General features: G+C 45.2%; 3 protein-coding genes across 8 annotated transcripts; 2 read left to right on the top strand and 1 right to left on the bottom strand.

The window, feature by feature from the left end:
• Positions 1–555: 555 nt before the first annotated feature.
• On the bottom strand, positions 556–249,566 carry FBXW5 (F-box and WD repeat domain containing 5). 5 transcript variants are annotated; one of them, XM_030206924.1, is made up of 9 exons: positions 249,545–249,566; positions 148,332–148,550; positions 141,353–141,510; positions 89,357–89,531; positions 82,576–82,724; positions 63,489–63,987; positions 26,945–27,092; positions 3,641–3,853; positions 556–3,203 (listed from the first exon to the last, which is right to left on the bottom strand). In XM_030206924.1, the coding sequence occupies exons 2-9, from the start codon at positions 148,522–148,524 to the stop codon at positions 2,957–2,959; spliced, it is 1,782 nt and encodes a 593-aa protein (XP_030062784.1). In that variant the 5' UTR covers positions 148,525–148,550; positions 249,545–249,566; the 3' UTR covers positions 556–2,956. The 5 variants fall into 5 exon arrangements, with proteins under 5 accessions (XP_030062784.1, XP_030062783.1, XP_030062782.1 ...); XM_030206923.1 differs by lacking the exon at positions 249,545–249,566 and adding an exon at positions 180,604–180,657; XM_030206922.1 differs by lacking the exon at positions 249,545–249,566 and adding an exon at positions 179,953–180,023.
• Positions 249,567–311,777: 62,211 nt separating this feature from the next.
• On the top strand, positions 311,778–324,485 carry LOC115472521 (MICOS complex subunit MIC19-like). Its single transcript, XM_030206810.1, has 2 exons — positions 311,778–312,365; positions 324,434–324,485. The coding sequence occupies exons 1-2, from the start codon at positions 311,809–311,811 to the stop codon at positions 324,483–324,485; spliced, it is 609 nt and encodes a 202-aa protein (XP_030062670.1). The 5' UTR covers positions 311,778–311,808.
• A 15,141-nt stretch (positions 324,486–339,626) lies between these two features.
• On the top strand, positions 339,627–389,893 carry C8G (complement C8 gamma chain). Of its 2 annotated transcripts, none has more exons than XM_030206920.1 (7): positions 339,627–339,890; positions 346,908–347,053; positions 361,054–361,124; positions 362,498–362,605; positions 369,474–369,575; positions 378,285–378,323; positions 389,544–389,893. In XM_030206920.1, the coding sequence occupies exons 1-7, from the start codon at positions 339,750–339,752 to the stop codon at positions 389,651–389,653; spliced, it is 717 nt and encodes a 238-aa protein (XP_030062780.1). In that variant the 5' UTR covers positions 339,627–339,749; the 3' UTR covers positions 389,654–389,893. The 2 variants fall into 2 exon arrangements, with proteins under 2 accessions (XP_030062780.1, XP_030062781.1); XM_030206921.1 differs by lacking the exon at positions 389,544–389,893 and adding an exon at positions 387,375–387,420.
• The last annotated feature ends 91,565 nt before the right edge of the window (positions 389,894–481,458 follow it).

The following is a 481,458-nucleotide window of genomic DNA, read 5'->3' as shown; positions in this document are numbered from 1 at the left end:
GGTTGCCTTTCCATTGGTGTTGTTTGACATATGTAGTTAAACTAGCAGCAATGTTTCCATACTATGTGATGATCTGAAGTCAAATTGTGACCAGTGGAATATAGAAAAAGTTTCCAGATATAGAGTTGTTTACTGATGTAGGTTTCTAATACTTTAGTAAAAATGGGTATGCTTGCCACTGGATGGTAGTTTGCAGGTGACGTTACATCTAGCCCAGATCCCTTCAACAGTGGAGTAAGAACAATTTTGCCCATATCAGGAGGAAGCAAGCCAGTTTTTAACAGCTCATTGAAATCATTGAGTAACCAGTTTATTGCTTCCACAGGGATGAATTTGAGTAGGTATTCTGGGCATTAATCCAGATAATAAAACCTTCTATATGTGTGCAGCATCCCTATGTTTCTTTGCAGAATCCATATAGCACATAACCCTTACCGTTCAGTGAATCCAGACTGCCCCAATTTGACTGCCCCTATCGGACCGACTGTTCACTTGTCTATTAGATTGTAAGCTCTTTGAGCAGGGACTGTCTCTCTTTGTTAAATTGTACAGCGCTGCGTAACCCTAGTAGCGCTCTAGAAATGTTAAGTAGTAGTAGTAGTAGTAGTTTTAGCTAGAGCCCTCTGTAGATTTCTTTAAAGTATTCTTAAGCCTTCCTCTACAGTTTACTTATCCCTAGCATTACTGACTTTGGCAGGATGCCCTCAGTGAGGCAGTGTCAGGGTGGTGCCAAACTGTTTCCTCTTTAGAGTGTCTTGAGAGATTCAAACACTCTGAAATTTTCTGATATCCTTTCCCTAGTCTATACCTTTCAATAACTTTATCTTGTAGTTATTTTGGTAGCTTAGTTTGGCATGTTTAGATCTTTGCTTCAGATTCACTTCAAACAACAGAAATAGATTGGTTCTTTAAACAGGAGTATTTAAATTAGCTCAAATACTGTGACTGGACCTAGGACCATTGTACAGAACTTATGAGCTTTGTTAAAGGCTGTTTTTTCGAAACAGAGATGATTGGGGTTTGAAATGCCAATGGATGCAAAGACTTAAGCAATCAAGACATTTCTTATTCTTACTTATGTTTTGAATATTTATATAATTGTTCTCTTATGGTGAAAGTAGAGTGTGCCTTTTAGATCAGTGAATGTAATTTCTACTTGAAAGTATTTCATTTTTTTAGCAGCCTGTAAAAAAAATAATGAAGAAAAGTGATAAAACATTTACAAGGTCCTATTCAGTTAGCATTATTTCTCCCTGTATGCAGCACTTTTTAAGTATGAGCAATGCTAGATCCTACATCTGGTCAACCTTACAACTTTTTCATATTGCAAAAAATGTTGGCAGAAGCCCAAAACAGCCTGTGGATGAACTGAGTCAGGCACCATCAGGAAACATATCATGGAGAACAAGTGACAATCTGAAGGACATTCCTATCTCTGACCCCAAAAGTGGCTATGGGACACTGTCATCTTCCCCTACTAGTAATGCTATATGGTCAGTAATGGCACTTACTTAAAAATAACCCACTTACTAGCAGCCCAACACACACCTCCTACTACATACTGAGGGGAATTTTATAAAGGGGGAAGGGGGGGGGGGTTACTTGGTTTGAAGTACCTTTATATCTTTATAAAATATTACCATGAACAGCAGAAATCATGGTTACCTTGCATGTGGATTTACACTAGCTCAAAAGCTGGTATAAATATTCATGCTTAGATTTTTCAAGGTTGTGTGTAATATATTTTGTGTGTATGTGTGAACTCTGCCCCTGTACGTGCCTGACAGTATGGTACACCTCATGTCATCATGTGTACTTTTATAAATGGCTACATCTATGAGAAAATGACTTTATAAAATTACCCCATTGTGATAAAATCATTGACCCATGATCTCAAAATAACCCATTATGCAGCACTCAGGATCAGGGACTGTGCTAAGATTTAAAGAACAAGCATTCCTGACTCGATCCAATCAGTCCTGCCAGCTAACCCACACATATTGATCAGGAAGTAGGTTTATACACATATTGATCAGCAAGTAGGTTTATAAGTGGTCACTTTTCAGCACATCTTTGTACCTTATTCATCTTGCTAAACCAGCAATGAAGTCTGACACAATAAATGTGCTGCAGCTGGGCCACTTTCCAGAGTGACACACAATAGAGCTGGCTTTAGCATATTGTAGGTGTAATTTAAAATCACTGCAGTCAAATAAGTGCATTTGAATAATTCAAACTGTTAAAATTAAAAAAAAAAAAAAAAAATTTCAACTAGCACACCATGAAAAGCTCCACCCTAAGAAGCAAGTGTGAGGCTGTAGCAGGTGTAACAACCTGTTTGTAAAAAGTGCTTGATAAAGATGCTAACAGCTAAAGATCAGTGTGCATTCCCTCTGCAGCTGATTCAAATCATTAGATATCACCAGAGTGTAGTATCTCCATGTCCCATAGCAGCAATGAACAAAAAATCCACATGTGGAACACCATCTTACATTTTCATTATGCAAGAACGTGTTTGTGTAAAGATGGAATTCTTAACACAAAAGCAGATGTGGCTTTGTACTTGGATGTCAAAGAACAGCTACATATAAGCAAGCTGAAGGCCTAGATCTTATTTATTTTGGTTTACCCTGAGGGCTATAGAAACTTTCCTCTACACAAAAGGTGGACGCTGCTTGTTTGCTTTCCAGTATGGCATGCTATTTAATTATTGGTCCAAAAGAAGCACAAGTGCAGTTCAGCATCCTAAGAAGCCTTTAGCTAGCTATGGTGCATTTCATGGTGTGTTGGTGTGTATGCTATCAGCCAAGGAAGGACAAAGCAGAAGAAACTCTCTTGCATATACATGACGTGTCCTGCTCCAGAGCAAACTGCCCTTCTCTCTAGGCAACAATGAAAATAAATTAAACTCAGAGTACAGAGAGGAGTCAAAAAAAGCTGATTATGGGTCTTGGTTTCAGCTTTTCCGGTTCACAAGCCAGGAAAACATCAGCTTCCTGGGGGTGGGCCTTTTGGGGTATAGGATGCGAACCGTACGTAGTGAACGCCATGCTTTGATGGTACAGTCGTCGCTAGCAGTCAACAGCAACTCCTGTTCCATAGGACTGAATACCACTGAATTCACTACATCTTCATGCTGCACCTTTGCCAGGCAGATGTTATAGTACCGGTCCCAGATGTAGCCATGACGATCCTCTGCACCACTACACCCAAATAAAAGAAAACAAAGTGACAGACAATCAGTTAATGGAAATTGTTATTGGTGAAAAAGAGATAGACAAAAGTGACACATTTATATACCATCTATGTCTTGATGGGTTCTGGGTTTGAGAATGGGCTGAAGTTTGTGGCACAACTAGAGTTCCAAGTTGCCATGGCAAACCCAAGCACATCCACAGAAGTGCAATGTTTTACTGATGTTATACATGACCCAACAAAGCAAATGTCTGGAGAATAAGTACTGGTAAGTAATTCTCCTCACTGCTCACACACTCATCAACTGACCTGCTCCCAGCTACTTAAATCGACCTTTGAAAACTACAGGGTACTGCAAGGCAAACCTGCTTCCAGCTCCTCTCTCTGCTTTAGGCTGAAAACTGCCCTGCACTGTTGACCCATTCTGTACATTGCCACAAGGTACCTGGCTACAAAATCCTTGCTGACATCTAGAAAGATGAAGAAGCATTCGTCATTGGGTGTGTAGGCACGGTGTGCACGGAGCGCATGCTTCACTTCTGTCATGGTCTTCAAGTCAAAGACATGGAGATCTATCTCTTCTGCAATAGGAGGTGGCTGCATGGGATTGGATATCACACAGTTGCTAGGCCACGCTCGGCTGTTCACATACAGGTACCTGTGGAGCATAAGAAGTGGCATACTTGGTCAAACCAGAGATCTACTGAGCCTGGTATCCCATCTCTGACTGTGATTAATCCTGTTTGTTTTGATGTGGAGATGAAAACAGTAACAGAATCCTGTTCAGAAGTTTAGCAGAGATTGGATGGCAGAGCCGGTGGAGAGGGGGCAGGGCTAGTGCTGGGCAGTCTTCTACGGTCTGTGCCATGAGGATGGCAGATACTAATCAAGGTCAGGTATACACAAAAGGCAGCACATATGAGTTTATCTTGTTGGGCAGACTGGATGGACCCTACAGGTCTTTCTCTGCTGTCATCTACTATGTTACTATTAGGCTTATTTTCGAAAGTGATCGCCGGCTATCTTCCCACATAAATCGGGAGATGGCCGGCGATCTCTCAAAAGCGGTGAAATCGGTATAATGGAAAGCTGCTTTTTTGACACCATCGCCGCTTTCCCGTCGCTGAGCCGGTGAAAGTTCAAGGGGGCGTGTCGGCGGCGTAGTGAAGGCGGGACATGGGCGTGGCTACCAGATGGCCAGCTTTCGCGGATAATGGGAAAAAAAGCGCCGTTAATCAGTATTTCTCCGGGTTTACTTGGTCCTTTTATTTTCACGACCAAGCCTCAAAAAGGTGCCCCAACTCACCAGATGACCACCGGAGGGAATGGGGGATCAACTCCCCATACTCCCCCAGTGGTCAACAACCCCCTCCCACACTAAAAAAATAAAAACCTTTTTTTGCCAGCCTCAAATGTCATACCCAGCTCCCTGACAGCAGTATGCAAGTCCCTGGGGCTGTTTTTAATGGGTGCAGTGCACTTCAGGCAGGCAGACCCAGGTCCATCCCCCAACCCCCCCCCCCCACCTGTTACACTTGTGGTGCTAAGTGTTGAGCCCTCCAAACCCTCCCCCCAAAAAAAACCCACCGTACCCACATGTAGGTGCCCCCCTTCACCCATAAGGGCTATGGTAATGGTGTAGAGTTGTGGGGAGTGGGTTTGGGGGGGATTTGGGGGGGCTCAGCACCCAAGGTAAGGGAGCTATGCACCTGGGAGCTATTTGTGTATTTTTTAAAATTTTTTAGAAGTGCCCCCTAAGGTGCCCGGTTGGTATCCTGGCATGTGAGGGGGACCAGTGCACTACAAATGCTGGCTCCTCCCATGACCAAATGCCTTGGGTTTTGCCGGGTTTGAGATGGCCGGCATTTTTTTCCATTATCGCTGAAAAACAAAACCGGCGATCTCAAACCCGGCAAACTCTGGCATTTGGCCGGGCCAAACCGTATTATCGAAAGAAAAGATGGCCGGCCATCTTTTTCGATAATACAGTTCCAGCCAGCTGTTGCGTCGCCGCCAAAATAGATCGCCGGCGCCGTTCGATTATGCCCCTCCACGTTACTATATGTAGCCAAGAAATTGAACTTGGGAAATCCATTCCCTACTGCTCATTTCCAGAAGTTAGAGGTAGTGATCCCAAGTCTATTTTAAATCTGGTTACCCTTGTCCTACTACTACTTGAAATATAAGTAATCATTCCCTAGTTACCTAATCTACCCCCATTAAAGATTTAAAAAATATCTATCATAGATCCTGTCTTCCTTTTCAACCTGAAGGGCCTTTTTTATCACTTTTATCATTTTGTTGCCCTTAGTACATAAGTATTGCCATACTGGGAAAGACCAAAATTCCATCAAGCCCAGCATCCTGTTTCCAACAGTGGCCAATCCAGGTCACAAATACCTGGCAAGATCCCAAAAGGTACAAAACATTTTATACTGCTTATCCCAGAAATAGTGGATTTTCTCCGTCCATTTAATAATGGTCTATGGACTTTTCCTTTAGGAAGCCGGCCAAACCTTTTTTAAACTCCGCTAAGCTAACCGCCTTTACCACATTCTCTGGCAACGAATTCCAGAGTTTAATTACACATTGAATGAAGAAAAAGTTTCTCTGATTCGTTTTAAATTTACTACATTGTAGCTTCATCGCATGCCCCCTAGTCCTAGTATTTTTGGAAAGCATAAACAGACGCTTCACATCTACCCGTTCAACTCCACTCATTATTTTATAGACCTCTATCATATCTCCCTTCAGCCGCCTTTTCTCCAAGCTGAAGAGCCCTAGCCGCTTTAGCCTTTCCTCATAGGAAAGTCGTCCCATCCCCTTTATCATTTTCACTGCCCATCTCTGGGTTTCTCTATAGCTTTCCTAGTTTTCTACATCTTTTAAAGATGGGGGTGACCAAAACTACATACAATGTTCAAGTTATAGGTGCACCATAGATCTACACAGAGGCATTATGATATTCTCCATCCCTTTCCAAATAATTTGTAAAGCTGTATTTGCTTCTTTTGACTGTCACTAAATACTGAGCCAAGGATTTCAATGTACCTTCCATAGTAACTCCCATATTCTTTTCCTGAATGATAATCATTGATATGGAACCCAGAACTGTACACACAGTGCGGCTAATTCTGTAAGGAACTTGAGTGTACAGAAAATGTTTTATATCTGCAAATAGGTTTGTATAAAACTGCCTGCTGATTACACACACACAAACAAGTAAGTTTAGTGTGGGGAGTGGGAGGAGTAATGTTACTGCCCTAGATGGAGGTGTAGGTGCAGCGCTCCACTGAAAACTCATGGAAATTAGAACAAAGGTTGGTGCACCACTATGAGAGGGAATGAGAAGGTTGCAGGGGCCCCTGGAATAAGGTGATGACTGCAAAAAAGAAAATTTCTGATTTAAAAGCCACTGCACACAACACCGCTGAGCCTGTGGTGAAAGCAACATCCAAGATAGTGGTGAGAGAGCATAAGGAAGGAGGAGACCAGATGCTTGGCCATGATATGCTCCACCAGTGATTTAATGAGCTGAAAGTGGAGGTAGCAGGAGTTAGAGAGGACATTCACAATGGCCTGGTGGAGCTGCAAGTTGGCATGAGCAGCCTGGGTAATTGGCTGGAGGCAGCAGAGCAGAAGCTGGAGGGTTTTGAGAGCAGTTAGGCACATAGAACAAGCACATAATAGACATGTAGAAACCAGGTGGAAAATTTAGAAAACTTCCTGGAAGAACAATCTCCAGATCCATGGAGTGCCAGACTGTAGCTGAGAAATGTGTATGGAGGTAACAGAGAGCTTCTATTAAAAGATAATGAGCCTGGCAGGAAACCAGGATTGTCCCCAGTTTAACACTGAGTGGGCTCACAGAGCCCTGGGGCCAAAGAACAATATCTGACCACAAAACATAGCTGCATGTCTCCAGCAGTTCCTAGATAAAGAGAGAGTTCTGCAGGTGGCAAGGAAGCTGAATCAGAGAAGTTTAGACATTTAATTGAAGTTTATTCAGACTTATCCTCTACTACTCTGCATAAAAGACAAGAGTTTAGGGGAGTCACCATACAGAGGTACAAATGGCTTTTCCAGTCGGTATAGAGTTCTCTATTCAGGGAGTGACCCACTGTCTGAGAAGAGTTGATGAGGCTGTGAAAGCTATGCAAGAGATATGAATGAAAGATGTGAAGATGGGTCTGGTGCCTGCTGCTACAGCCAGGTCACTAAGCTGTAGAGCAAGTCTCCCAGTAGAGGACAAAGGCTGTTGAGGCACAGCAAGAACCAAAAGACCAGGTGTTGAAGCCTGTCCCTTGGATAGAAGGGTGGGCTGTGAACTATGGACACATTTCATAACAATACACAGTGAGTGGCAGTGCCAGACTGGAGGGGGAGGGGCTCTGTTGGGGAAGAGGGGGGCTTCCTTTTGAAAAGGTAGTGTAGGTAAACACAAATGATACTTATAGGAAAACACCTCCCACCAATCTCATCTGCACCCAGGTCCCAATACAGAAATATTTGCAAGCAAAATACTCTGATTTCTGTCTAGGGATGAATAGAACCTGGATTGGCACCAAGCCAATGCTTGCGAAAGAGAGAAACAGCTGATATATATTAGAATTTATTATAGATATATAAGATATACAAAATAGGCCACTCTATAGCAACGCTTAGCTAAATACAAAAATAACCTGCTCGTAAAAGAACTACAAAATATATTGTCACTAACTAGACACTCTGATTCTTACTGGAATACGAGGTAACCTGATTTGTCACTGAACTAAAGTTCTGAGGTAATACAATTGTTAGCAGCTTATCTCCTGACCATGGGCATGACTCAAACCAGCCTAAGCTTAGGTAAACACCAGTCACTAATTTCTGGCTATAAGAAGTAAATCACTGTTTATCTCACCAGGCTGTCTCTCGGATGAGGTTGCACAGGTTCCTTCTCAGACTCGAGCTGTCTCTCCCAGCGAGTCTTCAGCAAGCAGGGTCACAGTCACTCCGTGCGGGTACAGCTGAACCAACTGGTACTTTCTCTAGATAGGCAGTTCACAAGGTTGTGGACCACATCAGGTCTCACTCGTCCTCTTGCCAGCTCCAACTTCTTCCATGGATTCTAACCAACTAACTTCTTCTTCCCGCTTTCTTAGCCCCTTTTCCTCAGGTGACCAGCGTGGACCAATCCTGATCTTGTCTAGCTCATTTCATGAGCAAGAAACGGCCGTTGTTCATGACCTTGAAACTGTTACTTCTTGGTATGCATTTCTGTTTCTCACCCGGCTTGTTGGAGCCATGTCTCACTCCCTTTTCAGCTTCTCAGGGAGATAAAGGGGGGTTGGTTGTCCACAGCATGTCCTTGGATGTTACATGACTGCCAATGATTTTCCACAAGCAGAAAGCTGAATTTGCTGTCTCACTGATGTGCAGGTCATAGGTTGCAGATTCCATCTTGATGTATTAGGATTATACAGGCTAAGACCAGCAAGGTGAGATACACAGGGAAATATCCCTACAGTAGGCTGGGTGGGAGAGGGTAAGAGCCTGGATGATGTTGATGCACAGTGAAATACTACATCAGTTAAATATGTGGGGCTGCTGAGGTGGGTGGTCACTTCTATGTGAAGTCTGTGAGGAGTGTGTAGCAGGCGCCTAAAATAGGGAAGAGGTGGTGCTATGAATGGACGGGCGGGCAAAAGGAGGGGTGATAGGTAGCAAGGAATTGTGGTGATCTGCATGGGATGAAAGAGCGTAAGTGTGTTTCTATTAATGTCAGAAGCCTAAACTCACCCTAAGGCTACAAGCTAAGATAGTTTTCTTGAAGTAACCCACCTCTTGATCTAGCACAAAGCTCTGGTTTGTTTTAAGATGTACCAAATAGTGCTGCTTGTGCTTGCTTTTGACAGTGACGGGAGAAAGGTGAACGAGGTGAGTACTAAGCTGGCAGGAGAATTTGGAAGTGCAAATTCAGCAGGTATGCAGGGACTGCAAGGGGTGGTCTAAGATCAGTTATATACATTGATCAATATGTACATGCCTAATAGGGATTGGGGGAGTTTTTTACATGATGCAGCAGGAAATGGCATTTGTGGAGAGTCGGATCATTATGGGAGGATATTTTAATATGATACTATGGATAATACATGGGGGGAGGAGGGGATTAGAAGCTGAAACACCTTCTTCAATGGTTTAAGCAGGAGATGTGTGGATAGGTACCTAAATCATAACGAGAGGGACTTTTACTCTGGAAAATATTGTTCATATTCTAGGACTGATTTTTGCTTAATAGATGAAGAGTTGGTTGAACTGGTGGATAAAGCTGGGCCAGGGACTATAACATGTGGTTTGAGTTCAGTCTTATGGGGCTAGACAGGGGATTACAGTACTGGAGGTTGAATGTGAGCCTACTATCTGATAAAGGGATTCAGGAACAGATCTGGAAAGAGACAGATCATTTAGGAGCTTAATGACAGAGGGAAACAGGGACTAGACAATCTGTGACCATCTAAAGGAAGTGCAGTGCATAGGAAGCAGGAATAAGAGCAAAGGCCTCAGCAGCTCAGGCAAAGTGTTCTAAGGCTGGACAGGGACCACAAAAGGGTGATGGGGTTGAAGTGCATGTTGAGTTTATTAGAAAAAGAAGGGGAAAAGCTTAAGGTTTTAAAGCTGGAGAAAGTGAATTTTCAATTGTAAAAAGCAAAACAAAATGCCGAATTTGGAAACAAGTCCTCTAGGTTACTGGTACATAAAGTTAAAAGCCAGCAGGTCGGAATCAGGTTTTGAAGATTAAGCAGGGGGGGAGTGGTCTGGGGAAATAAGCAAATTAGGGAATACTTCATGTAATTTTAGATGGAGTTGTGTAAGCCCATAACGCAGCGTGAGAGGCAGCTATCAGGGACCTACTTATGGGGTAGGTGCTAGGCATAGCCAAATTTTATAGAGTTTTTGCAGGGGGTTCTCAAGGAATAGTTATCCTGTCTAAGAGTGACATTCTGGGCAGGAGATGCTAGTCCTAGAAATGATTGTACAGAACACCCTTGATAGCGTTTACTAGCCCTATATATTCAAGGTGTCGGAGAAAGTGGGATTAGAAGGATGATTTTTGAAATGAATACAGGCTCCCCTGGCCTGTATTCAGGCTCCCCTGGCCTGTTTGTGGATTAATGGAAGACAGACTGACACCTTCCCTATTGGAGAGGGAAATGACAGGGCATCCATTTTCTCCATTGCTTTGGTTATGGAACCCCTGACTCTCTGAATGCAGACAGCTGACAACATTAGGAAGTGGGGGTGGAGAAAGAGGAATTTAATCATCTTTGTGGATGATCTGATTTTTACTCTAACAAACCAGATAGCCTCTTTGGCATAGTTGGGCATAAAACTGGATACATTTTGGTTGGTTTTGGGTTTCAGAATTAAAGTGCCCACTGTCTTGCCTGGTACTTGTAACCTACATTGGCCACTGTTGGAAACATGATGCTGGGCTTGATGGACCTTCGGTCTGTCCCAGTATGGCAACACTTACGTACTTATCACCATTCTAGAAATGATGCAGAGATTTGCCTATAAGTGGGCTAAATCTCATATGCTACTTGGGGGAGGGGGATTAATTTACCAAGTAGGTGGAGAGAACCTGTATACAAACACAAATATTAAACATTCCACATTAGCCTTGAAATTTCTAGGCAAATTACAAAAAAGTCAGCTCTTTAGGCATTCCTATGATAGATATACATATAATAAAAATTACTTCTGCAAATCAACATCTTCCTATATCAAATTATAATTTACAAAAGTGACTAAATAAAAATGTCTTTAGCGTCAGCAATCAACTTCTGCACCTTTTCTTTAGGTGCATTTAGAACAAAATTGGAGTCTTTTTAAAGACTGTCACATCTCACCTGCTTTGTATAACATAATACACATACATATTTTGACCTAGTATTCATATAAGACTCCTGGGGCGGGTACTATTGTTGAAATATGGTGCAGTGTCAAGTCCTTTTATGAATAAAATCTGTGTTCAATAATCTCAGTCTCCCTCGTGTTCTCTTGGAAGCGTCCTGTTGGTTACACTACTCCCTTGCTACTGTACGCTACTAAGTGAACATAATATTCATTTCATGTTGCTTTATCCAGTAGTGCTTAAAATTATGGTGAAGAGACAGTGGTGCACCTTTGAGTTGACTCAACTGACACAAGACTATATAAAGGAGTAGCGTAATAGTTAGTGCAGCGGGTTTTGATCCTGGCGACCTGGGTGCACTTCCCACTGTAGCTCCTTGTGACCTTGGGCTACTCACTTAACCCTCCAATGACCTAGGTACAAAAACTTAGATTGTGAGCCCTCTAGGGACAGAGAAAATCTGTATATAATGTGTACAGCACTGTGTATGTCTAGTAGCACCGGCTTCCTCTTCCTGATCTGATGCATGCTTATAGCTGTATGTCCTTAATTTAAGGGTAGATACCTGTTGCATAATTTTTGTCACTTATTGTATATGTTACAGCACTTGTTACTGACCATGGTTTCTTGCAGCTACTTTCTTCATGTTTATTTGGTAATGCCAGACCTTTGTATTATTGTGGTATCACCCATTTGCTGGGATTGGGGTGGGGAGCTGGAGGGGGGAGGGGAACGAAAAAAATATTGAACTTTTACTTGTTTAGCCTGGGCGCCTTGGGAGTTATGTAATATGCTTTTTTTTTTTCTGTGTTGGCTTTTCTCTCTGCCATTTACATGAAAAAGGTATTATATGCAAATAGATTGCTCTCTTGGAATGCGGGGAGGGTATTACCTTACCTGTTGAACAGGCAAAAATATTGGCAGCACTTAGCCGTCAGGATGTGCATATTGCTTGTATCCAGCAAACTAGGCTTTCTGATGGGAGACAAGAGCAATTGAAATGCTCATGGGTGGAGCAAGCTGTTTTATTCGTTGGCCACAGGCTGTACAGGTCGGGTTGCAGTTCTTATTGATAAAAATTTACCCTGTACAGTAACTCTCTTGTATGAAGATGGTGGGTGATTGTTGCTTCTAAAACACCTTCTGCATGACACTTAGTTTATTAAACTAGTGGTTTAGTAAAGTTGATCCCGCTTTTTACAGGAAAATTGTGCGCCTTTGTTTGCCTTATGCTGATTAGGCTTTGATTTTGGTAGGGGACCTAAACTTAACTGTGGATCTGGAGTTAGACAGATCGTCCTTGGGGGGGGGAGGTGGAGGTGTAAAACTGAAGAGAAAGACTTAACTATGGATCTGGAGTTAGACAGATCGTCCTTGGGGGGGGGAGGTGGAGGTGTAAAACTGAAGAGAAAGACTTAACTATGGATCTGGAGTTAGACAGATCGTCCTTGGGGGGAAGTAGAGGTGTAAAACTGAAGAGAAAGACTACACTCACCTGTACTGAACTCATGACACTATGTCAAGGTTGGACTACATCTTGGTGACTGAGGCAATACTTTCACGGGTTCAATCTGCTAATATAGGACCTTTGGAAGTGTCGAATCATAATATGAGCTGGATAACCCTGGAAACAGACCCGTTCTATTGTTAGCATGTGAGTGAGCGGTTTCCTATTTGTATAAAAGTGCAGATTTTCAAACAGCATGTGAGTGGGCGGTTTCCTGTGTATTTGTATAAAAGTGCAGATTTTCAAACTTATGTCATCACCAAATGGGAGGAGTTTTTGTCCTTCAACATATGGATAATCCTGTTTTGTCCTGCCACAAAGGCAGTGCTTCAAGGAGACATCATTGCCTATACCAGTGCTCGAAACAAACTGCACAGGGTATCATTAACCTGCAAACACAATTGTGAAAGACTAGATTAGCTTATATGAGAGCTCCAACATCAGATAACTGAGAGAGCTATTATTTCACTCAAGTGGCACTTAACTCTTTAATGCATGAACATACCACCAGGATGCTTCTCCATAGAAAGTGTAAATTTCATGTTTTTGGTAATAAGCCTGGCAAAATGCTGGCTGGGTAGGGGTCAGCACATTCTAGCTTTAAAGAAAGCAGATCACCATTGGATATCTAAAGGGGCAGAAATTGCAGAGGTGATACAGACGTTCAAATATTTGACAAGTATTAATCCGCAAACGCACCTTTTCCGGAGATGCGAAGGAGGTAGAATGAGAGGACATGAAATGAGATTGAAGGGGGGCAGACTCAAGAAAAATGTCAGGAAGTATTTTTTCACGGAGAGAGTAGTGGATGCTTAGAATGCCCTCCTGCGGGAGGTGGTGGAAATGAAAACGGTAACAGAATTCAAGCACGCGTGGGATAAACATAAAGGAATCCTGTTCAGAAGGAATGGATCATAAGGAGCTTAGCCGAGATTGGGTGGCGGGAGGCGGGGATAATGCTGGGCAGACTAATACGGTCTGTGCCCTGAAAAGGACAGGTACAAATCAAGGTAAGGTATACACAAAAAGTAGCACATATGAGTTTATCTTGTTGGGCAGACTGGATGGACCATGCAGGTCTTTTTCTGCCGTCATCTACTATGTTACTATGTGATGTTAAACTATTTCACTAAGATGTATATAGTGGGGCCTGATGTGGACCAGGCATCATTAATCTCCAATTACTTGGAGTGGTCTGGGAGAACTCGTCTGTCGGCTGAAATGACTGGCGAGCTGAACAGACCTATTCAGGCTAAGGAACTCTGGAAGGCTATAAAGGCATCTCCCCTGTGCAAAACGCCGGGTCCCGATGGTTACCCTTGTGAATTTTACAGGTTGTTATGTTTACAACTGTTAGGCCCTCTGATTGATTATTATAACACAGTGGTGGATTGTGGTTCATTTTTGGTTTCTGAAAACACTGCTCTTATTAGTCAGATTTCAAAACCCAGAAGACCACCCAAGATGCCATCCTATTTCTTTGATTAATGTTGATATGAAGTTGCTCTCACGACTTTGGCTGATTGGCTTGCTGTGTTGCTACCCTTGTTGGTGGGCCCTGATCAGCTTGCTGTTTTGCTACCCTTGTTGGTGGGCCCTGATCATGTTGGATTTGCCAAAGGTAGACAATCGGTGATAAACATAAGGCGTCTTCTCCTGGCAACGTCCATGTGCAAAAGAAAGAGGGAGGGGGCCTTACGGGTGGGCCTGGATATAGAAAAAGTCTCTGATGAAGTCCATTGGCCTTTTCTCTTCCAGGCTCTTTCCTATGTAGGTATCCAGGGATGGTTTTATCAGGTGATAAAAGCCCTATATGTGAATCCTCAGGCTGCCTTATTTCCATTTCCATTTATTGGGTCTTATATCCCACATTTTCCAAATCAAGTTTGGTTCAACCTGGCTTGGGATTAGAACGTCATCTTTTCCAATTTTTTTTGTGGTATGCGGAAGGGGTGTCCTCTCTCCCCCCCCCCCCCGCTGTTTGTGTTGTCACTTGAACCATTACTTTGCGTTTTGGGCTCTGATCACGGAGTTACTGGGGTTCCTTCGGGCCCCTCTATTACAAAAGTGTTAGCCTTTGCTGATGACCTGTTGTTGACCTTAACCAACTTACCACACTCCTTGCATAGGACGTGACAGCTACTTCAGACCTATGGAGAATTGTCTGGCTTTAGCTTAACTGCATCCAAATATCATGTGTTGGCATTGCCAGAGGAGGTTTGCATTGGTTGGAGGGGTCATTTTCCACTTACCTGGGCAGAGGGACAGCTTAAATATCTTGGAGTATGATCCATATACGATAACCCAGAGTTCCCACCAGCACAGGGTTTTAGTGTGTTTTCTGTTTGGGAACAACGTGGTATTAAGTATTTAGTACATGTACTCACAGAAGAGGGGGTATATTAAATCTTTTTCAGATTTGCAAAGGGAATTTGACCCTCCCTCCTCCCAAGCTTTTGCATATTTGTAACTTAAGAACTATATTATCTCTTTGCAGTGGACAGATTTGACAGAAGATGTACAAGAGGCGTTGTCTGAAGCGTATACCTTGGGCTCACAGTTTATAGTGCCGCTAGTTTTCCATTACTGCTATCTGAAAGATACCACATCGGACTATACAGCTTTAGCAGCGGTGTGGTCTCATGACTTACGTTGCGACCTTTTTCCACAAGTCCTTCAAGATTTTGTAACTCAACTTCCAAAGAATGTTGTTCATGTGTTGAATCAAGAAACTTTATACAAACTTGCACTCTGTCTTTACATAGTACCTAATTGTGCCCATAGGGTGGGCTTCCAGACAAAGGGGTGGCACTGGAGCTGCCACTTTGGGGCATATGGTTTGGACTTGTCCCGTGGTACAGACTTTTTAGACCACTCTTCTATCCAATCTGAGGAAACTGTGGTCCTGTGATGTCTGTTTGGATCCTCGACTTTTGTTTGGCAGCTATGTATTGAGTGATCCAGTGCCACAGGGATTTTGCCAGTTTTTGCATTTTTTCAATTTTGTTTGGATTAAAAGCTATTTTGGGCAATTGTGTTACAGATAGAGGGCCCTTCCTTCTAATGCTGGTGGTCTTATTCGATAGAGCAGCTGCACCTGGAATGCGTGTCGGTGCAAGATCTTAACAATGCCCAAGGCCAACTTTTTCAAGCTATTTGGGAATCCTTTTGGCTGACTTTACCTCATCAATTAGCAGATGATCAAAGATAATTAGCGCTGGACTCACACCTGTGTTTGCCTGTGCCCTATGATCAGAGACGGCGACAGTGTGCAACAACAAGCTTGTTGGCTCTGAGCGCAAGTAGCATGCAAATGCATGCTAAACAGGGCATTAGGTGTTCCTCCCCAATGCTCAGCAGCAAAAATATATGCCAGCTTGGAGCTGGCATTAGGGTTTGCAGAGCATTGGGGAGAAATAGGGAACCTTTTGGTAACCGTGTGTGTGTGTGAGGGGGGGGGGGGGATGGAGGTCCACTGGACCTCCAGCCCTATGTGTGTGGCGGTGGTTGGGGGGGGCGGGGCTTACGTTAGTCTGTTTTGACAGGTCCAGGCTTTTTTTTTTTTTTTTTTTGACAGCCCGGACCTGCCAAACAACTTCTGTGGGAGGACTGTACCTTGGGCACATACCCAGGCACAATCCTCCCCCAGAAGTGCCCCTATGATCATGCTAATAGCTCAAAAAACCTGCATGCTATTAGTTTTGATCATCGGGGCTTTAGTTACCTGCACTGTTCTGGTGCTAATTTTAAAGCACTGTTTGGAACAATGCAGGGAAATTGATCATCGGCCTGCAAGCTCGAAGTAGACTTCTTAACTTCTGAATTTTCCCTTTTGGTGGTATTGCCTATGCATGAAGCTCCTCTCCTGAGGTGTTCTTGGGTGGAGGGTGGGGGATGGGGGTTTAGTTGGGTCAGGGACATTTCGTTTATATGGTTGTTTTGCATTTTCTGCTGTGTCTGCTAAACTTAATAAACATAATTTAAACATACAATGTCCTTGGGAGGGGGGGAGGGTGTCACGTGATGAACGAAATGGTGAACAGACACTTGTGAGAGGAGCTCCCGAGTTCATCCCTACATAAGCCAGCCGTTCAATTTCCTTTCCCTCGGTGGATATCGGGGCACTAGTCAATGTGAGCTGTTTTAGTTCCTTTCCTTTGAATTCTGCTGTGCCCAGATTGTTTTTGGAGCATTGGGATGGCTAAGAAGGTGCCTCGGAATGTGAAGGATCATGGTCGTCAGTCCATGGACAAAATGGTGCCTGACTCTCCCATACCAATGGTATTGCTGAGGGAAGAGATGGTGCGAGAACTTACCTAGAGTATTGTTGTGAATCTGGAAAACAAGCTTTCGAAGATTCAGTTGACTGTTGATGACATTAAGAGCTGTTTGGAAGTACAGGGAGTGCATCTGCAGAAAGTTGAGGTCTGCGTGGCACATGTGAAGGACTGGCTGGCCTCGGCAGAAAACCAGTTGCGTACACTGGAGGATGACCATAAAATCCTCACCGACTGCTGCGAAGATCAGGTAAACAGGGTGAGGCACAATAATATCAGGTTGGTAGGGTTGCGCTGGTAGGCACTTGGCTTCCAGAACAGCTAGGTGTTCCGGTGGTAGATCTCCCCCATCAAGACTGAAAGTGTACTGCTTGGATGGCACTATTTTTCCAGAAGGTTGACCGAGAACACTTATTGCTAGAAGCAATGAACTTTGCAGATAAAGCTCGCCTTATGGTGTTGTATTGGAAGAAACAGGACTTACTATATGAGGGCAAACCATTGCGACTATTTCAGGAATACTCTAATCAGATGGCGGAGAAAAGGGAGGGTAATGACTTCTTACTGTACTGCTGTCATTCAGAAGGGTATAAAGTTTTCATTGCTGTATCCGGCAAAGGTGCATCTTTATCATCATAATAAGCAGCTATTCTTTGATAAGCCCAACAAGCTCAAGGCTTTTCTGGAATCACTCCTGCCTGAGAAGTGAAAAGTAGATGCAGGTTTTTTTCTTTCAGTTCTTCCACTGGAGTTCTTTCACTATATTTGTACTCTGCATTGTTTGACTATGGTCCTGGATCTTCTCATTTTATTATAGTTTCCTTTTTTGAAAGTTAAACGCTAACGTATTGGATTTCCTGTGTGTACTTACTCCAAAGCCGATATCAAATCCGATCACTGTTATCAAGGGCCCCAGCACCATTACATCCTGCACCAGATCAGGCGCTCCACTAAGGACTAGGTCTAGAATTTTTCCTTCTCTTGTTGGATCCTGTATCAGCTGCTACATAAAGCAGGAATTTTACCTCCTTAGCATGCCCTGATGTTACATTTACTCAGTCAATATCAGGGGTAATTGAAATCACCTATTATTATTGTGTTGCCCAGTTTGTTAGCCTTCCTAATTTCTGATAACATTTCTACATCTATCTGTTCATCCTGGCCAGGTGGACGGTAGTACACTCCTATCACTATCCTTTTCCCTTTACACATGGAATTTCAATCCATAGGAAGTCCAAGATGTGTTTTGATTCCTGCACAATTTTCAATCTACAGTATTTGATTTAAAGGCCCTCCTTAACATACAGTACTACCTCTCCACCAATTTGATCCACCCTATGATATAATTTGTACCTCTGTAAGACAGTGTCCCACTGGTTATCCTCCTTCCACTAGGTCTCAGAGATACCTATTATATGTAATTTTTCATTTAGTGCAATATATTCTAACTCTACCATCTTATTTCTTCGGCTTCTGGCATTAGCATATAGACATTTCAAACTATGTTTGTTGTTCCTATTTACATCTTGCTCAGTAGTTGATAGTGTTAATTTGCAATCTTTTGTTTGATTTTTATTTAAGGACACCTGATCTACTATAGTCTCTTTTGCAACCTCGCTATCGGGATACCCTATTTTCCCTGTTTTGGTGATATCTTTGAAATATACTTTGTTCCAAACCATGCGTTTTTGAACGACTGTCGGTCTTCCACCGGGTTCTAGTTTAAAAGCTGCTCTATCTCCTTTTTAAATGCTGATGCCAGCAGCCCGGTCCCACCCTGGTTAAGGTGGAGCCCATCTTTCTGGAATAGGCTCCCCCTTTCCCAGAATGTTGCCCAGTTCCTTACAAATCTAAAACCCTCCTCCCTGCACCATCACCGCATCCACGCATTGAGACTCCAAAGCTCTGCCTGTCTCTTGGGCCCTGCGTGTGGAATGGGCAGCACTTCGGAAAATGCTACCTTAGAGGATCTGGATTTGAGTTTTCTACTTAAGAGCCTAAATTTGGCTTCCAGAACGTCTCTCCCACATTTTCCTACGTCGTAGGTACCCTCATGTACCAAGACAGCTGGCTCCTCCTCAGCATATCTAAAATCCTATCTAGGTGACACGCGAGGTCCGCCACCTTCGTACCAGGCAGGCAAGTGACCGGGTGAGCCTCATTGTCCACCACCCACCCAGCTATCTACATGTCTAAAATCACCAACTACAACAGCCATTCTAACCCTTCTGTCCTGGGAATTAGCTCCTGGAGACGAGAGGATATTGCATCCCCTGGTATGCTGGACCTGTCTACAGGATTACTTCTAGCTGCACCAAGGTGATGCTCTCCTTTTTGAAGATCTCTCTCCTCCAAGGTAGCACAGGGGCTGCCAGATTGAAGTGGGACTTCTGTACAACGTCCCTGTAGTCTGTCTCCCTCAGCTCCTCTAGCCTCAAGAGAATAGACTCGTTCTCTGAGAGCTAGGAGCTCTTTGCATCAAGCACACACATATAGCCTCTCACCAACTGGGAGATAATCATACATGTGGCACTCAGTGCAAAAGACTGGATAGCACCCCTCTAGCTGCTGGACTACTGTCTGCATTTTAGTATTACAGAGTTGATTAATTAAAACTTAAGGTACTAGGGATATCAGATGAATATAAAGAGCCTTAAGACTGGTGTAATTTGTAATTTATTAAGTGTTTGCTTCTCAGAAACTAGTTAAATGTAATTAAAAATCTAAAGAAAACTCCCCTCGTTGTCCTAATTAGAATAATTGATGATAAATGAAGAGTTAAGCTAGGGGTGGGTGGGAATGAGGACTGACCTAGGCCCTACTGTAGAAGGCACAATTTGAAACTTGAATTTTCTGCCACAGCATTAACAGATAGTCTCTAGAAGGCAATCTGTTAATGCTGTGGCAGAAAATTCAAGTTTTAAAACTATGGGGAAAAGGGTATGGAGACTAGCAAATAAAGTTTGCTTCTTTTTTTTTTAATTCTATTTATCAATATCCTATACTTATTTATTACATTTGTACCCCACGCTTTCCCACACATGGCAGGCTCAATGCGGCTTACATAGTAACAATAAGAAGAACCTCGTTTAAACCCAATCTTTATGTTACCAAGCCCAGAATAAAATAATGTCACTCACCCACAGAAATGTCCTCTTCTCTCAGAACTTCTCAGAAAGTTACATGCAACATCTATGCTCTGAAAGTCCCTGACTCCCCCCCCCCCCCCCCCACTTCCTTGCTCGGCTTGTGACCCTCCATGCGGAGCATGCTGAATGTACTTCCCTTATAGCTGGGGACTTTAATGCAGTGACCCACTAGTGGATGCTAGGCCAGCACATTCATTGCCCAGAAAGCCTGGTCGTGGGAGCTTGACTTGGTTTCTAGAAGAGCATGATCTTTAGAACAATTGTAGCGTGTTAGACCCCATGGATGCTGATTTTGCTTATTACTCTGGAGCTCACAGGTCGTATTCTCGCATAGACTATATCCTCTTACCTGTTTCCTGTGCTCATTGCCTGGTGTGAGCGGACATCAATACCCCACTTTTCACAGACCATTCTAATGTGGATGTCTGTTTGTACTGGGGGGATGTTGCCCACAATAGGTGGTGGCGTATGAATCCGGCCCTCTATCAGGATTGAGAATTTCTCACTTTTGTGCACCAAGTGTGGGACAACTTTGAGCTCCATAATAAAACTGAGGACATAGATGATGTCATCCTGGGAGGCCAGCAAGGCAGTTCTTAGGGGTCGTATCCTTGCTTATAGTATATCCACTAGGAAAAAGAGGGATGCTAAAATCCTTAGGCTGACTAGGGAGTTGCAGCAACAGCGTAAGCATGTCAATCACCTTACCATACCTGAATATACTAAATTATTGGAGATTTAAAAAACTCTGAATAATGTATTATCTCAGAGGGCCCATAAATACCAGCTTCATCATAGATGGGGCAATAAAAAAGGAAAACTTCAGGATCGTTTACCGAAACTGAAGCACTCTATGTTGACCATGTGAAAGATCAGCAAGGTCACGGTCAGACTCAAATAAAGAATATTCTGCTGGTGTTTCAGAAGTTTTACGAAGATCTCTATGCCTCAAGTCTATATTGTGAGGAAAGTAGGGATGCCTTTTTTCGATCTTTGGCCCTTCCTCAGATATCCCTGGAGCAATTGGATTATCTTAATAGGGACCTTGAAGCGGTGGCGATCACGGCGGCTATCAGACATCTTAAACTGGCGAACACACCAGGACCTGATGGTCTTGGGGCAGAATATTATAAGAGGGCGGAATATTATAAGATTTTACAGTCAAAAATTAGCTCTTGGCTTGCATGGGCATGGCGGCTGTTCATAATGGCTGGTTTGGATTACATCAGAATCATGCGTTTGTGGTGGTCCTTCCCAAATCTAGGAGAGATAAGTCGGTGCTGGGCTCTGATAGGCCTGTATCTCTTTAAAACAGGACCACAAAATTCTAACCGCTGTGCTGACGAGTCGGCTTAACCATACTCTACCCAACCTCATCCATGAGGATCAGGTCGGCTTCCTCCCTGGGAAATATTCCTCTACCAACCTGCTAAAAGTTATGGCAACTCTACAGACTAGACATTCAGACCCGGTTGGTGTCATTTTAGCCAGCCTGGATGCTGAAAAGGCTTTTGATAAGATCACTTGGGAGTATCTATTCTAGGTCTTACCATAGTATGGAATACAAGGGACATTTGTGAAGTGGATTCGTACCATTTACAATAACTTCACAGCACAGATACTGGTAAATGGTCAGAGGTCCCCACCCTTCACACTGCATTGCGGTACAAGGCAGGGTTGCCCTCTGTTGCAATTGCTTTTTCTTCTTTCCTTAGAACCCTTCGTGACCAAGATCAGATATATGGGGAGTGACTGCGGGAGGGCAGGAATTTCATATTAGTATGTATGTGGATGATATGTTGCGTTTTGTAAGTAAGGCTAAGGAAAATATGACAAACTGTCCAGCTCACTGAGACTTTTGGTAGTTTTTCGAGTCTAAAGATTATGATAAAGCTGAGGCACTTAGTATGACTGGCCCCAGAATCCAGCAATACTTCCCCTTGAGTTGGGCACATGGTGCAATTAAGTATCTGGGCATTCATATTGGTCTGGACCCCCAGGAAATGTATCGCAGGAATGCTGTTCAGAAAATAAGCCTTATTAAAGATCTATGTACGCGCTGAAAGGATCGCCCTCTCTCTTTTTATGGGCCGGTGGCGGTTGTAAAGATGGTGCTTCTCCCAAAGCTTGTATATGTCATTCAAAAACTGCCCATCTGGATTAAACCCAAGGATGAACGGTCTTACAAAAGCATAATTCGCCAATTCATCTGGCATGCACATGGAGCCCATATTAGCCACACCAAACTTATCTGATATCCTGAAATCACAACGTCATAACAAAACTATGTAAGCCACATTGAGCCTGCAAATAGGTGGGAAAATGTGGGATACAAATGCAATAAAAGAAATAAATAAAATAAATAAATGCTGTTGAGGGATAAGGGAGTCCTGCATCTTTCCAACCTTCGTTCCTACAACATAGCAGCCCTTATGCATTGGGTTCACGAGGCACATGGTTGTGCCCTTAACCTTATTGGAGAGGTGGTATCACCCTTCTACTTTTATGAACCTTTTACATAGGCAGCCTGGGATACTCGAAAGGGGGGGGAAGCACTTTTAAACCATTCTTTTGTTCCTTGCATCAAGTCTGGAGATGGTGGAGGGCTAAGGTGGGAGGGAATGGAAGCTCGTCCCATTTTCTCCAATTTGTGGGTAATCAAGCCTTCTCCCGTGGATTTACCTCTCCAAGCTTCCACGACTGGTATTGCCATGGTTGTACAGCTGTGGTGGACTTTTTTAGATGAATGGGAGCCAACTGCTGTCTTTTGATCAGGTTTGCTGGGATCTGCCAAATTCTCATTTTTTTTTTACAGTATATGCAGGCCACACACTACTGTGCAAACTTAATGTGAGCATCCCACACATTGTTAACATGGACAGCTGCTGATGGAGATTTTTTGGAGCTCTCTCATAAAACCAATACACTACATAACTGGTACAGCATTATCCGAGACAGGGTGAGTTCTACTTATCTTACACAATTGGCCTTTGAGTTGTGCAGGGATTTGGGTAAGGACATCCTTTCGGGGGTTCTTGAACTACTCTTTTTGAAACTATGGTCTCGAGTCAAGAATGCTGACCTACAAGAAATTCAATTCAAATTGCTACATAGGTCTTATTTCACCAGGTAAAGGGGGAAAAAACTTCGTATGTGGCAGCATGATACATGTGAGATATGCATGGTTAGTAAGGGAACCTGGATTCACAGTTTCTTACAATGTCACGTTAACAGACCTCTGGGGGGGAGGCGAGCCTTACTCACTCTGGAATCCATTGTTGGTCCTATTACAAGGACATATTCTTTATTAATGCTGGATAAAGACTTGACTTTAAGGAATTCTGGGGTGTCTGATTTGGGTATACGTTTTATTCACCTTGAAATCTTACTTGTGTTTCGAGTTATTCTGCGACATTGGGTGGTATTTACTCCCCTTAGCTATGTGGAGTTGCAGCACAGAATGTACGAGTTGGGAGTCTGCCTCTATGAGAGTTAATCCTGCATGGACTTATTACAAAACTCTTTGGCATGCCTTTCATACTCTTTACAGCACGGAATGTTGTGTGGGGCCTATCTCTCCTCCTCTTCTGCCCACTTGAATATTATGGTCCTTACAGCAGAGTTCTCCCTCGGATGGTGTGTTTTCCTTTTCTTCTCAGCCCTTCCATTCTGTTTTGTTTGTTTTTAATTCTTGTTTTTCATTTCTATTTTCTCTACATTGGAGCTTGGCATTTTAATCGACTGATGTGTGGTGTGTATGAGTGTGACCCTGAGAGGTGGTGGATGATACCAATGTGATAGTATTTGGATATATGTTCTGTGTGGTTGGGGGCTTGAGATTTATCAGATTTAAAATTTGGAGGATGCAGGAGAATTTTACTAAGTCTTATAATACTGATTGGTATGTACTTGCTTGGCGGGAATGCCTATATTTTGTTCCTTATGGACACCTTCAATTGTATGTCTTTTAATTGTACGCCATTGTGTTCATTTGTACTGTTCTACCAGTGTTCTTTCTTCAATAAAGATATTATAAAAAAAAAAAATAAAATGCCCTTGTTCATTGTTATATGCAGGAAAAACCAAGCGTATGGCAAAAACTCATTTGACTGAATACTAGTGTTGCATAAGGTAGAGCACTGGAATGCAGTTGGCCATTTAATCTGCGATCTACGCTTCTTTGTATTTAAGATTTTACATTGGAATTGGAGAGGCAGCGATTTGGATACCTTGCTTTTACGTAAGGAACAGAGGATCATTCACCTTCTCCAAACAGTAACCCCAGATGGTCTTCACACAGAAGTAGATTCGAGACCTTTTCTTTAATCTTATTTGCTCCCCCATATTTCTGCAGTCCTTCCCCTTTTTTCCTGTTTCTCTCCTTTCTCTTCTCCTTATTCCTCTTTCCTTTTTATCCCTTCCCTTTTTTTCCTTTCCCTTGCTTCTTCTTTTTATCCCTCCTCCTCCGCTTCCCCTTCCCTTCTTCTTCCTCCTGCCTTTCCCCTCCCCTCCTTCCATCCTTCCTCTCCCCCTGTCCCCCTCCTCCCTTCCCCTTTCTCTTCCCTTAACCAGTCTACATTTCTATATTCTTAGTTGTCTTTGGGTCACTTCATGGGATGACACATCTCTGCCGATATCACGCTTAGTTCTTATGTGATATTTCTTAATGTGAGTCATGCACCAATATGGCAATAGTGTTTTGATGTGTGATGTTTTCATATTCTTCATATATTTTCTAGTATATACGTATTATGGGTTGAATTCATTCCATGGCATAACATTAGAATAACTGTGTGCTTTCCCATAGGAACATGCAGGCTTTTTAAACAGCTGTACGTCGTTTACCTCTGACATCCCCTTTATAATTATATATGCAGCATGTATTTTAATGTAGTGCACAGCTGCAGCTTGATGTGCAGAATATATATATACATATCACATTAATTTGTTACAAAAGTATATTATTGTTGCTTTTTCGTTTTATGGCACTATTTTAGTATACTTTTGGCAATGCCTATGGTAAGATTATGGGCTGCCCTCTTCACTGTTTGATGTCATTCCCTTTTTGAATATGTATACCACACATTTAAATGAAGCACACAGCTGCGACACATTTTTTTAACTTGGCGTTTGACGCGGTGTAAGCTTTGAGGAAATTAGAGGTGTCCTCCTTCCATTATATGTTGCCACTAGATTTTGAACACTAAAATTTTGGTTGTCTTATTAGTAACTTTTTTGTCTCAACATGTTACCAGTCTGTCCGCAGATGCGACAGCACTTTCAGATAACTTTTATAAAAGCCTTCACATGCCTGTATGGGGTACACATGCAAGTACAATTTACTTATATGGTCTGATTTGATTGGTTGGTGAATTAAGTATGGTATCAATATTTTGGTTTCACATGCTTTATACACATTGCTGTCTCCGTTGTTCTGTTTTTAGGATTATTTTGGTGATAATACCAGCACGGTATTATTCATTTCTTTCTTAGAGTTTTGTTTACTCCGGCACCACCTGGAGAATAGCGATTGTGCTGTAATACAGATTACAGTTTCTACAATTTTCTCTTAATAATGGATCAATATTCTTTCTGTTGTTATGATTATATTTCTTGTCCTACAGGATAATCACTTTATGCCCATTTAGGCATGCTTTGTCTACCCCCCTTTTACAAAGCCAAATGATAATGAATGGGCTGTTTTGATATTACTGCATGGCTTTGTAAAAGAGGGAATTAGTTAGCATTCATTTTGCCTTTTTTAGTATTATTCATACTTTATATATTGCTATATGATATTAATGACATTTGTTTTTATAAGCACTCTATACTCTTATGTTTACATCATCATGATGATTGCACTGTTTTGTTCATTTATCTATTAAAAACTGTTTTGTTCTTTTAAATATATTTTTCTGTTAGTTTCCATCATTTTGTGAGCAGTCTTAGAATTATTTATATGAGTATTGCGTATGGTTAATTTTTTACTGTATTAATTTTTATTGTATTATTTTTACTGTTTTATTCTTACATTTGCATGCTTTTATTTTATTTTGTAATTGTTAGATGATATATGATGACATAATTTTTGTTTTGTGATATGTATTTAAAATCATTCTTATGTTTTGTTTTAGTTGTTGTGACCCCTGAAGCAGGCAGTACTCCTGCCGAAACATGGCCCCGTGTCGGGTCAGCTTACAGCTGTGGTACTTAATAAAGACTGTGTTTTCAACCCTATTTGGCTGCAGGGTTCCTTTTGGTCCACCCCTACTTCTTCATTTTACAAATGGGGCCCTACATGGGTCTGACTGCAGAGGAGAGCCAACTGAGAAAAAAGCAGTAGATAAGTGCTCCTTGCCAGCAAATTCTGCTAACAGGAGGACAATGGACAGGGAGTGGGGAGAGCAGACAGATTTCTGCAATAGCAGTGGCTCTGGTCCTCTCTCCCACTCTTTTTTCTGCCAACAACTGACCTACCAGGGCAAAAAATATGCCCTAAGAAACATTGAATTAGCCCATTTGAACAGGTCTCTCCTGTATTTTGGTCCCTAGGCACATGCCTGGTTTGTGAATGTCTTAATCCTGCCCTGTTAGAGGGAGAGCAGAGGCGGCAGACTAGCCATCAGTGAAGGTGTGTGTGGGAGGAAGGGGGATTAATATTCAGGGTAAAACAAAGTTACAATAAAAAAAGTAAGGTAAGCATACAAAGACACCCAGACCAAAAAAACAAACAAACAAACAAATAAACAAATAAATAAAATAGATTTTTCTTAAAAACCTAAAGAGATTTGTTACCCTGCATCCTAAAAGTACGGCCTGGTGCCCAAGTTTTCTAAATATTTTCTCCCCCAATTGTCCATTAATAATCAATCACTTTCATCCTTCATTTGGAAAAAGTACTGATCCAAACCCCACCTACCTGTGATCAGGAGACAATGCCATCCCAATGATATGCCCATGAACATCAATGACGTGATCCAAGGAATCAAAAAACTCATCCGAACGCCTCTCCTCTCCCAGCACAGGCCCTGCTGTGGTCATCTGATGAGAAAGAATCCGTTTGATTCCTAGAGGAAGGAACAAGAAGATATATTAGCAGGCTCTCCTTGAACATTTATTTATTTATTTTATTGCATTTGTATCCCACATTTTCCCACCTATTTGCGGGCTCAGTGTGGCTTACAATACATTGTGAATGATGGAAATACAATGTGTTACAGTACGATTATGGGTTACATTATGAGGAGTTATGGGAAGACAAAGTCAAGTCAAAACAACATTTGGAGCGTAGAAACTATGGAAAGTTACAATGGGGAAAAGATAGGGTGATAGAACAATAGCACGAAAACCTTAAGGTATAGCAATTTTATATGTGGGTGGAGTATTCGGGGTAAGAGAATTTAGAAGAAAGTGTATTGATGCATTTCTGTTAGTGTGTGTGGATTTCATGTGTTTTGATCCTTGCAATAAATTTTCTCAAAGAGATAAGTCTTTAATCGTTTGTGGAAGTCGGTTAGTTCGTAGATCGTTTTCAAGTTGCGTGGTAGTGTATTCCAGAGTTGCGTGCTCATATAAGAGAAGGTTGATGCATGCAGTACTTTGTATTTTATGCCTTTGCAGTTAGGGAAGAGGAGATTGAGGAAAGTTCGGGATGATCTTTTAGCGTTTCTGGGTGGTAGGTCTATTAAATCAGACATGTATGCAGGGGCTTCACCGTGGATGACTTTGTGGACTAAGGTGCATACTTTAAAGGGGATACGTTCCTTGAGTGGGAGCCAGTGCAGCTTCTCACGTAAGGGTTTTGCACTTTGGTATTTTGGTTTTCTGAAGATGAGTCTGGCTGCTGTATTCTGGGCTGTTTGAAGTTTCCTCAGTATTTGTTCTTTGCAGCCTGCGTATAATGAGTTACAGTAGTCCAGATGACTGAGTACGAGTGATTGCACTAGGCTGCGGAAGACGGATCTCGGAAAGAATGGTCTTATTCTTTTCAGTTTCCACATGGAGTAGAACATCTTTTTGGTTGTGTTGTTTGCGTGAGTCTCAAGTGTTAGGTGGCGGTCGATTGTGACTCCTAGGATTTTTAAAGTTTCGGAGATTGGCAGTTGTAGTTTAGGTGTGTTAATAGCGGTAAATTTATTCGTGTTGTATTGGGAGGTAAGTATGAGGCATTGAGTTTTTTCTGCATTCAGTTTCAATTGGAATGCATCTGCCCAGGTATTCATGATGTGTAGACTCTGGTTGATTTCGTTGGAGATTTCGTTAATGTCTTGTTTGAAAGGAATATATATCGTTACATCATCTGCGTATATGTAAGGGTGAAGGTTATGATTTGATAGAAGTTTTGCCAAGGGAATCATCATTAGGTTGAAAATAGTTGGTGAGAGGGGGGATCCCTGCGGTACTCCACATTCAGGTGTCCATGCAGCAGACGTAGTTGAATTTGATGTGACTTGATATGAGCGCAAGGTTAGGAATCCCTTGGACCGGTTTAGGACATTGCATCCGATGCCAAAATATTCAAGTATGTGTAATAGAATTCCATGGTCAACCATATCAAAGGCACTTGACATGTCAAATTGTAGGAGGAGTATGTTGGTGCCTGTAGCAATCATTTGTTTGAATTTGGTCATAAGGGTAATTAGTACTGTTTCTGTGCTGTGATTTGACCGGAATCCTGATTGGGCATCATGCAGTATTGAGAACTTGTTGAGATAATTTGTGAGTTGTTTGGTTACCATCCCTTCGGTTATTTTGGTTATTAGTGGAATAGATGCTACTGGTCTGTAGTTAGTTATTTCGCTTGCGTTTTTCTTTGTGTCTTTGGGTATTGGGGTAAGTAAAATTTTTCCTTTTTCCTTTGGGAAAAGTCCATTTTGTAGCATGAAATTCACGTGGTTCGTTAGGTCTATTATGAATTGTTGAGGAGCTGATTTCATGAGGTTGTTTGGGCAGATATCTAGTTTGCAATGGGATTTGGCGAATCTTTTTAGAGATGAGGTCCTCTGACAGTAGTTCGAATTCGGTCCAGATCCTGTCTGCTGGGTATATTCCGTCTTCTGGGTCTAGACAGTTTAGGAGTGTGGCGTATTCAGTAGGGCTGGTGGGTATTTTAAGTCGTATTTGTATAATTTTTTCCTTGAAGTATTTCGCAAGGTCGTCGACCCCTGGTGTATCTTTGCTATTGTTTGTAACTGGTGTGGTGTCTAGCAATTTATTTACAAGGTAGAAGAGTTTGTGTGTGTCTTTATAATTTGGCCCAATTATTGTTTTGTAGTGTAGTCTTTTAGTCTGTTTTATGGTATATTTGTATTTCCTCCGAAGTGATTTCCAGGCATTTAGTGTGTGTTCATCTTTCTTTTTGTTCCATGCGCGTTCTAGCTTTCTGACTTGTGTTTTGAGTTTTTTCAGCTCTTCGGTGAACAATGGATTTGATTTTTTCCTACGTGATGTTCTGGTTTGGATTGGGGCAATTGTGTCCAATGTTGTTTTGCATATGTCATCCCATTCTTGGAGGAAGTCTGTATTTGTTGACCATTCATTTTGGTAGACCTGTTGCCAGAATGTTGTGGGGTCTATTTTTCCTCTCGTGGTGTATGTTGTTTGTTCATGTTTGTTGATTGCGTTTTTGTGTATTTTTCGCCAGTGGAGGGAGACATATGCTTTATGGTGGTCTGTCCACAGTGCGGGTGTCCATCTTGTGTCTGTTAGTTGGAGAGTTGAGTCTGAGTCGAATTTGTGTGTAATGATGTCTAATGTGTGTCCCTTAACGTGTGTTGGTTGAGTATTAGGTGCGTGTAAATCCCAGAGTTTTAAGAATTCTTTGCATTCTTGTGTGCCTGTTGAGGTGTCGTCTTCGAGGTGTAAGTTGATATCTCCTATTATGAGGATGTTTGAGGCAGAGACACATGTATTCGAGATGAAGTCCATGAGTTGTGTTTGGGAGTCTTTCCATTTTCCTGGTGGTCTGTAGAATAGGATTGCGCTGAGGTGTCCTTGTAGGTTCGGATGAGTGATTTTTGTCGAGGCGATTTCGAGTTGTGGTGAGGTGGATTCGCCAGTGGTTGTGATGGTGAACTCGGATTTATAAATTATGGCTATTCCGCCACCTCCTTTGTTGAAGAACATTCAATCCAAGAACAAAAACAAGGCTCCAGGAGATATAAGTTTTGCACATTCCATGACTCTAAAGCTTCTCATTCCTTCTCAATTTCGCTTGTTTTTAAAAGAAACCTTAGAGACAGAGAAAATGAGAGAGCCAGACAAAGTGAGTGTGCGAGAACGGCTTGCACACAAAAATGAGTTAAACTGTTTTGGCCACTGGAAACAAAGCATGAAAAACTGGATAATGCAACAATTAAAAAAAAAAAAGATGTAAGCTTCTTTTTTTTTTTTTTTTGTAAAACTGATTTTTCTAGGCACTTCTCAGCAAAGGAGAATTGTGGGAAAGAGCAAGCTGCTATGAAGAAGGTGCGTTAAACGTTTACTGGAATTGTGGAAGGTGTCCTTTTTTTTTTTTTTTTAATAATTCCTGATCTAGTACTACAAGGGTGTGGTTTTTGTTTTTGATGCTATTGCACCTATATAGCTCTGTTTGCATTAAAAACTACTGCTGTACCGAATAGCCTATTTTACTAATCGTCCCAATAATAATAATGAAAAATATAATTTGGCTAAATATGAATATTTATTTAGTTAGTTAGTTACATTTGTACCCCGCGCTTTCCCACTCATGGCAGGCTCAATGCGGAAGTCCAATATAACATGATAACTGGGATCCACACAATATCACTGCATTAAATGTGGGGCTCGTGTTATAGTGGGGTCAATAGAACATGAACACAATTGAATCAAAAATTGATCTGTTGCAAAAGATTTGCTAAAAACAAAGACAGCATTCACACTATTGTGTACATTATGGCTGACTTACTGTATAAAAACCTTAAAAAATACAATCACCAATTTAAATACTAAGAGACAGTGCAACAAGGCAGAATTAACCGTAGGGGAGGAAAATGCTGCAGAGTGATATATGCACAACTAGTGTGCTATTTGTTCCATCATAAGCACGGAGGAGAGGGAATCCAAAAGCACACGAGCAAAAAAAGCAAGTAGCCTTGGAGGCATATTTTCAAAGCACTTTGGGAGGCTAAGTTCCATATGTTTCTATGGAACTTTGGGAGGCTAAGTGCTTTGAAAATAAGCCTCAAAGTAGCACAATGAACCTTCAAGAGTAAAGACATCAAAACTATATGGGTCTGATTAATAAAGTATAGTTGAAGGCACTTGAAGGCTCCGTGTGCTTTTTTGGCTACTTGCCTTCGTTTCATCATAGACATAAAAAAAAACCCCATCACCGGCCAATATTCACCTTCTTGGAAAACATTTTTAACACATTTTTTAATCTTTAATTTTAGAGCACACAATTTTTGGCTGTTTATGTAATTAACTGAAAATCAACTCATTGTCCAAAACAATGCAACCCATGGAGTCCATACATTTCAATAATTTAATCAAAAGACTTATCTTATTAGATTTATCATGATACATTTCTACACAGTGCTTCAGACATCAGTTGGATCTATAACTCTTGATCCTGACCTGCCTTGTTTCACAAACAAACTTATGTTGCTTCATCAGGGTATGAACGGACCACCAGCATTCACCGCACTGAATCAAAGTAGCGTCTTGGCATTTATAAGAAGTCTTCTAACCGGAACAGCTCTCGATGTCATCAATGACACTTCCACTCATTATAGGCTCTATCTGTCAATAAAAATAGAACCAATCAATGTCCCGATTCAGGCCTGAAGGTTGAACAGTTTGTAATTTAAATATCCACTGTTGTTCCCGCTGTTGTAGGGTATGTCGGCGATCACCCTGAACTTTAACAGAAATATGGTCCTATATAAAGCAATGTAAGTCTTCAAAAACATGACACCAACAGAACGGAATCATGAGTTCTAGATCCGACTGATGTCTGAAGCATAAGTCTTTGGATTAAATTACTGAAATTCATGGACTCTCTAAATGGGCTGCACTATTTTGGACATTGAGTTGATTTTTAATTAATTATATAAACAGCCAAAAATATGTGTGCTCTAAAATAGAAGATAAAAAAATGTGTTAAAATTTTTTTCCAAGAAGGTGAATATTGGCCAGCGGTGGCAGGTTTTTTATGCCTATGATGGAACAAATAGCACATTAGTTGTGAATATATCACTCTGAGGCTTTTTCCTGCCCTGCGGTTAATTCTGCCTTGTTGCACTCTCTCTTAACATTTAAACTGGTGTTTTTTGTAAGATTCTTATATGGTCGTTCACTGCTCAGTTTTGTGGGTTGTATGAACTACTGTATATACAACATTAATGGAACAAACAATATTGTACTAGTACAGGAACTTATCTAGCCTGATCCGTTTTCTTTATGCAAACTGTTGGCTAGATAAGTTCCTGTACTAGTACAGTATTAGTTGATTTTGTAGCTGTAAACGTTTGATGCTGTCCACATCCTGGGTTTCTAGCCATCTCAAACTTGCCTCAAGATGTTCTATATCATCTGACACTTTTGGTTGGGGAGCAGGAGGAACATTATCATCATCATCCTCATTGTCAGCGTTGTCTTTTGATAGAATGGATGTGACCTTTCGCTGAACATTTGCCACAATTTCTTCATCAGTTGCATACTTGTAAATGGGGCACTCATTGGGGTCCTTTTACAAAAGTGTGCTGAAAAATGGCTTGCGGTAGTGTAGGCGTGGGTTTTGGGTGTGCGCCGATCCATTTTTTGCCGAAAATGGACATGCAGTAAGATCAAAATTGCCGTGCATCCATTTTGGGTCTGATATCTTACCGCCAGCCATTGACCTAGCAGTAAAGAATCCTGGCGGTAATGACCTACGCGGGTCAAATGCCACTTGGTACGCGTCTGTTATGTGTGCCCGAAAAAAAAAATTTGCAGACGCACGTTTTGGATGCGTGCTAAAAATGAAATTACCGCAAGAGCCACACGGTAGTCAGGCGGTAACTCCATTTTGGCACGTGTTGGGCACATGTAGATGCTTACACGGCTTAGTAAAAGGGTTCCATTATCAATTGAATCTCAAATCAGGATAGTATTATGAACATGTTCAAATTGTAAGTATCTCTTCAGCTAACAGCATGTCCTCTGGAGAAAAAACAAGAAAAGCTTCCTCTTGGGCATCTTCCTCATCCATTGTCAGTAAAGGGAATATAGATCCAAACCCCTTCACTCAGCATCGCTCAATGCAAGTTGCTGAGATACAATCCCAGGCCTTTCCACTGAGGTAGCAAACTTCTTTCAGGTTGTATACATCATCCATGGCTGCTAGTGTACGATCAGATAACATTTTAACACAGTCCTGTTTCATTGCAATTGTACACTTGATCCTCAGTATACCCTCCTTCTTCCAGAAGTTTTTAAAATTATCTTGGGTAAAAATGTGGTTCATTCTTGTCAGCTAAATGGAGCTTCCCTGAGACAAAGACTTGACTGATGGCATGCCTCTTCTTTAATCTACGGGGTCATCCATTACTGGCTTTGAACGTAGACTCTTGGCCATTTAGCTGTTGGTCAAATTTTTCCACCTGGACTTTCATGATGAGGCCAGAAATAGGGACTCCCTGGGACCAAGCTTGGATGAACCACTGCTGTAGTACTGAATCCAAGTTTTCATGACTAGCCACTTTTTTTCCTCTGTAATTTAGCTTCCTCTTCTAAAATACAGAGCAAACCACAGTTTTTCTTTTTCTTTACTCCACCCTCTTACAGTAGATTCACTGATGCCACGCTCTTTGGTCAGCTGAGTTTGTTGCTTACCAGACTTCATTGAGTGCAGATAATGTTTCTTGAATAGTGAAAGACTTCCACTTATGAAATTATACACAGACCGTAGAAGTCTGCCTAGCTCCCGTTTTGTTTTCCAATTACCGGAGTCACCACCCAATCTCCGCTAATATTCCGCGGAACCATTCCTTCTAAACAGGATTCCTTTGTGTTTATCCCACGTATGTTTGAATTCCATTACCATTTTCATCTCCACCACCTCCCATGGGAGGGCATTCCACATATCCACCACCCTCTCCATGAAAAAATACTTCCTGACATTAGTCCTGAATCTGCCCCCCTTCAACCTCAATTCATGTCCTCTAGTTCTACCACCTTCCCGTCTCCAGAAAAGGTTCATTTGCAGATTAATACCTTTCACATATTTGAACGTCTGCATCACGTCCCGTTTCTCCTTTCCTCCAAGGTATACATGTTCAGGTCAGCAAGTCTCTCCTTGTACGGTTTGCAATGCAAATCCCATACCATTTCTGTAGCTTTTCTTTGCTCTGTACAGAGCATCCTTTATAGAATACCAGCTTACTGCTCATTTTCCCACGATTCTATATATTGCGCCTAGTATTCTGCGCTGAAATCCAGTGTATTCTATAACAATGTGCGTAACTTAATTGGCTTAACAAGCTAATCAGCATTGATAACAGCTCTTAACAAGCAATGAGTACTAATTGTCAATAATTAGAATTTACACGCACAACTCGCTAAGGCCCCTTTTACCAATGCTTATATCCATCTCAATAATAGATTATAGACATTTCCTCCAGGAACTTTTTTTTAACCAAGAGATAACTGCTGTTATCACATCCTTTGGCAATGAGTTCCAGAGCTTAACTATTCCTTGGGTGAAAAAATATTTCCTCCTATTTGTTTTGAAAGTATTTCCATGTAGTGCCCCCTGGTCTTTGTACTTTCTGAAAGACTGAAAAATCAATTCAATTCAATTTTATCCATTCTGCACCACTCAGGATTTTGTAGACCTCAGTCATATCCCCCCTCAGCCGTCTCTTTTCCAAGCTGAAGAGCCCTAACCTCTTTAGCCTTTCCTCATATGAGAGGCATTCCACCCCCTTTATCATTTTGGTCACTCTTCTAACTCTGCTATATCTTTTTTGAGATACCACACCAGAATTGAACGCAATAGTCAATGTGAAGTTGCACAATGGAGCAATACAGTGGCATTATAATATTCTTGGTCTTATTTACCATCTCTTTCCTAATAGTTCCTAGCCCAGCTGCTGTCCTGATACTGCTGATAGATTTCAGCCGCCTGCAACCCTCCCCGCGATCTGAGAGGTTGAGAGGAGAGCCCTGGGCTGGCACAGCCAGAGACCTTGCTGAAGAAGACGAGCACCACATCTTACCAGTAAGACTGTAAGAAGCAGTTTGTCAGATAATGAAAGACTTTGGGGCTGGGCCTGAAGGGGAGGACGAGTGAATGGTTTGGAGCGGAGGGTGAAGGGGGGCATTGCCTCCCCAAACACTGCTGCACGGAGTGCCTGATTCTCTCTCCCCTGCACGTTCCAGTATCATTCTGATCTCTCTGTCTCTCTCCTCCTTCTTCCCTGTTCAACTTTGTCGTTTCTTGTCCTCCCTGCATCTGCTCCCTCCCTCAAACCTCTCCCCCTCCCCCCACAGTCTTCCAGACCGAAGGCAGTGATTAGGACAGGATGCCGGTGTCAGGGCAAGGAGGTTTAATAAACAGGAATTGAAGTGAGCCTATCTAGTCCACACACACACTGTAAGCATCAAGGAAGCCAGTTAGGTTAATCTCTGTTTCTACTCCGTGCAGCCGTCATCCAGTATACTCAAAACAAAACAAGGCAAGCAAACCTATGACCTGCTGTGAGGAGGTTTAATAGACAGGAGTGGAAGTGAGTGAGCCTATGTAGTCCACTGTAAGCAAGGAAGCCAATTTGCTCAATCTCTGTTTCCACTCCGTGCAGCCGTCATCCAGTACACTCAAAACAAACCAAGCAAATCTGTTGTCGTCCAGTACACTCAAAACAAACCAAGCAAATCTGTTGTCGTTTTTTTTTCATTGTTAGTCCATCTGTAACAAGTCTAAAGCTGTTTTAGTTGGATAGGCAGTGCCTTAAAAGGTGGAGGACAAAAGATTTTTTTTTTTTTACTTCTTGGACAGCTTTTTAATTTTATTTGAAAGCTTCCCATATGTAGATATAATAAATATAATTCTAAACCTGAGGGATCAAACCCAGAAAACCTAATGCAAAAAATCTGGGTTTGAAGAATTATTTTTTACATAATATACAGTTTTTTGTGTTTGCCAAGTCCCGCCACCCAAATAGACTTCTGCCACTCCCCGCTGCTTGTTTCCTGCTTTAGGGCAGCATGCCGGGACTTCTTGTACATGCTCTGAGAATGTACAATAAGTCCTGGCATGCTGCACAGAGCCAGAAACAAGCAGTGGGGACCAGCAGCAGACAGTCCATTTATTAGGTTGCAGGGCATCTCCCTTCCATCCTCCTCCTTCCCTCCCTTCCGACCTGTGTTGTTGCTCTCTGTAGTTTGTTTGCCTTACCATCTCCTCTCCTCCCCCTGGGCCCTGCTGCACTTATTTCCTAAGTTCTTTCCCGATATTGTGGATGACACTATTCATCCACAGATTTAAAAAACAGAACAGAGAACACTAGCTTAAGAGTATAGGGAGTGCTTCATATTTGCTGAATGGAAGCAGGGAAGGGCGTTTCTTCAGGGAGGGAATGTAGGGGAGGGGATCAATTGGTGAAAGCAGGGGAGGAGGGAGGGAAGATGGGGGGGGGTGTATCTTCTATTTGTGCTTTATTATTGTTCATTTTTATACTGTAATAAAAAGATTTAAATATAAAATCAACTGTTGAGGCTTCTATGGATGGGGTCAGAGTTCACGGGGACGGGATGGGGAGAGTTCGCGGGGACAGGGACAAACTTTGTCCCCGCGTCATTCTCTAGGCCTTGTCCTCCCCGAGTGCCCCTTTTGCTTCTTCATGATGTAACAATCTCATGGATTCCCTCACAGGATCTCTACTTCTGATGTACCTGGAGCAAATTTTTTTTTATATTCTCTTTCAGCCTTCTTTACCAATGCTTTGCAATTAGCTTGATAGTGCTTATGTAGTTTCTTTTTTTCTTCATTCGGGTTTTTTTTTCAATTCTTTAAATGATGTTCTTTTGGCTCTAATTGACTGTTTCACTTCACCTTTTAACCATGCTGGCTGTTTGCTCTTCTGGTCTGGACTTCCACGACAGTATTTTTAAAGAAAGTCTATGCCTGATTTAAAGTCCTAACCTTTGCAGCTGATTCTTTTTGTTTCTTTTTAACCAGTTTTCTCATTTTATCGTAGTTGCCCTTTGGAAAATGAAATGCTGTTATAATAGGTTTCAGTAGTGACTTCACTCTAGATATCCTAGAAACTCCATCTGGAAGGTTTAAGGAACATAATTCTATGTTTTCAGGAACCAATCCATCAATGCTTTGGAGTGAGGGTCTGGATGGAGGAGGAACCCCTCATTCTGTTATTAGGGTTATAAAAGTATCTAACCTCAATGGTTCTCTGGATGATAACTCTAGAAGATGAGGGAACCAGATCTGACATGGCCAGTAGGGAGTAATTAGAATCACGGTCCCTTGGTCTCGATGCAGTTTGAGAAGTGTTATCCCTATGAGACATAATGGGGGAAAGGCGTATAGAAGGTCCATTCCCCAGTGTAGCAAAAAGGCATCTGGGGCTCTATGGTTGGGAGCATATATCCTGGAACAAAAGCGGGGAAGCTTATTGTTCTGAGGAGATGCGAAGCTGAAGGGCTCTGCTCAATTTGTCTGCCACAGCATTTTTTGCCAGCTAGGTAAACAGCTCATAGAGATGTTTTGAGAAGATGCCCAAGTCCATATTTGGACTGCTTGCCGACATAGATGGTAAGAACCTGCTCCTTCTTGTTTGTTCAGCTAATACATCATAACCCGGTTGCTTGTGCAAACGAGTATTATCTGACCGACAATCCGGTCTTGGAAAGTTTTGAGGGAGTTCCAGACTGCTTGCAATTTAAGGAAATTTATGATATTGTGTCTCCCATGGGTACCAAGAACCCTGTGTGTGGAGACCATCGAGGTGAGCATCCCAACCTACCATGGAGGCATCTGTGGTAAGGACCTTGTGATGTAGAGGAGGCTGAAATGGAAGACCCCCATGTGAGATTCTAGGATACCAAGTGGCATAGCTGTGGAGTGACTTGAATATGGGCCAAGAGTAATCCTGTGAGGATAGTGTCCACTGAGGAATTCAGAAGTGGAGTCGCGTCATGGTGTTACATGGACTGTTGAAGCCATGTGACTGAGTAAGCAGAGCATCTGAGGAGCAGAAACTTGAGTGGTTTTGAACACCTGAGTGGCAAGATGCAGCATGTTGTTTGCTCTCAGTTAAAGAAGGAAGGCTTGATCCTGAGTAGTATCAAGGAGAGCCCCTATGAACTCTAAGGTCTGTACTGGTTGACGATGTGATTTGGGGTAATTGACCACAAACCCGAGGAGTTCTAGGAGCCTTATGGTGGTTAGAATGGAGGTGTGTGCTGACTCCCTGGAGGCTGCCTTGATTAACCAGTCGTCAAGGTAGGGGAAGACGTGCACGCCCTACCTGTAAAGTGTTGCAGCTACCACTATCAGGTGCTTCATGAAGACTTGAGGAGCTGAAGCCAAGCCGAACGGTAAGACCTTGTATTGATAGTGCAGAGTCCTACAGCAAAAGGAGGAATTTTCTGTGAGCAAGGAGAATAGGTATGTGTGTGTATGTCTCCTTGAGATCTAGAGAGCAAAATCAGCCATTGAGTTGTATCATGGGAAGTAGTGATCCCAGGGGAACTATGCAAAATTTTTCTTTGACTAGAAACTTGTCTACTCTCACAGATGAAGAATTGGTCATTCTCATCCCATCTTTTTTGGTATAAGAAGAAAGTATCTGGAATAGAACCCTCTACCCCTGTCTGGCGGAAGAACTGGTTCTATTGCATTCTGCCGGAAAAGGACTGAGAGCTCCTCTCAAAGCAGTGTCATCTGGAGGGAGTTGAAACGATGTATTTTTCCCCAACCCATTCATAATTGAGCTGTGTGGTCAGAGGTTATGAGAGACCACCTCTGATGAAAGAAAAGGTGGAGGAGTAGCCTAGTGGTTAGTGCAGTGGATTTTGATTCTTGGGAATAAAGTTAATAATCTAACATGCAATTGGTTAGCATTGAAGCTTGAAATGTTATTTTTTCTTGCCAAGAGTCTACTTTCTAGCTTCTCTGCCTGGAGGAGAAGAAGCACGAGATCTTCCACTGTGAGTGCATTTTAAAGCAGATTCCACAACAAGTGAATGAGGAAGTAACAAGTTTTCTCAAACCCAATACATTTCTGTATCCTATACACTGTATCAATTCTCATTGAAACAACTTGAACTGTCAGTGGAGTCGCCCTGTTTCCATCATATCGAGAACTCCATCATGAACACAGCAGACACACCATGTTTCCTTTCCAGTTATGGAACTCTTTACCACCTCATTTTAGACAAATTACTTCACTGCCCTTCTTCAAAAAAAGAGCTAAAAAACTTTTTCAGGATGCCTATGCCCAAGCTTTCCAACTGACGAAGCTACGGTTACCTGCACTACAGACTTCCCCATCTTATTGTTTTTTTCCCCTACTACTCCCTCTTTCCTGTATATATTGTAGCTCTACCCTGGCTCCTTTTGTCCTATGTCAGTATTGTATGTCCTCTCCTTCTTTCTCCTTTTTATTTTTTTAGATTGTACTCTGCCTAGATGGTTTTCTCTTGGGCGGGAAAGAAAGTCTTTAATAAACAGAGGATTTTTCATAATTGTATGAAGTGGAACAGTTTTGAACAAGGCTCTTCCTCTGTCTCCAATTTGAAAGGTATGGCTTGAGCCATCTCATAAACAAAGCCAGGAATGGATATACTTTCTGGAGAGACCTACATCTCTCAGGTAGATGGGATGCCATAGGACCCCCCCCCCCCCCCACACCCAGCTGAGAGGTCCTGTGAATCCCAATCTGTCTCCCACAAGAGGTCCAAGTCTGACTCTTTAAAGTACTGTTCTTGGGAAGTACATGGAAGAGAGTGTCGACTAGAACACCAGCTCTGCGTTGAGGTGTGTCGAAGCAGACAAATCTTCGATGTTGGAGAAAGTTCCTCTGCCAATGTCGGTGCGTCGGTCAGGTTCATGCTGCACCCAATGTTCGGTGCTGAGCTGTTATACAGGACATCACCCATGACCATAGGAGCCGACTCTGTGGGTGCTTGAGCACCCCCAATATTGAGAAAATTCCTTGTATGTGTCCAGGAAGGGGTTATTTCCATTGGGCTTAGCACCCCCAATAATTTTGAAAAGCTGGCGCCTATGCCCATGACTGTCACTCCGATGTAACAATGGGTTGGGCTGGGCTGAGGTTAGCACTGGCAGAAACACCCTGTAAGCCTGTATAGACTGCAAATGCAGTAGCCCTGAGAGCTTCTCCTTGAACATAGCTTGGATTTCCTCCCATAGAGTAGGTGGCGGTACAGGCTGAGAAAGCGGTGTGGACGCAGCCTGAGTTATAGCCTGTGCAAGCATGGGAGATCTCGAAGACCTTGAAGGCTTTCAATGAGAAATTAGTTAGAGAGAAGGAGAGCAGTCAGTGCAGCATGGACACTCCCGTGCATCGAGGATGTCGATGCAGGAGAGGTGTTAGCAGTGTCTGGAGGGAGAAGGATGGTGATGCTTCTTAGATTTTTCATGTTGCAGGTCCCTCAAAGCGCACAGCACCGACAAAGAGGGTGCAACCGTCCCATTGTTGCGACAGTATACTAGATGTCGATGCAGTTCTGCAATGAGTGCCAAATCCCCTGCCTTGCTTAATGAGGATGCTGATGTTGATGCAGGCTTTAAGGGGTCCTCACTTGCATGAGCAGGCAGAAGCTACACTGTATGTCCCGGTGCTCCTGACCCAAGCACCAAACTCATCAGTTATAAGGGTGCATGCCTGAAATAGTCCTTTTGCATTGAGTACCCTTCCTAAAGCAACTCTGCACCCTTTATTGACAAGGAGAGAAAAATGGCCAACGCAAGGTCAAAATGCTCTATAGCTTGGGGAGCTTGAGTAGTCGCGTACCCAGAAATGGTCGATGCATCTCGGGTAAAAGAGGGGCTCAGAGGCCCCAAAGGCCGAAAATGAAAAAGAATTTTAAAATATGAACAGAACAAAATCATTACAGAAAAACAAGAATATGAAGAAAAAATATCCCGAAAAAGGAAAGGCACCAAAAGGCAAAAGTATGATGTGCTGAGGCGATATTAGAAAACCTAACCTCTCTGCTCCACAGAAAATGATAGATTGCTGGTCCTGCGTTCAAGTGTCAGGCAGGAAGGCACTAGCACATGCACAGTGGGGGGCACTGCTTCAGCGTTTTAAAGTGACAGTGCACTATGGCAATGTCCACACCAGGATCCATGGATGACATCACCCACATGTGATAATATTATGCCTGCTTATACTTGGAGAACATGTGAATTTAACAGTCTACCAAAAAGGTTCAGCAGTATAGGCCAATTCAATTGTTTCACTCACGTTGTTGTTACTGCATCACCATGATAGTACCATGATAGTAAAAGTATATGCTAACTATTTTTCAGTGGCCATTTTACCAACCCTTACATTCCAAGTCCTTGAGGCTGCAAACCATTCGGGTTTTCAGTATATTCCCAATGTATGTACTGCTTCCAGACTCGTACAAATTATTTAGGAATATTCTGAAAACCCTGTTTGAAGCTATGAAAGGCTCCCCTGATTTAAAAAAGCAAAGATACTCATCGGGTAGCAGGTGTTCTCCAAAGACAGCAGGAGACATTTCCACATATTGATGATGTTATCTAATGGAGCCTGGTGAGGAGGCACTCTCCAGCTCCTAATTCCAGGAGCTTTTAGAAGCAGCACCATAACTGATTTCACCTTCCTGCCTGCAAGTACCATGTAGGACAAAAGCAATCTAGTATTTATTTATTTGGATTTATTTACCGCCTTTTTGAAAGCATTCATTCAAGGCGGTGTACAGTAGGAATAAATCAAACATAAGCAATAGACAATTACAACAGTAAAAATATTCAAACAATACAAAGTATGGCATAGTATACTACTTACAATGTCAACACTTAGTACAATATCTAAGAGAATGCGACTCGTAGGGGAGGAGGGCGAGTATGTGGCAATATGTGTTCTGTTGTCCTCGGAGTACACCTACTACTGGTGAGTAACCGTTCTCTCCAAGGACAAGCAGTATACAATTCTACATATGGGAATTTCTACCTACCAGGCTGACTGAAATAAAAAGAGAGAATGTAACAAGCCCTGCAATAAACTAAGACCAGCAGCAAGAACAAAAACATGATACTGTTACATTTTTATTTTTGGTACTGCCTGGAACAGAAACAAAAATGGGCCTAGAGGGGTGGAGTTGGATTCTAGTTCCTGAATAAATTCTGTTGCATCAGGAATCTTGCTCAATGCAGTAGTGAGATGTGAATATGTGGACTGAAGACCTGTCACAATGTTCCCCTGAGAAATGGAAGTGAGCCCTTGAATGGCCTCCGAAGGGGTGGTCGACAGCCGACAAGCTTAGGATTCTTTACCTGGACCGACTGCTGCTCCCCTTGGGTTGAGCCCTTAGGTGCAGGCAGCCAGCAGGACTTGAGATTCTCAGTCAAAGGACGGAGCCGTCAAGAAGGAATGGACAAGTGGTGTCCCAGGTCCAGAGTAGACAGCACTAAGCCCATGGGGGAAACAGACCAACAGGGGCCCAGAGGCGTCGAGGTCAGGTCAGGCAGCAATCAGAACTATCATCCGCTGGGAGGACTCTGAGCTGGTCTAGAGGGACTAAAGGAAATATCTAATTGCTTCTTCCATAGTGTCCCTCTAGACTGGCGCAGATGGGAAGTACTAGAGCAGTGACCATCATAGGTGGGACCCACGGAGCCCTGCTGTCAGCACCCTGACAAGCAAACACATTGAGGCAATAGTGGAGTATAAAGGAATAAAGAGAAGACCAGGATGCAGCCTTACAAATTTCCATCAGAGAAACCTATGAATGCTCTACGCACGAAGCCGCCAAAGCCCAAGTAGAATGGGCCTTCAAGAAAGAGGGAACAGGCTGTTTCCGAAGTAAATGGACCCAGGCCTCCCTCACCCAACAGGCAATAGAGGCCTTGGACGCAGCCTCGCCCTGTCATGAACCCCCACAAACAGATGATTCGAAACTTGTGAGTCACCGTCAGATAGCAATGGAGGGCTCTGCGGACAACCAAACAGTGCCAGCACTTCTGCTCCTCTGAGCCAGACCTATCCTCCAAGACGGGCAGGGAAACCTGCTGATTGACATGAAATGGAGACACCAACTTAGGCAGGAAGGAACTGCCCGGAGAACCACTTTCTCCCGAAAAAACTGGAGGAAAGGCTCCCTACAGGGCAGAGTCTGCAACTCGGAAACACGCCAACCTGAAGCCAAGGCTACAAGAAGCACCCTCTTCAACATCAAATCGTTCAGAGTACAGGACCCCAAGGGCTCAAAAGGCGGCTCTACGAGGGTGGACAATACCAGGTTAAGATCCCAAGATGGAGCAGGCCTATGAACAGGAGGATGAGTAAGACATATGCCCCCAAAAATATGAATCACATCAGGAAGGGACCCCAAAGGACGCTCCTGAATCAGGCCCCGAAAGCAGACCCCAGCTGCCAGCTGTACCCTCAAGAATGACAAAACGAGACCTTTATCTAGAACAGCCTGTATGAAAGCAAGAATCTGGGGAATCGCAGCCCACAGCACACAATGGAATGGTCCTCACACCAGTCCTCAAACATGCACCAGATGAGAATAAAGGTGAGAGAAGTCGAATACTTCTTCGAATGAAGAATAGTGGCAACCACTGGGACAGAAACCTCCTTCTTCAATAACCGTGCCCTCTCAAGAGCCGAGCTGTAAGCGAGAACTAAGCTGGATCAGACATGAGCACCGCACTCTGAGACAGAAGATCTGTTACCGGTGAAAATCGAAAAGGCTCCACCATGAGAAGCCAAATGAGGTCTCCATACCACAGCCTACGTGGCCAATCCGGCGCCACCAAAACCATCTGGCCGGCATGACGCTGAATTCAAAGCAGAACTCTATCAAGGGCCAAGGGGGGAACACATAAAGCAGGCCAATGCTGGATAAAGGCTGTACCAGCGTATCGAGTCCCTCCGCCTGACCGTCCTCCTGCCGGCTGAAGAAGCAAGAAACCTGAGTGTTGATGGCAGACGCCATGAGGACCATGACCGGGAGACCCCAGTGGTCCACTATCTGAAAGAAAGCCTCTAGACTGAGCTTCCATTCTTCCGGGTCCAGGAGATGTTGACTGAGAAAGTCTGCTTGCACCCCGATGACGTGAACTGCGGAGAGACCTACCAGATGAATTTCTGCCCACATGAGAAGAAGAGACGCTTCCTCTGCCACGGACCAGCTTTTCCTGCCTCCCTGATTGACGAAGGTGTTGTCGGACTTGACTTGCACCGCAACTCCAACCAGAAGAGGTTGAAAGGCTAGGAGAGCCAGCCGGATCGCTCTAACACATTTATTGACGAAACTCATCTCTAGAGGCGACCACTCCCCTTGAGCCATTCTTCCCAAACAATATGCCCCCCAGCCAGATATGCTAGCGTTCGTCACCACAGTCCACTGTGGGGAATCCAGACTCATGCCTCCTGAGAGATGACACCATCCACCAATGAAGAACTGAATCTCGCCAGGCCATGCAGAGTCAGGCGATACTAAAGGGAGTTTGACTTGGGAGACCAATGGGATAGAAGCACCCAATGCAAGGGCGGCATTGGGTGTACCACCTCCATCGAGGCTGCCATGGAGCTGAGCACTTGCAAGTAATCTTTGGCCCTCTGGGAGTCCAAAAGAGACTGGACCTGCGAATGAAGTTTGCAAATCTTGGCCTCTGGGAGAAAAACTGTCCGCGCTAGTATCAAAATGAACTCCAAAATACTCCAAGGTCTGGGATGGCTGAAGATGACTTGTCCAGATTGACTACCCAGCCCAAGGACTGGAGAATGTGCATCACCCGCTGTAGTCCGCACACCCTCCTGGTAGAACTTCGTTCGGCTGAGCCAATCGTCCAGATACGGATACACCAAAATGCCCTCTTTGCACAGAGCAGCTGCCACTATCACCATCACCTTGGAAGAGGTACGGGGAGCCATTGCAGACAGAAAGGGAGCGAACAAAACTGATAATGCATCTCCAAAACGACGAAGCAAAGGAAATGCCGATGAGCAGGATGAATAGGGATATGAAGGTACACCTCTTTCAGATCCAAAGACGACAGGAACTCCCTGGGCTGCATCACTAAAATGACTGACTGCATGGTTTCCATGTGAAAGGAAAGGACCTGAAGAGCGCGATGTACCCCTTTGAGATCTAGAATAGGCTGGCAGGAACCCCCTTTCTAGGGGACCACAAAATAGAAGGAACAACAACCTGTGCCCTGTTTCCAAACAATCACCTTTAAGGCTGCCAGCCAATGCAGGGTCTGCCGAACCGCTCATACTTTCCAAGGGGCCCTGCAAGGAGACACCACAAAGGCGTCCGGCAAGGGATGGATGAACTCCAGCGCATAGCCGTTACAAACCACCTCCAGCATCCACAGATCCGAGGTAATCCGGGTCCACTCCTGGTAGAATTTGCGCAGCCTTACCCCTATGGAAACCAAGGAATGGAACAAAACACCTTCATTGTGCAGGTCTGCTAAAGCCAGCTGCCGAAGGTTCAGAGTCCCGGCCCTCCCGGCAGCCGCCCAGAAAGGACTGCACTCTCTGAAAGAAACAGCTATGCTGAGGACCACCTCCTCCACCCGCCTATAGCGACGTGCCTGCCTAAACCTAGATTTCCAGGGCATGTCTCTGCCCACTGGACAAGGCCTATCTAGAAGCCAAAGAACCTTGGTCAAAAGTCTAAGGGAGACTAACTTATCCAAAACCTCGCCAAATAATAGGGAGCCTCGGAAGAGAAACTTGCTCAATATAGACTTGGACACCACTTCTGCCGACCAGCCCCGGAGCCACAACAATCGCCAGGCTGCTACACCAAGAGCCATAGACTTAGAGGACGCACGGAGCAGATCATACAAGGCATCCGACAAGAAGAAGGCACCCATCTCCAATTTGGTGGCCTCCTGATCCACTAAGAACCAATCATCCGACTTTCTGTCCAAAATATGCTCTGCACAATGAAAACACGACCGGGCTACCAAACCCCCGCAATCAGCCGCCTGATCAGCCAAGGCAGTCACACTGAAACTCTGCTTATGCAGGGCTTCCCGTTAACAATCCTGGGGGTCCCTAAGGGCAGAGCCACCATCCACAGGCACCATACTCTTCTTGGTGACCACTCCCAATCCTGCTCTAGAATGGTATAAAGGTGAACCATGGACTTCGCAACCAGAAAAGGGGCGTCGGGAAAAGCACATCGCACCTGGATGACATCCCGAATGTCCTGGTGCACGGGGAAAGAGCCGGAAGATCTGCAAACCACCTTAAGCAAGGGAGTCACCATCCAAGGAGCCTCCAGGGGAGACTCCTCGAACCGCAGCGTGGAAGACACCTGGGAAATCAGTTCCTGCAGCTCCTCCTGATGGAATATGCGGACAAACAAGGCAGCTTCACCTGGAGGCAGTTCCTCCTGCCAGGTGTCGTCCCACCCTGGCTGCTCCTGGTCCCTGAGGTCCTCTTCCTTAGACAAGCCAGATATTTATTTATTTTTTATTTAGTTGCATTTGTATCCCACATTTTCCCACCTATTTGCGGGCTCAGTGTGGCTTACAATACATTGTAAATGATGGAAATACAGTTTGTTACATTACGATTATGGGTTACATTGTGAATAGTTAAGGAAGACAGAGTCAGGTCAATCATCTTTGGGGCGTAGAAACTATAGGATATGACGTTGGGGGATTACTAGGGTGATCGAATAATAGCAAGAGAGCGATGGGGTGTAACAGTTTTTATCTGTGGGTAGATTATTGAATGGGAGAGAGTACGGGGAAGTGGAGTACGTGAGGTAATGTCTTGAGGCATTGTTATGGTGTATATGGGATTTATATGTTTTGATCCTTGCAGTATGTTTTTTCAAAGAGATAGGTCTTCAATCGTTTGCGGAAGTCGGTCAACTCATAGACCGCTCTCAGGCCGCGTGGCAGTGCGTTCCAGAGTTGCGTGCTCATGTAGGAGAAGGTTGATGCATGTAGTACTTTATACTTTAAGCCTTTGCACTTAGGGAAGTGAAGGTTGAGGAAAGTTCTGGATGATTTTTTGGTGTTTCTGGGTGGCAGGTCTACCAAGTCGGACATGTATGCAGGGGCTTCACCGTGAATGATTTTGTGAACTAACGTGCATAATTTAAAGGTGACACGTTCCTTGAGTGGGAGCCAGTGTAGTTTCTCACGTAAGGGTGCTGCGCTTTCGTATTTTGGTTTTCCGAAGATGAGTCTCGCTGCTGTATTCTGGGCTGTCTGAAGTTTTCTCATTATTTGTTCTTTGCAGCCTGCGTATAGTGAGTTGCAGTAATCCAGATGGCTTAGTACGAGTGATTGTACCAGGTTGCGGAAGACAGATCTTGGAAAGAATGGTTTTATTCTTTTCAGCTTCCACATGGAGAAGAACATCTTTTTTGTTGTGTTGTTCGCGTGAGTCTTAAGTGTAAGGTGGCGGTCGATTGTGACTCCAAGGATTTTTAAATTTTCTGATATTGGCAAGTTTAGTTTAGGTGTGTTGATAGCGGTAAATTTGGTTGTGTTGTATGAGGCATTGAGTTTTTTCTGCGTTCAATTTCAGTCGGAATGCATCTGCCCAAAGCTTCCGACCCCTAAGCAGCACAGTCCAGGAGTTCCACCTCCTCCTCCTCCTCCCATTCCCCACGCTTGCGTTTAGAAGGAGGGGCATAAGAAGAGTCTCCTTGTAGCACAGCTCTTTTCTGTGGAGCAGCCCCAGCCTGCTTCAGGCAAAAGCCCTTGTACATGGCCAAAACAAATTCTGGGGGAAAATCAACCCCCAAAGCACCCATCGGTGTCGGTCCGAAGGGCAGAGACCCTGGAGCAGAAAAGGGCTCCAACTGCGGAGGGAGATCAAGGCCGGACGCTGGAGACAAAATGGTGGTTCTCGCTGAAAACGAGGCAACCGCCTGACAAGCTACCCAGAGGACGGTCCCACTGAAACCCAGACACTGGAGTTGGCGTAGCCACCCACCAGGACTCCCCCATCCCGACTTGATATGCTCCAGAGCTGCGCAGAGACCACAATGCCATGCAACATTTACCCCCATGCAATGGCAAACTGTGCAGAGCTTAAGGCACAGAGACAAAACCACAGGAGCTCCGTAGCTCCCCAGAGAAGTGTCAGGGCAGCAGGAAAACAACCAAAGGGAAAAAAGCACAAAAAAGTCTGCTACTCTCTTTGTTTGTTTTTTCCCTTACACGTGACTTCCCAGCCATAAAGCACTTGTGACACTTGTTTCTTTTACCCAGTAGCCCCAAGAAGAAAACTCAAGACAAAAAGAAATCCCAGGGCCCACAAGTAACAGACTGCATAGGCTTACCACTCCTCCATCTGCTGATACTGAGAATAGACTGGCTCCCTGAGGACTGCAGGGCCCACTTATAGGCTCACTTGAAGCTCAGTTTGTTCTCAGTCTCCACTGCTGGTCGGAGTGCATAACCCATCTGTTCTGGTCTACAGGGACGCTATGGAAGTGAAAGATTTGTGATCTGCTAGCCATTTGGATAGAGTGTGTTTTCCAATAACTGCTCTAATCCTGTTTGAGGCAAAAGAAACATAAAGCTGGGAGGACTGTCTATGAGTTTTAGGCCACGTCAAACAGAAGGCCAAGGCTCAAAGTGTGCACTGTGATTCAACCAGGATAACATAAGAAAATAAAGGTTGCTGTACTGGGCCAGACCAAAGGTCCATCAAGCCCAGCATACTGTTTCCAACAGTGGCCAATTCAGGTTACAAGTACCTGGCAAGATCCCAGAACAGTACAATACATTTTATGCTGTTTATCCTAGAAATAAGCAGTGGATTTTCCCCAAGCCCATTTTAATAGTGGCTTTTAATAATAGCTATCCAAACCTTTTTAAAACCCTGCTAAGCTAACTGCTTTTACTACATTCTCTAGCAAAGAATTCCAGAGTTTAATCACACGTTGAGTGAAGAAATATTTTCTCCAATTTGTTTTAAATTTACTACTTTGTAGCTTCATTGCATGCTCCCTAGTCCTAGTATTTTTGAAAAGAATAAACAAGCGATTCATGTCTACCAGTTCCACTCCACTCATTATTTTATAGACCTCTATCATATCTCCCCTCAGAAGTCTCTTCTCCAAGCTGAAGAGCCCTAGCCACGTTAGACTTTCCTCATAGCGAAGTCATCCCATCCCCTTTATCATTTTCGTCGCCCTTCTCTGTACCTTTTCTAATTCCACTATCTTTTTTGAGATGCAGTGACCAGAACTGACCACAATATTTGAGGTGCGGTCGCACCATGGAGCGATACAAAGGTATTATAATGTCCTCATTTGTTTTCCATTCCTTTCCTAATAATATCTAACATTCTATTTGTTTTCTTATCCGACACCACACATTGAGCAGGGGATTTCAACGATCAATGATGACGACTAGATCCTTGTCCTGGTCAGTGACTCCTAACGTGGAACCTTGCATTATGTAGCTATAACTCAGGTTCCGCTTTCCCATATGCATCACTTTGCACTTGCTCACATTAAATATCTGCCATTTAGATGCCCAATCTCCCAGTATTCAATGCTGATGAGTCAGATAAAACTGAACCAATTCTCTGTAAATTTGTAAAGGGGCAATTTTACAAATTGAAGAGTAGCAAATCACCAGGACTGGATAGTATACATCCCAGAGTACTGATAAAATTGAAAAATGAACTTGCAGAACTACTGTTAGAAATATGTAATTTATCTTTAAAATCAAGCATTGTAGCGGAAGACTGGATGGTGGCCAATGTAACTTTAAAAATCGGCCTGTGCAGTATGTTACTTGTGGGCCCTGGGATTTCTTTTTGTCTTCAGTTTTCTTCCTGGGGTTACTGGGTAAAAGAAACAAGTGTCACCAGTGCTTTATGGCTGGGAAGCCGCGTGCAAGGAAAAAACCAAAGAGAGTAGCAGACTTTTTTGTGCTTTTTTCCCTTCGGAAAAAAGGATTCCAGAGGTGATTCGGGAAATTACAGACCAGTGAGCCTGACATCGGTGCCAGGCAAAATGGTAGACTATTATAAAGAACAAAATTACAGAACATATTCAAAAGCATGGATTAATGAGACAAAGCCAACATGGATTTAGTGAAGGGAAATCATGCCTCACCAATCTATTACATTTCTTTGAAGGGGTGAACAAACATGTGGATAAAGGCGAGCCAGTTGATATTGTGTATCTGGATTTTCAAAAGGCATTTGACAAAGTAACTCATGAAAGGCTCCAGAAGAAATGTGAGAGTCATGGGATAGGAGGTAGTGTCATATTGTGTTTTAAAAACTGGTTTGTATTCTCAATGGAGACGTGTAGATAGTGGGGTTCCTAAGGGGTCTGTGCTGGGACCGCTGCTTTTTCACTTATTTATAAACTAGTAAAAAAGCCCCGTTTCTGATGCAAATGAAACGGGGGCTAGCAAGGTTTTCTTCTGTGTGCATGTGGGAGTGTGTGTGTCCCTGCCCTCTTTCCCTTCCCCTGTGCTGTCTGTCCTCTCTGTCCCCTCCCCCCTTGGAGTTGAGTCTTTCAGTGTTAAGTTTCCTGCTGCGCTGTGTTTGTTACAGAGATAGTGGGGGCTTCTGCCCTCTCTCCCCTCCCCCTCTGAGTCCTTCACTGTTACAGAGAGAGCGATTTGATTTCGTGCTTTGCTGTGTTTTCCTTCACTGTTTGTGTTACAGAGAGAGCGAGGGCGAGCCAGACACTCATGGGGAAACCGGATATCTCTCCCCCTTCACACTTCTGGCTGGAGGCTTCATTTAGAATGTTGGTGGTGCCTTTTATATATAGAGATGATTTAGAGATGTAACCAGTGAGGTAATTACATTTGCTGACGACACAAAGTTATTCAAAGTTGTTAAATCGCGAGAGGATTGTGAAAAACTACAAGAGGACCTTACGAGACTGGGCACCTAAACGGCAGATGACGTTTAATGTGAGCACGTGCAAAGTGATGCATGTGGGAAAGAGGAACCCAAACTATAGCTACATAATGCAAAGTTCCACGTTAGGAATCACCAACCAAGAAAGGGATCTCGACGTCGTTGTTGATGATATGCTGAAATCCTCTGCTCAGTGTGCTGCGGCGGCAAAGAAAGCAAATAGAATGTTAAGTATTATTAGGAAAGAAATGGAAAACAAAAGTGAGGACGTTATAATGCCTTTGTATTTGTCCATGGTGCGACCGCATCTTGAATATTGTGTTCAATTCTGTTTGCCGCATGTCAAAAAAGATATATATAGTGGAATTAGAAAAGGTACAGAGAAGGGCGATGAGATGACTTCCCTATGAGGAAAGGCTGAAATGTCTAGGGCTCTGGAGAAGAGACGGCTGAGGGGAGATATGATAGAGGTCTAAAAAATAATGAGTGGAGTGGAGTGCAACAGGTAGACATGAATCGTTTGTTTATTCTTTCCAAAAATACTAGGACTAGGGGGCATGCGATGAAGCTACAAAGTAGTAAATTTAATATGAATTGGAGAAACTTTTCCTTCACTCAACGTGTAATTAAACTCTGGAATTTGTTGCCAGAGAATGTGGTAAAGGTGGTTAAGCTTAGCGGGGTTTAAAAAGGGTATGGATGGCTTCCTAAAGGAAATGTCCATAGTCCATTATTAAATTGACTTGGGGAAAATCCACTGCTTATTTCTGGGATAATCAGCATAAAATGTACTGAGTTTCCAGGTATTTGTGACCTGGATTGGTCACTGTTGGAAACAGGATGCTGGGCTTGATGGACCTTTGGTCTGTCCCAGTGTGGCAATACTTATGTACTTATTATAAAGAACAAAATTGCAGAGTATATACATAAGCTTGGATTAATGAGACAAAGCAAACATGGATTTAGTGAAAGGAAATCTTGCCTCACCTATCTACTAAATTTTTTTGAAGAGTGAACAAACATGTGGATAGAGATGAGCCGGTCAATACTGTGTATCTGGATTTTCAAAAGACATTTAACAAAGTACCTCATGAAAGACTCCAGAGGAAATTGGAGAGTCATTGGATAGGAGGTAGTGTTCTATTGTGGATTAAAAACTGGTTAAAGGATAGAAAACAGAGAGTACGGTTAAATGGCCAGTATTCTCAATGAAGAAGGGTAGATAGTGGGGTTCCACAGGGGTCTGTGTTGGGACTGCTGCTTTTTAATATATTTATAAATGATCTAGATATGGGAATAGCTAGTGAAGTAGTTAAATTTGCTGACAACGCAAAGTTATTCAAAGCTGTTAAATCGCAAGAGGATTGTGAAAAATTGCAAGACAACCTTACGAGACTGGGAGACTGAGTAACCAAATGGCAGATGATGTTTAATGTGAGCAAATACAAAGTGATGCATATGGGAAAGAGGAACCTGAAGTATAGCTACATGATACAAGGTTCGGCATTAGGAGTCACCGACCAGGAAAAGGATCTAGGAGTCATCGTTGACGATACTTTGAATCCCTCTGCTCAGTGTGCTGCAGCGGCAAAGGAAATAGAATGTTAGGTATTATTAGGAAAGGAATGGAAAATAAAAATGAGGATGTTATAATACCTTTGTTTCACTCCATTGTGCAACTGCACCTTGAATACTGTGTGCAATTTGGTCACTGCATCTCAAAGAAGATATAGTGGAATTAGAAAAAGTACAGAGAAGGTTGACGAAATGATAAAGGGGATGGGACGACGTCCCTATCAGGAAAGGCTAAAGGAGCTAGGACTCTTCAGCTTGGAGAAGGCTGAGGGGAGATATGATAGAGATCTATAAAATAATGAGTGGAATGGAACAGTTAGATGTGAATCAATTGTTTACTCTTTCCAAAAATACCAGGACTGGGAGGGGGGGCATCCAATGAAGCTACAAAGTAGTACATTTAAAACGAATCGGAGAAAATATTTCTTCACTCAGCGTGTAATTAAACTCTGGAATTTGTTGCTACAGGATGTAGTAAAAGCAGCTAGCTTAGCGGGGTTTAAAAAAGGTTTGGATTGTTTCCTAAAAGAAAAGTCCTTGAGCCATTATTAAAATGGACTTGGGAAAATCCACTGCTTAGTGCTAGGATAAACAGCATAAAATGTATTGTACTGTTTTGGGATCTTGCCAGGTACTTGTGACCTGGATTGGCCACTGTTGGAAATAGGATACTGGGCTTGATGGACCTTCGGTCTGTCCCAGTATGGCAATACTTATGTACTTTTGTAAGCCTTTAGCGCATTCCATATTATCCAAAGCCCACTGGGAAGGGCAGGAAAAAGGAAGACCCTTATGCCTTTGAAAGTAGCAGGGCCTCTTTTGTCCAGCATCACAGTACCTCCTGGAAGAGGAGAATGCAGCAGAAGCGGCTAGGGCTCTTCAGCTTGGAGAAAAGACGACTGAGAGAGGTCTATAAAATAATGAGTGGAGTGGAACGGGTAGACGTGAATCATTTGCTTACTCTTTCCAAAAATACTAGGACTAGGGGGCACTAAATGAAGTGACAAAGTAGTACATTTAAAACGAATCAGAGAAAATATTTCTTCACTCAACGTGTAATTAAACTCTGGAATTCGTTGCCAGAGAATGTAGTAAAAGCAGTTAGCTTAGCTGGGTTTAAAAAAGGTTTGGATGGCTTCCAAAAGGAAAAGTCCTTGGGGAAAAATGGACTTAGGGAAAATCCACTGCTTATTTCTAGAATAAGCAGCATAAAGCCACTATTGGAAACAGGATGCTGGGCTTGATGGACCTTCGGTCTGTCCCAATATGGCAATACTTATGTACTTATGAGCGACCTTCATCCCCTCCTTCCCAGTCCCTTACAGAAAAGGAGCACCATCTTGGCTGAGCCCAACTCTGACACCCTTCTGGGCACTGGCGTCGAGGCACAGCCAACAGAGATGGTGTTGGTCTTTAGTATGGGCTAGAGCAGTACCAGGGTCAACACCGGAACCCTCAATGCATCGGCATCACATTGTTGCAGGAGGATCTGGAGCACATCCTAGCTCATAACTCGGAACCGTTCTTTGAGAATGGGTATCAGGGAAAGCTGGGCTGGCACTGGTGGGGCCAGGTCCACAAAAGGTATCGGGCCTGAATCAGAGGCCCGGTCCCAGCACGTAGGGAGGCTGGCACATTGGTGCTAAATCCATGGAGAAGGAGCAGCCCTCATGGCACAGACACTTCTTGGGTTCTGACAACGTTGATGCCCCAGAGCTTCTGGTGCCGTACCTTGAAGAGGACTGATGCCAGTTCTTCTTGTCCTCTGCCTGTCGCCCAACATGAGAGTCCCTTGGCACCAACAAAGACAATGTTTAATCCTTTCAGGTACTCGGTGTGAGGTCTGAAAATGTTCAGTCCCAATCAGTGCTACCAATGCTTGATGTCGAGGCAAGTGTATACTTCCTTCAATGCTGATGCACCCACAGCGTCTGGTGAATCTCTCAGTTCTAGTGTTCGATGTCTCCAGTGCCAAAGTCGATGGTCTGAACTTCTCAGTGCCAAAAATACTTTTGTGTTATTCTTCAGTCTTGAAAGTTCTCTTTGTCATTCTGGAACAGAGTTTATGACGATCATCATCACTGTCGGGTCCCAGGCATAGCAAGCACCATTTATGAGGGTAAGTGACATGATGGTCTTGCTGCACTTGGTCCTTTTCTTTTTTTTAAGAGTTGCAGTGTATGCATATACTCTATGTTTAAATCATGTTTATTAATCAAGATACAAAACATATGAAACAATCAGGTAACTGTTACAAATTATTAAAACCAATCCCCCCATCCCGTCCCCCCCCCCTCATTTTCCAAACAGATTCCACCATCCACTACTGCAGGACCACTGCTTCAATCAGCATCCAAGCAAAAGCGCCAATGTTATATGTTTGATAGCCTGCTGCGAGACTAGTGAGACAAAGATAACCAGAAAGGCTCCCAATTAGTTTGAAAAGCCCAACCCTTAAATTTCTGGAAGTCAGTTACTTGAATCCTCTCCAGTCATAATTGTTCTGTAAGGTAGGTACGCCAGCGTTGAAATGATAGAGCCTCTGGATGTTACCAAGAACAAAGAGTAGCCTTAAGGCCAAATAAAGCAGTTCATTGGAGGAAATAACGGAAACCCTGGGGCACTTAAAACAAACTGTCCAAACAAGAGTAAAGGGTCTAGTTTTACAGTACATGTCCACCACTTCTGAAGGGAGTCCAGCAAGTGTTTCTAGAGTGAACACTCAGGCAACTCCAAAATATATGGCCCAAGGATGCTGTTATTGAGCTACATTTAGAGCACTGTCTATGTGAACTGTAACCTGCTTGACAAGCACATCACGGAGAAACATATAACTGCAACTCAAATTTGTAAAAACATTTCCCGGTGTGAGAACCTGTTTGTACAGCCTGAACACATAAGATTGTAAAAGCCGGGGCTCAACATCACACAGCAAATCCAGAGACCACGCGTGCCAACTGCACATAATTCAAATCTGGTGTCGTATCTTTGAGATATCTGTGATGGAATGTCAAAGGCAACTGCAGCTGGGACCCCAAAGTTAATGCTTCAGCCAAAGTCTCCTGCACATCTACTGTTAAGTCTGTCCAGAGTTAAGTGGAAATATAATGTCGAAGTTGCATATAAGCAAAAAAATCCTTGAGAGCCAAATTATATTCTTCTTGTAATGTGGGAAAACATTTCACTTTCCCTTCCTCAGTGACTGCCTGAAGCACACTACATTAAACCTTTTGAGGCCCAGGTCTGAAAAACACTAGCTCCCTGGCCCGGAGGAAGAGATGGGTTATCACAAATAGTCAGATACGGGGTCACATTCAGTGAAGTCATGGTGCTTACAAAGCCAGTGCCAAATTTTCCGACCAGTAGAGTAAATTAAGTGCTTTTTTAAAGACCTCCAGAGGCAAAGGGGCAGTGGCATGTCAACTGTGACTAAAATGCAACTGGGGCACTAATCCAGTCTCTACTCTAGTAACGGAAAAATGGTTGCACACCACTAGCTATAGACAGGTACCGAATACTCAATAACTCCATGCCTCCAAGATCCTTTGACCTTTGCAACATTGCCATTGAGAGTTGAGGTTTCTTAATCACCACAAAAAGCATTGCAAGCACCGATGCAAGTTTCTCATCAGAATTTCAGAAATACAATGGCAGAAGCTAAAAAACATATAGCCACTTTGGAGCTATCATCATATTAAATAAATGTATGCAAACCCACAAGGATAAAGGCAAAACTGTCCACATTTGTAAGCAATGTGATGTGTAATCTATGAGCCTTTGAATGTTGTAGTACCATAATGTTCCCAGATCCGTGGGTAAATACACTCCCAAATATTTTAACATTTTATTTTCCCAAGTTAATGGAAATGCCCCTTTCCAATTAGTCTTAACCTCTGGCAACACCGAGAGCACTCGGGACCAGAGAGAATTCATGTCACCAACAACTACCATGTCTGTATCTAAATATGGCTGTAGCTTCTTCAGCAATATGGGATAAAAGGATGAATGACGTGGTGTAGGGCCATAGGTCAGTAACAAATACACAACTCTGCTCTGTATCCATACCTTCAATAGACTATAATGCCCACTAGAGTCATAAATAAGTGCTGGAACTTTGTAGGCTAGGGTTTTCTGGAAACGAACTGCTACCCCCCTCTTTCCCCTTTTCCGGGAACCTGAGGAAGTGGACAGTACCTCTCCCACCCAACTACCGGTCAGCTTTTAATGTTCTGAATTTGTAAGCCGTGTCTCTTACAAGCAAGCGATGCAAGCTACCTGTTTATTTAAGGCCCCAAATATTTTAGCCCTTTTTATAGGCAAAGTAATGTCGCCTATATTCCAGGTAACAATTTTACAGGACTGAGCATTCATGGTGGCTGCCAACTGAAATGGATCGAATACCAGAAAAAAAAAAAAAACTCTGATCTAACGAGGGGCACCCAGCCCTCACCCCGAAACATTCCAAAAAGGGCCAAGGAAATAGCCAGTGAAATGTGGACGGTGTCTCTGTCATATGAGCAAAATAGTCCCATGAGCAATCTCTTTAAAAACTCACCCTCTTTCCTCCCCTCCTAATAACCCCCCTCACATCCAAGCCCCAACAAACCCAAAACTAAATTCTCCAAACCCACCCTCCCTTCTCCCATCCTCCCCTACACTAACCCTATCCCAACCCCTGTAATAGAAGTGAATTTTAAAGATTTTTCAAGGTAAGACACAGCTCTAATTAATTTGGTATGTGAAGGGAGAGGTGGAGCCTGTTTAGAGTTCAGACTGGCCACCTGGACTGAGAAACATGTGACCACATTCCCACAGTATGGCTTGTTTACCTAAACAGAGAAATTCTCAAGCATTTTGTAATTTTCCTAAGCTCTGAACATGAGTTCTAAGCTTAATAAAAAAGTTAGTTTCTGTCAGTGAAATTGGGAGCTCATCTGTAACGTATGTACTGTGCAGAGAACCTTATTTCCTGGTCAAAGAAACTCCTAGCTTTCACTGTGAACAGCCCCCCCCCAAGCTGATAAGAGCCTGGATGATATAAGGACCAGTGATGTATGTATAGTGTATTATTGCTTCTTTTCCTGGTCAAGAGACTCCTAGTATTGCTTGGATGTAGGGACCAGTGATGTAATGACTGTTTCTTTTTAACTATAGATAGGTATTGTTTCTTTTCAGTTATATAGCTTAATCATTGTGTATCTTAGAACCTCTAACAAAAGTCTCATTTACCTAATACGAATCCAAAAGAATCCACAGTAATTACTGAGTATGTGCCAGTGAGGCAGGTTGTAAAACCAGGTCAGAACAACTCCCTCCCTCTCCAACATCACCCACATTAATGGCCTCCACATGGCATGCGGTGGACAGGAAGAACCACGGTAGACGCAAAAGGGGCCCTGCACCCAACCTGCTCCAAACAATAATAATAGCAAAACAGAGCTATCAGTCTAAATAAACTTATGGCTTTAGTAAACTGGAAAGTTAAATATTCCACTTAAGAAAGAACATTGCTTTCGAGCACCAGCATTGTTCAAGGCACTAATCACAGCTGGTATAAAAAAGTCACCAAGGAGAGCTGCCGCCCTCTAGTTAAGTTTCCTTGTTACTGGCTGCTTGCAGCTGATGGACCCGATCCTGGGCCACACTGAAAGAGTTGTACACATGCCATTGTCCATTTTCATACATTTTAAGTGTCAGTGGGTAAAGCAACATAAATCAAAACTTTTTTTCATGCAATATTGATCATTGTAGGATGAACTGCTTCCGACATTCTTGCAGCATAGGCGAATAGTCTTAGAAGATCTTGATGGGCTCTCCCTTGTAATGTGTCCCATTTAAGTTAAAAAAAAAAAAAACCCTCAAAATCTCTACTTTGTGCAACTAATTATGCAGCTTGATGATTACCTCTCTTGGCCACTGTTTTCCATCTTGCACTCACCCAGGCAGTGCACACGTTCAAGACAAAACAGCCCCCACACAATCAGTCAGTGCAAACTCCTGAGCGAGCCACCACTCCAAAACTGGTATCAGGGACAATTCTGCTATTTGCTCAGGCAGAGCGATTCTCTAAATCATCTATCTTTTCACTTTGCTCTCTGACTTGTTTTTCAAGCTCTGCAAGCATCTTGTCTTTTGTTTCCACTGAGTCCTCCAGGGAACTAATTCATTGCTCTAATTTTTCCGTTCTGCGATGCGTGTCTACCAAAAGAGATTCCACTTCAGGGTTCAATTGCTTTTCCTACTGCCTTAGTTATTTGGCTAAGCTGCTGCTCTATAAACACGAGCCCCGCCAAATGCAGCATGTCTGCCATCTGAAGGCCTCGCCTTTTCTTTCTTCTTTTATTTTTACTTCTTTCCAGACATGCTGCTTCTCCAAACAGTCAAATATTTGTTTACAAGACATAACTGAGTGATCTGGGGAGAGTCAATACCCCAGAAAATGTCTCCTCAGGGGCAGATCAGATGCAGGGACCCAGGAGAGAGAAAGAACACATCCCTTCCTCTCAGTACTTCATATAGTTCTCTGCCGGTACTTTGTTTTTGAAACCACTGGGAGTTTTCAGAGACATGTCCAGAAACACAGCCTCAGCAAAATTAAATGACTCAATTTTGAAAAAATAAGGAAAGAAATCCCGGTCATGATGTCCAGGCCTAAGGGGGCTGAATGGACAGTGGAAAAATAAGAAAATTTAAGTGTCAAAAAAAAAAAAGGGAAACTAAAGGAGGAAAGGGGAGGAGGTCTTACCCAGAGCATACAAAGAAAAAAAATACATGGGAGAGCTGGAGGGAAGGCCAAAAAAAAATCTGAGAAAACTGGGCACACTCTAAGGAGATGACCAAGGTATGTTAGCTTTGCTCCAATGAAAAACACATACTGCCTTGGTCCACCCGTAGCATTTGCAGATGAGAAAGTGTGCGCATATGTGGTACCGCTTCCAAAAGCTTCTGGAATTACAAGCAACTGGAGAGCGTCCACAGTGTGCTCCTTTGGATGATGTCACCCATATATGGAATTAGTGTGTCCTGCATGTCCTTGGAGAGACCACTGTCAAATGGTAAAATACAAGACCTCGGTGCCACAACTAAACACTTGCTTTTGGGTATCTGACACTTTTTTCAGAAAGGCTAGCCCAGTCCTGGCTTTACTGCAGGGCTCGACAAATCCTGGTCACCACGGTACCTAGAAATTTTATCCTGGTGCCCGGGATTTCATACCACTGATGTTTTTTCTTCTCCTTCCTCAGCACTGCCTCACACTGATTCTCTCTCCCTGCACGGCGATCGGGCTTTGCAGATACTTGAGCCGCATTGTGCAGGAAGTTGGGGAAATCTCGCAAGACCTCATCACTGTGCAGGAGGAAAGGAAGAATGTGAGGCAGCGTTGTTGAGTAATGGCTGGAGGGGTGGGCCACAGAGACACTGGGGGGGGGGGGGGGCATGAGAGAGACTGGGTGAAGGCTGAGGAGGGGGCATGAGAGAAACTGGGTGAAAGCTGGGAAGGAGGCATGAGAGAAACTGGGTGAAAGCTGGACAAGGAAGCATGAGATAGGCTGGGTAAAGACCGGAGAAAGGGGAAATTGAGTGAAGGCTGAGGAGGGGGCATGAGAGAGACTGGGTGAAGGCTAAGGGGGGATTATTAGAGAAAGAGAAACAGACAGACTGGGTAAGGTTATGGGGGGTGGTATGAGAGAGCCAAACTGGGTGAAGGCTATGGGAGGGGGAATATGAGAGAAACAGAGATAGACAGACTGAGTGAAGGTGGGAGAGGTGGTATGAGAGAGAAGCTGATGGGGACCCAGCCTATGGTGATAGATGAAACAAAGAGGCAACTGCCTCTTTGCTTTACGTATCTAGACCAGAAGGTGCTGTCACACAGCTAACAACATGCTTTGGGAAGGGAGACTACTGAATTCTGCAGTGATTATCAGAGGCACCTTAAGGAACTGATTTACTAATGTTTTGTAGCCCACAGACACAAAATAGGGGGGAGGGTAAAACCTTAGTAACTCAATTTCTGAAAGAGCTACTGCTAATCTGGGAGGGGTTCCAACCTTCTCAACCCCCCCCCCCCCCCCAAAAAAAAAAAAAAAAAAAAACTTCACTGGAGACAATGTTGGATAGGTGGGGAAGGAGACGTAATAAAGGTCTTAGCCGCTGGCTCATCCTAGATTTAATGAAAATTTGTCAAAGCCTGCTTTTATTGTACCACATGCAAATACCTGTAAGGTTTGGTTTCTTTACTACTGATCTCATCCCGGTTTCTAATCTGGTCATAATTTATTTAGCTATGTGCCATTTCATCTGTGTCCGAAGCACAGTATAACAAACAAATACCATACGATGGTAGTGAGTATGCATTCACCTCAGACTTACTGTTAATTGTGTTCACAGAAAGAAACTGGACAGTAGTTATGCCAGAAGCTAGTACTGGATTAAATGTTTGTGAATGGAGTTTTGGAGTAGGTACCAAAAATGCAGTCATAAAAATCTTTTGCTTTTAATCCTAATGCAGTTGTCCAGTATGGAGAGAAAAAGGAATGAAGCCAGGTTATCTAATCCTGAAGTATGAAAACACTGCATGAAATGCAAGATTATCAGCACATGAATGCAGTGGGGTAAAACCAAACAAAGTGATTCTGTAACCTTAACTTGCAACGTAAAGGATGTAAACTAAAACACTGATATCAACCAGTGCTACCACCACCGCACTACCATGGAAAAACTACATCAAGCAAATCTCATTAGGCCACATATTATGGAATGATGGTGGCCAACTACAGGACATGTTTTCATTTTGGTTAAACAATGATGTTTTTACCTACAGTGTCCTATAAAAATATTAAGCAATGGGCCTTATAATAGGCTTTGAGAATGGGTGACCTATCCCCAACTAGCACTGGCTGCTTTATTTATCATTGGTCCTCAGAAAAAAAAAACTTTACTCCAGCTCAATGGTGTAGCCACAAGGGTGCCTTGGGGGCTTGGGCCCCCTCCAGAGCTGAAGCACCCCTTTGGCTGGCGGGATGTCAAAGCCCCACCATCCAAAGAAATACAGTTCCAAGCTGCTTCCCTCCTTCTGGTGTGCTTGTTTAATGGAAAGTCAGAGGTGTGCCTCCAGCCACCAATGCCGGGACTGCTCGCTTATGCTCGATTCTTGTGCAAACTGAGCATGCTCAGGGAGTCCTACAGTTGGTGGTTGGAGGCACGCCGCCAACTTCTGCATTAAAGAAGAATGCAAGAAGAAGGGGAGTGGCTGAGCAGCAAAGGTACGTGTGGAGGGGCATAATCGAACGGGGCACCCAAGTATTTCTCAGGTCATCCTCGCAGGACGTCCCGGCAAAGGAGCGGGGAAACCCTTATTATCGAAACAAGATGGGCGGCCATCTTTTGTTTTGATAATACAGTCAGGGACTCCTAAATCTCGACATTTAGGTCGACCTTAGAGATGGTCATCCCTGTTTTTTGGCGATAATGGAAACCGAGGACGCCCATCTCAGAAACGACCAAATCCAAGCCATTTGGTCGTGGGAGGAGCCAGCATTCATAGTGCACTGGTCCCCCTCACATGCCAGAACATCAACTGGGCACCCTAGGGGGCACTGCAGTGGACTTCACAAATTGCTCCCAGGTGCATAGCTCCCTTACCTTGGGTGCTGAGTCCCCAAAAACCCACTCCCCACAACTGTACAACACTACCATAACCCTAAGGGGTGAAGGGGGGCACCTACATGTGGGTACAGTGGGTTTCTGGTGGGTTTTGAAGGACTCACATTTACCACCACAAGTGTAACAGGTAGTGGGGAGATAGGCCTGGGTCCGCCTGCCTGAAGTGCAGTGCACTCACTAAAACTGCTCCAGGGACCTGCATACTGCTATCAGGGAGTTGGGTATGACATTTGAGGCTGGCAAAAAATATTTTAAAAGTTTTTTTTTAGGGTGGGAGGGGGTTAGGGACCACTGGGGGAGTAAGGGAAGGTCATCCCCGATTCCCTCCGTGGTCATCTGGTCAGTTCAGGCACCTTTTTGATGCTTGGTTGCAAGAAAAAATGGACCAAGTAAAGTCGGCCAAGTGCTCATCAGGGACACCTTTCTTTTTTCCATTATCGGTTGAGGATGCCCATGTGTTAAGCACGCCGCAGTCCCACCTTCACTATGCTTCTGAAACACCCCCTTGAACATTGGTCGTCCCCGCGATGGAAAGCAGTTGAGGACGCCCAAAATCGACTTTTGATTATGCCAATTTGGGCAACCCTAGGAGAAGGACGTCCATCTTCCGATTTGTGTCGAAAGGTGGCCCTTGTCTTTCGAAAATAAGCCTGTTAGTGTGTGTGTGGGGGGGGGGGGGGGGGGGGGGGGGATTGGGAGAGAGAGGAGGAGTGAGGAATTTGTTGCCCTCTCTTCCACCCCTGAGGTGCCCCCAAAATTGGAGGGCTGGCTATACCTCTACTCCAGCTACTGAAGGACAATGGTGGCAAAGAAAGCTAAAAAAAAAAAAAGAAAACATTACAACTGATCTAAGCAAACCAAAAATAAAGGAAAGTAAGAAATTATTCCTTTCAAGTAACAGATATCTCTGTTTCCCCAATGTTTTGATTTAGCAAATGTGAACTGCCCTATATGCCCCATGATGGGAGATACTGCCTCAGAAAGACCAGTACAATCCTCTGTTCCCTGTTGCAAACTTAATCATTTTCCAAATGGTGGATTAGAACAGATATATGACAGATACAGAAGTAGATAAGGCAGGTAAATAAATGCAGGAAACAGATGAAGTTCTACTCTATTGCTTGACTGAGTCTGCAACTTATTGCAATGCAGCAGTACCTATCTGGTGGGGAGAGTAGGTGAGGCATCCAGTGGTGAAGATTAAGTACTTCTTTTTGTTGTCATCCTCTGTGGATTTCAGGTTTCCTTCGGGTGGTTTAGTTCTGTAAGCTGCAAACAGAGCGGCCACCTTTGTCTCCAGCTCGCTCTCAGTCAGGTTAGGCCCAACACGGCCTCCCATGATATCATCCAGGAGCTGCTTTAGTCCACTGCTGGGGCTCGAGTCCTCATCCACTTGCTGCTCCCCTTCCTCCTGCATAAGTCGCTCAAATTTGAGTCTCCTTGGTGCCTTTCCCTCCTCATCCTCTCCGTCGCTGCCAACGTCACAGGTCTGGCACGTGGAAGTCACAGCAGGCACTTGCTCTTTGTAATCCAGGAGTAGATCTGGAGAATCGTGTCGGCTGCAATCAGCTACCATCACTGTCCTGATAGTGCTAGCATTTAGGTTCTGGATCTTGAAGAGTCTCTTCACAACATTCACATTCTCTGACTCCACACCCTGAAACATTTAAATAAATGACATGAAAGCATATAAGTGCTAAATGACAACAAAATGCGCATTTGTCCTACACCTATATTTCTGGGCTGCTTACCCTTTCCTTCTACACCTGTATTGTTGTACTGAAAAGCGAATGCTACATACCTGTAGAAGGTATTCTCCGAGGACAGCAGGCTGATTGTTCTCACTGATGGGTGATGTCCACGGCAGCCCCTCCAATCGGAATCTTCACTAGCAAAAGCCTTTGCTAGCCCTCGCGCGCCGATGCGCACCGCGCATGCGCGGCCGTCTTCCCGCCCGAAACCGGCTCGTGCCGGCCAGTCTCATATGTAGCAAGACAAAGACTAGGGAAGACACAACTCCAAAGGGGAGGCGGGCGGGTTTGTGAGAACAATCTGCCTGCTGTCCTCGGAGAATACCTTCTACAGGTATGTAGCATTCGCTTTCTCCGAGGACAAGCAGGCTGCTTGTTCTCACTGATGGGGTATCCCTAGCCCCCAGGCTCACTCAAAACAACAACCATGGTCAAATGGGCCTCGCAACGGCGAGGACATAACTGAGATTGACCTAAAAAAATTTACCAACTAACTGAGAGTGTAGCCTGGAACAGAAAAAACATGGGCCTAGGGGGGTGGAGTTGGATTCTAAACCCCGAACAGATTCTGAAGCACTGACTGCCCGAACCGACTGTCGCGTCGGGTGTCCTGCTGCAGGCAGTAATGAGATGTGAATGTGTGGACAGATGACCACGTCGCAGCTTTGCAAATCTCTTCAATAGTGGCTGACTTCAAGTGGGCTACCGACGCTGCCATGGCTCTAACATTATGAGCCGTGACATGACCCTCAAGAGCCAGCCCAGCCTGGGCGTAAGTGAAGGAAATGCAATCTGCTAGCCAATTGGATATGGTGCGTTTTCCTACAGCCACTCCCCTCCTGTTGGGATCAAAAGAAACAAACAATTTGGCGGACTGTCTGTTGGGCTGTGTCCGCTCCAGATAGAAGGCCAATGCTCTCTTGCAGTCCAATGTGTGCAGCTGACGTTCAGCAGGGCAGGAATGCGGACGGGGAAAGAATGTTGGCAAGACAATTGACTGGTTCAGATGGAACTCCGACACAACCTTTGGCAGAAACTTTGGGTGAGTGCGGAGGACTACTCTGTTATGATGAAATTTGGTGTAAGGGGCCTGGGCTACCAGGGCCTGAAGCTCACTGACTACGAGCTGAAGTAACTGCTACCAAGAAAATGACCTTCCAGGTCAAGTACTTCAGATGGCAGGAATTCAGAGGCTCAAAAGGAGGTTTCATCAGCTGGGTGAGAACGACATTGAGATCCCATGACACTGTAGGAGGCTTGACAGGGGGCTTTGACAACAGCAAACCTCTCATGAAGCGAACAACTAAAGGCTGTCCTGAGATCGGCTTACCTTCCACACGGTAATGGTATGCACTGATTGCACTAAGGTGAATCCTTACAGAGTTGGTCTTGAGACCAGACTCAGACAAGTGCAGAAGGTATTCAAGCAGGGTCTGTGTAGGACAAGAGCGAGGATCTCTAGGGCCTTGCTGTCACACCAGACGGCAAACCTCCTCCACAGAAAGAAGTAACTCCTCTTAGTGGAATCTTTCCTAGAAGCAAGCAAGATGCGGGAGACACCCTCTGACAGACCCAAAGAGGCAAAGTCTACGCTCTCAACATCCAGGCCGTGAGAGCCAGGGACCGGAGGTTGGGATGCAGAAGCGCCCCTTCGTCCTGCGTGATGAGGGTCGGAAAACACTCCAATCTCCACGGTTCTTCGGAGGACAACTCCAGAAGAAGAGGGAACCAGATCTGACGCGGCCAAAAAGGAGCAATCAGAATAATGGTGCCTCGGTCTTGCTTGAGTTTCAACAAAGTCTTCCCCACCAGAGGTATGGGAGGATAAGCATACAGCAGACCCTCCCCCCAATCCAGGAGGAAGGCATCCGATGCCAGTCTGCCGTGGGCCTGAAGCGTGGAACAGAACTGAGGGACGTTGTGGTTGGCTCGAGATGCGAAGAGGTCTACCAAGGGGGTGCCCCACACCTGGAAGATCTGTCGCACTACACGGGAATTGAGCGACCACTCGTGAGGTTGCATAATCCTGCTCAACCTGTCGGCCAGACTGTTGTTTACGCCTGCCAGATATGTGGCTTGGAGCACCATGCCGTGACGGCGAGCCCAGAGCCACATGCTGACGGCTTCCTGACACAGGGGGCGAGATCCGGTGCCTCCCTGCTTGTTGACGTAGTACATGGCAACCTGGTTGTCTGTCTGAATTTGGATAATTTGGTGGGACAGCCGATCTCTGAAAGCCTTCAGAGCGTTCCAGATCGCTCGCAACTCCAGAAGATTGATCTGCAGATCGCGTTCCTGGAGGGACCAGCTTCCTTGGGTGTGAAGCCCATCGACATGAGCTCCCCATCCCAGGAGAGACGCATCCGTGGTCAGCACTTTTTGTGGCTGAGGAATTTGGAAAGGACGTCCCAGAGTCAAATTGGACCAAATCGTCCACCAATACAGGGATTTGAGAAAACTCGTGGACAGGTGGATCACGTCTTCTAGATCCCCAGCAGCCTGAAACCACTGGGAAGCTAGGGTCCATTGAGCAGATCGCATGTGAAGGCGGGCCATGGGAGTCACATGGACTGTGGAGGCCATGTGGCCCAGCAATCTCAACATCTGCCGAGCTGTGATCTGCTGGGACGCTCGCACCCGCGAGACGAGGGACAACAAGTTGTTGGCTCTCGCCTCTGGGAGATAGGCGCGAGCCGTCCGAGAATCCAGCAGAGCTCCTATGAATTCGAGTTTCTGCACTGGGAGAAGATGGGACTTTGGATAATTTATCACAAACCCCAGTAGCTCCAGGAGGCGAATACTCATCTGCATGGACTCCAGGCCTCCTGCCTCGGATGTGTTCTTCACCAGCCAATCGTCGAGATATGGGAACACGTGCACCCCCAGCCTGCGAAGTGCTGCTGCTACTACAGCCAAGCACTTCGTGAACACCCTGGGCGCAGAGGCGAGCCCAAAGGGTAGCACACAGTACTGGAAGTGACGTGTGCCCAGCTGAAATCGCAGATACTGTCTGTGAGCTGGCAGTATCGGGATGTGAGTGTAGGCGTCCTTCAAGTCCAGAGAGCATAGCCAATCGTTTTCCTGAATCATGGGAAGAAGGGTGCCCAGGGAAAGCATCCTGAACTTTTCTTTGACCAGATGTTTGTTCAGGGCCCTTAGGTCTAGGATGGGACGCATCCCCCCTGTTTTCTTTTCCACAAGGAAGTACCTGGAATAGAATCCCAGCCCTTCTTGCCCAGATGGCACGGGCTCGACCGCATTGGCGCTGAGAAGGGCGGAGAGTTCTTCTGCAAGTACCTGCTTGTGTTGGAAGCTGTAAGACTGAGCTCCCGGTGGACAATTTGGAAGTTTTGAGGCCAAATTGAGGGTGTATCCTTGCCGGACTATTTGGAGAACCCACTGATCGGAGGTTATGAGAGGCCACCTTTGGTGAAAAGCTTTCAACCTCCCTCCGACTGGCAGGTCGCCCGGCGCTGACACTTGGATGTCGGCTATGCTCTGCTGGAGCCAGTCAAAAGCTCGTCCCTTGCTTTTGCTGGGGAGCCGAGGGGCCTTGCTGAGGCGCACGCTGCTGACGAGAGCGCGCGCGCTGGGGCTTAGCCTGGGCCGCAGGCTGTCGAGAAGGAGGATTGTACCTATGCTTGCCAGAAGAGTAGGGAACAGTCTTCCTTCCCCCGAAAAATCTTCTACCTGTAGAGGTAGAGGCTGAAGGCTGCCGGCGGGAGAACTTGTCGAATGCGGTGTCCCGCTGGTGGAGCTGCTCTACCACCTGCTCGACTTTTTCTCCAAAAATGTTATCCGCACGGCAAGGCGAGTCCGCAATCCGCTGCTGGATTCTATTCTCCAGGTCGGAGGCACGCAGCCATGAGAGTCTGCGCATCACCACACCTTGAGAAGCGGCCCTGGACGCAACATCAAAGGTGTCATACACCCCTCTGGCCAGGAATTTTCTGCACGCCTTCAGCTGCCTGACCACCTCCTGAAATGGCTTGGCTTGCTCAGGGGGGAGCGCATCCACCAAGCCCGCCAACTGCCACACATTGTTCCGCATGTGTATGCTCGTGTAGAGCTGGTAAGACTGAATTTTGGCTACGAGCATAGAAGAATGGTAGGCCTTCCTCCCAAAGGAGTCCAAGGTTCTAGAGTCCTTGCCCGGGGGCGCCGAAGCATGCTCCCTACAACTCTTGGCCTTCTTTAGGGCCAAATCCACAACTCCAGAGTCGTGAGGCAACTGAGTGCGCATCAGCTCTGGGTCCCCATGGATCCGGTACTGGGACTCAATCTTCTTGGGAATGTGGGGGTTAGTTAAAGGCTTGGTCCAGTTCGCCAGCAATGTCTTTTTTAGGACATGATGCATGGGTACTGTGGACGCTTACTTAGGTGGAGAAGGATAGTCCAGGAGCTCAAATATTTCAGCCCTGGGCTCGTCCTCCACAACCACCGGGAAGGGGATGGCCGTAGCCATCTCCCGGACAAAGGAAGCGAAAGACAGACTCTCGGGACGAGAAAGCTGTCTTTCAGGAGAGGGAGTGGGATCAGAAGGAAGACCCTCAGACTCCTCGTCAGAGAAATATCTGATGTCTCCTTCGTCTTCCCACGAGGCCTCACCCTCGGTGTCAGACACAAGTTCACGAACCTGTGTCTGCAACCGTGCCCGGCTCGACTCCGTGGAACCACGGCCACGGTGGGGGCGTCGAGAGGTAGACTCCCTCGCCCGCACCAGCGAAGCTCCCTCCGCCGACGTAGTCGGGGAGCCTTCCTGGGAGGCGACCGCAGTCGGTACCGCACGCGGCACCGATGCCGGAGACCTCACCCCGGGCGATGGACCAGCCGGCGCCACGCTCGACGGTACCAGTGGCGCAAGCACCGCCGGTACCGGAGGGGTAGGGCGCAACAGCTCTCCCAGGATCTCTGGGAGAACGGCCCGGAGGCTCTCGTTCAGAGCGGCTGCAGAAAAAGGCATGGAGGTCGATGCAGGCGTCGATGTCAGATTCTGTTCCGGGCGTGGAGGCTGTTCCGGGCTGTCCAGAGTGGAGCGCATCGACACCTCTTGGACAGAGGGTGAGGGGTCCTCTCGGTGCCGATGCCTGCTGGGTGCCGAGTCCCTCGGCGACCCAGAGCTCTCGGTGCCGACACGGCAAGGGGACCGGTGACGATGCTTCTTCGATTTTTTGGAACGAAGCACGTCACCGGAGCTTCCCGGCACCGACGAGGAGGACGTAGAATCCAGCCGTCTCTTCCTCGGGGCCGAGGCCGAAGAAGGTCGGTCTCGGGGGGGCTGTACCGCAGGAGCCCTCAGGGTAGGGGGAGACCCACCCGAAGGCTCACCGCCACCAGCAGGGGAATGGACAGCCCTCACCTGCACTCCAGAAGAAGCACCACCGTCCGACGACATCAGCAGACGAGGTCCCGGTACCACCGACGTCGATACAGTCGTCCGATGTCTCAGCGCCGATGCAGAGGGTCGATGCCTCGATACACTCGATGCACTGGCAGCCAAGGATGAAGGTCTGGACGCTGAAGACGTCGATGCACTTGATACCCCTGGTGCCGATGCCGACGAAGAGCCCGAGAACAAAATGTTCCACTGGGCTAACCTCGCTACCTGAGTCCGCTTTTGCAAAAGGGAACACAGACTACAGGCCTGAGGGCGGTGCCCAGCCCCCAGACACTGAAGACACGACGCGTGCCTGTCAGTGAGCGAGATTACCCGGGCGCACTGGGTGCACTTCTTGAAGCCGCTGGAAGGCTTCGATGTCATGGGCGGAAAAATCACGCCGGCGAGATCAAAACTCGAAATGGCGAAAATTGGCACCACAAAAATAGGGAGAAGAAAATTTCGACCGAGGCCTAACTAAGGCCTACCCCGACGAAGAAAGAAAACTTACTGGGGCGAAAAGCTCGAAATACGGGAAAGGAAAAAACGGAAAAGGTCTTCCCGAAACACTTTCTCACTTTCTCAGAAGAAATGAGTCGAAAACGACGCACGAGGTCAACTTTCCGGGGCACGAACGGCGAAACACGACCGTACCGAGTGCGGACAAAAGAAGACTGGCCGGCACGAGCCGGTTTCGGGCGGGAAGACGGCCGCGCATGCGCATCGGCGTGCGAGGGCTAGCAAAGGCTTTTGCTAGTGAAGATTCCGATTGGAGGGGCTGCCGTGGACGTCACCCATCAGTGAGAACAAGCAGCCTGCTTGTCCTCGGAGAAATGATGCTACACCAGTTTAAAAAAATAGCAACAAATGATTGAGGGTGTCATTGCCCGATTCATTAAACCACCTACAATACAAAATACAAGAAGATACAATAAAGGGAAATAACTATTGAACCTAAATGTAACTTGCCTTGAACGGCAACCAAGAAAGGTGTGAGCCAAATATAAGTATAAAATCTATATGTTTTTTTCTTATACCATTCTTCGAACTGCCCTGTTCCATCAGTTTTAGCTCTATGATCCAGCATATGGACTGTGGTGGAAATTGGAATAGTGGTGCATGGAGTAGCAACTAGCAAGCAAAGGACTACTGAGGAGGAGAAGAGTGGGTCATAAGGCACTGAACTGGGTTGGGCGATAGGTTCATCCCAAAGTAAAAGGAGTAACCAACAGTGTCTGAGGGACCAGTCCTACTTCCACTTACTTTCAATACTTTGTGATAAGTGGGATTGCCTTTTTGTAAATGATACAAAGATCTTTTACAGGTCAGACACTCCAGGTAGAATAGAAAATTTGGGCATTTGGAAACTTATGGTTTGGGGGTAACTGTGAACCTATGTTTAGGCACCTACAGGATGCCTATGTGGTGCCTATTTCCTTTGTAGAAGACTAAGAGGCAAAATATGAATCTATAATTTAGGCACAAGCACTTACACTAGCCACAGAGCTAGTATAAACGCTTGTGTCTAAATACCAAAAGTTATATGTGTATGAATCCCATTTATGCTCCACCCAGGCTCCACCTATGTGTATGTCTACCTTTAAAATAGTCAGAAAGTAAGAGCTGGAAAAAAAATTCAAGAAAACAAAACAGTATGGTAAAAGTCTTTAAGGTGATGTTCTTGACTCTTTAGCCCCTTTGTACTTTTCTAAATGTTCACTGTTGCGCCCTCAACATTGGTACCCTGTGGACTTCATTTACTTCACAGACACGTTCGAAGAGCTAAATGCCTCTGGAAAAAAAATCTTGTTCCACTAATTAACTATTGTTTTGCAGGAACATCAACATTTTTATCATTTTCATTTGAAGGCGGCTAAACGAGTATACTATTCTACTCAAATTAGATGTCTGTTAACCCAGTGAAGGAACTTTTCTACTCTTTTGGGTTTCTCAAATTCACTCAACAGTGATCAGGTGCTAACTGCTGATACCTTGGCTCAACATTTCAATTCCAAGATACTTTCTCTGCAGTCTTCTTTTTCTGTTAATGCAGGTAATCCAGAGAGTGATCCCAGTAGCTTAGATTGCCAGTCTGTAGCAGGAGTAACATTCTGGTCAACTTTTCAAATTCCTAACCCATGCTCTCTTACCAAGACACCAGGGGCTTTAGATGTTACTTGTTCTTTAGATTATATACCTTCTGCATGGCTTAAGCTTCCTGTACATGGTTTGCTTCCACTAGGGTTGTTTCTTACAAAGAATAGTTTAACAGAGAAAGTTCCTCAAACCAGATTATTCACATACAATTATCTGCACATGTGAAACAAGCCCTGGTTGTTCAACTATGACAGTTGGGATTTCGTGCCCATTATACTATGAAGTCTGTCTTGGCATCATTACTGAGTGGGATTCATTCTAAATTAGATAAGGGCCTAGTCACTTTGGCTGTTTCTTTAGATTTGTCAGAGGCATTTTATTGACCATGGATTTTTGTTACTTAGACTAAAGGTGATAGGGCTGTCAGGGACAATGCTTTCCTGGTTTCATTTTTTTCTTACAAACTGTTTTTTCAAAGTTTCTTTAGCAGGTAAAACTATTACTCTCAACAGTTAAAGTGAACTGTTCCTCAGTGATCTATTTTGACCACACTGCTTTTTAACATCTTCCCTAGTCCACTGGCAACAGTCATCCAAGGTCATAGTATAATGGCTCATATATACATACTTCGTGGTCCCTGATGCTCTGGACCTCTCTCCCCTGCATATATGTTTGAGCGGAGGAGTAGCCTAGTGGTTAGTGCAGCGGACTTTGATCCTGGGGAACTGGGTTAGATTCCCACTGCAGCTCCTTGTGACTCTAGGCAAGTCACTTAACCCTCCATTGCCTTAAGTAAACCGCCTTGAATGTAGTTGCAAAAAAACCACAGAAAGGAGGTATATCAAGTCTCATTTCCTTTCCCTTTATCCTCTACAACCTCCAGGTTAAAGGCACACAGTTTGGAGCTTAATCCAGAAAAAACTACAACAGGTTGGTTGATGGGGTGTCCTTATCAACCTTTGGTAGACTTGGTTTTGTTTATCTCTTGAATTTTGCAGGTTGACTCATTCCATTATTTGGGTGTGATGGTAGACTCTTAGCTTTCTTTTACATCTCATGTGTCATCTGTAGTGAGAGGTTTTTCTGTCAGTTACGTTTAATAAGGTGTTATTTTGATAATAAGGCTCTGTATTCTCTTTTGCAGGCTTTGTTAATTTCTCAATTGGATTACTGCAATACGACATCTTTAAACATTACAAAACACAGCTGTATGTTCGGTATGTAAGGCACAGAAGTCTGATCCTGTTACCCTGTTGTATTCAATATAGAATAATATTTGAAGCTTTAGTTTTGGACTTTACAGCTCTACATTTGGGAGTCCCTCACTATCTACTGAGTTTGATCATTCCTTATAGCCCTGCTCAGTTGCTGTGATCCCTAAATGACCATCGTTTGGTATATCCAGGCCTGAGACAGGCACAACTAGAATCTTCCCAACACTGTGCTTTCTTTTTTTGTGGCTCCTACTCATTAGAATAATTTGCCTGGCTTTATGAGGGGGAAAATTGTCATGCAAAAGCTTTAACATAGAGACTGTGAGGAAATCCTGAGGGCCAGGGAAAAAGGGATCTGGGAGAGGAGCAAGATGGGTAGGTTTCATACCCGGGATGCCAACTACAAGTCCCAGGATTCTAGGAGCTGGGAAGCCACGCCCCCCACAGAGGCATAAGTTTCCCAAGAGCCGGAGAAGGGAGGAGGACTACAGTTCCCAAGAACCCCTGCAAAGCCCTGGGGGCAAGCAAAGGGAGCAGCAAGGGAACAATTCCCAGGATCCCAAGGGAGAGGAGGGGGATTGGCTGAGGAGGAATAATCAGGAGGGAGAGGACCAGCTGGGGCCCATAAAGGGAGAGGAGCCCATGGAATGGGAGGTGGAGAAAGAGGTCGGAGAGGAGATCCAAGGCCAAGATGGCTGGGGAAGTGAACCCATAGAGATTGCTGCTCTAGCTCAGGTACAAGGGAAGAAGTTGGAAGGCTTCATAACAAACCTTCTTCAAGGCTGGGGAAAGCTTGGAGGAAAAGTTAAGCAGCAGTTCCACTCAAGGGGGAGAGAGGTGTCGTGCTGTAAAGCAGTGAATGATTTCAGCTGTGGCCAGAAGTCAGACCCGGCTGGAGAAACAGGTAGTGACTTTAACTGTGTCCAGGAACCTGGCCATGCTGAGGAAACAGTGAGTGATTTGAACTATGTCCAGAAGTCATGCCATGCTGGGGAAGCAGTGAGTGATTTGAACTGTGTCCAGAAGTCATGCCATGCTGGGGAAGCAGTGAGTGATTTGAAGTGTGTCCAGAAGTCATGCCATGCTAGGGAAGCAGTGAGTGATTTAAACTGTGTCCAGAAGTCATCCATGCTGGGGAAGCAGTGAGTAATTTAAACTGTGTCCAGAAGTCATGCCATGCTAGGAAGCAGTGAGTAATTTAAACTGTGTCCAGAAGTGGTGCCATGCTGGTGAAACAGTGAGTGATTTAAAACTGTGTCCAGGAATCAGGCCATGCTGGGGAAGCAGTGAATGATTTAAACTGTATCCAGAAACTGTGGCCAGCAGGGGGAAGGAACAAGGGGTGATATATGCTGTAACCAAGGACTGTGTCTGGAAGAGGAAATGTCTTGGCCTTGCTGATGGAATAAAGCAGTTTTAAGCATATTTTTGGAGTCTGCTTCTGGGAGTGCTGTGTCCAGGAAAGGGCCCTTCCAGGGTCAGCCAAGTTCATACCTGCAGGAAAGCCTGAAGGTGGTGGCCTGCTGACATATTTTGGTGGCAGTGGTGGGATCTGTTGAACTACCAGGTGCAGGAGACTCGGGGAATTTTGGACAGTCGTTGGCAGAATGGAGGTCAGGAGGTCGCAAAGGTTCCAGCAGCCCATCCAAAGGGACAATGCAGCTAAAGGCAAAATACTCTCCCGTTTCTGGTAAGAGTGTAAGGAAGCAGTTGAGGATTCTCAGGTGTTTACCTGGGCTTGAAAAAAAAAGGAAAACATTTTTTTTTTGGACGGCTGCACTTAGTGTGTTTCTTGTGTTTCCCTTTTCAGGGGCCGCGGGAAGATGGTCATTATGGATCCTAAGGAGCTGTTCGCCTTCATGACTCATCAGATCCAGAAGCAACAGGAGCTGGCCCAGAGGTTGATGGAAGAGTCCTTGGTAGCCACACGGGCGCAGCAGCAGCCCTTATTTGACTTATTCCAAGACTTCTTGAGAGGAGGTGGGCCCGCCCAGGTGGAGAGTCTGACCTCAGCCCCGATGAGTTTAGAGGGACCTTCTGCGGCAGTAGGACCTTTAAATATTAACTGGCTCTCATGGGGCAAGCTTGCGGACAATGACGATAAAGAGGACTTTTGAAAGGGTGGCCACGGCTGCAGGGTGGCCCCTGGAGCAGTGGGCCATTCGCTTAGCCCCTTCCTTGTCAGGGGAGGCTCTAGCGGCTTTCCGGAGCCTTCCCTCACTAGAGGTAAGGGATTATGCTAAGTTAAAAGGAGCAATCCTGGACCGGTATGGGCTGAGCAGGCAAACCTATAGGAGGAAATTCAAGGAGTTACGGTGGGCGGAGGGGGAGACACCCAGAGCCTTGGCCCAGAAATTAGGGGATCTGGCAGGGAAGTGGTTAGAGCCAGAGAGGAAAACAGTTCCCCAGATAATGCAGGAATTAATCCTGGAACAGTACTTAGAGGCCCTACCTACCGGATTAAGGGTGGATCTGGTGCGGAGGGGCTGTAAAACTTTAGAAGAGGCTATAGGAAGTATAGAATGCTATCTGAAATCTCGGCACCATGGGAAGGTGGGGTAGGGACCCCAAGGAGGTGAGCGTAGCCAGAGCTCCCGGGCGATGCAGGTGGGTCCCCAACAGGAAGAAGGGGAGAGGGGAAAGCTTTGTTACAGGTGCAGGAAGAAGGGGCATTGGCGCAAGGACTGTCATGGGAGGGTAGGCCTCACCTCTCACGTCAGTCAGCAGGTGGCTCCCCGATATACCCAAAGAGTAGAGGTGGAGGGGATCGCCGTGAAGGGTCTGCTGGATTCGGGAGCTGATCAGACAATGTTGTCTTGGGGATTGAGGAAGCAAGTTATGGACAAGTTAGGGACAGAAACTAAATCCTATAAAGGTGAGGTAGCGATTCAGTGCATACACGGTGCTATGACACGCTATGCTCTATATAAGGTCAGGATAACGGGGCCCAAGAGGAGTAATTGGGTAGCAGTGGTGGTCCTTCCCCGGCTTCCTCAGGAGCTTATATTGGGCAGGGACTGGCCCCCTTTTTCTCAGTGTCTAAAAGAAAAGGAGGCCCTAATAACCACCAGGGCTCAAGAGCGCCAAGAGCCAGCCAGGTTTCCTCTCACCAGAGGTACAAGACAGGGATGTCCATTGATGCCCTTGTTATTTGCCCTGGTGATGGAGCCTCTGACAATGGCAGAGAGGGACAATCCTGATGTTAGAGGAGTTATGGTGGGAGACACGGAACACAAAATAAGTCTGTTTGCTGAAGATGTATTGTTATTGTTATCGAACCCTATTACTACCTTGCCTAATTTACTTTCAGTAATGCAGGAATATTCTCGAGTCTTGGGTTTTAAAGTGAATATGATTAAAATGGAGGCCCTTAATTTAACTGTACCCCCTCCTATATTGGTGCAATTGCAGCAATTGTTCCCATTTCGGTGTGTGGAAGGTTTACGATATTTAGGGGTATGGGTGACACTGATTATTTTCAATTATATGAAGTTAATCACCCTAAACTGTTGTTGACTACTAAAAATGATTTAGAGCGATGGAAACATCAGAATTTGTCATTCTTTTACCGTATTTCCACTATCAAAATGAATGTGTTACCTAGATTGCTGTATCTGTTCCAAGTGCTGCCAGTTAAGGTACCTCGTAAGGTTATTTCTGCATTTCAAGGGGCAGTCATCAAATTTATTTGGGGGGGGGGGGGGGGGGAGAAGAAGCCTAGGCTTTCCCGTAGGTTCTTTTCAGGGATGCTGCTTGTGGGGGGGCTGGGGGTTCCAGATTTGTGGAATTATTACCAAGCTGCTCAAGGGCGCTCGGTGACTGAATGGTTTCAAAACAATCCTGAGAAATCGTGGGTACAAATTGAACAAAATCAGGTGGGTCCTGTGCTTTTGAAATATTTACCATGGCTTCCCTGTAGACTAGATTTTTACAACCAGGTATTTCCCCTATAATCTTACACACTTTTCAGGTTTGGGACTCCTTGAGTCCAGTAGGAGATTTTCAGTTCTCCCGCTATTCACCCATCTGCTATAATCCTGAATTTCCTTCAGGAATGGTTCCTTCAATTTATAGAATATGGGAGCAGCAGGGATTAACTATGTGTGGTCAACTCTATAATGAGATGCATTGATCGCTTTCCCAGTATTGGCTAGGGATTTTGACTTACCCCAATCTCATTATTATGCATACGTTCAGCTGGTTCATTTGTTATCCTCCACTCGTTTAAAATCTAGGCTTATGGGGAATTACACCTTTTTGGAGGATACTTGTGAAGATTTTAGGTCTACAAAATTTTTGGTTAGTGCGCTTTATGGATACTTACAGGATCTTAGGATTCCTGAGAAGAGACATAGAGCTCGATGGGAGAATGAGTTGGATATAACATATTCTCCTGAGGAATGGGATGATATTGAAAAATCAGTGGTAAAGGCAGCAATTGCTTCTAATGTTAGGGAAAATAATGTTAAATTATTTACAAGTGGTATCTTACTCCTGACTGCCTTCATTGTTGGTTTCCTCAGACTTCTGCTTTGTGCTGGAGGGGATATGGGGCCCAGGGGACATGGGACATATTTGGTGATCATGTCCTAAGGCGGTAGCCTTTTGGAAGGCTATTCATTTTCAGATACTGTGGATAACTGGCCTGAAGGTTCTGTGGAACCCTGGAGTCTTCCTTTTGAACAGAGATATTCCTGGGTTTAAGAAACATCAGACCCTCCTGGTTCGTCACCTGCTTAATGTGGCTAAGATTACTTTGGCGACAGCTTGGAAGTCTTGGGGAGTCCCACCCTTGTCCAGGTGGAAGTCACGATTGTATACAGTGTATAAACTGGAAAAATTGACAGCTATCAGATGTTAATTCCTTTAAAAGCTGGGAAAAGGTTTGGGGGTCGATACGTAATCTGTTATGTGGGTCAGTGAGATCTGGATTGTATTTACATTTGTGAAATTATCCTTCTGAGCTCTGGGGCGTGTTATATGAGGGGTTTTTTTTTTGGTGGGGGGGAAGGGGTTTCTTATAACAAAAATGTCTGTTGTTAGAAATTAGAGTATTATGAGAAATGTAAGTGTATGGTTCTTAAGTGTGTACTGTAGCTACCAGTGTACATATATCAATTCTTTAAAATGTTGGGGGAAAGACCTCAGAAGTCTGTGCCTCTCTTTGCACTGTTATGCCATATGGTACAGTACTATTTACTACTACTATTTAGCATTTCTATAGCGCTACAAGGCATACACAGCGCTGCACAATTTCATCACACTGCTGGCTTCAATCACAGGTCATAAAAACCCCCAACAATTCAATTTTATAGTTATATAGTCGTGTAAGAAAAATGTTTTCAAAAATGTGAAGAAAAGAAACAAACTTATTTTATGGGCAGCAGTGTACGGCATTAGCAAAACGTCCCTACGGGGACCCGTTTCACCAAATGGCTTCCTCAGGGGACTCAATGCTGCCTTGCTTCTCAGGAACTGCTGGAAAAAACAAAACAACATAAAAGGTAGCCATCCCTGTCCCACACCAACACACAAAAGCATGAAGCAAAATCACACGTATCTCAATTTCTGCGGCTGTGTATTGTGGCCGCTGAAACATTCAATATGGCGGCTACTTTTAAAGAGACACCAACGCATGCGCACACCCACGAAAATTATGATGATCTACTACATGCAATGGACCTGACACGGGGTGTGTGAAAAAACAACAAACAATAAAACAAACTGATGATGAACCAATGTCAATGTATGGATAATCAATCCCACATCTGTATGCTATAAAAAAGCTGACCACTCGATCCTCACATTCAGGTCCAGTGGGTCAACTGATTGTAGGTGATGTAGCCATCGTTGCTCAAGTTGTAGCAGACTTCTACCTAAGTCACCCCCACGTCTCTGGGCAGATACGCTGTCAATCACCCACAGTGTATGATCATCAAAGGAGTGATGTTTGTCAAGGCTGTGCGCTGTCAACGGAGCACCTACCCGTTGATGGATGATGCTGTGCCTGTGTTCATTCATGCAGATGTTTAAACTTCTGCTGGTCTTACCCACATATAATTTGTGACAAGGGCACTGTAGAATGTACACAACAAAAGCTGATTTGCAGTCAGTCCGTTTTTTGGAATAGTAGGTCCTATGGTCCATGGGGTTAATGAAATTGTCCCCCACTTTAGTGATGGAAAATGTTTTACAGTGTCCACATCTGAAATGACCCACATCCGACTGAACAATCAGCCGATCGATGGGAGAAGGCAACAGCACCCGGCTGAGAATTTCTTTGATATTCTTGCCTCTAGAGAAAGCAATCATTAGCTGTTGATTGGCTAACGCTGTATGTGTTCTCAAAATGTCCCAATGTTTATGTAGGATATTGGCCACCTCATTCCCTGCATATACCTCATAACACAAACCTGTTTAGATGTATCGTCCTCAGAGTTTCTGGGTGTCAGTAGCAGATCCCTATTGAGATAACGTGCTCTACGGTTTGCAGTTTTCAGAATGTGCAGAGGATATCCTCTGCTCAAAAGGTCCTGGAGCAACAATTTGGAATAAGATTTGAAATCATGAAGATTGGTGCAAATTCTATGAAACCATAAAAATTGTGAAAAAGGCAAACTGTTGTGCAGGGATCTGGTATGGCAACTGTCATAATACAACAATGTATTATGAACCGTTGGTTTGCAGTATACCTGTGTGATAAATGTGTTATTCTGTTGAAAAATGTGTACGTCCAAAAAAATGGATGTCAACAAAAGAGTGAGACGTTGTGAACTAAATGGCTAAATTACAGGAATTGAGCCACAACACAAAATCAGATCGAGCTAGTTCGGAACCAGCCCAAAGTATAAAAATGTCGTCTATATAACGTCTCCAGAGTCTGATGTAAGACCAACAAGAAGTGGGCGACCAACGCCATTCAAAATCATCCATAAAAAGGTTCGTGATAGAGGGCGCGAAGGTGGCGCCCATTGCCACACCAGATGTCTGTAAATAAATGGATTCTGAAAAAAGAAAAAAATTCTCTATCAAAGCAATCCGTGTCAATTGTAATAGAAACGCAGAGGGGACATCATTTGGTTTGGGATGGGAATCCAAGGCTTTGGTTATAACCAATAATGCTTGATCTTGAGGTATCAAGGTATATAATGATCTGATGTCTAAGATGACCATTAACAACTTCTCATTCTGTAGGTTGTTGAACTCAGACATAAATTAAGGAAATGCATTGCATCCCTGATGTAAGTCGGAATCTCACAGACCAGTGGTTTCAAAAAGTGGTCTACGAACATCGATAATCTATTCCAAAAAATGGACTGACTGCAAATCAGCTTTTGTCATGTACATTCTACAATGCCCTTGTGACAAATTATATGTGGGTAAGACCAGCAGAAGTTTAAATATCTGCATGAATGAACACAGACACAGTATCATCCATCAATGGGTAGGTGCTCAGTTGACAGCGCACAGACTTGACAAACATCACTCCTTTGATGATTATACATTGTGGGTGATTGACAGCGTATCTGCCCAGAGACATGGGGGTGACTTAGGTAGAAGTCTACTACAACTTGATCAACGATGGATACATCACCTACAATCAGCTGAACCACTGGGCCTGAATGTGATGGTCGCGTGGTCAGCTTTTTGTTAGCATACAGATGTGGGATTGCTTATCCATACATTGACATTGGTTCATCATCAGTTTGTTTTATTGTTTTTTTCACACTCCCCCTGTCAGGTCCATTGCACGCATCACAATTTTCGTGGGTGTGCGCATGCGTTGGTGTCTCTTTAAAAGTAGCCGCCATATTGAATGTTTCAGCAGCCACAATACACAGCCGCAGATATTGAGGTATGTGTGTGATTTTGCTCCGTGCTTTTGTGTGTTGGTGTGGGACTGGGATGGCTACCTCTTACTGTCACGGTTGTGCCCAGGTTCCTGGCTCACAGTCACCGCGGTCCCCGGTGGTTAGACCTGGGGAATGCGATGAATTGATGGTTTACCGTTTCCCATGTTCCAGAAGATATGCTGGTCTGGTCCGGATCTTCCAGCCCACCAGATTGTTTTGGGAGTTTTTTGGAACTAAGCAGTACTTGTACCTGGTGAACTCCCTTGTGGGTTGGGAAGGTTCCTAGCTGCCTTGCAACAGAGGTCCTCAGAGGAGTTTCCTTTGGTGAGAGTTTGTTGCACTGCTGCTGTGATATTTGCTGATTCTGGCTTTGACCCTGCTTGTCCCTCGGTTTATTCTTCTGTCTGCTGCCTGCCCTGACCCGGCTTGTTTTCTGATTTATTCTGCTGCCTGCTGCATGCCTGGAACCCCGGTGTGTTTCTGGAAGTTTCTTGCTGTTCGCCAGCCGGCTGCTGTTTCCTGCAGTTCTGCCTTCCAGCCCTGTCTGGTAAGTCCTGTCGGCCACCTGCACTCTGGAGCTCAACTCTTGAGGAACGGTGGCTAAGCACAGGTGAAGCTTGGGCTGAGTTCCTGTCCTGTCTGCTCCAGCTTGAGTTGCCTTGGCTGCAGTCTCCGCCTAGAAGTTCCAGTCCTGGATTTGCTGATACGCCTGTGTTGCCTTGTCTGTGTTTGGGTGATTCTCCTGCCACTGCTGCCCAGCGGCCGTGGCCCAAGGGCTCACTAACCCCAAAGATCTTTGGGAGACGTGACACTTACGTTGTTTTGTTTTTTTCCAGCAGTACCTGAGAAGCAAGGCAGCATTGAGTCCCCTGAGGAAGCCATTTGGTGAAACGGGTCCCCGTAGGGACGTTTCACTACTGCCGTACACTGCTGCCCATAAGATAAGTTTGTTTCTTATCTTTTCGTCACATTTTTGAAAACATTTTTCTTACACAACTATATAACTATAAAAATTGAATTGTTGGGGGGTTTTATGACCTGTGATCGAAGCCAGCAGTGTGATGAAATCGCTGTACCATATGGCATAACAGCGCAAAGAGAGGCACAGGCATCGGAGGTCTTTTCCCCCAACTTTTTTAACAATTGATATATGTACACTGGTAGCTACAGTCAACACTTTTTCCCACTTGTGTTTTTGGATTGTACTATTTGTTCGCCAGTGGGTTTCCAGCGTTTTTTTGTTTCTAAGTGTGTACGAAATGGTTATTCATCTGGTTGTATATTGTTTAATGTTTTAATAAAGACTTCGTTAAAATTAAAAAAATAAGAAAATAGAGAGAGTAAATTGTATTCAACAGAGCATATTTTAAATAAAGTAGTAAATGGAGAATAATCAGCAAAAGTAAATGTATTTATTTTGGCACTGTAAATTGTGCTCTGATATTGTAAAACAGTTGTGCAACAGTTCATACCTGACCTATCAGATGAAATGGATGTCAATTAGTCAAACGCTTCACAATGATCAATGATGACATCACAAAGGCACTAATCATTGCTGCATTTAAAACAATGCAGCCTATTTCTGTTTCTAAAGCACCTATATCAGAAACTCATGGGTCAATATTTAGTCGGGTAGTGTTTTGTATTTTCAATGCTGGCCATAGCAGCTGAATTAAATCTAGACATTTAGTGCCAGTATCCAGACAGTGGCCAAAGCTGAATATCCAGATACTGCAGTCAGTAACACTGAATATTGATGCTACCCAGATAATTCACTGCTCTGCCCTGTTCCATCCAAGATCACCCTGGCACTATCTGGATAGTGCTAAGGTAATCTGTAAGAATATTCAGCAGCATTCAAGCAAACCAGAAATTGCATGCATAAAGTAACTTAATTTCTGAGCCTCACTGTACACAGCCTGAAGCCTGGCTTAGGTCCTAGAGTCAGCTCACCTGGAAGGCATTGTTTAACCACAGCACAGAGCATGAGGTGATGCGACCAATACGATGTAAGTTCCCAGAGATAAGGTTGGTTTCATTCAGCCAGCACCCAAATACATCATATGGTTTGTTTCTCACTCGCGAGAGGAGCGTGAAATTCTCTAAAGGACAAGGTAAGACAGGAGAGTAATGGTTATACACAAAGCACAAATAGGCCAGGGAGATGCAGATGGAGGATGTCTACTACTTTTTTTCTGTTCTGAGCTATTCATCTTCCCCGCCCTGGAAAAAAAGTTTACAGTTCCAACCAAAGTCCTACTAAAATCATAAAAGTTTGCCTTATATGTCATTTTTACTACCATCAGAAATCACAAAGCAGTTTGTAAAGTGTAAAGAGTTTTAACACTCCTGACTTCTTTAATTTTTTTTTATGTATGGAATTTCATCCATGTAGAGGTTATAAGGAAAATAGATTGCATTAAGAAACATAAGATATATTAATAGAGAGGTATTTAGTTTCCTTTATATATTTTTTATGTGTGATGATACACAAAATATAAAGGAAACTAAATACCTCTCTCTATCAAGTCCACAATATGAAGAGGTCAGAGCAAAAAGGAAAAATAAGAAATAAAGATAGCTGGTAATAAAAGAATCCAGCTTATTACACTAAAGACCTCTTAACATTCCTGACTTTAATTTATTATTTATAAGTATAAGTATAATAAAGTGGCATATGATAATCTGGTCAAAGGTGGTAAAAGAAAAATCAGAAAGCTGTAGCAATAACAAAATAGTTATTAGACAAGAGACCATATTCTCTGTGATGGAAAAAAGGGAAATGATTTGAAGTGCCTGAAATTGCCTATCAGTACAAAATGTGCTTCAGACAGATTCAGAGAGTGCTGCTAAAGGCAACATATGGATATACCCGAGATCATGTTGGGTCTGCAGTGACTGGGTGAGTGAAAAACTATTGTGCTACCACATTAACTTCATCAAATTAACAGTATGTTATAAAGAAACTGGGGGATTATATTTATCTATTTATTTATAGGCGTTTGTTATAAGACCATTAATGAGAAAGCACAGCATAGTAGTTTACAAAAATGAAATAGACGAAAAGGGAAAGAGAAAATAGACTGAAAGGGGAGAAGAGAGGGAGAAAGTGGTGGAGAAAGAAGGGAAGAAGAAGTTAAAAATGGGAAAGGAAAGAAAAAAGCATACTAACAAAAAAAGGGAAAGAGGTTGGAGAAGACAAACATCAACTGAAAGCCAGCTGGAAGAGCCATGTTTTAATGACGTTTTTAAATTTGGGATGAGGCTTCTAGGCAAACATTAAGGGGGGGAAAATTCCAGAGTTCGGGCCTAAGTAAGAGAAAACATAGTGGAGATCTCTAGTGGCAGCTCTGGCCATAAGAATGTTATTTGTAGCTACTATTAATACCCAGTTATAACTGGGACTCATTTTACCTACCACAGAGGGGTGAGCAGCTCTGCTGTGAACCCATAAGCCAAAAAAGTGAAATTGACAAAAATAAATTATACAGTTTATGAGCAGGGTTTCTAATTATTCTGTTCACAAAAGTACAAAAAAAAAACAAACTTACATGGGTCAATTCTAAAAGAAGTTATATGTTTACTGCTAGCAAGTATTTAACTTCCACAGCTGTCAATATTCAAAAGTTATATGGATTGGTGGCCAAGATGGCAATATGAGCAGGAGCATCATGCAGCAGCTTCCAGATCTTTTTAGAATAATTTACCTGAATTTCCATTCTTAAAGATGCCTAAGAGAAGGGGAAAATCAGAAGTTATCCCTCCTTGTCCTCTGGGACTTCGACTCTTAGGCAGGCTGAGATAACTATATCGGCAGGTCTTTCTGCAGCTGTCAGGGAAGAGAGGAGCCCCAACACGGAAGCCAAAACTTTGCAAAGCCCTACTCTCCTTCTGGTACCACCCAGTATGCAGGGAAGATTGTTGGAGGGAATGATGTTGTTTGTTAGCCCCCAGCCAAATCCCTGCGAGACCTGAGTTGTGGTTGTCAGTGGGTTTGGATGCCCTAGAAAGGTGTAACTCATTTGCCAATGGAGACTGTGCCAGCACTGAATGCTGAAGATCCTTCAGTTGGAGCTATTGAAGAACCAATTGTTGAGGGTGTGGTTGGAAGTAGCAAAGTGCTACAGTCACTGATGAGAGTTTACTTTGAAATCCATCTGGCTGGCGGTGGAATCCCTCCATAAGGTGTGTACCTTTTTTGCCACATTTCCACGTGGCAAACTTCAAAGTGACACCTGATGATCAAGAAAGGAATCTCTAAGAGGAGTACTTCCAACAAAATAGAGAAGAAACGTAGGTCAACCAAAACAAGCAGGACTCCAGAGGAGGATAAATAAAAAGTGGACAAAGGGGAGCCGGTTGATATTGTGTATCTGGATTTTCAAAAGGCGTTTGACAAGGTACCTCATGAAAGGCTACAGAGGAAATTGGAGGGTCATGGGATAGGAAGAAATGTCCTATTGTGGATTAAAAACTGGTTGAAGGATAGGAAACAGAGAGTGGGGTTAAATGGGCAGTATTCACAAAGGAGAAGGGTAGTTAGTGGGGTTCCTCAGGGGTCTGTGCTAGGACCGCTGCTTTTTAATATATTTATAAATGATTTAGAGATGGGAGTAACTAGCGAGGTAAATAAATTTGCTGATGACACAAAGTTATTCAAAGTCGTTAACTCGCGACAGGATTGTGAAAAATTACAGGACCTTACGAGACTGGGAGACTGGGCGGTTTAATGTGAGCAAGTGCAAGGTGATGCATGTGGGAAACAAGAACCCGAATTATAGCTACGTCATGCAAGGTTCCACGTTAGGAGTTACGGACCAAGAAAGGGATCTGGGTGTCGTCGTCGTCGATAATACACTGAAACCTTCTGCTCAGTGTGCTGCTGCGGCTAGGAAAGCAAATAGAATGTTGGGTATTATTAGGAAAGGTATGGAAAACAGATGTGAGGATGTTATAATGCCGTTGTATCGCTCCATGGTGCGACCGCACCTTGAGTATTGTGTTCAATTCTGGTCGCCGCATCTCAAGAAAGATATAGTAGAATTGGAAAAGGTGCAGCGAAGGGCGACTAAAATGATAGCGGGGATGGGACGACTGCCCTATGAAGAAAAGACTAAGGAGGCTAGGGCTTTTCAGCTTGGAGAAGAGATGGCTGAGGGGAGACATGATAGAGGTATATAAAATAATGAGTGGAGTGGAACAGGTGGATGTGAAGCGTCTGTTCACGCTTTCCAAAAATACTAGGACTAGGGGGCATGCAATGAAACTACAGTGTAGTAAATTTAAAATAAATCAGAGAAAATTTTTCTTCACCCAACACATAATTAAACTCTGGAATTCGTTGCCGGAGAACGTGGTGAAGGCGGTTAGCTTAGCAGAGTTTAAAAAGGGGTTAGATGGTTTCCTAAAGAACAAGTCCATAAACCACTACTAAATGGACTTGGGAAAAATCCACAATTCCAGGAATAACATGTATAGAATGTTTGTACGTTTGGGAAGCTCGCCAGGTGCCCTTGGCCTAGATTGGCTGCTGTCGTGGACAGGATGCTGGGCTTGATGGACCCTTGGTCTTTTCCCAGTGTGGCATTACTTATGTACTTTATTACCAAAGAAAATATACAACAGACTCCACACGGTGCCATGTTTCGGCAACAATATATACATAAGTATTGTCATAATGGGACAGATCAAGGGTCCATCATGCCTAGCATCCTGTTTCCAACAGTGGCCAATCCAGGTCACAAGTACCTGGCAAGATCCCAAAAAGTACAAAACATTTTATGCTGCTTATCCCAGAAATAACAGTGGAGTTTCTCCAAGTCCATTTTAATAATGGTCTATGGACGACTTTTCCTTTAGGAAGCTATCCAGACCTTTTTTAAACCCCACTAAGCTAACCGCCTTTACCACATTCTCTGGCAATGAATTTCAGAGTTTAAGTTGAGTGAAGAAAAATTTTCTCTGATTCGTTTTAAATTTACTACTTTGTAGCTTCATCGAATGCTCCCTAGTCCTAGTATTTTTGGAAAGAGTAAACAGATGCTTCACGTCTACCCTTTTCACGCCACTCATTATCTATAGACCTCTATCATATTTCCCCTCAGTCATATTTTCTCTAAGCTGAAGAGCCCTAGCTGCTTTAGCCTTTCCTCATAGGGAGTCGTCCCATCCCCTTTATCATTTTCGTCGCCCTTCTCTGCACCTTTTCTAATTCCACTATATATTTTTTGAGATGCGGCGACCAGAATTGAACACAATATTCAAGATGCGGTCACACCATGGAGCGATACAAAGGCATTATAACTTCCTCATTTTTGTTTTCCATTCCTTTCCTATAATACCTAACATTCTATTTGCTTTCCTAGCCTCCGCAGCACATTGAGTAGAAGGTTTCAATGTATCATCAACGACAACACCTAGATCTCTTTCTTGGTCTGTGACGCCTAATGTGGAACCTTGCATTACGTATATACTTTGAGTTCCTCTTTCCCACACGCATCACATTGCACTTGCTCACATTAAACGTCATCTGCCATTTAGACGCCCAGTCTCCTAGTCTTGTAATTTTTCACAATCCTCTCACGATTTAACAACTTTGAATAACTTTGTGTCGTCAGCAAATTTAATTACCTCGCTAGTTACTCCCATCTCTAGGTCATTTACAAATATGTTAAAAAGCAGTGCTCCCTGCACAGACCCCTGGGGAACCCCACTAACTACCCTTCTCCATTGAGAATACTGACCATTTAACCCTGCTCTCTGTTTTCTATCTTTTAACCAGTTTTTAATCCACAATAGGATACTACCTCCTATCCCATAACTCTCCAATTTCCTCTGGAGTCTTTCATGAGGTACTCTGAAAATCCAGATACACAATATCAACCGGCTCACCTTTATCCACATGTTTGTTCATCCCTTCAAAGAAATGTAATAGATTGGTGAGGCAAGATTTCCCTTCACTAAATCCATGTTGACTTTGTCTCATTAATCCATGCTTTTGAATATGCACTGTAATTTTGTTCTTTATAAGACGTCAGGCTCACCGGTCTACAATTTCCCGGATCTCCTCTGGAACCTTTTTTTAAAACTCGGCGTTACATTGGCCACCCTCCAATCTTCCGGTACCACGCTTGATTTTAAAGATAAATTACATATTACTAACAATAGTTCCGCAAGTTCATTTTTCAATTCTATCAGTACTCTGCGATGGATATCATCTAGTCAAGGAGATTTGCTACTCTTCAATATGTCAAATTGACCCATTACATCCTCCAGGTTTATAGAGATTTCATTCAGTTTTTCCGACTCGTCAGCTTTGAATACCATTTCTGGCACCGGTATCTCTCCGAAACCTTCCTCGGTGAAGACCGAAGCAAATAATTCATTTAATGTCTCCGCTATGGCTTTGTCTTCCTTGAGTGCCCCTTTTACCCCTCGGTCATCTAGCGGTCCAATTCTTTTGTCGGCTTCCTGCTTTTAATATACCTAAAAAAAATTTTTTTACTATGTGTTTTTGCCTCCAACGCAATCTTTTTTTCAAAGTCCCTCTTTGCCTTCCTTATCAGCGCTTTGCATTTGACATGACATTCCTTATGCTGTTTTTTTTATTATTTTCAGTCGGTTCCTTCTTCCATTTTCTAAGGATTTCCTTTTAGCTCTAATAGCTTCCTTCACCTCATTTTTTAACCATGTTTGGTCTTCCTTCCTCCTTTTTTAATATGCAGAATATATTTGGCCTGGGTTTCCAGGATGGTATTTTTGAACAGCATCCACGCCTGATGTAAATTTTTGACACTCGCAGCCGCACCTCTAAGTTTTGTTTTCACCGTTCATCTCATTTTATCATATAGGCATATTTTCAAAGCACTTAGCCTTCCAAAGTTCCATAGAAACCTATGGAAATTTTTTTTTTTTTTGCATTTATACCCCGCGCTTTCCCACTCATGGCAGGCTCAATGTTGCTTACATGGGGCAATGGAGGGTTAAGTGACTTGCCCAGAGTTACAAGGAGCTGCCTGTGCCTGAAGTGGGAATCGAACTCAGTTCCTCAGTTCCCCAGGACCAAAGTCCACCACCCTAACCACTAGGCCACTCCTCCACATTCATAGTGTGGACAAGTCCATTGTATCTGTTCTTTGGTAATAAAGGCTTTTTATTTATCCTCCTCTGGAGTTCTCCTTGTTTTGGTTGACCTACGTCCCTTCCCTACTTCATTGGAAGAACTTCTCCTCATAGGGATTTCTTCCGTGATTACCAGGTGTCATTTTGAAGTCTGCCAGGTGGAAATGCTTTATTCTCATCCCCACTCCCCCCACTAACGAATATCTCTACAGGCTGCAGCTAGTGCGTGCCTTCTGGTCTTTCACAGGCAATGTGACAAAACAGCTGGAGAATGATTTGCGGAGGCACATGGAGGACATGAAGAGGATCCTTCCACGGCACCCCAGTGAGTCTGTCACGGCTGCACAGTTTGGGAAAGCCTGCTGTATGGTATTTAATATCTCAGTTGCTGCTTTGGAAAGGTTTGCCCACTGAGCCAAGTTCAGATCATCTGTATCCCAAAAGTACTGGGAACCAATCTGTTTCCAGATAACCGATAACCAATATATTTGAAAACGAACAGTTCTCACTCACAAATTTCTTTTAACTAAACCAATTTGTTGCAAATTTGCCTCCAAAATGAATGTGGACAGAATACAAGCGAAACGAAAGAAGGGCGAAATGTCTGTCTTACCCAAACTGATAACAGCAATCTCTCCTGATGAGGAATTGTGTGGTCCCACAAACACCCCCGACACCAGCAGCAAGGAGTCATCTGCATTAAATTGTGAAAACTGAGTATAGCTCCAGTTGTAAGGCCTCATGTTGGAACTATGGAGTAGCGAAATCACCAGGTCATTGTTCCAAATCTGCGAGTGAGACAGGGAGACAGGGCATGTGGTGAGCATGAAACAGATCTTAATGATACAGTCCCCAGGAAGAGACGGAGCATGCAGTGAATACTAGAGGTACAGCGTGATACATCAATAAACTCTCCAAGAAGAGAGAAAAAAAACACACAGCAAGTTCTGGAAGCCCCATTTACTTCTGAATTTCCTTAAACTTGGTGTTCAGATGGCAACACTTAAATATGCACAGTACTACGAGTTCTAAGGATACACAGCATACATTATAAGGAGCAGTTACTAAGCTAAGTAGCTGCTTCCAGAGAAGCAGAACAAAGCTGAACTGCTTTTGGAGTACACAGTTGAGTTTCCTTATTAGTAATGAAGAAGATAGGAGGAAAATGTAGTATATAAGTTGAGTACTTGACCAATGCTTTAGAGATTACAGTACAGATGAGAGTTTACAGCATTCATTATCTTGGTCCTCAGGAACTTAAGTAGGTCTGAATTTCAAGACAAACCAAATATAAATTGTATTTGAACACTAGAGTGACACCCATAATTGAAGTTTCACATATCATGCGTGGTACCCCTCTATTTTGTTATCCTACACCTCAGAACCAACAAATGAAATATTTTATGAAAACCAGACTGTATTTAGAGGTTGCTCATGGCACCTGTACTTCCTAGTAAAACAAACCAATAAACCAGTCAGTGACTAAGTGCTTTACACGTATCATATGATGAACTTTAGCAGGTGCCTTCACTGTTTAGATAGATTTAAACAAAGGATTATCAACTTGTAGATTTAAACAAAGGATTATCAACTTAAGTAGTTCTTAAATAATGTTTATAGGGTAACTGTCACACTAACAGCAACAATGTTTATTGATGGTGAACAAAATGTATCACTCATTGTCACTGTCTGAACCACCTGGTGCCTCTGACATTTGTCCAGCCAGTAACTGAATTTTTGTTTTTTTGAAACAGACTAGCGTTCTGATACAAACTGAAGGAGAAATTGCTTTTGTTCCTCGGTTTCAGTGATATTGCTTTTGTTCCTCGGTTTCAGTGATGCTGTTAGTGAAGTCCTGGATTATTTAATGCCCCTCAGCTGTGTCATACACAAGTTTTAGACTTGTCACAATTATCTTGAGATGCTAGGTCTTTATTTTTCTGCTGCAATTCTTTTTAACTTCTACTACCTGTCAAACATCTCTTCTAACTTCTCAACTGCATCTTGTTCTGTCATAATTGGAATGTAAGTAGATATTAACTATACGTATACAGGGGAATTGATTTCCTCAAATCAACTCGTATAAATATAGAAACTCAGTCTAACAATAAGTAGGCATTAATTATTCATTTATAAAGGAGGAAAAATGTCTCGAGAAGCACCTCTACCATAACTGAACTGGCGGAGGGCTAGGGCTTCTTCAACATAGGCTAAAAAAAACTCCTTCTTCGTTAAACTCAACTGTTTTAGCTAAATACGATACTAGGCACTGCCTTCTTGCATTGAAACATGTTTTACTTAACTTAGGCAGGCTCGCTCTTCAAATGGGATCTTGGTCAACAGGCCCTGTTTCGCCTTAGCTGCTTCAGAACCACTGATCTCATGCTGCCAAATAAACAGAAGAAAAACAGGAGAAAAATTATTTCACACAACGGTTTCCTTCGTGTCAGATCTTTACTCATATAAACACCTAAACTTACAATCCGTTCACTCTGCCGACAGTCGCATGAAGGGCAATCACATTTCCAACATGGCGGCCATAAATACTCCTCATGACGTCATACGCTGTCATTACTGACCTATCAGAGCTCTTCAAAATTAGAAAAAATGAAACCACTCAATCTTCCCATTAAGTCCAACGGGGGCCATAGAATTTAAGCGAAATATCCACTGTTGTTCTTTTCTAAGAAACCATAACCAAACTTTTTCTTCTTGCATGTCTGATCCGACTTGTTGCAGTACAATACACCTTAATGAATCAAAGCTGTGAGCCATCTCCGTGCAGTGAACTGCTAAAGGTGATGTAGTCTTCTTAATAAAAATCACGCTCTTGTGTTCAATCAACCTAACCTGGAACTGGCGTGTGGTTTGGCCAACATACAGTCTTTGATAAGGGCATTTTATACAATAAACTACCCCTTTTGACTTACATGTGGTATCAATGTAAAGAGCAAATTTTCGTCCTGTAGATGGATCTATTATGTCACTCTCCTCTAACATCACTGGACACATCTGACAGTTTCCACAGCGTTTATGTCCACCAAAACTGCGAGTCACCACTGGTTTTGGGATAGCAGAGTATAACATCTCTTTTAAATTACTCCCTCTGCTGTACGCCATCCTTACTGGAGAATCTGAAAACTGTGGCAATGTTTGTATTACATTCCAGTGTCTTCGAATAATGTTTGCTACATTTCCAGCCCTCAAAGTATATCTTTGCACATAAGTAAAAATTGGTGCTTCTTGATCACTATCTCTTATATTAGGCTGCAACAAAAACTCCCTGTTGGTAAATTTTGCTCTATTATATGCAGCTTTTACCACTCCTTTAGGGTACCCTCTCTCCATCAAACAATTGCTTAAGCTCTTAGCTTGATTACAAAAATTACTATTACTGGAGCAAATCCTTCGATATCGCAAAAATTGTACGACTGGTAAATTATCTTTTAAAGCCTTCGGATGACAACTGGTGTAATATGAAAGTGTGTTCCGGTCCGTTTCCTTCTTAAAAACTGAAGTCTCAAACTGACTATTCATTTTCCGCACTTTGACATCCAAAAATGTTAATTCATGTGAGGTATTTTGAACTATAGAGAAAAACACTTTCAGGCTTATTTTCGAAGGAGAAGGACGCCCATCTTTCGAAACAAATTGGGAGATGGGGGTCCTTCTCCTTCTGTCTTGCTGCGCCCTATGCCTGGAATAGACTTCTTGAGCCCCTATGTCTTGCCCCATCCTTGATCATCTTTAAATCTAGATTGAAAGCCCACCTCTTTAACATTGCTTTTGACTCGTAACCACTTGTATCCACTCGCCTCCACCTACCCTCTTCTCCTCTTTCCTCTACACATTAATTGATTTGTTTGCTTTTTTTTTGTCTACTAGATTGTAAGCTCTTTGAGCAGGGACTGTCTTTCTTCTATGTTTGTGCAGCGCTGCGTACGCTTTGTAGCGCTATAGAAATGCTAAATAGTAGTAGTAGTAGTAGTATTTGCTTTCATTGTAAATTTAATCTTAGAATGACAACCATTGAGGTAATCAAAAAAATCAGCATATCTTGCTCACCCTGCCATATCATGAATACGTCATCTATAAAGCGTATCCAAAGCTTAATTTTATTTCTGTAAGGGCATGGGTAAACAAATTGATCCTCAAAATTTCTCATTTTGCAATTGAGGGGGCCATCATCGCACCCATGGCAACTCCAGATATCGGCTGGAAAATTCTACCATTATATGTAAAATAGTAATTTTCCATGGACAGCGAGGCTAAACTTAATATCAGAGAAATTAATTGCTTATTTTGATTTATAGACTGCTGTAAAAATCCCTCAATCACCGACAAAGCTTCTCTTTGTGGGATGACAGTGTACAAAGATACCACGTCAATATATTCAATATATTCATAAACTGAGTAGAGTCTCTTATATACGATCTTCCTTCAGCCACCAGAGGTCTCAAAAAGGTGTCTACATATACTGACAACGGTTCAAGTCCTGACCCCCTACCCAAGACTATTGGGCGTCCCGCGGGAGGTCTATCAAAGTTTTATGTACTTTAGGTAGAGTGTACAGAGTAGGAATTTTGTTTTTCTTAATATTGAAATTCTTTCTGTGTTATAAGACTTAAGGCATAGGCTTCTCCAGTAATCTCAACATTTTTTTCTTTCAACTGTGGGGTCTGCTGAGAGCTCCTTATAATCAGTAACAGTATTCAGTTGTCTTAATATCACTTTGTCATAGGCTATACTGTCTTGAACAACTACCGCACCTCCTTTATCTGCCCTCCTGATGACAATCTGAGAATTTTGTGATAGAGTCTTAAGTACTTCACGTTCATTAACTGACAGATTAACATGTGAAACAAAGGGTCGTTCTTTGATTACACACAAATCCCTTAACACTACTTTTTTAAAAGCCATCAATATGGGGTGTAAAGGACCTGGCGGGATCCAACTAGACTTAGGTTTAACTCTGGAACTGATGAATAGTCAGCTTGAGACTTCAGTTTTTAAGAAGGAAACGGACCGGAACACACTTTTATATTACACCAGTTGTCATCCGAAGGCTTTAAAAGATAATTTACCCTTCGCACAATTTTTGCGATATCGAAGGATTTGCTCCAGTAATAGTAATTTTCGTCATCAAGCTAAGAGCTTAAGCAATCGTTTGATGGAGAGAGGGTACCCTAAAGGAGTGGTAAAAGCTACATATAATAGAGCAAAATTTACCAACAGGGAGTTTTTGTTGCAGCCTAATATAAGAGATAGTGATCAAGAAGCACCAATTTTTACTTATGTGCAAAGATATACTTCGAGGGCTGGAAACGTAGCAAACATTATTCGAAGACACTGGAATATAATACAAACATTGCCACAGTTTTCAGATTCTCCAGTAAGGATGGCGTACAGCAGAGGGAGTAATTTAAAAGAGATGTTATATTCTGCTATCCCAAAACCAGAGGTGACTCGCAGTTTTGGTGGACATAAATGCTGTGGAAACTGTCAGATGTGTCCAGTGATGTTAGAGGAGAGTGACATAATAGATCCATCTACAGGACGAAAATTTGCTCTTTACATTGATACCACATGTAAGTCAAAAGGGGTAGTTTATTGTATAAAATGCCCTTATTAAAGACTGTATGTTGGCCAAACCACACGCCAGTTCCAGGTTAGGTTGATTGAACACAAGAGTGTGATTTTTACTAAGAAGACTACATCACCTTTAGAAGTTCACTGCACGGAGATGGTTCGCAGCTTTGATTCATTAAGGTGTATTGTACTGCAACAAGTCGGATCAGACATGCAAGAAGAAGAAGTTCGGTTATGGCTTCTTAGAAAAGAACAACAGTGGATATTTTGCTTAAATTCTATGGCCCCCGTTGGACTTAATGGGAAGATTGAGTGGTTTCATTTTTTCTAATTTTGAAGAGCTCTGATAGGTCAGTAATGACAGCGTATGACGTCATGAGGAGTATTTACAGCCGCCATGTTGGAAATGTGATTGCCCTTCATGCGACCGTTGGCAGAGTGAACGGATTGTAAGTTAAGGTGTTTATATGAGTAAAGATCTGACACGAAGGAAACCGTTGTGTGAAATAATTTTTCTCCTGTTTTCCTTCTGTTTATTTGGCAGCACGAGATCAGTGGTTCTGCAGCAGCTAAGGCGAAACAGGGCCTGTTGACCACGATCCCATTTGAAGAGCGAGCCTGCCTAAGTTAAGTAAAACAGTTTTCAATGCAAGAAGGCAGTGCCTAGTATTGTATTTAGCTAAAACAGTTGAGTTTAACGAAGAAGGAGGTTTTTTTAGCCTATGATAAAGATGCCCTAGCCCTCCGCCAGGTCAGTTATGGTAGAGGTGCTTCTCGAGGTATTTTTTCCTCCTTTATAAATGAATAATTAATGCCTACTTATTGTTAGACTGAGTTTCTATATTTATACGAGATAATTGGAATATAAGCCATATTCCAAAAACAAAATGCAGCTTGTACTGACTGTGTTGTGCAAGTAAATAAGGAACAGTTCACATCTTATGTTGGTAGAAGAAAACAGAAAAGACCTGACTATTGGTTAGAAGTTTCATTCCAGTTATGGTTTTGCTAACAGGCCTAAAATGGTCCATATAATTGTAGCACTCACTATAGTACAATAGTGAGGAAATATGGCTATATTAAGCCCCCCGTAACTGCATATGACATTTTTTTCCAAAAAAATCAAAAACTACTGAGAAGTTCCGAGAGAAGAGAACATTTCTCTGGTAAGTGAACACTATTTTGCTTTGTGCTTTGGGAACTTACAGATTGAGGTTTAAAGGAGGAACTGTAGGTTAGTGTTAGCCAAAATAAAAATATAAAAAGCAAATTTTATCAACTAATCTCCATAGTCTTTTCCACTTAGTTTTAAAAACTTTGTACCACAGCATTAACAGATAGAATCTAACAGGCACTGCAGGATCTAGTTTAGTCTTCCCACCCACCCTCCCCAACACTCACACTCACCCCTAGGACAACTGTTCATTTATAGTGAGTTATTGTAATTAGGGAAACAAGCAAGGAGTGCTCTTACAGAGTCTTAAATACATTTCATTACCATCTAAGAAGGAAACACTAACTAAATCATACAACATACTATATAAACTAGAAGACACTTTTATGAAATCTAAAGGTGGCCTCTGGCAATTGCCGTTAGATCTGATTGGGGACGAGACATTTAAAGCTAAAATAAAAGAGCGTTGGGAGGACTATGCATTACTGAATCAACATCACCTAGAAAGCCCACTTTTATTTTGGGACGCAGCGAAGGCAGTGCTACGTGGTGAAATAATTAATTATCATCACCACACCAGATCTGCCCGCAATCAAGAAATTCTAAGATTAAGCAAACTAATATGTAAAGCACGACAGGCCTATGGCCGGACACATGCGGAGAACCATCGCACCAATCTTTTAGAAACCCAGGCCACATTAAACATGCTGTTGCATCAACGGGCCTCGAAATCCCAAGCCTACTATAAATTCCAACTGCATAGATTTGGGAATAAAGCAGGGTGCCTGATGGCACGGTTAGCCAATCCGAAAGGGAACAAGAGACAGGTCCTACAAGTGAGAGGGGAGCAAGGGAGAATGGAACGCTCCGCAAAACAGATACGTGAGGCCTTCGCCAAATTCTATAGCAGACTGTATGCAACACCGGGGGAACAAGGGCTGTCGGAGTCCATATACTTGGACAATTTAGATTTACCGTCTCTTAGTCAGCGGAACAAAGCTAAATTAAATCAACCAATCATGGTGGAAGAGGTGGTACTGGAAATAAAACAAGGGACACTACTCAAGGCGCCTGGCCCGGACGGCTTCCGTATAGAATTTTATAAAATATGGGAGACCATATTGCTCCGATGTTGACTAAATATTTTAATAAAATAGTAGAAACAGAACAACTTCCGGAAGATTTGTCCCTAGCACACATAGTGGTGATACCAAAACCAGGTAGGGACTCACAGTGTATGGAGTCCTATCGTCCAATCTCCCTGTTGAATGTGGAAATCAAATTGCTCGCAAAAATAATGGCCAATCATATGAAAAAGGTGTTACCGAAATTAATACACGAAGCCCAAACCAGATTTGTAGAGGGCAGGGTCATAGCCAAAAATTTACGGAAAATTATGAAAGCCTTGGAGAGGAGGAAGTATAAAGATACCCCCTCCCTTCTAATAAGCTTTGATGCCGAAAAGGCGTTCGATGGTGCACTGGACATTCCTGTTCTCCACGTTAGTAAAATATGGGTTTGATGGTCGATTTCTATTAGCGGTCTGGGCCCTTTATTACAACCCCAAGGCGCAGGTACGGGTCAACGGGATGGAATCGGAGGAGCTCCTAATACATCGGGGAACCAGACAAGGTTGCCTGTTGTCCCCTTTACTATTTGTCCTCTCACTTGACCCGCTGATCCGGGACATTGTGGCCAGCCCAACAATACAAGGTATACAAATAGGACAGGCCGTTTAAAATAGCGGCCTTCGCAGATGACCTTTTAGTGCTGATCACAGAACCCCAGGCATCGTTCTTGGCGTTAATGGAGCTACTGAAAGAATATGGAGACTATGCAGGACTAAGCCTGAATCTGACTAAATCGGAAGCTTTAGCCTCCTCTGAGGAAGTTAGAGCCATGTGGGGGTCGGGATTTTCCTCCGAGCTGGGCAGCAGGATCGTTTAAATACTTAGGGATCCAGCTGACAATGGATTTAGAGAAGATGCACGACTTAAACATAAATACCTTGTTGGAGGGGACGCGCCGCCAGTTAGACAAACGGGAGGGTCTCCCACTCTCCCTGAACGGTAGGATAAATCTAATACGTATGGTGATATTCCCAAAATGGTTCTACCTCCTGCAGACACTTCCCCTTCGTTTGACCCGCAAAGACTTAATGAACATCAACAGGGTATTAAGTAGGTATTGCTGGGCAAAAAAGAAACCCCAAATACAGGCTAAAATGATGATGGGAGGATGGAATGGGGGGGGGGGGGGGAGTGGGAATGCCAGATACAGCCTTATACAACCAAGCTTGCCTGCTTAGGCATACAGGAGACTGGGTGGGCCAATCAGATGTGTTTACACCATTAGAGATGGAATGGGAATATTTTGCCCCTATGATGCTATTACCCTGCTGCATCTCAGACAAAAGCAGCTCCCAGCCCCTTTCAAGAGCTGCCACCTGCTGCAACCCATGCGCAAGGCATGGAAAACGATGGTCAGAGCTATGGGGGGAATCCCAGACACATCAGAACTCTTAGCATTGAGAGGGAATCCGAATTTTGAACCAGGACACACAAATCAGACCTTTCTTAGATGGGAGGCACAGGGAATCACAAAGGTCGAACATTTGATAGGAAGGGAAGGGGGTATCATAAACTTTGAGGACCTGCAAGCTAAGATAGGAAACGCATGGGGAGACTGTTTTGCTTATGCACAAGTTAAGCATTACATCTTAAGTCTTAACCAACCTGCGTTAGGGTCGAAACTTGGTAACCAAATAAAAACTTTTTTTCAGGCCCTGGAGCCAGTGGGAATGACAGTATCGACCATATACCGAGCAATGGCAAACAAGACCCCACCCAAAAACTTAGGATATATCAAACAAAAGTGGGAACAAGATTCAGGGGGAAATCTGGAGAGGTGGGATGTTAAGGCAACACTGAGACGCATTCCGATACTCACCATAGACGAACGGTTAAGAGAAAGTGGATACAGAGTGATCATGCGGGCCTATATATCGGGACAACAATGGGGACATATGAACACCGCAGGAGATGCGAAATGTGTTAAATGTGAGCATGAACCCCACACACTACTTCATGCCCTCTGGGACTGCCCAGGAGTCCGTGCATTTTGGAGGCAAATTCAAAGATTCCTGATTAAAACTGTATGGGCCCCGGTAGGGGGGACATGGGAGCACTATGTGCTGGACACGCAGTCTGCGTTTGCAGCACAGGCAAAAAGACCTCGGCTCTGGTGCCGTAAAGTTTGTTTGATAGCCCGCAAGACCATACTACAAAAGTGGATATCCCCAGACCCACCCGCATACTGGCACTGGCGGAACCAGGTACAAGAGGTGGCTACCTGGGAAGCTAGAGGGGCGAAAGGTAACCCGAAACGGAAGGTAAAATTATGTATCATACCTGATAATTTTCTTTCCATTAATCATAGCTGATCAATCCATAGACTGGTGGGTTGTGTCCATCTACCAGCAGGTGGAGATAGAGAGCAATCCTTTTGCCTCCCTATATGTGGTCATGTGCTACCGGAAACTCCTCAGTATGTCGATATCAAAGCTCCATCCGCAGGACTCAGCACTTAGAGAATTACACCCACAAAGGGACACTCTGCCCAGCTCACCACCGCCGAAACGGGGGAGGGGAATTAACCCAGCTCATCCCCACACAAGTGGGGGAGGGGAATCCGTCCAGCTCATCCCCGCGGAGCGGGGGAGGGACACCACACCCGCCGATGCGGGGGGATCTGGCTTATCCTGCAACCGCAACCGCGGGAGGAGCTGACTGACCCCAACACCGCCGAAACGGGAGGGGTACAAAGCTGCCCTACAGCCGCACGAAGCGGGAGGGAGCGCCGGCAGAATTTAGGTCTCAATCCAGCCCCGTAAAACGGAGGGGAGAGGAATGCAGCAGCTCACTGTAACACAAACTCGTCTCAACTCTTGAAGAATCCAATTGAAAAAACTTGAACACGAAGTCCTCCTGAACAGGAACTGAAGACTAAACTTGAACCTGAAATGCAACCAGAATATAAACAGTACAGATATCTGGGAGGGGCTATGGATTGATCAGCTATGATTAATGGAAAGAAAATTATCAGGTACGATACATAATTTTACCTTCCATATCATCATGCTGATCAATCCATAGACTGGTGGGATGTACCGAAGCAGTACTCACCCAGGGCGGGACATAGAAATCCCTGACCGCAACACTGAAGCTCCAAACCGGGCCTCCGCCCGAGCAGCCACAGTCAAGCGGTAATGCCTGGAGAAGGTATGGGCCGATGCCCAAGTTGCCGCCTTGCAAATCTCTTCCAAGGAGACGGACCCGGCCTCTGCCATCGAGGCCGCCTGAGCTCTAGTGGAGTGAGCCTTCAGCTGGATAGGCGGTACCTTCCCCGCGGCCACATAAGCCGCTGCAATGGCTTCCTTGACCCATCTTGCCACTGTAGGCTTAGCAGCCTGCAGACCCTTACGAGGACCTGCAAACAGGACAAACAGATGATCCGACTTCCGGAAATCATTGGTCACTTCCAAGTATCTGATGATGACTCGTCTCACATCCAGATATTTGAGAGCAGAGTATTCCTCTGGGTAGTCCTCCCTACGAAAGGATGGGAGACAGAGCTGCTGATTCACATGGAAGCGAGAAACAATCTTGGGCAGGAAGGAAGGCACTGTGCGAATAGACACTCCTGCCTCAGTGAACTGCAGAAAAGTCTCTCGACATGATAGCGCCTGGAGCTCGGAAACTCTTCTGGCTGAAGTGATAGCCACCAAAAAGACTGCTTTCAACGTCAGGTCTTTCAGAGATGCCCTCGACAAGGGTTCAAAAGGCAGCTTCTGCAAGGCTCTTAGCACCAGATTGAGATTCCACGCAGGCACCACTGAGTGCAGAGGAGGGCGCAGGTGATTAACTCCCTTGAGAAAACGCACCACATCTGGCTGCGAAGCCAGGGAAGCACCCTTCAGGCGGCCCCTGAAGCAAGCCAGAGCCGCTACCTGGACTTTAAGGGAACTGAGCGACAGGCCTTTCTCCAGACCTTCTTGCAGGAACGCCAACACTGAAGAAATTGGAGCAGTGAAGGGAGAAAGTGAGCCTGCCTCACACCACGATGCAAAGGTACGCCAAACCCTGGCGTAAGCAGTAGAAGTAGAGCGCTTCCTCGCTCTCAGCATAGTGGCGATGACCTTGTCTGAGAAGCCCTTCTTCCTCAGACGCTGCCGCTCAATAGCCAGGCCGTAAGACCAAAGGGGGAGGGATCCTCTATCACCACGGGACCCTGATGCAACAGGCCCTGCGGATAGGAAGGCCTGATGCAGCAGCAAAATGAACTCGGGGGAGAAACCCCCCAGACTGTGCACTTCTGCAGCCTGGGCCACAGCCCTATACGCACCCTCAACCGGCGCTCGCAAGAGCGGGGGAGAAACATGCTGTGCATCCAAAATGGTGTCCGGCGCGACACTCCGAGAAGGAGCCACGCAGGAAGACCGGCGCTTAACTTTGGCCGCTTTTTTGCCATCGCCCGAATCAAGGGCGACCATAGCATTAACGTCTCCCACCTCGAGGGCGGCCCAAGAAGAAGCCGTCCGAGCAGAGTGGCCGGCCAAAATGGAGGGGGCGAGCAGCGGGGGATGGGCGTTTATGGCGGGAAAAACCGCCGCACCGGAGGAAGAACCGGGACACTGACCGGCCTCCAAACTGACGCCCAAAAAGGGCCAATCAGGCTTTAAGACCTCGGCATCCCCGCTAGAAGCGCACACGCGGTCTGGGGAGTGATTCTTCGCGCCCTCGCCCTCCGACGCCATAGGCCACGTGGAGACCGATCGGGGAACCCCCTGCCCGCTACAAAAAGGTAAAAATTACCTGCTTCTCGCTCCAAGCTGTAACGAACTGGTGTCCCAGTGAGCAGCTGCAATAAACGCTGATATAAACGTTGAAATAAACGCCCTTAAAGGACGTCCAAAAATCTTTTTTTTTTTTTTAACGGAGCCAGCGGGAGGGGGGAGAAAAGGAGGGACCTGGCACCACCAGGTTTGTACTTGCTCAAGAAGAGCCCTCAACCCCAGGTACTCAACAAAACCTAAAGATTAGGCTTGGAGACCGAGCCAGAGCTGCTGCTGTGTGTGACCACCACCTGCTGAGATAGAGAACATACTGAGGAGTTTCCGGCAGCACATGACCACATATAGGGAGGCAAAAGGATTGCTCTCTATCTCCACCTGCTGGTAGATGGACACAACCCACCAGTCTATGGATTGATCAGCATGATGATATGGAAGCAGCAGTTCATGCAAATTTGGAATCACTATCTACAAGGGCTTAGCCCACGGGGACGAAGTTTACTGCTCAATATGTTATAATTTGATCCTGGAACAACAACCACTAAGCCTGCTCTTTCCCTAGTGTGAGATGGCAAAGGGGGGGGGAGGGAGGGAGGGATTTCATGACACCTGGAATACACGAACAGTTGGGTAGGGAGGGGTAAGGGGAGAATTGGGGGTAAGGGGCGGGAGCGTAGAGAGGGAAGAATAGGGGGGGGGGGGGGGGGGAAGGAGGGAGGGGATGGATAACGGAACACCAAAAGTGTGTATGACTGAAATTGGGGAACCAATTATTATTAAAATTGTCTAATATGATGATGCGCTGATGTACCTGACCTGGTGGACATAAATGTAAATGTTAGCGGAATGTTTGAATCCCTGAGAGAGGGCCACAAGAGTAAGGGCTCCCTCACGGAAAAGCAGCTGCCCGCTGAGTCAACAAAGGCGGTACATAAGAGTGGACTAGGACCAAATGTGAGCTGGCAGAACTGTTTGATACCCTGAAAAAACTTCCTGACTCCTGATCCATAATGCTAATGCGTTCAATTCACAATTGGAACGTAAGAGGGGGGGGGGGGGGGAGGAGGGGGAGAAAAGTCTGAAAAACTTGATGACGGCAATTCATAATTCATTCGCGCCACTGTTTGGTGCAACCTTGCAACACTGTGTTTGGAGTTTTCTAGTTGTGTATATAAAGTTGACCCATCAATAAAAATGTTGAAACATAAAATACACTTTTATATTAGGCTAATATCCTTAATAATTTAGCAAGTTTTAAATTATTGAAAAACTCAAAAATATTAAGATGGCCTCAGCAGTCCAGCAGCGAGAGAGGGGTGCTATCCAGTCTTCTGCATTGAGTGTCACATGTATGATTATCTCCCAGTTGGTGAGATGTCATATGTGTGTGCCCGAAGCAAAGAGCTCCTAGCTCTCAGGGAATGTGTCCGTTCTCTTGAGGCTAGAGTAGCAGACTTGGTGGAGCTGAGGGAGACAGAGAGGTACACAGAGGAGACCTACAGGGATGTTGTAGAGAAGTCCCACCTCCAGTCTGGTAGCCCTTGTGCTGCCTTGGCGGAGGGAGGTCTCCTAGAAGGAGAGCATCACCCTGGTGAAGTAAGTAGTACTCCTGTAGCCAGGACCTGCCCACCAGGGGATGTACTATCCTCTCGCACCAAAGATATACCTCAAAGTGCTGCCTGGGAGGGAAAGGTTAGGACAGCTGTTGTAGTTAGTGATTCGATCATTAGACATATAGATAGCTGGGTGGCTGGTGGACGTGAAGATCACCTGGTGCGAAGGTGGCGGACCTCACGCGTCACCTAGATAGGATTTTAGATAGTCCTGGGGAGGAGTCGGCTGTCTTGGTACATGTGGGTACCAATGACATAGGAAAATGTGGGAGAGAGATTCTGGAAGCCAAATTTAGGCTCTTAGGTAGAAAGCTCAAATCCAGATCCTCTAGGGTAGCATTTTCTGAAATGCTACCTGTTCCACGCGCAGGGCCCAAGAGACAGGCAGAGCTCCAGAGTCTCAATGCGTGGATAAGACGATGGTGCAGGGAGGAGGGTTTTAGATTTGTTAGGAACTGGGCAACATTCTGGGGAAGGGGGAGCCTATTCCGAAAGGATGGGCTCCAATTTAACCAGGGTGGGACCAGGCTGCTGGCATCGGCATTTAAAAAGGAAATAGAGCAGCTTTTAATCTAGAAATGGGAGGGAAGGCCAACAGTCGCTCAAAAGCGCATGGTTCGGGATAAGGTATCTTTCAAAGATATCACCAAAACAGGGAAGATAGGGTATCCTGATAGTGAGGTTGCAAAAGAAACCGTAGTAGATCAGGTGCCTTTAATAAAAATAAAAATCAGACAAAAGATTGCAAATTAGTACTGTCAAGTACTAAGCATGATGTAAATAGGAGCAACAAACACAGTTTGAAATGTCTATATGCGAATGCCAGGAGCCTAAGAAATAAGATGGGAGAGTTAGAATATTTTGCACTAAATGAAAAATTAGATATAATAGGCATCTCTGAGACCTAGTGGAAGGAGGATAACCAGTGGGACACTGTCATACCGGGGTACAAATTATATCGTAGTGATAGGGTGGATCGAATTGGTGGAGGGGTAGCATTGTATATTAACTAGAGCCTTGAATCAAATAGATTGAAAATTCTGCAGAAAACAAAACACTTCTTGGAATCACTGTGGATTGAAATTCCATGTGTAAAGGGGAAAAGGATAATGATAGGAGTGTACTACCGTCCGCCTGACCAGGATGAATAGACGGATGTAGAAATGTTAAAGGAAATTAGGGACGCAAACAAACTGGGCAACACAATAATAATGGGTGATTTCAATTAACCCGATATTGACTGGGTAAATGTAACATTAGGGCACGCTAGGGAGGTAAAATTCCTTGATGAAATCAAGGGCTGCTTTTTGGAGCAGCTGGTACAGGAGCTGACAAAAGAAGGAAAAATTACAGACCTAGTCCTTAGTGGAGCGCATGATCTGGTGCGGGAGGTAATGGTGCTGGGGCTGCTTGATAACAGTGATCATAACATGATCAGACTTGAAATTAGCTTTGAAGTAATTATACATAGGAAATTAAATACGTTAGCGTTTAACTTTAAAAAAGGAGACGATAAAATGAGAACTGTGAAAAAAGGAGCGGTTGCAAGGATCAAAAATTTATATCAGGCGTGGATGCTGTTCAAAAACACCATCCTGGAAGCCCAGGCCAAATATATTCCGCATATCAAAAAAGGAGGATGGAAGACCAAACGACAGCCGGGATGGTTAAAAAGTGAGGTGAAGGAAGCTATTAGAGCTAAAAGAAAATCCTTCAGAAAATGGAAGAAGGAACCGACTGAAAATAATAAGAAACAGCGTAAGGAATGTCAACTTAAATGCAAAGTGCTGATAAGGAAGGCTAAGAGGGACTTCGAAAAAAAGATTGCGCTGGAGGCCAAAACACATAGTAAAAACTTTTTTTGGTATATTAAAAGCAGGAAGCCGGCAAAAGAATCAGTTGGACCGCTAGATGACCGAGGAGTAAAAGGAGCGATCAGGGAAGACAAAGCTGTAGAGGAGATTAAATGAGTTCTTTGCTTCGGTCTTCACCGAGGAAGATTTGGGTGGGATACCGGTGCCAGAAATGGTTTTTGAAGCTGACGAGTCGGAGAAACAATGAATTCTCTGTAAAGCTAGAGGATGTAATGGGGCAGTTCTACAAACTGCAGAGTAGCAAATCTCCTGGACCGGATGGTATTCATCCCAGAGTACTGATAGAAAAGAAAAATGAATTTGCGGAGTTATTGTTAGTAATATGTAATTTATCCTTAAAATCGAGCATGGTAACGGAAGATTGGAGGGTGGCCAATATAACGCCGATTTTTAAAAAAAGATTCCAGAGGAGATCCCGGAAATTATAGACCGGTGAATCTGACATGAGTGCTGGGCAAAATGGTAGAGGCTATATTATAAAGAACAAAATTACAGAGCAGATTCAAAAGCATGGATTAATGAGACAGTCAACATGGATTTGGTGAAGGGAAATCTTGCCTCACCAATCTACTACATTTCTTTGAAGGGGTGAACAAACATGTGGATAAAGGTGAGCTGGTTGTAATTGTGTATCTTGGTTTTCAGAAGGTGACCTAGAGGTGGGAGTAACTAGTGAGGTAATTAAATTTGCTGGTGACACAAAGTTATTCAAAGTCATTAAATCACGGAAGGATTGTGAAAAATTACAAGAGGACCTTACGAGACTGGGAGACTGGGCGTCTAAATGGCAGATGACGTTTAATGTGAGCAAGTGCAAAGTTATGCATGTGGGAAAGAGGAACCCGAATTATAGCTACGTCATGCAAGGTTCCATGTTAGGAGTCACAGACCAAGAAAGTGATCTAGGTCTCATCGTTCATGATACGTTGAAACCTTCTGTTCAGTGTGCTGCTGCGGCTAAAAAAGCAAATAGAATGTTAGGTATTATTAGGAAAGGAATGGAAAACAAAAATGAGGATGTTATAATGCCTTTGTAGCGCACCATGGTGAGACCGAACTTCAAATATTGTGTTCAATTCTGGTCGCCGTTTCTCAAAAAAGATATAGTGGAATTAGAAAAGGTGCAGAGAAGGGCGACAAAAATGATTAAGGGGATGGGACGACTTCCCTATGAGGAAAGGCTAAAGCGGCTAGGTTTCTTCAACTTGGAGAAAAGGCGGCTGAGGGGAGATATGATAGAGGTCTATAAAATAATGAGTGGAGTGGAACAGGTAGATGTGAAGCGTCTGTTTACGCTTTCCAAAAATACTAGGACTATGGGGCATGCAATGAAGCTACAATGTAGTAAATTTAAAACAAATCGGAGAAAATGTTTCTTCACTCAACGTGTAATTAAACTCTGGAATTCGTTGCCGGAGAATGTGGTAATGGCGGTTAGCTTAGCGGAGTTTTAAAAAGGTTTGGATGGCTTCCTAAAGAAAAAGTCCATAGACCATTATTAAATGGACTTGGGGAAAATCCACTATTTTTGGGACTAGCAGTATAGAATGTTTTGTACTTTTTGGGGATCTTGCCAGGTATTTGTGACCTGGATTGGCCACTGTTGGAAACAGGATGCTGGGCTTGATGGATCTTTGGTCTTTCCCAGTATGGCAATACTAATGCAAATATGTACTAAGGGGGAGCACTGGAAGTGGGGGGGGGGGGGGGGGCTTTTGGACTCACAGAGAGGGAGCACTGGAAATTTCTCCATGGGTCCATCAGCCCCCTTCCACTGGACACTGGAAATGAGGGAGGAGGCTGCTGGACTCAAAGGGGGAGCTGGAGAGGAGAAAGCACTGGACCATGGGGGGGGGGAGGGCTGGTTAGAGTGAAGGGAGAGATGCTGGACCCATGGGGAAGGCTGGAGGGAAGGGAGAGAGAGGCGTTGGGTCTATGGGGGGTTGCGGCAGGGAGAAAGGCACTGGACCCATGGGAGGGGAGATGTAGGAGGGAAAAGGACAGAGGTAGTGGGCCTAAAGGGGAGGAAGGGAGGGGGCAGGACACAGTGGGGCAATGCTAGACATGGGAGAGAATAGGAACGCAGAAGGGAGATGCTGGACTTGTGAGGGGAGCAGAGGGACAGAGGAGTGGTGCTGAGCATAGGTGGAAGGGATAGAGACATAGGAGTGGTGGTGTTGAATGTGGGGGGACGTATATGGGACACAGAGATGCAGAATATGAGGAAAGGAAGGTACATAAAGATGGAAGATGGATGGTGAGCATGGAGAAAGAAGAAATGTCAAAAGGGCAGGAGATCCTGGTGAGCAAGTTGAGAAGACAGAGGGAAATAGGAACCAGAGCCTGAGATCAACATGATTTGAAAAATAAAATGAACAGACAACAAAAGGTAGAAAAAAATTTATTTTCTATTTTGTGATTAGACTATGTCAAATTTGAAATGTGTATCCTACTAGAGCTGGTGTTAGACGTGGTTATGGACCAGGGCAGAAATTTGGGAGTGGACCCCAAAGCCCACTACCAGGCCATGCCTTCTTCAGCTTCCAGAAGGCTTAGGACTCTCTTGGGCCAGGGGGCAGATGGCCTAATTGCACCCCCCTTAACACCATATCTGGCATGTGTGACCTTTATATTTTACACAGTATAAGAGGAAATGCATATCTTTCTATTTCTGTGATATGGCTTCCTGTAGTTTTAGGCCAATATATGCTTATCATTTTTAGTCAGCTATTATGTATTTGGCATTTGTGTTTTGTGTGTGTGTGACCGAGGTGTTCTGTTACCATGAAATTTCTATGTAGCATTCTGTAGTAATTTAGCTTGTTCAGTCTTCCTGATAGTGGAGGGGATATTTTTGAGGGAAGACAGGGATTTTGTTGATCCTGTATTGTTTGTGATTTATAAAATGACAGTTGTACAGGATATTGTTTCTTTTTATACTTTAATAAAATGATATATAAAATCAGAACTGTTCGAGGCTTGTGCAGATGGGGTCACATAGAGCTCACGGGGCCAAGCACAGAGCATGCGAGGATAGGGACAGCACTCATGGGGCTAAACTTTGTCCCTACGTCATTCTCTAATCCAAGGCTTCTCTGAAGCAGAGTGATGTCTTCTCTTACATTTAGATCCTTTTAAGTCATTGGCATAATCCTTAGCAGGAAATGCTTTCATTACTCCTGGACTGTTGGAGGCAATTTTGTGAAGTCTCATACTGGCCTCTGCTAACATTGCTTGTGTTCTCTTTAACAAGTCAGTGGCTTCTGCTACAGTAGGTAAGGACTTCAAACTATTGTCAATGTAAAAGTCTCTTTCAATGAAGCATCTGGCAACCGTGCCATACTCTCTCTCTCCTTCTTGGGCTGCCCTTCTAAGCCTGTACGTTGCTACTGCAAGTGATGGACTGTTACCAAAAACAAGAACTCTCATTCTGTGTTCCATAATCTTCTGGTCAATGTTGTTGTTGCGGTACCACAGGAATCTCAAGCAGTTTCTGTAGTCTGGGTGTACGACAAAGCAGTAGAACATTTGCTGGATATCTGCTGGTATGGTGATGGGTTCCTTTCTGAAGTGAATCGAGACTCCTAATATGCTATCCTATGCTATATGATTCTTATATACCACTAAGTTCAAAAGAGATTCTAAGTGGATTACAAACAATAAGTCCATCTTCAGGAGAATTTATAATTGCATATCTAATACATTGAAACTAAAAAAAATTAATAAAAAATCTCTCTCATCAATTGCACATCTAAAACATTAATTACAGTTGTGTATCTCATCAAATACATTGAAACAAAAAAACACCTTCCTCATCAAAAAAAAAGACTAACGTGTGTTGATCATGCCAGGCCCAGAAAGCAGCAAATTGTTGAGGGAGAATCCTTGAAATTGAATACTGGAATCGAACATAAGCCTGATCTGGCCTGGTTTTTGTGGTGATACACACCAAAGATAGGTAATGGTGGAGCTGACTCTGCATGGCCATTATCCAGCATGTTTTGCATGAACGTTATGAAGTGCTATTTTGACTCTGGTTTTCTTCTTAGTCTTCTGTAATGAAGTGAGACAAGAGAGAGCTTGCTCTCTGTTATTAGGGAGTCGTGATCTGGGCATCTGAAATGGTAGAGAAGCTACTCAACTGTTTGACGCATCTTTGGAGGCTTCTTTATCCATGATTCTCAAGAACTCTGTCTTCTATTGAAAGAGTTGGTTTGTCACCATCCTTGGTGACCTGGAACACTGAATTCCCTAGATGTTCTCCTAAATCTGGTGGAGAGGTGTTCTATGGTTGAGCCAGGATCTGGTTCTTCCCAGTTGAAAACCTCCTTTATGTGCACATGGTTATGACAAGGCTTAAACAATGTGGTGCGCCCATTCTCCAAGATGCATGCTTTGTATACATATAAACTTGGTCTCCTCAATCTGTTAAGGCAGACGTCACCTACTATCACCCATCCCAAGGCAAACTGGTAGGCACATGGGGCGTCAGGTGGACCTGCATGTAACTCACAAACTCTGATCAATGTTTACACGTCTCTTCCCAAGAGAAAGTCCTTGGCATTTGGGTCCAAAGGCTGCAAATACTCCGCTATGGTACTCATTTTCAAAGCATACAGACTTACAAAATTACACAGAGGTGTATTTTCAAAGCACTTAGACTTACAAAATTCCATAGTAACCTATAGAAGTTTCAGTCTATGTGCTTTGAAAATGAGCCTCCACAGGTTGTAAATGAGGGTGGTGCTGCGCAACATCTGGTGTGGGAATTTCCTCCCTGTTATCAGGTATCTGATTATACTCAATAAGAGTTGGTAGACGGGTCTTGTTGCTGCCATCCATCACTTCTATCATGTATCCACTTGCTTTTCTCCCTGCCCTCTGTCATTCCTGTACAGGTCTTGAGATTGTAGATGTGGAGGGGCATAATCGAACGAAAACGTCTATCTCCATGGGCGTTTATCTCCGAGAACGGGTCCGTGAAGGGGCGGACCGAACCGTATTTTCGCAACCCTGTTTTATTTGACAATTTGTGAGCTGGGCGTTTTTGTTTTTCAGCGATAATGGAAAATGAAAGCGCCCAGCTCAAAAACGAATAAATCCAAGGCATTTGTTTGTGGGAGGGGCCAGGATTCGTAGTGCACTGGTCCCCCTCACATGCCAGGACACCAACCGGGCACCCTAGGGGGCACTTTTACAAAAACAAAAAAAAAGGTAAAAGAGCTCCCAGGTGCATAGCACCCTTCCCTTGTGTGTTGAGCCCCCCCAATCCCCCTCAAAATCCACTGCCCACAAGTCTACACCATTATTATAGCCCTAAGGGGTGAAGGGGGGCACCTACATGTGGGTACAGTGGGTTTGGGGGGGTTGGACGACTAATAAGCATTAAGCAGCACAATTGTAACAGGTAGGGGGGGGGATGGGGCTGGGTCCACCTGCCTGAAGTCCACTGCACCCCCTAACAACTGCTCCAGGGACCTGCATACTGCTGCCAGGGAGGTGGGTATGACATTTGATGGTGAAAATAAAAAGTTGTGAAACATCATTTTTTTGTGGTGGGAGGGGGTTAGTGAACACTGGGGGAGTCAGGGGAGGTCATCCCCGATTCCCTCCGATGGTCATCTGGTCATTTAGAGCACTTTTTTGGGACCTGTTCGTGTGAAAAAAGGGTCCAACAAAAGTGTCCTAAATGTTAGCTACAAACGCCTTTATTTTTTCGATTATCGCCCTAACGCGTACATCTCTCCTCGGTCAATAACCATGCCCCAGTTCCACCTTCGCCACACCTCTGACACGCTCCCATCAACTCCGCATCCGCGACGGAGTGCAGTTGAAAACGTCCAAAATCGGCTTTCAATTATACCGATTTATTCGTTTTTGTGAGATAAACGTCTATCTCCCGATTTGGGTCGAAATCTAGGCGTTTTTCTCTTTCGATTATAAGGTGGATAGCGATCTCTCTGGATGTCAAATAAGTCAAAGAATTCCTTTCTTGCCAGGTACTGGTTACTCTGCTTATCTATGATGGCATATCTTTATTGCCTTTTCTGGTTGCTGTTTTGGATATACTTTAGCTACACATATTTCGGTGCACGACCTTCCACTGCGGACTCCTCCACATACTTATGTACAGTTTGGAATAACGTTCGATAGTGACACTTGCTATGCTTTCCTGTCCCCACCATGGCTAGACTCTGGGGTTCCTGGAGAAGTAGGCTTACTCTTGTTAGGGTGTAAGGCGCTGACATGTTGTTTACTATCACACTCCATACACTTGATAACTGCTTTACAGTCTTTAGCCATATGCTTGTATGAACTCGATATTTTTGAGAGGATGAGGTTTCTTATGTATAGGACACTGTCGGTCTGGATGAGGTTTCTTATGTTTAGGGCACTGTCAGTCTGGATCCTCTACTTTCTCTGTAGTAGAAGGATGATCAGAAGGTGGGGTTGCTGTGGGCGACACATTTATTTATTTAAAAACTTATAAGTCCGCTCTATCAGCAGTCTTCTTTTTTTTTTTTCATTTAGTCATCAAAGATAACATAAAATGTTATTTACAGAAAAAGACGAAAAAAAAAATAATAATATCAATTATACATAGGTAAATTTACATCTTGTAGACCACAACTTAAGGACAAGATACAAGGTAAAAATTTCTGAGTGAACTCATAGGAAAAAAAGAGCAAACCAAAGGGCAGAGGCATAAGGAACACCCACAGCCGGAGAACTCAGCACTTTCACTCTCTATTGGGCGTCCTGGGTTAATCTATCACTACTTTCTTTGGTTGATAATAATTCTAACTTCTTGGGTTCCATAAATATATAGTTAACAGAATCCAGGGATATTATACAGCGACATGGAAATATTAACTTAAACGAGCCCCCTTTTGCAAGAGTTCTAGCTTTTAAATTCAAAAACTCCCGCCGACGGGCTTGAGTCTCCCTGGTTAAATCAGGAAATATACGGACAGTTTCCCCAAGAAATGTATCATTCAAATGACGAAAATATAATTTAAAAGTATTCATCTTATCCATTTCAAGTGCAAAGGAAACTATAAGAGTAATTCTCTCTGTTACCAGTTCTATAGAGTTTTCCAAAAACTCTGTTAAGTTCATCTCAGGTTGTTGTGGTGAAGGATTCAAAGGATTAGACTTTCTTCCAGTTATGTATTGAAGCCGAACAATAGGAGGGAATCCCTCAGGTGGAAATCCAAGTATTTCTGTATAATATTTACGTAGCATCTCCATAGCTGGAATTAGGGACGACTTGGGAAAATTAATAAACCGCAAATTATTCTTCCTCCCTTGATTTTCGAGAGATTCTAGTTTCCTCACTAGAACCTCTCTATCTTTAACCACTGTCCCTGCAAAATTCTGAAGAGCAGAGAGAGTTCAATCTTTAAAGATTCCATTTGACCTTCTTGGATTTGCATTTTCTCTGTAAACTGTTTCTGAACTTGTTTCACATTATCAAATTCTTGAGTAAAAGAATTGGTTACCTGGGAGAGTAGAGAATTCATACCCTGGATAACATCCCGTATAGAGTCTAACGTTACCACTTCAGGTCTCTTCACCTCCCGTTGGAGTGGGGGTAGACGTGGACACAACCCCCCCAATCAGGGAAAGACCACCAACTAGGCCTTCTGAAGGCGGTAGAATCTTCTCCACTCTGGGCGTTCCATCCGTCTTCTCCGTCGGGGTCATAATGCTTCCGGGTCGTGGAGGAATGGTATTCCCTGGCGGACTCAAAGAGATCGCCTCCGCGCTGTTTTCCGCCGATGTCATCACGGAAAGCTCCGAAGCGGGCGCCCACATAGCCAGCGGTTGAATCCCGAACTGCTCTAAGATTGCTTGGCGAGGAGGGGGTACATTCCCAGGTACGGAGGCCAATCCCTTGGGTTTTCCCTTCCATTTCCCCATGACCAGCACAGGGTACGGATCCAACTTCTCGTTACACAGTCTAGTGAGTCGGGAGCTCAAACACGCGCGTCTGCTCTATTCGGCCATCTTGTCCCCCCTCTGGATCTATCAGCAGTCTTCTAGGCGGATTACAGAGAAAAAATATCCGCCAGAAGGCGAAGAACTCTAGACGCCCCACGGACAACAACAAGAAATGAAATAAAAGTGGGAGGGCGACCAAGGATTCCAAAGACTGAAAGGATATATAATAATAAAGATGTTTATTGAGGTATAAAGACTCGACACAACGTCGTGTTTCGGCCGTTAGGCCTGCATCAGGAGTCTATAATCAAATTTTGAATACATAAATTATAAAAACAATATAAAAGTAGACAACATATATATACGTTTAAATATTTAAAATTAATTTTATAATTTTAAATGTTATTATATAAAAAAGTATGTATAATAATAACAAATTAGATGCATTTAAGAATGAATATGAATTTAAATGGATGCATATATGTGCTATAATCTTTTATGTGTTTAGACATGAGAATTCTTTGACGTATTTGTATTTATTCACGTGCAAATTTTATTTATATAAGCACACCATTTTATGTGTTTATATATTTATTTATTCATTGTTTGACCCCCCCCTTTTTTAATATATGAGAGGATTCATTTAATTTTTAATGTGTATAAATTCACCTTTGAATGCATTTGGTTATCCATGTTTAATGTATCCAATCCACACTGCTTTCTTACTTTGTGTAGACATGAGAATTCATTTACATATTGTTATTTATTTATATGTACATCATTTTTATACAAGCACACCATTTTTTGCCTTTACATATATTTAAATATGGAAGGTTTTATTTTATTTTTTGATGAATTAAAATGTTTTATTTTCTTAAAAATTTAATCATCCGTTTAAATTCATATTCATTCTTAAATGCATCTAAAGAGTAGTTACTTACCTGTAACAGGTGTTCTCCGAAGACAGCAGGCTGCATATTCTCACAAGTGGGTGACGCCACGTCGGCCCCGGAGGATTTTAAAGCAAAATCTCAAAATCTCTTTACGGCGTTCCGTCGCGCGAGCGATCGTACTGCGCATGTGCGCACACCTATTCCCGCTCGCCGAGCGGACACGCCCCTCAGTTATATCCAAAAGATGGAGGAGACAACTCCAAAAGGGGAAGGTGGGAGGGTTTGTGAGAATATGCAGCCTGCTGTCTTCGGAGAACACCTGTTACAGGTAAGTAACTACTCTTTCTCCAAAGACAAGCAGGCTGATATTCTCACAAGTGGGGTATCCCAAGCTTTCAGGCTTACACAACAAACAGTGGTCAATAGAGTCTCGCAACGGCGAGGCCAGAATAAACATTGACCCGAAATATCAAAATGAGTGTAGCCTGGAACAGAACAAACATGGGCTTAGGAGGGTTGGAGTTGGATTCTAAACCCCAAAGAAGTTCTGCAGCCCCGACTGCCCAAAACCGACTGACGCGTCGGCTATTCTGCTGAAGGCAGTAGTGAGATGTGAATGTGTGGACTGATGACCACGCCACAGCTTTGCAGATCCCTTCAATAGTGACTGATTTTAGATTAGTCACCGATTCAGCCATGGCTCTAATTTTGTGAGCCGTGACATGGCCTTCTAGAGTCAGTCCAGCTTGGACAAAAATGAAGGAGATGCAATCTGCCAGTTAAGAAGAAATGATGCGGTTTCCGACAGCAACTGGCATTAAAAGAAATAAACAACTGGGCGGACCTTCCGAGGGAGCTCGTCTGCTCCACGCAAAAAGTGCGCAGCTTGCTTTCGCCAGGGCTTGTAAGATGAGGGAGAAAGCATGTTGGCAAGACAATTGACTGGATCAGATGGTACTCTGATACCAGCGCCAGTAAGAACATTGGCTGCATGCGGAGAACTACTCTGTTAAGATGAGAAGTAAGGTAAGGAGCTTGAGCTACTAGAGTCTGAAGCTCACCGACCTTTCGAGTTGAAGGAACAGCCACCAAGGAGAATGACCTTCCAGGTCCAATACTTCAGATGACAGGAATCCAGTGGCCCGAATTGAGCTTGCAGCAGCTGGATGAAAACGACATTGAGACTCCAAGATACTGAATAAGGAGTGATAGGGGCTCTGACCGAAGCATAAGAGCCAGCTTGAAAAATTATTGTGGGTGCTAAGCCCAACAGAAATAATCCCCCTTAGATACAGACAAGGAATTCTCTCAATACTGTGGGAGAAGTAAACGTCATGAAGTGGACAGCTGAAGGCTGACGTTGTACACGTTGATGATAAGCTCTTATTGCACGAAGATGAATACAGACCGAGTTGGTCTTGAGACCAGATTCAGACAGGTGTGGAAAGAACTCAAGCAAGGTCTGTATAAGACTAGAGGCAGGATCTAGGACCTCGCTGTCACACCAGACGGCAAACCTCTTCCATGAAAAGAATAACACCTCTTTGTGAAATCTTTTTCTGGAAGCAGGCAAGAGTCGGGAGACACTCTTCTGGAAAAGTCAACGAAACCTACACTCTGAACATCCAGACCGTGTGAGCCATAGATTGGAGGTTGGGATGTAGAAGTGCCCCCTCGTTCTGCGTAATGAGAGCTGGAAAACATTTCAACTCCAGAAGAAGAGGGAATCGTATCTGACGTAGCTAGAAAGGAGCAATCAGAATCATGGCTCCACAATCTTGCTTGAGAATCAGCAAAGTCTTTTCCATCAGATGTATGGTAGGATATGCATACAGAAAACTTGTCCTCCAAAGAAGGAGAAAGGCATCCGATGGTAGTCTGTCGTGAGCCTGCAGCCTGGAACAGAACTGAGGGACTTTGTGATTGAACTAAGTTGCTCAGCCTGTCGGCCAGACTGCTGTTTACGCCAATTAGATAAATGGCTTGGAGAAACCAAGCCGCGTTGGCGAGCCCACCGCTACATCTGCATGGCATCTTGACTCAGAGGACAAGATCCAGTACTCCTTTGTTATCGAGTACATCACAACCCGATTGTGTGGTTGATTAAAATAATTAGGTTGGATAGTCAGGAGGGATGCAACCTTCGTCAGCAGCTTTTGACTGAGTAAGGTGGACTGGACACCTCAGAATCAAAATGGAGAGAATTAACCACCTCTGAGGGGAATTCCGAAGACTGGCGAACAGTTGGGTTACATCCTCTAGATGTGCAAAAGTGTCAAGGGAGTGACGTGAACTGTGGAAGCCATGTGTCTAGAAGTCTCAATATTACTGTGCTGTAATCTTTTGAGACGGGCAATCAACGTGGTAAGGGAACACTTGCACTCCCAGTCCATGAAGATACGCTGCAACAACAGCTAGGCACTAGGAAAAACATACTCTGGACGCAAAGTGAGTAGAAGTATCTTGTAAGTCCAGAGAGCATAACCATTCGTTTTCCTGAAGTATGGGAAGAAGGATGCCCAGGGAAATCATCCTGAACGAAATCTGTTGAGGCCCCTTATGTCTATGATGGGACGGAACCCACAAGGAAGGACCTGGGATAGAAACTCAATCCTTCTTACCCTTGTGGAACAGGCTCGACTGCATTGGTACTGAGAAAGGCAGAGAGTTTCTCTGCAAGTACTCACTGTTGATGGAAGCTAAAGGATTAAACTTCCAATGAACAATGTGGAGGGTTTGATTCCAGACTGAGAATGTATCCTAACCGGACTATTTGAAAAAACCCCCCGGTTGGAGGATATAGAAGTCACCTGTGGTGGAGAAAATTTGAACTTCCCCCCGACAGGCAGATTGGCCGGTACGGACATTTGTTGCCCCTCTCTGGTTCCTGCGGAATAGCTGCAGGAGCCTGATTAGGTGCACGCCGCTGACTAGAACGAGCGTGCTGATCTCTTTAAAGAAGTTCCGAGATGAGGAAGTGTATGCACAGCATATCAACAATTTTCTGCTGAGTCTCCTCCTCCAGGTGAGAGGCACACAGTCATGAGAGTCTGCGCATCACCATACCTAGAGCAGAAATCTAGGTGTTACAATACAAGTGATGAAAACGCCATTGGACAGGAACTTGCGACACTTGGAAAAAAGATGTAGCCTACTCCGGTGGGAATGCTCATAAATATCTGGCAGGACTTGGTCTTGGATGCGATCATGCCAGCCTGGTACGCCAATCTCCAAAGGAGGCTAAGGATGTATGCTCTGGCCTCGGGGGCGCCGAAGCAAGTTCTTAGAACTGCTATCAGTTCTGAGTTGAAGATGGTAGTCCAGGACCTCGAGCATCTGGCATTGGGCTGATTGACAATCTCCATTGCAATGTGTCAAGACAAATAGAGGATCTAGAGGATTCTCAGCAGAGAAAACCCCATGACCTTCATGTTCATCAGATGAACCATCATTGAACTGAGCCAACTACTCAAACAGAGCAGGTCAGATGCAAACATTGACCAGTATAGAGCAACTGTCATACATACAATTCTAAAGAACAGCTATGGAAAAATATGTTCTCCTGTAGCAAAATGGCTGTTCTTAACATGCATTTCTGGGCCTGGAAGCCAAGGTATGGAGGCGCGGTAAGTTCTACGAGCGAACACCCATACCAGAGGCAGCATCGGTGAAGGAGACCAGTTGAAAAGCTAGATGCCGCGGGAGGCGGTAGCATCCATGGCGTCCAATGGTACCCATGGTCTCGAAGCCAAGGACAACATCTGGCAATGCAAGGGAATCGAAACCAGACTGCCAGATGACTTCCATAACAGAGATATGACCGATGGTACTGATAGTACTCATGGCACCGACGGTGCCGATGATACACATGGTACCGATGACCCCCGGTACCAATGGAACCCATGGTACTTGGTACCGATGATAGTCATGATATCTGGTATCGATGGTACCCATGATACCCTAGTACCGAAGGGACCCTTGACATGTGGTACCGATGGTACCCATGATATTCGGCACCAACAGCACCGACGGTACCTATGGTACACATGGTATCGACGGTGCTCAAGACACCCGGTACCAATGGCACCCATGGTACCGATGGTACCTGGTCATGATATTTGGTATCGACGGTACTCATGTACCGACGGTATCCATGATAGCTATCCATGGTACCGACGATACCCGATACCGATGGACTCGTGATACTCGGTACCGATGGGCGATGATACCTGTGATCGATGGTGCCCATGATATCTGATGCCGATGGTGATACCTGGTGCCGACGGTGCCCATGCACCGAAGACACTCGGCACCGATGATACCCGGTGCCGATGGAATCCATGGCACCGATGGTACCGGTACCGACGGGACCCATGGCACCGACCATGGTACCAATGTTCCCGGTACCGATACTCCTCGGTACCGACGCACCGGTGACATTCGGCACCGACGGCACCCATGGTACCGATGATACTCGGTACCGACGGCACCCATGGTACCGATGAAACTCGGTACCGACGCCATGACACCCGGTACCGATGATACTCGGTACCGACGGTACCCATGACACCCGGTACCGATGATACTCGGTACCGACGGTACCCATGACACCCGGTACCGATGATACTCGGTACCGACGGTACCGATGATGCCCGGCACCGACGGCACCCATGGTACCGATGATACTCGGTACCGACGGCACCCATGGTACCGATGATACTCGGTACCGACGGTACCCATGACACCCGGTACCGATGATACTCGGTACCGACGGTACCGATGATGCCCGGTACCGATGCGGTGTATCGACGTCCAATGCCAGGATACCTCCATAATAGAGGGAGCAACGCTCTCGGCACCGACTGATGTCTGAAGCCCGAATACCTCCATAACAGAGGGAGCAAAGCTCTGGGCACCGATGGTACCGACACCCGCTGATGCGCCCGAATGACCTGCCAAGCAGGAGGCGCCGAGGCAGGTGGAGACCTACTCGATGCATAACTATACCCAGCGTGCATCGGTCTCTGTCGGACTCCCTGACAAGTAGCATAAGTCTCGTCTTTGAGACACTACTTGCGCTTCACAGGGAGATGATCCGTCCTTTGGGCATCCCTGGCAGAGTAGAATACGTCTCGGTACTTTGAGACACTACTTGCGCTTCACAGGGAGATGATCTGGTCCTTTGGGCATCCCTGGCAGAGTAGAATACGTCTCGGTACTTTGAGACACTACTTGCGCTTCACAGGGAGATGATCCAGCCCAAGACACTTCCGCCGATGCGTCCGAATGACCTGCAGAGCAGGAGACGCCGAGACGGGTGGAGACTCACTTCAAAGGTTACACCACTGATATTGTGTCACCAGGCTGCCCATTCAGTGGCTGTGACATACACCTTCACCATGAAGCAGGCTCTCACAGCTCTCGAGAGCAATTTGTATAAGTTTTAATAAATGGATCAAAAAATGTGGGCTTGTTTTATTTGCTGGCTAGAGAGAGCCCACAGATAACAATATACCAGCACTTTTCAAGTAAAAAGAAAAAGAGAAGCTTATAAGCTTCGTTGAGGCACAGCCCCTTGTGACTCTGGCAATTACTTAAATTTTTTTCTTGCCTCAGGTACAAAAAATACCTGTATATATAAGCCACAATGAGCCTGCCATAAAAATAAAAAATAAAAAGAGATTTACTCCGAAGACCTGAAGAAAACACGAAGCCCTAACGAACTCCGTGTCTCCTCAGACGCGGAAAAAGAAAAACTGAGGGGCGTGTCCGCTCGGCGAGCGGGAATAGGTGTGCGCACATGCGCAGTACGATCGCTCGCGCGACGGAACGCCGTAAAGAGATTTTGAGATTTTGCTTTAAAATCCTCCGGGGCCGACGTGGCGTCACCCACTTGTGAGAATATCAGCCTGCTTGTCTTTGGAGAATTTGTTATTATTATACATACTTTTTATATAATAACATTTAAAATTATAAAATTAATTTTAAATATTTAAAAGTATATATATGTTGTCTACTTTTATATTGTTTTTATAATTTATGTATTCAAAATTTGATTATAGACTCCTGATGCAGGCCTAACGGCCGAAACACGATGTTGTGTCGAGTCTTTATACCTCAATAAACATCTTTATTATTATATATCCTTTCAGTCTTTGGAATCCTTGGTCGCCCTCCCACTTTTATTTCATTTCTAGGCGGATTACACCATCAATAAACATAACAATCTTATATAACAAATAGTACCTAGTATATATACAAACAAAACATAGTACAGCACATACTACATATATCACAATAATACTGCACCCTTAATTCCTTCCTCAATTCCATCTTCCATACAGCTTCTAAGTCTTTTAATATTACATAGCAGCATAGTAGATGAGGGCAGATAAAGACCTGTACGATCCATCCAGTCTGCCCAACAAGATAAACTCATTGTTTGTGATACTTTATATGTATACCTGTCCTTGATTTGTCCTTGCCATTTTCAGGGCACAGACCATAGAAGTCTGCCCAGCACTGGCTTTGCTTCCCAATTACCAGAGTTGCCACCCAATCTCTGCTAAGCTTCTGTGGATCCATTCCTTCTAAACAGGATTTCTTTGCGTTTATCCCTTGCATTTTTGAATTCCATTACTGTTTTCATTTCCACCACCTCCTGCCGGAGGGCATTCCAAGTATCTAACACACTCTCAGAGAAAAAATACTTCCTGATATTACTCCTGGGTCTACCCCCCCTGTAACCTCAATTCATGTCCAACAAACCCAAAACCTGTAACAAATGTGTGGAATCCATTAAATATTCTTAAGAATTCTTTATATTTATTTTAATTATTTATTACATTTGTACCCCGCTCTTTCCCACATACAGCAGGTCCAGTGCAGCTTACATAGTAAAAGAAAGCATCTTACATGGTATACAGTAAAAACAAGGACATGTGGGAACAGTATTATAAATTGTGATGATCATAACTACTTACATTATGAAATAGCTATAACCTCTTGATAAAATACCAGCTGCTGCAGTTGCACAAAATAGATATTTATACTATTTATAGGACTGAAACAACTATGTTATGAGAAGAAAAATACACCCAAGTACAATTCATACCAGGCAGAAACTGCCTGTGGCTGCTACTGCTGCAAGGATATTCCCAGAGGTTTTTGTCCTTACAATTCATACCAGGCAGAAACCGCCTGTGTCTGCTACTGCTGCAAGGAGATTCCCAGTGTTCTTTTTTTTTTTTTTAAACTGGCTATTGTTACCACTCTTATGATGCCTGGTGGACTTGTACTGCTCCTGTTCAGCTTGCCACTCGTGGCATCTGGATGCACACCTGCACCATACTGCAGCTGCCCTCTTTTTTTTTTTTTTTTTTTTTACAGAAGCTGCAGCTAAAAGAATGCCTGACTGCCACCATGCTTAAGGAAAAAAAAAAAGGTGGATACCTAACCTATGGGTGGATATCCTGACATGTAAAAAGGAAAAATCACACAGGCAGTCCAAATGCAGTATATATAGATATAAAAACAAAGACATACAGGTATCTTCTAAAGGGCTACCTGACATTAAATGTATAAGGGGCTAGGAATGAGCGTATATATATCATACAGCATAGAAGAGTAGCCAAATAGCCCCATGGCCCAATGCTGGGCTAACAAAGACTGTACATATGGATCTGAAGCAACAGATTCTCTGAAAGACTAAAAAAGAGGTAAATGACACCTATGAAAAAAACAGAACCAAGACCAAAATTGGCCATATAAAAAAGCTGGCACCTCTGAAGGCAAACTCAGGGGAAAATACCGTGGCCTGAGAGCCTCCAGAGTGCCCGAGAAAACGTAGCTCTGCTTCCTAGAACAAAGCTGAGAATGGAAGACCTCCCTTGGAGAAACATTGCAGCTGCCGAGACAAAAATGGCGGCCGTTCGCGCCAAAAATAAAAGAAGCAGAGAGGACAGAAAACCGCAATAGAGGAGACTGAAGAAGCCCGAGGAAGCGGCAAACCAAGACGGAACAAACGCCTACTAAAAATTCTGCATTGCCGAGGACTTACACGAGGCTCGGGAACTGACGTTCCAGCGCTGAAGTAAAAAACAACGGGAAAGCGTGACCGCCATAGCGGAGCTCCCTCTGCCCTGAACAAACACCGCTTCACGCCTTTTTTTTTTAAAGAACCCCCGCTGGGAAAACATGAGGAAAAAAGGGCAAGAAAAAATCCAAACATGAAAAAACCGCTCCCTGAAATCACGGGCACTGAAATAATTATATATTTGCTTTCATGCAGTCTACAAGAGCCATAGAGCACAACCAATGCTCGATATAACTGGTTATAGCCGATGCTCGTTATATGAACCCATTTCTCAATATTTAGATTATCTTCAACCAGGTCTTTTTCAAATTCAGTCCTATTTGTTACAGGTTTTGGGTTCGTTTGACATGGATAATATCAGTAATCCAGTTTTGGTTACTTTGGATGTCCAAGGTTATACACAAATGTGCCACAGCAGGGTGCTTTAAGAGTTATAGAGACCCAAGTTCATAACATAGATATTTCAGTAGACAAAAAGTTGTTTCTCAACCAAATAGCTAAATTAATAATAGAGAAAAGTTATTTCTGTTTTGAGAAAACTTTTTATCTACAAACTAAGGGCGTTGCAATGGGTTTAACGGTGGCACCGACAGTAGCTTGTTTGTACATGTCAAAGTTTGAGAGCACGTTTACCCTTCCGAATTTAGTCATCATTTGCTGGTATGGAGACATTTTATAGATGACTATTAAAAAAGGCCCGTTTCCGAAACCAATGAAACGGGCGCTAGCATGTATTTTTTTTGTGTGTATGTGTCACAGAGTTATTTTGTGTGTGAGTGTGTGAGGGTGGGGTGTGTGTGCAGGTTGTTGATGTGTGTCTTTTTTTTTCGTTTTTTTGCTTGGGGGGTTGGGGGATGTGCTGTGCTATGCTGGCAAAGTGGGATGGATTGGTGTGTGGCTTTGAGGGTGTGTGTCTGTTGTATTGTGTGTGTGTGTGGTTTTGTCTGTCAAGGAGGTTTGTGGAGGGGGGTCTTTCTGTTGGTGAAATGTAAATGTGGTTGTAGGGGGGTCAGCCTTTGCTGAGTGGTGGATTGTTTTTTCCGGGGTTTTTTTTTTGTGTTGTGCTGAGGCAGCAGTGTTGTTTTAGATGGGCGGAAGGTAGAGGAGCACGTTCTTGGTCTGTCGGTATTTTTTGGCCGTTTCAGGGCTGCTGTAGGGGAACACTGGAAGAGAAATGTGCTGTGGGAAGCAGTGCCGTCTTTTTCCGTTGGGCTGGGGTTCTGGGCATCCTGGAGGTGGGAGACGGCTTGCCTGAGGACGGGGATGGTTGTTTTAAGTTGGCGGAAGGGAGAGGAGCACGGTCTCGGGCCATCGGGTGGTGATCCGGTATGTTCGGTCCATTTCAGGCCGGCTGCAGGGGAATGCTGCAACATGCGCTGCGGGAAGCTGCGCCGTCTTTTTCCGGTGCTCGGGGAATCCCCGAGGTGGGAGATGGCTTGCCTGAGGCTGGGGATGGTTGGGCACGGCCGCTTTGGCAAAAGGGGAAGAGGAAGGGGGTTGGGAGTTACCTGTAGCTGCGTGAGAAAACGGGTATTCTTTGTTTTGTATTATTAGTTTGCATTCCTGTTGAAGAAAGAGTGGATGCCTTTTGAATGATGGAGGTGGTACGTCGGTGTGCGGTTGTTTCGTTAGTTTGGCAGCCAGTCTCCAGCGATTCCTAGGCAGGGAAGGAGTAGGGAAACAAGCTCCACGTGTTTCCCTACTCCTCCCCCTTCCTTGGTCGCTGTTTGCTGCTGGCTGGGTCGCGGGTAATCCTTCCAGCTGGGCTGCAGCTTGTCCTGTTCGCCCACGTCCCAGATGGTGACGGGCACGTTGTTTTCCGGCTCCTCTGACTCCATGTCAAGCGATCCCAAATATAGTCTTTGCTATGGGCCCTCTGGCACTCTTCAGTACTGGCATTAGGCATTTAAAATTTTTTCTCCCCCCCCCCCCCCCCCCGGTCTATTTTTGCACATACCCACAGCAGGAATATTCTTCTCTCGTTCCAGCGGTGGTTCTGTGCTCTCCGTGCTGCACAGATAATGAGCCATTCTGCTGGGGAATGCTCCTCCCTTATTGTCACGTAGTTTCCTCTGATTGGTCCGTCTTACGTTGCCTAGTGTTGCCTGGGAACGGTGTTGTGATGGTCCTTTGTGTTTCAGAATGTTGAGGGTGTTTTTTCTGATTGGTCCGTCATGCGAGGGCGGGGCAGAGAGACATGGTCAGTGTTGTGGCTTCACCACCATGAATCCATGAACCCTTCAGGGAGTGACTGAGTGACTTCAGAACGTTGTCTTCAGAACGTTGAGGGTGAGTTTTATTATAGTAGATGTTTTCATGGTATGGGAGGGGTGCATGGATGCTCTCAAAAATTTTCTAGATTATCTCAATAATTGTGACCCTCACATTTCTTTTACAGCACATATGGGAGGGCAGGAGGTAGACTTTCTAGATGTGCATATTAGATATGAACAAGGTACCTTTCAAACTTCATTGTTTAGAAAGCCCACAGACAGAAACACGGTCCTACACTATATGAGTTAAAAGATGGGATACCTGTTGAACAATTTTTGCGAGTCAAAAGACTGTGTAGTACTAAGGATACCTTCAATCAAACATGCGACTCATATGATGCGAAAATTTAAACAGAGAGGCTATCCCACCAAAGAAATATGAAAAGCATATAATCGAGCCAGCAATACAGAGACATGTCAGCAGCTAGAGAAACAGATAGTAGATTGCACCGCGTTCTCCCTTATTCGATCCACGGGAGAAATATTAGTCAAATTATTAATCAGCATTGGTCCATATTGACATTGCACCCACAATTGAAGGAAAGACCACAAGTGGCTTATACTAGATCTAAAAATATGGGGGAAATGCTTTCAATTTTTCAAGCGGGGAATATCCGCTTCAAACAGGGTGGACACACTTGCTGTCAAAAATGTATATACTGCAGACATGCAATAACAACTCAAATAGTAATCAACCATAGAACTGGGAGTAAGTTTGAATTACATTCACAAACTGGTTGTAACGCCACCCAAGTGGTTTATGCAATAAAGTGCCCCTGCCCCATGTGGTATATAGGTCAAACCAGATGTAAAGTGAAACAACGGATAGCAGAACATCTTAGCAATTTAAGAACACTCAAGTGGGAGGCACAGTTGGTAGACCACTGGGTGAGTAATAAACATACAGCATTGGATTTAAAGTATGTAGTTCTACTTCAAGTACAACTAGAGTGGGGAGGGGACCCCTCAGCTTTATTAGTTCAAAAAGAATAACGATTTATTTATGAATGGGGACAGTAACTCCCAAGGGTTTAAACAAAGAAATAGATTGGTTCATGTGATGGGATTGATAGCCTGGTGGACCAATTATTTGAGTTTATCATTGTAGGAGGACTTTTTAAATTGCTACTACAGAGCATGCACCAGCATTCAAGCTGGGGTGAGGAGCTGGAACTTTGATCCCCCATCGGGAGGAGCTGAGTAAAGTTGTTTTAAGGTTAAATTTACATTTTGAAAAGTAATGGTTACAAAATATTAAAGTGTGATTTAAGAAGAGCTATTCAAAAAAATCTTTTTGTATTTATAGTTTGTTCTCTTGAAGACGCTGTTTAGCGAAACGTGGTTCTGCATTGGGAGCAAGACAACAGCTACATATTAGTTTAGCACGGATTTAAAGCACAAACGGCACAAGATTTGGTCTATGGGATGCCAGCAACACTTTGACATTGGATACACAACACTTTGACATTGGATACCTTCCTGAAGATAAGTGGTTTATGATCAACGACTCGTAGTTATGAGATACTGTAAGAATTTTGAACTTTTATAGAGACATGTTGGATATAATATAAAATCGCAAGACATATAAATTGAATATTATTACCTATAACAAGATACCACAGACAGGGTAGGTAGGCAGGGACCCAGTGCTATGATGGTATAAGCTGGAAGTGTTATAGACTGGCACCAAGGCAAGCAGTGAAATAGCACTTCATACATTGAGCACCAATAATATTTTAAATAAAAATGTAATTATCATATTTGTAATAACATGAACTGGTATTAATAGAAGAATTTGATAGGTGTGTATAATACCAGATGAAAGTTTGGACCCTTAATTTTGATTAACATTAAAGTTTAACTGCCAGACCCTTTACCATTCTTCTAACACTTGGAGATCCCTAGGTTTTTACTCCTTCCAGGGAATCCACTCTATTGGCTATGTTTCTGTCATCTGCAAAAAGGCAAACCTTTCCTTCTAACCCTTCAGCAATAACTCTCACAAATATATTAAACAGAATTGGCCCCAGCACTGACCCTCGAGGCACTCCACTACTCACCTTCCTTTCCTCTGAGCGGATTCCATTTACTACCACCCTCTGTCGCCTGTTGGTCAACCAGTTTCCTATCCAGGTCACCACTTTGGGTCCTAAGTTCAGCCCTCTCAGCTTATTCACGAGTCTTCCGTGAGGAAAAGTATCAAAGGCTTCGCTGAAATCCAAGTAGATTACATCTTGCACACGTCCTTCATCCAGTTCTTTGGTCACCCAAAGAAGTCAATAAGATTCGTTTGGCAGGATTTTCCTTTGGTAAAGCCATGTTGCCTCGGATCCTGTAACCTGCTGGCTTCTAGAAAGTTAACTATCCTTTCTTTCAGCAACGACTCCATTATTTTTCCTATCACCAAAGTGAGACTTACTGGCCTGTAGTTTCCCACTTCTTCCCTGTCTCCACTTTTGTGACCACATCTGCTCATCTCCAATCCCACAGAACCTCTCCTGCCTCTAAAAATCTATAAGTAATCTATAAGTCCACCAGGACTCCTCCGAGCTCCCTCAATATCCTGGGATAGATCCCATCTGGCCCCATAGGTCTGTCCACCTTCAGATTCTCAAGCTGTTTATAAATACTTTCCTCTGTGAATGGAGCAATATCCACTCCATTCCCAGATATCCCCTCGGCAGCCAACTGCAGTCCTTCCCCAGGATTTTCTCCCGTGAACACTAAAGAGAAGTAATTGTTTAGCAGGTTTGCTTTATCCTCATCACTCTCCACATTGCCATTCTCATTATCTTTCAGTCTTTCAATTCCATTCCTATCTTTCCTTCTTTCCCCAATATATCTGAAAAAGGTTGTCACCTCTCTTAACATCTTTAGTCATTTCTTCTTCCGCTAGCCGTATTTCCCTCTTCGCTTGAGTTTAATCTGATAATCTTTTCCGTGATCTTCTCGTTGTGTTCTTCTGTATTTCTTGAACAAAGACTCTTTTGCTCTTATTTGTTCAGCCACTTGTTTGGAGAACTATATAAGCTTCCTATTTCTTTTGTTTACTTTCCTTTCATAAAGCTCAGTTGCCATATTTATAGCTGCTTTCAGTTTGGACCATTGATTTTCCAGTTCACCTACGCCTGCCCATATCATCAGTTCCTTCTTCAGGTATTGCCCCATTTTATCAAAATCAGTACATCTGAAATCCAGTACTTTGAGTTTTGCGTGTCTGCACTCTGCCTTTGCCCTGATTTCAAACCATATCGTATGATGATCACAATTACATAGGTGGGCACCCACCCGGATACTGGACACACTTCCTCCATTTGTGAGCACTAGATCTAGCGTCAAGCCTTCTCTAGTGGGTTTCGTCACTATTTGTCTGAGTAAGACACTTTGACAGGCGTCCACAACTCCCTACTTCTTTCAGATTCTGTCAACGGGACGTTCCAATCCACATCAGCAAAGCTGAAATCTGCCAAAAGTAGCACCTCCCCTTCCATACCAAGCTTTTGAATATCTTATTTCAGATCCTTGTCCAGCTTCTCCATTTGTGCTGGATGTCTATAGATAACACCCATGTGGATACAGATTCCATCTTCTCTTTCCAGGATGACTCAAAGCTTCTTCCTTTCCCCAGGTTCCCCGCATTTCAGCCACTCTGATATTGTTTCTCACATACAGCACCACTCCTCCACCTCTTCAGCCCTCACTATCCTTCATAAAAAGATTATAGCCCAGTATTTTCACATCCCATTTATGGGAATCATTGAACCATGCCTCTGTAATAGCAACAATTTCCAAGTTTTCCTCAAACATCAGAAACTCTGCAAGTGGAAAGAGAGGTTTCCTTTTTTACTTATATATTTTTTCAATAGGAAAGGACAGAAGGAAGGAAAGTTAGCAGTTTATCAAATATTATACTCTTTCATACACCCGTCTAACAAGTAAGTTGTCAACACTTTTTTGAAAATCATCCATCTCCTGAATATCTCGGCCACCTAGGGGCAGCTTATTCCAGAGTTGTGGCCCATCAGATTAAAAGATGGATCATCAAAATTCTTCTAACCATTTGACATGTTGGTACTTCCAATAATACTTTGGTCATAGATTGCAACAATTTCTTTGGCTGGTAAACATGCAACTTAGTAGCTAAAATAGTTGATGTCATATTTGTCAGCACCTTAAATATCAAGTACAAGATCTTAAACTTTATTCTGTACTCTACTGCTTTAGAATAGGTGTAATGTGTTCACATCAATTACATCCTTCTAAAAGTATATAGATATAGGCTTCCTAGTGGTGCCGTACGTCTTGACCAGCTTTTCATTCAGGAAGTAGCCTGTCTTGCCTGCTTCAGGTACATCAAGTATGAAGCTAAGATCATTTCTCCCCTTTGACAAATCTCAGATAAACTCCACAAAGACTGTGACGGGAGGAAGCGTCTCTTGGTTGTCTTCTTTATAGTCTGTGCCTATTGATGACCATTTCTCTCTTATGTCATATGACAGCTTTGTTATAATCTCGTTTATGCCCCAAGCAGTATCCAAGTAGCACAGGAATGGAAAATTCCGATCAGTTTTGACTGCTTCCAGTTTCTGTAGATCTAATTCTTTTAATTTGTCATTATTTCTACTTGCAACCTTTGGGAAACTCCTTGTTCATCAGTGCCTTTTGGATAACTTCTGGGCTGCCTAGTGCTAGTCAAGTCTTTCCCACATTTCTTTCAAACCTCTGGAGGGGTCATGCAAATATTCATCCTTTAATCTGTTTACACGATCGTCTGACTCAGTTCCCAGCCATTTTATTATCAGATTCATTTCTTGCTTTGGAGTGGGCTTCATAATTGCTATGGCATCCAAAAGTCAGATTTCCACCCTCTATACTTTTTGGGGCAGGCATTAAACTAGGTAAGCCCCATGTTCACCATCTTTTTGCGAGTCATATACATTGCTAGATCTTCTCTCTCTGAAGTTTCTAGTTCCTATGGCTGGCTGTTTGGCACAATTTGTTTGGAGTCAGGTGTGGAGTGTGGCTGGTTGAGTGCCTCTTGCTTAATCACAGTGGGGCCAATACTTAGCTGGCGGCAGGCAGTGCGGTTAAAGTCTGCTGCCATCGCTGAACCCGGGAATTCAATGCAACGTCGTATTCGGCAATCAACACTGAATTTCCGAGTTCATTTTTAGCCCCCAGAACTTAACCAGTTAAGCTAATATTCAACGCTAACCAGTTGAGTTCCTAGTGGTTAAAGATAGGACTACTATCATAGTAGAACTACTACTGCCAGTTCTATTTAACTGCTAAACCCAGCGCTAAATATCAGCATTAACCAGCTATATCATGCGATATAGCCGTTAGCCGCTATGTGGCAACTGTAAATATTCAGCAGAGATAACCGGTTATCTCCTGCTGACTATTCACAGTTAACCGGTTAAACACTATTTAAGCAGTCAGTGGCCATTGCCGACTGGTTTAATAGCACTGAATATTGGAGTGTGTTTAGCTGGGCGCACTGCTCAACCTTTATTTGAGCCCAGTTCCTGTGTGGTGCCAGAGTCTATGGTTGAAATTAAGTGTTTTCCTCGGTGTGCTTTCCTGGAATGAGCCAGTGGTAGTGCATCTGTATGCATGCAAGCGTATGGATCACTGCAGTGGGGGGTGGCCTCCATGGTGTGCTTTGCCTTAGGCTTGCTCCTTTCAGGCGAGCTAATCTCTGGTGTGGAGAGACATACTTTCTCTAAATCTGATGACTCTTCTGAGTCAGGCTGACTGTGCACTAGCATGTGCTGGGGTATGAGACTTCGCATAGGCTACAATTTGCTGGCAGAATCTTCTGCAATATGTGGCTAAGCTGGCTCTCCCCGCCATCCTATTTTGTGACTGCTTCAAGTGACTTAATTTGGGCCTCAATGACAGCTGCTTCTCTCTTGCAGGAGCACCACAAAGGCAATGTCTAACTCTGCCTTTCTATGTCCAGAGGAGGCAGCAGCAGCAGTGGCAATAGCCACTGCCTTCTTTCTCTCTTCTTCTAGTTTAAGTTTCTCTGTTTTTATGGCTGTTTCTTGCTGACTGTAAAGAACTTGTGATTCGGTGGCCTCTGCTTCCACTTGCAATTTGATAGCAATAGAACCCATAGCAGACCTGCCGAAATGGCTTGTCCTGTGTGATTTTGAAGTTCTAGAACTTCTAGAGCTATGTCTTGAGGTGCTAGATTATTGGGATTCATTCTCCTCTGCAGAATCTGTGTAAGATTCTGCGTCTTTAATTGCTTCTGTCATCATGGCCTGGCATGTGAGATCTGTAGCTTGCTTCCTTGTATCTCTGGACTAAATTATCTACTGTGCCTTTCCTGATTAGAAATTGGTAATTTTCTTCTGACTTGTGCTGGTACTGCTTATAGATTGATTATAATTGCTCTGTATGGAGGCCATCAGCTCTGCCTTTTTTTTTTAAACCTCAAACATTTCTATCTCCACTTAACCAGAGCTTGTCCAAAAGAAAGATATTTGTCCACATGTTTCATAATTTTCTCTGGCCTTTTCTGTAAGCTTGTGTGTTGTTTTGAACCTTTCTCACTTTCAAGACTGGCTTGTGCTGCATTTACAATGCCCTCTGGTACAGAATGAATATTTTGTTCAATCAGTTCAGAGACCTCACTTTTCTCACTGACTTTTGACTAGGCCACAATTTCTACAATTATTCTGGCAGGAATACAACCTTAGAACAACCTCTGCAGTGAATATAAACCTTGACTCTGTGCCAGAATTGCTACTTTTTTACCAGAGCAAGATGGAGAATGTGAATTAGCTCCTTCCTCTGCTAGTAGACAGCATCTGCTTAATTAATTATATATGTACCTTTGAGCTCTCTGTGCGCAGGAAACTAGCTCCTAAAAGTCTGGAGATGCAGGTGAGAGATACAACTTTCCTGCTTGTGAATATGTGTTAAGAACTGCTCTCTCAGGCTAAAATTCATTGTTATTCACATAGTTCAGCCTCCCACTAGAAATCACACACCGAATGCCTTTAAACAATATAATATTTAGCCTTGATAAACTTCCTCAGAGAGAGTACTTTCTTGACTCTGTACTGAACTGAATGGGTTTCAGAGCTAATTAAGCAGCGCACATTGTGTAGACTAATAATAGCATTCCTGTCACCATACATCTATGCTATGAGTAAACGCACTGAGACTTTATTAAACTGAAACATCCCAAGCTTTTCCCCCCGAGACTCACAAGATTTCACTGTTCTGCCCTCTCACTGGGTGACTGGCATGCAGTGTAAACCAGAGTATAGAACATCACTATGAGAAGACTCAGAACTCTTGAACTTAAATCTTATTTAATGCAGTAATTAAACAATGAAAAATAACTTACAGTTAGATGTGCTGGACAAGGGTTTTTGCCTTGCAAACTGGAAGTCTGCTTTCAACCAGCTCTCTCTCAATGCCAAAGAGGCTGGGAGAATGGCAGCAACACACTGAGTAGTGATGCTGTTTATACTTTTACACTGGTGAAATCTTGATAGAGTCACAGTAGCATGAAAAGCTCATACAGCAGAATACAGCACAGACAATTTTAGTTCACATAGGAGATATGCTGCAAACTAACTCTCTGGACCTAATGGAGAGAGAAAGAGGGGCAACTTGCCCAGCAAGCTTAGAGAACAAGGCAAGCCAACAGAAAAAGTCCCATGTGCTGGACATGTGCTCTGAAAGAGCCTATGCCAGAGAACTACAGGATTACAGGGATTTGTAGTCTTATTATATATCCTATCATCTGCTTCCATGCAAATAGGTTGTAAAATATCCAAAAACCAGAGTAGAATAAGAAGGAATCAAAATATACATAGAAGATTGAACAGACACTACCAATCTCTATAAATGAATATTTTGTATCATAATAGAGAGTTCTCAGAGTATAAACTCACCCAAGCGAGACTACACCGAAATGATTTATGTCTCTAAGGGTGGACAAGCTTCTCAATCATAGAACTTCTCCGTGATTTGTATTTTATTGTGTGAGCAAAACAACACTAGACACGATAACCCCTAATGGGCTAAATGAATTAGTTGAATGGAACACGGTGATTTAAAACACCCCACTTTTTGAAGTTTATTCAATTAGCACTAATTTAAGGGGCATCGATATGACATCACTTCCTGCCTGGGACCAGTTATAATCCTCAGTTTGAACGGAGAACCGAATTAAAGTAGCAGAGGCACTTTCTTTGCTTTATTTCACTCTGTTTAGATCATATTTGAGTTCCTGAGGAAGTTTACACAAAACCCTACAGAGTCGGACTCTTTATGACTTATTAAGGGCATAACAACGCTTCTACATGGGGACAAAACGTTTGATTGGTCCACAGAAAGAAAATAAGTATTTTGGAAAAGACAAAGACAAAGCAATTGAGACATTCTATCCGACTGGAATGCAACATTGAACATTCAGAAGGGGTATACTTTACCCGAATGATACATTCAATATCCAGGAGGGGAGAAATTAGCTACATAACAATAAGTGCCTTATTGCTATTACAAGTATTGGAGACCTCATAGAGGTTTATAAATGTATGAGGCTGGAAGGAGTAATAGATAGGATTGATTGATACAGACACTTTTTACATTTTTTATATTTCTATATTAGGTTATTAACCAGTTGGTAAAAAATGCACGGGTGTGTTGTTTTGCTCACACAATAAAATACAAATCACGAAGAAGTTCTATGATTGAGAAGCTTGTCCACCCTTAGAGACATAAATCATTTCGGTGTAGTCTCGCTTGGGTGAGTTTATTTATTTGTTACATTTGTATCCCACATTTTCCCACTTATTTGCAGGCTCAATGTGGCTTACATAGTACTGTAAAGGCGATCGCCAATACCAGTATGAACAAATACACAGTGATGTTATGGAAGATTAAAGACAGACACATTGGGGAATCGTAAGGAGGAAGAGTTAAGAGTTAGCGTGCACAACTCGCCTATTTAATTTCAGAACTGTTTCCTAAAATCTGCTTGTATACTACTACTTTGTATTATCATCATGCTTACTAAGATCATGCAATACTAAATGTTTATATTACTAACATTCTTCCACTACTCATGATATATTGTAAGCCACTTTGAGCCTTCAAAGAGGTGGGATAAGGTGGGTTACAAATGCAACAAATAATAATAAAATAATAATTAAGTTATGTCCAGTACGAGCTTTGGTTTCGTTGTGTTGCAGGGTTAAGGCATTTAAGTTGGATCGTTAGGGTATGCCTTTTTGAACAGGTTAGTTTTTAGTAATTTCCGGAAGTTTAGGTGGTCTTATGTTGTTTTCACGGCGCTTGGTAATGCATTCCATAGTTGTGTGCTTAGATAGGAGAAGCTGGATGCATAGGTTAATTTGTATTTGAATCCTTTGCAGCTTGGGTGGTGGAGATTTAGGTATGTTCGTGTTGATCTTGATGTGTTTCTGGCTGGTAGGTATATGAGGTCTGTCATGTATCCCGGGGCTTCGCCGTAGATGATTTTATGAACCAGGGTGCAGATTTTGAATGCAATACATTCTTTGATTGGGAGCCAGTGCAGTTTTTCTCGTAGGGGTTTGGCGCTTTCAAATCTCGTTTCTCCAAATATAAGCCTGGCTGCTGTGTTTTGAGCAGTTTGGAGTTTCTTTATGAGTTATTCTTTGCATCCCGCATAGATTCCATTACAGTAGTCTAGATGGCTTAGTACCATAGATTGTACCAAGTTGCAAAATAATTCCCTCGGGAAAAAAGGCTTCACTCATTTGAGCTTCCATATTGAGTGGAACATTTTCTTTGTTGTAGCTTTCACTTGGCTCTCTAGCATGAGATTTCGGTTGATTGTAACTCCGAAAATTTTCAGGTGGTCTGAGATAGGGAGGGTGTAGTCTGGGGTGGTTATGTTGGTGGGTTTGTTCGTGTTGTATTGGGATGAGAGGATGAGGCAGTGTGTTTTTTCTGTGTTAAGTTTTAGTTGAAATGCATTCACCCATGAGTTCATGATGTTCAAGCTGAGTTTGATTTCATTGGTGATTTCTGTTAGATCATGTTTGTATGGGATGTATATTGTGACATTGTCTGCGTAAATGAAAGGGTTAAGGCCTTGATTGGATAAGGCTAGTGGGGTCATCATTAGGTTGAAAAGGAGCGGTGATAGTGGTGATCCTTGAGGTACTCCACAGTCTGCTTTCCATGGTGCTGATATGTTCGAATTTGATTTCACTTGATATGTTCTAGTAGTTAGGAAACCCTTGATCCAGCTAAGTACATTTCCACCAATCCCGAAATATACTAGGATGCTTAGTAGTATATTATGGTTTACCATTTCGAACGCACTAGACATGTCGAATTGTAGAAGAAGTACGCTTTTGCCTATTGCAATTTCTTGTTTGAATTTGGCTAAGAGAGTAATTAGTACTGTTTTGGTGCTGTGGATGGAGTGAAATCCTGATTGTGATTCGTGTAGTATTGAGAATTTGTTTATGTAGTCAGTAAGTTGTTTGGTTACCATGCTTTCCATCAGTTTGACTACCAGTGGGATAGATGCTACTGGGCAGTAGTTGGTGATATTGTTTGTTTTTTTCTTGGTATCTTTTGGTATTGGGGTGAGTAGGATGTTGCCATTTTCCTTAGGGAAGAGACCATGTTGAAGCTTGTAGATTAAGTGGGATGTGAGGTCTGCTATGAAGCGGTGGGAAGTGGATTTTATTAGGTAACTGGGGCAGGTATCCAATTTACAGTGAGTCTTGGAGAACCTGTTAATCGCTTGGTTGACTGTTTCAGCGGTGAGGAGAGAGAAGCTTGACCAGAATCTGTCCGCTGGGTATTCTCCGAGGATTGGGTCCATACACTTGATGAAGTTTTCGATGTTGGTGATGTTCTGAGTAGCGTGTTGCGTAGGTTTACAATTTTATAATTGAAGTATTTGGCAAGTTTGTCAGCAGATGGGATGTCTGTGTTGGTTGTGGTGACCAAGGTGATGTCTAGTAGTTTGTTCACGAGTTGGTATAATGTTTTCGTGTCTTTGTAGTCAGGCCCTATTTTGGTTTTGTAGTATAACCTTTTGGCTTGTCTTATTGCGTATTTGTATTTTCTTTGAGTTTGTTTCCATGCGTTGAGTGTTTGTGCCTCTTTTGTTTTTTTCCATGCTTGTTCACATTTTCTGGACTGTGTTTTTAGATTTTTCAGTTCTTCGTTGTACCATGGTATCGAGTTATGCCTATTTGAGGTTCTTGTTTGTAAGGGTGCTATTTTGTCTAATATGTTTTTTGCATCTTTTATCCCAATCTGAGAGATAGTATGTAGAGTCCGTTTGTGCTGTCGATTTATTATTGTACATCTGTTGCCAGAATGTTTCCAAGTCTATTTGGCCTCTTGTGCTGTAGATTGTGTGTTCTTGTATACGGTATGAGCCCTTTTTCCGCCAGAGTAGGGATAGGTTTAATTTGTAGTGGTCTGACCATGGTGTGTTTGTCCATTTAATATCTGATATTATGGTCTGTAGACAGTTTGTGTGAGATAAGGTCGAGTGTGTGCCCTTTGACATGGGTTGCTTGAATGTGTGGCCATTTGAGGTCCCATAAATGGAGGAATTCCTTGCATTCTCGTGCGTTGGTAGAGTTTGGGTCTTCTAGGTGAAGGTTGATGTCTCCCAATACTAGTATATTGGGGTTGGTTACACAGGTGTTTGATATGAAGTCCATGAAGTGTGATTGGCACTCGTTTCAATTACCTGGTGGTCTATAAAACAAGACACAGTTTAGGTGGTCAAGCAGGGTAGTGTGGTGGATTCTAATTGAGGCCATTTCAAGTTGGGATGTTATGGACTCGGCAGTGGTTATGGTGGTGAAGTGGGATCGATGGATTAGTGCTATGCCTCCGCCTCTCTTTTCCTTTCTGGTCCAGTGAGTGATTTTGTATCCCGGGGAGCATAGGTCTAGGATTATAGGGTCCTTTTGATCATGGATCCAGGTTTCATTGAGAAAAGCAGGTCAAGGTTTTCTGACATGATCCAGTCTGTTATTATTGCTGCTTTATTTACTACGGATCTGGCATTGATGTAACCCACTTAAATTTTTTTGTAAGGGTCATCTATATTCAGTGTTATGTGGATTTTTGTCAGTTGTCGTTTCTTTGTTGGTATGGGTTTGTTATGACCTTTCTTTCCCTTATGTTAAGGTTGTCTGCATGTTGGTGTTCTTTCTTTGCTTTGGTTGTTGTCAGTTTGGTGAGGTGTGGTGTATCTGGTCAGACTTTGATGGTTATGTAGTATGGGTATGATGTTGCTTTCAGCGGGTGGGGTGGTTTGTGTTAGGTGGATCAGGGATAAGGAGTAGATTGTTAGGAGCAGTTTACCGGTGTTAATTACGGTATCAATTCGCTTAGGGCTGCTATTAGGCAGTGCTAGATGGGGTGTGCTAGGTCTTTGTTATTTGGGTTGGAATCTTGTATTTTGGTCTTGTGAGTTTTATGTGTTTTCGTCTTGGCTTTGGGATGGAATTTTGTGTTCTGGTCTTGTGTGTTTTGTGTAATTTCGTCTTGGCTTTGGGCTGTTGAGATCAGTAGTGGCTCTGGGTCCTTTGTAATGTTGGTGAGTAGGGGAGGTGGATTTATGGATTAAATATAGGTAGTTTACTCACAGTTAGTTGTTCCATATTGAAGATCTGAGGGACAAATGAAAGAGGCAAGTCAAGGATAATCCCTAAGCAGTGGAATGAGTGGACCGGTTGGAAAGATGAACCAAAGAAGTCCAAATATGAAGTTGACATAGAAAGGCCTCCGGAAAACCAGCATACTATGGTTGATTTGTGTGTGTTAGAAAGTTCTAACATACACACAATGGGGGTAATTCTATAAAGTGATCGCTAACACTTACACACTAAATATTTGTGTAGATATAAAATAAAATAAAGTAAAAAAAAAAAAAAAAGAATAATGGCATACACTTGCATATATGTGTGCACACACATATAAATGTCAACATTCTGCCTAAGTGTTATTCTGTAAATACATGCATATTTTACATAGCATCTACTACTACTACCACTACTAATCATTTCTATAGCGCTATTAGATGTACGCAGTGCTGTACACATTATATGCAGGTACTTTCTCTGTCCCTAGAGGGCTTACAATCTTAAGTTTTTGTATCTGGGGCAATGGAGGATTAAGTGACTTGCCCAAGGTCAAAAGGGGCTGCAGTGGGTTACATATAGGTGAAGTGTGGGTAGGACTCAAACTTACATGCGTAAATTAAAAAATACTATATGTTACGCACATACCTCCAGCATTCAGCCACAAGTAGAACACCACATGGTCCACTAAGATCTGCCTTGTGCTGAAACCGCACTGCCTGAGATAAGACATCTTCTGCATTCCCTCTCATTTCTACATGGCTAATTGCTACCTCTGTGCAGTGGCTTGGGAAATTCTGTTGAGTTTCTGTTTTTATTCCATTGCATTTAAAAAAAACTGTTTTATTTGGTATTTAAGCTCACCTTTTGCATTCCCTCTTCTCATTTCTACCTGGCTAATTCTTACGTCTGTGCTGTGGCTTGGGCAATTCTGTTGAGTTTCTGTTGTCTGTTTTTATTCCATCGCATTTTTAAAAAACTGTTTTATTTGATTACCTGGGCACTGCATTTGAAAACTCATCTCTGTTACTAAGAGCTTTTAAAAGTGTTTTTGTGAATTTGGCTTCTGCCTATCCCCCACCTGGTCTCTAGGAGGCAATTTTTGAAGAGCTGAGATGTGGCTGGCTGACCTCCTGAAATAGGAAGCTGAGGGACACCACATGGTCCATTGAGTTCTGCCTTGCGCTGAAACCTCACTGCCTGAGATAAGACATCTTATGCATTCCCTCTCCTCATTTCTACCTCGCTAATTCTTACCTCTGTGATGTAGCTTGGGCAATTCTGTTGAGTTTCTGTTGCCTGTTTTTTTATCCACTGCATTTAAAAACGGTTGCAGTTTCACAGATAGCACAGCCTGCAGATCTTGCTTCTTAGGCCATTCCGTCTTACCCCTCAGCCCAAACAAGGGTATAGTAAGGTGGTTAATACAGCCTTGGAGATAGGTTTCACAACTAGCGCATTCTACAGATACTTGGTTGCATAGACTTTTCCACTCTGCCCTTCAAACCATCTACCCCAAGGGTGAGACTGCTAAATAGTGTGCCTAATCCAATGTTTATCTCCAGCAATTAATTATATCCTAACTGCAACTGTTTTTGGAAAGTATATCATTTTTGATTGCAGTAACTCTCCAGCCTTCTGCTTTGGATTAGGTGTATTTTCTGTTTTTAGATTAAAAGGATCTCATTTAACATATAGACTAGTTTGTTACTCTTTTACATACATCTACTAGAAGAATATTAATTTACCTTCTCTTTCCCTTAAAATTGTTCCCATTAATAGCAAGGAAGTACATTTAACTACACCCACAGAGTAAATCTGAACAAGTTCCTAGATATCTCACAATAAATCTATCTGCTTCCTGTATCCCTCAGAACTGGTGTAAAAATAAAGTTGAGATTTGGTAGCCCTTTCATTTCCTTTGATCCACAGGCACAAAAAGCTCCTACACTTGAAATATGGCAAAGCAACACTGTGCCCCTAAAGCTGCAGCTCCTATTACAGCTATTGCCTCTGTCCAGACTGAAGCTTGGTCCAAGGCAAGATTCTGTTTTCATGTGATAAATGTACGCACATTGAATCCATCATGAAAGAAGTACAAGAACTAAGAGAGGAGGTGATAAAACTAAGAAGCATCTGTGACAACCGGAAATTCATCTCAGAGATGCATGTTGAAGTATTGGGGGTCTCCAGCAAAGGGAGAGAAGGAGACTATGACAAAATGAGAAGAACGGTGAAAAAAACACTTAGAGGAGCAACTGCGAGGGTCAAAAATTTACATCAGGCGTGGATGCTCTTCAAAAACACCATCCTGGAAGCCCAGGCCAAATATATTTCACGTATTAAAAAAGGAGGACGGAAGACCAAACGACAGCCGGCATGGTTAAAAAGTGAGGTGAAGGAAGCTATTAGAGCTAAAAGAAAATCCTTCAGAAAATGGAAAAAGGAACCGACTGAAAATAATAAGAAACAGCATAAGGAATGTCAAGTCAAATGCAAAGTGCTGATAAGGAAGGCTAAGAGGGACTTAAAAAAAAAAAAAAGATTGCGTTGGAGGCAAAAACACATAGTAAAATTTTTTTTTAGGTATATTAAAAGCAGGAAGCCGGCAAAAGAATCGGTTGGACTGCTAGATGACCGAGAGGTAAAAGGAGCGATTAGGGAAGACAAAGCCGTAGTGGAGAGATTAAATGAATTCTTCTGTTGAAATGGTTCATAGCCCTGGAGGCAGAAGAGCCGAAATCATCTCAAGAACAAGAGGAGACAATGATCAATAATCCCAAAGCCGCTGGATCGGTGGCCAATAAGAAGCGAAATGTAGTGGGTGTTTCTCTTCTGAGAGGTACTGAAGCACCCCATCTGCTGACCAGACATGATGGTCCAGGGAGGTGTACTGTCTGCCTGGTGCCAAGATTCAAGATGTAGCGGAAAGATTGCCTAGACTCATCAAGCCTACTGACCACTATCCTATGCTGCTCATCCATGTTGGCACAAATTATACTGCTAGGTATCCTACTGAACATATCAAATGTAACTTTTTTTTTTTTACATTTGTACCCCGCGCTTTCCCACTCATGGCAGGCTCAATGTGGCTTACATATACAGGTACTTATTTGTACATGGAGCAATGGAGGGTTAAGTGACTTGCCCAGAGTCACAAGGAGCTGTGGCTGAAGTGGGAATCGAACTCAGAGGGTAAAGCACCTAGGTGCAAAGTTGGTGTTCTCATCAATCCTTCCTGTTGAAGGTAAAAGCCGAATGAGGGAAGCTCGCATCCTGAAGCTAAATGTGTGGCTGTATGGATGGTGCCAACACGAGTGCTTCAGTTTCCTAGACCATGGGATGATTTTCCAAGAGCTACAGAGCACTGATGGTGTCCATCTTTCAAGGAAGGGATAAAGTGAATTCAGTAACAGACTGGATAAAGTACTAATGTGGCCTTTAAACTAAGTCTGCTAGGGATGGGTGATAAAAGCTCCAAAGTAATTTATACACCCCCCCCCCCCCCCAGGAGGTAAGACATCAAATACCATTACAGAAAAAGGGGGGGGGGGGGAAGTAACATCTAGAAAGCTTTGAATACCAATGCCCTTAGTATAAGAAACTATTTTCTAGATCTAGAGGCTGCAATGATAGAAGCAGACTTGGATTTAGTGGCAGTCACGGAGACGTGGTTCACAGAGAGCCAAGACTGGGATATAGTTATACCTGGGGGAGCAAGATGGCGGCCCAGAGAGAACACATAGAGGGGCATAATCGAACGGCGCCGGCCATCTCCGTAGCCGGCTCCCTAAATAGGCGGAGCCAGCCGTATTGTCGAAAAAGATGGCCGGACATCTTTTCCTTCGATTACACGGTTGGCGCCGGCTAAATCTCAACATTCAGGTCGAATACTCTGAGAACTCTCCATTATCATATAAAATATTCATTTATAGAGATTGGTAGTGTCTGTTCAATATTATATCTATATTTTGACTCCTTCTTATTCTACTCTGGTTTTTGGATATTTTACAACTTGATTTCTACCAGGGATTTATTTTGGGATTGTTATTTTCCATGCAAATAGGGGCAGAACACTCACAATAATCTTTGTGACACTATAAATTACAGAAGCTATATCACTGCATATAAGCATTCGATACACTGACAGACAGAACTCTGATTTTTGACCAACTGTTTCAATTAGAAATATACAAACAGTAGGGTTTGTACATCTAGTAGCACTTTAGAAATGATAAGTAGTAGTAGTAAAATTGCTAGACAACTGAGATTCACTGGCCTTGAGCAACCTCTATCATTCAGTTTTACTCAAACTTGGCAGCAACAATTACTTCATGTATAACAACAAACCTAAGGGGTACCACACTGAAGAAGCTGAAGTTGAAATTTTGCAAAACATTTGGAAGCAATTCTATTGCACACGTCTAAAACCAGGTTAAATTTAATTTGATTATCCTACAAATCAGACTCGGCTGAGGGTCTTGAGAACACAGCAAGAAAACCCTGGCTTGGAAAGATTGTTGAATAATTTCTTTTCAGATTTACAAAATAACTATTTCCAATGGAATTTTCTAAACTAAAAAAATGACAGGTTAAGGACTCTCAATGTGGAAGATGCTATAACACAAGCATTCCACTGTCTTCCATTCTTCTCCCCAGCTTTACCTTCACAGTGCAGTCCTTTGAGCAGGATGCAAACAGGTATCCATTGTGGGAGAAGCTGAGATGCAAGACCTGGTCAGTGTGCTCTGTCAGTGTCTGCACTTTGATGCAAGGGATGGTATCATAAAGACGTTTGAACTCCTCATACCAGGACACTGCTTCTAAGAGTCAGAAAGTGAAAACTATTAATCCAAGCAAACCGTGGCAATGAGTTTCTAAAATATATTATATAGACCAACAAAAGGCTAGAGGCTTCAGATATCAACATAATTTTTAAACACAGGTGATTATGCTTAATGTGACATGCACCAGCCTGCAGGAGATATCTTGTACTAGTGGTCCTCAAACCTGTCCTGAGAGGCCACCAGCCAGTCAGATTTTCAGGATATCCAGAACAAATGTGCATGAGATAGATTTGCATATAAATGAAGGTAGTAGGCTCTTTCATGCGTATTCACTGTCGATAGAATGAAAACTTGTCTGGCTGGTGGTCCCCCAAGACAGGTTTGAGAAACATAGAGGGGCATAATTGAACGAAAACGTCTATCTCCATGGGCGTTTATCTCCGAGAACGGGTCCGTGAAGGGGCGGACCGAACCGTATTTTCGCAAAAAATAGACGTCCATGTTTTATTCGACAATTTGTGAGCTGGGCGTTTTTGTTTTTCAGTGATAATGGAAAATGAAAGCGCCCAGCTCAAAAACGAATAAATCCAAGGCATTTGTTCGTGGGAGGGGCCAGGATTCGTAGTGCACTGGTCCCCCTCACATGCCAGGGCACCCTAGGGGGCACTTTTACAAAAATAAAAAAAAAAGGTAAAAGAGCTCCCAGGTGCATAGCACCCTTCCCTTGTGTGTTGAGCCCCCCAAATCCCCCTCAAAACCCACTGCCCACAAGTCTACACCATTATTATAGCCCTAAGGGGTGAAGGGGGGCACCTACATGTGGGTACAGTGGGTTTGGGGGGGTTGGACGACTAATAAGCATTAAGCAGCACAATTGTAACAGGTAGGGGGGGATGGGGCTGGGTCCACCTGCCTGAAGTCCACTGCACCCCCTAACAACTGCTCCAGGGACCTGCATACTGCTGCCAGGGAGGTGGGTATGACATTTGATGGTGAAAATAAAAAGTTGTGAAACATCATTTTTTTGTGGTGGGAGGGGGTTAGTGAACACTGGGGGAGTCAGGGGAGGTCATCCCCGATTCCCTCCGATGGTCATCTGGTCATTTAGAGCACTTTTTTGGGACCTGTTCGTGTGAAAAAAGGGTCCAACAAAAGTGTCCTAAATGTTCGCTACAAACGCCTTTATTTTTTCGATTATCGCCCTAACGCGTACATCTCTCCTCGGTCAATAACCACGCCCCAGTTCCACCTTCGCCACACCTCTGACACGCTCCCATCAACTTTGTCCACATCCGCGACGGAGTGCAGTTGAAAACGTCCAAAATCGGCTTTCGATTATACCGATTTATTCGTTTTTGTGAGATAAACGTCTATCTTCCGATTTGGGTCGAAATCTAGGCGTTTTTCTCTTTCAATTATAAGGTGGATAGTAACATAGTAGATGACGGCAGAAAAAGACCTGCACGGTCCATCCAGTCTGCCCAATAAGACAACTCATGTGTGCTACTTTTTGTGTATACCCTACTTTGATTTGTACCTATGCTCTTCAGGGCACAGACCGTATAAGTCTGCCCAGCACTATCCCCGCCTCCCAACCACCAGCCCCGCCTCCCAACCACCGGCTCTGGCACAGACCGTATAAGTCTGCCCAGCACTATCCCCGCCTCCCACCACCGGCTCTGGCACAGACCGTGTAAGTCTGCCCAGCACTATCCCTGTCTCCCACCACCGGCTCTGGGACAGACCGTATAAGTCTGCCCAGCACTATCCCCGCCTCCCACCACCAGCTCTGGCACAGACTGTATAAGTCTGCCCAGCACTATCCCCGCCTCCCAACCTCCAGTCCCGCCTCCCACCACTGGCTCTGGCACAGACCGTATAAGTCTGCCCAGCACTATCCCCGCCTCCCAACCTCCAGCCCCGCCTCCCACTACCAGCTCTGCTATCCAATCTCGGTTAGGCTCCTGAGGATCCATTCCTTCTGAACAGGAAACATTCTTATACATGAGCCTTCATTGGCGGAGGCAATATCATCCGTTGTGCACAACTCTGGTAGCGAAGAAGATCCGCTTTGCAGTGCAGTACCCAGCGAGACTCAGAGTCATGATAAAAGACACATGGCAGACATTTAACTCGGAGACTGAAGCTAAAACATTTTTGGTAGACCATAACATCATTGAATCCCTGTAATCTGGCTCTGAGGCCAGTGAGTGAGAGAGATATCAGAAGGTTTGATGTGATTAACTGCACAGTTATTAATAGGATGGTTACTATTGCAGCCTACAGGTGGGATGGGGACCCCAGGCACAAAACGGGATCTTTAATTCTTCCCCTGAATAATAAGGGGAGGGAGTGGGTCAACTGTAGGGGAAGGGAAGGTTGGGGGGGGGGGGAAGAGGGATTTCCTGTAGTTTTGTAAGTTTATGTATGCTGTGGATGGCTATATGGCAGACAAAAGCAGAAGGATTAGGGGAAGAAATCGGGGTATGGAGGGACCAAGGGGAAAGCCCTAAATTTAAGAAGACCCAGTTGGAACAGGCCGCGCTGGATTCTCTGAGTGGAGGTGAGGGGATTACAGTATGCCAGCCCGGATAATATCATGGAACGTGGGGGGCATTAGCAACCCCATAAAAAGAGCAAAAATATTGCAAGCTCTAAACAGACACAGGGCAGACGTGGCCTGTTTGCAAGAAACGCGATTGAACGATATAGAACATTCAAAATTGCGTAGAAGCTGGGTAGGAGAGTGCCACTCAGTAGCAGCGCGGGGGCGGGGGGGAGGCCTAGCTATTTTAACTAGGAAAGGAATATCATGTACTGTAGAGGTGCTTGAACAAGGCAAGCAGGGCAGATTTCTTGTTGTAAAAATATGGCTCCAAGGGCTTGAATTTTTATTAGTAAACTTATATGGCCCGAACGAACATATCCCTGGGTTTCTTAGTGGGTTGGCTAATAGATGTTTACAATATAAAACAACAAAAATAATAGTGGTGGGAGATTTCAATCTAGTCTCAGACCTACAACAAGACACTACAAGTTTGTCATCTTCCTATTACTCGGGGCAGAAGCGTAAAGAGTTTTTCATGTTCCAAAGAATGTTGGACTTAGTCGATGCATGGAGAATATTACATCCAGGCGAGCGAGAGTATACCCATAGATCTAGAGCCCATGGCACGATGGCGCGATTAGACCACACAATGGTAGAGCGATCACTATTCCCTATGGTCACCGCAGCAGAGGTGGGTCCGGAGGAGATATCAGATCACTCTATAATTTGGCTAGATCTGGAGATGCCCACAGACAAACAAGGAGGTGGGGGCTGAAGATTCCCAACGTTCTTGTATAATGATTTACACTTTAAGACATTTCTATGTAAAAAATGGGAAGACTATGAAAAGAATAACAGTGAATACGCTCAGGGTCGAATTAGTTTATTCTGGGCCGCCTCAAAGGCAGTCCTAAGAGGGGATGTTATCGCCTATTGCAGTAGGAGGAAAAAAATAAGATTGGCGAGTATCTTGCAGCTAGAGCAAAAACTACAGAGGGCAAAAAGGAGATACACAAGTAAACCTAATCAGACAACATTAGATGAGCTAAAAGTTATACAGACCACATTGAACACCTTACTACATGAGCGAGCGACACGGTCGTCTCTTTATTACAAATATCGGTTGCAAAGATTTGGGAACAAATCAGGAGCCCTTTTAGCACGGATTATTCGGAATTGGGGGGGCCCCGGGCGATACCTGCTTTGCGGGATGCACAGGGGACGCTCACCAGTTCTAGAGAACGTATAGGACAAATGTTTACCGAATACTTTTCGGATCTATATGAAGCCAGCCCACAGACATTTCAACAACAAACGCAAAGATTCCTAGAGGGGCTTAGCTTACCCAAGTTAACAGACCTAGAAGTTGAAAAATTAAATGCCCCATTGACTATGTCTGAACTGCAGCAGGCCATTAAATCCCAGAAACTCCGGTCGGCACCAGGCCCCGACGGGTTTACAGGGGAATACTACAAATTGCTTCCCCCCAGTGCGTTGTTGGCTTTGCTGGAGTACTATGAAGATGTGATCGGTCGGGGTCGGTTTCCCCAGTACGCTAATGAGGCGCTGATCACGCTGATCCCCAAGCCTGGGAAAGCAATGGATAGAGTGGAGTCATACCGACCAATATCGTTGTTGAACGTTGATATAAAATTACTTGCCAAAATTCTAGCTAACCGGTTGGCGGACATTTTACCTAACCTAATAGGCCCAGAGCAGGTAGGATTCGTGCGGCAGAGACAAGCAACACAAAATGTACGTAGGCTCCTACTGGCCATGGCAACTTGCTCGGAGGAGGGGTGGCCAGCGTTGGTTGTTGCCTTAGATGCAGAAAAGGCATTTGACCAGGTCCGATGGGATTATCTATTTAATGTATTGGGTCAGATGGGATTCTCAGGATGGTATCTACAAGCGCTTAAATCCTTGTACTCACATCCTACGGCAAGGGTGCTGGTCAATGGGCTCCGTGAAAATGTGTTTAAAATAGAAAAAGGCACTAGGCAGGGCTGCCCCCTCTCGCCCCTGCTCTTTGTATTATCTTTAGAGCCTCTACTGTGTGCACTCCGAAAGGAAGATAAAATCAGAGGTGTTTCCATAGGGACTCGGTGTATCAAGGTGCTGGCATACACGGATGATCTACTGTTGACCCTGACGGGTCCAGGGCGGTCTGTAAAAGAACTGTTAGATAAAATTACACAGTATGGACAACTTTCTGGGTTTAAATTAAATGTGTCCAAGTCAATTGCGATGGGAATTGGAGCAGACGAGGGGAAAGACTGGGGAAACAGATTACCTTTTCAGCAAGCGAAGGACCACATAAAGTACTTGGGAGTGGTGGTTCCGGCAGACATCAATAACTTGTATGATCTTAATATTAATAGGCTTCTGAGAGAGACAGAAACTAGCCTGAAGGCGTGGGCCGGGCTCCCTCTTTCGTTATTAGGCCGCATTGCCCTATTCAATATGATCATAGCACCCAGGTGGTTGTATGTATTGCAAATGTTGCCATTGTATATAAATAACAAGCATGAACGAAAGTTGAGGTCTTTAACGCAGAAATTCCTCTGGCGGGGCAAAAAAGCTCGTCTCGCATTTAGCACGCTCTGCGTGCCAGTGGAACATGGTGGACTGGGGCTGATGAACATAAGATATTTAAATATTGCTAGTGGTATGAGGACAATTAATGACTGGTTCCGAGGCACAACAGATTTCACAGACACTCCACTGGAACTCGAATTTACAAAGGGGACTCATTTTAGTAATTATTTACACTCTGCTGGGATGCCGATGCCTCGTGTTTTGAAACGGACAAAGATTATGCCATGTGCGGTGGCAGTCTGGAAATGGATTTGCAAACTCCACCACTTTTCCTCGAAAGTGACACCATACTTACCAATCTGTGGCAATGCAGCATTTGCTCCGGGACAGTTATATGCAGTGTTCCACAGGTCGAAGAGACGAGGGATGGAATACTTAATGCAAGTAATTACTAGAGAAGGACGCATGAAGTCATTTATTGAAATACAAACAAAATATGGAATACAACAAAATGAAAAATTCTTTTATGAGCAATTGAAACATTATGTGACTTCACTGCCTTGGGAGTCCTTGGCAGAAGATGCACAAGAAGAATTATCATCGGCATTCTCCCTTGGAGCTCAGCAGAAGGTGCCCTTATCTTACCATCACCGCTACATAAAAGATACAGCAGAAGAGCCGGATTACTTGCGTTTGGCTCGACTGTGGACAACAGATCTTCACACCGAAATTAGTGCAGCCCAGATTAGGTCCCATGTGCTGTCAATAAGACGAATCACATACCAGTCTATACATTGGGAATTACAATACAAGTTCATGCTGCGCGTGCATGTGCCCCCCAAGCGAGCATTTTATATGGGACTCTCTCCCTGGGGGGAGTGCCCGAAATGCAGAGCAGAAGGAGCAAACTTGGGGCACATGTTTTGGCAGTGCAGAGAAGTGGAGAGATTGTGGAAAGAAATCATCAAATATGTAAACTCACTTTGGAAACAATGTTGGACTTACAACTCAACCCTTTTGTTTGGTCATCTAATAATAGGCCGCCCCACAGAGAAAGGCTTCACATCATTTGTTCAACGAGCTATTATTGTGGGCAAACAAGTCATACTAACAGAGTGGCTATCGACGAGAGGCCCGACACTTCAGCAGTGGAGGACACGCATGATATGGATGCTACGCATGGAAAGAATGAGCGTGCCTGATGTCAACTCGCAAATGGGAATACAATTTCAGCAGCGGTGGACCCCATTTTGGAACACTCTAACCCCATCAGCACGAAGTTATCTTTTGAACTTACAATAGCATACAATAGTATATTGAGAATGACTGTCAAGAATAAGGGAACTGTTTGTGTGTGTGTGGGGGGGGGGGGGGGGGGGGGGGGAAGGGTAGGAGGTTGGGGATAAAAAAGGAAACGGATGGTTAACAGTTGGTTAATAGATGTATTAAGTGATTATATGGTTCTGTTCACCAATAAAAATGATTTAAACATACATGAGCCTTCATTCATGCTGTCCTAATGTTTTCACCCCATCTATTTGTCAATGACTTGTAGTGATAATACGGATTCAGAATTATGTGTCCCACTATCTGTGAGCAGACCTGAAAAGTTCTTCGGACAAATACAAGTGCTGGAGAACGGGAGATTCCATTGTAAAACCTTCTCATGCTTATGAGGAATGAAAGGACTTTTCTCTCTACTTTTCATACCAGAGATTTATGACTGATCTCAAATTATCAGACTGGTTGAATTTATTATTCAAAATCTCACCTGGGTGTCGTGGCACATCTTGGTCGACCCTGTAATATTGGTAAAAGAGCTTTTTCCACAAAAACTCATCCTGGGCCACTGCATGCCATTGCCGACACACTAGCCCCACAGATAACAAGTCTTCATGATCCAGGCTCAGGAAAATCTGATAGAGAATGCTGTCAGGGAGGAGGGGATAACCCCCAGCATCCATCGTGTCATTCTGTCGCCAGCAGCACTCTGGAAAATACACAATCAGATCCAGAAACAAAGACGACAAACATTTTAAGGGGTTCTCATACTAAATGTAATAATAGTAAAGGAGAGCAGAAAAAACCCTATATTCCCATCCAATCTGTTCATTTATCCCTGTCCAAAATGTTCAGGGTAGTCCTAGAATATCAAGCAAGCTCAGGGAGGTTCCATCAATCCACTGAAGGATAAGTTTAATAGATCTTTGAGCTGGGAGAGGTTTCACAACACTGGAGAAGAGTGGCTGTGATCCCTCTTTACGTTAGACTGTGGTTAACCACTTCTGCACTTTGAGGGACGTAACCCAGTCAGGTTTTCAAGATTTCCACAATGAATAAAGTGGTTTAAAGGAGGAATTGTAGGTTAGTGTTAGGCAAAATAAAAATATAAAAAGCAAATTTTATCAACTAATCTCCATAGTCTTTTCCACTTAGTTTTAAAAACTTTGTACCACAGCATTAACAGATAGAATCTAGCAGGCACTGCAGGATCTAGTTTAGTATTAAGGGGGAATAAAGAGAGAGAGAGAGGGAAAAGCAAGCAGGACCTAATTTAGTATTAAGGGGGGAATAAAAAGAGAGAGAGAGAGAGAGAAAAGCAAGCATCATTAACTAGTTGCCACAGAGGGGCATAATCGAACGCGAACACACATCTCCATGGGCGTCTATGTCCGAGAACGGGTACGTGAAGGGGCGGGACAGACCGTATTTTCGAAAAAAATGGGCGTCCATCTTTTTTTTTCGATAATACGGTTTGTGCCAGGCAAATGCATCGGATTTGTGCGGATTTGAGCTGGGCGGTTTCGTTTTCCAGCGATAATGGAAACCGAAGGCGCCCAGCTCAAAAACGAACCAATCCAAGGCACTGAGTTGTGGGAGGGACCAGGATTCGTAGTGCACTGGTCCCCCTCACATGGCAGGACACCAACCGGGCACCATAGGGGGCACTTGTAAAAAGCAAATAAAAAAATTTAAATACCTCCCATACATAGCTCCCACCCCTTGGGTGCTGAGCCCCTCAAATCCCCCCCAAAACCCACTGCCCACAACTCTACACCATTACCATAGCCCTTATGGATGAAGGGGGGTGGGTACAGTGGGTACATGTGGGTTTTGGGGGCGGTTTGGAGGGCTCCCATTTACCACCACAAGTGTAACAGGTAGGGGGGTGGGCCTGGGTCCACCTGTCTGAAGTGCACTGCACCCACTAACAACTGCTCCAGGGACCTGCATACTGCTGTGATGGAGCTGGGTATAGCATTTGAGGGTGGCAAACAGGCTGGAAAAAAAGTTCTTAAAGTTTGTTATTTTATGGTGGGAGGGGGTTAGTGACCACTGGGGGAGTCAGGGGTGATCATCCCCGATTCCCTCCGGTGGTCATGTGGTCATTTAGGGTACTTGTTCGTGAAAAAAAAGGGTCCAAAAAAAACGACCCAAATTCTTTTTTTGATTATCGGCCGAGGGTGCCCATCTCTCCTCGGTCGATAACCACGCCCTAGTCCCGCCTTCACCACGCCTCCGACATGCCCCCATCAACTTTGTCCGTTTCCGCGACAGATTGTAGTTGAAGACGCCCAAAATCGGCTTTCGATTATACCGATTTGGGCGCCTATGGGAGAAATGCACCTCCCGATTTGGGTCGAAATATGGGCGCCTATCACTTTCGAAAATAAGGCGGATAGTGTACAAACCCTTTTCCCATAGTTTTAAACTGAAATTTTCTCTAGAAATAGGCATATTCCTATAGTTTTAAACTGAAACATTTTCTAGAGGTAGAAACTAGAAAGCCAAAAACTCTTGTTCTATAAAGGAAATTATTTTCTGTTCCTTGGCTGCTGGAGAGGTAGCTCATCCAGCGACCTCAATTAAGTGTTAATTAAGGTGTGGGGAAGTAGAATACTTGAATAGGTTGCTGAGTTGGCTTCAAAGAGCCTGTTTAAAAAAGGTCCCTTAGATTCAAAACTATATTAAGAGGAAAAGTCCCACTGAACTTTCTTTCTGAGAAGTTCCGAGAGAAGAGGCCATTTCTCTGGTAAGTGAACACTATTTTGCTTTGTGCTTTGGGAACTTAAAGATTGGGGTTTAAAGGAGGAATTGTAGGTTAGTGTTAGTCAAAATAAAAATATAAAGGAGGAAGTGACATCACAGGCTCGAATGGCAGCATGAAAACGGAGCTCCCAAGATACTGCCAACAAATAGCTTAAAAATTAGCGATCCTCCGCGAAGTATCAAGCGAGACATGTCTCTAACTGGAGGGCAGGTGCGCTGAATCAATTATGCCTACATCTGAGGTGAAAACAGTTGATTTACAAGCATATGCATTTCAACGGAAGGCCATGTCTCCTGCTACGCATACCGAGAAATGAGACAGCCAACAGCTTACGCAGGAGGTGGCGGGCCTCAATGTGAATGGAGAGGCAATGGAACTACAGCACGAAACATGGCCCACACTATGCAGTTGGCTTCAAGAAATCAGGTCGGATCTAAAGGCAATGTGCCACGAGCTGGCAACGCTGGGAACGGACCTTAGAGGAGAAATAGCAGAGCTGAGCAGCCGCGTGGCTGAAGCGGAGTTGGGCTTGGAAGAGCATGCTGAGTCGTTGACTCTTGTCAGCTTGCACCTCTCCGTGCTGTCCGCTCTCCCTTAGACACCCCTCCGTGCTGTCCTTCTTCGCCCTCCCAATTGGGGCTAATCCTCCTACTTCTATTAGTGCTGCAAGCTCCTTCTTGTCAGTACTCCACCACAACTCCTGCTTCTGCCACTAAGTTCACTCTAGTCAACAGTAAGCCAATTAGTTCCAGGCCCACCCTCCTACCAAACAGGATCTTTCTCTTTGTGAAGCCCAGAGAACTCCCTTCTGTCCCATGGGCTTTCCCTTAGGGATAGTCCTGCCTCTACTTAGAGCAGACCCCGTATTCGGGGTAGTTAAGATAAGCCACCGAGTTTACTTACTCCCTGACCCTCTCCAGCCCCGGTTAGGAGGCCAAATGCTTCTCTACTAGTCCTGTTCTGAGCACAGGCCCCTTTAGTCTCTTTCCCTCCCCCCCCCCCCCCCTGTAGAATTCTAATACAAAGTTCCACTTGCCATTTCAAATGTTCTTCAGATCAAAGCTTTTCCCCTACTATATGAATCCACTCCTTGGGCTAGCAATTCCTACTTGCTACCCTAGGGACCCACCTCCCTCATTTGTCAGCACTGCTTCCTGACAACCACCCACACAGGTCTGGAATTCATACAGTTTTCCCCTGGACTTACTTTTCTTTAGCCCCTTTCCTGCTACGAGCAAAAGCTGTCAAGTCCATCTCCTCAGGCTCCTCCTCCCCTCCTGCTGCTTGCCAGTCCATATGCTCGTTCACTCCCTCCCCCAGCAGGTGTGCCTCATTCCCCTCCTCAGACTTCATTTCCCAATCAGCCTCCTCCTCCCCCTTTCTCCGGGAAGGAAAGTCCTCCCCCTCCTGTTTCCTACCCAACTCAGGCTTCTGGGACTTGTAGTCTCTGTAGTCCCCCTCGCTCCTCTTGAGCTTCCTATATGGAAGGAGGGCCCCCCTTCTCCCTTTCCCCTTCTGTTTATCTACCCATTCCTCACATACCCCCCCCTTTAAGTGATTGCTAGCCCTCTGCCTCCTCCTACTTTCTCCTTCAGGGCTAGCAATCCTACTCAGAACATCTACATGGGGCAGCAACTTCCCTGCCCTGTGCTCAATGCGATACTGAAAGGGCTGTAATGCTAGATACCACCTCGTCAGTCTCGCATTGCTATCCTTCATTTGTGCTAACCACTTTAAAGGAGCATGGTCAGTAAACAATTTGAATGGCCTCCCATCCAGGTAGAATTGACATTTCTGTATGGCCCATTTTACTGCCAGACATTCCCTCTCAATGGTTGCATACTTTGTTTCATGGGGGAGCAACTTTCTGCTTAAATATAACACTGGGTGTTCCTCCTCCCCATAAGCTTGCGAGAGCACCGCCCCCAACCCGGTACCCGAAGCATCAGTGTGCAGGATAAATTCCCTATCGAAATCTACTGCCCTAAGCACTGGTTCCTCACATAGTGCTTGCCGAAGGGCCACAAATGCTCCCTGCTCTGCTTCTCCCCACCTTAACCGATGGGGCCTGTCTTTTTTTAACATTTCCGTCAAGGGAGCGGCCAAGGTAGCGAAGTGAGGAATGAATCTTCGATAATACCCCACTAGCCCCAAAAATCCCCTCAACAGTTTCTTGGACTCTGGTCGCGGAAACAGTTGAATACTTTCCACTTTCCCCTGTAACGGCCTTATCTGTCCGTTCCCTACTTTATAGCCCAAATACTTCACCTCCCTCTGAGCCAAATAACATTTCTGGGGATTAAGAGTAAGCCCGGCTTCCCTGAAAGCCTTCAAGACCTCCCCCACCTGAAACAGATGCGACTCCCAGTCCTGACTATGAATGATGACATCATCCAGATAGGCTGCTGCATAAGCTTGGTGCGGTCTCAACACCTGATCCAACAGGCGTTGGCAGGACGCTGCAGCCGAATTCAAACCAAATGGCATCCGTTTGAACTGAAACAGTCCGAGAGGAGTGCAGAATGCTGTTTTTGGCCTGGCTTCAGCCGAGAGCGGAATTTGCCAATAGCCTTTTGTCATGTCAAGTGTTGACAAATACCGGGCTGCCCCTAGTCTATCCAGCAATTCCTCTATTCTCGGCATCGGATACGCATCCGGCGCCGAGAGGGCATTAATTTGACGGAAATCCATACAAAGGCGCCATGTTCCGTCAGTTTTGGGCACGAGCACGACCGGGCTTGCCCAGGGGCTATGTGACTCCTCAATCACTCCCAACTTCAACATCTCTCTGACTTGCCTATTCACCTCCTGCTGCTTCCTGGGAGACAACCTATGTGGCCTCTGCCTTATCACCTTCCCTTCCCCGGTAATGATATCATGTACAATCAAATGCGTTTCCCCTGGGTAAGGAGTCAGCACATCCGTAAATTCCCCCAAAAGAGCCTTTATTTGCTCCTTTTGGGGTCCGTCTAACTCCGCTCCTACTCGCACCTCCCCCTTGGAATTCATCTCAGATATCTGGGGGCCTAGATCCTCCTCCACTAAGTCCTCCGCAGTGGCCCAACATACTTCTCTGACATGCCAGGGTTTGATTAAATTGACATGATAAGTCTGTTTTCTTCCCTGCTCATTCCTCATCTCATAAGTAACCGGCCCCAATCGTCTGATTACCGTCATCGGTCCTCTCCAGTTACCACTAAATTTGTGAGGGTTATCCGAGACCATAATCAGCACTTTATCCCCTATTCCAACCTCCCTTTCTTGAGTTTTTTTGTCGTATGAAGCTTTCTGATATTGCTGGGCCGCCTGCAATTTCTCTCTAGAGTAGGCCCCCAACCGCCTCAGGAGCTCCTTTAGATCGTGTAGGTAAGCTACCACGGTGCTATCTTCTAGCTCCGGGGGTACCCACTTCTCCTTCACTATGTCTAAGACTCCCCGGGGAGCTCGCCCAAAGAACAACTCGAATGGGGACACCCCTAGAGAGGCCTGGACACACTCCCTCGTTACATAAAGGACAAAGGGTAGTAACTGATCCCATTTCTCTAAGCTAGGGCCCAGTCCCTTCCTAAGCAATGTCTTCAAGGTCTTATTAAATCTTTCTACCAGTCCATTTGTTTGAGGGTGATACGCCGAAGTGCAAATGTGGACAATGCCGAAGGCCTCCCATACCTGGGCTAGTGCCCGTGATCTAAAATTGGACCCCCTATCAGTAAGCACCTCCCGAGGAAACCCCACTTCACAAAAAATGTGAATCAGTTCCGCAGCAATAACTTTGGCCGATATGCTGCGTAAAGGAACCGCCCACGGGAATCTCGTAGCCATATCCATAATCACCAAAATGTAAGCGAACCCCCGGGTAGATTTTTGAATAGGTCCAATTACATCCATTGCGATCCGCCCCAGCGGAGTCCCTATCCGGGGCAATGGATGCAAAGGGACCCTCCCCGGACTCTGTTCGGATACCTTCTGGCATAAAGGCCATGACTCACAATAATTTCCCACTTCTTTATATATACCGGGCCAATAAAAGCGTCTTAACAACTGGGAGACAGTATTCTGAGCTCCTTTATGTCCCCCCAAAGGGTGATCATGAGCCAGCCGTAACAGTAGCCCCCGAAACCCCCGGGGCACCACTAACTGTCTCCTACCGTCCTCCCTTCCCTGCCCAGCATTTTCCCGGAAAAGAAGTCCCTTATCAATCACAAAACCCGGGCCCTGAGCTCCTCTGGCCCCCTCCCTTGCTCGCTCCCAGGCATACTGCAGAGTGGGGTCTGCCTGCTGCTCCCTCTCAAAAGAAGGGAATTGTTCCTTTACCTCCCCTGCCTCCTCTGGGAAGTTAGTCTCCTGCTCCAGCTCCTTCATAGCTAGAGCTCTCTGCCGCTGAACTGCCTTCTTATGCCCCCCGGTATCTCTGGTTTTCCCTGGGTCCCCCAATACCTCTATCTGGAAAGGGAATATACCCGATAAAGTCTGCTCCTGCCCCTCCCCCCCTTCTGCCGCTACCGAGTAACTACTAAGCCTTCTCTCTCCCTTAAATACTGTGAGAATGGGGGCCAGTCCCTTCCCAAGATAAGGGTTTGAGGCAGCCTGGGCAGCACCGCCACCCAGACCCAATGAGCTCCCAACGGTCCTACTATCCTCACCTGCCGCAGCGGGTATCTACTAGAAGCCCCATGTACACACTGTATAGTGACCTCCTGTTGCCTCCTTCCCACTCTTCCAGCCCCTTTCACCCTGATCTGTTCCCACAAGGACTGGGCCATCATGGTTTGATCCGCGCCGGAGTCCAACAGGCCTACCACCTCCACCCCCATCACCTCCACTTGTTGGCAGAACTCCTGCCTGACCCCCCCTCCCTCCCTCCGGCCACCAATTGCAATTTAACCACACAGTCCCTCCGCACATGGCCCTTCCTCCCACACCGATAACACATTCTCTCATCCCCCTTACCCCCCTCCCAACTCCTCATAGCCTTTCCTTCCGGAGCCTTGCCCCCCTTGGGACCACCCAGACCACCCCCCGGCTGGGTCCCTTTGCGGGCACAATGCTGCGATTCTAGGAAGCACTCCATGCTCTGAATTGCTTCCTCCAGGGTTCCGCAGCCCCGCTTAATCAACTCTACTTGAAGCCCCCTTGGCAAGGACTCCAAGAACTGTTCCAGAACTAGATCTTCCATTATCTGTTGCATTGCCCTTCGTTCTGGCTCTAGCCATTTCCCAGCCAAATCACTTAATTTCTGAGCCAGCACCCTAGGCGTTTCCCCTTCTACCCACTTGAACTCCCGAAACCTCCTCCTGTACGCATGTTTACTTAGTCCAAACCTGTCCAAAATAGCTGCTTTCAGCCTGTTATAGTCTGTTATGTGTCCCGTAGGCAGGGCCCGAAAGGCAGCTAAAGCCTCCCCAGACAGAGCAGGAGCTAGTCTTATCGTCCATTGCTCCTGCGGCCACCCCGCTGCCACCGCCACCCTCTCAAAGGCTCCCAGATAATCTTCAATGTTATCTGCTTCAGTCAACTTTCCCCACGGAAGCCAGTTCACCCCCACATGCCCTACCAGTCCAGGAGGTCCCGCGCCCCGTCCATTAGCACCGCCCTCGCCAGGCACCTGCCCTCTGCCGCCGCCTCGTAGTAGTTCCTGAAAGAGGTCCAACAGGGGTTGTTGCTGAGCTCTGGAAGCCGCCAACGACTCCTCCATAAGCTTATGTGCCATTTCTTGCTGCTTTTGGAACTGATGGGTCATAAAGGCGAACATCTCCTTCGGATCCATCCCGACTACCTGGACCCTCCACCTACAAGGAAAAAGGAGAGAAAAAACACCAAGTGTGGCCTTTTCACAACACTCTTACTTCTCCCTCCAACCCCTCCCAGCTCCCGATATGCTCACCAGAAGCTGGAGGGTTTTCCGCCTGCGGGTTTCAGCTCCCCAGCTTTCCTGCTTGGATCTCTCCTCCACGTCCGTCTTCGGCTCACTGGAACACGGGGCTCGATTCAGAATCCCACCACTGCCACCATTTGTCAGCTTGCACCTCTCCGTGCTGTCCGCTCTCCCTTAGACACCCCTCCGTGCTGTCCTTCTTCGCCCTCCCAATTGGGGCTAATCCTCCTACTTCTATTAGTGCTGCAAGCTCCTTCTTGTCAGTACTCCACCACAACTCCTGCTTCTGCCACTAAGTTCACTCTAGTCAACAGTAAGCCAATTAGTTCCAGGCCCACCCTCCTACCAAACAGGATCTTTCTCTTTGTGAAGCCCAGAGAACTCCCTTCTGTCCCATGGGCTTTCCCTTAGGGATAGTCCTGCCTCTACTTAGAGCAGACCCCGTATTCGGGGTAGTTAAGATAAGCCACCGAGTTTACTTACTCCCTGACCCTCTCCAGCCCCGGTTAGGAGGCCAAATGCTTCTCTACTAGTCCTGTTCTGAGCACAGGCCCCTTTAGTCTCTTTCCCTCCCCCCCCCCTCCTGTAGAATTCTAATACAAAGTTCCACTTGCCATTTCAAATGTTCTTCAGATCAAAGCTTTTCCCCTACTATATGAATCCACTCCTTGGGCTAGCAATTCCTACTTGCTACCCTAGGGACCCACCTCCCTCATTTGTCAGCACTGACAACCACCCACACAGGTCTGGAATTCATACAGTTTTCCCCTGGACTTACTTTTCTTTAGCCCCTTTCCTGCTACGAGCAAAAGCTGTCAAGTCCATCTCCTCCGGCTCCTCCTCCCCTCCTGCTGCTTGCCAGTCCATATGCTCGTTCACTCCCTCCCCCAGCAGGTGTGCCTCATTCCCCTCCTCAGACTTCATTTCCCAATCAGCCTCCTCCTCCCCCTTTCTCCGGGAAGGAAAGTCCTCCCCCTCCTGTTTCCTACCCAACTCAGGCTTCTGGGACTTGTAGTCTCTGTAGTCCCCCTCGCTCCTCTTGAGCTTCCTATATGGAAGGAGGGCCCCCCTTCTCCCTTCTGTTTATCTACCCATTCCTCACACTCTGTTGAAACAGCGATTACAGGACCAAAAAAATGAAACTAGATATATCCTAGATAAAGTGGAATATCTAGAAAATCGAAGCAGTCACTCCAATATACAGGTCCGTGGGCTGCTGGAGCTTCCCGAATATTCTGACTGCGAAGAAGTAATTCAGCGCCTTGCGGCCCTCTTGCTCTCTGATCCTGATAAGCCATGCGTACCAGCATCAATTAGGATTGAGCATGCCCATCAAGCCTTAGGGGTGAGAAAGTCAAATGCCCCAAAAGACATAGTGGTCTGCTTTGCTGAATTTAAAATGAAAGAAGCAGTGATGCATAAAGCAAGGGCTGTTAGCCCTATCCAGTGGGATAGCTATCCTATTGAGATCTACCATGACCTCTCATCAACTACACACTCAAGCGACGGAGCGAATTGCGCCCATTGACTGGCCGATTGAGAGGATGGAATTCAGTATACATGGCATCATCCTTTTGCGCTAGTGTTTTACAAAGAGGGCAAGCAACGCAGAGTGGCCTCGCTGGAAGAAGCGCAAGAGTTTTTATCAACTGGTGATCGAAACGATCCACCGGGGAATCCTCAGCGGCCTGGTAATAAGAAGCAAGACAGGCCAAAAGGAGGCGGCTCTCGGGAAGACAAGCCTTCCCACTCAGGGCAGGCTCAATGCGGCTTACATGGGGCAATGGAGGGTTAAGTGACTTGCCCAGAGTCACAAGGAGCTGCCTGTGCCTGAAGTGGGAATCGAACTCAGTTCCTCAGTTCCCCAGGACCAAAGTCCACCACCCTAACCACTAGGCCACTCCTCCACTCTATATGAGCGGAGTGGATTTTGGATAAGCGTGGAACGCTGGCAAATACGGAGGACGATTGATAATGACTTGGCAGATGGTTCGGGGACTCACTTCCTTCTCTAGTAGCCATGTCACGACTGGGTAAAATGGCATGCTACGGCTAGTATGGGGGAAGGGCTGGGGAAGGGGGTGGAAGGGGGAGACAATATGGCATCTGGTGGTGGCTGACTAGGATAGCTGATCAAAGGGGGACCAGTGAATATGCTTAAGTGTGTTACTATTGTCAGGTTTTCAGGTTCAGAGCCCATGGGGCTGGGCTCTGGAGCAAACGTGAGCCCTTGGGCTGCTGACAAGGAGCGACAGCAGCAGGCAAAACCCACCAACCAACGCTGGGCAAGCACACCGGCACTGTTTCAGGTTCAGAGCCCGCGGGGCCAGGCTCTGGAGCAAATGTGAGCCCTTGGGCTACTGATGAGGAGCGACAGCAGCAGGCAAAACCCACCAACCAACGCTGTGCAAGCACACCGGCACTGGCAGGGACTGCAGGCACTGCCCAGCGAGCCGGAACACACGGACTGGAATCCCCCGGACTGGAGGACACAGGACTGGAACACTGGACTGGAACACACCGGACTGGAACACACTGGACTGGTCCGTACAGCTTCACCTGCACTTAGCCACTACCCCCCAAGGGTTGAGCCCCTGACTTACCGGATACCGGATGACACAGGGACCATGACTAGAACAAGCTGAAAACAGCAGTACTCCTAAATCCAAAACTGACATAAGTGCTCCCAAGCCCTAAACCAAGTGTTCCTAACAGTAAACTAACAGACCTAAGCACTAAACTAACAGCAGCGCTACTAAGCGCTACACTAACAGCAGTGCTACTAAGCACTACACAAACAGAAGGACTTCCAAAGCCCTAAACTAACAGGAGTGCTCCTAAACACTACTAGGGTAAGCAGGGGAGCCACAGGGAAAGAGCAGGGAACCTAAACACATAAATTAGCACGGTGCTCCTAAGCACCAAGCACAACACCTCTACAACCCTAAACTAACTACGGTGCTCCTAAGCACCAAACTACCAGCAGAGCCCCTAGCACTAAAAGGGAAGACAGGGGAGCCAAAAGGGAAAAATCAGGGAAGCTAAACACAGAAGTCAGCAGTGCTTCCCAAAGCACTAAACACATAGGTGCTTCTAAAGCACTAAACCCAGAAGTGCTTCTAAAGCACCAAAACACAGTAGTGCTTCTAAAGCACCAAAAGGGAAAGCAGGGGAGCCACAAGGGAAAAGCAGGGAAGCTAACACAGATCAAAAGTGCACACTGCACTACCACTAACCTGGACCTAAAGCAAACGACTAAGCAAACGTTGCAAAGGCCCTGAAGGGAAGAACACCACTTCCTTATCAAGGCCCTGCCTGATGATGTCACCACTACCAGACACAGGCAGGCAGCATACTGAAACAGAGCTAGAGCTAACTCAGGCTTAACCCCCGCAGCTACAGTATAGCAGAGCAATAAGAGCCACGCTGGAAGCAACCAGCACACAGAGGCAGCTAGCTAAGGTAACATACACAGCTGCAGTATAGTAAAGCAATTAGATTCATGCTGGGAGCAGACAGCCCACAGACACAGAGTCAGCTCTAGCAACACAGACAGAAGAAACAGAAGCCAGCACAGAAGCTGACCACCAGAAATAAGGTACATCTGGGAGAGGTCACGGCCACAATCATGACAACTATGAATGTCCGTGGTCTTAACTCGCCAATGAAACGTAAGCTAATGTTTAAAGAAGTGGTGTGGTTAAAGGCAGAAGTAATGTTTATTCAGGAGACCCACTTGAAGCTGCAGCATGAAAAACTAGTTAATCATAAGCGGTATCACACTATAGCACTTGCCTCTAATACAACTAATCAAAAAACGAAAGGGGTGCTTATAGCTTTTTCGAGGAGCCACCCATGGCATATACATGATATTGTCAGATAAGGAGGGTACATATAATTTGCATGTGACAGCTATTGAATCCCGGTCATGGTCGGATCACTCCCCGGTGGTTTTGACATTGGGAATGAATCAATATTACAAGACCCCCCAGAATGCGCCCACTGTGGAAAAATATATCATGGAGTATCTAGAATTTAATGATGTGGGTGAGATTCAGCCTACCATACTGTGGGAGGGTTTGAAAGCAGTTCTTCGGGGAAACTTGATAGCACTACAGGCACACCTTACTAAAACACGGGAGGCTCAAGAGCAAGATATTAGAGGCAATATAGCTGAGTTGGAGTTACTGCATAAAGCAGATCCCTCTGGTTTTCAGAGGGCTGAAACATTGCATCAGCTTAGATTAAAGCTTAATGAGATTCAAATGGCTGAGATATCTTCTCAGCTTCAAACGGTACAGCAAGAGCACTTTGAATTTGGAGAAAAAGCCAGTAGGTTATTAGCATGTAAATTGAAGAAGCAAGCCCAGCAAAATCACATTTTTATGATCAAAGATGCCTCAGGGATACAGTGCACTCAGATACAGCAAATACAGAAGGCTTTCTCTGACTACTATACAGGGCTTTATACGCCTGAGGCACTGCCCATGTTGTCTAACATAGAAGCTAATCTTCAGGAAGCCAATATTCTGCAGTTATCGGTGGGAGAAACGGCTATGTTATCAGCACCAATCACACTAGATGATGTTGCATGGGCGATCTAAGACCTCCCTCAGAATAAGACCCCAGGCCCAGATGGCTTCCCCACTAGGTTCTATAAATTGTTTGCCAAGCAAGTGGCCCCTATATTGCCAAGAGTGTTTTCAGCCTTTGAGAATATACAGGAACTGCCGCACTCTTGGAGACTGGCGGCACTTTGTTGCTGAAGCCGGGGAAGGATCCTCAACAATGTGGTTCCTATAGACCAATCTCCCTACTAAAAGCGAATGCTACATACCTGTAGAAGGTATTCTCCGAGGACAGCAGGCTGATTGTTCTCACTGATGGGTGACGTCCACGGCAGCCCCTCCAATCGGAAACTTCACTAGCAAAGGCCTTTGCTAGTCCTCGCGCGCACCGCGCACGCGCGGCCGTCTTCCCGCCCGAACCGGCTCGTGTTCGTCAGTCCCATATGTAGCAAGACAAAGACAAGGGAAGACACAACTCCAAAGGGGAGGCGGGCGGGTTTGTGAGAACAATCAGTCTGCTGTCCTCGGAGAATACCTTCTACAGGTATGTAGCATTCGCTTTCTCCGAGGACAAGCAGGCTGCTTGTTCTCACTGATGGGGTATCCCTAGCCCCCAGGCTCACTCAAAACAACAAACATGGTCAATTGGGCCTCGCAACGGCGAGGACATAACTGAGATTGACCTAACAATTTATCCAACTAACTGAGAGTGTAGCCTGGAACAGAACAAACATGGGCCTAGGGGGGTGGAGTTGGATCCTAAACCCCGAACAGATTCTGAAGCACTGACTGCCCGAACCGACTGTCGCGTCGGGTATCCTGCTGCAGGCAGTAATGAGATGTGAATGTGTGGACAGATGACCACATCACAGCTTTGCAAATCTCTTCAATAGTGGCTGACTTCAAGTGGGCTACCGACGCTGCCATGGCTCTAATATTATGAGCCGTGACATGACCCTCAAGAGCCAGCCCAGCCTGGGCGTAAGTGAAGGAAATGCAATCTGTTAGCCAATTGGATATGGTGCGTTTCCCCACAGCCACTCCCCTCCTGTTGGGATCAAAAAAAACAAACAATTGGGCGGACTGTCTGTTGGGCTGTGTCCGCTCCAGATAGAAGGCCAATGCTCTCTTGCAGTCCAATGTGTGCAGCTGACGTTCAGCAGGGCAGGAATGAGGACGGGGAAAGAATGTTGGCAAGACAACTGACTGGTTCAGATGGAACTCCGACACAACCTTTGGCAAGAACTTAGGGTGAGTGCGGAGGACTACTCTGTTATGATGAAATTTGGTGTAAGGGGCCTGGGCTACCAGGGCCTGAAGCTCACTGACTCTATGAGCTGAAGTAACTGCCACCAAGAAAATGACCTTCCAAGTCAAGTACTTCAGATGGCAGGAGTTCAGTGGCTCAAAAGGAGGTTTCATCAGCTGGGTGAGAACGACATTGAGATCCCATGACACTGTAGGAGGTTTGACAGGGGGCTTTGACAAAAGCAAACCTCTCATGAAGCGAACAACTAAAGGCTGTCCTGAGATCGGCTTACCTTCCACACGGTAATGGTATGCACTAATTGCACTAAGGTGAACCATTACAGAGTTGGTCTTGAGACCAGACTCAGAAAAGTGCAGAAGGTATTCAAGCAGGGTCTGTGTAGGACAAGAGCGAGGATCTAAGGCCTTGCTGTCACACCAGACGGCAAACCTCCTCCATAGAAAGAAGTAACTCCTCTTAGTGGAATCTTTCCTGGAAGCAAGCAAGATGCGGGAGACACCCTCTGACAGACCCAAAGAGGCAAAGTCTACGCTCTCAACATCCAGGCCGTGAGAGCCAGGGACTGGAGGTTGGGATGCAGAAGCGCCCCTTCGTCCTGTGTGATGAGGGTCGGAAAACACTCCAATCTCCACGGTTCTTCGGAGGACAACTCCAGAAGAAGAGGGAACCAGATCTGACGCGGCCAAAAAGGATCAATCAGAATCATGGTGCCTCGGTCTTGCTTGAGTTTCCACAAAGTCTTCCCCACCAGAGGTATGGGAGGATAAGCATACAGCAGACCCTCCCCCCAGTCCAGGAGGAAGGCATCCGATGCCAGTCTGCCTTGGGCCTGAAGCCTGGAACAGAACTGAGGGACTTTGTGGTTGGCTCGAAATGCAAAGAGATCTACCAAGGGGGTGCCCCACACCTGGAAGATCTGGCGCACTACTCGGGAATTGAGCGACCACTTGTGAGGTTGCATAATCCTGCTCAGTCTGTCGGCCAGACTGTTGTTTACGCCTGCCAGATATGTGGCTTGGAGCACCATGCCGTGACGGCGAGCCCAGAGCCACATGCTGACGGCTTCCTGACACAGGGGGCGAGATCCAGTGCCCCCCTGCTTGTTGATGTAATACATGGCAACCTGGTTGTCTGTCTGAATTTGGATAATTTGGTGGGACAGCCGATCTCTGAAAGCCTTCAGAGCGTTCCAGACCACTCGCAACTCCAGAAGATTGATCTGCAGATTGCGTTCCTGGAGGGACCAGCTTCCCTGGGTGTGAAGCCCATCGACATGAGCTCCCCACCCCAGGAGAGACGCATCCGTAGTCAGCACTTTTTGTGGCTGAGGAATTTGGAAAGGACGTCCCAGAGTCAAATTGGACCAAATCGTCCACCAATACAGGGATTTGAGAAAACTCGTGGACAGGTGGACCACGTCTTCTAGATCCCCAGCAGCCTGAAACCACTGGGAAGCTAGGGTCCATTGAGCAGATCTCATGTGAAGGCGGGCCATGGGAGTCACATGAACTGTGGAGGCCATGTGGCCCAGCAATCTCAACATCTGCCGAGCTGTGATCTGCTGGGACGCTCGCACCCGCGAGACGAGGGACAACAAGTTGTTGGCTCTCGCCTCTGGGAGATAGGCGCGAGCCGTCCGAGAATCCAGCAGAGCTCCTATGAATTCGAGTCTCTGTACTGGGAGAAGATGGGACTTTGGATAATTTATCACAAACCTCAGTAGCTCCAGGAGGCGAATAGTCATCTGCATGGACTGTAGAGCTCCTGCCTCGGATGTGTTCTTCACCAGCCAATCGTCGAGATATGGGAACACGTGCACCCCCAGCCTGCGAAGTGCCGCTGCTACTACAGCCAAGCACTTCGTGAACACTCTGGGCGCAGAGGCGAGTCCAAAGGGTAGCACACAGTACTGGAAGTGACGTGTGCCCAGCTGAAATCGCAGATACTGTCTGTGAGCTGGCAGTATCGGGATGTGCGTGTAGGCGTCCTTCAAGTCCAGAGAGCATAGCCAATCGTTTTCCTGAATCATGGGGAGAAGGGTGCCCAGGGAAAGCATCCTGAACTTTTCCTTGACCAGATATTTGTTCAGGGCCCTTAGGTCTAGGATGGGACGCATCCCCCCTGTTTTCTTTTCCACAAGGAAGTACCTGGAATAGAATCCCAGCCCTTCTTGCCCGGATGGCACGGGCTCGACCGCATTGGCGCTGAGAAGGGCGGAGAGTTCCTCTGCAAGTACCTGCTTGTGCTGGAAGCTGTAAGACTGAGCTCCCGGTGGACAATTTGGAGGTTTTGAGGCCAAATTGAGGGTGTATCCTTGCCGGACTATTTGAAGAATCCACTGATCGGAGGTTATGAGAGGCCACCTTTGGTGAAAAACTTTCAACCTCCCTCCGACCGGCAGATCGCCCGGCACTGACACTTGGATGTCGGCTATGCTCTGCTGGAGCCAGTCAAAAGCTCGTCCCTTGCTTTTGCTGGGGAGCCGAGGGGCCTTGCTGAGGCGCACGCTGCTGATGAGAGTGAGCGCGCTGGGGCTTAGCCTGGGCCGCAGGCTGTCGAGAAGGAGGACCGTACCTACGCTTACCAGAAGAGTAGGGAACAGTCTTCCTTCCCCCATAAAAACATCTACCTGTGGAGGTAGAAGCTGAAGGCTGCCGGCGGGAGAACTTGTCGAAAGCGGTATCCCGCTGGTGGAGCTGCTCTACCACCTGTTCGACCTTCTCTCCAAAAATATTATCCGCACGGCAAGGCGAGTCCACAATCCGCTGCTGGATCCTATTCTCCAGGTCGGAGGCACGCAGCCATGAGAGTCTGCGCATCACCACACCTTGAGCAGCGGCCCTGGACGCAACATCAAAGGTGTCATACACCCCTCTGGCCAGGAATTTTCTGCATGCCTTCAGCTGCCTGACCACCTCCTGAAATGGCTTGGCTTGCTCAGGAGGGAGCTTGTCCACCAAGCCCGCCAACTGCCGCACATTGTTCCGCATGTGTATGCTCGTGTAGAGCTGGTAAGACTGAATTTTGGCCACGAGCATAGAGGAATGGTAGGTCTTCCTCCCAAAGGAGTCTAAGGTTCTAGAGTCTTTGCCCGGGGGCGCCAAAGCATGCTCTCTAGAACTCTTAGCCTTCTTTAGGGCCAAATCCACAACTCCAGAGTCGTGAGGCAACTGAGTGCGCATCAGCTCTGGGTCCCCATGGATCCGGTACTGGGACTCGATCTTCTTGGGAATGTGGGGATTACTTAAAGGCTTGGTCCAATTCGCCAGCAATGTCTTTTTTAGGACATGATGCATGGGTACTGTGGACACTTCCTTAGGTGGAGAAGGATAGTCCAGGAGCTCAAACATTTTAGCCCTGGGCTCGTCCTCCACAACCACCGGGAAGGGGATGGCCGTAGACATCTCCCGGACAAAGGCCGCAAAAGACAGACTCTCGGGAGGAGAAAGCTGCCTTTCAGGGGAGGGAGTGGGATCAGAAGGAAGGCCATCAGACTCCTTGTCAGAGAAATATCCGATGTCCTCCTCCTCCTCCCACGAGGCCTCACCATCGGTATCAGACACAAGTTCACGAACCTGTGTCTGAAGCCGTGCCCGGCTCGACTCCGTGGAACCACGGTGGGAGCGTCGAGAGGTAGACTCCCTCGCCCGCACCGGCGAAGCTCCCTCCGCCGATGTCGTCGGGTAGCCTTCCTGGGAGGCGACCGCAGTCGGTACCGGATGTCGGAGACCTCACCCCGGGCAAGGGGCCAGCCGGCGCCTCACTCGACGGTACCGGTGGCGCAAGCACCCCCGGTACCGGAAGGGAAGGGCGCAACAGCTCTCCCAGGATCTCTGGGAGAACGGCCCGGAGACTCTCGTGCAGGGCGGCTGTGGAGAAAGACATGGAAGCCGATGCAGGAGTCGAAGTCAGAGTCTGTTCCGGGCGTGGAGGCTGTTCTGGGCTGTCCAAGGTGGAGCGCATCGACACCTCCTGAACAGAGGGTGAGCGGTCCTCCCGGTGCCGATGCCTGCTGGGTGCCGACTCCCTCGGCGACCCAGAGCTCTCGGTACCGACGCGGGAAGGAGACCGGTGTCGATGCTTCTTTGACTTTTTCAAACGAAGCATGTCACCGGAGCTTCCTGGTACTGACGAGGAGGACGTAGAATCCAGCCGTCGCTTCCTCGGGGCCGAGGCCGAAGAAGGTCGGTCTCAGGGGGGCTGTACCGCAGGAGCCCTCAGGGTAGGGGGAGACCCACCCGAAGGCTCACCGCCACCAGCAGGGGAATGGACAGCCCTCACCTGCACTCCAGACGAAGCACCACCGTCCGACGACATCAGAACTAGTGGAGGTCCCGGTACCGCCGACGCAGCCTTCCGATGTCTCGGCCCCTACGATGCAGAGGATCGATGCCTCGATGCAATCGATACAGTCGCGGCCGAGGGCAGAGGTCTTGACGCTGTCGACGTCGGCGCACTCGATACTCCCGGTGCCGACGAAGAGCCCGAGAACAAAACGTTCCACTGGGCCAATCTCGCTACCTGAGTCCTTTTCTGTAAAAGGGCGCAAAGACTACAGGCCTGCGGGCGGTGCCCAGCCCCCAGATACTGAAGACACGACGCGTGCCTATCAGTGAGCGAGATTACCCGGGCGCACTGGGTGCACTTCTTGAAGCTGCTGGGAGACTTCGATGACATGGGCGGAAAAATCACGCCGGCGAAATCAAAACTCGTAATTGCGATAAGGCACCAAAAAGAGGGGGAGAAAAAAACTCGACCCGAGGCCTCAAAGGGGCCTACCCCGAAAACGAAAGAAAACTTATCGGGGCCAAAAACTAGAAATACAGGGAAGGGAAAAAGACCGTAAGGCCCTTCTCCGAAATCCCTTTTTTTTTTTTTTTTTTTTTTTTTTAAAGAGCGAAGAAGTCAAAAGACGCGCGAGGGTCAACTTAAGGGGCGCGAACGGCGCAAACACGACCGTACCGAGCGCGGACAAAAGAAGACTGACGAACACGAGCCGGTTCGGGCGGAAGACGGCCGCGAATGCGCGGTGCGCATGTGCGCGCGAGGACTAGCAAAGGCCTTTGCTAGTGAAGTTTCCAATTGGAGGGGCTGCCGTGGACGTCACCCATCAGTGAGAACAAGCAGCCTGCTTGTCCTCGGAGAATACTGATTATAAAATTTTCACCAAGATTTTAGCACACAGGCTTCAGGTGGTGCTAGCTAAGTTGATACATGAAGACCAGGCAGGCTTCATAACAGGTCGCCAGACTCATGATAATATTAAGAAGCCTGATGCATATAATTCAGCAGACTTGAGATGATAAGACATCAGAACTATTATTCTCGATCGATGCTGAAAAAGCCTTCGATAGGGTGAACTGGACATTTTTGTTCTCTGTCTTGAAGCATGTAGGGATAGAGGGACGATATATGGGATGGCTTAGATTGCTGTATACAAATCCGTTAGCAACCCTAAAAATAAATGGGACACATACTGAACCTTTGCTGCTTCATAGGGAAAACAGACAGGGTTGTGCGGTATCTCCTTTACTGTTTGCCTTATCTATTCAACCATTGGCTAACAGAATTAGGGGGCACCCTGGAATTAGGGGCCTGGTCAAGGGGCGTAAGGAACATAAAATAATGTTATTTGCAGATGATGTACTTCTGACTTTGGCTTGCCCGGAGCTTTCGGTACAACAGGCCGTAGACTCTATTACTCACTATGGGCAACTCTGAGGTTTAAGATCAAGGTCACTAAATCAGAAATTCTCAATCTTACGGTTCCCCCACAGGACGTACCTCAGTTAAAAGCTGCCTTCCCATTCGTCTGGGCTGCTAAATCTATTAAATATCTGGGGATAAATATAACACCTACGGTGGAAGGCCAATGTTTAGCCAATTTTCCCCAGAAGGGGGCTGTTTGCAGAGCTGGATAGGTGAAAGGAATTGACCATCTCGTGGACAGGGCGTATTCATGCAGTCAAAATGATGTTACTCCCTAAAACAGTATATTTATTTATGGGTCTCCCGATACTTACTCCACGTAGTTTTTTTGTTCAGTTTCATCGCAAGGTGTTTGCCTACATATGGCAGAAACGTCCACCTAGGGTACGGAGAGCTATGCTGCATCAGACACATGATAGAGGAGGTATGGGAGTCCCCAATTTCTATCTGTACTATCAAGCAGACCAGCTGAAAGTATTAGCGGATTGGACCCCTTTTACCACTAAGAAATGGTTGCACTGGGAGCGAGCTTGGGTGGGGTCTAGATCTTTGGGAGATGTTATGTGGCTACCGGGGAATGAGCTACAGGCCATAATTAGGAGAATACCTTTGGGAGTGGGCCACTTGCTCTCAACATGGTATCATATAAGGAAACAGTTTTTTCCGGAGAGAACATATTACTTGCAAACAGCCATCCAGAGGGCCCCGGGTTTTCAAAGGGGGTCCTCAGAACCGGTATATGAGAGGTGGGCTAAGGCTGGTCTATACAACCTAGGTCAGGTGAGGGTTAATGGGAAGTTCCTTAACTTTGAAGAACTCCAAGAGGAATATGGGTTGAGGGGAAGTGATCTTCTGTATTATAGCTGTTTAAGGAATTATATACATAGGCAGGCACGGGAAGAATTGGATTTAACGGAAACATTAGAGAAGGCCTTACAGATTGGGGGGGGGGGGGCCAAAGGAAGCGTACCTCGGCTATATTTAGCACTATTGTTCTATAATAACCCCCGATCACACCATATTGAACGATGGGAGAAGGCACTGCAGTGTACATATCCAAGGGGAACATGGTCAAGGGGATATAGATTTTTGCTTAAACCATCTCTGGCACAAAATGTGGCAGAAAATGGTTTTAAGATACTATATTGGTGGTATTATACCCCTGATAGACTGCAACAGATGTTTCCTGGGGTATCTGCAAAATGTTGGCGTGTGGCTCTCGAGGCACATTTGTACATATATGGTGGGAATGCTCCCTGGCCCAGACTTACTGGAAGCAGGTGATCGAAATGGTTCAACAAGCACTGCAACAAAATTATCCATGTAAAGCAGAATATTGCCTATTGCATTTTAAGCCATCAGAGGTGTCTCTCATCACAGACTGGCAATCCAATTTTTTTGCTGCTGCAAAGCTGTCACTGGCAAGGGCTTGGAAACAGCCGACTTTACCATCAAGGCAACTTATACTGCGAAAAGTGGCCTATCTATACCAAATGTAGAAACTTACTGCAATGAGAAGAGGCCACTTAGGAACTTTTCAAAAGACTTGGCAACCCTATGAACAGTCGAAAACACAGCTTTCAGCCTCACCATGATGTCCATGGGAGGTGGGGGGGGGGGGGGGGAATTAGTTAGTTAACTCAGAAGCATATTTTCAAAGCACTTAGCCTTCAAAAGTTCCATAGAAACCTATGGAACTTTGGAAGGTTAAGTGCTTTGAAAATATGCCTCCAAGGGCTAAGTGCTTTGAAAATATGCCTCCAAGTGTACTAGCTTTGTAAGAATGCATACTTTTCTTTACAGTTAAGTTGAGTGGTATCATAAAAATTTCAATAAAAATAAAATTTGCTTTTTATATTTTTATTTTTTTTTTATATTTTATCAACTAATCTCCATAGTCTTTTCCACTTAGTATTAAAAACTTTGTACCACAGCATTAACAGAATCTAGCAGGCACTGCAGGATCTAGTTTAGTATTAAGGGGAATAAAAAGAGAGAGGGAAAATTAAGCAGGACCTAGTTTAGTATTAAAAGAGAGAAAGAGAGAGAGAGAGAAAAGCAAGCACCATTAACTAGTTGCCATAGTGTACAAACCCTTTTGAAGAGTAACAAGCACAACTGAACCAATTTAAGGAACAGGAGCAAACCTACCAGTTCCTGGTTCATATGGTGCTGATGACAAGGAAAGGATAGATAGCAACTAATCTCCATAGTCTTTTCCCTTTAGTTTTAAAAATTTTGTACCACAGCATTAACAGATAGACTCTAGCAGGCACTGCAGGATCTAGTTTAGTCTTCCCACCCACCCTCCCCTAGGACAACTCTTCATTTATAGTCAGTTATTGTAATTAGGGTAACAAGCAAGGAGTGCTCTTACAGAGTTTTGATTTATAGTAGTAGTAGTAAATACATTTCATTACCATCTAAGAAGGAAACACTAAATAAATCATACAATATACTATATAAAGTAAAAGACACTTTTATATTAGGCTAATACCCTTAATACTGTAGCAAGTTTTAAATTATTGAAAAACTCAAAAACACTAAGATGGAGTCAGCAGTCCAGCAGCAAGAGGGGTGCTAGCCAGTCTTTTGCATTGAGTGTCACATGTATGATTATCTCCCAGTTGGTGAGATGTCATATGTGTGTGTCCGATGCAAAGAGCTCCTAGCTCTCAGAGAACGTGTCCGTTCTCTTGAGGCTAGAGTAGCAGACTTGGTGGAGCTGAGGGAGACAGAGAAGTACATAGAGAAGACCTACAGGGATGTTGTAGAGAAGTTCCACCTCCAGTCTGGTAGCCCCTGTGCTACTTTGGAGGAGGGAGATCTCCTAGAAGGAGAACATCACCCTGGTGAAGTAGGAAGTACTCCTGTAGCCAGGACCTGCCCACCAGGGGATGTACTATCCTCTCGCACCAAGGATATGTCTCCAAGTGCTGACCGAGAGGGAAAGGTTAGGACAGCAGTTGTAGTTGGTGATTTGATCATTAGGCATATAGATAGCTGGGTGGCTGGTGGACATGAGGATCACCTGGTGACTTGCCTGCCCGGTGCGAAGGTGGCAGACCTCATGCGTCCCCTAGATAGGATTTTAGATAGTGCTGGGGAGGAGCCTGCTGTCTTGGTACATGTGGCTACCAATGACACAGGAAAATGTGGGAGAGAGGTTCTGGAAGCCAAATTTAGGCTCTTAGGTAGAAAGCTCAAATCCAGATCCTCTAGGGTAGCATTTTCTGAAATGCTACTCGTTTCACGCGCAGGGCCCCTCACCAATCTACTACATTTCTTTGAAGGGGTGAACAAACATGTGGATAAAGGTAAGCTGGTTGATATTGTGTATCTGGGTTTTCAGAAGGAGTTTGACAAAGTACCTCATAAAAGACTCCAGAGGAAATTGGAGAGTCATGGGATAGGAGGTAGTGTTCTATTGTGGATTAAAAACTGGTTAAAAGATAGAAAACAGAGAGTAGGGTTAAATGGTCAGTATTCTCAATGGAGAAGGGTAGTTAGTAGGGTTCTGTGCTGGGACCGCTGCTTTTTAACATATTTATAAATGACCTAGAGATGGGAGTAACTAGTGAGGTAATTAAATTTGATGATGACACAAAGTTATTCAAAGTCGTTTAATCGCGGGAGGATTGTGAAAATTACAAGAGGACCTAACGAGACTGGGAGACTGGGCGTCTAAATGGCAGATGACGATTAATGTGAAAAAGTGCAAAGTGATGCATGTGGGAAAGAGGAACCCGAATTATAGCTACGTCATGCAAGGTTCCACATTAGGAGTCACAGACCAAGAAAGGGATCTAGGTGTCGTTATTGATGATACGTTGAAACCTTCTGCTGTGTGATGCCTCGGCTAAGAAAGCAAATAGAATATTAGGTATTTTTAGGAAAGGAATGGAAAACAAAAATGAGGATGTTATAATGCCTTTGTATCGCACTGTGGTGCAACCGCACCTCGAATATTGTGTTCAATTCCGGTCGCCGTTTCTCAAAAAAGACATAGTGGAATTAAAAAGGTGCAGAGAAGGGCGACGAAAATGATAAACGGGATGGGATAACTTCCCTATGAGGAAAGGCTAAAGCGGCTAGGGCTCTTCAGCTTGGAGAAAAGGCGGCTGAGGGGAGATATGATAGAGATCTATAAAATAATGAGTGGAGTTGAACGGCTAGATGTGAAGCGTCTGTTTACGCTTTCCAAAAATACTAGAACTAGGGGCATGCGATGAAGCTACAATGGTAAAATTATGTATAATCATACCTGATAATTTTCTTTCCATTAATCATAGCTGATCAATCCATAGACTGGTGGGTTGTGTCCATCTACCAGCAGGTGGAGATAGAGAGCAAACTTTTGCCTCCCTATATGTGGTCATGTGCTGCCGGAAACTCCTCAGTATGTCGATATCAAAGCTCCATCCGCAGGACTCAGCACTTAGAGAATTACACCCACGAAGGGACACTCTGCCCAGCTCACCACCGCCGAAACGGGGGAGGGGAATTAACCCAGCTCATCCCCACACAAGTGGGGGAGGGGAATCCGTCCAGCTCATCCCCGCGGAGCGGGGGAGGGACACCACACCCGCCGATGCGGGGGATCTGGCTTATCCTGCAAGCGCAACCGCGGGAGGAGCTGACTGACCCTAACACCGCCGAAGCGGGAGGGGTACAAAACTGCCCTACAGCCGCACGAAGCGGGAGGGAGTGCCGGCAGAATTTTAAGTCTCAATCCAGCCCCGTAAAACGGAGGGGAGAGGAATGCAGCAGCTCACTGTAACACAAACTCGTCTTAACTCTTGAAGAATCCAAGTGAAAAAACTTGAACACGAAGTCTTTCTGAAGTAACTGAAGACTGAACTTGAACCTGAAATGCAACCAGAATAAAAACAGTACAGATATCTGGGAGGGGCTATGGATTGATCAGCTATGATTAATGGAAAGAAAATTATCAGGTATGATTATACATAATTTTACCTTCCATATCATCAAGCTGATCAATCCATAGACTGGTGGGATGTACCGAAGCAGTACTCACCCAGGGCGGGACATAGAAATCCCTGACCGCAACACTGAAGCTCCAAACCGGGCCTCCGCCCGAGCAGCCACAGTCAAGCGGTAATGCTTGGAGAATGTATGGGCCGAAGCCCAAGTTGCCGCCTTGCATATCTCTTCCAAGGAGACGGAACCGGCCTCTGCCATCGAGGCCGCCTGAGCTCTTGTGGAGTGAGCCTTCAGCTGGATAGGCGGCACCTTCCCCGCGGCCACATAAGCCGCTGCAATGGCTTCCTTGACCCATCTTGCCACTGTAGGTTTAGCAGCCTGCAGACCCCTACGAGGACCTGCATACAGGACAAACAGATGATCCGATTTCCGGAAATCATTGGTCACTTCCAAGTATCTGATGATGACTCGTCTCACATCCAGATATTTAAGAGCAGAGTACTCCTCTGGGTAGTCCTCCCTACGAAAGGAAGGGAGACAGAGCTGCTGATTCACATGGAAGCGAGAAACAATCTTGGGCAGAAAGGAAGGCACTGTGCGAATAGTCACTCCTCCCTCAGTGAACTGCAGAAAAGGCTCTCGACATGAGAGCGCCTGGAGCTCGGAAACTCTTCTGGCTGAAGTGATAGCCACCAAAAAGACTGCTTTCAACGTCAGGTCTTTCAGAGATGCCCTTGACAAGGGTTCAAACGGCGGCTTCTGCAATGCTCTTAGCACCAGGTTGAGATTCCACGCAGGCACCACTGAGTGCAGAGGAGGGCGCAGGTGATTAACTCCCTTGAGAAAGCGCACCACATCTGGCTGCGGAGCCAGGGAAGCACCCTTCAGGCGGCCCCTGAAGCAAGCCAGAGCCGCTACCTGGACTTTAAGGGAACTGAGCGACAGGCCTTTGTCCAGACCTTCTTGCAGGAACGCCAACACTGAAGAAATTGGAGCAGTGAAAGGAGAAAGTGAGCCTGCTTCACACCACGCTGCAAAGATACGCCAAACCCTGGCGTAAGCAGTAGAAGTAGAGCGCTTCCTCGCTCTCAGCATAGTGGCGATGACCTTGTCTGAGAAGCCCTTCTTCCTCAGACGCTGCCGCTCAATAGCCAGGCCGTAAGACCAAAGGGGGAGGGATCCTCCATCACCACGGGACCCTGATGTAACAGGCCCTGCTCCACTGGCAGCCGCAGAGGATCGTCGACTGAGAGCCTGATCAAGTCCGCATACCAGGGACGTCTGGGCCAATCCGGACCCACCAGGATTACCCTGCCGGGATGCTTTGCCACCCGGTCTAGCACCCTGCCCAACATGGGCCAGGGCGGGAACACATAGAGAAGCTCTTGTGTCGGCCACTGTTGGAGAAGAGCATCTACTTCCAGGGATCGAGGGTCCCGTCCTCTGCTGAAAAAGCGCGGCACTTGGCAATTGGCCGATGACGCCATCAGATCTAGGCTCGGCTGGTCCCAGCGCTTCGTGATGTCCAAGAACGCCTGAGCAGATAGCTGCCACTCTCCGGGCTCCAAGGTATGGCGACTGAGAAAGTCCGCCTTGACATTCATGACTCCGGCAATGTGGGCCGCTGACAGCTGTTCCAGGTTCGCTTCTGCCCACTGGCATAGACTCATAGCCTCCTTGGCTAGAGGGGCGCTCTTGGTACCTCCCTGGCGGTTGACATAGGCCACAGCCGTGGCATTGTCCGACAGGACCCGTACAGGCTTCAACACCAGTACCGGGATGAACTCCAAAAGCGCCAACCGAATGGCTCTGAGTTCCAGGAGGTTGATAGACCACTTTGCCTCTGCAGGAGACCAGAGCCCCTGCGCTGTCCTTCCCAAACAGTGGGCTCCCCAGCCCGACAAAGAGGCGTCCGTCGTGACGACAATCCACTCTGGGGTCACCAGAGGCATTCCCGCAGACAACTTGTCTGTCTGCATCCACCAGCTCAGCGCCTTGCGCACTGCTGGGTCCAAGGGAAGGCGCACAGCATAATCCTCCGACATCGGAGTCCAGCGCTGCAGCAGAGAGTGTTGAAGTGGTCTCATATGAGCCCTGGCCCAGGGCACTACTTCCATCGTGGCCGTCATAGAGCCCAACAGCTGCACATAGTCCCAAGCCCGAAGAGGAGAGGCTACTAGGAACTGGTCCACCTGAGCCTGAAGTTTGACAATCCGATTGTCTGGCAGGAACACTCTGCCCACTTGGGTGTCGAATCGAACTCCCAGATACTCCAGGGACTGAGTCGGGCGCAGCTGGCTCTTCTCCCAGTTGATGATCCATCCCAGGGAGCTCAAAAGAGCAACTACCCGGGCCACAGCTTTGCCGCACTCTGCATAAGAGGGGGCTCGGATCAACCAGTCGTCCAGATAAGGATGGACTTGTACTCCTTCCTTTCGCAGGAAGGCCGCTATGACCACCATTACTTTGGAAAAGGTCCGCGGAGCAGTAGCCAACCCGAAAGGGAGGGCTCTGAACTGGAAGTGTCGACCCAGGACTGCAAAACGCAGAAAGCGTTGATGAGGAGGCCAGATGGGAATATGCAAGTATGCTTCCTTGATGTCCAAGGATGCCAGGTACTCCCCTGCCTTCACTGCCGCTATAACAGAGCGGAGAGTCTCCATGCGAAAGTGCCGCACTTTCAAGGCCCGATTGACCCCTTTGAGGTCGAGGATAGGCCGGACAGAACCTCCTTTCTTTGGTACCACAAAGTAAATGGAGTAACGCCCCTTGCCAAGCTGACTTTCTGGCACCGGAACGACCGCACCCAGGCGGATCAGATTGTCCAAAGTCTGCTGCACTGCCACAGCTTTGACCGGAGACTTGCAGGGAGAGAGTACAAACCCGTCTCTTAAGGGTCGGCAGAACTCTAGCTTGTAGCCGTCTCTGATGACTTCCAGCACCCAAGCGTCTGAAGTTATTGTGGTCCACTCGCCCAGAAACGAGGACAGCCGTCCTCCAATCTGCACTGGGGCGTGGACCAAGATCCCGTCATTGGGTACGAGACCCTGGGGGAGGACCGGAGGGAGCACCTCCGGGACGGCGGTCTCTGCGAAAGGAATGCTGCTTGGGGGAGAAATTCCTCTTAAAGGAAGAGGGGGCAGAAGAACCCGACCTGCCCGGGCGGTACCGACGGGCTTCCTGAAACCGTCCTCTGGAGGTACCGGGACGAGCACTAGCCCGAGCCCTGACCTCTGGTAACTTCTTGCCTTTAGACGTGCCGAGATCGGTCACGATTTTGTCCAGCTCGACCCCAAAGAGCAGCTTGCCTTTAAAAGGCAATCTAGCCAGGCGGGATTTAGAGGCGTGGTCAGCAGACCAATGTTTCAGCCAAAGCCACCGCCGCGCAGAGACTGTCTGAGCCATGCCTTTAGCTGAGGCTCTCAAGACATCATACAGCAAGTCTGCCAAATAGGCTAAGCCCGATTCCAGGGCCGGCCAATCAGCCCTCAAGGAATGATCCGAGGGGGAAGCCCGCTGCACCATAGTCAGGCACGCCCTGGCCACATAGGAGCCGCAAACTGAGGCCTGCAAACTTAAAGCAGCCGCCTCAAAGGACGACCTTAAGGCCGCCTCCAATCTTCTGTCTTGGGCGTCCTTTAGGGCCGTGCCACCTTCCACCGGCAACGCCGTTTTCTTAGTCACCGCAGTGATTAAAGAATCCACGGTAGGCCACAGATAGGCCTCACGCTCACTCACAGCCAAAGGATAGAGGCGGGACATAGCCCTAGCCACTTTAAGGCTCGCTTCTGGGGCATCCCATTGAGCCGAAATTAAGGTGTGCATGGCATCATGCACGTGGAAGGTTCTAGGCGGGCGCTTCGTCCCCAGCATAATGGCAGAGCCAACAGGGGCTGAGGGAGAGACGTCCTCCGGAGAGGAAATCTTCAAAGTGTCCATGGCCTGTAACAACAGGTTGGGCAAATCCTCTGGGCTAAAAAGCCGCGCTGCAGAGGGGTCATCCGCTCCAACCGAGCGGGGATCTGTCTCCTCCAAGGAATCCGCAAAGGACCGTTGGGAGACCTCAGACACGCTGCCCTCATCTACATCGGAGGAGACAAATTCCTCCAAGGCCTGGGAATCAACCCGAGGGCGTTTGCCTCTGGGAACCTCAACCTCTTTACCAGACGAGGGAGCAGGGGCAGCGTTGTGCATGAGGAAGGCCTGATGCAGCAGCAAAATAAACTCGGGGGAGAAACCCCCCAGACTGTGCACTTCCGCAGCCTGGGCAACAGCCCTAGACGCACTCTCAACCGGCGCTCGAAATAGCGGGGGAGAGACATGCTGCGCATCCAAAATGGCGTCCGGCGCGAAACTCCGCGAAGGAGCCGCGCGGGAAGAACGGCTCTTAACATTAGCCGGTTTTGTGCCGTCGCCCAAATTAAGGGCGTTCATGGCATTAATGTCTCCAACCTCAAGGGCGGCCCCCGAAGAAGCCGTCCGAGCCGCGTGGCCGGCCAAGATGGCGGAGGCGAGGAGCGGGGGATGGGCGTTTATGGCGGGAAAAACCGCCACGCCGGAGGAAGGACCGGGACATTCATCGGTCACTAAACTGTCACCCATCAAGGGCGAATCAGGCTGTAAAACCCCCGCATCCCCTCTAGAAGCGCTCCAGCGATCCGGGGAGCGACCCTTTGCGCCCTCGCCCTCCGACGCCATATGCCACGAGGAGAAGAATCGGGGAACCCCCTGCCCGCTAGAAAAAGGTAAAATTACCTGTTTGCCGCTCCGAGCTGTAACGAACTGGTGTCCCAGTGAGTAGCTGCAATGAACGTTTAAATAAACGTCAAAATAAACGCCTTTAAAGACGTTTAAAATTTTTTTTTTTTTTTTTTTAAACGGAGCCAGCGGGAGGGGGGAGAAAAGGAGGGACCTGGCACCACCAGGTTTGCACTTGCTCAAAAGAGCCCTCAACCCCAGGCCTCAACAAAACCTAAGGATTAGGCTTGGAGGCCTAGCCAGAGCTGCTGCTGTGTGTGACCACCACCTGCTGAGATAGAGAACATACTGAGGAGTTTCCGGCAGCACATGACCACATATAGGGAGGCAAAAGTTTGCTCTCTATCTCCACCTGCTGGTAGATGGACACAACCCACCAGTCTATGGATTGATCAGCTTGATGATATGGAAGTAGTAAATTTAAAATGAATCTGAGAAAATGTTTCTTCACTCAACGTGTAATTAAACTCTGGAATTCGTTGCCAGAAAATGTGGGAAAGGCGGTTAGCTTAGCGGAGTTTTAAAAATGTTTGGACGGCTTCCTAAAGGAAAAGTCCATAGACCATTATTAAATGGACTTGGGGAAAATCCACTATTTCTAGGATAAGCAGTATAAAATGTTTTGTACTTTTTTGGGATCTTGCCAGGTATTTGTGACCTGGATTGGCCACTGTTGGATACAGGATGCTCGGCTTGATGGACCTTTGATCTTTCCCAGTATGGCTATACTTATGTATTATGCAAGAGATCTATTCGCATATAATGGAAGCAATACATGCAAATCAATCTCATGCATATTCATTGTGGAAATCTTGAAAAGCCGACTGGGTTGCCCACTTCTGTGTTAGTGGTAACAGGGCAACCTGGAGGTGGGAAAGTGATGGAGATATTGCTGAAGGAAAGGATAAGAAACTATCTCAAATCCAGTGAGCTATAAGATCTGATAAAATATGATTTTAACACAGACTGATTTCTTTAATTTGGTTACTAGTGAACTAGATTGAGGTTATGTGCTGGATGTGGTCTACTTGGATTTCAAAAAAGCCTTTGATAGGGTTCTCCACAGAACAAACTGAGCGGCCTAGGGGTGGCTCACTAGGTATTCAGCTGGATAAGAAACTGGTGACATGTTACAGTGGGTAGTGACAAACGGAAATCATTCAGAGCAAATAAAGGGGAGTAATGAAGTGTCTCAGGGTTCAGCCCTGTGACCAATCCAATTCAGCATCTTTATGAGTGATATTGCCAAGGGGTCAGAAGGAAAAATTTGGCCTTTTGCAAATGATACAAATATCTGCAACAAAGTAGATATACTGCAAGGCGTAGACAAAATGAGAAGACTGGTCAAATGCTTGGCAGTTAAGAAGTGCATTGTGCTTATATACGTACTATTTTACATTCTAGTTTACAAAAAACCCCATAAGAAATAATAAAATTGAATGACAGAATTAAACGAAAATAATGCATTAAGGGTTCTATTTACAAGATCTTTTCTTCCATGCTCTTGCTATGGGGGGGGGGGGGGGGGGGGGGGAGGCTCAGTAAATGAGACCCTAAATACTTTTCAAGAAAATGCCTGCACTGTAGACTGATACATTTTTACATTTATACTTAGCTCATACCTTTCACTATAATAATAATCAACATAATAATTCATCCCTACTTCACTATCTCCATAATCAGTCTAGACTGGCCACATAGTTTTTATTTGCCTTCATTTTCTATGTTTTTTCTATTTTTCTATCAAGAAGGAGGCGTGATACCCAGCACATCTGTACAAGAATTGTCCTAAGCAGAAGGCTATGATCAGAAGAGAATGAAACTATCAGGCGATAAGCAGTTTCCCTTCTTTATACTGATCATACCGTTGGCAAGACAGTGCTACATAGAATTGTTTGCTGGGATTTCCTATCTTTTTAACATCATCTTTCTGGTGACATACCATCATCACCTGTCCTCTCCAACCTTTACCCCACCAAGCATCAACACCTTTCCTTTCTTCCCCAACAATACCTCCTCGCATCAGCACCCTCTCCTCCCCTCCCCCCACCACTTCCCCATATCAGCCCCGTCTTCTCTCCTATCTCCCCCCCCCCTCCCACCAGCACCATCTTCCCTTCTTGCCCCACCTCTCCACATCAAAATAATAACCCCCTCTTTTCGGCACATCAGCACCACCTTCCCTTTTCCTTTACCCCATTACTACCCAGACCCTACTTGTTGCTGTTCTCTTCTCCGTCGGCTTCCTTCTTACATCAGAAAAGCGCAGAGCTCGAAGTGTCGCGAGACCAACAGGCCACGTCCAACGTCTGGAACAAACCACCAGAAGAGGAGGCGGCGGCAGCTGAAGCAGCTGATAATGTTGCGCGCTAGCCCCTCTTGCCGGCTGGAGGCCGGGAGGAAGCAGAGGTGCAGCCAACCAGTGACATATCAGTAAAGCGGCTATAGAGTCACCTCTTTTTTTCTGCAAAACCTGAATCTTGGGTTACATCGCACGGGAACCCTAACGTTCAAAGAGCAGCATAATTTGTGCGCGTTTGAGGTTGGGTTTTGTCTTTCGGTTTTGTAGTACACTTGGATCTTTTCTTCACCGCATGCCAATTGATACGATGGTTGCCGTACTAACAAATAATTATTAGGATCGTCACATGTACCACCTATCTCCCGTTGTTTGCAAATTCCAACCCATGTCAGATAAATAAATGAAACTGACGTGTTTTTTTTTTTTAATTGAGTATTCTTGTATCATGTTTTTACTTCATGACACTGCGTACGCAGAAAGGGCAGTTCCCCTATTCTTTTACCTATGAACTTAAAAAAACTCTGGCGGTAGCAGTCTCAGCTTCATGTTAGATCGCTATACAGTACCTTAAAAGGTCTTTCATGGTTCACTGCACTCTGTAACCTGATTCCATTTCTTCATTCACTACCCAACATAGCAGCAGATGTCTGAACATACTGGCAACAGCAGCAAAAAAAGAGAGACAATTAATTATAGACTTGTTTCGTTCAAATCCACCCACTGAGACTTATTATCCTTGCCATTAGAAATCAAGTGTTTGTCCTTAAAATGTGCAAATAAGGTTTTTAAAAAGCGGGCATCGTTTTGGTAAATATTTTTTGTTATGGTGATCATGCCCTCCAATATCTGGATCCCCAAAATACAAACATGACTTGTACAAATGAGCAAAATATCTTAGGGAGATCCTTAGGTATAAACCAGAGGTGTTCATGCATTTTAGAAGTATGTTTAAGCAGGGTGACAAGAAAATTGTTAAAGATTTGTATCCTGGTGTCACCAAGATATTAGATAACTGGGAAAAGGCTGCACTTGAGTCACTTGCCCCGGGATTCGATATTGCGTGACTTAAGTTGAGCACATAAGTCCAGTTATATTCTGGATTTGCACAGGCAACTTAGTTAACAAGACAATCAGTGCCAATAATTGCCACTTAAGCAATTATTGACACTAATTGGCATTAATTAGAATTTACACGCAGAACTGTAAGCATATTCTGCAATGGGATGTGCGTAAATTCTAAGTTGCATAGTTAAAAAGGGGGTGTGGCCTTGGGCATGGAATAGGCGGGTTGTGGATGTTTCTCAAATCAATGTGCGTGGTTATAGAATACACCTGGTCCGTGCATAATTTACGCATTAGCATTCACACCAAGTTTTACTTGGCGTAACTACCCCGACTAAATTTAGTTTCGTGGATGGATGCGCACAGGCTTATTTTCGAAAGTGAAGGGTGCCCATTTTTTGACACAAATCAGGAGATGGGCGCCCTTCTCCCAGGGTCGCCCAAATCGGCATAATCGAAAGCCGATTTTGGGCGTCCTCAACTGCTTTCCGTCGTGGAGATGACCAAAGTTCATGGGGGCATGTCAGAAGTATAGCGAAGGCGGGACTGGGGCATCCTCGGTCGATAATGGAAAAAAAAAGGGCGTCCCTGAAAAACACTTGGATGACTTTACTTGGTCCTTTTTTTTTATGACCAAGCCACAAAAATGTGCTCTAAATGACCAGATGACCACCGGAGGGAATCGGGGATGACCTCACCTTACTCCCCCAGTGGTCACTAACCCCCTCCCACCCTAAAAAAAATTAATATTTTTTCCAGCCTCTATGCCAGCCTCAAATATCATACCCAGCTCCATGACAGCAGTATGCAGGTCCCTGGAGCAGTTTTAGTGGGTACTGCAGTGCACTTCAGGCAGGCGGACCCAGGCCCATCCCCCCCTACCTGTTATACTTGTGGTGGTAAATGTGAACCCTCCAAAACCCACCACAAACCCACTGTAGCCACATCTACGTGCCCCCTTCATCCCTAAGGGCTATGGTAGTGGTGTACAGTTGTGGGGAGTGGGTTTTGGGGGGCTCAGCACACAAGGTAAGGGAGCTATGCACCTGGGAGCTTTTTCTGAAATCCACTGCAGTGCCCCCTAGGGTGCCCGGTTGGTGTCCTGGCATGTGAGGGGGGCCAGTGCACTACGAATACTGGCTCCTCGCATGACCAAATGACTTGGATTTGGTCGTTTCTGAGATGGGCATCCTCGGTTTCCATTATTGCCGAAAATCGGAGATGACCATCTCTAGGGACGACCATCTCTAAGGTCGACCTAAATGTTGAGATTTGTGCGTCCTCATCTGTATTAATGAAATGAAAGATCGCCACCCATCTTGTTTCGATAATACTGGTTTCCCTGCCCCTTCGCGGGACGTCCTGCAAGGACGTCCTCAGGAAAAGTTGGGCGTTCGATTATGCCCCTCTCAGTGTATTATATAAACTTTACCCTTATTCTGTAAAGTACGCCTAAATTTAGGTGTTCTTTACAGAATAAGCCTAAAGTTTATACAATACTGAGCATCCATCCGTGCAACTAAATTTAGGCGTACTTTATAGAATAAGCCTAGGTGTATTTTGTTTTGGTGCTGATTTTTTAAGCATCATATATAAGATTTAGTTCTTGGTCTTCTTTCAAACTACCGTCAAAACCATTTAATGTCACATTTAATGAACCATTCAAATCCTGTGACTGGTTTTAATTAGTTTAATAAATTACATCATTTGCACCATAATTTCAGTGTTTAATCCATTCTTACACTGTTGTCATAATGCTGAGAATTTTGTAACACCTTAACTGACTATCCATTATAAATATAATTTCACATTTATTACATGTTCCTTTGAATTGGAGTCAGCCCATCTAAACTTGGTCAGTTTCTTTTTTGTAACTCCCCACCCTGAGCAGAGACTGAGCTGGAGAAGACTTCAGATTGGTAAAGAAAGGCCCAGTTCCCTGTTTTAGAAGTGTGGGGTAATATTTTCCATTACATCCATAATGTTTTATCTCCCTAGTTACCCTTTCCACCAGCATCCTCTGTTCCACTTAGTCCAGTCCTCCACTTCAGCCACTTTAATTCATAATTTATAAAGCATCCTGTTCTCAGCCTCTCACCCCTTCCCCACTTCCTGTATCTTCCTGCTCCCTCCACTTCTTTTGCTTCCTGTTGTTCCTCCCTTAAGTAAACTTGCACTGTCTAGGAGCCTCCCAGCAGTTCCTCTTGCTTCTGCCAGTGCCGCAAACATGTTGAAAACTCCTGTGCCTCGGTCTCAAAGCCCAAGAGTTTTCAATGTTTCAATTCATCTTTATGTTGAGGAAACTAAGAAGATTTTGTTATCTTCTAGATTGTCCAAGTTTCCATCTAATGGTGTATAGTTTATTCTTACCACTATTGGACTATAGTAATAGTATCTATGCCGGTAGCCAAAAAAGATTACTTAAGAAAATTCAAGTTGTTCAAAATACAGCAGCACGTTTAATATACCTTCCATAGCATCCCCAGATCAATCCAGAGACTTGTGGGTTATGCCCAGGGTTGCCAGGTGGAAAATTTTTTTCCCACCCAAAGGAGCCCAAATCCAGCCCAAAACCCGCCCAAACTCAAACCCCGCCCCTGACACCCCCACCGACATCAACCCCGGCCCCGCCGTCATCAACCTCGCCCCTGCCGTCATTGGCTTCGCCTCCTCCGTCATCGGCCTCGCCCAGAACGTCACTAACCCCGCCCAAAACGTCACTAACCCTGCCCCCCGCAGCCGAAAAAACGCCTAAAAAACCACCCAAAAGACACAAAAGAAGCCCAAAAAACCGCAACCCGCCGCGGGCAAAAATTTCCCGCGGCGGGTCGCGGAAAACCGCCCAATTGGGCGGTAAAACCGCCCACCTGGCAACACTGGTTATGCCCCTCCTCTAGCAGGTTAGATAGAGAGAACTCAGAAGTTTCCCTCTAGAGGGCATGTGCAGCCACGGTAACTTCAGTGTTCTCTCTATCTAGCAGGTAGAAGGAGCATACTGTGTAGCTCTGTGTTCCCAAGCTCCTATCCCGTTCCCTCGGGTGTTGAGCCATTAGTGAGGTTGAGGTGCTAAAGCACATTTGGGATACACCTGGTGGTGCCAGGTCCCTACCCTTCTCCCCCTGTCAGCCTGAAGAATTACCTGGAAGTAACTGTGTGCCCTGCCTCTTTAAAAAAAAAAAAGGCTAAAGATTTCACTTTTAAACGGGCCTTGCTCCCAGCTCTGAAATTTGTCTAGTACTGAGCAGCTTTCAGTTCAGCATTCCTGCAGCGTGAGCAGGGCTAAGACTGGGACGTAGATAAGACTGTGTAACGATGTCTGTACCGTCGGAGTCGGTTAAGCGCTGTTCGCGCTGCGGAGCTCATAGATCGGCGTGGGGGGGTTGCGAGGATTGTTCGGCTCCATTAGTTAAGACCGGGGTGGACGATGAGGACCGCAAAGTAGGCGCCGAGGCCTCGGGCTGCGAGGTGGTTTTGGCGGGACAAGTGGGGCTCGGGCCGACGCCTCCGCCAGCGCCATTTTCTCTCAGGGGCTGGCAGGGCAGGAGAGTGTTTCAGCTGGAATCGCGTCAGCTCAATCCGGCCCGGTTTCGGTGTCGGAACCGTCAGCCTTCGCGGGGTTTTCTCCAGAGTTCGTGCTCCTCATGCACGACGCGTTTTTGATACGCTCGGAGGGCGAATGTCACCCGGTGGGCATTTTAGAGGGTCCGGTGGCCTCGTGCTCGCAGCTCCTTCAGAGGCCTTCCAAGAGGTCGCGGGTGGAGCTTCCGGATCCCATGAGCGATGATTCGGGCCGCTCAGATGGTGAGAGTGACCAGGGGTCAGGGGAGTCATGTCCAGAGACCCTGCAGGACGGAGAGCTCCCCGCGGCTGAGGGGGATGATCCCACCGCGGCGAGGCTCTTCAGAAGAGAGGAACTGCTTCCTCTAATAGTGCAGGCTTTGCAATTTTGAATCTGTCTGCTCCAGAACCCTCGGTCCTGGTTGCGGTGAGTTCTTCTATAATGTCAGGTACTAGGGCCCCCCCGAAGTCTTTTTATATCCATGTGGCCATGCAGGTGCTCATTCGAGCTCAATGGGATTTTCCTGAGGCTAGTCTGAGAGTAGCTCGAGCTATGGGTAAGCTTTGCCCGTTGAGACAAGAAGATTTGGAGTCCTTGCGGCTGCCGGTGGTGGATTCACTGATTTCAGCGGTGGCTAAGAAGACCGCATTGCCCGTAGAGGGTGGGGCGGCTCTTAGGGACCCTCAGGAGAAAAAACTCGAGGCTTCGGTCAAGTCATCCTTTGAAGTAGCCGCTTTGACTTTACAGGCTTCGGTATGCGGCTCGTATGCGGCTAGAGCGTGCCTTTCTTGGGTCCAGAAGGCAACGTCCCCGGCTGAGCTAATTGAGGTTCTTCCTCTCCTGGAGTCGGGGTTGGCATATTTGGCTGATCTACTGTACGATATCCTTAGGGCATCAGCTAAGGGAGTCTCTTTGGCGGTGTCAGCTAGGCGGTGGATTTGGCTGAAGCATTGGGCCGCTGATTTGCCTTCTAACTCCCGGTTAGCACGGTTGCCTTTCAAAGGTAGGCTTCTGTTTGGTCATGAGCTGGAACAGATTGTTAAGGACCTTGGTGAGTCCAAAGGGCGGCTTCCTGAGGAAAAGGCTAAGAACCAGGCGAGAGCCTTTCATCCACGTTTTAAGGAGGCAAAGAAGTACAGGCCTGGTAGACTCGGGGGATTTGCAAAGCCCCGATTTTCTCAGAAACAGCAACAGCCCTTTCGTCAGGAACGTAGAATCCCTTCGGCAGCTTCCAGAGGGCAGCCTGGAGCCAGAGGTCCACAATGATGGGACCCTGGTCCAGTCCTCTCCGCCTATAGGGGGACTGCTGTCCAAGTTCGGAGAGGAATGGGCCAGGGTGACTACAGACGACTGGGTCCTGAGTATTATAAGAGATGGATACAAACTGGAGTTTGCTCGCACTCTAGGAGACAGTTTTCTTGAGTCTCCCTGCAAGTCGGCGACAAAGTCTGCAGCGGTGAAGGCTACCTTAGCAGAGTTGCTTCGCCTGGAGGCGGTAGTATCGGTACCGGCGGACGAAGTGGGGCAAGGTCACTACTCTATTTACTTTTGTGGTGCCAAAGAAAGAAGGTGCTTTCCGCCCAGTGTTGGATCTCAAAGCAGTCAACAAAGTCCTGGCGGTACGTCACTTCAGAATGGAAACTCTTCGCTCGTTGCTGGCAGTGGTACAGCCAGGAGAATTCATGACGGCCCTCTACCTGAAAGAGGCTTACTTGCATATTCCCATCTGGGCCCCTCATCAGAGATGTCTTCGGTTCGCGGTGTTGGGGCAGCATTTCCAGTTCAGGGCCATGCCTTTCAGGCTGGCCACGGCCCCGCACACTTTTTCCAAGGTGATGGTGGTCGTTGCTGCGTATTTGCAGACCAGAGGATTACAGGTTCACCCTTATCTCGACAATTGGTTGGTCCGGGTGCCATCTTACGAGTGTGTTCAGGCCACTCGGCAAGTGGTAGATCTTCTGCAGTCTCTGGGTTGGGTGATACATTTTCAAAAGAGTCATCTCGTCCCTACTCAGACGTTGGAGTACTTGGGGGTGCGATTGGATACCACCCAGGGCGGAGTTTTTCTTCCGAATCAGCGACGGTTCAAGCTGGTGGAGCAGGTTTCGTCCATTCTGCAAACTCCGGCCCCAAGGGCCTGGGATTATGTTCAGGTACTGGGATCAATGGTGGCAACGCTGGAGGTGGTGCCATGGGCGCGGAGTCACATGCGACCTCTACAATGGCATCTTCTCAGTCATTGGTCTCCTCTGTCCGAGGACTACTTGGTTCGAGTCCCCTGGTCTCCACAAGCTCGTTTTTCGCTCTGATGGTGGCTCAAGGCGGAGAATTTGCTTCGGGGCATGCCCCTGTACACGCCCGACTGGTGTGTAGTGATGACAGATGCCAGTCTGTTGGGTTGGGGGGCTTACTGTCTCGGACATTCGGCTCAGGGGAATTGGACATTGTCGGAAGCAAAACTGCAGATCAATCTTCTGGAACTGCGGGCGATTCGACTGGCGCTGTTGGCATTCAAATGGTTGATATCAGAGAAGCCAGTTCGGGTCCTCTCTGACAATGCGACGGCGGTGGCATATGTCAATCGTCAAGGGGGGACAAGGAGTGCTCCACTGGCGAAGGAAGCTGCAGTACTTTGTCGTTGGGCGGAGGTCCGCTTACCGCAGCTGTCGGCAGCGCACATTGCAGGGGTCTTAAATGTTCAGGCCGACTTTCTCAGCCGGAACCGCTTGGATGCTGGAGAGTGGGAACTGTCCCCGTCAGCCTTTCGGCAGATCTCGGAATCGGTGGGGAACGCTGGTAATGGATCTGATGGCTCATCTTTCCAATGCCAAAGTGGCTCGTTTTTTCAGCAGAGCCAGAGAGGTCGGTTCCGAAGGGTTGGACGTTCTTCTTCAGCAGTGGCCGTTGGAGCTTCTTTACGTCTTTCCTCCGTGGCCGATGATCGGTCAGACGGTGGGCAGAATAGCTCGTCATCCGGGACTGGTGGTTCTAGTTGACCCGGATTGGCCCAGGCGTCCGTGGTATGCGGATATGATTCATTTTCTGATCGACAAGCCGTTCCATCTAGCTCATCTGCCGGAGCTCCTGTTGCAGGGTCCGGTAGTCATGCAGGATCACACTCAGTTTTGGCTTACGGCCTGGCTATTGAAAGGTCGCACCTGAGAGCTAAAGGTTACCTGGAGGAGGTGATTACCACGATGTTGTATGCGCGTAAGCGATCTACTTCTACTGCGTATGCTAGAGTTTGGAGAACCTTTGTGGCCTGGTGTTCTGTGGCTGGACTTTCTCCGCACTCTGCTTCTCTGGGGTCTATCTTGACTTTTCTACAACAAGGCATGGACAAGGAGTTGTCGCTTAACACGTTGAAGGTGCAGGTGGCGGCTTTGGCCTGTTTTAGGGGATGGTTGGGGAAGCATTCCTTAGCCTCCCATCCAGATGTGGTGCGTTTTCTGCACGGAGTTGGGCATTTGAGGCCTCCAAGAGTGCCGGTGGTGCCGGTGTGGAATTTAAACTTGGTACTTCGGGCTTTGTAACGACCTCCCTTTGAGCCTCTGAAGAAGTCATCTTTGAAGGATTTAACGTTAAAGACAGTGTTTCTTGTGGCTATGGCGTCCGCTAGGTGGATATCGGAAATTCAAGCACTCTCGTGCAGAGATCCCTTTCTCCGTTTTTCGGAGGCAGGAGTTTCGGTTAGAACAGTTCCGTCTTTTCTGCCTAAAGTGGTTTCTCGTTTTCACGTGAACCAAGAGGTAGTGTTGCCATCTTTCAAGCGTGAGGATTATCCTGACAATTTTCGAGTTCTCCGGTGTCTAGATGTTCTGAGAGCTCTTTGTGCTTATCTTGAGGCGACTAATTCTTTTAGAAAGTCAGATCATCTCTTTGTTTGCAGGAGGTACGAAGGGCAATATGGCATCTAAGGCGACCATTGCTCGATGGCTAAAGGAGGTCATTTCCTCCTCATACCTTTTGATGGGAACAGAGGCGTTCCTAGGGGCGCTGACACCCGCGGCGGATCGCCGATGCGCCCCGCCCCCCCGGGTGCAGCACGACCCTCCCCCCCCGGTGAAAGGACACCCCCCCTGGCGAAGGAACTCCCCGGGTGTACACCGCTGGGGGGGGGGGGGGTGCCGCGTGCCTGTCCGCTTCGTTTCCATGCTTTCTCTGCCCCGGAACAGGAAGTAACCTGTTCCGGGGCAGAGGGAGCACAGAACGAATGTAGCGGACAGGTGCGCGGCACCCCCCCAGCGGCGTGCACCCGGGGCGGACCGCACCCACCGCCCCCCCCCCCTAGGAACGCCACTGGAAGGGAAAGTCTTCTCTGCTGAACATACGGGCACATTCCACAAGAGCTCAGGCGGCATCTTTTGCAGAGTCTCGGCTGGTGCCATGGGAAGACATTTCGAAGGCGGCGACTTGGTCATCCCTGCATACATTCTCGAAGCATTACCGGATTGATGTAGCGGCGCGTCGGGAAGTGAATTTCGGGGCTTCAGTGTTGGCGGCCGGAGTAGATCGGTCTCACCCTGGTTGAAGTGTGCTTTGGTACATCCCACAAGTCTCTGGATTGATCTGGGGACACTATGGAAGGTAAAATTATATCTTACCTGATAATTTTCTTTCCATTAGTCCCTCAGATCAATCCAGAGGCCCTCCCTATTGTTCGACTTCGTGATTTCAGATAAGATCAGGGTAATTAGCTAGTTCTGTTCGACTTCGTGATTTCAGATAAGATCAGTATAATCAGATAGTTCTGTTCACGTTCTTTTTTTGGTTGAACGGTTGCTCGGTTACTGTGGATTTCAAGTTAAAATTTTATACTTATACCTTTAGCAGCACGGAGGATTCTCCCAGTTGATGCTGCTCTTACAGAGGCAGGCGACTGTGTTTGGTCCATTTCATATTGCTTTGGTATCGTGTATACTGAAGTTACCGTGGCTGCACATGCCCTCTAGAGGGAAACTTCTGAGTTCTCTCTAACCTGCTAGAGGAGGGGCATAACCCACAAGTCTCTGGATTGAACTGAGGGACTATGGAAAGAAAATTATCAGGTAAGATATAATTTTACCATGTACATTTATTTTGAGTTATTCTTCTTTTGATAAGTTTGCAGTGGCTGCTGGTTGAAGCCCATATGTGTTTTAAAGTATGTGTAATAGTTTTTAAAATATTTTATGGTCAAGCTGCATTGTATCTGTCTATCTGTCTACATTGGTTCAGATGTCTGTTAACAATAGTTGTTTTTGAGATAGTATGATTTTACATTTTCCTACACCGAAGGGGTTGAGATACAAATCCATTTTTATTTCAAGTCTCATTTATCAAGCTCCAGACATTTGGAATTCTCTTCCTAGATAAATTAGAGTTATAAAGAATTATTATTTAGGAAGGCATTGAAAACTTATTTCTGTAGGAAATATTTGGCTGTGCAATATCCAAAAGTAAATCCAAATGGATTATTCCCAGTGACTGTCTGGTTCTATCGTAGTGTAATCCGTATAGCGCTTATATGGTGATTGCAGAATATAAGAAAAGTTGTAAAGTACAGTAAAGTAAAGTGTTTCCAGTACTGGTAGAAACAAGAGGAACTGCAGGGACAGCAGCCCAGACAGACTCACTCACTGGCTTCTCCTCCTAAGGTCAGGTTTGTGCTGCCACAGGTGCACACGTGTGTAGCCTGCTCTAGGAACATTGTTCAACTGTGCATTGATGCACCTAAGAAGGAACAGTTTTGCAATGTTGACAGGGAACCAGGACTTCGGGTGTTCAGATTGGGCATGGGGTTGGCTTACCCCGGGCTTGATACAATGTTTTAAGATGGGATGGCAAAAGGGTGGCAAGCCACTTTTTTGAGGTGGCACTTGCCATCCCATAGTGACGCCTTTGGCCAGAGGTTAGTTTTCATATTTCTGATTTTATTCAATGGAGCTGACAAAGGAGAAAACATTCAAATCAAATACACCGATCTGCGGCAGGAATAAAGTGTGTGATTTTATACTATATGAGGTTCACTGGTATGTTAGTTAAGAAGTCCTGAACACAAGCCACAGCATTGAAAACATTCTCCTGTGCATCTGTCAAACTGCCAATAAAAGCACAAAATATTTTGAACGTAGTCACAGACTGAGCAAGTTAAAAGTGGTCATTTCTTTAAAGGTTGTTTTGACCACGTCATCTTCCTTCAGAGCACAATTGTCATTGTTTTTATGCAGCTTACTATGATTTCTTCGATGGACTAGTCATGTTTCTGTTGTAAGTAATTTAATTATCAGCTGTTACAAATTTTTCAAAGGTCATTGAACTGACCGAAATTGCAGACCACTCCTCAATGCTTAGTGTTGGAAAGATGCCCCTGTGTAGTTGGAAGAATGGAGTGGACTGGAGCCCCATCATTGGGAATTGCGAGCAGCCATGGGCATAGTTTGACAGTTTCATTGGGGGGGGGGGGGCAAAGGGTGGAGCATGGCACATTAGCATATTAATTTGCATACATATATCTTATACATATTTATTGTAGTTATTCAAAACATACACACAAGCCTAGAACACTGAATATGAAGCCTATATATATATATACTGTTTAGAGACTGCAACCACTGCCCAATGGCGAAACCACAACAGGCGCCAGGCAGTAATTGACAAGGCAACTTTCTTAGGAGAAGCCAAGATGAGATCGTATAAGGAGTCATCTAGGTTAGCCAACCCAGTTTCAATACTGGGAATGTCCAGCGGTGACTAAGAGTCTGGATCAGCCAGAATATCCGCCACCTTCTGAACTCAGGACAAACCAGCCGGTGCCATATATAACTTACAGATAGATGCCTGCAAGGATAAGGCCGCCACCTCAAAAGAAAGCTTGAGCGTGGACTCAAGCTTCTTATCTTGTACATTCTTGACAGCTAAACCCCCCCTCAACTGGCAGGGTAGTCTTCTTCGTCACAGCCGCTACCATGCATCCACCTTGGGCAATTTCAGCTTATCCAATTCATCCTGCACAACAGGGTAGAGGTGTACATATTCCTTGCTACTTTGAGACTGGCATCTAGAGTTTCCCACTTCACTGTGATCAGCCCTTGCATGGCCTCTTTCACTGGAAAGAGATTGTAAACTCTGTTGAGCAGAGATGGTCTCTTACATGTTTAGTGTACAGTGCTGTGTACGTCTAGTAGCGCTTGTATATCACAGAGGCCATGGCAAGGTGCAAACCCTCCATATTTCTAGTTTTTATTTTAGTATTGTTATTTTGCATTTCTTGAGCTGGGAGCAGACCTGAAATTGCAAGAGAGCTAGAAATGTATTTTTTCTGGTAATTCTACTTCTAAGGCTGTAGAAATTTGTGGTTTGACATTTGGCCTATGCTAATTTGTGATAAGTTTCTGGTTAGCAACCAAGAGCCAGGGACTGCTATGACAAAGGACACCTGCAGTATCCAGATAAACAATCAAAAGGAGAAGTAAGTGGGTTTGGGTGAAATTGTAGCTTCAGCAAGAGGGTGGCGGCACTTTCCTTGTCATCAAGCAGATGAAGCCATTACGTATGGGTTGTGTCCATCAACCAGCAGGGGGCGATAGAGAGCACTCAACTTTTCACAGTGCCTCATGGCCAGCCAGCCAGCTCCACTGCCTCTTCAGTATTCTCTATCTCCCCAAGCAGGGTGGCTGCAGCTTCTTCGAGCTCCATCAAAAATCTGCCTGGGGGTGGCTCCTGGCTTGCCAGTTGTTAGCCGGGGTGTTAGAGGCTATAGCAGCTTCACTTTGAAGGCACATAGGTTAGCCCTTTCCCCGCCTTACCCATGCCCCCGTGGATGTGGACATATTAGCTTGCTTTTCCCTGTCCTTTCCCACTCAGTGGATGCAGGCACATTGGTTTGCCTTTCCCTGCCTTTCCCACTCATCTGAGCCTCCGGAGTTCTTATTACCTCTGCTTTCCTCACAGCGTTAAAAAAAAAAATGGAACAGAGGTTTTCCTTTGACTCTTCTATGGGACCGGAGCTGTGATACTCGGTCCGGTGAGGTAAGAGTGTTTTCTAACTCCTCCGGGGTGGGCCCGCGATCGTGGCGTTTTTGGCGCGAAACCACCATTTTGAATTTTCCCGCCATTTTCAGCGATGGCTGCAGAGAATGTAAAGCGCTGTTCCCGGTGTGGCAATCGCAAATCAGCAGCGGGGCTCTGTAAATCGTGCTGTACAGGTGTAAGAGCCGGCCCGAGCATGGCGAGCGATGATTCTTCCCGCTCAGAGCTGGCAGCGGATGCCATTTTGAATTCTCCGCATGGCACGGCCTCCGTAGAGATGGAGAGCCCTGACCCCGAGGAGGGGGACCTCGAATTGAGGGTATTCAGGGAGCGGCTAGCCCCGGACGGGATCTGGGTGCCCAGGGCGAGTTTTTCTCCCCTGATTTTGTGTTGTTATTGCATAAAGCATACATGCTGAAAAGAGCTCTCCCTCAAGGGTCGTCTGAGGCTCCTTCTATTGTCCCCCCCAGTGGATTCTGGCCTGGGATTGCCCGCTGAGGCTATTTTCCCTGATAATTGGCATAAAGAAAAGTGTAGAAGGGCTAATTCCCCTTCAGATTGTGGTGCACCTCCTCCCCCTCCCCCCCGGTGGTCGGGCTGTGAGGATTCAAAGAGTTCTGGCAGGCCTTCGTGGTCTGAGGAGCCAGAGTCAGGTGCAGAATTACCACAGGATCTGGATGATTCCTCCGCGGTGAGGATTTTCCACCGTGATGAGCTGCCAGCGCTTATTTTAGGTGCCCTATAGGTCCTTTCTATTGAAGAGCCTGACAGTGGCATGGCCTCCTCTGTGAATCCTAGGATGGCTAGTACCAAAAAGCCTGCTCGAGCCTTTCCTTTGCATGACTCCATCCAAGAGCTTATTTCCACTCAGTGGGCTGACCCCGAGGGACCTTTGAAAGTTTCCAGGGCTATGGGGCAATTATATCCTCTGCGTGAGGAGCATTTGGCTCGCTTTGCAATGCCTAAAGTAGATGCCCCAGTCACTGCGGTGACAAAGAGAACTACCCTCCCTGTGGAAGGAGGATTTGGCCTGAAGGATATACAAGACCGTAGGCTGGAAGCAGCACTTAAACAGTCCTTTGAAATTGCAGGTCTTACTGTTTGGGCATCTGCATGCAGTTGTTATGCTGCTAGAGCCTGCCTGGCGTGGTTGCAACAGGCAGTGGAACAGCCCGGAGATGGAGCGGAGCCCTTCTCGGATGTGGCTCCGCGGCTGGAGTCGGCCTTGTCCTTTTTGGCTGATGCCCTTTATAATATTGTCAGAGCTTCAGCTAAACAAATGGCAGTAGCAGTGGCGGCTCGCCGTCTTATTTGGCTACGACATTGGGCAGCGGACATGGCCTCTAAGCAAAGGTTGGTGAAGTTGCCCTTTCAAGGCCTTCTCCTATTTGGTGAGGAGTTGGAAAAAAAATTGTTAAAGGCCTGGGAGATCCTAAAAACCTGGCCCTTGGAGGCCTTCCTCCAAGGGCCAAGTGGTCCACTCCTCTTATAGACCTCGCTTCCATGAAGCTAGAAGGTACCGCCTGGGGCGTTCTGCTGGGTTCACTTCTTGTGCCCGTTTTTCAGCAGAGGAACTCCTTTCGCTCAGGGCCATGCCAAGGGTCTCTGGTGCCCCCCTGCAGACTATCAGTTGGCGCCCCGCGCCCCCCCCCCCCCCGTCTCCCTTAGATGTTTCTCCCTTGCTACCTGTCTTTCCTTTAGACTGAAAACTACAGGCCCAGCCAGACCTGACAAAAGGGTCTACCACACCCTTCAGTGTCAAGCATATACTAGAAAACTGTAAATTAACTTACACAGGAAAGCAGTTTAAAAAAATAAACACAATTCCTGCTGTTTCTTAACACTGCTGTCCAGAGAAAGCACTGCCTTTATAAAGAGGCTTTTCAGTGGGACTTAGCCTATTAAAAACTATTAGCATAATTAGGAATGGCCAGCCCTTGTAACTGCAGAGACCTAAGCTTTGATTATGCATGTTCCTGTCTTTGTTACGGGGGGGGGGGGGGGGGGGTCTCTTCATCTCATTTACACAGTCTGACCTCCCTGGCTCACTGGGAGCCCAGTGTCTTGGAGACTGCTATACATTGCAAAATAAGATAGCAGATGTAAATTCTCAAAGTGGACATATTCCAAACACTAAAATGAAAATAAAACGATTTTCTTCTACCTTTGTTGGCTGGTGACTTTCTTTTTCTGATCATGCTGGCCCAGTATCTGATTCTGTTGCTGGTATCTGTCCTCTTAACTCCATTTCCAGGGCTTCCTTTCCACTGTATGTATCCCTCATTAATAAGTCTCTGACTCTAAAGTTTAGCAATTTCATTAAAGCAAAATGTATTTTCACATATCACAAACTCTTCCTATCCAAGCAGAATGTTTTATATAAAAACAAATAGACAAAAAAAGCAATCAGATTTTTACTTACCAGCTATTCTACACTATACGTCAGCTAAACTTCCTCTTTGAACCTCAGCCAATTAAATGGATTTTAGCTGTAGCTATGATAATTATATACACATCATTGCAGTCATGCCCTCCTCTCAGTGTACATGCTCAAAAAACAAAAACTTTGAACCACTTACAGATAACAATTACACTATTTATTTTTTATTTCTCCCCAGTCTCACTTGCACACCTCCCTTCAAACCTGTTCTCTTTAATTTAAATGTTGTTCAAGCTCACCCTGAATGAAAAGTTCTTCCCACACCAAAGACATATATAGCTGCTGGTTGTACTCTTTGCAGTAACTTTAGCAGAGTGTGTCTGTCTCAGCACTGCTAGGCTACCTTCACTTCTCGATGCTGGAAGGGCAGGGGAGAGAGGAGAATCACAACTTCAGGTAAAAGATTTTGCAAGTGAGTGGCGCCCTCTAGAGGTCAGCGCCCCCCTGCGTTGCTTACCTCGCTTACCGTGTCGGCACGGCCCTGCTTTCGCTCAGACAAGCGTTCCGCAGCCACCGGCTCTAGGCCTGGAGTTCAGGGGCGACCCTCTCAATGATGGTGCGCCGGCCCCCTCCTCGCTTCCTGTCATCGGAGGACGTCTTTCCTTCTTTGCTGAGGAGTGGGCCAATATTTCCTCAGATCAGTGGGTTCTAGACCTGATCAGAGATGGCTACAGAATAGAATTCAACGCCCCAGTAAGAGACGTGTTTGTGGAGTCCCGATGCGGTTCTGCCGCCAAATGGGCGGCGGTAGAGGAGACTTTGCAAGGTCGGATTCAGTTAAGGGCCGTGTCCCCGGTACCTCCCGCCGAACACAGCTACGGCCGATACTCCATCTACTTTGTGGTGCCGCGAAAAGGTGGGTCTTTTCTCCCTATTCTGGACTTAAAAGAATTAAACAAGTCCCTGAGAGTGCGGCATTTCCACATGGAAACCCTGCGCTCCATCATTGCTACAGTACAGCCAGGAGAGTTTCTGACGTCTCTAGACCTGAAAGAAGCTTACTTGCACATACCAATTTGGCCCCCGCACCAGAAGTTTCTGAGGTTTGCGGTGTTGGGAAAACATTTCCAGTTCTGGGCCTTGCCTTTTGGCCTCGCCACAGCTCCCCGAACCTTTTCGAAGGTAATGGTGGTAGTAGCTGCTTTGCTCAGGCGAGAAGGTATCAGGGTTCACCCGTACCTAGACGACTGGCTCATCAGAGCAGACTCTGTAACAGAGAGCTATCAAGCTACAGCCAGAGTGGTCTCAGTACTTCAATCTCTAGGCTGGGTCGTCAATATGGCCAAAAGTCACCTGACCCCCTCGCAATCTCTAGAATATTTGGGGGCCAGGTTCGACACAGACTCGGGCTATGTATACCTACCCGAGCTAAGGCGGTTGCAAGCTTCAGAATCAGGTCCGTCTGCTCCTGAGGATGCCCCGCCCGCGAGCTTGGGACATTGTCCAGCTGCTGGGATCGATGACAGCCACATTGGAAGTGGTGCCCTGGGTGAGAGCGCACCTGAGACCTCTACAGTATTCCCTACTTCAAAGATGGTCTCCAGTTTCTCAGGATTATCAATGCAGACTTTCTTGGCTCCCTGCGGCCCGACTCAGCATGGAGTGGTGGCTCTCAGACAGCATGCTGCGGCGAGGAATGCCGCTGGCGCTCCCCGATTGGTGTCTAGTAGTGACAGATGCCAGCCTGAAGGGCTGGGGCACACATTGCAAGGGGGAGCATGCTCAGGGTCTATGGACACCCGAGGAGTCGGAGTGGTCCATCAACCGCCTGGAGTTGAAAGCGGTGTTTCAGGCGCTTCTGGCCTTTCAAGTGACCCTGGAAGGATTGGCTGTCAGAGTGATGTCGGACAACACGACAGCAGTGGCCTACATAAATCGACAAGGCGGCACTCAGTGCAGAGCACTAGCCGCGCAGGCCGAACAGATTTGCCACTGGGCCGAGCGGCATCTTCAGTGTCTGTCGGCAGCTCACATTGCAGGTCAGAGCAACGTGCAAGCCGATTATCTAAGCAGGCATCAGATCGATCCAGCAGAATGGGAACTTGCAGACGAAGTATTCCTGCAGATATGTGCCAAATGGGGCAAGCCCGTGATGGATCTTATGGCGACAAGTTCAAATGCCAAAGTCCCGTGCTTCTTCAGCAGACGAAGAGATCCTCGCTCGGCAGGGTTGGATGCCTTGACTCAACCCTGGCCTCCGGGCCTACTATATGTGTTCCCTCCGTGGCCCTTGATAGGGCGCGTGCTCCTGCGGATTCGGCTGCACCCAGGAGAAGTGGTCCTCATCGCCCTGGATTAGCCCAGGAGGCCTTGGTATGCGGACCTCCGACAGATGCTAGTGGAGGCTCCCCTTCCTTTACCTCTGGTACCGAACCTGTTGTCACAGGGCCCAGTAGCCATGGAGGACGCCTGCCGCTTTGGTCTTATGGCATGGTGATTGAGAGGGCGCAATTGAGGGACAAAGGCTATTCAAACAGTCATTTCCACTCTCCTGCAGGCCCGCAAGCGTTCCACTTCCGTGGCTTATGCCAGGATTTGGCGCCAGTTTGAGTCTTGGTGTGCTTCAAAAGCGATCACACCCATGCGGGCTCCTGTCTCGCCGATTCTGGACTTTTTGCAGGATGGTGTACAAATAGGCTTGGCCTATAATTCCCTGCGGGTGCAAGTGGCAGTGTTGCCCTCCCTTCGTGGTAAGGTTGAAGGCGTGTCTTTAGCTGCTCATCCAGATGTGGCACGGTTTCTTAGTGGGGTGCTTCGGCTCCGGCCTTCCGTACGAGCACCCTGTCCAGCTTGGAACCTGGGGCTAGTTTTGAAGGCCCTGCAGGCTTCTCCTTTTGAGCCGCTTCGGCGAGCATCGGAGAAAGATTTGACACTAATGGCCGTTTTTCTTCTGGCCATTACTTCGGCGAGACGGGTGTCAGAGCTCCAGGCGCTGTCCTGTAGAGACCCATTTCTGCAATTTTCAGAGTCAGGGGTCACGGTTCGGACCATGCCTTCCTTCATGCCTAAGGTGGTTTCAGCGTTTCACCTAAACCAGCCTATTTTCTTGCCCTCCTTTGATAAGGAGGAGTTTCCAGAATCTTTTGGGCAGTTGCACCTGTTGGATGTGCGCAGGACTCTGCTGCAGTATCTGCGAGTTACTATCTCTTTCAGGATCTATGCTCATCTGTTTGTTTTGCTATCAGGTCCTCACAGAGGGTCTCCAGCGTCTAAAGCCACTATTGCCCGCTGGCTCAAAGAAACTATCTTTTCAGCTTATCTGCTTGCCGGCCGGTCTCCGCCTGTAGCCTTTAAGGCGCATTCTACCAGAGCGATTTCTTCCTCTTGGGTTGAAACTGGAGCACTCTCTCGTCAAGAGATATGCAGTGCAGCAACATGGGCTTCTAAGCTCTCTTTTGCCCGACATTACAGGCTGGATGTGGCTGCTAGGAGGGATGCACGTTTTGGAGCACAAGTGCTAGCGCGTGGTGTGACCTGTTCCCACCCTATATAGGGATTGCTTTGTTACATCCCATACGTAATGGCTTCATCTGCTTGATGACAAGGAAGGGAAAATTAGTTTCTTACCTTGGTAATTTTCTTTCCTTTAGTCATAGCAGATGAAGCCATGAGCCCTCCCTGTATGATTGTCTGTATGCTGTGAATCTGTTTCAGGTTCTGTTCTTGTTTCCTGAAGTTCCTTCTTTGGGAGAAAGTTGGAAAACAGTCTTCAGGATTCATGTTCACTTATAGGAGGATGAGTCCATTCCCTCCAGTTTATGTTTTGGAGGATGAGTTTATTCCCTCCAAGAGGATGTGTTCATTCCCTCTTTTTGAGTTCATGCCCTTGTTAAGGGGCCATCGTTCGCTGTGAGGAAAGTTCATGTTATTCCCATTGCGGTTTGCCATACTGCTTTGGAAGCTTCAAATACTGAAGAGGCAATGGAGCTGGCTGGCCATGAGGCACTGTGAAAAGTTGAGTGCTCTCTATCTCCCCCTGCTGGTTGATGGTCACAACCCATAGGTAATGGCTTCATCTGCTATGACTAAGGCCCAGATGCATTAAAGACATTGGTAATTCCCGTTCCCTACCGATTCCATAGCGAATCGGTAGGGAACGGGAATGCATCAACGATAGGGAATGCAAATGAGCTACTCGTTGTAGCTCACTTGCATTCTCTAGTCCTTCGGTACCTGAGTCGGAGAATCGGGACGTCCCTTTAGATTAGGCTCCTCTTCCTGGTCTCTTCAGCCAATCAAAGCGGGCTTAGCTGGCTGTTGTCAGCGAAACGTGCTCTGATTGGCTGAAAAGACCAGGAAGAGGAGCCTAATCTAAAGGGACGTCCCGATTCTCCGGCAACCAGGAAAACATAAAAGTTTTGCTGTGGAGGGGCGGCGAAGACAAAATAGAAGAGGGGAAAAAACACCAGCGCCGGTAGAGCTAAAAAAAAAAAGGAAGAAAAGACGTCTCTCAGAAGCGCAGGGAGAGTACGTCCTTAAAGGACGCCCCTCACATGCGCTCCCTGCTTTTTTTTTTTCTTTTTTACCTTTTTTGGGGGCCCTTTTTCTTTCCGATTCCCTCACAGGAGCCCTAACAAGAGGTCAGACATCTCGTTAGGGTTCCTACGGTAAGGGAATCGGAAAAACGGTAGTGCATCTCATTATAATGGGCTGCAATGGTAGTGCAGCTCATTATAATAGCTTTTCAATCATTTGCATTCCGTTTTCGTTGCCTGCTACCGTGGCAGGGAAAATGCCCTTAGTGCATGCCCGGGGTGAACTACTTGCGTTTTAAACTGGCTGGAACCAGTTTAAAACGCAAGTTGTGGGCTCGTTAGGTTTTGTGCATCTGGGCCTAAAGGAAAGAAAATTACCAAGGTAAGAACCTAATTTTCCCATCATGGTGACTATGCATAACTGGAATATAGGTCCATCATTATCTAATGAAAACTTATGCTTATGTAAATGACAGGCTCTAACTGTCCATGCAATGAGGGAATAAATGATAGGAGTTGGAAGATGGTAGAAAGTGCTGGAACAGGATTCACCATAAATGGAAATAGATGTTCTGGAAAGATGCATATTCATTAGGTAGGAAGTATAATTAAGATAATAAAGAAAGGAAGTAAAAGGTATATAAGAGGAAATAGAACTGAGGATGAGGAGCCTCAGTGTGTCTACACTTGCAGGTGGACATATTGATAGCTCCCTGGGAAACCTCTGTTTTTACTTGCTACAGACTATGCTCTATTGGGCTTTTATTTGTTAAGACAGTGCACTCCATTTAAGTGCACATCACATAAGTGCATGCTCTGTTTAACTGCATGCCGTACTTCGGTCCCATTTTTGGCGCCATCAATTTCTATAGGGACAAACTTCGGTTTAGCGCACCACTGATAAGTGCAAGATTCGCTTATATGCATGGTTTAAGACCGCTCCTCTGTAGGAAAGACTCCGCATTAGCGCACGCACGGAATATGGAAGCCAATTGGCGCGTGACAAAGGGGCGGTAAATTTGAAATCTCATTGGTTAACTGCCACAGGCAGAAGAAGTGAAAGAATGTTGTTAGAGTGTACACTGGAGTAGTCGTCACGCAACTGTAAGACTTTAACACTGGCTGAACGAATAGAAGTTCTTAAAAAATTAGAAAACAAAGTCAAGCATCTATTGCTAAAGAATATGGTGTCAATCCCAGTCAAATTTCACGTATCTTGAAGCAGAAAGATCAGCTTCTGGAAGACTGGCAAAACAGTACAAATCCACACCGGAAACGTAAATGGGCGGGAAAAGCCGAGGATATAGAAGGCGCACTTCTTCGGTGGTTTTCTCATGTGAGGAGCAGACAGTTTCCTGTCAGTGGTCCACTGCTTATGGAGAAAGCTAATCAGCTAGCTGAAAGTCTTGGACTAACTGAATTCAAAGCCACTGTTTGATGGTTGGAAAGATGGAAGGAGAGGAACAACATAAAATTAAAGAAACAGCATGGTGAAAAACAAGACACTGGTGACTTTGGTGCTGAAAATTGGGTTGTTTCAGTTCTTCCTACCATCTTGAACGAGTTTGCACCTCGTGACATTTTCAATGCTGACGAAAACGGTCTCCACTGGTGAGCAATTCCTGATGGAACACTTGCATTCAAACAAGCCGAAACTACAGGAAGTAAAACGTTGAAGGACCGACTGACGATCCTCCTGACGATAGTGAATTTCCTGGAAGCCAATAAGTTGCAAGATCCGAGACAACATGGTTTTACCAAAGGGAAATCGTGCCAAACGAATCTCATTGAGTTCTTTGATTGGGTGACAGGAGAATTGAATCAGGGATGAGCTATGGACATAATCTACTTAGATTTCAGCAAAGCTTTTGACACAGTTCCCCACAGGAGGCTCTTAAATAAACTGGACAGGCTAAACATAGGACCCGAAGTGGTGAACTGGATTAGTAACTGGTTAACGGGCAGACGCCAGAGGGTGGTGGTAAATGGAGTTCGCTCGGAGGAGGGAAAGGTGAGTAGTGGAGTGCCTCAGAGATCGGTGCTGGGGCCGATTCTATTCAATATATTTGTGAGTGACATTGCTGAAGGGTTACAAGGTAAAGTTTGCCTTTTTGCGGATGACACCAAGATTTGTAACAGAGTGGACACCCCGGAGGGAGTGGAAACATGAAAAAAGATCTGCGGAAGCTAGAAGAATGGTCTAACGTTTGGCAATTAAAATTCAATGTGAAGAAATGCAAAAAGTGATGCATTTAGGGAGTAGAAATCCAAGGGAGACGTATGTGTTAGGCGGGGAGAATCTGATAGGTACGGACGGGGAGAGGGATCTTGGGGTGATAGTATCTGAGGACCTGAAGGCGACTAAACAGTGTGACAAAGTGGTGGCCGTAGCTAGAAGATTGCTAGGCTGTATAGAGAGAGGTGTGACCAGCAGAAGAAAAGAGGTTTTAATACCCCTGTATAAGACATTGGCGAGGCCCCACCTGGAGTATTGTGTTCAGTTTTGGAGGCCGTATCTTGCGAAGGATGTTAAAAAAATGGAAGTGGTGCAAAGAAAAGCTACAAGAATGGTATGGGATTTGTGTTACAAGATGTATGAGGAGAGACTTGTTGACCTGAACATGTATACCCTGGAGGAAAGGAGAAACAGGGGTGATATGATGCAGACGTTCAAATATTTGAAAGGTATTAATCCGCAAACGAACCTTTTCCGGAGAGGGGAAGGCGGTAGAACTAGAGGACATGAAATGAGATAGATGGGGGGCAGACTCAAGAACAATGTCAGGAAGTATTTCTTCATGGAGAGAGTGGTGGTTGCTTGGAATGCCCTCCCCCGGGAGGAGGTGGAAATAAATACGGTAACGGAATTCAAACATGCGTGGGATAAACATAAAGGAATCCTGTTCAGAAGGAATGGATCCTCAGGAGCTTAGCCGAGATTGGGTGGCAGAGCCGGTGGTTGGGAGGCGGGGATTGTGCTGGGCAGACTTATACGGTCTGTGCCGGGGCTGGTGGTTGGGAGGCGGGGATAATGCTGGGCAGACTTATACGGTCTGTGCCAGGGCTGGTGGTTGGGAGGCGGGGATAATGCTGGGCAGACTTATACGGTCTGTGCCAGAGCCAGTGTTTGGGAGGCGGGGCTGGTGGTTGGGAGGCGGGGATAGTGCTGGGCAGACTTATACGGTCTGTGCCCTGAAGAGGACAGGTACAAATCAAGGTAGGGTATACACAAAAAGTAGCACATATGAGTTTATCTTGTTGGGCAGACTGGATGGACCGTGCAGGTCTTTTTCTGCCATCATCTACTATGTTATGTTACTATGTTACCATCACTTCGAGGTCATTAGCAAAGAAGCCACCACCAGAGCACTAATAAGCCCCCAAACAACTAAAGAAAAAACTTCAGCAAGAAAGCTGGGTTGTGTATAGAGCCACAAAGGAAATAGTCACAAATACACTGAAGTCGACTTCAATTGAACATTTAAATTTGTAGTCACCCACCAGCCACCACAGGGAGATATGGAGTTAGTGCAACTAGACAGGAAAAGCTGGATGTATACATATTATCCACTCATCCCCCTCCAATATACAACCACTCAGAGCAACCAGCAGGACTCTGCAGAGAGAAACTAAGCTCCCTTCCCCCCCCCCCCCCCAATGTGCTGTGAGGAAAGAGAAGCCAGTGGAGGGAGGGGAGGGACCTGGCACCACCAGTTGTACCCCAATAAGCAGTGTTGTACAATATTGACTTACTAGTAATAGGTTACTATAGTTAATTACTTTTCTGACGTTTTGTGCAGGTTATCTTCCTATGCTTTTGTTTGGGGTTGTAATTGCCACTCTATTCAGGTTATCCCCTGCAACTTTTTTTTTTTTTGGGGGGGGGGGGGGTACCTGCCATAGTTGAAACAGATGATGTTTAATTGTACATGGCTTTTGTAGACACAGAGCAGGTTTGAATCATGCAGCCCAGATTCTGTAAAAAGGAAGGACGAAGACGTCATGATACCTGGTGCTGTCATCACCAGCGCCAGAGCAACAGCCCCAGATAGACCAGCTTACAGGAGTCTGAGGAAGGTGCTACAAAATTTACGGTGAAGCACCAGGATACATGACAGACCTCATCGACCTGCCAACCAGAAACAGCATAAAATCAGCTCGATCAAACCAAACCTCCACTACCCAAGCAGCAAAGGACTCAAATACAAATCCACTTATGCATCCAGCTTTTCCTACTTAAGCACACAACTATGGAATGCACTACCAAAAGTAGTAAAAACTACGCTCGACTACCTAAATTTACAGAAAGCACTAAAAACAGACCTGTTCAGAAAAGCATGCCCCACCAACCCAACATAACAAACCTGGATACCTGCGACATAACATAACCAAAGACCGTAACGAACATATCTTAACTCTTCCTCTCCCTCTCTAAGTTCCCCCAACTGTATTTACCATACAAGGAACTCCGGAATGTGGAGTTCCTCAGGGATCCCCCCTTTCGCCAACTATCTCAACCTTATGATGATACCACTAGCCAAACTTCTAGCCAATCAGAACCTTAACCCCTACATATATGCGGACGATGTCACAATCCACATCCCGTTCAAAAGTAACCTAAACGAAATAACCAATGAGATCAACCAGAGCCTCCAAAGCATGCACTCCTGGGCGGACTCATTCAAGTTAAAACTGAACGCAGAAAAAACTCAATGTCTAGTTCTCACCTCCCAATACAACACAAACAACTACCCTACCATAACCACACCATACTGCACACTCCCTATCTCAGAGAATCTGAAAATTCTTGGAGTCACCATTGATCGATACCTCACACTCGATACCCACGCGAAGAATACAACGAAAAAAATGTTCTACTCAATGTGGAAACTCAAGAGAATAAAACCTTTTCTTCCCAAGAAACATCTTCCGTACCCTAGTACAATCATTAGTAATAAGTCATCTGGACTACTGTAACACTTTGTATGCAGGCTGTAAAGAACAGACCATTAAAAACTCCAAACAGCCCAAAACACCGCAGCCAGACTCATCTTTGGCAAAACTAAATTCGAAAGAGCAAAACCGCTAAGAGAGAAACTACACTGGCTACCACTCAAGGAACGAATTGAGTTCAAGATCTGCACAACCGTCCACAAAATCATCCACGCAGACGCCCCTCTTTATATGTTAAACCTAGTGGACCTACCAACTAGAAACGCCAAAAGATCGGCCCGCAAATTCTTCAATCTGAACTTCCCCAGCTGCAAAGGAATTAAATACAAACAGTCATACGCCACTACTTTTGAGTACAAAAGTACACAGATCTGGAACGCACTACCCATGGCCCTGAAAAAAAATGGACAACCTAACCAGCTTTCGCAAATCTTTGAAGACACATCTCTTCAACAAAGCCTACTAAGGACATCCTCACTAACTATTCCCCAAACTACTCAGATGCATCTAAAACACCTCTCACAACACCTACCTAGCACCTGCATCTAAATTACCTACCTTAGCTTATTATCGACTGTATCTAAGATCATGTAATGACTGCATCATAACAACACTCTGTAAGCCACATTGAGCCTACAAAAAGGTGGGATAATGTGGGGTACAAATGCAATAAATAAATAAAATCCTATCGGAAAATCACCTTGTATTTGTTCATACCGGAATCGGCTAATGCCGTTTACGGTACTATGTAAGCCACATTGAGCCTGCAAAAAGGTGGGAAAATGTGGGATACAAACAAATAAATAGAGTAGTTAACTACTTATTCACTATCCCAGTAAATGTGATTAATTACTTTTGAAGAGTAACTAGCACAACTGAACCAATTTAAGGAACAGGAGCAAACCTACTAGTTCCTGGTTCATATGGTGCTGATGACAAGAAAAGAACAGATAGCAACTAATCATGAATAGTGGACATATATTAGAAAATATACAATTAGTGTTACAGAAGGATCTTGGGAACATGAAAAAGATAAAGCACGATAGTAGAGAACAAGCAGATATTTTGAGATAGTTCTGAATATATGTGGAGGAGTTATGTATATTCACATTGGTAGATCTTTGTGGTATGCCTTGTTGAAGAGATGGGTCTTCAGTAGTTTGCGGAAGTTCATTAATTCGTAAGTCGTTTTTAAGTTACGCGGCAATGCGTTCCATATCTGTGTACTCAAGTAGGTGAAGTTTGACGTGTGTGTTAGTTTGTATTTCAGCCCTTTGCAGTTCGGGAAGTGCAGATTAAGGAATGTGTGGGATGATCTTTTGGCATTCCTGGGTGGTAAATCTATCAAGTCTGACATGTAGGCTGGTGCATCTCCGTGAATGATTTTGTGAACTAGGGAGCATATTTTGAACGTGATGCGTTCTTTGAGTGGGAGCCAGTGTAGTTTTTCTCGTAAGGGTTTAGCACTTTCATATTTTGTTTTACCGAATATGAGTCTAGCTGCAGTGTTCTGGGCTGTCTGAAGTTTTTTGATTATTTGCTCTTTACAGCCTGCATAGAGTGCATTGCAGTACTCTAGATGACTGAGCACCATTGATTGTACCAGGTTTCGGAAAACGGTCCTTGGGAAGAAAGGTCTTACACTTTTTAATTTCCACATGGAGTGGAACATCTTCTTGGTTGTGTTTTTCATGTGGTTTTCGAGTGTTAGATGTCGATCAATGGTAACTCCGAGAATCTTTAGGTTGTCCGAGATTGGAAGATTTAGATTTGGTGTGTTGATGGCGGTGAATTTGTTCTTGTTATGCTGAGAGGTGAGTATTAGGCATTGGGTTTTCTCTGCATTAAGTTTCCATGTCCATCCTTGTCCCTCTCTGCCGTTCCCTCCTCCATCCCTCCTTATCCAGCAATTCTCCTCTCAGTGGCTTAGGAAGGGGGGCGTCGGCCCCGCTGGTTCCCTGCTCCCTCTGCCCCGGAACAGGTTACTTCCTGTTCCGGGGCAGAAAGAGCAGTGAACCAGTGGAGCCGACACAGCTCCGAGCAACGTGCACTCGGGGCGGATCTGCCCTCCCGCCCGTCCCCTGCAAGTAAGAATTCGTTCCGGAGGGGGGGTGCGCCGTGGAGGGGGGGTGCGCCACGGAGGGGGTGTGTGTGCCATGCTGCACCCGGGGGGGGGGGGGTGCGCAGCGGTGACCCGCCCCGGGTGTCAGCCGCCCTCGCTGCGGCCCTGTCTCCTCTCTCCCCTGCCCTCCCACGTCTACCTGCCTGCCCTCTGAGTCTGGTTTCTTGTATGTAATTTAAATTTACCTCCATCGTGGCAGCAGCTGCGCAGCATCAGTGAAAGTGCTGCCGACGTCTCCAGCCTTCCCTTCCCACTTGTGCGTTCCCTCAGTGTCCCGCCTTCTTCTGACGTCATTTCCTTGTAAAGGCGACACTGAGGGAATGCATGAGCGCGAAGGGAAGGCTGGAGACGTTGGCAGTGCTTTCACTGACGCTGCTCAGCTGCTACGACGTCGGAAGTAAATTTAAATAAAAGGGCTGCTGTCGGGGTCCGGTAACTGCGGTAAGTGGCGAGGGTAAGCATGGCGCGGCGGCGCCCTCCAGAGGTCGGCGCCCCTGCGGTGCTTACCCCGCTTACCGTGTTGGCACGGCCCTGGTGCTATCCGTAACTCTTTCGGCTTGTTTAACTGCTCGCTGTCTTCTCTGTCTTTTGTCTTCTCTCTGTTCCAAATCAGTCTCTGTCACGTTTGTTTTTGTGTAACTAAAGTCTGTGCTGCTTGTTGATGTTTTACGCAACACTGCCTTCTTGTGACCAAGTTGAAAATTGCAGTTTAATTTTTAATGTTTTTGTAAGCCATGTGTTATACAGTGTTTTAATACCTGCACAAATTGGAAAGGAAATGCCTACTGTTTCATGCCAACCTGTTGAAGTTTAGTGGTCCCTATCTCTTGTTATTCTCTTGATCATTGAGGTTTTAATCCTGCTGAGGACTGCTTGTGCTTTTACCTGCTTACAGTGTCTTTGCAGTATTCCCAAGATTCTCTCAGTGCTAGAACAGTTTGTTTCTTGCTGCCTCTTTGGGTTTGGCAGTAGTCCTACCAAATTTTCATGAGATTTCATTTCTTTCGTGCAATGCCTGTTTGGGTGCAGCTAATCTTAGGGTTTTGGACTCTGATAAATTGGGGTGCCACAGCATGGTTCTAGGTTAGACTCCTACGCTTGACTTGAGATTCTGCGGTGACAGAATCAAGGGTAGAGTGGCAGATTCTTGTCTGCTCTTCTAGGATGAAAGAGCAAAGGAAGACATAAGCAAACTAACAGGAGTGAGTTTCTGGAATTCGCCCTGTATTGATTCCATAGGTTGTGGAATCAGGCGTAGCCTTCTGGGGTGGAAGGCTAGGTGTTGTGTTTCTGAGGTAAGGGCACAGTACATGCCACACTGGGAAAAGACCAAGGGTCCATCGAGCCCAGCATCCTGTCCACGACAGCGGCCAATCCAGGCCAAGGGCACCTGGCAAGCTTCCCAGGGTATCAGAAATCTCACCCCATTACCAATTCACCATGGGTTGTATTAAAAGTAAGTCCGCAACTCTGTTGTCAGGGCCAGCTACTTACATGAGCATTGAGTAGTACTGAGTATGGCCCAGAAATCTGTAAGCATCTGGAGAAGGACATCGGATCCAAGATGGCGCTCTGACCACACGCACCTGAATTTGCTCTGGAAAGAAGGTGCGGGGTTTCTGCTTCTTGCGCGGCCTTCGACCCGTCGAATACGATGGGAAAGCGGAGGGGAAAGGTGAGGGAGGTCCCCTCAACTCCTGGAACCTGTTCGTCGATGAAACAGACAACGCTGCAGTTTCCGAAGACGCAAACAGGACCTCTGAGTGCTTCAACTCCCTCTGCAGCTATTGACGCGTTGACGTCGATGGAGAGCGGAGACGGGGTTTCTCTGAGCCCCGTGGAACGCACGGCACCACGGCAACCGGGGAGTGAGTTGTTTGCAGCAGCCTGTGCAGGAAAGGACACCGGAGGGGTGAAACCAGCGCTGTTAGAGGGGCAGACTGCAGCAGATACGAGCGGGACCCAGGACCGAGAGACTTCGGCTTTATTGGCCTTAAAGGTATTACCCCAGGAAATAGTTTCCAAACTTTCGCGTCGTGAGGCCCTGCCACACCCCCCTTTACCAACAAGTGGTATAACGAAACCGGCCGTTGTGACGCTTGAGTCACTATGGGACATGGTTTACAGCACTCACTCCTCTATGCAATCTATGATTAAAGAAAATACAGATGATATTAAAGTTCTTTCAGAAGCCGTTCTGATGCAGGCAAAGGTGACTGCGCAGCAGTCCTCTAAAATGGAAAAAGTGGAATCGAAGATTTCAGAAATGGGGACATTAGAAGCAGCCTTGGTTAAGGACAATAACTTTCTTCATAAGCGTTTAGAATACCTGGAGAACCAGGCTAGAGCTACTAAGGTTCCTCAATTTCCCCAAGTCTCCTTTAATTCCTCCTTTGGAGATGGTGAGGAAATATATGATTGAGATTCTAGGGATGGATAAAGACTCACTGCCCCCCATTACGCGTACCCAATACATCTGGAACCCTAAAGGGAAGCTGGGAGAGATCCCCCTGCAACCAATGGGTGAAGCAATGAACCTTACTTCTTTCCTGGAAAGCTCGTTGGAAGTTATCACTCATAGGACTACTATGTTGGTCACCTTTGTGTTGGAGCCAGACCGGAATGCTGTTCTAAGACTTTCCTTAAGACATTTAGAAAGACTGTTTATGGGTTCTAAAATCAGAATTTTTCCTGATCTCTCTAAGCCAACGCAGATGAGACGCAGGGCCTTTTTGGCGCTGCGCCTCAGAGTCGAGGCTGTAGGTGCAAATTTTGTATTACGTTTTCCTTGCATTTGTAATATACTGCTAAAGTCTAAACAGTATCAGTTTATGGATCCAAAGCAGCTTAATGATTTCCTAGATGCAAGAGTTGAAGTGAATGTTGTATGCCCTCCCTGAATAGCAGGCAGGAGTTGGACCTACAGAGGTAGCAAATGTGTTTTTTTTTCTTTTTTCCTTTATATTGTATTTCTAAAGTTTTGGATCCAGTTTTTCTTTAATTGTGGACGAAAGATTTATATTCTTTAATAGTTTTCTTTTTCCTTTTGTAAATTTAATGTGGATTGCAATGTCTCATTATTTTGTGAGATTTTATAAAATTTGAATAAAGGTAAAAAAAAAAAAAAAAAAGCATCTGGAGAAATGGCACTGAAGATTCATTAGTATATGACACTTTTTTAACACAATATTTAGGTGAAAGGAGGTGAGTTCTAAAAGGAACAATGCACCTGATTTATTCAAGTGGTACCATGAATAAACAGGTGACTGCAGTTAAGGGAGAAATGAAGAAACAGATGGCTGCAATTACATCTGAAGCAAATTGTCTTGGACCAAAATGTACTGCCTTTCTGTACCCGGTTCTATGTTTGTGTAATTGTTTTTCTTGTGGAACACTAAGGCAAGTGAAACTAATGTTAACAATGAATGAGTATAGTGAAAAAAAAAGCAGTACTAAATATTTAAAAAAAAAAACAAACAAAAGCAAAAATAATGAGCAAGAAATGTATGAAGAATGTTTTGATTTAGTTTTCATATTTTACTTTATGTTTTATGTTCGGAATGTAAAAGGTTTCTTAGATAACCTGAAAAGATACAAGCCTTCTTTAACGGAAGCTCTTGGGTGTCAAGAGACTCCTGGTAATTAGGACAGATAAATTGGCTATACTAATTGGATGACTGACCCTGCATAGGGGAATCCTAATTGCTACATGCAGCTACCTAAGGGGTCCTTTTACTAAGTCATGGTAAAAAGTGGCCTGCAGTTGTGTGGGCATGTGTTTTTGATGCACACTGAGCCATTTTTTACCGCAGCTGGAAAAAAGGCATGGTTCGGGATAAGGTATCTTTCAAAGATATCACCAAAACAGGGAAGATAGGGTATCCTGATAGTGAGGTTGCAAAAGAGACCATAGTAGATCAGGTGTCCTTAAATGAAAATAAAAATCAGACAAAAGATTGCAAATTAATACTGTCAAGTCCTGAGCATGATGTAAATAGGAACAACTTATGGATATCTGTGACCAGATCTTTATCTAGATCATCCAATTGTGTCGGAGGTCTGTAGACAACACCCACGTGTACAGAGGTTTTATCTCTTTTTAAGGTGATCCATATCGCTTCTTCCTTTCCCCAGGTCCCTGACATTTCAGTTGCCTCGATGTCATTTCTCACATATATAGATCTACTCCTCCACCATTTCGACCCTCTCTATCCTTCCTAAATAGATTATAGCCCGATATGTTTGCATCCCATTCATGGGAACCATTTAGCCACGTCTCCGTGATTGCAACAATGTCTAAGTCTACCTCCAACATCAGGGCTTGAAGGTCATGAACTTTATTGCTTAGACTGCGAACATTTGTGGTCATCGCTTTCAATCTACATTTTCTGGTATGTGTTTCAACATTTGTGATTTGGGGGTGTTTTTTGTCTTTGGGTACCTTCATATCTTTTTGTTCCACCTCCATTGCTTTTTCTTCCGCCTCAGTTCTATTTTGAGGAACATCACAGCGCTGTAATGGAGCAAAAGAATTCTGTAGCGGCAGTAAATGGCTATGTGCTAAAATTAAAAGTAGCGCGCAGCAGGGACATTTTGGCGGGGTGTGGCCAAGATGGCGACTGGAGAGGTTGCAGCGTTTGGAACTCCAGCTAGCTGAAGAAACATTTTTCCTTTTGCCTTATTCTTCTGGGGATTTTCAATGCCTCATACAAAGCAGATGGGGTTGTTCCATCGGCAGCCATTGTGTCATTCTCGATCCAGTCTTCTCTTCAGCAGACACTTGAACATCACACTGCAAGATCCCAGCTTGAAGACTGAGGAGAGGGCCCCACTGTGAGTCTGGGCAGAGGAGAGCCTGGCTCTTTGGGGCATGATGTTTCCTTGTGTCCACCCCCCCCCCCCCCCCCGGTAGCTGAAGCACTGCCTTGTCCAGCTGTGGCCAGGTCCAAGCATGGGGCGGTAGACTCAGAGGGAAGTTCTGAGTTTGAGCCCAGAAATGGTGGGGCTCAGTTCCAGGAAGAAGCAGCTGTGTTGGGAAGTGCAGGGTCAGCCACAGAGGTGGCTGCCCCCAAGGTGGTGATGCTGGAGACAATCTGGATGGCCATTAAGAAACCTGGATGGAAAAGTTGAGAAAACTGCACAAGATACTGCAATACTTGTGAGTAAAGTGGAAAGTCTATCTCAATCTTTAGACAAATTTTGACAAGAAAATTCTGAGTAAATTAGATTCAACTGGATATTACTAATCTTAAAACAGTTGTTTCAACAATAATAAAGGATCAGACATTTGCTAATAGAAAAACTGAGCAGTTAGAGAATTTTAGTAGAAGATTGAACTTGAGGATTTTGAACTTCCCTAAAGTGTTGGGCATGACCCCTGTTGATATGCTTAAAATGTTTCTTATGGATATTTTAAAGATTCCTATCGAATTAATAAAGCTTATCATTTATTAGTTGTCTCTAAGAAATCTTTAGTTGGGGGTCAGAATTTGATGGAACATTTGTCAACTGAAGTTCAGGCTCGGGCTCAGTCACAATTAGATATGAATGATTTAAATAATATATCAGCAATCTTTGAGAGCTGTTTTTCTGAAGTGAGTGATCATGTCACTTTGATTGTAAATTTTGTCTTTGAACATGATTTGAATTCCATCATAGAGAATGAAGTGGGGACAGTTTGTCTCCATCCCCACGAGCTCTGTTCCTGTCCCCGTCCCCGAGAACTCTGTCCCCGTCCCCATCCCCATGAGCTCTGTTAGATCCCATCCATACAATCCTCAAACAGTTCTGGTTTTATATTCAAATTATTTTATCTCTCTATATAAAATGCACCTCCAATGTTCTAATGAAGCCAGAAGTCAAGTCTCCAAATGTTATAAATGTGTAGTTGTGTTGATCGCTTTTTCTCCATGAGTGTCTGCCCCGCCCTCGTGTCACAACGTGATGACGTCGAGGGTGCAGCACTGACACTCAGCGAATTGCATCGCTCGACGAAATGTGATGTCAGACGCATCACTGACCCATCAGAACAACCTGCAAGAAAGAAGGAAGGACTACCATCGCCGAAACGTTGCTAGGCGACAGAACAAAATGTAAGACGCACGACGGACCAATCAACGTTGCTCTGGGACAGCTGAACGGTAGCGGAGACACAGCAGCGGAAAAAGAAGACCGGGAGCCGCTTCTGAACGGCAGTGGCAAAAAAAAGGAAACCTACAAAAAGAAAACACACACACTGTCTCTGGAGCCTGGGATGGGGACAGAGAAAGGAAAGAATGGAAAAGCAGATTGGGGATTGGGGGAACAGCAGTCATTGATTGGGAGGATGGAGATGGAGACTTGGACATTGGGTGAAAAGGGTGAGCAGGTAATGAGATAATGGAAGACAGGATGGGGAGCTACAAGGAAAAGGATGATGCACTGAGGTTGAGGAACATGATGGGAAAAGGGGGAATTGATGTGCAAGGGAGTGTCCACACAATGTCTCTCTCACACACACACACACACACACACACACACACACACACACACACACACACACACACACACACACACACAACATATGTCTTGGGGGTCCTGAGACCTGGGGGGCTCCCTAAGACCAGAGAGTGGGGGGAAGGGGGTCCCTAAGACAAGAGAGGGGGGAAGGGGGGTCCCTAAGACCACAGAGAGGGGGGTAAGGGGGGTCCTCATACCACAGGGGAGGGGGTCCTGAGACCTGAGAGGGGGGAGAGGGGAGGACACTGTCTCACATACGCACTCGCACACACTCATTCTCACATACACACACTCTATCACAGACACACTCGCACCCACTCTCACTCTGTCACACACACACACTTGCACATTCACTCTCTCTCTCTCACACACACACACAGTCACTCTCACACTCTCTCAAACATACACACTCCGCAGAAAACCTTGCTAGTGCCTGTTTCATTTGTGCCAGAAACGGGCCTTTTTTACTAGTTAAAGTATAAAAAGAAACAATATTCCATACAACTGTTGTTTTGTAAATCTCAAACAATATAGAACAAGGATCAACAAAATCCCTGTCTCCCCTCACAAATATCCCCTTCACTATCAGGAAGACTGAACAAGCTAAATTACTACAGAATGCTACTGTCACGGTCTGTCTCGGTTGCATAGGCGGTCAGTGGCTCAACTGTTTGGGGAGGCTAAAAAGGGCGGGGTTAGGGGTGGGGCCAAGGGTGGGGCTTACATCCATAATTACCTTATTTACTTGTGCATCACCATAAATCTACTCTAGGGGAGCGAAGGGTGTCCCATCTCAAATGTGAAAAGTTACAAGTACCACTCTAATTAGTTATGTTTAAACAAAAGAGATCTGCGTGAAACAAAATATTTATTTTTTATTTTGACTTATAATATAAAACCTGCCTCACAGTGCCGTAGCGAGGGCGGCTGACACCCGGGGCGGGTCGCAGCTGCGCACCACCCCCTCGGGTGCAGCACGGCGCCCCCCTCGGTGTGCACCCTCCCTCCCCGGAGTGCATTCTTCAATTAGGAAGCGAGGGGCGGGCGAGAGGGCCGATCCGCCCCCGGGTGCACGTCGCTGGGAGCTGCGTCAGCTCTGCTGGTTCCTTGCTCTCTCTGCCCCGGAACAGGAAGTAACCTGTTCCGGGGCAGAGGGAGCAGGGAACCAGCGGAGCTGACACTCCCCTGGGGCAGACTGCCCCACTGCCCCCCCCCTTCCTACGCCACTGCTGCCTCAGAGTCAGCACCTCTCCTGAAATCCAATGTGTGGCGTGCCACAATTTCCTTTTGAATTTGATAGTAGGTCTGGTCTGGGAACACTAGTATTCAAGCTCAGACATCAGAAATTCTTCAATATTTTAAGGAAAGGTCGCAGCAAATAACCTGGTTTTCTCAAAATAAATGACATATTTACTCATCTCTAACCTCCATGTTGTATCCAGGACACTTATAAACTGCAAACCTTCAGATTTATAATTTGATCACAAGACATCTCAGAAACATCTTCCTAGTCATTTATAATGAACTCTAGTTTCACATTTTCTTATTTTTTGTGAAACCAAAAATCAAAGCATATGCAGTTGAACACACCAGCAAGGAGCGATAAGAGGACTTACTTGTATTGACAGAACCAAAGCAAACAAGGAAACTAACGCTCCCAAGTGAGGACAGGAGAACACACATCCGCGTACTTTTCAGTAGCAGGTTCAGGTGCCAAGGGAATTCACGCGAGAAGAGAGGCTGCTCGCACGATGTCGTGCCCTCTCAAAGTTGCCTTTGCCCATAGGCCCCGCCCCCGCATGAACGCAGATTGTTTTGAGTTGATGGCGCTGATCGCTACTGCTACTGGTAGCGATTAAGGGAGCAGGAGGACTCAATGCCAGCCACCCAGCCTGAATTGAGAGTTGCGTGGGGGGGGGGGGGAAAGAGGAGAAACCGTGGGGCACTGCAAAGAAAAGAGACTGGTCTGGAGGAGGAGAAAGACGGAGAAACTGCTGATCCTGCTGTTAACTTGTGGCTGGGGAGGCTTGGAGGGGCATAATCGAACGGGGCACCCAAGTTTTCCTGAGGGCGTCCTTGCAGGACGTCCCAGCGAAGGGATGGGGGAAACCTGTATTATCGAAATAAGATGGGCGTCCATCTTTTGTATCGATAATTCGGTTGGGAACACCCAAATCTCAACATTTAGGTCGACCTTAGAGATGGTCAACATAAATGTTGAGATGGTCGACCTTACAGATGGTTGTCCCCGGTTTTCGGCAATAATGGAAACCGAGGATGCTGTTGGGAATAGAGGGGTCCCAAGCCCCCCCAAGAAGGCTAGAGTGACCTTAATCTGACTCCATCTCTAAATAGCACTAGTACTGGGGTAATCAGGGGGTTGTGAAGTTCTAAGAGAAATTGCCACTGAGAGAGACGCTAGGTCTAAGGAAAAGGTACCAGCCTTATGACAAACTGGAATCAGATTACAAGTTATACAATGCAGTGAAAGATAGCTGCTGGATGCAACAAAAGCATTTGTACTTACAGCCTTTCATCATTAAGTGAAGCCCACAAACCATCATTTAGAATGAAGAGTTTATTTGCATATCAGATTTTAATCAGGTACATTCATCAGACAAATTCTGAATTCAGCTGACCGGAGCTCTGCTGCTTCCGAGGCGTTGGGGACGGACTCCGAAATTAAGCCCAAATCACCCTTCTTTTATACTCTCATCTCTCAATAGAAGTCTATGGCAGGACCTATTTTGGGACCTATTTTTTTCAAATATTTCTCAATTTCTTAGATCATACTTTCATATCCGGCCATCTGTACCCAACTCTTTCCGTTCTAGCTATTGCAAGTTATTTCGCAATTTCCTCTTTTGTCAACATGTTTTCTCCTCTGCCAGAACATCTTATTCTTAGCATATCAGTTTCACTTCCCCTTTTTCTATTATCTTATGATCTAAGTTTCATCTTATAGAAAGACAAACTCCATTTTAATAAGTGCTACATTCAATTTGTACCTGATTTTGTTAAGACTCATCTATAAGGCCATTAGTAGGTTATCAGGCCTAGTCAGTGCTTTTCAGCTGTACAAAGCTATGTAGCTTGGCCCACCACTATTCCAGTGGATAGATCTTAAACTAGAACGCATATTAACTTGCAGGAAAAGCAAGTCCTTGCTCAGCCAGTCATAGATTTTTAAACCTAGCTGGTATTTTTACAGCCTGAGTCCTAAAATCTGGCCTTCCACCCTTCCGGTGGGCATCCAGTGAGGGCCTCTTGCTGTAGTATAATTATACAATGCCCATCTCAAAAATGACCAAATCCAACTCATTTGGTCGTGGGAGCAGCCAGCATTAGTAGTGCACTGGTCCCCCTGACATGCCAGGACACCAACCGGGCACCCTAGGGGGCACTGCAGTGGACTAACTGATGCACTAACAGAACGGAAAAAGCACTTCCCTTACCAATCCCTTAGCGATTCAGAAAGGAACGGGCATGCATGAAGGAAATTGCATGCAAATGAGCTGCTCGCTGTTAGCTCATTTGCACACGATTTCCTTCCTAAGGAGGGGAAGCCAGTGCAGAGCAGCCAATCGTTATGCGTGGCTGCTCTGCGCATGCCAAAGATGGCTTCATACACATAGACAAGCTGTGTGTATAATAGCTGTCTACAACCTTAAATAAATTGCCATCTACAACCTTAAAAAAACACAAGTCCAGGTGAAAATGTTCAAGTGCTCATCAGGGATGTCTTTTTTTTTTTTGAGTATAGATGAAGGACATCCAAGTGTTAAGTGCCTTTGCTATGCCTCTGTCCCTGTGATGGACATCCATGCCTTTGCTATGCCTCTGACACCCCCTTTATTTATTTATTTGGATTTTGGATCACAAATAGCAGCAGTGGGATTTGAACTGGCCACCTTTGGATTGCAAGACCAGTGCTTTTACCACTAGGCCACTCCTCCACGCCCCTCCACTCCCTTAAAATTTGGCCGTCCCTGTGGGGGGGGGGGGGCAGTTCAGGACGTCCAAAATGTTTGAAAGAAGGACGTCCATGCCTTCGCTATGCTTCCGCTGACACACACACACATCTCCCCCCACCAGGGACCTGCATACTGCTGCGATGGACCTGAGTATGATATTTGAGGCGTGCAAAAAAGTTTTTAATGATTTTTTTCAGGGTGGGAGGGGGTTAGTCACCACTGGGGGAGTCAGGGGAGGTCATCCCTGCCTTGGTCATAACAAAAAATGGACCAAGTAAAGTCGGCCAAGTGCTCATCAGGGACGCCCATCTTTTTTCCATTATCGCTCTAGGACGTCCATCTGTTAGGCGCCCCAGTCCCGTCTTTACTACGCCTCCGACACACCCCCGGGATCTTTGGTCATCCCCGCGACTGGAAGCTGTTGGGGACGCCCAAAATCGGCTTTCGATTATGTCGATTTGAATGACCCTGAGAGAAGGATGCCCTTCTCCCGATTTGTGTCAAAAGATGGGCGCCCTTCTCTTTCGAAAATAAGCCTGTTAGCCTCCCCAAGCCTCTTATACCGGGCACCTATGCTCGGTTGGTCACTTGAATACCAGACACAGACCCAAGAAGTGAGCCCTTATGCTGATCCCAGGCCGAGAGGCGAGGAGTCGGTCCTTGAATAGGCAGTCAGATAGGCCCAAGGCTTCACCTGCGGTGACCGCTGTTCCCCAGAAGTTTGAGCCCCTAGGTTCAGGCGGCTGACAGGACTTTGATGGAAATTGGGCTGGAAGAGACTACCTGGGAAGTACCTGTCTTGTCTGTGAGGAGACAACAGGGATCCTGGTCAACCAGTAGTGAAGGCAGGTCGCGGTCCAGGCAGGGTCCGATTCAGGCAGAGGTCGCAGGCGGCGATCCAGGAGACAAGTCAGATTCAGGCAGAGGTCACGGCAGGTGGCGATCCAGGAGACAAAGTCAGGTTCAGGCATAAGTAATGCCACACTGGGAAAAGACCAAGGGTCCATCAAGCCCAGCATCCTGTCTACGACAGCGGCCAATCGAGGCCAAGGGCACCTGGCAAACCTCCCAAACGTACAACATTCTATACATGTTATTCCTGGAATTGTGGATTTTTCCCAAGTCCATTTAGTAGCGGTTTATGGACTTGTCCTTTAGGAAACCGTCTAACCCCTTTTTAAACTCTGCCAAGCTAACCGCCTTCACCACGTTCTCTAGCAACGAATTCCTAAGTTTAATTATGTGTTTGGTGAAGAAAAATTTTCTCCGATTTGTTTTAAATTTACTACATTGTAGTTTCATTGCATATCAACATTACTTTGAAGTTCTCTTAACAATGGATCGAGTGTAAGAACAAAACGTAATGGTGATAGGGGGCACCCCTGTCTTGTTCCTCTCTGCATAGGGAATCACTCTGACAGCATGCCATTGGCAAAGATCTGGGCCTTGGGTTCTTTGTACAAGGTTTGTATTGCCCGGCTAAAAAATCCCGTAATACCATACGTTTTTAATACTTCAAAAAGGTACCCCCAATCAACCCTGTCAAACGCCTTTTCTGCGTCGAAGCTTATTAAAAGTGCCGGCGTTTGTTCTTGACGTACCACTTCTAGTGCCGTCAGTATCCTCCGCATGTTCTTGGCAATTGCTCTTCCACTGACGAATCCTACCTATGGTTCCAATACCAGGGAAGAAATACTCCTGGATAACCTATTGGACAAGATCTTTGCTAGCAACTTAACCTCTGTGTTCAACAAGGAGATTGGGCGGTAGGAGTCAACGCAGGTTGCAGGTTTCCCGGGTTTTGGGAGAGTATTTATTTGCGCTACATTAAGATGTACATAAGTACATAAGTAATGCCATACTGGGAAAAGACCAAGGGTCCATCGAGCCCAGCATCCTGTCCACGACAGCGGCCAATCCAGGCCAAGGGCACCTGGCAAGCTTCCCAAACGTACAAACATTCTATACATGTTATTCCTGGAATTTTGGATTTTTCCAAGTCCGTTTAGTAGCGGTTTATGGACTTGTCCTTTAGGAAACTGTCCAACCCCTTTTTAAACTCTGCTAAGCTAACCGCCTTCACCACTTTCTCCGGCAACGAATTCCAGAGTTTAATTACACGTTGGGTGAAGAAAAATTTTCTCCGATTTGTTTTAAATTTACTACACTGTAGTTTCATCGCATGCCCCCTAGTCCTAGTATTTTTGGAAAGCGTGAACAGACGCTTCACATCCACCTGTTCCACTCCACTCATTATTTTATATACCTCTATCATGTCTCCCCTCAGCCGTCTCTTCTCAAAGCTGAATAGCCCTAGCCTCCTTAGTCTTTCTTCATATGGAAGTCGTCCCATCCCCGCTATCATTTTAGTCGCCCTTTGCTGCACCTTTTCCAATTCTACTATATCTTTCTTGAGATGCGGCGACCAGAATTGAACACAATACTCAAGGTGCGGTCGCACCATGGAGCGATACAACGGCATTATAACATCCTCACACCTGTTTTCCATACCTTTCCTAATAATACCCAACATTCTATTCGCTTTCCTAGCCGCAGCAGCACACTGAGCAGAAGGTTTCAGTGTGTTATCGACGACGACACCCAGATCCCTTTCTTGGTCCGTAACTCCTAACGTGGAACCTTGCATGACGTACTATAATTCGGTTTCTTTTTTCCCACATGCATCACCTTGCACTTGCTCACATTAAACATCATCTGCCATTTAGACGCCCAGTCTCCCAGTCTCGTAAGGTCCTCTTGTAATTTTTCACAATCCTGTCGCGATTTAACGACTTTGAATAACTTTGTGTCATCAGCAAATTTAATTACCTCGCTAGTTACTCCCATCTCGAAATCATTTATAAATATATTAAAAAGCAGTGGTCCTAGCACGGACCCCTGAGGAACCCCACTAACTACCCTTCTCCATTGTGAATACTGCCCATTTAACCCCACTCTCTGTTTCCTATCCTTCAACCAGTTTTTAATCCACAATAGGACATTTCCTCCTATCCCATGACCCTCCAATTTCCTCTGTAGCCTTTCATGAGGTACCTTGTCAAACGCCTTTTGAAAATCCAGATACACAATATCAACCGACTCCCCTTTGTCCACATGTTTGTTCACTCCTTCAAAGAATTGAAGTAAATTGGTCAGGCAAGATTTCCCCACACAAAAGCCGTGCTGACTCGGTCTCAGTAATCCATGTCCTTGGATGTGCTCTGTAATTTTGTTTTTAATAATAGCCTCTACCATTTTCCCCGGCACCGATGTCAGACTCACCGGTCTATAATTTCCCGGATCTCACCTGGAACCTTTTTTAAAAATGGGCGTTACATTGGCCACCCTCCAATCTTCTGGTACCACGCTCGATTTTAAGGATAAATTGCATATCACTACCAGTAACTCCACAAGCTCATTTTTCAGTTCTATCAGTACTCTAGGATGAATACTATCCGGTCCAGGAGATTTGCTACTCTTCAGTTTGCTGAACTGCCCCATTACGTCCTCCAGTTTTACCGTGAAGTCAGTAAGTTTCTCCGACTCGTCCACTTGAAATATCATTTCCGACACCGGCAGAGGTCAGGACAGGCAGGAGGCATAGTCAGGTTCAGGCAGAGGTCAAGACATGACAAGTCAGAAAGAAGAAATGCACCAGCACTATCCAACAAGGTTGTAGCAGAAGCAAAGAAGCAGTGAAAGATTCCTGGTTTTAAAGCTGAAGATGCCTTACGTCAGAGGAGTGCGTGCCCGCAGGTATGTGCCCAGACTGTAGGCGCTCTGGACTGTAGGCGCCAGGAGACAAGTCAGATTCAGGCAGAGGTCACGGCAGGCAGTGATCCAGGAGACGAAGTCAGGTTTAGGCAGAGGTCAGGACAGGCAGCAATGCAGGAGGCAAAGTCAGGTTCAGGCAGAGGTCAGGACAGAACAAGTCAGAAAGAAGAAATGCACCAGCACTAACCTACAAGGTTGTAGCAGAAGCAAAGAAACAGTGAAAGATTCCTGGTTTTAAAGCTGAAGGTGCCTGACGTCAGAGGAGCGCGCGCCCACAGGTATGTGCCCAGACTGTAGGCGCTTTGGACTGTAGGCACCCGGACTGTAGACGCGCAGACTGTAGACGCTCTGGACTGTAGGCGCCCAGACTGTAGACGTGCTGGAATGTAGGCACCCAGGAGGGAAGTAATCTACATGCATAGCATCTGGGTTGGGAGCGTTGTGGGTGCGTACATCTGGCTCCGCAGGTTACACTCCAGGTTTGTGACAGCTACATAGAAAATTCATGCTAACAGAATACCTCAGTGAAACACACACAGAACACAAATATCAAATACATAATAGCTGACCAAAAATGATAAACATATATTAACTGTATAATTATACTACAGCAAGAGGCCCTCACTGGATGCCCACCGAAAGGGTGGAAGGCCAGATTTTAGGACTCAGGCTGTAAAAATACCAGCTAGGTTTAAAAATCTATGACTGGCTGAGCATGGACTTGCTTTTCCTGCAAGTTAATATGTGTTCTACCCTAAGATCTATCCACTGGAATAGTGGCAGGCCAAACTACATAGCTTTGTGCAGCTGAAAAGCACTGACTAGGCCAGGTACAAATTGAATGTAGCACTTATTAAAATGGAGTTTGTCTTTCTATAAGATGAAACTTAGATCATAAGATAATAGAAAAAGGGGAAGTGAAACTGATATGCTAAGAATAAGATGTTCTGGCAGAAGAGAAAAACATGTTGACAAAAGAGGAAATTGCGAAATAACTTGCAATAGCTGGAACGGAAAGAGTTGGGTACAGAACAACAGATGGCAGGACACGACAGTTTAACCACAGAAATTGAGAAATAGTTGAAAAAAAACAGGTCCCAAAATAGGTCCAGCCATAGACTTCTATTGAGAGAAGAGAGTATAAAAGAAGGGTGATTTGGGCTTAATTTCGGAGTCGTCCCCAACACTTCTCAGACGGCAGAGCGCTGTGCCATTGAACCCAGAATCCATCCGATGTCTGTATTAATTTGAAACTTTGGTAAGAATAAATGCCTTCTATCTGAAACCTTTCTCTGTCTTCATTTTCAAGTATTCCTTACTTGTCACTTATTTTACTAACTAAACTAAACCCACACCAGACACTCATTTTGTGCACAAAATACTGATAGATTCAAATAGACTATATGTGGGAACATAAATGGCCCAGAATACACCTAGATCCAGAAAGGCAGAAAGCAGAGGTCATGGGGATCAGTTTTGAATTACGCCTTCTGATGCCTCCCCAGAACCAACCACCCTGGGATTGGAGGGAAACTATAAAGAATCTTCTGGATGAACTTAAGATGTCCCCCTCCCCATTTGGAAAAGTCCAGAAGGGGTCTAAAAGAGGTCTATTTAAAACAGTGGTGAGCCCCGGTCGCTGAGCGTACTCGCTGACCTTCCTCCCCCCCATTTGTACGCCAGAGGGTATATTGACCCTCGCACGCTGTATTTTTACACGCTAATTTTTGAACCCAGAGGGGATACATCTATGTGTTCAAAAATTTCTTTCCTGTCTTTCCAGTTTCTTCTCTGTTCTTTTTCTGCCACTCTCTTCTGTCCATCCTTTTGATTCCTTTCCTACCTCTGTCCGAGCCTTCATTCACTGCTCACTGCAGTTCTTGGACAGTACACTCCATCTGCCCTCCTGTATGTCCTGCGCTCTCAACTAGGATATCTCTCTGTCCTGATTGCCCTCCCCTATTGCCCTGTTTTTATTACCCCCCTCCTTTTCGTCTCACTTGCCTATTCTGGCTCTCTTCGTACTTACTCTGATCCCTGTTCTCTCTCACTGCAGTTCTCTGACATCATTCCGGTCTGTGTCTTTTCTGCACTTAACTACTGACAGCCCCTTTTCCTGCCTATACACTGCTGTGATCTCCCTCTAAAAAGACCGGCGCTCTTTTTCTCAGCGCTGCACTTAAACCTCCGATTCTGCTTCTACCTTGTAAGAAATTGTCCCGCACTGTCTCTGTGAATTGCTGTATTATCTTTTCTTCTTCCCTTCCCCCGTTTTCAGACACTTTGAACAGTTGAACTTAGAGACGGGTTTCGTTTTCCCTCTATAATTTTTTATGCTGCAAAACACAGACTGGTAGATCTTATCGTAACCCACAATGTGGTTCTGCATTTTTAACCTTGACTTTTCTGTATGACCACACATGGCTCGCTTAGCTTCCTTTCTCTCTCTATTTCCTCTCTGTTACAAAAACCCTTACATTTCAGATTCTGTCTTTTTACAGCTTTGCTCTGAAACCCTTTTGTTACTATTGCGGTACATCCTTTTGTAATATGATTTGGTTTCCTGCCATTACAGTTAAACTACATCTGTATAATGGTTTTTCTAATTACTTTTACTTATAGGATTAATTAAGGGAACATTTACCTAATAATCCGTACTTGCATGCGTGGCCCCCCCTTAGGTTTTTGTTCTGTTATGGTCCAGTCAAAAGAGGGTGGTTTTCACTCCGGTATTTGATTTTTACCATTGTCTTTATGTGACATGATTAATAGGCATACATTTCCTATACTTGTAGCATTTCCGGATGCAAGCTACATATGAAACCACAAAATTTGTTTTGCCGTTAAGAAGCTGGTGTTTTTAACCTTATGCCAGTTTAACCTATATCCCACTAACCTTTCTCCCTACTATAGTTTTCTGCATGTGCTATGCTGCTCATTTTTTTATTCCTGCTTTCCTAGCCATCCCTGTGTCATCTCCGTCTCTCCTTATTCTTTGTCCTCCTCTCAAGGCAACTGTCCCTGTGTTTTAGGGCCGTCCATTGTTTTTTTTTCCTGTTCTGCTTTCATGTCTATCTGTCTGTAGATCTTGCACTCAGTAAGACCCAGGATTTCCTCTCTAGTGTCTCACGCCACTGCTTTCTCACTGCTTTTGGGATTTATTTCTGCCCGAGTCACATTTTTCTATATCCTTAGCTTCTCCATTTATAAATGCGTGTAATGAATTCCTTCTTAGATTTTGATGGTCGCCAGACCTCTCTTAAGAGAAATGAAGCTGTCTCGAATGCCTTTCTTTCTCTCTACTTCCTCGCTTATATCTTTATGATTATGTCACAGTTTTCGTTCATCCCTTGACCTTTACTTTCTAACCCTTTGGATATAATGCTATAGTGTCTGCCCTTTTAATGCATTTTCCTTCTAAAAATGGGTTTTCAATTGTGCTAAGTTTGATTGTTCAGCTTCTATAACAGAGGAAGGCTCAAGAGAATGCCAAAACAAAATACTTCTTAGCACATAAATTCAGTTGTAATCGTCTAGGAAGCCTTAGTCCGGAAACTAAAAATTAACCCTTACTTTACAGAATCAAGTGATATACTGGTAGTAAGGAAATTTAGATTGCCGTTATTTTAAAGACACAGTAGAAGACATTAAAAATTTTTTTGCTTTGAAGGAGTTGCCGTATCAAGTGTAGAATTGACAGCTTTTATATGAACACAGAATGATTACGGCGGTCTATCTGAGCAAGTAAAATAGCAACGTAGTTAGATTTGTCATACTTCCTCACACATTAACTCCCTGCTTCCTTACATAATAGTTTCTAAGAACTTCTATATGTTTGATTTGATAAAATCCTATCCTGATTAATTATACCAGCATAAAGTTTTTATGTGCTGTTTAGTCCTATTTTCAGTAGCCGTAATGTCCGATGCTTGCAGTGAGCACTAAACTCAAATTAAGCACAGGAAGCACACTTCCCTTCTGGTTTTTATTTTCCTTTTCCTTTAACATCTGCATCAACATTAAATCCTTTTAACAATTTTCTGTAAACCCGTATATATCTTAACCACAATGTCTCCTCAGACTGTGCTGACTTCCTAGCCATGCTGAAACGGAATCTTATTCACAGATATGTGTTTTCTGCCTATGGATAGAACGGTAACTTTTCACCCCCCCTTCCCTCAAATGCTAAGCCTGTTCTGTTCGTCATCATTAAGCATTGTATTTGGACTGCTTGATTCAATATGTTATATACTGTAAACTTGAAGTTTATGATGAAAGAATGACACGTTTTAATTTGTTTTTCTAACCTGCTTTGCAACACCCTTTCTGTCAAACAGGAACATGCAAGTTTCTATTAGTAACTAAAACTGTTTTTATAACACAGCCTTATTAAGGAACCATATTCAGAGCTGTAAAAGCATTTCAGTACAAGGGCCGTACAGCTGGAAACGGACAGAACAATAACTTATGTGCTTTTTCCAAATGATTGCTAGTCTTGATCTGACTCTAAATAATTCTATAGCTACCGGAAACTACAGGAAACCACAGATAATTTATCTGACTTTGAATATAAGTGCATAGTTTCCCCGTAGCCACTTTTAGCTACACTTCCGGGTTTACTTTTCTCTGCATTAATCCCGTCTCTGCCACTTTCGACACCTTTCTGTCATACTCACTATATATGCAACTATTACTACGCTCTAAGTCTTCTACCTTTGTATTTTGTCTTTGCTAAAAGTCCTAAAAGTCCTGCACCGATCCTGACAGTAAGCTGCCGTTGTTACTGCTTCTCAGAGTGAATTTGTCACTTTTTCTGTACCCCCTCACTCCTGTCACAGCTTTGGCTGTAAGACTGTTAAACTTATCTCACTTCCACCTATACTTTCTCCTTGCAAAAGGTCTCTTGTCCATTATACAGCATTCTCCTGTCCCCTGTCTCTGTGACTTGTTTTTCTAAGCTATCTGGACTTCAGAAGCATGCTCTTCTCCTTCATGTACTGTCAGTACTTTATACTATAATTTATGGCTGGCTATCATAGTATACGGCCATCTTCCGGTTTGCATTACTCACTTTTTTATTGCTTTTGCGTGTTTAATCCACTGGGTGTCAAATAAAATATAACTAATGTTATTTCATAGTCGCTATTCTATTGCCTTGTCCTTGTTAATTGCTCCTGTATAGTTGCTACTGTGAAATGTATTCCTTTTTAATTTTCAGTTGTAATTTTAAATTTGTACTTGTCCTAGTAGTTGTTATCACACCCTTTTAATTCACAATTTGTTTTGGGACAATGTTATACTTTCAATTAATAATGCTTAAGGTTTGTCATTTATTTTCCTATCTGTTTGTATTATACTGCCCTAGATATGAGGGGATCTTATACACCCTTTAGATAATATTCTCATATGCTTTTGATCTCCGATACTCATATAGTTTTGGTTTCTTGTGCTCTGCTTTAATGGCGTATTTGTTTGAAAGAAATATCTGTTGGAGCCCCAGCACCGTGCTATCGTGTTAGTTCATGGTTTGACTTAAAACTGTACCACAAGCCTGCTTATCTTCAGGGAACATGGGTTTTTGAATCCTGCTTTTGACCAGTATTATAGATTGTTAGAAAAATTTATAAAAGTCTCTTTTTAAGGATGCTTTTTAATACTTTTTAATCATCGGTGAGCCTGACTATATTATAACGTTATCTACAGGAAATACTGCACTTCCTCGTTTGCGTTGTGGTTTTCGTCCTCCGAGTGCATACAGCCTGCACTGGCTTATTTTAAACATTTGCAGTAATGACTTATGTTATAATGTTTCCGGATGAATATTTCCACGTCCTGAGAATGACAATCGCTTTTAAATAATATGGTTCTATAAAGAGTTAAATTGTGTAAGTCTTTATAACAAGTTTGATATGAACTAGGATGCAACACAGAAAGTCACATGAAATTACAATGGATTATTGTTACATTAACAGTTAGATAACCCCTTGTATAACTTATATGATAGTGGAAGTATTCTGAACTATAGAGAAACATTTCTTTGCTTTTACATTAACAGATATGCATATAAAATATGTTTTACCTTTCCGGTTGAGAAGATGATGGCTGCGTACCAGGAGAATACAGCGTTGCTTAACTTCTTCAGTTATTTCCTGTTGGTTCTTTATAACCCAACCTTCTCTTTCCTTCTAATGCTGCAGCTGTTCTGTTTGTCATCATTTAGACATAACATTTCAGTCACTGACTAGTATGTATGTTTTATGCCGTATCATTGGAAGTTCTTGATGTAAGAATCACATGTTTTAATTTGTTCTTTTTCCCCTTTCACCTGTTTAGCCACAAAAGCTTCCTGCCATTGCATTCGGGTTTATTTTATTTTTATGTCCCTTTTCTGAGTGTATATTTATGGGTATGAGCTTGTCATCTTTACACCACGATTCTGGTGTCCTGTTTCAAAATTTATTGATTTATATGCTTCTCTTATATTTAATATGTCTTTGTTAATATACATTTTCTTGCCTTTTGTTGAAATCGGTGTTTCCTTTCACTGGCTTGTTGGATGGAAAATTCTATTTTCCATTGCTGCATGACAAGTGATGTCTTTGGCATTTTTAGTTCTGGCTAATGTGTTCCAACTAATGACTTTTTTGTGACTGTGCCTTCCCCGAAGAGCTTACATTTGTTTTGTTTTGCCTTGGAATATTTCGTTTTTCTCTCTATTTTTCTACCACTTCTATAGTAATTTTCAGAGGCTTTTCCCTGGAACATACTATACTTTCTTATATACCAGTGTCACGCTATAACTATTGGGTTTGATATCGATGCCTGGGGCTTACATCCATCGAAGGTGGATGACGGTATCGCAATTATTAGATTTTAAGCAGAACCCCATTCTATTTTTGGAATGGCCTGCATTCACTGAATTGGACTATTGCCCATATAGAAGTTACCGGTACAGATGCGCGCTGGGGATATACAGAGACGTCTAAAATCCTTTAGTTGCAAATTTAGACAGGTTGACTGGGGCCCTAAATTTTTGTTCTCTTCTAGACGAATATTTAAGCATCTATTGGGGGTTAGCGACAAAATGGCGAGTGTATTCCCATATATGGCGAGTGTATTCCCATATTTCTAACCGGCGAAAACCAATTAGATCGCTGCCCTTTAATTTTAGAGAACTTATTTTCGCTGTTCGCTAAAATCTTTTTTTGGAGTTTTTGCTTCCCCCACTTTTGGGGTTTTCAATATGGCGAGTGTTATCCCATATCCAAATTCATGGCGAGTGTTATCCCATGTGCGATCCCAGGCGAGTGTAGTCCCATCACATGGCGAGTGTTATCCCATGTCAAAATTCATGGCGAGTGTTATCCCATGGTCAATTTCTATAGAAGCATACTCTGGAGGGCAGTATTTTTAGAGTAGGTTATATATAGTAAGTGACACAACTGACTCCTGCACTATTCTCATGTTCATGGCTATCATTTCTTTGTTAATATAACCTGCGGCAAAAGCATTGAGCTTTCCGCCAATTAGTAATTTATGTTTTAGGTTCCGCCAATGGGACGCTCTTGAAGACGCGTGAGTATAAGTGTTTTTGTTATACGCATGATGCATGTTCTTTTGTTTAGATAATTTTCCCGTGCATGGTTTTGTTTAGTTGCCCCTGTTATAGACCTCAGCATTTTGATTTGAACCATCTCACTTGTAGATATTGCATTATATTGAATACACTCTTCTATGAGTTCCTATGTGAATTGTCTTCCCCCTATTTCTGATCCCACTATGCCCACTTCCTCGTCCCCTACTCCCTTGGAAAGAGTCCTTAATTTCTTTCCCGCTGATAGAAAAGAACTTACCCGGTTATGTCAAACCTGGCATACCGCTTGGTCCGCTAAGGATCAAGGACTGGAATGGCCATCAAGGGGCTCATTTGATCAGGGCAAACTCCAAGCCTTGGTCTGCTATAATGAATCCAACAAAACAGGAAAATCTAGGGATAAGCATTTAACTGCTATTAATAAATTTATACTTATTGCACAAAACCAGCATGACAGAGCCCTAGCGAAGTCTGATTGCGATCAAGCCCCTTACCAAGAGGCAATAACACCTACTGCCCCACCACCCTATGATGCTGCTACCGCTGCAGGTACTACCAAGCTTCTACCATGTGCAGTGGGATATACACCAATACCCCCAGGATATTGTGATAAACCTCAGCTACAGATTTCTCAGGGATCTCAGACACAGACCCCCTTATCTCAAGGATCTCAGACAGTGATACCCTCGCTGCCTGCGGTACCTCCCGCTCCTATGATATTTGACCCACCTACTACCGTACACATTGCCGGGGTAGTTGATCTATCTCTTCCCTCATCACCAAAGGACCCAATTCCAATATCTCAGGGGTCAGTACAAACTCAGACGCCTTTAACCCCTTCAACAATCCCAGTGGCCCAACCAGTAGCCCTGATTTCGGCCCAATTACCCACTGTTACCTCTGCTCCAACGATGCAAGCAACAACCCAGACGCTAACCCCACCACCGCCTCATGTATATCGTACTCTTGGAGGCTATGAGATGGAGATACCCCCTCCCATTATTGAGCAATATCCTTGTGTCCCGAACCCATCAGTTCCGGCCACCGTCCAGTACCCTGCTATCAGTCAAATTGACGTAGCTGCCCAGACCTCCACCTACCCTAGCCTAGGATCAGGATTGACCTCACACATGACCACCCAAACGACTACCTACCCACATATGGGACACACAACTCAGACATCACCTCCACCACTACCTTTGGACTCTTCTGTCCAAACTGGTCCCTTGCCAGCTGAATCCCTACAGTCTATCCTGTCTCAATTACGACAGATGGGTTTCATTCCATGTAGTCCTGCTACACAGACACGGGCTATTTGTCAGGAACTCTATGATCGGGGTTTCATTAAACCACCCCCTGCTCCAGTGAACCCTTCAATGCCCATTCTAGAACCTCAGTGTTCTATTCCTCCTAGATGGGACACGTTAGGTGCACGGCCAATGCGTCCCTTGGTACTCCCAGCCAAACCAGCTAATAAGGAGCGACCGAAGGTTAGACTCTCCCCATTAGACGAAGCATGGGAAGTTTTAAAACAACAACTCCCCACAAAATCGGACATAGAGGATATTCGAAACGAGCCTCCTCCGATGTTCCATTTCTCCTCTTTTTCAGATAATGAAGTAATCCCTTCCCTTGCAGACGATTCACCTCGTTTCACGTTACCTAATACCCCAGTCCCCTCGGAAGAACAATACGATCACACATTGGCTAGTATGGGAGATGGCCTCGCGTTTGTTTCAGAAGGACTTCGTTCCTTACACAAGTCCCTGACAACGCAACCGCACCCTGATACCCCGGACACCGTGGTATCTGTTGCACCAAAATCTGAGTTTCCTCAACAACATGATGTTATTTCTCATCATACTAGACAGCGCCATCCTCACAGTTATCTTACTGATGAAGGATCTAGCCGCTGCCTTGCGGTTATTGACAATTCCCCACACCCTACAAGTTTGAATATCAGTACAGAACCCATCCTATCTGGTCCACCTAACACACCTGCCCAATATGTGGCTTTGCATGAGAATTCATGGCATTATGTCCAACCATGGGTTGATAACCTTGCAGGATGGTCTGAGGCGCTCCAGCCCCAGTCCGCCCTCTTCCCACGTGAAGGATCTTTACGATCAGACAAGCTTTCACTTGTAAGAGATCTTATTTATGATCACCCCGACCCCCATTGGGATCAGAAAACAACCCTTTATCTAATCCAAGGTCTTCAGGTTTGGAAAAAGTATGAGAATCAGTTTCCCCCAACCACCTCGATTGATCTCCTTAAATCAGTGAAACTTTTTCCCCTGCTGAATAAAATGTCAGGTGGTGTCCCTCATACGGAATACACCCCACTTTCAGCTGTTGAATTGAATAGCCTCATACTACAGCTCCCGGATATTGCACAGGGAGGTAACCGCTGGTTAAAGAAATTACAGGACATAACCCTGGGGACTACTCTATCAGTAGGTGATATGAAAGCGCTCCTGGGCAGAACCCCACACGCTAGTATCACTGACATATTCACTCAATCGGGCTATGCAAAATTTGCCACCGATACTCAGTATGATGGCAACCCTTTGACAGAAATTCAGACCAAAGTATTCCAGGAAATCCGGACCATGTATCCGACCCTTAAAGACTTTTCGGTTATCACTTCCCAAAGATGGGAAATGGATTCAGAGCCTATTGAGGCCTATTTACTCAGACTCCAAGACCTCTATAAGGAAGAAACAGAGGAAAAATTTGACTCTGATAATGCCCTCCCAGTATTCTACCATTTACTGAAGGGAACCTTACCTTCAGAAATTAAACTTAAGTTAGAGAACACCGTGGGTCTCCAATTAGAAAAATGGCCTAAAATTCGTGAACACATCCTTCATCATTGCAGACGACTTATTAAAAGCAAGCAAAATGAAGCCCAACATCGTAAGACAGTACACACTAACTTGGAGGTGCTACAGACTGAAGATCTCAAAGAGAAAAGAGCCTCTAAGAGCTCTGACACCAATACCAATACTCCTAACACTTCTCCCCCTGTTATTGTTATGTATGCTGATCAACGCTATGACAATAACACCCGAAATCAGGGCCCACGGCCCTACCGCCCAGACCGTAGAATTGATTACCCTGAAGAAAGAGGTCGTCGCTCTCAACCCCAGCGAGGTCCCCCAAGGGGCCCTCTTGGAGATACTAGGCGAAAACGAGACTATCGTTCCTGGCCTAGCCCTGATCGCTATCCTGATGTGCTCTGTTATCGCTGCCAACAATACGGTCATTATGCTGCTGAATGTCTTCAGACACAGCCATATAGATTTAGAAAATCGCAGATCCGTCAAAATCCCCCTGAACGGCAGTCATTCCCTTTATGGAACCCGGATCAACACCGTCCGCAGTGACCACAGATTTAGGGATCAATATTACCCACCCCATAATGACTAGGCGTAATCCGAACACGATTTGATTTTGTTGCTCTCAGTTACTCAAAACTACTCGGCTCCTCATTTAGTATCCGGTAACCATTTCTCTGTATATGTGTTGGTTTGATGTTTCTGTTTCCATTACAGGTAACATGTCTTTATTTTATATTCCTCTAGGTTTAATAGCAAGTGTATATTTATGGTACCATACAAATGACCTAACTAAGTCAGCAAGTTATTTATTTGTTTCTATGCATACCTTCCCTGGGGAGTTCTTATCAACTGCAGGGATGAGCGATCCCCAGAGGATATTCATTTTATGTTTTTTTATATATACCTGAACTGACTTATTTATGCCATTTTACTTTATACGGGATCCCTTTTAAATAAAAGCTGTGTATTGCTCATTGTTAAAATGTTTTCTGCTTTAACTGTTACGCTGTTTACATTCACTTCTTTAGTTTTTTCATGAATATAAAGCCTTCATTTTTGAAATCTCTCTATGGTATGTGTGATATCTGAAAGCTTTTCATTATTTCCTTGTCTAAGAAAGAAGCAATATTTAATAACCATTATCCGTTTTATGGAATAAATGCGAGAAATATTCCCTTGAACTGGCCATTTGGGGGAACATTTTGCGCTGATCATAGATTTTGTAGTATTCTTGAATTGAGAATTGGTGAAGCTTTCAGTCATAAATAAGGAAAATTATGCATTCAACTTTCTGATTCCTTTCTATTTAAAACAGTATGCTTTGTGTATTTAACTAACACCTTGCTTCAACTAACTCTTGCCACGTGGTGATTTTGTCTTGAAGCGATATGCTTCTTCCTACTTCTTTGTCTGATTGAAAAAGGGTTACTTAAACTCTATGTGAAGGTCAATAACTTTTGAATGTTTTTTTTCATTTGTCTTTTTAAAGGAACCTTTTTCTGGCATTGCCTTCTGAATATGCCTTGCTGCAATTCAGATGTATCATATTTGGTTTTATTTTTTTTTTTTTTTATTAAGCCTATTTTTATCTTACACCCTTCAGAGTGTTTTTTTTTTTTTCCATTTTTTTAATTTTTTTTTAATTTTTTTTTAATTTTTCATTTTCGATACTTTTCTGTTTTGGGGACACACCATAGTAGGGATACACCTCACGGCCCTCCTCTCTGATGCTGACGTCCCTCACCGAGGAGACGACTGCTAGCAAAGAAGAGCTACCCGATAATGTGTCTGATCTGAAGGCTATGTTGCAGCAAAGAATCGCTACATTAAAGGACAGATGCACAGACCCCAACATTACCCGGTGTGAGATACGAGACATTATTGAGTGTGAGTTTCAACAGATACATCGATTGGTCCATGAGCGAAAGAGATAGGCTCTCCACTTACTGGAGTTGCAAGAAGCTTTGGCCTCTACCCTTCTTTCTGAATCGTCTAGCTCGTAAGTCCTGCTGGCCTCCTGCAGCTGAGGGCCCAACCCTTGGTGAATGTTAGTCATCGCAGGTGAAGATTCCATATTTATTGGCAATAGATTGCAACACATTGCCCTCCATACATCAATAACTTGAACATTTACCATCATCTCTAAATTTTAATTTTTACTCTTTTCTTTTGTTCCATATACTTAACCATTGTTATTTGATCATGTCTTCGTAATAATTACCAATCTGTCTCGCACATTATGCAAGCCAGAAGTGGGGATATATTATGCAAATCCCAATTCCAAATCCCAATTGCAAATCCCAATTCCAAATCCCAATTCCCAATCCTTACCTATTTATGTAAATTGGTTTCCCTTTTGTTTTTGCACTTAATTAGCACTGTTTTCTCCATGTTTACATTGTCTTTCATTTCTCTTGACATTTATTCAATTCACACTGATTATGCCCACCAAGATATGGCAATGTATCATTCAGGCATACAGTCATTTTGCTTATTCCTTTGCTAAACTCTGACTCTTGAAGGACTAATTATGATTGTGCATGCCTAGAATAAAGACTTGGAAAGATCCAAGTTTGTACACCACAAGTACGTCTTCAAGATCTATCCAGGCCCAAATGATGTTAGATCCCCCAAGATTGTGGCAATAACCTTTACACCTTGCAAACTACTGGATCACAAGTCTTGGGTCCATGTGAAAGATATACGTGTTTACTCAGCCGCAGAACCAGATGTTACCAGCCTAACCATCTCAAGACCAGCCACTCCCTTCAGCAGGCCAGTCTGAAAATCCAGCCCTGTTAGATCTTCCAGATCTCCGTCCAGATTCTTCAGCGCTTCCACCGTCTCAACCATGATTGATGAAAGAGACTTTAGAACTGATACTTAACTTGAGATTTCCTGTTGCTGTTTATGGACATTATAGATTCATGTTTTGTCTTATTTTTAGTTTAGCAGTAATACTGTCTATATATTGAAAAGGTTTTATTTTTATTTTCCTATTATTTCCTTTATTGTTCTAAATGTTTTTCTAAGAGTTTCCCCGTTATTTCTGTTGATGTAATTTAACTTGAAGTTGATATTCTCCGATACAAGGGTAACATCAAACCCTAATACTGGCTCTGATATCATAATGTAGGTGTAAACCCTGTTAGTATCAACCTGTTATGCAATTGTTTAACTTTGGTGTAGGCTTACTTAGGCTTACTTAAGCTGCATGTCTTTCTGTAGGTTTGACTAAGCTCCAAGTGGGGTAACGGATATATAAAATGCTTCCCATACTTCCAGGTCATTATGCATATGTCAATATCCATGCATGACCTTTGTTAATATAAATTTTCCTAGGATTGACCCTTTTTGCTGGATATGACAACCTCATACTTGTTTAAGGATTCTGAATACCTACAACCTAAAACAGCCTGCAATCTGAGTACTAACCATATATTTGTTGAGCCACCATAACAATGCTTAATCAAAACCACTGTTCCTTCCGAGGACCACTGAAATAGATACATTAGATTATCTCCCCATGTACTATGCAACAGATGCAATAGAAGTCATAGAAAGACCTGAAAGTGTTTATTAGTACGATCCAACTTAAATTGCTATTACCCACATACCTATACTTCATGAGATTTTGCAGATGAACTCATGGATTTGTCCCATTCATAAAACCTCTCTCACTACAGGTTTGAGTTAGCCTCAAGAGGGGTAACATCAAGATTAAGGCCCAAGGGATTGGGTAATATAAAGGGAATTCCATATGCCCAAATAATATAGCACCTGAGAATGAAGTTTCCTATCTTGCACCATACCTTCTAACAATTAGTAAGACCAAAACTCCCCCTCTCGTTTGATAGCTTACCACCTTCTGGAATGGATGATGACAAGCTTGACGAGCTTTGTGTCACCCCTCTCCAGAGGGGGTGACAAGTGGGGAATGTATAATTATACTACAGCAAGAGGCCCTCACTGGATGCCCACCGAAAGGGTGGAAGGCCAGATTTTAGGACTCAGGCTGTAAAAATACCAGCTAGGTTTAAAAATCTATGACTGGCTGAGCATGGACTTGCTTTTCCTGCAAGTTAATATGTGTTCTACCCTAAGATCTATCCACTGGAATAGTGGCAGGCCAAACTACATAGCTTTGTGCAGCTGAAAAGCACTGACTAGGCCAGGTACAAATTGAATGTAGCACTTATTAAAATGGAGTTTGTCTTTCTATAAGATGAAACTTAGATCATAAGATAATAGAAAAAGGGGAAGTGAAACTGATATGCTAAGAATAAGATGTTCTGGCAGAAGAGAAAAACATGTTGACAAAAGAGGAAATTGCGAAATAACTTGCAATAGCTGGAACGGAAAGAGTTGGGTACAGAACAACAGATGGCAGGACACGACAGTTTAACCACAGAAATTGAGAAATAGTTGAAAAAAAACAGGTCCCAAAATAGGTCCAGCCATAGACTTCTATTGAGAGAAGAGAGTATAAAAGAAGGGTGATTTGGGCTTAATTTCGGAGTCGTCCCCAACACTTCTCAGACGGCAGAGCGCTGTGCCATTGAACCCAGAATCCATCCGATGTCTGTATTAATTTGAAACTTTGGTAAGAATAAATGCCTTCTATCTGAAACCTTTCTCTGTCTTCATTTTCAAGTATTCCTTACTTGTCACTTATTTTACTAACTAAACTAAACCCACACCAGACACTCATTTTGTGCACAAAATACTGATAGATTCAAATAGACTATATGTGGGAACATAAATGGCCCAGAATACACCTAGATCCAGAAAGGCAGAAAGCAGAGGTCATGGGGATCAGTTTTGAATTACGCCTTCTGATGCCTCCCCAGAACCAACCACCCTGGGATTGGAGGGAAACTATAAAGAATCTTCTGGATGAACTTAAGATGTCCCCCTCCCCATTTGGAAAAGTCCAGAAGGGGTCTAAAAGAGGTCTATTTAAAACATAACCTAAAACCACAAGAAGTCATATCACAGAAATAGAAAGATATGCATTTCATCCTATACCTTGCGAAATATAAAGATCACACATGCCAGAGATGGTGTTAGTGCAACTAGGACAACTGCCCCCTGGCCAGAGAGAGCCGTAAGCCTGCTGGAGAAGGCATGGCCTTGTAGTGGGCTTTGGGGTCCCCTCTCAAATTTCTGCCCTGGGCGCTAGCCACATCTAACACCAGCTCTGGCAGGATACACATTTCAAATCTGACTTATTCTAATCACAAAATAGAAAATAATTTTTTTTCTACCTTTTGTTGTCTGTTCATTTTATTTTTCAAAATCATGTTGGTTCCAGGCTCTGGTTTCTGTGTCCCTCTGTCTTCTCAACTCACACACCAGGGTCTCCTGCCCATTTGACATTTCTTCTTTCTCCATGCTCACTATCCATCTTCCATCTCTGTGTACTTATCTTTCCCTATGTTCAGCATCTCTGTATCCCCTATACCAGTGGCGTAGCTATGTGGGGCCTGAGGGGGCCTGGGCCCCTGTAGATTTGGCCCTGGACCCCTCCCGACGATCCCCTTGAACCCCCCTCCCGTCAGCAACCCGCCGCTGTCGCCGCCCGCCCTGCCGCGTCAAATACCTTGTTGTTTGCTGGCCCCGCCAGCCAAGAATCTAGCTCTTCGACGCCGGAGCAACGCCTTCATTCAATGCAGTTCCTGGCATGATCAGCTATTTCTGACGCCTTATGTGACATACGGCGTCAGAAACAGCTGATCACGCCAGGAACTGCATTGAATGAAGGTGCTACTCCGGCGCCGAAGAACTAGATTCTCTTTGGCGGGGCCAGCAAACAACAAGGTATTTGAAGTGGCGGGGTGGGTGGCGACGGCGGGGGAGGGTTGGTGGCGGGAGGGGGGGTTCAAGGGGATAGGCGGGGGGGGTCGGCGGGAGGGGGGTGCAATGTGGCGTCGGCGTCAGCTGGGGGGGCAGCGGCAGGAGGGGGGCTAAACAGTGCCCCCCCCCACCTAGGGCTGTGGCCCCCACTCCTGGCAAGGTCTGGCTACGCCCCTGCCTTATACTTTCCTGTCCAGCATCTTCTCTGCATCCAACTCCCCGCATTCATCATCACTACCACTCTATGTCCCTATCCCCTCCACCTATGTCCAGCATCACTCCTCTGTGTCCCTATGCCCCCTCCCACAAGTCCAGCATCTCCCTTCTGCTTCCTATTCTCCCAGATGTCTATCATCTTCCCTCTGTATCTATATACCCCCTCCCATGTCTGGCATTGCCCCTCTGTATCCCTTCCCTTCTTAGGGCCGAGAGGGGGTGCAAAATTCCCCGGGCCCAGGCCTCCAAGGGGGGCCCTGCGCCAGGGTCTCTCTCTCTCTCCTGCTCCTGACAGGACCTGAGTGATCACGTCCCGACAGGAGCAGGAGAGAGAAAACTCAGGCGCCGGGCCCCCCTTGGAGGCTGGGGAGGACTCAGATCTTCATCCAGAGCTGCTCTTCTGCCCATTGCTGAGTGGCTGCTTTTCCTCTCAGGCGCACATGCTCAGGGGCAGTGATTGGGGTTTGCATAGATTTGCATAGATGGGCTATTTTTCCTTCACAGTTGAAATGATCAATAAATTGCAAGGTACGTCAGGCTCAGTCTCTGGCTGTCTTCAAGTCTAGGCTTAAAGCCCACCTCTTTGCTACTGCTTTCGACTCCTAACCGTGACTCTCTTACTCAACACCCTCACTTATCACCCCTACCACTGCAATTTCCCCACCCCTAGCTGTCTGTTCATCTGTCCAATTTAGATTGTAAGCTCTGTTGAGAAGGGACTGTCTTTTCATGTTAATTTGTACAGCACTGCATAAGTCTAGTAGCGCTATAGAAATGTTTAATAGTAGTAGCAGTAGTAGTAGTAGGGTTTGGCAGCGGGCAATGATTTTGGGGGGGGGGGGGGGCCGCAGCGGCCCTGCCCCGGGCCTGACAGCGGCAGCCCTGCCCCGGGCCCAGTTCAGTCTCTCGGCGACCCTGTTTACAAGTATCCGGAGTTGCTATGAGAGCCACATTTGTGCTATTGCTATCAGTGGCATGTCTCTTCATGATACAGTTTGAAACTACATGGTTATCTAAGGCACCCAATGCTACACAGATACACAAATGGGTTCATTATATCGATGATGTGTTTCTATTATGGAAGGGATCTAAATCAACAACTTGCTGAGTTTATACAGTTTCTAAATACATTTGATCCTCAAATTAGATTCACTTTTCAATCATCTATGGACAAAATTAAATTTTTGGATGTTTTGGTTTATCAATTGGATGATAATTTTCAAACAAAAATATATATGAAACCAACAGATACTAATTCCATGCTGCATTTTGATAGCTGTAAACAAAAAGGTGGGAATATGAGCCAGGCAATTCAATAACTGGACCCAAAATGCAGTTTAAAATAAACAATATTTATTAATTTTCAAGCAAATGATAATAAAACAATTTCCACATTAAAAATGACTCGACACAACTCCTACATCAGGAGTCTAAAAACCAAAAACAATAAGAACATAAATAAGATATACAGTGATGTAATGTCCAGTAAAGAGGAACATATAAATTATAGAATATCAAAACATGACCATGTTGATATAGATGCTAGAGGACAGATATTGGAAACAAATAAGTACATATATAAGCCAATTACCATGCAAATATAGATAATATAAATAATATAAATACCGGAGGACAAATATAAAATAACAAACCGTAAATCAAAAAGATAATTGCCATGTTGATGTAAGTAGATGCATAAAGAAAGTAACACATGAAATATAAATTGTAGGATGACAACACAAGGATAATTACCAATAGTAATATTAGTGACTATAATGCAAGTTATAACTGAATACAAATTGTAAAATATGACATCTATAAAACCACTTGTGTTATCTTCAAAAACATCATCAATTATAGTTATATATAAAGTATGGCTTAACATGTACATAGATGAGTGTGAATAAAATTTGAAAAGATGTTAAAAAAATTGAAAAGAACTGACCTTGATGCTGATGACAGCAGTAAGAATAAAATCATCAGGTAATGTAATAATGGATTTTCAAATCACAGATAAGAAATGTGCAGATCAGGATATTAAAAATGGTCTGCAAAAAAAAGAAGGAGGTGAGTAGTCACGTGTTTCGTTACACTCAAATAAAAGCCTTAAACTGCTCACTGAGTGACGCTGGCAAATGCCCAAAATACAATGCACCTAAATCTCCCTGAGTAATTGTGTGAGTGAAAGGAAATACGATGCATTAATTACTAGCCAAGTAAAACCGGTCCGTGTTTAGATACAAATCTGGTTAAAATAAACATTTGCTAAGTCGTAAAGTAACACTGATAAAATCTAAAACTCAATAACACCTCAGAATTTGAGCTAAAGTGAACGCAATGTGTCCGATGCTATAACGAGGGGGAGATCACATCAGTGAACGTGCTCAAAACAAAAAACCATACCTTGAAAAAGACCATACCTTAAAAAAGACCGTTTGTTGAATAATCCGTTTGTCACTGTACGCTACTACAAACAATGTTAGGGCGAAATGGCCAGCACTGAAGTAATTAAATAAACAAAAAATGGCGCGAAACAATGAGAAAACCGTGACGTCAGAAAGGCAGTAGATCCTCTAGAGGTTTTTAAAAAAAAAAAAAAAATAAAACCTGCCCGAACATTCATATTAATTATAAATCACTGTAACAGGATAAAAGATTAATATAAAAATGAATATATCCTAAAAAACATATACCTAGTTATTAATATTTGTATGGTAATGTTTTTGACGTTCTAAAAATATGATTTTACCACTTAAAAATATATATTTTTCTACTACTTAAAAATATGTCTTTTAGTATTTTTCAAAATATTCCTTTCAGTACTTATATTAACATATATTAATATGGCAATTATCTTTTTTGGCTTATACAGTGGGGGAAATAAGTATTTGATCCCTTGCTGATTTTGTAAGTTTGCCCACTGACAAAGACATGAGCAGCCCATAATTGAAGGGTAGGTTATTGGTAACAGTGAGAGATAGCACATCACAAATTAAATCCGGAAAATCACATTGTGGAAAGTATATGAATTTATTTGCATTCTGCAGAGGGAAATAAGTATTTAATCCCTCTGGCAAACAAGACCTAATACTTGGTGGCAAAACCCTTGTTGGCAAGCACAGCGGTCAGACGTCTTCTGTAGTTGATGATGAGGTTTGCACACATGTCAGGAGGAATTTTGGTCCACTCCTCTTTGCAGATCATCTCTAAATCATTAAGAGTTCTGGGCTGTCGCTTGGCAACTCGCAGCTTCAGCTCCCTCCATAAGTTTTCAATGGGATTAAGGTCTGGTGACTGGCTAGGCCACTCCATGACCCTAATGTGCTTCTTCCTGAGCCACTCCTTTGTTGCCTTGGCTGTATGTTTTGGGTCATTGTCGTGCTGGAAGACCCAGCCACGACCCATTTTTAAGGCCCTGGCGGAGGGAAGGAGGTTGTCACTCAGAATTGTACGGTACATGGCCCCATCCATTCTCCCATTGATGCGGTGAAGTAGTCCTGTGCCCTTAGCAGAGAAACACCCCCAAAACATAACATTTCCACCTCCATGCTTGACAGTGGGGACGGTGTTCTTTGGGTCATAGGCAGCATTTCTCTTCCTCCAAACACGGCGAGTTGAGTTCATGCCAAAGAGCTCAATTTTTGTCTCATCTGACCACAGCACCTTCTCCCAATCACTCTCGGCATCATCCAGGTGTTCACTGGCAAACTTCAGACGGGCCGTCACATGTGCCTTCCGGAGCAGGGGGACCTTGCGGGCACTGCAGGATTGCAATCCGTTATGTCGTAATGTGTTACCAATGGTTTTCGTGGTGACAGTGGTCCCAGCTGCCTTGAGATCATTGACAAGTTCCCCCCTTGTAGTTGTAGGCTGATTTCTAACCTTCCTCATGATCAAGGATACCCCACGAGGTGAGATTTTGCGTGGAGCCCCAGATCTTTGTCGATTGACAGTCATTTTGTACTTCTTCCATTTTCTTACTATGGCACCAACAGTTGTCTCCTTCTCGCCCAGCGTCTTACTGATGGTTTTGTAGCCCATTCCAGCCTTGTGCAGGTGTATGATCTTGTCCCTGACATCCTTAGACAGCTCCTTGCTCTTGGCCATTTTGTAGAGGTTAGAGTCTGACTGATTCACTGAGTCTGTGGACAGGTGTCTTTCATACAGGTGACCATTGCCGACAGCTGTCTGTCATGCAGGTAACGAGTTGATTTGGAGCATCTACCTGGTCTGTAGGGGCCAGATCTCTTACTGGTTGGTGGGGGATCAAATACTTATTTCCCTCTGCAGAATGCAAATAAATTCATATACTTTCCACAATGTGATTTTCCGGATTTAATTTGTGATGTGCTATCTCTCACTGTTACCAATAACCTACCCTTCAATTATGGGCTGCTCATGTCTTTGTCAGTGGGCAAACTTACAAAATCAGCAAGGGATCAAATACTTATTTCCCCCACTGTATATGTACTTATTTGTTTCCAATATCTGTCCTCTAGCATCTATATCAACATGGTCATGTTTTGATATTCTATATGTTCCTCTTTACTGGACGTTACATCACTGTATATCTTATTTATGTTCTTATTGTTATTGTTTTTGGTTTTTAGACTCCTGATGTAGGCCATCTGGCCGAAACACAACGTTGTGTCGAGTCATTTTTAATGTGGAAATTGTTTTATTATCATTTGCTTGAAAATTAATAAATATTGTTTATTTTAAACTACATTTTGGGTCCAGTTATTGGATTGCCTGGCTCATATTCCCACCTTTTTGTTTACATTTGACGCTTCGTGGGATCTATTGAGTTCTCCACGCTCGTGAATTCTCTTTAGCATTTAGATAATGATGAAGAAAAAGCCAATTTGCTAAATAGATACTTTTGTTCTGTTTTCACTGAAGAAAATCCTGGAGAAGGACCGTGAGGGACTGGCAAAAGTGCACCTGAGAATGGAATGGATATAGCACCGTTCACGGAAGAGAGTGTGTATCAACAACTTGGAAAGCTAAAGGTGGACAAAGCCATGGGACCGGACGGGATCCACCCCAGAATATTGAGGGAGCTTAAAGAGGTTCTGGCGGGTCCTCTTAAAGATTTGTTTAATAAATCCTTGGAGATGGGAGAGGTTCCGAGGGATTAGAGAACGGCGGAGGTGGTCCCTCTTCACAAAAGTGGTGATAGGGAAGAAGCTGGAAACTACAGGCCGGTAAGCCTCACTTCGGTTATTGGAAAAGTAATGGAAGCGATGCTGAAGGAAAGGATAGTGAATTTCCTGGAAGCCAATAAGTTGCAAGATCCGAGACAACATGGTTTTACCAGAGGGAAATCGTGCCAAACAAATCTCATTGAATTCTTTGATTGGGTAACTGGAGAATTGAATCATCGACGTGCTATAGACGTAATCTACTTAGATTTTAGCAAAGCTTTTGACACGGTTCCCCACAGGAGGCTCTTAAATAAACTCGATGGGCTGAAGATAGGTCCCGAAGTGGTGAACTGGATTAGTAACTGGTTGACGGACAGACGACAGAGGGTGGTGGTAAATGGAGTTCGCTCGGAGGAGGGAAAGGTGAGTAGTGGAGTGCCTCAGGGATCGGTGCTGGGGCCGATTCTGTTCAATATATTTGTGAGTGACATTGCCAAAGGGTTAGAAGGTAAGGTTTGCCTATTTGCGGATGATACTAAGATTTGCAACAGAGTGGACACCCGGGAGGGAGTGGAAAGCATGAAAAAGGATCTGAGGAAGCTAGAAGAATGGTCTAACATTTGGCAATTAAAATTCAATGCGAAGAAATGCAAAGTGATGCATTTAGGGAGTAGAAACCCACGAGAGACTTATGTGTTAGGCGGTGAGAGTCTAATAGGTACTGAGGGGGAGAGGGATCTTGGGGTGATAGTATCCGAGGATCTGAAGGTGACGAAACAGTGTGACAAGGTGGTGGCCGTAGCGAGAAGGTTGCTAGGCTGTATAGAGAGAGGTGTGATCAGCAGAAGAAAGGAAGTGTTGATGCCCCTGTACAAGTTGTTGGTGAGGACCCACCTGGAGTATTGTGTTCAGTTTTGGAGGCCGTACCTTGCGAAGGATGTTAAAAAAATGGAAGCGGTGCAGAGAAAAGCTACGAGAATGGTATGGGATTTGCGTTCTAAGACGTATGAGCAGAGACCTGCTCACCTGAACATGTATACCCTGGAGGAAAGGAAGAACAGGGTTGATATGATACAGACGTTCAAATACTTGAAAGGTATTAATCCGCAAACAAATCTTTTCCGGAGATGAGAAGGTGGTAGAACGAGAGGACATGAAATGAGATTGAAGGGGGGCAGACTCAGGAAAGATGTCAGGAAGTATTTTTCACAGAGAGGGTGGTGGATGCTTGGAGAACTCTTTTATTAAAAAAGAAACGCAAAGCCATACAGAAACATATAACCCCAAACCAAATATATACAAACAAGTCCCCCACCTTAAATCCACCTATCTACCTATATACACTGTCAACCCCCACCCATCCTAAAATGAAATTAAATGAACATAAAATTCAAATAAAACTCGAAGCCAATTCAAAATAAACTGTCCAACCCCTCTATGGAGGTTTCAAGTGCACATGCCTCCACCAAACATTGGTTCTTGCTATCCCCTCCGCCACCCGTTCCCACTGGGCTACCCCCTGGACCGCCCGAACCACCTCCCAACTAACGCTGTCGGCTGATCGGTAGTCCTGGTGCAAGGAGACCCCACACCGAGCCATCCAGAGGCTAAACCGGAGTATCACCGAGATGAGGAACTCCGTCACCGGATCTAACCCCCCACCTCCCCCCTGCCGCCCGTAAACCCAATCTGCATATGAATATGAATTAAAACTCGGGATGTGTAATAATGCTGCTACCCTGCCACATACCATTCGTGTAAAGGGGCATTCCCGTAAAAAATGTTCCATCGTTTCCTCCCTCCCCACGCACTCCCCCCTTGGGCAATCCCGTTCCTGCACATTCCTGTAGTTAATATTCCCTCTGACATACAATTTCCCGTGAAAAGACAGCCAAGCAATGTCTCTGTATTTCGGCGGGATCCTCCGTGAGGCCACCAACCGCAAGCCCTGCCTCAGCACTGGACCAGGTGCATCCTTCAGTACCAGGGGAGATGAGAATGTTTGGGACCTCACCCGTTCCACCCATACCTCCCTCCTCCCTGTCTTTATTTCCTCTGCCAAAATTCCCCAAACTCGTACCAGCCGAACTAAGGGCCTATAGTACCCAACCTGGTCCGGAGCCCCCTTCCTTACCACCCCCACCCTCCTTCCCAACTTCCACGGGAGCCAGAATCTCTCCCACCAAGACAGAACGCTACCTGCCCATCCTGGCGGATCTCTGTCCAGTGCCCGTCCCAGGTTAAACTGAATAAACAGGGAGCTAAAGAAAAGTACAGGGTTTACCATCCCTACCCCCCCCTCTTCCCGGGCCAAGTATGTGATGTTACGCTTGACCGGGTTCAGCCGATTCCCCCACAACATCTGAAAAAAAACACTATATAGGGTGGTATAACAATGCACTGGCAACAAACAAATATAACTGATAAACAAAAACATAGGCACCAGGTGAGATTTAATCAGCTGAACCCGGTCAGTCATGGACATCCTCCACCCTTTCCATCTGTCAACCTTTTCCTTAGCTCCCTGTATGCACCGCTGCCAATTAAAGGTTGCATAATCCCCCTGTTCAAAATATACCCCTAATACCCGCAGTCTGCTAATGGCCTCCGGAAACTCCCCTCCCAAATCAAAAGAGCCCCCTGGAGGACCCACCCACAGACTCTGACTTTTCTGGAAGTTTATCAAAGCCCCTGTAGCCTGTGAGTACCCAGAAATGACCCCTTTCAATTTCTCCCCCTCTGTTGTGTCCGCCACCCACACCGTGACATCATCAGCGTAAGCCACCACCCTTAATTGAGACCCTGTACACACCTCCACCCCCCGAAGTCCCTCCTTCCCTCCCTGCTCTAACCACCTAACAAAGGGATCAATTGCAAAAGCATAAAGTACCGGGCTTAAAGGACATCCCTGCCGCACCCCTGCTGTCACCCCGAACCTATTCCCTTTCCAACCGTTCACCAGGGGAAAACACCGTGCCCTCGTGTACAATAAACGTAATTGAGCCACCCAATCCCTAGGAAACCCATAGTGCTCTAAAACCTGCCAAAGAAACGCCCACTGTACCCTGTCAAAAGCCTTATCCTGATCTAATGCCACCATTAGTCTTCCTTCCCCCCGACTATGTTCCACACCTTCCCTTACCCAAGCCGCTGCCTCCAGAACCCCCCTCCCCTTAATCCCACAGGCCTGTGAACTTGCCAACACCCCCCCCACCACCTCCTTCATCCTATTCAGAAGCATATGCGCGAATATCTTCCGATCACCATTGAGCAGGGCAATCGGACGCCAGTTGGCCAAGGACTCTGGATCTTTTCCCTTACTCAGAAGAATCAACGCCGCCTCGGTCAGGGATTGGGGTAAAACCCCCTGCTGACGTGCAGCCTCCCAGACTTGCAGCAGGATTGGGGCCAGAAGGTGCTTAAATGCCTGATAGTACTCTGTTGTGAGTCCATCTGGCCCTGGTGCTGTCTTCCTCCTTAAGGCCCCAATGGCCTCTTCTACCTCCCCCAGCGACCAGGGGCGCAACAGGGCCTGAAGAGATGGGCCCCCCCTTCCCACCCCCGGTGTCCCCGCAATATAGTGACCCATCACTTCCTTATCCACTTGCTTATCTGAAAAAAAACGTGCAAAGTGCTCTTCCACCACCTTTAAAATCCCCTCCTTCGACACCTGAACTACCCCTCCCATGTCCCTTAAACCCCCCACAATCCTATGCTCCCTCCGCTCCTTGCAACACATAAATGGGTCTGGGCTGACCAATTTCCCAAAGTCCCGTTCATAGACCAAGGAGGCATATCGATCATACTGGACCTTTTCAAGTTGCTCCTGCAAATCCAGAATATCCTCCTTTCTCCCTCCATTGGAGAGTAGATAGTCCCTTCGTTTCTTAATGGCAGTCCCCAGCCGAGTTCTCTCCCTTCCTTCTCTCCGAGCTTGACGGGTGAAAAAAAACCTCGTCCGCCTCTTCACTAACTCCCACCACTCTCCAATGGAGGGAAAAATACCCTGGATCGAAAGCTGGTCACCCAAAAAGGCCCGATATTCCTCCTTGACCTTCTCATCGGTAACCCATTTCAGGTTAAGCCGCCATAACCCCCTCCCCGGCCTATGCCCTGCCCAACCCCCCACCTCCACCAACACCAGTTTATGGTCCGAGAAGTCCACGTCCACCAACCTGGGCCCCTGAACGCATGCCCCTTCCCGGACCAAAAATCTGTCTATCCTGCTCCTACACTGTCCCCGTGCAAATGTGAAACCCTCCACCTCTGGTGAAAATTCAAGGTGCACATCTACCAACCCTGCCCCTTTCATTATCCCAGCTAGCCGTATCCCATCATACCTCACCTGCGCTGCCCTTCCTCCACTATCCTGTTTCCTCAAAATGGTGTTAAAATCCCCCCCCCAAACCACCTGACGTGCCGTGTATAAATAAGGTTTAATTTTACCAAATAACCGTGAACGTTCCCTCTTACTTTGTGGCCCATAAACATTAATAATCCGGGAAGCCACCCCGTGCCACAAAACATCCACCACCAAACACCTCCCTACTCCTAATTCCATCACCCTTTGAATCTGTACCTTATGTGTTTTAAATAATATCCCTACCCCCCCATACCTGTCCCCTGCCAAGCCCCAAACCGAAGGCCCCCATCTCCAGGCCCTCCTCGCACGCCTGATCGCCTCCATAGTTTGCAAGCGTGTCTCCTGGATTAGGAAACAGTCTGCCTGGATCATGGAGAGGCCCTCAAAGGCCAAACATTGCGCCCTCTGGGAGGCCACACTCGCCACATTCAGAGTGGCAAATAATAATATAATACCTGCCATTATGTAGGTAAAGATGACTGTCTCCCAACCTCTTCCTGCTGAACTGCTTCCTTCACATCACCCCTACCTAGAGCCCAGACCCCTTCTTCAACCACTTCTTCCTCCGCCCAATCCCTAACCCCGGCTTCAAAACCTCCCTCCTTCCCCACCCCCTCCCCCCCTCCCTTCTTCCTTCCCTTCTTCTTCTTAGACTCATCCAACCCCCCCTCCTCTTCAGACAAAGACAAACCCCCCCGCCCTCCTTCCTCTATTTGCCCCCCCTCCCCCCTCTGATCCCCTCCCACCCCCTGAACCTTCCCCCTCTCACTCCCGTGATCCTTCCCCTGTAGAGCTCGAATTCTATCTGATCGCCTCATAAGCTTCTCCCCCTCTCCTGCCCCCCCTCTTCCCCCCTCCCCGTCCAACCCGCCCCCACCATCCACACTAATCTCCATCCTCCTAACCTTCCCCCCCTTCTTCTTACGCTTACCCCCCTCTCCCTCCACCCCCTCTAATTTCCTCTTTCCTTCCTCCCCTCCCCCCACAACCCCACCGACCCCTTCCCCTTCTTCTTCCACCACCTCCTCCTCCTCTGCCAAAACCTGAAACCGGTTTCCTGTCTCCCTCTCTTGCCGAGTCCCCTCTCCTGACCCCCCTGAAATCCCTCTACCCTTCCCCTTCACCCCCCTCTGCTTCTTGGGGACCTGGGCCCACTCATCTACCCCTTCCAGCCCTTGCCCCTGTTTCCTCACCTGTGCTGCTGCCTCTGGAACCCCCACCTCCACAACCTCCCTCTGTGCCCCCCTTGCCCCCTGATCCCGACCCTGAACCCCCCCTCCCCCCACCCCCTCCTCCTGCACCTCCTCTTCCCTCCCCCCCTCTTCCCTCCCCCCATTATGCGACGCCCTAGGGCAGTCCCGGAAGGCATGCCCCAGACCACCACAAAGATTGCACCTGATCGAAGAACACTCTTCGGTGGGATGATCTTTCGATCCGCACTTAGCACATTGCTGTACTGGGCAGGACATGCTAAAATGGCGGAAAGACCCACACCGAAAACATTGTCTTGGCTGTCCCTTGTAAAAACACAGGATTCTGTCCCTTCCAATAAAAGCCGCTGAAGGAATGTGTTGTACTACCTGCCCTACCTGGTGAAGTTTAACCAAAGCCCCCCACCCCCCCGCCCAGACTCTACTTGGATCCGGGAGCTTGGTCAATGGAGTCCTCAACTCGGCATACCTGTGCAGCCAAAAGGCCAAGTCTGCCCCTGAGATGGACTCGTTACGGACTAGCAGAGTCACCTGCACCAGATCTGGCCGACTGATGGGAACTACCCTATAACATTTCCAATCCCCCCTTCCTCTTACCCCCTCATACTTTTCCCAGAAGACCTCCATGCCTCTCTGGGTCAGAAAACTGACATCGTATTCTGGGAGATTAACTGGATGAATACAGGCATAGAGGTCTTCTGGGACAAACCCTAACTCCAAAACTAGTTTCAACACTGTATCACGTGAAGGCATTCCCCCCTCCCCCACCCCCACCCACTTGATTTGGACCACATTCCTTCTCTTGGGCGGTTGCCCATCACCCCTACCTCCCCTGAACCCAGCATGTGTGTTATTACTAAAGGAAAACTGCCCCTTCCCTCTTCCTCCTTCCCTATTAACCACATCTGCAAAGGAGGGCTGACCCTGCCTCCACTGACTTCCCCTCCTCCCTGAGCTTATCCCTTCCTTGCCTGAAGATCCCTTCCCCCCCACCTGCTGATCCTGCCCACCCCCTTTACCTTCCCTTACCATCTCCCCATCAACCCCCTCCCCCCTTCCACAAACTGGAACAGCAACCCGTTCACCAACCTTTTCACCAACAGAACAGTTCCCCAAACCCTCTGCCCCTTCCCCCTTACCCCCCTCCCTCACATCACAAATCAACATATCCTGAACATCATCCCCTCCCCCTCCCCCCTGCCCACAGTCAGTGCCCAGAGAACTGAGCCCCCTGGAATCTATAACCAGTTCTGAACAGTCCTTAGCTTTCACAATGCTTCCCTGGGAGTGAGCTCCCTCTGCCTGGGCTGCAGATCCCCCAGCAATATCTTCTGTCAGAGAGACTGCTGATACACTCTGAGGAGAGCTCTGTTCTCCCTGCACCAGCAGGTCCCGCGTGAGGCTGCTTACAGTTTTTACAGAGCCAGAGTTTATCTCCTCTTCCCTTCTGTGCTGGGGATTCCCTGAGCTTGGTTGTGCTACTGAATCCACCACTTGTGGCTGTAAACCTGGTGCCTCAATCAGGGAGCTAACTAAGCTCACCTGTGTCTGCAGCCCTAAGACCTGCTGTTCATTAGTGTCCACACTCCCAATGTCAGTATGCTTTCCAGCTTGCTTTCCAGTGTTCACCTTCCCTGTCAAACTGTTGCCTGCATCACTGTTGGGTAGTGCAGGCACTTTTTGTGAAATAACACAAAACCCCAAGTCACCGTCCTCAGTTTCAAAGACAGCAGAATATGTAGGCTGACTGAGTTCCAACTCCATTGTGTTTTCAGCCATATTCTCTGCAGCACCACCTGAGGTCTCTTCAACTCCTTCCCTCTCTTCCCTGGCAGCTGCCTCTAAGGTAAGGTTTGCAGGGTTCTGAGTTGCTAGATTCTTCATAAATTGTAAAGTGTCTTGACTGCTTGTCCCCACCACATTATCTACTGCAACCTGGTGTTTTGTAAAACAATCCTCAGATACCAACTCTTCTGTTTCCTCTGGCTGATTCTGGTTTGGCACTGTCCTGGGTTGAAATCTTTCCCTGGTAATATAGAGTTCCCTTAAAGGGTTATCAGAGCCCTTCTTCAGGGAGTCCAACACCTTTATTTTCAGGCAAAGCTGCTTTCTCAAACGAGCTTCTTCCTTTCCATACAGACTCTTCTGTGCTGCTGGGGCCAACTTCTGCAGGGTTCTAGCCCTGTTTAGTTTTTTTCCCAGCACTTCCACCTCCTTCCCCAGGGCTTCAATCCTCCTCACCCTGTCCACGATACCTCTGGCTGAAGAATCAGGGCTGCTGCTTCCCAGCTGCCCTACCCCCTCCTCCTCCTCTTCCTCAGACCACTCATCCTCACTGTACAACGGGTCCAGCACCGGCTGAAGCTCCTGACCCTCTTCCATCCTCTGTTCTGCCACTTTCTGGGCCTGCGGGACTCTCACCCTCTGCCTCCCCCTCCCATGCTCTTCGTGCTCCTTACCCGGTAACCGCTGGGTCATGGGAGGGGTGCTGGGTCTACTGTCCCCCCTGGACCTTGAGGCTCCACGGTCCAGGGGACTCCGCTCTCTTCTCCCAGGGGCCAGGCTCGGCTGAGAGCTGCTTCTCCGTCTCTCCTGGTAGCTGGGCCCGGCCGTTTCCCGAGCCGGGCCCTGCCCTGAGGAGCGCTCCCCAGAGCCCTGCCTCATGGCTGGGAAGGGAGCTAGGCCTTGCTCCCCTCCCTTCCTCCAACCACAGAGCCTCCTGTAGTATGTCCTTCTCCTTCAGTGTCTAGCTACACACTGACTTAGAATGCCCTCCCGCGGGAGGTGGTGGAAATGAAAACGGTAACAGAATTCAAACATGCGTGGGACAAACATAAAGGAATCCTGTTCAGAAGGAATGGATCCTAAGGAGCTTAGCCGAGATTGGGTGGCAGAGCCAGTGGCGAGAGGCGGGGATAGTGCTGGGCAGACTTATACGGTCTGTGCCAGAGCCGGTGATGGGAGGCGGGACTGCTGGTTGGGAGGCGGGAAATACTGCTGGGCAGACTTGTACGGTCTGTGCCCTGAAAAAGGCAGGTACAAATCAAGGTAAGGTATACACATATGAGTTTATCTTGTTGGGCAGACTGGATGGACCATGCAGGTCTTTTTCTGCCGTCATCTACTATGTTACTATGTATGTATGTTTAGCATTTTGATAGCTGCCATCCATATAATTTGAAAGCAAGTTTACCATTCTCCCAAATGTTAAGATATCGGAGAATCTGCTCAAATATGATGGATTTTATGTCAGTCTAAGCAGTTAATAACAGATTTGAAAGATAGGGGGTGTATTGAAACAGTCATACAAACATGTGAAATATAATAATAGGGATCTTTTACTATATGACAATAAAGGATCAGAAGCACTCAAATCGTATGAAACTTGCATACTTCAATTTAACACAGGAAGTTCTTCATAAATATTGGGATATAGTTCGAAGTCATCCTGTTTTTGAAAACATAGATTTAAGAGTGGCCTTTGCCAGAACTTGAAAGAGATTTTAGGTTCATCATCAGTTCGCCCTCAACATATGATTGATTTTCAAGGCCGCCACTCTAAACGGAAATTGCTCCATTTGTGATATCACAGAGGAGATTTCTCAATTATAAAACTCTGTTGATCAAAGGACATATATATTTAAGCATTGTACTACTTGTCAGAGTGATCATGTAGTTTACACAGTTCAATGTCCTTGTCAAAAAGCATCACATTTCCTCAGACCTAAAAAAAAAAGGGAGGGGGAGGAGGCTTAGGTAAGATATAGGAGATCATACAAAAAAGCAATAATCAAGGAAACACTTAACCGAGAGAATTCCCAATTTTCACAATATAAGTTGATTCATGATGATCCACTGTAAGTCAACTTCTTTAGGTCCAAAAAAGATCTTAGATGGTCTGGTACAAAGAAAATATACTTCAATCCAAGGTACTTCACAACACATTTACATTGATATGCTAGTAAAAAGGTTACACCAAATTACTTCATCTCTTCTCTCATAGCCAAGAATTCTTTACGTCTATCCTGAGTAGATTTTGTTACATCAGGGCATAACTAAACTTGTTGACCACAAAATTGTAATCCAGATTTCCTGAAATAAAGTCTCATGATGAAATAGAGAATGACATGGGGACGGGAAACTGTGGTAAACTGCAGTAATACGCAGTAAAAGAAAACATTTGGCCCGTTTACTACAGGTGTGGGAGCAAAACTTTTTACCGCCTGTGGGAACAGTAAAAAACTGCTCTCGCTGTAAAAAAAAAAGTTTCAGTTAACGATCCCGCAGGTCTAGCATCTCTGTGCCTCCCTCCCTCCCTCCTGCAGTAGTACTACCTTATGCAGGAGCCAGCTGAGCCGACAACAATCCCCACAGACTTGCTCCAGGACCTTCTCTCTGCCGGGTCCTGCCTTCTGATGCAACTTCCTATTTAGCAGAGAGAAAGCCCCAGAGCAGGTCTTTGGAGATCACTGTAGTAGGACCAGTGCTTTTTTTTGTGCTGGTACGCGCCAGTATGGTGTACCGGCACCTTTTTTGTGAGGTCTGGCTCACCTGCCCGCTCCCTTCCATTCGTGCACCCATGCTCACTGCTTTGAAATCTTTAATTTACCTGAAGTCGCGGCGAACCGGCAGTAAAGGCAGCAGGCAGGCTTGCCTCCTTGTCCCTTCCCTTCCCTCTCAGCACGTCCCGCCCTTGCAGAAAGGAAATTACATCAGAGGAAGGCGGGACGTGCTGAGAGGGAAGGGAAGCGACGAGGAGGCGAGCCTTCTTACCTGCTGTCTTTGCTGCTGGTTCGCTGTGACTTCGGGTAAACTAAAGATTTCAAGGCAGGGAGCACGGGTGCATGAACGGAAAGTCGGGGAGGGAGGGAGGGCGGGCGGGGGCTGGGGTTTGAACGAATCGCTGGACATGGAGAGGAGGGGAGGAGAATTGCTGGACATGGAGGGAGGGCAGGGGAGAGATGAGAATCGCTGGAGATCCAAAGGTCTCTATTCTATCCTCATCCTTCTCGATCTATCTGCTGCTTTTGACACTGTTGATCACAGCCTACTCCTTGATACGCTGTCCTCACTTGGATTTCAGGGCTCTGTTCTTTCCTGGTTTTCTTCTTATCTCTCCCAGCGTACCTTTAGTGTATACTCTAGTGGATCCTCTTCTACTTCTATCCCACTGTCAGTTGGTGTACCTCAGGGATCTGTCCTGGGACCTCTTCTCTTCTCCATCTATACTTCTTCCCTTGGTACTCTGATCTCATCCCATGGTTTTCAGTATCATCTTTACGCTGATGACTCCCAGATCTACCTTGGCACTCCAGAAATCTCAGCCAAAATCCAGGCCAAAGTATCAGCCTGCCTGTCTGACATTGCTGCCTGGATGTCTCAGCGCCATCTGAAACTAAACATGACCAAGACTGAGCTTCTTATCTTTCCCCCTAAACCAACCTCTCCTCCTCCCCCATTCTCTATTTCTGTGGATAACACTCTCATCCTTCCTGTCTCATCAGCTCGTAACCTTGGGGTCATCTTCGACTCCTCCCTCTCCTTCTCTGCACATATTCAACAGACTGCTAAAACCTTTCGTTTCATTCTCTATAATATCAGCAAAATTTGCCCTTTCCTTTCTGAGCACACTGCCAGAACCCTCATCCACGCTCTTATCACCTCTCGCTTAGACTATTGCAACCTGCTTCTCACAGGTCTCCCACTTAGCCATATCAGTAGCGTAGCTAGGTGGGGCGCAGGGGGAGCGGTCGCTCCCCCAAACAGGTTTCTTGAAAAAATGGCGCATATGCGCCTCTTGCCCAATAGTTTGTTCTGCCCCCTCCCGAACGAGTCTCCAATCTCTTCCTCTGCCCGCTCTCCCCGTCTGCGTGGTCAGTCACTTTTACTGCCCTGAAGCGGCGTTCTCCCTCCGGCACCGGCAAATCACAGTCAGCCTTCTGCCAGCATCGGGGCCTCTCCTCAGGCGCGTCCCGCCTACTCAAATGCAACTTCCTGCTTTCCGCAGAGGTGGGACACGCCTGAAGAGAGGCCCCAACGCTGGCAGAAGGCTGACTGTGATTCGCCGGTGCCAGACGGAGAACGCCGCTTCAGGGCAGTAAAGTGACCACGCGGACGAGAAAGAGAGGGAGAATGATGCAAAACTCGGGGGGAGAATGGAGAAAATGCTGCCGACAGCCGAAGACCAGAGTGGAAGTGAGCCCATCTACTCCACTGTAAGCAAGGAATCCAATTGTTTCCACTTTCCACCCCCTCCTCCTCTCCCTCGCAGCCGTCATGTCAGTTCACTCAAAACAAAGCGAGCAAACTTATGAGATGCTGCACCCACCTTGTCATTCTTTATTGTTGCTCCATCTTAAAAGGTGGAGGAGAAAAGAGATAACAATTGAATATCACAAAAACAGCTTAAAAATGATTGTAGCTAGTAGAAACTGCAATTATAAAGTCTATAGTTTGTGCTAATTTTTCTTCACTTCTTATATATAGATGTCCAGGTTTCAGTGAGGCTATCCTGTTTCCTGATGGGTTCATCTTAACTGTAGTTGTAATCTGCCTCATGGAAGTAGAATTAAACTCTCCTTTCATTGGGGCACATGGAATCACATCGTCATCTGTTTTGTAGATGTTTACCTTTTCTGTTTTTTGAACATGTTTCAGGGGCAAGTAGTTTTATAAGTCAAAATAAAAATAACTATTTTGTTTCATGCAGATCTCTTTTGTTTAAACATAAATGTACTATAAGCCCCTAATTCAGTCCACTGGCTTTCTTATATTTTGTTCTTGTGATCATGACTTATATTGTGCCAAAACTGAAAACTCTTATCTCTATCTGGTCGATAATAAAAGGAACACTATCTGCCCTAAAAAGTTGTTTTGTGGTTGTACATGAGGAATTGTGATATTGAATAAATACGTGTATGTTTGTGCCCCTAGTCATGCATCCTATGTTTATATAATCCTTTCAAGAAATCCAGTTAATTGTTTAACATTAGTGGAACATAGCCACATAGGCATGCTATGGTTGCATTTTTAATATGGTAATACCAGGGCCCAGCTAAGAAACAGGCTATTTTGAGTTAGTCTTCACTGGACCAAACTTGCTTTCCTTGTGCCATCACTATCCAGTAGGATAGGCAGTGTCTTTAAAGGTGGAGGATAAAGGATTTTTTTTTTTAACAATAAAGAGTGACAACGTGGATGCAGCAGCTCATAGGTTTGCTTGCTTTGTTTTGAGAGTACAGCAATGACAGCTGTGTGGGGAAAGGGAAAGTGAGATTGGCCTACTTGGTTTCACATTTTGATGTCACATAGAGGGGCATAATCAAACGTCGCTGGCCAAATAGATCGCCGGCGATCTATGTTGGTGGCAGCGCTACAGCTGGCCGGAACCGTATTATCGAAAAAGATGGCCGGCCATCTTTTTTTCGATAATACGGTTTAGCCCGGCCAAATGTCGTGGAGTTCGCCGGGTTTGAGATGGCCGGGTTTGTTTTTCAGTGATAATGGAAAGTTATGTTGGCCATCTCAAACCCCGGCCAAATTCAAGGCATTTGGCCGTGGGAGGAGCCAGAATTTTTAGTGCACTGGCCCCCCTGACATGCCAGGACACCAACCAGCCACCCTAGGGGTCACTGCAGTGGACTTCAGAAAAGCTCCCACGTGCATAGCTCCCTTTACTTTGGGAGCTGAGCCCCCCAACCCTCCCCCCCCAAACCCACTACCCACAAATGTACTGCACCCACTAAAATTGCTCCAGGGACCTGCATACAGCCTCTAGGACTTATTGCTGCTGTATAACTTTGGCACACCAGTTCACACCTGAAGACATTAATCTCTCTGAAAAAGTCCTTTCTTGAAATAACCACATTTACTCACAGTTAACTGCAGATCAGAGGTTGTGCCCCACTGGCAAAGAGTCCCCTGGTACTAAGATTAGCAGTAGGTCAGAGCTGGCACAATGGTGTACAATGCCCTCTTTCAGCACCATTCAAGGTAAGAACTACGTTCTCTAACGTGGGTAACACAGGAAAGGGAACTAAAACTGACTTACAAAAATGGCCACTACCACATGGACTACAACAGGAAACAAAACAGGGCACACTCTGACCCAGTTAGCAGGGGGGAAAAGCACCATGGGAGTAGAGCCCAGTACCCTACACCCACCACAACGCATTGCTAATGTGACTCTCTGCAGGGCACCTAACAGAAAAGGTGTCACACTCACCCGAGAGCCACATCGCAACCAGGGAAAGGCTGTCGGAGGATACAACACATTCTGCTGTCATGGAGGTGGGTACAGCATTTGAGGCTGGCATACAGGCTGGCAAAAAAGGTTTTTAGTTTTATTTTTTTAGTTTGGAAGGGGATTAGTGAGCACTGGGGGAGTATGGGGAGGTCATCCCCCATTCCCTCCAGTGGTCTTCTGGTCAGTTGGGGCACCTTTTTGAGGCTTGGTCGTGAAAATAAAAGGACCAAGTAAAGCCGGCGAAATACTGCTTAACGCCGCTTTTTTTTCCCCATTATCGGCAAAAGCCGGCCATCTGGTAGCCACGCCCATGCCCGCCCATGTCCCACCTTCGCTAATCTACCGACACACCCCCTTGAACTTTCGCCAGCGAAGCGACGGGAAAGTGGCGATGCTGTCAAAAATACCGCTTTTGATTATACCGATTTTGCCGCTTTTAAGAAATCGCCGGCCATCTCCCGATTTATGTCGGAAGATGACCGGCGATCACTTTCGAATATAAGCTGGTTAGTCTCCTGTCTATTAAACCTCCTTGGAGCTGCCAGAGGATGGACCGTGGGAACAGGCCAGGGCATAGGCGGTCGGTGGCCCAACTGTTTAGGGAGGCTAAAGGGGGCGGGGTTAGGGGTGGGGCTTAAATCCATAATTGTCTAACGTACAAAAAAAAATAAGTAAAAATAAAATAGTCACAATACCATTTATTAAATTTAGATATTAGATATGTATCATATGACAAAGAATAAAGTGGTTGCTCAAAGCATATACTAACCACAATCGCTCAACTGCAAAACACTTTGCACAAATTTGTGCAAAAACACACTCAGAACCTTACTGTACCATAAATATTACACTGGGCAGACCCTAATACACCAATATACCACCCATACGGAAAATGTAGACCGTCAACAATTTGAAACAAGGGATCATAATATCACAATTCTCATGTAGAGCCACAAAACACCCTTTTAGGGTGGATAGTGTTCACAATGAGTTCCTTTTATTAACGACCATATGTAGCACAATTTAGTGAATAAAAGAAGCTGGGAAATTTACAAGTTGCACCTCCAGTCCCACCACGCTTGTACTGCTACACCCTCCCTCCCTCCCTCCCTCTTAATTTTGGGAGTTACCTCGTCGATGTCAGGTTGCAGCGGGTGGCGGCAGCGGTTGGGGGTGTGCGAGCTGCTCGGCGCTGTGGGGGCCTTCCTTTCCCTCTCTCAGCTCTGGTCCCGCCCTGAGAGAGGGAGGGGGGGCTCCCGCAGCACCGAGCGGCTCGCGTGCTTTTCGCTGCTGCTGCTGCCTGCCGGCCGCTGTGGCCCGACATCGACGAGGTAACTTTTGGAATTCAGAGGGACTCGGGAGGGGGGACTGGAGCTCGGGCAGTTGGGGCGGGGCGACGGGCTCCCTTGAGTGCGAGGCCCTATGCAGTTGCCTCGGCCTAAGACCGGCCCTGTCCACCATTCTCTCCATGAAAAAATACTTCCTGACATTTTTCTTTAGTCTGTCCCCCTTCAACCTCATTTCATGCCCTCTAGTTCTACCGCTTTCCCATCTCCGGAAAAGGTTCGTTTGCGGATGACCATATGCTACAACTAACGTAACCTTCATGCAATACCTTAATGTATTCTTCTTTACTAACTATATATGCACATGTTATATATATATACCATGATCAGCTCCATATATGCTATGTACCATGTATGTTATCATGTATGTATGCACCTTAACGTTACACTACTTGTAATTCTGTTACCCGGAAATGACAACCGCCATTATGGCAAATGTAAACCACATTGAGCCTGCAAATTGGTGGGAAAATGTGGGATACAAATGCTACTACTAATAGATCCTTCAAGAGGTAGTGTGTCATGATTTAGGCTCTACACCCTTTCTGATGTTTTGGTGCCACCTCAGTAAGGCCAACACACAATCTCTCCACTGCAAAACACTATACAAAAACTTGTGCAAAAACACACTCATAACCTTACCAAACCATAACAGCACTAACTCCAAGGACAGGACGAGCTACAACCTTATGCGTGGAAAGGCAGCACTGTAATTGCACCGGGCTCTAAAACACCAGTACACAACCTAGTGAAATAAACACCAAAACAAAAAGGGCTGCAAATACTACACGCTAGCAGAATACTGCAGCTTGATCACACATGAAAAACACATGACACCAACAGATATGAAGGCAAAATACTGAACTGGAAAGTTAACTCAAGAAGTCAGACTCAGCATGCAGCAATACTAGAAAAATTAAAATTTACATGCAAAATATCACGGATGCACATTTCCAAAAGCTGACATATTCCAATTAATAAATTCTGAATAAAATACTTTTTTCTACCTTTGTTGTCTGATCATTTAGTTTTTCTATTCGCTTTGGTCCCAGTGTCTTCTGTTTTATGCAGTGTCTTCTTTCCATTTGATATTTTTTCTCTCACCATGTCCACCATCCTCCTGTGTCCTTATGGGTCCTACCATCTGTAGCCCTGTCCCTATCCTTTCTCCAGCTTCAGCATCTGCCCTCAAAGTGCTCCGATCCAGCCATCAATTTTCCCTCCATCCATATCCAGCATTTCTTCTCACTCCCCTCCATCCATGTGCATCTACTTCCCTCCCCTCCATCCATGTCTAGCATTTCTCCTCTCTCCTTTCCCCTCCATGTGCATCTCCTTCCTCTGTCTTTCCTTCCCCCCATTCCTGTCCAACATTTCTCCTCTCTTCCCTGCCCTCCACTCCATCTATGTCCAGATTTCTCCTCTCTTCCCTCCCCTCCATCCATATGCATCTCCTTCCAGTCTTCCCTCTCCTCTATCCACCCATGTCCAGCAACTCCCCTATCTCCCCTGCCCTCTCCTCCATCCATGTCTAGCAAATCTCCTCTCCCCTGCCCCCTCCAGCCATCCAAATCCAGCAATTCTCCTCTCCCCTGCCCTCTCCTCCATGTCCAGTGATTTCTCCTCTGCCCCTGTCCTCCCCTCCATATCCTGTGATTTCTCCTCTCTTCCCTCCCTTTCCCTTCCATCCATGCCTGATTCTCCTTTGCCTCCTATTGTCCTCCCCTTCCATCCATTGTGCAGTGACTTGCCCCAGCCCCACCTGCCCGCCCTCAGCTCCCCAACAGCCCTCCTCTCCATTCCTGCCGTGGCCACCCGGCGTTTAAACCTTTTTAAGTCGCAGCAACGGCTCACCTCCGCTCCAGCCTTTCCCTTCTCGCTCACTGTGCCGCCTTCCTCTGATGAGGTATTTCCTGTTTCCGTGAGGGTGGAACACTGAGCGAGAAATGAGAAGAGAAAGGCTGGAGCGGAGGTGAGCCGTCGCTGCGACTTAAAAAGGTTTAAATGCCGGGTGGCCATGGCAGAAATGGAAAGGTCGGGGAGCTGAGGGTGGGCTCAGCGGGGGGTGGGCGGCGGTGGCTTTTGTTTTGGCATTGGGGCTACATGTGGAGGAGGAGGCAGGCGAGGAAAGGTCACAGCTTAGCTGGGGAGGCTTAGCCTCCCCAAGCCTCTTATACGGGGCGCCTATGGGCCAGGGAGATATGTGGCCCCAAGGAGGATGGGGAGCGCTGAAAGAGACTGGGAAGAAGGTTAACATGGGGAGAGGGAAGGGCAGTGGTGTGCTGGAGCAGGCTCTCACAGGCTCGCAAGAGCCGGTTGTTAAGTTTTTAAGAATTTTGGGAGCAGGTTGTTAAAGTAGGGCCCTCCATGGCTATTTTAACAACTGGCTCCCAAAATGTGGGCTTGGGCCCCCTGCTGAATTCTCTTTTACTTTGCTGGTGGGGATGCTGAGCCCTGCCAGCCAAGTAAATAGACTACTGCTGCTTCCTGCTCCTTGTTTCCAGCTCTGGGCAGCAGGCTGGGACTTCTCAAGCATGTGAGAGAAGTTCCAGCATGCTGCTTAGAGCAAGACGTTGGGAGTGGTGGCAGTCCATTTATTGGCTGCCAGCAAAGGTATGCCTAGCGTGCCCACACAAAGGGAGGGAGGAAAGAGAGCAAGTGTTGCTCTCCCACCCCCCCGGCCACTGCTGGCCCTTACAACTGCAAAGCTGGCTACGTCCGGAGAAAGAGCCTGTTGTTAGAAATTTACCAGCACAACCCTGGGGAAGGGTAAATGCTGGACAGGGAGGGAGAAGGGCACAGAGTCAATACTGGACAGGGAGAGGAGAGGGACATTGGAACGCAAAGAGGCAGTGCTGGAAAATGAAGAAATGGGGACACAGGGCACTACTGAAAATAGGGGGGGGGGAGATAGGGGCTCTACTGAAAAGGAGGGGGATAGGGACACAGAGGGGCACTACTGAAAAGGGGAGGAGGAGATAGGGACACAGAGGGGCACCACTGGAAGGGGGAATGGAGATATGGGGACAATGGTGAAAAAGGGGTGAGATGGGGACAAAAAGGTAATGCTGGAAAAGGGAGAAGATGGTAATACAGGGGTAGTGCTGGAAAAAGGGGGAAGATGGGGACACAGGGCAATGCTAGATAAAGGGAGAGATGGGGACACCCGGATGGCAGATGCTAGAAAAGGGGGAGATGAGGAGACCAGGTAGGCTTGTGCTAAAAAAAGGGGGGGGGGGACACAGAAATGGCAGATGCTGAACTTGGGGGTAGGATAGGGACAAGGGACACAGAAAGGAGATGCTGGACAGGACAAATAGTGGTGCAGAGGAAAGAAGGATGGTGCACTTGGAGACAGAAGAAATGTCAGATGGGCAAAAGACCCTGTAAAAGCAGAAGAAACAGAGAAAAACAGAAAAGAGACATCGGGACCAAAGCAAATGAGAAAATAAATTGTTAAAACAACAGTAGAGGGGTCCGAGTGCATTTTCTTAAGTCATTTTGAATGTACTGCAGCACAGATTTTGATGGGTAGAATCAGGGACTGCAAATCCCATATGAATTTGGGATGCAAGTTTACACTAGGACTGGTTGAAAAATCTCCCTTCTGGAACTGGATCACATGGCAGCTCTATACACAGCTATTTGATAGTGGGGACGTAAAATGCAAGATCTGTGCCAAACAGATTTAGAGAAGGAAAGGAAGAAGTCAAGAAGAAATGGAAAGGCCAACCTGGAAAAGAATTTGTAAGACTGACTCATGGAACATGTAAAAAAAAAAAAGGGCTGGGACCAACCAAATTCCCAGACAACAAAGGTAGAAATTTTTATTTAATACTTTGTAAGGACTGAGATGTACCTGCTTTGTAAAATGTACAGGAGGAAATGCATTTCTGTCTCTTTTTTTTTACCAGTATTGCACTGTTTATAGAGTCTGGCTTCCTTGGACAGAGTGGTGGGGGGGGTCTCTATTTTGTGGCTCCCTATTCTGTATTAGATTGGTAGAGTGGAATGTTGTCACAATTTCGGTTTCTGCCAGGTGCTTGTGACCTGGGTTGGCCACTGTTGGAAACAGGATACTGGGCTAGATGGACCATTGGTCTGACCCAGTATGGCTAATCTTATGTTTATATAGATGAGGGTCTGTCCATGTTCTGCATGTGTGACTGAGGTGAGGGATTCTGCTAGCATGGAGTGTCTGTGTAGGAATGTGTAACAGTGTAGTTTGTACCAGTTTCCCAATAGTAGGTATATTGGTGCTCCACAGTCCAGTGTAATATATATAGCACTGTCTTCTGATAGGTGGGTTAGGGCTGTTATGGTGTGGTAAGTTTTGTGTTCTAGGGCAGTCCTGGAGTACCCCCTTGCCAGTCACCACACAAACAAAAGCCCATCTGATTTAAACAAGATGTCTAGCAGTGGAAGGAATGTGTGTGCTATTCCTGAATATTTTTACTTTGTAGTTAAGAAGACATATTGCCTGCTCTGGCCAGTCCAGGGACCTCTTCTGCATCCTGCCTCCTGATGTAACTTACTGTTTCCTTGTAAGCAGGACACAACAGAGACAGCCTGTATTAATCATTGCCCGCCATAGCACCTGAGCAACAACACAGACACTGCTGTCTAGCTGACATCAACCAGCGCCTATTTTATAAAAGTCTGCTCCCTCTGAGATCAGAACCTGGCTACGCCTCTGAGCCATCTCTCTCCTCTTCAATCTGTTCAAAATTCTGCTGCACGACTAATATTCCGCCAGAGTCGTTATGCTCATATTAGCCCTCTCCTCAAGTCACTTCACTGGCTTCCTATCCATTTCCGCATACAGTTCAAACTCCTCTTATTGACCTATAAGTGTATTCACTCCGCAGCTCCTCAGTACCTCTCCACTCTCATCTCTCCCTTCATTCCTCCCCGGGAACTCCATTCACTGGGTAAATCTCTCTTACCTGCACCCTTCTCCTCCACCACTAACTCCAGACTCCGTTCCTTTTACCTTGCTGCACCATATGCCTGGAATAGACTTCTTGAGCCGGTACGTCAAGCTCCATCTCTGGCTGTCTTCAAATCTAAGCTAAAAGCCCACCTTTTTGATGCTGCTTTTAACTCCTAACCCTTATTCACTTGTTCAGAACCCTTATTTTATCATCCTCACCTTAATATTCCCTTATCTCTTGTTTGTCCTGTTTGTCTGTCCTAATTAGATTGTAAGCTCTGTCGAGCAGGGACTGTCTCTTCATGTTCAAGTGTACAGCGCTGCGTACATCTAGTAGCGCTATAGAAATGATAAGTAGTAGTAGTAGTATTTGAGGGGAAGGCAGAGAAGAGAAAATTGCTGGACATGGATAGGAGGAGGGCAGGGGAGAGTGGAGAATTGCTGGACATGGATGGGAGGAGAGGGCAGGGGAAAGAGGAGAATCGCAGGACATGGATGGAAGGGGAGGGCAGGGGAGAGGAGAATTGCTGGACATGGATGGCAGGGGAGGACAGGGGGCAGAGAAGAATCACTGGACATGGATGAGAGGGGAGGGCAGGGGAGAGAGGAGAATCGCTGGACATGGATAAGAGGGGAGGGCAGGGGAGAGAGGAGACATACTGGGCATGGATGGGAGGGTCAGCGAAAAGAGATTCGCTGGACATGAATGGAAGGGGAGGGCATGGGAGAGAGGAGAATCGTTGGACATGGATGAGAGGGGAGGGAAAGGGAGAGAGGAGAATTGCTGGACATGGGAGGGCAGGGAAGAGAAGAGACATTCTGGACATGGATGGAGGGGAGGGAAGAGAGGAAGGAGAAGCACATGGATAGGAGGGGAGGGCAGGGGAGAGAGGAGAAATGCTTGAAGTGGGTGGAGAGGAGAGCAAGAGATAGAAGATAATTGCTGGACGTGGATGGATGGAGGAGTTGGCGGGGAGAGAGGAGAAATGCTGGACTTGGATGGAGGAGAGGGGAGAGAGAATGATTGCTTTTTATGGATACAGGGGAAGGAAAAGAGAGGAGAAATGCTGGACATGGATGGAGGGGAGGAGAGAGGAGAAGTGCTGAACATGGATGGAGGGGAGGAAAGAAAAAAAGAAGAAGATGCACATGGATGGAGAAAATAGGCAAAAGCTGGATCCAAGTTATACCTCCTCCAGTCAATTCCACGGAGGAGGTCCCAGCTTTTACTTATGGATGTAGGGCAAGAAATGAAGGAGGAAAGTAAAGAAATAAATGGAAAGGAAGCCCTGGAAACGGAGTTAAGAGAACAGATCGAGAGCAGCAGAATCAGAGACTGGTACCAATATGGATAGAAAAACAAAGTCACCAGACAACAAAGGTAGAAAAAAATCATTTTATTTTCATTTTAGTGATTGGAATATGTCCAATTTGAGAATTTACATCTGCTGTCTTATTTTGCACTGGGTATACTGGAGCTGTAACAGCTTACAGAAATTATTTATAATGAAAAAAAAATCACGTTATTTTTTTCTGCTATACTAGTATAATATTTTCAATGATGTCTGTTTATATGCGCCATGGCTAGTATAAGGGGTGTGGCTATCACATGGGTGGAGCCATATGTGGTGGCCCCACCCATAATGAGCACCTGCACCTTTTTTTCTACAAAAAAAGCACTGAGTAGGACCCACCTCTGCAATGTACTGGAGAACCAGATATTGGCACAGGCCTTCCAGCAATAACACTACCGCAAATCCACAGCAAGAGACCATGAAAGATAGCGTGTAGACAGCTCCCTCCAGTGAGATGATCTGTAGGAAAACAGCAAAAAAGTGAGTGTGCAAACAATTCTCCCACACTGCCCTGATCCACAGAAACAGACTGTGCATGTAACTCTAATTCAGAGCAATAATGTAATCTTCCTGCTTCCTGTACTTTACACTTGTGAAAGCTCCAGCAAACACCAGAACCATAACCCCAGCAATAAGACAGGCCAAAAGATCACACTATAAAACCAAAATAGGGACAGACTACAAAGACATGAAGAAATTATACCAACTCGTGAACAAACTCCTAGACACCAACTTGATCACTACCACGAATACAGACATCCCATCTGCAGATAAAATTGTGAAGTACTTCAGTGAAAAAATTGTAAACCTATGCAACACGCTACCTCAGAACAACACCGACATTGAAAACTTCCTTAATGAATTGGACCCAACCATTGGAGAATACCTGGCAGATTGTGTTGGAATAATGTATTGTATTTTACATGCATTGTCTGTCACCAATTTTTTCTCTGTGATTACTCTGTGACCTCTGATGTGAATTACTTAGAGAGGTCACACCCATGCAACTTCCTGTGGGGGTCAGGCACAGCACATGGAGCTCATGGTCTCTCCTAAGCTGAGGATCTATGGTGTGAGCATCCATTACCATCTAAGCACATGGAAAGAGCTGATAATCCAAATGTATAGTATTATGTATATATAAGCCTGTCTGAATATAAATCTAACTACAAACTGTGAGTAAACAGATGTTTTGTTACTTCAACTTTAAAGTGACTCAGCAGTGAATTATTCTGGGGTGTATGTGAGAGAGATGAAGAAAAGAAATTAACATTTCTAAAGCTGAAGCTGTGTGTATAAAATCTGCTAATTATTTACTACAAATAATCCAACAAAAGGGTTATGGGCCCAGCCCAGGAATTGAAAAAGGGAGAAATATTACCAGGCAGTGAAAAAGCCAAATTTTTCTCTTAAGTTTTAAAAGAAAGATTCAGTCTGTCTCTCTCTCCCCCTACACACCAAACAGAAGGCTAAGAAATGGCTGAGGGAGGAAATTCACCATTTTTCTACTCTCTCAAGGTGCCTAAATTAACTGAATTTAATTATCAGCAGTGGGAACTAAGATTCAGATGTCTCCTTCAAGCAAAGAAATTAAGTATATGTTTAGACCAAAACAGAACAGCTGAAAATATGGCTGAATGGGACAATGCAAACTATTATGTGAAGTGCATGTTTTTGGAAGCTCTCTCAGAGAAACAAGCCATATTAGTGGAGGCAAAAGATACAGCAAATGAAATTTTAGATAAACTAAGAACTATGTATGCAACTACATATGCAAAACAGCAACCAATTTGGTTGGCAGAGTTGAATGAGACCAAATTAAGGGATAAAAGTAAGTGTAATGATCACATTATGCATCTTATGTCTTCATTTCAAAAGTTAGAACTTTCTGGAATTCCCATGTGTGATGCATTGAAAAGAGCATTTCTTTTTACCTCACTATCAAAGAAGTTTGATGTTTTTAGGTCTGTAAATGAAGCCATTGAAGGGCAATCTTTTGAACAGGCAGCATCAAAACTGAGGCAGGAATGCATAATAAATGATTCTGAGGAGATGTGTTCTCAAAGACAGTCAGAGAGAAATGAAACAAATTTCTTGGCAAAGAACAGAGGAAGGCGGAGCTATGGGAAAACTCCACCCAAGGGCAAGCTGATTTGCTATTCATGTGGAAAGGAGGGACATGTATCTAAATGGTGTAAGGAAACACAAAACACCCCCTCTAGCTCACCTAAGCCAATGGAACAAAAGAACTTTCCAAGCAGAAAATGTATGAAAGACAATGATAAACATAAGGGCTTTCTAATGGTAGAAAAATCTTTGACTATGGTAAATAATAATTCAAATGAAAGTACTTGGATTTTGGATTCGGGGAGCACATGCCATTTAACCAATTGTAAGGATTTCTTTCAGGAAGTGAGTCCAGAAGAAGGAATTCTTCATACTGCAAACGCAGGGACTACTCAGATCCAAGCAAAAGGCATTGGATTCTTAAAATGCAAAGTGTCTAATGAAGTTAAAGAAATTCCTGTAAGTGATGTCTTGTATATTCCCCAAGCAGTTTGCAATATGCTTAGTGTATCTACATTAGATAAGAAGGGATTTGCGATTCATTTTGAAAACAGTAAGTGCACAATCTCTAAAAATGATGAAGTGTATGCTGAAGCTTTTATGCATAATGATGTTTATAAACTGAGCATTTCAGGTGAAGCCTCACATCTGGCGCAAGTAAGGAAGAATGATGGTAAATGTAGTCTGGAAATCTGGCACCGCCGCCTGGGACATCGTGATTTGAAGGTGATCCAGGATCTTTACAGTAAGCAACTTGCCACCGGCATTCAGATAAGTGCAGATACTGGTAAAATGGAGAAATGCATAGACTGTGTTACTCAAAAAGGTGTGAGACCCTCATTTCCTGCATACACAGGAAATAGGAGTAATAAAGTACTGGACTTAATACACAGTGACTTATATGGACCGTTTAATATCCCATCATTGGGAAATAACAGATTTGTGCTAATATTCTTGGATGATTTCTCTAGATATTGTGTGGCCTATTTGCTGAAAGAAAAAAGTCAAGTCACAGACATGCTGAAGAAATACGTAGCCATGGTGAGCAATAAATTTGAAAGAAAACCAAAGGTTCTTCAGACCGACAATGGTGGTGAGTTCACTTCACAAAGCATGCGCACATTTCTAGAACAAGAAGGCATTCAGCATATCACAACAGTAGCTTATACACCAGAGCAAAATTCTGTTGCAGAGAGAAAATTTAGGTCACTTGTGGAAATGACCAGGTGTATGCTGTCAGATAGCAATCTCCCTAAAAGACTATGGGGGGAAGCCATTCTCACAGTAGTGTACCTACAAAACAGAATGCCAACTAAAGGCGCTGAGCGCACACCACATGAGACATGGCATGGTAGGAAGCCAAACCTGTCACACATAAGAACATTTGGAAGTACAGCATATGCTCATGTACCAAAGCAAAGAAGGCATAAGCTGGATTCCACAACAGAAAGGGGCATTTTAGTTGGCTATGCTCCAGGACACAAAGGATATAGAATTTTGAATCTGAAAACTGGCATTGTTGGCATAAGACATGTTACATATTTTGATGAAAACAAAAGGGTTGATAAAGGCTGGATTATCCCAGATGAGCCTTATCATCCAGAATATGAAACTAGAACCATAATAGACATGCCAGTGTATATAAATGCCATACCAAGGCAGATGTCCGAAAGCAACTCATCTGTATCTAACGAGGAACAGGCAGAGGTAGCAGACACAGAAAGGATCATTGCAGGAGACAGTACAGTTGGAGAAGGGGAATCAATTGGAGAAGGACTCTCAGATTTAGAGGATGCGGAAAGGTCAGACCAACCTGTTGTCAGACGCTCATCCAGGGAAAACAAAGGTGTTCCACCCCCAAGACTGTCTTACCTAACAAAGTCAGCAGAAGCTCAAGAGCCCTTAACATGGGATGAGATTGAGAAAATGCCAGCAGAAGAAGCTGCTGAATGGCGTAAAGCTGCACAAGAAGAAATTGATGCATTGGATAAAAATAAAACTTGGATTCTTACAAAATTACCTCCTGGCAAGAAAGCTATAGGATGCAAATGGGTATTCAAGTTAAAAAGGAATGCACAAGGAAAAGTGGAAAGGTATAAAGCCAGATTAGTCGCAAAGGGATATCTTCAAAAATATGGAGAAGATTTTGATGAAGTGTTTGCACCTGTAGTGAAACACACGACAATTAGAACACTTCTGAGCATTGCAGTCTCAAAAGGCATGCAAGTCAACCACATTGATGTGAAAACAGCATTTCTTCATGGAGATATAACTGAAGACTTGTACATGGAACAGCCAACAGGTTTCATAAATACAAAACAAAGACAGCTAGTGTGTAAATTAAACAAAGGTCTTTATGGATTAAAGCAAAGTGCAAAATGTTGGAATGACAAATTGCATGAAATATTGACAAATTTAGGATTTAAGCAAGGTGAAGCAGATAAATGCTTGTACACTAGGTGCAGAAATGGACAATATGCATACATTTTAGCTTTTGTTGATGATCTGCTCATTGCAAGCGAAAGTGAGCAAGAGTACAAGGACATTGTAAAATATTTAAACCTGAATGTTGAGATAAAAGAACTTGGTAATGTGTCATACTATCTTGGTATAGAAATTGAGAAACAAAATGATGGTTCTTATCTTCTAAGCCAGAAGCAGAAAATAAATGAGCTTATTGAAAGTTTAGGTATGCAAGATGCCCAAGTTGTAAGCACTCCCATGATCACTGATTTTCTGAAGGATGAAACAGTAAGAGAACCTTTACCAGATAACATCCAATATAGATCAGCCATAGGTAAGCTTTTATATCTGACTACCACATACAGGGCTGATATAGCAAATGCAGTAGGAATTTTGAGCAGAAGGGTCAGCTCACCTACCAAATCAGATTGGACTGCAGTTAAAAGGATGGTAAGGTATTTAAAGGGTACCATTGATTGTAAATTAAAGATTTCAGCCAATAGTAATCCAAAACTAATATGTTACTGTGATTCAGATTGGGCAGGGGATCATTCTGATTATAAATCCACAAGTGGATATGTGTTTATGTATGGAAATGTACAAATTTCTTGGGCCAGTCATAAACAAAGTATTGTGAGTCTGTCTTCTACAGAAGCTGAATATGTGGCTGTATCAGAAGCATGCAGAGAACTGATGTGGATTGAAAAACTTTTGCTGGATTTTGGAATAGCTGAACAGAGACCAATCCAGATAATGGAAGATAATCAGAGCTGCATCCGACTGTCACAGAATGACAAGGTTCAGTCACGCACCAAGCACATCGCAACGAAATATCACAACGTGCGAGAGCTGGCGAAAGAAGGGGTCATCAGTCTACACTATTGTCACACCAGTGAGATGACAGCTGACATCATGACCAAACCGTTACCCAGAGAACATTTTGTGAATCTGCGAATAAAGCTTGGACTTTGTATGAATTAATAGTTGCATGACAGTTATGCATGAGAAGGGGTTTGTTGGAATAATGTATTGTATTTTACATGCATTGTCTGTCACCAATTTTTTCTCTGTGATTACTCTGTGACCTCTGATGTGAATTACTTAGAGAGGTCACACCCATGCAACTTCCTGTGGGGGTCAGGCACAGCACATGGAGCTCATGGTCTCGCCTAAGCTGAGGATCTATGGTGTGAGCATCCATTACCATCTAAGCACATGGAAAGAGCTGATAATCCAAATGTATAGTATTATGTATATATAAGCCTGTCTGAATATAAATCTAACTACAAACTGTGAGTAAACAGATGTTTTGTTACTTCAACTTTAAAGTGACTCAGCAGTGAATTATTCTGGGGTGTATGTGAGAGAGATGAAGAAAAGAAATTAACATTTCTAAAGCTGAAGCTGTGTGTATAAAATCTGCTAATTATTTACTACAAATAATCCAACAGATTGGACCTGGTTAAACTTCACCCTCCTTACCGTCGAAACAGTTACCCAGGCGATTAGTAGGTTTTCCAACACTCACTATAAACTAGATACCTGTCCCAGCTACCTAACTCCGCCCCTGACTGCTTCATAGCAGACCTCACATCCCACCTAAATTACATGCTTCAGCAAGGCCTCTTCCCTAAGGAAAATGGCAATATCCTACTCACCCCAATACCAAAAGATACCAAGAAAAAACCAAACGAAATCACTAACTACCGTCCAGTAGCATTTATGCCGTTGGCGGTCAAACTGATGGAAAGCATGGCAACCAAACACAGATTACATAAACAAATTCTCAATATTACATGAATCACAGTCAGGCTTTCACCCCCTCCACAGCACAGAAACAGTATTACTCACTCTTCTAGCCAAATTCAAGCAGGAAATAGCAACAGGCAAAAACATCCTTCTCCTCCAATTCGACATGTCTAGTGCATTCGACATGGTAAACCATAATATATTAATAAGATTACTAGATAAGTTCGGGATTGGTGGAAACATACTTAACTGGATCAAGGGTTTCCTAACCACAAGAACATATCAAGTAAAATCAAATTCAAACATATCATCACCGTGGAAAGCAGACTGTGGAGTACCGCAAGGATCACCGCTATCACCAATCCTATTCAACTTAATGATGACCCCACTTGCCAAGTCCTTATCCAACCATGACCTTAACCCTTTCATATATGCAGATGATGTCACAATATACATTCCTTACAAAACCAAACTGACAGAAATCACCAACGAAACCAACGATTCATGGGCAAATGGATTCCAACTAAAACTCAATAAAGAAAAAACTCATTGTCTCATCCTCTCATCCCAACACAGCGTGGACATCCCCACAAGTCTCAACACCCCAGGAAGAAGCGTTGTGGGTTAAACTGGAAAGAGGGAAAGGAAAATGTATCTATATCGGCGTGATATACAGACCTCACAGTCGGAGGAACTGGACAGGGACTTAATTGAAGACATCCGCAAGATAGCTATGAAAAGGGAAGTACTACTGATAGGTGACTTCAATATGCCGGATGTTGATTGGGGTGTCCCGGCTGCAGGGTTGTCTAGAAGCAAAGAGATCTTAGATTCCCTACAGGAAGAATTGTTCCGGCAGTAGGTGACGGAACCGACGTGGGATGGAGCTGTTCTGGACATAGTGCTTACGAATGGAGAGTACGTTTCTGACGTCAAGGTGGCGGACCATTTGGCATCTAGTGATCATTGTATGGTATGGTTCAATATTAAAACAGAAGAGAGGGCTCATTCGAGATTGATGGTCCTGGATTTCATAGGAACTAACTTTGCAGAGATAAGGGAATTTCTCAAGGAACAGTTAGCAGGATGGGAACAGCTGAAGGATGTAGAACAGCAATGGATGAGACTGAAAGGAGCTATATTAAAGGCGACTAACCTTTATGTTAGAAAAGTACATAAAAGTAAAAGGAAAAAAAGGCCTCTCTGGTACTCAAATGTAGTAGCTGAAAAGATAAGGGAAAGGAGGCTAGCCTTTGCACGTTATAAGACGACTCAGAAAGATGAAGACAGGAGAGAATATCTAAATAAGCGAAGAGAAGCTGGAAAAGCTATCAAGAAAGCTAATACGGTAAAATTGGGGGAGAAGACCTATTTCAGATATGTAAGTGACAAGAGGAAGTGCCATAATAGCATTGTGAGGCTCAAAGCTGAGGGAGAGAAATATGTGGAAGATGATAAGGATAAAGCTGAACTGCTTAACGATTATTTTAGCTCTGTGTTCATGAAAGAAAAACTGGGGGTAGGGATGCAGAAAGCAAAGGCTAAAGGGGATGGAGGTATAGTAGATCAAGGCCCATTTAAAGAGGACTGTGTTCGTGAGGGGCTTGCCAAACTAAAAGTAGACAGAGCGATGGGGCCTGATGGGATACACCCGAGGATGCTTAAGGAACTCGGAGAAGTTCTGTCGGCTCCGCTGACTGACCTCTTCAATGCTTCCTTAGAAACTGGAGTGGTCCCAGTAGACTGGAGAAGGGCGGATATGGTTCCTTTGCACAAGAGTGGAAGTAAGGAGGAGGTAGGGAATTACAGACCTGTCAGTCTGACCTCAGTGGTGAGTAAGCTAATGGAAACGCTCAGGGGTGTGCTGGTAAATTGTTAACAGGGGGCTCTCTCTCACCAGCAAAGTAAAAGAGAATTCAGGAGGGGCCCAAGCCCACATTTTGGGATCCATTTGTTAAAGTAGCCATGGAGAACCGGCTCCCAAAATTCTTAAAAACTTAACAAACGGCTTTCGAGAGCCTGTGAGAGCCTGCTCCAGCACACCACTGGAAACGCTTCTAAAGAGGAGGATTGTGACATTTCTTGAACTACATGGAATGCGGGACCCGAGGCAGCATGGCTTCACTAGTGGCAGGTTGTGTCAGACAAATCTGACTGACTTCTTCGACTGGGTGACCAAACAGTTGGATGTAGGAGGGGCGCTTGATGTGGTATACTTGGATTTCAGCAAAGCCTTTGACACGGTTCCGCACAGGCAACTGATAAATAAATTGAGTGCCCTCGGTGTGGGACCTAGAGTAACTGATTGGGTAAAAAATTGGTTGAATGGTAGGAGACAGAGGGTGGTGGTAAATGGAGCGTGCCCTGAAGAAAAGGATGTTGTCAGTGGAGTACCGCAGGGATCGGTCCTAGGGACGGCTCTTTTTAACATCTTTGCGAGCGATATTGCAGAAGGGCTGTCTGGTAAGGTTTGTCTCTTTGCGGATGATACTAAACTCTGCAACAGGGTGGACACCCTGGAGGGTGTGAATGACACGAGGAAGGACCTAGTGAAGCTAGAGGAATGGACCGATATTTGGCAACTAAGGTTTAATCCCAAAAAATGCAGGGTCATGCACTTGGGTTGCAAAAATCCGAGGGAACGGTACAGTATAGGGGGTGTAGTGCTTCAGTGTGTGAAGGAAGAGCGGGACTTGGGGGTGATTGTGTCAGACGACCTTAAAGCTTTCAAACAGGTAGAAAAAGCAATGGCCAAAGCAAGAAGGACGCTTGGGTGCATAAAGAGAGGCATGATCAGCAGGAAAAAGGAGGTGATAGTCTCTGGTGAGGCATCATTTGGAGTACTGCATGCAGTTCTGGAGACTGCACCTACAGAAAGATATAAACAGGATGGAGTCGGTCAGAGGGCAGCTACGAAATTAGTAAGCGGTCTTGAATGCAAAAATTATAGGGACAGGCTTATGAACCTCAACATGTATACGCTGGAAGAGAGGAGGAATATAGGAGACATGATAGAGACATTTAAATATCTCAAGGGCATTTATGTACAGGAAGAGAGCCTTTTTCAAATGAAGGAGAGCTCTGGAATGAGGGGGCATATGACAAAGTTAAGAGGGAATAGGCTTAGGAGTAACCTAAGGAAGTATTATTTCACAGAAAGGGTGGTGGAGAGGCGTGGAATGGCCTCCCGGTAGAGGTGGTGGAGTCGAGGACTGTTCCAGAATTTAAAAAGGCATGTGGGATCGCTTAGGAGCAGGAAGAATTAGGGGTTACAGAGGATGGGCAGATTGGATGGGTCATATGGCCTTTATCTGCCGTCATGTTTCTATGTTTCCTATCTCAGACAGCTTGAAAATCCTCGGTGTTACAATGGACCGTAACTTAACACTAGAGAGCCAAGTGGCATCCACAACAAAGAAAATGTTCCACTCAATGTGGAAACTCAAACGTGTGAAGCAATTCTTCCCGAGGGAAACATTTCGCAACCTGATACAATCAATGGTACTAAGCCACTTAGATTACTGCAATGGAATTTATGCGGGATGTAAAGAACAAACCTTAAAGAACCTTCAGACCGCTCAAAAAACGTCAGCTAAGCCTATATTTGGTAAAACGCGATTTGAAAGCGCAAAACCCCTCCGTGAAAAACTACACTGGCTCCCAATCAAAGAACGCATCACCTTCAAAATCTGCACCCTGGTTCACAAATATGCTTATTTTCGAAAGTGATAGCCGGCCATCTTCCGACAGAAATCGTGAGATGGCCGGCCATCTTTTAAAAGCGGCCAAATTGGTATAATCGAAAGCCGATTTTTGGCCGCGTTTAACTGAACTCCGTCGCGGAGCCGGCCAAAATTGATGAGGCCGTGTCGGAGGCGTGGTGAAGGCGGGACTGGGGCGTGGATATGGGCTGGACAGAAATGGCCGGCTTTCGTCGATAATCGAAAAAAATTAGCCGTGTTTAGCGAACATTTAGGTCACTTTCTTTGGACCTTTTTTTTTCACGACCAAGTCCCAAAAATGCGCCCTAAATGACCAGATGACCACCAGAGGGAATCGGGGATCACCTGCCCATACTCCCCCTGTGGTCACCAATCCCCTCCCATACTAAAAATATAAAAACACAAACCTTTTTTGCCAGCCTGTATGCCAGCCTCAAATGTCATACCCACCGCAGTGACCCCTAGGGTGGCCGGTTGCTGTCCTGGCATGTCAGGGGGGCCATTGCACTGAAAATACTAGCTCCTCCCACGGCCAAATGCCTTGAATTTGGCCGGCTTTGAGATGGCCGACATAACTTTCCATTATCGCTAAACATAGAAACCGGCCATCTCAAACCCCGGCCAAATCCAATGCATTTGACCGGTTAAAACAGTATTATCGAAAAAGATGGCCGGCCATCATTTTCGATAATACAGTTCCAGCCAGCTTTAGTGCTGCGCCTAAAATAGATGGCCGCCAATCCATTTCAATATATAACAAATCAGTATATGTTCTTTCTTATTCCACTGCTTGCATTGTTTTATTATGTCAGTAATACAGTATTCTTGGATTAACTCATGTAAACCATGGGGCTGGGGATGGGGGTGGAGACTGCAGAGGGGTGGGCCCCTCATCATCCCCTCAAGGGGAGGCATGTAAGCCACATTGAACTTGCATCCAGTGGGAAAATGTGGGATATAAATGCTACAAATAAATACATCATGTTTGGTACATTTGTACCTCTGCCTTTCCCACTCATGGCAGGTTTGATGCAGCTTACATATTATATACAGGTACTTATTTGTACCTGTGACAATGGAGGATTAAGTGACTTGCCCTATGCCTGCAGTGGGAATTGAACACAGATCCCCAGGACCAAAGTCCAGCACCCTAGCCACTAGGCCACTTCTCAGCAATACATATGCCCTGAATGTCTTTTCCACATTATTCAACACAGTCCTACAATCCTCCATAAGTATGGAACAACAACATTTCTACATTCTAGCCTGCAAACTATTTTCAAGGTTGCCACAGGTAGGTGCCTACTGAGCCCTTAAGTCATAGTGAGAGAAAGGGTTTATTGGTACAGTTCCAACTCCAAATTACCTGCAGGTGGCTACAACCTGGTGGCTGGAGTGGTCTAGTGGTTAGAGCACTGGTCTTATAATCCAGAGATTGTGGGTTTAAATCCCGTCTGTTCCTAATGACCTTAGACAAGTCACTTAACCCACCATTACCTCAGATGCAAACTCAAAGCCTTCCTGGCACTGAGAAACATGCAGAGTATCTGAATATAACTCACTGTGAGCTACTACTGAAAAAGCTGTCATCAAATAAAAAATGCATATTTATGTGGCCTTCTGTACCTGTTGTATTTTATTGCAATTGTGATGAAGTAAACATCCATCTAATGCTTTTACCATTGTTTTCCCTTTTCTCCTCAGCACTATATACCATTGCTCAATGTGAAAAGCTGACCCAGATGTTTGTAGCTCCTTCCTTGCCCTCACCAATGAGGATTGGTTGTGGGTAAGGGTGTCTGGCGATCACAGAGCAAACATCGTCTATGTGCTACCTATGGGTATCTGCTAGTTTCTACTTGGCAGATCACTAGTGCTAGACAACATACCTATTATTTACCCAACTCTGTGCTGTGGGGCTTTATGGTAAGGGGAGGGGGGGGAGAGTCTGGATGGGCATTTGTGTTCCTCAACAGAAACGCCCACCCAGCCTCCCCCCTTACCATGCAGTTTGGTTGGAACAGGTGGCCTTCTGTATGGCCACACATCACACCTATGTACCAACGTTTATCTGTCACAGATCACCTGTCATGCAATTCATATTGCTGCCTCCTCTCACATCAACCCCAGCATTTGAAAATATGTAGTGCACAAAGAGAGACACACACCCTGTTATATCAAAAGTATCAAATGTGTATTCAAATGTAACAATGCAATCAAACTGTACAATATTTCCCCCCCTCCCTCCCCCCCAAATGTCCCTCAATGGTGCCCACGTCGTCCACCCGCAATGGCCGTGCACAGCAGGCTAATGAGCAGCACCAGGAGCACTCTCACTGCGCTAAGGTGCTGCTCATTAGCCTGCTGCATTGCCCCCATCTCCTGCCTCATTGCTGACACCTCCTGCAGCAACTGGGTTTGGCCATCAAGGGATGGGGCTGGGGATGGGGGTAGGGATGGGGGTAGGATTGGGGGTGGGGATGGGGATGGGGGTGGGGATGGGGTGGAGACTGCAGGGGGGGGTGGGCCCCTTATCACCCCCCTCAAGGGGAGGCATGTCTGCCCAGGCGTCCTCCTCCTGGCCCTCCTCCTCCTGGCCCTCCTCCTGCGTCTCCAGGGCCTCCTCCTCCTGGGCCTCCTCCTCCAGGGCCTCCTCCTCCTGGGCCTCCTCCTCCTGGGCCTCCTCCTCCATCTCCTGGCCCTCCTCCTCCTGGGCCTCCTCCTCTGTCTCCTGACCTTCCTCCTCCTGGGCCTCCTCCTCCGTCTCCAGGGCCTCCTCCTCCGTCTCCTGGCCCTCCACCTGCTCCTGGCCCTCCTCCTGCTGCCACCCTGTGTATGTAACAGGATTGTGTTTGAGATCAGCACATCCAACATAGCTTATGTAGCTGGCCTGAGGAGCTGGCTGGCCTGAGGCAGGGGATGGGGTGTGAGATGCATGAGATGAGATGACAGGGAACCCTGGATGCTGGACTGACTCAGACTACACAGGCAGACCACACTCATTGCTGAGCAGCATGTTTGCATAATGATTTGTGATTCTGCTTGGCTGACCATTTTGGGGTTTCCTTTATTTTTGTTTGGGGGGGGGGGGGGGGAAGCGCATCACTTTAATATGAGGCAATGACATCCAGTAAGAGTAGGACCAGAGGCAGCACTACCATGAACGAGTATCCACCCCAGAAAGGGGGATACAGAAGTGAGGCATGTCATCTCATTCATCTCATCTCAGAACAGGTGAGTTGGAAGTTGCAGCCACACTCACGGGAGGGTAGCGACAACCTCAGGCCTTGATCTGGGACAGAGGTGTTTTGACCTACTAGTTGCCTATTAGCCACTTGGAACGTGATATTGTACAGGACATATGCATTATGAAGTCATTTAGAAATGAGTACAGGTGCCATGTTTATAATACTTACGCTGATCTCTGATCCGCCGTCTCATGGCCCGGATCATGTCGGGCCTTTGCAGCCGGATGCGGCGGTACCTACAGCGGAGGGACTCCAAGTCCCTCCTGATGTCAAATCTTCTGCAAGATATAAGTTGTAAACCAGGCGTTAGGGGATGGGTCTTCTTGCCTTCAGCACATAAATTATCATTTGTACATCAAATAGAAGACATTCTGAACACTTCTTGGGGGGGGGGGGGGGGGACATAACATTGGTACAGATGATGTCATACAGGTGGATGTGAGGACAGAGAAAGTTTTGTGTGTAATATTGTAGGGATGTGGGAATGTTGTTTATTTCTACTACCTGGATTCTATTAATGAATGGGCATGTATACATATCAGTGATGACCCTTGAATGTAGACTAGAGTTTGTGGTTATACTGCTGAGGGAGCTTTTAGATGTATAGCTGCAGGAGGGAGGGGGGGGGGGGACACCTACCTCTCTATCTGGTCTCTGATGTAACCCCAGGTTTATATGCACCGATTCCTGGGGGGCAGATGGTGGTGCCTGGGGAACAGAACACGCCTGTGCCTTAGGCACAGGGTCACCAATAGCAGGTTTTCTGCCACAGAGAAGTTGGGCTCCCTTCTCATCGCCATATTTTTAATTGAATACAGGAAAACGTGCCTCGCGTTATATGGCCGGCCATGTCGTGATGGTCGGCCTTAGGCTCCATATATGGTTCGCCATTCCATATATGGATAGGCTAGTACGTGCACGTCCACATGGCCGGCTATGACGCATGGTCGTCATGCGTGCGGGGTCTACGTGTGGAGTTTTCCTTATATGGGATTTTTCATTTATGGATCATTATCAAATATGCAAACTTCATCCACAATATATTTCCCGTACCTGCATGTTCTACAAGCACACTGCATGTAGTTGCGAACATCTAGATAGAGGGAACATTTAAGGAACAGTGAAAACTGTCAAGTACAGTAACGTATTATTTGTCACCACTACCGTATTCTTCGTATACTTTGGCCGTCCCTGATTTGGCCGGTTTGAACCGTAATAATGGAATGTTTAAAGGCGGATTTAATTTGGCCGGCTTCTACCGCAATAATGGTATATCTATGGCCGCCCTTATGGCCGGTCATCTCGTTCGAAAATACGGTTTGCTCCTCTGTTTCACGGAGCCGGCCATAGCGATGGTCGGCCATCTATTTGGCCGGCGCCGTTCGATAATGCCCCTCAAAATCATCTACAGAGAAGCCCTGAGTTACATGACAAACTTGATTGACTTACCAATTAGAAATACATCTGAATCAACACAATCTTATCTAAATCTGCACTACCCAAGCTGCAAAGGACTTAAATACAAAACAACTTACGCATCTAGTTTTTCCTACATAAGCACACAACTGTGGAACGCATTACCAAAAGCCTTGAAAACGACATACGACCACCTAAATTTCCGGAAATCACTAAAAACCAACCTGTTTAAAAAGGCGTACCCTACCGATCCAACTTAAATGCCTAATCTCTGCAACACAACCAAACTAAAGCACGTAATGGACATAACACAACTCTTCCGTTCTCCGATTCCCTAATGTGTCTGTGCCACATGAACTTGATCTTACCACAACATCACCCTGTATTTGTTCACACCGGAGCCTGCAAAGGCCTCTCCGGTACTATGTAAGCCACATTGAGCCTACAAATAGGTGGGAAAATGTGGGATACAAATGTAACAAATAAATAAAATAAATTAATGTAGCCACACCCCAGCCAGGTTGGAAGAGAGCAAGAAGGCCATTACAGCTTCAGGATTGGAAATGTGCCTGTGTGCTGGGGATTACTTGATCTCTGTTCCTCAGGGGAGGAAGACAAAAGTGCCAGAGGAAGGCTGCTGGACCCATGGAGAGGAAGGGGGCACTGGAAGAGAGGGAGGAGGCTGCTGGACTCGAAGGGAGAAAGGCGCTGGACCATTGGTGGGAGGGAGGGCTGGCTGAAGGGAAAGAAGAGAAAGAGAGATGCTGGACCCATGGGGAGGGCTGGAGGGAAGAGAAAGAGAGGTGCTGGGCCCATGGGAGGGGAGCTGCTGGAGGGAAGAGGTGTTGGACTCATGGTCAGCTGCTGGAGGAAAGGGAAAGTGGTGCTAGACCTGAAGGAGAGGAAAGGACAGGGCCGCTGAGAGACTGAACCAGGCCTGAGGCAGGGCAGCTGCTGCTGGGACCGGGGCAGGGCCACTACCGCCCCCCCAAATAATCGCCCGCTGCCACCCCCTGTTGCTGCCCCCCAATCACTGCCGCCCCCCCAATCACTGCCACTGCCGCAACAGAATTGAAGTACCTTGGTTGGCCGGGATCCCAAGGCCCCGCCAGCAGAAGACGTCTTCTCCAGCACTGAGTGCCTGCCTGCCTCTGCGGCTGCTTTTCTTCTCAGGGCATACTCGGTTTCAAAACCGAGCATGCACGCCTGAGAAGAAAAGCTGCCGCTCAGCAATGGGCAGAAGAGCAGTACTGGAGGAAGCTCCGGGTCCTCTCCAGTCCCAAAGGGGGTCCAGCACCGGAGTTTTCTCTCTCCTGCTCCTGTCAGGACATGATCACTTAGGCCCCATCAGGAGCGAGAGAGAGAGACTCCTTGTCACAGGGTCGTCCAAATCAGTATAATCGAAAGCCGATTTTGGACGTCCCCAACTGCTTTCCGTCGCAGGGATGGCCAAAGTTCAAGGGGGCATATCGGAGGCGTAGCAAAGGCGGGACTTGGGTGTGACTAACACTAGGTGTCTTGTCTTCACGTTGGTGAGCCCTTAGGTCCCGCAAGGCCGAAAGACCTCAGAGGACAGCCGTGCACCCCAATCTTCACCCGCGGCGACCGCCGTTCACCAGAGGTTGAGCCCCCAGCTGCAGGCGGTCAGCAGGACTGCTGGAACCGCGGGGTGGACGGCTGACCTGGCTAGTGTCGGGAGTTGCGGCCAGCAGACACAGTCGTCAAGCGCAGAATAGCTCTCTAGACAGGTGGATAGCAGTCCACGGTCAAAGCTAGCACAGTCACTGGATAAGCGGCTAGCACTCTGTGGACAAAGATGGCACAGTCTCTGGATAACGGCTAGCAATCTGTGGTCAAGGATAGCACAGTCTCTGGATAACGGCTAGCAATCTGTGGTCAAGGATGGCACAGTCTCTGGATAACGGCTAGCAATCTGTGGTCAAGGATAGCACAGTTTCGGGATACTCCAAATGATGCAACGCGACCCGCTGCACGGGCTTCGGGAACAGAACTGGAAGCAAGGAGGTTCTCTGGTTCCTGGGTTTAAATATTGCGCCATCCCGCCCCCGGGAAGAAACCCACCAATCCGGCCCAGGGGAGTCGGCAGAGCCCTAGGATTGGCTCTGCCCGAACTCCAGGCGGAGTCATCGCCCGGGTTCGCCAATCCGGTGCGAGGTAGGCGGAGCTCCGGAGCCCTCCGGCTCTGGAGTGAAGGAGACGTCGGCTCCGGCGCCGCCATTTTGGGCGGCGCGAACCTCTTCCCAACCTCCCCTCTCCAAGAGGCCGGCGTTTGTCCTCGCTGGCCGCCGATCCCGGCCTGACCTGCCAGTCCCGCGGCAGCGCCGGCTCCTCCGTGGAACCTCTCTGGCCGTCCTCCGGTGCCGCGGAGGCCGCTGGCTCCCGCTCCCCACAGCGGGAGAGCAGGTATGGGCGCGGGACGCGACAGTATCCTCCCCGGATGCCCCCTCTCCCCCGGGGCTAGGTTTAAGAGGGAACTGTGCATAGAAAGCTCTGACCAACTCTGGAGCATGTACGTTGGTCGCGGGTTCCCAGGAGTTGTCTTCGGGACCAAAATGCTTCCAAGATAGCAAATAGTATTGCCTCCCCCGCCGCTTCTTTGAGTCTAGAATATCCTCCACTTCATACTCCGGATCAGGATCCGCCTCTGGAACTATGGTCTCCTGACTTTGTGGATGCCATCGGGAACTCCGGAAACTCTTCAACAAGGAAATATGGAAGGCATTATGCACCCATAGTGTACTCGGTAACCGCAACCGGTATGTCAGTGCTCCAATCCGCGATTGGATTGTAAATGGCCCAATGTACCGGGGTCCCAACCTCCGTGAGGGCACTCGGAGTCTTAGGTATTTCGTGCTTAGCCATACCTTTTGCCCCGGCTGTAACACTGGGGCGGGTCGCCGGTGGCGGTCAGCGAAGGACTTGTACTTGGCGGCTGTTCGCTGCAACTGTTCTCGGGCCATCTCCCAGACCCCCTGCAGGTCCGTTAAGGTTTGAGTAACCATGGGTGTAGGAGATTCAGAAGGGAATGGTGCTGGAAGCCGGGGGTGTCGTCCATATACCAAGAAGAAGGGAGAGTCCCCCGAGGCCGAGTGGTCACTGTGGTTGTAGGCAAACTCGGCCCATGGAAGCAAGGAGGCCCAGTTATCCTGACGCTTATTGACGAAAGCTCGCAAAAACCCCTTCAAGGTTTGGTTAATCCGTTCGACCATCCCATTGGTCTGGGGATGGTAGGCCGACGAAAAGTGGGTCTCAATCCCCAGGGCCGCACACAAGGCTCTCCAAAAGCGTGAGGTAAATTGTGGTCCCCAATCGCTGATGTTTCGGGTGGGCAGCCCATGAAGCCGGAAAATGTGTTGAATGAAGTGTTGGGCTAAGGATGCCGCCGATGGAAGCCCCGGCAGAGGAACGAAATGGGCCATCCGGGAGAAACGGTCAGCCACTACCCAAATCACAGTGTGTCCCCGGGAGCTGGGAAGGTCGGTGATGAAATCCATCGACAACTCCTTCCAGGGGGCTGTCGGCACAGGCAGCGGTTGCAAGTCTCCTACGGGATACCCGATTACAGGCTTCGTCCGGGCGCAGACAGGGCAAGTTGTAACGAACTGGAGGATATCTCGCCTCATCTGAGGCCACCGGTACTGTCTTGAAATTAAGCGGAGGGTCTTTTGGTATCCAAAATGCCCGGCCCATACAGAAGAATGTCCCCATTGCATCACTTTTCCCCGCTCCGAGGGCGGTACCAGTTCTTTCACCGGAACGACCCCCCCCCGCGGCCGCACTGAGACAGTTAGGGTCCAACATAGGATGAATTTCCTCCATCTCCTCCGGAACCTCAAAGGCTCTGGAGAGGGAGTCCGCAGGGGTGTTCTGAGCCGCAGCCCGAAAAACCAGTTGAAAGTGAAACCTTGCAAAGAATAATGACCAACGAGCCTGTCGGGGATTCAGCCGTTGGGCCTCTTGGAGATACAAAAGATTCTTGTGGTCAGTAATCACCGTAAACCGGTGCTCGGCTCCCTCCAGCAAATGTCTCCAATCTTGCAAGGCCAATTTCAATGCTAAGAGTTCTCTATCCCCCACCGTATAATTGCATTCCGCTGGGGAGAATTTACGAGAGAAGAAGGAGCAGGGTTGGCGCCGGCCCTTGGCGTTGACTTGAGAGAGGACAGCCCCTGCGCCCAAAGTGGACGCATCCACCTCCACGATAAATGGTTTCTCAGGATCCGGGGCCAACAGGATGGGGGCCGCGTCGAAAGCCTCCTTTACCTGACGGAATGCGGCTTGCGCCTCTGGTGGCCAGTCCCGTACATTCGTATGTTTTTTTGTGAGCGCTGTCAACGGCGCTGTCAGCTGCGAATACTGAGGAATAAACTGACGATAGTAGTTCGCGAATCCCAAGAACCGTTGTAGCGCTTTCAATCCCAGCGGTTGAGGCCACTCCCGGATAGCGCGGAGCTTGTCAGGATCCATCCGCAACCCCCCGGGTAACAGAATGTGTCCCAAAAAGGGCAGAGATCGCTGATGAAATGAACACTTACTGAGTTTGGCAAACAGTCGGTATCGCCGTAAACGCTGCAGTACAGCACGAACATGGCTCACATGCTCTGCGGGATCCCGGGAGAAAATCAAGATGTCATCCAGGTAGACAATCACCGTGGAGTTCACCAAATCCTCGAGCGCGAAGTTGATGAATCTTTGGAACACTGCAGGGGCGTTGCATAAGCCAAAAGGCATCACTCGATACTCAAAATGCCCCTCATGAGTATTAAAGGCGGTCTTCCACTCATCCCCCTCCCGGACACGGACCAAGTTGTAGGCCCCCCGCAGGTCCAATTTGGTGAAGATCTGGGCTCCCTGCAACCTGTCAAAGAGTTCTGGAATGAGCGGTAAAGGGAATCAATCCTTCACCGTGATGGCATTTAACCCCCGATAATCAATACAGGGCCTCAAGGAGCCATCCTTCTTGGTCACAAAAAAGAACCCGGCCCCGGCAGGGGACATAGAGGGGCGGATGAACCCCTTCTGAAGATTCTCCCGGATATAGCTTTGCATCACCTTGGATTCCTCCCGGGACAAGGTATAAAGACGGCCCCGGGGTGGCATGGTGTCCGCCATCAACCTAATCGCACAATCAAAGGATCGATGAGGCGGTAGGACCTCCGCTTCCACGGGACTAAATACGTCCACAAAGTCCCGATATTCCACCGGCAGGGTGGCCGGACACGCCAGCGCCGTCCCGGGGGCAACTGCCATCGCGGGACAACTGAAGTTCCGGCCCTTCAAACAGGTTTCCAGACAGGCTTTACCCCAAGACCGGATCTTCCCCCCGGTCCAGTCAATAACAGGGGCATGGCGCCGTAGCCAAGGCAATCCCAGCACCACCGGATGAATGGTGCGAGATAATACCAGAAATCGAACCTCCTCCTGGTGATCCTCCCCTACCTGAAGTTCCAAAAAAGGGGTTATCTCCGTGATCGGCTGCGGTAAGGTAGTCCCTTGAATGGATGTTACTTGCAGCGCCGGTCGATGGGGAAGCGTAGGCCAACCCATCTGTTGCAGAAGTTCGTGGCAAATGAATTTCCCCCCCGACCCGGAGTCCACAAGGGCCCGGGTCTGGATCATAGTCTCGTGCCATCGCAGTGTTACTGGCAGGGTTACCAGTGGATCCGGTAGGGGAGCAGAGTGCCCCAAGACCCCTCCCCTCAGGGCGCCTTGGGGGAAGCGTTTCCCGCTCGTGCGGGGCAAAAACGGACAAAATGCCCGGCCTCACCACAATACAGGCACAGTCCGCCCTGCAAGCGTTTTCTCCTGTCCGAGGGGGCCAATCGTTGACGGCCGATCACCATCGGTTCCTCACAATTCTCTTTAGGGTCCCAGGTGCCCCGGCGGGGGGACGGTCCCTTGCCCGTCCGGGACGCACCCCTCGACCACTTCTGCCGTTCTGCCCGGGCTCTAGCTCTCTCCTGGAACCGGGTATCCACTCGAATACAGAGCGAAATCAGGGCGTCCAGCTGTCCCGGGACTTCCCATCCTGCCAACTCGTCCTTGATTCGCTCTTGCAATCCCTCCAGAAAGATTGCCGCCAGGGACTCCTGATTCCAACGCAGTTCAGTTGCTAGGGTCCGAAAATGAATGGCATAATCGGCCACCGTCCCCTCGCCCTGTTGAATCTGCAGCAGTTCAGACGCCACGGAAGACGGCCTGCCTGGGAGGTCGAACACCATGCGGAAACGGCGCTGAAATTCTACATAATCGTCCATGAGGGGGTCCTGCTGCTCCCACAACGGGGACGCCCATGCCAGGGCCTTTCCCTTACATAGGGAAACAACATATCCCACTTTAATCTGGTCTGATGAAAATGCCTCCGGTTGCATCCGGAAGGCTAAGTTGCACTGATTGAGGAAACCCCGGCAGCCTCCGGGGGCCCCATCATATCGTGCAGGCTCAGGGAACCAAGGTCCCACACAGAACCCTCCCAGACGGGGAGCCGCTGCGGCCCCCTGGACCGCAGCGGCCTGGTTCTGTACCTGGAGCGACGAAAGCTGAGAGCACACGTTCTGGAGTGCCCCCGACAGGGCGTTCAGCTGCTCCTGCTGCTGCTGAAGTACTTTAGCCAGGTCCCGTAGATCAGGTTGCGTAGGCGAGCTCATGGCTTCCGGTTCCTGTCTTGTCTACACTTTGGTGAGCCCTTAGGTCCCGCAAGGCCGAAAGACCTCAGAGGACAGCCGTGCACTCCAATCTTCACCCGCGGCGACCGCCGTTCACCGGAGGTTGAGTCCCCAGCTGCAGGCGGTCAGCAGGACTGCTGGAACCGCGGGGTGGACGGCTGACCTGGATAGTGTCGGGAGTTGCGGCCAGCAGACACAGTCGTCAAGCGCAGAATAGCTCTCTAGACAGGTGGATAGCAGTCCACGGTCAAAGCTAGCACTCTGTGGACAAAGATGGCACAGTCTCTGGATAACGGCTAGCAATCCGTGATCAAGGATAGCACAGTCTCTGGATAACGGCTAGCAATCTGTGGTCAAGGATGGCACAGTCTCTGGATAACGGCTTGCAATCTGTGGTCAAGCATAGCACAGTCTCGGGATACTCCAAATGATGCAACGCGACCCGCTGCATGGGCTTCGGGAACAGAACCGGAAGCAAGGAGGTTCTCTGGTTCCTGGGTTTAAATATTGCGCCATCCCGCCCCCGGGAAGAAACCCACCAATCTGGCCCAGGGGAGTCGGCAGAGCCCTAGGATTGGCTCTGCTCGAACTCCAGGCGGAGTCATCGCCCGGGTTCGCCAATCGTCGGCTCTGGTGCCACCATTTTGGCCGGCGCGAACCTCTTCCCGACCTCCCCTCTCCAAGAGGCCGGCGTTCGTCCTCGCTGGCCGCTGATCCCGGCCTGACCTGCCAGTCCCGCGGCAGCGCCGGCTCCTCCGTGGAACCTCTCTGGCCGTCCTCCGGTGCCGCGGAGGCCGCTGGCTCCCGCTCCCCACAGCGAGAGAGCAGGTATGGGCGCGGGACGCGACACTAGGATGTCCTCGACCCATAATCGAAAGTAACAAGGATGTCTCTGACGAACACTTGGACGACTTTACCTGGTCGTGTTTTTCTTACGACCAAGGCACAAAAAGGTGCCCGAAATGACCAGATGACCACTGGAGAGAATTGGGGGTTGTCCTCTCCTTCCTCCCCCAGTGGTCACTAACCCCATCCCACCCTCAAAAAATATCTTTCAAAATATTTTGTGCCAGCCTCTATGCCAGCCTCAGATGTCATACTCAGGTCCATGACAGCAGTATGCAGGTCCCTGGAGCAGTTTTTGTGGGTGCAGTGCACTTCACGCTTGTGGAGGAAACTGAGCCCTCCAAAATCCACCACAAACTTACTGTACCCACATCTAGGTGCCCCCTTCACCTGTAAGGGCTATGGTAGTGGTGTACAGTTGTGGGTAGTGGGTTTTAGGGGGGGGTTGGGGGCACAGCACACAAGGTAAGGGAGCTATGTACCTGGGAGCAATTTATGAAGTCCACTGCTGTGCCCCCTAGGGTGCCCGGTTGGTGTCCTGGCATGTCAGGGGAACAGTGCACTACAAATGCTGGCTCCTCCCACGACCAAATGGCTTGCATTTGGTCATTTCTGAGAGGGACGTCCTTGGTTTTGATTATCGTCGAAAATCAGAAACGACCAAGTCTAAGGACGACCATCTCTAAGGACGACCAAATTTCAGGATTTGGGTGTCCCTGACAGTATTATTGAAAGATGGACGTCCATCTTGTTTCAAAAATACGGGTTTTCCCGCCTCTGGATGGGGACGTTTTGCGAGGACATCCTCATCAAAACTTGGCCGTCCCTTTTGATTATGCCCCTCTGTGTCTATTCATAATAGTCAATGGAATTCTGTACCACTGTCACGATTGTGACTGTATTCCATGACTACACTCACCTTGCCCCCAGGTGACCGGGCCCTGCGGCTGCTGTGGACTGTTTTTTCCTGTTTCTCAGACATCTTCCAGGTTCCATTCCAGTCCTGATGTTCCAGCACTCCAGACTTGCCCCGAGGTTTCTGCAGCCAAGGCTCACCTGTGACCTCATCTGTAATTGCCTTTATTAAGCTCCTAGGAATTGTCAGACTTGCCTTTGCAACAGAGGTCTTCAGATGTGCTTTCATCTGTGAGTGCTTGTTGCAGTTGCAGTTCTAGCTCTGCTAGTCCTTGTCTAGTTTGTCTTTAGCTTCAGTTCCTTACTGTTTATTTCTGTCTTGTTTGTCTTCAGTTCTGTTTCCTAACAGCTGTATCTGCCCTGCGTGTCTTTAGCTTTTATTTCTTATTGTTGTATCTGCCCTGCGTGTCTTTAGCTTCTGTTTCTTTTATATAAATTTTTATTGATGATAACTTCAAAACAGAACCATACCACTTAACAGGTTTACATAGTTCACATGTCAGGTAAGCTCAACTATACATAAAATCTCGCTTTACCTATCATCAATCATTTTCATTTTTCTCCCATTCCCCTCCCCCTACCTCTCCTCCCCCCTTTCCCCACCCCTCACCCTCCCTCCCGCCCTTCTTCACCAAGTGGTTCCATCTTAACTTACCTAACCATTAATAACCCTACTACGTGCTAGAGGCGTTAATGTGTCCAGAAATGGCAACCAGCTTTGTAAGAATTCATCTGCCCTCGGGGATGCTAGATAAGGTATGTCCTTCCATTCTAGTGCGCTGAGTGAGATCATATAGGCACGCCAGAGCTGCACCGAGGGTCTCTCCTCTTGTAGCCAAAGTTTAAGTATTGTCTTTTTCCCCCATCATCACAGTTCGCCGTATAAATCCTTTGAGGCCCGCCTTTTTGGGCCCTCGAATTGTATATATGTCAAAAAGCAAGCCCGGGTGTCTTTTCCAAGTTGTGGCCCGCATCTTTGAGACTTGTGCACATAACTGTGACCAGAAGGCTAATATAGGTGGACAATGCCAGAACATGTGGCCCAGATGGGCTCCTCCTCCCGTACACCTGAGGCAATCATCCTTTGGCCGCAGGGTGGCCCGAAATGCCCTATGAGGCGAGATATATAATCGCATAAGAAATTTATATTGCGTTTCCCATGTGTCCACGCTCCTAAATGCTTTATAGCACATCTGCAGACAAGTTTGCAAGCTGGCCCCCTCGATGCGGAACCCCAACTCTTTTGACCATTCCTGTTCCAATTTTTGATATTGTACAGTCGGTATTACTCCTCTTATCTGTGCATGATAATATTTTAGTGGTACTGTTCCCTGTGCCTCCAGATCAAACAATTCTATTATTTGGTCTCGCACCTTTGAATCAAGGGCAGGACTTGCTAATGACCTCATATAACGTTGTAATTGATTATATGCTAGGAAGTCTCCTATCTCAAACCCCCAGCGCCTCTGCAGTGCCTCTCTGGTCTGTAAGGTTCCATTCTCCTGCAGAATTTGGAAGAGAAATATAGTACCCGCTGCTCTCCATTTAGTAAATGTACGTGAAAGGTTGCCCGCCAGGAAGTCTACATTACCCTCCAATGGGCAGGAGTGGTGTTATATTAGGATTAAGCTTACACCTTTTACAAACCCACTTCTATGCTTTCCTTATGGGCGCAAATAAGAATTCTATGTGCTTTGGGGTTTTCACCCTCCCTGGCCCCGAATGTAGCCAACAGCTAAAATGTGTGGTTCCCAGCATTGTGCACTCGGCCCCCGGGTAGGAGAAATACGAGGTCCCCCTAAACCAGTCAGATATATGGCGCATGCATCCCGCTACTGATATCCATTTGATGTTCAGGGCCCCCAATCCCCCTTTGTCTCTGGGTAAGTACATTTGTGGTAATGATACTCGGGCTCACCTTCCATTCCATAAAAATTGTTTAAATATACGGTGGAGGTCTATTTCATCTTTGTGGGTGATAAATAGGGACAGCATTTGAACCACATAAGTCCACTTTGGTACTATGATCATGTTATATATTGCCACTCTTCCCCACAACGATAGAGGCAGCTTTTGCCACATCAACAGCGCTGTCTTTGTGGTCTCCCACAATGGTTCCAAATTGACTTTATGGGTTTGATTTAGCTGGGCTGGTATGTATATTCCCAAGTATTTAATCTTGTCCCCGCCCCACTGTAGGGGGAAGTATCCCACCCATTGAGTTTTTATTATAAGGTTTGTTGACATGGCTACTGATTTTTGTTTATTTAGTTGGAAACCCGAATGATAGCCAAACTGGTCTACTGCTTCCAGAAGGCCTTGCAATGAGCTTTGTGGGTTTGTTAGGGTAAGCAGTATATCATCTGCAAAGGCCAGTATTTTAGTTGGCAGCTGTGGTATGTCAACTCCTGTCATCTCTGGGTTCCTATTCACTGTGCGTAGGAAGGGTTCTAGATATAGTAGGAAAAGTAGGGGGGACAGCGAGCACCCCTGTCTCGTGCCCCTCTGCACTGGAAACGCTGGGGACATCATGTTATTTACCACTATACGGGCAGTCAGTCCTGCATAAAGTTTGTAATACCAGCCCTCCAATCCCACATATTTCAACACCTCAAACAGGTAGCCCCACCATACTCTATCGAACGCTTTTTCTGCGTCTAAGCTCACCTCAAGTAGTGGGTCTTTACCTGCCTGATTATGTGCTAGGGCCAGTAATGCGCGGCGGACATTGAGCCCCGGATGTCTTCTTCTTACAAATCCCACCTGGTTGTCCTCTATCAAGAGTGGAAGATACTTTGCGAGTCTGTCCGCTAACAGTCTGGCCAGTATTTTTAGGTCTACATTAAGTAAGGAGATTGGTCAGTATGCCCCGGGCTTGTCCAGTGCTTTACCAGGTTTGGGTATTAAAGTTATGAGAGCTTCATTCGCTCTCGCCGGCAAACTTTCCCGCTCTACTGCCTCCTCGAAATATTTTACAAGTGGTACACTCACCCAATGTCTCAGCATTTTATAATATTCCATGGAAAAGCCATCTGTCCCTGGGCTTGTACCCCCTGACAGTGATTTGATTACCTGCTGCACTTCTTGCCCATTTAGTGGTGCGCTAAGTTGTTCGCTCATTTCCCTTGTCAGTTTGGGCATCCCCGCGACCTCTAAGTAGTCTTTAGTCACTGGGCCTACGGATTCTGTCTCCGTCCCAAATACCCCAGTAAAGTAATACTGAAAGAGTTGCAATATTTCTGATGGTTTATGCTTCCGGGTTCCGTCTGGGGCCTTTAGGGTGTGTACAAATGTTTTGTCTGTCCATGTCTTTACCATTTTTGCCAGTAACTTCCCATTCCTATTGCCAAATTTAAAATATTGGAAGCGCCTGTGAAAGAGGTATTTTTTTTTGTCCGCTCATGAATCAAGGCGTTTAAGCCTGCTAAATTGGCCATCATTTGATCATAATGGGCTGCGGAGGGATTCTGTTGGTGTTTTCGTTTTGATTGTGTGTAGCAGCATTCCAGTTGGATAATACCCTGTGCTAACCTTTTATTCCTAGCTGCCACATAACTGATTATTTTGCCCCTCATCACTGCTTTTGATGTCTCTCAAAACAGCCCGGGTGAGTCCTGGTGTCTATTATTTGTTTCCACATAGTTCCCCCATTTCTTTTCTAGAAAACTTTGGAAGTCAGGGTCCCCCGCCAAATATGCCGGGAATCTCCAACGTCTGTACTGTTCTGTGGTGGGTCCCATTGCCATGTCCACCCAAATCAGTGTATGATCAGATATTGCCATTGGTCCCACCACTGCCGTATGCACCGCGGGGAACATAGATGTTGCTAAGAGTATGTAGTCTATACGAGACCAGGTCCAGTGTACTTTAGATAAATGAGTATAATCCCTTTGTGTGGGGTGCAGCAGGTGCCAGGGGTCCACAAGATCTAGCATTTTTGCATAGATAATCTAATCCTTTACCTTTACCCACTGTTCCCCAAGCCATAGATGATGACCTGTCCAGTCCAGGGTCTAGTACTTGGTTGAAATCTCCCACGATTATCCATGGAGCTGAGTCGTATTTTAGCCCCAGCTTTACTAAGGAGGGAAAGAAATTCGGGTCCCGTATGTTAGGTCCATAAACACCACAGAGATAATATTCTTGACCCAAATAGTTCAAATGAACCAGTATACACCTCCCTGCCTTGTCCCTCTCCACTGTGCGTGACACACAAGGGAGGCCTTTCTTAATTAGGATTGCTACTCCTCCCTTGCGGTCCACCGCCGAAGAGAAGTGACAGGCTCCCACCCATTGCTGCTTCAGTTTCTGGTGTTCTGTGTCTGTTAATTTGGTCTACTGCAGACATGCTATTGTTACTGTGTGTTGTTTTAGAAATGTTAGTATCTTGGTCCGTTTCACCGGGGAAGTTATCCCCGACACGTTCCAAGACGCCAAGCATATTGTGGGGGTCTTAGCTATTGTTCCATACTGGGTGTTCCGCTTCAAACTAAACAGGGAAAAAACTCATTGTCTCATCCTCTCGTCTGCTCATGCCCCTGTACCTGACACAATGCTTCCAGTCTTGGGCTCCGCCCTCCCGATTTCCAGCAGCCTGCGACTTTTGGGAGTACATCTGGATCCACATCTCCAGCTGACTGATCACATACGCTTGGTCTCCAAAAAAATGTTCCAGGCAATGTGGAGACTTCGGCGAATCAGATGCCTCCTTACCAGAGACTTGTTTCGTACTCTTGTCCACTGGCTCGTCCTATCCTATCTGGATTACTGTAGTGGAATTTATGTGGGTTGCCAGTCCTCCCTATTGAAAAAGTTCCTAACGGGTCAGAACACTGCGGCGAGACTCATCCTTAGAGTAAGACGCTTTGCTCACGCTGAACCCCTGCACTTTCAACTTCATTGGCTGCCGGTACAGGAGCGCATTGCTTTTAAGATCTGCTCCCTAACACATAAAATCATCTATGGCGCTGCCCCAGATTACATGCTCCCCTTGATCAACCTTCCGCCAAGAAATGCCAATCCTGCTGCTCGGTCCTATCTCCACCTCCACTTTCCGAATTGTAAGGGTGTCAAGTACAAGCAGATCTTCGCCTCGTCCTTCCGGTATTGGAGTCCCAAACTCTGGAACGCACTGCCTCGTCACCTTAAAACTCAAGTGGACCATGCCCTTTTCAAGAAGTTGTTAAAGACATTTCTCTTTGCTAAGTCTTACTCTCCAACTTACTCTGTTGATTGATGCTCCCCTTGTCCCTTACCCTGCCTAGATCTTGCTGTTAGATTCTGTTCCCCTATTTGCCTCTTGTATACATGCCTGAGTTTTAACTTTGTATTTTTATTTAATTCTATGTAAGCCACATTGCGCCTGCATGAGTGGGAAAATGTGGGATATAAGTAACCCATAAATAAATAACATAACATAACATAACATAACATAACATAACATAACATAACATGAGCGCAGTTGTTCTGGCATTGTCCAGGGCTCTGGGTCTCCCAGCCATGACCCATTACCCTTCCACTGAAATGTCCATTGTTTGCTATTCACATACGTGCTACCCTCTATATACCTGCTTTTTCTACCTGGTGAAGAACCTCTCCCCCCCAGGCCCCTTCCCCCCTCTCACCCTCCCCTCCCTTCCTCTATTCTCCCTCCCCCCAGTTCCCATCTATCCCTTCCCCCCTCTCCTTCCCCTTTTACCTTCTCCAACTTGCCACCCATAACTGGCAAACGGGTCTGTGATTATGGACCCGAGGGCTCGCCTCCAACCCGATGTGACATATGTATTCTGGATAATTACCTCATTCCCCCCTTCAGTATTTTGCTTCCTCTTTATTGTTTTTATAGTGGCGTAGCACTGCTGCTTTCTGTGAGTAGCGGTGGAATTTGGCTATAATTATCCTGGGCCTCGTGTCCCGGGGCTGCTTTTGCCCTATCCTATGCGCTCTTTCTAGATGTATTCCACTTCCTTCCCCTGCTTCTGGGAATCTCGCTTGCAGTCAGGTTTCCAGAGTGGTTTTTATCAGTCCTTCGGAAAGCGTTTCTGGGAATCCGATGAATCGTAAGTTCTCCCTTCTGGAGCGATTCTCTAGATCATCCAATTTTTGTTGGCACTCCATAGTCAAGTGTTCTAATTTTTCTAAACTTGCTATGTGCTCGTGCTGGATGTCTTCGACCTCCGATACCTGCGTCTCCAGCTCACCCGCACGCCTAGTTAAGTCAGAGGTAAGGGCTGTCAGTCCTGTAAGCTGCTCCGATAGTTGACTGAAGCGCGAGTCTAAGGCTCGTACAACCACCTCTGTGAGCTCTGTTACCAGCGATTCCGCTGGCGCGTGGGGTGGGGACACCATTTTGTTTTCTGCTCCGCGGAGTCAGTCGTCTTTCCATTTCGTTACTTTTGTGGCCGCTGACATTTCCTTATTCACCAGGAATTTGTCCACATACTCTTACATTGACAATGTTTGTTTTTTCCTCTGATTCAGGCCTGGGGGCGCTTCTGATATCGAGTTAGAGGCTGCCCTCGGAGCTGGCGATGTAACTCACGTCCACCTCCGCTCACTGCATCACGTGACCTCTAGCTTCTGTTTCTTATTGTTGTATCTGCCCTGCGTGTCTTTAGCTTCAGTTCCTTACTTTGAGTCTCTGCCTTGTCTGTCTTCGGCTTTAGTTCCCTTCCTGCTTGTCCTTAGCTTCTGCCCTACCCTGCTTGTGTCTGCCTTGTTTGAAAGTCTTGGTTCCAGTCCAGCCAAGCCAAGTCTGTTCCAGCATCTGGTTCCAGTTCAGCCAAGTCCTTTAATGAAGTACTCACACAAATTATATATATTTTGTTTCATAAAAAAAACCCAACCACATTTATTTAACATTTTATGCCCTAATAGACAAATATACTTCGGAACTCACTTGATCTATCACTCACTTGTGTGCACATTCAGGTCCTCATGCGAGACCGCATTTTGCTTCTTCCTTCCTCAGGAAGAACCAACTGATAGAGTCTACAAAAGTATAACATAAAAAACATGGCACCTGAATGAGTTGAGGGTGATGTGTTGAATCATTTCTACATGAATGGTTTATTTGGTAGCTTTCTTCTGTCAAATCCTGTGCTGCCCCTAAGAGACAAACTCTTATGTGACCCGTCTGAAAAACTGATGGGCAATAACCCACTGGATGAATAAGCACTGCAGCATTCAGTTGCATGTTGGAAATTTCTCTAGCTATGCACTCAATCACTAAAGTTGGACGTTACTCTGGGCATATTTATTTATGTCAACTTGGGGTGATGACTTTTAATAGGGGCTTTTTTTTTTTGCCTAAAATAGTATGGTAACTCCGATTAGGAGGTATCTGGTAATTATAAGGATGTATAACATCAGTGTATTGTCTGTTGTTGAACGAGTGTTTTGAAGTTCTGCGATTATTGCTGTTTGAGGTTGTGAATGGTGATAGTAATGAGTGAAAAAAAGGCCCGTTTCTGAAACCAATGAAATGGGCACTAGCAAGGTATTGGCTTCCTGCAATTAATGTTTTGAAAGGGATTGTTAGGAGAAATGTGTTGTCATGCTAATGAATAATTTACATTGTTGTATTATGTGTAATATCTTTTTAGTTGTTTTTCTGTTTTTTTTTCTTTGTGTTGGTTGTGTGAGTCGGTGGGTGTGAGTGAGAAATGCTGATTCTGCATGTTAGAGCTTGTGTATTTATTTTTTTTTTGGGGGGGGGAGTGTTTGGGTGTGAGTTAGAGACAGAGATCGTGATTCACCATGGCAGAGTTTGTGTATGATGTTGTGTTGGTGGTTGGGGGAATGTGTGTGTGTGTGTGTGTGTGTCTTAGTGAGAGAGAGAGATCTTGATTTTCCATTTTACAGTTTGTGTATTAAGGGGGGTGGGTGGGAGGGAAGTGTGTGGGTGAGAGTGAGAGAGAAAGAGATATGCTGTTTCTTCATGGCACAGTGTGTGTATGATGTTGGGGGGGGGGGGGGGGAGTGAAAGGAATGTGTGTCTGTGTCAGACAGAAAGATGGTGATTGTCCCATGGAGAGTTTGTGTATGATATGGGTGGTGGTGGGGGTGGTGGCAGAGTTTGTGTATGATGTGGAGGGGGGGGGGGGGGTTGAGAGGGTAGCCGCGTCTGTGTGTGAGAGTGTTTGGAGGGGGGACAATTGCCTTTCTTCCCCTGAACTTCCCTTTCCTTAGCCCCGTACCGGAAGGGGGAGGGCTTGGTTATTAATTTGGTTGGGAGTGTGTGAGTTGCATGACCAATCTGTGTTGCCATTCTTGGGGAGGGGATGGTAGCAGTGTTCCGCATCAGTGTATGTGTTTGTGTTTTTTTTGGGGGGGGGTTGGGGGGGCTGTGGGTGTGTGTGAGTCAGAGAGAGATATGTTGAATTTCCTTGGTAGCGTTTGTGTATTAAGGGTGTTGGGGCTGGGAGTGTGTGTGTGACTGAGAGAGAGAGATACTGTCTCTCCATGGCAGAGTGTGTGGTTGTTCTTGTGGGCGGGGGTAGGGGGTGGAGTTTGGTTGTGTGTGTGGGTGTGAGTGAGAGATGGTGATTCTCCATGGTACAGCTTGTGTATTTAGTGGGGGGGGGGGGGGGGGAGTGTTTGGGTGTGAATGAGAGACAGAGATCTAGATTCACCATGGCAGAGTTTGTGTATGACGTTGTGGAGGTGGTTGGGGGGAGTGTGTGTGTGTGTGTCTGAGTGAGAGATAGAGATGTTGATTTTCCATTTTCCAGTTTGTATATTAAGCGGGGTGGGAGGGGAGTGTGTGGGTGTGAGTGACAGAGATGCAGTTTCTCCATGGCAAAAGGTTCAAGATCCTGCAGACGCTAATTCAGGAAACGCACTTGGGGGATGCGGAACATGCTAAATTAAAACGAGATTGGGTGGGTGAGGTTTACTCTGCCTCTTACAATAACAGGCAGAGGGGAGTGGCTATACTAATCCGGAAAAATCTGGTTTTTGGCCTGCATAGGTTGTACCGTGATCCAGAGGGCCGCTTTGTGATCATAGCGGGAGTATTACAAGGGACAAAAGTGGCCTTATGCAGTCTGTATGCGCCCAATATATACTCACAAAAATTTTTTACCCTCTTAGCTGCAAAGCTAGTTACGTTTAATGAGTACCCGCTTATAATGGGTGGCAACTTCAATATCACTAGTGACCCCCTGATAGATTGCAAACCCCCCAGGAAGGCCAGCAAAGATCATGAAGGGAAAGGAGTGAATTGTATATCAAGGGAGCTTGGGGTACTTGACATTTGGAGACTCTATCACCTAGAAGAAAAAGACTACACATTTTATTCCCATCCTCATAGAGTCCATGCGAGCCTTGACTATTTACTAGTAGCCCAATCCTTACTGAAAGGGGGTTGAGCGAACGGAAATAGGGGACTCTCTGGTATCAGATCATGCATTAGTGTGGGTGCAGATACGGTGGGGAGAAAAGACAGGAGAGGAACGGTGGCGCATGAATCCGGCCCTATACCAGAGCAGGGACTTTTGTACTTACTTAAGAAAGGTATGGATGGAATATGTAGAAGAAAATAAGGCACAGCCTGTAAATAATAGAATATTTTGGGAAGCAGCTAAGGCTGTGGTGCGTGGCAAGATTATGGCCTACATGGCTGCCATGCACAGAAAACGAGAGTCGGATCTTAACAGTCTGTTGGTCAAATTGAAAGAGGTGAGGTGGTTGTTTATTCTCTCCCCATCAATATCTACTAAAGAAGATTATATGAAGGTACGGAAACAAGTACAGTCCATATTGGATGCGCGGGCTTTATATGATATCAGACTCTACAAGTACCGTCTGCACAGATGGGGGAGCAAAACCGGAAAATTATTGGCATCCTTGATCAAGCAGAGATCTGGAAAGAGTTTCATAAGTAAGATCAGGACTGGAACTGGGGACTTGCGAATGAAACGGGAGGAGATCCAACAGGAATTTGTTCACTTTTACTCTACGTTGTATGCTAAGGGTGCGTTTTCAGAGGGTGAATGTCAAAAATTTTTTGATAAGATACAGTTGCCATCTTTGACAGCAGAGCAAGTAGCGAGTTTGAATGCACCAATGCAGGGCAAGGAGGTACAAAGTGTCATCAAACGGCTGCAGTTGGCTAAGGCGCCTGGCCCAGATGGCCTAGGGACTGAGTTTTACAAGATCTTGCAAGACCAAATAGTACAGCCTTTTGTTGGTATGTGCGAGGAGGTGCGAGCAACACGGGATATGGGCTTTTATTTGAATCATGTGTTTATTACAGTATTACCGAAACCTGGAAAGGATCCTGAATTGGTTGGATCCTATAGACCCATATCACTCTTCAACCAGGATGTAAAAATCTTGGCAGCTGTGTTGGCAGCGCGGTTAAGTGAATTGGTGCCCTGCCTGGTACATAAGGACCAAGTGGGATTCGTAAAGGGGAGATATGCTTCAGCTAACATCTTGAAAGTGAGTCGTATATTGTTTGAAGGCCGAAAAAAAGGGGGAGATAAGATCATGGCCAGCTTAGATGCGGAGAAGACCTTTGACAAAGTGCAATGGGACTATTTATTTTGGGTGCTGAAGCAGTACGGGGTAGAGGGTGCATTCCTGGACTGGATAAAGGTGTTATATACCAATCCCACGGCTCAAATTGTGGTTAACGACTCGCTATCCCCTGTGTTGCCTCTGTGGGGCGGCACAAGACAGGGGTGTCCATTATCGCCTCTGTTATTCGTTCTGAGTTTAGAACCATTGGCAGCAAGAATCAGGCAGGAACCAACTTTGAAGGGAGTGTGTGTAGGTGAAGCGGAACATCGCATTAACTTATTCGCAGACGATATGTTGCTGCTTTTGGATAATGCGTCGACAGGAATATTTTCAGTAATGGAACTTATAAAAGAGTTTGGAGCGTTCTCGGGGCTTACAATTAATTTTGGCAAGTCCGAGGCATTACCGATCAGTAACCCATGCTCCAGTATGAACGTGCCCAACTTCCCTTTGATCTGGGCAAAGTCGGGGATAAAATATTTAGGGGTATACCTGAGTGCAGATACAGCGTGGGTATACAAGAAAAATGTGGGGGATAGGTTGGAAGAAATTAAAAAGCTATGTGGGAAATGGAAAGATCTCCCTGTGGGTTTTTCAGGTAGGGTGGCGCTTGTGAAGATGGTCCTATTACCCAAGATTTTGTATGCCCTGCAGGTGGTGCCATTGTGGCTGAAGAAAAAAGAGGAAGCACAGTATAGAAGTATAGTAACGACTTTTATATGGCGAGCGCAGAGACCCCGCATTTCTTTTGCCAAATTGTCTTTGGATAGGGGGAATGGCGGACTTAGGCTGCCAGATATCAGAGCCTACAATGTGGCTGCACTTATGAGGTGGATTCACGAATTGCATTCGGGGGCAGATTTTTTTGCACCAGCAGATTTCTGGACAAGCTGGAGTACACCCTATGAGCCATTTGCGATCTTAGAGTCTGGGTCGATTCGAGGTATGAAAGAGGTTGTGATGAACCCATACTTCATGGCAATACGGAGAGCTTGGAGATGGTGGAAAGAATTGGGAGGAGCTCAGAGAGGGGTGAGTCCATTTCTGCCATTGATAGGTAATCCGGGCTTTGTGGCGGGCATGGAGGCGTCTGTATTTAAAACGTGGAAGGCAAGCGGGTGTCGCTATATAGGAGATTTCAGGCAACTGGGTGAAGATCAATTTCCTTCTTTTGAGCAGGTCAGGCGTGCATGGACTGTTCCGAATTCTCAATTCTTTGCATATCTGCAGGTGAGGGATTATGTTTTAACAATAGAAAGGAAGCAGGGGGGGACGGTGGTGTTCCAGAAGTTAGATACCTTATTCCAGCAGATACCTGCTCCGCTGAACAAACTCTCACAGTGGCAACAGGTAATTAGGAAACACAAGAAACCTGCTTATTTTCAGAAACTAGCAGAAGCATGGAGCCAAGACATTGGGGATAGTGTGACCATAGAATCCTTGGGAGAAGTATTTGGGGAGATTCCTAAGTTAACACCTAATGCAGCGCTGCAAGATATTCAGTTCCGCATCCTCCACAGGGTACACATCTCAAGAGACAAAGGTCACAAGATGGGGCTTTGGCCAGATGCTATGTGTCTTAAATGTCAATCTAAAGTAGGAACATTGCTCCACTCCTTTCTGGAGTGCCCTAAGCTAGCAGCGCTTTGGACAGGTGCACTGAAAGAGATAGAGCGCATTGTACGAGGAACATTCGAGTGGTCCTATTCAGTAGTGTATTTGGGCAGCTCTGCAGGATTAAGAGAACAGGGTTTGAATGAGGCACAATGTAAATTCATTTTAGTAGCTACGATGTTAGTGAAAAAATGTATCTTGATGGCTTGGGTGGACAAAGCCCCTCCGCAACTGGGGGTGTGGATGGGAATTATGAAAGAAATGGCGAGCTGGGTGATAGCCTCCCTCAAGTTCTCTACTTCACTGGGACTTGGTCAATATAGAGCCTTGTGGGAGCAGGTTGGAAATGTACCCTTATTGGATTTGTAACATGGGGAGGGCGGTGCAGCGAGTAGTAATGAATTTCCTAGCTCCTGATGGTACTAAATGGGGAATGGGCATTCTTGGTTAACATATCCAAGGAGCAGATATCTAGGCTCCAGACTCAGTGGACAGGGGTGGGGAGAAAATAGCAAGAGGAGGCTTACTTTCTACATTAATGTTCTGGGGGGGGGGGGGGGGGGGGGGAGAAAAGGAAAAAAAAAGGGAGGGTCAGGGGTGGTTCTACTAAGTGTTGCACTGTTGCTGTTGGTTAGCGGTTTTTGTTGCACTTGAAGAAACGTGTAACTAAATTATATTGATGTACGAATAGCGTTGTATCCAGTTGTCTGAATAATGTTGTTACTGCAATTGCTATGCCTTTGACTCAATAAAGATATTTAAAAAAAAAAAAAGGAACCGAATCATACCAGAGGGAAGGGAAAAGGAACAAAACGGAATCTCTTGAGCAAGTACTACTCAAGTAGTGCACACACACTGCACTAAACAGATCCACAAACAAGGGGTCAAAAGACCCTGCACACAGTCACAAAGAAACTGAAGGGGAAAAGACAACCCTACTTAGACTCACATGGTAGAAACCACAAGTAAAAGGTAAGAAACCCACACAGGAAGGCACCACAGGACTGGGCTTAGAACCCTAGCTATAAATGAATAGTCCTAACCAAGTCAAACAGACATCACATAGAGAGGTAGCACAGGGCTGGGCTAGTAGTCCCAGCTAAATGGAAGAATCAACCACTCAAACAGAATCAAACAGAGAAGATGCACAGGCCTGTGCTAGTAGACAAAGCTAAACGGAAGAACGGCCCACTCGTGCCACACAGAGATACTGCCCAAGGCTGTGCTAGTAGTCACAGCTAAATGAAAAGGCAATCCACTCAAACACAACCAGAAACCTCAAAGAGAGAACTCAAACAGAAAGCACATAGAAAAAACTTAAGACAAGGCCACACAAAGGAACACTCACGGCTATGCATACAGAACTCAAGGATAAGGGAAGGCACTCATGAAGGAACACTCTAGCTGTACCATACAGCACTCAGGGAAAAGGTAAGCCACTCAAAGGAATACTCAAGGGTGTGCCACTAGGCACTCAAGGGAAAAGGGGAAGCCACTCATAGGAATACACAAGGCTGTGCCACACGGCACACAAGGATAAGGGAAGCCACTCATGAAGGAACACTCTAGCTGTACCATACAGCACTCAGGAAAGAGGGAAGCCACTCAAAGGAATACTCAAGGGTGTGCCACGAGGCACTCAAGGGAAAAAGGGAAGACACTCAGGAATACACAAGGCTGTGCCACATGGCACTCAAGGATAAGGGAAGGCACTCATGAAGGAACACTCTAGCTGTACCATACAGCACTCAGGGAAAAGGGAAGCCACTCAAAGGAATACTCAAGGGTGTGCCACAAGGTACTCAAGGGAAAAGGGAAGCCAATCATAGGAATGCACTAGGCTGTGCCACACCGCACTCAAGGGAAAAGGGAAACCACTCATAGGGACACTCTAGGCTGTACCATACAGCACTCAAAGGTAAAGGGAAGCCACTCATAAGCAGGGGCGTAGCCACAGGTGGGCCTGGGTGGGCCTGGGCCCACCCAGCGACGATGCAGAGAGGCGCCAAAAGAATTGATCCGCCACCGGCACGCTGCAGGACTTCTTTCCCCTCCCTCCCTCTCTCCCCTTCGGGCAGCGCCGCAGTCTAACGCTACAGCTGAGCAAAGCTGTATGACACTGGGTCCGTCTCTGTCCTGCCGCTACTTCTGCCCTCCGGCTCCGTTGTGATCTTTGTTTGTTCTTCTGCTGCTTATCTGCAGCAGCTCCGGATCTGCGCACTCCCAGGGCTCTCTGTATGCTGCCTGCGACTGCTTCCTCTGTGCTGGTGGCCCCGCCTCTTCAAAAGAGTAAGCAGGGCCAGCACAGAGGAAGCAGTCGCAGGCAGCATACAGACAGCCCTGGGAGCGCGTGGATCCAGAGCCGCTGCAGATAAGCAGCAGAAGAACAAACAAAGATCACAACGGAGCTGGGGGGCATAAGTAGTGGCAGGACAGAGACGAACCCGGTGTCGTGCAGCTTTGCTCAGCTGTAGCGTTAGACTGCAGTGCTGCCCGAAGGGGAGGGAGGGGAAAGAAGGCCTGCAGCCAGCGTGCCAGACTGTGGCTGGGGAAAGGGAGGGAAAAAAATGTGTGTGTGTGTGTGTGTGTGGTGGTGGTGGTGGTGGATGGGTGGGGGGGTCGGGGAGAGACAGGAGCACTGTTGGGATGAGGGAGTGAGACAGGGTAGAGCTAGGTGGGGGGAGGAACGGAGAGATGCTGCAAGGGGAAAGAGAGGGAGAATTGTTGGATATGGGTGGGATGGGGAGAGGGAGAGAAAGGGCATGAGAGAAAAAAAACATGTTGGACATGGAAGTGGAAGGGAGAGATGAGAGGGGAAATGTTGAACATGGCAGTGAGGGAAAGGAAGGATGGAGAGATGTTGATGGTGGTGGTGGTGGGGTGGGGGGGGGGAGAGAGAGATGTCAAACCAGGGGCTCAAGGCAGGGAGAAGGAGAAAAGTTGGACATGAAGGTGGAGAAGAGGAGAGGAAAGGAGAGATGCACAAGCGGGGGAGGGGAGAAAGAGGGAAGATGGATCCAGGGAGAGAAGATAGACAATGGATGGTAGGGAAGAGAAAGGGAAAAATGCTGGACAATGGGGGAGGGGAGAGAGATGGGACAGGAAGATGCTGGTGGTGGGAAGTAAAAGGGATAGAGAAATATCAGGCTACGAGGGTGAGGAGGGTAGAAAGAGGGAACAGATGCTGGGCTGGAAGGATGGAGGGAGGGAGGGAGGGAGACACTAGGAATGGTGGAAAGCATGGGGGAGAGGCCCAGGGAGTGGAGATGGCAAGGAAAAAATGAGAGAATAGTGATCACAGGGGGGTAGAAATATGGTAATGGCGTGTAGATCGAAGATGGAAGGGAATGGAAGGCTGAGAAGGAGAGAGATGGGGAATGGGAGGGCTAGTGGGTGAAAGGAGATGGAAATGTGATAGATATTTGAAAAGTAAAAAGAAGGAAAAGATTTAGAAAGAGGATGAAATTTGAGTGTACAGAGGCAGAAAAGAAAAAAAAAGAAAGGAAAGAGCTAAAATGGAAGGGTCAATATTTCAGAGGTAGGTGTAGTGAGGAAATGAAACGACAGGAGAAAAAAGACAAATGGACAACCTCTTGAAGAATTAACAGAATACAGACAGAAATTGGAACCAACATGATGGAAAAATAAAATGTCCAGACAATAAAGGTAGGAAAATCATTTTACTTTGAATATTTTAAATGGAATATGTTATCTTTGGGAAATGTGCATAGCGGATGTCTTTTTATTGTGTTAAGTAGAAAAGGAAATGCACTTTTGTTTTGTTTTGGGGTTTTTTTCTCTCCAGTGTTGCAGTACATGTTGAGGTTCCCAGTTCAATTTTGTCTATATATTTTTATTTCTAATTTGAGGGTCTGTCAGTGTGACTTTAACTGCAGATGAGGAGATTGGAGAGGAGAGGGAATTGGGGGAGGGACTTTATTTTCTGCCCTGGTCACCAGCATGGCTAACGGCAGCCCTGACCCTTGCTGTAGCTAGTGGGGATTCCCAAGCCCTACTAGCTGGGGTCTCCTGAAGCTGGCCAGAGATGCCTTCTACTGAGCTTGGCAGATGGGGGCAGCATCCTGGAGCCACTGACAACTAAGAATGTATGGGGTGCTGGCATCAGTGGCTTGAGGAGTTGCTGCTGCCTACTGGGCTTGGTGGAGAGGAGTTCTGGCCATCTTTACTGGAGGCCTTCAGCTGACAGAGATTGGGGATCCTCATCTGCTAAAGTACTTATATTTTGAATTGGGAAGTGCTGGGGAAGAGAGAAAAATTTGTGCCCACCCACTTTGTGCTCAGGCCCACCCAAAATTGGCTGTCTGGCTACACTACTGCTCATAAGAATACACAAGGCTGTGCCATAGAGTCAAATAACAGACACTAGAGACAAAGGGAAAAGCAAGCAAACAGGGAAAGCTGCCTTTACATACTCAAATCAGATAAGGAGGAATGCTCACAATAATCAGGATACAGACACAGCAGACAAAGAGTTAAAGCAGGCTAAAGGGAAGGGCTGCTTCTAAAACCCATCAGAAAGAAGCAGGGCTCACACTGCAGTCAAAGGTTTATTGCAAACAAAGGGGAAAACAACAATGTTCTTACTAGAACTCAGCCAACACACATAGCCAGGTAGGGAAAGGAAAGGCAGGCAGAGACAGAGCACATCCAGCTGCACGGGTGCAAGGTAATGAAGGAAAGCAGCTAGACTGGGGAAGCAAAGTAATCAATGAAAGCAGCTGGGCTGGCAACAGCCTGCTCTCTGAACAGGGAAAGGTACCAAGGGAAATCACACAAGGAAACAGAACAGGCTTAAGCTGGAGAGCCTAGATAACAAGAAAGGAATCTATTCAGGATCAAACCAGAACCACACACAGAAAAACAGAACAAGGCTTTGCTTAGAAGCAAAGTTAACAGGCTAATAATCCATACAGGTTTAAAGCAGAACAACATACACAGAGAACCAGAAGAGGGCTTTGCTTGAGAGCAAACTTAACAGGGAAGTAATCCATACAGATTCAAACCAAAACCACTCACACAGGGCTCAAGGCTGTGCCCAAAGGCACAGCATAACAAGAAGACCAGTTCCCTCAGAATCACAGAACAGTACAAGAAAAAAGAAAATAGACCTGTTGCAAAGGCAACCCAAGAAAGCTCCCTGGGTCCTTATAAAGGAGTAGCTGATGATGTCACAAGTAGGAAATGAAACAGAAGCAGGGACACCAAAGCAAGGCTTGGCTAACAGGAAGAACAACAGGAAAAAAAGCAGACTGGAGAGGTCACAGAGCTAGATACAGAGAAACAATAGGTCTGGACATAATGGCATGGCCACAACCATGACAACCGTGACACAATAAGACCAAAATACAGTATGGACACAACACAATTCTTCCGTGTACGATGCCCCTATGTGGCTATTCCACATGAACTTTAGCTTATCTCATGTGGCACTACCACATGAACCTTATCTTATCTCAACATCACTCTGTATTTGTTTACACTGGAGTCTGCAATCGCATCTCCGGCACTATGTAAGTCACATTGAGCCTGCAAATAGGTGGGAAAATGTGGGATACAAATATAACAAATAAATAAAAAAAACATTCAACAATAAACTTGATTGCTTTTATAATCCTTATCATCTCTAGCAAAATTTTTTACTTTTTGCTTTTTTAAATGATCTCGGTATTCGTCCACCTCATTTTTAGCCAAAATCAAAACATCCTTGGTCCAAGCACAACGGAGGAGAGGCACTCTCTCTTATATATATTTTGGAAGACAGTAAAAATCATCATATTCAGAGTTCCTGAAGAAGAAATTCGAAACCCTGCAGGGTCGGACTCGTTATGATTTAGAGATGGGAGTAACTAGCGAGGTAATTAAATTTGCTGATGACACAAAGTTATTCAAAGTCGTTAACTCGCGACAGGATTGTGAAAAATTACAAGAGGACCTTACGAGACTGGGAGACTGGGCGGCTAAATGGCAGATGACATTTAATGTGAGCAAGTGCAAGGTGATGCATGTGGGAAAAAAGAACCCGAATTATAGCTACGTCATGCAAGGTTCCACGTTAGGAGTTACGGACCAAGAAAGGGATCTGGGTGTCGTCGTCGATAACACGCTGAAACCTTCTGCTCAGTGTGCTGCTGCGGCTAGGAAAGCGAATAGAATGTTGGGTATTATTAGGAAAGGTATGGAAAACAGGTGTGAAGATGTTATAATGCCGTTGTATCGCTCCATGGTGCGACCGCACCTTGAGTATTGTGTTCAATTCTGGTCGCCGCATCTCAAGAAAGATATAGTAGAATTGGAAAAGGTGCAGCGAAGGGCGACTAAAATGATAGCGGGGATGGGACGACTTCCCTATGAAGAAAGACTAAGGAGGCTAGGGCTATTCAGCTTGGAGAAGAGACGGCTGAGGGGAGACATGATAGAGGTATATAAAATAATGAGTGGAGTGGAACAGGTGGATGTGAAGCGTCTGTTCACGCTTTCCAAAAATACTAGGACTAGGGGGCATGCGATTAAACTACAGTGTAGTAAATTTAAAACAAATCGGAGAAAATGTTTCTTCACCCAACGTGTAATTAAACTCTGGAATTCATTGCCGGAAAATGTGATGAAGGCGGTTAGCTTAGCAGAGTTTAAAAAATGGTTGGACGGTTTCCTAAAGGACAAGTCCATAAACCGCTACTAAACGGACTTGGAAAAATCCAAGATCCCAGGAATAACATGTATAGAATGTTTGTACGTTTGGGAAACTTGCCAGGTGCCCTTGGCCTGGATTGGCCGCTGTCGTGGACAAGATGCTGGGCTCGATGGACCCTTGGTCTTTTCCCAGTATGGCATTACTTATGTACTTATGATTGCATTTTGAAGCAGTTGATTCGAGAGGTCCCACCAAACCAGCCTTGTAGGACACTGCCTCGTTGCCAAATCATAAGTATCTAAAGTGTTGGTGATGGATATAACTAATTTTTTCTGGCCAGACTATGACACACAGGCAGTTTGGGACACTGCCAGCAACAGAGATATAATTGCTGATAAGTACGACGTATATTGAAGTCCCCCTCAAATACTCAAACGGAGGCAGATCATCGTCAAGGACTGTGCCCTTTGAGGATCCTCTTGACTATTTAAACGCCAAGTGCCTATTCCTTTGATTAATTATAATGAAGATAGCACAAACCTAAGTGCATCAGTATTATAGAGACTAAATATTTTAGTACTGAATGATTAGAGCACATTTGTTATTTTGGATGTGCCTGAGGTTTTATTGGAGAAAGTGATGGGATCAACTTACTCAGTTCTGTGATTTGTGAGGGAAGAATTCACATATTGAGTAGTATTTAATTTGAACACGGGTGTTTTTTTAAAAAACTCATACAAAAAATACACCTAAGAGAAGTTCTATGATTGAGAAATTTATCCACCCTAAGAGGCGTTACGTAACAGTGTGGTGCCCCGCTTGGGTGAGTTTATAACTCTGAGAACATCTCTATCATATAAAAAATTCTTTTTTGATTTGCCACCCAGAACTGTACTAGGTCAATCCCTTCACTTACTTATCTCCTTGTTAGATTTTTCTCTGGTGTTATACCATTAGCTTTATATCTTTTCCAGAGATACAATTGGGAACATTTTTGACTATTTGGTTTATACACATCGAAAGAGCAGCAGCTAGTGATATTAAGCACAGCGTGGTACTTTAGGAGTTTGGAAGTAGGAGACAAGTGGAGACCATTTCTCCTCATGCAAGGCAAACTTAAATGATTTTTTTTGCGAGATATGTTTCGTATTTATAAGTTTGGAACAATAAATTCCACCACTCCTGGTATGTGACCTGGTTCAAGGATTTCCAGTGCAAATGAATTACCTTCAGAGCCAGTGAAAGGCTGAAAGCATGGTATTAACAACTGCTCATTCATTGGGTTGTAAACTATTCTGAAAACAGCGGTCTTTAAGTATCACATATTTATAAGAGAGTGAACCAGAAAGGTGGAAAACAGCTGTCAACAGTGACCAAATATCTTTCCAGTAGCTTTGAATGCATACACAATCAAATATAATATGTTTAAGATTGCCTTGCTGAGACTGACAGGACCAACCATTATACTTCTATTCAGGAAATCTAGACTGTCCCAATTTGATTGACTGCACTTTTTGTCCTTTAGATTGTAAGCTCCTTTGAGCAGTGACTGTCCTCTGTGTTAAATTGTACAGCGCTGCGTAACCCTGGTAGCGCTTTAGAAATGTTAAGTAGTAGTAGTAGTTAGATTTTGAGGGATCAATTATATGGAGTTTAAGAGGTGTCCACAATGCCCTATGCATGAAGAAGTACATAGATTGTAACGTCGATGAGGATTTGGAGCACTTAAACAAGGATCTCCAAGTATGCTCCCATAGATTATCTGAAATAGGCTCCTGAATGTCTTCTTCCCAGCATTTACACAGGCCTGTGCATCTAGGGGGGGAGCTGTCTAACATCAATTTGTATATATGAGAGCGACATGCCCTATGTGCTGAAACCAGTGGCGTAGCAAGGGGGCCGGGAGGGGCGGTCCGCCCTGGGTGTCAGCTCGGGAGGGGGGGGGTGCTCCCTGCCAGCTCCCCCCCCTTGGCGAATTGACACCCCCCCGACCAGCTCCCGCACCCTACCTTTAAAAAGAATATCAGGAGGCAAGGCGCAGCGCCTCGCGCCTGCCCTGCACGTAATAGAAATGTGGACCGTCGGGTATTCCCTCGCTCTGTCTGTCCCGCCCTTGTGGAAATAGAAAGTTGCGTCAGTGGAGGGTGGGACAGATAGAGCGAGGGAAGACCCGACGGTCCACATTTCTATTACGTGCAGGGCAGGCGCGAGGCGCTGTGCCTCGCCTCCCGATATTCTTTTTAAAGGTAGGGTGCGGGAGCTGGTCGGGGGGGGGTGTCATCGTGCTGCACCTGGGGGGGGTGCAACGGCGAACTGCCCCGCCCCGGGTGGCAGCCCCCCCTGCTACGCCACTGGCTGAAACCAATGAGTAATGGTGACAATTTCAGGTATTTGTAGCATTTGCTGAATGTGAGTTTACTCTTTTTAAGCATAGAACTAAGTTGCAACCATTGATAGAACTGTGAGCCTGTTAATGGAAACTCCATACTCATATCTGAAAAGGATTTCCACACTTGGCTGTTAACATCTATAAAATCTTTAAGGGCCCATATTCCTATGCGTTGCCAATGGGCCCAAGGGACTTGCTTATTATTGATTTTGAACCTGGGGTTGCTCCAAATGGTTGAAAGTGAAGTTACGGACCATGGGGTACCTAAAGATTGGTCAAAGGAGGACAGCAGCCTATGGGTAGTACTGATAATTGGGTTGGAAACAACAGCATTGGGGAGACACATGTCAATTAGGTATGTGTGCAATAAGTGGTCTAGAACAGAACGCTCAAAAGTGAGCCATCTGGGTAAAGAGATCGCGTTTGAAGGAGCAATCCATTCCGATCCCTGATATAGAACGAAAGCTTTGTGATATAGCAAGAGATCAGGAAATGTAACGCCGCCTTGCAATTTAGACATTTTTAATTTACATAAGGCAATTCTGGGTACCTTAGAGTTCCATAGAAAATTGGATAGCAACTTTTCAAGCCGCCTATAAAAGGAGGAAGGGAAGAGGAGAGGGGTCATACTCAGAACGTAGGTAATTTTGGGCACTAACATCATCTTAATAGTGTCCAACCTCTCCCACCAGGTAAGGGTTAAGGGAGACCACTTGGACATAGCAGAGTCAATTTTTCAAATATTTTGTCAGAGTTAAGCTTGATGGTGGTTGGGAGGTCTCTGTCAAAATAAACACCAAGGTATTTAATAAAGGTAGCTAACCACTTGAGAGGAACACCTTGAATAGAGAAGGGAACGCAAATATCATTCAAGGGCATCAGTTCTGTTTTGTCCCAATTTATTTTATAGCCGGAAATACTTGAAAATAAGGAGATGAGACAAATAAGGGCCTTTAATGATGATTGTGGGTTAGTGAGATATAGCAAAACATCATCTGCATATGCTGAGAGCTTGAACTCTTCCTTTCCCAGAGTGATACCAATAATATCTTTAGATTGGCGGATAGCCGTTAGCAGAGGTTCCAGGGCCAGGTTAAATAATAACGGAGAAACAGGGCAGCCTTATCTGGTGCCCCTATGCAAAGTAAATGCGTCAGAAAATTCACCATTAGCAACAATACGAGCTGAGGGCGATGAGTACAGTAACTGCAACATGCGGATGAAAGATTCCGGGAAACCAAATTGATGAAGGACCATAAATAAGTATTTCCACTCTACCCAGTCAAAGGCTTTTTCAGCATCCAGAGAGACTGAGAGCACGGGGTAGCCCTGTGACCGGGCAAAGTGGATAATATGGCAGAGTAACCTAGAATTATCAGCACCATATCTACATTTGATGAAACCAGCCTGGTCTCTGTGTATGAGTGAGTGTATGACATTTTCAAGTCTACAACATAGAAGTTTTGCATAAATTTTGTAGTCTGTGTTCAAAAGTGAGATTGGTCTATAGTTCTTGACAAGAGTGCTATCTCTGTTAGGCTTAGGCAATACTACAATGTTAGCGTCTAGAAATTGGCCTGGAGAGGAGAGCCCGAGGAGAGCTTGAAAGTAGGATATCAGTTGAGTGGATATGGAGGATGCAAAGGATTTGTAGGACTCTGCAAGTAGACCATCGGGACCTGGCGCCTTGGTTGAGGGCAGCTTTTGGATTGCAGAAACAATCTCATCATGCGCAGTTGATTAATGTGGTGCTCTGAGAGGTGAGGTAGATGTAAAGATGTAAGGAAAGTGGAGATCTCTTCGTCATAAGGAGCAGCATCTGAAGAATATAATGACTGGTAGAAGGATTCAAAAGCCTCCAATATTAGGGGAGAAGAGGTAAGTAAAGAACCTGTAGGCGACCGGACAGCCGCTATATGCTGCTTTATCCTCTTGCCTTTAAGGTAAGATGCAAGTAGTTTACCAGCTTTGTTAGCTTCCGAATAGTATATTGCATTCTGTCTGAAAGTAACTGCATTACAGATGCTTGACAGCAGCCAGTTGTGCTGCATTTTCAGAGCCCTGAGTTTTTCAAGTGCAGATTTAGATGAGGATGTATGTAAACTAACTTCAAGCTGGCGTATTTCCATTTCGAGATCCGAAATTTTAGTATTAGTAGTCTTGCGTAGATGTGATGAGTACCTGATGATTTCACCTTTCAGCCAGGATTTATATGCTTCCCAGACTGTTGCAAAGGAGGAGACAGAATCCTTGTTTGTAACAAAAAATTCAGTGGATTTTTGAGAAATATGTTGGAGGAATAAGATATCCGATAGTAGAGTGGTGTTAAGTCTCCAATGGGCTGCCTTAGTTTGGGAAAGGGACCCATTAAGGTCACAGGATATTGCTGCATGGTCAGGAATTGATATTTCATGGATCTTGGCAGAGGACAACATGGGGATCAAATCCTTGGTGCCCCAAAAATAGTCTAATCTGCAGTACGTGCAGTGAGGAGCTGAGAAGAAGGAATAATCTCTGGATGTTGGATAGAGTAATCTCCAAAGATCGGTCCAACCATTAGAGCGCATGAGGCCATCCATCGCGGTCCTAACTTTGAGCTTATCAGGCCGACAATTTGAAGATCTGTCTAAATAGGGATCAATAGGGAAGTTGAGATCGCTTCCAGTGATGGTGTGACAGACAAGAGCATTCGGACCGGACAGATTGACTTTGTGGAAAAAATTGGGATCATCAGAATTAGGAGCGTAAACATTGATTAATGTAATGGGGTTGTTTTCAAGAGTTCCTTCTAATCGGGACCATCTTCCTTCATTATCATGAGTGTGAGAAACTAGCTGGAAGGGCAGGGATTTGCGTAAAAGGGTAATTACACCATTTTTTTTGCCTTTTGCCGGGCTAGGATAACACTGGTCAAACCATTTACCCATAAGCTTATGACTTTCTTGTGCATCCAGATGGGTTTCTTGTAAGAAACAAATGCCCGCATTTTTTTTCCTCAGGCAAATTATGTTTCTTTCTTTTAATGGGACTGGAGATTCCTTTTATGTTAAGGGAGAGTATTCGCAGTAGCATTAAGGAAACTATTGTAGGGTGTGACAAACCATGCTGTGTTAATCCATTCTAAAATGGCCGCTGATTAACGGGCTTAAGATCCGTTAGCTCCTGATCCCATCTCGGAGCTTGCCCGTTGTTTGGCAGTGAATTGGCCTGATTTTGATCGTGCCAGCTTCCTTGAGTACCGTGGAGATCTGGGGTTCATCTTGTCATCTGTTTCGGGAAGCAACTGGCCATCATCGCTCATCGCCGTTTCAGTACCGGCAGACGGCCTGTTTGCTTCGACGGTATGGTTGCGGGTGCCGGAGTTGCTGGGGCCAGGTCAGTGTGGGGTGCTCATTTGGGCCAGTGACTTTTGATCTCGGGCTTCCTTTTGTTCATCTGGGCCGCTGATTTCCTCATAAATTTCCAAAGAAATTTTAGACGCACAGTGTATGAGACGCAGACATGGGAGGGAGTGCCAGTACCCGGCGGGTCTCCTTTGAGGTACACGACAATGATAATATCACGGTGGAGAAGGACATCAGGTTGTCTGATAACGTAATTAACCATATGAAGGAGCCTAGTGCACCTGCTGCAAGACCACAGCCACCATCATCTGATTCTCCTGGCTTTACAGTGAATGAAGCAGAGCTGGAAAGGAAAATAGCTGAAGAACTAGCACTGGAGCAAGCTAGAAGGGAAACTGATACGCAGAACAGGTTAGAGCAAGATAAACGCTATACACGTGAAGGAATCAGTAGAATCCTAGAACGAGAGAAGAATGCAGCTCATGAGCTCCTTACTAGAGCCCTTCTTTGGGAAAAAAGAACTACTGAAGAGGTGCGCCTAAAAACAAAGTGCCTAGCTAAGCAAATAGAAGAGAAGGACCGAATCCTAAAAAAGCAGGCTGAGTACTACAAAGAGCAACTGGCTAATCTGGAAGAGAGAAGTGATCAGTTCTACAATCTCACTACAGAACAGTACCAGAAGGCTGCTAATGATGTGGAGAACAAGTTCAAGTTGTTGGCTGGTGACAGTGTGGTCTCTTTATGGAGGCTGTTGGTTTTATATGCTCCAAATGGGAGCTACATCGGACTGCCAGCTGCTCCAGAAAATTGTGTTATTGCTGGACTCGTTAGCCCCGCCAGCTTTGTTCACCTCCAGCTGCTGTCTTCTGCCTCCGGTGACCACCTCCACTTTCCAGGCTGCATGCTGCCTCTTCTACTCTTTGACTGTGTTCGCTGGGTCTCACTACAGTGCCTTGTTGGGAGCTGTTCAGCCACTCTGTTACAACTCAGCGTCTGGATTTCCACAGTCCATTTTAGACTCTTTTCCCTTCCCTTCTTCCTCTGTTCCTTCTACCCTCTCTACTGTCATTGTATTGTTTTATCAGTTCATTGTAAGCCGCTTTGAGGCCGCTTTCAGTGGTATTAAGTGGGGTATAAATGGTCTGCATAAATAAATAAATAAAATAAAAATGACAAACGAGGGTAAAACCCCTCATAAAGGCAGAGCAAAACCAAAGAAAAATAATGCAAGGTTTCAAAAAACAAAACTAGAATAAAAAAACTAACATGCTCCAGGTAGGAGAGACTGGAACAAAGAAAGGATAAACCATTAAGGGGCACATGAGTCCAGTATGGACTGCAAGGGGGACCAAAGCCAGCATAACTATAACTGTGGGTTACAAAACCATTCATAGAACAGCCAGGTGAGTGGAGCACTGCTGAGTGACATCAGGTTGTGGAACAGGATCTACTATCCAAAAGGTTTTGCAGATCAGCAGGGTCAGTATAGTGCTTAGTGCTATTCTGAAGAGTGAAACGCATGGTTGCTGGATATAGGAGACCATGAAAAATACTATTACAACGAATGGAAATTTAAGAATCAATCTCCCGTAATATTACCAACACAAACTGATTCCTTATTGAAATGCCTGTTAAAGCTCACAGAAATAATTCCCAAATTATTATACTACTACTACTACTATTTAGCATTTTGAAGGGAAAAGACCTCAGTGGCTCTTATGGTTCCAAAATAAGGAGCCCATGGAAGAACCTCACGTTCAAACCACCATCATTGGTCAAAAACCTTCTCTGTTTTTTTTATATATACTTCAATTTGTGTATACCAATATGTGACACTTTATATCTTATTCTTATTCATCTGTGAACATATCTGTGTACAATATAAATCCCAGTTGCACTTCAATTTGACTTAATTCAGCTTAATTTAAGACATGGACCTTATTAATATATCACATGTTATAAAACTATTGCTCTCAAGCTCAACGGAGCTGTCTGTTTCGCCTCTAATGGCTTCCTCAGGAGCGAACCCATCCACACTTTACAAGCGGACTAGTGAGCTCAATCACGCTGTATATATAAAACCTCGGCAGAGAACTGAGAACTATTCAGCTGCGTTTGGGGCATGGTAACCCCGGCAGTCACAGACTGTATTTGGCCTATCACCAGAGGCTTGCTTACAACTGAATGTACTAGACTGCAGAAGTTTCCTATCCTATATTTCAGATCCTGTGAAAGGAACAGGCCTGAGGATTCCTTGGAATAAAATACTTATTTTTTTGTTTCACCCTGTGTCTGTCTGTGTTACTTACTAGCCCACTCCCCAACCCTCTTTTGGGGTCTCACACTACATAATGATTGTTCTTAATGGTTTGCTTAAAGTTATTGTAACATAGGGTTAAGAAAAATAAATAAATTGGATAGCACAGGGGTGGATAGAAATTGTAAATTTGGGTCATTTTGGTGATAAGGTTGGGTTTAAATTTTAATGTTTAATCATTTCCCATTATAGTTTATGGGAAAAACAATAGTAAAATGGGGATTTACTTGTGCTGGTGAACATTCCACTGGTCAGCAAAGTAACTTGGAATTTTAAGAGGGGTTTCCTAGGAAACGGGGGTGGGGGTTGTGGCAGTTGAGAGGAGCCTGCTGCTTTGATGAGGAAGGTTGATGTCTGAATGGGCTCTGAGTGTGGGTGAAGAACTGTGAATAAATTGAGGGTAAAATAGGATTTTCAGAACTGAGGTGTGAGAGTGAGCAAGGTAAAAGGGTGATGATAAAGGAAAGTGCAGGAGGAGTCTGTTTGAGAAGAAGTAAAGGGAATTGAAGATTTACAGAGAATAAAAGCCAAAGGGGGATTGGATTGTTGGAGTGAGCAGAAGGGGGAAATTGAATAAGGCTGATTGTGAGTAGGGAGAAAAACATTCATTTTAAATTTGAAATGGAGTAAAATGGTTCATTAGGATATATGATATCCAATGTACCAAGAGAGAGTGAAATAGAATGTTCATTGCCTGAATGAGAAAAGAACCTAGAGTGGAGAGAGTGACCAGCAAAGCAGTGCAGCGCTACAGGTTAGGGTGTTTCAGTACAGCACAGGTGTTTAGAAGGGAGTTTTTATTTAATTTTATTTTAATTAGAAAAGCTGCCCACAGTATTTGAGACCTGTTTTAAGTCCCATTGAGGTTGCGGAGAACTGTTAGGAAGAGAAGGGTTTTGCTCCCAATTACTTTTGTTAAAGTGAAAGGTTTAGGAAGAAGACTTCAGAGGAGGAGAGGAAAACTGCTGAGATCCTGGAAACAGAAGATATGGGCCCCAACGCAAGAAAGTCATCGCCCCGCCTAAATTGACAAGCAGCTAAGTGACCGTGAAAAGAGTAATTCCTCAGCGACCCTCCAGACCGGTCAAGACGCTTGGGTTATGCACGCCTACCAGCAGAGGGAGACTGAGAACACAAAAACTGAACCAAGCATAAGCCAGCCGCCAACCCCCAAGCAGCCAGTAAATCTCAGTCTCCAGCAGAGGGTAGACGTGCAGCCTGAGCAGTCAGTCTGGTCTGGTAGGATTAGAGATTCTGATTTTAGTACCCTGTACTTAGAATTTGTGCTTCGGGGAAGCGGGTCCGGTGGGGCTCCCTGTTCCCCTAGGGGTTTGCACCCGTGTCCGGGTTTTGCCCCTGCTGTACCTTGTGTGAAGGCAGCCTGGTGCCTCGGCTCCTGTGCTACAGGAACCTTGAGAGCCTTAGCCCTTGTCAGTATATAGCAACTGGGCTGTTTGCTGTGTGTGTGAAGAAAAAAAAAAAAAAAAGAAACAGAAGTAAAAGGAGGATAGCAAGCAGCAGACAGTGCTGTTCTGCATCACAGCATTTTGTCGTTTCTCATTTTGGGGGCTGGCAAGGGTTTGAGTGTGGTGTGGAGGAAGGGAGTAGAGCTGGGGCGATTTTGGCGGTTTGTGTGTGTACCGCTTTAAGTTTTTAGCGATGTCGGCGGGAAAGGCAGCTCGTTGCCGTTCCTGCGCGCGTCGGGGGATTGAAACGCCCGGAGCTCCGTGCAAGTTTTGCGGTGAGCCTAAGCATGCTCTCTCTTCCCCTCCGGTTTTGTCTGCTGAGGTTTCGGGCGGCAGTAAGGGCCTCCCGGGGTCTGACTCAGGTTTTGGTGCGGTGGCGGCGGTCCCGATTTTGGCGGGAACCGCCGCCATCTTGGATTCGGCTCCTCTGGCGATCCCGGCCCAGCAGGTGGTGGAGGGCCCGGGACAGAATGTTGGGGGCTCTCCAGGGCCTTCAGGGGCTATGGGATTTCCACCGGAGTTTGTCTGGTCGATGTTTCAGGCCTGGCAGGCAGGTGCTTCTCAGCCGGATGTACAGAAGGGGGCAGCTCCTTTGGGGGTCAAGCGCCCAAGGCTAGACTATGTGGAGGACCCTGATTTTTTGTCTTTCCCTCCCTCGGAAGATGAGGGTAGTGGATTGGGTGATGAGTTCCCTTTAGACATTGATCCTGAAGAGGAGGGATCCTTCCCAGGGGAGGATGCCTCGGTGGTAAGGATTTTTCCTAGGGATGAGCTTCCGGAGCTCATTGATCAAGTGATGTCTACACTTAGGTTTGAGGCTCCTGAGCCGGTTGTAGTGGAGGTTAAGCAGATAGACCCTTTGGTTAAGGGCATTCGTAAGGCTTCTCGTTCTTTCCCTATGAATCAGGATCTGAGGGATATGATCTTACAGGAGTGGTCCTCTCCAGATTCAGCCTGTCGGGTGGTTAAAGCGATGGCGAGACTTTATCCTATTCCCCAAGAGGATAGGGATTCTTTTAAATCTCCTACAGTGGATGCGGTGGTGACGGCAGTCACCAAAGCTACTGCCATCCCGGTTGATGGGGGGACTGCCCTCAGAGACCCTCAGGATAGGAAGTTGGAGTCTTTTGTTCGGCGAAGTTTTGATCTCTCGGCCTTGTCTCTGCAAGCCGCTCTATGTGGAGGTCTAGTGGCTCGGGCGTGTTTCCGTTGGGCTGAAAAGCTTCTGGATGGTCCCGCGCTGGACAGGGCTTCCGTGGTGCAGGAGTTAGCCAAGTTGGAGATGGGATCTTCCTTTCTGGCAGATGCTAGTTATGATTTGTTGAGGGCTTCGGCGAAGAATATGGCTTTGGTGGTTGGAGCTCGTCGGGCCCTGTGGCTTCGTGGATGGACTGCGGATGCGGCTTCTAAATCCAAGTTGTGTTCGCTTCCCTTTAAAGGGTCCATGCTTTTTGGAGAAGAGTTGGATAAATTGGTGCGTGGTCTTGGGGAGGCTAAGATTCCGCGGTTGCCAGAATTGCGACCTAGAGGAGGGGGTCGCGGCATGTCAGGGCGGGCTCGTTTGAAGGATGCCCGGCGCTATAGGCCAGGTAGGTTTAGTGCGCCGTTTAGAGGCAGATATTTTCAGTGTACTCAGCCCTTTCGTGGGGGTCGTCGAGGAGGACGAGAGGTCTCGGGGGGGAGCTCTGTCCTCCAGTCGTGCTTCTCAATGAAGGTTTGCGGGTCCAGCCTCTGGTGCGAGTAGGTGCTCGGTTGAGTCAGTTTTATCAGAGGTGGGCCCATATCACGACAGACCAGTGGGTCCTTCGAAGTGGTGCGAGACGGGTACGCCTTGGAGTTCGAAGAGTTTCTGCCAGATTTCTTTGTAGCCTCCCCATGCCGCTCTCGGCTCAAGGCCGGGGCAATTCGGCAGACTCTCCGGCGGTTGATAGATTTAGGGGCTGTAGTTCCGGTGCCGGTTTCAGAGAGAGAGACCGGTTGTTATTCGATTTATTTTGTGGTTCCCAAAAAGGAGGATTCCTTCCGGCCTATTTTAGATCTAAAATGAGTCAACGGGGCGTTGAAGGTTCCCTCGTTTCGCATGGAAACGTTGCGGTCGGTCATAGTAGCCGTTCAGTCGGGAGAATTTCTCACTTCTCTGGATCTGACGGAAGCTTATCTGCATATTCCCATTCGGAAGGCGCATCACCGGTTTCTTCGCTTTGCGGTTCTAGGACATCACTTTCAGTTTTGTGCTCTGCCGTTCGGTCTGGCTACGGCGCCGCGTACTTTTTCCAAGGTTATGGTGGTAGTGGCGGCGGCTTTGCGGCAGCAAGGAGTATTGGTTCACCCATATCTCGACGATTGGCTGATTCGAGCCAAATCCTATCAGGAGAGTGTGGAAGCAACAGCGAAGGTAGTATCTGTTTTGGAGTCGCTCGGCTGGGTGGTGAACAGTGTCAAGAGTCATCTGGTTCCGTCTCAATCCCTAGAATATCTGGGGGTTCGTTTCGATACGGTGCGGGGCCTGGTGTTTCTGCCGCCCGTTCGGATTGCCAAGATTCAGGGGCTGATCCGTCAGTTTTCTGCCAAGCGGTCCCCGTCAGCTCACGGGTATCTTCAGATTTTGGGGCTGATGGCGGCATCGATAGAGGTGGTGCCATGGGCCAGAGCTCACATGAGGCAGTTGCAGTCAGCGCTGTTGGATCGTTGGTCTCCGCAGTCTCAGAGTTTGGAGGTCAGACTATTCTTGCCGGAGGCGGTGCGAACCAGTCTGCGGTGGTGGCTTCATACTCCGAATCTGGAGAGAGGGATGCCCTTGGATTCTCCGGATTGGATTGTGGTGACCACAGATGCCAGTCTGGCAGTCTGGGGAGCACATTATCTGGGTCAGGTGGCACAGGGTCTCTGGTCACCGGAGGAGGCCCTTTGGTCAATCAATCGGCTCGAGACTCGGGCGGTCCAGTTGGCGTTGCAGGCCCTGCAGTATCTTCTCGCCGGGAAGGCAGTTCGAGTTCTGTCCGACAATGCCACGGCGGTAGCTTACGTAAACCATCAGGGGGGCACAAAGAGTCGCGATGTAGCCGAGGAGACGGCAGAGTTGATGCAGTGGGCGGAGCTTCATCTGCAGAGTCTCTCCGCAGGTCATGTGGCCGGAGTGGACAATCTCCAGGCGGACTTTCTGAGCAGGCACACTCTGGATCCAGGAGAGTGGTCGCTGCATCGTCCGCTATTTCATCGGCTGGTGATGGAGTGGGGACTGCCGGTGGTAGATCTTATGGCAACAGCCAGCAATGCGCAAGTGCCCAGGTTCTTCTGTCGGAGGCGGGACCCTCGGTCCGAGGGGATCGATGCTCTGGTGCTTCCGTGGCCACCGCGTCAACTGTTGTACGTGTTCCCTCCTTGGCCTCTAGTGGGGCGCGTAGTTCAAAGAATAGAGCGATACGTCGGCACGGTGATCCTCGTGGCTCCGTATTGGCCACGTTGTCTGTGGTTCGGCGATCTAGTGCGGTTGGCGATCAAGGGTCCCCTGAGGTTGGACGGGTCGGTGGTGTTGTTGCAGGGCCCTATCGTAATGCCCGACCCGGTTCCATTCTCGCTTACGGCCTGGCTCTTGAAAGGGACAGGTTGAAGAAGAAAGGGTTTTCAGCTAGAGTAATTGAGACTATGTTGCAGTCTCGTAAACAGTCCACGTCCTTTGCTTATGTGCGGGTGTGGCGGATTTTTGAGAACTGGTGTAGGGATCGTTCTTATTCTCCTTGGAACTCTTCTCTTCCGCAGGTGTTAGAGTTTTTGCAGGATGGGGTGGACAGAGGTCTAGCTCTTTCTTCTTTGAAGGTGTAGATTGCGGCCTTGGCTTGTTTCCGGGGTAGGATCCGGGGGGTTTCCTTGGCATCTGCTCCCGATGTGGTTCGGTTTTTGCGAGCGGTGAAGTTGATCCGTCCTCCTCTTCGTCCGGTGGTTCCGCCGTGGGATTTGAACTTGGTCTTGGAGGTTTTGGTGGGACCGCCCTTTGAGCCTTTGGTTACAAGTACTTGAAAGGATTTGACTTTGAAGACAGTGTTCTTAGTGGCTATTACGTCGGCTCGGCGAGTTTCGGAGTTGCAGGCTTTGTCTTGTCGGGCGCCCTTTCTGACCTTTTCTAAGGAGAAGGTGTCTTTGAGGCCGGTCCCGTCTTTTTTGCCTAAGGTGGTCTCTTCCTTTCATGTGAATCAGGACATTTCTTTACCGGTTCTGGGAGATAGGTTCGGAGATTCTTCTCAGCGCCGTTTGGCTAAGCTGGATGTCCGTCGAGTTTTGCGGTCTTATTTAGTCAGGACGCGAGAGTTTCGGTCTTTGGATAGATTGTTTGTGTTGTATGGAGGACCTAAGAAGGGAGCTGCGGCTTCTAAGGTAACAATTTCCAGATGGTTGAAAGAAGCAGTTTCTTCTGCGTATTTGCTCAAGGGACGTAGGGTGCCAGAGGTACTAAAGGCACACTCGACCAGGGGAGTAGCTTCTTCCTGGGCAGAGAGTGGTTTAGTGCCGCCGCAGGATATTTGCAGGGCGGCGGTCTGGTCCTCGCTGCATTCATTTGTGAAGCATTATAGAATTGATGTGCAGGCCAGGCAGGATGCCAGTTTTGGGGAGGCAGTGTTGACTTCTGGGGTGCAAAGTTCCCGCCCTTAGATGTTTACTGCTTTGGTACTTCCCAAGCGTCTTGACCGGTCTGGAGGGTCGCTGAGGAAGGTGAAATTAGATCTTACCTGCTAATTTTCTTTCCTCTAGACCCTCCAGACCGGTCAAGAACCCTCCCGCTGTGTATATTTCTGGTGCTTTGTCCTAGTGTGCTTGAGAGATGATTGATATGGACATTTCTATGTTGCTATTGCTGATAGGACTCTAAATTGGGAGCTTTGGGTTTCTGAAGTTCCGTTGTTTTCCTCTGGGTTTCAGAGAAGGACCGCAACGCTGTGGTGTTCGGTTATTTGAAGCACGTTACCAAGAATTGTTTCTGAGTACAGGGTTCTTTGACCTTTCGGGGTTATAGTTTAGGTTTTTTATTGGTTGCGTTTTGCTTTGTTAAGGATTTACTGGCTGCTTGGGGGTTGGCGGCTGGCTTATGCTTGGTTCAGTTTTTGTGTTCTCAGTCTCCCTCTGCTGGTAGGCGTGCATAACCCAAGCGTCTTGACCGGTCTGGAGGGTCTAGAGGAAAGAAAATTAGCAGGTAAGATCTAATTTCACCTTTTAAATAAATTTGAGAATTTAAAAGAAAAACATTTACATACTTACCCGTTAATTCCTGTTCTGGAAGGAACCTGGAGAGAAAGATTAAAACACAAAGCATCAAATTCTAATGTTAACCAAATGGAAATACATTAGACAAGGTTAAATGGTTAATTTAGAGAAATAGAGATATAAGAATATACTTATCTGATATTTTTTTGTTTTGTTTAAAAATGATTTAATCTGTGTTGAAAACAAAGAAATCAAAAGTTAACTGAGTCTTATCCTATTTAGATGAACACATTGTAACATCTCAATAGAAAGTGCATCAGAAATTTACAAGGGTGGCACTTCTTCTGATTACCTAGTAGTTAAATAAACCAATTTTTGCATCAGAAATTGGAGTTTGCTTCTTTCTAATCAGCCAAAATCCAAAATTTAGTTTCTTTTCCTCCCATCCCCGAGACAGGGGTGGGACGAGGTTAGTATACTGTAACCTGACTTCCTCTGCTCTGGAGTGGGTGATCACTCCTTTGGCACGACTACAGGTAAAGGGAGGTCTGTGTCACCTATTAGCTGAAGACCAAGCTCTTCAGAGCAGGGGGAGGGGTTTACATTATGTTTTGAAGTGTATGGAGTGGAACTATGAAGGGGCCAGGGCCGGTGCAACACAGTAAGCACGGTAAGCATGCCATGTGCAGTAACAAATTTTCCTCCCATGCACTTTATGAAGTGATCACTTGGCACGTTAGGACCAAAAACAGTCCCCTCGTTCTTGGATAAGAACGATCTGCTGCCTGAGGCAAGGGGTGAGATGGTGTCTCCAGACCCTCTCTGATATTTCACCCAGTGCCCTGCCCCATGTGATCTACTCCCATGCCCTGCCTACATGCTCCTATATCCTCCTCCTTAAGGCACCAGGAATGTGGGACTGGCTTCTCCTCATAACTAGAATCAGGGAGTGAGAGGGCAACAAAGCTAATATAATTATTGGAAAAGGAATGGAGAACAAAACTGAAAATATTTTAATGCCTCTGTATCGCTCCATGGTACAACCAAATATTCCCCCCTGTTTACTAAACTGCCCTAGCAGCTGGTGGTGCTCTAATGCCACCACAGCCCAGTCACTTTGAATAACAGAATTAGAAAAGGTACAAAGAAGGGCAACATAAAAGAGAGAGGGGACAGGATGACTTCCCTATGAGAAAGGCTAAAGAGGCTAGAGATCTTATATGTTATTCATTTTAGATTTGTTTATATTCGTGATGTCATCTGTTTTTTTTTTCTCTGTTTGCCCTTCAATGTGGCTTAGCAAACAACAGGACAAAAGATTGTCCTTCAAAGAATGGAAAAAGGACCCAAATGAAGAAAGTAAGAAGTAACATAAGCACTGGCAAGTCAGATGCAAAGCATTAATAAAGAAGACTAAAAGAGAATATAAAGAGAAACTTGCCGCAGAGGCTAAAACTCACAGTAACAACTTTTTCAGGTACATCAGAAGCAGAAAGCCCGTGAGGGAATCCATGGGACCATTAGATCATGAAGGAGCAAAAGGGGCACTCAAGGAGGACAAGGCCATAGCGGAGAAACTGAATGAATGATTTGCTTCTGTCTTTACGGAACAAGATGTAAGAGATCTGCCTGTAGCGGAAATGGTTTTCAAGGGTGATGATGCGGGGGAACTGAAAGAAATCTCAGTGAACCTGGAAGATGTACCAGAGAAAAACTGACAAATTAAAGAGTAGTAAATTACCTGGACCAGATGGCATACATCCAAGGGTGCTCAAAGAACTTAAGCATGAAATTGCTGATCTGCTGTTAGTAATATGTAACTTATTGTTAAAATCGTCCATAGTACCTGAAGATTGGAGGGTAGCCAATGTGATACTGATTTTTAAAAAGGGTTCCAGGGGTGATCCAGGAAACTAAAGACCAGTAAGCCTGACATCGGTGCCGGGCAAAATAGTGGAAACTGTTATAAAGAATAAAATTACAGATCACGTAGACAAACATGGTTTAATAGGTCTTGCATCACCAATTTGCTTCATTTCTTTGAAAGCGAGAATAGACATGTGGCTAAAGGTGAGCTGGTTGATGTGTATCTAGATTTTCAGTAAGCTTTTGATAAAGTTCCTCATGAGAGATTCCTGAGAAAATTAAAAGAGTCATGGGATAGGAGACAATGTTCTGGTGTGAATTAGGAATTGGTTATTGGACACAAAACAGGGTAAAATGGTCATTTCTCTCAGTGGAGGAGGGTGAACAGTGGAGTGCCAAAGGGATCTGCACAGGGACTGGTGGTATTTAACATATTTATAAACGATATGGAAATCGGAATGATGAGTGAGGTGATTAAATCTGCAGATGATACAAAACTATTCAAGGTTGTTAAAACACATGCGGACTGGGAAATATTGCAGGAAGACCTTAGGAAATTGGAAGAATGGGCATTCAAATGGCAGATGAAATTTAATGTGGACAAATGCAAGGTGATGCACATTGGAAAGAATAATCTGCATCATAGTTACCTGATGCTAGATTCCAATACATTCCACCTTGGGGGTAGCTTTCAAGAAAAAGATCTGGGTGTCGTTGTAGATAATACACTGAAATCTTCTGCTCAGTGTGCAGCAGCAACCAAAAAAGCAAACAGGATGTTAGGAATTATTAGGAAAGGGATGGTGCATAAGTCAGAAAATACTATAATGCCTTTGTATCGTTCCATGGTGCGTCTGCACCTTGAGTATTGTGTTCAGTTCTGGTCACTGTATCTCAAAACAGAATTAGAAAAGGTTCAAAGAAGAGCGACCAAAAGGATAAAGAGGATGGAACTCCTCTCGTATGAGGGAAAGGGAAATGGGGAAAGGCTAAAGAAGTTAGGGCTCTTCAGCTTGGAAAAGAGATCGATGAGGGGAGATATGATCGAGGTCTACAAAACCCTGAGAGGTGTAGAACGAGTAGAAGTAAATCGATTTTTTTTTACTCGTTCCAAAAGTACAAAGACTAGGGGACACTCGAGGAAGTTACATGGAAATAGCTTTAAAACAAATAGGAGGAAATATTTTTTCACTCAATGAATAGTTAGCTCTGGAACTCTTTGACGGAGGATGTGGTAACAGCGGTTAGTGTATCTGGGTTTAAAAACGGTTTGGACAAATTCCTGGAGGAAAAGTCCATAGTCTGCTATTGAGACAGACATGGGAAGCAACTGCTTGCCCTGGGATTTGTAGTATGGAGTGTTGCCACGATTTCTGCCAAGTACTTGTGACCTGGCTTGGCCAGTTTGGAAAACAGGATCCTGGGCTAGATGGACCATTGGTCTGACCCAGTATGGCTACTCTTATGTTCTAAGCTGCTAGATGTCATCTGTACAAGTCCAGAAAATCATAAGAAAGAACTGGCACATCCTAGAAGGCCACAAATGTTTCAAAAATATAAACTTAGTAGTAGCCTACTCAAGAGGCAGCTTTACGAGATTCAGTCTCGGGTCCCCTTGCTGATTTATACTCCGACCACAGATATGTGGAAGATACAGTGTCTGTCCACATTCACCTGAAATCTCCACCTTCATTCATCCTCAATTAGGCAAAGTTTACACTCTCAAACACTCCTCTAATTGCCACACAGCACAAGTTAGTTATGTCATCATGTGCCCATATGATCTACTGTATGTAGGGAACTAAAAGACCTATTAAAACATGCATAATAGAACACAGAAGCTGTATAAGCTGTAACATCACCACTGCACCGCTAGTAGAATATTGCTATGTACAGAATCACAGAATCACAGAATATTGCTACGTACAGAATTCGAGATCTGAAGTTTTCTGTGTTCAAGGTTCTGTATTCATCTTGGAGAGGCGGTGACCATGAAAAGCGCCTCCTGCAAGAAGAACAAAGAACCATTTTTTTTCATAAGAATACTAGCACCACAAGGTCTTAATTCAGAAATTGATTATAGACCCTTTCTTTAATTTGTCTACTTTCTGTGCATACACCATTACTGTCCTATTTGATTATCTTTTATTTTATATACCTTTTTAAATATATTTTTGTATACATTTTTACATAGCCCTTTCTTAACCGCTTTTTCCTCTTAACCATTTTTTATAACCGCCTTTATTTATATAACCGTTTATTTTTTAAATGGGTATGTTTATAACAGGTTATTCTAAGTAGCAATAGAAGCATTGCTGTTCCGTTTGTTGGGATCTCATTATTGTTTATGATCTCATTGTTATTCATGACCGTATACATTATTAATTTTAGACTTTTTTATATTCATGATGTCATCTGTTTTTTCCCTGTTTCAATTCAATTCATTTCAAATTAGGTCTTATATATCGCTAAAATCCCCTTTCCAGGGTTCAGTGCGGTTTACAAAATTAGGTCATAGTAGTTAGTACATTGTATGAGGAAAGCAGCCAATAGAACATGAGAGGAGACAGAGACATAGTCTGGAGGTAATAATAAGCAGTCCTAAAGGTTTTATGAGTACAGTGTGGTGAATAGATGTTTGTCCTTCAATGTGGCTGTGCTTGCAGAGCTGTTTTGTGAGAGATTGTACATAGGTAAGTACACTTACTTAAAGTTTTTTTTGTTAACTGTGGGCTTCTTTTACAAGGCTGCGCTAGCAATTCCAGTGCAGTAAATGAGACGAAGCCCATTCATTTCCTATGGGCTTCCTCTCATTTGCCATGTGGGAATCACTAGCGCAGCTGTGTAAAAGAAGTGCTTTGTTTCTATGGTTGCAACTCCCAAGCACTATTGTTTCTTTTAACTTCTTTTATGTCTTTTAGCAGTGTGGGTCCATTATTTTTGGCGCCTTTTTGTTTTTGACTGATGGCTAACACATAACTTTTATTTTTTCTGACTAGGCTTTTATTTCACCGGATTATGTTAACTGGTTTTTCATAACTGGTTATCTTAACTGGTTTGCAGCTTCATCTTTTAGACAGTTTTTATTTTACCATTTTTATATTTATTTGTTTTATTTATTTATTTATTCAATGCACCATGTTCAAACATCACTATCTGACCATAGAGGTAGGAGCAGCCTTTTTTTTAGTATATGCTTACATAAGACTTATATAAGAATAACCATGCTGGGGCAGACCAACGATCCATCTAGTCCAGTAACTTGCTTCCAGCAGTGGCTAATCCAGGCCAAAAGTACCTGGCAAAATCCTATGCTACCAATCCCAGGAATAAATAGAGCTTTTCCCATGTCTATCTTAATAGCATACTATGGACGTTTCCTCCAGGAACCTGTCCAAGCCTTTTTTAAAACCAGATATGTTAATCACTGTTACCACATCCTCCGGCGATGAGTTCTAGAGCTTAACTATTTGCTGAATGAAAAAATATTTCCTCCTATTCGTTTTAAAAATAATACCATGTAACCTATTGAATGTTCCTAAGTCTTTTGTTGAATAAAAGCATGAAAGAAGGGGAGTGGAAAGCTCCATGATTACAACAAGCTGTTTTAACACTAAACTAAATCTCCTGAGGCATGAGAAAAGGGCATTAAAACATCGGCCAAAGGCACGGCTCCAGAAAGTCTGTGGGATAAGGGAAAACAGATGTAGCATGTTCTGCACATGAGTAACAGTTTGTGGTATTCAGAGACTTGCACATGGATGTTGTATAGTCAGATGCCAAAGAAAAATGCTATATAAGACCAATGAGAGATCTGAGCAGTAAGCATTTTGACTCTTTTGCCTTAAGCATTCTGTATATAGCATTCTGATTTCTCTTGTACATTGCTTATTTATATTGCTTATAAAAGAAATGCTTCCTGAATACCCAATTAATGGTATTCAGTTTGTAAACTAAAAAAGTGAATAAACTTTTTATATTAAATAGGAAATTCGTCTGGCCTTTTCTACAAAAGTGGCGACCGCGGCAGGACAGAAGATTTATGCCACACACGGAAAAGAGAAGGCGAGACAAATGACAAATTAAGTGTTTGTTGTTAATGAAAGTTTTTTACAGGATTTTGAGAGCAAGCGTTGTTTTAAGCCTGATTTCTGTGTACCACTGATTTGGGAGTGATCAACCTACTGAAGTGGACATACGGGTGACGACTCCTGGGCTTGCTAAAGAGAATAAGAAGACACGTGAGTAAGCTTACATTGTGGACTTATTAGTAGTATATTTGTTTAGCTTTGTAGTTTTCTTTTTTGTATATTTTCTTTGTTTAGGTGCATTAGTATATTTTTGTAGGTTGTGGCTATATAGGAGAAATTGTAATAGTCAGAATAAAATGGAAGGGAAAGGGGCAGATAAGAAAGAAAAAACCCCTGTATATACTTTGTATTTAGATTTAGATAGTTCAAAAAAATGCACCCCTTTGCAGCACGTCATAGAATTATTCCCGTTAGAAAAAAACCAGATTGAAACAACACATGAGAAATGGGTCAAATATGATGCAAAGGATTCTTTTTTGAGCTGGTCTCAGTATGGATCGTTTGAAAAAATACAGCAAGAACAGGAAAAGCAGCCTGTGGTTCAGCCTGAAGGTTATGTCATCTGGTTTTGATTTCTCGGGTGTACAGGTTAGAAAGGTCAGGAAGAACTGAAATTTGTTTTGTTCCTTTTAAAAGATTGTTTTAGATTAGATTTAAATAAGTTCTTTGTCTTATAGGGAATTCTGATCTCTGTTTATTTTAAAATATGTGTTATTCTGTTTAATTAATAAGTTCTAGTTCTCTATGTGGAATGTCTTTGCAATTTAACTTTGTTTGACCCTTTTTTAAGTGAGATTCCTGCAGTGTTAAGAGATCATCTGGTTTGAATTAGTCACAGTCCTAGCTAGTTTTGTGTGTAGGGTTAATAGGGGAAAGAGGTGATTTAAAATCTCTAATAACCTCTGAACAATATGATTTGTCAACATAATTTGAGGCTGAGGGACGGCTACGGGTTAGTCCCGAGACCTCAACAAAAACCAAAGGTAATCCTGTTCAAATTGACACCCAGACCGTCAAAGGCAATTTTTAGGGAAACCCATGTAGCTGCAGAGCTTGTGAGAATGGATAAAATCAAATGTGGGGAGTTACTAAAAACCTGTTGGAAGTTAAACATCTCCCCTTCCCCCGTGACAAGGGAGGACCTACATCACTTGAGGATGTACAGAATTTGACAAAAGCAGGAACTCAATTGACTATTGGGGATTTTAAAGCTTTATGTGCAGCATCGGGTATCAGTATTTCTCAAAGTTGGGCAGCTATGATTAATCAAAATAATGAAGTAAATACACCAGTAGCTTTTTTATCAGGCTCTTTTAATCATGTGGAAAAGGGAATGAAAGAAATACCAAAGTTATTGACAGCTATTGTGGCAGCAGTAGGCAAATGGAGAGCACAAATGCCTTTTGTGCCTATTGTAATTCATACCAACCACACGATTAAAACGCTGTTGAGCCCTAGCCAGACGGCATTGACAGCCACTAGATTTGGAAAATATCAAGCAGTACTTTTAGGACAAGATATAAGAATAATACCATTAACTAAAGAACAAAGAAATAAGATAGATCTGCTTTTTCCTGTCGATCAAGAGGGTGAGATCGATACTATAGAAATCCCTACATTTCACTGTCTTACTTTTGAACCCTTATCTGATGGGTTAATATGGTTTACAGATGGAGCTTGTGAAAGGACTGTTGCAGGCTTTGCCTGCGTGCAAGTGGATGAGAATCTAAGAAAGATAATGCAAGTACAATATAAAACTCCTCCTGACCATACTGCACAGCATGCTGAACTTTTGGCCGTTATTACGGCCTTACAACACACTGATATGACTCAAAATGTCACTAAATATACTGATAGTGGTTACGTTGCAAGTTCACTACAGTATCATATATTAAAATGGCAGCGTAGGGGGATGATAACCAGTGCAGGTAAAAATCTACAACATTACACATATTGGAAATTGCTGTTTGAAATTTTGGCAAGAAGGGAACGTGAAGGTAGAAAAACTGCAGTTGTGTGGACCCCGGCCCACACTGAAAGGCCAACCTTTGAGGCACAAGGTAATGCAATGGCTGATGCAGCAGCAACGGAGGTGGTTAAGCAAAGTGAAAAGATTTTGTATAATACTAGACAGACACAGGAAGGGCCACTTACGAATGTAGATAAGATTGAAATGTGGCAGCCAGAGGGACAGGAAAGTGAAAAATGGTTGAAGAGAGGATGTATGAAATTGGGAAGTGAATGGTTTAATGCAGAAGAAGGATTACCTTGTATGCCAATGAGTCAGGTGATTAAGGTATTAACTGGGTGGCATGCAACCATGCATTGGAACAGAGAAACAATGAAGCAACAATTTGAGCAAAGATTTTGGACTTTAAAAATTGATAACCTGATTCAACAGGTTGTGCAGAATTGCATGGTATGTAATATTAACATACCTAAAAGAGGTCCTAAAATATCGCCTGGGACACTTCCAATACCAGAAGGCCCAGCAAAAGAATGGTATATTGATTTCACTGATATGATTGTTCCAGTGCAGGGAAAAAGATATTTGTTAGTTTGGGTGGATGCTTTTTCAAGGTGGATAGAAGCATTTCCATGTAAAAGGGAGACAGCACATGAGGTGGTACAATGCCTGGTAACTCATATTATGCCAAGACATGGGTGTCCGTCTAGAATAATTTCTGATAATGGGACACATTTTAATAACAGTGTTTTGAAAGAAATGGAAACGATTATGGGTTTAACACACAGGAAAGTATCAGTGTATCGCCCCACCTCCAATGGTTTGGTAGAGCGCTACAATGGTATTTTAAAAACAAAATTGAGAGTTTTACTAAAATCTCTCAATAAAGAAATGGTGGGAAAATTATATACATGGCTTGATGTATTGCCATTAGCATTAATGACAATAAGGGCCCAACCTAATGGGCGTACTAAATTGACCCCATTCCAAATTCAGACAGGACGTCATTTCTTCCCGATGCAGACAGCAAGTACTGATAGCACAGCTCAGTACTGGCAAAAGCTACAACCAATGTTGAACCTGATGAGTGATATGATCCGAACAAATGTAGCATCACAGGCAGGGACTACTAATGATGTTTGTGCTTTTAAAGTAGGTGATCTAGTACTACGAAAGAACTTTACACATAAAACGTGGAAGGATCCTGTGTATGTAGGACCTTTTGCTATCACGGCCCTTACTCAGACCGCTGCCCGTCTGGAAGGTCATACTTCTTGGATACACTTATCAGATATTCGACGAACTAATAATATTGAAATGGACAAAGAATAAACAAACATCATGTCCCTAAACATGATGGTATTGGGATGTTGTTGTTTTGTTGTTGTTTGTTAATGGACAATGAACACATATGAGAATAGACTTGTTACAGCGGCCAAGATGTTGAATTTGACTGATTGTATCATATGTGCCCACTGACTGACATCATCCTTGTCTTTACCAGCTATGATATATGGGACTACAATGATAAAATCATGTCTGTTATCCCAATAATACCTGTGTAAGGGATGATGGAAACTTCATTGGACAAATGAGACTATTTATAAGCAAACCTTGCTTATGGACAAGTACCCACAGACATCATTTTGGTGTCTGATTAATAGTATGACAACTGGAAACATTCCCCTGATAAAGTGCAATTACACGCACAATGTTGTAACAGGTAATTGGTCTATAGGAAGAAGTACAGTGATTGTAAATGTCACAGCCACCAGAGAAAAGTGTGGCAATAAAACAAGCTGCAATAAGACTTTAACTCAATGATATGTAACAACTGATTCAATGAATGTTGATACTTTGGAATATGCTTTTAATTTGTTTTAATGCCACATCAGCTAATGAAAAGTAAGAATGAATGACAGTGTATTCCCCTTTGATGAAGCTCACTGTCCTATAAATTATATACCTCAAGAGATATAAATTTTGTACCCTAGTACAATTGAATCTGTTTAATGCTGTGTAACATGTGTATTAGCATGTTTGCAAAGATGTGCCAGGATGCTTTTAAAATGACAATGGTAACTGAAATCAAGAATAAATAGAACTTTAATATGTCAGCCAAAAATATTGAAAAAGCGTGCAGAAACTGAATGCCACAAACATGGGGGAGGAGATTTAGAAGGGAGGTAAGGAAACAGACTGGAGCTGAAACAGATGTTTGAGTCCTGGAATACCAGGCCTCAAAGGGAGGATGTTGAATAAAAGCATGAAAGAAGGGGAGTGGAAAGCTCCATGATTACAACAAGCTGTTTTAACACTAAACTAAATCTCCTGAGGCATGAGAAAAGGGCATTAAAACATCGGCCAAAGGCACGGCTCCAGAAAGTCTGTGGGATAAGGGAAAACAGATGTAGCATGTTCTGCACATGAGTAACAGTTTGTGGTATTCAGAGACTTGCACAGGGATGTTGTATAGTCAGATGCCAAAGAAAAATGCTATATAAGACCAATGAGAGATCTGAGCAGTAAGCATTTTGACTCTTTTGCCTTAAGCATTCTGTATATAGCATTCTGATTTCTCTTGTACATTGCTTGTTTATATTGCTTATAAAAGAAATGCTTCCTGAATACCCAATTAATGGTATTCAGTTTGTAAACTAAAAAAGTGAATAAACTTTTTATATTAAATAGGAAATTCGTCTGGCCTTTTCTACACTTTGTACTTTTAGAAACAATCGATTCAAGTTTACCCATTCTACACCACTCAAGATTTTATTGATCCCCATCATATCTCCCCTCAGCTGTCTCTTTTCCAAGCTGTGTTCTGTCCTCTGACAGCCTTGCACTAGTTTATAATGTGACCCTAAAATGTGTTTAATGCCTTTACTGACATTCTCACTTCTAAGGATCTTCATCGCTGCAGTTCCCACTGCAAAGATACATGAGCAATGCATTGTTTGCAATGTAGTTCACAGGCAATGCAGCCACACTGGCCTGTTTGTACAAGAACTATTACCATTGGTTTGTGCTGCTGCCCAGACCTCCTCTCTTTCTTAGCCAAGCTTGGCTCCTTTGTCTACCTGCTATCATTTCCTGGTCATTCTTACTATCACTGACCTGAGAGGTCAGCCAGATACGACCTTTCCCTCCAATCAAGGGCTGTCCTCTAGAACCACCCTTGCCACCTGGTAGCAGGCTCTGTCCCCATTGGTCTTTACCTCCTTCTGCTCCGTGGGCTTGTGCAAGCCCTTCTTGGTCCCTCCCTCTCTCTCTCCATGAGGCATTCTCCATTTTGCTTCAGACAGCACTTGTCCTGCTAAAACTCCCTGGAACGAACTTGGTTTTTACCTTGAATATATCTTCCTGATGAGATATTGCACTCTCCAGTCACCCAGCTCTGAGCTACTTCTGCCTGTTTAAGTATTCTCTCACCTCTGCAATAAAGCTGCTTCCCTTCAGATTTCTACCTCCAACCACTGATACAGCTCTTAGAATTACAGAGTCTCTGTGCCCTGGGGCAACACTTCTGAACATCTGACTGTGAGTAAATTATTTGTATTTATTCAATAAAGGAAACTTCAGAATAGAAAGAGACTTCAGGTGTGTTCTGGTGTGCCAAGGCTATACTTCAGGATATTGAGACTTTACAGTTAACAAGTCTTAAGAGGCATGACAGTAAAAAACCAAAGTAAAAACTAAATAGCTATTGAAGGAAATGAAGAAAGTTTCAGCAGGACAAGCGTGCCTTTAAAAGAGCCATCTGAACTGCATTTAAAGAAAACAGCAGAAGAGTTAAGTTTGTGAAGAGGCAGATTTGTGTGAGTTAATCAAACCAGGGAGGAAAGTGACTCAATTAACTCTGCTTGTATTATTCTGGATGTTAACTGATCTGCATTCAAGTGAACTTGTAGCTAAGAAAGGCAAGGTTTGGGACTGTTTTAAATGCATTTATCAGAAGTTAAGCTTATGAAAAAAACAGAAGATCTTGTGGAAGTTTTAAATCAGAACCTTTGAAAGACTGTGCTAGCCAGCAGTAGCCACATTCCTAAGAGCGATTAAGTCAAGTATCTTCCTATTGTCTTTTAAGTACCTTTCCCTGCTCAAGAGCAACCCCTCCCATCTGGCTCATCAGTAATCAAAGGCAGCCAGAGAATTCAGAAGGAGAAACTGTTTATGTATTGGCCAATCTATGAACATTTTAACCTTTAAGCAAGCATAAGAAAGATTAAGAGATGAAATTAGTTTAAAAGTGACTGTTGCAGAATTGATCAGAAACTTTGAAACGGGACATCAGAGTGAGACAGAATCTTCCAACTTGAGTTCTTTGTGTTGCATTTGGTCACATCTCAGTGCTAATTACCTTGAAGATGCTCTGAAGTTCCCCCTCCCTTTTTCTTCCAGCCAAAGTCAGAAATCTGAGCCCTGAAGACCCTCTGGGCAAAGAGGGTGGAAAACAATTAGTTGCTAAGAGACTGATTGAGGGAGGATGCTGATTCAGAGCTACTCCCCCTCCCCTCCCATCTCCTCTGCTCATCATCTTAGCACTGAAACCTGATCCAGTACTGATTTCAACAGCTTGAAAGGCAGACTCGCTTCTTAAGTCAGTGAAGAGAGGGAAGCCACTGCAAGCAAGCAAGTTCCAGCACAGCTTTCATATAGAGTAGCCTCTACACCTCTAGCCTCCTCTTATACAAGAGCTGACTCTTCACCTAATCAAGACATATAAACAAGCACAGGAAGGCAGATTTTAATGCCACACAGACTGTACCAGATGAAGTGTCCCCTGCACCAGATACGCAGGAACAGCCAGAGGGAAATGCAGATACAGTAGACACCCCCTTCCAATCCCAGCAAGGGGTCAAGAATAGAAGAACTCGCAAGTTAACCCAGGAATTCCTGGAAATTTATCAAGCAAAACAGGAAAGGGAATTGTGACTTGATATACTGTCTTTCTGTGGTATTTTACAACTACATTCAAAGCGGTTTACATATATACAGGTACTTATTTTGTACCTGGGGCAATGGAGGGTTAAGTGACTTGCCCACAGTCACAAGGAGCTGCAGTGGGAATCAAACCCAGTTCTCCAGGATCAAAGTCCGCTGCACTAACCACTAGGTTACTCCTCTACTCAAGGTATAGTGAGTACCTAAACAAGCTCTGGGGAGAGGTGGAGGAAAACATGCTTAATGCTTCAAAGGCAGAGGTAGACAATGACGCCCGTCTGTCATCAATAGAGACCAGCTATGCACGCTATCAGCAAAAGACAGAAGAGTATTGCCAGTTCTTAGATGAGACAAATACAGATCAGAGTCTTTTGAGACAGGCATTCCAAGAAGCCACAGACCAGAAGCGTAGTGCGGAAGTAGCCAAGGCTGTAGAGAAAACAGCGAATGCAACTGTAAATCCACAAGACAGAAGAGTGAGAACACAGGGAGATATTAAGCATTCATCCAAAAGCTCAAGATCCTCCAGGTCACGTGCGACAAACTGCTCCAGCCAATTGACAGCAAGTTTGGCGGCCCGTCAGGCGTGGGCTATGGCAGAGATGGACAAATCTCGCTGTCGCCACATTGAACAAGAAACCGCCCTGAAGCTAAAACGGGTTGCGCTAGAGGCTGAAGAAGCATGCAAAAGGGTTGAGGATGCACGCAGGAGGGCTGAGATGGAAGCTGAAGCCACCTGTAAAAGGACCAAGATGGAGGCTGAAGCCACACGTAAAAAGGCTGAGCTGGACATTATGTTAGATGTGCTCCAGCAAGACAAAGAAATAGCGGCACTTCAGGCAAAGGCCAAGGTCTTCGAAGCTGCTGTGAGTCAGAATGATGGAAAGAACTGACTTAGCCACTTCGCCTCCGAAGACTACACTCTATGAACCAAAACTTATGCGATGGCAAACACCCCATCACCTACTAGCACATTGAAGCAGTCTGAGTCAGAAGAGCCCTTATATCCTGAGGAATCTGATCTATTTTCATCAGAATCTAAGTTACCTGAGATAAGCAAGCCTAAGGTAAAGCGCGCCACGGAAGCAGGCCCATACGACAGTGATCCACACGCATCTACGCACACGGATGCACTACCACTGGCACTTGCTCCAGAAAAATGCGCTAACAGGTACACCTCAGATCAGCCACAGTGTCTGAGCCTCCACACAGGGTGGGGGCAAGAGAGACCCGAGCAAGAACACTCCTCTAAACCAGAATCTAATTCACCTGAAACGCGCAAGCCCAAGGCAAAGCGCGCCATGGAGGCAGGCCGTATGACAATGATCCACACGTATGTATGCACACGGATGCACTACCACTGGCACTTGCTCCAGAAAAATATGCTAACGGAAATGACTCAGATGAGCCACAGAGTCTGAGCCTCCACACAGGGTGGGGGCAAGAGAGATCTGAGCAGTCGCTCTCAAGCAGGATATTGGCTGAACTCCCTTGGCCTAAACAAAGGGGGCCTTGACAGCCACACTCCTCATCAGGCTTCAGAGGGGCACAAGCCAACCAACCAGCAGTGACGTCAGCTGCTTGACTTGAAACCACAGCAAGAGATGAGCCAGCAGAGTATCTGGCTAGCAAAGATCTGGGAAGCGCAGAGCTTACCCAGTCCAATGACTGCCCTGAGCGTTACCGGACATGGAAATCTGACTCCAAGGATGTCATAGCGAATATGAGGCTTACTCCTAAGCAAGAGATGTATATGATGCCACATGGGCTGGGAAAGGAAACAGCCGCACGTGTAGAAGAATTGAACTCAGATCATCTCGCCAAAGATTGCAAAGTACTTATCAAGTGTACAGAACATGGCAGCGGCCAGAGCGTCTGTGCCTTACACCCGAGCCAAACCAAACTCTAACCCCGAGTTGAATCATGGCGGGGAGACGGAGGAAGAAAGGGCATCAACATTCCAAGTCACTTCGAGATGCACAAAGGTGTGTGAAGGAGACCGCAAAGGGAGATCCTGCACCAAGACATGCCTGACCGAAGTGCATCTTGAAGGATGGCATGACAAAGCAGCCAAAATATACGTTCATAGATGAGCAGAGCAACAGGTTCCTCACCTCAGAGTGCTATGACCTGTTCGACATCCACCAAAACTACTCCTCTTACAGCATCAAAACTTATGCAAGGGCCATACAGGCGGCAGGGCAAACAGCAAGCGGTTATGTGATAGAGGCTATGAATGGCGGCACCACGCCACGGTCACCCACACAATTCGAATGTGACCAGATACCAGATGACAAGGATGAGATTCCCATGCTACAGGCTATCCAGAATCACCCCCACCTGAGGCCCATAACCGACCAACTTGCACACTTGAATCCAGATGCTGAGATCTCGCTCTTGCTGGACAGAGATACACCAGACCCCCTGGACATCCATGAACCATGGAAGGGCCCATGCAGTGCTCCTTATGCACACCCACTCAACTTGGGTTAGACAACAGTAGGCGACGTCTGCCTCAACCGAACAAGAAAGTCAAGTGTCAATGTACTTTCCACCAATGTCCTGGGAAGCGGGTGCTCTTCCTTGTTTGAGCCATGTACCAACCATCTAACCACCAGAGAAGCTCCTGCCCAAAAGGAACAGAGCATCATCCCAACACTTTATGAAACAGTCTCTTCAGCAAACCTAGGAGAACACCTGGTAAGCTCAGTGTTCCAGACCACCGAAGATGGAGACAAACCTGCCTTCTCCATAAAAGGTAAAGAGTTCCTGAACATAATGAGCAGAGTTCAGTACAGATGAGTCATGCCTTTCAGTAGACCATGCTAGAGACCTGAAGGATCTAGACTTGTTGTCTGTCTCTCGTTTCAGCTCCTGTGTGATGAAGAAGATGATCCTACAGCCGGTGGACAGCATGAATTAAAACAATGGACTTTGCATGCTATCAATTTGATAACTTATAATGATGATAGTGGTATAGTGGTATCTACTGATACCAGGCGGGGAGTGTCTGTCCTCTGACCGCCTTGCAGTAGTTTATAATGTGACCCTAAAATGTGTTTAATGCCTTTACTGTCATTCTCACTTCTAAGGATCTTCATTGCTGCAGTTCCCACTGCAAAGATACGTGAGCAATGCATTGTGTGTAATGTAGTTCACAGGCAATACAGCCAGACTTGCCTGTCTGTACAAGAACTGTTACCATTGGTTTGTGCTGCTGCCCAGACCTCCTCTCTTTCTCATCCAAGCTTGGCTCCTTTGTCTACCTGCTACCATTTCCTGGCCATTCTTACTATCTGTCCTGAGAGGTCAGCCAGATATGACCTTTCCCTCCAATCGAGGGCTGTCCTCTGGAACCACCCTTGCCACCTGGTAGCAGGCTCTGTCCCCATTGGTCTTTACCTCCTCCTCCCTGGGCCTGTGTGAGTCTTTCTTGGCCCCTCCCTCTCTCTCTCTCCATGAGGCATTCTCCATCTTGCTTCAGACAGCACTTGTCCTGCTAAAATTCCCTGGAACAAACTTGTTTTTTTTACCTTGAATATATCTTCCTAATGAGATATTGCACTCTCCAGCCACTTCCACCTATTCAACTATTTTCTCACCTCTGCAATAAAGCTATCTCTCCTCAGAATTCTACCTCCAACCACTGATACAGCTCTCAGAATTATGGAGTCTCTGTGCCCTGGGGCAACACTTCTGAACATCTGACTGTGAGTAAATTATCTGTATTTATTCAATAAAGGAAACTTCAGAAAAGAAAGAGACTTCAGGTGTGTTCTCGTGTGCCAAGGTTATACTTCAAGATATTGAGACTTTACAGTTAATAAGTCTTGAGAGGCTTGACAAGCTGAAGAGTACAAACCTCTTAAGCCGTTCCTCATATGAGAGGAGTCCCATCCCCTTAATCATTTTGGTTGCCCTTCTTTGAACTTTTTCTAATTTCACTACATCTTTTTTGTTAAATAAAATGTGTAAACTATTTGTACATAGTGTGCAATACTTCCCTAAAAGCTTGTGTATGCATCAACTATGGCATCTGCAAATAGTGCACTCTCTAAGAAAAGAGCACAGTATGTGCACATACTGTGCATTCTTTCCCAACAATGTACACTATTATCAGCAAACGACATTCATTTCAAAATGACAGCCCATTTCTAGCTCTGATATTAAAATTATATTCCAGTAGAATATTCAATTGGCAGGTTATAAAGAAAAGTCTTACTGTCTGGATAAGAATGAGCTAGTCCTACGATGACGTTAGATCTGTCTTTTAACATACCCTGTTACAAGTGTATTCATATATGTCTAGCTTGTAATCCCTTTTAAAGTGAAGTCTTTCATACCACATCTCCTTTTAATCATGTACCGAGACACACAGATTCCATTGAGAACACTAGAGGACAGCTGTACATAAGTACATAAGTAATGCCACACTGGGAAAATATCAAGGGTCCATCAAGCCCAGCATCCTGTCCACGACAGCAGCCAATCCAGGCCAAGGGCACCTGGCAAGCTTCCCAAACATACAAACATTCTATACATGTTATTCCTGGAATTGTGGATTTTTCCCAAGTCTATTTAGTAGTGGTTTATGGACTTATCCTTTAGGAAACCATCTAACCCCTTTTTAAACTCTGCTAAGCTATCCGCCTTCACCACGTTCTCTGGCAACGAATTCCAGAGTTTAATTATGGTTGGGTGAAGAAAATTTTCTCCGATTTGTTTTAAATTTACTACACTGTAGTTTCATCGCATGCCCCCTAGTCCTACTATTTTTGGAAAGCGTGAACAAATGCTTCACATCCACCTGTTCCACTCCACTCATTATTTTATATACCTCTATCATGTCTCCCCTCAGCAATCTCTTCTCCAAGCTGAAAAGCCCTAGCCTCCTTAGTCTTTCTTCATAGGGAAGTCGTCCCATCCCCGCTATCATTTTAGTCACCCTTCGCTGCACCTTTTCCAATTCTACTATATCTTTCTTGAGATGCGGTGACCAGAATTGAACACAATACTCAAGGTGCGGTCGCACCATGGAGCGATACAACGGCATTATAACATCCTCACACCTGTTTTCCATATCTTTCCTAATAATACCCAACATTCTATTCGCTTTCCTAGCCGCAGCAGCACACTGAGCAGAAGGTTTCAGTGTATTATCGACGACGACACCCAATATCAATATATTTTCCCCTTGTGTCCAGTTTTGGAATACTGGTCATTTTCTTAGTATTTTATTTAAGGTATTCTATACAGGTTACTCTCTTTGTTTTACAATCCTACCGTGTCCTATATTTGTTTATTGCAGTCTACTATTTGAATCTTATACATATGAACATTTATCCAGTTTTGTGCTTTTAATGTATCATGTTTTAAATATGTGTATATACATTTTGTGTTATTGTTTACAGAGTTATTTACTTTTTATACACAGTGTTTCTTGTGACCCCTGAGGCAGGTGGCTGTGTCCGCCGAAACACGGACCTGTGTCGGGTCATTCTACTGGTTCTTTAAAAATAAAGAACTTGGGTCATTCCACTGGTGCTTTATAAATAAAGAACTTCTCAATATGTCATCCCAGGCTGAAAATCATTTTGTTACCCTCTGCTCCTGTGTTGTTTCTCTTTGACTTTCTATGGAGGGTGTATCTGCTTTCTTCCACCCGTACCTGTGCCACTGGGTCTATGCCTGGTGTAAGTGGTAACACCTAAAATATATGCATATATATGCCCTGCTGTGCTAGTATTCTCTAAAAGAAAGTAGATGCCTACTTTTCTTTATTGAATAGCCTCCAAATAGGTACCTTATTGGACCCTATATGTAGGTGTCCCTTTATAGAATTGCCCTGTAAGTGTGCACTGAGTAGTCTGCTCTTCAAAGGATTTTGCAGTTTTGCAGGAGAATTTTCAAGAATCTTGTTGGTGATTTTCTGAATGTCCTGAAGACCCAGGTGTATTCAAATGCCAAAAATATAGGCAAACATTCTGAAAATTGAATGGAGCCATGGGTGAATTTTTTCCAAACACTGGCCTAAACTGTGCAAAGTAAAAGTACACATTATCAATGTCTCTTATCTTAGACCCTTTGCAAATTCCTGTAAAAGCAGCAGCACAGCTGAATAACCAATCACCTGCAAACATGTCCCAGCAAGGCAGCAGCAAGTAAACAGCCATCAGAGCTACACAGTAAGCTGGGAGGGCCCTTGCTTCGATACAGCTTGATGGGGAACCACAGTGCTTCCCTTCAGAAAACATGAGGTCAGCTGTGGGAATCCTCTTTCTAACTCTCTTCCAGTTCCCCAACTCCCAGGGCCAGAGCCCAAGAAGACCACCCAAGCCTCCGGAAAGTCCCATTGAGAAGATCAAAGTACAGGACAACTTTAACCTGAACCAGGTAGAGAAATAAGTAGTGTACTGAAGTGCCTTGCTTTGTGGGAAGAGAAGCAGGACTTTGCAATAGCCCCTTGCTGAACTGCTTTCGAGACATCTGAAGAAGAGATTTTGAATGTCTCATCAAAACATCAGATATGATTTTTAATGGTTCAGTTCTCCAAGGCTCAGTATTGGTAATCTGTTTCACTACAATACTTGAATCCAGTTTCTATTCTTTAATTTTCACTCTCAGAAGTATTCCCCAGAAGAACAAGTACTAGATAGCATGAGTATGACAGAAAACCAGGGATGGAAGTATATCTCTTTTCCCCACAGATGCCTTGTGCTAATTTTTACTGCAGGTATACAGTATGTGTGCCTGCTATTTATGTGGGTAGTATTTGCTGAAAAGTATAATAATCTGAAAATTTACACTTTTCCTCCTCCAAGGAATATCTCTTCCCAATACAGCTAACTGTATATGCATTATTCAACAATGTACATACATTTCTCTGTACTGAGGGTAGGAAAGTTTTCTAAAAGTTGACTTAACATTGGTAAAAGGCTTTCTATTTGTACAAATTGTATTTTTTTATTTAATTGTACTTGATACACTGCTATAATTCACAATGTGTCACTAGGCAGTTTATAATAAAAACAAGCAAAAGAAAGTTACAATTATTTAGAGGAAGTGAGAAAAGGAGAAGTACTAGTGTTAAAAAAGAACAAAAATGACAAAAAATGAGATTCATTAAGACATGAAACTAGGATTCTAATTTCAGACAATATGATAGTAAGACCTGGTATTTAAATCAAAGCTGCTTAAGTTGAAGTCTTCACAGTGTCAACTTGTCTGTTTCTTGACTGCATAACATGTTTTACAGGTATTATTCCTAAGCTTCCTTTCCTTTTGATCCTCATATACTTTTTTTTTTAATGGGGAGGGGGTGTGTAAGAACAAATCATGTTTACCCTTCATTATGTTCACACTGCTCTTTAGCTGTCTGTGCTATATTCATGCTTTGCAGTGCATTAGAATGACACCTGTGGAGGCTCTGATAAAAACCAGCATAGCAGCATCCCCTAGCTGCCATTTGTTTAGTTTCATAAACAACTAGAAACTGCTGTCTTGTTTAATTCTATCTTTTAATTTTCTTAACAGTGGTATACCTTGAGATACACTGTAGCTTCTCTGGAGTAATTCTATAAAGTGGACATTACATTTATGTACTGATTACGCGTATAAATGACTGGATTATTTATTTGTAGCATTTATTTATTTGTAGCATTTATACCCCGCTCTTTCCCGCTCGATAGCAGGTTCAGTGCGGCTTACAGAGTATGGTACAAAGTATCATAGATACAATACAAAGTATGTTACGTGGTATCACAGAGACAGTGCAAAGTATGTTACAATGGTATATATGCTCAATTATGGGCACACACGTGTAAATACATACATATGTTGCATAGTATGTATTTGACAGGTAGGCGTACACATAGATGAAGTCTGGGAGGGATTTACACTTACACATGTAACTTATAGAATACTATAAGTTATACGCGTATCTCCAGCATTTAGGCATGATCACTTATACCAATTTTAGGGCTGGTGTTTAGTGGTTGTGCCTAAGTGCATATGCACGTATATACTCAGTTACACTAGTCTATAAAGAAAAGTAGGTACCTACGTTCCTTTATAGCAGAGGTTCTCAGTCCTTGGGACACATCCAGCCCAGTCAGGTTTTCAGGATATCCACAATGATATATGCCTCCATTGCATCCAAATATATCTCATATTTATTCATAGTGGGCTTCCTGAAAACCTAACTGGCTAGGTGTGTCTCGAGGAATGGGTAGAGAACCACTGCTTTACAGAATAGGCTTATATAAGGCCCTCTCTAGGCTAGTGGTTCCCAAACCTGTCTTGGAGGCCACCAGTCAATCGAGTTTTCAGGATATCCCTAATGAATATACATAAGACAAATACCTGTCACTTCCATTATATGCAGATCTCACTCAAGCATATCCATTAGGGATATCCTGAAAATAGTGGTGTAGCCACAGGTAGGCCCAGATGGGCACAGGCCCACCTACTTTGGGCTCAGGCCCACCTGGTAGGATCGCTTCTCTGATGTGGGTGGCAGGGCTTCTCAAGCTGTCCCAGCTGAAGACTCCTGGCATCTATCCCTCCCCTCCCCCACAAGCCTTCCGGTGTCTCTCAACTCCACCCCTAAACCCCCTGTACATTTTAAAGTCTCCATTTCCTAGCATGCAGCAACTCATACCTGCTGTATATGTTGACCCCCAAGCCTTCCCTCCGATGCAATTTCCTGTTTCCTCATAGGTGGGACCAGATCAGAGGGAAGGCTCTAGGCTGGTGTGTGCAGCAGATATAAGTCACTGCTGGCAAAGAAATGAAGGCTTTTAAAGGTATGGAGTCGGGGCTGGGGGAGGGGGAGAGTTGAGAGACACCTGTTCGCCTGGGGGGGAGGGTAGGGAAGTACTACTATTACTACTACTTAACATTTCTAAAGCGCTACTAGGGTTACGCAGCACTGTACAATTTAACATACAAGGACAGTCCCTGCTCAAGGAGCTTACAATCTAAAGGACAAATGTATAGTCAGTCAAGTAGGGGCAGTCAAATTGGGGCAGTCTAGATTTCCTGAAAGGTATAAAGGTTAGGTGCCGAAAGCAACATTGAAGAGGTGGGCTTTGAGCAAGGATTTGAAGATGGGTAGGGAGGGGGCTTGGCGTAAGGGCTCAGGAAGTTTATTCCAAGCATAGGGTGAGGCGAGGCAGAATGGGCGGAGCCTGGAGTTGGCGGTGGTGGAGAAGGGTACTGAGAGGAGGGATGTGAGCAGAGGTTTCGGGCGGGAACGTAAGGGGAGATGAGGGTAGAGAGGTAATGAGGGGCTGCAGACTGAGTGCATTTGTAGGTAAGAAGGAGACGATGGAGAGATGCCTGGTGCAAGGTGGGGTTCTTGTGCCCACCCACTTTGGGATCAGCCCCAACAAAATTGGGTGGTTAGCTACGTCCCTGACTGAAAACCTGACTGGCTGGTGATCCTCCAGGACAGATTTGAGAACCCCACTGCTCTAGTCATCTATTTCTAGGTGCCCTGTTATAGAATTACTCTCCAAATGTCCTTATCGTGACCCTGCCCTTTCCTAACATGTGATGATCTGAGGGGAGTAGGTGTGGAAGCCTCTGAGACTATCCATGTATTGAAATTCCAGATAGAACAGTATAAAAAAAACCCCTCCCAAGACCATCACACACACACAAAGAGTAGAGCACTTGCCACAGGGAACGAACCCCAAACACCAGGCTTTTTCCTGTCATGAGATTGTAGAAATTGAAAAGTGGATCCCCCAAAACTCCAGCAAATCTCTGTATTATATTTCCATGACTTTCAAGTCAATTTTTCTTTCACAGCGTTAGTAACATAATTGGCATGGATTTGATTGGTGTGACCCTCCAAGCCCCATTTAGCACAGCCTGAGAATAGTTGGCTTCTACCTCTCTGGACGTGACTGATTTTTCTTTCTGACATAATCTAGATCCAGGTTAAGTCCATCCTTGTTTTGATCTTGCATCCCAGTACATTGTGGTATTTGTAGTCCTTGTTCTTCCAGTGGCAAAAATATTCTCTCCCATTTTCCCACTTACCCAGCCCTCCCTTAACAGTCTCCCCACCTGATCCCAACACTTTACCATCTCCAGTCTGACTTCAGCAATTGCACCCTTCTCTCCTTACCCCCAGCATGCATCCTCCCCTCTTATCCCTGACCCCACACTCTTCTTTATGCCTTGCCTTGACCTCAGGATGCTTCCGTTTCCCAGCCTTACCCCAGTATTCTCCCTGTTCCCTGCTCCTATCTCTGAAGCTGTAGCACAGGCTGATTTAGCTATCAGTTTGTCCATCATTCAACCCACGTGGTTGAATTCAGCAAGCAGGGTATATGGTTTCCTCCTGCTTTCAAAGTCCACTGTCTCCACTTCTTTTCAGCTGTGCGTGCTGCCTGGCTTGTATTAGTCTGGGTAATCTTGAGCAGGGCCGGTCTTAGCAACTGTGGGGCCCTGTGCAGACCAGTTCGCTGGGCCCCCCCCCCCCCCAGTCCCACCAGCCCCGCCCCTTGTTGACAAGATATGTTTTAAACATTTTATTTCAAATAAAGACAAATGAAGCAAAATGTGTATACAAAAACTAATTCAAACATGAAAAATGCTATACTAGGAAACCTTTGGGTTTAAAAAGCAAAACCATGTGCATGTAAGGACTAGATAAATGAATTAAAACGAATCCCCTTAATATGTAATACTTGGTAACAATAATGAAACAGTGATTTAATATTCAGATAGCAAGCAGCCTGAGCCAATAGATTTATTTCCCACTGAACATAATTAACTTTGTATGAACTTGGCTGCTAATAGTGTGCTGAACTGGACAATGTTGGCACATTTAGCCACACCCGTTTACCAGCCATGGTGCATATAAACAGTAATCATTGAAAATATTACACCAGTACAGGAGAAGAAAAATAACTTGTTTTTTTCATTATAAATAATTTCTGTAAGCTGTTACAGCTCCAGTATACCCAAAATGACACAAACCAAATCAGCATACAGATTCTGCATGCAGCACAATACCAGAAAAACAGAACATTGCTATACATTGCAAAATAAGACAGCAGATGTAAATTCTCAAATTGGACCTATTCCAAACACTTCCTTCCCCCTCCATCCATGTCCAGCATTTCTCCCCTTACCCTACCCTCCATCCATCCATGTCCAGCAATTCTCCTCTTTCCACTGCTCTCTTCTCCATCCATGTTCAGCAATTCTCCTCTTTCCATTGCCCTCCCCTCCCATCCATGTCCAGCGATTCTTCTCTCTCCCCTGCCCACCCCTCCACCCCTAGTTCAGCATTTCCTTTTTGCCTCTCCTTTCCCTTCACCCTTATGGCCCAGCTCTCCCTATCCCTTCCACCCCATGATCCAACAATTCCCTCTCCCCTCTCTCCCTTCCCATCCACCCCAAATTGGGGTCCATCAAATTGCTGTCTCCAATTTCCATGCTTCTCCCTTATGATGCATTTATTTGTCCACCCTCCCTTCCCTTCCACCCCTAAGGTCCAGCACTTATTGTCTCATATCTTCCCTTCCCCCTTATAGCCCAGCAGCTCTGTGTTCCCTTGTTTCCCCTCTGTTTCCTTTCCTCTCCTCTCCAGCTATGGATCCAGCGCAGCACCTCTCCCCTCCCCCCCCCCAAAGCCTGATTTCTTTGCTGGTGCCAGCAGAAGCAACGGGAACAGGCTGTCTGGGCCAACCAATCCTTCCTTCTGTAGCGTCCCGCCTTTATGTAACTTCGTTTAAGTGCAGGAGGAACGCTGCAGAGGGAAGGACCAGATCAGCGACGGTCCAGACAGCCTGTTCCCGTTACCGCTGCTGACACAGCAAAGAAGCTGCTGGTTTAGTTCTGGCTCTCTTCTGCAACTACTTTTTTCTGCCCCCATGCTCTTTTGCCTTCTGTGAGCTGTACCATCTACCGCCAAAGAGGAGTCGGACCCGCTCTCCTCGGCGGCGTTTCTTTATTCTAGCCTTCCTGCTGCCTTGTGCAGTGACCCCACCAATCAATGCTGGGATTCCCAGTGACGTTGCGGTGATGTCATGCCAAAGGTAGGAAAGCCGTGGAGAGGGGAAGCAAAGCGCGAGCCAGCAGCTGGGAACTCCCATGTGGCAGGTTTTTTTTTTTTTTGGGGGGGGGGGGGGTGACACCGGACTTACAGGGAGGCAAGGGATCAGATCCGGTGCTGGATCTGCCCCATTCCTATGCAGCTGAACCAGGTCTCTAGTCGGCAGCGCGGGGCCCCTGAGAGAGCGAGGCCCTGTGCGGCTGCACCGGTTGCTCCTGCTCTGATCTTAAGTCCAAAATGGGAGGGATGTGCCAATTATAGCTATACACTTTCTACTATTTGAAAACAGCAGTGCAGGTCCTGGAATGTGTCAGAATCCAGGACTGATTTAAAATCTCCATTTATGAAATAGCTCATTTGGGATCTTTGGGCCAGATTTTGATCTGGCACCATGCTCATATTAATTTAAGCACTGGTGCTTACTTATTACATAGGTTCAACTCTGCTGTTTGTATAGGTAGCAGTGTTGAATATATGGATACTGTGGTCAGGTCACTGTGCCAGTGTACCCCATTCAGTGTGGGCTTGCTGTTCACTATCGCCACTATACAAATCACTTTGGGATCAGGCCCACCAGGTAGCAGTACATGTATGATGTGGCTGGCAGGGATCCCCAAGCCCCACCAGCCGAAAACTCCCAACACTGTCCCTCCTGCGTACCTTGTAAATAGCAGATCTTCGCCCGCAGCGAGCAGCGACTGATACATACTGCTCGCACTGGACTCATAGCCTTCCCTCTGATGTATTCCCACTTATACGGAAACAGAGGGAAGGCTGTGGGGCCAACATGAGCAGTGTGTATTAGTTGCTGCTCGCTGCCGGTGAAAATCTGCTATTTAAAAGGAATGTTGGGGAGGGGGATGTTTGAGAGACCATATGGCATGCAGGCGAGAGAGGGAGAGACCAAAATACTTGTGGGACAAGGCTGAGTTCTTCTGCCCACCCATCTTGGGCTCTGGCCCACCCAAGATTGGGTGTCTGGCTATGCCCCTGATAGATACATATAAAGCCTGCACTGCTTCCACTTTAGTCGCAGACCCATCTTGTACAGATAGTATTGGTCTACTCAGAGAGATTTTCAATCTGATTCTATCCATGTAAAATAAAGTTTAGCAGTGAAGTTATGTATTCACTTATAACTTCATTTAACTTTCAGCCTGTTTGGTACTAGCTCACGTGATTTTACAGTCCAGCATTATCCAGGCTGAGTGAGTCCTGGTAGTACCCTTTCGTATTCATTGTAGGGGAATGGCATAAAATCAGAACTCACTCACTCTATCACTGTTGACCTGGAGCCATCTACCAAGACATATGTTCTATTTTTGTGTCTTTGTTAGTTTGCAGGAAAGTGGTTCCTCATTGGAGTTGCCTCTGAATGTAACTACCTGAAAGAACACAACTTCCAGCTGGAAGGAACAACCATTGTAGTGTCCCAGGACCTGACCCTGGAAAAGAAACTGCCTATCAGTACATTCAGGAAGCTGTAAGTGCCCCAAGAATGACTTTTCTAAAATGATGTGTTATCTACTATATGATGTGATGTGTTGGATTGCACCAGTAATCACAATAAGGAGGAATTTAAATGCTCTGATGAAACATAGTAAAAATGATGGCAGACAAAGGCTATACAGCATATCCCAGGGGTGAGCAACCTTGGTCCTTGTGGACTGCAACACAGGCGGGATTTCAGAATTTTCCCAATGAATATGCATGAGATCTGTTTGCATGTACTGCTTCCATTGTACGCAAATAGAGCTCACGCATATTCTTTGGGAAAGTCCTGAAATCCTGACTAGGTTGCGGCCTTCAAGGACCAAGGTTGCCCACCCCTGGCCTATCTGGTCTGCCCAACCATACCAACTACTAATCTCTACTATTTCTTCCTCTTTCTTTGAGCTCCTCTGTGCTTGTCCCATGTTTTCTTGAATTCAGATGTGGTCCTTGCTCTACTGCCTCCATTGTGAAGCCATTCCATGCATCCACTCTCCGTTCCATAAATAGATATTTTCTTAGATTATATCACAGTCATCCTTTGCAATCTTGTTCCAGAGCTTTCTTTTTGAAATGAGGTGCTTTTGTAACAGAAGGTGTAATGGTCGTAATGCAATAGTTTCCCCAATTGAGGTGGGGGGCGGGGAGGAGGGAAGGAGGCCTTAACTCCCATAATGTTCAGGCTTTCAATCTCAGTCAAAAGAAAGACGGAAGTCTAAAAGACAGCCGGCGTGGTTGAAAAGTGAGGTGAAGGAAGCTATTAGGGCTAAAATAAATGCCTTCAGAAAATGGAAGAAGGAACCGTCTGAAAATAGAAGAAGCAGCATAAGGAGTGTCAAAGCAAATGCAAGATGCAGATAAAGAAGGCCAAGAGGGATTACGAATAAAAGATAGCATTAGAGGCAAAAAAACATAGTAACATTTTTTTTCGGTATATTAAAAGCAGGAAGCCGGCAAAAGAATCGGTTGGGCCACTGGATGACCAAGGGGTAAAAGGGGCGAGCAAGGAAGACAAAGACGTAGCGGAGAGATTGAATGAATTCTTTGCTTCGGTCTTCACCAAGGAAGATTTGGGTGGGATACCGGTGTCGGAAATGGTATTTCAAGTGGATGAGTCAGAGAAACTTACTGACTTCACGGTAAACATGAAGGACGTAATGGGGCAGTTCAGTAAACTGAAGAGTACCAAATCTCCTGGAGCGGATGGCATTCATCCTAGAGTACTGCTAGAACTGAAAAATGAGCTTGCGGAGCTACTGTTAGTGATGTGCAATTTATCCTTAGAATTGAGCGTGGTACCGGAAAATTGGAGGGTGGCCAATATAACGCCGATTTTTAAAAAAGGTTCCAGGGGAGATCTGGGAAATTATAGACCGGTGAGTCTGATGTCGGTGCCGGGGAAAATGGTAGAGGCTATTATTAAAAACAAAATTACAGAGCACATCCAAGGACATAGATTACTGAGACCAAGTCAGCACGGCTTTTGTGTGGGGAAATCTTGCCTGACCAATTTACTTCAATGCTTTGAAGGAGTAAACAAACATGTGGACAAAGGGGAGCCGGTCGATATGTGTATCTGGATTTTCAAAAGGCGTTTGACAAGGTACCTCATGAAAGGCTACAGAGGAAATTGGAGGGTCATGGGATAGGAGGAAATGTCCTATTGTGGATTAAAAACTGGATGAAGGATAGGAAACAGAGAGTGGGGTTAAATGGGCAGTATTCACAATGGAGAAGGGTAGTTAGTGTGGTTCCTCAGGGGTCTGTTCTAGGACCGCTGCTTTTTAATATGCTTATAAATGATTTAGAGATGGGAGTAACTAGCGAGGTAATTAAATTTGCTGATGACACAAAGTTATTCAAAGTCGTTAACTCGCGACAGGATTGTGAAAAGTTACAGAAGGACCTTACGAGACTGGGAGACTGGGCGGCTAAATGGCAGATGATGTTTAATGTGAGCAAGTGATGCATGTGGGAAAAAAGAACCCGAATTATAGCTACGTCATGCAAGGTTTAACGTTAGGAGTTACGGACCAAGAAAGGAATCTGGGTGTTGTCGTCGATAATACACTGAAACCTTCTGCTCAGTGTGCTGCGCGGCTAGGAAAGCGAATAGAATGTTGGGTATTATTAGGAAAGGTATGGGAAACAGGTGTGAGGATGTTATAATGCAGTTGTATCCCTCCATGGTGTGACCGCACCTTGAGTATTGTGTTCAATTCTGGTCGCCGCATCTCAAGAAACATATAGTAGAATTGGAAAAGGTGCAGCGAAGGGCGACTAAAATGATAGCGGGGATGGGACGACTTCCCTATGAAGAAAGACTAAGTAGGCTAGGGCTTTTCAGCTTGGAGAAGAGACGGCTGAGGGGAGACATGATAGAGGCATATAAAATAATGAGTGGAGAACAGGTGGATGTGAAGCGTCTGTTCATGCTTTCCAAAAATACTAGGACTAGGGGGCATGCGATGAAACTACAGTGTAGTAAATTTAAAACAAATAGGAGAAAATGTTTCTTCACCAAACACATAATTAAACTCTGGAATTCGTTGCCGGAGAACGTGGTGAAGGCGGTTAGCTTGGCAGAGTTTAAAAAGGGGTTAGACGGTTTCCTAAAGGACAAGTCCATAAACCACTACTAAATGGACTTGGGAAAAATTCCAGGAATAACATGTATAGAATGTTTGTACATTTGGGAAGCTTGCCAGGTGCCCTTGGCCTGGATTGGCCGCTGTCGGGACAGGATACTGGGCTCGATGGATCCTTGGTCTTTTCCCAGTGTGGCATTACTTATGTACTTATAAAAGGCTAGGATAGAGCTGTCCTTGGCAAATTCACACCAGCCTCAACTGAGCTGCTATTTTATGAGCCTTCATTCACAAGTATGTGGAAGTTAACTACTAGTTTACTGTTGAACAAAGGTCCATAAGGCCTACTATCCTGTCTCTGACTGCAGCCACTCTGGGTCACTAGAAAGTACTCTGCAGAACCCGGAGAATAGACCCACTTATTGTAGCTTTCTGAGGTCTACTGGACTAATAACCATTTATGGATTTCCCTTCTAGGAATCACCACATCCTCTGGCAACACAACTTGTTTGTTGCATGAAACAAATACTTCCTCCAATTTGTTTTAGATTTGCTACTTGTTAGTTTCACGGAGTGCCCCCCTAATCCTGATACAGTTTGAAGAAATGAATAACTGTTTTTTATTTAACCATTCTACTCCACTCATGATTTTATATAAAATCATATTTCCTCTCAAGCATCTCTTCTCCAATACATAGAACCATGATCTGTTTAGTCTCTCTTTTATAACTGAGCCATTCCTTCCCCTTTATTATTTTTCCCACGCTCCTCCATACGTTTACCAATTTTGCTGTCTTATTTTTGAGATAAGGCAACCAAAACTGCACGCAGTATTCAAGATGTGTTTGCACCATGGAACTGTACAATGGCATTATAATATTTTCTGTTTTATTATTCATTTTTTCCTAGTATTCAGAACATTCTATTCACTTTTTTTAATGGTTGCTGTACACTGAACTGAGGATTCCAACACAGAGGGGCATTTTTGAAAAGACGTCCAAGTCAGAATAGAGACGTCCAGCTCATAACGTCCAAAATGGACATCCATCTCACATATATTTTTCAACAGGAAATATGTCAGAATTTCCTGGTTGAAAATATGTGAGATGGATGTCTGTGTGCTGAGAACATCCAGCATGAACATCCATTTTACAAACTGGAACTTCCAACATATGAACAGCAAAAAAGCAGGGACAAAGACGTCTGTCTGGCAGCATTCTTAGAAGAATGGCTACATAAATATCCCTGCAGATCTGAGGGGCAGCCTAGTGGTTAGTGCAGTGGACTTTAAACCAAGGGACCCAGGTTCAAATCCCTTGGGTCCCTTGGTTTAAAGTCCACTGAACTAACAACTAGGCTACTCCTCCTACTTGCTTTCTACTTTGCTAAGAATTCTCATAATACCTGAAGCTGTCATACAGCCTGTATCTCCTTTCAGTTTCACTTTTGGGAAGAGGAAGAGGGATGGGGACAGCAACCATTGGGGAATTAAGGAGGTGTTATGCCTTAATCCCTCCAGTGGTCAGTTGCTCAATCAAAGCACCTTTTTGTGCCCTGGATATGACTGAAACAGGTCTAACTTAGGACATCCTTCTTTTTAGACTCGGACGTTTCTTTCTGTTCAGTTATCACCAGGGCCATGCCTAGAGTCTCCGGCGCCCCCCTGCAGTTGGCGCCCCCCCTCTCCGGCGCCCCCCATGCAGTTGCCCCCCCCCCCAAAAAAAACGATCGCTACACACTACCCGCCCTCTTCTCCCCAGATCCTTTTCCTTTTTTTTTTTGTTTAAATTTACCTCTGTCCGGCGGCAGCGTAGCGTTAGTGAGAAGGAGGCGGCGCTCCCCCGCCCCGATGTGTCAGTCTTTCCTTCGTTCAGTGTCCGCCTTCTTCTGACGTCATTTCTGATGTCAGAAGAAGGCGGAACTGAGCGAAGGGAAGACTGACACGTCGGGGCGGGGGAGCGCCACCTCCTTCTCACTAACGCTACGCTGCCGCCGGTCAGAGGTAAATTTAAACAAAAAAAAAAAGGAAAAGGATCTGGGGAGAAGAGGGCGAGGTAAGCATGGTGCGGCGGGGCGCCCCTCAGAGGATGGCGCCCTCCTGCCATGCTTACCTCGCTTACCGTGTTGGCACGGCCCTGGTTATCACTGTTGGTTGTCCTGATTTTGGGCTCTCCCTAGTCCCACCCACAACATGCGCCTTTGCTATTTGGACATAATGCAGTGTTTGCTGTCCCTTTTCTGCCTTTGCAAAATTGGCATTTGTCAATTCAAGCATATCCATTTGGGCATTTTGAGGCATCCATATGCCTACAACAGCTGTTTCTCAAGCTGCTGTGCTTGCGCCTTAGGCTGCGTGCCAAGTGGCAGGACACCATGGTGAAATCTCCCATGGTGTCTGATGTCAGGGAAGTTGGGTGGAACAAGCTCCCAAGCCCGAGTGGGTGACAACAATGCAGATGGTATAGCAAGGCCCAACACCAGGATAGGCAGCATGGAATGTTGCTGCTAATTGAGTTTCTGCCAGGTACTTGTAACCTGGCTTGACCACTGTTTGGAAAACAGGATACTGAGCTAGATGGACCATTGGTCTGACCCAGTGTGGCTACTCTTTTGTTCTAACACAGGCAAAGGAGGACCTTCCTGTACAAATTATTCTAACTCTAAACTCTAATCCCCTAATCTGTCCAGTAGAGTGCTGCTCATTAGGAGACATATGATAAGAGACTTGAGGACATGAACACGTATACCCTGGAGGAAAGGAGAAATAGGGATGATATGATACAAACGTTCAAATATTTAAAAGGTATTAATCTACAAACAAACCTGTTCCAGAGACAGGAAAGTGGTAGGACATGAATTAAAGTTGAAAGGGGTCCGACTCAGGAATAACTTCAGGAAGTACTCTTTCACAGAGAGGGTGGTCGATACCTCAAACTCCCTCCAGTAGGAGGTGGTGGAGATGAAAATGGTAACAGAATTCAAAAATGTGTGGGATAAACACAAAGGAATCCTGTTTAGAAGGAATGGATCTGTAATAAATATGTTGTTTGAATTAGATTTTAAATTATGCGAGTGGATTTTAATATTTGTGTTGGGGAATTGCACTACCCTGCACTGTACAATATTAAAGGAAATACACTCAGAACATAAAGACTAGATTGTTAATCTCAGGTACAGAGCAAGTTTATTTACAATACTGTACAAGTAATGCAATGATTTTAGCTTCAGTTTAGGGATCTTATACAAGGGAAATGTGCCACAAGATAAATATTGTTAGAAAGTCTGAATTATTAATTATGCTGGATTGGTATTAACTCACTCTGATTGAGGCTCAGATGTATTTTTTCTGCTGTTGGTTGGAATGGTGAAGGAGGTCTTGTATCTGTAGCTTGATGGTGTTCCTTGCTGGGAGAGAAATCTTCTATTTGCAGATTGAATGGAAGTGAAAGATGGAGAAAGTCTTATCTTGGGTGTGTGGAGTCCAGAAAAGGACCAGAGAGTGTTGCAGAATCCAGCGAGGTTCAGTGAGAGCCCATCCTATATAATAAAAAGCACCTCCAACATTCTGAAGCTGACTCTGTGGCACTGTGGCAGTGTAGGGTTCGTAAGTCTGTAGTTCAGCGTTTCATTGGCTCTCACTGTCCCCGCCCTCTCGTCGAGGAAACGGAATGCTGCATAGTTGCCAAGCAAACAAACGTGACATCACAGGAACGAAGAACCAATCAGACAGAACGGAACTTGGAGGAGGGAAGTGGAGTGGATTGAATCTCTAACAAACAATCATATACAGGGAGGTACGAACATCAGTGGAGGCAAGTGCACAGAATGGAAGGGAAGACAAACATTTAATCACTTTGTCACTCACACACATCACACACACAGACACACTCAATCACTCTGTGTATCTCTCTCTTACACTGTCTGTAAAACACACTGTCACTCTCAGTCTCTCACATGGGCAACTGTATGTTGCATTCTCATGAGTAAGGAGCTCTCCTGATGTGATTGTTAAACTGATTGAAGGGCCTGAACAAGGAAAACTTTTACCACATTGTAACATAGTTTACACAAAAAAATATTTTATATAAAGAAATCTTACACATGTAAACAACAATTACATTCAGAATACAACCGTGGAAACATTAATGGCAGGAACTCATTACATTGCTAGCGCCCGTTTCATTGCGTTAAGAAATGGACTTTTTTACTAGTCTTTTATAATTCCTATTGAGCTGAAGTCAGGTGGTGTGTACTAACCCAATCACAGGGATACCTGAAACTGGTTCTTTCTGGTTTTTGAGATGGAGGCCTGGAAAACTTGGTTTAGCTGGTTACATACTTCCTGGATGACCAGCTACTGTGGTACACAGCGCAGAATGTACTGGACAAGATTAAGACAGGGGCGTAGCCACGGGTGGGCCTGGACGGGCCCAGGCCCACCCATTTTCTCTCCAGGCCCGCCCATCCGCATTGCTGTCTTTATCCCTTTTGTCTCACGGAGGCAGCGCTTCCTTCCTGCCCTGTCTTCTCTCGAAGCTCCGCTGCATCGGTCCCTCCCTGCAAGTAGAATCCTTCTTCGCCGGTCGTGCTGCTCTGCGCTGCCATGCAATTGCACACGCAGCTTCGCTCCTCCCCCTGCCGCGTCTATCTGGCCCTCTGTGATGCACTTCATGTTTAGGGCCGGATGAACGCGGCAGGGGGAGGAGCGAAGCTGCATGTGCATGGCAGCGCAGCGCGACCGGCGAAGGAGGATTCCACTTGCAGGGAGAGACCGATGCAGCGGAGCTTGGGGAGAAGACAGGGCAGGAAGGAAGCGCTGCCTCCGTGGGACAAAAGGGATAGAGACAGCGCGAAGGATGCGGATGGGCGGACATGGAGGAAAAATGGCTGAGCTGCTGGGACATGGGAGGGAGAGGAGGAAGGGGCTGGAGGGAAGGGAGAGAGCTGCTGGGACATGGGAGAGAGAGGAGGAAGGGACTGGAGGGAAGGGAGAGAGCTACTGGATATGGGAGGGAGAGGAAGAAGGGACTGGAGGGAAGGGAGAGAGCTACTGGATATGGGAGGGAGAGGAAGAAGGGATTGGAGGGAAGGGAGAGAGTTGCTGGGACATGGGAGGGAGAGGAAGAAGGGACTGGAGGGAAGGGAGAGAGCTGCTGGATATGGGAGGGAGAGGAAGAAGGGACTGGAGGGAAGGGAGAGAGCTACTGGATATGGGAGGGAGAGGAAGAAGGGACTGGAGGGAAGGGAGAGAGCCGCTGGGACATGGGAGGGAGAGGAAGAAGGGACTGGAGGGAAGGGAGAGAGCCGTTGGGACATGGGAGGGAGAGGAAGAAGGGACTGGAGGGAAGGGAGAGAGCCGCTGGGACATGGGAGGCAGAGGAAGAAGGGACTGGAGGGAAGGGAGAGAGCCATTGGGACATGGGAGGGAGAGGAGGAAGGGAGAGAGCCGCTGGACATGGGAGGATAGGGAGAGAAAGAGGGGTGATGGATGGAAGGATGCAGAGAGAAAGGGGAGAGACTGGAAGGATGGGGAGAGAGAGAGAGAGAGAGAGAGAGAGGGGAGACTGAACAGAAAAGGGTAGAGAGATAGAGACACTAGATGGAAGGATCAGGAGAGAGGGTAGATGGGTGGAAGGATGAGGAGAGAAAGAGGGAAGACACTGGATGGAAGGGTAGGGAGAAAAAGGAGACGCTGGATGCAAAAGAAAGAGGGGAGCTGCTGGATGGAAAGAGGGAGAGGACAGAGTAGGGAAAGACTGGAGAATAAGAGGAAGGGGCATGTGGAGAACAATGGTGAGGAAAAGATGAAAAGCCATAGGTGGTGAATGAACAGGAAACCCTGGCAAGAGAAAGACGAAGGAAATTAGAATCTAGAGACTGGGAGCAACACAATGAGAAAAAGTAAATGGCCATACAACAAAGGTAAAGAAAATAATTTTATTTTAATTTAGGTTAAAGTAATATGGTACCTGTGTTAATAAAGTTTCAGAGACCAATACTTCCTTCCTTAGGTCAGGAGAGGATTCCATAACAGCATTATACTGACCTAAGGCAGGAGGTTTTGGCCTCTGAAAGCTCATTGAAAAGGATGTTAGGCTTTTAAATAAATTTTCTGAAACCTGATGCACTGAAAAGCAGCACTTTACCCCTATTTGACAAATGCATCTGATTAGTGTGACTAAATTTTGCTGGGGAAGGGGGATAGAGAGAAACTTTTGTGCCCACCCACTTTAGGTTCAGGCCCATCCAAAATTGGCAGTCTGGCTACGCCACTGGATTAAGAGGGTCATTGTCTTGGAGTTTCAGGTAGATGGTCTTTCTTTTGTTATATCCAGCCTCCTTGATTACTGTCCATATACAGATCCTGTTATTGCTTGGAGAATGGTAGAAATTAACTCTTCTGTATCAAGCCAGTCTGCTTTTTGGTAGGATCTGGCTGACCATTTAACAATTCTTTTGTTTCAGGCTTTCAAAGGTCTGAAAGAGGAAGATGGGGCCAGATTTGCTTTTTGAGCAAGTTACATCCAAAGTTTTTGCAAAACATTTTTATATATCTGTATACAGCACAAAATTCATTATATCCAAAGAAGATTAGCGGTGTTTAGGTGGCAATACCAGTAAGTAGGAAGCAAAGCCAGTGAAGGGCAGACTTCTATGGTCTGTGCCCTGATCATGGCTGGACAGATTCAGCTTTAGAAGTTGGAAAACAAGGCCAGTGCTGGGCAGATTTCTATAGTCTGTGCTCTGATAATGGCTGAACAGATTTGGATGAGCTGGATTGGGGCTTTTTAGGGGCTTTGATGAAAACTTCTGAAGTTTTAGAACAGTGCTGGGCAGACTTCTACAGTACTTGGCCTGAAAATGGCAAGGACAAATCAAGATCAGGTATACATATGAAGTATCATATCATATCTTATGCTATGAGTTTATCTTGTTGGGCAGACTGGATGGACTTTATCTGCCATCGTCTACTATGTTACTATGTTATAATGTTATGTTATGTTACTATGGAGCTCTTTTTACAACCATAAAATACTACTAAGACTCCTAGTTACTTCGGGATTGGTGAACACATACTTAGTTGGACCAAGGGTTTCCTAACCACTAGAACATATCAAGTGAAATCAAGCTCAAACATATCACCACCGTGGAAAGCAGAATGTGGAGTACCTCAAGGATCACCACTATCACCGATCCTTTTCAACCTAATGATGACCCCACTAGCCAAATCCTTATCTAACCAAGGCCTTAACCCTTTCATCTATGCAGACAATGTCACAATATACATTCATTACAAACGTGATCTGACAGAAATCACCAACGAAATCAAGCTCAGCTTGAATATCATGGACTCATGGGCAAACGCATTTCAACTAAAACTCAACACAGAAAAAACACACTGTCTCATCCTCTCATCCCAACACAATACGAACAAACCCACAAACATAAACACCCCAGATTATATCCTCCCTATCTCAAACAGCATGAAAATTCTCGGTGTTACAATCGACCGTAACCTCACACTAGAGAACCAAGTGAAATTTACAACAAAGAAAATGTTCCACTCAATGTGGAAACTCAAACGCGTGAAACCATTCTTCCCTAGGGAAACATTTCGCAACTTGATACAATCAATGGTACTAAGCCATGTAGACTACTGCAACGGAATTTATGCGGGATGCAAAGAACAAATTATAAAGAAACTTCAGACCGTTCAAAACACGGCAGCCAGGCTTATATTTGGAAAAACGTGATTCAAAAGCACCAAACCCCTATGAGAAAAACTGCCTTGGCTCCCAATCAAAGAACGTATTGCTTTCAAAATCTGCACCCTGGTTCATAAAATTATCTACGGCGAAGTCCCGGGATACATGACAGCCCTCATAGACCTACCAACCAGAAGCACAACAGGATCAACATGAACATATCTAAATCTCCACTACCCAAGCTGCAAAGGACTCAAATACAAATCAACCTATGCATCTGGCTTTTCGTATATAAGCACACAACTATGGAACGCATTACCAAAAGCCGTGAAAGCAACTTATGATCACCTAAACTTCCGGAAATCATTAAAAACTAACCTGTTCAAAAAGGCATACCCTACTGACCCAACTTAAATGCCTGTACCCTGCAACACAACAAAACCAAAGCTCGTAATGGACATATAATAACTCTTCCTCTCTACGATTCCCTAATGTGTTTGTACACACGAACCTTATTCTACCACAACATTACTGTATTTGTTCATACTGGAATTGGCGAACACCTTTTACAGTACTATGTAAGCCACATTGAGCCTACAAATAGGTGGGAAAATGTGGGATACAAATGTAACAAATAAATAAATAAATAAATCTGCATTTGGACGTTTTTCTCACAAAAACGTCCAAATTGTTATTTTCAAAACCAATTTTCAAAACCAGTTTTTCTATGAAGTACGTCAGAAGTGCATTCAAATCACAAGGGGGCATGTCAGGGACGTATTAAGGGAGGAATCTGGGTATTCCTAACACTTGGACGTTTTTCAGTGATAATGGAACAAAACAAAACTGTCCAGGACTAAAACTAAGACGTACCCTAAATGACCAGATGACCACTGGAGGGAATCAGGGATGACCTTCCCTTACCTATACTCCTTCCCTAGACCTCCATTCACTAGGCAAATCTCTCCTAATTGCACCCTTCTCCTCCATCACTAACTCCAGACTCCGCTCCTTCTATCTCGCCGCACCTTATGCCTGGAATAGGCTTCCTGAGCCGTTACGTCTAGCTCCATCCCTGGCTGCCTTCAAATCCGGGCTAAAGGCCTACCTGTTTGATGCTGCTTTCAACTCCTGACTTCTAACTTTTATCTTATCCTTATGTGCCCTTCTGTCTGTCCTTCCCTTATCCTTATTGGTCCTGTCTGTTTGTCCTGATTTAGATTATAAGCTCTTTTGAACAGGGATTGCCGTTCTTCATGTTCAATTGTAAAGCGCTGCGTATGACTGGTAGCACTATATAAGTGATTTATAGTAGTAGTAGTAGTACCCCCAAAAAATGTGGTTTAAAACATTACTGGCTAGCCCCTATGCCAGCCTCAGTGTTATACTCAGGTCCATTTGATCTGCATGCAGGTCCCTGGAGTAGTCTAGTGGTGGGTACAGTGCACTGCAGACAGTTGGACCCAGGCCCATACCTCCCCCTACCTGTTACACTTGTGGAGGAAACTGTGAGCCCTCCAACACTCACCAGAAACCCACTGTACCCACATATAGGTGCCCCCTTCACTCGTAAGGGTTATGGTACATAAGTACATAAGTAATGCCATACTGGGAAAAGACCAAGGGTCCATCAAGCCCAGCATCCTGTCCACGACAGCGGCCAATCCAGGCTAAGGGCACCTGGCAAGCTTCCCAACGTACAAACATTCTATACATGTTATTCCCAGAATTGTGGATTTTTCCCAAGTCCATTTAGTAGCGGTTTATGGACTTGTCCTTTAGGAAACCGTCCAACCCCTTTTTAAACTCTGCTAAGCTAACCGCCTTCACAACTTTCTCCGGCAACGAATTCCAGAGTTTAAAATACATTGGGTGAAGAAACATTTTCTCCTATTTGTTTTAAATTTACTACACTGTAGTTTCATCGCATACCCCCTAGTCCTAGTATTTTTGGAAAGCGTGAACAGACGCTTCACATCCACCTGTTCCACTCCACACATTATTTTATATACCTCTATCATGTCTCCCCTCAGCAGTCTCTTCTCCAAGCTGAATAGCCCTAACCTCCTTAATCTTTCTTCATAGGGAAGTCGTCCCATCCCCGCTATCATTTTAGTCGCCCTTCGCTGCACCTTTTCCAATTCTACTATATCTTTCTTGAGATGCGGCGACCAGAATTGAACACAATACTCAAGGTGCGGTCGCACCATGGAGCGATACAACGGCATTATAACATCCTCACACCTGTTTTCCATACCTTTCCTAATAATACCCAACATTCTATTCGCTTTCCTAGCCTCAGCAGCACACTGAGCAGAAGGTTTCAGTGTATTATCGACGACAACACCCAGATCCCTTTCTTGGTCCGTAACTCCTAACGTGGAACCTTGCATGACGTAGCTATAATTCGGGTTCTTTTTTCCCACATGCATCACCTTGCACTTGCTCACATTAAACGTCATCTGCCATTTAGCCGCCCAGTCTCCCAGTCTCGTAAGGTCCTCTTGTAATTTTTCACAATCCTGTCGCGATTTAACAACTTTGAATAACTTTGTGTCATCAGCAAATTTAATTACCTCGCTAGTTACTCCTATCTCCAAATCATTTATAAATATATTAAAAAGCAGCGGTCCTAGCACAGACCCCTGAGGAACCCCACTAACTACCCTTCTCCATTGTGAATACTGCCCATTTAACCCCACTCTCTGTTTCCTATCCTTCAACCAGTTTTTAATCCACAGTTGGGGTAGTGGGTTTTGGAGGGCTCAACAGACAAGGTAAGAGAGCAATGGTGAAATGTGTACCTGGAAGCATTTTATGAAGTCCACTGCAGTGCCCCCTATGTCGCCCTATTGCTTTCCTGGGATGTCTGATGGACCAGTCTACTAAAAATGCTGCTTCCTCCTACATCCAAATGGCTTGATTTTCAGAGTTTTGCACTTGGACTTTTTTTTTTAATGGACTGAAAAACAAAACATCCAAATCACAAAACCTTCTTTAAAACAGAATTTTCGAAAAAAAAAAAAAAAAAAAGATAGTCCTTTTTCTTTTTTCAAAATGACAGTCTTTTCTATTCAGATTTTGGTTGTTTTTTTGCAAAATGTCCAAATTCGGACTTAGACGTCATATCAAAAATGCCCCTCCACGTTTGCTAAAATCTAAATATGTTTGGGAGCAGGTGTAACTCCCCAATATTGCTCTTTTAGGATATAAACATTTAGGCCCCTTCTGAAATGGGGAACAAACATCTATTAACTTGCCACGCCCTTGTCCCACCTATCCAAGACATTCCCAGACCATGCCCTCATGCAGTTTGCACACACTTGGGTTTGATTCTTGCATATCCCAGTTTTGTAAAAAGGGGCCTTAGATGTTTATGCAGTAAAATTACCTGAATTCTTATACATGAATCTGTAACATTATGCTGAATTTCTTACTCTTTTAATAGTGATGCCTTTACAACATAATGTAAGCCACATTGAGCCTGCAAATAGGTGAGAAAATGTGGGGTACAAATGCAGCAAATAAATAAATAAAAATGTTTAAATGCAGGTTTATGCACGTCTCAATGCAAATAGCCCTTCTAAAATGGCTGCCTTAGTGTTCATGCAGGTTTTTTCTTGTCTTCAGTCTCTGGCTTCTTCAGTCAATGATACAGAATTTTGACCTTGCTTTCTCTTCTTTGTATACTAAAACAGGGATGGAATATGCTGGGAAATTAAGCAGGAATACAAACAGGACAAGGTGCTGGGGCGATTCCTCTTAACAGGTTTGTGAACAGGAACACTCCTAGGCACCAGCTCCATAAGTGTTTGAATATCTCATCAATGTCAGACATCTTTGCAGCTTCTTCTGTCCTCTTAGCTGCTGTGGGTCTGAGAAATTCAAGAGATGATGTGGGAGATAGAATGGAGAGCTGCCCAGTGCTGAGGAAGTTATAGGATCCATGGAGGGGGCACATATGAGTACACATTGATTCTTTTCCATACTGCTAACATATTAGCTCTTCATTCCTGATATGATAGATCACATATAAAATTAAGTTTGTGGTGAATTTGGGAAACAAAAACCTATGTAAAAGTGGGAGGCGGCATGGCATCCCCCTTCCATTTCTGCTTAAGAGTGCCCATGAGTGAAAGAGTAAAGACTACAAATCAAGACTGAGGGGTGTATGTGTGTGTGTGTGTGGGGGTGGGGGTGGGTGGGGTGGGGGTCTGTCTCGGTCTCTGTGTTGGAATAACAGGATGTATGTTTGTGTGTGGATGGGTGCTTTGCTGGAATAACAGGGTATGCATGTGTGGGGGTCTCTACACTGAAAAAAACGGGGGATCACTTTATTGGAATAACAGAGTGTGTAGAGGGTTTCTGTACTGGAATAAGGGGTGCTGTAGGTCAGGAGTAAGGTGTATTGGCAGAGCTGTGCCTTGGGGTATCAGCTGAATTAGCACAGCAGGTCAGGACTGTAGGGTGCATGTGTGAGTGTCATTGTACTTTAATAACAGGGGATGCTGAAGGTTGGCTTAAGGTGGATTAGTGGAGCTGGGAGTATTGGGAGGGATCTGTTTACATTCATTGCCAGAAATGTGCCGGGGGATGGGGGGCTCAGCAGAAATACCACTGCATGTCAGGACAGAGGGGCACTACCATCATGCCATGTTTATATCCAGCCAATACAAACACTCCTTGCCTATAAACCCCTCAATGGGATTAAGACCTCCAGTTGACATATAGGGCCAGCTTCAGGATTAAGGCTTTGGGAGACATCATTATTATGTGGATCTTCTCTGACATAAACCTCTCTCTGCACCCCAGACCCTATGTGATCCTTTCTCTCTTCTTTCCTCTGGTCAGCAGAATGAGAGTGGCACTTTATGCCATACCTACCTCTATTGCTGGCCAGGCTCAAACTGTTAGTTTGAACACTTGGTGCCATGATGTGGCTCTACACATTCAGATTGCCAGACTAGGATTGGCCAAACAGATGCAGCAAACAGACATGGCATGAAGTGTCATTGTTCTCTTCTCAGGGAAGGAGAGAGGGAGAGAGGTAATTTTTCCCAGTGTGCATCTCATGATGTGGGACCAGCTGACAATCTCTTGGTAATGCTGCTGAGATACAGTAACTCTGCCTTTCTCTTCCAGTCCGGGGTTATGGTCACAAGCTGAATATGGTAGTAGCTAACACTGACTACAGCAGCTACGCCATCCTGTATTACCAGAAGCAGAGGACAGTCTCCATCAAACTCTACGGTGGGTGGACAAACGATTCACCCCAGAAACAAAGTCCTGGTTAAGTTATTCTGTGTTCTCTGATGTCCTCTGGGGGAAGATTTCATGATACGGTCTTTCATGTTTTCTTCCTCTGTTTTCAAGCAGCATGGCAAGGTTAATCAATTATTTTCTTTTCACTGCTGCTTTAGAATACGTTTATTTGTTGGTTCCTGTATGCTGTCAGTATTTGTCAGTATTTCATGGGGCCTATGTGTCCGTATAAAATACTAAGGGCCCAATACTCAGCCCGTTGCAGTGCATCTATGGCATGTCCGGCTTCCGGCATTGAATATCTAGTTATCTGCAGTCACCCAGAAGTTAACCGGGTGCCGGTTGATTCAGACCTGTGTCCAGTTAACTCAGTGGATAGAGTTAGGACAGATTTTTTACAGACTGAATATTGCCGCCAATCAGCTAAATCACAGCTCTGTTCAGACTCTACCCCTAACCTAGCCAGTTAAGGAATGAGCAATTAGAGCTAATGTTCAGAGGGGTTTAACTGGGCAGGAGCAGCTCTTGCCTGGTGGCTACACTATTCCCTTGCCCTCTGTCCTGTTGAACACAGATTAAAGTCTAGTCTCTCCTATGGGCAAGCACACCTGCTGGTTACTACTTGACTGGTTGCTATTGTGAGATGGCAGACATGTGTTTAACAGTTTTTTCCCCTCTTCATGTACATATCCCCTATAGTTGTATATAGTTAATTTCCATTTTCTCCCCTCCAGTGTTCACTGGTGCTGTAAATAAGTAAATGTTTATATAGGATGCAGCTATTTGTGTATCTTTCCAAGCTCTCAGCCATGCTGATTTTGGGTAAGGAAGCATACAGAACAGAGAGTAAGCTAGAGTCTAGTCACTGCTGGTTGGTATCAGGCAGGTTGCTAGTGCAAAACAACATGCATGGCATACATCCAATGGTACTCAAAGAACTCAAACATGAAATTGCCAATCTGCGGTTAGTAATATGCAACCTGTCATTAAAATTGACTATAGTACCTGAAGATTGGGAGATGGCCTATGTGATGCCGATTTTTAAAAAGGGTTCCAGGGGTGATACGGGAAATTACAGACCGGTAAGCCTGACGTTAGTACTGGGCAACAAAGTGGAAACTATTATAAAGAATAAAATTATGGAACATGTAGACAAACATGGTTTAGTGGGACAGAGTCAGCATGGGTTCAGCCAAGGGAGGTCTTGCCTCATCAATTTGCTTTATTTCTTTGAAGGCATGAATAAACATGTGGATAGAGGTGAGTCGGTTGATTTAGAGTATCTAGATTTTCAGAAAGCGTTTAATAAAGCTCCTCATGAGAGTCATGGGATAGGATGTAATGTTATGGTGTGGATTAGGTATTAATTATTGGACAGAAAACAGAGGGTAGGGTTAAATGGTTATTTCTCTTAATGGAGGAGGGTGAACAGTGGAGTGCTGCAGGGATCAGTACTGGGACTGGTGCTATTTAACATATTTATAAATGATATGGAAAATGGAACGACGAATGAGGTAATTAAATTTGCAGATGACACAAAACTATTCAAGGTTGTTAAAACACATGCAAACTGTGAAATATTGCAGGAAGACCTTAGGAAATTGGAAGATTGGGTATCCAAATGGCAGATGAAATTTAATGTAGACAAATGCAAGGTGATACACATTGGAAAGAATAATCTGAATCATAGTTACCTGATGCTTGGGACCACCTTGGGGTTCAGCACCCAAGAAAAAGATCTAGGTGTCATTGTAGATAATACACTGAAATCTTCTGCTCAATATGTGGTGATGGCCAAAAAAGCAAACAGGATGCTAGGAATTATTAGGAATAGGAATTAGAAAAGGTTCAAAGAAGAGTGACCAAAATGATAAAGGAGGTGGAACTCCTCTCATGTGAGGAAAGGCTAAAGAGGTTAGGGCTGTTCATTTTGGAAAAGAGATAGATAAGGGAAGATATGATTAAGGTCTACAAAATGCTGAGTGGTGCATGGAATGTTGCCACAATTTGGGTTTCTGTCAGGTATTTGTGACCTGGCTTGGCCACTGTTGGAAAGAGGATACTGGACTAGATGGACCCAGTATGACTACTCTTATGTTTTTATGTTATACTTTTACTTTGAGGAGCCCTATGCTATGTGTCAAAAGGATTTGGGGCTGCAGGGTGAGAAGCAGGGGCATAGCCACGGGTGGGCCTGGGTGGGCCGGGGCCCACCCACTGTGGCCTCAGGCCCACCCAGCAATGGTGCACGCTGCAGGCCTTCTTTCCCTCGTGCCCTCCCTCCCCTTCGGGCAGCGCCGCAGTCTACCTGTACAGGAAAGCTGCACGGCACCGGGTCATCCTGCCGCTACGCTGCTGCCCTCCGCTCCATTGTCATCATCTTTCTGGCACAGAGTTGTTACTTGTTCTTATGCTGCTTATCTGCAGTGGATCCGCGCGCTGCCAGGGCTGTATGCTGCTGTGACTGCTTCCTCTGCGCTGACCCCGCCTTCCGCCTCTTCAAGAAGGCGGGGCCAGCACAGAGGAAGCAGTCGCAGCAGCATACAGCCCTGGCAGCGCGCGGATCCGCTGCAGATAAGCAGCAGAAGAACGAGTAACAACTCTGTGCCAGAAAGATGATGACAATGGAGTGGAGGGCAGCAGCGTAGCGGCAGGACGGACCCGGTGCCGTGCAGCTTTCCTGTACAGGTAGACTGCGGCGCTGCCCAAAGGGGAGGGAGGGCCCGAGGGAAAGAAGGCCTGTAGCCAGCATGTCAGTGAGTGGTGGCTGAGGAAAGGGAGGGGAAAAAAACCTGCAGCATGCTGGCGGGTGGTAGGTTTGTTTTGTGTGTGTGTGTGCTGGGGGGGGGGGGGGGGGGTCAGGGAGAGACAGGAGCACTGTTGGGATGAGGGAGTGAGACAGGTAGGGGGAGGGACGGAGAGATGCTGCAAGGGAAAAGAGAAGGAGAATGGTTGGATATGGGTGGGATGGGGAGAGGGAGGGAAAGGGCATGAGAGAAAAAAAGTGGAAGGGAGGGAGAGATGAGAGGGGAAATGTTGAACATGGCATTGAGGTGAAGGAAAGGAAGGATGGAGAGATGGTGGGGGGGGGGGGGGGGGGGGGGGAGAGATGTTAAACCAGGGGCTCAAGGCAGGGAGAGGGAGAAAAGTTGGACATGAAGAAGGTGGAGAAGAGGAGAGGAAAGGAGAGATGCACAAGCGGGGGAGGGGAGAAAGAGGGAAGATGGATCCAGGGAGAGAAGATAGACAATGGTTGGTAGGGAAGAGAAAGGGAAAATGCTGGACAATGGGGGAGGGGAGAGAGATGGGACAGGAAGATGCTGGTGGTGGGAGGTAAAAGGTATAGGGAAATAGGCTATGAGGGTGAGGAGGGTAGAAAGAGGGAACAGATGCTTGGCTGGGGGGGGGGGGGGGGGGGGGAGAAAATTTTGTGCCCACCCACATTGTGCTCAGGCCCACCCAAAATTGGCTGTCTGGCTACGCCACTGGTAAGAAGGGTTTATCAGGCAGGTCTCTTGATGCAAGCTGTAAGGAACAGGCAGGGAAATGATTTGAGTAGGCAAATTATGGCCCACATCAGTACATGTGGCCCCCTACCTGAGCTCAGCAGTGCTACTAGAAGCTTTGGCAAGGGACATCTGTGATGGGACCCAGGTTCCAGCCTCCTGCATAGAGCAGGAATGGGGGACCAGTATGCCAGGTGTCCACCAATGCTTATGTCATTGACAATGCAGCCTCATTAAGCCCAGCATTCCCTCAGGTCTGATATCTGGCCAGATTTTCACTCCTAGGGGACAGATGACTACAGAGTTCAATGATGATATAGATGGGCAATCTGCCCCATTCTGTGACCCACATTGCTGTTTCTGTGACCTGTTTTGTATTCTTATTTCCAGGTAACTGCAGCTACATTAGAGGATCATCTCCTTTAGTGTTTGTAACTTCAAAAGGTTGCCCTAATCCCCACAGAGATACTGGCTGGCATAGGGTATCTGGAGGTGAAGCCCTTCCTGAGCAGAGTCAAGAAGAGAGATCTTGCCTCCCCAGTTCATGAGAAGCTGGGCCATAAATCTGTCTTGAGACACATATGCATGCAGCAGCAACATTTCCTACACATGTCTCTCAGACAGTTGTCTTGCCCATCTCCTTACCAACTGTGTGGCCGGCCTGCCCCAGGACCTGGCAGGCCAATATCTTGCCTATTGACTCAGCTTGGGAAAGGCCCCCATCCCAGATGCCCTACACCCATGAGCTGTAGGCTTGTGTTTCCCTCTCCTCCTCTTCAGTGAACTAGGTAGCAGCTACCATAGCCCTGACACCTGTGTCAAGTGCTATGGTGGACAATTCAACTGGTATCGCAGGCTGGGACAGGCCCTAAGACATTTGCTGTCACCTAAATGTTGGCTACTAGAGGCACAGCATGATGGTGTGGGGTGTAGTCTGGGATAATGGGGGGGGGGGGGGGAAGAGCAGACGTGAGTCACACAGGACCTTCTGCTGCAGGGCCCATTAGGTCCCTTGGCCAACCCTGTGGTGGAACACCTGGCATTTAGGGGGAGCTGCTCTGATTGTGGACACGGCGGACCCTTTGGACACTTCCCTCCCAGTCTGGAATCCTTTCACCCGGGTTCTGCAGTCTCCCCTTTCCAGGGCTTGCCTAGTAGTGTTGGAAGCACAGCATCTGTCAGCCTTGCATATCAGGATATCAACACATTTTGTACAAAGTGGAGACACAGACCTTTGTATACAAAAATATTGAAACATTTTATTCATAAACATTACCACATTGGGGGATTAACTGTGGGGACAGTCCATTGCCCTCATTAAGGGTGGGGCTGCTTCTCAAGGAGCCTCTGGAGCAGGGCAACTGTTTGCAGTAAAATCTGCCTTTGGCCTCTCATCTCCTGCACCAGTATATTTCTTTGTGCCACCTACTCCTGTAGCAAGTCTCTGTGCATGGCTGAGACTTGCTGCAAATCTGGAGTTGGGGGGGGGGGTCTGCCTGGGTGGGCCCACCAGTAGGCATTGCAGATGTTTGTGTGCTGCCCTCCACAGCTGTGCCTTCCAGCATTGGTAAGAGGGGCAGTTGACCTCTTCTTTCCCCTCTAGTGGGGGCATATCACTCCACAGGTCCTCCCCCTTCTGGACATCTGTGGGGGGAGGGGACTGGGACCTCCCATGGCCTTGGGTCCTGAATGAATTCCTTCCACACAGCTTTCTAGCCTGCCTGTTGTGGGGTGAGGGGGGTCTTCTTCACCCTCATCGGGCCTGGGATGGTGTTGGGCCGGCTGTTGTGGGGCTCTTCTTCACCCTCATTGGGCCTGGGCTGGCTGTTAAGCAGCTGGAGGGTGCCCTGTGTGTGTACAAGTAGTGGAAATGAGATCAAGACAGCCTATATGGCTTGCATAGTGGTGCAGCTGGCTGTCGGTAAGCAGGGACCGGGACAACTGTGGGCAAATGTTGTAACCTGGGGGACATATTCTGAGGTGTGGCACCAATGAGACCACATAACAGGGAACTGCTGAGGCAATTATATCAGAGGTGGTTTTCCCCTGAGAAGATTGTGTGTCTATGGACAAGCAGGATGGGTTCTGGCTCTGCTGGAGGGCACTGGGTGAGCAGGCACTGGCTGGGAGGTAGTATGGCACAGAGCTGGTGGATGGATGGGGACGTTGTAACAGTTCTTGTCAGTGATGTGAGTATGTATGCATTCCCATGCCCATGTGTCCAACAGCTGGATGGGAGATGGCTGGGGACTGTGTAGGAGGTGCCCATCTTTCTGGCCACCTCTGCTGGGATAAAAGCAGTTCCCAGATGTACAAGTTGGAAACCTAGATTTGGGGGCATCTATCTGTGGAGTACTTAGGCTATCTATTTTAGGGCCCTGACTGATGGCAGTGGGTACACATCACCATATGAATCATGGCCATAATTGGGGGTACCTGGGGGGGGGGGGGGGGGAGGAGGGGAAGTGTACATATAGGTTGGAGTTTCTATAAGGGGTGGTTGTGGGCCTATTCTAATATGAAGATTTTAGGGGCCCCCAACTTGTACCTTGAGGGATATCTCACAGGGTAGCATAACGACCTTTGGAGCTGACAATGGTGTTTCTAATGAGTGTGGGCTAGGGGCCACGAAAGACCATCTATTTGGGGGGGGGGTACCTGATGCTGTGAGGGTCCTTTGTAGTTAGTGTACTGTCCTCCTTGCACACTTCTGTGTCAGATATGTATTTGGTGTAGGGGTTAGGGCTGTGTGCTCTGACTATAGGGGATATGGGTTTGATTCCCACTGTGGATGTTTGAGGTTGCTGTTTTGTCTCCTCTGCCATAGCGGTTGAAATGTGCTGGGTAGGTGTGTGTGACACACTGGGCATTTTTGTATTGGTCGCTGGAGGGTGTTTCCAAAGGGCTTCCCCCTCCCTCCTTGGTTTCCATGTCATCTCATAGGTTGGGGGTTAGCTGCAACACATTCTAGTAGATAGTAGATGGGGGTTGCCGGCACACTGTATGAACAGTAGCTGCATACTCAGGCCTTGACTGGGGATACAGCAGTTACAGGGGTTGTTATGTCAGGCTTCTGGGAGTGAGCAATAGGATCTTCTGGATACTGCTCGTCAAGTTACAAAATAAATATAAAATACAAGTCTCCGAAGATCGGCATCCCTCAGCATTTGTTATCTAATTGCATTTCATAATGCCTTCTCCTACCTCACTCCCAGCTCTGCATGAAGTCCTGGAGGCAATCTCCTGCATTCCCATATTCTCCTTAATATTCCTTCTGTGCAGCTAACAATGATGGGATAAAAGTATGGAAATCCGCTTTTAATTATGATTATTTCAATTTTTGCCACCAGCTCGAAGTGTCACTGTTAATGATGATGTCATCACAAAATACGAAAACCGTGTACGCGAACTGAATATAGGCGAGGACTTTATCTACTATTTCCCAAAGTATGGTGAGTAACCAACTCCTCTCTTTATTAAAGAGATGAATGAGATGAGGGGGTCAGAATTTTCCTTCTTTTGGTTCTTGATTTATAATTGTGAAATCCATGGATTCACTTCATAAAGGGTATTCTTTTGCTTTGTGCATACATAAGAAACCTTTCATGTACTGCCCCCCCCCCCCACTACTATATGTGCTTAACATCCTCCATCACAACTCTTCAGAGCCCATGAATGAAGCTGCTACAACCATGTTTAATGGTCCCTTTTGGTCTGCCACTCAACACTGTTATTGCCAGGCATACCACAGTAATCTCACAGGGCAACAGTTAGTAAGCCAGCTACATGCATCCACTTACAGGTGGCATGGGAGAAAAGCGGGTATAAAGTACCATGCATAAATTTAAAAAATCCCACCTACATACACTGATTTACTTCTACAACCTAAATGTATTCCTAGGAAAGACTCCATTTAACCCAGATAAAATTACATGCCCACAGAAGCCAGGCCAATTTACGTTGGTGATGTTGAAATCTACCCTCATTTGGTTCTGGGGACAACTGGAGTCTTTGCAGACTGATCCCTTATATTGGACCAATGAAGAAATTAGTTCCATCTTCAGAAAAGGATGTGGGAGACCTGTGTAGCCTTGGAAGTTCAAATTCAGCACGTTTGTTGATTTTTATCCTGTTAACCAGATAACACCAGGGTGATGTGTGGGAGAAGCATAGGTGGTCCCAGGAATTATCCAAATAGCGACAATATTTAGTTAGCTATGCGGATAACTTATCTTAAGCTGTTTAGATAAGTTATCCAGACAGTGGACTGAATATCCCTGCTATCCAGGTCACATTGGTGGTTACTGCTCTATCTGGACAATCAGTATCATTCATTAAATGGATAGTGGCACTAAATATACAGAATTTTTTTAAATTGCTGCAACTGGCATTTTTATAAAATGCTGATTGTGGTGGCAGATTATTGACTCATTAATTTGGGGGGGGGGGATTTAAGTTTTCCAATAGATGGTTTGGGGAGAAAGAGTGGAAGTTACAGCAGGTCCTGTTCATTGGGTAATTTTTTAACAAGGCCTACAGGGGCGCCTACATAGGCACTGTTTTATAAAGGCAGGCAGGTGCCTAATTGTCTTTATATAATAGCAGTGTATGTGGCTGAGAATGCTTCCTGAATGTATGTGTGATCAGGGCCGTGCCAACACGGTAAGCGGGGTAAGCACCGCAGGGGGGCGCCTGCCTTCAAGGGCGCCGCTGCAGTGCTGCCCTGCCTCCCACCTACCTTTAAAAAAAATGTTGTGAAGCCGAGTTGCAGGCAGCGCCTCGTGTCTGTCCTGCTTGTAAAACAAGTAAATCTCTCTCTTCTCCTCATCATCGTCGGGCCTCACTGTGTCCTGCCCTCCTCTGAGGTAACTTCCTATTTCTGCGAGGGCGGGACACAGTGAGACCCGACGATGACGAGGAGAAGAGATTTACTTGTTTTACAAGCAGGGCAGATGTGAGGCGCTGCCTGCAACTCGGCTTCACAACATTTTTTTTAAAGGTAGATGTCACACTGCACTCCTCCTTCTCCAGGCTCCATCTTCCTTTTCCACTGCTGTGCAATAATGGAAGCAGATCTGAGTGGGAAGGAGAATAGAGCGGGGGAGGGGAGAGACAGAAACAGGGGGAGGTCTAGAGAAGAACATAAGGAGAGAAAGTCACAACAGGGGCAGAGGCAAAGATTTTGCCTTTTCCTGTGCTTGCTGCAAGGGCGCAAGAGCTTGTACAGAGCCACCGGCCCCTGAGACGCCCTAGACTCCTGCACAGAAGGCCTGGCTTTTTAACAACCGGGCTATTAATTTCCAATGCAAGCTGACATAAATAGCCCCCTGCAGCTGTTTAAGCTGTCCCCGAGGACTCGGGCTCACATCCAGAATAAAAACTGTGCTCGCCCTTCCTGCAGAACAAGCTGGCACCAGGTGCAGAGGCAAAGGGAAGTTTAAATCAGTAACCGCTGCAAATCTGAGCTGGGAGTTGCAGAGCTGAGGCCCGCAGTCATAGGCGGTCGGTGGCCCAACTGTTTGGGGAGGCTAAAGGGGGCGGGGTTAGGGTTGGGGCCAGGGGTGGAGCTTAAATCCATAATTGTCTGATAACACACAGAAAAAATAAATAAATAAAAATAAAAGTCTCAAGTAATACCTTTTATTAAATTTAGATATTAGATGTGGAGGGGCATAATCGAACGGAAACGCCTATCTCCATGGGCGTTTATCTCCGAGAACGGATCCGTGAAGGGGCGGGCCGAACCGTATTTTCGAAAAAATGGACGTTTTTGAGCTGGGCGTTTCTTTTTTTTAGTGATAATGGAAACTAAAAATGCCCAGCTCAAAAACGTCCTAATCCAAGCCATTTGGTCGTGGGAGGGGCCATGATTCGTAGTACACTCACCCCCCTGATATGCCAGGACACCAACTGGGCACCCTAGGTCAGTGCGGTGGACTTCAGAAAAAGCTCCCACATGCATAGCTCCCTTACCACGGGTGCTGAGCTCCCAACCCCCCTCCCCCAAAACCCACTACCCACAAATGTACAGCACTACCATAGCTCTTAGGGGTGAAGGGGACACCTACATGTGGGTACAGAGGGTTTTGGAGGCCTCCCATTTACCAGCACAAGTGTTACAGGTGGGGGGGGGGGGGGGGGGGGGGATGGGCCTGGGTCCACCTGGCTGAAGTGCACTGCGGTACCCACTAAAAGTGCTCCAGGGACCTGCATACACGCAGGCCTCTAGGACTTGTTACTGCTGTATAACATTGGCACACCAGTTTACACCTGAAGACTAATCTCTCCGAAAACGTCCTTTATTGGAATAAGCATGCTTACTCACAGTTAACTGCAGATCAGAGGTTGTGCCCCACCACTGGCAACGAGTCTCCCTGGTAGTGAGATTAGCAGGTCAGAGCTGGCAGAATGTTGTACAATGCCCTCTTTCAGCCACATTCAAGGTAAGATCTAAGTTCTCTAACGTGGCTAACACATGGAAGGGATCTAAAACTGGCTTACAAAAATGGCCACTACCTCATGGACTACCGGAAACACAACAGGGCACACTCTGACCCAGTAGGCAGGGGGAAAAGCACCATGGGAGAAGAGCCTACCAACTACCAACATCGTGAGACTGTAACAGAAGCTAATGAAATCACGGAGCCCAATATCCTACACCCACCACAATGCAATGCTGATGTGACCCTGTAGTGCACCCGAGAGCCACATCTGACCCAGGGAAAGGCTGTGACAGGATCGAACATATTCTGCTGTCATTTGAGGCTGGCATAGAGGCTGGAAAAAAAGTTTTTAAAGTGGGTTTGTTTTTGGTGGGAGGGGGTTAGTGACCACTGGGGGAGTCCGGGGAGGTCATCCTCGATTCCCTCCAGTGGTCATCTGGGCAGTTGGGGCACTTTTTTGTGTCCAAAAAAAGTGACCCAAAATCGCGGTAAAATCGCCTTTTTTTTTTTTCAATTATCAGCTCAAGATGCCCATCTCTCCTCGGCTGATAATCACGCCCCAGTCCCGCCTCCACCACGCCTCTGACACGCCCCCGTCAACTTTATTCGTTTCCGCGACGGAGTGCAGTTGGAAACGCCCAAAATTGGCTTTCGACTATACCGATTTGGGCGCCTTTGCGAGAAAAACGCCCATCTCTTGATTTGGGTCGAAATATAGGCGTTTTTCTCTTTCGATTATAAGCTGGATAGTAACATAGTAACATAGTAGATGACGGCAGAAAAAGACCTGCACGGTCCATCCAGTCTGCCCAACAAGATAACTCATATGTGCTAATTTTGTGTATACCCTACTTTGATTTGTACCTGTGTTCTTCAGGGTACAGACCGTATAAGTCTGCCCAGCACTATCCCCGCCTCCCAACCACCAGCCCCGCATCCCAACCACCGGCTCTGGCACAGACCGTATAAGTCTGCCCAGCACTATCCCCGCCTCCCAACCACCAGCCCCAGCACAGACCGTATAAGTCTGCCCAGCACTATCCCTGCCTCCCAACCACCAGTCCCGCTTCCCACCACTGGCTCTGGCACAGACCGTATAAGTCTGCCCAGCACTATCCCCGCCTCCCAACCACCAGCCCCGCCTCCCGTCTTGACTAAGCTCCTGAGGATCCATTCCTTCTGCACAGGAGTCCTTTATGCTTATCCCACACATGTTTGAATTCCGTTACCGTTTTCATTTACACCACCTCCCGCGGGAGAGCATTCCAAGCATCCACTACTCTCTCCGTGAAAAAATACTTCCTAACATTTTTCTTGAGTCTGCCCCCCTTCAATCTCATAGGTATCATATGTCAAAGAATAAAGTGGTTGCTCAAAGCATATACTAACCACAATCGCTCAACTCCAAAACACTATGCACAACGTTGTGCAAAAACACACTCAGAACCTTACTGTACCATAAATATTACACTGGGCAGAATCTAATACACCAATATACCACCCATATGGAAAATGCAGACGGTCAACAATATGAAACAAGGGATCATAATATCACAATTCTCATGTAGAGCCACAAAACACCCTAATTCATGTTTAATGTGGGATAAAATGCCATAAATAAGTAAATAAATATAAACTTTTAATGCTGAGCACCTGATTCTCAAAGTGGACATATTCCAAACACTATAATGAAAATAAAATTATCTTTTCTACCTTTGTTGTCTGGTGACTTTGTTTTTCTGATCATGCTGGCCAAGTATCCGAGTCTGCTGCTATCTGTCCTCTTAACTCCGTTTCCAGGGCTTCCTTTCCATTTATTTGTTTACTTTCTGCCTTTCTTCTTCAATTCTTGTCCTACATCTGTAAGTAAAAGCTGGGTCCTCCACAGACTTGACTGTCCAGTGGATCCAGCTTCTGCCTATTTTCTTCCTCCATGTGCAGTTTTTCTACTCTCTTCCTTTTCCCTCATCTCATCTCCTTCCTCACTCCTCCCTCCCCCTCCATCCATGTCCAGCATTTCTTCTTCTCTCTCCCTTCCCTCTCCTCCATCCATGTAATGCAACCTTCTCTCCATCTGCCCACCCATGTCCAGCAACCCTTCTCTCCCCTGCCCTCCCCTCCCCTCCATCCACCCATGTTCAGCAACCCTCCTCTCCCCTGCCCTCCCCTCCCCTCCATCCACCCATGTCCAGCAACCCTCCTCTCCCCCCTGCCCTGAGCCCTCCCTGCCCACCAGCGACTCTTCTCTCCCCTGCCCCCCCAGCCATCCGTAGCTTTCACTCCCCACCCCCACCCCCCTGGGGTCCTGTCTTTTCCGTCCGCTCTCACCCATCCGCGTTCTCCCTCACTCCGACGCCGGCGATTCACATAGAAGCCAGCCTTAATCTGCCTGCGTCGGAGCCTCTCCCTCAGACGTGTCCCACCTCTGCATAAGACAGGAAGTTGTATTACAGGAGGTGGGACGTGTCTGAGGGAGAGGCTCCGACGCAGGCAGATTAAGGCTGGCTTCTATGTGAATCACCGGCGTCGGAGCGAGGGAGAACGCTTTACGGAGTGACCATGTTGATGGGTGAGAGTGGCAGCAGTGGGGGCGGGAGGCAGAGACCAGTCATCTGTTTGGGGGAGCCTGCGCCCCACCTTGGCCAGCAGCCAAGGAAGTCCACGATTTGGTTGGGGAGGCTTAGCCTCCCCAAGCCTCTTATATGGGGCGCCTATGCCCTCAGCGCCTTTATCACTGAAGGAAAGCTCTCTGACCCCATACTGAAACCTTCCGAGCTTCCTAGTAGTGAATAATAACAAAGACCTGCCACCAGACATAAGCTGTGGGGTACAGGAAAGCCATTCGAAGAAAGCCACAGGGTAGAGTAGAGATACATAAGTACAGGCACATCATCATTGAAAAGGCTGGAACTGTACATAGGGACAGGGCCGGTCCTAGGGTCTCTGGCGCCCCTTGCAGACTATGAGTTGGCACCCGCGCGTCCACCCTTCGGCACCCGTGCGCCCCGCCCCCCCCAGCATCTCCTTTCTCTCTTCTCCCACCCTGCCCCTGTCCAGCGATTCTCCTTCGCCCCCATCCCCCGCTGCCCTTGGTGCTTTAAATCTTTAATTTACCTCCGTTCCAGCAGCCGAGTCATTTGAAAGCCTTGCCCCGTCTCTAGCCTTCCCTCCCTTCGTGAGTTTGTTCCGCAGTCCCACCCTCGAGGAAATAACGGAGGTAAATTAAAGATTTAAAGCACCAAGGGCGGCACGGTATGGCGGCACAGCGCCACAGCGGCGCCCTTGAAGGCAGGCACCCCCCTGCGGTGCCTACCCCGCTTACCGGGTTTGACCGGCCCTGCATAGGGACAGAGCACTGTTGAGACTGCTGTACCTGTCAGCACCAGGTTAACATCCTTCTGTGGGGGAGAGGGCAGGGACTTCTGGAAAGGTCTGACACACACAGGGACCTTAGAGCTAGGTTAGTGTGCAAACATCTGGAGACTTACAGCCCATGGATTGTCTATTATAAGCAGGGGATGTCTGGTGTTACTTACTCTCAATCTCTTATAAAGGGGGTGCCTGGTAGGGCTGTTTATTTATTTACTAGTAAAACAGGCCCGTTTCTGACACAAATGAAACGGGCGCTAGCAAGGTTTTCCTTGGAGTGTGTATGTTTGAGAGTGACTGTGTGAGAGAGAGTGAATGTGCGAGTGTGTGTTTGTGACAGAAAGAGAGTGAGACCGCTGGGTGCGAGAAGAGAGAAAGGAGATGCCACACGGGGGGGGGGGGGGGGGGGGGGGGGGCAACTGATAGTCTGCAGGGGGGCACCAGAGACCCTAGGCCCCGAGTGTGATCACTTACCTACTTGAGAGTTGGTGTAAATGGGCGCACATACTTTATGCATATAAGTATTTTATAATCTACACTAGTAAAAAAGGCCTGTTTCCGAAACCAATGAAACGGGTGCTAGCATGTGGCTTTTTTTTGTGTGTGTGTATGTGTCACAGAGTTTTCGTGTGTGTGTGAGTGTGTGAGGGTGGGGTGTGTGTGCAGGTTGTTGATGTGTGTCTTTTTTTTAAAATTGTTTTTTGGGTGGGGGGTTGGGGGATGTGCTGTGCTGTGCTGGCAAAGTGGGATGGATTGGTGTGTGGCTTTGAGGGTGTGTTTCTGTTGTATTGTGTGTGTGTGGTTTTGTCTGTCAAGGAGGTTTGTGGAGGGGGGTCTTTCTGTTGGTGAAATGTAAATGTGGTTGTAGGGGGGTCAGCCTTTGCTGAGTGGTGGATTGTTTTTTCCGGGGTTTTTTTTTTGTGTTGTGCTGAGGCAGCAGTGTTGTTTTAGATGGGCGGAAGGTAGAGGAGCACGTTCTTGGTCTGTCGGTATTTTTAGGCCATTTCAGGGCTGCTGTAGGGGAACACTGGAAGTGAAATGTGCTGTGGGAAGCAGCGCCGTCTTTTTCCGTTGGGCTGGGGTTCTGGGCATCCTGGAGGTGGGAGACGGCTTGCCTGAGGACGCGGATGGTTTTTTTAAGTTGGCGGAAGGGAGAGGAGCACGGTCTTGGGCCATCGGGGGGTGATCCGGTATTTTCGGTCCATTTCAGGCCTTAGGCAGGGGAATGCTGGAACATTTATGCGCTGCGGGAAGCAGTGCCGTCTTTCTCCGGGTGCTTGGGGAATCCCCGAGGTGGGAGATGGCTTGCCTGAGGCTGGGGATGGTTGGGCACGTCCTTGGCCGCTTCAGCAAAAGGGGAAGAGGAAGGGGGTAGGGAGTTACCTGCAGCCGCATGAGAAACCGGGTATTCTTTGTTTGTTTTGTATTATTAGTTTGCATTTCTGTTGTAGAAAGAGTGGATGCCTTTCGAATGATGGAGGTGGTGTGTCGGTGTGCGGTTGTTTCGTTAGTTTTGCAGCCAGTCTCCAGCGATTCCTAGGCAGGGAAGGAGTAGGGAAATTTGCTGCTGGCTGGGTCGCGGGTAATCCTTCCAGCTGGGCCACAGCTTGTCCTGTTCGCCCATGTCCCAGATGGTGAGGGGCACACTGTTCTCCGGCTCCACCGACTCCACGTCTAGCGAACCCAAATATAGTCTGTGCTATAGGCCCTCCAGCACTCTTCAGTACCGGCATTAGGCATTTACAGATTTCTTCCCCCCCCCCCTTCCGGTCTATTTTTGCACATACCCACAACAGGAATATTCTTCTCTCGTTCAAGCGGTGGTTCTGTGCTCTCCGTGCTGCACAGATAATGAGCCATTGTGCTGGTGAATGCTCCTCCCTTATTGCCACGTAGTTTCCTCTGATAGGTCCGTCTTACGTTGCCTAGCGTTGCCTGGGAACGGTTTTGTGATAGTCCTTTGTGTTTCAGAACATTGAGTGTGTTTTTTCTGATTGGTCCGTCATGCGAGGGCGGGGCTGAGAGACATGGTCAGTGTTGTGGCTTCACCACCATGAATCCATGAACCCTTCAGGGAGTGACTGAGTGACTTCAGAACATTGTCTTCAGAACGTTGAGGGTGAGTATAGTAGATGTATATGTGGAAACACCACCCATGCTCTGCTCAAACTCCACGTCCACCAGGAGAGTATGCACCATCATGTCAATGACACATATTTTTATACAGTCAGTATTTTATAAGGGGATCATTTACATGTATATGTGACCATGCAAACAGGAGAACAACTTTATAAAATTGCTTCCTAGGTGTCTTTAGTGCCTAAGTCTTTATGTTTTGTTTTTCCACAGGGTTCTGTGACTCTGTAGATCAGTTTCATATTCTCAATGGTAAGTCAGAGTGTATCTGCTGTGATAGATCAGTCCCTGGGATCCACTCACTGATCTGACTGGTTAGAACCTACCTATCTTTAAATCCCTAGTGCCTAACAGGTGCCTTCAGGGAAGTTGTGGTTAGTCATTACAGGAGTAATTTATAACTGAGTCAGTGCCTAACAGGTACCTCCAGGGAAGTTATGGTTAGTCATTACATGAGTAATCTATAACTGGGTCCCTTCATTTAGGTGCCCTACGGCTGTGCGGTAGGAGCCTATTTTATAATGGAATGTGGGATCCTAGGTTCCCCTGGGATTGGTAGCATGGAATCTTGTCACTGTTTGGGATTCTGCCAGGTACTTGCAACCTGGATTGGCCACTGTTGGAAGTAGGATATTGGGCTAGATGGACCATTAGTCTGGCCGAGTATGGCTATTCTTATGTTCTTATGTTATAGAACACTATGCCTAAATGCAGCAAGAACCCACTTAAATTACAGTATTCTTTAAGATATGCATGTAAGCGGACGCTTCACCTATATCCCACCCATGTCCTGTCTTTTTGTACATCCCTCTTGCAAATATATACTGTGTAAATTAAGTGGGTATTTGCAGAATAGCATTTAGGTGCCCAGCTAGCACTTAGCAGATATGTGCACACATATGTGTGTAAGGGCTGGTATTCTAAACATTTACATACGTAATGCTCATGTATATATGAGAACCTAGATTATAGAGTTGTCCTTTATACTTCAAGCAGTTTATTTCTTTTATTTATTTGTTTGATTTATACTTCTTTCCCAGACCAAGGTTCTATCAAAATGGTGAACAATGAATGTCAACAAACAGCAACTAATATTAAAAATGTAAAAGTGCATTAAAATAAAACAAACACAACATAGCCTACTAATGGTTACTCATCCACTTACTTTGGGAAACAAATATTTAATTTCTGTCCACATGGTGAACACCCACGTAAAAAGTAAGGAGTAATAGATGTTGTTAAAGGTAATAGTCATGACAACAGGATACAGGGTCTCAAACAGGCAGGGAACAAACACAAGCTGGGCTAGAACAGGGTTCAAGGTACAGGGTCTCAAACAAGCAGGCCACAAACACAAGCTTGGCTAGAACAGGGTACAAGCTATAGGGTCTCAAACAGGCAGGAAACAAACACAAGACAGGCTAGAACAGGGTTCAAGGTACAGGGTCTCAAACAGGCAGGAAACAGACACAAGCTTGGCTAGAACAGGGTACAAGGTACAGAGTCTCAAACAGGCAGGAAATACAGACTAGGGACACTAACTAAGAAACAAGGCTAAACAAGACAAGGCAGAAGTGCACTAAGCACAAACACCAACCTGGACCTTTGGCGTTGCAAAGGCAAAGCAGAAAGTTTCCAGGTGGCTAATAAGCCCATCAGCAGCTGAGGCTCAGCTGCAGCAATCTCAAGGCAGCTAAGGGTGAGGCTAGCTGCCAAACTTCCAAGCAAGACTGGAGGGCTAAAATATCTGGACCGGACCGAAAAGAGAATATGGAAAGTCTATGGCAGCCACCGGTTCTGGCCACCAGAGAGCAAGAGGAGCACAAACCAAGAAAACAGTCACAATCATGACAAAAGTACTACCACTACTACTTAACATTTCTAGAGCGCTACTAGGGTTACGCAGTGCTGTACAGTTTAACAAAAAGGAGAGTCCCTGCTCAATGGAGCTTACAATCTAAAGGACAAAATGTCAAGTTACGGCAGTCTAGATTTCTTGAATAGAGGTATAGTGGTTAGGTGCCGAAGGCGACATTGAAGAGGTGGGCTTTGAGCAAGGATTTGAAGATGGGCAGGGAGGGGGCCTTGTGTATGGGCTCAGGGAGTTTATTCCAAGCATGGGGTGAGGCGAGGCAGAAATGGCGGAGCCTGGAGTTGGCAGTGGTGGAGAAGGGTACTGAAAGGAGGGATTTGTCTTGAGAGCGGAGGTTACGGGTAGGAACGTAAGGGGAGATGAGAATAGAGAGGTAAGGAGGGGCTGCAGATCGAATGCATTTGTAGGTTAGTAGGAGAAGCTTGAACTGTATGCGGTACCTGATCGGAAGCCAGTGAAGTGATTTGAGGAGAGGGGTGATATGAGTATATCAGTCCAGGCGGAAGATAAGACGTGCAGCAGAGTTCTGAATGGACTGTAGGGGGGATAGATGGAAAAGTGGGAGGCCAGTGAGGAGTAGGATGCAGTAGTCAAGGCGAGAGGTAATGAGAGAGTGGATGAGAGTTCGGGTGGTGTGCTCAGAGAGGAAAGGGCAAATTTTGCTAATGTTTTAGATGAAGAAGCGACAGGTCTTGGCTATCTGCTGGATATGCGCAGAGAAGGAGAGGGAGGAGTCGAAGATGCCTCCGAGGTTGCGGGCGGATGAGACGGGGACGATGAGGGTGTTATCAACTGAGACAGAGAGTGAAGGGAGAGGAGAAGTGGGTTTGAGTGGGAAGACAATAAGCTCGGTCTTGGCCATGTTCAGTTTCAGGTGGCGGTTGGACATCCAGGCAGCAATGTCGGATAAGCAGGCCGATACTTTGGCCTGGGTTTCTGCAGTGATGTCTGGTGTGGAGAGATAAAGCTGGGTGTCGTCAGCATAAAGATGATATTGGAAACCATGAGATGAGATCAGGGAGCCCAGGGAAGAGGTGTAGATTGAAAAAAGAAGGGGTCCAATGACAGATCCCTGAGGAACTCCAACAGAGAGCGGGATGGGGGTGGAGGAAGAGCCATGAGAATGTACTCTGAAGGTATGGTGGGAGAGGAGAACCAGGAGAGGACAGAGCCCTGGAACCCAAATGAGGACAGTGTGGCAAGAAGTAAATTGTGATTGACCGTGTGAAAAGCGGCGGATAGGTCAAGGAGGATGAGGATGGAGTAGTGACCTTTGGATTTGGCAAGGAACAGGTAATTGCAGACTTTAGATAGTGCCGTTTCTGTCGAGTGTAGGGGGTGAAAGCCGGATTGAAGCGGATCGAGGATGGCATGAGAGGAGAGAAAATCAAGGCAACGGCTGTGAATGGCGCGTTCAAGTATCTTGGAGAGGAAGGGTAGGAGGGAAATGGGGTGGTAGTTGGAGGGACAGGTAGGGTCAAGTGATGGTTCTTTGAGGAGTGGTGTGACTACCGCATGCTTGAAGGTGTCTGGGAAAGTTGCAGTGGAGAGAGAGAGGTTAAGGATATGACAGATGGTGGGGGGGGGGGGGGGTGACAGTAGGAGAGGTGGTGTTAAGTAAGTTGGTGGGGATGGGGTCTGAGGAACAGGTGGTGCATTTCGAGGAGGAAAGAAGATGGGCGGTTTCTTCTTCGGTGATGTCAGGAAAAGAGAAGGAGGCCTGGGTTGGTTGGTTGAGGGAGTGAGTTATAGGGTGAAGAGGAGGAGATGGTTTGATGGTGAATTCGAGGTTGATCTTCTGCACCTTGTCGCGGAAGTAGTCAGCCAGTGATTGAGGGGAGAGTGGGGGGGGGGGGGGGGTGGGAGCAGAGGGCACTTTGAGGAGGGAGTTAAGGGTGGCGAAGAGACGACGAGGGTTAGGGCTGAGGGAATTAGTCAATTGGGTGTAATAGTCCTGTTTGGCGAGGAATAGGGAGGACTGGAAGGAGGATAGCATGAATTTGTAGTGAATGAAATCAGTATGGGTGCGAGATTTCCTCCAGAGGCGTTCAGCCGATCGGGCGCAGGAGCGAAGGTTTCGGGTGCAAGGGGTTAGCCAGGGCTGGGGATTAGTACGCCTTGTGGGACGGGAGATGGATGGAGCAAGGGCGTCCAGAACAGAGGAGAGAATGGCATTGTAAGTGGAGACAGCCTTGTCAACAGACTCGGAGGACATGGTGGAGGGGAGGTGATCAGAGATTCTGGAGGATAAGGTGGGAGGGTCGACAGCCTGGAGATTCCTGGAAGTAGTGGTTAGTGTTGGGTGGGACTGAGGGGGAGGGTGATGAAGTGTGAAGGTGATCAGGTGATGGTCAGAGAGCGAAAGAGCTGAGGCGCAGAAATTGGAGGGTGAGCAGGTAGAGGAGAGGACGAGGTCAAGACAGTGGCCAGATTGGAGAGTAGGGGTGGTGGAGCTCAGTTGGAGGTTGAAGGAGGAGGATAGAGTGAGGAACTGAGAAGCGTATGAGTCGGATGGGTTATCAGTGTGTATGTTAAAGTCTCCAAGAATGAGGGATGGGGATGAGGGCTCAAGAAAAACAGAGAGCCAGGCATCGAAGTTGGTTAGGAAGGAAGAGAGGGACTTATCAGGGGGGCGGTAAATGACTGCAACTCTGAGTGGCAGCGGGTAGAATAGACGGATGGAGTGAACTTCAAAGGATGAGAAGCAGTGAGACTGTGGTAGGAGGAGAAGTTGAAAACTGCAGGAGGGCGAAAGTAGTAACCCGACACCGCCACAACGGCCAACTGGGCGGGCAGAATGGGAGAAAAGATAACCTCCATGGCATAGGGCTGCGACTGAGGCAGAGTCGTCAGGGGTGAGCCAGGTTTCAGTTAGGGTGAGCAGTTGAAGGGAACGGGAGATGAAGAAGTCATGGGTGAAGGAAAGTTTGTTGCAGACCGAGCAGGCATTCCACAGGGCAAATGAGAAGGGGAGGGAGGAGGGGGGAGGAGGGGAAGAGGGGAGGAGGGGAATAGAGATGAGATTGGAGACATCGCGGAAATCTTTATTGTAATGAAAACGACCCAGCACTGACCATGCTTTGGCTCTAGTGTCTGCATCAGGGGTCTAAAAACATATAAAACATAAAAAGGTAATAAAATAATGTAAAAATATTGTAACAATATTCTGCAGGACCAATGAACACTAACATTTATAACATAAAAAGTTTTACATAATCTGAAATGCATACAAATGATGTATATAAAAATAATCTAAAATACATAAAAATGATGCCTTCGAACAATACTAAATTACAGGGCTTTTTTTGAGGGAGTACTTGGGGGTACTGAGTACCGGCACCTTTTCCATTGTCTGCAAAAAATGACCCATGGACCCCAAGTTTTAATGAAAGAGCTCAAGTTCTACACACCAATTCTGCCTTGTCATTGTCTTGTCCACAATGTTGGTGAGCCCTTAGGTCCCACAAGGCCCCGAGGGGCCTCAAAGGACAGCCGTGCAACCCCGAATCTTCACCCGCGGCGACCGCCGTTCACCAGGGGTTGAGCCCCCAGCTGCAGGCGGCCAACGGGACTGCTGGAACCGCGGGGTTGACGGACTGACCTGGCTGGAGTCGGGAGACGTGGGCAACTAACAAGCAGTAGTCAGGGTCAAGCAAGTCTCTGGGCCGGCGGCTATCAAAGCAGTGGTCAGATTCAAGCAAGTCTCTGGGCAGGCGGCTATCAAAGCAGTAGTCAGGTTCAAGCAAGTCTCTGGGCAGGCGGCTATCAAAGCAGTAGTCAGGTTCAAGCAAGTCTCTGGCAGGCTACCGGGAAGTAACAAATACGGAAACACGGAGCAGGGCCTCGGGAACAGAACCTGAAGCAATGTGTCAGCTCAGTTTCCATCTTTAAATATCATGCCACATTAGCCGCCCTGCCCTCGTAGGAGCAGCCCACCAATCCGGCCCTGGGTATCGGCAGAGCCCTTCGGATTGGCTCTGCCCGAGCTCCCAGGCGGAACCACCAGCTTGGCCGTCCAATCCGACGCTTTGTAGGCGGAGCTCCAGGGTCCCCGGCTCTGGAAGGAGAAAGATGCCGACCCACGCGTACTAGCGTCGCCATCTTGGGCGGCGCGAACTTTGCCTCCACACCCGGCGACAGAGAGACCGGTGGCTGCAGTCGCCGGCCACCGGTCTCGGCCAGACCCGCCATCACCGCGGCGGAGCCTGCCCCCACGCCGGGACCCACGGGCCGCTACCCTGTGCCGTGGAGGACGCTGGCTCCCGCCCCCCCCCCCGCGGCGGGAGAGCAGGTAGGGGCGCGGGACGCGACAGTCATAGATTCTGTGACTGGTTGCAGGGGGCCTGGCTATTGTGGGGTGGGTCCCTCAGTGATCACCCCACCCCTGAAGGATAGCCTGGCATCTGAGTACCGGCACCTTTTTTGCTAGAAAACACGCGCTGCTAAATTATGATGTTAAATGAGTGGGTTAAAAACAAACATGATGACAGTAAGACAATATCTGTAATCAAAATAGATCCACTCAATTTTAAAAGGTGTACTAATACAAAAGTTATACCCGATGTTATGATATTACAATGTATGATCTGTAAAATAGGCAATAAATGAATAACAAACTAGTCTAAAAAAAGGAAGATAACAAACATAAATATGCACTCCATTTATGTGTAAATGGCTTGCTGTTGTACATCCCAATGTTTAATTTATATGCCACCAAAGTTTGGATGCATATCATGCAAATTAAAAACCATTACATATGCACATCATTATTTGTGATGGATGTTGAAATTGTAGAGCAGAGTAATATACTTATAGACTACAAATCCTTATATAGGGTGAATACATAAAACATGAACCAAAAGTGACAGAATCCCAAAAGTACATACAGCAAAAAAAGCAAAAGCAAAAGAGACATCACAAACCTTTAAAAAGACAATTATTGTAAGCATAGGTCAACAAAATAAAGTAAAAAAAAGTCAACTCTGAAGCCTATGTACAGCGCACTGTCACCACGTTTGTTTTTAACTCCCTCATTTAACATCATGATTTAGTATTGTTCATTTTTATGTATTTTATATTATTTTTATGTACATTATTTTTATATACTTTAGACTATATAAAATGTTTTTATATTATATAAATGTTAATGTTTGTTCATCCTGCAGAATATTGTCACAATATTGTTATATTATCTTTTTATGTTTTATATGTTTTTAGACCCCTGACACAGGCATACAACTGAAACATGGTCTGTGTTGGGTCATTTTCATTATAATAAACATCTTCTACCAACCATCATCTGCTTCGCTGTTTCTGTTCTTTTCTGGACTGGCCACTGCCAGACCCAATGCAGCACTTCTATTCTCATAACCAACTTTAAGATCTATAAATTTGGCTGCAAAATCTTCAGGCCCCAGCCTTCATTTCATGCAGGGGGTTAATTTATATGTTTATAACATATGATTGCAAGTACGTTTAAAGAGATGTGTAATAAGCATTTAGGGGATAATTCTACAAAATAAGCAATAACATTTCTGCACCTATTGCATGTATAAATGTTTAGTATACTGGCATATATGTATGTATATGTGAAGGCAAAAATCCACCTAAGCACTATTTTAGAAACATGTGCATAACTTAATGTTAATTCTATAACAGTACACCTAAATATAGGTGCCTATTCTATAAAGAATACTACTACTACTTATCATTTCTATAGTGCTACTAGACGTACGCAGCGCTGTACACTTGAACATGAAGAGACAGTCCCTGCTTGACAGAGCTTACAATCTAATTAGGACAGACAAACAGGACAAACAAGAGATAAGGGAATATTAAAGTGAGTGTGATAAAATATGGGTTCTGAACAAGTGAATAAGGGTTAGGAGTTAAAAGCAGCATCAAAAAGGTGGACTTTTAGCTTAGATTTGAAGACGGTCAGAGATGGAGCTTGACGTACCGGCTCAGGAAGTCTATTCCAGGCATATGGTGCAGCAAGATAAAAGGAACGAAGTCTGGAGTTAGCAGTGGAGGAGAAGGATGCAGATAAGAGAGATTTACCCAGTGAATGGAGTTCCTGGGGAGGAATGTAGAGAGAGATGAAAGTGGAGAGGTACTGAGGAGCTGCGGAGTGAATACACTTATAGGTCAATAAGAGGAGTTTGAACTGTATGCGGAAATGGGTAGGAAGCCAGTGAAGTGACTTGAGGAGAGGCTAATATGAGCATAACGACCCTGGCGGAATATTAGTCGTGCAGCAGAATTTTGAACAGATTGAAGAGGAGAGAGATGGCTAAGTGGGAGACCTGTGAGAAGCAAGTTGCAATAGTCTAAGCGAGAGGTGATAAGAGTGTGGATGAGGGTTCTGGTAGTGTGCTCAGAAAGGAAAGGGCGAATTTTGGTGATATTATAGAGAAAGAAACGACGGGTTTTAGCAATATGCTGAATATGTGCAGAGAAGGAGAGGGAGGAGTCGAAGAATACTGGTGTAAGTGGGTATACACGCATGCATGTAATTAGGTATGAGGACTTATGCCAGCCATACATATCAGATTAGATTCTATAAGCGGCGCTCTAAGTTGGGTGCTGTTTATAGAATAGCACGTAGTGCTGGGATCCAAACCAAACTTTGGATTCAAGAACTTACACCAACTGAAACCTGGTGTAAATCTTCATGTGTAAATTAGGTGTGGATCACCCAAAATCTGTAATAGTGCATGCATCTGTAGTGAACGCTCTTGACCCACCCAAGCCCCTCCCATGGCCGTGCCTCCTTTTCAGTTGCATACTAACAGAATAAAGTGCACATCTTTAGAGAATAGCACCTAGCAAGACACATATGTAATTCCAAATTGTTGCCAATTAGCACCAATAATTTATTTATTACATTTGTACCCCGCGCTTTCCCACACAATGCAGGTTCAATGCGGCTTACATAGTAATTCGAAATACAAAGTATAATTGATTTTTAGCACCCAATTATTGGCGCAAGTTGGCTTGTTATTCACTTAAATTACATGCACAAATTGGGCGTATGCCAATATTTGCGCACATAACTTTAAGTGCCATATATAGTATCCAGGGGATGGTGCAAGCACGCATGCCTAAAAGCCAGAGATACACTTGTAACTTATAGTTACATATAAGTTATTTATTGGCATGTAAGTCTCGCCCATTCCCTGCCCAGTCTCCACCAATGTATATGCCTACCTGTAAAATATACACTATATAACACACACACATATTTACAGAACAACGCTTAGGTGGATTTTTGGCATTTATGAGTGTATCTAGGGCTTATTTTATAGAATTAGCCCTTAGGGTATGACTGATGCCATAGGTTTGATGTATGGTATGAACACATGTAGTGAAAGGTTTATAGCCTTCTTCTGTCACCTGGGTTCTTAAGCTCTTTCATATTTTTATTCCAGAAGCCGCTAACTAAGTGGAATGAGACATGTCAAAAAGATTTCTAAGGTGCAGTAATGTGTATGGATATGAAGAGGGCTTTACAGAGACCCCTGTACTTCTGCTGCTACTCAGAAACCTCCTCCATGCTTGCACTGCCAATGAGAGACCTCCTCACAGCCTGTGCTGACATTCAGAGACATCCTTTCTGCTGCTGCTTCCTGAGGTCTAGAAGCAGAACTTATCTATTCAAGGTTTTACATGCGATGGTCACCAAAGTATTTAGGATATTATTATTTATCAAATAGTCTAACCTTTCAACTACATGAACTTGTTTCCTCCATATCACAGAAACTTGCATTAAATATAATCAGGACATACAAATTGGAAATGGAAACTGATATATTTTATTAGAATTTACCAGGACAATGTCAGAGTGAGCTACAACAAGTGACCCTTTTGGCTGGCCCCTCAGTAATCAATGTATCATGCATCAGGTCTCAGTTTTTTCCCTCCACCCACTTGGTCTCTGGGAAGAACTCTGTAAACTTGCCTAGCTCTTGGGCACAAGGTTTCACTGCTCTGATCCACACTAGTGGTGAGAGAGATATGTTTAGAAGAAGACACTATAACAAACGAGCATTTATGACTTTTGTTTCAATAAGAAAAAGAGGAGTTTTGAAATGTGTACTTTTTCTAAAGATGAAAATCAGATGATATCTGTCTGCTCACACCTGAGATTCTTTCCAGATCGCTGGAGGGAGAGGGCATCCTCTGGAGCCTGTGAACTCCTTCAGATATTGGAAGTTACTTGGACCAAACCATGAAACTTCAACTCATGGGAAAGTTTAAGACAATTCCTGGAGACTCTGACTTTTCACTTTCTCATACACTGTCTCTTGTTCGCCGTCCCTTTGTCCCACATTTCCACTCTTTCTTCCTCTTTCACACTCTCTTGTTTTTTCATGCTCTGCTATGCTACATTCTATATTTATGTTCCCTTTAGTCTTCCCTTTTTTATTCTACCTACTTATCTTTGTCCTCTCTCTTTGTCATTTCTATTTTTATCTTCTTTTTCTCTTTTTTCTCTTTATGGTTTTTCCTCTCTCTTTTTTCTCCTCTTCTCCATCTGTTCTCATTCCCTTATCTCTCCATTTTTATATGCTGCACTACATTTAGAAAGTTGCTGATTCTTCAGGTCCTGCTGTGACTTTCCAAGCTGACCCAAGCACTGGCTCATGGCAGGCAATGAGCATGTGACTCACTGGGGAGTGAGGAGGGGGGAGGGGGGAGGGGGCTCACTGGGGGAGGGGTGACAGAGATAGTGCTGTACACACCGTTGCCATTTCTCTGAGGTACAGCAGTTTTGCAGTCCCTGCTGGAACTTTGTACATACAATGTTTGTGCAGAATTTATGCAACTCATTCTCCCCTGACCTTTTGTTATCATCGTGCTCTTCAAACAGACCCAGAATGTTGTTTCTCTAAATATGGTGTTATGCAAGCCTTTTCAAAAATGCTTATTTAGCAGAAAAAAAAATCTTATTTAGCAGAAAAGTTACTGCTTCTAAAGCAAGAGCAGCCTGAGTGAATGTAGGGGGCTACAACCCTCTCAAATGTCAATTTGCCACTTTCTTGATCATAGGTTTTCTTCAGCTGGTATGTTTTTCACTCGCCAAAATTTTGCCTTGCTATTGTTATTATTATGGCTTTTACATATATGGAAATGCATTCAATTTCCAAAAACCAATTCTTTTGTTCACAATGGAATGGATTAACCTATGAGATGCTGAATAGGTTGACCAAACAAGTTGGTCTTTAGGCTTAGAAGCTGGCTAAGTGAGACCAATTACAGGACAAAGATCACTCTGAGGAAAGGAACTCAGTGAGAAGAGTGTGGCCATGATCAATCAGATTCTATTTAATATTTGCAAAAGTGATAGTGCAGTGAAGCTAGAAGGAAAGGGTGGTGGAAGGAGGGAACACTCCAGGGGGAGTGAAAACATTTGGTTGTGATCTAAGAAAGAAATGTAAGAATGTAAAGTGCCATACTGGGTCAGACCAAAGGTCCATGAAGTCCAGATCAAGGTTGCAAGTACCTGGCAGGATGGTCAGAAGTTTGGCAACCACATTTAATTTCGAAATGAAAAGGATAACTCCCCTAAACATTCTTTTTCTTGTCTTTACTTTTAGAAAACACACTCACAGAAAAATTTATGGGAACTTGGGGAGCTACAGTAAAGAAGAACCCTACACTTATGCCCAAGGAGAAGACAGTAGGGTGTCTCATATTTGAGTTGTAGGATTTGCACTGGGAGAGGCAAAGAGGTTCAGACATTTTCAAGACAGTCTTTCTAACTCAGATGTTTCAAATTGAGATTTATAAGTATCCCTAGGCAACAGGCAATCCTGTTATTACAACTATGACAGGTGAGAAATTAGGCAGGCCAAAAGCTGAATGATAGTCCAGGGGTTCTCAACTCATTCCTTGGAACACACCTAGCCAGTCAGGTTTTCATGATACACACAATGAATGAGATAAATTTGCATATGATGGAGGTGGGACATGCAAATTTATCACATGTATATTCATTATGAGTACCTTACAACCTGGCTGGCTAGGTGTGTCCCGAGGACTGGGTTGAGAACCTCTGTTTTAGTCTAATCCTTGGCCTTTCCAGTGGCATAGCCACAGGTGGGCTTGGGTGGGCCATTTATGGCTCAGGCCCACCCAACAGTAGCACATGTTTAGTGGTAACTGGTGGGAATCCCAAGCTGAAGATTTTCCCCTAATGGTAACGAAAACGCTACTCTCCATGACACCGGCACCTGCGCATGCTCAGTTTTTAGTGCATTTCTGCTGCCAAGGTGGAAAGAAGCGTTTTCCCACCAGCTGAGATTTTTTTTGAGGGGGAGGGGAGAACACTTGGTGCCCACCTAATTCTTGCCTAGGCCCACCCAAAATCTATTGTCTGGCTACGCCCCTGGGCCTTTCTGCTGGGATCACAAAGGTGCCCATTCCAATAGTAGGTTATGTACTGGACACTTTACTGTCCTGCTGGAAATATGATACCACCAACGGATCTGCTGTAAGTAAAACACACCAACAAAATTATACTTACTCACTCTCCTTTCTCTATATCCCTTTTCATGACCTCTATTCATTGGGTTGGCCATCCTGAGTTAATGCATCTTGATCCATCTCTGGTCATGTTCAAGTCTTTGAGATTGCTTTGAAATCCCCAGACCTCTGACCCTTATCTTGGCCTTTTCACATTAAACATGTATTTACCAGAGTCAGATTAAGACATAGGCAAACTTGGCATGTGCTGAAATCTCAGAGGTTTATGATTGCCAACTGTCTGACTTTTTCAGAATTCTACAACTTTGTAAATGAAGGTCTTAAAGCTAGAAGGATGGCAAAAAAAGTCTGGATATTTTTCAGAGTTTAGCCTTCTACAACTCCAGTCCTCTTCCCTTCCAGTGCAAAGACTGTGATAGGATCCAGCTAATGGAAAGGCTGCATTAGTCACAGAAAAGAGGTGCTCAGCTGCAGGTGCTGTGGGGGAAACTGAGCTCTTCACAGTGCCTTGGAGAGAGCCAGTGAAAACAGTAAGTGTCTTAAACATAGAAACAGAGAAAATGACAGCTGATGTGGAGGGGCATAATTGAACGTCGCCGGCGAAATAGATCGCCGGCGATCTATTTTGTCGGTGGCGCAACAGCTGGCCGGAACTGTATTATCGAAAAAAATGGGTGGCCATCTTTTTTTTCGATAATACGGTTTAGCCCGGCCAAATGCCAGAGTTCGCCAAGTTTGAGATCGCCGGTTTTGTTTTTCAGCAATAATGGAAAAAAATGCCGGCCATCTCAAACCCGGCGAAATCCAAGGCATTTGTCATGGGAGGAGCCAGCATTTGTAGTGCACTGGTCCCCCTGACATGCCAGGACACCAACCGGGCACCCTAGGGGGCACTTCTAAAAATTTAAAAACAAAATACAAATAGCTCCCAGGTGCATAGCTCCCTTCCCTTGGGTGCTGAGCCCCTTAAATCCCCCCCCCCCCAAACCCACTCCCCACAACTCTACACCATTACCATAGCCTTTATGGATGAAGGGGGGTACCTACATGTGGGTACAGTGGGTTTTGGGGGGGGGGGGTTGGAGGGCTCAACACTTAGCACCACAAGTGTAACAGGTAGGGGGGGTGGACCTGGGTCTGCCTGCCTGGAGTGCACTGCACCCATTAAAAACTGCTCCAGGGACCTGCATACTGCTGTCAGGGAGCTGGGTATGACATTTCAGGCTGGCATAGAGGCTGGCAAAAAAGTGTTTTATTTTAATTTTTTTAGTGTGGGAGGGGGTTGGTGACCACTGGGGGACTTCAGGGAGGTCATCCCCCATTCCCTTCAGTGGTCATCTGGTCAATTGGGGCACCTTTTTGAGGTTTGGTCGTGAAAATTAAAGGACAAAGTAAACCCGGCGAAATACTGCTTAACACCGCTGTCTTTTTCTCCATTATCCGCGAAAGCGGCCATCTGTTAGCCACGCCCATGCCCGCACATGCCCCGCCTTCGCTACACCGTCGACACGCCCCCTTGAACTTTCACCGGCGAGGCGACGGGAAAGCGGCGATGCTGTCAAAAAAGCCGCTTTCCATTATACCGATTTCGCCGCTTTTGAGAGATCGCTGGCCATCTCCCGATTTATGTCGGGAAATGGCCGGCGATCACTTTCGAAAATAAGCCTGAAAGACGTGTGGCCTATCCAGGCTGCCCATCCATACCATCTGCATCATCATCTCAAGCTAAATCCCAAGAGGTCCTTGGAGCTTTGGGTTTCAGGCTCACTCATACCTTTTGGCTTCTATATCTCATCTCTCTGATTCTCAACTGATCTTTGAATTGCAGTCTCTGAGACAGTTCAATTTTTTTATGCCCTGAGATGTATTCGGAGTGTTCATCCTTATTTGCTACTGGTGTCTTACAGAATTAATTTCAAAATTCTCTTACATGCCCATGCACTTCCAAAACACCGAAAAAATTAACGAATTAACCAACTTTCGCAAATCGTTGAAAACCTGTCTCTTCACCAAAGCTTACCATGAAAGTCCATAACTAACTACAACACAACAACACGCTTCTCTGATTACGAATGTCTTTTTTCTATAACTGTTTGACTAGATCGATATGTTAAGCTTACTATTCTTGTCATCTTTGTAACACCAATTGTATTTCTGTACCCTGAAATGGTGATGCCATTACTGGTATTGTAAGCCACATTGAGCCTGCAAATAGGTGGGAAAATGTGGGATACAAGTGCAATAAATAAATAAAATAAATAAATATAGTGTTCTATACAGGCTTCTTTTCTGTCTTTCCTTTTTGGTGACGCCTTGTGTAACCCTTAAGAATGTTCCATTCACAGGGTGAAAATCTCTGCATAATTTCCTCAGTGACCCATGCACATCTCAATTTGATCTACTCATCAGCATTTTTCTATCAGGCACCTCTTATAAAAAAAATTAAAGGTGGCATTGAAGACTCACAATTTCAAGGTTGTGTTTTCTTTTGAGGGGAGCAGAGGAAGTGCAGGTTGTGGGATGTGGGGTTGGTAGCAGTTTGTTTTTCTATCTTTTTTGTATATCTGTGATATCCCTGTCATGTTAATTATTTGGTGTTCTTTTAATTTAACTTAAAATGGGCATTTATCTGTTTCATCAATAAGATCTAGGCAGGTTACAATAATTCCCAATCAAGTTACAAAGAGTTCTGGCTAAGATTATGAATGGACAAAACCCCGCACAAAAAAATGGTAAACTGAGCAAAAGATGTCAAATAGATTATAAAAGTGAAACATAAAAGCATTCCAATGACAGTCTCAAGGGGAAAGGTAGGGATAGGGAAGGGGTGAGAAACAGGGAGTGATGGGTAGGTGATCAGAAGGAGACAAAGCAGTATAATTCTATACCTCCCAATATTCAGCCAGAATTGGGATGCATGTTGACTGCTTGATGCTCAAACCGGATATTCAATGCTGGCCCTTATACGGCGACTGGCATTGAATATCCAGTTTCACTTTTGACCACGGCAACTTAACCAGTTAAGCTGATATTCAGCGCTAACCAGTTAAATGGTTAAATACAGGCATGCTATTTATATGGCCTATTTTAATCGCTAAACATAGCCAGTGTGGTGCTGAATATCCATGCTTAACTGGCTATTTTGCGTGATATAGCCCATTAGGTTTAGATTCTATATATAGCACCATAAATATCACCCAGACCAGCCCCCATGAACTTGTGTTGGGGGGGTCGGGGGGACTGGAGGTCCGCTGGACCTCCAGCTGCCGTGTCGCTAGCTTGGGTTGGGTGTTTGGTGGGGACACTAGGACACCAGGGCCTTCCTGTTTCAGGCCCTTTCTGTTTCAGGGGTTCTGGTGGTCCCACGGACCTCTAGCCCTTGTGTTTGACAGGTCTGGGCTTTTGACAGCCTGGAAAGTGTAGCCGGCTAAAAAAACAAAACATACAAATGTGGCCCTGATTGCTGAGCTTCCAAGGTTTGTGCATACAGGTGGTAGAGCAGCTCAGAGGGTCTTTCTAGATGTGGAACTGCTATTGTACTTCAATCTGTGATTCCAGGAGATGAGAAGATGTGAGTGGTGTCAAGCAATAGAGATGCTCTGGGGCTCTGAGAAGGGGGGAGTAGGAATGTGATCCTTGCCAGGAAAGATGAGGATAAAAAATTTGAAACATGAATCTGCTTAGGAGGTATGAGGGATAAGTAAGACTAGCCTGCAGGAAAAGGGCACTGACCAAGGCGGGGTGAGAGGGAACCTAATCGGAGGAGGAATTAGTAGGAGCAAGGCAGTTCAGGTCAGGAGGAAGTAGGGAGCAGAGAAGTATAGAATGGGGGAGTCACTTTACTGGCTCCTTATCCATTTCCCAATACAGTTCAAACTCCTCTTATTGACTTACAAGTGCATTCACTCTGCAGCTCCTCAGTACTCCTCCACTCTCATCTCTCCCTACTCTCCTCCCTGGGAACTCCGTTCATTGGGTAAATCTCTCATATCTGTACTCTTCTCCTCTACTACCAACTCCAAACTCTGTTCCTTTTATCTTGTTACACCATACGCCTGGAATAGGCTTCCTGAGTCAGTACGTCAAGCTCCATCTCTTGCAGTCTTCAAATTTAGGCTAAAAGCATACCTTTTTGAGGCTGCTTTTAACTCCTAACCCCTATTTACTTTTTGCTGTTACCTCCTGAGGTGCTGGGAGAAGCCGCGCGGCTGTCGGCTCTGCTGGTTCCCTGCTCCCTTTGCCCTGGAACAGGAAGTATCAGAGGGAGCAGGGATCAGCGAAGCCAACAGCCATGCGGCTGCTTCTTGCATCCCCTCTGTAGCGTGCACCTGGGATGGACCACCCCCACCGCCCCGCACTCAGTACGCCGCTGATAACCACCTTAAGTACTTCCCTTATCCCTTATTTATCCTGTTTGACTGTCCTGATTAGATTGTAAGCTCTGTTGAGCAAGGCCTGTCTCTTTATGTTCAAATGTACAGTGCTGTGTACGTCTAGTAGCACTACAGAAATGATAAGTAGTAAGTAGTAGTACAGGCGGGGGGGGGGGGGGGGGGGGGAGGGAAGAGCAGCAGCGTATTAAGCACCCTACACCAACACAAAAGTCAAACTGTACATTAGGAGAAAGAAGATGAGAGGAGGAAGAAGACAAGAAGGCTTTTGGAATTTGAAGGTGGGAGAAGAGGTTAAAATTGATGGTTTGGCAGGGGGGAGGGGGAGGAGGAGGTGAGGAAAAAAGTGCTCTAAATAGTAGCAAGTTCATATCTGTTTTTTAGAATCCAAGTCACCCAGTTCTTGCAATAGATGACCAGGTATTGCTTTGAAGAAAAAAACATTGTTGCTTGTTAGGGTCATGTTTGAAGTTCAGAAGGCAAAGTCTCTTCAAACACTCTGGCAGTAATACCAGGAGGTAGTACATTTGCTTTACAACCACAGGATGTTTTGTTTGAATAACCCTTTCAAAGATCATGTACGAAAGATGTGGCGTGAATGGATGTCCTCTGGTGAAACATGCTAAACAAAAGCTGGAAATCTGATGAAACCAGATATAGAACTAATTGCAAAGTGGGTCAGAGAGGCATAGGAGGACATTCCAGAATATATGGTTTGACATGCTTTCAAAAAATGTGGTATAAGCCAGGACAGTAGTGAAGATGATGTACTGTATAAACGTGACAACAATAGTGATGATGACGATGGTGATGTTGATGATGACAATGTCTATGCTAATGACATCACAGAAGCTGACTTTCACTGAGAATTCTAATGATGAGGAATCCTGTTTTGAAGGATTTTAAAACATGTATTGATGACTAAAAGCGACTTTGTGAAGTTATTAAAACATTTGTCAACTTGCTTCTTGGAAAATAAAATATATTAGCTAAAACAATAGAATCAGATCTAGATATTTTCAGTGTTAGAAGTACATAAGTAATGCCATACTGGGAAAAGACCAAAGGTCCATCGAGCCCAGCACCCTGTCCCCGACAGTGGCCAATCCAGGTCAAGGGCACCCAAACGTACAAACATTTTATACAAATTATTCCTGAAATTGTGGATTTTTCCCAAGTCCATTTAGTAGCGGTCTATGGACTTGTCCTTTAGGAAACCGTCCAACCCCTTTTTAAACTCTGCCAAGCTAACCAAGCTATAAGAGTTAAAATAATTTAGGTGCCTTCTTTGCTCTTTATTTGTTTGAGTACTGGTAATTTTGGAATTTGATATTATCTACTTCATTGGTACTCATACAAGGCTAACCTTAAGGGCAGGATCACTATGGTTCCACCCCTACAGCTGCCACACCCCCAGAGTAGCCACACCCATTTTACCAGCCATGGAGCATATGAAAATAGTACACGTGCCTAGGTCCAACAAAAGAACCCCTTAAAATGACCATAGACTAATGAAATATGTAGACAAAAATTCAGCTGAAACCCCCCCCAAAACCAGACTCTGGAATGCAGATAACACAAGAAAAACAAAAATATTTTCCCCTCATACTTCTGTTATAAAGATAGCAGACCCAAATTTCAAAAACGGACATATTCCATTCACTACATTACAAATTAACATTTACAAATAAAACAAAAAATTAACAAAGCTACCACACTACTTTATCTTAAATTAAAAGTAAAATTCTTTTTTCTGCATTTGTTCTTTGGCCACGTACTTTATTTCAGTTGTGTTGGTCCCAGTTTCTGGTTTATGTTTTCCTCATCTTCTCATAACTCTGTTGCCAGGATTTCCTGTTTGTCATTTTTCTCTCCTCCTTTTCCTTTCAGATTTCTTTGATTTTATTTTCTGCCTCTGTCCATATTTTTTTTTCTTACTATCCAATCATCAATTTCTCTCTTGACTACCTACAGCTTGCCCCTCTCTCTTCCCCTCTTCTATCCAGCATTTCTCCCTCTCTTCTCCCCACTTCCATCCAGCATTGCCCCTCCTCTCCTCCTCATATCCATTCAGTATTTGTCCCCTCTCTCCTCCACACATTCATCAAGCATTTGCCCCCTCTCTCTTCTCCCCACTGTCAACCAGCATTTCTCCCTCTCTCTCCTCTCCATTTCCATCCAGCATTTCCCCCTTTTCTCCTCTCTTCCTATCCAGCATCTCTCCCCATGCCCCCTCTTCCCCCATCCAGCATCTCTCCCTTTGCCCCTCTCTCCCATTCAGCATCTTTTCCCTTGCCCCTCTCTTCCATCTGGCATCTCTCTTCTTGCCCTTCTCTCCTCATCTGACATCTCTTTCCATGCATCTCCCATTCAGCATCTCTCCCCTTGCCCTTCTCTCCCATCTGGCATCTCTGCCCTTGCCCCATATCTCCCCATCCAGCATTTCTCTAGTTGCCTCTCTCTCCCCATCCAGCCTCTCTCCCCTTGCCCCTTCTCTCCTATTCAGCATCCTGCTTGCCTCTTCTCTCCCCACCCAGCATTTCTTCTCTTGCCCCTTTTCTCCCATTCAGCATCTCCCTTCCCCTGTCTCCCCATCTAGCATTTCCCCCTTGTCCCCTCTCTCCCCATCCGGCATCTCTCTCCCCTTGCCCCCTCTTTCCCATCCATCATCTTTCCTGCGGCTGCTGCTGCTTCTCCCAACGAGCAGCAGCGGCAGACAAATCAAGAAGTAAGAGGTGTGGGGCTGCAGTGCTGTTGGCTCTGCCAATCCCCTGTCCCTCTGATGTCAACTTTCTTTTCCGGGGCAGTGGATCTTCAGAGCTGACAGAATGTGTCCCGCACCTGTACTTCTTGGTTTGTTCACTGCTGCTGCTCATTTGGAAGAACAGCAGTGGTCACGGGAGAGAGGTGGGAGATGGAGGAATGAGTGGGCAATGAAAAAAAAAGGTGCCAGTATGGTGTACCGGCTCATACCGGCACATAAAAAGCCCTGATCTAATTCCATTGTAATGTTCTTACATTCTAAATTGCAAAAATTTAAAAAAAAACTTATGGCAGGAATGTCTAGTCTTGGTACCTAAGTACATAAGTAATGCCACACTGGGAAAAGACCAAGGGTCCATCGAGCCCAGCATCCTGTCCCTGACAGCGGCCAATCCAGGCCAAGGGCACCTGGCAAGCTTCCCAAACGAGCAAACATTCTATACATGTTATTCCTGGAATTGTGGATTTTTCCCATTTAGTAGTGGTTTATGGACTTGTCCTTTAGGAAACCGTCTAACCCCTTTTTAAACTCTGCCAAGCTAACTGCCTTCACCACGTTCTCCGGCAACGAATTCCAGAGTTTAATTATTCGTTGGGTGAAGAAAGATTTTCTCTGATTTGTTTTAAATTTACTACACTGTAGTTTCATCGCATGCCCCCTAGTCCTAGTATTTTTGGAAAGCATGAACAGACGCTTCATATCCACCTATTCCACTCCACTCATTATTTTATATACCTCTATCATGTCTCCCCTCAGCCGTCTCTCCCCCCTTTGAAGATTGGCTGTTCACAATCTGGCTCTTCATAATCTCCCAAATTTCTATCATTGGCTTATATTCAAGTCAACCATTCCTCCTCCCTTATTGGGGGGGGGGGGGGGGGGGGAGGTGCCTTGGCTTTTATTCTGATGGGCTTATATTCAAGTGTAAACAGTACTTGACAGTAGCCTGCAAAATAATTCTGGAAAACAGTTCCTGGAAGAGAAAATAAATATATTATACAAAGAACCAAATTCTAACCACTATTGCACTAAAATAAGTTAAATTAAAGTAAATAAAGTTATACCTATCTGATAAAAGTTCTGTGTTGGAAGAATATAGGGTTAGCACATTATAGAAATAGTAAATAGGATCCAATAATAGATCTTAGGAAGTTTTTTTAACAGAGTTTTAAACAGATTTTCCTTGTCATCAGCAGCAGACAAATCCAGAGACATGGGTTTTGACCATCTACCAGCGGGTGGAGATAGAGAGTACCAAGCTGATCTCTGCCACATTGGGCGCTATGCTCCTTGGTCAGTCAGTATTCGCTGTCTACAGCAGGTCTCTCACAAGCTCCAGGTTTCTCCTGCTTCTGTGGCTCCTGTTCAAGGCTCCCTGGTTCAGTTGAGCTTGGGAGTGTCTAGGTCAGTAGAGGTGACTGCCTTGGGGTACCCCTGGTGGTGCCAGGTCCCTCCCCCCACCACTTTTCCCTCCTGCCTCTTCCTTCCTCCTCCTCCTCCTCCTCCTCCTCACAGAACTTTAAAAAAAATAATGCTGGAAGAGAGCAGTTTTCTGCTTACGTGGCATTCTGCCTCCTGCAGCTGTGTGGATTCAGCCACCTGACTCTGAACCCCAAAACACAGGCAAACCCCCACACAAGCTGCTCAAAAAGAAAGTGTTCTGCCGCAGCTGCATTAACCCAAACAGCACAAACCCAACAGAGAGGAATAATGAAAGTTCATATTCATAATTTTGCTAGTCTTACCGGTACCCACAGGTCTTCTGACTCTGATACCTGTGGGCAGTGGCATTCCTAGGGCGGCTGACATCCAGGGTGGATCGCCGATGCACCCCCCCAGGTGCAGCGCCCCCCCCCCCCGCCGGTGAAATGACACCTCCTCCCCTGGCGAAATGACACCCCCCCCCCGGGGTGCATTTTTACCTGCTAGGGGGGTGCCGCGCGCCTGTCGGCTTCGCTCGTTCCATGCTCCCTCTGCCCCGGAACAGGAAGTAACCTGTTCCGGGGCAGAGGGAGCACGGAATGAGCGGAGCCGACAGGCGCATGGAACCCCCCCAGCGGCGTGCACCCGGGGGCGGACCGCCCCCCCCCCCTAGGAACGCCACTGCCTGTGGGTACCGGTAAGACTAGCAAAATTATGAGTATGAACTTTCATTCTTCCTCTCTGTTGGGTTTGTGCTGTTCGGGTTAGTGCAGCTGCAGCAGAACACTTTCTTTTTGAGCAGCCTGTGTGGGGGTTTGCCTGTGTTTTTGGGACAGTACCGTTGGGCCAACGTGGAAGCGATTGTGGTGCACTTTTTCATAGTATCTCTCTTCAGTCGGCGGCAGCCATTTTGGTCAAAGGCTGCAATAATGGATTGCTCTTCCTCCTTTTTTGTCATTGCAGTTCACAGGCCGCTGTGATGCAGATGGCACTGGTTCCCTTGATTGGCGGATTTTTCTCTTCCTTTGTGGTTTCAGCTCTCAGCTCCTTCTTACATGGGAAATCCCTGCACAGAAGAAGCCTGGACCTTGTTGCTGCCAGGTCACTCTTGGCTTCTCGGCTGCCTATGCAGCCTTCTTGTCGGCGAATTTCTCCAGGCTACAGTCTGCAGCTCACTTCTATTTCTGAGGCCTTGGCTATGCTGGTGTGGGCTGTCCTCTTTTCCTGGGGGAAGTGTATTTCCTTCTAGTCTCGAGTATGGCGTAACTTCTCACAGTTGCTTGGCCTGCTCTTTCCCAGCTGCATAGGCAGTCTTCAGCTTGTGCCCACACTTGCAGGGGCATTTCCTGCCCTCTGCTGCATTTACTCCAGGTACTGGATTGCAGTGTTCCTTGTTTTAGTAGCTGCGGCTATATGCTGCTTGGACTTTTGTTTTTTCTCCTTCCTGAAACATGGCCATTTTTCTCCTCTCTAATGTGGGGCAGCTGGTGGCTCATGTCCGCATAAGCATTTAGTGGCACGCTGCTGCAGTGGCCGCCTTCAGGGCACATTGGTCATCCCGGCATGGCCTCCCTAATATGGCGATCCCAAGCAGAATTAGGAGCATTAGACTCCTGGTTATCTGGCCTGTTTTTTGGTCTCTTGTAGCTTTGTCAGCCTTCAGCTTCGACTTCATTCACTGATTTTGATTTCAGCATATGGCAGCATTTCCACCCCGCAGCTTTCTGCACCTTTAGCTATTTTGGGGCCTTTCTGGCATGGACAATTGCTCTTCAGATTATTTAGCATTTACACTATTAGCCTTCAGGTTGCTGTAGCCTTGTGGCTTGGAGTTAGTTCTGGATGGGATGTCCCCTGGGTGTCTTGCAGGTTGCAGCCTTCTGTTTTAGGTGCTGATCATTGGAAGACAGTTTGTGGTGCGTTCACTGACCTCTTCATGGCCGCTGTTCTAGAACCCTCCTGTTGGGGGCTACACAGGTGGCCTGGCCTTGCTGCCCACTGCATACTGTCAGGTACTTGCCGTCTTGAGTGCACTCTCTCCACTGGGCAGGCAGTGCGGTTGTGTGTTTCTGCTTCTACAGGCACTCCTTTGCTGTTAGCAGTTCCAGCTGCGCCAGCCTCTGGCAGTTTCTGTGGCCATCGTCGGCCTTTGTCTCATAGTGACAGCATCACCTCAGCGCATGGCTACAGCTGCTTGGTTAGCTTGTGGCTCTGTGGTATCGGCAGAATTTGGCTCTTTCATGGTTGTTGAACTTCTTCTATTGGTACATGTGGAGAACAGATCCATCACTGTCTGTACAGCAAAGTTTCCCCTTTCCATGTGCTGCACTGCTTGGTATTTGGCTGTGGAGCACAGTTCTGGCCATACCCAATGGTCACAGCATCATATCTGTAGTGGCCCACTCATGTTTCGCTGGTCCCAGCCTCAGTTAAGTTTTATCTTGGGCCATTCTCAGTTTCCTCTCTGTTGGTTTGCTCCGTATCTGAATGGGGAGCAAACCCCTCCTTTTCTGTGTGTGGAACACAGTCCAAGTTCTGACTTTGAACATGACCATCTATGCCTGGTGGCCTTGGCTTCTTTGTGGTGCACAGTTTCATTTCTGATGACTAGATGCAACTCTATCACTGCCTGTTGAGTATGGTTCCATCACTCCCCATTGAGCGCTGCTTCATCTCTATGTCCTGAGTCTTCATTTTTGCTTGGTGAGCACAACTCCACATCTGCATGTTGAACACAGCTCCATCACTGAATAAAGATCACTGCTCCATCTCTGTATGTAGAGCACGTCTCAGTCTCTGAATGTCTCTGTATGTGTAGCAAAGCGCTCTCTCTCTGAATTTAGTGCACAGCTCCCTCTTTGCACGTAGAGTGTGGCGGCATCTCTGAATGCAGAGCACAGCTCTATCTCTGAAGTTAGTACACAGCTCCCTCTTTGCACGTAGAGTGTGGCGGCATTTCTGAATGCAGAGCACAGCTCTATCTCTGAAGGTAGAGCATGATGCTATCTATGGCTCTAGAGCACAACACTGTCTCTGAATATAGACCACAGCCCCATCTCAAACAGTAGAGCACAGTTCCATCTTTGACTATAGAACATAGCTCCATTTTAAATGTAGAGCATGAATCTGTCCCTGAATGTAGAACACAACTCCTTCTTGGACTGTAGAGTGTAGCTCCATCTCTGAGAGGAGAGCACTGCTCCATTTCTGAATAGTGAGCATAGCTCCATCTGGGATAATCAACAAGGCTCCATCTATAAATATGGATCATAGTGCTATCTCGGGGTGTGGAGCATGGTTTCATCTCTGCTTCCTCCATAACACTCCAGTACAGTTGGCTCCGTCTCTGTCTATGGGACACAGCTTCCTCCTGGTTTGGGGCATGGCTCTTTCTCTGCATACCCAACTCCACCTCTGAGTGTGAGGCAACATTTCATTGCAGGAAGTGGATTGCTTTCTTCCTCTGGTTATGCCTCATAGCTTCATCTTTGGAGTTGTCCAAAGCTTCATCCCTGGATGCATGGTTCAGTTCCATCTCTGTTACAGAGCAATGCTCCTTGTCTGGCTCTGGGTGTGGCTCTGTCTCTGGGTGCAGATGCATCTCTGGATAAGAAGCACTGCACCGTTCATGGAGGGGGACGTGCATCCATCTCTGAACATGCACAACAGCTTTGATGCTGTTCCATATCTGACTCTTACTGGTCTCATCCTTGTCATCTGTGACTTTCCCACTTTGTTGTATAATCTGTTCTAGCTGGGGACTGCATCTCTGGTGTTCTAAGATGCACAGCTTAGCCCTTTCTATGTGGAATGTGGCTAGCTGGTGTCATATTTCAGCTTATCCTATGTCTGGGGTGATGTCTCAACCTATCCTGAGTCTCTGCCTTATTGTGTGACAGGATCCTCCCCATCTTATGTTGGATTCCTCCTGTGTTCCTTCATGCTCAAACTGGCTCCATTTCTACATGGTCAGCGTGACTGCTGCTCAACATTTTTTGCTTGGTTCCATTGCTAATTTGAAATCCTTACAGTGTTCTGTGCAGATCACTTATTCATGTCTCGGAGTCAAGGGTGACTCTTAGCACAGTCCTGTCATTATTGCCTGTGGTGGTATCCACATTTTCATTTCCATTAATCAGCTGTTGTTTTCTACTTTCTTTGGGAAGAAAATCTTCCTGGGAGTTTCCATCTGTTGATTTATATTGCGGTTGCTGTGGGCCTTTCTGGTACCTTCAAGCCACCAATGGATATCTGGGTGTGGTCTCCTTTCCTGATACTGGTGGGCCCTAGTTAGGGCAATGCAGACTGTTTGCCTTTGTCCAACCCTACTCCTGAGAGAAACCTCAGTTGGAGGTATCTCAGCCAGTGAAGATTCTATTATTGTTGAAAGTAAGATTGGGCTCCTTCAGCAGAGTGAGGTAACACTAGTTTATAGAATTGCCCTTCATTTGATGTTTTATGCACTGAAAATGCTCATAAAATTCCCCTATGTGTCTGCCTAGTGATGTGCAGACTTAGCAACACTACTGAAATCTTAAGTAATAATAATGTCTAGTAGTATTAGTAGCTATTAGATTGAGTGTTCTACAAGTAAATATGGCAAAGAGTAATATATTTTAGTATATGACATCATCATTGACTTCTGCAAGGCAAAAGCTTAGTTGCCTACAAAAATAGTCATTAGGGTGATGTCACAAATGCTTTGTGATTTGGGCTTGGTTGCTGAGCAACATCAGAAGGAGGAGATGTCATTCTGTTCCATGTGGCTATGTTTTTGAGCTACCTCATGGTGCAATGGAGGATAAAATTGTGAGCCAACAGAACAGTCGCTTTTGGAGATGCTTCTCCTCAATCATCCCATGCCTTGGCAAAGAGAAGCAGTGAGTTCCGACAACTGGTATTGTGGGATGCATGGGTTGGTTGGAACAATGCTCTGCTGTATAATGAACAGGAGATTCTTTTCTTTAGCTGACAAAATTACCACCCCTTTCATCACTACGATTTGTGGATGCATCAAGTTATTAATCTTTATGTACAGGCTCTACACAGCTGTATAACACTATCCATCTCAAAAGACTCCATAATTATTATTTGTGTGGTGCTACAAGGTGTTGCCATTGCTTTATAACAATGCCAGCCAAATACAGACTGGCAACCCTACTTACACATAGATTTTCTAATATGTTTAAACTTTGGCCCTATTAAAAATTAGCTCACCATTATCAGATCAATATATTTTTCAGTAGAGAAGGAGCCAGTCTCAGAATCCACCTTCCTCCCTCTTTTTGATGTGATCAGATGGATTTAATCATAGTGTACTTTGCTCTGGTTGGAAAGCACTAAAAGGTTTTAAAAAATCAATAGAGAAAAAACCTGTAGGGAAAACGTTTGTGAAGGAATACTGCTGATTGCACCTTCAGAAACATATAAATGGAATAGTCAATCCAGAGGGTGGTGATTAAAATGGTCAGTGGTCTTTTTCATAAAACATATGGTAACAGTCTTAGAGATCTCATATATATACTTTGGATAGCAGGAGAGGGGAAATATGATAGGGACATTTAAATACCTCCATGGTATAAATGCACGGGAGGCAATCCTCTTTCAATATAAGCTCTGGAGCCAAAGGGGTTGAAAGGGGATAGATCTAGAAGTAATCTAAAGAAATATTTCTGTATGGAAAGATTGGTGGATGCATAGAAGGAGGTGGTGGAGGTGGTGGAGAGACAAGGACTGTATCTGAATTCAAGAAAGAAGGGATAAACAGGGGATCTCTAAGGAACAGAAAAGGAATGTATATCTTGGCAGTGAAGACCAAGATGGTACGCCCTCTTGCTCAGGTACTTATCAACTGTGTATGAATTTATAACTCTCCTTGAGCTCAGATATGGAAAGGTTAGCAATTTGATCTAAAATCTCATCTATCTTATGTATGCTCATTGTAGCTATCCTGAAAACTTAACTGGAGAGTGAGGGGGGAAACAGGGACCCTGAGGCAATAGCATTAAAAAAAACCCTGTTTATTATAAATGTATCTCAAGGTCCTTAAAAATTTCCTGTCTTCTGCAGTCCTACTACGAAGCACAGTCATGAGAGTCCTCCTGTGATCACCCTTGTCTGCCCCTTCCATAGGCAGACGGTAGTCATGCACTGCCCTCATCGCATATGTGACGCCTGCACCAAAAGGCAGCGGAAAACATACCCAGAGCTCGGTGGAGCTGGGGAGAGGATAGACAATGTCTGTAAAACAGCGATGAAGTGTTGCCACCAGAGGAGTGCAGAACAGATGTGGCAAAACGGAGGACAGCATGACCAAGTAGAGAGTGTGGAGACAAATGAGAGGAAGGATAAAGAAGGCCTTGACCCCTTACCTATCCCAAAGAAAAACTTTAAGAAATCACCATAACTTTATCTGTATCAATATAGAGCTAATGTAAGTTAATAAATCATTTATTATATCCAATAATTATTTTCTTAGTCACTGTGTCATTTAAGATCTACTTTCTAAAATATACTGTCAGGTACTTAAACTGCTCCCACTAAGTCCTGGAAATACCTATGGGCATTAGGGATATGCAGGCAAAAAAATTTATTTTGCTTAGTTTCTCATGTCATTTTCAGGATTTTTCATTTCATTTTGTTTTGTTGTTGTTTTTATTATTATTTCATTTCAGGGGAAATGTCATTAGAAGTGTACAGTATTTATATTTATGCTTTTCACAATAAGATATAGCAAAACAAAAGCTCAACACTCCAAAAAAGTTAAATATGGAGGCAATGTTCCTACTACCTTCAAAGGCGTAAGCATCTTCTCCCCTCCCCCTCTCCCCCCCCCACCCCACCCCACCCCACCCCACCCCACCCCACCCCACCCCACCCCACACTCTTCCCAGACAGCACAGGGATCTTGTTCCCACTAGAGCAGCAGAAGGCCCTCCATCAAAGCAACTGTCCAGACAACCACCTGGTAGGAGAGAGGCTGAATTATTTCCAATTGAGGTGGCACCTGATAATCTCAGGCTGGTGGGTTGTAAAAATTGTCCAGACAGGTTATAGTCTTCAGTTCAAAAGGATTCCTCCAAATTGCTGATCCTGAGTATCAAAGTTCATGTCCAAATCTTTTTATTCAGTTTTTAACAGGTACAGTTCTCCAAGTCAAGAACTTTACATAACATTAACAGTAAATAGAACAGAAAATGGGATCATATCTAAATGTAAAGAAGGCATAAATCAAATCCAAAATCAGTGTCATATAGTATCAAAGTTGAGCTCTTAGCATCAGGAATTGCTTATAAAGGAATTCTTCCCTCTTAAAGCCCAGTGAGGTCATTAAATTTGCTGACAACACAAAGTTATTCGAAGTCGCGGGAGGATTGTGAAAAATTGTAAGAGGACTTTAGGAGGCTGGGAAACTGGGCATCTAAATGGCAGATTACATTTAATGTGAGCAAGTGCAAAGTGATGCATGTGGTAAAGAGGAACCCGAATTATAGTTACGTCGCGCAAGGTTCCACGTTAGGAGTCACCAACCAAGAAAGGGATCTTGGTGTCGTCGTCGATGATACATTGAAACCTTCTGCTCAGTGTGCTGCTGCGGCTAAGAAAGCAAATAGAATGTTAGATATTATTAGGAAAGGAATGGAAAACAAAAATGAGAACGTTATTATGCCTTTGTATCGCTCCATGGTGCGACCGCAAAAAAGATATAGTGGAATTAGAAAAGGTGCAGAGAAGGGCGATGAAAATGATAAAGGGGATGGGACAACTTCCCTATGAAGAAAGGCTAAAGTGGCTAGGGCTCTTCAGCTTGGAGAAAGGCAGCTGAGGGGAGATATGATAGAGGTCTATAAAATAATAAGTGGAGTAGAACGGATAGCCATGAATCGTCTGTTTACGCTTTCCAAAAATACTAGAACTAGGGGGCATGCGATGAAGCTACATTGTAGTAAATTTAAAACGAATCGGAGAAACTTTTTCTTCACTCAACATGTAATTAAACTCTGGAATTCGTTGCCAGAGAATGTGGTAAAGGCGGTTAGCTGAGCAGAGTTTTAAAAAAGTTTGGACGGCTTCCTAAAGGAAAAGTCCATAGACCATTATTAAATTGGACTTGGGGAAAATCCACTATTTCTGGGATAAGCAGTATAAAATGTTTTGTACTTTTTGGGGTTCTTGCCAGGTATTTGTGACCTGGATTGCCACTGTTGAAAACAGGATGCTGGGCTTGATGGACCTTTGGTCTGTCCCAGTATGGTAATACTTATGTAATGTGAAGGAGCTCATACCATCAGGATAAAGAGAGAAGGGATTTTACTCTAGGGATCCATCCCATCCTAGATCTGAGGTCCCTGAATGAGTATCTGACCAAACAAAAGTTCAGGATGGTTTCACTAGGCATCCTACTCCCCATGATTCAAAAAGGAGATTGGCTATGATCCAGTAGTGTAGCCAAACTTGACATTTTAGGTGGGCCCAGGGCTAATATGGATGGGCACTATGTATATAGGTATGAGTAGTGTTTCTTGGGATACTACAAAATAAGGCCTTAGAATGCACTTGATGATGGATTTCTAAGTAGTTTGCAATAGAAATCAAACAAAATAAAACATGGAAAAGAAAATAAGATGATACCTTTTTTATTGGACATAACTTAATACATTTCTTGATTAGCTTTCGAAGGTTGCCCTTCTTCCTCAGATCGGAAATAAGCAAATGTGGTAGCAGATAGTATATATGAGAGAAACATCAAAGCATTACTTTGACAGTCTGACAGAGTGGGAGGGTGGGGGTATGCATGGGGACATCAAAGCATTTCATTGATATTCTAACAGAATGGGTATTGGTAGGTGAGAGGAGGGTAATAAACAGAGAAATAAACAGAGAAATACAGCTTTATGTTTTATAATGAGTTAGAAAACCCAGATCCTTATTAAGACCTGTTTGTTGGGTGTCAAAATATTCAATCATTCTTATTTCAAAGGTCTTACGTTCCTGTATTGTTTTAAAATTACCTTTCAGTATTCTTACTGTGAAATCACTGGTGCAGTGTTCTGGTCTTGTGAAGTGTTGGCCCACAGGGGTGGGGGCCTGACTGGCACCGGCTATTTTCATGTGATGTCTGTGCAGATTGAATCTTGTCTTAAACATCTGGCCTATTTCTCCAATATAGCATCCTTCGTTACATTTTTTACACTGAATGATATATACCACATTGGAAGATGAGCATGTAAAATAGTCCTTTATGTTGAATATTTTTCCTTTGTGAATGACTGTGGGGTCTTGTGAAATGTTTTGGCATAGTTTGCAGCTGGCTGTGTTACACGGAAACGTGCCCTTTTCTTTTTCCGTCTGTGTTGGAAGTTTACTTCTGATCAGCTTGTGTTTTAAATTTGGTGGCTGTCGGAAGGCCAGCACTGGTGGGGATGGGAATATCTCTTTCAGTAATTCATCTTCCTGAAGTAGTAGCTGTAGGTCTCTTATGATTTTCCTCAGTTTCTCCAGCTCTGGGTTGTATGTCACTACAAGGGGAATTCTGTCTGTGGCTTTTTTTTCTTTGTACTGTAGCAGATTTTCCATGGGTGTTTTGAGGGAGGAGACAATATTCTTGGAGATTATTTTGGGGTTGTAGCCTTTCTGTTTGAAGGATGCAGTCAGGGTTTCAAGGTGTCTGTCTCTATCCTCTGGGTCTGAGCAGATACGGTGGTATCTTGTGGCTTGGCTGTAAATAATGGATCTTTTTGTATGTGAAGGGTGATTTCACAGTAAGAATACTGAAAGGTAATTTTAAAACAATACAGGAACGTAAGACCTTTGAAATAAGAATGATTGAATATTTTGACACCCAACAAACAGGACTTAATAAGGATCTGGGTTTTCTAACTCATTATAAAACATAAAGCTGTATTTCTCTGTTTATTTCTCTGTTTATTACCCTCCTCTCACCTACCAACACCCATTCTGTTAGAATATCAATGAAATGCTTTGATGTCCCCATGCATACCCCCACCCTCCCACTCTGTCATACTGTAAAAATAATGCTTTGATGTTTCTCTCATATATACTATCTGCTACCACATTTGCTTATTTCCAATCTGAGGAAGAAGGGCAACCTTCGAAAGCTAATCAAGAAATGTATTAAGTTATGTCCAATAAAAAAGGTATCATCTTATTTTCTTTTCCATGTTTTATTTTGTTTGATTTCTATTGATAACCTTTAAGAGTGGACTAACACGGCTACCACACCTCTCTACTTAAGTAGTTTGCCCAACAGCTGCCTTGCATCAGCATAAACCACATACATACTTAATGGAAAAGCCGATATTTTAAAATATAATTACATTATCCCATATCTTAAAACTGACCAGACATAAGTCTACTATAGTGGCAAACCTCTCAACACACACAACAGGATCTTGCAATATAATTACATAGGAAAAATATATTCAAATTCTGGTAGTACCTCAATAATAGCAATACAAAAATCCCTTAACTGCAACTGCCAGATACTTTGTGAAGTAACACTAAATCCTGCAAAGAAGCTTCTTAGAGCCTATTGTGAGAGTGCAGGTGGAGGGGATCCGGGAAGACACGAAGAAAGGGGGTGCAGGGAGCCGGGGAATCCCAACGGGGCAGATTTCATGTGCACAACACCCACATTCAGAAAGCTGGGCTACCGGAGGCAGAGAGGTTGGCTGGGTTAAGGAAGAAGGGGAGGAACTACCAGTCCCAGAATCCTTCTCTTCCCCACCCGGCTCTGCAAGAGTTAGGGGAGGAGATAGAAGATTGGGAAATGGTCTCTGAGGAAGGTGATGAGGGCTAGCTGGAGAGATTGGGGGCAGGGGAAGTTGAAGAGGAGGATAAAATGGAGATTACTGAAGGGCTAGAGGAGGAACAGATGGAGATTGGAGCTCTGGCTCAAACCCAAAAAGCTGCTGTAAGAGGGTGGCTAGCTGTGCCTTGGAGAGACTGGTGGAAGACCGGCAGAGGCGCTGGGGAAGATCTCTACTAAAGAGGGAACAGGTGCAGCCCTGGGAGAGAAAGAGGGCTGGGCACAATTGAAACCCCAGCCTGAACCAGGTGGGAACCAAGCTGTGTAACTGTGCTGTAAGGAGGTGCAAGAAAGACTGTGTAAACTGTTTCCTACTGAAAAGGTCTGGGCTGCAACCTACCAAGCTACTGTGTTTTCTTTCTGATAATGTACTGTTCCCTAAGAGAAGTAATCTTAGGTCAAGTGAAGTGAAGATATATGGACTGTTTTGAACCTGACTTGTGCTTTGGGTAGCAAGCCCTAACCAACCTGGAGTTAAGGTGTGCCTGGGCGTTTATGGTGACCTGAAGCAAGAAAATAAAAGCCCTTACTTATAAACGTTGTGCTTTGAATGTGCCTCTGTGAAAAGAAACGGAGGGAGGAAGGAGTCCTGGAAGTTCTCAGGGCCTGGAGCTGAGGCTCAAAGCAGCCAGATTGCTGTGGAGGGAAGCAGCAGCTGTGTGAAGAAGAAGGCAGCTAAGCAGGGTCAAGCCTGGCTGGGTCCTGGAAAGGTGACCCAGCTACACTATGTTGCAAATCTCAACACCAATTCTGAAAACAAATATCAATAACAGTACTTTTATAAAGGCAGCAGTGCATATACAAAACAGCAGGGCAGTGCCTAGGGTCTCTGGCGCCCCCCTGCAGACTATCAGTTGGCGCCCCCCACCCAATGTGGCATCTCCTTTCTCTCAACACGGTATGGTTAATTTTTAAAATTTTGAAATAGAACTCGACCGCCAGCACCGTGGCCAGCGAGGTGCCCTTGAAGGCAGGTGCCCAGTACTAAAGCCATGAGTCACAACAAATATAAAACTCAAACAAAATCTAATAATAGTAAAATTAATAGCATATAAACGAACAGCTAGTCCTATCTGTCAAAAATGTCAACTGTATTTGTGCAGTGGTTGCTTGAGCATCACCACTATAGCACAAACTTGTTCAAGCGTGTCCAGGAAAGAGTACTGTCAGCAGAGAGTACAACTTGTTCACTACGTCCAGGGAGACGTACTTTCAGAAGAGAGTTTGGCAAGTTGGTTTGTGCTTTGTGTCCCGTACCCCCCCCCCCCCCCACCGCTGCAGACTCACAACTGCAGGAGCTGGAGTTGCATGGACGCTACAGGCCTTCCTCAGGGCGGACCCTTCCCTCCCCCGATACCCACCTTGTCACACACGGAGCCCACATTGGCTGTGACAAGCAGCAGCTCCACCCCACGGCCCCCCATCCGCTCCTGGTGTTCCTCGACTCGGTCAGAGTGAGAATTTGCCACACCGCAAGCAACACCTACCCCGGTACTAGTTCAGGAAACAGCAGCAAGGAAGCTAAGGCCGCACCTTCCCGTCCGCTAAGCAAAGCTGAAGAGATCAATCGCGCCCCTCCCCCCGCCGCTCGCTGAGCAGCTGAAGAGATAGATTCCCCGCTTCACTTACTCGGGTGTAGAGCTCGCAGGTGGACATGTCTAGGCGCTGATGGGGAGGGAGGGAGGAAAGCTGAGCCCGAGCGCTGCACGCGGGAAGGCAGCAGAGCATGCGCATAGGCGCTGACACGCCAACGCGGTACGGTATGGTTTATTTTTTTAATTTTGAAATAGAACTCGACCGGCAGCGCTGCAGCTGGCACGACACCCTTGAAGGCAGGCGCCCCCCTGCGGTGCTTACCCCAGGCCCTGCATAACAGCAATACACATCCCATTGGAAAAGTCAGACAAGTCAGGCTCATGCAACCCCACACAAACTACATGCCAGCAGAATCTCTTACCATGGTCACATGCAGAATACATATCAACTCTCATCAATTACAGAATAGAGGACCAAACATTAGCAATTGTCCTGTAGCCCGGCATCAATCCTTCCCTGCCCTTCAGCCCGCCATCAGCTTTTCCCTTCCCTATCCCTCCAACCATCCCCGTAGCCCAGGATCAGCCCTTCCCTTCTCTACCTTACTCCCTCCCCTCATCTATCCCAGTAGTCCGGTATCAGCCCTTCCCTTCCCCACCAATCATCCCATAGATAAGCATCAGCCCTACTCTTCCACCCACCCCTCCCTATAGCCTAGCATCAGCCTTGTCCTATCCCCTACCCATCCTCCCACAGTCTAGCATCTTTTTTTTTAATGTCCTGGACACTGCATAGCCCACCTCCACCCAGAAACTTGCCTACATTAAATTTAAAACTTTAAAAAAATTTTTTTAACCCAGGCACTGCAGAGAACATCCTCACCCAAAAACCCACCAAGGCACCAACATGACAAATATACAACTTTTTAAAATTTTAACCTGGGCACTATAAAAATTTATTGTTGGTGGGTTACTGGGTGAGAGTGGGCTCTTCACTGCCCAGTGAAAAATGATATATTTAATTATTAAATATACCTTTTTTGACCTAGGAAAGGAGTGGCCTAGTGGTTAGGGTGGTGGACTTTGGTCCTAGGGAACTAAAAAACTGAGTTCGATTCCCGGCCCAGGCAGCTCCTTGTGACTTTGGGCAAGTCACTTAACCCTCCATTGCCATGAGTGGGGAAAAAAGTGTGGGGTACAAATAAAAAAAAAAAGTGCCCACCACCGCCCAGCATTACAATGTACATAGATGTTAAAATTTAAAAAAATATTTATTTTATCTGAGCTGGGCAGCTGGGCTTCGGTGGTGGTACAGACAGAGAGCACTCACTGTGCTCCGTTCCATGTGTGCTATTGTGGGACCATGGGGAAGTGCTGAGAACTGGGCGGAATCAACAAAAAAAGGCTGATCTTGATCCAGCAGGGCAGAGTGGAGGAACTGCAACTGCAATGGCAGCTGACAGAGTTTCCCTTCCCATGCAGCATTGCTGCACCATCATGCTCATGAGGGGGAGGAGCAAGGCAAAGCAGGAAAGCAGAGTCCAGAAACTGGATGGAGAGTGAGCGACGGAGTAGCGGCGTCAGCATGAAGCACTACAATGGCCGATGATTTCTGGATCAGGACCCAGCCTGCAATAAAAACAAAATTAGGCAGGGAAGAGGAGGATGAGAGATCTGCCAGCTGCCTGGATGGGCCTGAGCTGAGATTGGGGGGCCTGAGCCCAACCAGGCCCACCCGTAGCTATGCTCCTGGATGCAAGTTTCCACATTAGGAGTCACTAACCAGGAAAGGGATCTAGGTGCCAGTTGATGATACATTGAAACCTTCTATTTAATGTGCAGCGGCGTCTAAGAAAGCAAATAGAAATGTTAGGTATTATTAGGAAAGGAATGAAAAACAAAAATGAGGATGTTTTAATGCCTTTGTATTGTTCCATGGTGCGACCACACGTGCAATTCTGATCACCGCATCTCAAAAAAGATATAGTGGAATTAGAAAAGGAACAGAGAAGGGCGAAGAAAATGATAAAGGGGATGGGACGACTTCCCAATGAGGAAAAGCTAAAGAGGCTAGGGCTCTTCAGCTTGGAGAAAAGATGACTGAGGGGAGATATGTTAGAGGTTTATAAAATAATGAGTGGAGTGGAGCAGGTAGATGTGAATTGCTTGTTTACTTTTTCCAAAAATACTAGGACTAGGGGACACACAATGAAGCTACAAAGTAGTAAATTTAAAACAAACCAGAGAAAATATTTTTTCACTACTTTCGACCCCCCCACCCCGCCGACCCTCCCCCCCCCCACTTTCAACCCACCGCCACAAGGTACCTTTGCTGGCGGGGATTCTCAACCCCCGCCAGCCTTAGTCTTCTTCAGCGCCGGTCTCCAGTGCGTTCGCTGATCTGTGCTGTGAGTCCTGACGTCCTGACGTCTTTGCATTCCTATTTCATTATGGCGTTCTATTCTATTTACCAATGATATTTTGTAATTGTAATCTGCTATGACCTGTCATTCAGAAATAGCGGGATATCAAACTTTTTAGTAAACATAAATATAAACATGCCTAGTTTACCTATGCCTTAATCCACTCTAATTGTATCAGATATAATTCAGATTTTAAACCCTCTTGGGTAGAAAAATAACTATTATATCTGAATTGTAATTCAACCTGAGATTTTAGAATGGAAAGTAATCAAAAAATCCAAATCCATTTTTCATTCTCTGATGCCTAAGGTACAGGGATTTATAACTACTGAAGTACAGGACATTTTTTGTTGGGGTGGGGGGGGGGGGGGCAGAGTTGTGATTTTAAATACATTTAAAAAACATCCCTTTAGTATTTTCACTTTTAGGATTACAAATTAATACCAGAACCAGGAATGTTCTCTTGGAGATGTTTTGTATGGTCCCCAGGCCCCTTTCATCATATATTACACAGTATTATATAAGGGCAGAAAACAGGCTGTGTCTTAATTGGAAAAATGAGGCAGTGTGTGAGCCTGTGGGTCAATGTTTTCCAATAATGCTTAGATCTTGTTCCCATGAGGTTACCAGCCCCATCTCCCTTCATCTTCTAACACAATTAGACTGTTTTTCTGAGCACTGCTGCAGGCAGCTGAGTAAATACCTGTGTTTGTGAGAGGCATCTAAACTATTTCTGACTTTACATGTTTATTCTTCAAAATTGGGAATATGGAATGAATGAAAACCTGCCTGCTTCTGAGAGCAAATAAACTTGTCCACAGGTTTGGAAGTACAACAATGGAGTAATCTGCTGGCTCCAGGCCTTTGAGGCCAGACTGAGCCATCCAGGTCTAGTTTTCAAAATGGACTTTTCAAGTTTTATTTCTCCTGTATCCTTTCATGTGCACCTCAGGCCAACTCTTAAATTCTACTTCTCCTCTGTATCCCTGCTTCCCTCATTGTCATTTTCCCAACCCATTCAGGCTCCAGGTTGTAAGCAGTAAGTGAATCGTCTCTGGCTTTTCATCACTTGTTCATACTTTGGTCAGAAAAGTGAGTTACTTCATAACTTTGGGGAAATCAGCACTTTTTAGAAGATATATGCCCCATCCCTGCATTGCTCCATCTTCTTTCTTGGCCCTGTCAGAGTGGTTGGGGGATCTCAGAGAGCAGCTGGGAGGAAACATTTAAATTTTATTTTTTATTTATTTGATATATAGAAGGATGGGCCAGTATGTGGACAAATAACAGGCTGTACATCTTTGTGTGAAAGGAAAAAGGATCCTTGGGGACAAATTCAGATATATGTTTCTAGACATTTAAACTAGAGGGTGGGGGTGACAACAGGAAACAAGAGAACTCAGAAAGTCACTCCCAGAAAAAAACATGATGGCAGAGGCAAAGGTAATGTAAAAATAGAAAAACCGTCCAAACATATAGCACATGGAAAGCAGTGAGTACAAATGCTTGTAGTCTAAGTAAAAAGCTTCAAGATTTGCAAGCCCTGATGGTTGAGAAAAACTTGGATATTGTTGCTATTACAGAGACATGGTTCAATGATTCCCATGAATGGGATGCAACCTTACCAGGATATAATCTTTTTAGGAAGGATAGGGAGGGCAAAAGAGGTGGAGGACTGGCGCTGTTTGTGAAAAATAATATCAGAACAGCTAAAATTCAGGGAACCTGGGGAAAGAAAGAGACTATATGGATCATCCTGGAAAGAGAAGATGGAACCTATATCTACATGGGTGTTATCTACAGACCTCCGGCACAAATGGAGAAGCTGGACAATGACCTGATAGAAGATACTCATAAGCTTGGTATAAAAGGGGAGGCGCTGTTGTTGGGAGATTTCAACTTGCCTGATGTGGCTTGGAACGTCCCGTTGGCAGAATTGGAAAGAAGTAGAGAGACTATGGATGCCTGTCAAAGTGCCTTGCTTAGACAAATGGTGACGGAACCCATGAGGGAACAATCAAAGCTGGATCTAGTGCTTACAAATGGAGGAAGTGTTTCCAATGTCTGTGTGGGTGCCCCCTAGGTAATTGTGATCATCACACGAAATGGTATGCGGAGTGTGGTCACACAAAACTCAAAGTACTGGATTTCAGACATACTAATTTTGGTAAAATGGGGGAATACCTGAAGAAGGAGCTGATGGCAGGGGTAGGCATTGCAGAAGTGGAAGCGCAGTGGTCCACGCTGAAAACTGCTATAAATATGGCAACTGATCTTTACACAAGGAAAGTAAACAAAAACAAGAGAAACAGGAAGTCTAGTTGGTTCTCCAAACAAGAAGGCTGAAAAAATAAGGGCAAAAGAGGCTTCATTCAAGAAATACAGAAGAATGCAACAAGAGGATCACAGAAAAATTACCGGATTAAACTCAAAGAAGCGAAGAGGGAAATACAGCTAGTGAAAGTGCAGGTGGAATAAAAACTGGCTAAAGATGTAAAAAGAGGTGACGACCTTTTTCAGATATATTGGGAATAGAATTGTAAGACTGAAGGATGCTGAGAATAGCTATGTGCAGAGTGTAAGACTAAAGGATGCTGAGAGTAGCTATGTGAAGAGTGATGAGGATAAAGCAAATGAGGATAAAACTTCTCTTCGGTATTCACAGAAGAAAATCCTGCAGAAGTAGCATGGTCTGCTGCCAAGGAAGGATCTGAAAATGGAGTGGATATTACGCTTTTCACGGAAGAAAGCATTTTTAAACAAGTTGAAAATCTGAAAGTGGAAAAAGCTATGGGGCTGAATGAGATTCATTCCAGGGTACTGAGGGAGCTCAGAGAAGTCCTGGCAGGACCTCTTAAGGATTTATTTAATAGATCTTTAGAAATAGAAGCAGTTCCGCTGGATTGGAGACAAGCTGATGTAGACCCTCTTCACAAAAGCGGAGAAAGGGAAGAAGTGAGAAGCTACATGTCAGCAAGCCTCACGTCAGTGGTAGGAAAAACAATGGAGTTGCTGCTGAAGGAAAGGATAGTTGACTTTCTAGATGCCAACAGATTGCAGGATCCGAGGCAACACTGCTTACCAAAGGAAAATCCTGCCAAGCAAATCTGACTGACTTCTTTGACTGGGTGACCAAAGAACTGGATGAAGTACATGCACTAGATCTACTTTGATTTCAGCAAAGCCTTTGATATGGTCCCTCACAGAAGACTGATGAATAAGCTGAGAGTGCTGAACTTAGGACCGGAAGTGGTGGACTGGATTGGAAACTGGTTGACTGACAGGTGACAGAAGGTGGTGGTAAACGGAATCCACTTGGAGGAAAGGAAAATGAGTAGTAGAACCTTAGGTGTTGATGACCCTGTACGAGTCACTGGTGAAGCCCCACTTGGAATATTGTGTTTATTTATTTTCCCACATTTTCCCACTGATCGTAGGCTCAAAGTGGCTTACAAAGTCTGTAGTGCAAGCTACAGTACAAGAAGAACAATTATACAAATTGAGAATAAGACATATAATAACAATTAAACATCAAAAGGCAAGAGATAGTAACAGGTAATTACTGTCCTTGGATCTGTAATTTATAGTAATAGCTAATTCAGTTAAATTAAACCTGGGGAATAAGCCCTCTTAAACAATACTGATTTCAACAATTTTCAGAAGTTAAGGTAGTTCTGGGTAGATTTTACTTGTTTGGGTAAAGCATTCCATAATTGAGTGCCTATGTATGTAAAGTTGGTGGTGTAAATTGATTTGTATTTAAGGCCATTACAGACTGGGTAGTGTAAATTCAGATATGATCTTGAGATACTGACTCTGTTTCTGGGTGGTAAGTCAACTAACCCGAGCATATATTCCGGGACTTCACCGAAGATTATCCTGTGAATTAGTGTGCATATTTTAAAGGCTACTCATTCTCTAATGGGGAGCCAGTGCAGAATTTCTCAAAGTGGTTTTGCAGATTCAAATTTGGGTTTTCCAAAGATCAGTCTAGCCGCAGTGTTTTGAGCTGTTTGTAATTTCTTTAGTAGTTTTCCTTGCATCCTGCATATATACTGTTGCAGTAGTCCATCTGATTTAAGACCATAGATTGTATCAGATTGCAGAAGACATCACAAAGAAAAAATGGCCTTATTCGTTTGAGTCTCCACATTGAATAAAAGTTTTCTTTATGGTGTTGGTTACTTGGGTCTCCAATGTTAAATGTTGATCGATTGTGATCCCTAGAAGTTTCAAACTATCTCAGATTGGTAAAGAAAGGTTGGGAGTATTTAAAGTAGTGGGATTATATTTGTTATACTGCAACAATAAAATTAAACAATGGGTCTTTTCAGCATTTAATTTCAGTGGAAAGAGTTGGCCCAATTGTTCATTGTGGACAGTCCAAGAGTGACTTGATTGGTAATTTCATCCAAATTCTTATTAAATGGTATATATATTGTTACATCATCTGCATAAATAAAAGGATTTAAACCTAACCTGGATAAAGCATTGACTAGTGGGGCCGTCATTATGTTAAATAATATGGGGGGCAGTGGTGATCCCTGAGGGACTCTGCAAACTGCGTTCCATGAAAAGGATAAGGTTGAATTCATTTTCACTCGATAAGATCTAAATGAAAGAAAACCCTTAATCCATTCCAGTACCGTCCAACCAATTCCGAAATGATCCAAGAGATGTAACAGGATGTTGTGGTCAATCATGTCAAATGCGCTGGACTTATCAAATTGCATAAGGAGTATGCTCTTACCAGCAGCAGTTAGTTGTTTAAACTTGGATAAAAGGGTAACTGTGAGACCGTGTCACGTTCACTAAACAGGAACTGGGTTTGTGAGCCCTTGGGCCACTGCCGAGGAGCAGCGGTGGCAGGCAAAACCACCCCACACCAGAAGCAAGGCAGAACAGACGTATCGGCAAATCCAGGCTTGGTCTCTGGCGGTCAGCCAGCAAGCAGAAGACAGGTCCAGGCCAAGGTTCACAAGGCAGGTGGCAAGCAAAACAAAGTCCAGGTCCAGGCACAGGTTCAAAAGGCAGGCTGCAAGCGAAAACAAAGTCCAGGTCCAGGCAAAGGTTTCAAACGGCAGGCTGCAAGCAAAAACAAAATCCAGGTCCAGGCAAAGGTTCAAAAGGCAGGCTGCAAGCAAAAACAAAGTCCAGGTCCAGGCAAAGGTTCAAAAGGCAGGCGGCAAGCAAAGCAAAGTCCAGGATCAGGCAAGGTTCAAAAGGCAGGAAACCAGCAAATACAGAAACAGGTCCAGACAAAGTCTCTCAGGCAGAAGTGCACAAGCACCCACGACCAGGGCCTAAGACTCAATGCAAAGGCAAAGCCAGAGAGTTTCAAAATGGCTAATAAGCCTAGACAGGAAAGACTCAGCTGCAGCAATCACCAGGAAGCTATGGTGGCTGTGCAGGCTCAATCCAAGCAAGCAAAACCTGGCAGCCTGGAAGATTCGGACCGGACTCAGCTAAAATCTGGAACGGGTGATGGTCCATAGCAGCCACCTGTTCTGGCCACCAGAGGGTGAGGAAAGCACAGACGTAACAGACCGTGAGAGTGTATGAGACTGAGAGAGTGACGTACACTGTTTCAATAGCTTGCAGGCAGTACATAAGAAATTTAAATTAAATAAATATTTTTTCATAATTAGGTACATATGTGAAAATTCTGGCCACATGCTGCCCAAATTCTTTCACTCTGCATGCTGCTATGAAGGAATTCTGTTTTACCTGCCTGAACCATCTCTCTTTAGTTTCTCTCCTCCTTTGACAGAACGATTGTATGTGACGTGACTGACGTCTATTCTGTAGATGGAGCCTTGCAGAGAGCAGAAATGCCTCAGCCACGCAGTCAGCTTCAGAACGTTGGAGGTGCGTTTTATTATATAGGATCCAACCAATTACATATGACTATTTCGAAGTTCTACTATCATTTTCATATATCAATTTATACATACACTCAATATATCACATCTCATTTATTCCTGCTTTAAAGATACGAACAGATCAACCATACAAATAATTCTATTGATCTTAATCCAAGCATTTATGACTGGAAATGGAGCAAAATCACTTAATGTCCCAATATGTCAGTCCACTTGCTGACTGTAGACTCTTTAATCACTGAGGACTCTCCAAGCAATACACTAATTTGTTAACCATATTCATGGTTAACTATCAAAAAATTCCATTGTTCATATATTGATAAAGACAAACAAAGGTGATCCTCATGTAAATTCAAAATCCACCAGTCAATGTCCAATTGTAGGTGTCTGTAGCGTATTCCACACTTTTCCAAAACAAATTAATGGATCCCATCACAGGCCGCGTTTCAATCGTTAGCTTCTTCAGGAGATCCTTAACAAACATGTACATCAATACATATTAGAGACACAAAATATTATACAAGTAATTCAGAAAACCATTAGTTTCTAAATCTTCTTACCAACCGTACTCAGGCACTGAGCACACTGTCAGGATGGTATGGAGGCAATTGGACGATAGTTAGTAATGTCATTTCATTTTTTTTTATTATCTTTAGGAATGAGGGTAAGGAGTATGTTTCCATAATTTTTTGGGAAGAAACCAGTTTCAAGCATAAAGTTTAAACAGGTTGTAAGGTCTCGGATGAAGCAGGGAGGGGCGGATTTTAGTAGGTAATTAGGACATGTATCCAATTTGCAGAAGGAGTTGGTGATTTGGTGATTTGTTCAATGGAGAGTGGAATGAAATGCAGCCAAATACGATCTGCTGGATAGTCTTCGGAGGTAGACTGAAGATGATTGATGAATCCATCAATGTCAGAGTTTTGTAGGGTGAGGGAGTTGCGTAATTTTAGGATTTTTTCTTTGAAATAGTTGGCCAGTGAATCCGCCGATGGGGAAATTGAGCTTGTAAAGGTGACCAAATTTGTTTCAAGAAGATTGTTGACAATTTGGAATAATTTCTTCGGGTTTGAATAATCATATCCAATTCTTGATTTGTAATATTGCTTTTGTGCTTGTAGCATATTTATATTTTCTAAGGGTTTGTTTCCATTCTGCAAGGGTGGATTCATTTTTATTTTTTCTCCACTTACGTTCCATTTTTCTAGTTAATGATTTTAAGGATTTTAGTTCTTCATTATACCAAGGTGTAGTATTTAATCTTTTTATTTTTTAAAGGAGCTATTTCATCTAAAGTATTGTTGCATCTTTTATCCCACTTAACAAGGAAGTGATTAGAGTTCGCGTTAGTAGTCCACTTGTTGTCATATAGTTTAGACCAAAACTCTATAGGATCTATTTTTCCTCTTGAGGTAACTGTTGTGTGTTGTTGGATACGGTGAGTACCTTTCTTTAACCATAGCATTGATAAATTTAATTTAAAGTGATCGGACCATGGAACTTCAGTCCAGCATGTGTCTATTACTTTAAAATTCCATTCTGAGATTATTCTGATGGAGCAAAAGTCCAGCATATGATCTTTTATGTGGGTAGGACTGCAGTTAGGCCATGGAAAGTCCCATGAGAGAAAAAAATCCTTGCACTCTTGTGTTGATGGGGAATTCATGTTTTCAAGATGTAGGTTTATATTTATTTTTTTATTACATTTGTACCCTGCGCTTTCCCACTCATGGCAGGCTCAATGCGGCTTACATATTATACACAGGTACTTATTTGTACCTGGGGCAATGGAGGGTTAAGTGACTTGCCCAGAGTCACAAGGAGCTGCCTGTGCCTGCAGTGGGAATCGAACCCAGTTCCCCAGGACCAAAGTCCACCACTCTAACCACTAGGCCACTCCGCCACTAAAATATGTAAGTTGGAGTTAGATATACTCATATTAGAAATGAAATCGGTGCAGATAGAGAATGATTCATTCCAGTTTCCAGGTGGTCTGTAAAACATGATGCAAGACAGGTGATCTAGAAGGGATTTTTCTTGAATTCTTATTGATGCAATTTCGAGTTTAGAGGTGATGATTTTGTTTATAACTTCGATCAGGAAATTGGAGCTATTGATAAGAGCTAAACCTCCTCCTTTTTTGTCCTTCCTGGTCCAATGTATGATTTTATAATCTGAAGGACATAGATCAAGTAGAATTGGATCTTTTTGGTTATGGATCCAGGTCTCGGTGATGATAAGTAAGTCAAGATTATCCGAAACAATCCAATCGAAGATTAGCAGAGGTTTGTTAACAACGGATCTAGCATTGATATAACCAATTTTAATGTTTTGGAAGGAAGACTCCAGGTTGGGATAAATGTTAATTTTAGTGACTGATCTATCTTTGACATGAACTGATTTATTAAAGTATTCCTTTTGAGACTGTAGATGCTGATCATATTTGGTGATTTTTCCTTTAGTATGATGATTATTGGTGGGATGTGAAGTTGCTTTACTGGGATGTCTTGAGATAAGAAGATATTTGGTTAATTCCATATTGAATAAAGATATGAGGACTGCGTAGGGATAGTAATAGCAGACACAATTTTTGCAATTAAAAGCATATAACAGTTTCAACAAGCCTCACTGTCGACAGCTAGGAAACAGACGATGTAGGCTGGAGCAGACAATGCAGGTTTGGGCAGAGGATGCAGGCAGGAAACAGAGGGGTAGAGGTTGCAGACGATGCAGACCGGGCAGAGGATGCAGGCAGGAACAGACGATGCAGGCAGGAACAGATGATGCAGGCAGGAAAGGATGATGCAGGCTGGGCAGAGGATGCAGGCAGGAACAGACGATATAGTCTGGGGCAGACGACACAGGCTGGGGGCAAAGGATGCAGGCAGGAACAGAGGAGAAGAGGTTGCAGACGATACAGGCAGGAAACATGCGATGCAGGCTGGGCAGAGGATGCCGGCAGGAACAGATGATGCAGACTGGGGCAGAGGATGCAGGAAGGAACAGATGATGCAGGCTGAGGCAGAGGATGCAGGGAGGAACAGATGATGCAGGCTGGGGCAGAGGATGCAGGGAGGAACAGATGATGCAGGCTGGGGCAGAGGATGCAGGGAGGAACAGATGATGCAGGCTGGGGCAGAGGATGCAGGCAGGGACGTATGATGTAGGCTGGTACAGAGGATGCAGGCAGGAACAGATGATGAAGGCTAGAACAGACGATGCAGGCAGGGGCAGAGGATGCAGGTAGGGACAGATGATGCAGGCTGGGGCAGAGGATGCAGGCACCCACAGGATGTCTCGACCTCACCCGCGGGATGTTGCAACCTCACCTTGAGTATTTTGTTCAGTTCTGGTTGCTGTATAGTTCTCCTTTCCCTCGTGCTCCTCTTCAACAGACCGCTGGTAGCAGGATGGTGGGAGTGTGATCAAACAATCAGGGTTCGGTTGTATTGAGACAGCAAAGGGGTTGTTCGCCTGGGTCTTCGTTTTTTTCACTGGTTGCCACTAACAAAATCCAGCTGCAGCTGGACTGTCGCTGGACCATCGTCTATTAGTCCTTCACGGCACAACACGTGCCGTTGGCACCGCTGCACACACGGCGATGCAAGGGGAATTAGATGTCGTGAGTAGGCCAAAGCGGAGCCAGAATGGTATAGGCTGTGCCGTGGTTGCAGCTCAACCGCCACGACACAGACGCTGCTCTTGCTCAGTCACCGCTGGGTCGCCACCAGATAGATCTTCACGGTGTGCTGTGTAGCCGTAGATGATGTGAGAATGTAGCCGTTGGTACTACTGTACACTCGGTAGTGCAATGGGAGAGACCGGACGATACGAGAAGGTCAAGGCTGCACCAAAACCGTGTAAATGCTGTCACGACTGCAGCTCTTGGTTGGGAAGCACTTGGTTGATCTTTAATTCCACTGCAACCGTACAACCTTCATCGGCATCCACTCAAACTACTTGATTTTGCTATCTGACCAACTGCAGTGGTCGAATATACAGTGCCAGTCGTGCTTCTGAGCAGGGAGAGGGTACAATTGGAACCCAGGGGTTCTCAGCGGTCCACCTGTAGATGTGATCAATAATGGCTAACTCTTAGCACCTCGTTATTCCAAGACGCAATCCACAAACAGCATCACCGTGGTCCCGTCAAAGAGAATGCTGACACCCCGAAAAAAGCGACGACATACATAAGTGCATAAGTAATGCCACACTGGGAAAAGACCAAGGGTCCATCGAGCCCAGCATCCTGTCCATGACAGCGGCCAATCCAGGCCAAGGGCACCTGGTAAGCTTCCCAAACGTACAAACATTCTATACATGTTATTCCCGGAATTGTGGATTTTTTCCAAGTCCATTTAGTAGCAGTTTATGGACTTGTCCTTTAGGAAACCATCTAACCCCCTTTTAAACTCCACCAAGATAACCGCCTTCACCATGGTCTCCGGCACCAGTCAGGCGCACATCCGCATGACAGCGAAGGGAAGCGGCTCCAAGTCGGCCCAAGCATGGCCCCCGTGTTCAGTTTTGGAGGCAGTATCTTAAGGATCTAAAAAGAAGTGCTTCAGAGAAAAGCAACAAAAATGTGTTTAATTGGACCTCTTTTAGACCCCTTCTTGACCCCTCTACACGGAGGGGTAAAGAGTGTTAGCTCATCCAAAAGGCTTTGAATTGTTTCCCTAACCTCCAGGGTTACCCCGTCCCATGGGGGTCTGTTCTGGGGAGGCATCAGAAGTCGCAATTCAAACCTGATCCCCATGACCACTGGTTTTAGTCTATCTGGATCTAGGTGTATCCTGGGCCATTTATGTTCCCACATATATATATATTTCTAATCTACTCTTTCTGGTTCAGTCTGTGTAGTTTATTTGTGTATAACAGATAATAAGGAAAGAGTACATATAATACAATATGTAGGAATAAAGACAAGGATAGTTTTCAGGATTTAGATCTTATTTATTCTTACCAAGATAAAGTTTTCAGTTTAATACATACATCTGGGTTCAAATGCACAGAGCTCTGCCGTCGGTCAAGTGCTGTAGAAGCTTCTAACTTTTCTGTCTGAATGTTAACTCTTTTATAGGCACAGATCCCAATGGCAGTACCTATTTTTTTTCATCTTATTGGCCAATATCTCTGTACCAATTTTTTTCCCTTTTCCGGCAGATGGTCATTTGTACTTTTGTAACATCTTGTACCAACTTCTTTCCTGTTCTAGTTATTTTGAAACATTTCTTTTTTTTTTTCCTTTCCGGCCAGGTGTCCATCTCTACCCAACTGTCTTTTCCGGTAAACATCTCTTTCTTTTGCTATTTCAAAACCTCGCATCATTTCCGTCACCCTGAACATCTTGCCTTTATCTTATATAGAAACATCCAGTTTCACAATCTATTTTTATATAATCTTATGACCTGTGTGCCATGTTATAGAAATACAAGCCAGATTTTACAAACCATTTTTGTCTATTATTCTATCATCATATATGCTATATTCAATTTGTAATTTGTTTCAGGTTTTATTAAGACTGCATCATATGGTCCTGCGCTTGCAGGTTCTCAACTGTTATGCCATTAGTGGGTTATCAGGCCTAGTCCAGGCTTCTCTGCTGACCTAAGTCCTGTAACCTGGCTTACCACCATTCCAGTAGATACTCTAGCTCCAATCCATATTAACAAATGGTATGGGGATTGCATAGCAAGATGTACAAAGGGAGACTTGCTGACCTGAACATGTATACCCTGGAGAAAAGGAGAAATCGGGATGATATAAAATAGATGTTACAATATTTGAAAGGCATAAATCCGCAGACAAAAATTTTCCAGAGTCAGGAAGGTGGTAGAACTAGAGGACATGAATTGAGGTTGAAAGAGAGCAGACTCAGGAATAATGTCAGGAAGTATTTTTTCATTGAGAGGGTGGTGATGGAGATGCAGATGGTAACGGAACTCAAAAATGTGTGGGATAAACACAAAACAATCCTCTTTAGAAGGAATAGATACACAGAAGCTTAGCAGAGATTAGGTAGCAACACCGGTAATTGGAAAGCAAAGCCAGTGCTGGGCAAGATTTCTACGGTCTGTGCCCTGATCGTGGCTAAATAGATTTGGATGGGCTGCAGTGGAGCTTTTCAGGGGCTTAGATAACTTCAGAAATTTAGAACAAAGACAGTGCCACACAGACTTCTATGGTCTGTGCCCTGAAAATGGCAAGGGAAAATCAGGATCAGGTATACATATGAAGTATCACATCATACCATATGTAATTTGTTGGGCAAACTGGATGGACCGTATGGGTCTTTATCTGTCGTCATCTACTATATGTATGTATGTCACCTTTCTTTGGTACAATCAAAACGGTTTACATATCACATTAAGGGATGCCAACGTTTTGGCAGAGAAAAATAGGACACCTTCTTTGCTCCATGCCCCTCCCTTACCTCACACATACCCTCCGAAATTCCTTGTTACGCCCTATTCCTGCTCTTCCCCTCTACAACCAACTGTCCACACTAGAACTGCCATCTCAGAAGAAACAAATGCCACATGTACATACATTCTATGATTATTTCACAAACCCCATCTAATGTTATGACAAACAAAAATTATATTCATGTTTTGAAGTCCCTCAGTAAGGCCAACATACAATCCTTCCACTGGAAAACACTATGCACAAACTTGTGCAAAAATACACTTAGAACTTTATCATATCATAATAGCACTACCTCCCAGGACTCAAAGAGCGACAATCGTATCTGTAAAAAGAGAACTGTAACTATTACACTAGGCCTTAAAACACCAATACATCGCATAGTGAGAAAACAGAATAAATATGACAGCTACAAGATTTCAATACAAGCAAAATACTGCACCTTGGTTACAAGTATTAAACACAGGGAGACCCTCAACAAATATGAAACAAGGGGCCACAGATCAGCAATAGAGATATGAAGGCAAAAATCTGTAAACCTCAAGAAGTCAGGCTTGCATATATACTAAAGAAATAGAAACTGAAATGCAAAATATCAGAAATACACATTTCCTGAAGCTGACATGTTCCAATTAATAATTCAGAATAAAATACTTTTTCCTACCTTTGTAGTCTGAGCATTTTATTATTCCATTTGATTTGGTCCAAGTATCTCTTTTGCTTTTCTCAATTTTTCCTGTCTTTCCATGGTCTCCTTTTCAATGACATTTCTTTTCTCTCCATGTTCACCTTCCATATTCTTTCTGCATCCCTATCTGCCCTGTCCAGATTCTCTCCTCTGTTCTTATCCTCCCCACATGTTCAGCATTTGTCCTCTTACTGTTCCTTATATTCAACATTTCCCCTCTGTATCCTTATGTTGCCCTGTCCAGCATTTCCCCCTCCTACCATGATCAGCCTTATCTGTGTCTGGACCCTTTCTCTTTTCCAGTATTGTTCCTCTATGTCCTTATCCCACTCCTTTCCCAGCATTGCCTCTCTGTGTCTTTGTCTCTTCTTGCCCACCATCTCTTCTTTGTCTTCTCCTCCTTCTTCCCTTCCTCCTGTACCCTGCACACTTGATCTAGCCACTCTCCTCCTTTATTCTAGCCCCTCCACCTGATCTGTCTCTTCCCTTCTTTTCCCCTTCTCTGGGTCCAGCATCTCTCTCACTTTCTTCCCCTCCCCCAGTCTGCTTTCTCTTTCTCTCTTCCCACTCCCCCGTCCTCTCATCCTAGCAGGTCTAGCACAGCTCCCTCTCCGTCTGCCCAACCAAAGTCCAGCATATCACAATCTCCTTCCCCTTCAACCCAGTTCCAGTATATGTCCATCGCTCCCACTCACCCAGGTCCTGTATTTCTTCATCTCCCCTCCTCCAGGTCTAGCATATCTCCATCTCCCTCCCATCCCCAAGTCCAGCGTTTCTCCCTCACCCCCCCCCCCCCCCATGAATCCAGCATCTCTCTCTCATCTCGCTCCCCCTAAGACCTCCAAACTTGCATTGATCACTAGCAGCTAAGGTTATTAAGGCAGCCTGCTGGTGGCCAGTGTTGAAGTCTTTCCTCTACAGTGTCCTGCCTGCTCTGATGCAACTTCCTGTTTCTGTGCAGACAGGACACTGTACAGAAAAGACTCTGATGCCAGCCACAGACAGGCTGCCAGTGATCGTGGCAAGTTTGGAGGACGGGGGGAAGGGAGGTGAGGGAGAGACGCTAGACTTGCAGCAGGGAAAGGTAGAGAGAAATGCTGTATTCAGGAGCATGGACGTGGGCAGAGAGAGAGAGAGTGATATGCTGTCTGGAACCAGGAGGGAAAGAGAGAGGGGCTGCAAGGTCACGGACAAAAAACCCTCAGCTTGTGCTTGTTGTAAGGGTCTGTCGGCAGCCGACTTGGACAATGAAAAACCAGCTAAGCCGACTCAAAACTGGCCAGTTTGCAACCCTATTTGCATTCAGGCACTAATATGTGAAGGCATTGCATCTGTTCTGCCACTTTAATATAAAGATTTCACACTCCACATCCATTCTGCTGGGTGGTCAATGCATAGCTCCCATAGCTGGATATTTTTAGTTGAAAACAATTTTTATTGATCAAACAAATAAATCAATATCTGGGGGCCCAATATTCAGCTGGTGGTGATCAGCATTTTGCTGACTGCTGCCAACATTAGTTTAGTTTACTCAGAATTTGATATGCCGCTTTAGCCATAAAGATTACAGCAGTGTACAATAAAAACAGACATCAATAAAAAAGAAAGAAAATGAACTCCAAAATTAGACAGTATAGAAAAATGCCGGGCTCTGGCATGGAATTTCTATCAGGGTCTGACAGGAAAGTTTACATTTAAAGAAAATACATGCTGTGGCATGCATCAACCTCTTACCCCCAACCCAACACCTTTTCCTGCCACCTCCAAATGTATCCCTGGTATCTAGTGGCACAAACCCCACCCCCACATGACCGCCCCCCCCTTCTGACCCAGAAAAAATGCCCTGGTTATCTAGTGTACCCCTGCCCCTGTTCCTCCCAAACACCCCTCATCCTGGCCTGGCCCTGACCCTTCCCTCCCTCCCTCCTCCAATATTAAATAAAAAAAATTTCTGGGTGGTCTAATAGTCACACTGACCTGGCTCAGCACCCCCTCCCTTCCCTCACAATATTAAATAAAAAGAATTCCTGGGTGGTCACACTGGCCCCCTCTCTCCCTCCCTCATACACAACTTCTCTGGTAGTCTAGTGGTCCTTTCCTTCCTCCCACAAAAAACTCTCTGGTTTTGTAGAGGGTACCCCCCACCACCCCAAAGCATGTAGACTAAGGACCCCCGACCATGTACCTGAAATGAGGCAGAAGTGATGCCCACTCGCTTCTGCCTTTGGGTGCCACCATCTGCAAAATGGCAATGCTCAGTCCCATGTGGTACATTCTAGGATGCACCAGGTGGGTCCTGTTTACCATATAGGGAGAAATTTAACTACCAGAGAGTTTGTTTGTGGGACTCGGGGGGGGGGGGGGGGGGGGGGGGGGAGGTAAGAGGACCAGGGAATTTGTATGGGAAGGAGGGATGCCACTGGAGCACCCAGGAATTTTTAAAAATTTAATATGAAGGCATTAGACTACCTGGGAATCTTTTTTATATTATATCACGGGAGGGAGGGTGTGCCAGGCTGGGGGGCCATTAGACCACCTGGGAATCTTTTTTATTTAATATTTGGGGGGAAGGGAAGGGGTGCCGCTAGACATCTGCTCCTCTCAACCAACTCTTCTACACTGCCCTGGACCTGGCGAAAAGTTTCCCTGCTAAATGTGGTGTGATTGATTTATCTGTGTAAGTTATGTGGATTGTGTGAGGAGTGAGAGTGAAGGTTTTAAGAGTGTGATTATTGGAAAAAAAAGGTTCTCATTTGCATTTAGCAATCACTCATCAACGTGAGAAACAGTCTTCAACTAGTTAAAGACTGTTTCTCACGTTGATGAGTGATTGCTAAATGCAAATGAGAACCTTTTTTTCCAAGCATAGTTGCGGGCACTTAATGACCGCATTAACATGCATTTAAATACATTTTAAAGTTGTGTGCGGTAATGGTTTTAGTACAAGTTAATACCTGTGTTGAAACTATTTGAGCATTGGTCACCCAATAAAACCTGCAGTAAAATTGGGTTAAAGCTGTGCTAATGCTTTTTGCAGTGCCGCTTAGGGTGCCTCACTGTTCTTCTGGGCTTTCTGTGTGGCCAGTCTACTAGGAAATCTGGCTCCTCCTATGTTCCAATGGGTGGTCACACTGGCCCCCTCTCTCCCTCCTGGCTCCCTCACATACAAATTCTCTGGTAGTCTAGTGGTCCTTCCTTCCTCCCACAAAAACTCTTTGGTTTTGTAGAGGGTACCCCCCACCACCCCAAAGCATGTAGACTAAGGACCCCCTAAAATGAGGCGTCACCCAATAAAACCTGCAGTAAAATTGGGTTAAAGCTGTGATAATGCTTTTTGCAGTGCCGCTTAGGGTGCCAGTCTGTGTGGCCAGTCTACTAGGAAATCTGGCTCCTCCTATGTTCCAATGGCTTGATTTTGTTCGTTTTTCACTTGGATTTTTTTTTTTTTTTAACAGTCCAAAAAGACAGATGTACTAAGCACAACATCTAGGAAAAGGTAGACGTTTTCTGGTTTGAAAATGGTCAGTTACACTACTTGATTTTTGGATGTTTTCAGCAAAATGTCCATAGTCTGATTTAGTCGTCATATTGAAAATGCCCCTCTATGTAAATTTGTAAGTCTAAGTACTTTGCAAATATTTATCTTAGCTGATGAACTTGCTAAGTATTTAAATGAAAAATTATAAACCTACGCAATACATTACCTGAAGCCACCACTGACATCGATCACTTCCTCAATGAGTTGGACCCCACCACTGGAGCATACCTGGCTGACCGGACTTGGCTAAACTTCGCCCTCCTTACCGTCGAAACAGTCATCCAGGCGATTAACAGGTTCTCCAACACTAACTGCAAACTTGATACCTGCAACTAAGGTTTAATCCCAAAAAATGCAGGGTCATGCACTTGGATCGCAAAAGTCCGAGGGAACGGTACAGTATAGGGGGTGTAGTGCTTCAGTGTGCGAAGGAAGAGCGGGACTTGGGGGTGATTGTGTCTGACAAAGCTTTCATACAGAAAAAAGCAACACTGGGTCTTCAAGAAAGAGATAACAGCCGTCCTTTATTGTTACAAAGGTCCTTTGGCGTTTTTTGAGGACAGCGTCCTGTCTGATTGAACGTACACTCGGTGTGAGCTAGTGACTTCACACGTTTGATTACTGCTGCCTATATCATACGGAGACTTTGGCTGGAGATTTCAAACGTTTGTCTGATTACTGCTGCTTATACAATACGAAGATCTTGGTTGACCTCTGAGGCAGGCGCTTGTGCGCCAAAACACGGCCCGTGTTGGGCCTTTGTAACAATAAAGGATGGCTGTTATCTCTTTCTTTTTTTTTTTAATTCTTTATTTAAGCTTTTACCAAACATAATATTTATGAGTGATAATACACAAAAAAAAGAAATAATAAAGCATACAATGCAGAAAAACAATGTTCATTATATAAATATTCCTTAATAACGACCACAATAATCATAGAAATGATCCAAGAAAGATTTAGAAAATGCCTTTGCTTAAATAAACATTTCACAAAGTTTAAATCAAATAGGTAGCTACGTTCCCAGGTGAGTTACTCACAGCCTGCTATACAGCGTTGCATAAGTGACTAAATTTGTACATTGACCTCTTCTCTGCTTTTAAGGAAATCTTCCAATTGTTTTGGGTCAAAAAACTGATATTGTTTAGACTGCAAAATTAATCTACAAATATAAGGAAATCTCAAAAGGAAATTTGCCCCAATCGCCAAAGCTCTTGGGCGCAACAACAAAAACATTTTGCGTCTTTTTTGAGTTTCCCTGGACAAATCCGGGAAAACTCTCACTTTTGATCCCATAAATAACGAATCTAAGTGTCTTAACGAGAGTCTAAGGACTGCATCTCTATCCATTTCCAACGCAAAGGTTGCTAACAGAGTAGTTTTCTGTGTTATAACCTCAAGAGATGACTCCAGAAATGCGGTGAGGTTCATTGCACCTTGCCCTTGTAATTCCGCTGATGTTCTAACATCGGTCTGTAGATAATAAGCTCTAGTTAAGGGGGGCAATGAATTCTCAGGCATGCCTAGGACTTCCGATAGATATTTTTTAACCATCTGCGTTGGAGGAACCAGTGGAGATCTCGGAAAATTAATAAATCGCAATGTCAATCTCTTTGATTGGTTCTCCAGGTATTCCAAGCGCCTCAAGGTAAAATTCTTGTCTTTTATCAAAATTTGATCCATAAGTTTAGTTTTCTCCAGTCTTTCAGACAGTTTTTTAACTTGAGATGCTTGGCTTTCACAAGATTTTAACTGAATCAGCGCAGTCTCTGATAAAGCCTTTATTGTCTCCATATTTCTCAGCATTAAATTTTGTAGTGCAGATTGGGTCTTTGAAGTTAAGTCCCAAAGTGACTCCAAAGTCACTACGGCAGGTTTCTCTATCTCTCCCATAATACAAGCCGGTAGGGGGACTTTAGAAGCTTGTTCCAGGATACTCACAGTCTTCGATGAGACTACAGGAGCAGCTGTTGACTCTGGTTCTTCCAAGCTTCCAGTTCCAGTTCTTCTCTCCCGCAAACTCCCTCCCTGTTCCTCTCGATCTCCTTCTTGGGTCAAGGCAACAGGGCTTGCTGGGAAGTTCTCCCTTCCGGGTTGTGGGGGCGCCGTACGCTCGACGGGGCTAAGGGAAGCCCCGTCTACGCTGCTGTCTTGCACCGAAGTGTCTGCACCAGCAGAAGGAGTAGACGCCGACATGGGACCGGGCACCACTGCAAATCGGTCCAGCGTCGTCTGCTGAAGCTGGGGTACTCCCCTCGGGACGGAGGGAACCTCCCGAGTCTTACCCGTCTCGTACCCATCTACAAGCTAGGTAAGGCGCTCTCAGTAGCGTTCGGTTGGGCCGAGTCTCAGGCGCGTCCGTTGACGCTACCTAAACCGTCGCCATCTTGGATCCTGTTATCTCTTTCTTGAAGGCCCACTGTTGCTTTTTTCTGTATGTTCTGTATGCTTGTATGCTGCAAAACCCTCTCTTTTGTGCCTGTGACAAAGTTTTCAAACAGGTAGAAAAAGCGACGGCTAAAGCCAGAAGGATGCTTGGGTGCATAAAGAGAGGCATGACCAGCAGGAAAAAGGAGGTGATAGTGCCATTGTATAAGTCTCTGGTGAGGCCTCATTTGGAGTACTGTGTGCAGTTCTGGAGACCGCACCTACAGAAAGATATAAACAGGATGGAGTCGGTCTAGAGGGCGGCTACGAAATTAGTAAGCGGTCTTGAATGCAAAAATTATAGGGACAGGCTTATGAACCTCAACATGTATACACTGGAAGAGAGGAGGGAGAGAGGAGAGATGATAGAAATGTTTAAATATCTCAAGGGCATTTATGTACAGGAAGAGAGTCTTTTTCAAATGAAGGAGAGCTCTGGAATGAGGGGACATACAACAAAATTAAGAGGGAATAGGCTTAGGAGTAACCTAAGGAAGTATTATTTCACAGAAAGGGTGGTGGAGGCATGGAATAGCCTCCCGGTGGAGGTGGTGGAGTCGAGGACTGTTCCAGAATTTTAAAAGGCATGGGATAAGCATGTAGGATCGCTTAGGAACAGGAAGAATTAGGGGTTACAGAGGATGGGCAGACTGGATGGGTCATGTGGCCTTTATCTGCCCTCATGTTTCTATGTAACTAAAACGCAATAAAGAAAAAAACACACTGTCTCATCCTCTCATCACAACACAGCGCAGATAACCCCACAACTATCAACACCCCAGACTACACCCTTCCTATCTCAGACAGCCTGAAAATCCTTGGAGTTACAATAGACCGTAACAACACTAGAGAGCCAAGTGGCATCCACATCAAAGAAAATGTTCCACTCAATGTGGAAACTCAAACACCTAAAACACTTCTTCCCTTGTGATACATTTTGCAACCTGGTACAATCAATGGTACTCAGCCACTTAGATTACTGCAACGGAATTTACGCTGGATGCAAGGAACAGACTTTAAAGAAGCTTCAGACCGCTCAGAACACGGCAGCTAGGTTTATATTTGGTAAAACACAATATGAAAGTGCAAAACCCCTCCGTGAAAAACTACACTGGCTCCCAATTAAAGAATGCCTCTCAATATCATGGTTTAAAGAAGAACTGAAACAACTCAAAACACAAGTTAGAAGATTAGAACGTGCGTGGAATAAAAAGAAAGACGACCCCACACTTAACGCTTGGAAACAACTTCGAAGAAAATATAAATATACCATAAGACAAACAAAAAGACTATATTACAAAACTGAAATTGGACCAAACTACAAGGACACACATAAACTCTTCCAACTTGTGAATAAACTACTAGACACCACACCAGTCACAAACAACAGTAAAGACACACCAGGAGCTGACAACCTCGCGAAGTACTTCAAGGAGAAAATCATACAACTGTGACTCAAAATACCTGCCAGCCCCACTGAATACCCTGTACTCCTAGAATGTCTAGACCCAGACCCTGGAGTATACCCAGCAGATAGAACTTGGACCGAATTCGAGATACTATCGGAGGATCTCATCTCCCAAACGCTTAAAAGATTCGCCAAATCTCACTGCAAACTAGACATATGCCCAAACAACCTTATGACATCGGCCCCTCAACAATTTATAATAGACCTAACGAAACACGTGAACTTTATGCTACAAAATGGACTCTTCCCGAAGGAGAAAGGAAACATTCTACTCACCCCCATACCCAAAGATGCAAAGAAAAATGCTAGTGAGCTAACCAACTATAGGCCAGTGGCATCCATTCCCTTAATAACCAAAATAACAGAAGGGATGGTGACCCAACAACTCACAAACTATTTAAACAAGTTCTCAATACTACACGACTCCCAGTCAGGATTTCGTTCCAACCACAGTACTGAAACAGTACTAGTTACGCTCATGACTAAATTCAAACAAACGATTGCAACCAGCAAGAACATACTACTTCTACAATTCGACATGTCGAGCGCCTTTGACATGGTTGATCATGGAATTCTACTACACATCCTCAATTACTTCGGTATTGGAGGCAACGTTCTCAATTGGTTCAAGGGATTCCTAACCACAAGCTCATATCAAGTGACATCAAATTCGACTACATCAGCCACATGGACACCAGAATGTGGAGTTCCACAGGGATCCCCCCTTTCACCGACCTTATTCAACCTAATGATGATACCTTTGGCCAAACTACTATCAATCCAAAACCTCAACCCATACATATACGCTGACGATGTAACGATCTACATCCCATTTAAACAAGAATTAAAGGAAATTTCCAACGACATCAACCAAAGTCTACATATCATGCATTCATGGGCAGATATATTCCAGCTAAAACTTAATGCAGAAAAAACCCAATGTCTAATACTCACCTCCCAACATAATACGAACAAATTTACCACCATTAACACACCAAAACTGAACCTACCAATTTCGGACACCCTAAAAATTCTTGGAGTTACCATTGATTGGCATCTAACACTTGAAAATCACGTGAATAACACAACCAAAAAGATGTTCCACTCAATGTGGAAATTAAAAAGAGTAAGACCATTCTTCCCAAGGACCGTCTTCCGTAATCTGGTACAATCATTGGTTCTCAGTAATCTAGACTATTGTAATGCACTTTATGCTGGCTGCAAAGAGCAAATACTCAAAAAACTCCAGACAGCCCAGAACACTGCAGCTAGACTCATATTCGGAAAATCAAAATATGAAAGTGCCAAACCCCTAAGAGAGAAGCTACACTGGCTCCCACTCAAAGAACGCATCGCGTTCAAGGTGTGTACCCTAGTTCATAAAATCATCCAGGGCGATGCCCCAGCCTACATGTCAGACCTGATAGACTTACCACCCAGGAACGCTAAACAATCATCTCGCACATTCCTCAATCTTCATTTCCCCAACTGTAAAGGTCTAAAATACAAACTTATGCACGCATCAACCTTTTCCTATACGAGCACACAGTTCTGGAACGCGTTGCCGCACAACCTAAAAACGATCTACGAACTAACCAGCTTCCGCAAACTACTGAAGACCCATCTCTTCAACAAGATATATCACAAAGATCAACACATGTGAAATTCCCCACGTGTATCCAAAACTGCCTTAAAATATTTTTATTGTTATATCATTATTACACTTTATCATTAACATGTAACCCAAAATCCTCTGTAATACCAAATGTCTATTCTCTTCTTGTATCCACTACTCATGATGTATTGTAAGCCACATTGAGCCTGCAAAGAGGTGGGAAAATGTGGGATACAAATGCAACAAATAAATAAACGCATTACCTTCAAAATCTGCACCATAGTTCACAAAATAATCTACGGAGAAGCCCCTGTTTATATGACAGACCTAATCGACTTACCAACTAGAAACACCTCAAAATCAACACGAACATATCTAAATCTGCATTACCCAAGCTGCAAAGGCCTCAAATACAAATCAACTTACACATCTAGCTTTTCCTACATAAGCACACAACTCTGGAACGCATTACCAAAAGTCTTGAAAACGACGCATAACCACCTAAACTTCTGGAAATCACTAAAAACTAACCTATTCAGAAAGGCATACCCTGCCAATCCAACCTAAATGCCTGATCTCTGCGACACAACAAAATAAAAGTACGTAATGGACATAACTCATTTCTTCCGCTGCACACTTTTCTAACCGTGACTTTACCACAGGAAATCTACAGTATCCTCCCACAATATCACTTTGTAATGTTCTCACCGGAGCCGCCAAATGCCTTCCAGTACTATGTAAGCCACATTGAGCCTACACATATGCGAGAAAATGTGGGATACAAATGCAATACATAAATAAATAAATAAATAAATAAATACAGAAGTCCCCGATATTTAGGATACTTTGCTATATATAACTGAAGTCCACTGCATACTAGTGTTTGATGTACTCAGAACCCTACCAACTTTGGAGGGTGAAGACCTCTGGAGGTCTTACTAATTGAAACAGATGTCCATTTTATGCCATCTAGTACTTTCCAGAATTGGGAAGGCTTTCTTTCTCAATGAGGTGATTGGAGGAAACTTCAAATGAGAATGAAACCAAATGCTGTAAATGTTTGGTCCAATGGCAGTTCCCTGTCTTTGGCTGCCTAAGTATCTGCAACAAATTTGGAGTGTTGAGTGTTTGATTGGTTAATGTTTTTAGGCCCCTTGTACCCCTCCCAAATTAGCATGTACCAGCCATCAACAATTTGGGTGGATAAAATAAACCAGGGCTTCATGCATATGAGAAAGTCAATTCTTTTTATTTATTTACTTACCAAATACAGATACAATTATAGTTTCTCATGAGAGATCAGTACAGTTACATAAAGAGATGTTCACTGTGACTGCTTCTCTGAAACACTATTCTGATACGGCAGCTTATATTGTTTGTTTCAGACAATGATTTACATGACTTTTTCTGCAAATTATCCTTCTCATAGATTATTATCTGGTTCTCACCATCTGCTTTCCTTAACATGTTAAATCACATTCTTCCTGTTGTTTATACTAGTTTCTTTCCCAAGCCTGCTTGCCCATAAGGGTATCATAATAGACCATAAATTCCAGAGATCATAAATTCCAGAGTTATGCAGGCTTATCAATCTCTGATAGATTCCAGAGTCACACAGGCTTATCAATCTCTGGCCTTTTGACCCATTCCATAGTGCATGACTGTGTGTCACGTCTGTGGTCGTGACCCCTCACAGCCTCTACCTGATTTCTGGGGGTCAGCTTCTGAGCTGGCTTCTGCCTATCCTTTCTGGAGTAGTTCTGTCTTTGGGAAGATCTGTTTCGGTTTCCTGTCTCTGGCCGCCATCATCTGGGTTGGATCAATGGTGGCAGCCATCTTGGATGGCTCAAGTGTCGTAGCCATCTTGGATAGCTCAAGGGGTACAGCCATCTTGGATAGATCATATCATAGGAAGCCATATTGGAGTAACGAGGACAGGAAGGAAGCCCTTATTTGGTCCTTAGAGATCTCCTGTGGGAACAGCCTCCATAGTTACTCAGAGTTGCTGCACCTGCACCTCAGGTGTGGATGGGCTTTATTAATCACCTAGAGACTGCAGTCAGTTGCCTTTGCATTGCGTCTAAGGTCCCTGGTTTGTTGGTGCTGTGCTGCACTTCTGCCTAGTCGGATTTCCTGATTCTGGCTTTGACTCTGCTTGGTCTCCTGGATTATTCCTCTGCCTGCCGCCTGCTTAGACCCGGATTGTTATTGGACTATTCCGCCGCCTGCCTAGACCCGGATTGTTATTGGACTATTCCTCTGCCTGCTGCCTGCCTAGACCCGGATTGTTATTGGACTATTCCCCTGCCTGCCGCCTGCCTAGACCCGGATTGTTATTGGACTTTTCTTGTGCCTGCTGCCTGCCTAGACCCGGATTGTTACTGGACTATTCTTGCTGCCCGCCTAAGAGACCTTGCCTGGACTTGCTGGTACGTTTGTTCTGCCTTGCTTCTGGTGTGGGGTGGTTTTGCCTGCCGCTGCTGCCCCTCAGCAGTGGCCCAAGGGCTCACAAACCCAGTTTCCAGTTTTGGGTACGTGACACTGTGCTCATAATTCTACATGAAGCCATTGCATTAAAGCCTTAGAACCTGATATTCAGACCATGGGAGGCAGCCTGCATATGTGCAGCGATCGGTGCTGAGCCCAGATATTCAATGCTGGGCCATTTCCAGTTACCAGTATTGAATACCTTTTTTTTTTGGCCAGCTCAGTCTTTGCAAACCCCAGGGCTCTTTTCTAAGAATCTTACTTCCACAGCTGTACCAGGTTACAGAGCATGGCTGCTATAAATCCTTTCGGCTTATCCCCCTGTACCTTGGCCAGGGCTGAAACATCCATAGACTCTGGCTTAGCAGCTGCTCTCCACTGGGAGGTCTCAGGAACTCCCTCTAATTGGTTCCGCCCCTTGTATCTCTCCCAGCTGCCCCCTGAGCAAGTCATGAACCCCCCCTCTCTAGGAGCTTGGTAATTGTAGTGCATACTGCCTTCCTTAGCGGGGTCAGGTGTTCTATCCCGGGGCAGCTGGGAGTTGTAGTCCTCTTGGTTCTCAGTGGAATGGAAAGGCCTACTCTCTCGGATAGGGGCATGTAGCCTTCCTCAGGGAAGCTGGGATTTGTAGTCTCCTGAGTTATCAGGATACTGTTTGCCCATCCGAGGTCTTTACCTATAGGTTTTCTTGCCAGTTCTACTGGACTCTTCACAGCAGATAATCGACTATCTCCCACTGCATATTAGCGGTTAGCTGGAAAAATTACTACTATTACAACTACGCAGCATTGTACACTGAGCATGTAAGAGACTGTCTTGAGTCCCTGCTTGACAGAGCTTACAATCTAATCAAGACAGACAAACAAGACAAATATAGGATAAGGGAATTACTTAAGGTGAGAATTATAAAACAGACATGGGTACTGAACAAGTAAATAGGAGTTAGGAGTTAAAAGCAACTTCAAAAAGTTGGGCTTTTAGCTTAGATTTGAAGACGGTCAGAGATGGAACTTGATGTACTGATTCAGGAAGTCTATTCTAGGTATATGGTGTAGGAAGATAAAAGGAACGGAGTCTGAAGATGGCAGGGGAGGAGAAGGGTACAGATAAGAGTAAGTTACCCAATGAACAGAGTTCCCGGGGAGGAGTGTAGGGAGAGATGAGTGGAGAGGTACTGAGGAGCTGCAGAGTGAATGTACTTGTAAATCAATAAGAGGAGTTTAAATTGTATGCGTAAATGGATAGGGAGCCAGTGAAATGACTTGAGGAGAGGGCTAATATGAGCATTGTGACACTAGTGGAATATAAGCCATGCAGCAGAATTTTGAACAGATTAAAGGGGAGAGAGATGGCTTAGTGGGAGACCTGTAAGAAGAAAGTTGCAGTAGTTTCAGCGAGAGGTGATAAGAGTGTGGATAAGGGTTTTGGTACTATGATCAGAAAGGAAGGGACAAATTTTGGTGATGTTATACAGAAAGAAATGGCAGGTTTTAGCATTCTGATGGATGTGTGCAGATAAAGAGAGAGATGAGTCAAAGATGACCCCAAGGTTACGAGTTGATGAGACAATATTACCTGCAAAGATAGAGAATGAGGGAAGAGGAGAGGTGGGTTTAGGGAGAAAGATAAGAAGCTCAGTCTTGGCCATTTTTAGTTTCAGATGGTGGTGAGACATCCAGGAAGCAATGTCAGACAGGCAGGCTGAGACTTGGGCCTGGATTCTTACTGAAATTTCTGGTGTGGAGAGGTAGATCTGGGAGTCATCAGTATAAAGACGATACTAAAAACCATTGGAGGAGATCAGAGCACAAGGGAAGAACTATAAATAGAGAAAAGAAGAGGTCCCAAGACAGAGCCCTGAGGTACACTAACTGATAGTGGGATAGAAGTGGATAAGGATCCACCAGAGCATACACTAAAAGTGTGATGGGAGAGATAAGAAGAAAACCAAGAAAGAACAGAGCCCTGAAATCCAAATGAGGACAGCATATCAAGGAGTAGATGGTGATCAACAGTGCCAAAAGCAGCAGATAGATCGAGAAGGATGACAACAGAATAGAATCCTTTTGATCTGGCCAGGAACAGGTCACTGGAGACATTAGCAAGGGCTGTTTCAATTGAATGGATCAAGAATAGTTTGAGATGAAAGAAAATCAAGACAATGGCAAGTATTTATTTATTTAGATTTTGCTCACACCTTTTTCAGTAGTAGCTCAAGGTGAGTTACATTCAGGTACTCTGGATATTTCTCTGTCCCAGGAGGGCTCACAATCTAAGTTTGCATCTGAGGCAATGGAGGGTTAAGTGACTTGCCCAAGATCACAAGGAGCAGCAGTGAGATTTGAACAGGCCACCTCCAGATTGCAAAACCAGTGCTGTAACCACTAGGCCACTCCTCCACTCCAGTATGTTGGTTAAGAAAGGGAGGAGGGAGATGATGCAATAGTTGGAAGGGCAGGTAGGGCCCAATGAAAGTTTTTTGAGGAGTGGTGTAACTACGGCATGTTTGAAGACATCAGAATCAGTGGAAAGTGAAAGACTGAGGATATGACAGATAGAAGGGAATAAGGGGCGTAGCCACAGGCGGGCCTGGACGGGCCCGGGCCCAACCACTTTCCCTCCAAGCCCGCCCACCCAACACAGACCTGCCAAGTCTCCCGTGAAACACGTGGTGCCAGCTCCCATTTCCGGCCACTGCTGCTTCTCCTGTTGAGCAGCAGCGGCCGCTACAAAAACAAAAGAGGTAATTAAACAACCAAAAATGTTTTTAAAAAGCAAGCGTGGCACCGCAGGCAGCCATCAGGTATTGGCTGTCGGCTCTGCAGCCACTCCTCTCGCCTCTCACGTCGCTGCGCTCCTCCAGGGTCCTGCTCCATCACGTGCATGGACCGTCTTCACACGTGCGGGGCCTTATATGGATGATTACGAACTTCTTCATATATACAATAAAATATGAATGCTCCTTATATTTCTACTACCTGGATGTTCCGCAAGTACAGTGAATATAGTTGCGGAACATCCAGGTATGGGAAATATAAGGAACATTCGTAGTGGAAAGTACAGTAAAAAGGACATGTTTCTTGCAGAACTGCCAAAGGACGTCACTGCCAAAGGATGGCAGTTCTGTAAGATGGACGTCCATCGGCAGTTCTGCAAGAAACACGTCCTTTTTTCTACACTTTGAACTTCTCTGATTTGGCCGTTTCGTGCTGCGATTTTGGAACGCCTAAGGATGTCCATACTATTTTTTGATTATAACTGTCTGATTTTGAATGTCTTTGTGAGGACGTCCAAATTCAGACTTGGATGACCTTTTGAAAATGCCCCTCCATGTGAACCCCCCCATGCATTTACACGCTATCCTGCTTATAATCGAACGAGAAAAACGCCCAAGTTCCGACCTAAATCGGGAGATGGACGTTTATCTCACAAAAGCGAATAAAGCGGTATAATCGAAAGCCGATTTTTGGACATTTTCAACTGCACTCCGTCGCGGATGCGGACAAAGTTTATGGGGGCGTGTCAGAGGTGTGGCGAAGGCGGAACTGGGGCGTGGTTATCTGCCGAACAAAGATGGGCGCATTTCACTGATAATGGGAAAAAAGTATGCGTTTTTAGCTAGAATTTAGGACACTTTTCCTGGACCCTGTTTTTTCACGAATAAGGCCCCAAAAAGTGCCCTAAATGACCAGATGACCACTGGAGGGAATCGGGGATGACCTCCCCTGACTCCCCCAGTGGTCACTAACCCCCTCACACCACAAAAAAATGATGTTTCACAAATTTTTATTTTCACCCTCAAATGTCATACCCAGCTCCCTGGCAGCAGTATGCAGGTCACTGGAGGAGTTGTTAGGGGGTGCAGTGGACTTCAGGCAGGTGGACCCAGGCCCATCCCCCCTACCTGTTACAATTGTGCTGCTTAATGCTTATTAGTCGTCCAACCCCCCCAAACCCACTGTACCCACATGTAGGTGCCCCCCTTCACCCCTTAGGGCTATAGTAATGGTGTAGACTTGTGGGCAGTGGGTTTTGAGGGGGATTTGGGGGGCTCAACACACAAGGGAAGGGTGCTATGCACCTGGGAGCTCTTTTACCTGTTTTTTTGGTTTTGTAAAAGTGCCCCCTAGGGTGCCCGGTTGATGTCCTGGCATGTGAGGGGGACCAGTGCACTACGAATCCTGGCCCCTCCCACGAATAAATGTCTTGGATTTATTCGTTTTTGAGCTGGGCGCTTTCATTTTCCATTATCGCTGAAAAACAAAAACGCCCAGCTCACACATTGTTGAATAAAACATGGGCGTCTATTTTTTCCCAAAATACGGTTCGGTCCGCCCTTTCACGGACCCGTTCTCGGAGATAAACGCCCATGGAGATAGGCGTTTTCGTTCAATTATGCCCCTCTATGTGACTTAAAATGCACTCTTACTGAATAGTGTTTTGTCACTTTCCTGCCACTTACATGTATAAGTGTACACTTAACTGTGAAAGTGCTAGTATTCTGTACATTTACAGCTGCAAGTGGCACATAAATGCACATACCCAGTTATAGAATTGACCATTATCCCTGGGATTCTATATATATGGCACCTTAATTTACACACGGAAATTAAAGCATATTCTATAACAATGCGCATAACTCAATTGGTTGACTAGCTAATCAGCTCTGTTAATTGGATGTTAACAAGCAATTATCATGACTATTTGGCATTAATTAAGATTCACATGCACAACTTGCTAAGCGTTGTCTATAACGTGGTGTACCTAAATTCTAAGTTGCATAGTTGAAAAGGGGCATGGCCTTGGGCGAGGCGTGGGTGTTTCTAAAATCTATGCATAGTATTATAGAATACACCTGCTCTGTGCCTAATATAGGCGTCGGGATTTACGCCAAGTAAAACATGATGAAAATAGCTGTGACTATATTTGGTCATATGGAGAGGTACTCAGTGTTATTCTATATACTATGTGGAAATGTATGTCTATTCTATAAAATTTAGGCGTACTTTACAAAATATGCCTAGGCATATTTTTTCCCACGCAGAATTCAGGCTCCGTATATAGAATCTAGCCCTACATGTCTTATTATTTTCATTGCCTTGCTTTAAATATTTTTGTTTGCCTGAGAAGTGCCCAATGAATGAGTGCTTTTACATAAAGCCCTACCAGCTTCCCATGGTTTGTTCTCAAGTGAGGATCATTTGTGCCTGTCTAGAGGAGTGGCCTAGTGGTTAGAGTGGTGGACTTTGGTTCTGAGGAACTGGGTTCAATTTCCACTACAGGCACAGGCAGCTCTTTGTGACTCTGGGCAAGTCACTTAACCCTCCATTGCCCCAGGTACAAATAAGTACCTGTATATAATATGTAAGCCACATTGAACCTGCTATGAGTGGGAAAGCACAGGGTACAAATGTAAGAAAAATAAAATTTTCACTCAGCTGTCAGAGACCCTTTATCTTTGTCCTGTGTACATGGGGAATAGATGGCAGAGGAGACTGAGATTTTTGCCACAGACATAAAAAGAAAAACAGTTTGTACTCACTTCAGAATCACCTCCACCCCACTAATTGGAGGACAAGTTAACTTATGGAAGACTTTTAGTAAACTTTAGTAGTTCAGAACAAATCCTGGACTAGACTAAGTTTGTGGAAGTGGAAAGTGGCAGAATGAATAATTCTAACAGCCTCTCAGCCCAGCTGGACCCATCCCAGAACCCTGAGATCCATGTGTAGTAGACCTGAAGAGGACATGGCTACCTCCCATGAAGCATGTAAAGTAGGAGGCTCATTTTTGAAAGAAAAAAAATGTCCAAAAAGGTCATAAAGCAGCATTTGGATGAATTTCTTCTCAAAACGTCCAAATTTGTATTTTCAAAACCTACTTTGCATATGTTTATGCAATTTGTCTGTAGTGCATCCTAATACAATGTCCAACACTTGGCTGTTTTACAGCTAAAATGGAACACAATGAAAACATCTAGGGCTACAACTTCAACATTTTGACCTAGACCTGTTTTTAAAATGAATAAGACACAAAAAGGTGCCCTAAATGACCAGATGACCACTGAAGGGAATCAGGGATAAACCCCCTTACTCTCCCAATGGTGATTGACCCCCCTCCCATCCCTGAAAGATGTGAATAAAAACAGTACATACCAGCCTCTATGATAGCTTCAGATGTTATAGCCAGTTCTATTACAGCAGCAAGCAGGTCCCTGGAGTAGTGTAGTGGTGAGTGGAGCGCACTGTAGAGAGGAGGACTCAAGCCTGTAACACTTGTGGTGAAAAGTGTGAGCCTTTCCACACTCACCAAAAACCTACTGTACCCACATATAGGTGACCCATTCACCCATAAGGGCTATTGTAGTGATGTACAGTTGGGGGTTGTGGGTTTTGTGTGGATTTTGGAGGGTTCAGCAGAAAACAAGAGAGCAATGATAAGATGTGTACCTGGGAGCTTTTACATGAACTCCACAGCAGTGCCCTCTAGGGTTCCCCATTGCTCTCCTGGGATGTTTGTGTGGACAGTCTACTAAGAATGCTGGCTCCTCAAATGAACCAGTTATTCAAGATATGTTTCGGCAGTTTAGGGGACAAGAAATGACTAATATTTTAGTGTTAGCTGCAGAAGGGGCATCACATAAATATGCTTTAGAATCAGACTGGCCAAATACAGAGAAAGGATCGTTCACTTTAAAAGATGTTATACAAAAATTAAAAGAAGAAGCTATGAAAACTGCAGTAGTGACCCAAACTCCTGAGGATATGTTACAAATAGGGTTAAATGTACCATTGCGCAATAGGATGATAAAAACAGCCCCTCCTGAATATAAAACAGTGATAATGACATTATTGTTGGGACAGACAGGGAATCCCATACAAACAGTTATTGAAGCAATACAGGAATTGGGAGATTTAGGAGAATGGGGAACAAATGCAGCAAGAGGTGAGACAGGATTTAGAGCTAGAGAAGCCCGTCTGGATAAATGGACAGATTCTAACAGGGTTTCACGATGAGATGTTTCTCGCTCTCCTGAAAGATGGGGTGCCAAGACAAAATATAGATGGAATAACTACGCAGGAAATGTGGCAGTTGTATCGGAAGCGGGGTTTAGCACGCAGAGAGGGAGCACGGCAGGTTAAAAGCGTACAAGGGGAAAAATGAAAAACAGGGAAGTGAGGAGGAGAAACTAGAATTCCCAATTCATAGGGAACCTTCTGCACCATTATACCCTGATTTGACTAATTTCTTACATGCTATGACCTCTTTGGCACATCCAAAAAAAGAATAGGGGGGTGGCCAAGTCTCAGTATCAGCAGTATCATGGCGAAAGGATGAACGACCCCATATACACACATATACACAGCACGACTATGATCGAACAGGACATAACGCAATCTTCATCCATTCCGACCCTCCACTTATACCTCATACGATCACTATACAACTTTGTATTTGTTATCCAACGACTGGGCAAACGCCTTTGACGGTACTATGTAAGCCACATTGAGCTTGCAAATAGGTGGGAAAATGTGGGGTACAAATGCAACAAATAAATAAATAAATATACCGCTAGATATTAATGGGAGAAGGAATGTTCAGCGAGTGCGTACTTTAGTAGATACTGGGGCAGAGGCCTCTCTATTATACAGAAACCCCCACCAGTTTCAAGAGAAAAAGTTTACTATTACTGGGATTGGAGGTAAAGAAATTCCTGCTGTGCAAACTCAAATCCCTTTCAAAATAGGAGATTTGCCCATTAAAAAATATTCTGTGTTAATAGTCCCAGTTAAGGAGTATATAATTGGGATGGACATTCTGAGAGACTTGACATTAATTGTGAAAAAAGGAAAACATAATCTTAAAGTAGACACATATAAGATCACAGACGTTACTGTTGGGAAGCTGAAGCAAAGTCCTGTAAAACTCCCTCTATGTACTAAAGTAGTAACCTTAAAGCAATATAGAATCCCCGGAGGGCAACAAGAGATTCAAAAGACTATTAATGCTGAAGCTGGGGTCCTACGTATCAGAATCACAGATTGGAATAGTCCTGTGTGGCCTGTCCGTAAGAGTGACGGAACATGGTGAATGACTGTAGATTACCGGGAGGTTAATAAACATATGCCTCCCCTAACTGCAGCCATTCCTGATACTATCACATTAATAGAACAAATTCAAAAGTATGATGGACAATGGTATGCTGTTATTGATTTAGCAAATGCATTTTTCACCATTACAATTTCTGAAGAAAATCAAGATCAGTTCGCTTTTAGATGGATGGGATGTCAGTGAGTGGATGTTCACTAGGTTGCCACATTCAGGGATACATTCATAGCTCTACTATTTGTCATAAAATTGTAGCTGAGCATTTAGATGAAATTGCATGTAGTAATGTTGAAATCTCACATTATATTGATAACATTTTAATACAGGACTCATCACAGTGGGAAATGCCTTAAATCAGATTGTTCAAATCTAAAACAAAAAGGGTGGGAGATTAATGTGGATAAAATACAACAGCCCGCTGATACTTGTAAATTTTGGGGGATTCAATGGCATAAAGGACATAGAGAAATTTTACCCAAAGCTAAAGAGAAAAGTTTGGCATTCCCCACTCCCACCACTAAGCAGGAGACACAACGCTTCATTGGGTTATTTGGATTTTGGATAAGCCATATACCTCATTTAAGTCAGATTCTAGCTATTTGGATTTTGGAGAAGCCATATACCTCATTTAAGTCAGATTCTAGCTCCATTATACTGTGTAGCACGAAAGAAACATCAGTTTGAATGGATGGATCAACAACAGATTGTGTTTGATCTTGCCAAACTATACAAACTGCTTTAAATTTGTGGCCTGTCTTGCCAGGACCTATTGAATTGCATGTAACAGTTGTAGATAAGTATGCTAATTGGAGCTTATGGCAGAAACAAGATGGAAAAAGAGTACTATTAGGTTTTTGGAGTAGGACGCTTCCCAAAGTTGGTCTGCATTATACTCCCTTTGAAAAGCAATTATTAGCCTGTTATTGGGCTTTAATTGATACAGATCAAATCACACTTAATCATGAAGTGATACTGCGACCCATAGGAGCCAACTTTTCAAAATGATTGAGGGTGCTGAAATTCTTTTTTTTTTACAGGTGGTGCATTCCCCCTCCCCCTCATCCCCCTCCCTCTCATCCCCCTTCCCTCCCCCTATTCCCCCTGCCTCTCTCCTGTCCCCTGTCCCCTTCCCTCTCCTCCCTCCCCATCCCCCTCCTTCTCCCCTCCCCTGTCCCCCTCCCTCATCCCCCTCTACCTCCCTCCAAGTTCCAGGCCCCCTCCCTCCCAGTTCCAGTTCCTACCAGTTCCAGGCCCCCCTCCCTCCCCTCTCTCTCTCTCCTTTCCCTCTCCCTCCCTCTGAGTTCCAGGATCCCCCTCCCTCCCTTCCTCTGAGTTCCAGGGTCCTCCCTCCCTCCAAGTTCCAGGGTCCCCCCTTCCTCCCTCCCTCCCTCCCTCCCAGTTCCAGGGTCATCGTCCCTCACTTCCTACCTCTCTCCTTTCAAGTTTCAGGCCCCCTCCCTCTGAATTTTAAAAGTCATCTATCTTACCTCGTCTGGGTTATGGTGGCAGCAGTGGTTAAAAAGCGTGCAGTCTCGGCGCTTAGTTCAGTTTTCCCTTCTCTCTCAGCTCTGGTCCCACCCTTGTGGAAACAGGAAATGAGGGTGGGACCAGAGCTGAGAGAGAGAGAGAAGGGAAAACTGAACTAAACACCGAGCCTGCACACTTTTTACCACTGCTGCCGCCGTAACCCCGTCCCTGACGAGGTAAAATAGATGACTTTTAAAATTCGGAGGGAGGGGGCCTGGAACTCGAAGGGAGGAGGGAGGGAGGGAGGGAGGGAGGGAAGAAATGAACTTCCGGTGGGTGAACGAACTTCCAGTGGGTGAAATATTGGGGGTGCTCGAGCACCCATAGCACCCATGGAGTCGGCGCCTATGCTGCGACCTCAAATTCCTATTATGCAGTGGATGCAAAGTATGCCAAGAACACATCATATAGGATATGCCCAGGAAGCTAGTGTTATTAAATGGAAGTGGTATATTCAGGTTAGGGCTAAGTCAGGTCAGAGTGGGATCTCAATGCTGCATGAACAAATTGCTGAAATACCAGAAAAATTTCATGATGTGGCTATATCTCCTATTATGCCTGGAGAAATGGTGTCTTAGGGGAAACCATATCATGAATTGATGCCTGACATGCAAAAGACAACATGGTTTACAGATGGCACTGCAAAATATGTAGAAAATACACGATATTGGAAAGCTATAGCATATAACCCTGTAACTAAACAAATCTTGCATGCAGAAGGTAAAGGCAAAAGCAGCCAATATGCAGAATTATATGCAATCTATTTAGCGTTACGACATGAAATGCCCAGTCAGTGTCATTTGTATACTGATTCTTGGTCAGTAGCCAATGGATTAGAGGTATGAATGCCCACTTGGCACAGAAACAATTGGCAAATTCACTCTCGAGATGTATAGGACAAAGAAGTGTGGCAAGATATATTTTCCTTAGTATCTAATAATTTTGTTGCTATATACCATGTGGACGCCCATACCTGTACTTATTCATTAGAACGTCTGTATAATTCTATTGCAGACAGACATGCTACCATTGATACCCCCAATATGCACGCCTGTGAGATCACAACCACGGATCCTAACTTGGCGGATCTTCAGGGCATGGCTCAGTGGGCGCATCAAAAATGTGGACAAATGGGCAAGAAGGCAACCCATAGATGGGCTCAGTTACAAGGTATTTGTCTTTCTTTGGATGTTATTAAAACTGTCATTTTGTCTTTTCCAATCTGTCAGTATTTAAATAAGCAACATTTACTGGTAAGTACTACTGGACAACCGGCTCGCGGTAAGTTACCTGGTCAAATTTGGCAAATTGATTTTGTGGGACCTTTACCAGTTTCTCGGGGTTGTGAATATATTTGTACTGTGGTGGATACATATTCTGCTTATCTGTTGGCACACCCTTACAAACGTGCAAACCAGTATGGCACTCTTAAAACAATACAGTTACTAATTTTGTATTATGGTGTTCCTTTACAAATTCAAAGTGATAATGGTTAACATTTTGCTGGTAAATTGGTGCAGGTGTTTGCTGCAGATAAAAATATTGAATGGATATTTCATATACCATATTATCCACAAGCTTCTGGCCTAATTGAACATATGAATGGCCTCCTTAAACAGCAACTTTTAAAACAATCTGATAGGAAATATGGCCAATGGTATGATAACTTATCCACCACCTTACAAATTATCAACAATCACCTCTTAACGAATGAAGAAACTCTGCTTATACGTATGCTTTCTCCCAATTTGAAAATTGCAAGTGCAATGTGTACTTCAGCTCTTCATTGCTGGAAAATCCATCTGAATGCACGTCTCCTGTTTTGAGCCATCACCAATAGTGCAGGCTTGGATCTTTGTACCCCTGTGTCTCTTACATGTCGACCACATGAAATTACTATTGTCCCAATAGGGTTGGGTATTACCTTACCACCGGGACATGTTGGTCACATCACTCCTCGCTCATTATTGGCTTTGCGAGGTTTACAAATTATGGGTGGTATTATTGATGCTGTTTATCAAGGGGAAATTAAAGTATTGTTACATAATATTACTGACAATTAATTCCAGTTCAATGCTGGTGATCGTGTTGCTCAATTGCTTGTGTTTCCCATTTGGACAGGAGCCCCTACTACTTTTTCTGATCCCCCCACTGTGCTTACTAGTAGTGGCACAGCCGGTTTTGGTTCTACTGGCTTAGCAGCTGGTGCTAAACTACGGCTTCAACAACCTACTGGTCCTCCTGTCCCTGCTGATCTTATTGCTAGTGGCACTGATAATGTAGTCCTTGTCATGCAACCAGGACATGAGAAATGGGAATATATGCCACGAGAGCGATGTTACACCCGAGAATGAGTCACAGAATGAGTTACTATTTTCAAGAATGAGTAATAATTATTACCTCTTTGAACTGCAATGAACAAGCACTTTGGTGGCTAATAGAACTTGTTTTATTCACGAGTGAATTAAAGGATCATACAACACAGAGTGACGTGGACATGTTGATCATTTCTGTACAAGGATTATAAACTCTATGTTCCCCCTGGGACGATGATTCACAGACATTGTAGGAAGTTTGGGTGAATAATTTATCAGGAGGACAAAGTGATGTGTTAGAGGTTAAATTTCAACAATGATGTGGAGGATGATATACAAAACTAAAAGTTAAGTTATTGACTGTGTGCAACTGTTATGGTAATAAATAGAATTTGATAATAATTTGATAAAATCTATTCTTGTTAGTTGGGGTTAAAAAAAGTCTAAGTCTTAGGAACTTGAACATGCTCAGTGCATCTCTAGAGCTCCGACTAGGTCAAACAAGCTGGGAGCTCGATTTTTGAGCTGCCTGGCCAGAGTTCCAGAGATTTTGGGGGTTTTCGGGGTTTTGTTATTTGAGGCTCCAAAATCGCTGGGGGTCCAGTGGAACCTGAACCAACTATGGTCGCCAGGTAAAGGGACTTCAGGGATCAAGGTAAGGGGTCTTGAGGCCCAAGGTTTTATTTGCTTTTTAAAAATATTTGTGGGTTTTGGTACATGGGGTTCTGGGAAGTGAGGAGTTAATTTAATTTTAATTTTTTTTTGTGGTTCTGGGTTCTGGAGAATAATTAACCAGGTGGTTGAAATTTGGAGAAAATTTGTTTAAATGGGGGAATTCACAGGGTGGCTTAAATTGGATTTCTGCTGGGTTCTGGTGATAAAACCTCGATGGAGGAAGTGTAGGAGGTGTTAAATATATTTTTCGGAGCTACGACAATTAATTTTGGGACATTTTAAGGAGTTTTATTTGAGAAAAAGGTGAGACGTTTTTAAAAAATAACTATTTTTGAATTGTAAAACCATAAAACTGTGGATATGGTAGTGCTTGTTTAACTTGGTGTTTTTGGTAAAAAATGGTATTAGTTTTCCATGAAGATTTGTTAAAATGTAAATTTCCCATGGGAAAAATGTAAAACAAAATGGAGATTCATTTTGAGTAGAAAGGGTTCTAAATGAGAGAGAGAAAAAATAAAGGTTCTAAATGGACATTTTAATTGGCTGGAAGATGTCAGATGACCAAGCTAAGTCTGTGTTTCCTTAGAAACAGTCTCTTGAAATTGCTCAGAAGAGCACTGACAGTTGGAGTGTGTGGATGTGTTTTGCTGGTTGGGTGTACTAGTGTTTAAAAATTCTGATTGAAAGTGGGTAAAAAGAGTTTTTTTTATTTCAGGAAGTAAGACTGAGGCAAAGTCTTGAGTGTTATATATTGTTGTGTCTGAATATTGCACATAAACACCATTTTAAAAGAGATTTTGGGGCACTTTTATTAAGCCGTGTAAGTGTCTATATGCGCCCAGCCAAAATGGAGTTACCGTACAACTACCGCATGGCTCTTGTGGTAATTTCATTTTTGGCACGCATCTGATATGTGCGTCCCAACATTTTTTTCAGATGCACAAAAATCATTACCGCCTGGTTTCCACGTGAGACTTTACCTCTAGGTCAATGGCTAGCGGTAAGGTCACAGACCCAAAATGGATCTGCAGCAATTTTGTTTTTGCCGCACGTCCATTTTTGACAAAAATTTAAAAAAGGCCTTTTTTACAGATGCGCTGAAAAATGGATCAACGCATGCCCAAAATCCATGTCTACACTACCACAAACCATTTTTCAGTGCACCTTAGTAAAAGGACCCCTTTATAAGGGAAAGTTGATAAATATACTTACCTGAATCTCATTAGGAAAACATGAAATATAAAACAACAACACAAAGGATCAAATTCTTTATTTAATGTAAAGTGTTTAAGTAATTTTAAAGGAAAATTTACACTAATTATGCCATTTAAATATTGATATCTGATAGTTCTTGTGTTCTTGTTAGTAGGAATATTTCTGTTGAGAGAAATGAAATGGGTAGAAATAAGTATATTAGAAAACACAGCTAAAATCTGGAGTGAAATTTTATTGTTCAATTAAAGAGGAGCTGTTAAGTATTTACAAATTTTTCCAACTTACAATAAAATACAATTTGTGACAATTGGTTCTGGATCCTTATATTTGAGAAAAATCCTAAAATTAGTTTCTTTTTCCTCTCCCAGACTTTGAGTACGGGAGACGAGGTTAGTTTTATTTGTACCCTCCTGTTTTTTAGAGGTGTGACTCAAAGTATTAAACACAACTACTAACTTCAGGTACTTCAGAAAATGGAAGAAGGAACTGTCTGAAAATAACAAGAAGCAGCATAAGGAGTGTCAAAGCAAATGCAAGGCGCAGATAAAGAAGGCCAAGAGGGATTACGAAAAAAAAGATAGCATTAGAGGCAAAAAAACATAGCAAAATTTTTTTTGGTATATTAAAAGCAGGAAGCCGGCAAAAGAATCGCTTGGGTCGCTGGATGACAGAGGGGTAAAAGGTGCGATCAAGGAAGATAAAGACGTAGCAGAGAGATTGAATGAATTCTTTGCTTCGGTCTTGACCGAGGAAGATTTGGGTGGGATACCGGTGTCGGAAATGGTATTTCAAGCGGACGAGTTGGAGAAACTTACTGACTTCATGGTAAACCTGGAGGACGTAATGAGGCAGTTCAGCAAACTGGAGTAGCAAATCTCCTGGACCGGATGGGATTCATCCTAGAGTACTGATAGAACTGAAAAATGAGCTTGTGGACCTACTGTTAATGATATACAATTTATCCTTAAAATTGAGCGTGGTACCGGAAGATTGGAGGGTGGCCAATGTAACGCCAATTTTTAAAAAAGGTTCCAGGGGAGATCCGGGAAATTATAGACCGGTGAGTCTGACGTCGGTGCCGGGGAAAATGGTAGAGGCTATTATTAAAAACAAAATTACAGAGCACATCCGAGGAAATGGATTACTGAGACCGAGTCAGCACGGCTTTTGTGTGGGGAAATCTTGCCTGACCAATTTACTTCAATTCTTTGAAGGAGTAAACAAACATGTGGACAAAGGGGAGCTGGTTGATATTGTGTATCTGGATTTTCAAAAGGCGTTTGACAAGGTACCCCATGAAAGGCTACAGAGGAAATTGGAGGGTCATGGGATAGGAGGAAAAGTCCTACTGTGGATTAAAAACTGGTTGAAGGATCGGAAACAGAGAGTGGGGTTAAATGGGCAGTATTCACAAAGGAGAAGGGTAGTTAGTGGGCTTCCTCAGGGGTCTGTGCTAGGACCGCTGCTTTTTAATATATTTATAAATGATTTAGAGATGGGAGTAACTAGCGAGGTAATTATTCAAAGTCGTTAACTCGCGACAGGATTGTGAAAAATTACAGAAGGACCTTACGAGACTGGGAGACTGGGCGGCTAAATGGCAGATGACGTTTAATGTGAGCAAGTGCAAGGTGATGCATGTGGGGAAAAAGAACCTGAACTATAGCTATGTCATGCAAGGTTCCACGTTAGGAGTTACGGACCAAGAAAGGGATCTGGGTGTCGTCGTCGTCGATAATACACTGAAACCTTCTGCTCAGTGTGCTGCTGCGGCTCGGAAAGCGAATAGAATGTTGGGTATTATTAGGAAAGGTATGGAAAAAAGGTGTGAGGATGTTATAATGCCGTTATATCGCTCCATGGTGCGACCGCACCTTGAGTATTGTGCTCAATTCTGGTCGCCGCATCTCAAGAAAGATATAGTGGAATTGGAAAAGGTGCAGCGAAGGGAGACTAAAATGATAGCGGGGATGGAAAGACTTCTCTATGAAGAAAGACTAAGGAGGCTAGCCTACTTATAATCGAAAGAGAAAAATGCCTATATTGCGACCCAAATCGGGAGATGGGCGTCTTTCTCCCGTGGGCGCCCAAATCGGTATAATCGAAAGCCGATTTTGGATGTTTCCAACTGCAATCTGTCGCAGAAACGGGTAAAGTTGGTGGGGCGTGTCATAGGCGTGGTGAAGGCGGAACTGGGGCGTGATTATCGGCTGAGGAGAGATGGGCGTCTTTAACTGATAATCGAAAAAAAAGGCATTTTTACCGCGATTTTGGGTCACTTTTTTGGACCCTTTTTTTTCACGAACAATTCCCAAAAAAGTGCCCCAACTGACCAGATGACCACTGGAGGGAATCGGGGATGACCTCCCCGGACTCCCCCAGTGGTCACTAACCCCCGCCCACCAAAAAACCCCCCACTTTACAAACTTTTTTTGCAGCCTGTATGCCAGCCTCAAATGCCGTACCCACCTCCATGACAGACTTTCCCTGGTTCTGATGTGGCTCTCGGGTGAGTGTGACACCTTTTCTGTTAAGGGCACTGCAGAGTCACATCAGCATTGCATTGTGGTGGGTGTAGGATATTGGGCTCCGTGATTTCATTAGCTTCTGTTACAGTTGGTAGTTGGTAGGCTCTACTCCCATGGTGCTTTTCCCTCTGCTGGGTCAGAGTGTGCCCTGTTTTGTTTCCGGTAGTCCATGAGGTAGTGGGCATTTTTGTAAGCCAGTTTTAGATCCCTTTCACGTGTTAGCCATGTTACAGAACCTTGAATGTGGCTGAAAGAGGGCATTGTACAGCATTCTGCCAGCTCTGACCTACTGCTAATCTCAGTACCAGGGAGACTCGTTGCCAGTGGGGCACAACCTCTGATCTGCAGTTAACTGTGAGTAAGCGTGCTTATTCCAATAGGAAGTTTTCGGAGAGATTAGTCTTCAGGTGTCAACTGGTGTGCCAATGTTATATAGCAGCAACAAGTCCTAGAGGCCTGCGTGTATGCAGGTCCCTGGAGCACTTTTAGTGGGTACCGCAGTGCACTTCAGCCAGGTGGACCCAGGCCCATCCCCCCTACCTGTAACACTTGTGCTGGTAAATGGGAGGTCTCCAAAACCCACTGTACCCACATGTAGGTGCCCCCTTCACCACTAAGAACTATGGTAGTGTTGTACATTTGTGGGTAGTGGGTTTTGGGGGAGGGGGTTTGGGTGTTCAGCACCCGTGGTAAGGGAGCTATGCATGTGGGAGCGTTGTCTGAAGTCCACTGCACTGACTTCTAGGGTGCCCAGTTGGTGTCCTGGCATGTCAGGGGGGCGAGTGTACTACGAATCGTGTCCCCTCCCACGACCAAATGGCTCGGATTAGGATGTTTTTGACCTGGGCGTTTTTAGTTTCCATTATAGCTAAAAAAACAAATGCCCAGCTGAAAAACATCCATTTTTTTTCGAAAATACGGTCTGTCCCGCCTCTTCACGTACCCACGGAGATAGGCATTCGCGTTCGATTATGCCCCTCCACGGCTTTTCAGCTTGGAGACGAGATGGCTGAGGGGAGACATGATAGAGGTATATAAAATAATGAGTGGAGTGGAACAGGTGGATGTGAAGCGTCTGTTCACACTTTCCAAAAATACTAGGACTAGGTGGCATGCGATGAAACTACAGTGTAGTAAATTTAAAACAAATCGGAGAAAATGTTTCTTCACCCAATGCGTAATTAAACTCTGGAATTCGTTGCCGGAGAACGTGGTGAAGGCGGTTAGCTTGGCAGAGTTTAAAAGGAGGTTAGACGGTTTCCTAAAGGACAAGTCCATAAACTGCTACTAAATGGACTTAGGAAAAATCCAAACTTCCGGGAATAACATGTATAGAATGTTTGTATGTTTGGGAAGCTTGCTAGGTGCCCTTGGCCTGGATTGGGCACTGTCGTGGACAGGATGCTGGGTTCGATGGACCCTTGGTCTTTTCCCAGTGTGGCATTACTTATGTAATTTTACATAACCCTGATCGTATAATTCCTGACAAATTGCGCGTGCCTGTGTGGCAGGACTGCATGGAACAAAACCCATCTGTCGTAACTGAGACAGAGTAGGGCATGGTAATGATGGCGGGGGCAGGGGACCAGTTTGGGTGGCGGAGTCCCAACATGGTGGCAAAGGTGATGTCTGAGTTGTATGTCCCATATATGGGTAGGTAGTCGTTTGGGTAGTCATGTGTGAGGCCGGACCTTTACCCAGTTCGGGGTAGGCAGTTGTCTGGACCACGGTATCTATTCCTCTATTACTTGGAGGATGGGTAATGACCGGAACCGTCGGGTTCTGGACACAAGGATATTGTTCAATAATGGGAGGAGGTATCTCAATCTCATAACCGTCGATAGTACGATAGACATGACGTGTCTGTGGGGTAAGAGTCTGGGTCTGAGTAGTTACTTGCATCGTTGGAGCACTTGTGACAGTGGGCAACTGAGCGATAGTCTGAGCCACTGGTATTGTTACGGGGGTTATGGGCGGCTGAGTTGGTGCCGACCCCTGGGACATAGGGAGAGGGTTCTTTTGAGATGAAAGAGGAGATATATCGACAACACCAGCAATGTGCACAGTGGTAGGTGGGTCGAAAATCGCAGGAGCTAGAGATCCCGCAGTCAGCGAAGGTGTCACTGTTTGTGATCCCTGGGATGAGGAGGTCTCCGTCTGAGATCCCTGGGAATTCTGTAGCAGAGGATCTGTGATAAGTTTATCACAATATCCTGGGGGTATTGGGGTATATCCCACTGCACATGGTAGCAGCTTAGTAGTGCCTGCGGCAGCAGCTGCGTCATAAGGTGGTGGGGCAGTAGGCGTCACAGGATCATGGTAAGGGGCTTGATCGGTATCGGACTTACCTAAACTCCTATCGTGCTGGTTTCGTGCAATAAGTATAAACTTATTAATAGCAGCTAAATGTTTATCCCTAGATTTTCCTGTTTTGTTGGACTCATTGTACCAGACCAAGGCTTGGAGTTTGCCCTGATCAAATGAGCCCTTTGATGGCCATTCCAGTCCTTGATCCTTAGCGGACCAAGCGGTATGCCAGGTTTGACATAAACGGGTAAGTTCTTTTCTATCAGCGGGAAAGAAATTAAGGACTCTTTCCAGGGGACTAGGAGATGAGGAGGGGGACATAGTGGAATCTGAAATAGGGGGAAGACAATCCACATAGGAACTCATAGAAAAGTGTATTCAATATAATGCAATATCTATAAGTGAGATGGTTCAAGTCAAATTTCTGAGATATATAATAGGGGCAACTAAAGTATACAAACAAAAACGTGCAAGGGAAAATTATCTAAACAAAAAAACATGCATCATGCGTATACAAAACACTTTTATACTCACGCGTCTTCAAGAGCGTCCCGGTGACGGAACCTAGAACAGAAATTACTAATTGGCGGAAAGCTCAATGCTTTTGCCACAGGTTAAATGAACAGACACTTAAAAGTCACAGAGGTGAAAGGAGAGTTTAAGAAAATTGTACAAGAGTGAGTGGTGTCAGCTATCATATATGTAAACTACTCTACCCCTAATTAATGAAAACTACTCTCCAGAGTGTGCTTCTAAAGACAGGAATAAATCTCGGTTGTGTAGGTATTAGTAGCCGTAAGTCAAAGGTAATGTCCATGACCATGGCCTTCTGTCTATTAGGATCTAAGTGAATCCTTGGTCATCTATGTACCCACATGTATTCTATTACAATGCTACAGTAGTTTATCTACACACTAAGTGTCAGTTGTGTGTGTGGCTTAGGTTGTAGTATCAATGACAGGTGAAGAATACTTGAAAATAAAGACAGAGATATATTTCAGAAAGAAAGCTTTAATCTTACCAAGTTTTCAATCAAGTACAGACATCAAACAGATTCTGGGTTCAAAAGCACAGAGCTCTGCCGTCCGAGAAGTGTTGGGGAGGACTCCGAAATTAAGCCAAATTCTCCCTTCTTTTATACCCACAGATCTCAATAGAAGTCTATGGTAAAACACTTTTTTTTCTAAATATTTCTCAATTTCTTAGATCATACTTTCGTATCCGGCCAGATGTTCATCTGTACCCATTTCTTTTCCGTTCTATCTATTTCTAGAGATTGCCACACTTCCGTAAATGTCAACATGTTTTTAGAACAAATTGTTTTTCTCGTTTACTAAAATATCTTAATGTCAAGGTATCAGTTCCACATCTTCCTTTTGTAATACCTTGCACAACATCTTATGATCTCTGTACCTTCTTATAGAGAAATAAGCCCCATTTTGAGAACCTATATTTTATTCATCTTATCCATTATTCCTATATTATAGGTGCCACATTCCATTAGAAAGTTGTACCTGGTCTTGTCAAGACTCCTGCTTTTTGCAGATTCTCTAATATGAAGCTATTAGCTTGTTATCAGGCCTAGTCAGTGCTTTTTGGTTGTTTTAAGCTATGTTGCTTGGCCCATCACTATTCCAGTGTATAGGTCTTCAAGCTAGCCCATATATTAACAGTTCCTATCCTTCAACCAGTTTTTAATCCACAATAGGACATTTCCTCCTATCCCATGACCCTCCAATTTCCTCTGTAGCCTTGCATTTGCTTTGACACTCCTTATGCTGCTTCTTGTTATTTTCAGATGGTTCCTTCTTCCATTTTCTGAAGGCAGTTCTTTTAGCCCTAATAGCTTCCTTCACCTCACTTTTCAACCAGGCCAGCTGTCTTTTGGAGTTCTGTCTTTCTTTTCTAATTTGTGGAATAGACCTCTACCTCCAATCTGAGTCAGGATGTCTATCTGTGGCAGTGGTAAAGCACCGTGATTTACAGTGGTAACCGTGGTACTCCAGCCGAGGTGCCAAACAAATCTAGGCCCCAGCTTCAATTTTTGCCTAGTACCAGCCTGGGAGTGCTACCATGCATGTGCAAATAGGCACATATGCTCATAGCCTCCTGTACAGGCCGAATCCAGCCATTCTCTAGAAGTGCCAGGCTGGGGAAACAGTATAACCCGGGCAGGCAGTGTCAGTGGAGGGGGGGGGGGGGGGGTGTCACGAACAGCACGGCTCCCCTCTCCCCCCAGGAGACCCTAAACTGCCTCCGGAGCCACAGCACTGGCCACCAATGACTCTGCTTGGGCCAGGAGCCCTCTCAGATCCAGGAAAAGGACCCTGGACCCCAGATAAACAAAAACTAATAAACCCACCAGGTTACTACTACTACTACTACTACTTAGCATTTCTATAGCGCTGCCAGGGTTACGCAGCACTGTACAAGTTTAGACACGGGGAAGGACAGACATATAAGTGTATATTCTCTATGTTGTACTAAAATGTTGTACTAAAATGTCCCTGAACCCTCTCTATTAGACAGTCTCTAATGTGTCCAAGTGCTGGTATTTTTGGTTTCACCTCACAGTGCTTGACTGTGTTGTGCAATGAAACATGCACTAAGCTTCTTAAAAACCAGGAAGGGGCATTGGGAAATTTCCTTTTTTGGGCAGTCCTGTTTTAGTTACAACAATGGTCTCAGTATTGGATTCTTTTTTTTTTAGATACATGATTTGTTTTTGTTTTCAGGAATTATCCTAAAGAAACAGCTGCCCCAGTTTAGCAGCCAATGGATTTGACAGAGAAAGAGAAAAAAGCAAACTCAGCATGCCTGGAAGGCCAGAGGTCACTTATATGGTCTGTATTTGAACAGTCAGATGATGAAACTGGACAGAGTGGATAAATTGTGAAACGTGCGCTATGCAAAATTAAAGTTAAACATAGCGGTGGCACCTGTAATCTTTGACAGCATGTTGAAAGACATCATAAAGCAAAATTTGTTGATCTGCAAGCTGAAGACACTGCTAAGAAATCAGTTAAGTCTGACACCTCTGTAGCCTCTGTAAAGCATCAGCAGCCTCTTCTCAAGTCTGGGTTTCATTCTTTTTCAACAAGCCACTGCCACCTACATATAAGAAAACAAATTGGCACTGCCCTCATATATATTTTATTGTTAAAGATATGCAACCATTTAGTGTTTTTTTGGCCTATTTTTAGGCTCTCAATGAATGTATGCCATGCCTTCATGGCAAACTTTATATGATCAAAGCTAAATATGAAGATATGTCCACCTACATTTTGAGTCGGCTTCAAATTCTGAGATATGTAAGCCTTACCACAGATCTGTGGACCAGCAAAACCATGGTGACTTATATTACAATAATGGCACATGGCATAGATGATGACTTTCATGCAACTAATGTTGTGCTTGATATGCAGTACATGCCAGAGAGATGCCATGGAAAGTGAAGTGAAGAAATGGCACTTAGAAGGCAAAGTTTTTGCAGTTGTTACTGATAATGCTGCGTCAATGAAAAAAGCTGTCGGAAAACTTATTCGAAAAGGAATCTGTAACACTCACCATTGCTGCTTTGGACACACTCTGCAGTTATGTGTGGAAAATGGGCTGCGGTCTCATCAAGCAATCTATGACGTCATCAATAAAGTCCGTGATATCGTCAGCGCTTTCCATCACAGTACTACACTCACTGAAAGCTTGAAAACTGCTCAAGAGATGCGAGGGATACCAGTGAAAAAACTGATTGGTGATGTGAAGACATGTTGCGAAATGCAGTTGAATTGAAGAAACCCATTGGTTTAGCTTTAAGCAGCAGCAATAAAATCACAAAGAAAGCTGTACCTGCAGAATGTGACTATGATCTTACCCACAAACTCGTTGATGTTTTTCAGGCTTTTGAAGAAGCCACAACAATTCATTTGGAGAACAATATGTTACTGTGTCTGTCGTTCATCCACTGGTTGAACACTTTATTAATTCAATCGATACAACAAATCAGGAGAAGCAGGAGAGAAAGTTGATATTGAAGATACAGAATCAGCTAACAAAGAGGGGCATAATCGAACTTCGCCGGCGAAATAGATCGCCGGCGATCTATTTTGGCGGCGGTGCAACAGCTGGCCGGAACCGTATTATCGAAAAAGATGGCCGTCCATCTTTTTTTTTCAATAATACGGTTTAGCCCGGCCAAATACCAGAGTTCGCCGGGGTTGAGATCGCCAGGTTTGTTTTTCAGCGATAATGGAAAAAAATGCCGGCCATCTCAAACCTGGTGAAATCCAAGGCATTTGGTCATGGGAGGAGCCAGCATTTGTAGTGCACTGGTCCCCCTGACATGCCAGGACACCAACTGGGCACCCTAGGGGGTACTTCTAAAAATGTTTAAAAAATACACAAATAGCTCACAGGTGCATAGCTCCCTTACCTTGGGTGCTGAGCCCCCAATCCCCCCCCCAAACCCACTTCCCACAACTCTACACCATTACCATAGCTCTTATGGGTGAAGGGAGGCACCTACATGTGGGTACAGTGGGTTTTGGGGGGGTTTGGAGGGCTCAACTCTTAGCACCACAAGTGTAACAGGTAATGGGGGGATGGACCTGGGTCTGCCTGCCTCAAGTGCACTGCACCCATTACAAACTGCTTCAGGGACTTGCATACTGCTGTCAGGGAGCTGGGTATGACATTTCAGGCTGGCAAAAAAGGTTTTTATTTTTAATTTTTTAGTGTTGGAGGGGGTTAGTGACCACTGGCGGACTACGGGGAGGTCACCCCCATTCCCTCCAGTGGTCATCAGGTGAGTTGGGGCACCTTTTTGAGGCTTGGTCGCGAAAATAAAAGGACCAAGTAAACCCGGCGAAATACTGATTAACGCCACTTTTATTTTTTCCATTATCCGCGAAAGCCGGCCATCTGGTAACCACGCCCATGCCCGCCTATGTCCCGCCTTCACTACGCTGCCAACACGCCCCCTTGAACTTTCGCTGGCACGGTGACGGGAAAGTGGCAATGGTGTCAAAAAAACCGCTTTCGATTATACCAATTTCGCCGCTTTTGAGAGATCGCCGGCCATCTCCCGATTTATGTCGGAAGATTGCCGGCGATCACTTTTGAAAATAAGCCTGAAAGTTATCTCTCACTTAAAAGAAGAGCTGAAGAAAAGTTTACTGCACAGATTTCAAGATATATTTGATAATTTTTATAGATTCAGATGTCATAGCAGTTGCAACTCAAGAGAGCGTAAAAATGCAAACCACTGATATACCCATAGGCGCCCGGTATAAGAGGCTTGGACAGGCTAAGCCTCCCCTGCTGTGCTCAGAGGTTTAAATTGTTGATTTACCTCCATCCTCACAGCAGGAGCTGCAGTGAAAGCCCTCTAGCCTTGTGTAACCAATTGTAGAAATTGGTTTATGGTTTGTTTATGTCACGTCTGTGGCCGTGACCACCCTCATTCTTACCCTGTTTCTGGGAGTCAGTGGCTGTGTTGGCTTCTGCTTGTCTCTGTGTCTGTCTCTGTCTTAGTTTCTCTCTGGCTCTGTGTGCTGATTGCCTTACTGGACCTCACCTGTGTGGGCTATGCCTCTTCCAAGATGGCTGCCGACTCCTCTGTGCCAGTATCCAAGATGGCTCCCGCTGTTCCTTCCTGTGGGCTGACTTCTCTGTGTGTCAAGCCTCTGTTTGGAGGCAAGGAGATTGCTGCAGCTGTGCCTCTGGTGTTGAAGGGCTTTATTAATCACTTAGAGACTGCAGCCCTTGCCTTTGCATTTTGTCTAAGGGCCCTGGTATGTAGAGTGCTCTGTACACTGCTACATTGTTTGCTCTGTGTATGCTTCTGGTGTATGACTTGTTAGCTTGGGCACAGCTTTGTTTGTTAGCCTGTGTACAGCTTTACTAGTTCTCCTGTGTTTGCTCTGTGTATGTTTCTGGTGTATGACTGGTTAGCTTGGGCACAGCTTTGCTTGTTAGCCTGTGTACAGCTTTACTAGTTCTCCTGTGTTTGCTCTGTGTATGTTTCTAGTATATGACTGGTTAGCTTGGGCATTGCTTTCCTGTTAGCTTGTGTTCAGTTTCCTAGTCTTCTCGTGTTTTGCTTTCTGGTTTTCCCCGTGTGTGTTTTCTTTTGCTTCTGGAGCTTCAGCCCTTGTTTTGGCTGTTGCCAGTACTCTTTGATACTGGAGCAGCTGCCTTAGTCTTGCTCCTTGACCTGCCCAGAGACTTTGCTTTGAACCTGACTACTGCTTTGCTAGCCGCCTGCCCAGAGACTTGATTTGAACCTGCCTACTGCGGGAACCCGGACATTCCCTGCCTGTCTGCCTTGCTTTCGCCTAGGTGCCTGGGGGCACTTCTGTATCCTGATTCTTGCTGTTCCTGCTTGCAAGTTCCAGTTCCGGTTTTTCCTGTAAGCCCTGCCGTCTGCCCGAACCTGAGGGCTCAACCCTCGGGGAAAGGTGGCTAAGCGTAGGTGAAGCCAGTCCAGTGGGTTCCGCTCCAGTGGGTTCCAGTCCAGCAGGCTCCACTCCAGTGCGCACCCGTCCGGTGCGTTCCAGTCCCATGTATTCCTGTGTAGGACTCCAGTCCGGGGTTCCGGTCCCATCTTGTTTCGTCTCTACCTTGAAGGTGATCTTGCCTGCCACTGCCGCTCCACGGTAGTGGCCCAAGGACTCACGAACCCAGTGATCCCGGGGAAGAAGCCTGACAGTATGCCAAGGTCCTCGGGAACGCGACAGGATGCAAAGGCCATGAGTCCGGCAAGACCATCGGTCCAGGTGGGCTTCTTGCCCATATCTTCGTTCCCTATGGACAATCCAGGTGTAACTTCTGATTTTGACTTTGATCTAGCAAGAGTAGCGCTCCCGGTGAGCTTCCCGCCCATAACTTCGTTCCCTACGGACAATCCGAGCACAGTTTCTGATTTTGCCTTTGATCTCCATGCCAGCCCAGTTTCTTTTTTGGACCCTTTTATGAGGCTTCGGGAGTACCGAGAGGAACTTCTGTCGGATCCAGCCTTGAAGGATGCTCCTGAAGCAGCAGCTGAAAGAAAGCGTCTCTGGTGGCGTCTGGTCCGCCATAGCCCAGTTTCTGATATGAATCCTGCTATCTCGCTCTGTGAGTACCGCCTCAGACTTCTGGAAGAGCCAGCTCTGCGGGATACTCCGGAAGCTGAGGCCGAAAGAAGACGCCGGGGACTTCCTCCGCTCTGGTCTCTTCAGCCCCTTCAGCCGAGCAGCCGGCGGTACCATGGTCAGTTGGCTCCTGTTCGGGATTCCCTTTCTCCAGCGCTGAGTCCAGTCCGAGGAGAGTTTCAAGCGGAGCCTTTGAAGTCTGTTCGGGTGAAGCCTCCAGCTAAGCCTCTGAGGTCAGCCCAAGGGACGGTCCTGACCATGTCTCTGAGGTCAGGCCAAGTGAGACGTCGGACCAAGCCTCTGATTCCAGTCCAAGTAGTGCCGCCACCTAGGCGCCTGAGTCCAGTCCAGGGGGTGCTTCATTCTGAGTCCCCGCTTCCAGTTCAAGTAACGCTTCCACTTAAGTCTCCGAGTCCAGTCCGAGGGAAGCCTTCGATTGAGCCTCTGATTCCTGCTCAAGTGGCGCTTCGGGCCGAGCCTCCAGTCCTCGTTCAAATGGCATGCTCTTTGAAATCTCTGAGTCCAGTCTGAGGGGTGCTTCTGATGGAGTCTCCTAGGTCTATGCAAGTGGCACTCCAGGTCGAGTCTCTGGTTCTTGTCCAAGTGACCCATCCAGTCAAGCCACTGAGTCCCGTTCGAGGGGGGCTTCTAGCCAAGCCTCCGGTGCCAGTCCGAAGGGTGGTTCAGGTGGAGCCTCTGCTTCCAGTCCAGAGGGCACCTCCAATCAAGCCCCTAAGGCCAGTTCGAGCGGCGCCTCGGATCGAGCCTCCGATCCCTGTCCAAAGGGTGTTTTCCAATAAGCCTCAGTTAAAGTCCCGTCCCTGCCAGGAGGCAGAGGGCACCTCGAGTTCCTGTTCCAGGCAAGACTCCGATTCCAGTCCGGGTCCCAGTCCCGGTTCAGCTCCGGTTCAGAGTTCCTGCCCCAGTCCAGGCTCTGATTCTGGTCCGGGTCCCAGTCCCGGTCCAGCCCCTGTCCAGAGTTCCAGTTCCACTTCAGACTTGGATGCCAGCCCAGGTCCTAGTCCCGGTTCCGTTTCTGATTCCAGCGTGGGCGTCCAGCCCATAAGTTTTGCTTCAATTACTGCTCTTGAGGATGAGATGATGTTCCAAGAGGACTGTGATAGACTTTGTTCTGATTCAGCCTTGGAGAATATCCCGAAGCTAATGCTAGAGAGATATCTCAGTCCGGCCAGAGGGGTGCGTCCAGCCCTGCCGCTGAATCTCTTCCGAGTTCCAGTATCGGCCAAGAGGCTGAGTCCGTTTCCAGCACCAGTTCCAGTCAAGATGCTGAGTCCGCTCCGAGTTCCAGGATCAGCCAAGAGGCTGAGTCGGTTCCAAGTTTCAGTTCCAGCCAAGATGCTTGCTTAAGGACTAGAGTAACAGCAGTTATGAGATTGAAAAGTCTCATCCCGCTAATGTAGTGCCTGAAATCTATTGCAAGTGGAGTTGTTTACCCCCAGAGAAGTGTGTTGGGGTTTGTCTTGAACTTTCATGAAACTTCATGTGAAACCGGAAACCGGAAGAACAGAGTGAATGGACATATGCAAAGGTGTCTTATTTCTAATTCTGTGATGCCTCTTTGAGAGACGAGATATCATGAACTTTGACACAGTGTGTAATGATATTCAAGAAAGTCATGTATATATAAATCCTCCTTGTTATAGATTTTCTATGCAGGTACTATAAGGTGTGAATGAGCATGAAAGATATAAGAGAATATTGTTTGTGAATAAAGGTTTTAAATACACGTGAGCAGGTTTTGAAGCACACGTGTTTAATAAAGATATTTTGTATTCAATAAGACTGGGGCTATTTAGTGATTGACAATACGAGTGCTCCAGCAGCTCTATTGAGTCCCTAATTGTATAATATTACATGGATTTGCCAAGAGGTCCAGGACATTGTGGGCTCCCTCAAGGAAGGGTTCCTTTTGACTTTTGTTCCTCTTGATGCATCCACATTCCTGAGGTTGCCCCGTGGTGACTCGAAGTAGCCTCCTGGTCACAAGTTCTACTTTGTCTGCCAGTTTTGAACTTCTTTGTGACTTCCAGTCCAGTGATCTATGTCTGGCTTTTGAGACCCATCAGGAGGTTTCACCATAGTTACTCCTGGGCACCCGAACTCCTCAGGGGGACCGAGAGGGGAGTCAGTGGCTGTGCTGGCTTCTGCTTGTCTCTGTGTCTGTCTCTGTCTTAGTTTCTCTCTGGCTCTGTGTGCTGATTGCCTTACTGGACCTCACCTGTGTGGGCTATGCCTCTTCCAAGATGGCTGCCGACTCCTCTGTGCCAGTATCCAAGATGGCTCCCGCTGTTCCTTCCTGTGGGCTGACTTCTCTGTGTGTCAAGCCTGTGTTTGGAGGCAAGGAGATTGCTGCAGCTGTGCCTCTGATGTTGAAGGGCTTTATTAATCACTTAGAGACTTCAGCCCTTGACTTTGCATTTCGTCTAAGGGCCCTGGTATGTAGAGTGCTCTGTACACTGCTACATTGTTTGCTCTGTGTATGCTTCTGGTGTATGACTTGTTAGCTTGGGCACAGCTTTGTTTGTTAGCCTGTGTACAGCTTTACTAGTTCTCCTGTGTTTGCTCTGTGTATGTTTCTGGTGTATGACTTGTTAGCTTGGGCACAGCTTTGTTTGTTAGCCTGTGTACAGCTTTACTAGTTCTCCTGTGTTTGCTCTGTGTATGTTTCTAGTATATGACTGGTTAGCTTGGGCATTGCTTTCCTGTTAGCTTGTGTTCAGTTTCCTAGTCTTCTCGTGTTTTGCTTTCTGGTTTTCCCCGTGTGTGTTTTCTTTTGCTTCTGGAGCTTCAGCCCTTGTTTTGGCTGTTGCCAGTACTCTTTGATACTGGAGCAGCTGCCTTAGTCTTGCTCCTTGACCTGCCCAGAGACTTTGCTTTGAACCTGACTACTGCTTTGCTAGCCGCCTGCCCAGAGACTTTGCTTTGAACCTGACTACTGCTCTGCTAGCCGCCTGCCCAGAGACTTTTGCTTTGAACCTGACTTCTGCTTTGCTAGCCGCCTGCCCAGAGACTTTTGCTTTGAACCTGACTTCTGCTTTGCTAGCCGCCTGCCCAGAGACATTTGCTTTGAACCTGACTACTGCTTTGCTAGCTGCCTGCCCAGAGACTTTGCTTTGAACCTGACTACTGCTTAGCTAGCCGCCCGCCCTGAGACTTGCTTTGAACCTGCCTACTGCGGGAACCCGGACATTCCCTGCCTGTCTGCCTTGCTTTCGCCTAGGTGCCTGAGGGCACTTCTGTATCCTGATTCCTGCTGTTCCTGCTTGCAAGTTCCAGTTCCGGTTTTTCCTGTAAGCCCTGCCATCTGCCCGAACCTGAGGGCTCAACCCTCGGTGAAAGGTGGCTAAGCGTAGGTGAAGCCAGTCCAGTGGGTTCTGCTCCAGTGGGTTCCAGTCCAGCGGGCTTCACTCCTGTATGTTCCAGTCCAGTGGGTCCACTCCAGTGTGTTCCAGTCCAGCGGGCTCCACTCCAGTGCGCACCCGTCCGGTGCATTCCAGTCCCATGTATTCCTGTGTAGGACTTCCGGGGTTCCGGTCCCATCTTGTTTCGTCTCTACCTTGAAGGTGATCTTGCCTGCCACTGCCGCTCCACGGTAGTGGCCCAAGGACTCACGAACCCAGTTCTCCCGGGGAAGAAGCCTGACAGTATGCCAAGGTCCTCGGGAATGCGACAGTTTACCTTACTGCTGGGAGAGCAGGGGGAGGGGGGGTTGGCTGGGTTGCCAGGGAGATATTTAACGAGGATGACTTCCTGACCTGCACTGAGAACAGATAGCAGCAGAATCGGACAACCAGACAACAAAGGTAGAAAAGATAATTTTATTTTCATTATAGTGTTTGGAATATGTCCACTTTGAGAATCAGGTGCTCAACATTAAAAGTTTATATTTATTTACTTATTTATGGCATTTTATCCCACATTAAACATGAATTAGGGTGTTTTGTGGCTCTACATGAGAATTGTGATATTATGATCCTTGTTTCATATTGTTGACGGTCTGCATTTTCCGTATGGGTGGTATATTGGTGTTTTAGGTTCTGCCCAGTGTAATATTTATGGTACAGTAAGGTTCTGAGTGTGTTTTTGCACAAGGTTGTGCATAGTGTTTTGCAGTTGAGCGATTGTGCTTAGAATATGCTTTGAGCAACCACTTTATTCTTTGACATATGATACATATCTAATATCTAAATTTAATAAAAGGTATTAATTGTGACTTTTATTTTTATTTATTTATTTTTTCTGTGTGTTATCAGACAATTATGGATTTAAGCTCCACCCCTGGCCCCATCCCTAATCCCGCCCCCTTTAGCCTCCCCAAACAGTTGGGCCACCGACCGCCTATGGATGTACCATTGCCAGTCAGCAGCAGTACATCCATGTAGATCGCTCAAACATTATCGGCCGTTCGAAAGTTTGGAACACAGGATGTGGATTAGCCTCATCAGAAACACATATTCAAATCAGATGCAGTGAGGAACTTGCCTGCTATAAACATGAAGACCCTTTGGAAACTGGCAATGATTTTTTTTAGTTTCTGGCAGTATAGTCATGTGAAATTGTTGCTGCTGAACCAGCTTGCACAGATGTTTCAGTGTACACCAGCCACCTCTGTGCCGACAGAAAGAATTTTTTCTGCTGCTGGACAAATTATAACTGCAAGACGCAGTTGTCTGAATCCGACCAAAATGGACAAAATGATTTTTTAAAAATAAAAACTGGAAGATGTAGGACCCAACCTAACTTCCCTTTTGACATTATGTAACACTTCTCACACTAAGAGTTGTTCATATTAGTTAGTATTTGTTCAAATGCTGCTGCCTGCTTGTGTTGCCCTGTCTTTTATAACATTAGCATAGGTCTGAGAGTATTGTATACGTTTAGTAGCACTATAGAAATGATAACTAGTAGCAGTAGTAGTATTGGCCTCTCTATGTCAATCAAGCTGAATCAAATCAAATTGAAAACCAATTCGTTTGAGTGAATCGAATCAAAACATTTTTGACTAAATCGGACAGCACTAACAGACACCCCTGGCTGGGGATGCAAGAATTTTGTGGCCCATCTTTCCAGATGATTGTCACTTCCGGGTTTGCTGATGGAACCGGATATCAACCAGGTTACAGAGACCGATAAGGTTATCCAGGGTGGTAGGTAGGTCCAGTCCTACCAATTCATACTTGATTTGGGGTGCCAACCCTTGCCAAAAGGCCACAACAAGACTCTCGTTGTTCCAACTTAGTTCCGAAGCTATGGTGTGGAACTGTATGGCATAATTTCCAAGGGTCCACATTCCCTGCTTTAGTCTAAGAAGCTCAGAACTTCCCCGGCTCCTCAAAGACTTTTTAATCTGCACCAAAAAAGTTGTGGAGGTCATGGAGCACTGGGTTGTTCTGTTCCCAGAGTGGAGACACCCATGTCAGAGCTTCGGGCCCTATCCGATGAGAAATCTCTAGCTTGGAGTTCAAAAATTATCCAGCATTGGTTGGTGAACCCTCTACAATCTTTAGTGTTTCCGTTATATTTTGATGGAGACACAAGTTGAATACCTGGAGTTACGGAAGAGACCACTGGGGCTGGGTCTGGACCTGGAGGACCCGGAGTCTGTTGTGCTATCAATGACTGGTAGTGGTCCATGCAAGCAGACAGGTCTTGAACTGAGTCAGTGAGCTGATGGACCTGGAGAGTCAGTTGCTGGAGCAGCGTGGGTAACCCATCTGAGCTCATGGCCTTCGCAATCTGTCACAGTTCTGGTAAGGTGAGCCCTTGGGCCATACCCAAGCTGACACTGGCTGGTCAACCTAGAGATTAGCCGGGCCCCGTCTGGTGGCAGGTAAGTCACCGGGCCTAGGCACAGAACAGATTGGGCTAGGCAGTAGGCTCGGCAGGAACCGGAAACAAGGTACCACTGGGACTAAAGGCTTGGCAGGAGCTGGAGACAAGGCTAGGCAAGCAGGTAGAAACAAGGTGGTTAAGGTTGGCTGGAAACAGGCAAGGTAGGGCAAACTGGACTGGAGATAAGCAAGGCAGGGCATACTGGAGGCAAGGCAAGAGCTAGGAGACAAGTCATGAACCTGGAGGCAAGGCTGGAGCTGGAGACAAGGCAGGCTGCAGGTCAGGCAAGGCAAGCTTGAGGTCAGACAATGCAGGGACTGGAAGCAAGGCAAGCAGGAGGTCATGCAAGGCAGGAGTATGTATATATTTGTGTGATTTATTTATTTATAAATGATTTTATTTATGTTTTATGATATGCTTTATCTTTTAGTATGTTGTTCTGGTATGTACTGTCCCTTTTTTGTTAAATTGTACAGCGCTGCGTAACCCTAGTAGCGCTAATGCAGCCCTTTAGGAGGGCAAAATGCGGCTGTGTCGGGCCTATTAATGTGGTGAATAAATTATTTTTCTCAACATTACCATTGGTGATTTACATCTTTTTTTCTATTTTGGCATTAAGGGAATGCTAGGGCCTTCCTTAAATAGGCCCCAAACAGGAAGTTCAGGTGTCCCTTGCAGGTCTGATGCTTTCCTGCCGCCAGGCTTTTAAACAAATTTTCCTGCACGCACAGGATGCCTGCATCAGCCATCACAGGAAAAGCAGCCAGGAAGCGGGCCACTGCCCAGAGGAGCACCATAATACCTGAACAAAAAGAAAGGTGTGTAGGGGCAGTAGCCGTGACATTTAAAAAATGGTGATATTTCCTATTTCCTGCTTATCCGACATTGCTGCTTGGATGTCCAACCGCCACCTGAAGCTGAACATGTCCAAAACCGAGCTCCTTGTCTTTCCACCTAAACCCACCTCTCCTCTTCCTCCACTCTCCATCTCAGTTGATAACACCCTCATCCAACCCGTCCCATCTGCCCGCAACCTCGGAGTCATCTTCGACTCCTCCCTCTCCTTCTCTGCGCATATCCAACAGACTGCCAAGACCTGTCGCTTCTTCCTCTACAACATCAGCAAAATTCGCCCTTTCCTATCTGAGCACACCACACGAGCTCTCGTCCACGCTCTCATTACCTCTCGCCTTGACTACTGCAACTTACTCCTCACCGGCCTCCCACTTAGCCATCTATCCCCCCTTCAATCTGTTTAGAACGCTGCCGCACGTCTTATATTCCGCCAGAACCGATATACTCACATCACCCCTCTCCTCAAGTCACTTCACTGGCTTCCGATCAGATACCGCATACAATTCAAGATTCTCCTCCTTACCTACAAATGCACCCGGTCTGCGGCTCCTCACTACCTCTCCTCCCTCATCTTCCCCTATGTTCCCGCCCGTAACCTCCGCTCACAGAACAAATCCCTCCTTTCAGTTCCCTTCTCCACCACTGCCAACTCCAGGCTCCGCTCATTCTGCCTTGCCTCATCCATTGCCTGGAACAATCTTCCTCAACCCCTACGCCAAGCCCCCTCCCTACCCATTTTCAAATCTCTGCTTAAAACTCACCTCTTCAATGCTGCTTTCGGCACCTAACCTTTTGTGCAATATAGTATTCCCTATCAGACGGACTCTATACTTGTTTTAGTTTGTACACCTGTCTTTTAGATTGTAAGCTCCTTGAGCAGGGACTGTCCTTCCATGTTAAATTGTACAGCACTGCGTAACCCTAGTAGCGCTTTAGAAATGTCAAGTAGTAGTAGTAGTAGTATTTGGATTTGGGACATTTAGCAAAATGTCCAAAGTCCGACTTAGATGTCATATCGAAAATGCCCCTCCATGTCACCCCAAAAAGAGTAATCCAAAGACTACAAGGGCTACATTTGTTTATTTTAAAAGTCTTATTCACTATTTTTATGAAGAAGTTCCCCCACAGCAATGTCCAACAGGTGCAGCATAGCCTGATAACTTACTGGTATATTGTAGTAACAGTAAAAAAATAATAAAATGACTAAATGACAGCATAATACACAATTAGAACAGTAAGGTAAACCTGGAAATAGGAAACTTTTATTTATTTATTGGGATTTATTAACTACCTTTATGAACAGATTCACCCAAGGTGGTGTACAGCAGATCCAGTTTAACATAAAACTTAACAATTTTGTTAACAGCATAACAATAGTAAAATGACCAAATATAAACATAGATACAATAAATATGGTAAACTTGGAAATATGATGTCAGTATAATACAAACTATACCATAATAGACAGCATGGAAGAATATTCAAATAATATAGATATAGTATGATGTCAGCAAAATACCAATGAAACATCTAATAAGCAACACAATAGAACATTCAAATAGCATAGATATTATGCTAATGCTTTTTTAATGTAGCTGACAGGCCAAGTGCAGATATAGATAGGGACAAGATGGGTAGTACAGAGTCACTCCTACCCTAGCTGAGATAACATTTAATCATCTCTCTGACCTCATGTGCAATTTTCTTTAAATTAGTCACCTTATTTTCTAACTCCTCTTACTCTCTTATTTATCTATATGTTTCTTCTTTGCTTATGCCATACGCTGCCTATTAAAATGTTCTATTACTTATTGTGTTGACTTTGTAAGTAGTTTACTATGCCATACTTTATATTGTTATTTGAATATTTTTACTGCTGTAATTGTCTATTGCTTATGTTTGATTTATTCTTACTGTACACCACCTTGAATGAATTCTTTCAAAAAGGTGGTAAATAAATAAATAAATAAATAGATGGGTGGCTAAACTCAAGGCAAAATCTTTGTACAGTTAAAGAAGATATAAGGAACTGGTCTAAGTTACAGGGTGTATAGCAAGCAAGTCCAGGTGAGAAGTGAGTGTATAGTCAGTCACCACATGTATTAAAGGCAAGCCAGGCTTTCACCTGCAGCCTGAAGTAGAGGTAGACTTGTGTTAGATGTAGCCCCTCTGGGGTAAGTTCCAGAGTGTGGGGGCTACTCCTGAGGGTACCCCTATATCTGTTTATTATATTAATGCAAGATCTATAGTTAATAAAAGTGACATGATTAAGGAATGGATAGAAGAGGGAAAGCCATGTATATTATTGTAACTGAAACATGGCTCTGTTTAAAAGACGATCCAATAATTGGTGATGTTTCCTCCAATGGCTATAAAATGATTCATTTAACTAGAAATGGGAAAAAGGGAAGAGGGTTGGTTTTAAATTATGTCTTTTCTTAATTTACAATTAGAAGTCAGTTTTATCTCCCCTTCTATAGAAATGTTAGCTTGTTCTATTCAGAGTGATTCTCTACATAGTAGATTGTCTTGTATAGTATTTTATTGTTTACCAAGTAGCTGAAGGTCAGCACAGGATGACTCCAGGGATTTTATTTCTGACATTAATTTTAGATCTGGGAATATCTTGCTCTTAGGGGATATCAAGAGCAATACTTTAGAAAAGTCAGATAATTCTGATTTTAAAATGGTATTTAATATGTTAAATTATTTAGGTTATGTGGCTTTTGGTACAGGACCTACTCATGATAAAAGCCATCAAATTGACTTGTTTGCAGTGAGATTGGAATCTGTAGATGATTTTATTATTAATGATTGGACTTGCGAGCCAGTAATTTGGTCAGAACATTTTAAGTTGTAGTTCATACTATATTGCAAGGATAAGATTAGGAAAATGAATAATGGCATGACTTTACAGTATAAAACAATTGGGAAGATTGATTCACAACAGTTCTGAGAGAAGGTAATATATTTTCTAATGCAAGAGACTGAAATTGATGATCTAACAGTGTTTTGGGATGAGGGTTGTGGTAAGGTTCTGGATGATTTAACACCTATTCAAGAGAGGTTTAGGTAAAAAGAAGTCAAGTTGGTTTAATGGTGACCTGTTAGTGCATAAAAAAGATTGTAGGAGACTAGAGAGAGAATGGCTTAAAGATCCTACCCCCCTGTTTACTAAGGCTTAGCTGGAGTTATCTGCAGCAGGGCCCATTTTATTCCTATGGGTCCTGCTGCAGATAACTTCCCCTAGTGAATTACAAACTAGCATGGAGAAAGGTGATTAATGAATATAAGTCTCAGATAAAACAAACTAAATTACTACTCAAGTTATGTGGGTAAGGATAGGGTAGACCTAGGTGTCCTTGTGTGTGTGATGAATCGTCTTGGGCTGTTGTGAAATTCCATTGGTTTATAAAGTTCATTAGGGTTCTGGTGTTTGTATTATTTTGTTTTTCTAGGTGCAGGTTTATGTCTCCTATTAGTAGGACATCTGCTTGGTTGGTACAGATGTTTGATACAAAGTTCATAATCCTCTTGGGCATTTGTCCAGCTTCCTGGGGGGGGGGGCAGTAGAATAATATGATGCATAGTTGGTCAGTTAGTGTTTTGTCAGTAACTTTGCATGCCAGGATTTCGATTATTTAGGATGTGTGTTTAATGACTATTGTGAAGGAGGATTTGCATATTATTGCAATGCCTCCTCCTCTCTTTTTGGGTCTGATGATATGTATTATTTTATCAAATCACAAAAAAATCAGGAAGAACAAATCCACAAACCAAGTTAAACCTTAAACTCACTATACTAAACTTGGGTTCAAAATAATTTATCTTTTTTTATTTTTATGTATGCACTTTAAAAAAATACTATAAAGTGTTTTAAATTATTTTAAATGTGCTCAGACCATACCGTTTACACCATTATATCCCCAAGAGGAATATGTGGTGGTGTCACAATGGAACCATCATTGCACATATGATGTTCCACCTCCTAATATTTGTGTATGTACATACAGCTGAGCCCAAGTAGATCTTAATCACCGGTGTATGCGTATATTTATAATACATATGTATAGGTCATAAACTACTCACATTAAATATTGCTAGACTTGAGCTCAAACCTCCACCCATAAATTATGATGCTTTCCTTATTACCATCTAATACATGGATAATAAAACATACCATTCAACATTTGTTTGAACCTAAAGGAGGTAAATGTTAATTCATGACACCCTGATCTCACTTCCCCCACATATCCTACATAAACCAACCCACAATGCGATATACACCCATATTCACATAATTATTTCACTTCCCTTGGGGTATATTGTGCTCGTGCTTGTGCTTCATTAAAATCACATATCATTCATCCATTCCAATCTTGCCATCAAAATAACTGCTCCCTTTAACTCTGGCCGAGTTTCAAAAGTCTTCATCAGAAAGGGAAAAATACTAATCTTTTAAACCAATTTACAGGCATCATAAATCCCCCGGGTAGGATCGCCTCTGGAACCCTTCCTCACTCCAGGAGCAGCTATGTTTCAGTTATGAATAGGAGCAAGTTGTTCCATGTCTATCCAGTCTCTTAGTAATGTTGTCTTGTTTACTGCTGATCTTGCTTTTATGTAACATATATGGCCTCCCAGATAAATCACTAAGGAAGTTGCAGATTATTCAAAATGCTGTAGTCAAACTAATAGGAAGAGGCTGCTGAATTGATCATTCCACCTCATTCCTGTGCAAAGTATACTAACTTCCCTGCAAGGCAAGGGCTGAATTGAAATTACTCACTCTAATCTTTAAATGCCTTTATGGAATAGCCCCTCACTACCTACAAACGTTCATACAAATATACCAAACCAAAAGACTGCTTAGATCCTTAACAGATAACATACTAACAATCAAATCTGCTGCTTAAAAGAACAACAACCAATACAACAATGATGGGCAAAGGTGCAGAACTATGGAACAAAGCCAACATGGATTTAGTGAAGGGAAATCTTGCCTCACCAATCTATTACATTTCTTTGAAGGGGTGAACAAACATGTGGATAAAGGCAAGCTGGTTGATATTGTGTATCTGGATTTAAAAAAGGAATCTGACAAAGTATCTCATGAAAGACTCCAGAATAAATTGGAGAGTCATGGGATAGGAGGTAGTGTCCTATTGTAGATTAAAAACTGGATAAAGGATAGAAAATAGAGAGTAGGGTTAAATGGTCAGTCATCTCAATGGAGAAGGGTAGATAGTGGGGTTCCTCAGGGGTCTGTGCTGGGACTGCTGCTTTTTAACATATTTATAAATGATCTAGAGGTGGGAGTAACTAGTGAGAAAATTAAATTTGCTGATGACACAAAGTTATTCAAAGTTGTTAAATTGCGAGAGGATTGTGAAAAATTACAAGATGGCCTTATGAGACTGGGAGACTGGACATCCAAATGGCAGATGACGTTTAATGTGAAAAAGTGCAAAGTGATGCATGTGGGAAAGAGGACCCAAAACTATAGTTATGTGATGCAAGGTTCCACATTAGGAGTCACCAACCAGGAAAGGGATCTAGGCGTCGTTGATGATACTTTGAAACCCTCTGCTTAGTGTGCGGCAGCAAAGAAAGCAAATAGAATGTTGGGTATTATTAGGAAAGGAATGGAAAACAAAAGTGAGGATGTTATAATGCCTTTATATCAGTCCATGGTGCGACTGCACCTTGAATATTGTGTTCAATTCTGGTCACCGCATCTCAAAAAAGAGTTAGTGGAATTAGAAAAGGTACAGAGAAGGGTGATGAAAATGATAAAGGGGATGGGACGACTTCCCTATGAGGAAAGGCTGGAGCATCTAGGGCTCTTCAGCTTGGAGAAAAGATGGCTGAGGGGAGATATGATAAAGGTCTATAAAATAATGAGTGGAGTGGAACGGGTAGACGTGAATCATTTGTTTACTCTTTCCAAAAATACTAGGACTAGGGGGCATGCGATGAAGCTACAAAGTAGTAAATTTAATACAAATCAGTGAAAACGTTTCTTCACTCAATGTGTAATTAAACTCTGGAATTCGTTGCCAGAGAATGTGGAAAATGCGGTTAGCTTAGTGGGGTTTAAAAAAAGGTCTGGACGGCTTCCTAAAGGAAAAGTCCATAGACCATTATTAAATTGACTTGGACAAAATCCACTGCTTATTTCTGGGATAAGCAGCATAAGATATATTGAACTTTTTTGGGATCTTGCCAGGTATTTGTGACCTGAATTGGCCACTGTTGGAAACAGGACGCTGGGCTTGATGAACCTTTGGTCTGTCCCAGTGTGGCAATACTTATATACTTATACTTATTACCAATAAAGATTAGACAGATTCCAAACTATCTGAGCTTCCATAGAAAATTGAAAACCTGGCTTTTTTTTACAAATACTATGGACCACAAACGAACCCAACCTAGTGACGGTTCAACTCCCTGCATACTCCAAGGGGCTACAAGGGAAGATGAGCAAAATGCTCCAAGGGACTACCAAAGTCATAGCATTTCATTAATTTGTTTTCTCTTTTTAGTAAGGGCTACTTAGACCTGACACACACACAAATGTAACAAAGTTCTCTTTTGTTTAATGTAATGATGTTCCGCCTCTTGTTTCAATGTAATGATTTTTAGAGTTTCTTTTTTTTTTTCCCCTTTCAGTGTTCAAGCTCTTCCCAGTCTGGATTTGTTCTGTGCCTAGAACTTATAGGTTAAGCAGAGTATAAATGCCAAAATTAAATTAAGATAATTTTTTAAATTTATTTTTATTTTATTTTATTAACATAAGTTCACTTCTTAAATAGAGGGGCAAAGAGAGCCTTTTAAGCACTGCTCGAGAAATCCCTGAATAAACACTATTGCAATAATCCAATCTAGTTATAAATAATGACAAAATTAGTGAACGAAAGGTCACACAGTTCACAAGTGTCTCAACAAGAAAAAAAATAGACACGTAGTCTGTACAGTGCTTTGCTAGTCTTACTGAAAGGCAATATAGCAAGCATACAGCAAGCGTTTAATAAACAATTTACTTTTCTTCTCTGTGAGTAGTTGTGCTCCTCACCCTTGGCCTCATATGTGTGCAGCTAGGTTCTGGCGGCCACTAGCACTAGAGGGCTTAACCCTGGGAGAATCAACAGGGCATTTTTCTTTTGTGTGTGGTTTAACTCCAGGCTGTTTGTCTTTGTAGATATAATATGTAAATATGCAAATGGTTTACATATTTTCATTATTTTGTAATAAATTTTAATGGCTCCTATCAGTTTGCTATTTTGAGGAGCCAGAGGGGATACTGAGGGGGGGGGGGGGGGGGTGGAGCACCAGGGGGTGCTTTATCTCATCCTTCACCTAAGGCAATGGGTTGTCTTGAGCTGCCTCTGGATAAGAATATGCAATAGCACACATCTATTTGCTGGCATATACAGTGGAAACAGCCATTTTACAAAAATGGGTGGCATCACTCAGCAGCTTGTACATACAAGCATGCTCATAAAAAGGATATAATTGCTTGGCAGTGTGAATGTGCAAGCATGTTGAAAAAGAGAACAAGATCGCTCGGCAGTTGGCATGTGTGAGAATGTTCAAAAAAAGGGCGACATGACTCGGCAGTTGTACATGCAATCTTTCACTTAAATGTGTAAATGACAATTTCACAACCTACACGTGTAAAAGCTGGATTTCACAAAACTATACTTTAGTCACCAATTAAGGAGCCAGGCTCCTAAATCCAATGTTACATTTTTGGGTTGTAAAAGGTTAAGAAACAATTGCCCTCATTCACTCCTTTAAAGCCCTGACTAAAATAAGCAGTTTACAGACATGACCTGCCTTGGAAGAGATGCAAATGCCGATGGGGAATTCTTTTTATTATATACTAGTAAAAAAGGCCCGTTTCTGGAACAAATGAAACGGGCGCTAGCAAGGTTTTCCTGGGAGTGTGTATGTTTGAGAGAGAGAGAGGCAGAGTGAATGTGTGGGTGTGTGACAGAGTGAGACTGTCTCTGTGACAGTGTGTGTGTGAGAATGAGAGTGTGTGACAGGGCCCCCTCCCCTGTTCCTAATGCCCCTCACCCCGTTCCCTCCCCTCCTTTTCCTCCTTCTTCCCACAGTTTGGGTTCCTTAAGGCTTTCAAAAGTCTATGTACCCCCGTGGCCCTAACGCCCAGTATCCAGATACCCCACCGCTTTCCTCCTCACCCCTCCCCCAAGATGTAATACTTTCACGTCCTTCATTTTAAAAAAAAAGTGTCCTATGTACCCTGTGTACAAATGCCCGGCATTCAGATTGTGTTCCTCTCGTAAATTTTCATTTCTTTCATTCATTCAGAACTCCCCCCCCCCCCCCCCCCTGAACACTTTTGGTTCCTTCAGTCTTTTAAAACTCTCCTATGTACCCTGTGTGCTAATGGCCAGCATTGAGATTGTTTTCCTGTCCCAAATTTGCATGTCTTTCAGTCATTCACAACTCCCCCCCCCCCCCTTCTCCAGTTTAACACTTTGGTTTTCTTCAGTCTTTTAAAACTCTCCTATCTACCCTGTGTCCTAATGGCCAGCATTCAGATTGTTTTCCTTTCCCAAATGTTCATGTCTTTCAGTCCTTCAGAACTCCCCCCTTCCCCCCATTTAACACTTTCGGTTCCTTCAGTCTTTTAAAACTCTCCTATCAACCCTGTGTCCTAATGGCCAGCGCTCAGATTGTTTTGCTTTGCCAAATTGTCTGTCACTGATGTCACTGAGGTCAGTGCGCGCCTGCCTAGCAGACCACTTCCGGCAGGCACGGTCCCAAGCACATCCTGTTGGAGGTGAGAATTATTATATAGGATGTGTACTCCCATGCAAAATCAGGAACATACATAATTTTTTGGGCTGCCCAAAGTACACATACAACACACCCTCTTTACATAAGAACCTAAGAATAACCATACTGGGTCAGACCAATGGTCCATCTAGCCCAATATCCTGTTTCCAACAATGGCCATCCAGGTCACAAGTAAATAGCAGAAACTCAAATAGTAGCAACATTAGTACCTAGCAGAAACCTAAATAGTAGCTAAATACCCACATTGTAAAATCAGCATTTCTACGTGTATGCCTTTATATGTGTAAAAAGGGCTGGTCCTACCACTAGGCAGTAGTATACTGCACAAATCAAAGATACACACACTGTCAAATAGTTATTGCTGTCTTGTGCGCTGTGGTGCCAGACTGACCAGAATCACATCACTGCTTTCAGTTTGATGGTGGGCCTGTGAGAACCTATTCACAATCAAAACCTGCTATGTGGTGCCCACTCAAAAAAAAAACATTTACCTTGGAGGGACAGGACATGGCAGTTCATGAGTTATGCATGCACAGGTACTCAAATGCCTGGCACCATGCTAAGTTTCCTGTTTAGGTGGAACCGTGAAAGACAGAGGTTGAGTGGTGGTGGCAGTGACAGGAGGAAGAGAAGCAAGGAGAAATGCTGCACACAGTGTGTGTGTGTGTGTGTGTGGGGGGGGGGGGGGATAGACAGGGTAAGGAGAGATGCTGGATACTTTGGTGGGGGGAGGAAACAGAAGGAGAGATGCTGGACATCTGGGGAGTAGAATAGAAGGGGAAATGCTGGACACAGAGAAGGTTAGTAGGTGGTAGAAAGGGAGATACTGGACACGGGGTAGGCAAGGGAAGGACAGATGCTGGACACGTGTGAGGGGACGACGACAGAAGGTGAGATGCAAGACATAGAGGGTGGCTAGTTAAGAAGGAAAGGGGAGATGCTGTGCATGGGGGGGGGGGCACATAGCTGAAGGTTCACCTGGGACTTCAGATACCCTTTAGCTGGTCACTGTATGAGTTTGTGAAGACTTTCTGTTTCAATACCATTTTGAATAGTGTAGCAGTATCTTGGTTGGATCAACCGATTATATGAGAGGCTAAGGTTTGAGATCATATATTGAGTTTACTCGCATTAAAAATCAAGGACATCTGATGCAGGCACTCCCTAAAACATGGTCATGTCAGGTCAACAGTGGAGGAGTAGCCTAGTGGTTAGTGCACTGGACTTTGATCCTGGGGAACTGGGTTTGATTCCCACTGCAGCTCCTTGTGACTCTGGGCAAGTCACTTAACCCTCCATTGCCCCAGGTACAAAATAAATACCTGCATATATGTAAACCGCTTTGAATGTTGTTGCAAAATACCACAGAAAGGCGGTATATCAAGTCCCATTTCCCTTATCACCTAATGGAAATGACTGTTTGGTAAACCAGGACAGATTTTCAGCTAGCTAAACTAAATATAGACAAGGCGATGGGGTCTGATGGGATACATCTGAGGGTGCTCAAAGAACTCAGGAAAGTTTTGGTGGTTCCATTGTCTGACCTCTTCAAGGCTTCCTTAGAGTCTGGAATGGCCCAAAGGACTGGAGAAGGGTGGATGTTGGAATTACAGACCTTTTAGTCTGACCTCGGTGGTGAGTAAACTAATGAAAACGCTTCTAAAGCAGAGGATTGAAAGGTTTCTAGAATCAAATGGACTGCAGAACTCGAGACAGCATGGTTTCAGTAGAGGCAGGTCTTGTCAGACAAATCTGATTGATTTCTTTGACTGGGTGATCAAACAGTTGG

The sequence above is a fragment of the Microcaecilia unicolor genome, chromosome 6 (assembly GCF_901765095.1).
Source record: "Microcaecilia unicolor chromosome 6, aMicUni1.1, whole genome shotgun sequence".
NCBI classification, from domain to species: domain Eukaryota; kingdom Metazoa; phylum Chordata; class Amphibia; order Gymnophiona; family Siphonopidae; genus Microcaecilia; species Microcaecilia unicolor.
Note: the sequence above shows the minus strand (reverse complement) of the source record. Positions and strands in the feature narration are given on the sequence as shown.

Excerpts from the sequence above, each read along its gene's own strand:
- FBXW5 (XM_030206924.1), bottom strand. The coding sequence starts at position 148,524 with ATGGATGCTGGGGGTTATCCCCTCCTCCCTGACAGCATTCTCTATCAG. Across the intron at positions 82,725-89,356 it reads GATTGCTGTTATCAGTTTGG|AGAATTTCACGCTCCTCTCG; the intron begins GTAAGACAGACA and ends CTTGTCCTTTAG. Across the intron at positions 27,093-63,488 it reads CTACTCTCCCCACCAGATAG|GAATCAAACGGATTCTTTCT; the intron begins GTACTGCTGCAT and ends TCCTTCCTCTAG.
- LOC115472521 (XM_030206810.1), top strand. The coding sequence starts at position 311,809 with ATGGGAGGGAGTGCCAGTACCCGGCGGGTCTCCTTTGAGGTACACGAC. Across the intron at positions 312,366-324,433 it reads GTGGAGAACAAGTTCAAGTT|ATCTGAAGTTTTCTGTGTTC; the intron begins GTTGGCTGGTGA and ends ACAGAATTCGAG.
- C8G (XM_030206920.1), top strand. The coding sequence starts at position 339,750 with ATGAGGTCAGCTGTGGGAATCCTCTTTCTAACTCTCTTCCAGTTCCCC. Across the intron at positions 339,891-346,907 it reads ACAACTTTAACCTGAACCAG|TTTGCAGGAAAGTGGTTCCT; the intron begins GTAGAGAAATAA and ends TGTCTTTGTTAG. Across the intron at positions 378,324-389,543 it reads TCAGTTTCATATTCTCAATG|AAAACACACTCACAGAAAAA; the intron begins GTAAGTCAGAGT and ends CTTTACTTTTAG.